Source organism: Bos indicus, chromosome 24, assembly GCF_029378745.1.
Source record: "Bos indicus isolate NIAB-ARS_2022 breed Sahiwal x Tharparkar chromosome 24, NIAB-ARS_B.indTharparkar_mat_pri_1.0, whole genome shotgun sequence".
In the NCBI taxonomy this organism is placed as follows: Eukaryota; Metazoa; Chordata; class Mammalia; order Artiodactyla; family Bovidae; genus Bos; species Bos indicus.
This window is the reverse complement of record NC_091783.1, coordinates 56,246,829-56,823,544: the sequence shown is the minus strand read 5'-3', so window position 1 is coordinate 56,823,544 and position 576,716 is coordinate 56,246,829. Positions and strand designations below refer to the sequence as shown.

Below are 576,716 nucleotides of genomic sequence, written 5' to 3'. Positions count from 1 at the left end.
TATATTATCTTCAAGGAGTTTTACACTTTCACATTTTCTATTTAGGTCTCTGATCCATTTTGAGTTAATTTTTGTGGAGGTCTGTCTAGATTAATTCATTTTGCATGTGGATGTTCAGTTGATCCAGCACCATTTGTCAAAGACATTATGTTTGTTTAATTGTATTGCTTTTGCTCCTTTGTCAAAGATTAGTTGACTATTTATAGGGTCCACTGTGTTTCATTTTAACTTTTTATTCCAGAAATTCTCAAACACACACGAAAACAAATTTCCCTGCAGCTGTCACCCAGCTTCAACAATTATACAGTTTTGTCAGTCTTGTTTTATCTTCATTCTTTCCCCTGTCACCCCACACTGTATGGCAGATGCCTGCTGAAACACCTACAACTCAGTAGCAAACAAATAATCTGATTGAAATATGGGCAAACTACCTGAATAGGCACTTCTCCAAAGAAGACACACAAATGGCCAACAGATTAACGAAAGGGTGTGTGTTAGTTGCTCAGTCGTGTCCGACTCTTGGTGAACAAAAAGGTGCCCATCACCGATCATCAAAGAAATGCAGATCAAATCTACATTGAAACGAATATTGTGTATTAATGCACATATACAGGATCCAGGAAAATGGTACTGATGGATCTATTTGCAGGGCAGGAATAGAGGTGCAGACTTGAGAATGGACTGTGGACACAGCAGGAGAAGGAGAGGGCGGGACAGATTGAGAGCATGTGTATGCACTGACATACACATGCTACCGTGAGTAAGACAGACAGGGAGCAGGAAGCAGCTGTGCAGTGCAGGGAGCTCAGCTGGGTGTTCTGTGGCGACCCAGAGGGGAGGCTGGGGATGGGGAGCGGGGGAGATTCAAGAGAGGGGATGTACGTATGCTCATAGCTGATTCACGTTGTACAGCAGAGACCAACACAACGCTGTACAGCAGTTATCCTCCAATTAAAAATAAATAAATAAAAACCAGTGTGAAGACAAAAAGAAAAACAGTATAATGAGATACCATTTCACACCTGTTAGAATGTGAGAGTAGCTTTTGTCAAAAAGACGAGAGAGGACAAATGTAGTTGAGGATGTGGAGACAAGGGAACCTTCGTGCACTGTTGGTAGGAATGCAAACTGGGGCAGCCACTGTGGAAACAGTATGGAGGTTCTTCTAAAAATTACAAATAAAACTACCGTGATCCAAGACTCCTACTTCTGAGTATATATGCAAAAGAAATGAAGTCAGAATCTTGAAAGAGTTACCTCCATTCCCACACTGTACAGCACATTCCTGATGAGACACCTGTAGCTGTTCATATGAAGTATTATTCACAGTAGCCAAGATGTGGAATGGCAAAGGAAGCAGCAACCCACTCCAGTATTCTTGCCTAGGAAATCCCACGGGCACAGGAGCCTGGCGGGCTACCATCCACAGTGTCGAAAAAAGTCCGACATGACTTAGAGGCTGAACAACAACAAAAACACAGAAACAGCCTAAGTGTCTCTCCAGTGCAAGGACGACTGGATAGAGAAAAGGCGGCGTATATACAATGGAATAGTACTGGGAGCATATAAAAGTGGAAATTCTGTCATTTGCAATAATATGGATGAACCCCGAGGACATCAGGCTAACTAAAGCGAGCAGGTACAGAAGGACAAATGCTGTATCGTCTCACTTATATGTGGGATCTGAAAAAGTCAAACTCATAAAGACAGTATAATGGTGGCTACCAGGAGGTGGGTGGGGAACATGGGGAGATGTTGGCCAAAGGGGACAAACTTCCAGGCATCATTTCTGTTCAGTCGCTCAGTCGTGTCCAACTCTTTGCGACCCCATGGACTACAGTACAGGAGGCTTCCCTGTCCATCACCAACTCCCGGAGCTTATTCAAACTCATGTCCATTGAGTCAGTGATGCCATCCAACCATCTCATCCTCTGTCGTCCCCTCCTCCCACCTACAATCTTTCCCAGCATCAGGGTCTTTTCCGAGGAGTCTGTTCTTTGCATCAGGTGGCCAAACTATTGGAGCTTCAGCTTCAGCATCAGTCCTTCCAGTGAATATTCAGGACTGATTTCCTTTAGGATTGACTGTAGTAGTCATGTATGGATGTGAGAGTTGGACCATAAAGAAGAAGGCTGAGTGCTGAAGAATTGATGCTTTTGAACTGTGGTGTTGGGAGAAGAATCTTGAGAGTCCCTTGGACTGCAAGGAGATCAAACTTCCAGTTACAAGATGAATAAATTCTGGGGATCTAAAGTACAGCAAGGTGATGATTATAGTTAATAATATTGCATTGTAAGTTGCTAAAAGGGTAGATCTGAAGTATTCTCACCCTACACTCACACATCTGCTCACTAATTACCTCGCCTCACAAAAGCTGAGGCAACTGATGTGTTCATTAGTTTGACAGCGGACATCATTTTGGCTGCCCAGGTGACTCAATGGCAAAGAATCTGCCTGCCAAGCAGGAGATGGCTGCCAAATAGGAGTCATGGGTTCAGTCCCTGGGTAGGGAAGATTCCTGGAGGAGGAAATGGCAACCTACTCCAGCATTCTTGCCTGGAAAATCCCATGGAGAGAGAAGCCTGATGGGCTACAGTCCATGGGGTCACAAAGAGCAGGACACAACTTAGTGACTGAACAACAACAACCAAAAATCATTTCTCAGCAACACACAAATCACTGCATGGTTCACCGCTGAAAAATCATGTCATACAACCTAAAAATGTTTAATTTTTATTTGTAAATCATATCAACAAAGCTAGGAAAAAAACCAAACTCTGGACATTGCATCACTTCATCTGTAAACAGTCAAATGTATGCTTCTAGTTAAGAAAGACTTCTTGAAACATAACCATGATACCACGATCATGCCTAACAACCAGTCCATGATCAGCAGATTTTCCCAGTGGTCTCAGAAGTGTGGTTTTACAGTTGGTTTGTTCAAAGCAAGATCCAAACCAGGTCCACATATAGGATTCGATTGATGTGCCCGTTAAGTCTCTTTCACTCTTATTAGATAAACAACCAAAAAAACCACACGTGTGGTCAAGAGGGCTTGGCTCCAGCCCCTGGCAGCCCTTCACCACCCCTGCCCTGTGACCCCTGACATCATCCGCCAGCCACGGAGCTTTCCACCCAGGTTTGCTGACAACCTCAGTGCGAGAGACCACGTCCATCGGGGAGATGCAAATGACGGGCGTCCGCCGGGGTCTGACTCGCCCGTCTCTGTCTGCACAGCGCCTGCACCTGTGCAGTAGGTGGTCAATCCCCGCTGGATGACCCTGCTCCATTGAATCCTCTCCTAACAGTGGGTTTTGGGGGAAGAGGAGCTACCCTTAAAAGCAGGCTTGCAAAGGTTTCAAGCAGAAAATGAAAAAAACATAACACCAATAAACTTATATCCTATTTACCACATGCAAGGCATGTTTCTCAGCGCTTGACCTGTATTAACTCATTTAATTCTTGCAATAACCCCATGGACATAGACACTACACTCTGTTTTGCTGGTGGGGAAGTTGAGATATACAGCAGTGAAGTGACTTGTTCAAGGTCACACAGCTAGAAGTTGTGGAGAAATGGAACCCAGGGAGTCTGGCTTGTAACTCCCACACTGTGTGCTTGGGACGTCACAATACAGGCAGTGTGGGTTTAGTTGTGTGCTCAGGGCTGCCTCTGAACACGCACTGGGACCTCACCAGAGAGGCAAGGAGCTGATCTCAAGAGTGTTTAATTCTCATATTTGGATGCGAAGGACCAGAAACCGCTGACACTCGGGCACTTGGGGACCCATGCAGTGCATGAGTGGCGTTGGTCTGGAGTGGAGGGGATAGGGTCAGAAAAGCCAAGGAAGCCCGCACCCCCCGAGGGGAAGCCCCCCGCAACCCCCAGGGGAAGCCCCACCTCTCTTTGCCTGGGGTACTGCCCTTGGCCAGACCTTTCTGCAGAGAACTGCAATGCCCCAGAAAACATACCTCACTGTTCCAGTTTTTGAATGACTGTGACATCAAGAGTTCTAAAACCAGAGACCACCAGCGCACTGAAAACAGGGTTTCTTGAGGGCCAACTCCAAGGCCATGCTGGCCATTTCTTAGCTTGCAGCCCCGCCCCACCCAGAGCAGCAGTAGCAGGTGTGGTGGGGCGGGAGGAGGTCAAGAAGGGGACCCCGCGGCCCCGAAGAGTCAAGGCCGGGCCTTCGAAGGAGCCGGCCTCCTGTCAGCGGAGGGCCCAGCAGACTGGAAGGAGCTGGCTTAATAAATGCTTTCACTTTGGCATTTGGAGGCAGGCTGACCCGGGCGGGCCCCCGGGCACTCTGCAGGGCTGAGGGCTGGCTGACGCTTCTTTGCCCTTTCCAAGGTGTTCTCCTGACAGCTGCTACCTGGAGACCGCGGGGCCGGAGCAGCCTCTGTGCAAGGTGGTGACCTTCTGGATACGGATCAGTTAATGAACCCGGCCAGCCCTGGGGGCCCCAGGGGCTGCCCGCTCTGTGGTGGCTTCTGCCCAACTCCTCTTGTTCTTTTTGATCCCCTTCCTCCCCTTCCCGCTTCCCATGACGCCTGACATTTCTAAGGCCAAGTTTGGTTACAAGCAATTAGCCTGTGTCAGGGAGCTGGGGAAACGAGCTGCAGCCAGACAGGGCTGGGACAAGCGCGAGGGCGGCCTGGGAGCAGGCCGAGAGGACCCTGCCCAGAAGGTCTGGCTGGGCCCCGTGCTGACAGTGGGCCGGGGGCTCCAAGCCTGGGAGGGTCTCCAAGGGGCACTGCCCTCGGCTCCACGCAACCCAGACAGGGGTCTGCCAGGACCCTCTTCCTGATCGGAGTCTGGAAACTCAGTCTCCCAACCTGAACCCCCCAGACCCTGTAAGTGCTCAGGACGTGTTTACAGTTGTTGAAGAGAGACAAAGAGACCGTGCTCGCACGTATTCACAATAAGCTGCATAGGGGTGTGTGTGTGTGTTGTATAAACATATTCGCGATTTTTACTATTTTTTAATTTTGCCTGGAATTATTTGTCCATATGTTGTCTAGACTAGACACTCAATGATGTGTGCTGACTGACAGAAACCAGGAGCCTAAAGTATTTCCGAATCAGTGCATTTCGTGGAGGAGACCATGTACTTCACATGCGGGGTGCTGGGGGAGAGCCTTGGGGAGACAGGGGCATCGAGTCTACTGACCGTTCAACACGGGCTTCCCCAACCTGCCTCAGGGCTTCCTGGCCCTGCCAGCCCCCCGCCACCCCCCCAGTCCCAGGCCTTGACCCTAAGATCCCCCAGAAGGATGTCCAGCCATTCAAACCCACCCCCTGGAGTCCTGGGTTTAAAACTCAGCTGTTCAAAACTAACCACTGGTTTCAGTGATCTCATCTCTCCAGCGCTGGGACACAATGAACCGACTTGAAAAATCAACCTGTGCTCCCGAGTCAGAGCCTGACCTCCATGTTCCAGATCACACAGGAGGCTTTCAGAAGCGGCCTTCCTGACAGAGTTTCCACGTTTGCGGTGGAGTCACAGGTGGGCATGTCAGGGAACTGGGCCCGGGAGGCCACAGGGGCGGCCTGAGGTCACGTAGGGGGTGTGTGGCTGTCTGGACCAAGCTCAGGTCTCCAAGCCCCTACACAAGGCCCTTCCCACTTGGAGAAAGGCAATGCCGCTGGTCATTTGCATTCAGTCTGCTTCATCTCCAACCCGTGAAGGGAATACAAACAGGGATTCTGCAGTAGCAGACCCGGAAACAGTCAGTTTTTGTCCTAAAGCAAATAGGGCGCTCATCAACCCCCTTGTAGCCCTGCTACTAATTCTGCTGGAAGACAGGAGGCTGCCTGCCTTTGGGCTTCAAGGGCAAGGGAAGAACAAGGCAGAGGAGGGGTCGAGGAAGGGAAAGATCTTGGGGGAAGCTGGGGGTGAGGAGAGCTAGCTGCACTGGACCTCTTCATGGGAGGGGATTCTCCCCACCAGCAGCTGGAGTCAAGGGCCTGGGATCAACTGACCTGTCTTCCCGGGGGAGGGCTGTGAACAGCCTGATTGTACAGAGAATGGGTTCATTGACCCCAGGTCTGGACTCCACAGATTGCCAATCCTTCCAAGTGGCCTGGGCTGCCTTGTCTGACGGCCCTCCTGCCGCCTCTCAGGGATCCTTCTCTCCTCTAGTTCTGCTGCTTCTTCCAGAACGCCGCTTTCCTCGCTTGTCTCTTTTTCCTGACTGCAGAGCAGCCGGCACCATCTGCGATCCCAGCAGGCAGTTTCCAGACCATGTAAGGATGCTCCACCTTGAAAGTTCAGTTTTGGGAGGCGAGGAAATCCCTCCTTCTTCCTGTTGTCCAGAACAAGGTAGATGTGACCATTTGGCATCTTCCCCCACTCATGACTCCTTTTCACGGTTTTCAGGGTACTCAGTTGACGTGATAGTTTTAACAACCAGGACAGATGGGGGGAAAAAAAAGCAAACACGTTAGCAGAAGCAGCAAGAAACAGGCAACGGAAATATCAGTGAAGCCCCCTCTCCACTGTGTGCTCACCAGTCAATGGCGCAAGCTCCTCCCATGGCTTAGAGCTGGACCACCGTCTATCTGTTAAGATCCCTGCTGGATGGAACTTCCCTGGTGGTCCAGTCCACTGGCTAAGACTCTGTGCTCCCAGGGCAGAGGGCCTGGGTTCAATGCCTGGTCAGGGAACTAAATCCCACATGCCACAACTAGTACTCAGCACAGCCAAATCAATAAATATTAAAAAACAAAAACAAAAAAAACTTCATTGGATGGGTTTCCTTTTCTGTCACAGAGCTTGCCTGTTACATTGTGACAACTGATGACAGGTCTAAAATGCCCAACCTCCTTAACCACTTTCTTGCTCTTTCTGTCTGGAATGTGGTGATTTTAGTGCTCTAAATGGTGGAGGGCAGCAAGAGTGTGTTTAACCCTCAGGCTTCATAAGAACACTGCCTGAATCTGGCATCCCCAACTGCCAGTGGCAACTTCACCGCAAGGACAAAGATGAGGAAAGACCAGGGTGAATACTTTAGACCTGCTAGCTATTTGTAATGATCTGTAAATTGGAATGACGGGTGAATTGGTGTGGGGCTGGGAATAGCACCCAAAAAATGAAAACTGAAGTTCCAAAGATTGAGTAGACGGAAAAAAGAAACTAGGGAAAAATTTCTTCCTCCTCCACCCCTCCTGCCAATCTTAATAAAAAAAATATATAGACAGATACTAGTATCACCTTTTAAAAATTTGCTTTTTATTGGAGTATGTGTGCATGTTTTCTTAGTTGCATCCAGCTCTTTGTGTCTCAATGGACCATATGCTCACCAGGTTTCTCTGTCCATGGGAGTCTCCAAGCAAGAATATTGGAACAGGTTGCCATTCCGTTCTCCAGGGGATCTTCCCAATCAAGGATCGAACCCTGGGTCTCCTACATTGAAGACAGATTCTTCACGATCTGAGCCACCAGGGAAGCGCTTTATTGGAGTATAGTCGCTTTACCTTGTTGTGTTAGTTTCTGCTGCACAGCGAAGTGAACCAGTCACGTGTGTGCGTACACCCCTCCCTTATGCCTCAGCAACCCCACTCCTGGCCGGCATCACCTTTTATGACTGACTGTTTACAGAATAGCCACTTTCATGAAGTGGAGACACAGTGAACTAGGAAGGGAAGCAGTTCTGTTCCGCCTGGGCAGGACCAGCGGAACTCACAGTAAGCTCCGCAGACCAGCAGCCCTGGGGACTTGTCAGAAATGCAGATGCTCAGGCCCCGCCCAGAGCCCCTGCGTCAGAAACTCTGGGGGTGGGCCCACTCACGTCTGTTTCAACAGCCCCTGCCGTCCAGGTGATGCCGACGTTCGCTCGAGTTTGAGACGCTCTCAACCACACTTGCACCCCAGTTTCCTGCATCGGGGGCCATTTAAACTGGAGTGGAAGGATTTCCCTGGTGGTCCAGAGGTTAAGAATCTGCCTGCCGATGCAGGGGACGTGAGTTTGATCCCTGGTCCAGGAAGATCCGACATGCCCCGGGGCAACCGGGCCCACGTGTTGCAACTACTGAAACCAGCCCACCTTAGAGCCGTTGCTCCGCAACAAGAGGAGCCACGGCGACGAGACGGCCACGTGCTGCAGTGAAGAGGCCCCGTGTGCAGCAGCGAAGACTCAGTGCAGCCAACACAAAAGTAAAAATTAAAATTAAAAACGGAGAAAACCAAATCGGAGCGGAAGACTCTGAACACACGCTCCCCGCCCCCAGCTGCTCCTGGCCATCCCCTCCACACCCGCCCCCCACCTCTGGTCCTTTCCCTCCCTTGCCCACCAGGGCGTCTTATCGTCTGGTCTGGCTCCCAGCTTTCTTTCAAAGGTTTACTGCTGCGTCTTTCCTCTAAAGGCCGCTGCACCATTTCAAGCCCCGGAACTGCTCGCTGCTACGAAGCCACAGGCACTACCACCTCCACCTCATTCTGCACTTACCTGTTTTAATACTCGTGTCCCCACGCAGGCTGGAAGTGCCTTGGGGAGCAGCACCCTCATCTGGAATTCCCTGCATCTCCCACCTCAGGATGCCCTGCACATCCTGGCTCATTCCAGGTGACGGGCCCAGCAAAGCCTTTTCCCCAAGGAGATCCCAGCGTGAGTGTGTAAATCTAAAAGGATGGCCTGGGGGCATGGGGACCGCCCCACTTCCTCCCAGGACGGTCCTCCCAACCCGCAGCCCCTGGAGCAGACCCTCCCCTTCAGGCCCCTGCATGTTAGGCCCCACGTGGATTAGAGGCTGAACACAAACAGAATACAAAAGACAAAAGACAGGGTGCCTCTGCCGCTGTCAGAGTCTATAAAAGTCTTGGAAGTGACAGCAGGAGCTGCTGCCTCTGCCCTGAAACCCAGAAAGAATCAATTTCAGACCCAGGGCCAAACAGTGCCCCAGGGGGCGTGCCTGTGACAGTCGGAGACCCCGCCCAGACCCCCCAGACCCACCCCTGCCCTGGATCCGAGAGGGGGAGGGGCGGGGCGGTGGGGGGAGCCTCCTGCCGTTTACAAAGGGATGCACCTCGCTCTCCTTTCTGGCTGCTTTCTCTGTTCCTTCTCGGAAATCATCCGTCACTCCTCATCGGGGCCACCCTAAAATAAAGCGTTTTCTTTCTTGCTTCATAAAACCTAGAATGCGACCCCTAATAGGGACAGCACCACCTTCCCCTTTGGGTCACGAGTTCCCTAAAAACATCCTCATTTTCAAGTAAGTGCTTGTAGATCATTGACAGGGGTTGTTTAGGGGTCCAGAAATTACATCCACTTATCCTTCTGGATCGCAAGAAAGAAATTATTTATCAGGGACCCGAGAGTATGCGGGGATGCATATGAGATGAGATATCCAGAGACATGCTGTTAGGGTTATTTATTTACTTGTTTGTTTTCAGAATATTGTTCTTCGTAGTGTTTTCCATTTAGTAGAAATAGGAAGCTCCCAGGTTAGGACTGTCAGGCTTAGCAAATAAAAGCACAGGGCACCAATAAATTTGAATTTCAAATATACAACAAATACATTTTTCATATAAATATATCTCAAATATTGCATTGGACAGTCGTATAGTAAGACAGTATCTGTTGTTTATCTGAAATTCAAATCTACTGAGTCTCCTGTATTTTATTTGGCAACACTATCTCAGGACAATCCCAGGAGAGAAGGGCAGAGGGATACTGGCCAAGGAAAAGGAGAGAAAAACTTTAAAATTTGTACACTTTATCATTATACTTTTCAAAGAAAAGAACAAAACTGAAAATTGCTTTCACGACACATTTCTTAAAAGCAGAAATTAGGCTCCTTTTATGTGAGTGCAAACATAGGTGCCAAGCAGGGGTCTCAGATGGAATGATTTTAAATCTCAGAAAGAGCTTAGCTGGGTTTTTTTTTGTTTTTTTTTTTTTGTAAAAAGGAAAGTTGGCAAGTGATTAGTGCCGATGTGGCCCAGCTGCTCTTTTGTACTTTGAAAGAAACAATTAAAATGGCTGGGACATTAAAGTTTAAAGAGCTGGGTCGTTCATATTCAGAAGCTAATTTTAAAAAGGGGCCTGATACCTGGGAGAAAAAGGGACATTTTTCCAGGAGGACATAATTTCTGTCCTGCCCTTCTGCCTTCATGACACATTTTGGAAAATCATTTTCAATAGCTCATAGGTAAATATTATAGATAAAAGATAAATACTGGGATAAGAATGCTTTCTCTTGCTTAGCCATGAAGATGCCAGATATACACTTTTCCCTCACATTTTAGATGATAAAAGGCACAATCTGAGAAATCGAATATACTCTGGAGTAGACAGATCCAGAACTACTTTCTTTCTACAAATTGCTGACCCCTGTGATATGCCAGGCACTGGGGTTAAGGGAAAAAAAAAAAAAAAAATAGTGAACAAAGCAAATCCAGACCCTGGAGGAAACTCACACTTAAGTAGGGAGGATGGATCTTCAAGCAAAGACAGCTTGGAGGAGAGGCAGCGTGAAGCCGGGGATCAAAGGGTGGGCTCTGGGCTAGATCCAGCCCAAGCACAGCAAGCGCTTCCTAAACATCAGCTGTTATGCTAAGTGTTGGCATATTGAGGGGTATTTATGGGAGTCCAGGGCAAGGAGACTGCCACTCTGCCTAGTGGCAGAGATGAGGATCAGCAGGATGATGGCAGCTGCTCAGATGTTGAGACTTAAAGCAGAGTAGGACTGTTGTCAGAGAAGGCAATGGCACCCCACTCCAGTACTCTTGCCTGGAAAATCCCATGGGTGGAGGAGCCTGGTGGGCTGCAGTCCATGGAGTCACTAAGAGTTGGACACGACTGAGCGACTTCACTTTCACTTTTCACTTTCATGCACTGGAGAAGGAAATGGCAACCCACTCCAGTGTTCTTGCCTGGAGAATCCCAGGGACGGGGGAGCCTGGTGGGCTGCCGTCTATGGGGCTGCACAGAGTCGGACACGACTGAAGCGACTTCGCAGCAGCAGCAGCAGCAGCAGGATTGTTGTGGTGTGGTTGAGGGCGTTCCTTTAACGGGCCATGGAGGGAACATCAGTCTATACAGGATAGTGACGGTCATGTGGCAGGACAGTTTTGGGGGCCACAGAGGTGACCAGTGAAAGTGAAAGTCACTCAGTCATGTCCGACCCTTTGCGACCCCATGGACTATACAGTCCATGGAATTCTCCAGGCCAGAATACTGGAGTGGGCAGCCTTTCCCTTCTCCAGGGGATCTTCTCAACCCAGGGATCGAACCCAGGTCTCTCACATTGCAAGTGGACTCTACCAGCTGAGCCACCAGGGAAGTCCAAGCATACTGGAGTGGGTCGCCTCTTCCTTCTCCAGTAGATCTTCCCAACCAGGAATTGAACCAGGGTCTCCTGCATTGCAGGCGGATTCTTTACCAGCTGAGCTACCAGGGAACCCTGATCAAGAGCCTGAGTATCACAGTCCCTATAAACCAGGCCAGGTGTTTGACCTTCTAGAAGTGTTGGAAAGCTCTGGTGGAGTTTAAAGAGGGCAGGGACGTGTAGCCCGCTAGGCTCCTCTGTCCATGGGATTTTTCCAGGCAAGAATACTGGAGTGGATTGCCATTTCCTTCTCCAGGGGGATGTTCCTGATCCAGAGATGGAACCAGCAGCTCCTGCATTGACAGGCAGATTCTCTACCACTGAGCCACCAGGGAAGCCCACTAAATACTTAAAAGATCTTTAACAGTGGGGCGGAAAATGAATGGGACATGGATAAGAGGGAAGGAAGGGGGGAAAGTTAAGCAGCCTTCCCAACGACCTACAGAGGAGACGGTGAGGACTGAATTATGTGGGTGGCCCAGCAGGTAACGATAACAGTGAGACCAAAGTGACTCAGCAGCCAGTCTCATCCCCGAGCTCCAGCACCGCCTGGGCGTAGGAAGCAAGGGATGGAGAAGCTCAGGATGACTCCTGGTTTCTGACGTGGGGAACCTGCCTGAGGGTGGCGTTTGCTAAGTAGAGAACAGCTTTGGAGATGAGGACGCAGAGGTAGAGACGTGTACGTGATGCTGCCCGTGTTTATTTACTGAGTTCCAAGAGCTTCTGGGACATTCAGGTGGAGGTTGGTGCCTGAGACGTCCAAAGGCACAGAGACCGGGCATGGGAGAGACATCCCTCTGGAGACAGAGAGCGACAGGGGGCAATTGCGATGGTGAACTTGGATGAGACGGAGAGACGCTTGGACCCCCCGTCAAGGGGGCTGAGACAGACGGGCAGGGGGCGGGGGTGAGACAGACAGGCAGGGGGCGGGGGTGAGACAGACAGGCGGGGGGGTGGCGCTGAGACAAACAGGCAGGGGGCGGGGCTGAGACAGACAGGAAGAGAGGGGGGGCTGAGACAGACAGGCAGAGAGGGGGGGCTGAGACAGACAGGCAGGGGGGGCGCTGAGACAGACAGGCAGAGAAGGGGGGGCTGAGACAGACAGGCAGAGAGGGGGGGCTGAGACAGACAGGCAGAGAAGGCGGGGCTGAGACAGACAGGCAGAGAGCGGGGGCTGAGACAGACAGGCAGAGAGTGGGGGCTGAGACAGACAGGCAGGGGGGTCGCTGAGACAGACAGGCAGAGAAGGGGGAGCTGAGACAGACAGGCAGAGAGGGGGGGCTGAGACAGACAGGCAGAGAGGGGGGGCTGAGACAGACAGGCAGAGGGGGGGTGCTGAGACAGACAGGCAGAGAGGGGGGCGCTGAGACAGACAGGCAGAGAGGGGGGCGCTGAGACAGACAGGCGGGGGGGGGGGGGCTGAGACAGACAGGCAGAGGGGGGTGCTGAGACAGACAGGCAGAGAGGGGGGGCTGAGACAGACAGGCAGAGAGGGGGGCTGAGACAGACAGGCAGAGAGGGGGGCTAAGACAGACAGGCAGAGAGGGGGGGCTGAGACAGACAGGCAGAGAGGGGGGCTGAGACAGACAGGCAGAGAGGGGGGCTAAGACAGACAGGCAGAGAGGGGGGGCTGAGACAGACAGGCAGAGGAGGGGTGCTGAGACAGACAGGCAGAGAAGGGGGAGCTGAGACAGACAGGCAGAGAGGGGGGCGCTGAGACAGACAGGCAGAGAGGGGGGCGCTGAGACAGACAGGCGGGGGGGGGGGGGCTGAGACAGACAGGCAGAGGGGGGTGCTGAGACAGACAGGCAGAGAGGGGGGGCTGAGACAGACAGGCAGAGAGGGGGGCTGAGACAGACAGGCAGAGAGGGGGGCTAAGACAGACAGGCAGAGAGTGGGGGCTGAGACAGACAGGCAGAGAGGGGGGCTGAGACAGACAGGCAGAGAGTGGGGGCTGAGACAGACAGGCAGAGAGGGGGGCTGAGACAGACAGGCAGAGAGGGGGGGCTGAGACAGACAGGCAGAGGGGGGGTGCTGAGACAGACAGGCAGAGAGGGGGGGCTGAGACAGACAGGCAGGGGGGTCGCTGAGACAGACAGGCAGAGAAGGGGGAGCTGAGACAGACAGGCAGAGAGGGGGGCTGAGACAGACAGGCAGAGAGGGGGGCTAAGACAGACAGGCAGAGAGTGGGGGCTGAGACAGACAGGCAGGGGGGTCGCTGAGACAGACAGGCAGAGAAGGGGGAGCTGAGACAGACAGGCAGAGAGGGGGGGCTGAGACAGACAGGCAGAGGGGGGGCTGAGACAGACAGGCAGAGGGGGGGTGCTGAGACAGACAGGCAGAGAGGGGGGCGCTGAGACAGACAGGCAGAGAGGGGGGCGCTGAGACAGACAGGCGGGGGGGGGGGGGCTGAGACAGACAGGCAGAGAGGGGGGTGCTGAGACAGACAGGCAGAGAGGGGGGGCTGAGACAGACAGGCAGAGAGGGGGGCGCTGAGACAGACAGGCGGGGGGGGGGGGGCTGAGACAGACAGGCAGAGGGGGGTGCTGAGACAGACAGGCAGAGAGGGGGGGCTGAGACAGACAGGCAGAGAGGGGGGCTGAGACAGACAGGCAGAGAGGGGGGCTAAGACAGACAGGCAGAGAGGGGGGGCTGAGACAGACAGGCAGAGAGGGGGGCTGAGACAGACAGGCAGAGAGGGGGGCTGAGACAGACAGGCAGAGAGGAGGGGCTGAGACAGACAGGCAGAGGAGGGGTGCTGAGACAGACAGGCAGAGAAGGGGGAGCTGAGACAGACAGGCAGAGAGGGGGGCGCTGAGACAGACAGGCAGAGAGGGGGGCGCTGAGACAGACAGGCGGGCGGGGGGGGGGCTGAGACAGACAGGCAGAGGGGGGTGCTGAGACAGACAGGCAGAGAGGGGGGGCTGAGACAGACAGGCAGAGAGGGGGGCTGAGACAGACAGGCAGAGAGGGGGGCTAAGACAGACAGGCAGAGAGTGGGGGCTGAGACAGACAGGCAGAGAGGGGGGCTGAGACAGACAGGCAGAGAGGGGGGGCTGAGACAGACAGGCAGAGAGGGGGGCTGAGACAGACAGGCAGAGAGGGGGGGCTGAGACAGACAGGCAGAGGGGGGGTGCTGAGACAGACAGGCAGAGAGGGGGGGCTGAGACAGACAGGCAGGGGGGTCGCTGAGACAGACAGGCAGAGAAGGGGGAGCTGAGACAGACAGGCAGAGAGGGGGGCTGAGACAGACAGGCAGAGAGGGGGGCTGAGACAGACAGGCAGAGAGGGGGGGCTGAGACAGACAGGCAGAGGGGGGGTGCTGAGACAGACAGGCAGAGAGGGGGGGCTGAGACAGACAGGCAGGGGGGTCGCTGAGACAGACAGGCAGAGAAGGGGGAGCTGAGACAGACAGGCAGAGAGGGGGGCTGAGACAGACAGGCAGAGAGGGGGGCTAAGACAGACAGGCAGAGAGTGGGGGCTGAGACAGACAGGCAGAGAGGGGGGGCTGAGACAGACAGGCAGAGAGGGGGGCTGAGACAGACAGGCAGGGGGGTCGCTGAGACAGACAGGCAGAGAAGGGGGAGCTGAGACAGACAGGCAGAGAGGGGGGGCTGAGACAGACAGGCAGAGAGGGGGGGCTGAGACAGACAGGCAGAGGGGGGGTGCTGAGACAGACAGGCAGAGAGGGGGGCGCTGAGACAGACAGGCAGAGAGGGGGGCGCTGAGACAGACAGGCGGGGGGGGGGCTGAGACAGACAGGCAGAGGGGGGTGCTGAGACAGACAGGCAGAGAGGGGGGGCTGAGACAGACAGGCAGAGAGGGGGGCTGAGACAGACAGGCAGAGAGGGGGGCTAAGACAGACAGGCAGAGAGGGGGGGCTGAGACAGACAGGCAGAGAGGGGGGCTGAGACAGACAGGCAGAGAGGGGGGCTAAGACAGACAGGCAGAGAGGGGGGGCTGAGACAGACAGGCAGAGGAGGGGTGCTGAGACAGACAGGCAGAGGGGGGGTGCTGAGACAGGCAGAGAGGGGGGCGCTGAGACAGACAGGCAGAGAGCGGGGAGGGACACCGCGAGAGCCAGAGATCATAGCCTGCAAAAGACTGAGTTTCAAGAAGGTTCCAAAAGGCATCCTTTAGGTGGGGTCCTTTGGATTTCGTGGTGGCTGATGGCTCTGGGGGGAGGCATCGAACAGACGGAAGGTCCTTCAGTGAGAGAACTGTCCCGCCTCTAAGAGCTGCAAAAGGCAACCACGTCCAGCTCCGCCCGATAGGAAAAGGCAGGTGCACAGAAAGCGCCCGCATTTCAGAAGAAAAACAGATCCTTGGTTTCACCGAAACACTCTCTCTCCCCGAGTCAAAATGGTTTTACCTCTGAAATGTAGACACTAGATTGTTCTAGTGTTAGCTAGATTAGCTGTGTCCTAACTCAGAGATAGTATACATCACTGAAAAAATTCACACAATTACAGACTCCATCAGTAATATCACCCCATAGCCTTTAAGATACAAGTGCCGATAACCAGATAGGTTAACACCTTGAACCTCTTCTCCTCTGGGAAATAGTGAACCCACTAAGATTTCAGCACAGCAGCACCCTACCCCCGCCCCTCACCATCCTCATGATCAATGCAATAATTAGGTTCCATATTTTTAATCAATCAATATTTATTAAGAACTGGTATGTGTGTCACGCTGTGCCGAGCATCATGGAGCTTCCTATGTGCCTGGCACAACGCAACACACAGCGTTGGTGGTGGCTGTGGTTTAAGGCATCTGAGATGGTTCCAGCCTTCTCAAAGCTTACAGTCTGGTTGGAGGGGAGAGATGCAGACAAGCAGGGTAACCCGGGACCTGTACAAACTCCACGGGAACAGAGATGTGACCTGAGGCCCTAGCACCAGGCCCCCCATCCCTGGGAGATCGTGTCGGGGACCATCGGAGTCTAGGAGAACACGGCGGATGGGAGAAGGCTTTGCTGACCTGACCTGAATCTTACTGAATCCATCCACTCTGTGTGCCCTTCGGACGGTGTAAGAGTTCTCCACCTTAGACTGTAGACCCCTGTATGGATCGGCAGTGAGCCCTACATGGCTTTCCAGGCGCTCCTTCACACCCAGATGGACACTTACTTAAGCTTCTGATAGTGACCCTAACAGCCCTGCTGCTGCATCCCGCTCCGCACTGACAAGTGTCTGCTGTCGCTCACGCTTCCTGCTCCTCCTTCCCGTCTTCGATGGTGTACTGGCATGGTGTTCCTGAACGGCTCGCTCGTGTATCATTAGTAATAACAGACACCGAGGTTACCATAATTCTCCCGTCACCTTTTGTCAGGGTTTAGGGCACAGGACATTTCCCACGGAGGTCTCAAACCACTGTTCCCTGGCTGCCTGGCAAACTGGGAGGCCACTGGAGCAACTTCCCTGACCCCCAGCTGACCTGTGGGGATCAATGAACAATTAATTACTATCATCCTGCTCCGGGAGAGAGAGCACGCTGCCGTTTCTCAATTACAAGTGGACGGGCCCCTTGGCTGACAGCTGCCTGTCGGCTGAGCCCACCCTCTGATGATTCTGCAACACCGCGTGCACCCACGGGCACACACATGTGAACACCTGGGACACACTTGAGATTGTATCCGTTCCCCCACCGAGGCTGCCCACACCCCCACCCACAATCGCTCTAGAGTCTGACCCAGATCACACTCCATTTCCCTGATGGACGACGTGGCTCCTCTTCCATGACTGTCTGAGGGTAGGGGTGGCTCATTGCCAAGTCGGGATCTGGGGAGATTTGTCTTCTCTGCACTTCCGGCCACACCTCTACGGAGGAAAACTTCGTATTTGACCCCTTCACCTCTTTCTGCATCTTCAGGGCTCCCTTCACCCCGCCCTGACCGCTCTGCATCCTCCCCAGCCAGCCTGACAACATAATGTCCACCTCTCCTCCCCGTATAATAAAGTGCCTTCAGCACATCCTCTTTTTCAGGACCGCTTTCCCCATCCCCAATTAGTAACCAAAGTTGGACTGGTCAATTCCAGCTAAGATTCTCAAGGCTGCGGGCCGACATCTCCAGGTACTCCTCCTGTGAATGACTATGGCATTTCATCTCAAATTTAAAAGGGTAAGTGTGGTGACATCTTCAGAGGCTCTGGTTCAGCCTGGAGGTGGGAGCGGGCTACGTGTGGTCATAGAAGCTCTGAGAACAAGGGGTATGCATTTTTCTACTTCATTTCCACAATAAACTCTCTGAAGATCGTTCATCCCATTAGGAAGATCCACAAATACATTAACCAACACTTTTTTTTGGTTGTGTGCAACAGAAACCCAACACAAAAAAGGGGAGAAAACACACAGCCTCAGTGGACTAGAAAGCCAGAAGTATGTCTAGCTCAGCCTCTAGCAAGGGGCCCAAGTTTTTGAACAATATCACTAAGACTTGATCTCTGGTTTAGCTTTCCTCCCAAGCTGGGTCTCTCTACTAGGGTTCCCCCAAATTCCCAGTCTTAACATTGCCATGCTTAGTCACTCAATCGTATCTGACTTTGCGACCCCAAGGACTGTAGCCCACCAGGCTCCTCTGTCCATGGGGATTCTCCAGGCAAGAATACTGGAGTGGGTTGCCATGCCCTCCTCCAGGGGATCTTCCCAACCCAGGGATCAAACCCAGGTATCCTGCATTACAGGTGGATTCTTTACCATCTGAGCCACCAGGGAAGCCCTCCGTTACCCACGTCATCGGCAACCTCCATGAACAAAAAAGCTGCTGTTTCTGAGAAAGAAAAGGTCCAAAGAAAGTCCCAGTATTTTGTCCCCTGGTCTAACCTGAGTCTAGACAAAGCTATGGGTTTCCCAGTAGTCACGTACGGATGTGAGAGTTGGACCATAAAGAAAACTGAGCACCGAAGAATTGATGCTTTTGAACTGTGGTGCTGGAGAAGACTCTTGAGAGTCCTTGGACTGCAAGGAGATCAAACCAGTCCATCCTAAAGGAAATCAGTCCTGAATATTCACTGGAAGGACTGTTGCCGAAGCCAAAACTCCAATACTTTGGCCACCTGATGCAAAGAACTGATTCATTGGAAAAGACCCTGATGCTGGGAAAGATTGAAGGCAGGAGGAGAAAGGAATCACAGAGGATGAGATGGTTCGGTGACATCTCCAACTCGAAAAACATGAATTTGAGTAAGCTCCAGGAGCTGATGATGGACAGGGAAGCCTGGCATGCTGTAGGCCATGGGGTTGCAAAGAGTTGGACCCGACTGAGCCACTGAACTGAACCCTGAGCTAACCTGAGTCAAACTTTATCCTTGAACCAATCACACTGACTGGGTGCTTGGAATGTGAAAATTCGGACAATCCCTTCTCCTCCTGAGCTCCCGATCCCTAAGACCCACAGCAGGCCAAGCCTATGGCCAACCATGGTCCCTGATGACTGTCTTGGGGTAAAAGCACTTTGCTAACCCAAAGCTTGGCTTTTGGAGCCAGTGACTATTTAGAGGAACTGGCAAGCCCGTGATTTCTGGTCCCTTGTCAAGAAATCAAAACCACCTTAAAAATTAATGATGCATGTAATATCCTCATCAGAATACCTGGCACCAGGGGAAGTCCTCAACAATTACAGTTATTAAAGGTATACAGCGATGATCCTACGCCTTATATTTTAACTCCTTACTCCAGACTTAGAAGAGAGAAATGTTGTAATAAACACTTCTGGTTTCTTTCCCCACCCCTCACCTGTGCTCCAGGGAGAGAAGGAGCGACTTGTCTGCTCGGGGAGATCAAGGAGAACTGGGCAAATCCCGTAGGTCACAGCTGCCAGGAGCCGGGTCCCTGAGTGGATATGGGCATGTTCTGGATTCTGCTGCCCTCCGGCCCTGCCCACCACCATCCTCTTGGGAGCGGAGCGTCTCTTGAGAAAGCCGATCACGGAACATGTAATTTCAGACAGGAGAGCTGCTGTCCAGTTTTATGAGAGATTCCTAGGCTTCGGGTGACTCTTTGATCTTATTTAGCTCTTTAATTCAGAGAAGGCAGTGGCACCCCACTCCAGTACTCTTGCCTGGAAAATCCCATGGACGGAGGAGCCTAGAAGGCTGCAGTTTATGGGGTTGCTGAGGGTCGGACACGACTGAGCGACTTCACTTTCCCTTTTCACTTTCATGCATTGGAGAAGGAAATGGCAACCCACTCCAGTGTTCTTGCCTGGAGAATCCCAGGGATAGGGGCGCCTGGTGGGCTGCCGTTGCACAGAGTCGGACACGACTGAAGTGACTTAGCAGCAGTAGCAGCAGCTCTTTAATTGGTTAAAGAGAACCAAGAGGGGAGAAAGTTTAAGCAATGAACACCTCTCCCACTTGAAGTACAAAATATCAACTATGATTATATGTGCTCAGTCCCCCAGTCGTCTGATTCTTTGCGACCTATGGACTGTAGCCCACCAGGCTCCCTCTGTCCATGGGATTCTCCAGTCAAGAATACTGGAGAGGGTTGCTCTTTCCTTCTCCAGGGGGTCTTCCTGACCTGGGATCAAACCTGTGTCTCTAGCACCTCACACATTGCAGGTGGGTTATTTACTACTAGTGCTACCTGGGAAGCGCAACTATTATTATTATTATTACTGTAGCTATTACTGTTACCATTATACAGGCAGTCTTCCCAAACCCCAAAGCAGTAGGGGAGCCAGGCCGGCCCTAGCTATGACTCTCACTTTTCCTCCCAAGAAGAATCATCAGGGTTGGACGTCCCTCTCCTGAGAACTGAGTCTTGTCCTCGGCAGAAAGCACAAAAATAATTGGAAAGCCCTGTCCTGGTCCTACAGAGCACTCCAGCTCCTTGGGGCTCAGGCACTAAATCATACGACAAGCCCATATATTTGCCCAGGAAAGAAAGAAGGCAATTGAAACCCAGTATTTAAAGGCGGCCTCAGATTTATCCCCCATCTCGACAGCCTACAGAACATTGGAGAATAGACCCTGCCTTTCTTTGGACAATAAAACAGGATCCGCTGTCCAGGAATTGGCCCTGAGAAAGTTCATTATTCATCCTCATGTGACCTTCCTGAGAACCAAGAACTGCTGGCCCAAAACTCTTCATTTTAACAGTTTTCTCCTTCCACTCATTTGCAAAGCAAGTATTGTCCTTCCAGCATCCCAAGATGCTTTACTTTTTGTGCATTCTAACGGAGGAAAATCTTACCTGCCAGCTTTGTTACCCAGTGCCCCATCCTTCTCCACTGGACCCCCATCGTGATCCCAGGAAGGATTTTTAAGACCCAATATTCTGGCTTGGCTTGTTCCCATTCATAAAGTTTCCGTGTTGTTTGGACATTAATGAACTAAATCCAAGTCCTCAGTCTATTTCCTTACCCCCTAACTTGACTTGGGGCTTTCCTGCTGGCTCAGCTGGTAAAGAATCCGCCTGCAGTGTGTGAGACTTGGGTTCTATCCCTGGGTTGGGAAGATCCCCGGGAGAAGGGAAAGCCTACCCACTCCACTAATCTGGCCTGGAGAATTCCAATGCACTGTATAGTCCATGGGGTCGCAAAGAGTTGGACACAACTGAACAGACTTTCTCTTTCGTTTTCACTTGACTTTGGAAGTTTGCTAGTTCCATGTCAAGCTGGTTATCTAAAGCAGTCAATCAGTCTTCACACCTCATCTGCAGGCAGGGGAGTCCAGCCACCCTGCAAGGCCAGGCAGGATGCATCACCCACAGCTGTCGGTCCAGAGAACTGCGGGCAGCCCTGGATGCCAGTAACCCCATCCCTGCATCAGCCGCAGAAGCTCGTATTATTGTTGACAATGAACATGATCCAAGAAACTCACATAAATCAATCACCGCAATTAAATTTTTAAAAAGTTCTTGATCTTCCAGGGTCAATGTGTCAGTGGCTTGCGTTTTCAACGTTGCCAGTGGAGTTAGAGACATTTCTGAGAGTATGATTTCCAGAGACTCGTGCTGTGAGACTGGCTTCTGTTGGCCCTCAGACCTGGTTCCTGGGCTCAGCATCTGATGCTCCTTCACGCTTCTTTCTCCATGCCCACCCTCTGCCTGCACCCTCAGCCCCAAAGCCCCCCTCTGGCTGCCCACAGGACCTTCCATTTCTCCTCCCTCCTCTCCCCGAGAGTACCAGCCTAGACATTCTCTGGTGCCACAGGACCTCTATTAGCTTTCCTAGGGCTGCACGGCTGGGTGATTTAAATGACGGTTTATTGTTGCCCGGTCCTAGAGGCCAGAAAACTGAAATTTAAGTGTGGGAAGGATCAATTCCTTGTGAGGGCCGTTCCCAGCCTCTCCTCTGGGTTGTAGACAGCCGTCTTCTCCCTGTCTGCATGTCCTCGTCTCTCTGAGATCTGTGTCCACATGTCCCCTTCTTATGAGGACAGTCACACTGGCTGCGATCCAGTCACACTGCATTAGGGTTACCTCTGAAAAGACTCTCTAAATGAGGTCACTTTCTGAGGTGAGGGGGTGGGTCAAGACTGCGACATAGGAATTTGTCGTTGTTCAGTCGCTTAGTTGTGTCGGAGTCTGCGACTCCATGGACTGTAGCCTACCAGGCTCCTCCATCCATGGAATTTTCCAGGCAAGAGTGCTGGAGTGGGTTGCCATTTCCTTCTCCAGGGGATCTTCCCAATCCAGGGATCAAACCCGTGTCTCCCACATTGCAGGCAGACAGTTTGCCATCTGAGCCACCTGGGAAGCCCGCTCATAAGACGGCTTTTAGTCTAAGATGATAACTGGTCCCACCCCTCCACCATCCCTCCCACTGAGGGCAGGGACTGTGTCTTAGACTGTTTCAGTCTAAGTTTCTGCCTGCCATCCGGTGGCACTTAATTCACACCCCCTCGGCACGCCTCCTCCACGCTGCACCGCCCCTCATGGTGACAGCTAGGCCTGCTGGCTACAAGGATTCCTGAGCTGCCCAGAACGGGTAGAGAGGAGGGGAGCCCAGAGCCAGCCTACAGCGGCACCGCTGCCCGAATGACCTGGGGCACCCTCGCCGTCTATACCTACTCCATCCTCCAGGGAGCCGCCGCTGGGCGTGCGGGTGCCTCCCTGGGCAGAGCCTGCAGCCAGCTCATTCTCAGCGCCACTTCCTAATCTTCCCGGTGGTTCCAGGAATCCAGCCCTGTGCACTAATGGGCCCCTGTCATTAGAGGCTTGGCAGGCGCTCACACGCCAGGGCTCCCCAAAGCCCTGGAGATCTGGCCAAGGGCTGAGAGGCACCAAGGCCATTTTCAAAAGCCAAAGGGCAACAGGAGCACAGTCGGACGTTTTTTTGAAACCTGCATTTATTTAGTAAATAATGTATGTTAATGCAACATAGGCTGTATGATGTAATAATTATGGAAACGACCTGCGCCTGCCATCCAGGCTTCAGGGGCCTTCCGGAGCCGCTCAGCCAGGGTCTTATAGCCCCTCCAGCCGAGCCTGCTCCTTGGGTCAGGGGCTCAGCCCCTACCCATCCCCACCCGTCCCCACCCCCACCGCCCACCCTATCCCCTGCTGGGCTGCCTACTTCTCCGCAGACCTCCCTTCTCACACCAATCCCCCCACACCCACCACCCTCCACTGGCCCTCCTGGACCCCCAGGATGCCCTGACTCGGCCACCCTGCAGTCATCACCAGGCTCATAAAGCCGCCTCACCCTGTTGCCACTCTGTCCCTAGCTGACACAGGAGGGGCCGCTGCATAGGAGCCGTCTTCTAGATCTGTCTCTAAGCAAATCCTGGAGCTACAGAGCCCCACCCTCTGTACCCTGTTTGGATCGGTTTACTTATTATCAGTGCATCCTTATTTATATTGACCTTATATACCAGGGCACCAGGGCATTGCTAGGCACCGAGTCAGAATTATTCCAACTTCAGTTGGCTAAAACCTGAATGTCAAGTCAGATCCATGTTTGTTTGGAGGCACTTATGTGGGATAGATCCTCTGGAGAAGGGAATGGTCATCCCTTCCAGTATTCTTGCTTAGAGAATTCCATGGACAGAGGAACCTGGCAGGCTACAGTCCATGCAGCTATGAAGAGTCAGACATGACTGAGTGACTAACACTTTCATATGTGATAGAGGGCAGTTATTAACTGCAAAGGCGCCTGGGTAACTTTCTGGGGTGATAGGTCCTAATTCTTGACTGAAGTGGTTGTTACGTGGATGGATACATTTTTCTATACCCATTAAAATCTGCATTTTACAGTTAAAATTTGCATTTTAAATTATACCTCTACAAGGTTGATTTAAGAAAAAAGCTAACATCATGAAAACAACACCTAGAACCAGGCTTCCTTGTCTTCTGATTACTTTGAGGCTCTAACCGCTTCCTTGGAAAGATCCATTCTAACAACCAATTATTGTGACATCTTGTCGTTCAACAAAATATAACAGCAGAACTTTTCCTTCGACTCACCAGAAAACCACAGGTGATTGGCACTGCTATACGGCTTCCATAATTTCATCTTCACCTGCTGGGTGTAGACACATTCTTTTCCTTTAATTAATGCAAAAAGTTAGCTTGCATTATATTCATTTAGCTATACATGAGAGCAGCATGTTGTTACTGCGACAACTGACTGTCTTGGACTAGAAGTCCCTGGCTGCAAAGGCGAGAATGTGTGTGTTAGTCGCTCAGTCGTGTCCGACTCTTTGCAACCCGATGAACTGTAGCCTGCCAGGCTCCTCTGTCCATGGGATTCTCCAGCCAAGAATACTGGAGTGGGTTGCCATGCCCTCCTCCAGGGGATCTTCCTGACTCAGGGATCGAACCTGGGTCTCCTGACTTGCAGACAGATTCTTTACCCTCTGAGCCACCAGGGAAACCCTGAACAGAAGCTTTTATTTTACCTGAGGGTTGTTGTTATGGAAAAGGCAACAATCAGGCCCAAAGCATCGTTTAGCCCAGGGGTCCCCAACCTCGGGGCTGTGGATGGGTACCTGCTGTCAGATCAGCAGTGGCATTAGATTAAAGTTCACAATAAATGCAATGTGTTTGAATCATCCCAAAACCATCCTCCCTACCCCGTCCGTGGAAGTGATGTCTTCCCCGAAATCGGATTCTGGTGCTTCAAAGTGGACTGCTGATTTTAGCTCATCCATCAGCTCCCATCCGGTTTTCCAGGAGTCAGTGAAATGACTGTAAGCATTCTACAAAGAAGAAAATCTCATCATGTCGGCCAGAAATCACTTCATATAATATTTGAATCTTTGCTTGCTACAGTTAACTTTTGCTATCTCGCCAGAGAAATTTCGAGCTCCTCTCTAGAAGAGAATGATTAATGGTATAAAACAAAATGTTTAATGCTTTACTAAATAATGTTAGTAATACCAATATGATGCTTGGTCTGAATTTTCTTTCTTTAAAAAAAAAAATGCTAAGTCGTGAATAGATAAATATGATCACCAACGGTCAAGTTGAATAAGGGAGGTTACATTTCCCTGAGCCTTGAAACAAGGATAATAAAATACTGCTTTTGCAGAGTCCCTTTCTTGGAAGAAGAGCTCATAAAACTTTATCATACATATATTTGCTCTAGTAATGTAATCATTCAATCTCCCTCCTGCCTTTCTGAAGGCATCTTTACTACCGTGTGGCAGGGACCCCAGACTAATTGTGTTTACAGAGAGTGTCAAACCAGCGTCTGGAAAAGCCTGGTTTTCTGAGGGAATTCAAGAGTGAAAAACCCCACATGATTCTCCCCTTTATCAAAACGCATTCTCAGGGTTTGGGACAACTGTAACCAGTGTCCCAGTGAAGCCATGGGCTCGTTGTGTTGATTAACCTTATCTGTACTCTCCTTATTCATCCTCTTGGTCACACAGACTGCCGTGGGAGAGTAAATATTGCCCCAGACCTTACCTTTTCACCTCTTCCTAATCTTCCTTCGGGGACTCCTAGCAACTGCCCTGCCCCGAGAACCCAGGGAAAACGTGGAAGGGTAGAAACTCAGATAAAGCAAGGAGTCTTTCCACCAGTATCAAGCCAGGGGAGGGCAGCTGACAGGCTCCATTCTGGGGTCTTCCTCAGAGAAGGTAAGCTCACTCTTAGCAGTGTGTCTGCCTCTCCCCCAGAAGCCCCTTTGTTCTTCCCTTTGGTCCAGAGAAACAAAAAGCCAAACACTCCCGTCTGCAAGTAGAGTGTTCCCTTGTGCGTTGTTCAGTCGCTCAGTCGTGTCCGGCTCTTTGCGACCCCATGGACTGCAGCTCGCCAGGCTTCCCTGTCCTTCACCATCTCCTGGTGTTTGCCCAAACTCATGTCCACTGAGTGAGTGATGCCATCCAACCATCTCAGCCTTTGTCGTCCCCTTCTCTTCCTGCCCTCAATCTTTCCCGCCATCAGAGCATTTTCCAATGAGTTGGCTCTTCACATTAGGCGGTTTACCAAAAGGGAGAGGATATCTGATGCCCTGTAACACGCTTTCCCTGTAACCTTCGGATGGCATTGGCTCCCTTGGTACCTCTGTTTGCACACCTGTTAAAAAGGGGAGGAATATCTGACAGTCCTAGGCAAGATATCTGTTTTGTTTCAGTTAGGGAATATATGTGTGTATTCTAAATATGTATCTGTTTATTTGGCTGCACCGGGTCTTAGTTGTAGGACAAAGGATCTTTGATCTTCATCACAAGATGCAGGATCTTTTGTTGGGGTGTGTGAATTCTTAGTTGTGGCATGGGGGATCCCTTTCCCTGAGCAGGGATTGAACCAGGGCACCCCTGCATGGGGAACGTGGAGTCTTAGCCACGAGACCACCAGGGAAGTCCCTAGGCAAGACATCTGCAAGTGAGGGGTGAGGGTGGCTGGCAGCTGGTTCTTTTTGGGAACCAGGCCAGCTTCAGGGTGCTGACTCCCAATCCTGGCTGACTTCCTCCCAAGAGAAGCTTCTCTGCTGGCATCGAGCTTTTCTTTTCACAGTTAACGAAAAGACAGAAAAGACACAGTTGCCAGCAGTTGAGGGGCCAAGAGAGCATTTCCAAAGCCAGTGCACAAATGTCTCTGGTCATTACAATCCCCTGCTCCCTCCTGATGGAGCTGGTTCTAGCTCTTGAGCTAATTGGAATTCCACATCCACGCCTTTCCCCGTCTGCTTCTGATGGGAGCCCAGAGGGCCCGATAGATGGATGTTTGAATACATGAATAATTTTTTGCATGCACTAGATCGTTCCACCCTTAGAACCACTTGGTGAGATAGGACTGTCAGGTAGTCCTCCCTTTTTTAACAGATGTGCAACCTGAGGTGCCAAGGGACCCAGTGACCTTCCCAGGTTGCATGGAAAATCAGTTTCAGGGCATTAGAAACTCACGCTGCTCTTTCCACCCTGGAAGGAAAGATGCAGAGGAAAATCAGTGATTAATCCACAGACTGTGTCTCTATTGTGTAAGTTTTAGCTGAGTCATTTATTAATAAGTAATCAGCCTGCTCTCTTAGCTTGATGTGGCTCCCTCCCCTCCCCCTTCTGTCCTTTCCACACCTTCCCTGAGCCTGCAGGACTTCACAGCTCAACAGAAGCGCTGTTTCTTCCACGGCACCTTTCTGGGACACACCCATGGAAGCTGACCTCTTCCCACCCTTCGCATGTCTCCCTAATGCTGGTCATGCTTCTCTGTTCTGCTTTATCTCCTCGACTATAATGTCAGCTCCATATCTGGGTCCTCCTTGCAGTACTCAATCTTGCCTGTCTAAACACTTCCAACATCCCTGGGAAAAGTCTAGTTAGAGGAAGTTTTTGCATCCATTATTTTGGAGCAAAGAGCAGGTTTACCCCAAGGGTTACTCTTCTTCCTAGTGATAAATGGAGGCAACCGGGAATCAGGTCACATGGAGAAACGCACCGAGTGAGATTCACCTTCTGTCTTACTATTTCTGAACGCTGTGTTGTTACTTCTTTAGCTCTCTCCTCCCTCTTGCTTGTTCCTTGAGGCACAGAGTAACTATATAGCAATGGGATTGATTTTTTTTTCATTCATTTAAATGAAAAGACTTTCCTTTAAAGTACTTTCTTACTCCAACGACATCCCCATTGTTCAAAATGTATTGATATATCTCTCTTGGCATTTCTTTCATTGCTCAATTATCTTTTGGGTAATTCTCAATGGTGGCGATTTTTCAACCCTGAAAGTGGATTTGGCCATGGCTATTTAGCCAGATAATAATAACAATTAAATGTATGGAACATTTTACAGGTTCAGAGACCTAGGACATCCTAGATGTTGACAGAGTCAGATTTAAGACTCACAACTGAATAAGGTGGTAAGTGTTGTTTGTGTGGAAACTTTGACATGATAACGAAGAAAAAGGACAGGTTTTCTCGAGTGGCTCAAAGATGGCCCCTAAAGCAAGGTCAAAGGTCAAGTTCTGGACCAGTTCTGAGCAAGAGCAGCCTCACTGGATGCTAACATGATGGTTGGGTGGAACAGATGTGGATGCTTTCATTCCTCTGTGCTAGTTATTAACAATCGGAGCCAACTGTGCTAGAGGCGTTCAACAGTCACTCAAAGTGCCTATAAGGTGCTCAGTTGTTGTTCAGTCTCTAAGTCCTCTCCGACTCTTTAGTGACCCCGTGGACTATGGCCGGCTAGGCTCCTCTGTCCATGGGATTTCTCCAGGCAAGAATACTGGAGAGGGATTGCCATTCTCTTCTCCAGGGGATCTTCCCAACCCAGGAATTGAACCCAGGTCTCCCGCTGTCTGAGCCACCAGCCATCACAACATTGTTAATTGGCTATACTCCCATATAAAATATAAGGTTTAATAAAAACCAGGGGGGACAAAAAAAAGAAACAAGGACACAAACCACAAAAGCTGCTCAGGTCGAAAAGACACGTGCATGTGGCGGCCTGCCCAGCCGTCAGTTTGTAACGTCAGATGACACGCCATCTGAAGTCTGTTCTAGCTCTGGAATTTGGCAGTTAAATGGAGGTGGCTTGTTTCTCCTGTGAAGTGACATGTACTATAAGAATAAACCTGGGTGCCTTCGGTCTGAGGCAACACTGGTGAAGCCCGGACCCGATCACAGGAGACACACGTTCTCCAGCTGATGGCTTTTTGTCTGCCTTTGGTTGAGAGCCTGGAGTCTCCCTCCTCCCTTCACGGACAACATGGCTGCCCTCCCTCCCGCTCCCCGTCCAGCTGGAGGCTACCACGTCAGCTGATGACCTTTGTCATCCCCCCGGTGCCTCCAGGTATGTAAATGAGGTGCTTTTCTTTTCAAACTGGACAGATAAGACACATTGTCACAAAACAGATATGTGCAATAAGGTCTTAGTTCTAGAGAAAGGTGAGGTTCAGGAAATATTTTGTTTAAAAAAAAAATGTGTAAGTAAGTGAAGGGTCATCAGATAATATCAGCCTTTACAGATTGGGGCTGCTCAGAAAGGAGTCTATAAAATACTCTTCACAGAGACTGAAAGGAATATTGATTTTTTAGGAGCAGAGGGGGTTAAAATTACATCCCTTGGACAACAGCCACCGTGGCTCCTCCCCTCCGGACCTTTTTTTTTTTTTTTAAACAAAGAACAAGTCTGGAAAAGGCAGAAAGATAGAGCTGGAGAGAAAGATAGAGATGAAAGCCTTGTCTGGTCCCTGCAAACCTTCCCCGGGGCCGTAGCGCTGAGGAAGGGTGAACCCATTCAGGAAAACCAGAACCTAGTTTTGTGTCCCGGCTTCTGTGGTTGAACGCACCTCTGGGGACATTTGTATCTGCAGGAAGGCAGAGGGAAAGGTCACGCAGGGTGGCCAGTGGCCCGATGACACTGGCAGCCAAAGATTTCTCAGGTGGATTCACCTATTCCTGCAAGTGCCAGAGGTGCGCAGAAGACCCCAGGCACCTTCATACTCCACCAGGAGCATGATGGAATTGGCCAGCAGGCTTCAGAAGGCTTGCTCCTTGTGACTGCAATACGTGTGTTTGCTGACACTTCTTGGTCTGGAAGGGCAGGCACGTGGAAAGGAGAAAAGTCACTGTCGTGCTGTTGCGAAAGGTGACCCCATGTTAATGTCCACCACGTGAGCCTGGGTAGATGACCCTGGCCTGCAGGGGGAGGGGAAATCTTTTTCAGGAGGGAGGGCTTCCCACATGGGTTAGTGGCAAAGAACCTGCCTGCCAATGCAGGAGACTTGGGTTCGATCCCTGGGTCAGGAAGATCCCCTGGAGAAGGACATGACAACCCACTCCAGTATTCTTGCCTGGAGAATCCCATGGGCAGAAAGAACCTGGCGGGCTATAGCGCAGGGGGTTGCAGAAGAGCTGGATACGACTTAGCAACTAAAACAACAGCAACAAGGGCTGATACATCAGAGGAAGACCATTTTCCTGGTGGATTCAGCCAGGAAGCTATCAGAAAGAGGAATTACACAGAGAGAGCTCTGGGGTTAGCAACTGAGTGGGTGAGAGACCCACGGCACTTTAATTCCCACTGCTGACTAGAAGTGAGGAGACCTGTTCTCCACGCTTCCTCCCTCCTGGGGCTGGCCAGTGGATAACCAGTTTCAATTTACCTGTGTGTGTGTTGCTCAGTCGTGTCTGACTCTATGTAACCCTATGGATTGTAGCCCACCAGGCTCCTCTGTCCTCCTTGTCTGGAACTCTCCAGACAAGAATACTGGAGTGGGTTGCCATTCCCTCTTCCAGGGGATCTTCCTGACCCAGAGATCGAACCCACATCTCTTACGTTTCCTGCATTGACAGGTGGGTTCCTTACGTCTAGTGCCAAAGTATCAGCCTCTTCGCCCAAAGTGGAGGCTTCGAGAGGGTGGTGTGAAGAGTTATAAGCACTCTGCCTGCCTCCACCTGTGTCCTACCTGCCTCCCCAGTTGGGAGTGACAGTCCCAGGCCTGGGCAGCATTGCTGGGAAGTAAGAAAAGTAAGCTCCCTCCACTTGGGGCAGGGCAGGAGGCAGGTTTGGGATGGCCTGCCCATCCCAAAAAGATGGGCCCAAGCTGTCTGCATTTCAGGGGAAAACGTGGCCTGACAGATATAGCCCTGAGGAGAGACAGAGATAAGACCAAAGAGTTGCCCCTAATACTGCCCTACCATGTGGAAACTTGAGGGAGCCAGAGATAAAGGTTCCCCATCTCACAGGCGTGTTACAGAACAGGGCTGGGCCCTCTGACAGGTCAAAGCCAATGTGAGAAGAACCCAGCTATAAAGTTAGACACCAGCTAAATTGAACAGGGTCAGTGGACCAGCTCTTCATGCCACCTACTGATGAGTGAAGTCAACCAACAGAGTGACACTGCCAGGCTATGGAGCCGTGAGAACTGGGGTCTTGGGAGCCAGAAGAAACCCAAGGAGGGGAAAGCTGCAAAAGATGGGCAGAAGCCATGGCTGTGGGAGCACAAAGAACCTTCAGAGCCTTCTTCTGGAAGCTCACAGCTTGTCCCCTCAGAACTGCCTTGCTGGTTCTTTTTCCAAAAGACTCAGTCTCCAAGCCAGGCATCTGGACACAGAGCAGGTGCACACGCAGGGACCCCAGAACAGAAGCCCAGCCCGAGGCAGCCAGTGGCTGGGAGTCTGTAAGCAGAGAAGGTCCCAGGCAACAAGGAGAGAGGCGGGAAGGTGTGCTGGGATCACTCTGTAAAGAACGGGGCCAGGTCAGGTGAGAAAACTCTAGAAGTGAGAAAAGTTGAGCTCCAGGCAATGCTTGGGAAGAGTCTGACAGAGTCTTCCAAGAGATCCCAAATACGCGCTAAGAGGTAGGCTTGACACCAGGTAAAGTGATCGGGGCTTGAGTTGGACAAGACCTGACCAAATGGCCACCATTCTGCTTGCAGCCTGCAAGTGTTGGGTGCCAGGGACACGCGCTTCTTCTGGTGGTCTGGGGCAGAAGGAGACCTCAATTTAAGGTGCCCCAGAGCTGTTTCCTCATTCTGGAATTTTATAAGTGTGGAGATTCACTTTAGTCTGAAGTTTCAGGAAAACTGGGATATTATGATGACAGAGAGGCTCAAGGATGGATAAGATTCACGTGAAACGTGAGACTCTTCCTGAGGGAGGGAGGAAACTTCCACACAACAGCAAATCCTATTCATTCATGTTTCTCAACTTCATACCATCACAGTCAGTCAAAGCTCCTTGCAAAGACCCAGCCTTGTTCTTTGTGTACACACCTCCACTAATCAGCCCTTAAGGCTCAAGCCTGAACTTGAACAAAAATATTTATAAAGAAAATTTATCAGCAAAGGTCACTATCTGAGGTCGTGTGGACATTTCCGTTACCAACCAGCAATAGTCTTTCATTAACCAAGAGCTCTGCGTCTGACCACTAGTGACTGATGCCTATCGGTGAAGGACTGGGACCCTCTGGTGCCTGGACTTGCGCCATCATGACTGGTGCCCACACTTGGGTCAGGGTTTTCTGAACAACCCGACTCTTGGGAAAGCTCAGGGCTTACTTCAGGTAATGAATGATTATCTGTCACAAGAACACCACAGACAGAACCCGAAGAAAAGGTTTCATCAGCGGCCTTGCTGGCTTATGGGGATTAGTCTAATCTTTCCCACCAGCAATTATCTCTCCTCTCTCTACCTGGGGCTCCCTGACTGGCCCACCCTTCTGAGCAAATACTGGCCACAGGAAGGAAGGATGCTTATAGGGACTCAGTCCTGTTTGGAAGTTGGACACAGTGAAGTCATGTTTGTCCTGTGAAGGGTCCCCTGTGTAAAAAAAAAAAAAGAGGGGGGAAGGGAAATGGGCTTTAACCTTCTTTGGAACCCCGAACCTCCCCCTGGTTCATCCACTCAACAACAGAATGAGGCCATACAAGAAAAGAGGACTTCCCAATGTCACCCAACTGGGATAAGACAGGTTAGACTCCCCAGTTCTTCAGGGTTGTTTTCACTGAACTGCATGTTCCTGCAAAATGGAAGCTGGCAGTGGAGGGTGCCTTCTCCTTAGGAAGTAATAGAACCTAACCCCACCACCTCAGGACTTCAGTAGCAGTCCAGAGGGTAAGAATCTGCCTTGCAATACAGGGGACCTGGGTTCAACCCTGGTGGAGGAACTAATATCTCACCTGCCTCAGAGCACCTAAGCCCATGCGCCTTAACTAGAGAGCCCATGCACCAAAATGAAAGATCCCACCTGCCACAGCTATGACCTGATGCAGCCACATAAATAAACAAATATTAAAATAAAAAACAAAACCACCACCTCACCTAGCTCTGGGCTTCCTAGGTGGTGCTGGTGGTAAAGAAACCACCTGCCAACGCAGGAGACATAGGAGACCTGGGTTTGATCCCTGGTTCAGGAAGATCCCCTGGAGGAGGGCATGGTAGCTCACTCCAGTATTCTTGCCTGGAGAATCCCATGGATAGAGGAGCCTGGTGGGTTACATCCATGCGGTCACAAAGAGTCAGACACGACTGAAGCGATTTAGCATGCACGCACCCAGCTTCGAGAAGCCTGGGAATCAAGAGGAAATCTACTCTTAGGAAGGTAAATGCTTTGAAAAGATGCATGGGTTCATGGGCGTTTCTCCCTCAGCCTTGAATGACCCAGTGCTCCATTTTACAAATGAAGAAACTAAGCTTCAAAGAAGTAAAAGGACTTGTCCAAGTTCACTGGCTGATTATCTGCAATAAAGCACTCCCGGGCCAGTGCGCCCTGCTGCACCACTTTCCCACAGCCCATTGATTCATTCAAAAGCCTGAACTTTTCCCTCTTGGCATTTTTAGAGAAGATGTACATGGATTTTTTAAAAATTCTACTTCTAGGAAGTTATCCTACTGATATATGCTCACCTCTGTGAAACCTGTGTGTATAAGATCATACACTGCAGCATTTTTAAATGACTGGAAACAACCTAACTCTCAGTCAACTAGGCATTATTCATATATACGATGGTATATCCATGTGGTGGAACACTATGTAGTTATTAAAAAGAATGCACTGATGCAAAATGACCTGTAAGATACAATGTTAAGTGAAAAGGCAAGGTACACAAAAGTACCTTTTGCAAAATGCATGTGTGTGTGTGTCTTTGCCTGTAGAGAATAATCTGAGAGAATGTCTAGGAAATTTAGTATAATGGTTGCCTCCTGGATGTTGATGTTTGGAACATAGTAGGTACTCAACGGATACCTGTTATTGAGACAAAGTTCACTCTGGCCAATATATTCATTTTCTACAAAACATGAAATAGAAGCATATGTATCCAAGTATTCTTATTCCCCCAAAGTTGACCCCAGGGTCCACACCAAGATTCCTAGCCCTTATAGAGTGATTATCCATCTGTAGCAAATCTCTCTGCAGCCTGACACATCCAAGTGTTTTTCAGGAAGGCACAGGAGGTCCAGACTCCAAGGCTGAGCACTTACTTTACAACGTCAGGAAGAGAAACTCATCAGACACTTAGCGTCCCACAGGAATATTTAAAAATGTTTCCTAGACACGTCTACCAGGAAGTAATATTCTCGTCAGTAAAAAATAAATGCAAAAGTGGCCCAGACAAAGACTCCAGTAAAAAGACAGACTCCTTCTTCAAAACCATAGGAAAGAGCCAACATCGGAAATAGCTTCTTTTCTTTGTTAATTTCTAAATTTTCTTTTTTTTTGGTTGCATTGCAATGCATGCAGGTTCTTAGTTCCCCAACCAGGGATCAAACCCGGGCCTCCTGCAGTGGAAGCTCAGAGTCTTAACCACTGGACCACCAGAGAAGTCCCAGTTTCTCAATTTTTCTCAAAGATCGCTTCCTCTGGATCCACACCTAGACAGACCAGCCTCCCTGACCACCCTTCTCAGGAACCACCCGTCCGCGTCAAAGCTCAGCCACTAGACTCCAATTCCTCGGGTTCCTCGTCTCTCCTCTGCAGAATGACAACTGGTTGAGAACAGAATAAACGGAACATACTAGCAGTGAATACAGAGCAGTAACCTGACGGGTATACTTTCCAAGAGTTGACTCTTTTATTAGAAGCAGACTAACGGGGAAAGTCCCTAAAGCAAAATAAATAGCAACTAGCACCTATTAATATGGGCTTCTCTGGTGGATCAGATGGTAAAGAATCTGCCTGCAAGGCAGTAGATCTGGGTGTGTTCCCCGAGTCGGGAAGATCCCTCGGAGAAGGAAATGGCAGTCCACTCCAGTATTCTTGCCTGGGGAATCCCATGGACAGAGGACTTATCACAACTGATTCCAGACACCCGTTTGAGCACCTTATCAATGCTAACTTATTTGATCTTCCTAACAGTCCAAGGAGGTCAGTGTTATGAGTGTCCCACTGTAGAGATGAGGAGACTGAGCTTAGTTAACTTTTCATAGGTGCACATTTTATAAGTGGTGGAGCCAGAATCTGAATCCAGAGAGCCTGACTCTAGAATCGTGCTCTTAACCACAATGCAGGAGGCCAGAGGGAGCATTTCAGGGGCTGAGACAAGCCAATAAAAAGACGTTCTAAAATCCTAGTAGCACAGCAATCAGAGTTACTGTCTATTCCCTCCTGTTCCAGACACACAGAAGTCCTGGATAAAATATAACCAAGATATGTTTTAAATTTTGAGCCAGACTGAAAAGAAAGAAAGAAAACAGGAGGCAAAAAGAAGCTATAAAATGGAACCGACTGAGGCTGGAGAGCCAGGCAGATAGAGGTCCCCATGGCACACACAAAGTGGGATCCAGCTTTCATCACACGGAGCAGACCTGGGGCCCCGACTCTAAGCAGACCTGTGGAAGAACTGCCTCTTCCACGAAGAGAAGACTTGGCGGGCGGTGGGGGTCGGGGGGGGAGGGAGTGGGGGGAAATCTCTCTCAGTGGCTCAGAGAATGGCAAAGAGGCATCATCTGCCTGGAGCACCAGAGGGAAAGAAAAAGTTCTCCCAAGTGAAACTGAAATCTCACAACTGAGGTTCCCACAGAGGGAAGTCTGAATGTGAACTCCCCTCAGGGTGCCAGGACCCCAAGCTGTGGAATTCATAGAAAACCACTCACAGGTCCCAGATGGAAACACAGAACCCGTTTCTCTGCACTTCCATGACCCAGGCCAATGGGACGCCTACGGAAAAAACTAACCTCCACTGCAAAGAAGTTGAAGCATAGCACAATAAGAGGACAGGATCCAGGCCAGGAGGGCAGCAGGAGGGTACCCTGGGAGGTACCCCCGACCTGCTTTATTTTTCTTTAGTATCCTCAAATGTGTTGGGTTTTTTAATCTTCTTTTTAATATTGAAGTATAGTTGTACAATGTAAGTTACAGGTATAAAATATAGTGATTCACAATATTGAAAGGTTATATGCCATTTACAGTTATAAAATAATTGGCTTTATTCCCCACGTTAAACAATATGTCCTTGTAGAGAAGGAAATGGCAACCCACTCCAGTGTTCTTGCCTGGAGAATCCCAGGCACGGGGGAGCCTGGTGGGCTGCCGTCTATGGGGTTGCACAGACTCGGACACGACTGAAGCGACTTAGCAGCAGCAGCAGCAGCAGCAGCTTACTTTATACCTAATTCTTTGTGCCTCCCGCTCCCCACCCCTATATTGCTCTTCCCGCTTCCCTTCTCCCCACTGGTATCCACTGGTTCTTCACTCTATCTGAGAGTCTGCTCTTCTTTGTTAGATTCACTCATTTGTTTCAGTTTTTAGATTCCGCATGTATTGTACTGTATTTGTCTTTTCCTGACATTTCACTTAGCATGCTGTGCTGTGCAGTGCTTAGTCGCTCGGTCGTGTCCAACTCTGCGACCTCATATGATGTAGCCTGCCAGGCTCCTCTGTCCATGGGATTCCAGGTAAGAATACTGGAGTGGGTTCCCATTTCCCCCTCCAGGGGATCTTCCCAACCCAGGGATCGAACCCAGCTCTCTCGCATTGTGGGCGGACTCTTTACCATCTGAGCCACCAGGGAAGCTGTGTTAGTTTCTGCTGTACAGCACAGTGATTCAGTTAAACATCTACATATATTCACTTTTTTTAAGATTCTTTTCCCATATAGGTCATTACAGAGACTTGTTGTGCTCCAATACCTCAGCCACCTGATTCAAAGAACTGACTCATTTGAAAAGACCGTGATGCTGGGAAAGATTGAAGGCGAGAGGAGAAGGGGATGACAGAGGATGAGATGGCTGGATGGCATCACCTACTCTATGGACATGAGTTTCAGCAAGCTTGGGGAGTTGGTGATGGACAGGGAAGCTGGGCGTGCTGCAGTCCATGGGGTCACAAAGAGTCAGACACAACTGAGGAACCCTGTGCTATCAGTTCAGTTCAGCTCAGTCGCTCAGTCGTGTCCGACTCTTTGCGATCCCATGAACCACAGCACGCCAGGCCTCCCTGTCCATCACCAACTCCCAGAGTCCATCCAAACCCATGTCCATTGAGTCGGTGATACCATCCAACCATCTCATCCTCTGTCGTCCCCTTCTCCTCCTGCCCCCAATCCTTCCCAGCATCAGGGTCTTTTCAACTGAGTCAGCTCTTCACATCAGGTAGCCAAAGTATTGGAGTTTCAGCTTCAACATCAGTCCTTCCAATGAACATCCAGGACTGATCTCCTTTAGAATGGACTGGTTGGAACGCCTTGCAGTCCAAGGGACTCTCAAGAGTCTTCTCCAACACCACAGTTCAAAAGCATCAATTCTTCAGCACTCAGCTTTCTTTATAGTCCAACTCTCACATCCATACATGACCACTGGAAAAACCATAGCCTTGACTAGATGGACCTTTGTGGACAAAGTAATATCTCTGCTTTTTAATATGCTATCTAGGTTGGTAATAACTTTCCTTTCAAGGAGTAAGCGTCTTTTAATTTCATGGCTGCAATCACTATCTGCAGTGATTTTGGAGCCCAGAAAAATAAAGTCAGCTACTATTTCCCCATATATTTGCCATGAAGTGATGGGACCGGATGCCATGATCTTAGTTTTTCGAATGTTGAGCTTTAAGCCAACTTTTTCACTCTCCTCTTTCACTTTCATCAAGAGGCTCTTTAGTTCTTCTTCACTTTCTGCCATAAGGATGGTGTCATCTGCATATCTGAGGTTATTGATATTTCTCCCAGCAATCTTGACTCCAGACTGTGCTTCCTCCAGCCTAGCGTTTCTCATGATGTACTCTGCATATAAGTTTAATAAGCAGGGTGAAACTCATTGAAACTAAAGCATGCCATGTGGGGCCACCCAAGACGGATGGGTCACGGTGGAGAGGTCTGATAGAATGTGGTCCACTGGAGAAGGGAATGGCAAACCTCTTCAGTGTTCTTGCCTTGAGAACCCATGAACAGCATGTGCTATCAGACCACCCTTATCAGTTCTCTGTCTTACCTGCAGTAGTATGTGTCAACCCCAATGTCCCAATTTATCCCTCCCACCCCCACTGCCCCCTTGGTAACTGTAAGTTTGTTTTCTACATCTGGGACTCTATTTCTATTTTCTAAATAGGTTCATTTGCACCGATTTCGTGTTGCAGTCCACTTATGAGTGACACCATGTGATATTTGCCTTTGCCTAACGTACTTCACTCAGTATGATGGTCTCTAGACAGGGATGCAGTTTTCAAAGTATGGTCTGGGACTCCCAGGAGTTTCTGAGATGCTTTCAGGGACCCATGGGAGCAAAATTATTTTTTTAAATAATAATTCTAGAGCTTATTTCCCTTTTTCCTTCTCTCTCCAGGGAGTTTTTCAGAGACTACGTGTTGGAGTTTCTGCAAGAACAAACTATTAGGTAACATACTAAACAGACCTGCAAAAATGTAAATCAACGCCAATACATATTTTAAAATTTTCTTAGTTTTAATTCCTAAATGTTAGATATAATATTCATAAACAAAGCTCTTTAGAGTCTTCAATACTTTTTAAGAATGCAAAAGAGTTCTGAGACCAAAAAGTTTGAGAATCACTGCTCTAGGGTGTGCTTCCCAGGTGGCTCTGTGGTAAGAATCCGCCTGCCAGTGCAGGAGCCATAAGAGATGAGGGTTCGATCACTGGGTCGGAAAGATCCCTTGGAGGAAGAAATAGCAGCCCACTCCAGTAGTCTTGCCTGGCAAATCTCAGGGACAGAGGAGCCTGGTGGGCTACAGTCTACGAGGTCTCAAAAAGAGTTGGACACGCCTGAGCAACTAAGCACACACACGTCACTCCAGTGTGTTCCAGGCCCTGGGCCAAGATCTGAGGAAAGTGAAAAGTGCAAGTGAAAGTCGGTCAGTTCTGTCTGACTCTTTGCAACCCCATAGACTATACAGTCCATGGAATTTTCCAGGCCAGAACACTGGAGTGGGTAGCCTATCCCTTCTCCAGGGGATCTTCCCAACCCAGGGATCAAACCCAGGTCTCCCTCATTGCAGGCAGATTCTTTACCAGCTGAGCCACAAAGGAAGTCCAAGAATACTGAAGTGGGTAGCCTATCCCTTCTCCAGCAGATCTTCTCGACCCAGGAACAGAACCGGGGTCTCCTGCATTGCAGGTGGATTCTTTACCAACTGAGCTATCAGGGAAGCCCAAGCTCTGAGGAAACCAAGATAAAAGAACTTGTAACTCAGTGGGGCAAGCCGTATGAAATGCCCACCTCCTGATGTCTCTCTCCATAGCCTGCTGTGACTTCAGATGGGAGCATCACACTTAGGTAATGTTAATGAAGGTGCCTTGCCCCTGAGCCCAAAAATTGAGAGACCAGGTTAATCTAGTGTCCAAAATAGGATATCTTATTTGAGTCAAAAGAAAGAGAAAGTGAAGTCGCTCAGTCATGTCCGACTCTTTGCGACCCCATGGACTGCAGCCCACCAGGCTCCTCCATCCATGGGATTTTCCAGGCAAGAGTACTGGAGTGGGTTGCCATTTCCTTCTCCAGGGGATCTTCCCTATCCAGTGATTGAACCCAGGTCTTCCCACATTGTAGGCAGATGCTTTACCGTCTGAGCCACCAGGGAAGATACCAATTTGAGTCAGAAGGAACCACAATTCTCTGATGACAAATACTGTGCATTAACACATGGATGTGGAATCTAGACAAATAATACAGATGAACATATTTCCAGGGCAGGAATCAAATGCAGACATAGAGAACAGATATGTGGACAGAGGGGAGAAGGGAAGGGTGGGACAAGGTGAGCGATTAGGACTGACATATATACACCACCATGGGTGAAACAGACAACTCCTGGGAAGCTGCTATAAAGCACAGGGAGCTCAGCTCAGGGCTTTGTGATGACCTAGATGGTGGAATGGGGAAGTGAGGGGGAGGTCCAAGAAGGAAGGGATATATGTATACATTAGCTGATTCACGTTGTTGTACAGCAGAAACTAACAACATTGTAAAGTAATTACACTCCAATTAAAAAAAAGAACACACAATTCATGATTATGTTGTCATAATCATACTGACAGTCATGGGCAAATCAGGACACATGGTCATCCTACAGAAAAGTCTCATTTGTCTTCTTGAAAATAACTGGAAATGCGGGTTGGGGAAGTCTCCATGGGAGGAAGAAACCTGGCTGCTCTGTGTGTGTGGGTGCTCATTCTGGGCACATCTGGAGCGGGAGTGAGGCTAAAGGGACGGGCAGCCGGGAGGAGGCCCTGAGGGGGAAGTTCTGATCAGAGAGCTGCAGCAGAGGCAGGAAGGAAGCAGGATGTCCCCTCGCTGAGCCTGGGTCCTCGGGGTCAGGCTTCCCTGATGGCTCAGTTGGTGAAGAATCTGCCTGCAATGCAGAAGACCCCGGTTCTGTTCCTGGGTCGGGACAGGCTACCCACTCCAGTATTCTTGGGCTTCCCTTGAGGCTCAGCTGGTAAAGAATCCACTTGCAGTGCGGGAGACCTGGGTTTGACCCCTCGGTTAGGAAGATGCCCTGGAGGAGGGAAAGGCCACCCACTCCAGTATTCTGACCTGGAGAATTCCACAGATAGTCCATGGTGTCGTAAAGAGTCAGACACGACTGAGCAACTTTCACTTTCATCTACGTGGTATAGCCACGCCCTTTCCAGCTGATTGTTCTTTACTAAAAATTGAAATAAGAACAAACAAAAATGCTTCTGGGTTGTGGAACAATAACGGGTAGAGAGGGTTCATCCTAGATTTTTCATAGGTACCAGAAAAGGACTGCTTATGTGGGCTTGACTCCTCCATCAGCCTCCAAGAGGACAGGGGTGACTCTTCCCCCACTGAGTTTGGTCATCATTTTATTTCATATCTTTGCAAGTTTCTAGGTGAATGTCTAAGAAGCTCAATGAGTGGTGTTTTAGAAATATCATGTATTTTTATTATCTCAAAATGAGCAGAAGGAAGTAGGTATTGAAAGGAGAAGCAAGAGGCACCATTTCCAGTTTTGTCTTGGAAAGTGGACAGCTTTTAACAAAGGATACGGATGACATTGTATCCCATAAGCTGAGTATTAGCAGACCAGTATCAACAGTTAGGCACTGAAATGAGCTCAGATCTCTTTGGGCACAGCTGACTGAATGCGCTGACCTGGCCCCAGAGGTGTAACGCTTCCAGGAGCCCAGAGATGGTTAGACATCCTGTCCAAAGTCCTGGCTGGCTCCAAAGTGTGGGTCCGGATACCTGAGATGCAGATCCAGCTTAGTTACTGGTTAGCTGTGGGCTTTGCCTTTTAATCTCTATGTTTTGTAATAGACAGTTGGAGGTAACAAAGTCTTCCTAGGATGTTGTGAGGATTACAGGTGAGTGAGTGCAGCCAAGTGCTTGGAAGCGATCAATAATGTAAGACAATCCTGTGTGGATAATATGCAAAATAATTCTACATCAGGGACTTCCTAAAAGCCAACAAAAGGTCTTACTTTAATCAAGTAATGATTTGGCCACCACCTCGAAAATGACCACCATTCTTTTAAAGGCTGCATGGGATTTAAAAAAAAAAAAAGAAAGGGAGAAGGAGGAAGGGCAGGCAAGGGGATGAGAGTGAAGATAAAATTAGACAGGATTGGGTCCCTTAACTCGGAATTCAATCCTGTCATCTCCTTGACAACTGGCCCTGCCGAGGGATGAGGGTCAGAGGTCAGGTCCCCAGGGGTCACCTGCCTCCACAGAAACTCAGGCTCGGGCCCGCCTGGTCGGCGAACTGGAAAATCTGAAGCGGGATGCTCCTGGCTGGCCCCTGTGCTCGTCGTGATCGAGGCAGAAGGAACAGCAAACACACAGGGTCCTGCCTGGGTCGGGGGGTGTGGGGTACGGGAAGTGTCCACACAGGGGCCAGACACGGAGCGAAGGTCCCAGCAGTGCAGGGGGAGGCCCCAGCCAGGATTAACCAGGAAGTCCCGTCCTGGACCAGGAGCCTAGAGAAGCTTCCAGGGCATCCAGGCACCCCCTCCACCTCTCCCCAACCATCAGAGAAACAGTGCCACACAGCCTCTGCAGTGCCCGTGTGACTAGCAGCAGCTTGGGGACCTCCCCACCTGGGCCTGACTCAGAACTCAAATTGGGACCAGGCCTCAGGGGGCGGGTAGCAGGGCCAGCCGCTCGGTCAGAGTCCAGCTCACATGCCCTCTACCTTCCTGAGGGCTGGTGGCGTTCAGGCCACCAATCCACAAGAAGCCACAGGCTCGGGCAGATTTGACCTCGGTACTGATCTTGCCGAGGCAGAGCTCACAAAAGTGGAATCTGCCGATAAAAGGCCCATCTCACCGACTTCTTAGCCCCAGTTCCTTGTCTGTCTCACTGAAATGGAGCAGGACCCTGTGGCCTCCCCTTGTCCACCCAGCCACGTCCTCAGCCTGCCTTTTGTCTGTGGAAGGGTTTTTCTCTAAGAATAAGTTTAATCAGAGAAGCGAGAACACGCAGAAACGAAGGGACACAGTCAAAGGAGTGCATGTGTGCTCAGTCGTGTCCGACTCTTTGTGACCCCGTGGACTGCAGCACGCCAGGCCTCTGTCCGTGGCATTTTCCTAGGTGAGAATACTGGAGTGGGTTACCATGCCCTCTTCCAGGGGGATCTTCTTGACCCAGGGATCAAACCTGTGTCTCCTGAGTCTCCTGCATGGGCAGGCGGGTTCTTTACTCCTGAGCCACCTGGGAAGCCCAATCAGAGGAGACCAAATAATAATATACTCATTAAGCATAGCCAAGGACCTTTAGTTCCTTCTCAGGGGCTATAGGTAATACTCTGAGCCATATCCTATGAGCTGAATTATAGATATTGGAAACCCCAGGTGGAGAAGTAAACTACATGATGACCAGACTGGAGCCATGACATCAGTTCAGTAGCTCAGTCATGTCTGACTCTTTTCGACCCCGTGGACCGCAGCACACCAGGCCTCCCTGTCCATCACCAACTCCCAGAGTTTACTCAAACTCATGTTCATTGAGTTGGTGATGCCATCCAACCATCTCATCCTCTGTCATCCCCTTCTCCTGCCTTCAATCTTTCCCGGCATCATGGTCTTTTCTAATGAGTCAGTTCTTCACATCAGGGGGCCAAAGTATTGGAGTTTCAGCTTCACTATCACTCCTTCCAAAGAATATTCAGGACTGATTTCCCTTAGGATGGACTGGGTGGATTTCCTTGCAGTCCAAGGGATTCACAAGAGTCTTCTCCAACACCACAGTTCAAAAGCATCAATTCTTTGGTGTTCAGCTTTCTTTCTAGTCCAACTCTCACATGCATATTGGAAAAACCATAGCTTTGACTAGGCAGACCTTTGTTGGCAAAGTAATGTCTCTGCTTTTCAATATGCTGTCTAGGTTGGTCATAGCTTTTCTTCCAAGGAGCAAACGTCTTTTAATTTCATGGCTGCAGTCACCATCTGCAGTGATTCTGGAGCCCCCAAAAATAAAAGTCAGCCACTGTTTCCAGTTTCCCCATGACATAGCCTGCCACAATTCTGAGAACTGGCCTCAAGAAATGGAAATAACCAGCGCTGGAACTGAAGAATAGCTGTACCTAAAACAATCAAGATAATGCAGGTCAGACCACCGATGACCCGTCTCAAGATGACTGTCAGAGCTGACTGTGCTGTTTCTGCATGCAGCCCCCGCCCTCCGTCTATAAAAGCTTTTGCCCACTTGGCTGTCACAGTGGGGAGGAGTCAGCCTTCGGACAGGTGTCTGCCCTCCTCCTCCAGCCCCTGAACTTCTGGTTACATTATGTCCTCACCTCCTGTGAGCCTTCCTTACCTCCCTTCTGAGTGCAACACCTGGCTTTAGCTCCCATGCACCCCCTCCTCCGTTTAAAGACACACATCTCTCTGCAGATTACCTGGCAGAGGCTGGGGGCATTTACTCTGAAGTGGGTCCCCAGCCTGACCTCAAATCAGGGAATTAGGAACACTTCCTAAAACCCAGATTGCCAGGGTCCAACTCTGAAACATGGGTCAAGCTTTCAGGCGTGGTGTCTGGGTAGCTGTTTGGTTTCAAGTTCTCCCAGTGATTCCAATGCAGCAGGTTTAGAAAACAGCGTTAGGAATCCCTAGACCAATGGGCAACCATCACGCCTCTTCCTGCATCATCTAATGCTTGTTGCTGTTCAGTTGCTAAGTCGTGTCTGACTGCTGGTGACCCCATGGATTGCAGCACTTCAGGCTTCCCTGTCCTTCACCATACCCCAGAGTTTGATCAAACTCACATCCATTGAGTCAGTGATGCCATCCAACCATCTCATTCCCCGCCACCCTTTTCTCCTTTTGCCTTCAGTCTCTCCCAGGATCAGATTCTTTTTTTTTTTTTTCAGGATCAGATTCTTTTCCAATGAGTCGGCTGTTGGCAACAGGTGGCCCAAGTATTGGAGCTTCGGCTTTAGCGTCAGTCCTTCCAATGAATATTCATGATTGATTTCTTTTAGGATTGATGGTGGCGGTGGTTTAGTAGCTCAGTCGTGTCTGACTCTTTGTGAACCCATGGACTGTAGCTCTCCAGGTTCCTCCATCCATGGGATTTCCCAGGCAAGAGTACTGTAGTGGGTTGCCATTTCCTACTCCAGGGGATCTTCCCGACCCAGGAATTGAACCTGGATCTCCTGCATTGCAGATGGATTCTTTATCATAGAGTCACTCGGGAAGACCGTCCTTTAGGATTACTTTTTATAAATAAATCATTCAGAGGATCCTTATGTTATAGAGTAGACTTCAAAATTGGCATACACTTTTAAGGAAAAAAAACTCACAGAAATCCCACACTTGCTATGCCTTATGGCTCAATCGACACACCCACCCAGAATATACACATTCACACCCCTCTGTTATTAGGGGACTTCGTGGGAAAAAGTGAAAAGGGCAGGTCTGATATGTTACCTCTCCCATGAATATTGGACATTTCAGAGGACCTCAGGGAGTAGAGCACAGAAACTTCTCTGGAATGAAATTAGACATAAATGAAAGTGATGGTGGAGCTGTAGACATTGTAGATCAGGCAACACTTGGGACCAGCAGGAGTTCCCCACCCCTCCACTCACACCAGGCAGCAAAGAATAATGAACCATCAGCTCCCGCTGCTGGAACGCCTGCTAGGTGGATACAACAGCCCTGCAGGGTAGGCATCGCCATTCCTACCTTATCAGTGATGCTCTAACCACCCACCTAGCAGATTTGCATTCAAGTTCTCCAGAGCCCCATTCTCCCCTCCCATGATGGGATGCCTCTGGAGGAAGTGAGCAAAGGCTGTAGGTAGGAGACTCACCCTGCAAAGGTAGTGACAAGACAAAGCAGCCTCTGCTCCCAAGAGCCTCCCAGGTGAGAAATGGCCCTTTAGAGCCAGGACAGATCAGGAAGACTGGGCGTCTGAGAGCCCGCAGGAAGCTAATCCCCAGCAAGGGCGGGGTCGGGGCCAACATCCTTAAATGAATTCTGCTTTTGTGGCTTCCCGGTAACCTGCTTACTGTCATCAGAGCGGCTGCTCATATTTGTTAAGGACCACAGATGGGCCCTGATTAGGTTTCCGGCCGGTCATAGCATTATACCTGGATCATATTTGGGTTAATTGTCTGAAGCTGGGCTAATGTCCTTCCTCTATGACAGGCCCCGCCCCCTCCGAAGGCTGAACCCCTCTTTCCTGCAGACTTGGCCTGTGTGAGTTGTGAGGGGCAGTGAGGTTGTGGTCAGGCATCTGGAGGGCGTAAAGAGAGATAACTGGAAGAGGAGCCCAGAAATTGCCCCTCTCTGATAAAAGCACGTGGACAACCAGCTTTTTGGAAAAATAAATGGCAGGGAGACTAAGGAGGGTGACGCCTTGGCGCCGGCTCCCCATGAGTGAAAGTCCCAGAGACCCACTTGCCTGACTCATCCCGCCTTGATGTCCTGTCCCCCGCCCAACACACCCCACGCGCCTTGGCCAGGAGCCAGCCACAAACCCTCCAGATTGCTCCTCAAGACTCCTCACTATGCAGACCAATTTTTCACTCATCTGGAATCCACTGCAGCATTTTAATGTGGAGCGCTGGCTCCTCCATTTCTCTCCCCCGAAGAAAAATGGCTTAATTTCTCCAGCTGATAGATTTTTTTTCCTGATCCCTCAGACAGGAGAAAAAGACCCTGGGAAATCAGCCGTTGGACTCTCCACAGACATTTTACGATGGCCATAAACAGGGCTGTGGCGGTGAGATACCAGGGAGCATCCAGATCGGTGGCCTCAACATCGCTATTATGAACCTGCAAAAATGATGGCTAGATAGATACACAGATAGGTGATAGATAGTTGATAGAGACAGATCAGATAGATTAGATGGGTAAATAAATAGGCAGTACAGATGAATGGATGGAGGTGGGTGGAAAAATAGGGAAAAGATGGAAGGATGGATGGATGGATAAGCCATGAAAGAATATAGTCTCTCACCACATTTGAAGCATGAAATCTCTCCCCATATTTTTCCTGGCAGACATATGAAACCTTCTGAAACCAAATCCTTATAGGCTCCCCTACCTACCCACCCATCCCCAAATGGGGACAGATTTCATCAGCAGAGGAAAAATCTATTCAGGAAGGAAATTAAAGACAAAACTGGGGCTAATCCTTTTGGGTGTGTTTCCAATTGTTCATTCAGCCCGCAAGGCTCAGATGGACAGAATCAGCCCATCCTGAACGTTCTTCCTCCTCGGAGGCTAAAGATGGCATCGTCTGGCCTGGAGCAGAAGGGGCCAAGGGCAGAGCGAGGACAGACCCACTTCTGGGTGAAAAGACTGGAGTTTCACTCAAACAGTGTGGTAGTTTAAGGCACAGACCCTGGCAGCAAACCCAGGGTTCTAATCCCAGATCTAATCCCAGATCTGCCCTGTGCCAACTTCGTGACTTTGGCAAGTTGCTTAATCTTTCCGGGGTTTGGTTCCTTCCTTCATTGATAAAATGGAGAGAGTAATAGCATATACCTCAGACAGTTGTGCGGATTTGGGGAATTCATGTGCCTAAAGTGGGCTTCCCTGCTGGCTCAGATGGTAAAGAATCTGCCTGCACTTCAGGAGACCCAGATTCAGTCCCTGGGTTGGGAAGATCTCCTGTAGAAGGGAATGGCTACCCACTCCATTCTTGCCTGGAGAATCCCATGGACAGAGGAGCCTGGCAGGCTACAGTCCATAGATCTACAAAGAGTCAGATACGACTGAAATGACCTAGCATGCACGCACAATGCCTAAAGTGCTTGAAACAGAGGCTGCCAAGTAGCACGCGCTGCGGGAGGTAAGTCAAACCTCCCCGCTAGGTTCCTCACCCCCACGAAATCAGCGAGTTCACGGTACAAAGACGAGACTTTAACCCCAACAAGAAGATAATCAAATTTAATGAACTCAGCCTTAGGTTCAAGGCCAAAGGTTGCACTTAAGTATCATCTTCTTCCCTCATGCTGTTTATTGATCTTCCCTAGGCGCCAAAGCAGCACTCACCTGAAGCAAAGCCCAAGCTGGGCCTGGACTCGGAGTGCCGGGGAAGTGAACCGTGAGGCCCAAGGACTTCAACATGCAGAGCAGAATTCTCTACTTTCAGCCTCTGTGGTCTTGGAGGAGCCACTGGGCAGCCTGGGGTTTCTCAGAAGCCCTGAAGTCAGCAGACTTTACCCGGATGCTGCTCTATTAAACTGTCTGTATTCTCAGGCATAACTTAAAAGTCACCCCATGCCTACGTTAATGCTCGTTGCCTCCCTGTTAAATGTGCTTATTGATGTGTGGCCTTTCTTGGTCAAGTCGGGGACCGCAGAGGAGCTGAAGTTATAAAGGAGAAGACAGGGAGTGTTAACATTGAACTTTAACATGCAAAAATGTGCACTATTGCAAAATAGACCCCGCAAACATAGAAAACAAACTTACAATTACCAAAGAGGAAAGGGGGCAAAGGAGAGATAAATTAGAAGCTTGGGACTAACAGATATACAACGAAGACCTACTGTATTACACAGGGAATTCTACTCAATATTTTTAATAACTTATAAGGGGAAAGAATCCATAAAAGAATACACATATATTTCTTTATACATATAAAAAATATAAATATATATGTAATATATCACTGAGTCACTTTGCTGTACACTCGACACCTAAAACTAACAGCATTGTAAATCAGCTATACTTTAATTAAAAAAAAAATTTAGTTAAGATTATTTTGCTCAGGTGAGACATGCCATCTCCAAAAAGAAAAAACCCCAAATGTGTACCACTGTCGCTCAGTGAGCCTCATTTGCATATGTCACAGGGACTGGTTAGAGACTCAGTCCCCAAACTGAAACACGTTACTGATCAACTTGATCCCCTGCCCAATGGATCAGCTCCTCCCACAACAGGAACCAGCCAGAATTCTCCCTGCCAGCCTGCAGTCATGACAGCCAGCCAGCTTGAAGCCAGGACATTTTCTTGGGAGAACAGGGAGTAAAACTAGAGCATGTCAACATGATGGAATACTATGTGGCCATAAAAAATGATAGGCGTGCGGACTGAGTCAATATATGGAAATGAGTGTGTGAAATAATGCTAAATGGAAACAAGAAGAACCCCCAATAGTTTGCACGCACTGATTACAACTCCATCAATAAATATGTCCACACACTCATAAGCAAGGACTAAAGGCAAATTTAGAGTCCTGTAAAGAGAGGATTATGTACTGGACTCTTTTTTTCCTCCCATAAGATCTTATATGTTTTTTATTTTTTATGAGAAGGATAGGCAGTTTGGCCTTCGACCAACGAGAGTAGCACTGAGCTGCTGACACAGTTGCTGGGACAGGAAGGGGCATTTGCTGTGGCTGAAAATATGCTTCGAGGGAAGCTATCAGTCTGAACACACACATGGTTCTCGGAGCTGTGTGGACTCTGGCCCTGCCAGGTTGAATGGGGACTCCAGGACCCCTGGACAGAGAACCAAGCCCAGAGATGGGGAAGACGGGGGAGGCCTCGAATGGATACAGCCTTGCTCCCTACTAAGTTCATATTTTGCTTTAAAGGAAGGTGATCACATAGTCCTGGCTTTTCCAGGCACAGCCCTAGTTGTGCCATGGTCCTAGTATAAACATTAACAACATCCCCTTTTATCATGAAACTGTCCCTGTTAAGATTATGAAGAATACAGTCATCCTACTGAAAGGGGCCATGCTGGTCTCCTCACCATCTAAGATGCACAGAATACCTATACAAGACTCCGGGGTACACAGCTGCCCTCCTCACCTCACAATGAGCAGGAAATCAGGATGTTGATTCTGTCCCCTCTTTACAAGGATGCCCAGCCATGGGTAAGTGTTAGGATTGCTGGCAGTGCTGAGCTAGAGCCAAATGGCTCATCTTTCCAACTCCACGTTCAATGATGTCATCTAGCAGCTTGAGATCAGCACAGATGGGAATATTTATACCGTGGAAATCAGGAAATGCTACTAAGCTGAGCTTCTCTCCCCACTGCCTGCCCCCACCCCCAGGAAGCTGGTTGTAAAAGATTTAGCAGCATGCCATGGATTGCTGGAGTCAGTGAAGCCAGAATGGAAACCGTCTTATGGGACTGTGTGATCAGACAGGTCCACCCTTAGCCCCCAGCCAAAGGGCACAGCCACATTTTACACAAAGTACCAAAGACCCTGATGCTGGGAAAGATTGAGGGCAGGAGGAGACGGGGGCAACAGAGGATGAGACGGTTGGATGGCATCATCGACTCCATGGACATAAGTTTGAGCAAGCTCTGGGAGATAGTGAAAGACACAGAAGCCTGACGTGCTGCAGTCCATGGGGTCACAGACAGTCGGACACGACTGAGCGACCGAACCACAGCAACCAAGGAGGAATCAGAAAACTGTGGGGTGAGGAGGCTGCTCGCTGAACGGAGGGAGGAGCAAGCATCTCTTCCTTCCCACACATAGAGAATGAAACAAACTGAGAACACAAACACATCGAACCATTTGCCTCAGAATATGACAGCTTGAATCACATTTGCCACCTGACCAGGTTATTTGCATCCTATTAAAGCAGGTCAGTGGTGTGCCATTGCTACAGCACCAAGGCTTCCCACAGTGACAGCCTTTGAATCACGCCTCTTTCTTCATCATACGAGTCACTGAAAACCCCCGCCCCTGTTGACACTGTGACATGGGTGTCACTCTAAAAAGTGGCTTACTCTTCGGCACCAACACCTTGCTAAATCCCCCCTCGATGCACACCGTCCTCCTGCAGCGCCTCCGTAGAGCCCTTCACAAAAACCAACATTTCACGGTCGTGGACAATTCATTACTTCCTGCCACACGCTGTGTATTGCCAGCTCCCTTTGTAACCATGGCAAACGTACGACAAACTCCGCAAAGTCTTAAGAGGCTTTTTTAAAAAATTTTTTTATTGAAGGATAATTGCTTTACAAAATTTTGTTGCTTTCTGTCAAACCTCAGCATGAATCAGCCATAGGTATACAGACACCGCCTCCCTTTTGAACCTCCATCCCATCTCCCTCCCCACCCCACCCCTCTAGGTTGATACAGAGCCCCTCCCTTTTGAACCTCCGTCTCATCTCCCTCCCCACCGCGCCCCCCCAGGTTGATACAGAGCCCCTGTTTGAGTCTCCTGAGCCATACAGCAAATTCCCATAAGCTATAAGCAAGGTGAAAAGAGATTTTTAAAGTAACTTGCTGGTACCTGCCCTTCAGTGCTTGGTTAGTGAGTCAGCTAAATTCCAAAGGGTCAGTGAAAGGATTGAAGGTGAAGGAAATCCCGGTCTGATCATGGAACGCAAGGTACTGAAGGAAAAAGAGTGGCAGTGAGGGTCACCGGCGCCGATTTCAGAAGGACCCTGTGTGCATAGGCTTCGAGGGCTTCCCAGGCGGTGCTACTGGTAAAGAATCCACCTGCCAACGCAGGTTAGATATAAGAGACATGGTTTCGATCCCTGAGTCGGAAAGATTCCCGGGAGGAGGGTATAGCAACTCACTCCAGTATTCTTGCCTGGAGAATCCCATGGACAGAGGAGCCTGGCAGGCTACCGATCATGGGGTCCCAAAGAGTTGGACACAACTGAAGCAACTTAGCACAAACATGTAGGCTTCAAGGATGAAAGAGGAGCTATGTCTGCACCGACCAAGCATATCCTGGGTGCAACGTACTCAGCTTAGTGGCACGGGATAATTCAGGAAAGTGAAGACACGTGTTCTTTGCCTATATAAACTTGCAAAAGAGACTGTATGGAGGCAGAGGACATATTGAGGTGCTAGTGAATGGGAGAGAGAAGACAAACCAAAAGGGCAATCCTTGTCTTACCACAGTGATGAAGGGAAGCAGAACTAATGTAGCGCTTGCAGCTGGACTGGATTATTCAGGGCTATCTTCTGGACGAGGGCTTTTGATCACAGCTCTTAAATGTATTCCACTGGCAGCTATGGGGTGGTGGGTGGGGGGTGCGGGTGATTTCAAGAGCTAAAAGTGAACCAAAAATTATGAAGTCCTAGAAATGAGAAAAGCATATTTATCTTTAGTTCGGTTCTGGTTATTCCAGAATTCTGCCTATAAATCTTTGATTTTTTTTTCCTCAATGATAATTCTGCTACTCCAAAGTTTTCTCAAGATTTCAATGTGTTTAGGACCCAGGAGGAAGATTTAGATAGCTGATGGTGTGAGCACTAGGGAAGCAGCTACCTTTCCACTGGGCTAGTTTTGCTCATCAGCCCCTCCTACCAGTCTGTGAGCTTGGTGAGTGTGGGCACCATGCCAGGCTCTGCAGGTACTGTGTGCCCAGTGCCTCGTGCAGGAAGGTTGGGCCAGCCTCAGCCTTGGTTGAAGGCTTGGATGATGGTCATCTTGACACTGGGATCACTGGGGGCAGCAGTAGTCATTTTTACCACGTGAGAATCCTAGCGCCTCCCTCGGGCAAACTCAAGTTCTCCCAAGAGACATTTATCTACTCCTGAGGCCACCTTGCTGTACTTGGATGGAATCTCAAAAATGACAGAATGATCTCTGTTCATTTCCAAGGCAAACCATTCAATATCACGGTAATCCAAGCCTATGCCCCAACCAGTAACGTTGAAGAAGCTGAAGTTGAATGGTTCTATGAAGACCTACAAGATCTTTTAGAACTAAGACCCAAAAAAGATGTCCTTTTCATTTTAGGGGACTGGAATGCAAAAGTAGGAAGTCAGGAAACACCTGGAGTAACAGGCAAATTTGGCCTTGGAATACAGAATGAAGCAGGGGAAAGGCTAATAGAGTTTTGCCAAGAGAATGCACTGGTCATCGCAAACACCCTCTTCCAACAACACAAGAGAAGACGCTACACATGGACATCACCAGATGGTCAACCCGAAATCAGACTGATTATACTCTTTGCAGCCAAAGGTGGAGAAGCTCTATACAGTCAGCAAAAACAAGACCGGGAGCTGACTATGGCTCAGATCATGAACACCTTATTGCCAAATTCAGACTTAAATTGAAGAAAGTAGGGGAAACCACCAGACCATTCAGGTATGACCTAAATCAAATCCCTTATGATTATACAGTGGAAGTGAGAAATGGATTTAAGGGACTAGATCTGATAGATAGAGTGCCTGATGAACTATGGAATGAGGTTCGTGACATTGTACAAGAGACAGGGATCAAGACCATCCCCACGGAAAAGAAATGCAAAAAAGCAAAATGGCTGTCTGGGGAGGCCTTACAAATAGCTGTGAAAGAAGAGAAGTGAAAAGCATAGGAGAAAAGGAAAGATATAAGCATCTGAATGCAGAGTTCCAAAGAATAGCAAGGAGAGATAAAAAAGCCTTCCTCAGCGGTCAATGCAAAGAGATAGAGGAAAACAACAGAATGGGAATGACTAGAGATCTCTTCAAGAAAATCAGAGATACCAAAGGAACATTTCATGCAAAGATGGGCTCGATAAAGGACAGAAATGGTATGGACCTAACAGAAGCAGAAGATATTAAGAAGAGGTGGCAAGAATACACAGAAGAACTGTATAAAAAAAATCTTCACAACCCAGATAATCATGATGGTGTGATCACTGACCTAGAGCCAGACATCCTGGAATGTGAAGTCAAGTGGGCCTTAGAAAGCATCACTACGAACAAAGCTAGTGGAGGTGATGGAATTCCAGTTGAGTTATTTCAAGTCCTGAAAGATGATGCTGTGAAAGTGCTGCACTCAATATGCCAGCACATTTGGAAAACTCAGCAGTGGCCACAGGACTGGAAAAGGTCAGTTTTCATTCCAATCCCAAAGAAAGGCAATGCCAAAGAATGCTCGAACTACCATACAGATGCACTCATCTCACATGCTAGTAATGTTCAAAATTCTTCAGGCCAGGTTTCAGCAATATGTGCACTGTGAACTTCCAGATGTCCAAGCTGGTTTTAGAAAAGGCAGAGGAACCAGAGATTGAATTGCCAACATCCACTGGATCATGGAAAAAGCAAGAGAGTTCCAGAAAAACATCTATTTCTGCTTTATTGACTATGTCAAAGCCTTTGACTGTGGGGATCACAATAAACTGTGGAAAATTTTGAAAGAGATGGGAATATCAGATCATCTGACCTGTCTCTTGAGAAACCTGTATGCTGGTCAGGAAGCAACAGTTAGAACTGGACATGGAACAACAGACTGGTTCCAAATAGGAAAAGGAGTACGTCAAGGCTGTATATTGTCACCCTGTTTATTTACCTTCTATGCAGAGTACATCATGAGAAATGCTGGGCTGGAAGAAGCACAAGCTGGAATCAAGATTGCAGGGAGAAATATCAATAACCTCAGATATGCAGATGACACCACCCTTATGGCAGAAAGTGAAGAGGAACTCAAAAGCCTCTTGATGAAAGTGAAGGAGGAGAGTGAAAAAGTTGGCTTAAAGCTCAACATTCAGAAAACGAAGATCATGGCATCTGGTCCCATCACTTCATGGGAAATAGATGGGGAAACAGTGGAAACAGTGTCAGACTTTATTTTGGGGGGCTCCAAAATCACTGCAGATGGTGATTGCAGCCATGAAATTAAAAGACACTTACTCCTTGGAAGGAAAGTTATGACCAACCTAGATAGTATATTAAAAAGCAGAGATATTACATTGCCAACAAAGGTCTGTCTAGTCAAGGCTATGGTTTTTCCAGTAGTCATGTATGGATGTGAGAGTTGGACTGTGAAGAAAGCTGAGCGCCAAAGAATTGATGCTTTTGAACTGTGGTGTTGGAGAAGACTCTTGAGAGTCCCTTGGACTGCAAGGAGATCCAACCAGTCCATCCTAAAGAAGATCAGTCCTGGTTGTTCACTGGAAGGAATGATGTTGAAGCTGAAACTCCAATACTTTGGCCACTTCATGCAAAGGGTTGACTCACTGGAAAAGACACTAATGCTGGGAAGGATTGGGGGCAGGAGGAGAAGGGGACGACAGAGGATGAGATGGCTGGATGGCATCACCGACTTGATGGACAAGGGTTTGGGTGGATTCCAGGAGTTGCTCATGGACAGGGAGGCCTGGCGTGCTGTGATTCATGGGGTCACAGAGTCAGACACGACTGAGTGACTGAACTGAACTGAACAGAGGCCGCCTTACCATCAACCAGAGAACGTGTCCTTCTAGGTTCCTTCATTCCCTAAGGGTTTAAAGTTTTTATGATGATTTAAGTTTCAGACTATGTAGGGAACAAACAAACAAACAAAAGTATTTGAGGGCTTCCCTGGTGGCTCAGTGGTAAAGAATCCGCCTGCAATGCAGGAGCCATGGGTTTGATCCCTGACCTGGGAAGATCCCGCATGTGCAGAGCACATAAGCTTGTGCACCCCAACTGCTGAGCCTGTGCTCTAGAGCTGGGGAGCCACAACTACTGAGGCCCGCTTGTCCTGAAGCCTGTGCTCAGCAACGAGAAGCCACAGCAGTGAGAAGCCTGCAGCCCGCAGTGAAGAGTAGCCCTGACTCACCACAGCCAGAGAAAAGCCTGAGCGGCAAGGAAGACCTAGCACAGTCAATAAATAAAGAAAGATCCGGGGTATTATTTAAAAAACAAAAATCTTTGAAACAGGAACACTTCTTATTGTGATTCTATAAAGAGTTGGGTCCGACATAATCTCACAATGCCGAGATGACGTAGTCTCTGAAAGGGGAGAATGAAGAACAGATGGTTTCTGATATGGGCAATGACACTGATTTCCATCTTACGCTTGGGTTTCTGCACGCTCGAGGCAGTCAGCTTTAAGTCATGTAAGCATTTGAGGAAGAAACTGTAGATTTCATATAAGATCGTATTTTGATAAGCCCATAGTTCACAGCAGGGGGGCTGGGTGATATTCTCCAGATGTGAGTCCTTCTCTTTCGGCACAGTTGGGCTCATTTATCAGGGCCTGGAATAATTCTTTTCTGTGATGGGTTGTGCTGTAAATGGTGTCCTCCGTGCCCTCACAGAGGCTCCTTACATATCTGCTTGTGTTTCAGAACAGCGTTTAGATCACATTTCAATGCATGATCTTCTCATAACAGATCGCCTGCCCCTGTATTCCAAATTTGACAAAATGTGATGTTTGATTCTAACCTATCATTCATAGGCAAGGTGACAACTCTTAAGAGAAGCAGTTGAACTCTATACAGTTCCCTTCTTGCCTAACTGCTTTTTATGAACATCAATAATACAAACTCAGGTGAAGTTTTCTGAAATTCAGTTTCATTTTTTCATTAATCCTGATAAATAATTGACCGATTTTCTTGACTCATGTTCATTGATCTCTATTGTCAGTTCTGAGGATATTTCTCTGTAGACAGAGCTTCTGAACTTCTCACTGGGGTGTTTGTGTTGTATTTAAGAATTCCCTTTTTTCCTTTGTGTATCTGGATTAGACTTAGACTTTAAAAATTGGTGCTTAAGTGATGCTTGATCTCAAATAACTGTAAAGGTAGAGCTGATCTCTGGATGATAACTCTGTACTAAGGACTAGACAGTAAAATTACAGTGTCTTTCAGTTTTAATTCACTTGATGAATCATCACTTGGGGATAGCTATGGGTTAGGGTTTGAGTCTCTTCAGGATGTTGGCATTCTTCTTCTCCTCAAAAATCTGAAAGTGAAAGTCACTCAGTCATGTCCGACTCTTTGCAACCCCATGGACTATACAGTCCATAGAATTCTCCAGGCCAGAATACTGGAGGGGGTAGCCTTTCCCTTCTCCAGGGGATCTTCCCAAATCAGGGATCAAACCCAGGTCTCCCACATTGCAGGCAGATTCTTTACCAGCTGAGCCACAAGGGAAGCCCAAGAATACTGGAGTGGATAGCCTATCCCTTCTCCAGCAGATCTTCTCGAACCAAGAATCAACCTGGGATCTCCTGCATTGCAGGTGGATTCTTTACCAACTGAGCTACCAGGGAAGCCCCAAAAGTCTACCCCCAATTTATTATCTCGATGAGATGTGAAATCTCAAATCTCAATAAACCTCATTTCAATTTCTACTCTGGCTGGAGGATTCCATTTTACAGATTGTACTCCAGTTCCTAAGAAGGCACATAAGACATTTCCTGGCTGGGACAAAATCCTCCACAAAGATATAGAGAGAGTGGAAACTTTAGACATCATATAATTCAGTCTCCATTACACAGATGAGACCAGAGTTCAGACAGGTCAAGTAGCCTGACCAAGGCCACTTAGCACATTAGCTGCAGAGCCAGGGCAAGACCTGTCCAGTGCTTCATGCATCACAGCCTATCTCTGCCTAGTATATAAACCACCTGGCTACCGTCTCCTTATTATACTTGCTTACGCTCATCTTCCTACCTCCCGTGAGTCAGTTACTACCTGGCCACCCATTTCATATTTTGCCCTTCTATTGTTCCATGGAACATTAAATTTTACTTTATTTCCTATGAATTGCCCTTGAGAATTATTGAATAAAGTTGGGGCTCTCATTTTCTGCTTATATCCATGGTTTCCAGTCTCTGCTTTTACCCTGACACTTGAATCCTCAGGACATCATCTAGCAGAGGACCTGGATATTAGCAAATACTCATTTAATTTTTCCTTCTTCTTAGATTCCTCACTTTCTTCTAATGTTCAACCCACTGCCAAGTCCAGACCCTGAGCTTTGAAATATTTTTGGCTCTTCTAATCTCGGCATATAATGGATTTGCTGGTGCTGTCCGTGGTGCTGGTATTAGCAAGAGCCCCAACTGTACATCCTGAGTGGGAAGTGCAGTTAAAAATCCTCTGTAACAGATCTGATTACTTGGTGGGCTATTTGGGCAAACGAAATTTAGTAAAACAGTAATCAGAAATTATAAATCTTCATATATACTTAAAACAGACGTATCAAAATCTGTTCCCCTTTTTGGTGACTCCCCAGAGAAGGGCTGTCAAATCAAGTGGGTGGTAGCTAGTGATGCACTAGCAAAGGTTTAACAAATTTCAAGTATTTTTATCCAGGGGAGGGAACATGATTTGTAATATTTTCTAATTTCTACGATGTAAAACAGTACTCCCACAAGGGCTGACTTCAAGCTACACAAAGATGTTATTGAATATGAAGGTGGGAGGAGATACATATGAATACAGTCAGCTCTTGTGAGCTAGTGCAAACCAGCTCCATCACACCACTGGCCACAGCCCAATACTGCATCTCAAGTTATCCAGGATGTGGAGCAAAAATATTTAGAAGGAAATGTCTGGGTTAAAGCTCTTTTGTGAGACTCTCGTGTAAAGCCTAGAGAACTATATATATATATAAAATAGTATAATTATATTATTACATTTGTACATAATTATATAGTTATATATACTATATATAATATTTAAAATATCTATATATAAAATCTCTAGTGCAACAAGGCAGGCAGAGCTCCTAAAAACTGACAGATATTATCAGGAGTATTTTAAAAACAGGAATGAATTAGGATAAACATAATCTTATTACTCTAATAAAAAAAGTCGGAGTCCTGTCCTCACAGTCTGTGCATGGCTGGAGTGTAGGCACATCACAGTGACTTAAAAGTACATGGCCAAGACAAACTCCTTTAGTGTCTCCTATGACAAGGTTTTCCCAACTGTAGATCAGAAGAGTGGTATTCAAGTTCCAGGAGATGTGTTGAGGTTTATCTGGCAGTCACAGATAAAAATTTACTTTTTAATGATTATTTTCAGTTCTAGTTTTTTAAATTAAAAAACTACTTAATATTTTGGCAACAATAATGGTCAGGACTATATTTTGGTTACATATGACAGAAACCAAGTCAATGTAAAAAAATGAGATATTAATAGAGAAAAAAACTGGGGAGACTCCACAGAACAACCAAGACTTCAGAAGAGCAAGGATCCATCTGGGATTCAGAAACAGTTGGGAGCAAGAATATGACAATATCAGGACCGCTGTCTGTCTCTTATTTCTGCTTCACTTGGGTATCCGCTTCCTTCTTCCCCTCTCTATAGACCTCATTTCTCCACATAGCAGAGAACAGAGCTTCATTTGGACTTTGAAACTTATACCCACAGGGGGAAAAAAAAACACTGAATCAAAGTTCTCATAATGCCAAATACTCACAGCAACCCACTGATTTTTAAAGTATTGCTACTGAGTTGTTGTTTAGTCGCTCAGTCGTGTCTGACTCTTTGTGACCCCATGGACTGTAGCCCCATTAGGCTCCTCTGTCCATGGGATCTCCCAGACAAGAATACTGGAGTGGGTTGCATTTCCTTCTCCACAGGATCTTCCCGACCCAGGGATTGAACTCGCATATCCTGCATTGGCAGGCAGATTCTTTACCACTGAGCCACCAGGGAAGCCCCCTTTGCTACTTTGAAAATAACCAAACCTATTTGGGAATAAGATTCACGTGAACTGCTGCTGCTGCTAAGTCGCTTCAGTCGTGTCCGACTCTGTGCGACCCCATAGACAGCAGCCCACCAGGCTCCCCCATCCTTGGGATTCTCCAGGCAAGAACACTGGAGTGGGTTGCCATTTCCTTCTCCAAAGCATGAAAGTGAAAAGTGAAAGGGAAAAGTGGAAGTCGCTCAGTCGTGTCCGACTCTTAGCGACCCCATGGACTACAGCCCATCAGGCTCCTCTGTCCGTGGGATTTTCCAGGCAAGAGTACTGGAGTGGGGTGCCATTGCCTTCTCCATTCATGTGAACGAACGGCTTTAAAAATGTCCAAAAATCTCAAGCTCACTCCACTTAAACTTAATTAAAACCTTTTAGGGCTTCCCTTGTGGTTCAGCTTGTAAAGAATCCACCTGCAATGAGGGAGACCTGGGTTTGATCCCTAGGTTAGGAAGATCCCCTGGAGAAGTGAAAGGCTACCCACTTCAGTATTCTGGCCTGGAGAATTCCATGGACTGTATAGTCCATGGGGTCACAAAGAGTCGGACACGACTAAGCAACTTTCACTCACTCACTCAAAATCTTTGAATGTGGGCCCAGAAATGTGTTTTATAAATTCCCTGGGGGTTCTGGTGAAGTCAATCTTCTGGTTATCCATTGACCAACATACAAAATCCACTCTCTGGACTCTGAGTGTGTACATGAATCAGGAAAAATGAGAGATTAAAAAAAAAAAAAAAACAGAAGTAGGAGAGGGGATGTATGGAAGTTTATATCAGGAAAAATAATTACTCTTTCACATGGCAGGCAGATCTCATTTAAGCATACCTTTCCTTAGCCAAAACCCTTCCGGCCAGATGTGTTTCATATTTCAGAATTTTTTGAATATTAGAAGGAGAACACAGTTGCATATGCCTTATATTATATAATACCCTCAGAGAATCTGTGGTAGCACCCTATGATCAAACTTTGATATTTCTGCAGCAAAATGTATTAATATTTACACCAAATAGGATAAATAAAACATTATACATAGTCCTCCATCAGTTCCATTCAGATTTAGCTACTGAATTGCTTCAAGTCAAGTCACTGGCACCAAATGAGTTACAAAAACACTTCCAAGCTGGAGGCATCATTCTTCCTGACTTCAAAATATACTTTGTAGTATTGAGCTATTGTCATCAAAAAGCTTCGTACTGGCACAGAAAGAGACATGGACACATATATACATATATATGTCATATTGTATGCCATAAATATATACAACATTGATTTGTCAAAGAAGAAAGGAATGGAGAAAGACAACCTTCAGAGCTCTTTTCATTTCCAAATTGTACTATTTAGGGACTTATTTTTAAGTCAGTACAACCAGATTTGAAAAGGATTAGAGAAAGTTAACACCAAAATAGCCAAAAGCAGTTCCCAAGAGAAGCTGGCCCATATTTCACCACCTCCACTCATGTTTCCCTCCACGCTGTCACCGGAATGGCTCAAGATCATTCCTCCTTAGACTTACCCACTAGCGGGGTAAGGATCCGCCCACTCTACTTCACACGATCTCCTTAGCAGGACCCCTCATGACCTTCGCTCCTCTCCTGGAGGCCTGTCTCACTTATCCTCCTGTAACTTTATCTTCTTGTCTTATGTCAGTATGACTTTGCATATGTTCCTCTTTACTCCTCAGATGTCCCCTTCCCTTCTTGTTTCCATGGGAACCTCCTATTTATACCTCAAAACCCTCCTTGGGGATTATCTCTTCCATGAAGCCTTTCCTGAAACTTCCAACCCCATCCTGCAAAATGCTAAGTGCCTCGCTCTGCAATATCCTTTCTCTTCACTGTCAAACCTCAATTACTGCCCTGAAAATGGTATTTTAGATTAATTTATTTACTTTTCTTCCTTTTGAGGGCAAGGAGAGCTTTTTGTCTCTATACCCCAGTGCCACAGACAGAGCTTGGGATATATAGTAGATGCTCAATAAATATCTCTAAGATTAATCTGAGGTCTCCTTTGAGGTTGAAATTATAGGGGACAAAGGAATTCTAAAGATCTCCAATAATAGGGTCCAACAAGAATTTCAACAGGTTTCTGTGGAAGTCTATCTCAAATTCAAGAAAGCACAATCGAAAATATTTATTGAGCACTTATTTTGTGCCAGCCCTCATCTCATTTCTGCAATAACTCCATGAGGCCATTCTTATCCTCATTTTTCAAACATTGAGACCGAGACTTTAAAAGGTTAAGAAATGTGCACCAGGTCATAAAGCTAGAAAACAGCCAAGGTGGAATTTAAGCTGCCTCCCAAAGATGCCATTTTAATGCCTTCTCGTTTCCTTGGGGACCTCCTATTTATACCTCAAAACCCTCCTTGGGCATTGTCTCCTCCATGAAGCCTTTCCTGAACCTTGAAGACATGGTTCAAGTTCATTTGTTTTAAGCATGAAAACACCTTTTCTCTCAGAACTTGCACTCGGCAGGTCTACGCACATGTGGAGAAGTCTGTTCTATATTGGAAGGTGTAGGGTGTTGGAGGAGGCCCACTGGCCAAATATTTGCCAGGTGGTGTCAAAAGTGTTACTATTAGTGTTCATATTTGGAGGAAACAACAGAGTAAGTTCCCAAGACTTCACAGTATGAATGACGTTGCCAGACATCCCCACTGGCAAAGAAAGGTGGTCATGAGAGCTCTTGGCTGACAGCGGGGGTGGTGAAAGTTAAAGACTGGGGAGGTGTCAGCTCTCTGAAAACATCAGAGGTGGGGTAGGTCGTCTTTAGAAAGAGCTGGAGAGCCAAGACCAGCTTTGATAAGTTTAAAATTTGCTCTGAGCCACACGGGTCTCGTCATTTATCACAGGAAATTTCTCTGACCACGGGCACAAAGCTAGAAGCCCTGCTAAGAATAGAACTTCTGCTAAGAAGCAACTGCTCCAGAATATACTTTACGTGATTTTATCCTTTTCCAAGCAGTTCATGCATATTGTAGGCTGTCTCCATGAGAAGCAAGCATCTTCCTTCAGAACAAACCAGGTCCCACGATCACCCAGAAGGTCCAAGAGCGTGTCCGCCCTTGACACCCCCACCTTACAAAGTCACTTTTCTTTGACTTTACAAGCTGATGCGTCCGATTCTGTTCTTTCTCTTATCGCTGCTCCCAGGCCATCTCCCCACCGCCCCCCTCACCTGCCAGGTATCACTCTCTGGTTCCCACTGTCTGACTTCTTCACCTCAATATTCCTGCCTTCTCCCTTTGCTCTCTGCAGGAAACCGAAATCTCAGATTTCACCTCTGCTGAAGCCTGACAACTTTTCAGCACCTATCAGAGCGTGCAGGCACTCTTCAGGCTCTAGTTTACTCCCGCACATGTGCTTGTCAGCAGCCATCGTGAAGGGCATCCTGCTCGGGGCAACACTCAGGAAGTATTCAGAGCAGTCCCTCATGTGGGCTGCGTGCATGGGGCACGCATTTACCTGTGTTCATGCAGGGTTTACATCCACCCGAGGGCTTTGCATTTGTCCAGTCAAGTGGGAGGTCACCACTCAGCCCTGCTCCGTTGACCCAACATGCCCAATTTATAAAGAAAATGCCTCTTTGCACTTTTAAAAAGAGGTGCTCATGGACTTCCCTGGTGGCCCAGCAGTAAAGAATCTGCCTGCCAATGCAGGAGACACAGGTTCAATCCCTGATCTGGGAAGGTCCCACATGCTTTGCAGCAGCTAAACCCATGCACCACAGCTACCGAGCCTGCGCTCCAGAGCCCAGGGACTGCAGCTACCGAGGCCTGCGTGTCCCAGAGCCTGTGCTCCACGACAGGAGCCACCGCAATGAGAGGCCTGTGTACCACAGCTGGAGTGACCCCCGCTTGCCACAATCAGAGAAAAACCCAGGCAGCAAGGAAGACCCAGCACAGCTAAAAATAAATGACTTCATAAAACTAAACATTAAAAAAAAAGAGGGGCTTGTAACTGAATGTCCCAACATTGAATGCTCCCTGTGCCAAAGTTTAAAGATGGGAGAAGAATTTAAAAGAAGGGTTAAATGCTCCCCCCCCACACCTCCCTCCCCGCCACCCCAGAAATGCGGCAGGTCCATAAACATCAAAACTGGACCTTACTGAGCTAGGACGTTGGGACCTTTGTGCTGCTCAGTCATGGGTGTTGAGCGGGAAGGGGGGGTCACATGGTCCCCTCATGTCACAAAAAGGCTGCCCGGAGCCACCCAGCCAGTTAGTGGCAGAGCTCCTCTTAGAGCGGGGGTCTCTGACATCCTTCCAACCACAAGTCGGAATTTCTCATTTTTGAAAACCAGGAACAGGAGGACCCCTTCGTGGAAGCCATTTGCCCTCGGCTTACAGAGGAAGGAGCCCCTGGAGAAGGGCCTTCTCCTCCAGGAGCCTTGGTGCTCCCTGAAGAGGTGGAGACACGAGAATCTCCTCCAACAGATCTCCCTGTGGGGGTGGCCTTACCTACCAGACGTCCGTCCATGGTGCGGGGATGAGAGATGAGACCCGGAGGTGCGCGGGCAGACTCTGCCCGTCGACATGAGGGCCAGGCCCGCGTGGTGGAAGGCCGGGCATCCGGCAGGGGGACACCGGCGGCACCGGGGGCGCGGTGGAGGTGGTGGGAGCTGGCGGGATGCCCGGGACACAGACGGGGCGGGGATGTGCAGGCAGCCCCGCCAAGCAAGGGGGCAAAGCGAAACCCAGCCTGGGCGCCGGGCTGAGCCTCAGGGCCCCCGCCTCGGGCTGAGTGGGTCGGGAGCCCATTCCTGCTGAGGTGAGGGGGAGCCAGGCCCAGGGTGGATGGGGGCGCGGGGGTCAGGCCGGGGCTGGGGGCGGGAATATCGCGACATTTTGCAAAGCCCAGAGCCACCAACAGAGCATAATGCTGCGCGGAGAGAAGGGGCGAAGTGGGAGGAGAGGCAGGCTTCCTGAAGACAGCCGGCCAGGCTCGCCTTTCTTCCCCGTTTCCGGAGGGCATTTGAGAGCAGAGAGCATCGCTCCGTGGGGAACATCTGCTTCCCTCTCTCCCCCTCCCTCCTTCCCTCCCTCTCTCTTCGCCCTCCCTCCCCTCGCCACCTCCCCCCACCCTCCTTCTTCTAAGGCTGATTACACCCTGGGGCAGGCGTGTTTTATTTTGTTATCTCGAATTTTCTCACTCTCAAGGTTTTAGCTGCACCTTCTCCCTGTGCAAGCGGTCGTACTGCCTGAGCCAGGTGTAGAAGGGGCAGGGGAAGCCCTTCTTTCCTGGGGACCATCTCCGTGACAACTTTCTGCAGGAGGCTACTCCAGAGGACGCCTGCTAGCAATTTGCAGCGTGTGTGTGTGTGTGTCCGTGTGTGCGCAGTGGGGAAGCGTGGCCATGCTGATTTGAATACTCTTGCTGGTTTGAATACTGTTGCTGGTTTAGCCCCTGGAAGGCTTACTTTTCCTTTCCTTTCTCCTCCCCTGCCCTCCTCTAGACTGGAACATTCCTTTCCTGGGACAGCTTTCCTCTCCAGCCTACTCCTTCTCTCCCCCGCCTCCCCCCAGCCCTGCAGGGTTGTAAAGCATGAAGGAAAAATTCAAGGTTGAAGTGTGAGAGCACTTGCTCTGTTTTTGTGCCAGTATCTCTCCTGGCATCTGTGTAGCCAACCCTTCTGCTCTCCTTGAACCGCCTTTGCAAAATGCAAACACGTGATCCCGGACTGTCATTCCAAACTTTCAGCACTTACCTTTACCAAGTTGTTAGCTTTAGGCCCCATCAAGGTCCTTAAGACCTGGGGCTTAAGCTTCAGAAAGGAGAAATCCACTTAGGGACACAGTGGGGTCCCTGGAGCTGGCAGAGGACAGAGAGATACTAGGTGGTCCCCGGGAGCACATGCTTAATCCCGGGGGTGAATCCGGACAGAAAATGGTAAAGAAGCATTTGCACACATTGTTCCGATGGCCAGGACCACCAGCCCGGTACTGGTACCTCCCCTGAAACATGAATGTGTCTGCATCTGTATCCACTCTCTCTTCTCTCTTTTAAAATGAATCACAACTTCCTTTGCTGGTAATGCCTCGGACCACTTTTCTCCTTCTGCTGTGCATTGTGGGCAGATGGTTATAACTCCAGCTCTCACAAAGTTCAAATCACTCCTACCCAGCAAGAAGCTGAGGCTGAGGCTGAAACTCCATTACTTTGGCCACCTGATGCAAAGAACTAACTCATTGGAAAAGACCCTGATGCTGGGAAAGATTGAAGGCAGGAGAAGGGGACAACAGAGGATGAGATGGTTGGATGGCATCACCGACTCGAGGGACATGAGTTTGAGTAAGCTCTGGGAGTCGGTGATGGACAGGGAAGCCTGGCGTGCTGCAATCCATGGGGTTGCAAAGAGTCAGACGTGACTGAGCGACTGAACTGAACTGAACCCAGCAAGAAGAAATATAGTTCTGAAGTAGGATGAGCTTGGACTCGGGAATGAGACACAGCTGGCATCTAGTCTCAGCCTTGCCCACTGGGGTAACCAAGCCACCATTTTCATATGGAAAAGAGGGATGACACCTACTCCCCAAACTGTTGGGGGAAAGATCTTTAAAAAAGAAAGAACCTCCACCTGTGTCTTGTCTGCGGGAGACAGTGAAGGACAGGGAAGCCTGGTGTGCTGCAATCCACAGAGCCGCAGAGTCGGACATGACTAGCCTCTGTGTCTTGAGGTCCCACTTCTCCATAAATCTGCCATGTTATAGATGCACAAAAGTATCATCTCAACTACCAAGAGCATAGTAGGGCTTCAGAAACTGAAAATGGAATTTTTATGAATAGCATAGGAAGCATAATCAGTTCATCCCCATGTTCTTGTTCAAGGCTGTATCAGTGAAGCAGGAAGCAGCCACGGGGGGCTGATCCTTGGTGGAGGGCTGGAGGAGAGGACTCTCACCCAGGCTCCTCCTCCATTGGTTTGCAGCTGCCTCCCAGCATCCAGGCTGAGCCCCATCATGGCACAGCAACCTTGGAGTCCAGCCAGGTGCCCTTCCCCTTCCCTTGGCCACTGATTTAGTTAATGCAGGTTCATCCATCCGCTGTCTGAGATTACCTTGGCCACGGGGGTTGGTTCAGGGTGGTCCTTCACACCAAACCCCAAGCCTCCTGCTCTGCAGTTGTGGACAGCCAGTTGCCAGACCTGCACAAAGATACAGGTAGCCCTAGCTGCTGCTACTACTAGGCAGGAAGTCAGCCTTTGGGTGGCATCAACTCCAGTGGCAGAGAAGGAGAACAAAGAACCCGGGTCCCTGGGAAAACAGGGATCTAGATCCATCTGAACTGCTGGATCAACGATTCCTGAATCCGCCCATCTCTCGAAATTTTATCTAGGAGTGTCTACACGTTCACTAATTGTGTGTGTGTGTGTGTGTGTGTGTGTGTGTGTGCTTGGTTGCTTCAGTCATGTCTGACTCTGCGACCCTATAAACTGTAGCCCACCAGGCTCCTCTGTCCATGGGATTCTCCAAGCAAGAATTCTGGAGTGGGCTGCCATTCCCTCTTCAATTCAAATGAAAGTTTCTGTTATTTGCAACCAAAAACTTCTTCTTCCATGTGATTCTGAACACTGATGCTTCCCCTACACTTTTGGCTCAGGTATCTGAGTCTCTTAGCTGAGATGAGTAACCTACCTACCTCACACCTGTGCTCTTGGTTCCACAGCCTGTTGGCTGAGCTCTTTTACCTAAAACTAGGTCTTGGATTCTGATCTCCAACTTGGTAACATCAACCACATACTTCCCTCATTTATTCACTCGAAAAATCTTTCTGAAATCTCCATTGTGTGCCAGGCCCTGGAGTGGGCACTGGGAGTAGGAAAGAAAACAAGAACTCTGTCCCCAAATGGTGTCTTGACACCGCCTGCAACGTATTCACGTCAGGGGTGTTTCCTCTGTGAATTCCTCCACGGGAGTGTTTCTTTGAGGTTACAAAGGCACATTGTATGCTGTGGAACTTTGGCCTGAAGTTCTCAAGAACCCCAAGGAGTCGAGAACTTTAGCAGGAGGCAGAGAGGAGCCCACCTTCCCTTCTTGAGGAAGCTTGCATGGATTTGGGATGGCAAGAGGGAGCCCCAAGCAACAACTTCAGAGGCTAGGCAAAGCTATTCGAATCAAGCCGTGAATTCAACCCAGTTACACTCCAACCCATGTGGTGAGCCCTGAGGTCTAGGAAGGGAGTGAAGAAGCTTCCGGTCCTCAGGTGGGGTTCTCAGCAAACCTCCCTTTTCATGTGGGATGGTCTTTAGCAATCACTGAAGCCCAAATATGACTATAAAACACTGACTCTGGAGTCATGGCTATTGGGAGTAGAAGCTCAGTTGGTAACGAATCCGCCTGCAATGCAGGAGACCTCGGTTCGATTCCTGGGTTGGAAGATCCCCTGGAGAAGGAATAGGCTACCCACGCCAGTATTCTGGCCTGGAGAATTCCATGACTCAGACACGACTGAGCGACTTTCCACTTTCACTTCTCAAAGACTGGCGGTCTAGGCAGAGCTCCAGAAACTTAATAACCATGGGTTTGCAGTTTTACAGTTTGGTCAATATTCAATTCTTCTGGCTCCCTCTGGTTTCCTCTCAGAGCCGTCAGTATCTCTGTGTCTGTCAGCACACATCCTGGCTCGTCAGGCGCGACTGGGACCTGTGTGCCTGTCCACCTGTACCGACCTTGAGAGAGGGAAGGGCCAGACGTTCCCCGACACACAAGTGATGCCGCAAACACTGACCAGGTGCCCACTTTGCAGCGGGCATCGTTCTGGGCACTCTGTCTACATTATATCTCACCACAATCTTAGAAGATTACTATGTCCATTGTACAGTTGAGAAAACAGACAACTAAAGTTTAAATAACTTGGCCGTGACCTTCACATGTATAGAAAGGGGCAGAGAGAGGATTTCAAACAGGAAGTTGGATTCGGGGCTTCCGGCTCTTGACCCCACTGCTACCACATCCATTTGTAGACAATGCACGTGTGTGTGGGGTTAGATTAAAGGGAACAGAGGAGGAGCTTCTCTGGTGGCTCAGTGGTAAAGAATCCACCTGCCAATGCAGGAGACACAGGTTCGATCCCTGGTCTGGGAAGATCTCACACGTGGAGGGGCGACTAAGCCTGAGTGTCACACCTACTGAGCCCACACCCTGGCGCCTATGAAGCCCGAGTGCCCTAGGGTCCAAGAGCTGCAACAGGAGAAGCTGCCGCAGAGAGGCCCAGGCATCGTAACGAGAGAAGGCCCCCATGCAGCAATGAGCTCCCAACACAAAAATTAATTAACTAAAAAAGTTGACAGAGGAGATGTTCACAACAGGTATTAACAGCAGATGTTCATGATTTCCTGGTCTTCCCTGGCTTCTCGCTGTTCAGGAGATACGAACATCAGGAAAGGAGTTCAGGAGGAAGAAATCAGACATAAAGTTTTTAGAAAAGAGGAGAGCAGTCTCTGTAATTGAATGTTTCTCTCGGACCTTTCCCATGCCTGTCATGGAGGCCAGGACACTCCTAGGCCATCGGGTCTAATATTCTCCTACTCACTGCACAGCTCTGACCTTGGGCAGGTTCCCTGACTTCCTTGGACCTCCATTTTTCTCTAATACGCTGTGGCGGTTTTAAATCACCGCCACAAAGCCTGTGGAGGGGTGGAGTCTAGGTCCTCGGTCTGCATCCCTAGTTGGGGGAGGAGGCCTGTGACTGCTCTGAGCTAAGCCCTGGGATAAAAAGGTGATGGGTGACTTTGAGGCTAGATTGTAATGACATAGAGCTTCCACCTCGGTTATTATCAGGAGCACGCATTCTTGGAGCCATCAGCCTCCACGCCAGAAGGTTGACTGCCCTGAGACCACTGTGCTGGGGGGCCCCACGTCAGCACACTGGCTGACTGTCTCAACTAAGACTGTCCTTCAGCCCAGTCACTGGCCAGCTCATCAATGGAGCCTCCAGCCCCGGCTCTTTCAGTCCCAGCTGTTTGAGTCATTTCCGGCCATGTAAGAGAATCCAACACGATGGTGCAGAGAACAAATGCTCTCACAGCTTCCTGTCCTCACAGTTTTGTGTCCCAGGGGCTGTTATCTTTGAGCATAATAAATGGTTATCGTTTATGCCAAGTTTGGAGATGGATAAGCAGGACATACAGGAACAACATTACCTATGTGTTAAGATCAAGTGAAATAACCTGGGATTATACCTAATTTGGGGACTAACTATAATGTAGATTTTTAAAATACTGTCTTGACCCAGTTTTGAGGCCCTGATTGGAGGCAGGTCAGTTTCCCTTCAATGGCTGGTTAAATCCACCCCCTGCCACCGCCCTCACTGAGGTCTTAGAGTCCAGGCCGCTATCTGCACCCGCTCTAACCACCCCAGGGTCAGACATCCAGGGCAGCCCCTGTGCCCAGAGCCTGCTGGAGCTATACACACAGGCCAACCCTAACCCGGTTCACCCTGCCTCGCCTGTTCCTACAATGAAGGCTCCTGCCCACAGCTGCCCTCTCTTCCTCTGCCTGCAAGAGACCCTGGGGCTTGTGGGCTCTGTGCCCCCATCCCCTGCCAGGGGGCTGGAAGTAGCCAAAGCACAAAACTCCTGGTTTCTTTCTCTTGATCTGCATCTGACATCATCAGAGAGGACCCAAGGTAACATGGCTAAAACCGTGACAGAGGGACTCCCCTGGTGGCCCAGGGGCTAAGACGCCACACTCCCAGTGCAGGGCGTCCAGGTTTGATCGCTGGTCAGGGAACTAGATCCCACAGGCCACAACCAAGGGTTCACACGCTTTGCAGCTAAGACCCAGTGCATCCAAATAGATATTTAAAAAAAAAAAAAGATGACAGAGTGGGTCATCAATCTGAGTTACTTTCTCTTCCTTTGCCCTCTTCCTACCATTTAAAAATTCTGTATCATTACTTCCTGCCATTTAATAATTTTGTATCATAGCTACATTTCTGGAAAGGCAAATATCATCAACTTGATAGGAAGACAAATTAGGAGACAATGTAGCCAAAGCCTGAGGAACAACGCTGGAACTGGTCTCCAGGGACGGAGGGCTGGCTGGGGGCTTTGGGGACCGCAGTGATGGGTGGGCGCAGGTGGGGAGGTCAGAGGCAGACGATTCAGGGGTCCCTGGTGGACTGGGGACTCTGTCGTGCGTGCTGTGTGAGGGATAAACTGTCTGTGAAACTATGTTTCCTTCACACTGGGATTGTCACCTAGCCCTGGGATCACCAACCACCTTTGAAAGTGTTTCTTCAATTCGCCCATGCGTGCCAGTCCCCTGCGGATCTCCCCAAAACGCAGATTCCCAGACAGTGGGTCTGAAGCCGAGTCCACTGAGGTTCTGTTCTGCAGTCACACTCCCGGGGAGACGGTGCCGTGGGTTCCAGACCTCACTTGGAACAGCAAGGAAGAACTCCGAACCCTCAGGACCCGGCGTCAGAGCCAAAGGGCCCTGGGGACACTTAGGGTCTGTTTGTCTCTGAAGCGTGTGGTTCCAGCTCTGAGGAAAACGTCCCGTCACCCCCACCTCACCCCACAGCCGTGTGGGCGTGGACGGGGTCTGACCGCCTCTTCTCGCCGCGCTCCCCCCACCACCGCTGCCAGCAACCGAGGGTAAAGGAGGCCTGGCCGGTTTGGCTGCTTCTCTCTGCCCCGTGGTGGGAGGCAGGGCCCCAGCTTCTCACCACGTGCCCCCGAAGGCTGCTTCCTGCCCTCAGTCGCTCCCCGGGCTGGCTCTCTAGGTGACCATGGAGTGAAGGACTCCAGTCCTCCCCACTTGACTTTGGATTCCTTTAATTGCCTAGAAGTCATTCTTCCAATTTTTTTTTTTTTTTACAGGGCATAGAGTTTACTACTGAGGGGCTTCCCTGGTAGCTCAGTAGCAAAGAATCTGCCTGCAATGCAGGAGCCACAGGAAACGTGGGTTCGATCCCTGGGTTGGGAAGATCCCCTGGAGGAGAGCATGGCAACCCACTCCAGTATTCTTGCCTGGAGAATCCCATGGACAGAGGAGCCTGGTGGGCTACAGTCCACAGGGTCACCAAGTGTCTGACATCGTGGAAGCAACTTAGCACACACGCAGAGGTAACTATTATCATTTTAAAAATATTTCTTTAGTTATTTGACTGCACCAGATCTTACTTGCAGCAGGGGGATCTCTAGTTGAGCCAGGTGAACTCGTAGTTGGGGCACGTGGGATCTAGTCTCCGATCAGGGGTCAAACCTGGGCCCCCTGCATTAGAGGTGTGGAGTCAGCATTGGGCCACCCGGAAGTCCCAGGTAACTATTACTAAGCAAACGTGAGGTTTGCCTTCTGCCTCTGTCCCCCTGCCCTGTGGCTTGGCGGATATGGAGGCAGGGATAAGGGAAAGAATGTATTCAGGTGCCAAGGGAAGAAGGTTTGACTGTCAGGCGATGGTTAGGACTTACTGGCAGGGCTCCCCAACGACACCCAGAGCATCAAAGGATCAGTTCCAACAATATGAAGCTCTACTGGTTCAATGAGAAAAGGTGCAGCTCAGGTGGTTTGAAGAAACCATTTAGAGGACTCCTCAGAGAAATCTACTGAAAGCCTTCTGCCCCCCGTTCAATGAGCATTCTGCAAGCTTTCTGATTCTCTCTCCAAGTCGATGCCCTGGGTGGTAACTGGGTTTCGTCTTGCATTTCTTATAACTCTGCTGCAGGGATTCTCTCACTTGGCCACGAGGCAGAGCTCCTCGTGATGCAGGACAAGCCTGAGAGATAATTTTACAGTGTAAGTAAAAAACAGGAATGGACTTGAAGGGCATTATGCTAAGTGAAGTAAGTCAGACGGAGAAAGACCAATACTGTAGTATCACTTACACGTGGCCCCTAACAAATACAACAAGCTGTGAATATTAACAGAAAAGCAGCGGATTCACAGGTACGGAGAGCACACTAGCGGTCACCACTGGCAGGGAGGGGCTCACAGGACTGGAGGTGTGGGAAGTACAAGCTACTGAGCATAAGACAGACCACAAGGATGTCTTGTAAACCACGGGGAACATAACCAATATTTCGTAATAACTCTAAATGGAGTGCAACCTTTAAAAATGGCATAAAACATTTTAAAAATTAAAAAAGCCTGACGAGCTATAGTCCATGGGGTTGCAGAAAAGTCGGACATGACTTAGCAACTAAACAACAACAAAATGCAGAATGCAAAAAAAAAAAAAAAAAAAGGAAAGAACGCAGGCAGGAACCCCCGGGACCCATGCTGTCTCCCTTCTGCCCCACATACACCTTCCTTGTCCTTCTCTCTGTCTCTTTCCGAGTTGTCTCCACCTCCCTGCCTGGATGAAGCAGACAAGAAACTTCACAACTCTGGGCATTACCCGTGTGCACAGTCCCGAGGCCAACCAACACTTCTGAGCCCTAATTCTAAATTTCTCAATTGTCCTGGTTTTCCAGCCACGACATCTCAGGGAGGTAGAGCGAGCCTGACCAGATGACCAAAGGTGAATTTTCCCGTCCTTCACAGCCAAGGACTCAGATGGCTGTTCTCGGTTTTCCCTTTTCTCATGTCTCTGTCACAACCACTTCCTTCCCCATCTTTTAATTTCTGTTTATTGCACTCAAGCTCTTGTTCCTGTCCTTTTCAGAACACAGGGCATAAGGTTACCTAGAAACTGTTGATCTCATTCAAGGCAGCCATCACAGCTTATGACAGTCCATATGTGAGTGCATATACCCCGTATTTCCTATTTCATTTGCAAAAAGAAAAAAAGCCACCTTTTCCCTCTTCCTCTCCTTCTTTGTTCCTGCACTAGCCTTGTGCAGCTCACATTAATACCCTTTAATGAAAGCAACCACTGAAAAGTTCTCCTGGTGTAGTTAGACAGGTTAATAATTGTCCTGCCACAATGTGAGGGCATCTATGATGAACGTGGGGTGGATGAAAATGTAAAACAATCAATGTTTTCCATTTTCTAGTTCATTCATTCATTCTGTATCTCAATCTTCCAGGTGAACAGTCAATTCACTGACACTCCGTGTTTTCATCTTCTTGCCATCTTGTTCACATTGTGTAATGGAGGAACGAGAGATGGCGAGAGACAATTAGTGTAATGAACCGCTGGTGTATAAGAGGGAGGGAAGAGCAGGGAAAGGTTATGGAGAGGGAACATGGGAGGAACTAGAGTGTTGGATGAGGTCCGAGAACTATCAGAAGCCCGGTGATGAGAAGCATGAGGCCAGGAGAATGCAGAAGTGTTGTAATATTCACTAGTGAATACAGGAGCTAATGGTGAATTTAAGAAGGATTTTGTGAAGGCCCCATATCAGTTACCGATTGCTATCTCATGCCAGTAACAAGCAACCCAAGGCTTCAACAACGTACAGCGGTCACACTTGCTTGCATCCAAGTGTCTGGAGTCAGCTGAGGGTCAACTCTGGGGCTCTACTGAGCTGCTGATGGCTCATGCATCAGAGGAGGCTGGTCGCTGGCTGATCTTGGCCAGGCTCCTCCAGGCAGTCCAACTGGCTTGTTTCTCTGTTTGCTAACATCCCATTGGCCAAAGCAAGTTAAGTGTCTGAGACCGTAACTTGCTCCGGTGTTAAACAGTGGGGCAGGTCACCGTCCGTGCAGTGTCAGGGAAAAGACTCAAAGGGTGTGAAGGACTTGATTGCCGTTGTTGCAATCAAGCACAAGGACCATGCTGAGCCACAGTTCCAGAGCAGCTGCTTCATCGGTAAATCTCACTTCTCCACGTCTCTAATCTTCTGAGTCTGGGCTGGACTCGAGAATGTCGTCTTCAAATACAGCCCTGATGGGCAGAGACATATTGTGTGGCCAAGCAGGAATGCCAGGACAGCTGAGCAGGACAGTCCTGGCAGGCTCAGGTCAGAAGCAGCAAGCGGAAGTGCTGGGTTAAACTTCGGGTGAGCCTCACTCCCCTGAGATGTTCACTGAATCAGCAAATATGTATTATTCACTGACTACATCCAAGGCACTTTTCCAGTTGGTCTGGAAAAATTAGTGAACAGAAGAGACCATAACCCCCGCCCTCTTGGAGTTTTGGATGGAGGAGCCTGGTAGGCTGCAGTCCATGGGGTTGCTACGAGTCCTACTCGACTGAGCGACTTCACTTTCACTTTTCACTTTCACACAATGGAGGGGGCAATGGCAACCCGCTCCGGTGTTCTTGCCTGGAGAATCCCAGGGACAGCAGAGCCTGGTGGGCTGCCGTCTATGGGGTCGCACAGAGTCGGACACGACTGAAGCGACTTAGCAGCAGCAGCAGCAGTAGGGAGTCAGCTGTTAAAGCAGCAAATAAGTAAAGCACAGGAGAGGTCCAACTGGGAGCAACGCTGTGAAGGAAGGGAGGCCAGGAAGGTTAGGGGCAGTGACTGCATGGAACGGGATGGACTCATGCGGATGGCAGGGGACCTGGCAAGCTTGCAGGCCCTGAGGGGTCAGTACCCAAACCTGCGGACCGATGGCAGGATCAGTCGGGACCCCAGAGCTGGTCCCTTCTCCTCTTGCACCCTCAGCCAGTAGCACAGCTGTTCATCCAGCAATTGGACTGGGTTGGGACAGGCCCCATTGTATCAGTGGCGGTATATTCAAGCTTGGGGCTGGGTCCAACCTGGAGCCAGCAGTGGGGATGGGGCCCCTGATTCCCCCAGTAAATGTGGCCACTTGCAAGTCAAAGTCCTGGCCCTTCCTGCGAGGCCCCAGGCCCCGCTCCAAGCCCCCTGCTTCCTCCAGCCTCCTCTGGGCACCCGGCTGCTCCTCGGGCAGGTCGTCTGCCTCTGCGTCCCCGCCCTTGCCCCGTGACCAGGGAGGACGGTAGGGGAGGACTCCCAGGTCTGTCAGGGGCACCGCAGGAAGAGGACCCTCAGCCATGCGCCCAGAGGACTGATGGGCCCATCAGAGCAAGGGCCCGTTAGTGACTCTAGATCCATCTTCCAGGTTTATGTTCTCAATTCATGAAGGTTTAAAAACTATGGATTTTCATTTTGCTGGTTGCACCTGTAACCTCCCCAGGAATCCTCGGGGGTGCGGGGTATCAGCGACCAGCAGCCAGGCCTGCAAGGTAATAGAGCACCTCTGCCCGCCAAGATGGGCGCCGGGGGAGAAGGGACATTAAACAGATCAACAGCCGCAAATCAATCAGGCCTTGCCCGGGGACACGGCATGTGCTAGTGTGTGTGTATGGGGGCGGGGAGGGGCGAGGGTGGAAAATTCTGGAAAGCGTCAGAGTTTCCAGCCCAGGCGAAGGCACTGGAGCCGAGCCAGATTTTGCATCGTGCAAGAACTGAGTCCACCAAAGGGCCCAGGCTTCCTCCGGCCCCTGCCCGGCTCCCAGCCAACAGGCCAGACCCCCCTCCACACACTGCGCCCCCTTAGACCCCTGCTGCCACGGGGCAGTGCCCCCTCCCCACCCTCCTCGCTACGCATGCACAGAAACGCCCGCATCGCTAAATGTTTCAGCAGGTGAATGATTTTGGAGGGGGTGGGGAGAAGGCCGGGATAACGATTTATAGAATTTTAGAAAAACTCGAGTCCATAAGTGTACTTCGCACAGGACTGTCACACACGCAGAGGTGGAGGCCCGGGATTGTCTCCAGGAAGAATTGAAGGAAACCCGAGAGCCCTGCAGGCTCGTTTCCAGGGCGCTCAGCGCGGACCCACCCCGCCGGGGGTCCTCCGCCCTCAGCCCCTGCTCCATCAGTAACCGAGGAATCCCTCTGCAGGCTGGGGCGGGGCTGCCCCCCCCTCCCCGACCCCAGGAGGGCGTGAAGCCCCCCAGGGCCTCTGGCCCCCAGGCCTTGGCTCCCAAGCCTGGCAGCTCAGCTCTGCCCCCACCCCCAGGCCTCCTGACTCGCTGGACTTGGCCCTTGCTCTGAGCAGTCCTGCTGCTTCCAGCCTGGCCCCTCCGCCCCAGCCAAGCTGGAGCTGCACAGACCCGCCCTCGGAATGCGCCCTCCGCCCTGCCGGCCTGCCCTCGTCCCCACAGTCACTGCCCGCTTGTCCCGCAGGCACCTGTGCTCCAGGGTGGAGAAGACAGAGAGAGACGACCGTGCAGTCAGGAGCCCCAGACTGTCTCAGCTCGGCTAGCATGTTCGCGGGGAGCCTTGATCTTCTCATCTGTAAAATGGCTTCATAGTGTTGAGCCCGACCTCTAGGGACGGCCAGTGAGGGTCTGTGGGGACCATCCTGGCTTCGCTGTGTTATCAGAAGTAGGGTAGGGGTTAGTCCCTCAGTCGTGTCCGACTCTTTTGAGACCTCCAGGACTGTAGCCTGCCAGGCTCCTCTGTCCATGGGATTTCCCAGGCAAGAGTACCAGAGTGGAGGGCCATTCCCTTCTCCAGGGGATCTTCCTGACCCAGGGATCGAACCCAGATCTCCTGCTGCAGGCGGATTCTTTACCATCCGAGCCACCAGGGAAGCCCACCACAGACATGCTGTGGGGAAACAGTCACCCAAATCTCACCAAGCACCCCAAGGACAGAAGTCTCATGGGGATGTTTCTGGGCCTGAAAGTGGGACCTAGTCACCCACAGATCCGCCCAGCGTGTGTAAAGGAAGTGATCCCTTGGCTGTTCCCTCCATCCCCAAGCTTCAGGTAGACGGATGCCTGCAAAGGAGGCGTCATTCTAGGGTTGGCCCCGATGTCCTTGCCCTGGGTGGGCCCCGTCCCTCCAGGGGAGGGGATCCAGAAGCTAGCACAGAGGCTGGCAAAGGCCTCCCTCAGTCCAAACCATGTCATCAGGCTGGTCTGACTGCAGAAAAGGAGACCCTGAATGGCCACTGCCCAGAACAGTCATCGGACACTTTCATGTTTGGGGACCAATTAATTATCCCAACCTCTTGATTTGAAAAAGAGGATATTTAATCTCCCGTTTTCCCCAGAGTCTCAGCCCTTTGACCCCACTTCTTGACCCCTGCCCTTCCACCTAGCGTGTTCCCCAGAGTCCCTCCCGCCCCCAACCCCCTCTCCCCGCCCCGGTCCAAACTCTGCAGCATCTTTGTTTGGTAAACAAGGCTCCCGAGTTGGGGAGGTTGAATGCATCTTTTGACGAAGCCACGCTTTTCACAGGGCGACTGGATGAGCCCAGGAGAAAGGAACCGGGCCTGGGAGGGGTCACTGCCAACCAGCTCTCATGGGATTCTGCCCTGTGACCCCAGGAGGCTGTTGGCGCTCCCCTGGAGACTGAGCACAACATGTCACCACGCCACGAAGCAGGGTCATTCTAGCTTTTTTCCCCGAGCTTTGTCATGTGGTGAGGTTGGCCAGCCACCCCCGCCGGCAGCGGGAACAGCTGCCACAGACGAAATAAAAGGATCCACCAGGGAGCCAGCAGGGTCCACTTGCAGACACGGGGCTCCGAGCGCCAGCCCCTGCTTTCTTCAGGATCATAAACAATCCAGGGTCGAAATGGAGGGTGCCGATGGGGTCTGGGTTCAAATCCCAGTTTTGCTCCCAGTTAGCATTTGTGACCTCTAGCATAAGGAGCTTCCCCTTGCTTCAGTTTCCTCATCCTTAAGAGGAGATGAGTCAGAGTACCCATTTTTCAGTTGCTCAGTCGTGTCCGACTCTCTGCGACCCCATGGACTGCAGCATGCCAGACCTTCCTTTCCATCACCAGCTCCCGGACTTGACTCCAACTTCTGTCCATTGAGTCAGTGATGCCATTCATCCTCTGTCATCCCCTTCTCCTCAAGCCTTCAATCTTTCCCAGCTTCAGGGTCTTTTCCAATGGGTCAGTTCTTCGCATCAGGTGGCCAAAGTACTGGAGTTTCAGCTTCAACATCAGTCCTTCCAATGAATATTCAGGACTAATCTCTTTTAGGATGGACTGCTGGGATCTCCTTGCAGTGAAATCAACCAATTGCATGGTTGATTGTAAAAACTGAAGTTAAACTGCCTAGGCAAAATGTTGGGTTGCTGTGAGGTTTATAGAAGGGTTGGCTAATTTTATCTTTTTCTAGTGGGAGCTTCTTCCTTCTGGTGGGTGAACTCTGGTCCAGCTTCATCCTCCTCCCCAATCTCCTCACATCTTGGGGTCCCCAGGAGACCTAAATTCTAAGTCCTAAACCAGGGCCTGTAGCAAGTGAGTCTGCCTGTTGTATGCTGTTTAGTCTCTGAGTTGTACCCAACTCTTTTGTGACCCCATGGATGTAGCCCGCCAGGATCCTCTGTCCATGGGATTTCCCAGGCAAGAATACTGGAGTGGGTTGCCATGCCCTTTTCCAGGGGATCTTTCTGACCCAGGGATCAAACCCCAGTCTCCTGTGTCTCCTGCATTGGCAGGTGGATTCTTTACCACTGAGCCACATGGGAAGCTCCCAGGTCTGCTTGAGTCCCTGGTTATCCTGAGCTGGAGGTTCTCAACCAGAGGTGACTCTGCCCTCTGGGGACATGCGGCGATGTCTAGAGACACTTTGGGGTGTCACATGTGGGCAGAGGGGTGCTACTGGCATCCAGAAGTCAGAGCCCAGGGATGCCACTCAGCATTCTACAAGGCACAGGATGGCCCAGTCCCAAAGCTCAGTCCTGCAGAGGTTGAGGAAGCCTGCTCTGAGCGTGGGGCCACAGAGAGAGAGAGAGCCAGGACCGGGCTCCTGCCTCCCCCCACCCACCCCAGGATAAGCTTGTTGCCCCACATCATTAATCATGGTCACCAGGAGAGGGGAGCGCGCCCCTCCTGTGATATTACCATTCTCCCACATTCCGCCAAAGAGCTCCACAGAACAAAAGCAATGACGCAAATTGTGTATTCTGAGAAGCCAGCCACAATATGCATTCATGTAAATCAATGAACAAAAACCAATTGCTGTGGCACCAATTGCTAAACAAAGCCTCGGAACTAATGCCTGTAATTGGAAGTATTCAGGAGGGCGATAAAAATCTATCCATAGTGCCAAGTCCTCCTCTGTCTCCCAGGGACACTTGCAGCCTTTCAGCTGTCACTCGGCCCCAGTGGCTCCAGGAAGGGAGCCTCCGAGCGTCCCTGGTCACCAGGGTCCCCTCTGAGTTAAATCCTCGCTGGGCGCCCGTCCTCTCGCTGGAGACAGATTCCAGGAGGGCCCTGGTTACCTTGGTTACGGTCAGGGACACACCAGTCACCCTAATGAAAGGGGGCGGGGGTGGGGGCAGGCGGGAGGATGGAATACAAGAGGTTGATCTGGAAATTTCTAACCCTTTCATAATTCTGTCCACAAAATGGAGTCTGGGTGGAATTCCCGAGCTTGCTAGAGACCAAGTGACCGTTCCCTTCTGCTCCCTTTATGGATATTTTTTAGGTCGCCAATGCCATTATTCCTGAAGACATTGCCCTAAACAGCTCCCCCAACATCAAACCAAGAGCTCAAATGCTATAAGTGGGGGCAATGCCAGTGTAAACACTGGGGGAGATAAACGATGTAACAGCAGACGAGGGCAGTGCACGGTACTACTGCATCTTTCCTACTAATCATCACGATACCTGTAAGGTGACCATCTTTGACCAAGAAGAGATTTCACGGCCAGAGAAGAAAGGAATTTGATAGCACCTTGAAACTGTGTGCAAGGCATACGAGAGGCAATTGCAATCTTAATTTATTTTTTAAATTTCTAAAGTGGAAAAAAATAAATTACTTCAAAAGCCATTTGTCTTTCTTGGGGGTGGGGAAGAAAGATTTCCCCAAACCACATGACTCCACGGAGCGTCCCGATTTGTGTTATGGCACAGACTTTATCATAGCTTCTCTGCTCACATGGCCATGAGCCTGGAATAGATGCTGCCATCCCTCCCTGAAATAGGGTTAGGCACTGGAAATGAATGGGTCCAATCACCCACCCTCGGCTCTCTGAAGGGGTGCTGGAACATACGGTGTCACCATTAACCCCGACATAGCCAGTGCTCTTAGCAATAAACAAATAAATGCTATCCAGTCAGTGGGAAGCAAGAACAAACACCACTTTGTCTCGCTCTGACCAGCACAACCGGCATCCGTCTGCATGCAAATCCTAGCATCACACGCCGTCTTGGTATCACACCCCTTCTCTGTGCTTCCGTGTCCTCGCATGGACTCACTTCATGATGCTCTTCTGAGAATTAAAATTGATGGCGAGGGCAGTTCCCTGGCGGTCCAGTGGTTACGATTTGGCACATTCAGCGCCATGGCCCTGGGGTTCGGTCCCTGGGTGGGGAACTGAGATCCTGCAAGCTGCACGGCATGGCCATAATATTAATTAATTAATTGAAAGCAAATTTGCAAACTTAAAAAACATAGGCAGAGAGTGAAGAGCCCTCCACAAAGCCCCTGGGGTCTGTTAATAGTTATTGTGGAAGCAAAGGGAACTGTTGGGTAAACTCGGTAATAAGGGAGGACCTGAGTCTCTGCCATCCTGTGACAGGTTGAAAGAGGTTCCCAAGGCCTTCGTGCTGAGCTTCCCAGCGCTGGTGAATGACCCTCCCGTCTGAGAGAGAAGGTGGGCAGCCCAGTCCTCTGCCCGCCCGTCTGTGTCTTGAGCGCTGAACCCACATGCTTGAGGAGGGCCGTCCGGCTGCTGGACATCAGAGACTGGAGTCCAGGGTGTGCCAGGGGCCTGACAGGGGTCAGGTGGGCCCCCAGAGCCCCTGCTGCCTCGTCCACAAGGTAAGGAGGCAGGTGCGGGCTCCCAGAGCCCCGTCCAGCTCTGAAGCTCTGCGGCTTCAGGACGTGAGAGAAACCGACGATGGACGCGTATGTTCTGTCGTCCCCGGGCAGGAGGGCAGCTTTGCTTCCACGACTCCCCTGTGGCCCCCAGCACAACACTGTCCAGAGCTCGGGGGCATACCTGCCGGTCAGTCCATCGGTCAGATCCCCCGGTTCATGACTCCCAGCTCCGTGCTCCTTTAATTCGAAAAAGGTCAACCAGTCAACAGCCCATGTATTTCCACAGTGCGGTGGTACCACTGGGCAGCTCGGGAGGAAGGGGGCACCAGCCGAGCTGCGTTCCCGACTCAATCCGACAGGCAGACGAAGGCCTGCGCGGGCACAAACACAGGCATGTGCGTGCACACACACCACACACGGGTGTGTGCCCACATGCGTGTCCACGCCTGTACACTCACACTAGGGAGGCTACAGGGACCCAGGTCTTCCCTCTGAGCAAACCACCACGCGAGCACACAGTTTTTGGTGGACTCACAGAGATTTCTCCTGAGAGGCTTTGCCAGCTTCAAAGATTTGGAGGAAAATGACCCAACCGCAGCACGCAATCAGAAAGAGGGCGCCAAGGACCGCAGCAACCCAGTAAGCTGACCAAGGCGTGGATCCCTCCACAGATTGTCTGGGCCCTGAGTGGGCTTCCCTAGGGGCTCAGAATCCGCCTGCAGTGCGTAGGGTCGCAAAGAGTCGGACACGACTGAACGGCTTTCACTTCACAATGCAGGAGACCCGGGTTCGATCCCTGGGTCGGGAAGATCCCCTGGAGAAGGAAACGGCAACCCGCTCCAGTCTTCTTGCCTGGAGAATCCCATGGACAGAGGAGCCTGGCAGACTACAGTCCATGGGGTCACAAGAGTTGGACATGATTTAGCGAGTAAACCATCAACCACCATGAGTGTGCTGGCAAGGGGGCTCCCCATTGTTGGAAAGAGGCAACCTCTCAAAAAGATGAGCTACAGAGAAAACAACCTCTAAATAAGTATTGCAGGTCGGGGTGGGGGGAGCAGGGGGGCGCGGGCTTCGGGGCTCAGCTTCCTCCCATGAGAGCACACCCCTCTAACCCCAAACTTTCCCCATTTTCCAAGTCAGTGCCCTCGACGGGGCGCACGAGGCACCTGGACCCTGTCCTCTGTCATCGTTTCACCAGGAACTGGTTGGAATTCATTGCTGTTGTTGAATTCATTCACCTCCGATCTTATCAAAGCAGCTGCCTTGGAGGCAGGGAGGGGCTCCTGGTTTTGTTCCTTGGGATTCGGCCTCCCTCCCCTCACCCTGCTCCCCCAAGCCTGAGCAGAGACCCCGCCTCTCTGAAGTTAAGGGCTGTAAGATTTCATTTTATTGTATCTCCAACAGCCCTGATATTTTAAATTTGCCTTTGACAAACTCGGAGCCCTGGAATCATCATTTAGGAAACAAAGCTTAACTGGGAGCTTTTAAGGAGGGTTGGTTTGTTTTTTTTTTTTCCCCTTTCAATTTTAGCAGGCTAGTAAAAATCAATAACGCCATGTTCCCATCTGTAGCCCACCTGACATCTCATGAATGGTCAATGGAGCCTGCTTCTAGCTGCTGAAGCTGCTGTGAGCCGCAGTGGCCAGGCAGGCTGGGGATCATGTTTCTTTTCTGCCAATTTAAAGTCCTCTCTCCCTGCCCTGAAGATGCTCCTGGGTGACTTCCTTGGGGAGAAGCTTGGCTCTTCCTGGAAAGAGTTCAGAGGAACCAATGAGGACAGGAAAACTGTGGGGTGGGGGGTGGGGGTGTTATCTGAGCCCAGAGATGATCAAACTCTTTGTCCCTCAAAGGATTCGTTAAATAGGACAAGCCTAGGATGGGGATTTGGAGGGTATTATTCCGCTGCAATTAGCCATGAGCTCCGGGATTCAAGAAGCTGCAAATTGGTCCTGGCTGGTGCCAAAAGATTTGGGACCCAAAGCCCTGTTTGGATGCTCCGCAAGCCCCGCCTGGGCTGAACTCAGGGCATCAGCCAAACACAGAGCTGGCTGTGCTGGGTGCCCTGAGGACAGGAATCTGCCCAGCTGCCCCAGGCATCTAAATGTGCCCTTGGAGGATGGCCCAGGAGACCTGCCTGGCCTTTCCGGGGGTGGGGCGGGGCACAGGCGACCGGGCAGACACGACTCCCAGACAATGGAGTCGAAACTCGGGCCACTGTGGGCACAGGACACGCGAAAAAAACGGGGCTCCGCAAACAAGGGCCCGAGTGAGGCGGGGGTGGGGGACCTGGAACGGCCTCCCCCTGCCACCACCCCACCCGGAGCCCTTTTCAAAGCCACAGGCTGAACCATATTGTCGCTCCCAAGCCAAGTTTAACTTCTAAAGAAATCTTTTCAAGATGTTCAAAGCGCCGGAGAGCAGTTGGGCGCTAAGCGCTACCATCTGCTGCTCAGGCCCCGCCCGCCATAATCCCTGGCTCCCCGGGCAGAGGCCCCGAGGCAGGGCCCCACTGTGCCCCCGGGAGAACGCGCGTCGGGCTGCGGAGGACAGGGGCTACTGGGCGCCCCGCTCCTGGGCAGCGGCCATCAGAGCGCCTGGGGCTGTATGAGCCGCTCGGGGTGGACCCCGCCTGCGCCGCTGTTTAGCTCTGCCTGGGCGTGAGCCGGCGCTGGGGAGGCACCCTTGAGACCCCAGGACCCCCAGGGCCCTTTCAGAGGAAAGGGGGGCCCAAGGCCCTGCAGCCAGGCCTGGAATTCCGTAGACTCCAGAATTTCCAGTGCAAAGAAACCTGGATCTATCTGATTCCAAAGAGAAAACTGTCTTTACACTGGTTTTGGTTTTTTCCTCTCTTTTTGCCTTTTTCCTGGAGTATGGACACCATCATGAGTCGGCATGAAATCAAATAGCTGCCTGTTTTAATAAGAGAACCACACTGGCTTTTTAGGTTTTTTAGCTATGTCAACCATCTCATCTTTGACCCTGAACACCCAGGGCCCAGGACATTCTGGGCCAGGAGGTCTGTTATTCCAGGGGCCAGGATGGCAGAGGGTGGGGGGATTGTGGGTGGAGCCCAGGGGATGAAGAGGAGTAGGCGCCCTGGGTGGGGGGTGAAGGGCCACTGGAGGAGAGGTGGAGGAAGCAGAGCAGGAGGCTGAGGAGCAGAGCAGAAGGATGAGTCAGCCTGGGGAGGGAGGTGATGACAGCGAGGAAGCAGGCCTCCTGTGGAACCCTCTGAGACAAGAGACCCAGGCTGGCTTGAGCAGGAGAGCGAGAGCACCAGGGATCCGGCCGCAGCGTCTGCCCGGCCAGGTTGCACCCGGCCAGGCTGCAGGGAGAGGCAGCGTGGGGACCGCGTCCCAGCAGGAGAGCTGCGATGATCCTGGGCTGCTGAAGCCCTTTGTCCCCTGCTCGGAGCAGAGCCCGGGGGCTGTGTGCTGCTCTGGATTGCAGCGGGGGGCACTGGGGGTGGTGAGCACGTCCGTGAGCCACTTCCTGAATGGCATGAAAGGGAAAGTGTTAGTCATTTAGCTGTGTCTGACTGTTGGCGACCCCATGGACTGTAGCCCGCCAGGCTCCCCTGTCCATGGAATTCTCCAGGCAAGACTACTGGAGTGAGTTGTCATTCTCTTCTCCAGGGGATCGTCCCGACCCAGGGATTTGAATCTGGGTCTCCTGCATTATAGGCAGATCCTTTACCATCTGAGCTACCAGGGAAGCCTGGTAGCCAATGGATGGCATGACCCTGGACAGATCACGTAAACTCATCGTGCCTTAGTTTTCTCATCTGTAAAATGGGGGCAGTTATGAACACATGTAACCTCACAGGGTTGTTGCCAGGGTTAACATCCATAAAACGCTGGGCACAGTATTGGGGACATAGTAGGTGCCAGGTGAGGCTGAGCCATTATTATTATTATTGTTTTACTTATCCCAGGATGAGTGAGAGGCTGACAGTCTCAGATGTCACCTCGGCTGGTAGAGAAAACAGGAGACAGTTTTGCCTCCAGGATACAGGTGGAAGCCACCAGCATCCCCTCCTCTCCTCACCCCCACTGCCCCGGGCACCCCACGCCTGGCAGGTTGGAAGATCTGAGACCACCCGCCAGGAGGCTGGGGCTAGGGTTCCCGGTGCAGATGCTTGTCAGAAGCTCTGTGGGGAGAAACCACCCCCGAGGCTCTGGGAGGCCACGATCACCAGGCATTTCTGGCGGCAGCTGCGTTTCAAAGCGGCCCTGGGAACGGAGATTCAGATGGGCTCCAACTGGCTCACCAGCGGCTCCATGGGCCTGGTGACCCCCCAGCTGGCTTTTGGCCACAAACAGCGATGCCTGAGCTGTAAGAAGACAGACACAGAAGGTTGGTTTGCTTTGGGGTTTGGGTTTCTCTATTTTTAAAAAATTTTTTTTCTGGTGCCCCACTAGAATCTGTGCGACAGCAATGATAACTCCTGAAAATCTTCAGAAACAACTCTGGCCAGAGGGCCAGCCTACCTTGCTGTCTAGAAGGGTATTGAAGTGGACTCTGCACATGGTCCAAACTCTTCTTCCTTCAGCCAGCCTTTGGCCCAGGGCGCCTCTCACAACACCTCAGCCCTGATCCTGCCCGAGATCAGCAAACCTGAAGCTGAGTGGGGACCCGATCGGGCTGTGTTTCTGTGAAGAGAACAGGTCTGTGGAGAACACAGCCTGCTGCTCCCATGGCGGGGGACGGGAGGGCCTGACACAGGGGATGCTTTGATTGGCACGTGACTGGTGGGGGATGTGACTGGTGGTTAGTTGATGAGGCTGGGACTTTTGGAGCTGAGAGTATCGCCTCAGTTTCCCCATCAACAACTGTCCTGATTCCCTAAGGTTATTACGCACATCTGGTGAACTCATCTGGACCAAGCCCCCAGAATGATGCCTGAAACTTACAAACATCAGCTGTCACTTCCCTATAATCTACCAAACAGTCCCAGCCACACACACTTGTCCTGTGCTCTACATTAATTATGAAACATTCCACCAGCCGTTCAAATAATCTGAGCCTGAACCGTGATTCTTTAAGGGAAAAGAAAAAAACATGAACACAAAACCATTTTTGAGGTTTTAAGATGCACCGGCTCTGCCAGGAATGCAATCACCCTGTTGTATCCGACTCAGCATGTTCACCTCCCCGGATCCTCTGGGCTGTGCCGGACTCCCAGACCCAGATCTTCAGTGTTCTGACTCTGCAGGGCGTTGTGTGCCACACCTGAGGCCAGCCAGCCCTGTGCCCTCGTGTCCACATATTTCTGCTGTTTGTGGAGTCAGAACAAAGCTGCGGTTGCCTGGAGGACCAGATAACATAACCTAGCGGAGCCGGAGAATTAACTCCTCACGGAACCAACTTCAGCCAAGGGGCTTGAAGATTCTCCTTCCTTTCCTTTCTCGGGTGGTCTGTTCTTGATTGTGGCCTTCCGGGTGGCTCTGGGGTAAAGAATCCACCTGCCGATGCAGGAGACAGGGGTTCAGATCCCTGGGTTGGGAAGATCCCCTGGAGAAAGAAATGGCAACCCACTCCAGTATTGCCGCCTGGAAAATCCCACGGACAGAGGAAGCTGGCGGCTATAGTCCACGGGATCGCAAAGAGTCAGACAAGACTTAGCGACTGAACAGCATTCTTAAGTGTAATCTCTACATCTGATCCAACTTCCTGCGGCACTGGGCTTTCTCAGCCCGCCAGCGCTGTGTCTGCAGAAGTGGCTTATGCGGCATCGTATTGTCCCGTAGCTTTTCCGCCCCTCACTCTTGCCGCCGGGGGGTGGCACCTCTGGAGAAAGCGTCATTTTCCTCCTGCCTCACACTGTTTCCTGGGGAACCTGGACTAAAATTTTCCTAAAAAACAGGAGGCTGTATTTCATCTTGGTGGTAACTTCACCGAGAGTTGTTTACCATTTCAGGAAATCGCATAATCGATAATGACAACACGAAAGGTATTTAAGCCACCAGTACAGTGTCTTTCCATCAGTCTACATTTGTGGCCACGGTATTCATGGTGATGGGCTCTGAGTATAGTTGTTCCTGTGTATCTGTTTATTGAACTATTTCTTTATGAATGACTTCCCTTTTATTTCTCCCTTATAGTACATGTAGGGCATTATATCGATTTCTATTATATATATATGGGGCAGTTATATTATCTGTAAATGTAATATTAAGATAGATAAGAGGTCATCACAAGATATTTGTCCTATAAAGTGGGCACTGGGCTTGGTAGAGCTGAGCACCTGTGATGGAGCAGAAAGAGCCCCAAGGCCTCTAGTCAGTTGCGTCCTGACGGGTGAGACATTGGTGCCCGTGGGCTTTGGTTTTGAGGCTGAATGAGACGATCCCTAGCGGCTTAACAGCCACGCCACCTGAGGTTCAATTTAGGAGATGTCACCTGGGCTTCCCAGGTGGCTCAGTGGTAAAGAATCTGCCTGCCAATGCAGGAGACGTGGGTTCCATCCCTGAGTCAGGAAGAGCCCCTGGAGAAGGAAATGGCAATGCTCTCCAGTCTTCTTGCCTGGGACACCCCAGGGACAGAGGAGCCTGGTGGGCTCCTATCGCAAAACATTCAGACGTGATGGAGCAACTAAAACAACAACCCCTGCTTTAGTTTTTCTGGGTTTCCACTGAGGTGCTTCACCAGTTGTCAGAAGCTAAATTCAGCCCTGCCCTCGCATGTAAGGATCTGGACGCCCTTCCCTTCTGAGATGGGCAGGAAGTGGGTGGATGCCCCCCAAAGTCAGCTTTTACTCCAAAATCACGTACAGACCACAGCGCCCAGATGGCAGCCATCCCAGCTCACCGGCCACCTGCCCCGGCGGAGGACGTCCGACTGCGATCTCTAAGTCGGCTGACCTGTAAAAGTTCCGTGTCTGTCCCAGCCTGGGTCTCTGCGTGGGTCCCCACACTGGCCCTGCCTGCCGGGTGTGGCCTCCGGGACTGGCGGCTGCCTCCGCCTCTCTGTCCCTCCAGGCCACCCCCCGGATCCCACTCCCCGGTCCAACCACAGCACCAAGGCCAAGCGCGTGGCATGCAGGTACAAGTCCTCACTGCAGGGCAGGAGGTTTAGAGCCAGGCCGCTGCCCGTTCACTTTTCTGGGTGGGCACAGAGGGGACTGAGTGTGGTTCAGAAGGAGAAAGAACTTTCTTGCCGAACCCCAGCCCCCACCCCGAACCCCCAGGTTTCAGGACCAAATCCGCATTGTTAACCCTGTCTACTGTACCTTGCAGATGACAGGAATCAGCGAGTGGTTGGGACAATCGCCCACCCCATCCAAGAGCCCTCTCTTCTACCCTTTGTGTTTTGTGAAGCTTCAGGAATGCCTGGAAATGTTGACGAGCAAAGAGCATGACAGAGTAGAAAGTTAGGACGAAACAGAAGAGGTTCGTCTCTGTGAAAGGAACGGTTTCATGCAGGAAAAGGGTGCTGGGGAAGGCCCAGCTGGGAACCTCTGGTGCCTGGAAAACAGTTAGTGTGAAGCCTGAAGCCCCCAACCCCTTCAGAGCCCGGAGGCAGCTTGGTTTTTGGGTCAAGGAGGGGAGGTGCTTGCCCAGAGCCATGTGGGGCCGTGGGGGGTGAGGGGTGGGGATGAGAGAGTAAAGGAGATTGGGGGGTGGAGGGGCATGGCCAGCTGTTCTCAAGCCCTAAGTCTTACAGCCAAACAGTAACCAAGGAAGCTATTAAGAACTCTAATTAGCTTAACTATGGCTTTTGGATAACACACACAAAAAAGCACGGTTCTTAATTGAGGGTCTCCTGCTATGTTTTCACGGATCTTGTGAGTTTCTGCCTAAGAAGCAGAACCAGGGACGCTCCTGGGAGCTTCAGGAACTTTCTGGGTCTCGAGGGTGCTTTAGAGTCTGTCAGAGGCAGCTTCCAGGCAGGTTTAAAGACACAGGAGGATTTACATACCACTGGGGGCTTGGGCGAAGCTCAGATATTGCTGACAAATTTCCAGAATTCTGCTTTATTAAAGCAGAATTTATTGAGGGCCTACTACACCCAAGGAAAGCCCGTTCTGCAAAGATGATCAGGGCCGAGGGTCTCAGACTCACAGCCCTCTCTCTGTGGCCTTCGGGAGCAGAGCCCACGCTCCTGAACCCTGAGGCCCTCTTCAGCTTTTTTTTTTTTTTTTCCATTTAGCCACAAGCCAATCTTATTTAAATCAGGACTGTTGAAAAGAAATAGTCCATCAGCCATTCGTGATCTGAATTTTAGTATAAGAGATCAGTTTAAATATGGTGCACGCAAAGAGTCATGAGACTTTTGTTTTGTGATAGATAAGGCAGTAGCCAACTATTACTCGTTCGTAGCTTTTTTGAAGTAAGCTGTCAAGTCTCCCCTTTCTCCCTCCTGAATGTCAGCGAAGGTCACTTTTGTTCCAGGGATGGACGACCTGGGATTCTCCAAGTATCCCACCAGTGTCTCCTCTCCCCAGCTGATGCGTTTTCCTGCTGATGTCTGTCTCAGAGAAGCAACAAGCTGTCTTTCGCCTGAGCAGACCGAGGGGCTGGGCCCAGTCTTGTGCTCGCCTCGCTTTTCCGCAGTGCAGCACTGGACACATGTCTCCACGTCCCCCGTTTTTAATCATTCTGTCTCCGGGCATGACTGAGAGGTTCCTGCTTGCAGGCCAAACATCCTGTCTCTAACTCTCTTCAGCTCCCCCCACCACAAAACCAAGACAATAAAATGAAGCTAATCAGAAAGCAAATCCTGGGTGCAAGAAGACCCCCACCCCTCCCCAGATCATGAACAGCGTTAGGGGCCGGACCCTGGTCTCCTGGGGGCGGGGATGGGCCGGCTCTACAGGGGTGGAGCGCCCGCACTGAGCCTGCTGGGTGATCTGCTCAGCCGCCAGGAACCCTGCTCCCTGCTCCCGAAGATGACCCAGGGAGCATTAACCCGCCCCAGGGAGCATTAACCCGCCGCCCCGCAGCCCACATCCAGAGGCAGAGCCAGAGAGCCGCCCGCTGTTCTCATGGGGCGCCCCGGGCCGAGGACCTCCACTCAGGGGCCCAGGGAACCACCGCCCCCCAGGAGTGCCGTGCAGTGGCAGGGCAGCCCAGTCTGCCCAGGAGGGGGCCCCTGTCCAAAGGCAGGCTCCTGGGCCCCCAGCCCCCCCACCTGGTGCTCCCCGCTGCTGACAAGGCCCCCTGATATTCATGCACAGCCCAGTTGGAGACCAACCTCCCAGTCCTGCTGCAGGGGTCAAAGGGTCAGGATGAATTGATTTTATCGACTTTCATGGCTGGGAGGAGCCCCGCTGGGCCCAGCCTCGCTTCGCCCCTCACAACCCATGGCAGCCCGTGGAGTCTTTGCTCCCTTGGGCAGGGCCCACTTCCAGAGCACCTCAACAGTGAGTGGGCCAGGCGGACAAAATCCGTGTCCTCTGGGGTCCCCCTTCTAGAGGCGAGGCTGCTTTATGTTCAGGTAACACTTGACTTACAAACACCGTTACGCTGAGATCAGCCTGTGAACCGAGGAGCTTTTTAAGGTGGGCGGGTATGTTATCACCCCCTTTTTACAGGTGAGGGACTCAGTGGGTAAACTCCGGAAGTTGGTGATGGACAGGGAGGCCTGGTGTGCTGCAGTCCATGGGGTCACAAAGAGCTGGACACGACCGAGCCTCTGAATTGAACTGAACTGAACAGGTGAAGAAACAGGGCCAGAGAGACCAGAGGGCTTGTCCAAAGCCTCCACTTGTAATGGGAAGTGGTCGTTGAGGGCAGTATCCTCTTCCACCCCCATCCACCCAGTGGAGACTTGCAGACCCGCATCTCCGCAGGGCCCTGGCTCTCAGCTGGACAGTTCTGTCCCCCAGGGCACACGTGGCAAGGTCTGCACACATTTCAGTCATCACCACTAGGGAAGGCTCCTGACATCCCCTGAGTAGAGGCCAGGGCTGCTGCTAAACACCTGATACTGCCCAAGACAGCCCCGCAGAGCAACAGGCCATCCACCCAAACTGTCAGCAGCGGAAAGCCCTGCACCAAGCGGGGCGAGGCGGGTATTCAACACATCAGCTTGGCTGTTCCTTGCCAGCACCGTAGAGGTAAAATTATACTGCCCACTTTACAGAAAGGAATGCTGAGGGCAGCAGCGGTAACTACTGCCCGAGATCACAATGACTGGAAAGAGGAGGGCTGGGACTTGAATGAGGGTTCGCACTTGGAGCCCGGCTCCAAGGATCTGCGGTTTTGCTCCTAAGCCTCCTGGTCACCTGGGAGTCTGAGAACAGGATGGCGGTGAGCGCGGGGTGGCCTGTGCGGTCGGTCGGCCGGGCCCTGCGGTGGAGCTGCTCAAGAAGGGCCCTACCCTCCGTCCCCTGCAGACTCGGGGGCCTCTCCTTACTGAGCCCACCTTGCCAGGTGGCCCCAGCTCCTGGCTGCCAAGTTGCCTCATTACCCACTAAGGAAACTCCCTTGAAACTCTCTTTTGATTTTCTTTTTAGGTTTTCTCCTGATTTATTTATTTATTTATTTTTTTGCTGGAGCCGATGCCCCAGGAACCTGTCTTCAACCTGGCATTAGATCAAAGCCTTAAGCCGCCAGCATGTCTCACCAACCTGGGCCACGTCCGCAGCATCCTGTGAGCACCCCGGAGCTCGCCCCACGGTCACCGCCGAGCCCGGCCACCAGGTGCATGAGCCCCCCGCTGCCCAACCTGACCGCTCCTGAGAGAGGGCTCCCGGGGCCCCCTCCCCACTTGGGGGGACCCCCTATTTCCTGACCCAAGCTGGCATGGACTGGAAAAAGGAGAAAGTGGGGACCAGGGGTTTTTTTCTCCTTCCAAATCAGAAATAATGGCAACCCACTCCAGTACTCTTGCTTGAAGAATCCTCTGGACAGAGGAGCCTGGTGGACAGTCCATAGGGTCACAAAGAGTCAGACGCGACTGAGCGACTTAGCACGCAGGCACAGAGAAGTCACTCCCAGGGACCACAGGGTAGCGTCCACTGGGACTTCCGGGGACCCGTTTCTGAGAGCTGTGCAGCCACGGGGATGCAGATCTGGACACGGTTGGAACTTCGCACACACACACATCAGGGGACAGAGAAAGGGAGGAGAGGAGAGGACAGACGCCCAGGAACGTGCAGACTGTCCTGGCTTCTGCTCAGAGGCTTGGGGGGGGGGGGGGTCCCCCTCCTCCACTCAAGTCCTTTCCTTTCCCCACCTGGTCTGATCACCCCACGTGGGCACTGAGCCAGAAAAGAGGTGCCATTCTCACGACTCCCTGTTCTCCCCCAAAAAGGGCCTCAGAAGGAGGAACATTCCAGAACTGAGTCCTTTCCGTGCTAGGGGAGGGAGGGGAGGTACTAAAATGTTCCAGCGGTCGGTCGGGATGCTCAGAGCCAGGGCCCATCAGTCCAGGCCGGGGCTGAGGTTCACACACGCCTGGCACAGGCTGGACCTCGAGGACCCCAGCCCAGGTGCCTAGGAGGTCAGCAAGGCCAGTGTTCTGAAACATAAATGCGATGGCTGTGTTCACTTCCTGGGATAAAGGCCTTGGGACTGGGTATGAAACCTTCTTCCCTTTAGGTCACGTTCTTGGGTCAGGGCTCAGTCAAAAAACTGAACGCACTTGGCATGACGGAGGGCGTCCCCAGTGGCTCAGTGGTAAAGAAGCCGCCTGCCGATGCGGGAGATGCAGGTTCGATCCCTGGGTTGGGAAGATCCGCTGGAGGAGGAAATGGTAACCCACTCTAGGCTTCTTGCCTGGAGAACCCCATGGACAGAGGAAGCTGGTGGGCTACAGTCCATGGGGTCGCTAAGTCAGACAGGATTGCAGCGACTTAGCACGTTAGCCCAGTTGCCACATGGCAAATTCACCAGAGGTTTTTAATCCCAGATAGATTTTGTTTGCTTGCTTTTTTTCTTCCTCTAACCTTTCAAGCTCCTGATAGAGCATTTTGGTAGCTCCCTCTGTGTGTGTTTGTGTGGATTCTCCCTGAATTAAACACACCTCTGCTTTTTCTCAGCTAAATTCCTCCGAAGCTCCTTTTAACTTTTTACAGGAAATGAGCACCACACCAGGAAATCTTCTGGGGGAAAATAAATGTGGTCAGGTTTATCCCTGTTTGCGGTTATGCGTATGTGTGTGTGGCGGGGGGGGAGTGTGTGTGGTTGGCACGTGTGTGTCTCTGTGTGTGCCCTGTCTCCCTTCGGTGCTGGGAGAGGGTCGGAGACAAAAGCAGAAATCCAAGCTGCACGTTCAGGCTGAGAGTCACTGTGCTTCCTCCATGAACCAGATGCAGATTTCAATCAATTCAATCAATGTGCAATGTTTGCTGGCCATAAAAATAGCCCAGAGCTTGCTGGTCAGCGGCTCTAAGATGGATGACCAGTGGCCCCGGAGGTCCCAAAGGTCAAAGGTGACTATCACCTTAAAATGTAATCTGTGCCGGTCCCCCCACGGGCCTGACCATCTGCACCCACCTGCCAGACCGGGCAGCTCTCAGCTCTTCTGCCCGCTCACCCAGGAGCCTGGCGGGCAGCCTTTGGGCCTCAAGGGCGGGGCCACCAAGCTGTGCCTCCTCCCAAGCCCACGTGCCCCCCAGCGGAACCCACATGCTTCTCCGCCCCCCGCTGCTCCATGACATCCTGCTGTTGTCGTTGTTTAGTCGCTCAGTCATGTCTGATTCTCTGCGACCCCAAGGACTGTAGCCCGCCAGGCTCCTCTGTCCATGGGATTTCCCAGGCAAGGACTCTGGAGTGGGTTGCTGTTTCCTTCTCCAGGGGACCTTCCCGACCCAGAGATCAAACCTGTGTCTCCTGCATTGGCGGGTGGATTCTTGACCACTGAGCCACCTGGGAAGCCCCATGACGTCCCATAGGAAGCTACAAAATAGCAGGGCTCTGGTTTTGCTTTCAACCCTGTTACCCTTTTATGCTAAGCAAACCTTCGCCTCCTTTGGCTCTGAGAGCCTGCTCTAGCATCTTAGGTAGGAGGAGAGAGAGGTCCCTGTGGTCCCCTTGCAATCATGAGAAAGGATGGAGCAGCCGTGATGAGTGATGAGTGATGCTCTCGCCCTTTCCCATGCGGAAGGACTCTGCTTCCTCTGCCCCTTCCCTCCTGCTCAGCCTAGAACCACCTCCCGTTTCTGCACCCGGACATTCCTCCCTGTGCCTCCCTGCTCCAGGGCCGAAGCCGCAGGCACGCTGTGTCTCAGAGCCTCACCACGCATCTTCAAATACCCGTCTCTCCCTCCCTTGCTCACTGTCTGACGGATGCCAGATTTTCTCTCTCTGCCTTTGGTGCGCCCGTCTCCATAATTTTTCCCATCTGCTGTGTTGCATTCAGGAAGCATGTAAGGATGAGAGACGCCTGATGGACACTTTGTCCAGTTGCAGCAGCTCCTAAAAAGGGAGGCCTCCCCCTTCCTTTCCCGTGGTTGCCGGGTGCTCGCGGGTGCTGCCAACCCCGGGCGCAGGGTCTGTGCGCTGCAGATCAGCCTCCGTCCATAAATCACTGCGGTTCGGCTATTTAACGGTCGACGTGTCACCCGAAGATGCAGTATTTCCCCAAAGTCAGGAAGCAAATAAATTATTACAGTTTAAAAATGAATCTATTTATTGATCTCCTTCCTTTACACTATTAATGCTAATTGTTTTTCATGGTGCCTGCATTCGGGATTCATCAAAATGAATTCTTAACGAATTTCCAAACACAGAAATTATAGCTGGATAACAGCTAGAACCAAATCACCAGAGCATTTCTCAAAGGCCTTCCGCTTAAAGGGCCCCATCGTGGGTGTCCGTCTGCCTCTAAGAGCGGAGGTGGAGCCGCTAACAGCACAGAGCCACAAGGAGTGTGGGCATCACACTGCTATGCTGTGTGAGCACTGCTGTGTGCCAGGCCCTGGGTAGGTCGTTTCGTTGACTAGACCAGCAGTCCATTTTGTGATTCCCACTTGATTTATGGAGAATCTGAGACCCAAAGAGTGGTGAGAGGAAGAGACCAATGCAAGTCCAATCCCACTTGTCTCTAAACTGCGCGTGGTTCCCACTTGGCCACTCTCCATGTGGAGCTGGTACCAACGTGGCTACCGCACGTTCCCTCCAGGGAACTCGATCACTGCTTCTGCCTGTCTGTAAGACTCAGCACTAACCTTGAGCTTTCCAGCCAAAGGAATCCAACTCACAGCATGCACCTCCCACCCCCTACCTTGTCTGTTCTCTCCTGGCCATCAAGTCACTCAAATGGCGTCACTGTGCCCTCTTTTCTCTCTTGGCAAGACTACTACTGTCTCTTCTTATTTCTCAGTAATATGTTACCTGGACACATGGCTCCAACTAAACTTTCCCAGAGGTCCTTGCACAGCCTGGTGACTACCAGGATGTGAATGAATTTGATGTGTGCCAAATAAGGGTTTTACCTTTAAAGGAAGAAAAAGTGCTTCTTCCCGTCTTCTTTCTCTTTCCTGCTGTGTGGAATTCAGGCTTGATGGTAGAAGCTGCAGCAGCCATCTCCGACCATGAGACACAAGCTATGTGGTGAGGACAGCAGAGCAACATGGCAGAAGGAGCCTGGCCCCTTGTGCTACGGAGGTGCCATCCGTGCCCTAAATTGCATGCCTGGACTTGTCTGTGGGAGGGAATTAAGTAGCTCTCTTGTGTGTAAGCCACTTTGGGTTTTAATCCTTTGTCAGTAGCAAACCTTTATCCTATAGAGTGTAGCTGCCCATGATAGTATTGATAGGTGTTACAGACTGAATAATGAACTCCCAAAGGTGTCCAAGCGGCTTCTCTGATGATGCTTAGTGGCAAAGAATCTACCTGCAGTGTAGGAGCCACAGGAGATGCGGATTCGATCCCTGGGTTGGAAACATCTTCTGGAGAAGGAAATGGTAACCCACTCCAGTATTCTTGCCTGGAACATTCCATGGACAGAGGAGACTGGAGGGCTACAGTCCCTGGGGTTGCAAAGAGTCGGACACAACTTATCGACTAAGCACGTTCAAAGGTGTTCAAATCCTAATCTCTGAAGCCTGTGAATTCATTACCTTACACAGTTGAAGGGACTTTGCAGATGTGACTAATTCAAGGATCTTGAGATGGCAAGTTTATCTTGGGCTATCCCAGTGGGCTGGATATAATCATAATAGTCCTTAGAGCAGGGAGGTAGAAGGGTCATGTACCCAAAAAAGTGATGTGACAATGGAAGAGCAGGAGAGCAGAGTCAGAGAGAAAAGATGCTGCGTCACCAGCTCAGAAGGTGAAGGAAGGGGGTCGTGAGCCAAGGAACACGGGCAGCCCCTAGCAGCCGGCAAGAGGGAGAAGGAGACCCTCCCCTAGGCCCTCAAGAAGGAACACAGGATGTCTGCACAATCTCAAAGCGTCTCCCCGAAAGACCCTTGTTAACTAAGAGGAGGAAATAATGGTTCCGCAGTTTATCGCAGAGAGCCCTGCCAGACACCAGCTCAGGCAGGTGGTGGACGAGTGGGCATCACCGTGAGTGTGCCCCTGACCCCACGAACCGAGAAGGGCAAACATCACTGCCACGGTTTTCTTGCAAAATGTGTCATCAAATCGAGGCATGTGGAAACATCAGACAAATCCAAATTTGAGACAGTCTATAAACTAACTCAGAGAAGGCAATGGCACCCCACTCCAGTACTCTTGCCTGGAAAATCCCATGGACAGAGGAGCCTGGTAGGCTGCAGTCCATGGGGTCACTAAGAGTCGAATATGACCGAGCGACTTCACTTTCACTTTTCACTTTCATGCATTGGAGAAGGAAATGGCAACCCACTCCAGTGTTCTTGCCTGGAGAATCCCAGGGACAGGGGAGCCTGGTGGGCTGCCGTCTATGGGGTCACACAGAGTCGGACACGACTGAAGCGACTTAGCAGAAGCAGCAGCATAAGCTAACTAGCCTGCACTCTTCAAAAGTGCCAAAGTAGTGTAATGATTAAAGATTATTCCTCTCCAATCTCATGTGTCCTAAAGGAAATCAGTCCTGAATTTTCATTGGAAGGACTGATGCTGAAGCTGAAACTCCAATACTTCGGCCACCTGATGCGAAGAACTGACTCATTAGAAAAGACCCTGATGCTGGGAAAGATTGAAGGTGGGAGGAGAAGCGGATGGGACAGAGGATGAGCTGGTTGGATGGCACCACCGACTCAATGGACATGAGTTTGAGTAAACTCTGGGAGTTGGTGATGGACAGGGAGGCCTGGCATGCTGTGGTTCATGGGGTCGCAAAGGGTTGGACACGACTGAGCCACTGAGCTGAACTGAACTGAATCTCACGGGACAGTCAATGGCCTCTTTCCTGCCTTTCCAGTCATGTCCTTCTCCTGCTGAACACCCCGTCCACAGCAATCCTTGCTAGCCCAGGAGGCCCCGCGTGACCTGAGCCTTCTGTCAAACTGCCCCAAGCTTCGTCTTCCTCTCCTGCCTCCCCCCCCCCGCCCCACACACACACTCCATCCTCAGCCATTGTTCTTGCTATTTCTCAAAAAGGCCAGGCTCCCTCCTTGCACCTGCTTCTTCTTAGCCTGGAATGTTCATCCACCTTTTCTCTTTTTGCTTATAACTACTACTAAATATGGGGCTTCACCACTGGCTCTGCACTAAAGAATCTGCCTGCCAATGCAGGAGATGCTGGAGACCAAGTTTTTCCATCCCTAGGTTGGGAAGATTCCCTGGAGTAGGAAGCAGCAACCCACTCCAGTATTTCTTGCCTGGAGAATTCCGTGGACAGGACTTGGTGGGCTACAGTCAGTCCGTGGGTTCACAAAGAGTCAGATACAACCGAGCACATGCACAAATCTAGCACTACTCAGCATCTGTCTCTCCCACTGGAAGGTAAGCCCCGTGAGGGCAGGAACTGGGTCTAGTTTGTTTCACAGTCACATCCCTGCTGCCTCATAAATGCCGGGTACCAAGAAGGTGACTGAGATGACTAGTGAGCCCATTACTGTCCCAGCATTCTGATTGGATGGGGTTGGTCAGAAAGCCATCAAGTCACCCGGGGCCCCGTGGTACAGGGTGTCCTTAAATCTGACTCCTCAGCACTTTCTCCTTTTATGGGAAGAAAACCGCAACTAGAAAGAATAACCTTACAGAAACTGTTCTATGTGAAATGAAACATGGCTAGCCCAGCGTCTCACTGCACCACCTGCCCCTTGAGGCTGCTTTAGTTCTTGTCCTGTCTTTCCCATCACCTACCATGTTTGTGGAAGGTGATGCCCTGTCAACCTTCCCAAAGAAAAACAAAAGAAACAGGAACTAAAAACAAGATGTATGGTGAAACCATGCTGGATTTCTGACGTCAGCTCTCCAAACCCCTTCACGATGCAGAAGGGAAAACTGAGGCCCCAGGGAGGGTATAAGAAGCCTGTAAGACCTATAAGACCTATAAGAAGCCTATAAGACCCTTTTAGGCTCAGGGTCTGGGCTCCAGGCCTCCTGCCTGCCAGGCTTGCTGCCCAGCGTTGGGACACTTCCTGGAGGAGCGGCACCCCCGTTAAGAGGCCTGGCCTCCACCCTGGGGCACCCTGGGTGGTGGGGCCCATTCCCAGCCCCCCTCACCCCGAGCCTTTAACCTAATGAAACAATCAACAACTCCAGTGAGATTCCTACAGGACTCCAGCGTGGGCTTCTCAAATATGAGAAGTCCCCTGGGGAACTTGTCAAAATGCAGATTCTGACCCAGGAGGTCTGGCGGGGGGCCCAAGACTCTGCATCTGTAACATGACCCCCCAACCCCTGGAAGGATGCTGACGCTGCTGGAGGCTGGACTACGTTTGGAGTGGGATCTCTAGCCCAGGGGTCAGCCACCGTGTCCTGTAAACTTTACACCTTTTCCTGTAAAGGATCAGATAGTAAATGCTTTAAGCTTGGTGGGCCAAGGGGCAAAATGGAGAATTTTTTCCTTCTATAACAAGAGCAAACAAACTTCTACGTATTTTAATTAACGAAATTCAAAATATCACGAAAATAAGTAAATACGATTTTTTGGTAATACAGGTCCACTTGTGAAAAGGCTAGGAATCTCTTTTGAGGAGGGCTACATTTCACTTCCCTGGGGTTCAGCATGCCCCATCATCAAGTCTATTGCCAATGTTCATCTGTAAAAAGCAGCCATTTTCTGCCAGAGCACCAGTCCTGCGAAACGAGCTGTCGATTCCTTCGTTCTTTTCTCTTTCCCAGTACTCAGCAGACTCACCGAGAATCCCGTGTGTCACGGGATCCTGGGGATGCGTGACAACCAGCCAGAGCCCCTCTCCCCATCATCAAGTGGGCACAATCCAGCTTAATCCAAGGTGTTGCCCCATGTGAAATCACATTTATGAAAGCTGCCATCAAGCAAGAAAATCATTCTATGCAGGTTTTCAGTGTGAAGAGTGTAGTTGCTCCCTCTTTATACCTGCTCCCCTTTGTTATTGAATTCTGTATTTCACAAAAATCACGAAATGTAAGTGCTTGGAAGGGAAACACAACAAGCATTGTTTTAAGCACATTTCTGAGCCGGCAATGAAGCTTTGCCTTTTCTTCAAGAAAGAGATCCAATGCGAAACTGCAGCTTTATATTCTTTGGCCAAGGTTTTAATCAATCTGTTGGAAGCAATTCTGAGTACCACTCCCCTCAGAGGGTGGCAATGGGTTATGGTGGGATTTGGGGGGTCACGGGGAAGCAGTTTGTACAGGCGGATCTCATTCCCGGGGCGATGCTCCTGATCAAGGTACTGTAAGTCCAGATGGTGTAAATTGAATCTGATTTCCCCATATCAGCGATGCTATTATATTGGATTATGTGAGTGGCAATTTACTCACACGGGAGAGAGAATTTAGGAATAAAGGCATTGAGGCCTGTACGTGGGTGGTGTTTTCCAGGAATGGTGAGTTGTCTGGGCTGGCAGACACAGTTAGCTACCTGTCCCTCCCACTGCAGAAAAGTGACATTTAAGCTCATTAAAGTAAAATCGCTCAGTCGTGTCCGACTCTTTGCAACCCCATGGACTGTAGCCTACCAGGCTCCTCTGTACATGGGATTTTCTAGGCAATAGTACTGGAGTGGATTGCCATTTCCTTCTTCAGGGGATCTTCCCAACCCAGGGATCAAACCCGGGTCTCCCGCATTGTAGACAGACGCTTTACCGTTTGAGCCACCAGGGAAGCCCCCTTAAGCTCATTAAATCCCCTAGTTTTGGCTTTGTAAGTCCCTTAGTTCTTTCTTAGGAGAAGGCAATGGCACCCCACTCCAGTACTTTTGCCTAGAAAATCCCATGGACGGAGGAGCCTGGTAGGCTGCAGTTCATGGGGTCGCTAGAGTCGGACACGACTGAGCGGCTTCACTTTCACTTTTCACTTTCCTGCATTGGAGAAGGAAATGGCAACCCACTCCAGTGTTCTTGCCTGGAGAATCCCAGGGAGGGGAAGCCTGGTTGGCTGCCGTCTATGGGGTCGCACAGAGTCGGACACGACTGAAGCGACACAGCAGCAGCAGCAGTAGCTCTTTCTTATGGTGTTCACTGCTTCCCTGGTGGCTCATCAGTAAAGAACCCACCTGCAGTACAGGAGATGCAGGAAACACGGGTTCGATCCCTGAGTTGGAAAGATCCCCTGGAGAAGGAAATGGCAACCCATTCCAGTATTCTTGCGTGAGAATGCCGTGGACAGAGGAGCCTGGTGGGCTACAGTTCACAGGGTTGCAAAGAGTTGGACATGTCTTAGCGACTAAACAACAAACAATATGTGTTCAACAGACTATGCAAATTCTATGAATTAGAAGGAATAGGAGGAGTTCTGTAAAGATTGAAGCATTACATAAAATATTTCCTGTAGCTGGACTTCCCTGGAGGCTCAGTGGTAAAGAATCTGCCTGCAATGCAGGAGACATGGGTTTGATCCCCGGGTCAGGAAGATCCCTTGGAGAAGGAAATGGCTACCCACTCCAGTATTCTTGCCTGGACAATCCCATGGACAGAGGGGCCTGGCAGGCTACAGTCCATGGGGTCACAAGAGGTGGACACGACTGAGAGCCTTCTATAGCCGCGGTTCTCAGACTCTTGATTAGAGTCACAGCTGTCTCCTGCCTGGTCTTTCTGCAACAATGCTCTTCGTTTTCTTATCTATTCTTCACCCAAGATCAGCAAAGAAACAGGACTGAAATTGCTGAGTTCTCCCCGGATCTCACAGAAGAAAGCCAAGTCCTCCTGTGGCCTTGGCCACGAAGGTCTGCCTGCTGGCCTCACTTCCTATCGTTTAGTCACTCAGTCACGTTCGACTCTTTGTGACCCTCCTGAGCCTGGCACTATTTCCTGCCAGCTCACTGAACAACATACCAGCTGTTTTCAAGCTTTGGGTGCAGGTGACTTAACCCATGGGAAACTGATTTCATCATCTAGCAAGAAGTTGGAGCAACTGCAGGGCTGGTTGCTCTAGAAACCCAGGGGTGTCGCCAAAGGCTCCAGGGTTCTCCATCTCTCTGCTCTGCAGTTGCCTTGGGCCTTAGGTCAGTACCAAGGTGGGCCCAAGACGGCTTGTACTGTTCTTCGATGTCACATAGTCACCCAGCTATGTCCACAATTTCTACTTGAATGTCTTCTGATCAGGGAAGAAAACCGTTTCCCAAAGGACTCCCCTCCCAAACTGCCCACTCACATCTCACTGGCCCTGAATGGCATTAAGGGCCTTTCCTAAGCACTACCAGGAACTGAATTAGCATTATTAGCTTAAATCTATCAAGGTTCAGTCCCCAGGACTGATGTCAGATTCCATTTGCCCGAAAAGTTCTTCTACTCTAGGCAACTCCTATTCATCCTTCAAGATCCAGCTATACAGCCACCCTCTGAGGGACGTGGTTGTGTTGGGAAACCCCACATGGCAAAGGCCCGTGAGAAGCCTGTGGGAGCTGAGGGTGGGCTCCAGCTAACTAGCAAGAAGGTGAGACCCTCAGTCTACAACCAGAAGGGGCTGCATCCTGCCATCAACTACATGAACTCGGAAGTGAATCCTTCCCTGTCTGAGGCTCAGGTGAGAGCACAGCCCAGCTAACATCTTGGCCACAGCCTGTGAGAGGCAGAAACTCCCAGCTAAGCGGTGCCAGGGGATTCCTGACCCACAGGAACGGTGAGATCATGAAGGTGTATTAGGGGTTTCCCTGGTGGTCCAGTTGGCTAAGACTCTGTGCTCCCAATGCGGAGGGTTCAGGTTCGAACCCTGGTCAGGGAACTAGATCCCACAGGCTGCAACCAAAGAACCTGCCTGCCGCAACTGAGACGCGGTGCAGTCAGATAAATGAATGAATATAAAAACCCAAAACCACCAGATCGTGCTGCTCACGCCATAAATGTGGCGATGCTGTTATGCTAAGTAAAACAGTATTCCCTGTTTTCATTGTGCCCCTCCCCCTAGCCCACCCACAGCCCACTCTCCACGTGGCGGCCGAGTGTTTTCCAGCTCCGTCGTATCACACCTCAAGACGCTCTTGACCAGGGCCGACGTGATCAGACGTGATCTGCACTCCCTCCTCCTGTGGCAGCACGCCAGGATCAGCACCTGCATCCACGTTCCTCTCTGTCTCCAGGACGTCCTGCGAGTGCTACCCGCTCCCCTGGAAGGCCTTCCTTCTCCTGCCTGCTCCTCAGGCATCCGACTCCTTCTCTCCCTCGAGACCTGCTGTCAGCTTTGCAGCCCCAGCCGGGGTTGTCCAGCCTAACTCTTTCCTTCCTCTCTTCACAGACTTTGTTACAACTTGAGGTTGTTGATCCATCCCCAGGCCCCACCCCAGCCCACCAGAACATAAGCCCTACGAGGGCAGGTATGATGCAGGTTTCATTCACCACTCTGCTCTTAACACCTAGTCCACTGCCTGGCACATGCGGGATGTTCAACGAATATTCCCCAAATGAATGAATGACTTCAATGTTCAATCGAATCTACCAGAATGTGTGTACTCAAAGGAACATTTGCCTGAATGGCCCGCCAGGCTCCTTACTCCACAGTCAGGGGGCATGTTTTGGGGGGCAGATACGGGTTTCCTTTCTCCCTCCTTCCTTCTCTGTGCTGTATCACTGTATCCAGTGAAGGAGACTCTAAAGACAAGGGCTGGAAGAGGAAAAGAAAAGAAAAAGCAGGAGGAGGTCAGGGACTGCTGGGGCTCAGGCAGGGACGGGCCAGGGAAGCACAGCATCAAACATGTGAGAAAGCAGAGTCCCGATGGCCCAGGGGAGGCCACCAGAACCAGTGCCTGCGTCCACTGTGGGGGGCACTAGCTGAACACAAGCGCCGGAAATCTCGCTAAGTTAGTGCATCTAACTGTGTGTGAGCAATGTGCATGATGGACTTCACGAAATATGCTACATTAGCCAGACAGCTTTTGAGATGCATGAGCAATGGGAGTGCCTGGACTGTATTAATTTGCCTTCTCCACAAGTGAGGAAAATAATAGGTATTCAGTGAGTCACTGTGGAATAAATAAATGAAGATTGAATTTTGAGGTCCTTGGTTTTTTACTGAGGTCAATATCAGAATGGAGCATGTCTCTAAAGCTACTACAAAAGTGGCCCTGAAGACACTGACCACTGATGGAGAGGAAAGAGCACTTTGGATCTGAATCTTGGCCCCATTTCTAACTAGCAGTGTGACCTTGGGTCAGGTACTTAACCTGTCAGTGTATCAGCTTTCTAACTTACAGAAAAGCAAAGACTAACTCACGGGATTTTTGAGAGACTCATATGATAGCATATATATATGTATCAAACATAGTCCCAATAAATGTTACTTTTCCCTTCAAATTCTTTTACTTACGGATGTAGGCAATACATTGCCCTTAGAATATAGGAAGAACAAGAAGTTGGTCTTTCCTTATGTCCAGTATGGGTCTTCCTTTATGAGATAATTAGAACCATCTAACTCACCTCTACCCCAGCTGCTAAGAAATTTGGAGCCAAACTGAATGGTAAATTGCTTTCTGGATATCTCATCCCCTCTCCTCCTCTAAAAGGTTTGGAAACAAGCAGCATAAAGTTCAGTGTGAAAGGGTGGGGAGGGACCAGGAGATGTTCTGGCAATAAAGGGGCAGACAAAACGCACCAGGACCCCCCACCCCCAGAGGAACCTGGGACTCGTTAGGAAAGAGACGTAAGATTCGTGTATAATCAATCAGGGCCCGGCACGTGCTCTAGGGACAAATCTGAAGCTAATAGACGTAAGTATGGTGGTGTGTTTTGGTTTACTCCAGAAAATTCTGATAGATTCCAGTATTTCCTGGAATGAGATCATCAGGGACAAGAGAGCCGCGAGTATGAAAACCCCAACGTGTGACAGTAGAGACTAGAGAGGCCTCTGTCCCGACGGAGTCTCCTCTTTGCAGTCAGTCAGTCCTGTGCTCCTAGATGGGAGATCAAGTCTCCTGTGAGCTGCATCCTGAACGTTTGATTCTTGATTCCATTTTTAAAATTCTAGGTATCAGAAGTGCCTTTTATATATCCTAAGGAAGAAGAGAGGCCAGCAAAAGCAACCGGGAGAAGAGGTCAGAGAGGTGAGACCCTGGGAAGGCCAGGAGACAGACTGGCCCGTGGCACCGAAGCTGCTGAGTCATCAATGAAAATGTGGACCCGTTTCTGCAAATCAAGTTCCATTTCCCCCGAAACATCCATTTCATAAGAGAACAAAACTGGTTCCTGAGTTACGACAAAATCCCTCCGTGGAATGTAGCACATTGTAAAACTCATGCATTTTAACTCCACCATTTCCTGGCAAAATAGTTATATTATTCAACACCAAGAAGGAAGCTAATTCTTGTCCTTTTATAATTTGGCACAATGGCCATAAACCTGAAGGAAGGAAAATAATGGCCTTTAATGGCGTAAATGAACCAACATTTGTTTCCGTTCCACCACCGCCTTCCCTCTGCTTCTTAAGGAAGGTGGCTGCCAAGGCCCCCGACGGCTGGCTCCCCGCTCCTGTCACAGGAGGGACCTGGGAAGAGCAGAGAAGGCGGAGTCTTGGCGACAGGCTGGGACTCAAATGCTGGATATGGCTTTTATTAGCTGTGTGATCTTGCTCATTTATCTTATGTGACCTGCAATTTTTTCATCTGTGAAAGGGAGATAATAATTCATGGCTTTTTGGATTAAGAATTAAGCAGAATAATGAATGCAGCTAATACAGTACCTGGCACAAAAGGAGCACTCGGAAATGTGAGTCCCCTTCCACCATCCCCCCCTCGCTTTTCAAAAGTCAGTACTTCGATCTGGGTTGAAGAAAGGAAAACACAGGGGGGGAAATTTAATGGAATGCATACTTCTCTGTAACATGGTAAGAGGAAATGAAGTAGAAAACCTGAAAAATCTCATAATTATAGTGTAAAGATGATAATAGTTAGCAGAGTTAGCATTTATTGAATATACTATGTGCCCGACACTAAGTGCTCTCCATGTAGTAACTCTTTTTTTAAAAAAAATTATTTTTTAATTGGAGAATTGGTATCAACTATTTTTTTTTTAAGCCTTACAAGAAGACCGTGAGGTAGGTATGATCATTATTCCCATTTTGCAGACGAGGAAACAGAGGCACAAGCGGAGTTGTTTAGCTAATGAGTGGCCGAGCCAGATGTGAACCTGGGCAGTTTCGTTTCCTGGGAAGGAGATTGCAAGACTAAGATCTGCTGGAAGGCGGTGTATCAAGACGTGTTCTCCAGATCAACACTGAAGTGAGGCGAGCAAAAAGGGCAGAGAGAAGTACTGGGCTGAGATTCAGTTGCAACAGAGGTTTCAGCCAAACCCTTCAGCTCTGAGGCTGTTTTGTCGCCCCTTGAAGCTGTCCCAAACAGAAGCCATTATAGTGGCCTCATATAGTGGTCACATATAGTGACCTCCCAGGACTGGTCACCTGATGCAGCTGTCTTGGGAAGGTGGGTGGGGGGCTTGGGGAAAGCGGCTCTCTTTAGTCCAGGCAGTTCCTGTTAGTTGAACTTTAGGTAGTCAGAACTGTCGCCAAGAGATGTCAGTTGTCAACGATTCGGTACCTGGTTCCCCGGCACCCCCTACAGTTACTCTTTGCTTCACTTGCTTTTAATAAATTCTGGGAGCAGCTCGTCCGGGATTCTGGGAGGACCTGAGCAACATGAGTTGGACAAACGACAGCCTTTGATGCAGCAGCTGGCCCCGAGACCACCACTCATAGCCACTGTCTCCTCTACCACCCCCTCTGAGTCCCCCTCCTCCCCGGCAAGAATCTTGGGTGCTTGGGAGATCTTGGGTGCTTACTACATGCTAACCCAGAGCATCATCCGTGAGGATGAGAGCTCCTGATCATCACACCCTTCAGGTCTACAGACCAGGCAGAAAATTTTGATTTCAGGGGCAGTGGCTGCCTGAGCCTCCTGGTATCCATTCTTGATTTATCTGGGGTGGGGAGACTGAACACTAGTGGCCTGCCCTGAGGAAGGCACGTTTCATGAATCAGCCCCAGAGATCTCCGCGGCGCGGGTCCCTTCATCTCCCACTCGGGTCCTGCTGCCCAGGATGCCTGCCCCCTGGGTCTCTCCTCCTTCGGGAGCTTACTGTCCCATTGTGATCGGGGGTCCAGGTCTGTAGCAGCCTCTTCTGCCCTCAGCCTGGGGGTGATGTGGGGGCCTTCTCATCTGTGTTGCTTGGCAAGCAGGATGCTCCCTGGCCTTTCTTGCAGACCAGTCATCTGTGGGCTTCCTCCCAGTGTCTCTCCCCCAGCAGTCCCGTCGCTCAGCTTTTTGGTTCTTTCTTCCACCATCTGCCATCCCTGTTTCTTCTTTTTTAAGACTTTTTGATATGGACCATTTTCAAAGTCTTTATCGAATTTGTTACAATGTTGCTTCTTCTTTAATCTTTTGGCCTCAAGGCATGTGGGATCTTAGCCCCCAGACCAGGGGCTGAACCCACCCCTCCAGCATGGACTTCCAGGGAAGTCCTAGGCTGTTTCTTGACCTCACGTCAGCCACCGTTTTCTCCAAACTGAGCGGCAGGTTTGCAGCTTATCGTTTAACTCTCTTTGGTCTCACTTCTTATTCTGGCTCCCCTTGTCCAGCACCCCCAGAATCCAGCCCCTTGCTCTCCCAGTTCCTGCAGGGTCACGTTGGACGGTCCTACAGCCGCTCTGAAATCTCATTCTTCTCCTCTCTTAGCAGGGCCTGTACCTCAGCAGTGAAACGCTACTGTGACTGGACCCCTGCGAAGGCTTGGTGGGCTTCCCGGGTGGCTCCGGGGTGAGGAACCTGCCTGCAGCGCAGGACAGCAGGCTCAGTCCCTGCATCAGGAAGGTCCCCTGGGAGAGGGAATGGCACCCTGCTCCGGTTTTCTTATCTGGGAAATCCCACGGACAGAGGACTGGTGGGCTACAGTCCCTGGGGGCACAAAAGAGTCGGAAAACAATGTAGCAACTAAACAACAACCGGTCTGTCTGGGAGAGGACGTGAAGGGCATGTACCGTTCTCAACGAGAGGCCCCCCACAGCCGCAAGTGGAGGAGCAGGCCACTCGGGCAGGCCTGGGAGGTTCCCTGGAACCCGGGGTTTCAAGATCATTCAAGGGCATCAACCTAGGGAGCACCGTCCATCTCAGTCAGGGCTCTGACCTTGGGGTTGCAGACCTTGGGAGGCTAGGACTTCAACCGCCTCTGGAGCTCTGCTTCACAAAAACAAGCCCCGGGTCTCATCCTCAGCTTACAGCCGGCTGTAGGAAATGAGGCTCTCCTGAGGTGCGGCCCAGCAGCGGCTCTGGCTGCCACGTTTAGACTTTAACTGATGGTACCCTCAGCTTCCCATTGTCTTTTTTCCATGTGGCCAGCAGACAGCCATCCCTTGTTCTCATACAATCTCTTTTCCTTTACTTCCCCAACACTCGCCATGTTACACCCTCCAGCGCACCCCCTTCCATCAGAACGCCTTCCGTCCTGACTCACCATCAGAGTACCTTTCACAATCGCGTGGCCCCATCCAGCGCACCCCCTTCCCTCAGAACGCCTTCCGTCCTGACTCACCATCGGAGTACGTCTCACAATCGCGTGGCCCCAGCATGCCAGAGGCCGCCTGCACTCCCCGCCACCAGGGGTGCCGCCCTCACTGCCAGCGATCCAGCTCCCAAGTCGTATTTTAGGATCTGTTTTCTTGGACCACCGCTGGCACCAGGTGTCATAAAGCTGGGTTCTCTGGGATGCAGACAATGAGAGATCTGCATGTAGGAAGCCTATGGAGCCGTGTTCTAGAGATCAGCGCCACAGGGGAGTGAAGGACGCAGGACAGGGCGGAGGGAAAGCTGAACTGTGACGCAGCTCGGTGAAAGCTTCAGCCAATGCCCCGCAAAGTCCTGGAGCTGGGATGGCCCTTCAGCGTTGTCCTGAAATAGCCAGGGGCTGGGCCTTTACACCCTTCCTGAGCCATCCGTGGATGTGGTCATCCCCAGGAGAACAAACAGGACCTTGAGTCAGACAGCTCTCCGACTGTGAAGCAGTCTGCAGCCAAGGACTCCGCAGAGCTGTGGGACACCAACACTCCAGTAGCTGGGGAAATAAATGCTTCAGTCCTGGGGTGAGAGTGGAGGGAGGTGAGAATCTGGGCAGTGTTCAGGGCAGGCCAGCCAACACACCGTGCTTGCTACCCATTAGAAGACAGGATAAGGAGAATGCAAAACATGGCTGATTCATGTGAATGTATGGCAAAAACCATTACAATATTGTAAAGTAATTAGCCTCCAATTAAAATAGATTAATTTACCAAAAAAACAAAACAAAACAAAAACCCAACAAGAATAACTTAAAAAAAAAAAAGAAAATGAAATCTGGAAAACCAGGAAAAGAGAAATCTTTTATCAAGGCTTTTGCTCTAACCTTTTGGGAGAAGGGGTTTGACTTTCGGATGTTGGGTGCTTTCTCATCTTGTAAATGATGATTTATTTGACCGTGCTGGGCCTTCCTTGAGGCGTGTGAACTCTTGGTTGTGGTTTATAGGCTCTAGTTCCCTGGCCAGGGATCAAACCCCGGGCCCTGCATTAGGAGCGTGGAGTCTTAGCCGCTGGACCACCAGGGCAGTCCCTCAGATGTCAGATGTTCTTTAGGCCATGAGTCTTGTTTTCTGAAGTTGTATCATTAACTACAGTTGGAGATCTGCCTGGATTGTCAGTACTACCCACTGATCTCCCACAGGTTATAGGTATGAAGTAGTTTATAGACACCCAAATCACATAATAATTTGAACGCTCATAAATTCCTACCTTATAACGTTCCCCATCTTCTTAATTAATTTCCATTTATTCTTCAAAGTGAAAATGTTAGCCACTCAGTCGTATCTAACTCTTTATAACCCCATGGAGCCCACCAGGCTCCTCTGTCCATGGGATTCTCCAGGCAAGAATACTGGAGTGGGTAGCCATTCCTTTCTCCAGGGGATCTTCCTGACCCAGGGATTGAACAAGCATTTCCTGCATGGTAGGCATGTTCCTTACTATCTGAGCCACCAGGGAAGGCCACTTATTTTCCAAGCCCAGCCCAAATGCTTCCTCTCTCAGAAGCCTAACTTGACACTCTCCTACCAGAATTAATCACCTCTGCGTTCACATAGCTCTTTTCCCATCTCAGTTTTCCACATTTATTCCATCGTGTTCATAGTCATTTGATAGATTGTGAGCCTACCTGCAAGAGGAAAAATAGAACATATGCTTGGCATATACTAAGATTCAGTAAATGTTCACAGACTGAATGATACTTCACTGCAGTTTCTTTAAACTTTTCATACATTTTCACTGAGACGTACAGTGTTACTGGGTAGCTCAAGTTTTAGATAATGCACTTCTCATCTGGGTAGATGAAGCGCTGCATCATCCTGACACGAGTCAGAAAAAGAAGACGCTGCCACAGAAGCTACTCATTGAGTCTCCTTTGTTTCAGCGACTTCACGAAATCTACTCAATGAAACTTTATCCAGAATGTTGTTCAATCTTGATGATGCATACTTCAAAGCTGCTCATGTAAGTAACTCGAAGTCATCCTTGATGCTAAGATAAACCCTAAATTTAATGTGGCAAACTACTTCTTTTTTCAGGAATCAGTCATAACTTCAACAGCCATAATCGACCAGTCCCATCCACTCACTGGTATAGATTTTTGGTATTTCCTCAGGTGTCTACAAGTCTTGGTGAGGAGCAAGATGGCAACACAGCAACATGGTAATGAGCCTGGTAAACAAAGGTGGAACCACAGACACTCCTCTTCGGGAAAGATGTTCAGATGTATTACTGGAGGCCACATAGAGAAAGAATAGAACACAAAAACCCAACAGCATTTTCCAGAGAATGCACGTGATTTACAATCTTACTTATCCATGCTTCATAAGGACTTCTAAATGTCTACTAAAAGTATTAGCTCACGTTTCTTGGGTGCTTATGTGCTGTTCTTATAAGCAGTTTACAGGCATACTCTTATGGATTTAACAAATGCAATACATATGTACATGATACTTACTGCAAATTCCAGCTGGCTCAGTGGTAAAGAATCTGCCCATTCAGGAGACACAGGAGATGCGAGTTTGATCCCTGGGTTGGCATCATTCCTTCCCTTGGAGGAAGAAATGGCAACCTGCTCCAGTATTCTTGTCTGGGAAATCCCATAGAGAGAGGAGCCTGGTGGGCCACAGCCCATGGGGTCGTAGAGCTGGATGAGACTTAGTGACGGAGGACACACAGGCAAGTCAGGCGCTAGCTGGATCCCTGGCCTTCTCTGGGAAATCTCAGAATAGTGAGGAGTCTTGGCTGGCTGTGTTCTCCTTTTGAAACAAAGAGAACAAAGATTTCCAGCCAGATCTATTCAGAATAGTGTGTGTGTGTGCGCTAGGTCACTTCAGTCATGGCTAACTCTTTGTGACCCCATGGATTGCAGCCTACCAGGCTTCTCTGTTCATAGGATTTCCCAGGCAAGAACACTGGAGTGGGTTGCCATGCCCTCCTCCAGAGGATCTTCCCAACCCAGGGGCATAACCACATCTCTACGCCTCTTGCATTGGTAGGCAGGTTCTTTACTGTTAGTGCCACCTGAAAGATTTTTTTTTTTAGTAGGAAATAAAGTATACAAGTTAAGGGTATATTTTCACTGTTATTTTAATCATTTATACAATCAGCATATGTTTACAACTGCCTAGTGTTGCTTGTCCTTGAGGAATTAGACGGGTTATTTTAGCTACTTTATGTATTCAGGATTCCTTTGTCTTTCTGCATTTGGCTGGAAGGTAGGGCACGATTCGACTTCTTTCTTATCTATAGGAAAGAAACAAATCTATATCCATTTGATGGACGTACCTGTCCACAGAACAAATGGATCTAATCTTGCTAGTAAGAAGGGAGTAAATTCTTCCTAGAGATGCACAAGCCTCTTGCTTAGAAGAGCACTAACTAGAATATTTGTAAAAATAATTTGCTAAAAGGGATTTGGAACACTGGGAACAACTGAAGTCCCAAAGGTGCTTTTTTCTCATGTAAATAATTGAGCCACATGTGAAGGCGGGACTAAGATTTACATGTCTGCAGGGCAGGAGCAACAGCAATCTGGAATTAGAAGCATTTAAAAAATTTTTTTTGGCTTGCAGGATCTTAGTCCCCCACCAGGGATCAAAATCACGTCCCAGTCCCCTGCACTGCATGGAGAATTCTTAGCCACTGGACCACCACAGAAGTCCACAGTAGGAATTAAAAAAAACGAGATTCTGAGATGTTAACGATGTGTTAACACATCTCAGAGGACAATGTAACCACTCAAAGAACAACCCTCATCCAAGAAAAAATGTACAAAACCCAGAAATCTAAATCACTTTTTAGGCATTCCTTATTTCACAGAGCTGCCTCTATAAATTTAAGATTTGGTTAAAGGTGGACTTAAAGCACACAATTGTGAGCTCTGTTCATGCAAATGGTTCCAAGCACAAACCTCTCTGTGGTCTTTTTTTTCAGTTTGTAAACAGCAGAGAGCTCTGAACATCTAATTTTTGAAATTCTTCTAGCTTTTCTTTCCGACCTTTGGTATTTGTATGTATTGACGATCTCTAAACCATTGTACAAAAACACCTTGAAGTGTCAAGCTTTAAAAATGAGTCTTCTTTTCTCTTTCTCCTGTGCAGCCTGGATTATCTTGGCCTTGTCAAAATACATTCTCTAGTTAGAGGCTGGAAATATTCCCCTCCTGGCTCCAAAGTATTGATTTTCTTCAACACTCAGCTCTGTCAGTCAGCCGAAAGGGGTGAAAGGTGAAAGTTCACCCAGCACTGCTCGGCTTTACCTTCCTATTAATGTCATGCCCTTTCCACATTTGATCAGTTTATGTGATCACCAATCACATAGGACTGTTACTGCTCCTGTTTTCCCTATAAGGAAACATTCAAGACATCGGCAGATACTCAAACGCTTCCTGGGATGGACACCGGGCATTTGAATAGGGCCAGTGATGGTAGAGTCAACTCTAATGCCCGCCTGTTTCTTAAAGAAAACTGTATTGTTACATGATGATTGGCTCAAATTCTTATCTGCAAATCAGAAAAGAGCCACAGTCACTACTGACATGTCTAACCCCCTGTGAGCAAGGACGACCTATTTTGTTTCTCTTGCTTTTTCCTGAAAACCAATTATACCCTTTACCTCAGGGATTCAAATTCAAGCCAAACGGAATATTAACTGAAATGGATTTAATGATCTCAGCCCAGCCCCCCACCCCAGGGCAGCCAACCCATGTCATCAAATCTGACGAGATATAATTTGGTACAATTAACAGTCTATTTAGGAGCAATTTAGGGTGGAGATAAAGCAACATGCATGCAATGCCCCTGCCCAAGCCACAGAGGGCGCCGTGGAGTCTTGGTAGGAGAGTTTGGTTGTCACTTCCGCAGTCCTGGAGGACTTCTCCGTGCTCTGGCCTCCTCTGTGGACAGGTTCACCTTTCTGGAAGCTGGCTTTCCAGGGAAATGAATAATCAAACAGAAATAGAAGGCTTAATTTAATACCAAAGGTGGGGGTGGGGGGAGATCTCAATGGAGAATGCTTAAAAAGAATGCACAATGGTTTCAATGAGAAAAACCACCTTCGGTACAGTTCGGTTTTATTTTAACACACATATGTACACAGGGACAGTCAGCACATTTAGAATCTGTTAAGTGGCGTCATCAAGAGGCATCTCGAGAGGCAGACATTTTCCTTCACGTGCTGGACGCAGTGAGTTCAATCATCACGTTTTCATACAGGTGTCGCGACGCGGCACCCTGAGCTTGGACATCACCAGTGAAGCCACGCATACATCTCCACGTTTACAAGGACAGGCTCAAGTAGAGCGCCAACAATATCAATAAGACACCGAAAGCGTACGCTGGGAGGACAATGTCAATAAGACACCGAAAGCGTACGCTGGGAGGACAATGTCAAGTTGACCTCAGTGCTGAGACGTCTGAGCTGTGATGAAGTTTGCAGCTGTGGTTGTTCAAAGAGTCAAGGAGAGATTTGTGGGAACAAGAATGCAAATGTTAGTGTAGCAGTTAGAGGTGACTGTCTAACCAGCAGATACCGTCCACCTCGGCATCCTACGACAGTCATGTTCTGCTCGCCAACAATCACGGCTGTCTCTGCAGCCGGGGTATGTGGCTGGCCGAGCCCCACTGCCCAGGTCCTCACAGCTTTCTTCTAAACTTCCGTGGGGCATGCGGTCTGTTCGTTGGGGGTGGCCTGCCCACAAATCTCACACCTTCCTTCTGACGCAGTGAACATTTTGTTTTTTCAAAAAAAAAAAAAAATCTCTAAAGTATACCTGTACTTCATCATTCCAAAGCAGCTTTGTAGTCTAGAATAAATTAATCTTCATTTCAGTTCATAAGGTAAACATGTGCTGGGTATTTGCACTGAAGACTCGGGAAACCACTGGAAAAATGAGAGCCCCTCCGTGTTCTCCTCAGGTTTTTCTGTCTATATCGGGCACAATAGCTCACTCACCAAACCAAGTCTACGTTGTATAGTTCTTAGTTTCTTCCTGGGAAGCTACATATATGATCTTTATAAATACAATGTACATGCATGTGGCAGGAATTCACTTTTGAAGAACACCTAAAGTCTAAAACCAAGGTATAGGGTGGGTTTGCCATCAGTAGACATGACATACTTCTTATCACTATGAGAGAGGTGTTCTGGTGGACTTGATTTCCTAACATGTTCTTTAGAAATCTGTTTCAATAAAGTGACAGCTGTGTTTGTTCCTGGACTGTGACCATACTTTTTTGTATACGAACTCTGTCAGCCTAGGCTTTTAATCAGATGCTCCCTTTACCCCTTTTGGTTTCTTTGTAAACTTCATATTTTTTTTTCTGAATTTAATAAATTACTTTCTATTTTTGTATTTAATAAACCATTTTGCCTGATTAACCAACCAATCAACAGCCAACCAGCCAAATTCCCAACTATATACAGATCAAGGTTGTTAGGAGCAAGTCATCCAAAATATTATTTTATGGATTTTTTTTTTTCCCCATTACTATGAGCAAAGAACCAGCATAATCTGACAGAAGGAGAAGAAAGTGCCCTGGTTAAAGTTTACTTAGAAGTGGGATGAACACCCTCACTGCAGTGCTTGTTCAGACTGACTGAGAGCCCCACAGGTGTATATACAGCCGGCCCTTCGTGTACTCTGCCATTTCACACCAGGGACTTGAGTACGCGTGGACTTTGGTATCCTCGGGGGTCCTAGAACTGATTTCCCGCAGACACTGAGGGTGACTGTATACTCCCAAATGCCTGTGCCACAGTTAATGATTTTCTAGGACACTTGTTTAAAAGAAATATTGTCTTAGTTTTCCTTTAACTGGTCAGTAGTGGTTTGAAGGCTGAATTGTAACTATTACATGATAGCTGACATATGGGAACTGCAGGTCTGTGAAGTTTCTAGAAGGAAGGGGTAAGTTCTTTCTTAAAAAGATCTGTAGCTATAGACACAAGAATCTTCTTTTCAGGTGTACGCTATGCTTCCAAACTTGGATCTTTATTACAAAAGTCCATTTCAGAGATTAGTTCTCGTGACTGGATGATTATATTAACTAGATCCTCAGTAGTGATGATTTTGATTTTCAGCTACTAAATATAGCATCACTTGAACAGGATATGAGCATTTTGGAAGGCTGGGTGTCCAGGAAACTATTCTCCACGAAAATCTGTGTGTGTGTGTGTGTGTATTTTCTCATTAATCTTCAATTGGTTAGTTGTTAATAAAGAAGGTAGTGGCTAAACCCTAGGAAATTGGATTGAGTAATTTCCGAGCAATCTCCCAGAAAGGAAAAAAAAAGAGAGAGAGATCATGTAAACACAGAATCCTTCTGGTAAACGATAGCATCTTTTAGGAAATCCAAAGGAAAATAGTATCAATGATTAGGACTGCCACACGACCATAAAACCCAATGTCGGAACGACCATGTCCCCACCTCGTTTGGAGGTGGGGTTCAGCGCTCGGAAACTGCTGATCTGCGCTGGCAGTGCAATCACAGTGGTTATTGATTTTCGGGCTCCAGGTGCACCGAGCAACAGGACCGCCAGCCGCCCCTCCCGGTGCGGGGGTGGGGGTGGGGGGACAACCTGGGGACAGGGCGGCGGGTCCTGCGGGGTCGCGGGCAGCCCCAGCCCACGGGGGCGGGGGCAGGAGAACACAGACCCCACTGCCCCCGATGACCCCGGCGCGGGGTGGGCGGTGGGGGCCGAGGGAGGGGGGCTCTGGACCTGGAGACCTGGGAGACGGAACTCGCGGGCCGCAGCCCTAGACCATGAAGCGGTGCTCCTTGCCGTCGTGCGCCATGAGGATGACGTTGCGGTTGGAGGTCCAGATGAGCCGGGCCAGCCGCAGGGCGTTGTGCGAGCCGGGCGAGGCGGGCTGCACGGGGGGCACCCGGTAGGTCTTGACGCAGCGCAGCTGGGGCGCCGAGTTCAGCATGCCGATGCTCCCCAGCAGGGACGTGTTCATCTGGGGGCAGGGACGGGGCACGCGAGTCACTGAGGGAGCCGCTTCCCCGTCCCCGCCATGGAGCGGGGTCCAAGGGACACAGCCCTGCGGTCACCTGCTCCTCCTCACGGGATTCAGGGTCACCTAAGGGGTGCTTCTCAACCTCTGAAGGGCTCCTTCCAGTGTTATCTGAAATTGTTCTGATGCTGTTATAGAAAATGCATAAATCCAGAGAAATTTTACCTGCTGGGTACAACTGGACAGCAGGAAAGCCCTCCACTTTTTTTTTTTTTTTCAATGGCACTAACTGCTGTGGCAGGGTTGTCCCCATTTTTTTTTTGGCTGCGCAGCATGTATGATCTTAGTTCCCCCTCCAGGGATGGAACCCATACTGCTCGCACTGGAAGTGACCTCCGGGGAAGACTCCCCCCAAACCCCAATCATTGTTATGAAGGGAGCTAAGCGATACATTTTAATAAAATGGTTCAATCAGACAGTACTTGGAAACTGCGGGTATTTCAAATGGCAGGCTTTTCTGGTTCTTTAGTAACAGTGCTCCCTGCACCCCCTGAAGAATGAGCCCCAAAGACAAGTCTGGGGACTCAGCTGGAGAAAATGAAGTGAGGTTAAGCAGCAGACAGAGTAATAGGTGAGGCAGATCAAAACTCAAAACTCACCCCTTTCCCAGCTCCGCTCCCATCACACCTTCCCTCCTCACCTGCTTTAAACACATTCAGTTTCTGGAAAGCTCTAGTTTATTTGAAGGAAAAAGCAAGAATCAACCACCTCTCAACACTGCCTGTGCCCACTGCTCTGCTGCTAAAAAAGAGCACGCTCTAACACCTCATTTGCAGGGTGTGTTCCCTCAGTTGGTGATTTCTGCCCTTTTTTGGGGGGGCTTTTCTGGCTCTGACTGGAATTTGAGGTTCTCTTCATCCATTCACATGAATGGAAAATAATGTGGAAATTAAGGCTCATGAACAACTGTGCATTCAGGTCAAGTGCTGAATGCCGATTGGCAGTTATCTAAGTGAACTGTCATCTGAGTGAGTCTGATGAAACCTTTAGCTTCTAAGTATTACTTAACATTTTTTCAGTATTCAGCTTTTGTGCTACTGATACACGAGTCACATGGCAAGCACGCTGATGCTCAGGTCAGGAAAGCGGTCTTGGAAACAATACTTTTCTTTGCACTGATTTGTGTGCCCAGTTCTTCTCTCCAGCAGCACCTCCGCCTGCATGGTACTGGGATTTGTGGGGAGCATGCAGATGATGCTCCAGTGTGTACGGAGGGCTGGCACGGGGACCTGGGCAGCTCCTGGGACGCGGAAGGTGTGCTACCGCCCTGTGTTTGGGTCACTGCCAAACGGAAGCCGTTCCTTGCCCCGGCCCTTCTCAGCAGCAGGACGGTGTCAGGGGGTGTAAATCACACCATCTCTGGCAGGACGCATGCAGGCTCCACTGACATTTTCACAATTTAAATCATCTTGAGTAATAACCCTTTTAAGATGACTAATGTTACTGATTTTCCTGCATTAATAATAGTGCCGAACACAACACAGAGGTGAAAAAAAATCACTAGTGTACGAGGTCACATTTTAAAACCAAATGTATGATTATCATTAACTCTTTCTGTTAAGGGACAGTTAACATTTCAAGCCAGGCAGTACCTTCTGGCCATCTTCTAAGGGGCTCTTTCCTTGTGTTCTTCTCTCCCTTTCCTAGAGACTCCATAAAAGATAAAAACCAGGGCTTTATTGCTTTCTGGAGATACCCTAATAGTTTAAATATAAATAATGATGAAGCTTGATTTGCTAGTTCTCACAGGTACAAAGAGTAACAGAACATCATCATTTACTTCTCTTACTGTAGAACAGATCCAAATTATCCTGAAAGCCGCTGGTTAAAATGAACTGGCATCAACAGGCATACTGTGCTTTTTTAAAAAAAAATATAATTTCTCAGTTGATAAATAACTACAAAGTATTTTTCATTCTTTATGGATTTTCTATGAAAATGTGTAGGAGGCTTGATTTCTGCTGGTGGCTCAGAATGCTAGGGGCATCCAATAGGCTCAGACACAGCCTTATTTTTTAATTCCTTCCTTTAGCTTTAGCCACGGACAAGAAATAGGTTGAAGGCAAAAGGGGACAGGAAGAGAATATCTTATTGGAATGCGAAGGATGGAAAGATTTTCCCCAAAAAACCCATGATTATACCTGGGTTCTCCTTTTAAAAAGTTGAGCCATCCTTCAAATGATTGATGGATGCCTTTGGTAGGGTCTAACAGCCTTCCTAAAGGTCAACAAAAGAGTCCGAAATGCAGTACTTGGATGCAATCTCAAAAACGACAGGATGATCTCTGTTCATTTCCAAGGCAAACCATTCAATATCACAGTAATCCAAGCCTATGCCCCAACCAGTAACACTGAAGAAGCTGAAGTTGAACGGTTCTATGAAGATCTACAGGACCTTTTAGAACTACCACCCAACAAAGATGTCCTTTTCATTATAGGGGACTGGAATGCAAAAGTAGGAAGTCAGGAAACACTTGGAGTAACAGGAAAATTTGGCCTTGATATACGGAATGAGGCACGGCAAAGGCTAATAGAGTTTTGCCAAGAGAATGCACTGGTCATAGCAAACACCCTCTTCCAACAACGCAAGAGAAGACTCTACACATGGACATCACCAGATGGTCAACACCGAAATCAGATTGATTATATTCTTTGCAGCCAAAGGTGGAGAAGCTCTATACAGTCAGCAAAAACAAGACTGGGAGCTGACTGTGGCTCAGATCATGAACACCTTATTGCCAAATTCAGACTTAAATTGAAGAAAGTAGGGAAAACCATTAGACCATTCAGGTATGACCTAAATCAAATCCCTTATGATTATACAGTGGAAGTGAGAAATAGATTTAAGGGACTAGATCTGATAGATAGAGGCCTGATGAACTATGGACGGAGGTTCGTGACATTGTACAGGAGACAGAGATCAAGACGATCCCCATGGAAAAGAAATGCAAAAAAGCTAAATGGCTGTCTGGGGAGGCCTTACAAATAGCTGAGAAAAGAAGAGAAGCGAAAAGCAAAGGAGAAAAGGAAAGATATAAGCATCTGAATGCAGAGTTCCAAAGAATAGCAAGGAGAGATAACAAAGCCTTCCTCAGTGATCAATGCAAAGAAATAGAGGAAAACAACAGAATGGGAAAGACTAGAGATCTCTTCAAGAAAATCAGAGATACCAAGGAAACATTTCACACAAAGATGGGCTTGATAAAGGACAGAAATGGTATGGACCTAACAGAAGCAGAAGATATTAAGAAGAGGTGGCAAGAATACACAGAAGAACTGTACAAAAAAGATCTTCACGACCCTGATAACCACGATGGTGTGATCACTCACCTAGAGCCAGACATCCTGGAATGTGAAGTCAAGTGGGCCTTAGAAAGCATCACTACGAACAAAGCTAGTGGAGGTGACGGAATTGCAGTTGAGCTATTTCAAATCCTGAAAGATGATGCTGTGAAAGTGCTGCACTCAATATCCAACAAATTTGGAAAACTTATCAGTGGCCACAGGACTGGAAAAGGTCAGCTTTCATTCCAGTCCCAAAGAAAGGCAATGCCAAAGAATGCTCAAACTACCGCACAATTGCACTCATCTCACACGCTAGTAATGCTCAAAATTCTCCAAGCCAGGCTTCAGCAACACGTGAACCGTGAACTTCCAGATGTTCAAGCTGGTTTTAGAAAAGGCAGAGGAACCAGAGATCAAATTGCCAACATCCGCTGAGTCATGGAAAAGGCAAGAGAGTTCCAGAAAAACATCTATTTCTACTTTATTGACTATGCCAAAGCCTTTGACTGTGTGGATCACAATCAACTGTGGAAAATTCTGAAAGAGATGGGAATACCAGACTACCTGACCTGCCTCTTGAGAAACCTGTATGCAGGTCAGGAAGCAACAGTTAGAACTGGACATGGAACAACAGACTGGTTCCAAATAGGAAAAGGAGTACGTTGAGGCTGTATATTGTCACCCTGCTTATTTACCTTCTATGCAGAGTACATCATGAGAAACGCTGGATTGGAAGAAGCACAAGCTGGAATCAAGATTGCCAGGAAAAATATCAATAACCTCAGATATGCAGATGATACCACCCTTATGGCAGAAAGTGAAGAGGAACTCAAAAGCCTCTTGATGAAAGTGAAAGTGGAGAGTGAAAAAGTTGGCTTAAAGCTCAACATTCAGAAAACGAAGATCATGGCATCTGGTCCCATCACTTCATGGGAAATAGATGGGGAAATAGTGGAAACAATGCCAGACTTTATTTTTTGGGCTCCAAAATCACTGCAGATGGTGACTGCAGCCATGAAATTAAAAGACGCTTACTCCTTGGAAGGAAAGTTATGACCAACCTAGATAGCATATTCAAAAGCAGAGACATTACTTTGCCAACAAAGGTCCATCTAGTCAAGGCTATGGTTTTTCTTGTGGTCATGTATGGATGTGAGTTGGACTGTGAAGAAAGCTGAGCGCTGAAGAATTGATGCTTTTGAACTGTGGTGTTGGAGAGGACTCTTGAGAGTCCCATGGACTGCAAGGAGATCCAACCAGTCCATCCTAAAGGAGATCAGTCCTGGGTGTTCATTGGAAGGACTGATGCAGAAGCTGAAACTCCAATAGTTTGGCCACCTCATGCGAAGAGCTGACTCATTGGGAAAGACTCTGATGCTGGGAGGGATTGGGGGCAGGAGGAGAAGGGGACGACAAAGGATGAGATGGCTGGATGGAATCACCGAGTTGATGGACATGAGTTTGAGTGAACTCTGGGAGTTGGTGATGGACAGGGAGACCTGGCGTGCTGTGATTCATGGGGTCGCAAAGAGTTGGACATGACTGAGCTACCGAACTGAACTGAACTGAACAGCCTTCCTGCCTCAGAACAGGGCTACATGAAACTCTGCAGAGTACAAAACGATGATGGTAGGAAACAGCTGGAAAGATAAATATTCTCATGTTAACTATGATTTGTTGTTCTTCAGCCCATCCTTTCCCTACGATCTCTTCAAATAAGAGAGGAACCCGGAGTATTGAGGGTGGGTATGAATTTTCCCAATAAGGTCCATAAAAGAACCATCACCAAAACAACCAGTCATTCTGTTATTCAATACTAACATTTTCTTGACCAGAGACTGGCTACAAATTATGCTAAATTAAAGGCAATCTCCGTCTTGAATGAATGAAAACTCCATGGAATTATATTTGGTCACCTCAGCTTTTTTCTTCACTTCCAAGAAAATAAATCCTCATCATGAACAATTCAAATCATAAAGAGAAATATAAAGAAGAAAGCAAAGATCTCCTGAAATATCACTTTCCAGAGATAATCATTAACATTTTGGTAAACCTCTTTCTAGATCTGGAAGTCTATGTCCACAGAAGGAGAAGTAGGTTTCAGGAATTTTACATAAACCAGCTCATATTAAAAGGCAGTTGGAGGGATTTCCCTGGTGGTCCTGTGGTTAAGATTCCATGCTTTCAACGTAGCGGGTGTGGGTTTGATCCCTGGTCAGGGAACTAGGATCCCATATACCGTGCAGCCAAAATTTTTTTTAAATAATAATAAATAAAAGGAAGTTGGACAGCCTGCTTTTTTCATTCAACAAAATGTTGAGGGCAATCTTTTTATGTTAATGACTACAGGTTTACATCATCCTTTTAAAATGGCTGAACAGTAGTTTGGAATGGATGTAGGATGGAATAAATGAAGAACAAATGAAAGCACTACACATCTAATTTATTATTAGCATCTCTAGAAAAGGATACTTATTTGTTGGAGGGTGGTGGTAAAATTTAGGTGAGAGATTTATGGTTGTATTTCATTACAAAGCTCTCCTGTCTAATACCAGTGGATACACTGAAGTGCAACATTCAAATAGTAGGAATATGTTGTTGGAGAATCGAAGGGTTTGAAAGATTGCCAAATTACATCATTCAGCAGCTGAGTATGTAAAGTAACTAAACAGCAACTGTGGCGTTTCCTTTCCCTTTAAAAATAATGCTTCACAAAACCAGTTCTGAGAAGATTGTTTTCTGAACACATAGACACACAAACAGATGTAATTCATCAAAACAGGAAGTGCTTTAATGCTACTCTCAGCGTAAGTAATGCCGCATGCAGACCTCTTACTAAGTCTCACTTGAGCAATTACCCAACTAGTACTTCTCATTAACACTCATTTCTCAGCAAAGATTTTAATAGCTGATGGCTTTTGTAAGGCTCTGTATTAATAAGGCTTCATTAAGTTTTCAAAATATATTGCAATACATTTACTGGAATAATACAAAAGTATTATCGTCCATCACTAGACCTAAACAATACGCATCTAGATAAATCAGCCAAGCCCATTTGGGTAGAGCAGTGGTAGATTCAACACTGCTTTTTTGACTCTTTAATTCAAATAAAAACCCTGCTATGCTCCTGGAAGAGGTTTTATTGTATTTTCTTGAGAAAGGTGAAATGACGCTTCTGTGTCTTCTCCTAAGTTTTAAGACCAAGCTGGGTATAATTTAAGTAGGGAAGAAATGGTCTGCGTTTTACATTCTGACATTGGGATTGGAGGCAAGAAAGATGTGGTGCTGTCTGAGTTGCCTGGGCGCTCTGTCTGTTCAACACCCACCCCTGCAAGTAACACAGGGTGGCCCCTGGAGAGGACGTCTGGACAAAGGGCAAGGGGCCGGGCCCTCTGAGGGCAGAGCCACATAGACGCCCACGGTGAAGTGCATCTGGTGAAGTCCAGGGGCAGCAGCACAAGCTGAACTGGATGGAGCAAAGAGGTTATTTCAAAAAGATAGCATCTACAGAATGATCGTGATCTCCAGCTTGAGGTATATGCTGACTGTAATTCCATCAGTGAGCTAGGCAGCAACTCTGATAAAAACAGAAAAATATTCAAGAAAGGCATGAATATATCCAGACAGAACCCTCAAGATCTAGATAAGGGGGAAAAGGTTTACACCTTAGACATTCAGGAAAATACTGGGGAAAGTTTCACATCTGGTAAATTTAGGAGCTATTATATGAGGAATTGGGCTTCCAGGTGGCGCTAGCCATAAAGAACCTGTCTGCCAATGAAAGAGAGGCGGGTTCGATCCCTGAGTCAGGAAGATTCCTTGGAGAAGCGCATGGCAACCCATTCTAGTATTCTTGCCTGGAAAATTCCATGGACGGAGGAGCCTAAAGGGCCATAGTCCATGGGGTTCTAAAGAGTTGGACACGACTGAAGCAACAGCATGCATGCATGTATATAAGGAATTGTATTTTCTTAGCAGGAAGAAAAATTGAACAACAAAATGGAGATCTGTTTTTGTTTATTCCTAGGAAGAAAGCACAGAGCAAACACAAAGCCCTGAGGAAGCAGCGACCCACGGCGGCTTGGTTCCAGGCCCCCAAGGCTTAGCTGGGCACCCGGTGCTTCCACATCAGCTATGCGCCCGATGGAGGGAGTTTCACAAGAATGCGCCTCGGGAATTCAAGAGAACGGGAAACAAGGGGAAATATCTATCAAGGGCGTCCAAGTACAATTGGTGTCACAGAAACCAGTGTTAGCAGAAAGGAACAATTGGCAGGACACTGTCTGAAGAACCACTGTTGCAAGAGTTCAGTTTATGGACTCGCTGTGGAATTTCGCTAAAATAAATATGAGTCCTGCGGTTACCCAATGCGAGAAACAAAGACTGGGTGACGTCTCTAAGGAAAAGAGTTTAATAGGAGCCAATTAATATGCTGGAGATATATTCTGGAGGAAAGGATAATGAGAAAATAAACTGGAAAACTAAATTAGATGAAGAGTAGGAAAAGCTCAGGACAGATGTGGTAGTTGTCATGCTTTAATGGCATGCTGTTAATTAAGCAATTTATTGTATCTGTTTTACATTTTATTAGCTATTGATTTTTTAAAAACCATCCTCAAGTTGTGAAGTCTTGTTTAAACTTTTATTTGTTTAATTTTTTTTAAAGCTTTTAAAGTGATGCACTGCATCTCATAAAACATACCTGCATCCTAGGATAGGCAACAAAATTTTAAGTTAACTTGGGGGCGGGGTTGGTAATGTTTAAATTTTTTGTAATTATCAGGAGTAAGGTACTTAAAAGAAGATGGGATGGAGATTAATCACTGAGGATGAAACAAGTTCTATTATAAAGCTCAGTTGCTTGAATTAATTAATATTCATTTTAATCATCAATAAACAGAGGTATCCTTGTGCACTGCCAGTCAGTGGTACTCAGATTTTTGAAAATGTTTTAATAGCTTGGGAATGAAGAGCATCATGTGCGAAATTCAGAACACAAATGTAAATGGGATAATACAAACGGAGCATGAAGTTAGTATGAGGCTGCTTCTCCCTTAAACTCTGTGCCCTGTTCTCTGAATGCCTTGTGTAAATTAACAGCCTGAGCAGAGGTCTCCACTGCTCCGCCCCGAACCCTTCCAGGCCCTTCACTTACCTTTAAAGGCACCTCCTTCTCCCTGAACACCCACCCCTCCCTGCCTGAATAGCTGGCCCTTCCTCAGCACCACCATGCCTCAGCTCAGGCGGTTCTGCCTCTGTGAAGCCAGCCCTCAACCTCACTCCCCGGTTCCCCCAGGACTGTAGGTGCTTATTCACTTGTGTCTCCCTCAGACTGAAAGCCGTGTGAGAGCAGACCCCACCTCTTTCTGGGCTGCCAACTGTGTGCTCAGTAGACCCCGAGTGCCGGCAGCTGGCCCATCATCAGCAAGCAATAAACACTCGATATTTGTTGAAGGGAGAGCCGTCACGAGGAGGCCTTGGTGGGCAGGTCAGCAGGGAGCCTCCCCCAGCAAAAGCAGATCATGCGACAGACGCCAAGGCCCTGTAGCACCCACGCGTACCTGCCAGAAAGAAATGTGGCTGTCCGTGTTCGAGTAGGTGGCAAGGTACCGTCCATCCGGGGCAAAGGCCACTGCAGTGATTGGCCCCTTGTGTCCATGGATTGTCTGAAATAAAATTACGAGTCGTTCACTGTATGCACCGCACAGAACTATTGCACCTAAACATGCAAATACATTCAAAGTTGAACAGTTATGTCACGGATACTAGAAACTGGTATGTTCTTTCTTTATAAACTTGTTGTTGTTGTCTGGTCGCTAAGTCATGTCCGGCTCTTTGCGACCCCGTGAAGTGCAGCACGCTATGCTTCCCTGTCCTTCACGATCTCCCTGAGTTTGCTCAAACTCATGTCCACTGAGTCAAACTTAGCTTAGAAAAAGAGGAAAAGCAGCTGAAGTTCTCTCACAGATTCATCCAGGGGCTCTGACCTTGTTCTGGGGAGTCCACCTGCTTCCTACTTGGGAGGATATAGCATGAGTTCAAAGGAAGAGCAGATATTAATGGGCAAACCAATGTGTTCATCCATTTATGCCTATTTGAGGGAAGAATTTTACAATTAGGAAAGTTAAAAAAAAAAGTTAAAAAAACTGATCACCAAATCTATCCAGGAACTTCATCTATAATGAAAAAAATAAAGCTCTATCACATAACATCTCTGCTCTGGAAGGAGTCAAAAACAATCATTTCAACCCTTTAATAATTTTACATTTTTCACATTTTATGCTTCATTTCCCACCAATTACACTATGTGTAAATGCATATGGCCGCAATTAGTACACATCCATGCATGCATGTGTTGGAGGTCTGAACACACATATAAATCAAATGCCATTAAAAACAAGTTAACAGGGATCATTTTGAGCCTCTGCCAAATAGCTATCATTGATTTAATCATGAATTAAAAAAAAAAGAATGATGTGGTATTTTAGACTCGCTTTCTGAGTAAAGGTCTTTACTAACAAAAAATTACACTCATGTCTAATGATATTAATAGTTACCGAAAATACTGGGATACTAAACAAATTAGCATAATATTGTATTAATGTATCTGCACAAACTATTAAAGGCTGTATGTCCACTACATGAACCAATATTCAGTCCGGTTACAACTGGAGGTGGATCACCTCTCTTGGTCTAGAAAGGACGGGGAAATACGTTCCCTAAACTAAGGCAAACCAGGAAGGCTTGTTTCCGCTTGCATCCTGAGTCTCGGTGGGAGCAGTTCACTGGGCGGTTCAGCGTCCCCTCTCGTCCTGCCTTCCACACCCAGACTGTGAATTTCAGTAGGTCTCTCCTCACAGTTAACATCTGATTACGAGGAAGGGAGAAAGGGGATGGGGATGGGGGACAAGCATGTCCCTCTGTGCTTTCAGCTTTTGCTCTTTCCTGTCGTTAGAAAAGGTGCTGTGGAGATCCGAAATGATGCCTGCTTTCCACACTCAGGAACAAAGTGTGGCACTGGCAGCACCGGGCTTTGGGCTTGCAGGGGACACTCTCTGAGTCAGACTGCCTGCCCTGCGTTTGGGCTCCACCGCTCACTGTGGGCCCTGGGGCAAGTTACTTACACTCCTTAACCTTGAGCGTACCCATGCCAACAAAGCAGAGACAATGATGACGGAGGTGGCGACCATGGCTGATGGTTCCTACCTTGAAGAGCTTCGTGAAGACTAAAGAGTTCGCACACGCACAGCCCTCCGCACGATGCACGGCGCATAATAGTTCAACGAATACTCTCAGTGTTTGTGCGGCTCCTCTTTTAAAGATGACCGGATGTATATACTTGAAAGTTGCTAAGAGAGTAGATCTTAAGTGTTCCCACCACAAAAAAAGAAATGGTGGTTGTGTGATGGGAGGGAGGTATTAGATAACAGCAGGGGGATAACCATATTGCAATATAGAAGTGTATCAAATCATCATGTTGTACACCTTAACCTCACATGTTACATGTCAGCTATAGCTCAGTAATGCCAAAAAGAGACTAGACAAACGTAAGCAACCCCATAAATCAATCACTCGAGTACTCCATTTAATGAAAACATAAAATAAATAAAGCCCTAGTCATATATGAAACCAGATTATAGATATATCGGGTTTGGCCTGCAAAATGATCGTAAAATGTATTCTCTGATTTCCAGCCTCTCCTGAAACAGCCCAGGCTGCCTCCACTCTGGCTGCCCTGGGCCCGTGTTTGCCCCCGACACCCTGGGCCAGGCTGAACCGAGGGGGCCCTGTGGCCTTGTTGGCATTCACTCTGATGTCACCAGTCCCAGCCCTGACTCAAGCGGGTCTGGGTACACAACACCCACTGCCTGGCCCCCTTATTTCCTGTCTGGTCCCTCACGGCATGTAATGCCACCTTCCTATTAAAAATACTTGATTCAACACAGCTTCTTCGACGCTCTGGGGTCCTGGTATGCATCTAACGTGTGGGCACACTGAAAGCTCAGATAAAAGCTTGCCCTGCCTGAAAATACCCCCTCTCCCAAAAGCCCAGCTCCGTGTAGAGGTGGATTCACCCCTCCTCCTGGAGTCTGGGCCCCTAAATCTCAACACAGAATGTTAAGCCTGCCTCGTTCTGATGAGCATCCTTCCTTAACCAGCAACCAGAATGTGCTTCAGATGGTAGCAGAGGGCAACAGCGTGCAGGGTATAAACCAGCAGTCCCCAAAGGCTGTGCCAGCCCAGCAGCCTCCTTCACGTACCTCGCTGAGGCTGGCTAAGACGGCTCTGCAGAGAGCCAGACATGTGGGCTCCTCATGCTTCATATCATATCTTCATGTGTGTGGTGAGTTGCTCAGTCATGTCTGACTCTGTGACCCTTTGGACCGTAGGCCGCCAGGCTCCTCTGTCCATGGGGTTTCCCAGGCAAGAACACTGGAGTGGGTGGCCATTTCCTTCTCCAGGGGATCTTCCTGACCCAGGGATTGAACCCGCGTCTCCTGTGTCTCTGGCACTGCAGACGGATTCTTTACCACTCAGCCCTCTGGGGAAGCCTATTATATCTTCATCCTTTATAGTATTTAAAATACCTACTTGAATACTTCTATGTCAGTTGAAGACACCCTTCATTATGTTATCTAGTGTCTCTTAACAAAAGATCCTATGAATTAAATTCATCTTGGAATTGTCTGCTAGGAAAATACTTACCTTTTCAGATAAACTTTGTTGTTTTCTTTATCATGCGACGATAAGTACATAATCTCACATGTACTTGCTTTCCTGCCAGGAAACTCAGAACTAAATTTGTGCTCATCGAGCTGCCTAGTAATAAATACTTCCCCTCATTTCACTAATCACGGTCCTGTTTCCTTTATTGTTGTTGTCAAGGTTAGGTGCGAAGCTTAACGGGGTAGTTTCTTTAAAGTCTGCTTTGAACAAAGGCGACTACATTTTAGGTCAGAGCACATCAACACACACACACACACACACACACACACACACACACACACACACCCCGATCCGGCTAGGTGCCCCACAGGTGCGCACATACACACACACACACACACTCTGAGCCGGCTAGGTGCCCCACAGGTGCGCGCGTGCACACACCCTCCCATCCGCCTAGGTGCCCCACAGGCTGTCTTTCAAAGCAACATAGAGCAAAACCACCGGGTACTGACGGCAGCAGCAGCTGATGGACAGACCCGTCGTTGTATAAGAAAGCAAGTACCACTCATGGTAGCTCAGGGAAGCTCACTGTTTTTAAATGGTCTGGTACATCTGGTGAATTCATTACAATCTCAGCCTGAGACATCTCCAGCCCCCAGTGCAATGGAAATGCTGCCATTGTCTTTTGTCCAGGGTCTCTGAACCTCTCCTGGACTGCTGCGGGCGCCCCCTGAGCTGACTTTAGCCTCCAATGTCTTTTGCTGGGGGTCTCTGAACTTCTCCCGGACCGGTGCGGGCACCCCCTGAGCTGACTGGAACCTCCACTCTGACGCGATGCAGCTGGCTGCAGATGGCAGTGAGCGCGAAAGCACTCTGTGATTCTGCACACTCAAGGGTTTGGGATCGTAAACGAGTAGAAAGAACCTTTTCCCCAAACAGGTTTCCAAACAAAAGGAGGCCGGTTCTGCTTTTTAGATGTGGGTGAGTATCATAGCCTTTGTGATAGGTTTTGTCAGAGAAAGTGCCATCTTAAAAAGACAGAAATGGAATATAAAGAAGTTAATCTAATTCAAGAAGTGCTATGAACAATAAAAGAAATCAAGCAATTATCCCTAGCAGGAGACAAGAATGTTGAATTGTTAAACACTCTCCCCCGCTTTTACTTATAAAGAAAAGGAACTGAGAAGCAGGATTAATAAGGAACAACGCTCGCGTGTGCCCAGTGGTTTTTAACAGGCCGGTTTGGTGTGCTCCAGAAAGGAGCACAGTTAACCCTGTCATACAGGGCACAGAGACACGGATTTCCAAGATGATCTGGTCAGCATCGATACAAACTAGTACAGTCTAGCATATTCTCTTGAAAACTGCTGTCTCTTCCTGGATTTCTTGCTATTCAGCTTCCGAATGACAAACCGGAGAACCGAGACCAAAATGGAGGACTCGACTGCACCCACTTCACAGACTGAACAAGATCAAAGAGAGCATCTTGCATTCATTTCCAGGTCTCGTCACTTTTTTTAAGGGGAGGGAAAAAGCCCAGGAAACAAAATTTCCTACTTTTAACATAAATTCTAAAGCAAGGATGTCCGAGAGTAGGTACAATTTTGCTACCATAAATACCATCACAAGGGAAAGATGTTGACTGACCCGTGTATTTTATATAACATTTATTAAACTAAAAAAAAAAGAAAAGAAAGAAAGGACTTTGCACTTCACAGCCCCAGGGTCTGCCAGGCCTGAGGGGGAAGATGCCCATCCTGCTCACAGGCCTTCTTGGGATCACAGGGCTGGCTCTGGGGGAACTGAGGCAGCTGGAATTTGAGGGGTGACCGCAAGGCCCGCTGAGCTGTGTGTCCCCAGGGGGCTGCGCATGGTCTCTGAAATTCCTACAAATACAACTGTGCCTTTGGTTGAGGCATCTTCCCTGGCCTGTGCCCTGGCAGAGAGCAAACAGGACCAACTTGCTCTCATGAGGTACTGGTACATGCGCAGCAGAGGCTCCGAGCTCAGGGTGAGAACGCACGATGCGTCCCTCTGTGTACAGAGGCAGGAAGCAGCTGGAGACGGGCTAGATATACAGGGAAGTGGGCGCTGAGGAAGTGAGGATAAGCTCCAAAAAGGAGAGGTAACAGCAAAGACCTACAAATGCACACATTTTCCCAGCGTGCGTGCTTAGTTGCTGGGTCGTGTCCGGCTGTTTGGGACCCCATGGACTGCAGCCCGCCAGGCTCCTCTGTCCGTGGGATTCTCCAGGCAAGAATACTGGAGTAGGTTTCCATGCCCTCCTCCAAGGGGTCTTCCCGACCCAGGGATGGAGCCCAGGTCTCCCGCACTGCAGGCGGAGGGGAAGCCCTGCTGGGCCCTTAGTTCTAACAAACAACAGGCACTTCCCTGGGGGTCCTGGTGGTGAAGACGCCACACTCCCACCAGAGGAGGCATGGGTTCCATCCCCGGTCGGGGAACTACGATCCCCACATGCTGCAAGGCTTGGCCAAAACATAAAAACAAATAAGCACACAACCACCAAAACCAAACAATGCTAAGTGAGATTCAGGGCGCGCTTGTGCCTGACACACCCACCAAACCATCTCTTCCCGGCCGCAGGCACAGTCAGGAAAGGGTGGGTGAGGAAGCTGGAGCAGGGCTTGCTCTGCATGCCTTTCTGACACCCCAGCACAGGCTGCTGACTTCAGGGCTGATTGGCAGGGAGAGACGGGGTCCGGGGACACAGAGACATCGCGCTGATGGATGGCTTTGTTTGTTAGGCCAGGGAAAGGTTCGTCAAAAAAGCGGCCATTTCCAAAGAGTTTAAAAGTTAAGAATTAATTACGTTCAAGAAATAAAACTCCCTCTTTCTTCTCTCCGAAGCGACCAATTTGTGAAAACTGTGTTAGGTACTTAACGTTCACCTGCTCCAGGAAACAAACGATTTAGGCAGACGATAATATATTTTCAGAAAGTGTCATCTACAGCCAATTAGAAGGCTGGAGGAAAATTTAATCTCCACTGTGAACTGAGCCTTCTGCCGCCTTTTTGTGGGTGGGATCTTACGGCCGAAAGACGTGGTCAACGACACTGAGAGGCCACCCATTCTTTTCTGTAGGTGGACAGGGCTGCCTTAAAGCAGGTCGGATGAAAATTCATTTTCTTTTCAAATCTCTCAAGAAGATTCCAAACCCTCCCCTGAAGGCCCTCTTCTGTGTTTAATGGTGTGTGCCATCAGAAAAGTTTTCCTTTTTCAAATCTAAATCCAGAATGCTGTAGTGTGAGCCTGATTCCTCGGTTCCAGCCTCAGAAGAGATGAAGAATAGCTGGTCACCAAGCATGTGTCGGTTTTTTTTTTTTTTTTTTTTTTCTTGCAGCAAGACATGCGGGGTCTTAGCTCCTCGACCAAGGATCAAACCCACACCTGCTGCAATGGAAGCCTGGAGTCTCAGTCACTGAACCACCAGGGAAGTCCGTGATCACCAGTCTTAGCATGGTAACTTTTCATAAACTTGAATGCTGTTACTGCAACGTGCTCCGTTTTTCCTTATTTATTTTTTATTTTTAGGATTAAAAAATTTAGTGACTATAATATAACCTTTGCCTTTCAGAGCTCATCTCCCAACTATTAGAATAATTTCTGTAGATTTTCCTTAAACTTTCTCCAAGCTTTCAAATCATGATCTCGTCGAGCTGGATGGTATTGTAAAGGTCAACCATGTCCTCAAAATGTGGGACTACAAAACCGGACTGGGGGCTGGAACCGGGCAACTGGCTGTCATCAGAGTTGCTCATCACACCACCCAGGAGGCCAAGACTGTGCTTAATTTTACCACAAAACTGCAACTGGCTCCAAAAGCTGGTAAAGTTGTTGGCACGCAGGTGCCTGATGCCCACAGCCCTCACACATGTGGGGAGAGGCAGGGTCCCCGAGCCCACGGCAACCGTGGTAGACGAAGGAAAACGAGGGGCCCGGCTCGCTCTCAGTGGGGACACAAAATACAGAACCCAGAAGAACCGACCAGGATGAAAGCGGATGGGAAGCGCGCTCCGAATGCACGCTGGCGCTGGGGAAGCCCGGCGGCTCTTGCTGGCTGTCTTCTCTGCTGCAGTGTAAGCGCGTTCACCTAGATGCGGCCCTTGGCGGTTCTACAGTGATTTTGAACAGAGATTTGAGGGTTGAAAATGGGCTGTTTATCTCTATAATTTGTTTTCTTGATGGAGGGCTGAGCTGATGCTGTATTTTTTTTTTTTTTTTTCACATTATGCCAACTGTGTATTAAGAGAGTCAAGCCACTGTGGCGATCTTCAATCCAACGGGTACCGGAACGATTCAATGAATTACTTTCTGTCGCTATCTAATTGAAAAGAATATACATCTAGAGCAAAAGAAAAGCAGGTTTGGTATCATTTTAGCATCTTAATGGAAAATAGATCTAAGGAGAAACATAATAAAAGTCTGCTATCTTAAGTTTTCTTATAAAATGAAATGCCTCAAGTAAACAGACTCTGTTCCCTAAAAATAGCTGCAGCATTTACTGCACATTTTCCGTTACTGAAAGCTACTTCAGTGTCACTTGGGGACAGACTGACAGACACTGACAAGTTAAAGGCGTTTGGATATCTACACACTGGTAATCCTTAAGACATGGGCGGTAGTTTTTGAAACTTCTTTGTGGATGATTATAACCAACATGTATGTGCACAGCACACCTTTCCAGGAATAGTGAGGCTCAATGACGCTCAAGATTGCTTCACTACTGTAATTTAGGCATGAGTAAGAATTTCAGAATTTTAGGATATTGAGGCTGACGTTTTCACTCATATCAACTGTACATTATCAAAATTAAATTTAAAAAGGCAGATCTACAAATGAACAAATAAAGTGACCATTAAAGTCAACAGTTGTTTTCCAATCTTAAAATATCGTAGCCATCATAACAGCAATCTCTATAAAAAAATATGTACTGGTTTTCGGGGGTTATTCCGTTCTGTTCAACAGAGGAACTTTTTCAGATTCAAATAAATTTTCTGTCAGCCTCATTGTTTATGTCTGACTCTTTCTTCCTCTTTTTTTGCTACAGATAATCAGGAGGTGACCACATGTGCACCTGCGCACGAACACACATCCCTCTTCTGGTTTAATAGAGCAAATATTTTCAGGATAAAGTTACTTAAAAACACCAACTTAGATTATAATAATTGATACGTCCTTTCTTTATGTGCTAGAATGATCAATTTTATAGAAATATCCTTTGAAAATTATGTTTGCCAAAAATCCCCAACATCATAAGCTTGCAATTATTTTGTGCCCTGATCGCCACTTCTTGGCTAATAAATGACGGTGGTACATTTGGACTGTGTGTGAGGCTCTCAAGCTCAGTAACAACGAGAGAATAAAGAAGTACAGACATGATTCCAACCGTAACACGTTTCCTTATATGTTAACATTTTAGTCATATTTAAAGATTATTTATGGATCCTCACACACTGAGTGCCTATATGATTTAGATAAATGTGCTTCAGGTTCAAATAAAAGGGATAGTAGATGAATGAATTTTATTAACTATTCACAGTGCTGGTATGAAATAATTATGAGACATTTATTAAAGTATAACTTTCTGTAGCTTTTAAAATACACAAATATTTTCTATAGATCTCATACCCAAAGCTAAATATTTTTGATCATACTTTTAATATACTTCTATTCAAATATACACTACAAGACTTAAAATGAACAAACTTTTGCCTTTTTATTCTCAGACTATGAAAATTCTGTTAAAAAAAAAGAAATTCTGTTGTTAAATATTAAAAGGATTCCTGAGAAATTAGGCCAGCATAAAACAGCTATGTACATTTTCAAAGAAGACAGAGGAGAGTATATTGTTAAAGGTAATACTATGCCACAAAACTAAATTCCAATAGCTTCCATTTAGAGTTCCTTGCAGGACTTCAGGCCCTTCCACAGCAGCCTTCAGTAGACACGCGTCCACAGGAACCGGTGGGACAGCAATCGCATCACAGAGGAAACGCCCATCCAGATGGACCTCAGCATTTCCGTGGGTTCTGATTTGGGTCAAGGTGAACACAGATGGTTTTGGCTAGAGCTTCACGACAAGGCTTCATGCGCCTGCCCTCTTGGCTCTCTCTGGCCTGGTACAGGGCATGCTGACACAAAACATCTTACGCAGAATGCACTAATATGGGATTTATTTTTCAAAATCACATTTCACAAGAACCTAATATTTTCATCATTCCAAAAAGAGAAATGACTTGAAAGTGTTAAAGAAACCTAAAGTATTAAATACGTTTCTAAAATTCATACATGTATCAACCAGTATGTTATTCTATCTTTTGGCTCATACTTGCTTCCGAGATTGAGAGTATATACACTAATACACAATACAGATTCAGGGATTTTATACTTTTATGCGTGGTTTTTATCCTTCTTTAACTTATTAAAACAGAAAATCAGATTGCTGCTGCTAAGTCACTTCAGTCGTGTCCGACTCTGTGTGACCCCATAGATGGCAACCCATCAGGCTCCCCCGTCCCTGGGATTCTCCAGGCAAGAACACTGGAGTGGGTTGCCATTTCCTTCTCCAATGCATGAAAGTGAAAAGTGAAAGGGAAGTCGCTCAGTCGTGTCCGACTCTTAGCGACCCCATGGACTGCAGCCTACCAGGCTCCTCCGTCCATGGGATTTTCCAGGCAAGAGTACTGGAGTGGGGTGCCATTGCCCTCTCAGAAAATCAGATTAGCCTGGAACATAACCTAATTAATTAGGTTATTAATTAATTACAAGGTCTATTTCTTTGTTAAGTCAAGAAACCCAAAATTAGAACACTATAAAATCATCCTTCTATCTTTGATGTATCATTCCATATTTGCAATATTAAAATAGTAATAAAACAATACAATAATATATGTAGGACTTTTTTTTTTTTCACAGAGCAATTACATTTGAAAATATTCCCCAGCAGTTACTAAGGTCAAATAACACTGATACTACTTGTTAGTCCTGACTTATTCTGAGACTACCTCATGTTTACCTAATGGATTAAAGTTGATCCTTGTTGGTTTTAGAGGTCAGCAAAATCTTCTGAGACACAATTTGCTTATTTGTAAAAATAAGGATGATATCTGTTTTTCCCAACTCATGGGATTTAATATTCTTAGGAGAAATGTACAATAACAGGTTTAAAATGTTTATCAAGAGCTTATTATGTTCTAGGACCTGTGTTAGATATCAGTAGAAAGATGAGATATGACCCCTGTCCATGAACTGAGGAGGAGAGGAGGACAGGCCGACAGTAAGCAACCAGTATGTAATACGAGAACTGGCATGCCCAAATGTGTGTACGGTGGCATGGAGACAGAGGAATAAGCAGCAGTTTCCATTCAGGGGTCGGAGGTGTCAGAACAAAGTGCGGTGAGGTGCTGGTGGAGAGGTCTTTAACGGAGCAGCCGGCCTGCAGGACAAGACTCGACGCCAGCAGGCAGGTGACTGTGGTCAGACTTGGGAGAGTGTAGACGCAGGCGAGGGCCAGGAAACGCTGGGCACCCTGTGTCCCCCTGCCAGCGGAACCGTGAGAGGCCAGAGGGACACAGGGAGAGGGCTTTGGAGATGAGGGAAGAAGCCAGCTGTGGCCAGGTGATAAACCACCTGTTGCTTGTGCTAAGAACTTGACTTGGTTTATAGCTCCAAACTCCACAAGGAGTTTCCCCAAGTTTTTAAATAAGGGAATAGTCAGATCAGACCAGTTTTAGGAAAACTCTGGCAGAGAGAAGGGAGAGAAATTAGGAGACAAGGAATGGTTGGCAGGCAAACACAGCAGGTAAGTTAGGAGTTGAATGAAGATCGGGATGCGGGCAGGAAGAGAGGTCCGACTGGATGGGCGGTGATGCTGTTTCCTGGACAGGGAGGCATAAGAGAAAGAAAGCACTCTAACAGGACTTAGTGGGGACGGAAGGGGTCCGTGGGATGTCATCTGGGGGAAATGAGCTGAGTTTGGGACACGTAGGTATTAATGTGGAGGACTTGAGTAAGTAGTTAGAAATACGTCAGAAAATTAGAAAGAAAAATGTGGAACTCAGGACAAGATATACGGAAAGGAGAGACAGATTTGGGAGTTGTTAGCACACAGACACACGTTGAAGACATAGATTCTACACTTGGCACTGTTCCTGGCACATGCCAGTCTCTCCATGAGTATCTGTTAAATGCTTGAGCGTAAGGGGCTGAGATAACCCATGAAAAGCAGACAGAGTGAAAAGATGTGGTTGAAATGACAGAGGACACTGCCACTTAAGGGGTGGGCAGAAAAGAAAGGGCTGGTTTATTAAATTACAATTTGTAGACTTGAAATCTCAAAGTTTTAGGCTAATATTTTTAAATGAAAGCCTTCAAAGTTGTCCGCAGCATACAAGTCACTTTTTAGGCAGAGAATTTTGTGATGACTCACTGCAGTTAATACTTAACAAAACTGCTTTGAAGTTTGATAATATCTTATCTTTTAAATAATCACCCTTTATCAAGTAGTAATTATTTAACTCAGATCAGGAAATAACTTATTAAAAAGGCAAGTTGCTAGGATCAAAAGCATATATTTGAATTAGAATTGAACTTCTAATTCCAAATGACCAATACTAATTAACTGATAACACTGACAGTCCCATTTCTGTAATTTTAACTTTGCTTAAATTTCATCAGTTATCCACAAATATTGATATTTTAGAAAGGTCATTATATAATAGGGCTAATAGACTTCTTTGAATATAATTACGTTAAAAAAGATATACTATTTAAGGGAAAGACAAAAGGGATTTTAAAGTGGAACTTGTTACGTCTTTGCATATGTGAGTGTATGCAAATATATACACATACGTATTTGGTTACTCACTTTGATATACAGATCCTTTTAAAAAATGAAAGGAGAAATATTTTAATCAAGCTAATGATTTATAAAGACTCATATTAATGATCACAGCCACCAATTTTGTTCTGATAGAACTTTCACTGATTTACTGGATTCATAAACTAGAATCAATACAAGATATATCAGACAATTTACCACTGATGATAGGGCTTCCCAGGTGATGCTGGTGGTAAAGAATCTGCCTGCCAATGAAGAGTCACGGGTTTGATCCCTGGGTTGGGAAGATCTCCTGGAGGAAGAAAATGGCAACCCACTCCAGTACTCTTGCCTGAAAAATTCCACAGACAAGAGGAGCCTGGTGGGCTACAGTCCATGAGGTTGCAAAGATCTGTGGGGTCACAGAGTTGGATGCTACTGAGCACATAGAGTCATACAACACGTATTTAGGCAAGCGTTCCCTATAGTTAGGCCAAAGAGAATTCACTTACATGAAAAGGAAAATGAATTAAATATCCTCTTGCTGAGAATAAGCTCTACAGGAATATTCATTTGATACCCCTAGAGTGGGAGATATGCTGCTTGAAACCTTTTATATCTTTAATGCAATAACACTGCCTAATGATAAGGCAAACTAAAAGGCCAATTCATTATAAAATCCAATATTTGGACCATGAAACTCTTTAGCACTTAATAAGCAATTAATATTTGTCAATGAAAAAATGTTGTGGTAACACAAGGTGAAAATCAATACCACTAGCCCACTTGTTGCCCTCTCCAGCACTGACAAGCTACCCACATCACTACAGTCCTTAAGGGAAACAACTGTTTTGATGGTTTAATTTATGCTCTTCACAAGCAAACATGAATCCTCTGAAGCTCTAACTCAGAACGCACTTTGTTACTAATCTGCTTATAATTGCTATTACGTATGTAATGCACAGATGTGTGCCTTGAAATAACATTCTATGCCTTATAACAGATACTATTAAAAGCATACTTAATAGTATACACACTAATTTTATCCACTGAGCAAAACTGAGCAAAGCATATAAACCTCCAGAAAAAGCCTTCCATTTAATACAATACTTTCTTTTTAAGAGTAAATATATAAAGAAGGCAGTTTGGACACGTGTCTGAAGGCTTAATAGATTATATATATAAACTCTGCAAAAATGGTTTTTAACAGGTGTATGATTTTTATTTTGGGTGGTTTCTTTCTTTCTTTTTTTTTTTAAAGAGTAACACACAAAAAAAGGAAATGAAGAATTACCTATAACCTCACCACTCTTTTTTAAGTACCTGTTATACAACTGAAACCCTACCCAACTATTTTTCACTAATCAGGTCCCATGCCTCAGAAGAACTACCAAGGGCCCTTTGGGATACATCCTTCCAGACTTTCTATTAGCTTGTCTTTGACATCATAAAGTTTATCAGCTTTTCTTTTCTTAGTATGAAACATCTGCTATCCCTCTACATTATTTTTTATAAAGATATTTGTTCAGAGACGAGACTTGTTGGATCATTTTAAATGCTAAAATAGTGCCCCACGTGACAAGTGTATGCCCACCCCCCAACTTACTTCTGTTTGTTTTTTTTTTTAAAAAGAGAGAAACACTATTTAACACATTTAATTCCTTCTATAGCTTGGAAAAGACAAAGACTCACCAATCATTTTTGTAAAACAATAAAATAAATACAAGACAGGTGTGCTCTTTGAAAGGGGAAGCTTCTTTCAGAAAGCAATACTATGGCTGAAGAAACATTTAAAAAATAGTATTTTGAGAGTTGGACCATAAAGAAGGCTGAGTGTCAAAGTATTGATGCTTTTGAATTGTGGTGCTAGAGAAGACTCCTGAAAGGCCCTTGGACAGCAAGGAGATCAAACTATCAATCTTAAAGGAAATCAACCCTGAATATTCATTGGATGGACTCATGCTGAAGCTGAAGCTCAGTACTTTGGCCTCCTGATGCAAAGAGCCACCCTGGAAAAGACCCTACTGCTGTGAAAGATTGAGGGCTGGAGGAGAAGGGGACGACAGAGGATGAGATGGTTGGATGGCATCGCCGACTCAATGGAAATGAGTTTGGGCAAACTCCAGGAGATGGTGAAGGACAGGGAGGCCTGGCATGCAGCAGTCCATGGGGTCACAAAGAGTCAGACTTGACTTAGCGACTGAACAACAACACTTTTATGGTGAATGCTTCATTTAACAGTATTGAGATAGATATTGAAATATGGCATTGTAGAATAAGACTGCACTAAAAATCGTAGGTTTTAAACTTCTCATTATTCAGGAGTCAGAGTTTGAAACTGCTTTAGCACTAACTTACCCTCACTACAGAGCAAACAACCGGTGAGCCTGAGAAAACTTACAACCGCCTTCACAGCGAAGGTTTGAGTTAACAGAGAACAGGAAGGCCCATTTCTGGATCTTTGGAAAGTTTAAAATTTCATGAGAATTCTGATTCACACTTCCACTTTTACATATGAAAAAGTCAGAGTCCAAAGTCAGTCAACGGTACACGTGAGGTGAGAATGAATTGATACTGTGAGAATTTCTTTGCATTTTAAATTCCTGAGATTAATTTTGCATTAAAATATAAGAAATAATAAATGATTTTATTTGTAGTTTGTACATTCAAGACCGGCTGTGTCATTCCATGTTACTCCACATGCAATCTAGACACTTTTTCATTTTTAATGATCACACTCTGGGAGAAACTTTTACATGTAGGATGTTGCAGTATTTCCAAAAAGGTAGTCATCAAAAAACAGGTTTGGAATTCTGTTGTTTAGAACTCAGAACACAATTATCTACAGAAACAATGCCACAAATAACAGATTTCTAGGCCAGCTTCCAAAAGTCTATAGAATTCTTACTGTTGCAGAATTTATAGGGCCAGTTCAATCTCCTAAGCACTATTTATAACAGTTTCTCTGAGAAAAAGCATTTCAAGGTGCAAGTCAGACACTAGGAACCTACTTATCTACTGTATATACCAGACTCTTATACGTTCTAATATCTTTACACATATAGAGGGCATATGTACGTAAAGCCCAGCAGGAATATATGTGGGATGTCAGGGAAAAGTATGAGGTTACCTGTCTTAAACCCCTGGACACTGGACCCCCCCAGAGTTGACACTCCTTCTCCTGCCCCTCTACATACAGGCTCTGTGGTATTGCTAATGGTGACCTTCAAGGGACTAATGCCAACACGTGCCTCCCAGGACTGCTGCTCCCAGGACCACTGTTCCCATGGCAGGCCACTGCCGACCCATGCCTCTGCAGGAGACCCTCAAACACTCAAAGGTGGGTCTGACTGAGTGTCCTGTGAGCTCACTGCTCCTTCCCCCTGGTTCCCGGTGGGCACAAAGGCTTTGTCTGTGCTAAGAGTCGAGGGGTTTGGTTGGGAGTCACGTTCCAGTAGAACTTAAGCTATGAGACTATAGTAAGAAACCGTGGAGGTTTTTTGGGCAGCGATCACGAGTGGTTATGTGGTGCGGTGGTGGTGATGCTGGTGCTGGTAGTGGTGATGCGGGGGGTGAGTTTGTTGTGTGTGTTTATGTGTATGCTGGGGTGAAGTAGGGGACAACAAGTGTTCCATGCAGAGTGTAATATAATCACAAGACTGAAAGAAAGAGAGTGCACATTGTAAGAAAAACTAAAAATCTTCAGAATGATTAGGACTTAACAGTAGAAGGGATGGCGTGGAGAAAGATAAAAATGGATGGAGAATTAGGCTGAAGACAGACCATGAAGAGCCCTGGGATTTTCAGTGAATATATACTAACTGTGAACACATACTGTTAGAGGGACGTTTACACCCAGCAATAATATTTAAAAAAATATTTACTAGAAGACATTGTGGGATCCAAACCATCACTGTTTACATACAATTGACTTTTACAAATATAATTGTTTATAGATTCATATATAAACCTTTTTCCACTAGTCATGGATGGATGTAAGAGTTGGACTATAAAGAAACATGAGCACCAAAGAATTGATGCTTTTGAACTGTGGTGTTGGAGAAGACTCTTGAGAGTCTCTTGGACTGCAAGGAGATCCAACCAGTCCATCCTAAAGGAAGTCAGTTCTGAATATTCACTGGAAGGACTGATGCTGAAGCTGAAGCTCCAATACTTTGGCCACCTGATGCAAAGAACTGACTCACTGGGAAAGACCCTGATGCTGGCAAAGATTGAAGGCAGGAGGAGAAGGGGACAACAGAGGATGAGATGGTTGGATGGCATCACCGACTCAATGGACATGAGTTTGAGCAAGCTCTGGGAGTTGGTGATGGACAGGGAGGCCTGGCGTGTTGCAGTCCATGGGGTCACAAAGAGTCGGACGTGACTGAGTGACTGTACTGAACTGAATAAACCTTTAGATATTAGATTATATCTAAACAATTCATCTCTAAACTTAGATTCATATGATATAAGATTCATAACTAAAATGACCATGGTTTTGGTCACTTTATATTTAGATAAGTATGGTTTAGTTTTGGGGAAAAAATGGTAAATAACTTGATCATTTTCTCCCAGAATAATATCAGAATACTTATTTAAGTGTAACTAACATGTTCAACAAAGGTCCGTCTAGTCAAGGCTATGGTTTTTCCAGTGGTCACGTATGGATGCGAGAGTTGGACTGTGAAGAAGGCTGAGCGCCGAAGAATTGATGCTTTTGAACTGTGGTGTTGGAGAAGACTCTTGAGAGTCCCTTGGACTGCAAGGAGATCCAACCAGTCCATTCTAAAGGAGATCAGCCCTGGGTGTTCTTTGGAAGGACTGATGTTGAAGATGAAACTCCAGTACTTTGGCCACCTCATGCGAAGAGTTGACTCGTTGGAAAAGACTCTGATGCTGGAAGGGATTGGGGGTAGGAGGAGAAGGGGACGACAGAGGATGAGATGGCTGGATGGCATCACCAACTCAATGGACGTGAGTTTGAGTGAACTCCGGGAGTTGGTGATGGACAGGGAGGCCTGGTGTGCTGCGATTCATGGGGTTGCAAAGAGTCGGACACGACTGAGCGACTGATCTGAACTGAACTGAACATGTTCAAAAAGTTAGTGAAAACATTTTCTTGGGATTTGGGTGAACCTAAAAGTAAACTTTTCAGTATTTTTAACATAAAGTCTATTTCAAACAAATGGTACAGGTCTTAAGATAAAAGATATTGTGTTTTGGACTTCCTAGAGCATAAATTCTTTAAAATTAAAAAAAAAAAAACTGTAGGACCATAAAACAAAGAACATTTAATTACTGAGATTTGTCCACATTCAAGTTTAGCCTCTGTGAACACTACAATAAATCTATACAAATATACTTTACCATGTCATGAATTTATATTTCCCTTGATCGCTTTTGATTTCAGTTTTGAACAAAAGTAAGATAAAACCACCACAGAAGTGTAAAGATGTCGAATTTATCTAACTGCTGTATAAAATTAATGACTGATTTTTTTTTTAAGTAAAGCATCTTTTCACTGATTATTAGAACTGCTTAGAATGTGAACTGCATGATTTTTCATGGCTGCACACTCAAGGACAACAGAGAATGACCTTGAACAGCAGTGTATAAAAATACATTTATCACTGAAATGGCATGCTGGCTGCCAGTCAATATATGCCTCTCATTTGTTAGGAGGTTCTCCTGCTGTGATTCCCTCATTACAATTTGCTTTTACTTCCTGGGCAAATGACAACTAGAAAATGAGGCAGCTTCTTTCTTGACCAAACTTAATCCAGAAAAAATGAGATGACAGCTGCAGCCACTCAAGTGTTACAGGACATTTTACACGTGTTTGTAGAGGCCCGATTATATATTCTAAATATTACATCACTGGGTGTGACAGCCGGCACATTATCTCACTATCCTAGTCTCCTTCGTTTGTGGGAAGAAGGGTTTCAGAAACAGGATACTTTTTAGTTACGAAATAATTTCTTGTATCCCATCTGATCTTTTTCTAATCAAATAATCTGAGGTGCAGAATGCAGATAAACACTCAATTTAGAGACAGGCTGGAGAAAACATTCTAAGATACTCTGAAGAGAATTATTCAGCTACAGTTGTCAGCTGAAGGGAGTAACTAACTCCTGTCTTGCGCTTCTATGACAGTCTCAGTGTACAGCTTACATTTTTCTAGGAAGCAAAAAAAGGTAGATTCACTTAGATAATTTACTTGTACTAGAAATATATGTGTGAAGAAAATTATAGTACAGTCACATATAGTTTTAAGTTACGTTTATTTTTTCATATAAGGATTTTCTGACCCACTGATTTCTAGTCACGTTTTGAGACACCTCAGGGCACAGTACCTTATTACAAGAGATGTGGAATTACCACAAAATGCTGAAAACAAAAACAACCTTTCCTTTAAATTAAAAAGTACAGATGCTAGAAAGCACCCTGGGAAGGGGAAGACAAAGGAAATAAAAACTCCAATGACTAGTAATAAGGTACACAGAATAAACTAAAAAAAAAGACTTAAAATAATTATTCGTTTGGTTTTAGTTTTCCTCTACTTAGTGCGGCCAAACAGTTTCTGTTCTGGTAGATGGGCCCAGTTTTCTAGTTGGAGTATGCATTTGGGACTCTGTTGAGAAGTTTACAGTCAGAGATTAGCAAAGAAACAGACTAAAAATATAGGTAGGTGGATGAACAAGAACGTGACGCTAAGTGAAATCATTCAGACACATACACTAAAAACACATACCGATTAATTCTACTTATGTGAAATTCTCGATGAGGCAAAACTACAGTGACAGGAAGAATCAGGGGTCGCCAGGGTGTGAGGACTGACTGCAAAGGGGTAGAAGAAGTTTCGGAGGGTGACAAGATTGTTCACACTGGCTAACACCCATCCAACTGTGCCCTGACAGTGGGTGAGTTTACTACATGTAAATTACACCTTGTTAAATCAGGTACCAATACGGACACAGAGGAAAACAGATACAGTAGCAAAGAGGGGGTGGCGTAAGAACTGGTGCTTTCGTCACTATTGCCCGGAAGCGCTGAGAAATGCACACAGCTAATTCCTTAGCGTATGGGGTTTGGCTGCTCCCCAGAAGCCATCCTCCAGTTCTTCAATGGTCTCAAAGGGCGGCACAGCCACAGTTGCTCCTGGGGAAAGTTAACTACAACTAAGGACAGAGATGGTATGGACCTAACAGAAGCAGCAGATATCAAGAAGAGGTGGCAAGAATACACAGAAGAACTACACAAAAAAGATCTTCATGACCCAGATAACCACGATGGTATGATCAGTCACCTAGAACCAGACATCCTGGAATGTGAAGTCAAGTGGGCCTTAGGAAGCATCACTGTGAACAAAGCTGGTGGAGGTGATGGAATTCCACTTGAGTTATTTCAAATCCTGAAAGATGATGCTGTGAAAGTGCTGCACTCAATATCCAGCAAATTTGGAAAACTCAGCAGTGGCCACAGGACTGGAAAAGGTCAGTTTTCATTCCAATCCCAAAGAAAGGCAATGCCAAAGAATGCTCAAACTACCACACAATTGCACTCATCTCACACGCTAGTAAAGTAATGCTCAAAATTCTCCAAGCCAGGCTTCAGCAATATGTGAATCGTGAACTTCCTGATGTTCAAGCTGGTTTTAGAAAAGGCAGAGGAACCAGAGATCAAATTGCCAACATCAGTTGGATCATCGAAAAAGCAAGAGAGTTCCAGAAAAACATCTACTTCTGCTTTATTGACTATGCCAAAGCCTTTGACTGTGTGGATCACAAAAAACTGTGGGAAATTCTGAAAGAGATGGGAATACCAGACCACCTGACCTGCCTCCTGAGAAATCTGTATGCAGATCAAGAAGCAAGTTAGAACTGGACATGAACAACAGACTGGTTCCAAATTGGGAAAGGAGTACATCAAGGCTGTATATTGTCACCCTGCTTATTTAACTTATATGCAGAGTACATCAGGAGAAATGCTGGTCTGGATGAAACACAAGCTGGAATCAAAAGCTGGGAGAAATATCAATAACTTCTGATATGCAGATGACACCACCTTTATGGCAGAAAGTGAAGAGGAACTAAAGAGCCTCTTGATGAAAGCGAAAGAGGAGAGTGAAAAAGTTGGCTTAAAACTCAACGTTCAGAAAACTAAGATCATGGCATCTGGTCCCATCACTTCATGGCAAATAGCTGGGGAAACAATGGAAACAGTGAGAGACTTTATTTTGGGGGGCTCCAAAATCACGGCAGATGGTGACTGTAGCCATGAAATGTAAAAGATGCTTGCTCTTTGGAAGAAAAGCTATGACCAACCTAGACATCTTTTAAAAAGCAGAGACATTACTTTGCCAACAAAGGTCCATTTAGTCAAAACCATGGTTTTTTCAGTAGTCATGTATGGATGTGAGAGTTGGACTATAAAGAAAGCTGAGCACCGAAGAACTGATGCTTTTGAACTGTGGTGTTGGAGAAGGCTCTTCAGAGTCCCTTGGACTGCAAGGAGATCCAACCAGTCCATTCTAGAGGAAATCAGTCCTGAATATTCATTGGAAGGACTGATGCTAAAACTGAAACTCCAATACTTTGGCCACCTTATGTGAAGAATTCAGCCCTTAGAAAAGATCCTGATGCTGGGAAAGATTGAAGGCGGGAGGAAAAGGGGACGACAGAGGATGAGATGGTTGGATGGCATCACCGACTCAATGGAACTGAACTGTTTCTCAATCGGGATACTCTTCCTGTAAATCCGCCGGGAGTGTTCTTTTCCTTGAACTCTTGCTCACCACTCTAGTAGCTTTGTGCATGCCACCAGAAACCATTTCTTCCTTTTTAATATAGTCATACATTTTTGCTCAACTTATAATACTGGCTATTGATTCAGGACTGCTGGACCAAACCGTCTTAACTTCATTGTTTTAAAGTTCTAAATCTAAATTTATATCTATCACTGTCCACAAATACTATGCTAATGCAAAAGGTACAGGATTTAGTAAAGTATTTTTGAAATTCTAGAATCTGCAAATAGAAAATTCCATACATTAAAGATTATATACCATAAAGATGTTAAGACTCATATTTAATAGATGGCATTAGTACTGAAATGGACAATCCAGCTTTTACACGAGGAAAATTTTTGAACATTTTCCAGAAGAGCAATCAAGCTATAAGAAAATAATAAGCCACGCACTTCACATGTGTTTGTCTAAAAGGGCTTTCCACTTCTCTGCAAACTTGTGAGAGTGACACAGTAAAGGAGCTGCTATTTAAGCTAATCGATTTTCAACATACTAATTCTTTTTCAGAACGGAAGATTACAAAACTACTGAAAACCAAAATGGTTAAGACCTATTAGAAAAACTTAATTTGTCTACAGAATATGGCACTTAAAATAACACCCAATAAAGGGGCATGGAAAACAAGACATTCAACGAAGGGAGAACGACATAAATAATTTAGTATCATCCTTAATACACACCTTCTCCATTAAGAAAAATAAGAAATTAAAGAACACAGGGTCAGTGAAATTAGATTGGAGTAGTATTCATTAAGATTCCTCTTCTTGGCCACTGAATAAATTCTGATTTATGATACGCTTTTAAAAATATGAATGTAATTCTAGTTAATTAAATACAAATACTAATAAATCTCTTTAAAACAACTTTATAAACTGAAGGCTCACACTGCCAGGATCCTGCTTGCTGACAGTCTCCTGGACGTTCCCATACTCTATCTGCTAGTAGCGCTTAGTCGCTCAGTCGTGTCCGACTCTGTGGCCCCATGGAGTGTAGCCTGCCAGGCTCCTCTGTCCATGGGATTTCCCAGGCAAGAATACTGGAGTGGGTTGCCATTCCCTTCTCCAGGCGATCTGCCTAACCCAGGGATCGAACCCACATCCCCTGTGTCTCCTGCATTGCAGGCGGATTCTTTCCCCGCTGAGCCACCAAGGACTCCATAAATATTCTGATCCTCCCAATTCCTCATGTGGAGACTATTCCTAAGGAGCAGTGACCTTCAACCAGCTGTACGGCTACTGCAGGCGCAGAGTGCAGAAACTCGCACAGCGAATTCCGAGCCCGCTGACCTGCAGTGGATGCCAGCGGGAGAGAGGTCCGCAGTGGCCAGCGCACAGAGACCACTCTGTTCAGAAAGTGCCGTTGGGAGGGTTTCCGGAGTCCTACTTCTGCCCTACTCGGGAGTTATCTGTAGTTTTCTATTTTTCTTGCCATCTTCCATTCTCTCTCTCTGTGTTGTTGAGTTTATTATATAAGAAGAGAATGCAAAAGCATTAAATTCCCATTAGTCTTGGTTATTTTTCATTGACTGTTTTCTCTACCATAATGTATCTCTATCTCTCCTTGGCTCTCAACACAAAAAAAAACCTTTATTGCTGAGTTTTTTTTTCCCCTTGGCCTACATGTTTTGGAACACTTTTTTGTTTTTCCTAATCCTTTTTTCTAGATATTTTTCAAGGACTTACATGCCTCAGACTAACACAGGGGCTGACCTCATGGAGAAAGGTTGAAAAGAGTTCCTACTTCCCTTTCCCATTATTTTAGCCATCTCAGAACAGTGATTTAAAAGAGTCCTGTGGTGAACTCTTTCTTCCCAACTGAGGTTTAATGTATAATCCATTATCATCATTCTATAGATATTATTTCCTAATATTTATTCCTAAAATATTTATATCTATTATCTCAACCTAGTCCATGAATTTAACTTTTCTAAAGTTCTGTATTCAGAAACTTTCTTCCAATCCTAAATTCTTTACCAGGTTTTTTTCTAATATGCTCAACACAAGGATGGATGTTGCAGAATACAGAGTGATTGTGAACTCTGTTATTGCCTATGAACTCTCACATTAAACTAAAGGACTGCACTGTCAGGACTTTTCACTGACATTCTCTGTAAAGTTTATCATATTGTATTTTTTAGTATAAGACTCCATAAATAATCTCATAACTGTGACTTCTTCAGGCAGGAGCCATTCCCACATATTTGAAATCATGGGATAAATTACATACCTTCTTATATGACACATTATTCCTACTGGCACTAGGTTGGGATATTGTTGCTAAAAGCTTATTTTCCTTAGCTATTAAGTGCTATAATATACTATCAAGAACTTGGAATAATCAGGAATAAGACCTGTAGTTTCTCAAATATTCCATATTACTATATTTTTAAAAAGTATTTTCTTATTTTATAAGTAGAATAAGGTCCTTAATTTTTTTTGTGTGTAAACATCATTTAAATTACATTCATGTCCTACAAAAAATAATAATTGGATTAAAAAAGGTGATTTTTTTTTTTGATATGTACAATCTGGTAAATTTTATTTTTTAGTGACTTTTGATGACATTTTGCAGATTTGTCACAGCTATTGTATCATTTGATAATTAACTCACTGACATGGACATCCAAGCTTCAACTCATCATTCCTTAATAGAATTCTATATGGGGGTGGGGTGTGGTTACAAAATCAAAGTGCCTGGTAAAAGGAGGATGAAGTTATGATTAATCCAAAGCCACTAAAGGCCACATTGGTTTCAAGTATGATGAGAGAATTCAATTCTTTCCCTGTAGACCGTTTTGTCCCACACAAAGTATGCCCCACCTCCATGTTTCAAGAGCGTCTCCTCCAATCTGAATTCATTAAATAGAACCCACTAAACCCTCCAGTCATGCCTACAACCGCAGTGTCAAATACGTGTGCCAAGAGATGGCAGCACTTGGCCTTTGCCCCGTGAGGCAAGCGTCCTGGGAACACGCATGGCTCCCGGGAGACCTCACAGGTCCGAGGGCGGGGAGACACACGAAACCCCGCAATCCTTGGGTCCTCGCTGGGGGCTCTGGATGCCGCACCATCCTTTTCAGAGCCCCGTGCCCTCGGGGTGGTGGCACGCTCCCGTCCACCGTGTGCAGATTCGCTCTGCCCGGTATAGACCTGCTTTGTCTTCACTCTGGTGTCTAAAGCAACACGATGACAAGAAGGGTTTACTTTCTCCTCTGTCCCTCATCCTTACTATAAGGATTATCAGAAAAGAAAAAGGGCTTCTCTAAAGCTAGTGTTAAAGCTGTGTTTTAAAACACAGGCCTTACACATAATCACTATTTCATTTGAGGCCACAGGACTGCACAAAAGGACAGCTGAAGATGGGGAAGGCTGACTGGTTCTTGCTGTAAGCACTGCACATCCTGCTAGCCTCAGCAGCTCTGCCCTCCTCTGTTTATAACCTAAGCCATGGATTCACCTTTCTTCTGAAAAAGCTGGAATCTAGATATCAGCCCAAGTGTCAAAAAATATCCCAAGATGAATTAAATAAGAAATATTAAGAATTAAGTGTATTAAGAATTAAGAATATTAAAAATATTAAGAAATATGAATCAACTAAGAAACGATACAAGTGGAATGCTTTTCAAAGGCTTGATTACATTTGTTTGTTTTTCAGAAGGCACAAATAAGCTCCTCTCGGTTGCCAAGATGTGTGTAAGCTGTCCACACAGAAATGAAACACCCTTTGGACAACTCAGTACAACTTATTTCATTCTGCCAGGAAACACACAGATATATCTATAATAAAACTGCATTGTTGAATTTAACTTCTGGTTCCAGTCATTAATACCCGACCTTACAGATTTAATAGTAAATGCCACCCCCACCTTCTGCCTTGCCCCAACCCATGGGGAAATTCAAAAATGGATGTTGTCTTTTCAGCAAATACTTCGGCTTTGCCTCAGATGTTTACAAGTGTGATAAACATTTATTCTTTTCTATATCTGCCACTACTGTGAGGTTATTGATCAAATCATTCTTGAAAACACTCTGCCAGAGACCATGGAGAAGGATATATGTTGTTTCTGAAAAGTAATTGCTTCCTTCCTTCTGAACAATTCATTGTTTAATCCAGGTCTGTTTTACATCTGATTTTTGTTGAGATCTCATTCAAGTCACAATTTCTTACAAAACACTCAAGCAAATCTGGATTTACATAACATAATTTGCACTAGTATTACACTGCATCACTGAAATGTGATCCTTTCTATTTTAGGTTTAGAAAAGTGCCATTTTAAAGGCTCTTTGCAGGTACTCTTTTATTGAATATCACATGCTCTTTTCTACCTCTCAAGTGAAATATTAAAGAAACTTTAAAAATAAATGTAAATGCTTACATGATATGGCAGGCTAAAAAGAATAAAGAATATTATAATTAAAGAACACCCTGCCGCTTGCTGTGAAGCCTCAGAATTTAAGTCCCACTTTGTACTGGTTGGCAAAAGAGAAGGGAGAGATGAGGCAGCTTTCTCTGTGTCCTTCTGAATGTGTGTGTGCTCAGGTGTTCAGTTGTGTCTGACTCTTTGCGACCCCGTGGACTGCAGCCCGCCAGGATTCTCTGTTCATGGGATTCTCCAGGCAAGAATACTAGAGTGGGTTGCCATTTTCTCCTCCAGGGGATCTTCCTGACCCTGGGACTGAACCCATGTCTCCTGCACTGCAGGCAGATTCTTTACCACTGAGCCACCGGGGAAGCTCCACTTCTGAATAGTTCTGGGCATTTCTAACTTCCTTGGGAGGCTCTCTTCCCTATGGGACAATTGCCTCAAAATTGAAGGGAAAATAAAATCTTTACCAGGCAATATCTAATTCTGCATGATTTCCCAATCTGCTAAGCAGCCTGCATTTATATATATCTTAGCTTATATTTCCTCGGGTACATCTATTTTTTACAACAACCATACATTTTACATTCCTGAATTAAGAAATTTAATCTATCTGGCAAATTTGGCCTTAAAACCTTTTTACTTTTCTTTTGACAATCGAAGTTTTAAGTATTTTCAGTAATTTGTGAACTATTTTTAAAAAAGCCTATTTTCAAGCCCAAGAATCTAAGAGGAAAAGCCCAGTTTCTTCCCTAAAGTATATACCAAAGAAAAATATAACTCTTCTTTTATTTAGGTTCACCTTGAAAAAAGAAGGAAAAAAGTAGTAACCATAGATAGCCTGGCTACTGGCTCTGCAAGAGCAGAAACAGAGTCTCAGTCAACTTGTATTACCAAAAAGAAAAAAGAAAAAAAAAAAAAAAAGGATCCTCAGATGAGTGAACGAGGAGGGGAAGGGATCACAGGCAGCTGTTTATTAAATACTTCTGGACTCACTTTAAAATAGTGGACACACTGATGCTCCCATCCCTTGGACAGTCCTCTCAATTCACTGCTCTATTCTTTGATTTGAAACCATTAAGCCTCAGGCTTCCCTTGGTGGCTCAGTGGTAAAAATCCTGCCAGTGAAGGAGACATGGGTTTGATCCCTGGTCCGGTGCAGCCACAACTGTTGAGCCTGAGCTTTAGAGCCAGGAGCTGCAACTACAGGAGCCCACGGACCCTGGAGCCCGTGCTCCACAACGAGAGAGGCCCAAGCACTGCAAGGAGAGAGAAGCCCCTGATCACCAGTTAGAGAAAAGCCCACTCAGGCATGAAGAGCCAGCAGAGCCAAAAACAAATAAAGTTACATATATAAGAAAAGAAATCATTAAGCCTCAAAAAGTGGCAAGCAGTCCAGCTACCAAAGAGGCATTAATTCCAGACGCCTGTCTTATGGATCCAAGTCTCTCCATGGATGGCTTACTGAACAAAGTATCCCTTCACGGGCAGACTAGGTTCTACCTCCATGATCATGCCCTTGATGATGGTCGGGAGGGGACCCGGAAGTGTGTAGATATTACACACACTCAGGCAGTGGATGCTCTGACTGAATGTGGGGTTTCAGTACAGAGAGGAGATAGGGGTGGTGGGGAGGCGTCAGAAATCGGAGGCATTCAATGGTTCTAGTAGGTCTCATGAACTCTCAAGGGAAAGAACTCTATAACGCTTTCTGGCATAAAAAGACTCCATTTGAGGGGTTTGGAGTGAATTACTGGAGGTGAGGGATGACAGAAGAGTAAATCCCTGAGTTCAGGAAGAACTAGGTGTGATTAGGGACAGACAATTACATGCATCATTGAACGGGAAGCTGGAATTTCATAGGATGACTTATGCTGGGAACATTCTTTGAATCTATGGTAGACCCAGTCCCAGGACAATTCAGCTCTGGCTATCAGTCAGATTTTTTTCCCCAAAGAAATGAACATTTAATCATTTACACTGTGCTTAAAAGAAAAAGTCACTGATTTTACACCCTTCAACTTGTTTTTTTGCCAGGAAATAATCATTTTGAAGAGGAACTCAAAAACTTGAACTATGAGTTCAAGTAAAATGAGCGTTTCTGAGGTAACTGGCAGGATTTCACCAAAGGCCACTTTCTCAAGGTCTTCCTCTATCTTCACTTATCCTATAGCGAGAATTATACACAGATACCAAGGATATGAGTCACTGCCTTCAGAATTTACTGTCCTTAGCATTATACCACTTTTCACTTTCATGCATTGGAGAAGGAAATGGCAACCCACTCCAGTATTCTTGCCTGGAGAATCCCAGGGACGGCGGAGCCTGGTGGGCTGCCGTCTCTGGGGTCGCACAGAGTTGGACACGACTGAAGCGACTTAGCAGCAGCAGCAGCAGCAGCAGCATTATACCAGACTCTGAAAATCCAGAAGTCTGAATTTCAAAAGGAATTGCTTTTATCCCTCATACTCTAGCTTAAATTACTACAACACAGTATTTGATGAGTAACTTAAAAAAAAAAAACACACACAAAAACCCAAATCGCCTTACTGGTTTACATTCTAATACTTTTGAGAATTTAATTCATCTAAGTAATGAGCCATTGCTTCCTGACACATTTGTTCAATGAATTAATAAGTTACTAGCTATCTCCTAGGCATTGAACACTGTCTAGCAGATTCTTTACCATCTGAGTCACCAGGGAAGCCCTTAACAGCATACGGTTCACTTTAGTAAAGTCCTCTCTTACAATCCTGAAGCCTAGAACTTTATGCTAGAATGAAGAAAGGCTCTGTTACTATGAGATAGGAAAGATTTAATGTGTGCCAGAGTAGTATGCAATTGGGTTTTATTTTTTAATAATGGTCACTATGGGGTATCCCTGGAGGAGGAGCTGGAAACCCACGCCAGTATTCTTACCTGTAGAACTCCATGGCCAGAGAAGCCTGGAAGGGTAAAAGTCCATGGGGTCACAAAGAGTTGGACACAACTGAGCGAACAGCACAACACAGGCAGTATGGTCCATGGACAGTCTACCAACAGAGGATGTGAAAGTCTTGCTACGTTTTATTTTAAAACCACAGAATCTATTAAATAATGCACTTGCAAAAGTAAATATACTCAGGCAGTGTCATGAGAATTTACAATTAAATTATTCAGGGAAAAGTTTGGGAAGGAAAACACACACAGAAAGAAAAATAGTCCCAGGACATTATTCCTATTCATAAGAAAATGAAAAGCCATCATCAGTAGTCAAAAATTACAGAATAGTTGAAAAATATGAAGCTCAGGAATGCTACAAGCATAGCGGAAGTCATGGACTTCCAAGGACGTCCATTTACATCCACAGAGCCCACAAACACACGTGGTGGTGGTGGTGGTGTAGTCGCTAAGTCGTATCCAACTCTTGCAGCTCTTGAACTGGAGCCTGCCAGGCTCCTCTGTCCCTGGCATTCTCCAGGCAAGAATACTGCAGTGGGTTGCCATTCCTTCTCCAGGGATCTTCCCGACCCAGGGATCGAACCCAGGTCTCCTGCATTACAGGCAGATTCTTTACTGACTGAGCTACACAGTAGTTAAGGGAAGCCCCAAAAACACCTGTAGAGTGTAGCAAAAATGCCTTTAAATAGTAATGAATGAGTAATCATATTGGTTCTATTTTTTTTTTTTTTTTTAATCTTTTGGCTGTGCTGAGAGGCATGTAGGATCTTGGTTCCCAGACCAGGGATCAAGCTCACACTCCCTGCGTAGGCAGTGTGGAGTCTTAACCATTGGACTGCCAGAGAAGTCCCACGCTGGTCCCATGGAAACCAACAAAAATGTAAAACAAAGTGACACGCCAGCAAGAAAGAGTCTGTTACCCGAGCAATCGCTATAGAACTGACTAGTGACAGGTTGCTTGCCTGGTCACTACCGACGTGTCCAGTGATCTGAAGGTCATTCTGGGAGGTGACTGATCACTTTACAGGAAAAGACCATTCCTACAAAAGGGTTGCTTACAAATTAGGGGGAAAAGGAAAAATACACAACCCCCCACACCCCCACGTCTTCCCGAGACAGAAGCTCCTTTCGACAGCCTGAACAAAAGGGCTCTGCTAACACACTTAAAATGAAGCATTTACACAATTAAAAGCTGAAGAGGTCTATTCAGGGAGACAGCGGTAGATTAGATGTGTTTCAGCATTTCTTTTGATATGAATTCAATTTTTTAAGAGCCTTTACCCTAGACATGACGTCACACTTTTTACGATAATAAAAATTTAAAATCATAGTATGTGGCTTCACAGAGCAGTCAGCAAGTTTACTGTTTTTCCAGGCAGCCCCATCTCATTACAGCACATGGCATCTTTCCAGAAGAAACCAAAAGAAAAAAGTTAAATTGATTACTAAGTCAACCTTGGCATCCATATGCCAAACTGTTCTTTGATAAGACCTAAGTATTGGGTAGAAACTTGAGAAAAACTGTGTTCTTTTCTGAATTCCAAATTCTTGCTGCTGCTGCTACTGCTAAGTTACTTCAGTCGTGTCCGACTCTGTGCGACCCCGTACATGGTAGCCCACCAGGCTCCTCCGTCCCTGGGATTCCCCAGGCAAGAATACTGGAGTGGGTTGCCATTTCCTTCTCCAATGCACGTGTGCATGCTAAGTCACTTCAGTCGTGTCTGACTCTGTGCGACCCTATGGACACAGCCCTCCAGGCTCCTCTGTCCACAGGATTCTCTAGGCAAGAGTACTGGAGTGGGTTGCCATTTCCTTCTCCAATGCACATATGTATGCATGCTAAGTTGCTTCAGTCGTGTCCAACTCTGTGCGACCCATGGACAGCAGACCATCAGGCTCCTCTGTCCACAGGATTCTCCAGGCAAGAATACTGGAGTGGGTTGCCGTTTAGTTTACAGATATATATCTAAATGATCTGAATATTTCCAAAATAACTCAAGAGGCTTTTCTATTTTCCTTCTTTAGTGTGAGTCACTCAGTTGTGGCCAACCCTTTGCGATCCCATGGACTATAGCCCACCAGGCTCCTCTCTCCATGGGATTCTCCAGGCAAGAATACTGGAGAGGGTTGCCATTCCTGTCTCCAGGGGATCTTCCTGACCCAGGGATCAAACCCACATCTCCTGCACTGCAGGTGGATTCTTTACCATTTGAGCCCAGGGAAGCCCTACTTTCCTTCTTAGGAAGTCAGTTTATTGGGCCACTAAGTTCTTCCTTTGTTTTCCCAAATGACTCTATTTCACTCAACCTATTTGTCACAGAGTGGTCAGCAAGTTTACTGTTTTCCCAGGCAGCTCCATCTCATTACAGCAAAATTGTATCTGTAAAAACAGATGTAACACATGGTCACTACAATATAGATTTGAGTTTGGGAGGTATACAATTTTATGAAATACTAGGATACTACAGTAGTGAGTTAGCTTGCAGTGTGGACCAGCTTGAAGAACACGTGACTCGTAACTATCATAACACCAGCTTATGGTATAGCCATTTCTCTCATTCAAGATCCAAATAAAAGGCAAATAACTACCCAGGGTTGGGACATGGCTCTTAATGGAAAACTTACACAAAAGCATGCGACATGTTTTCTTGGCCATTCTATCCCTGAGCTCCTACTTTAGTGGGATATTTGGGGATAGGCTGCATTGGCCTTCAGAAGTCACAGGGCAGGGCTGGGAAACAAGGCAAACAGGGAAACTATGATCCACCAGGCCTTCATTTGACTGTGTTTACATTAATTACATTGTTTTTTTCAAAATAATTATTACCTATTACTTGGGCTTCCCTGGTGGCTCAGATGGTGAAGAGTCCACCTGTAATGCGGGAGATCTGGGTTTGATCCCTGGGTTTGGCAGATTCCCTGGAGGAGGGCCTGGCAACCCACTCCAGTATTCTTGCCTGGAGAATCCCCATGGACAGAGGAGCCTGGTGGGCTATAGCTCAAGGGGTCGCAAAGAGTCGGAGACGACTGAGCGACTAAGCACAGCACAGCACATTGCTTGGAACAGTTCTCCGTCAGCATTATATGCTCTATATGGTCTTAATCATGAAACTTTAAATTCACACTCCCAATTAAGGAAGACCTTTACATAGCTAACTATTAATGAGTATGCTCAATATTGCTAGAAGTGTATTATTTTCTACTTTTATTTTCAACTTTTAGACAAAATTAAAGCTTTAATTTAAATTTTAAAGATAGCATAAGAAAACTCACAACTTCGGGAATAATCTCTGTGAATAAAGGCCCCCACAGAATCCCTACTTATTTTGATACTGGTTCTATCATTTTTGAGATATTTTGTTAAAAAACATTCCATAGAGACTTCATCTTTATAAAGATATGATAGTTTCTTCTCGTAGACAGACTAATTCACAAAATGCTGGGTTACTGTGTACTGTTGTTAATTCCACAAAGGAAATGGGCACCCCATCTTCCCAGCTCTAAAGCACTCACATTAATGCATTTTGCTACTGACACATATCTAGCCTGGGATGAATTCTTAGACTTCAGGAGTGATTCAGAAGACCAGCTGCCTTAATCAAGACAGGTAAGGAAAAGAGCAGTTGTTATTTGATTAGCTGAATTATTCTTTTTCATTATGAGTGCTTTATAAAATTAAACAGCAAAAGCTTGAGGTCACTGTACACTGAGCAGGACTCATGTCTTCAGTTTTAATTAATATAATTGATTAGAAGAAAAAATGGAGAATGTTAAAAATCTGGCAAAATATATTTGTAACATAAATAATAATATATTTTGAAAGGCATGAACTGTCTGAACATTGTGTTAAATTATACATGAAATCACAACGAGAAACTGAACTGAAAGATGGAGACCCTCTCTTTCCACTAACACTTTGTTCCCTTAGAGATCTCTGGGATCCCATTATAAAACAGGGTATTGGTATTCACAACTTAAATAACATCTTGAGCCGCTGTAATAAACTACATTTAAAATAGAGGTGTAAGACTGTGAGAATTCAACAGATTCCTTTTTCTTCCTCAGCCTGTAACAACTCATCTTTCTCTCCAAGTCTATAGACTGCCCACAGGCTCAGTGCAGCCCACAAACCAGTTCTGCTTGGTCTGCATGATGGGCTTCCCTGGTGGCTCAGACGGTGAAGTGTTTGCCTGCAATACGCGAGACCCAGGTTTGATCCCTGGGTCAGGAGGACACCCTGGGGAAGGAAATGTCAACCCACTCCAGTCCTCTTGCCTGGAAAATTTCCGTGGAGTGAGGAGCCTGGTAGGCTACAGTCCATGGGGGTCACAAAGAGTCGGACACGACTGAGCAACTTCACTTTCTTTTCATTCATGATGTGTAAAAATTTTAGAGTTCTCCTTCCCCTTCTCCCAATGAGGTAGATCAGTTACCTCCCTTGAGATGAATTCAAACTTCATTCAACTAGTTTTTCTCCCACTATTTATAAAACACGATTTTCACGTGTTGTAATCAAAGCTAAGAAACGCACATGCCATGATTTCAATCTTAGGAGAACGAGGAGGCGAGCAACCAGATAGTCCCCCAAAATACAGTTGGGTGTCCCAGAGAGGAAGTAAGTGGTTGTTGTAATTAGGAATGAGTGAGGATCAAGGTTAATTTAACGAAGGAGGGAGACTGTATATGTGATGTATGCATGCTCAGTGGTGTCCGACTCCTTGCGCCCCATGGACTGTAGGCCACCAGGCTCCTCTTTCCATGGGATTCTCCAGGCAAGAACATTGGAGTGGGTTGCCATGTCCTTCTCCACGACCCCGGAATGGAACCCGGGTCTCCTGCTTGGCAGGTGGGTTCTTCACTACTGAGCCACCTGGGAGGCCCTATGGTGTGTGTGGGGTGGAAAGAAAGAGAAGTCTTAGATGAAGAAATGGCATGTACAAAGGTCTGGGCGTATGAGGGAGAAAATCTAACTATACAGCTATAGCATATAGCTATAACATAATATAATAACTATAATAGTTATATATACTTAGTTATATATCTCCTCCCCGGACCAGTCTATTTTTAACCGTGACAGGTACCTGTGATAAGCTAAAAAGATTTTCCAAACCAAAAAAGTCCAATGAATATTTCCTGTATTATTCTCAACTACTTACTAACGTCATCCGCATGATAGCACATGCTTGCTTCTTCTGCGTTTACAAGAACGCCTCATCTTTTTCCATTCATTGGAGTGGGGTCCACTACCTGCTGTAAAAGGGTAACAACAAAAGATACGCTTGCTTCCCACGAGATCTTTCTTCTGAGGAAACTTTCTCTCTTAAGAAAAGTAAATCTGAATTTTGTTGAAAGATGTACTTGGCAAGTTAACTGATGCTACTGAGACAATAAAATAGAAGCTTATGGATTTACACTTTGTAAGTCTGAGATATGAAGCAATAATTTTATAAAACCAGCAATTTGGAGGGCTGAGAAAGCGGGTGAGGACAAGCCCATCTCCCCACAACTACAGGAGTTTGTGTGTGTGCGTGTGCACATGTGCGTGCATGCAACCCCAGTATCATTGAGCAGCAACCTGGCATGTTTATCGTGAGATAATCACACCCCTAGAGGTTTAGAAGCACTCAGCTGAACCTTGTGCCGCTCAACACACTTGGGGTGTCATTATCTCATGATAACCATACTCCCTGTCAAGCCTTATTGCTTAATTAGAGGTTACGAAGGTGATAAGACTAAAAGAAATCAGATGAACATTACCTAAGATGAACGATGCCTTAACCAACTTAACCCTGGTGGCTGAAGGAAGTATGATGAACAAACACAAACAGCGAGTTACATGTTATTTTTAGAGAAATTTGTTAATAATAAATGAGGAGAAATCCAACCTGCGTCCACAGATTACTTGGACTGCATTTGCCAAGAGACAGGACGTTTATGATCAATAATTTAAATTGTGTTTCCACGAAGTATGTAAAATGTTCAAGAGATGAATGACAACATGAAATTTAACCTAAGATACCCAGTTTATGGACGACAGTGATGCATCATAATCCAAATACAGAATTTAGGTATGAAGTCTGCAAGGACACTGATCAATAACACCCATGCTGTGTTAAGATTTTAACATACTAATCTGAAACCAAAGAGGAAAAATAATGTGATATGCCCCTTCCTATTTTTTCCCCACTACAGCTTAAAATAATCAGACAAAAACAAACAAACAAAAAAAAAAACACAGCACCAAATGCTCTAAAAAACCATGTCCAAATATTTAACTTTAGTTCTTTTGTTCTATTTTTGTAAACAACTGCCATATTTGTGGACAGAATTCAGCTCCAAATACAGTGCTCTTGAAGCTGCTTTCCAATTCGCTGTGAAACATCAATTATCTTTATCAAATAACAGCATCTCATCTCAGTCCATTATCAAGATGGAGTCTTATTTTAGCTGGACTGAAGCCCTATCTGTATATCAGGGCTGGCCGCAGTGGCAGAGCGTGAGTGAAAGGCTGTGAAATAATCAATAATAATCATCAAATTGTGGTCGAAAGGTTGTGAGGATGGAAGTTTTTGATGAAACCTCACTTTCTTTTTTTTTTGGATGCTGATGATAAAGCTTAACCTTTGCAATACCTGATGACTATGACTCAGTTAGAGGAAGCTTTACGTACATTTTAAAGTGGTTCTGAAGGTCCAAAGACACACAGATACTTAAGTGGGGCACAAACCGTGTGCTATGGAAAACCATCAGGTGGGAGGGCTCAAAACCATGGTGACCAGAGCTGTAAACTGGATACTTGCCTCCTACACAGAGAACTCAAACCTGACAGACCGTGGGTCTGTAATCCACGTAAGTAAAAGTCAGCTCTGAAAGAACAATGCTTACGTAACAATGGGTCAAATGTACCCGTTAACTATCCCAGAGGTGAATGAAATGTTGTCAAGCCTCGGTACCTAGATTTGAAAAGGTTTTAGGATGGCTGTTGGCATCTCCTGCCCTAGAAGTTCATAAGGTGTGGCATGGAGAATCATAGAGAAGAACTCATTTTTTAATTTAAAAGAAAAACATTAATTTGATGGAATGAGACGTGAAATGCCTTTCCTCTGATTTTTCTGTCCTTGGGTTCAATTTACACCACCTAGACATAAATCAGAAATAAATTAGCTGAGAAACAACCAGACTCCAACGAGAGACAATTTTGTTGCCCAGACTTTATGTAGATCCATTAAGTCTTCCAAGATAACTAAGAAGAAAGATTTTACATGATTTCTTCTAATTTGTGACCCCATCGGAAGTTGAAATGTATAATGGAGGAGATTTTGACAATAGCAAATTAGAAATATGGAAATTAAATACAACCAGATGCTTCAAAAAACCATCATGCACTGTAGTAATAAATCATGGTACACTCTTGGTGACATATTTCAAAACTCACTTTTGAAACTGAGTATTACAGCAACATATCAAGCCTAATGTGAACACAGAATATGCTTTTCATTAGCACAACATTTTAAAACTATAGTTTTGTACTCATAATGCAAAGTTTCATGTTAACAATATATGTAAAGCTAGTGTTGGCTGTAAGACAATAAAAATATAATAGTGTGTGTGAAATCTTGCTGTAGAGATACCTATTAAACTACATAAGGCAGAATCCTAAAATCGCCACACTTTACCCCATATACAATAAACGTTCTCCAGAAACATCACAGTGTTCTTGGGCTGAGTCAGTCGGCTCTCAGGGCTGAGGGGCAATAAGGTACTATGTTTTATTACGAGTGTCATGGAGACGGTGTGAAAAATCAAGAGCCACAGGCAGGCAGCAACAGTGGGTCAATGGTGCTCCCAGAGACACTGTGCAGATAATCAACAACAAGGCCCGAGGTTCTCTCCGCAGCGCACACAGCTGAAGGGCAAATCAATACAGCCCGGGGGGGCGGGGGGCACGGGGGCGGGGGACACTGCCCAGCTCCACTTCCCACGATGCACTGCGGCTACTCTAGGAACAACACCCCCAACTGGAAATAGAGCGACCTTGCTGGGCAACTGAACAACCAACTATCCTTTCATGTAATCACAAATTCACCCTTCCAATAGGATTCCAAAAAAATCCAAACCTAACAGTCTGCCTAAAAATGAAACCACAGCCAGGAAAGAAAATGCTACCTAGATGAGGGCCAGGATAGAATCACTTATATATGAAAAGGGCAAACCTGAGCTTATGAATTATTTCAGATCCTAAAATGAAAGCTTAATCAGGATTTTTGTGAATGAAGAATTCTACATCAGGAGGCTTTTGTTCCTTAACTTTGGGGCCCAATATTGATAATGCTTAAGCAGTATTATTGATGCGAAGAGTAGACAAAAAGTAAAACTATACTAAATTTAGGAAATTGTAAATTATATTTGAATTACTTGAATTGTTCCCCAAAATGGAACATAACATTTTAATGCATCTTACTGGTTATGAGGGCAACATTTTGTCGACAGTTTTTGTACCTGATACCTTGTTAAATATATGATGCTAATATTTCACATTTTCCAGTAAAAATTTATGGGTAGGAATATGTTGATTTATTACTTCTAAAGAAAAAGGTGATTCATCACATCCATCATTCTGTTAATCATTAGGTGTTATTTCTAAGTTACTATGTAAAGCCATCTCTCTTGAAATGTGAAGAAAATGTGCTGGAAGAAAAAGAACAGTGGAAAACATCTTAAGGTTTATTCCTTATTTTTCAGAATTAAAGTTTCTTTTTTTCCCAAGCAGATAACATCTTTAAGGATCAAAATGTACAGTAGATCAAGCATGAAATATGTAAACACCTCCTCAACATAGTATTATAGGAAGGACTATAGTATGTTTCTACTGTTACCATTTCAAATGAATATTAAAAGAACATTAAAAAAAGAAAACAAATGACAATTGTGTAAAATGGCTTGTGGGTGAATTTAGGAAACAAAGCCCTGCTCTTTATGGAATTTTAAAAAATGTTACCTATTTGTTCAGCCTATGCCTAAGACACTTCCTTGTTTATTTTTTCTTTTATTCATTGATAATTAGTTACAGGTACTAAGGAAAATACTACTATATTGTTTAGCAGGAATGCTCCAAAATTAACATTATTCTGGCAACACAAGTTGTTTAACTAGAAAGAACATGAATTCAAAAACCACAATTCCTTTGTTGGTGCTTACTATGTTGTATGATTAGGAGACCTAATGGAGTTTTCTGTGTGTGTGTAATTATTGAAACCTGATGTCTTTAAAGTAAACTCAGAGGTTAGCTAGGGAAGAAACTGAGTAGAAATTGTCTGCTATAAACTCTGCATTTAAGAACTAGTAGGTTGATACAACATGGTTAAAAGCAGATTTCCATTTTTGAAAAGTTATATTATCTGGTCACCATGACAACAAAATTGAAGTACCACAGCAAGCCTCAGAAAAACATCTGCCTTTAAAAAAGAAGTCTGCTTCTGAAAATAGTTAAGACTCTTTATAAATACTTATTTCATGAAAACGTTAACCTTATGGAAATAATCTAAAGAGTAATTGGTGAAAATAGAAACTGTCTTTCATCACCAAATAAGATGGTTCAGACTTAGATGCCACCGATGATAGGAGATCTGAAATGAAAGGCAATCATATCAGCGGTCTTTAAAAAGCGGTTTTCCTATGGGATCCCTCATTGTCCCTTCTCATCTACCTATTATTAGAGAATCTGTGTTGACCTATTTAATTTTAGACCTTCCACCTCTTTGTCACATCCGGTTGGGATCAGCTTGCCTAAGTCCTGCTGTTGTCCAGTGACTGCCGGGTGTGTGACACGACAGCTGGCTGCTTTGCATCTCTCTCTCCTATTGGCTGAGGCAACTGTGGAGGCAGTGAGACACTCAGAGACAAAGATTTCAGATGCTCCCTCGTTTTGAAAATTAGGAACATTTCTTATGTGCTCAGAGAGCATCTCCACAACCCCAGACACTATACATCAGGGTAGTGCTTTTTCCCACCAAACATGAGCAGAAGTTGAGGATAATTTAAAATGTACTCCTATGGACACATGGCTCACAGATTAAAAACCCCTCGATTCTAATTGTGTTTAGAGGCTTTGGTGTTTGGTGGGATTTTTTAACGTCCCATAACCACATGATCAATCCAGGTGATTTAAAATCAATGCCAAAGCCAGACAAAGGCTGTTGTAAGCAGCTCTGTATTTGCTTTATGGAAAAAGTGAAAGACCAGAGTAATGCTTTCTTCAGTGAAAGGGCTAAATGATAGGAAAATAGTTTCAAGCCATGAGGCCAGTTGCCATTTCCTTGATGGAAATTTAGATATGCAAACTAAATGCAAACTTCTGTCTTGTCCTGAGAAAATGAAGAGAAAGCCTCTAAAAACAGTGCTCATCGAAACTGATACTTTCTTCTTGGTAACATGAAAAGAATGCTTTGGCCAGGATATATTTGTACCCAATATAAATATAGTTGATGAGTCAAATATATATGATGCACAGATAGCCAAATAGTGCTCTGGGATATGCCCTTTAATCCTGGAAGTACTGGATTATTGAGTAATTTCATTTAAGAATATTCAGAAGCTGAATGCTTCTGAAATCCAACAGATTTGCAAGTAATACGTATTTTTGAAATCCCTGGACAAGTGACTTATTAAAGTCACGTATGAAGGGCCTGTTCTTCGTCTTAGGCCATGATTTCAAAGATCTCTCTTGATGACCCCTGCATTACTTTAATTAGCACAGACCTAATACTGCTGGAATTCTTTGAGTTGGCATTGAATTGATATTATAATGGCTCAGAATAATGATGTCACCACATTTCAGTACACAGACAACACGTAGGAGTCTTTTCTTCACGGCCAATCCCAAACATCATCTTTCATATTTATTTTAAACCCCTTTGTACTTCTGAATGTTCTACTTGGGTAAACTCTTGAGTCAGGTGTTCACCCTGTGGGGGTCAAATATCCTACAGATTATTTTAAAATACGTATTTTGAAAAAGCAACACTCTTGATGGCACATTTATACCTAGTCGCCTCTCCTTTCTCTCCCATTAAGGAATGGTACACACAAGTCTGCCTGCTCTGCGGCTGCCAGATCTGACGGCCTTCTCTTAATTTTTATCTTACTTGACCTTTTGGCAGCATTTCTTTCATGAGACATTCTCCCCTTTTGTTACCACAGTCTTCTGATTTTCTTCGTGTCTCCAAACCATCCAGTCTCTTATTTCTGTGAATGTATCTCTCATCTCATCTCTAAATGTGGAACTTTTTAAGGGCTTTGTCCCCGCCCCTTTCTCTTCTTACTATATACTCATCCACTGTTATGGCTCTGAATACATTAACATGCCAATGATGTCTAAATGAGCATCTCCAAAGACAAGCACACAGCTTCATATCTGACAGTGCCATATGAATGTTTACAGGCATCTCAAAGTTAACATCACAAACTAAGTGATTAATTCTCCACCAGTACTTCCCTTGTATTCAGTTGCTCACATCAAAAACTTGAGAATTATCCTTAGCACCTCATTCTTTCAATAACCATGCTGGATTCATCACAAATTCAGTTTTATCTTCAAATTCATCTCAAATCAGTCCATTTCTCTCTCACCTGGAGTACTTTTGGAAGAGCCTTGTCACTAACTGGTCTTCCTATTTCCACTTTTGTCTTCCTTCAATCCATTCTCCATACAACAGTTCAATCGGATCAAGCCTCTAATTTAGAACCCTTAATAGTTTCCCACTGCATTAAGGATAATATCAAAATTTCTCATCATAACTCAGGGGCCTCTGTGACCTAGTCGCAGCCCACCTCTCCAGTCGTGTCTCTTGTTGCTTTGCTATAAAGTCTCTCTTTGGTGCTTAACTTCCTCTAGTATATTAAGGACACACTGACAAACTAAATGCTTAGAATTTTCCTTAAATATGGAAGTGTCTCACATCCTGGGAATATCACTGGATTCACAACTTGGAAAAGAAAGGCAGCTCTAGTATGTCTCTGGAGGAAGCATGAATTTCCTCATAGGCATTAAACAGACATATATTATTTCAGCAGTGAGTAGCACTAACATCCTGGAATGCGAAGTCAAGTGCGCCTTAGGAAGCATCACTACAAAGCTAGTGGAGGTGATGGAATTCCAGTAGAACTATTTCAAATCCTAAAAGATGATGCTGTGAAAGTGCTGCACTCAATATGCCAGCACATTTGGAAAACTCAGCAGTAGCTACAGGACTGGAAAAGGTCAGTTTTAATTCCAATCCCAAAGAAGGGCAATGCCAAAGAATGCTCAAACTGCCTCACAACTGCTCTCCTCTCACGTGCTAGCAAAGTAACGCTCAAAATTCTCCAAGCCAGGCTTCAACAGTATGTGAATTGTGAACGTCCAGATGTTCAAGCTGTACTTAAAAAAAGCAGAGGAACCAGAGATCAAACTGCCAACATCACTGGATCATCGAAAAAGAAAGAGAGTTTCCGAAAAACATCTACTTTTGCTCCACTGACTACTCCAAAGCCTTTGACTGTGTGTATCACAACAAACTATGGAAAATTCTGAAAGGGATGGGAATACCAGACCACCTGACCTGCCTCCTGAGAAATCTGTATTCAGGTCAAGAAGCAACAGTTAGAACTGGACATGGAACAACAGACTGGTTCCAAATTGAGAAACGAGTACGTCAACGCTGTACACTGTCACCCTTCTTATTTAACTTACGTGCAGAGTACATCATGCGAAACGCTGGGCTGGACGAAGCACAAGCTGGAATCAAGACTGCCTGGAGAAATATCAATAACCTCTGATATGCAGATGACACCACCTTTATGGTAGAAAGCAAAGAGGAACTAAAGAGCCTCTTGATGAAAGTCAAAAAGGAGAGTGAAAAAGTTGGCTTAAAACTCAACAGTCAGAAAACTAAGATCATTTCATCTAGTCCCCTTCATGGCAAATAGGTGGAGAAACAATGGAAACAGTGAGAGATTACTTTTTTGGGCTCCAAAATCGCAGCAGATGGTGACTGCAGCCATGAAATTAAAAGACACTTGCTACTTTGAAGAAAAGCTATGACCGGCCTAGACTGCATATTAAAAAGCAGAGACATTACTTTGCCAACAAAGGCCCATCTAGTCAAAGCTATGGTTTTCCCAGTAGTCATGTATGGATGTGAGAGTTGGACTATAAAGAAAGCTGCCAAAGAATAAGAAAGTTGCTGAAGAATTGATGCTTTTGAACTGTGGAGTTGGAGAAGACTCTTGCGAGTCCCTCGGACTGCAAGGAGATCCAACCAATCAATCCTAAAGGAAATCAGTCCTGAATATTCATTGGAAGGACTGATGTTGAAGCTGAAACTCCAATACTTTGGCCACCTAATGCAACGAACCGACTCATTTGAAAAGACACTGATGCTGGCAAAGATTGAAGGCGGGAGGAGAAGGGGACAACAGAGGATGAAATGGTTGGATGGCATCACTGACATGATGGACATGAGTTTGAGTAAACTTCAGGAGTTGGTGATGGACAGGGAGGCCTGCTGTGCTGCAGCCCATAGGGTCTCAAAGAGTTAGACACGACTGAGTGAACTGAACTGAACTGAGCACTAACATAGGAGCTGGTACACAGCAAATACTTGAAATAATCTGAACAGATGCTGTAGCAAGACAAAAGATCCTACCATATTATGAGAGAGATCCAGAGAGAGCAAAATCTTGAATTGTTCACTGGATCTGAGTGGTTGGAGAAAATGCCCCATTAGGGACAAAGCTATGACGGGTTAACAAGACACAGGTGACTTCCATAAGCAATTTTTCTGTTAATGATATTATCTGGCAGAGATACCCCCTTCCTGTTGTGATTTGAAGAAAAGTCATCAGAAAGGGGACTCTGGAGAGAAAAGGAGGCTGAATGTATACTCAACAGTAGTTCCTTAAAGCTCTGTTAGGATGGGTTAACATACCAGGAAAATTCTCAAGTGCAATATAAAAATCTAGATATTCTGGCCTCAACTCAGCTCAGCACAGTCAGAGAAATTTCTGCATAGAAAGGAGTACTAAGACCTCATAAACTAAAATTTTATGATTTTATGCAATATTTCAAAGCAAATCTAGTGTTGTATAGACTATGACTACAAATACCTACAAATAGTTATACATGTGAGTAGTAATGTATAAAGGTAAGAACTCTGTTGGCGGGGGGGATTACGATGGGTTTTCTCCCCTAAACCTTTCCTCCGTATTTCTGTACTGCTTTCTCAATGGTAATACTCCACACCCCCACCCCCGATCAAGTTCCACTCATCTTAAGGCTCCATTTTAGCCTATATGATTCTAGATCTAATGCAAACTATTTTTCCTTATTTAAAAATCATTTGATTTTCTAAACCATGGGGACTTAAATTCAAACTGTTTATCTCTCACATAATCTGTTATTTTGTTTGACAAACCCACAGTTTCTCAACTCCAATTTGCCTTAGAATTACCTGGAAGTACCTTATTAAACGGAGAAGGCAATGGCACCCCACTCCAGTACTCTTGCTTGGAAAATCCCATGGACGGAGGAGCCTGGTAGGCTTCAGTCCACGGGGTCGCTAGGAGTCGGACATGACTGAGCGACTTCACTTTCACTTTTCACTTTCATGCACTGGAGAAGGAAATGGCAACCCACTCCAGTGTTCTTGCCTGGAGAATCCCAGGGATGGGGGAGCCTGGTGGGCTGCCGTCTATGGGGTCGCACAGAGTTAGACACGACTGAAGTGACTTAGCAGCAGCAACCTTATTAAAATCTGGGTCATTGCCTCAGAGATTCTAATTCAGAAGGGTTGAGGCAGGAGGAATCTATTTTGAAATTTTCTACACGATTCTGACGTGTAACCTCATTTGGAAAGAACAATGCCCGGTTTGTTGTTGCTGTTCAGTCGTTGTGTCCAACTCTTGGCGACCCTAGGGACTGTAGCCTGCCAAGCTCCTCTGTGCACGGAATTTTCCAGGCAAAAATACTGGAGTGGGTTGCCATTTCCTTCTCCAGGGGATCTTCCTGGATCAGGGCTCAAACCCGCAGCTCCTGCACTGGAAGGTGGATTCTTTCCACTGAGTCACCAGGGAAGCCCTAAATGCCCAGTGATTTTCTATAAAAGGAACTTATGGACAGATAGAACCATCCATGGAGAACTAAACACAAATATTAATACATTATCCTGCAAAGAATACTGGCTTAGTATTACAAGTAATAATCATTTCCCCTTGTATGAAATTGGCAATTTTCAAAGCCCTTTCATATCCTTCTGTAAAACACCTCATCTTTCTAGCCTTACTTTGCTTTTTGCAAAAATAAGGATTTCTTTCAGACTAAAAAAATAATGTGTACCTGATATACAGTAAAACAAAAGCAAAAACAATACCCAGTTGCGGATGTGACTGCTGATGGAAGTAAAGTCCGAGGCTACATAGAGCAATATTGCATAGGAACCTAGAATGTTAGGTCCATGAATCAAGCGAATTAAAAGTGGTCAAACAAGACGGCAAGAGTGAACATCGACATTCTAGGAATCACTGAACTAAAATGGACTGGAATGGGTGAATTTAACTCAGATGACTGTTATATCTACTACGGTGGGCAAGAATCCTTTGGAAGAAATGGAGTAGCCATCATGGTCAACAAAAGAGTTCAAAATGCAGTACTTGGATGGAATCTCAAAAACAACAGAATGATTTCTGTTCGTTTCCAAGGCAAACCATTCAATATCACAGTAATCCAAGTCTAAGCCCCAACCAGTAATGCTGAAGAAGCTTAAGTTGAATGGTTCTATGAAGACCTACAAGACCTTTTAGAACTAACACCTAAAAAAGATGTCCTTTTCATTATAGGGGACTGGAATGCAAAAGTAGGAAGTCAAGAAACACCTGGAATAACAGGCAAATTTGGTCTTGGAGTACAAAATGAAGCAGGTCAAAGGCTAACAAGAGTTTTGCCAAGAGAACGCACTGGTAGTAGGAAACACCCTCTTCCAACAACACAAGAGAAGACTCTACACATGGACATCACCAGATGGTCAATACCAAAATCAGACTGATTTTATTCTTTGCAGCCAAAGATGAGAAGCTCTATACAGTCAGCAAAAACAATACCTGGAGCTTACTGTGGCTCAGATCATGAACTCTTTATCTAAATTCAGACTTAAATTGAAGAAAGTAGGGAAAACCACTAGACCATTCAGGTGTGACCTAAATCAAATCCCTTCAGAGAAGGCAATGGCATCCCACTCCAGTACTCTTGCCTGGAAAATCCCATGGACAGAGGAGCCTGGTAGGCTGCAGTCCATGGGGTCGCTAAGAGTCGGACATGACTGAGCGACTTCACTTTCACTTTTCACTTTCATGCATTGGAGAAGGAAATGGCAACCCACTCCAGTGTTCTTGCCTGGAGAATACCAGGGACGGTGGAGCCTGATGGGCTGCCATCTATGGGGTCGCACAGAGTCAGACACGACTGAAGTGACTTAGCAGCAGCAGCAGCAAATCAAATCCTTACGATTATACCGTGGAAGTGACAAATAGATTCAAGGGATCAGATCTGATAGACAGAGTGCCTGAAAAACTATGGAGAGAGGTTCATGACATTGTACAGGACAGAGGGATCAAGACCATCTCCAAGAATAAGAAATACAAAAAGGCAAAATACTTGTCTGAGGAAGCCTTACAAATAGCTGAGAAAAGAAGAGAAGCTAAAGGCAAAGGAGAAAAGGAAAGATATACCCATGTGAATGCAGAATTCTAAAGAACAGCATGGAGAGATAAGAAAGCCTTTCTCAATGATCAATGCAAAGAAATAGAGGAAAACAACAGAATGGGAAACACTAAAAATCTCTTCAAGAAAATTAGAGATACCAGGGGAACATTTCATGCAAAGATGGGCACAAAAAAGGACAGAAATAGTACGGATCTAACAGAAGCAGAAGATATTAAGAAGAGGTGGCAAGAATACACAGAAGAACTATACAAAAAAGATCTTCATGACCCAGATAACCATGATGGTATGATCACTCACCTAGAGCTGGACATCCTGGAATGTGAAGTCAAGTGGGCCTTAGGAAGCATCACTACGAACAAAGCTAGTGGAGGTGATGGAATTCCAGTTGAACTATTTCAAATCCTGAAAGATGATGCTGTGAAAGTGCTGCGCTCAATATGCCAGCAAATTTGGAAAACTCAGCAGGGGCCACAGGACTGGAAAAGGTCAGTTTTCATTCCAATCCCAAAGAAAGGCAATGCCAAAGAATGCTCAAACTACCGCACAATTGCACTCATCTCACACGCTAACAAAGTAATGCTCAACATTGTCCAAGCCAGGCTTCAACAGTATGTGAACCGTAAACGTGCAGATGTTCAAGCTGGATTTAGAAAAGGCAGAGGAACCAGAGATCAATTGCCAACATCCGCTGGATCATCGAAAAAGAAAGAGAGTTTCAGAAAAACATCTACTTTTGCTCCAAAGCCTTTGACTGCATGAATCACAACAAACTGTGGAAAATTCTGAAAGAGATGGGAATACCAGACCACCTGACCTGCCTCCTGAGAAATCTGCATGCAGGTCAACAAGCAACAGTTAGAATGGACATGGAACAACAGACTGGTTCCAAATCAGGAGAGGAGTACCTCAAGGCTGTATATTGTCACCCTGCTTATTTAACTTATATGCAGAGTACATCAAGCAAAATGCCAGGCTGGACGAAGCACAAGCTGGAATCAAGATTGCCAGGAGAAATATCAATAACCTCCAATATGCAGATGACACCACCCTTATGGCAGAAAGTGAAGAAGAACTAAAGAGCCTCTTGATGAAGGTGAAAGAGAAGAGTGAAAAAACTGGCTTAAAACTCAACATTCAGAAAACTAAGATCATGGCATTAGGTCCCATCACTTCATGGCAAATAGATGGGGAAACAATGGAAACAGTGACAGACTTTATTTTCTTGGGCTCCAAAATCATGGCATATGGTGACTGCAGCCGTGAAATTAAAAGACGCTTGCTCCTTGGAAGAAATGCTATGACCAACCTAGACTGCATATTAAAAAGCAGAGATATTACTTTGCCAACAAAGGTTTGTCTAGTCAAAGCTATGGTTTTTCCAGTAGTCATGTACGGATGTGAAAGTTGGACTATAAAGAACGCTGAGTGCAGAAGAATTGATGCTTTTGAACTGTGTTTTTGGAGGAGACTCTTGAGAGTCTCTTGGACTGCAAGGAGATTCAACCAGTCTATCCTAAAGGAAAGCAGTCCTGAATATTCATTGGAAGAACTGATGCTTAAACTCCAATATTTTGGCCACCTCATGTGAAGAACTGACTCATTGGAAAAGACCTTGATGCTGGGAAAAATTGAAGGCAGGAGAAGGGGATGACAGAGGATGAGATGGTTGGATGGCATCAACAACTCGATGGGCATGAGTTTGAGCAGGCTCTGGGAGCTGGTGATGGATAGGGAGGCCTGGTGTGCTGCTCTCCATGGGGTCGCAGAGAGAGTTGGACACAACCGAGTGACTGAACTGAACTGATATACAGCAGGCACTCAGGAAATGTTCATTCAATGAATGAATGAAAGAATGGCTACCTCACAAAAACATGCAAAGTGTTATGGGGTAGAAGAATAGGTTTTTGAAAAACCAGTCTTATACCTAGTAATCTTAGGATCACAGAATTTAAGTAATGAACCTAGTAACTGGGTCTCGGTCTAAGCTTTCTGGCTCCTTGTTTGGTGATCTTCCGTTTCGCTTTCTTCCTGAAATTTGCCCGTTAGCCTGTGTTGTGTGAGAGATGGTCCACCTGCTGCATTTTGTATTCACAGCACTGCCGACGAGTGACAAACGGCGGGAAGTGTACAAGCGCATGTAGGCTGTTCCCTTCTTTAACCTCTGTCTACTGTAGAGGCTGTAACTCCAGAGGCCTGATACACATGTCTACAGGTAATAAATCTGTGTGAGTTATAGCTGTATCCTTGTAGATTTACAATGATAAGTCTTAATTCATGTCTGGCAACATATTTACATAAATTACAGCAATAGAGTAATGATGCCATATGCTGGAATGTTCACCCAGAGAAATTCAAGAGGCTTACGGCAGCTGGCTTTCTTATGGCCACAAAGGGCCGCCCTCATATATATGAGAAAGAAGCATTGAATTTGGTATTGTGGGCATTATACAGATGTTTTCTTACTCTTGACATTTGTCTGAAAGTAAACTATGCTTCCAGTGCCTCTCACTGCATTAATGAATAGTCTCGATTAAGATGTAACTTTAGGGAAGAGCAGAATTACTTAAACAGTCGAAACCTTCAGAGGAGTAAGTGCACATTACTTCTAAGGGTCTACTCTGTCTTCAAGTGCATCTGCTTAACAGCTCTGAAGCTTAACAGCCCTGATGCTGGAGCACAAGCTCAACCAGGCTGGGAGGGAACAGGGACAGTGAGAGTAACCAGGGCAGGCCTCTCCCTCTCGGGCGATGAAGGGAAGGGGCCCTTGGCCTCGGACGGAACATGGCAAGGGACCACAGCCGGATGTCATGAGCCTTGCCCAGTACTTCAGCATTCCAGTTCACTGTTTCTGTTCCAAGAGAAGGGAAAGTGGATTCTTCTAAAGTTGTGTTACTATTAGTCTCCTTTGCTGGGACAGATTTCCCATTAAGAGTTTTGTTCTTACATCAAAAAGACTCTTTCAAATTCAGAAACTCACAATTGGATATTAAGGATGACCATGAATCAACCCACCACTACCATTTACTGAGACTGTAATAGTCATGAAACTAAATGTCTTATGTTAGTTTAATTAATCTTTATAAGGGCCTAAAATTATGCCCATAATTTCCAGGCGTCAAAGATAGTAGGTGGAAGGGCAGGCCCCAAACCCAGATCTCGTCAACCTTCCTTCCTGTTTATCACATCTTACATCATTCCAAGGGCCAGATCACCAAACTCCCTTGGGAAGGAAATGCTGGTTGCCTTCCTCAAGCCAAGGTCCTGTGTTCAATAAAGGTGACAGCCTTCATCTCGGGAGTGAACTTCCACTAGTCCATCATAATTTCATTCTCTTTGCCAGCAACAGGTTTAGGGTTAGGGTTAGTGGATGATATGGGTATGTGATGCAATCTTGGTCAACTGAGACGTGAGAACAGACTTTCTCAGATGGCCTTTCTGCCTCTGGATGGTATCCTCTGCATAGGTTGCTGGTGCTGTGGCAACATCTTGTACCCTGAAGTGGTCCAGCCCAAGAGACAGATGCTCTGAACATGGTGAAGAAGGGAGGGTCCTTCACGACACCGCTGACTGCTCACTTCACCAGCCGCCTCTAGATGTTTCGTTACATGAGATAATAGATCCTTTAATTGAAAGTCTCTTTCGTGCCTTCTATTACTTTGCAAATAAAATATCCTAAGTATGAAATCTTTCCAAAAGCTGCATAGTCCCTTTATTTAAAAACTCCCCTCTATGCCTAAACTGGGCTTCCCTGGTGGCTCAGACAGTAAAGAATACAGCTGCAGTGTAGGAGACCCAGGTTCAATCCCTGGGTGGGGAAGATTCCCTGGAGAAGGGAATGGCCACCCACTTCAGTATTCTTGCCTGGAGAATTCCATGGACAGAGGAGCCTGGCGGGCTACAGTCCATGGGGTCACAAAGCGTCAGACATGACTGAGCAAATATACCAGATTTTAAGTATTTTATATATCAGGACTGGATATAAAGGATACAAGGCACTGAATCCAGAATCAATTCAGTGCACTGTGATTCTCCTACGTCGTGTTTTTGAATTTTCTGGACTAAATATATACAGAATCCATAAATACATCTATCCATAGACACATGCCAATATTCTCATTTTTTATATACTGACAGGAAAAATAAAAAGGCTAGGAAGGAAATTAAATGGCATTGAGAAATGTAGATAAAATGTGAATTTTGGGAATCAATGCTTTTACAAAGACATTGAAATGCTTGTAATAACTGTTGTGTTTGGAAACAAACAGTTTCACATATTTCCAACTATAGATATTACCATGAATTAATTTTTTTCCTCAGTGTAAAAATCTTAAATATTACCATTCAAAGTACAACATGGACTTCAGAAACACTCAGTGAGTGATGAGGCAGAGAGACGACAGAAAAATACACCTGTATGTGCTCCATTAAAATAATTCTTTAAAAAATTTTAAACTTTCAGGGTAAATGATGGTCTAATTGCAAGGACTGTTCTATATATCTCTTTGTCTTCCTAGAGGTTCTTCTCTAAATAGCATTGCATTTTTAAAATGGGAAGCTTGTTAGGTAATTCAACAGGGCGTCAGAAAACCATTGTCTTCCTCAACCATTCATCTTATCATCATCCCTTCTGCTGTATTTCTGGTTGCTGCTCCTGAATGTCATAGGAAACACCTGCCACAAAACCAGCTCCTGAAAGAACAGGAAGAAAAGGCCTAAAATGTCGGCCTGACTAAGCACTGTAGTCAATCCTCACTGCAATTTTTGCAATCATCACATAAATGCCCTTGATGTATAAGCGTTATAGACTTCTGCTCTGTGAAAACTGTGCCTGAAGCTTCAAAACTCTGCCATAAAGAAACATCAGTCTTACTGCCCACCAAACCCCTAAGGGCCATTACTCCTCCTAACTAGAAGTAAAATCTTTGTTATTTTTAGAGAGAAAAAGACATTGTTCTCCAAACTTCTATTCATATAAGCGTGTTTGCTGACACTGTCGAGCCTGAACGTTAGCTTCCTTGCAATATGCAGCAACCTTAGAGTGCTCGCCAGAATTCAATGCATTAGAGAAAATTAGGGCTTCCCTAGAGGCTCAGGCAGTAAAGAATCTGCCTGCAAAGTGGGAGACCAGGGTTCAATCCCTGGGTTGGGAAGATCCCCTGGAGAAGGGAATGGCAACTCACTCCAGTATTCTTGCCTGGAGAATCCCATGGACGGAGGAGCCTACAGTCCTTGGGGGTTGCAAAGAGTTGGACACGACTGAGCGACTTAACACTTTCACTTTCATCAGAATGCTTTGAATCCCATGCTGAAAACATTTTCAGATCTTGCCAAGCCCCCTTTTCCTAAAACGACTGTTTATGGAAAATGCCAGCATTCAGTTCTTGCTTTACATTTTGATAATGCCATGTAAACTTGATTTATAAAATCTATATTACTGAGTTAGCATTCAATAAGACATAGAGGGAATTCCCTAGTGGTGCAGCAGTTCGGACTCTCTGCTGCCACTGAGGGGCATAGGTTTGATCCCTGGTCAGGGAACTAAGATGCCACAAGCTACACAGCCCCCAAAAAAGAAAAAAAAAAAAAGCACAGAGAAGCGGTGTCTCCACTTTTCTATTGGAATGACTGTTTTTCTCCTGAGATTTGTGTGGTTCCCAGTGTACTGCTTTTGCTATAACATGAACCACTCACATACACACAGTGGGGAGCACATCTCTCAGGTTTTCATAAACCTGCTTCCGCTATATTTCTTCTCCCTCTTGACTTTGCAGATGCTGTGTCATCTGCCTGGAATCACGGCCCTTTCCTCCCCTTCCTGCCTAACTCCTATAGTTAATGGTTCAGCTCTGATATCTTTTCTAGAGAGCCCTACCAGACCATTCTCTCTAGTCACCTAAACAAACCTGGGCCTGTGCTCTTCCTGTGTTCCCCACCACGCTCCAGCTCGCTCCCGTGGAAGGGACAATCACAGTATTTCAGCTCTGGGTTTGTATCTGTCTTATAGTGCTTGCGTGCTAAGTCACTTCAGTTGTATCCGACTCTTTGTGACCCCACGGACTGTAGCCCACCAGGCTCCTCTGTCCATGGGATTCTCAAGGCAAGAACACTGGAGTGGGTTGCCATTTCCTTCTCCAAGGGATCTTCCCAGCCCAGGGATCAAACCTTCATCTCTTATGCTTCCTGCACTGGCAGCCTGGCTCTTTACCACTACTGCCACCCGGGAAGCCCTCTGACTTCTAGTCCAGAGTATAAATTCCTTGGAGGGACTTTATAAGAAACAGTTTATATTTATTTATCTTTATCCCTTGCACATAATTCAGTGTCTGATACAGAGAAGAGTTATCATAAAATTATTTTTATTTTTTATAAATAAAATGAAGTTCCAGCTGTGGAACTTCATTCTTTATGAGAATGACTGCAGTTCAAGAGTCCTTCTGTGGACGTCCCTGGTGGTACAGTACATAAGAATCCATCTGCCAATGATGGGCGCACAGGTTCGATCCCTGGTCTGGGAAGATTCCACCTGCCACGGAGCAACTAAAGCCCGTGTGCCACAGCTGCTGAGCCTGTGCTCTGGAGCCTGTGCTGTGCAGTGAGAGCCGCCACAGTGATGAGAAGCCCACGCACCACAACCAGAGCATAGTCCCTGCTCGCCACAACTAGAGAAAGCCCACGCGCAGCAGTGAAGACCCAGTGCAGCCATAGACAAATAAATCCGTTTTTAAAAAAAGAGTCATTCTTTCATTCACAGGAATATTAGGGAGAGTGTGGAAAAGCTAATGCCCACGAACTATGAGAAAGCAGTTTCAGAGCATTTTGGTGATCACATGCACAAATCTTTAGCACTATGCATTCAGAAATAGCCCTTAGAAAATCAGACAGACGAAAAACGTATGGAAGTAAGACTATGTAATACAGCACTGCTGAAAATGGTGAAAATTGAGGGGGCAGGGGGCTTAAATGTTCATTGACAGAGGATCGGCTAATGAATCCTCCACCTTTGTACTGGAATAGGATGTAGTCATTCAAACAGACTAAAACAGCCCTGCAAACTTCACATGCCCAGAACCTAAAATCCTGACCTTCACCCATACGTAGCCTGTTTTTCCTCTCAGCTATTAAGGGCACCATAATCCATCTGGCTGCTCAAGACTCCAACCTATGAGTCACCCTTGAGCCCTTCCTTTCTCTCACCATTGCCTCGCCCTGAATCCCCCAACCCTGCACCCGACATGTGAACAATCATTAAGACCTGCTGGCTCTCCTTCCAAAACATAGCCTGCTCGTGCCTGCATTTCTCCATTGCTACTGCAACAACCCTAGTCGCAGCTCAGCGGCCATTAATCTTTTCAAATAAAAACAGATCAAACCAGTTCCTCCTTTTAGGATCTAGCCTACAGAGAGAAAAGCACCAGTGTATAAAGATGCTCATTGCAGCTGTGTTCGTATGAGCCCAGAGCGGGACTTAATCTGAAGAGTTCATCAACAGAACAGTAGCTTTATAATGTTTTTTATATTTTGTAAAGAACATGTTAGAACAATGGTGTTTGACCAGGAAGTTTAGCTATGATGTCCTATTAGGATTTTTTTTTTAGGCTGCAGAATACTGTGTCTATTGTGATTCCAAAGTTTTGAAATAAAGAACAAATGCCTTCCAAAAGCAAAGCAAGAAAAAAATAACTGCTAAAAACATCATATATTTCTGACCACGAAGTTACGAAACTAGAAATCAATTACAAGAAGAAAAATGCAAAAAAACCATTTAACATCATATAATTTCCTGGCATGAAATTCTCTAATGGCAGCCCATCACACTGAAATAAAATCTGATATCCCCACCCTGGCCTTCGCGATCGGTCCTGCCTTCCTAGCAAACTCCACCTCAGATCTCTCTTCCACTTGCTAACACAATGAATGCACTTTACAGTTGTCTTTTTTCTGTTCCCCCAAATTCCCAGTGGTGTTCCCACCTTAGGTGTTGTCCTAATTGCTCCTTGTCCTTATAATGCTCTTCTTAGAGGTGGTCACATAGTCTTGGGTTAAACGAAGCCCCCTCCACGTGCTCACCCCTGAGCACCTACAGTAGGCAGCCAGTCACTCCTCCTGTTATCACACCGCTCCCTGATATTTTCTTCTTCAGCTTGTTTGTCTCCTCTCACTGAACAGAAGCTCCCTGAGGGCAGGAGCCACACTTGCTTTATTTGCCACCAACAGTAGGCACTACTTGCTATTATTGAATGAGATATATGGACTCATAGTGAGTAGGTAAAAACAGGTTGCAGGAAACCCTTAAATTATTGGGGAGGAGGGAGAGAATAATCTTACTTGTATATCTCAGAAACAAGACTCAAAGTGTTTACAATAAATAGCTAAACAGGAATCAACGCCAAGGGACAGTTACAGTGGACTTTAACTTTCCACTTTAAATATTTTGTTATTGCTTGAGGTTATTTTATAATGAGTGTGAATTACATTTATAATCTGAGGAGACAATCCATAAATTTCATTCACTTTCCAGAGAAAAAGGAGGCTGATTTGCTCCTTCACCAGCTACATATGTATCTTCCTTTTCCCTAGTTCTCATGTAAAAGCTAATCATTCAAGCATTATATTTGGACTTTTTTTGGGGGGGGTGGTGTGCAAGAAAATTACAGAAATTACTCAATTTTGACTGGCCAGGCATCAGTAGGTCATTATTGTCAATGAAAACAAAATAATTCCTGTAAGAAAATAATTGTTACAGGAAGCTTCAAAGCTTAAAGAGACAGAAGAAAGAGAAAGCGATGAAGGAAGGAAGGAACTAAGACCGGGCACTGCCACAGCTCACCAGATCCAGAGATGAAGCAGAATGTAAAAATTTTCAGCCAACTCCAAACCCAATAAAAACCAGGAAACAACAATCCTTGAGATTCTAACTACAGTTCTCTTTTGAGTTAAAAAAGCAGCCATCTAAGCAGCATTAAAAGGCTTGTAATTTATGATAAAGAAGTAAGCTTAGAAAAAAACTGGACTGAGTTTCAACAGAGATAAGTAATGAAAGGATAAAGAATAAATAACATGCAAATAAGAATGAGAACATTCACAGCCATGTCTGTTGAAAGCAAGAGAAACTACAAAGAAAATTATGCTAATAAGTTAGAAACTGAATAAGAATCACAAGACGACTGGCTCACTAACCCCATCTTTCATATCTGAAAAACGATGCTGAAGCAAACAGGTGTGGGAAATTACACAGTAATAAAATCCTTGAAAAAAATTCAGTGAGGGCTAATTAATATAAGACTTTAAATATATGCAAACAGATAGGCCAAAAACTGAGATATGCTGGCAGTTGGGAATACCATATTTAAATATCAGCTTTACTCAGAAAAATTTTAATATAGCAGGAACATGAAAAGTAATATTTGTAATGATTTCAAAAAATTACTTAAAAAATATATCAGTAGGACAACAGATTAATGCTATGCAAAAATCAGGATAGATGAAGAATAATCATTATATACGGTTGGTTGAGGACAGATCAATAAGTATAATCTTAACTTTGTTAAATACTTGGTTTGATATTCTACTCATTCTACGTTTAAGATTAATCAAATTGTTTGGAATAAAGAGCAACAACTACAACAAAATCCTAAAAAAGAACTTGTAATAGATATAGCTAGGATGAAATCATGTACACCTAAGTAAGAGAGAAAAGAAGTTTGGGGTTGATTTTGTCTTATTTAATTAATAACTAAATAATAATTATGATGACTAACATTTTTTAAGCACTTACTGATGTTTGCTTTATATACATATATATAACATTCTGAGGTCTCAAGGTTTATCTTTAAAATTCTCCACAGTTAATGTAATTTCATTGCAATGTAATGCATTTCCAAGTTTATTTTATTTTAATATAATCAACACTTACTGAATACTACTTGTTGAGAATTTTACATAAATTACCTTCCTTCTCACACATACAGGCACTATTTCTGTTACCACTATATAGTGAGGAAGCTTCAGTTCAGCAAAGTTGAGATACATTCCGATCAGATTTAAGTCACACAAGTTTCTCTTTGTTCTTCTCCAATATATTACACTGTACATTTTAAAATTTACTTCTATGTAGTTTTACATTTTTGGCGGTATTGCGTCTTCACTGCTGTGCGTGGCTTTCTCTAGCTGCAGCGAGCGGGGCTACCCTCTAGCTGCGGTGCGTGGTCTTACTGCTGTGGCTTCTCTTGTTGCACAGCACGGGCTCTAGACCACGCGGGCTTCAGTGGCTGTGGTGACAGGCTTCGTTGCCCCACAGCATGTGGGATCTTCCCAGAGCAGGGGTCAAACCCACGTCTCCTGCATTGGCAGGTGGAGTCTTAGCCACTGGACCACCAGAGACGCCCCTATGCTGCTTTAGATCACTTTTCAGTTGAATGAGTTAACTCCTTCTCCTCTAATTACCTAAGACAGAGGTCAGCAAATTTTTTCTGGAAAGAGCCACACAATAAATGTGTTAGGCTTTGTGGACCATACACAGTCTTTGCTGGCTGCAAACACCCAGTTCTGCCACCGCAGTGTGACCGCAGCCACACGCGATCCTTAAATGAACGACCTGGCTGTGTCCCAGTAAAATTTTACTTACTCCAACAGGTGGCAGGCAGATTTGGGCAACAGCTTGCAAACTCAATATGAGTAAAGTTCATATTCCAGACTGAATGCACATTTAGCTGCAGTTCTGTATAATCGCCTGTACTAGATTGACAAGAAGAGGTCGTAAGAAGACTGATCTTTAAGAAAGATAGATGCTAATGCCAAAAGATAAGGGAAACACATTTGACTTTCTGAGTCTATCCCTCGCTAGCCCATCGAAGGATGACAGGGACCCTGTATGTGCTGTGCCCCTTCTTCCGTCCTTGGGCTCCCACTGGGCCCAAGGACACTGCCTCGCCTCTGGCATCCTGGACAGGCCACGGTGCGTCTTCCCATGGTAGGGGCTCTCATTTAGGTGGCTGCCCCTTATATTTCCACCTAACTGGAACCTACCCCTGGAGCCCAGTGAATTTACTAAGTATCCCTTCTACATCTTTTATGTCATATGTTATGTCTTTGTTCAACATTAGTATAACTGTCCCACTCTCTCTGTTCACTGATTTCAACAGCTAATTCAAAAAATATTTTACTGCATTTCTAGTTCAAAATTCCAAGTCCTCTGATTCACCTCTAAAATACCATTTCTAAACATGCCAACTATACTCATGTATTCTGTTTCAACTGTTGACTCACTTATTTCAAACACTACAACACTAATACCATGAAGGAATTAAGAGAATCCCTTAAGAGCTCATTGTCACTGGATAAAACTGGTAACTGGCAAAAGCAGTTAAGATTGATTTTAGAGATTTAGCTTTGTTTTCATGCTCTGAAAGATGAGAGGAAAGGGTAACCTTCCCTTTCACAGTGCGCTGGAAGGTAAAGGTTATTCCGTCGTACAACACTAATGACAACTGGGATATCAAAATCAAGAAGCTGAAGTAGAAAAATATCACAGGGACACTGAAATGTCAAAATTCAGTAAAATAAGGCACGAAAACAAAATGAAATACGTGTGACGTTACAGATTTCTGTTAAGAAAGAATGTCATTGATTGATGAGTGTTTCTAAAATACTTTTATTAAAAGGAATAAGATATTCAAAGTATTCATGCTTTTTGCATGTTGATTAAGATCATCGCTGAGACCAGCGGGAGGGGAAGTGTCAGGAGGTGTGTGCTCAGGGCAGCTGTCAGGAGGTGTGTGCTCAGGGCAGGCTGCTCCGTCCTCATCAGCTCTTTATCGGGGTTCTTCCTTCACTCCTCTGGGTGTTACGACAAGGCCTCGCTCTTCCCTCTGTTGGTGGCAATGGTGTCCTCTCTATGGCTTCCTCACTTTAATTTTAAAGAAGCTTGAAAAGATCACCTTGTTCGATTTTTTTTTTTTTTTTTTGGTCTTCATCTTGTGGATGCTTGTGGCTTATTTCTCTAAAGCTGGCTAATAATAATATACAGTTGACCCCTGAAGAACAGGGGCTTGAACTGCGTGGGTCCACTCATACTTGGATTTCTAGTCCTTATGACAGCTCTATACCATCCAGCACTGTCTGAATCCCCAGATGCAGAACCAGGGATACAGAAGGTCAACTGTAAGTTACATGTGGGGCTTCCCTGGTGGCTCAGATGGTAAAGAATCTGCCTGCAGTATAGGAGACCCGGGTTTGATCCCTGGGTTGAGAAGATTCCATGGAGAAGGGAACACTACCCACCCCAGTATTCTTGCCTGCAGAATCCCATGGACAGAGGAGCCTGGACAGATAATCCATGCGGTTGCAAAGAGTCGGACATGACTGACTCTACAACTACCACCGCATCACTGCATCACTAACCCCAGCGACGTTCAGGGTCAACTGAACTCCAATATATAACAACTGATTCTGAAAATGATGCTTGGAGACTGTCTCTCAAGAGGAAAACGTTATAGGCAACGTGTAACTTGATTTTTAAAGCAAGTATTCAGACCGGTTTCATTGCTTAAAGTGAGAGCTCAGAGTAAAGCAATACAGTCACCAACAAGGAGTTAATGTCTTAAAAGAAAAATCACACAAAAGAAACTCAATAGTTAATCAGTGCGGTAAATGGTGCACACTCACAGGAAATGCACAATGGACACTCATGCCTCAGGGCCTCTGAGAAGGACTGTATAAAGAAACGTGTTAAATCTGAATGATACCCTCTAAGCTGGTCTGACCCCTGAAACTTTTACCACCAATCTGCTACCATCTCTTAGATCTATCTTATGGAAAGCTGCCAGAGAAGCTTTTGGGGAACTAATTAATAGTTTATTAAATACAAGAGGCAATTTAAAATTTAGCTACATGATATATTCATATTCCTTCTGAAAACTCCTAATATAGTTGAATATATCAATTATGGTTGAATACAATTTCTAATATGATTGAATATAGCAGCATTGATAATTGCTACAGTGGAAGACAAGGGATAATAACTTGGAATTACTTATCAGTGAACACTATAAATTACCACAATCAGGTAGCTTTGTTAGCTAGATCAGCCTACTAGCTTTGTTTTTGCCATTAACCAACAAGGTGACTCTGGGATAAAGAGACTGATCACTTTGACATCAAGTGGGGCTAGATGTGCTCCATCTACCCAAGTGGCACATTTGGAGAACCAAGTGGTCAAGATGAAGACCCAGACGAACTTCTAATCAATAATAAAGTTGTATAAAAGCATAGGAAGTTATCAAAGCATAAAAAGGAATATATTATTTCAAATAGAGCCTTGGCTTCCTTCTTCCAGAACCACACCAAATGCCATTGTGATTTCTGTCTTTCTTGAACTGAGTAGAATACTGTCCTCAAATTGCTAAAGATCTCATTTTACTTAGAAAGCGAATTTTCATTTAGCCATTAATCATGATAATGTATCATCACGTTTTTTTCCCCCACAAAACACATGATAAGAATAAGAAAATCAGAAAACTTTGTTTAAAGGAAGAAAAGATTTATTGCAAAGGGGTTTGTGAGTACCACTACCTTACTCAGGGCCCTGTGATGAGCAAGTCTGCGGCGGCCCTTCATTCCCAGTGAATAAAGACAGTAGGGCTCTATATTCTCTGAGTCCTTCATTACACTATTGATCCCTTTAGCATTATCCATAATGTTCCCGCAGCTCAGCACGTCAACTGGTGAAGTGCTGGTCTCTCACTCCTTTCAATAACCTGCGGACTTTATGGAGAGGAAGTCACAATGATTTATTTACCTGACATTTTCCAGTCCGAATGTCGTACAGGGCCACTGAACCATGGCGAGCTCCAACGGCTATTCTGTGATTCCGCTCATAATAGCTGACCATGTAGAACCTGGATTGAACATTTAAACAACAGCGAAAATGAAAAAACAGGTGAGATGACCTGCACGTCGAAGCGGATAGCAACACACACTGCAGATTAAAGCCAGTTCCAATAAACAGTGTTAAATAAGTATATCCATAATTAGTAAGTGGAGCTTTTTCAAAAATGTTTCATTGTGGTAATTCTTAAAATCAACTGAAAGAAAAATGATGCAGAATACCACTTAGGCCTGTTAATAATTATCTTCAATAGAAAACAACTTCATAATTACAAACATCCTTGAATTTTGAAATAAGAAGTAAGGGTCAAAAACAAAAAGATTAAACATGAAAACTCAGTTTTGCTACAATGACTATTATGCAAATATTTCTATTCGAACAGAAATAGAAAAGATGAAAAGGCTTATATATTCAATCTAATTATGCTTTCATGGTTTATTATGGTATTAAGGAATGAAAAATATTTTTTAGCAGAACAATAATAAAAAACCAGTATATTAAACACGTTATGCTTAAATGTTCATGTCAGTAATTTGAAATGAAATTAGAGAGTTATTCACCAAAAAAAGTTATCTGGCAAATTTTCTAGTTTCCACATTTATCAGTTTATCCAAACGATAACTGTGCCTATTGGTAACATAAATAAGCATATTTGGTGATTTGGCATTGCATGAAAATAGGATTTAGGGAGGATACTTTGAAGGTTGTAAAAGGTTGATTTACTTTTATTTGTTTATTTTTCTGGATTAATTTTCATGATTTGATTATGTATTTGAATTCCTGATCTTTGCTCTGTCATGATTTCATAGCCATATGGCTAAAGCCTGGGAAGGCAAGAATAAAAATTATCAGAAGTGTAAATAAGGTATGCTTTGATGTCCCCGAAGAGTTTTGAATATGCCTTCCCATTATCCAGTCCTGCCGTCTCAGTGAGAGTTACCTAGATAAATTAGTGGCCTACTCTCAATGTTTCTGAGGACATTACATCAATTTTACTATATATCCCTTTTCTTTTTTCTCTTTGATTCTCTGCTACAAATCTAAATTTTCTGTTATTTTTTTAAAACATAGGAGGGGGAGGAAAAACAGATGACAGAAAAGAAGTAGCATTTCTCTAATTCTTTCTTGAGATTGATACAGAGTTAAAAAACAAACAAACCAGTAGGGCATGGACTCCATTGCTGAAATTCTGGTAAGAGGCTGAGAGAGAGAGTAAAGGGGAGATATCTCTGAGCATTAGACAGCAGGGAGAGTCTGACAAAGCCGCTTTGGCATTATCAGACTTTATGACATTCATACGTATTTTATAAATCTGGGAAACAGGACATTAAATGTTTAAACTTTTTGTTTGAAATTTATTCAGCAGTACTTCTGTCCGATCTCTAAGCCCCACCCAGCAAGGCAACTTTTTTCCTCTTTAGTGGAAGATAGATGCTTCATTTCTAAGCACGTGAAAGACACTACTCTAGGCTGTCCCGTGGGGTGGTGTGGGGCTCCGGTACGGGAGGTCCTCTTGTACACACAGGTTTGAGGGAAGGAAGGGGACTAGAGGCTCTCGACGATGTGTGCGGCTTCCCCCTACTGAGAGGTGAATAAAAACTTTCTTAAATGTCTTTCCTGTCTAAAGCATTCTACTACTGTCCCTCAGTAGAGAAGGAAAGCACCAACAATCAGCATTCAAAATTGAAGGTTTCCACACTACAAAAGAAAAGATATTTAGAAGAGCTTTAACATGTTTACTATTTTAGTATTCAGTAATCACTGTGGTCTAAGAAGGAGCATCACTACTATCTATATGTATGCCTATAGCTACACCACATCTAAACACACCTGCTGCTGCTGCTACGTCACTTCAGTCGTGTCTGACTCTGTGTGACCCCATAGACGGCAGCCCACCAGGCTCCCCCGTCCCTGGGATTCTCCAGGCAAGAACACTGGAGTGGCCTGCCATTTCCTTCTCCAATGCAGGAAAGTGAAAAGTGAAAGTGAAGTCGCTCAGTCGTGTCTGACTCTTAGCAACCCCATGGACTGCAGCCCACCAGGCTCCTCCGTCCATGGGATTCTCCAGGCAAGAGTACTGGAGTGGGGTGCCACTGCCTTCTCCATAAACACACCTAAGCCCACACAATTTAAATCCTATTAGAGTAACACGGAATATAATATTTAAGAAATGTTTTAACAAGTATCTATTCTGTGCAGGTTAACAGCCACAGGAAAATAGCATTTCCAGAGGTATTTTGTTATCTGTTACTAAACTTTGCACAGATGCAAGAGTTATATTGCCCCAACACTTCTGCAAAACGTAAACTTAACTGCCCCTCAAAATAATCCTCTTGAAAACAATCCGCTGGTAAAATACATTTATGTTGACAAAATTTTACTTAGTTAAACTCGAATCTAAAAGGTTTTTTATTACATTGACCATTTTCTATGCTCTGGGTATCAACCTCATCTTTCTATATCACCTACAGACACCATTATTTATGGGAGAAAAAAAGACCAAATCTATTCTTGGTATCAAATCTTTAGTCTGCCTGAAAGGACCATATATTACAGGTCTGCATTTTTCATTCTTTGCAATTTACTACCAGACTGATACTTCTGAAATATCTGAAAGAATTCTGGACAGTGGAGGTCTCATGGCATGTTTTTAATCTTTGGATTTCTTGTTAAACTTTTTCTTTCTTTAATGGTCTCTCTTTTAACAGAAGAAATCCAAGGTACGTGTGCATTCACTTCCCAAGTACTCACTCTGGGGACAGGCTACAGTGACCGTCTCTCTGCTGAGGGTTTCCAGAGCCCACCTTGCCCCCAGACTAGTCTTCTGGAACCAGTTCTCCAGTGTAATGTTGCAAACTGTATTTCTTGCTGGGGCTAGGGTGGTCATCATCTAAAACATTTAAAGTCCCTGATCTCCATGCCTTCATCACTGTCCACGTGCAGCCAGAGCGATCCTTTTCAGCCATAAATCAAATCACCTCTCTAGAATGTTCACAACCCTCCTTTAAGATCCTGGCCCTAACACCTCTCGGACTTTATCTCTTCTCCTCTTTGCTTGGTCTACTCTGGCCATACTGATCTCCTTATATTTTCGTGAATATTCCAGGAGTATATCCATTTTGGAGCTTAACATTTGCTGCTCCTTCTGCTTCAAAGTCTCATCCTCCAGGGGTTGTGCGCTCACTTCATTCAGGTCTCTGCCCCAGGGCTGTCTAGATAAGGAGGCCTTTATGAGCCGTCACCTTAATACAGCAGCCGTTCCTCCACTACTCTTCAGTCCAGGACCCTGGTTTTTCTTTACTGTACTTGTCATCTCTTTGCAATTATTCAGTAATTTTTTGTTTATTGTTTCCCACCATCAGAGACTTTACCTTTTGTTGAATGTATGCATACACAAACAGGGTCCAAGCAACCTACTGAACAGGGTCCTCCATTAACCTACGTCCTTCAGGATACAGCAGTACATAGGTTAATGCTGTAAGAAGTCCAAATCACTATGCTTATCCTTCAGGGACTAGTATATAAACTAAGCTAAAAATTTCAGGTTTTAAGACTAATGAATATTTTCTAATGTCTAAAATAATAAACTCGTATAAAACAACAAAGGAAATAACTGTCTAAAGAAGTTAGGCAGAAATCATGAATCAGAAGGCAACCTCCTGACCTTTCTAAAAAATATATTTTCCATTGACACAAATAACTGCAGATTTACAAGAAGTTATATGTAAAGATTCTTGAAGTCTGAGTACATTATCATGAGACTGACAGGTGCATAATGGAAATTATTTCATTATGTCTCAGGGGACTAGAAGAGATTATTTGGTCTGAAACTTAAGGCAAATACAGTCTGCTGCTGCTAAGTCACTTCAGTCGTGTCCAACTCTGTGTGACCCCATAGATGGCAGCCCACCAGGCTCCCCCGTCCCCGGGATTCTCCAGGCAAGAACACTGGAGTGGGTTGCCATTTCCTTCTCCAATGCATGAAAGTGAAAAGTGAAAGGGAAGTCGCTCAGTGGTGTCTGACTCTTAGCGACCACATGAACTGCAGCCTACTAGGATCCTCCATCCATGGGATTTTCCAGGCAAGAGTACTGGAGTGGGGTGCCATTGCCTTCTCCACAAATACAGTCTAAATAATGATATACACAATACAGTATATGTATTTGGTATAAATGGTCTGAGAATAAAAATTATTCTAAGAATTAGCCAGATATTTAATAGGCACATTTAAATTTCACTGAATATAGTATTATCACACAAAACACAATTAAAAGAAATAATCACTTATTGGTCATTACGAAATACCAGAATAGGCTATTCTATTTCTCCAAAGCATATTCGTGACATCAACTCCTCAGGAGCCACTGACAACAGGGTGTCACCAACTCACCACGGGTGGTTTACAATATGAAATAAATATGTGAATTGGGTCCACTCTGGGGCAGGATCCTGGAGCAAATCATGTTGCCTGAGTTTGCCAAGCACCCAATGCCTGAGTCTAAGTAACTTTGGTACCCTTTACTTACAGTCTCCCTTGAATTGATGACCTTTTTACTTTTTATTAAAAATGGTCCTCAAATGGGGGATATATGTATCCCTATGGCTGATTCATGCTGAGGTTTGACAGAAAACATCAAAATTCTGTAAAGCAATTATCCTTCAATAAAAAATAAATAATTAAAAAAAAATGGTCCTCAAATAAGAGAAGTTTGTGTGATACTTCAAAAAAAAAAAAAAAAAAAAAAAAGGAGAGGAAACATGCAACTCCCAGCAGAGACAGGATTTAGAAGAAATACAGAGCCTGTAATATCACTTTCTTAACCATGACTCTGATAATGTGGCCTCATCTCAGGATGGTGATACTGTGTACAGTGTCCGTAAGCATTAAAATGCAACAAGGAACCCTCTTCAGTAATGCAAAGTGAATCTCCAGCTAAAATGAACCCATCTGAAAATCTAAGGACGTAAGAACTAGAATGTCTGGGCTATAACTATGATTTACAACTATTTACAGTCACCTACTACGGCTGAGGACAAACTGTGTATCAGGCACTGTGCTGAGAACGTGTGTCTGCATTCCCAGGAGTAGCTGAGGTATTAGGAGGGATTCTTATCTAGCTGCTTTTACAAATTCTTGATGTTGATTGAAAATGATCCCAAGACTTTAAACTCTTGGTCTAAAAAGTATTAAGGCCGTACGTAATTGTAAAGAACCACCACTAATACATAGCAAAGGGCAAGTCTTTGCTCTCATGCCTCCTTCTTCACCAAGGGTTAATCGCTGTTAACAATTTGGTGGACATTCTCAGCTTTGCCTAATTTTTATTACCAAAGTGGGGTCATATTACACCTATTATTCCGCAACTTTCTTTTCTTCCCTCAATAGTTCATGGAGCATCCTCCCACATACATGAATCCACGTCATCCTTTTTCACATCTGCTTTATTTTCCTGTGCATTTACACTCCATTATTGAAATAGTCCCTTTCTGACATTTAAGTTATACACAGATCCTTGTACACATAGATGAGTATTTGTGTAGGAAAGATTCCCCAAAGCAAGGTTCTAAATTAAAGCACACACACATTGTAAACTTTGCTGTGAGTGCATGCATGCGTGCTCAGTCACTCAGTTGTGTCTGGCTCTTTGCGACCCCATGGACTGGGGCCTGCCAGGCTTCTCTCATGGAATCTTCCAGGCAAGCATAGTGGAGTGGGTTGCCATTTCCTAGTCCAGGGGATCTCTCTGACCCAGCGACAGGACCCATGTCTCCTGCATTGGCAGGAGGCTTCTTTACCATTGTACAACCCGTGAAGTGAAAGTCATTCAGTCATGTCTGACTCTTTGCGACCCCATGGACTATAGCCCGCCAAGCTCCTCTGTCTATAGAACTCTCCAGAAAAGAATACTGGAGTGGGTAGTCATTCCCTTCTTCAGGCAATGCCAAATTATCCTCAGTTCCCCATAAAAGAGTTCCCTACTTGATATGATCAAATTTTCTACATTTTTGCCAATATGAGGAAAAAAATGCTATCATATTTTCATTTTAACTTGCATGAAATAACTTTTTAGATTTGTTCATCTGATTGCACTCTGCAGGATATGCATGCAGATTTTTCTTTATTAATGAAACAAAAGTTATTTAAAATGTAATCAATACATCATTCCTTTATCCATCATGTATACTAGATGAGGAGAGAGACTTCTCAGTATCCATGATGTGCTCCCAATAGCCCAGGGACAAGACCTGACCCCTAAACACAAGTAAAGCTATGAATGCAGGAAAAAATGGCCAGCCTTCTGTAGTGGAGCAACACACAGGTCAGTATGACCACAGAAGGTATCAGTGATGACACCCTGGTGGCCTGGACAAGATGGCAAAGGGCTTTTGTAAGGACCGCCATGTAAGGAGCTCAGGACTTGGTTCTCAGAGCATCAGTCAATAACCCTCAGGGATGTCAGGGCTGCAGCCAAGGGGGGCACTTTGTAGAGGAGGAGGCTCCTTCCAGACATCTTCGCACCCTTCCCCCCACAACCAACCACTCCCAGAACTCTGGGTCTCCATGCCACTAACACGTTTGAACAACTTAGAGACACAAAAGTAGCTCTGAGGAAGGCATCAGCTCAAGGGGAGCTGTGCTAGTTTGGTGGTGGTGGGGGATGAACAGTGCAGGATGAGGGAATGTTTTCTAGAAGCACTTCATTCCCCTAGTGACAGGCACCAGTTCAAAGGACAAAATGGAAAGGACCCTTCATTCTGAGATGGTGACTGACAACTGGAAAATTCCATCTGAGAGTCATGATTTCCCACTCAGCATCTTACGCACTGTAAATCCTCAATGAAATGACGTGAAAGTTGCTCAGTCGTGTCCGACTCTTTGCGACCCCATGGACTATACAGCCCATGGAATTCTCCAGGCCAGAATACTGGAGTGGGTAGCCTTTCCCTTCTCCAGGGGATCTTCCCAACCCAGGGATTGAACCCAGGTCTCCCGCATTGTGGGCGGATTCTTTTATCAGCTGAGCCACAGCAGAAGCCCAAGAATACTGGAGTGGGTAGCCTATCCCTTCTCCAGAGGATCTTCCTGACCCAGGAATTGAACACAGGTCTCCTGCATTGCAGGTGGATTCTTTACCAGCTGAGCCATCAGGGAAGCCCAAATCCTCAACAGATGTTTCCTAACCACCACCACGAAGTATTTAATAGGTAAATTGCTTCCCTTCTGAAAAACCGGCTAGAGGAACGCTACAGCTGGGGTTTTTAGAAGCACGACTGAAAACAGGATTTCTGCAGGTAAAAAAACATGCTTGTTGAGGTGTATTGTAAATGATGGCTGAGAGATACCTCTCTTATTACCTGATTCATGCACTTACTAATTTGTGACCTTGAACAACTTAACATCTATGCCTCAGCTTCCTCATCTGTAAAATGGGAACAATAATAGTACCTGATATGATTATCATGAAGACTGAATTAGTTACTACATGTAAAGTACTTAGAGGTGTTCCTGGCATATAATAAGTACTTTCTGTAGTAAGTACACACTTTAGTAGCTACCATAATTATCATCATCATCATTTGCATCTCTGAATATATACCACAGAAAGGATATAAAAGGCGCAGTTATTTTGCTATTTTCCTAGGGCAAATAAGTGCTAATAACATGTTAATAAATAAGGGAAATGAGTTCCCCAAATATCATAAACTTGTTTGTTTCTTAAACACTTATGATTTTCAGATATAATCTGATAACAGCAAATTATCTCAGTTTAAGCTTCAAGTTGCTAATACAAATGATATAGATGACTTTAGTTTGAAACTCTTCTCTATTATCATTTCAAACAGTCGGAAAATTTAATGTTCTTTCTGTTATACAGTGAAATGGAATACTTCTGGAAGCTTTAGAGATTTGTTTTTTCATCAAGAACTTTAACACTGAAAGGCAGTCACCTGCTGGTGTGTTTTCAGGAGTAGGGACACGGACAGAAATGGTTTCAGAAGGATTTCTACTCACGTGAGTATAGGACAGACATCTATATTCATTATAAAGGGTATCCTATAAAATTGTAACAGATTTAACAATTTTACTGGAAGTTAGGATAGAAGCTATGCTGCATCCTGTAATTATTAACACCATTGAGATAAACACAAACCACAGATTTGGAGTTTTTTTAAAAATGAGCTCATGGACTGTTCTCAAGTAGACAGTGTTCACTTTCTTAACTGTATTTTAAGTGTCCATTTAGGGTGCACAGAGCTGATTCAGCTTTTCACATGAAGAGCAGAATCAATCAGTCTGTCTACATAATAACAAAGTTTAAGAAAAGGTAAACTATGTCTGAAAATACAGACTTTTAACTCTTCTGTCTGGATTTTTTTTCCACCATTCAGTTCAAAAGTTTAAACACTTTACTCTGAATTTTGTATCTTATCTATGTTACAGCTTTAATGCTGTCCCAATGATTTTCTTTCATTTGAATTATTCTAATACATATATCCAATTTAAAGGAATACACACTCACTGTAAAAAAAGAAACCCAGAGTATAGAAAAATAAACAGAAGGAAGTTATCCTTGGGGCTTCCCTGGTGGTCCAGTGGTTAGGAATCCGCCTGCCAGCGCAGGGAAGGCGGGTTCAATCCCGGCTCCGTGTCTCAGGGTGACTAAGCTCGTGTGCCACAGCCGCGGAGCCCTGTGTGCCTGAGTCCACGCTCCACAACCAGAGAAGCCTCCGCAGAGAGAAACCAGAGCACGGTGGCTGGAGAGGCGCCTCTGCGTGCTACAACAGAGAAAGCCCGAGAGCGGCAACGGGAGACGTGGTGCAGCCAGAAGGAAACAGATTACTTAATGGGAAAAAAAAGAGAACGCTATCTTTTACCACAGTCCCCTCCACCACCACAGGTAACCATGAGGAAAACTTTGGGGTGTGTCTTTTCCAGCTTTTTTCCCCTCTTCATATGTTTACATGCAAATACATGCCTGAATATCAATCTTTGCGTATAGTTTTCTTCTTTTAAAATGATTTTACATACTTTTCTGAAACTCTGCTAGTTTCTCTTTAAATTTATCTTTTGCTGACATCTTTCCATCCACAGTACAAATGGACTGCTCTCAAGCTTTTTAATGCCTGTATGGTAGGCTGCTAGGCCAGCGTATTTCAATGGAAGAAACTGTGGGTAAGTAATAGTGATATGTAGAGGACACAAGTGAATAAAAGTGTTCTAATTATAAAGTACATTTTCTAGGTAATAGCCTACTAAGAGGCTAGTTGAGAGACAATCAGTTAAATCCAGGAAAACATACAAAATACTTTAAATTTCAATGTCTGTACCACAAAGACTTAAGTGAAGTATCCATTTACAATAAATTAGAGAAATTTATACCCAGTGTTATTTAAAGTTAGTTTCCTCTCTAGTCTTTTTAATATCCACTAAGAAGCCCAAGTAGTTGAGCCATTAACTATATTGCTCAGGTCTATGATGGAGCATTTCTTCATTATTGGCTCCAAATACACAATGGAAAAGAATACACACTATACTTTCTTCAAAGGAATCATTGATTCATTGGTCAGAGATTTACAATCATATTTAATACATTTCATTCAGTGACAGCCAATTTTGCATATGGCAATACCTTCAAGTCTGGAGTCAGAAGGATTTCCCTGCCTGATTATTTTTTTACTTAAAAAAATTTCTTTTATTGGGGTATAGCTCGATGGTACTCCACTCCAGCACTCTTGCCTGGAAAATCCCAAGGACGAGGAGCCTGGTAGGCTGCAGTCCATGGGGGCGAGAAGAGTCGGACACGACTGAGCGACTTCACTTTCACTTTTCACTTTCATGCATTGGAGAGGGAAATGGCAACCCACTCCAGTGCTCTTGCCTGGAGAATCCCAGGGGCGGGGGAGCCTGGTGGGCTGCCGTCTATGGGGTCGCACAGAGTTGGACACGACAGAAGTGACTTGGCAGCAGCAGCAGCTGATACACAACACTGTGTTAGTCTCAGGTACACAGCAAAGTGAATCAGTTACACATACACAGATCCACTCTTTTTTAGATTCTTTCCCATAGAGGTGATAACACTAAAATATCACCAATTCTCCTCTTAACTCCTGTGCACGACAGACAGGTCCTTCCTTCGTGTTCCTCCCATCACAGCACCTGGGAGCGTCTCTGTGTCCTGGACACCGTTTCTCTGATTTACCACCCTGTCTCTGCCAAGTCAATGTAAGACCTTTGAGGGCGGGGACAGCACCTGACTGACAGGCTGGAGCTGGGCAGCCCACAGTGGCCCAGCCCAGGACAGCACATACAGACAGAAGTAAGCGTGGCTTTACTCAATGAATAGAAAGAAGACTAACGTGCCCTGAGCATCGTGAGCTGAGACTGGGACTTGAGGCATGCGGGTCTGACACATATAATAGGATATCATCTATAACATGGGCCCTAATGACAGGCAGATTTGCCTCCAGGTAATATGTATCCTGGGCTTCCCCTGCGGCTCAGCCGGTAAAGAAGCCGCCTGCAATGAGGGAGACCTGGGTTCCATCTTTGGGTTAGGAAGATCCCCTGGAGAAGGGAAAGGGTGCCCACTCCAGTATTCTGGCCTGGAGAATCCCATGGACTACACAGTCCATGGGGTTGCAAAGAGTCAGACATGACTGAGCGACTTTCACTTTCACCTTTCATTACGCATCATGGTGCTTTGGGTAACACCAAACATCTAGGACTCTTCAAGGTGGCCCCCTTCTGGGACCAGCAGCATTGGAATTCAAGGAGAGCCAAGAACCCCTAGAAAAGCAAAGAGTCCTTTAAAGCAAGTGGAATAAATTTCAGGATTGATACTGAGCCTCAGAAAAACTCATCCCCTGAGATCTCCCTTACCCTCTCCCCAAATACTGGATCCTAGGAAAGGTGATGACTTCAGGATATGGAGGATGCAGAAAATTCTATCAGAGTTTTAAGAAAGAAGAAGTAAGTTTCACATTTTGGTGCAACAAAATGCCCAACTAAATCAGAGGTTCTTAACCAAGTGGGGTCTGCAGATGCCTTGGGGACTTTATGCTCCTACTAGGAAGTCTGTGAGATCAAAACTACTTTTAAAAACTCCTGAGGCGTCAATGAGCTTTCGCTGTATTGAACTGGCACTGATGGTGCACAGTGATGGGTAAAACTGCAGATCCTTTGGCCCTTATCAAGGCAGTGGCACCAGATTCTGCCAGTCGTCACAATAACCTTCACTGCCATGGCAGTAAACAAAACAAGGAAGTGTTTTCACTTAGGGATATCCTTGATGAAGCTGTAAAAATGATTAATTTTATTTAAATTTTGACCCTTGAGTACATGTTGCTTTACTATTCAGTGTGACAGAATGGGAAGTATACATATAAAGTATTTCTAATATCGACTGAAATATGACTGGGGTCTCAGGGGAAAATTGTTGGAAGACTGAGGTGTAAGCTAAACTAGCTGTTTTTTTCACTTTCACTGAAAGTATCACTGAGAGAGAAACTATGATTATTTGGACTTGGGTATTTGCCAGACGTTTTCTGGAAAATGAACTGCTTTTTGTCCTGTCCAGGAAAACAACAGCCAGAATTTGTTGCCAAGGATAAAATTCAAGCTTTCAAGTAAAAATTAGTGTTTTGCAAAGTAGTATCTGGCTTTCCAATACTCTCTGCCTTTTTTTTTTTTTTTAATGAGATCAGCAGTGATATTAGCAAATATGAGGTTTTGACAATGTGGACTGTAATGTGACAGTATATGGAGAATTTACAAATAATTCAGTAACCAAGATCTTCCAAAGACAAGTGCATAATGTTATAAAACCACGCACAGCAAAAGACCCACTCAAAAAAATCACTCAAAGACCCACCCAATGTATTGAAGGTAACAGTACGAAAAATTCCTTAAAACTACAGATTTCTCATTGCAGCTAACCTTTAAAAAACGACCACCTGTTGAGTTTTGATGAACTACTAAAAAATATGCAAAATTATTTTAAAAGGCTATTGAAATATGACTCTCTTTTTAAACTATATATCTATTTGAGGCTAGATTTTCACTATAAACTTTAAATAAAACAACATATGGCAACAGATTAGACACGTGCAGATATAAAAATCCACCTGGCTCCTATTAAGCCAGACATTAGAGAAATCTGCAAAAATGTTAAGCAATGCTTCATCTGTCAGGTTTTTTTGGTTTTGTTTTGGCAAGTAGTTATTTTTCATAAAAGTTTTTACATCAACATGAATTGAGCTATTATTAAATACACCAATAAATATTTTTTAAATATCCAAGTTTTCATTTCTAATATATTAGAACTCCATATATACAACTTTCATAAATTAAAAATTCTTTGGAATCTTCAATTTTGAAGGGGTTCTGAGACCAAAAGTTTGAGAACCACTACACTCAAGACTGAAAAAAAACACTTGGCAATAGAAAAGTTGTAACTGCGGGAGACAGAGAGATGATAACAAAACAGCGGGGATAAAGAGCAGACAACAGCAGATTCACAGGGCGTGAGAGCTGACAAAGTGGATGGAGCGCAGACTCCTTCCTGGAGGAGAGACGAGAGTCTCGGCAGCAAAGAGAGGGGCTGCGGAGCGGAGGACGGATTTCAAGTGAGAGATAACAGTGTGTGTGTTCAGACCGAGGAAGAGAAGTTGAGGATAAAAGAGAGAGGATGGGGAAGGAAGGATGCAGCAAGGAGGAGGCCTGGGCCTGGACCACAGCGAGAGCCATCTCGTCGTCTGCCGAGATGCCGCAACCCTGTGCCACGTGATGCATGAGCAGCACGCGCACACCCGCCCGCGTAGGATACACAGCAGGTGTGGGATCCTTTCAGCCAAACAGGCCTTCCCTTTCACCCGATCGTCGGCTCAAGAAGGGACTGACGTGTATACTACTGATACTGTGGAAAAATGGATAACCAAGGAGAACTGACTGTACAGCACAGGCAACTCTACTCAGTGCTTGGTGGTGACCCAAAGGGGAAGGAAATCCAAAACGGAGGGCATACGTGTATATATGTGTGGGCTTCCCAGGCGGCACCAGCGGTAAAGTACCCACCTGCCAAGGCAGGAGACATAAGAGATGCGGATTCGATCCCTGGGCTGGGAAGATCCCCTGGAGGAAGGCATGGCAACCTACTCCAGTGCCCAGAGAATCCCAGGCAGAGAGGAACCTAGTGGGCTACCATAGGGTCACAAAGAGCTGGACACGACTGAAGCGACTTAGCAGGCACACGTGAGTATGTACAGTGATTCACCTTGCTGTGCAGTAGAAACTGACACAGCACTGTAAGCCAACTATATTCCAGTAATTTTTATTTTTTAAAAAAGCATGCTCTTCAGTTTGTCCACCTGTCAAATAAAGGCCAGAAATAGGTAATTTATAATGTGAAGTCCATTGCAGAGTCCAAATTCTACAACTTGTATTTCTATAAAAGTAATGCAACAAGGTCATCATTTAAGTGAAATAACTGGTGCCATTTATTATGACAAAATTAAGGACAAAACACGGGAAGTAGCATAGCTGGTATCATTATTCAACTACAGTTACTGAGGGCCTATATTGAGAGTTCAAATTTTCTAAACTAAAAATTGGGACACAGTTCAAAAAGGGACTCCTTTCGAATCTGTGAATTTACATAGTAAGTCTTTGAAAGGAACAAAAATTGCCAGTCTTAGTTATACATTAAATAAATTTCCTCCACTTAAAAGAATAAAAATGCATGGAATAGGATCTATGTGGGAATTCTGGGGTATATTACGGTATTTAACCAGATGAAGCCCTATACTACTTGCTATGAACACAATAAAAGAAATAGATGCAAAAATCTTTTTATTCAAGCTATTCATAATGTGCAAAAACAATTCATCAAAAAAAAAATCCTTAATCGTTTGTTTTGCATTGTATCACTACTGGCCCTCAAGAACATAACTGCCTTAATTTAAAAGGTATATTTTAATTCGATTACGTTTCTGTATTTTATCTTCCTTTCTAATTGAGCTTTGCTAGTCAGTAGTTTTTGGAGAAGGAAATGGCAACCCACTCCAGCGTTCTTGCCTGGAAAATCCCAGGGACAGGGGAGTCTGGTGGGTTGCCGTCTGTGGGGTCGCACAGAGTCAGACACGACTGAAGTGACTTAGCAGCAGCAGCAGTCAGTAGCTTATAGGGGCTTGAATTTTTCCTGTTCTGAGATTAGTAAACAATATCTTTTGTACAGCAGAAATTAACGATTTTTAAGAAAGGATACTTTTGGAAAATGAATAACAAACCCTTAAATTATCCACGTCACGCTTGTGGGCTCAACTGCTTCTCTTTTGGTTGACTAGCATCTGTGCGTTCCTACACTCCCATGTTTTATGCTACTGCATCAAAGAAAGCAGAGTAAAATGAGATGGTGACCAAACTGAGTCAGGCATGGCATGCTCCATGCTGGCTCGTCTGCTGTATTAGAGTCTTCACGAGGAAATTCACGTTTAGTAACACAGCCACTGGTATGAATTCTAAGGCAATCTCACGCACGCATGTGTGCTCAGTTCACTTTCAGTCGTGTCTGACTCTTTGCGACCCCATGGACTGTAGCCTGCCAGGCTCCTCTGTCCATCGTGTTATCCCAGCAAGAATACTGGAGTGGGTTGCCGTCTTCTCCTTCAGGGATCTTCCCGACCCAGGGATCGAACCTGCATCTCCTGTGGCTCCTGCATTGGCAGGTGGATTCTTCATCTGAGCCACTTGGGAAGCCCCCTGAGGAAACCTCAGTGACATTTATCCTCCCAAGACTCAAAAAAAGGTTAGTTCAACTTTCTTAGTGTCTAGGGTATTTTTAACTGAGGATGCTGGATTACTGATGGTCTAGGTAATTACCTGTAAATTACTCAGAACGCTCTGTGCTTCTGTCATGATCTAGAGTGCTGGGTGATGCCTTTGGGAAGATCATCTAGGAAAATGAAATAGGTAGAGCAAAGTCCAATGAAAACAGGAGGGAATGTAGAGGAGCTCATTCCTTAAATGTTACCTTACTGTAATTCTCACTCTGCTTATGAATAAATGTGAATATGAAATTAGTTCAGTGTTGCAACAGTCTTGTTGCTGCTAATATATCTAAGTTGTAGAAAGAACATGGTTTAATATCCATATAATAAAATAGCTTTATTTGTTACAGTGATGAACCGACTGTGTGGATCACAATAAACTGTGGAAAATTCTGAAAGAGATGGGAATACCAGTCCACCTGACCTGCCTCTTGGGAAACCTATATGCAGGTCAGGAAGCAACAGTTAGAACTGGACATGGAACAACAGACTGGTTCCAAATAGGAAAAGGGGTACATCAAGGCTGTATATTGTCACCCTGCTTATTTAACTTCTATGCAGAGTACATCATGACAAACGCTGGACTGGAAGAAGCACAAGCTGGAATCAAGATTGCCGAGAGAAATATCAATAACCTCAGATATGTAGATGACACCACCTGTTGGGGGCCAGAGTGAGGTACTCCGCCCGTGACAAAGGTCATGAGGAAGGAGGCTCGACATACGCAAAGGCGGGATCGAGCCTCAGGAGTCCCTCTGGAAATCCTCGAGCGTCTACCCCCATAACCAGAGCCTGCCTACTTTACTACTTTGTACTCTCACCTACATCTCTGACTTTACGGGGGGCTGTCCCCCACCACCTCTTTCGGAGAAGGAGTTAACCTAGAGCTCCAGTTAATAATAATTCCTGGGCGTGATAAGAGTGTTTTAACCTACAAACTCCTCTGAAGGTTCTCTAGCCTGCCTGACAGGCTCGTCGGGCCACATGTGATTGCTCACAGCCTCCCAACCGTGAGAGGCACGAGATGCTTTAAACCCTCTAAAAACAGGTTCTTTAGAGAAGTTAGAAAACTATAAGTATAGTGGGCTAATTACAAATTGTGTTGGTGAAGGGTTTTTCATTTGTTGAGCCAATGTTTGTTGCTAAGTCTCCATATCCCCTGCCCTTACACACATTAATGAATATATAGAAGGAATAAGTATTAACCTTTGATATTAATCACGTTAGACCTTAGGCTAAGTAAATTCTTTCCTTAACTAAAACCCACTACACCCTCACCCTGTAGGAATGTAACTTTATTTGGGTGGCGTCTGTTTTGAGAATAATCAGCCCTGGAGAAATAAGTGTCCTGATTGACTGACTGCTGTCACAAGGAGAGGGTCGTAAATTGTCAGCAGGCCCCCCTGGCCAGAAGATGATGTAACACCCCTAAGACCTCTGTATACATTTGTATGAAGCACCTGACTTTGATAAAAGTCAGGACTGCTGACCCCACGTGACTTTTGTATAACATCTCAGTGTATAAAAGTAGACCATGGAAAATAAAGAATTGGGATCAGTTCCTCGAAATACTGGTCTCCCCATGTCGCTCTCTCTCCCACTCTGGCTGAGTCTCCATCTGGATCGAGGAACCCACCATGCTTACTAATTATGCCTGGGCTTCTAAGATCCGACCGGGGAGGCCTCAGTGTCTCCTCTCCTTTGGGAGAACGGAAGGACGCCTGTGGCCTACGTAAGTGGTGCAAACTTCTTGTCTTGAAGTTTTATTGGTCTCCCGCGTAAACCAAGCCACTCAGCCTCTTTTCTCCACTGAATTTTCCTACTGAGCTATCCTTATTCTATCACTCTTTATATCTTTAATTAATATCTAATTGAAGCTATTGTATCCTGATCCTCGCCTATGCCGTCTCTCCTTCGAATACCCTGGATCAGCCGGGGCTGGTCCCCGGCAACCACCCTATGGCAGACAGTGAAGAGGAACTCAAAAGCCTCCTGATGAAAGTGAAAGTGGAGAGTGAAAAAGTTGGCTTAAAGCTCAACATTCAGAAAACGAAGATCATGGCATCCGGTCCCATCACTTCATGGGAAATAGATGGGGAAACAGTGGAAACAGTGTCAGACTTTATTTTTCTGGGCTCCAAAATCACTGCAGATGGTGACTGCAGCCATGAAATTAAAAGACGCTTACTCCTTGGAAGGAAAGTTATGACCAACCTAGATAGCATATTGAAAAGCAGAGACATTACTTTGCCAACAAAGGTCCATCTAGTCAAGGCTATGGTTTTTCCAGTGGTCATGTATGGATGTGAGAGTTGGACTGTGAAGAAAGCTGAGTGCCAAAGAATTGATGCTTTTGAACTGTGGTGTTGGAGAAGACTCTAAAGATTCCCATGGACTGCAAGGAGATACAACCAGTCCATTCTAAAGGAGATCAGCCCTGGGTGTTCTTTGGAATGATGCTGAAGCTGAAACTCCAGTACTTTGGCCACCTCATGAGAAGAGTTGACTCATTGGAAAAGACTCTAATGCTGGGAGGGACTGGGGGCAGGAGGAAAAGGGGATGACAGAGGATGAGATGGCTGGATGGCATCACCAACTCAATGGACATGAGTTTGAGTGAACTCCGGGAGTTGGTGATGGACAGGGAGGCCTGGCGTGCTGCAATTCATGGGGTCGCAAAGAGTCGGACACGACTGAGTGACTGAACTGAACTGAAATGAAAAATCTGGTTATAGAACTTCTTTGAATAACTATATTTTGAAGGATCTGTATGCTACAGCCTCTCAAGGGCACTGAAATCTTAGTAATTTTCTTGTATTACTAATGGAAACCATTATATTATTAATAATATCCCTGGAACTAAAATGTGAATTATTAGGAAATATTTAAATCTATGACTATGAAGTTTACACAGCAGTCAAAATTGTAATTTTTAAAATATGGGACCATAAATGATTCAAAATTGCCAAAGCAATCTGGAGGGAAAAGAACAAAGCTGGAGGCATAATCCTTTCAGACTTCATGCCATGCTACAAAACTATAGTAATCAAAACAGCATGGTATTGCACAAAAACAGGCACACAGATCAATGGAACAGAATGGAGTGCCCAGAAATAAACCTACAAATGTAGGATTAATCAATCCATGACAAAGGAAGTAAGACTCTACAATGGAGAAAAGACAGCCTCTTCCAAGCGGTACTGGGAAAGCTGGACAGCCACATGTGAATGAATGGAATCAGAACACTTCCTCACACCACACACAAAATAAACTCAAAATGGTTAAAGACTTGATTATAAAACATGACGCTAACATACTTCTAGAAGAAAACACAGGTAAAATATTCTCTGGCATAAAATGGAACAGTATTTTCTGAGATTAGTCACCCAAGGTCAAGAAATAAAAAGCAAAAATAAACAAATGGAACATAATTAAACTTTAAAGATTCTGCACTGCAAAGGAAACTATTAACAAAATGAGAAGAAAACCTACAGAAGGGGTTAATATCTGAAATATACAAACAGCTCATATAAGTCAAGATCAAAACAATAAACAACCCAGTTAAAGAATGGGCAGAAGACCTAAGAGACAATTCTTCAAAGAAGATATATAGATGGCCAGCAGAACAAATCAAAACCACAATGAGGCAGTACCTCGCAACGGTCAGAATGGCTATCATAAAATAGTAAATGATATCTGCAAAGAATAAATGCTGGGGAGAGTGTGGAGAAAAGGAGCCCCCTACACTGTTGGCGGGAATGTAAATCGGTATCCACTATGGAAAACAGTATGGAGGTTCCTTAAAAATCTAAAAATAAAGCTCCTGTATAATCCAGCAATTCTACTGCTACTCCTAAGTCGCTTCAGTCGTGTCCGACTCTGTGCGACCCCACAGACGGCAGCCCACCAGGCTCCCCCATCCCTGGGATTCTCCAGGCAAGAACACTGGAGTGGGTTGCCATTTCCTTCTCCAATGCACTCCTAGGCAAAAATCTGGAAAAGCAAAAACTCAAATTTGAAAAGAAACATGCATCCCAATGTTCACATCTGTACTAATTACAAAAGCCAAGACATGGAAACAACCCAAGTGCCAACCAACAGAAGACTGCCATGAGGAGATACAACGCGTATATACACATTGATACGTAATGGATACTCCTCGGTGCCATCCGCAGCAACACGGAGGGACCTTGAGAATATATACTTAGTGAAGCACGTCAGACACATTGATACGTAATGGATACTCCTCGGTGCCATCCGCAGCAACACGGACCGACCTTGAGAATATATACTTAGTGAAGCACGTCAGACAGAGAAAGACAAATATCACTTATATGTGGAATCTTAAAGATAATACCAGCGAATTTATACACACAACAGAAACAGATTCCCAGACATAGAAAACAAACTTATGGTTACCAAAGCAGGGAGGGAGGGAAGGAGAGACAAATTAAGAGTATGGAATTAACAGACACAAAACACCATACATAAAAATAGATAAGCAACAAGGATTTACTGTATAGTCCTGGGAACTATATGCAATACCTTGTAATAATCTAAAATGAAATGTAATCCGAAAAAAAACACAACCTTATTACACACCTGAAATCAATACAATATTATAAATCAGCTACATTTCAATTTTTAAAAGTTATTTTTGTATCTTTTAGAAAAATATCTACATATACATAAATTACCCTAGCTAGATCTAGATATTTTAATTAATACAAAGACAACCTTTTTTTAATTTTCAGAAAATAATCACAGTATTATGTGTAAAATGGTCATCTTTGTTTCTGTGCCTTCTGAAATTAAATTATAAATGTGTTAAATTTCACATACACATCTACTTAAATACACACACACACACACACACACACACACACACATGTACTACAGAAAGGACTTAATAGCTGGCTCAGTGGTAAAGAATCCACCTGCCAATGCAGGAGACACAGGAGACCCGGTTTTGATCCCCAGGTCAGGAAGATCTCCTGGAGGAGGAAATCCGCTCCAGTATTCTTGCCTGGAAAACCCCATGGACAGGGGAGCCTGAAAGAATCAAACACGACTTGGCGACTGGACACACACACAGGGACTTTGATAAAACCTAACTCAGTAAAAGACAGAAGAGGAAGACAAGTTTGAGATGTGATGATGAGATAAAGAGAAAAGGAGATGTAAGCCCTAACTCTGTAAGTTAGGCAGGGAATGTGGTTTTGAGCTGCCCAATGACCAAAGCAAAATGTTTAAATTAACTCTGGTTAAGTGGAATTAAAAACAAAAAACACATTCTCATTCCTTAGGGCAAAGCAAACAAAAAACGCCTGTCATCTGGATTTGAAAGAAATGTTTTTTTCTTTTAATCCCTGGGCTGGGAAGATCCCCTGGAGGCAGGCATGGCAACCCACCCCAGTATTCTTGCCTGGAGAATCCCATGGACAGAAGAGCCTGGTGGGCTACAGTCTGTGGGGTCGCAAAGAGTCGGACACGACCAAAGCGACTGAGCACTCTCAGGAGGGACCCTGAACAATGGACATTAGCATGATCCCAACTGGACTGTAACCCTCCAGAGACACGCAGGGGCCAGGTTCCTCAGTGCAAACTGCAGGCCAGACACTGACAAGGAACTGGGGGAGTCAGTGCTGAAGGAGGTCAGACAACATGGTCCTAACAGGCAGCTTTCTGACAGTTTAGCTTAGTCTAGGGATATAAACTAGACTATGTAGAGGGATAAATGGACCATGCTTTTTTTAAACTAGCTTCTAAGTGTTCCAGTTCTGTCCAATGGAGCTTTAGATAAAAGTCGATTAATGAACAGTCTGAAGTTAAAAGTCTCTGCCGGCATTGTGTGCTACTGTCTAAGGGCATGTCTTTCAAAACTAATGGTGCATCACTGCAGGAATGAAGGAGCTGAAGGGATGTCTTCAGACATTTCCTTGGAAATTCTGAGTTTACGCAATATGTAAACAAAAAAGGCACTCTAGGATCCGAGCTCTTAGATCACTGAACGTGCCACAAAGGACAATGAGTTGGGTTTTGTTTTCCTGATGGAGGATTATCAGAGGACTTGCTTCTGAACTTCAGTGTGCGTAGCAACCATCAGGCTTCAGGATAGTCGGAGGCAGTGGGTCTCAAGCAGAGTCTCGAAATCAGGTACTTCTCTTGAAGATCATCCAGGAACTACACTGAAGAGCTCATTACTCCTCAGAGGACCAAACAGAGAGTGAGCATTTATTACGAGTGTCTTCAGTTCTCTCAGCTAGTAGGCACGGAATGTATTTTAATATTCACTCGTGAGAGCTCTTTCCCAACACATTCTTGAGAGTCCCAAAATCCCTAAAACAGTTGGGTCTATGAACTACTACTGTCCTTGGCTATCTGTGAATGCTCTAACTCTTACATAAAATGTTTTATGACAGTTGGTTCTCTGTTTTCAAGGGCCCCACATCCACAGATTCAACCACCATGGGTGGAAATTCTTCTGAGGACTCTCAACTCCACGTTGATCTCAGTCCTACAAACAGGTGTGTTCCTCTTGAACAACTGCTCTATCATCTGCAGATTGTGACGTAGGCATTGATGGTTGGCCCCTCTTTATACACATGATGCCAAGAAGTTGAGATATAAACCTATACTTCAGCAATTTGGGCTTCCCTGGTGGCTCAGACGGTAAAGAATCCGCCTGCAATGTGGGAGACCTGGATTCAATCCCTGGGTCAGGAAGATCCCCTGGATAAGGGAATGGCTACCCACTCCAGTATTCTTGCCTGGAGAAGCCCATGGACAGGAGTCTGGTGGGCTACACCCCAGGGGATCGCAAAGAGTCAGACACGACTGAATGATTAACACATTCACTTTCGACTCTGGCAAATTATACATTAATACAGTGCTATAACCTCATGTTTTAATATCAACACATGCTTTTGGGTCAGTGACAGGAAAAATTCTATTAAATTTTACTGGGCACATGTTCTAATCCATTTCTGTTTTCAAGCAGAAGACATTACAAGAAGTTTTAACAGCTGATAGAAAATTATATGAACAAAATTAGAAAAAAAATCAAACTTTCTGCATCTGTCCTATTTTCTTTCATTAGATTTACAATTTATAGCTTAAACTTGTTTGAGTATATATGTCATAGGACAAAAATTTAATTAAAACATAGTTCAGTGGATGGGGTCACTATTCATTAAATTATATATTAAGTCATATAATCATTAATAAACCTGAGTAAATAAATGAATAAACAAGCAAATCTGAATAAACTGACTGTTGGTATATAGCAACAAACAATTCAGAGGTCAGCCTGAGTTTAAGCCCAAGATTTTCAAGACAGCAACCCAACGGAAATTTTATATGCAATCTAAAAAATACCTGCCAAGTTACTAACAATGAAGATAATATTAGAGAAATTATGACATTCAAGTTTTAAAATTCTAAACTGAAAACTCAAAATCCAGATGCATATCAGAATCAAAGCCTACTGGTCAAGGTTAAAAAACAAAACTGAAAAACAGGAAAACCAATCTTAGGGTCATTTCACATTTGATGATGCTAATCCATCTTGGTACTCAGAAAAGAGTGAATTTTATGTATAACCCAAATGAGAGTACTTTTGATTTAAAAACAGTCAATGACTTCAGGATATCAGATATACCAGGTATACCAGGTTCCTGATGGAATTAATACAACTTAAGATATGAAAAGCATCTTTATAACACTGACTAAAAATTATTTAATATTTGGGAAATAAATCAATTTTTTACCTATATGAAAATGATAATAATGCCATCCTGTACTTTTTAGGGATATAAAATCCTCTCAGATAAATATTAACTAATTTCTTACACATATTTTGGGTTTTTGCATTATTGTTTGGCTAGAGAAAACACTCCCCCCGGAAATTAATATTCTCTGAATACCAAAATCACAAGCACTCTGCTAGGTGCTTTGACAAATATCATCTCACTAAAAATATATATATATACATACATACTAAATGAAGTTTATAACTTGTTATGATCTACTAACTGTAACAACTAAACATTGGTAGTGCAGCAGCATTGCAGAGGTCAGCCTAAGCTAAAATACGTAGCATCTCTGGGCTTCCCCGGTTGCTCAGTGGTGAAGAATCTGCCTTCCAATGTGGAAGCCCCAGGTTTGATCTCTGGGTCGGAAGATCTCCCGGAGAAGGAAATGGCAACCCCCTCCAGTATTTTTTGTCTGGGAAAAACCCCATGGACAGAGGAGCCTGGTGGGCTACAGGCTCTAAGGTCACAAAGAGTCTGACATGGCTTAGTGACTAAACATGCACGCATAGCATCTTTAAGAAAGGGTAAAAGAAAAGAAAGAGGACAAAAGCCAACAGAACAAGAAGAAGAATACAACATTATATAAAGATCTTAAAACCAAATTTCACCTGACTGAACCACAGATATTCACATCATTGACTTTAACTAGAGTTTCATATTTAGTGAAAGGAATTTACTTCTAAGTAGAGGGCATGTACGAAGAAGGCAATGGCAACCCACTCCAGTACTCTTGCCTGGAAAATCCCATGGACGGAGGGGCCTGGTGGGCTGCCGTCTATGGGGTCACACAGAGTCGGACACGACTGAAGCGACTTAGCAGCAGCAGCAGCAGCAGCAGCAGAGGGCATGTAAGTGCTGTAAGGAACCTAGTACAATGGTATAAACATGGCAGATATTCAATAAAATAATTTTTACTTCTGTTGATACGTTAACATGTTTGTTGTTCATTTACTGATCGAGTACAAATTAGCCTAAGTAGGTGGCATGGCGTCGACCTGTAAGGAGGTCCTGTCTAAGCTCAGTGTTCTCTGAAGTCCTCCATGATTTATTATCTGTTCCAACTAACAGTTTAACAAAGTTACAACCTTGTTACTCATCTTCCTATTTTATGCACTGACCCTTTAGGGCTTATATCTTCACAACTCTAATAAATAATAATAATCTAACACAATAAGAGGTAGTCAATTACTTCAATTTATAACTATTTGTTATAAATCCTATGTTTCACGTGCTGATGAGTCACAAAAGTCGTGTCTGCCTCTTTTGAGACCACATGGACTGTAGCCCACCAGGCTCCTCTGTCCATGGGATTCTCTAGGCAAGAACACTGGAGTGGGTTGCCATTGCCTTCTCCAGGGGAGCTTCCCAACCCAGGGACCTTCATCTCCTGCATTGGCAGGCGGATTCTTTACTGCTGAGCCACCAGGGAGGCCCCATGTTTCATATACACTCTGCTGTATTTAAAATAAATAACCAACAACGACCTACTGTATTAAAAAATGAAGGGGGACAAGAGAATGTTACAAATGAGATGAGACTGGCCATGTGTTGATAATTCTTGAAGCTAACTGATGGATTCGTGGGGATTTATTACGTTACTCCTTCTACTTTAGTGTATGTTTGAAATTTTCCAAAATGAAAACAATTTTTTAAAAATCCTGCTTCATAACATTATGCCTTATCACCTATATTCTGGCAAGAGTTTGCTTAAACTCTGCTGACTCTCCAATGCTTGCAGAATAATGACCAAATTCCTTCATACAGAATTCAAAGTCCTATCCTGTGGCATGTTGTGAGAATTCCACCCTCAACCTACATTCTGGTCACTACCACACCAAATTCTCTCTCTTACACTTTTGTGCCTCCAAACATTTGCTGGTATGATCCTTTCTGTAATTCCAGATGACACACAGCAATTTATTCTGCAAAGCTCACCCCATCAACTCTTTGGTGAAGCTTTTCCAAAACCTGCCACTAATCCTACCAACACCACCCTAAGCCCCTGCGGAGGACAAATCCTTTTCTTTGCTTGGCAGCCACTTTTAAGAAAAAATTATTTATTTTAATTGGAGGATAATAACTTTGTAACACTATGATGGTTTCTGCCACACATCAGTATGAACTGGCCGGAGGCATGCATGTGTCCCCTCCATTCGGAACCCTCTCCCACCTCCCCCACCACCAAATCCCTCCCAGTTGTCACAGGGCATGGGTTTTGGGTGTCCCACTTCATATATCAAACTCACACAGGTTATCTGTTTTACATATGGTCATGTATATATTTCAGTGCTATTCTCTCAAATCATCCCACCCTCTACTTCTCCCACTGAATCCAAAAGTCTGTTCTTTACATCTGTGTCTCTGCTGGCAGCTATTTTTATTAAAATATTTTTCTCCGTCAGTAAAAAGAAATTGGGGCTTCCCTGATAGTTCAGTTGGTAAAGAATCCTCCTGCGATGCAGGATGCCTCGGTTCCATTCCTGGGTCAGGAAGATCCCCTGGAGAAGGGATAGGCTACCCACTCCAGGGCTTCCCTTGTGGCTCAGCTGGTAAAGAATCCACCTGCGATGCGAGAGACCTGGGTTTGATCCCTGGGTTGGGAAGATCCCCTGCAGAAGGGAAAGGCTACCCACTCCAGTATTCTGGCCTGGAGAATTCCATGGCCTGTACAGTCCATGGGGTTGCAAAGTCGTACACGGCTGAGTGACTTTCACTTCCACGACGAAATTGATATTATTAGTCTGTTTTCTCCTTTGTGAAACTTCCTAAGACTCCCTTATGATTATTGTTCTTACTCTGCCTCTTCTTTGTGAACTTTTTAAGACTCCCATATACAGAGTTAAGCACTGCATTTGCTGCCCAACCCTGCCCCCGGTATGTAATTCTCCTCCAGCATCCAACATAGCACTCACCCCTGGAGTTATTTATCTTTTAACTACCTGCCCTATTAGACCCTGTGCTCCTTGAAGACAACATGTCATTCATCATTGTATTCCCAGGGCCTAGTTAGCACCTGATACACAGTAGGTGTTCAATAAATGGTATCAAATTAATAAAATACAATTGCTTTCAGCCAAATCAGAAAAAAAATTAACATTCAGCTTATATATGTTTCTTTAGTATTCAGGCAGAAACCTTCCTCTGCAGTGATTAAACAACTGCAAACAAACATGGGCTGGCAGAAATGAACGGGACTTAAGCAACGGAGGATGCCGGAGGAGGCAGACTTTCGGGAAGGGCAGAGATAGGCCCTTTAAACGCTGAATGATTTCCTCGCCTTAGCTCCAGGAGGCTTATTTTCACAGCAGACACTGGTGCTATAAGGAACGCTTTGCTAACCTTCAATAGGATAATTCCTAATAAAACTGCTTCCTTGCTTCCGCTAAGTGACAGATAAATGTCCATTTTTTGCTTAGACGTTTCCTTAGAGAACAGTTGACTGGGAACGTAACAGCTACATGTATTTTTAACATCAATTAATTATACAAAAAAGATTTAATATATATAATTTTCAATAAAAAGAACATAAACCAGAATTAAATATGGCATGATTTTACAAAATTACTGTATTCTAACACGCCTGATCTATATCACAAGAAAATATGCATCTGTACAACATGCACATTAGGGAAACTTTTTCCATGTGTTCGTGATTTAACCTCTGGTGGCATATATCAGAAACAGCAAAATGAAGAGACTAGGATATAAAATCTATTGTAAATACAAGGGAAAATATGGGAGGATGCAGAGTACAATTAACTCAGCAAACATTTGCTGAAATGCCAGGAAATACAGAAGGCGTAAGGACGCACTGCGTAATGCCACTGCAAACTCCAGGCTTTCCAGCGCAGCACGCTCACTGAACTGAACAGACCTGCAGTAAGGACAGCACTGCGCTTACTTTAAAAAGAACAATGTTACATAACGATGCCTAACTGGTTGTTCTGTTTTCTACAAAAACAACTGCTAAAACAACTTCAACAGACATTAACACTATTTCTGCTGAACACATGGAAGTTAAAAAAAATTTTTAACAAAACTGTATCTCAAGCTATAAACATTTTAAGAACCAAAAACTACTTTAAAAGAAAAATAAACGTGATTACATTTTGACATTAAAAAAAAATCTTCATTTCCTACTGATAAATGCTATACACAGACGAGGGCCTCCCAGGGGCACCAAGGTAAAGCACCTGCCTGCCAGAGCAGGAGACATGAGGGAGGGGGTCGAAGATCCCCTGGAGGTGGCCATGGCAACCCACTCCAGGATCCCTGCCTGGAGAAGCCCACGGACAGAGGAGCCTGGTGGGCTATGGTCCACAGGGTTTCGAAGAGCTGGACACGACTGAAGCAACAGCAGGGCATGCACACACACACACACGATTAGAATTATATGTCACCTATGCAACACTGTTTATAAAAGTGTTAACTGCTCTTGGTTTCTTTGAACTGCTCTCCTTCTCATAGGGAAATCACCTATGCTTAGTAGGAGAACATGCAAATACTGGCTTTTATATTAAAAATAAAATATACTACAAAAAAGGTGGCATGAAGATTTCTATTGCTGAAAAGTGTATCTTCTCCTTCAAGCTTCCTAACTCTTCTTTTTGTAATATAAAAGCTAATATGGGTAATGGATATACAAATAGACATATTTAATAGATGCTATCTCCTACTCCTTGTAGTGGTTCTGTTATAGTTGTGTTTTCTTAGTATAAGCTGATTAAATCGTTTTAGAAAGTAAGCAGATATTAATTCATAACAGGGTTTCTAATTGGCCACAATTACTAACTCATCCTGCTCAAAAAACAGTTTAAAATTATTTGTTACTAAAACTTTTTTTACTTTGCATGCTATAGAAGGCTTCTTTACCTGCAGATGGCTGGAAAACATTCCTGAAGTCCTTTCTTTTTAACTAAAGATCCTTCAAGGCAGTACATAATGATGTCCATAACCTTTACAGAAAAGATACAAATTTAAAATTAGTTTCAAATACGTAATTTTCCACAATTTAAATTATTAACTTAAGCTTTATTTGCATGAAAACTCTCATAATTTTATTTTCATATTTACTTTAAAATTATAGTACATTTACTAAAATTATAGCATACTTACTTTATACAATAGGCTATCCTTTCTCTTATCCGTGAAAATCATTTTTTAAAGAGAGCACACAGTAAAATAAATAAACCAGACTTGTTTACTTGAAAGGCATTTCATATTTTTATATATAGGATAGGTAGCTTTTATTTAAGCACACTCTATGTTCTATTTATAATGAAAGATACCAAAGAGATTATAACCTTTAAAAATTACTCTAATACAGACCAATTTCATGTGAATGGTAAATGGACATAACAATCATTTTGAGGTTTGAGGAAATTTAAATAAAGTCTTCAGAAATTATAAAAAAGTTCATTCACTTTAGTTACCTTTCTTTCTTTTAGAGGTGTTGGAAATAAAGATGCTGATTTATATTACTACACTTGAGTACTTAATTTAGGCTTTGAATGTTATCGTATAAAACAGAATATTCTTAGGACTTCCCTGGTGGCCCAGTGGTTAGGAGGACCCCATGCTCCCAATGCAGGGAGTCCGCCGGGTTCCATCCCTGTCAGGGGACCAGATTCCATGTGCTGCAACTAACGAACCCACGTGCTGTAACTAAGAGCTGGTGCAATTAAATATATATTTAAAAAGAAAAAAACCAGAACATTATTACCTCCACAAGAAGGTCCACGACATCTGTCGGCATCTTTTCAATAAGAATTTCAATGACTCTCAGAATTTCCCCTTTCGCTCGGGCAAGAGTGGTGGTATGCATATTCTGTTGAGACTGGGTGTTTGCAGCGAGAGCAGTGTGTCTGTGCACCTAGAAAACATTTCCAGGCTGTAGATAAGGTCGATGCCTCACAGACTTCACATTTCTAGCCGCTGGGTTATTTTTCACTTACTAATACAGTAGAAAGAAAAGTCAACAAGAACAAACGTCTTGCGGGTAGGTCAGGAAACACTTTTAATTGCAAAAGAAAGTACTTAGTACAATAAATACTCAGTATGTATTTCCTAATGGAATTTTAGTTCTTGGGTATTATATGAGTCTTTAACTGATCGTGACATTTTTAAAAAGAGACAAACTGAAGTTTTGCAAATTTTGTATATTTGGCATTGAGGTGGGTAGCAATTAGGGGACTGTTGTTGATGTTTAGTCGCTAAGTCGTGTCCGACTCTTTGCAACCCCATGAACTGTACCTGCCAGGGTCCTCTGTCCCTGGGATTTCCCAGGCCAGAGTACTGGAGTGGGTTGCCAACGCCTTATCCAGGGATCGTCCAAACCCAGGGATGGAACCTGTGTCTTCTGCATTGGTAGGTAAATTCTTTATCAATGAGGAAATGGCAACCCGCTCCAGTATTCTTGCTGGGAAAATCCCAGGGACAGAGGAGCCTGGAGGACTACAGTTCACGGGGTTGCAAAAGAGTCAGGTGTGACTGAGTAACTGAGCGTACACGCTCCTGACTAACACTCCCTCAGTCTAGATACCATGTCCGTACTAGGAAAGTATCACAACATTGTTAATCGGCTACACTCCAGTATAAAATAAAACGTTTAAAAAAATAAAAATACTCATATGTGAATGGTGAAAATTAAGTTCAAAAACACAATCAATATAGAATACTTGCTTATTCTCTTTAAAGAGGCAGTTTAAGGTCTGGTATTTATAGAACTTGTATCTGGGTGGGACTGACGTAAGGCTTATTTAGTATATTCAATATTATTATCTCTGCATAATAGACTCTCACTGTAACACTACGCACTATTAGAAAACACAGCCCCTCAGTCTGCAAATCCATTTTAGATGTGAATTCAAAGTCCCACTGCCTCATTGAAACTCAATCTGCTATTAGGCCCTGCCTTCCTCCTCCCTTCTAGCTATGTGTGTGTGTTAGCTGCTCAGTCGTGTCTGACTCTTTGCAATCCCACGGATTGTAGCCCGCCAGGCTCCTCTGTCCATGAAATTCTCCAGGCAAGAATACTGGAGTGGGCTGCCATTTCCTTCTAGCTGTATTCACATCAGAAATTTTTGCTGCACGCCTATTAAGGATGGCTCTGGGGCAGACATAGGCCCAATAGGTTGTAGGTTATCAGGGCAGGCTCAGAGGTATTTATTTAGCATTTTAAAAATTCATCATAGCTACAGGAAAAAGAACTCAGGCAGAGGCCATGCCCTGCGGACACCAAGTCTGCACATTACTCATGCTGAAACGGAAGAAACCTTAGAAGAAAATTTAGGAGCTTATCTCCCTTGCCTTCTCTCCTACTACTAAGACCTACAGGAAAGACTCTATAATTGGTTCATTGTTCTTTACTAGTTTTTCAGTTAGATGTAGCCAATTAGTTAGAACACTAAGAATGTGGGAATCAATTGGCATTCAAGTCTTTATCTGTGACATGCCATAGGAAAAACAATTAGCAAGTTTATGACTTACATTTTTGTTTACAGTTGGACAGCCAGTGTTAAATAAGTTCAGTTTTGATTACAGGTAGATACCGTGGGTACCTTTAATAGATTTTAATTTGAACATGTCTGCTATATTTCAGATTGAGAAATAGCTGGCAAATATTTACAAGTGAATTAACTTTGAGAACAGAAATGAATGCAAAAGCCCAAGTAACGAATGCACCGCCATGGAATTCAGCATGTGTGCACACAGGTACATATGGATTCATCCCAGTGCTAAATTATTAACTTGCATTGTTCCAGAACAAACTGGAAGGATTATCTGCACATGGAGCCTCGGCTGACAATGTGAACTCATTCCTCTAAATGAGAGGACAGAGCCCACTGAGAAGTTGCTCTCACCTCTTTGGCGATGGTGGTGATGAAGGCCGGTGGTCTGGCCGTGGCAATGAGGGAGAGGGCATGCCGTGCGGAGCGGGCGGAGTCGGCGGCGGGGCTCAAAGGCAGCCCCATTGTGATGCTAAACAGGGATCAGAAAAAAAGGGAAAAGAGAAAAGAAGCATTAGAAATATAGACTGAAAAGATTAGACACAGCTTATAATGTCAGTTCAAGGTCAATGGGAGCACTCAAACAGTTAGAATATAATGGACTTGCAACAATGAGCGGTGATTAGAAGTCAGGGTGTTCTGGCATCAAATACAAAATCGAATAATTAACCGTGAAGATTGAAAACAGTATGTGCATCTGTCCAAAATGTTAAAGATGCCTTGTTAACAAATTATCAGGAACTAGCACTGCATACATATCACTGAGCTCTGAGTCAGGGAAGAAAGAATATTGCGAAGGGCATTTTCAATTTTTTTTTTCCTTGAAAAAGTTAAACGTAATATAGTTGGCTTATAAGGGCAAGTTAAAAGGTTGTATTTAAGGCCTATATCTGAGAGGAAGCAGAACTCACTCCTGTCCATTAAATTACCAGAAGAGCTGAAAATGAGAGAATTGTGTTCTAGTTTGTATTAATATATCCTCAGATGTGCTAGTATACCCCAGAGTCAATACTCTCAGAATCAAGTTACTGATTAGCGTGTTCTGCCAAAAGTTATTCAGTATTGCTGCAAAAAATTGCGTTGACAGACACTTATTCTCTCTATATAAAGAACATACACATGGCATTACACACACACACATGTACGTAGTCCAGGCTATATACAAGAATACGCGCATGATGAAATAAATCTACCTCCTTATAGGATAGTACTGTCATGTATTTCTTTGCCACTCCTAGAGCATAAAAAATAATATTTTTGTTTGAAAGCTTCCATTATACTTTATATAGATTACTGTGGAAAGTATTAAGACTTTTCATTAAAATGTGGTATGTGATCCACACATCAACTGTACAGAGGGTGTATTTGTTACTCAGCAAGAGATCCATTAACAGCTTCTCTCTCTAGTTAAATCACATTGATATTTAAATATCTGCATGAAATTATATTAAGATCTGTCCTGCTCCAATTAAATAAGTTTTTGTGCTTCATGTGTCAACTGACTTACAGTTACTAAAAATCTGTAAGAGCTTTATAAGTATCTCTGTAGTTAATCAATGAATCATTATATTAACTTTTGGTTGAGAATAAAGAGGCATCACATAGGCATTCCCATCACTGTTAAAAGAAAGCAAATTGATTATAGAATATTCTGCGTATTTTGTTGCAACTGTTACACCGCTTTAATCTTTGACTGGTATTGTACGTGTCTCTACTTTTTCCAAACCTAGAGCAGACACAGAGTAGAAACTCAGAGCAGAGGACAAGGGAGAGCTGTCCTTTGATGCTTACCACAAAAAAGACAGATGTGAGCTGAGAACAGACACACACACTGAACAATAACCAGAAGGGACCCGCTGGGGGCGCATCACCCCCACGGGTGACCCTGAGGCCCTGGGGACCCCACGGGAGCTGCACAGAGAAGGGGGCTCCGCAGGAAGGCAGCTTCTCTTCTGGACTGAATGTTGCTATTTGAGAATTCAGGAAAAGGAACGTTCACTATGTGAGTAGTGTCGGGCTAGACTGCTTGCAAAATTACTGCAAAGTTCAGATCACGATTAGGCTGTTTTAAAAACGTCAAATGCCAAACTGATTTCACATACTCTAGGATGTTTCGTCAATGTGGATGAGTGGGTGCTGATGACACAGTGGTATGTTAACTGACTAATTCTAATCAAACCTAAATCAGCTTTCTCGAACTGAATGAAATCACAGGATGTTGAAGCTGGAAAGACCCCCTAGCAGTCAGCCAGGGAGAAGGGGTGTCTGTTTCCAGGGTGGCCCGGCCCCAATGGGGAGGCATGCAAGGAGAAGAACTGGACATGGAGCGAAGGTGGAGGCGGGGCTGCCCTGTGCCACCTCAGGTCCTTCTGCATCTGCCCAGCACATCCCTGTAAGGTGGTGATACCCGCAGTTTACAAAGCAGAAATTAGGTCCAGGGAAGTTCAGTGAGGAGTCGAGGTAACAGAGTAACATCTTTTAGGACAGCCAACCCCTGGAGAAAATAGATGGGGGGTGGCTGGACGACACTGCGCTTAACTGGATGAATGGACTGGTAACATGGCTAAATTCAGCAGTTTAGGATACCTGGCTAGACTGCATCCCCGAGAGAGGTTTCTAGTGGTATATCATAAGACATGGACCTTCGCTCTGTGTTATTCTGTATCGATGAATACATGGGATGCATGGATATCCACTGGTGTGCAGATTAAGTTGTAATAGAGAGCGACTGTACTAAACAGCAGAACAATGTCTACAAATAGCAGAACAGTGTCTAGAAAATGGGTCTATTAGAATATTGATTTCACCAGGTTGATGAGAAGAATGAATCAGCTAACAAGATGCAAAAACGTCTAGTCCTGCATCTGACATATTACAGTTGCAAAAGATGCGTCTTCTCACCAGAGAAATAGAGACAAAGAGAACGAGATCAACCTGCTGGTCACTGGTTTCAAGTGAAAGGCTTAGTCATACACCACCTTTCCTCCTGCTCAGCAAATGACCTAGTGAATTTGGGGAAATTGGCAAACTTCTTACAGGAAGCGAAGTGGTAAAGCATGAGGTTAAGAAAAGAAGTTATAGGGTAACAAGGAACGAAGCTAACCAAAGACATACCACAGTGCTAGCCACTGCACTCCATGGAAGCTGGACCACCCAACAGTTGGTAGAGATGCCGGTGTGTGCATTTGAGGGATGCCTGTCCTCAGTGCCTGGCGGTCTGAGGCCAGGAACTCAGAATGGGGACGCAGCTATTGCTCTGAGGTCAGGGCTCTGCAGTGACCCTCAGAGTATCCACTGAGCACAAGCGGGCGGGTTGTGAGCATGATAACAGAAAGGAGTCACCCAGGCAACAGGGGAAGAAGAGAAACCTTGCCTTTCCCATCGACAGTCTCTTCAGTGCACCACTGCTGGAGTAATCTTCCCAGAGCACCAGTTTTATTTCATGGTTAACCTGCTTAAAAACTTCAGTGGGTCTGGGTGCTTAGAAAAATCTTAAACTCCTCGGTTGGAGATTCCAGACCCTCCATAATCTAGTTTCGCTAATTTATCACTCTGTCATCTGCACACCCATGCTCCCACGGCCAGACTAATTTCAAAGCTGGTCCCTGAAACTCATTCCTTTTCAATCGCAGTATTTTGCGAATGCTTCTCCACCACCCCCTTTCCCCACTGGCATACTCTCCTCCGTCCGCTCTGTTCAACTCTGTGGAAGCCCATGTGGTATTCCGCAATTGCTTGAGCACTCAGTGACGTCGACTGAAACAAAACAACCAACGACAAAACCTGTTTATTCCGGGTCCTGAGCACTGACTCTCATTCTGAATTAGTTTTGTATTGTGAGCCAATACACAGACTGGGACCATGCCTTCGAATCCTGTGTATCCCCTTTTCCCTCCACTGTGTACCTAGTACAGCCCTTGGTCATAGTAGTAGCTCAATAGCTATGCACTAAATGAAGTTACCTGGTATTCAGCAGGAAAAAAAAAATCACTTAAGCCAGTTATTTGACTGAATTGACCAGGCAATGAAGTCAAAGTAATTGATCTGGTAGTCCCAACAGACAAAGTCTAATTCTGCATGTAGTTATCTTGAAAGTCAAAAGTGTGCTGGGTGTGTGATATATTATAATGTGAGATTCTAACTGAACAAGGAAGGATCATACTATCAGAGGCTTGAAATGAAAGGGAGTGTCTGTCTTATTCTGGAATCTGTATAAACACAGAACTTCATCTTTTCGCCTGATCCAGCTCATCTGGCTGTTATGCAGATCATTTGTTACATAGGTTTATAGGATGGGTCTTGGTTTCAGTCTTTATTCTGAAAAATATGATATGCCACACTCCGTTTTACTCAGCATTTCAGAATATATATCCAATACGAAATACCAGAGATGATAGATATTATAGATAAAAACCATGAACAGAAAAAGAGTCCACTCAGGCCAAGCACATTCCTTACCTGACTGCTCATTAATCCTGTTCTAATCCTTACCCCATGGAGGTAAACGCTTTTTAAAAGTTACATGTAAGACCACTTCAGTTAAATGGCACTTCCTACAGTCGTCAGACTTCCCCATCTATCAAATTAAGGAATGCTGTAGGGGAATGTTCCAGGGGGAAAAACACTTAAACTTTCATAGAATAACCTGCAAATCACAGTCAAGATAGTTATGGACCGAAAGCTTGTGTTTCCCTAAAATTCATATGTTGATGCCTCAGGACTCAAGATGATAGTATATGGAGCTGGGCCTCTAACGAGATAATTAGATAAGGCCATGAGGGTGGGGCCCTTGTGATGAGATTAGTGCCCTTAGGAGAGACACAGGAGAGCTTGCTCTGTCTCTCTCTTCCAATCCTGGCCACAAAGAAGTCATGTTAGGACACAGCAAGATGGCAGCGCCTAGAAGCCAAGAGAAAGGACCTCAGAAAGAGGTCTTCATAGCATCCTGATCTTGAATCTCCCAGCCTCCAGGATTGTGAAAACTACGTGTCTGCTGTTTAAGTAACCCAATCTACATGCTTTGTTATGGCAGCCTGAGTGACCTAAGATGAACAGCAGCAGGGACTGAAAATGCTCCCCCTCTAAAATAAAGACTAAAATTATTTTGTAAAGGCATAATTACAGATCATCTGGGAATTCCTTCCTACCTATTCCTGGTAAAACAGGTGTATTAACAATTGTCCTAAATGTAGCAAGAAGTCAGCAACTCCTCTTTGTCATGTGGGACTGGAATCTGGTAAGTCACAGGTGGCACTAATTTCCTAAACTCAAAGGTAGTAATTCCTCCAACAAGTACTTATATTTTAGACATACTTCCTATATGATGTATACATTTACAATGATTAAAATCTATGCCAACATGATTTAGATAAGTGTGTGTATATGCGTGTGTGTGAGAGAGAGCGTCACTCAGTCATGTCCAACTCTTTGTGATCGTATGCACTGTAGCCCACCAGGCTCCTCTGTCCATGGGATTCTCCAGGCAAGAGTACTGGAGTGAGTTGCCATTCCCTTCTCCAGGAGATCTTTCCAACCCAGGGTTTGAACCCAGGTCTCCCGCATTGCAGGCAGATTTAGATAAGTGGTTTCCTCTAATTACAAACTTTCTATTAGAAATAAATGTCATGTGAATAGGAAAAATAATTCGAATATGGAAGCTTAAAGCACCTGTTTGTATGATATGTTCTTTACTCTCTGGCTCTCAAATCTAAAAAACATGCTCAAGATTTGAAGTTAAAATGTCAATTCTTTTTCTCCAACTCTATTTCATATCATTCAAAAAGAATCATTCTAACATAAAGCACTTGTCTATGCTATCCAAGCATGTGTGGTTTCCAGTGATTGTATGTTTCTTTCTCAAAGTCTGGCAACTGTAAATGTTACAGAAAAGCAACAGGCTTGGTGGAGTCCATCCACACCCCTCCATCACAGCAGTACGAGGCGAGAGTCTGGCACTTTCAGCTGCAGGGTTGGCCCTGGTCCGCTGGTCTCCTTCAGAGTAAAGGTCGGCAACATGAATTAGGACAACTGGAATCAGAATCACAGAGCGCAGCACAAACAAGAGCCCAAGGATCCTTCTGTACTTTATTATCTAAAAAGGTAGTATTTTCTACTGTTTCTAACATTTTATCCATATGTTCATGACCATGTTGATCTAAATAATCATGGATTTATAAAAAAGATAATACTGTGTATGTTTCTATTTTTTCAGAGTTAGCAATGGGGCAACGTATGATTTCAATGAGGTGCAGCTTCCATGTTCAGTTAAACAGTTCATCATGAATAAGAAGCCCGTAATTATTAATTTTAGAAATTCCTCTCATAAGATTCTACCTGTGGATCACTCATTAAACCAAGGCTGACATAATCATGTGGTACGGGAGCAGTAAAATGAGAACTAGGAGACCTAAGTGATGGCCTTAGCCCTCAGAGGACTGGTGTAACCTCAGGTAAGTTGTTTAATTTCTGCAACTTACTTTTACTTAATAAATACTAAGGGCAACAGATTGCATGCTGCTGAAGCAGAGTTATGTTTCCAAAATTCTAGGACTTCATTAAATGCTTATTGTAAATGACAATGCAAATCATATAACAGGTGTTTGAATACATAAGAATAAACACATAATACAACGCCCAAACAGTCAAAAAGCTTACTGATATTTAAATGGATCCAATGGAGAAGGGATAGGCTACCCAGTCCAGTATTCTTGGGCTTCCCTGGTGGCTCAGCTGGTAAAGAATCTGCCTGTAATGCAGGAGACCTGGGTTTGATCCCTGTTTTGGGAAGATCCCCTGGAGAAGGGAAAGGCTACCCACTCCAGTATTCTAGCCTGGAGAATTCCATGGGATCACAGAGTCAGACATGACTGAGCGACTTTCGCTTTTAATTTTCAGAAGGCACAAAATTCTTGATGCAAATGATTTTTGAAATCTGAAAACTCTGAGTTGATCCCTTGTAAGTCCTTTTCATGTTGTTGTTGAGTTGCTGAGTTGTCTCCAACTCTTTTGCAACCCCATGGGCTGTAGCCCACGAGGCTCCTCTGCCCATGGATGTCCCAGGCAAGAATACTGGAGTAGATTGCCATTTCCCTCTCCAGGGGATCTTCCTGACTCAGGAATCAAACCCACGTCTTCTGCACTGGCAGGCAGATTCTTTACCATCGCGCCACCAGAGAAGCCCAAGTTCCTTTTCATAGGTAGTTTTACGGTGGTTTTAAGCTGAGTGCTCCATTGGTCTTTACTTCTCTGGGTGTACAATTTCGGATGTAGATGACACAGTGGTGGGAGCGTGGCTTTTGGTTATCATTGAGACTGGGTTTGAACCTCACCTTTTCCACTGACCACAGTGTTACTGAGGACAAGAGAAAGCACCTCTCTGAGAGTCATTTCATTATCTTTTGTAATCATTTTTACAGTCTTTTAATATAGAAAAAGGTAAAACTAATCCTGTGTTTGACCCCAATTCTATTCCCTAGAGATGACGAGGAAGGCAATTATGTTCAAGATTTTGATGGGGGCATCCCAGGGTTTAAGTTCTGTGAGAAATTAATGAATAAAATTAGCTAAAAAAGAATGCTTCCTTTCACTTTCCTGCGTGTGGAGCTGCTCGTCAGCCTCCCTGGAGCACACCTGTGCCTTCCCGTCTGTCCCCTCCTCTTCACAATCACTGAATGAAGATTCAACTGACACTCTTCTTTGGGTGCTGTCTGGGTGCCCCTCTATAATTTATCAGCCACGCTCTGAATGTCCATACCATTTACTCTCCTCCTTCCTGTAAGATCTTCTCTTTCTTGTAAGACTGCAAGGGCCCTCAAGGATCTTGGTCTCATGTTACTTTGTCACTACATATGGCACCTAACACTGTCCCTTCCATAGATGCTTGCTTAGTTAATAAACACAGTTTAAAATTTGGCAAAATGTTTGAAAACAGCTGGCTTTATTTTGATTCCAAAGAGGTAAGATTTTAAAGTCCTATTTTGAAATTAAAAACCTTAATTCTGGGAGAATGCTCTACTCGTCTTGAGCCATATGTGGCTTTTCAGAAGCCCTCTCAGGAGTCCTCCCTGACACAGGATGTTGATGCAGGGGACTGAGGGAAGGACAGAAACTCTCCCCTCACGGGTGTCCTTCAGAAGTCGGTAGCTGCCTGAGCGAGCTGCCCTGCCCAGAAGCTCCTCCATACACTCACAAGAATTGGAATAAAGAGGGAAGCACTCTTGCATTTTTTTTTTTTCTTTTTAAAAAGAGAAGCCTAACATAAAGGCTTCTTCATAAAGCAAGCTTAAGATCACAGTCAGGAGTGAGGCGGCTGGGCGCTGTTATCGTGCGTGCAGTTAGCCAGGCACAGGAGGGGTGGCCCATGGGCACCTGGAGAAGGTGCCCAGTCACCCTCGCTGCTCTGCTTTGCTGCATCTCAGTCCTTCTGCAGCCTGTACCAAGGGTGTCGGGGATGGAACAGGCCATTTTCAATCTAAATCTTGTTATAGATTAATAAGCAAACATTTTCTTGCTTATTATGCAATTTATCACAATGAAAATTACATTGGACTCCTCAAGGCTACATGCTGATACGTTCATTTATTCAGAGCTGTGTGGAGAGAGTTATACTAACCTTCATAACAGAAAAGGATGTAAAAGCAAGATTTAAATTACCTACTTAGAACCCAAGCATTGGTGTCTGTAGACATACTCCATGTAGATAAAGCACAGCACATCTTTATGTTTGCTGATATAAGCTTTGTGTGAATTTATTTAAACACAAAATAAAATATTAAATGGTTAGCCTAAAATGAAAACCTATCACTTCTCCCAGGCAACAACACAAGACTGCATAATTATTGAAATTGTGTTTGGACCAGATTTGAAAATAGGCTATAAAATTCTGTTGAAGCAAATTCTGGACAATCAAAACTATTAAAGGCTTCTCAAGGTAAACAGGCGGAGAAGGCAATGGCACCCCACTCCAGTACTCTTGCCTGGAAAATCCCATGGACGGAGGAGCCTGGTAGGCTGCAGTCCATGGGGTCGCGAAAAGTCAGACACGACTGAGTGACTTCACTTTCACTTTTCACTTTCCTGCATTGGAGAGGGAAATGGCAACCCACTCCAGTGTTCTTGCCTGGAGAATCCCAGGGACGGGGGAGCCTGGTGGGCTGTCGTCTATGGGGTCGCACAGTCGGACATGACAGAAGCGACTTAGCAGCAGCAGCAGCAGCAGCAGCAAGGTAACCAGGAGAGCTGAGGTAACAGCAGCCATTCTGTTGACTCTGTGAAGGTGTCAACCACAGCTGCGGCCAAGGGGAGGATGAAAGATTGAAAATACATGTCGGGCTTTGCACAAAGGCCAGCTGCCTCTTACGACTACTGCCAACTCAGGGGCTAATTGTCCCTCCTACTCCTTAAAGTCAATCAAGAACGTTCAGGCCTCCTGTGTTCAGAAATTATCATGGTTGCCCTTATGCGGAAGTGATCATTCTAAAAATGGGTGTCTCTTCAGCTGTTGAACACCGGGACAATGACAACGGCATCACCATCCACACCCCCACCCAACATCAGATGGCAACATCCATCCAGTCTCTTAATATGTGCTAAGTGCAACGGCATCACCATCCACACCCCCCACCCAACATCAGATGGTAACATCCATCCAGTCTCTTAATATGTGCTAAGTGCTCTCCTAAGCACTTGACAAATACGAACTCACCTCCCATCAGTCTTATGATGCAGGTCTTTAATTAGCCCAGCTTGTAGATGGAACTGAGGTGAGAGGTGAAATAAGTTGATGAAGGGCGCTGAGCGAGGAGACTCAGAGGTGAGGCTTAGGAAGCATGGCGGTAGGACAGGATGTGACCAGGGAGGGCAGCTGCTTAGGTTTGAAATGAATTCCCTTCCCCTACTCAGCAATCTTGGGACTTTGATACGGGGATGCCCAGCCTGAGGACAAAGTCACGGCATCCCAGTCAAGCCTTCAGCTGCTGCTCTGCTGTCCACTTCTGAGCACAGAGCAGCCAGCAGAGAGACAGGCCCAGAGCATGGATATGAGAGAAGCAGCCATGGAGAAAAGGGTGGAGAACTCTAGCTTTTTTTAAAGGTTAATAATGATAAGAATGAAATGTTGTTCACTGAAAAAAAATCAAAAGAGGTGATAACAGTAACAAGCAGACCCAGAAGATATTGTAGGTTCAATTCCAGAGCATCACAGTAAAGTGAGTATCACAATAAAGTGAATCACGTGAATTTTTTAGCTTCTCAGCAAGCATATAAAAAGTATGTTTATACTATACTGTAGGCTATTAAGGACGCAATATTATTAAGTATTTCTTAACATGTATATCCCTTAATTTAAAAATACATTATTGCTAAAAAGGTCACACTAGTTACAAAAATAACATCAAAGATTACTGACTTCAGATAACCATAACAAATACAATAATAAAAAAGAGTGTGAAATACTGCTAGAATTACCAAACGAGACGCAGAGTCATGAATGACGAAGTGCTGTTGGGAAAATGGCGCCAAAAGATGTCCTTGACGCGGCTCAGCACAAACATCTGCGCTGTGAAAAGAGGCACGACCACACAACCCAGTATCTGCAGAACACAGTGAAGCTACGCACAATAAAACAAGATCCGCCTGTCCACTGAGAAAGGCATCGCGAGGCAGATGCGGAGGCAAGCATTCCCACCACTAGGCTTCACTCGCACTAGGATGACTATGCTCGAAAAGCAACAGCAAAAACAGAAGACAGGTGGTGGTGAGGATGTAGAGAAGATGACTCTTGCGCGCTGGTAGTACACATAGAAAGCTGTGTAGGCGCTGTGGAGAGCAGCTTGGTGACTCATCTTAGTAGGTTACACCCAGAATTATCATGTGACCCCGCAATGCCACTTTGAGGTCTCTACTTAAGAGAAATGAAAGTAGCTGTTCACACAAATACATCTACATGAATTTGAATTTTCATAGCAGCTCTGTTCACAACAGTGGAATAGAGCAGAAATAACCCAAATGACCATCAATGGACAGAGAAATAAAATGCCGTAAATCAACAGAAAAAGAAACGAAGCACTGAAAAGAGGCTGCAACGTGAACGGAACAGACCTTGGAATCATTATGCTAAGTGAAAGGAGTCAGACACAGAAGACCACATACTATATAACTCCATCTATGTGAAACGGCCACAACACGCAGCTTCACAGAGACGGAAGATTGTCAGGGCCGCTGGGAGGAGAGAACGAGAAGTGACTTCTCCATGGACGTGGAGTCTCCATCGGGGTGACCACACCTGCGAACCAGGGAGTGCTCGTGACGGCATAACTGTCAGTGCAGTCAACGTCACTGAATGGTGTCCTCTGAGAGGGACTCAGTGGTCAGTCTCATATTCTATGTGACTTACACCATCAACACAAAACAAGAAAGACTTCCTCCGGGAGTCAGGAGGCTGGGTTCTCAAGTCAATACTAACTTCTGGCACCGGCCTCAGTTGCATTTTAGGCACTGCCTCAGCTCCTGTTCCTTTTCCACTGCTCTCGTCCCTGCTTCCCTGGACCACTGCAGCCCCCGAGGGCTGATCGTCGACTGTGTGCAGATGAAACCTCGGTAAAGTAGGTTTAAAAATTAACGTGAGGGCAAAGGAGTAATTCCCCCAACAACTGGGCCATGTTTTGTATCCGTACATCATTTTGAGGAACCATGTGTATTATTTTCCATATATGATATGTTTATACTATTATTAGCTGATAATATCTCAAAGTGCAATAAAAATAAATTTAAAACTATGTCACAGATAAATCATTCATTGGCTTACAGCTAAATCTCAATTGTATTAAAATGACAGAAACATATCTCCCTTTAATTGTCTACTTCCAAAATTTCATATATTGAGATACTGGTCTATTTTTTGGCATTTTAAAAATTCCCCCCCAAATTATTTTTATAAATTTAAAAATTATAAAAAAAAATTATAATCATTGACCTCTGCTAAAACCAAACAAAACCAACAGAAGCCAAATGAACTGAAAATGGAGCACGTACTTGGCAAGTTGTTTCTCGGCATCAGCACAAAGTTCAAGAAGCCCCATAAGGACAGCAGACACATCCATGTAAGGCTCCCAGACTGTGAAACCACGTCCAATCAGATCAATGGCTGTTCTGCGGATGGTACTGTGTGGAGGAAGCTTAGGGCTTGGCGGCTGCAGCAGAAGAAATGTCAGGGCCTTACCTAAAATTACAAAACAAAAGACAGAGCGATAAAGTAACTTTCTTTGTGATGTTCTCTTTGAACTATATTTTCAAAATATAAACCACTTTGGATTTACCTTTTTTAATTGAGAAGGAGTTTTGAATAGTAAGACTATAAAACATCTCAAGTTTACAGTTTGTTTAGCCATGTACTTTAAAGAGAGTATCTTTATCTCTTTAAAGAGATGTTAAGTGACAACATTTTCTACTAAATTCTAAAGTGTTGTAATTATATAATAACTATATATAAATAAGTACATATAATTTCAAAACATATCAGTGACTCTAAACTTCCAAACAGTTTTCTCCCTACTCAACATTCTGTAAAATAGAGATGGCTTCAAATAATGTAAGACGGTATTTCTTCATCTTTCTACTACATCTAACAGAGATTATATATGGTGCTTCATCAGTAACATGCCTCATCACAGGCAATGATTATCACCAGGACTGAGAAATGGAGAAGGTAGAATGTGTAGCTTTTAAAAGTCTCTCCCTAACCCAGGCCAAGCACATATGTGCCTCTACATTCCCATGTGCTGATAGCAGATGATGTCAAGCACACGGTCAATTCTTTATATAAGTTTCTTACACATCTTTTAAAAATAGCTTAATATTACTTCTAAATCTGAAGACATGATTTGGATTTTAGTCAATACGTATTCCTTTATGTTGAAGATAAGCTAACCATTTGTACATGTAAAGCTGATGGTGTTTAAGCTGCAAAAGCTCATCTACTTCGAAATGCATTTTGACATTAAAAACAAAAAAAGCACCAGTGACTGTAAAGAACAAACTGCAACTTAGACGAAGTTTTTGTATTTGTCTTTGACGGGAAGAAACAAAACAGTTTATAATCATATCACTGTATGGCATACTGGTTAACGGGAACAGAGTTTTCAGATTCAACAGAGTATTAATCAGTTTGATAACTTACTAGGGGCTTAGGCTTAGGAAGATACTCAGTGAACCTCAGTTTCCTTATTTGTAAAATGGGGATGATAATAGCTATTGCAAAGGGCCAGAGTGTTAAATGAATTAAAAACATACACAGTGTACTGCCAAGGGCTACATCAGCATGTGTTCCATGAAGGGCAATCAGGGCTCATTCTGAATAACAGGTTGAACTTGTCTGTTTTCAAAATTAAGAACACAGCATATGAAATTTACTGCACTCAACAAATAAAAGCATTTGCTTACTTTTATGTTATAGCCAATTGTTAAATGAGAATGAATTGAAATGGGGGTAGATAGAAGGATGGCTTCCCTTTTGGCTTCAGGGTAAAGAGTCCACCTGCCAATGCAGGAGACACAAGTTCGATCCCTGGGTCGGGAAGATCCCCTGGAGAAGGAAATGGCAACCCACTCCAGTATTCTTGCCTGGAGAATCCCATGGACGGAGGAGCTTGGTGGGCTACAGTCCACGGGGTCACAAAGAGTTGGACAAAACTTAGTGACTGACAACAACACAAAGCAAAGGCCCCAACAGCTCTGGCAGGGCAGTTTCTACCACCTGGGGAAGCATCAAGAGAAGCAGAGAGGAAAATCACCTATTTAACACACAAATTTTAAATCTACTAGTAAGTGTCTTTTTTTTCCCCAATGATCTGTTTCGGAATTCTAAAGACATGCAGATGTTAATATTCCACATCTGTCTCTGACAAGTTATTTCCAACAAAACATGTAAATATGAGGAGATAAAGAGGATATCTAAGTTAAACCTTCTGATTTCTAGCCTTGTTGATTAATAACATGCTTAGAACTTGAATGTTACCAGCAATACTGATACTTATGTTCTGAAGATATCTCAGAATTCAAATTTCTGTATCATATATTCTTTCTGTTGATACTAAAGAAACAGTTTTTTTTTAATGGTTTATATGATAATAATAATGAGGGAAAGGTACATTTATTCCTTTTCAACTTGTATTCTGTAATTTAAAGTTTATCTAACTTATGACTCCATATGATTTAGGTGCTATGCAATATGGACCAAGGTGATAAAAAAGTTAAAATTTAGACAATGATAGTACTTTCTCTATTGACAGAAAAAAAAAAAAGCTTGTGGCAGAACTTTGTGAATTTTAAGTTTATCTCTCAGAACTTTTCTAAAATCTCTGGTACCCAATAAAGGTTGTATTTTAATCTGTACAAGATGGAATCTAATTTTGTACAAAAGCATACATTAACTTGTTTTACATAAGTGTCCCACTGTTCTACAGTCAAGGAACATTACCTCACTGAGTAAGCAAGGTGGAGAAGGATGCCACCATCTGCCACTATGACTGAGTCTTTTGTAAAAGGCTTTCCCAGTGGCAGCATTAAGAAGTTTGGGAGAATGGCATTGAAATATGTATAATATCATATATGAAACGAGTCGCCAGTCCAGGTTCGATGCACGATACTGGATGCTTGGGGCTGGTGCACTGGGATGACCCAGAGGGATGGTATGGGGAGGGAGGAGGGAGGAGGGTTCAGGATGGGGAACACATGTATACCTGTGGCGGATTCATTTTGATATATGGCAAAACCAATACAATATTGTAAAGTTAAATAAAATTAAATTAAAAAAAAAAAAGAAGTTTAACAAACTGATATTCATTCAAGACTTTTCACAATTTGGTCCCAACCCTTCCATCCCAAGATTCCTGTAAGAACTATTTACAGAGTATTGCTACAGCGTACTAAGCGCTGCGGAGACAAAAGAGAACAAGATTCAGTTTTTTCCAAGGAAATTCATTCTAATTCAGGTGAGCAAACAGGCAATCTGAATATATTACAAAGAGTGTTAAAATATTTATAAGTTCAAGGTATCAAGACAGAACTTAACAGGGGCACCTAATCTGATCTTAGGGATATACGAAGGGAAAGGTGAGCTGAATATCCAAACCTTAAGACTAAGTAGGACTTAGTCACTCACGGGAGAGGCGTATGGAAAAAAAATATTATAGGAAGAGAGAATAGCAAGTCTAAAGACCAGGAGATGAGAGGGAACATGGCCAGACCAAGCGGTTACACACAGTTCAACAGGGCTGGAAAATTGGTCAGAGGAAAGGGAAAGGGTTGGGGTGATGGGCAAGAGGGAAAAGAGTTTCTGAAATGTAACAGAGAGACATGAGGCAGGACACGCTATTAGAGCCCGATCACAAAGGGCCTTGCGTGCCACGCCAAGACTTTGTTTATCCTGGTGACAATGGGGAACCACCAGAAAGTTCTAAGTGAAGGAGAGGTTTGATTAGATTTTCAGAAGGGGGCAAGACCTACTGCCTCTTACATTCTGATCTACTTATCCCCAACCAATTGGATTAATTAGAATCATGGCATTTTCAAGTCGAAAAGATCTTAGAAAACAATGATCTATTCCTATGTTTCAGATGGATAACTGAGGACTGTGGATGGCAAGTGGTTAGCTGCAGGCCCCTGTGGCTCAGGCCACGGGCAATGTGACCAGTATACATCTCTGAACACAACTTACGTCTTTACAACCATGTTTTATTCATGACACTCTACCAAAACAGAAGATTAAACAAATGATATGTTTTATCTTTTCTCAAACAATGAGAAGGTTGCTATTGCTGCTTCAACAGCTAAATACAGCTATACCAAGTTATCGTTGTCGCGACTCTATCTTAGCTGTATCACACCTACTAAACGGTTGATGGCATATCCAGTACTGCACGCGCCTTCCCAGCAGGAACAGGCAGAAGGCTGCAGGGCAGAAGGACATGTGTCAGGTAAGTCAAGCCCCCGGTAAAATCTAACTACATTTCACAGACTGAAATTACATAATAATCCTCCCAGTTTAAGGAAGGCTGAGAAGGATGGGAAATGTAGCTTGTTATCCAACCACAATGCCATCTTCAACAATTCTGAGGCTTTGTTCACATGTGAAAGGAGAATGGGATGCAGTTGTGTGTGTGTGTGCGTGCGTGCGTGTGTGCACGCGCGCTCAGTTGTTCATTTCTGTCTGACTCTTTGCGACTCCATGGACTGTGTGCGTGCGTGTGCACGTGCGTGAACAGTTGTTCATTTGTGACTGACTCTGTGACTCCATGGACCGTGTGTGTGTGCGCGCGTGAACGCTCAGTTGTTCGTGTCTGACTCTCTGCAACTCCATGGACCGTGTGTGTGTGTGTGTGTGTGTGTGTGTGTGTGTGCGTGCGCACGCTCAGTTGTTCCTGTCTGACTCTTTGGACTCCATGGACCGTGTGTGTGTGTGTGTGCGTGTGTGCGTGCACGCTCAGTTGTTCATTTGTGTCTGACTCTCTGAGACTCCATGGACCATGTGTGTGTGTGTGTGCGTGCACGCTCAGTTGTTCATGTCTGACTCTTTGGACTCCATGGACCGTGTGTGTGTGTGTGTGTGCGCGTGTGTGTGCGTGCATGTTCAGTTGTTCGTGTCTGACTCTTTGGACTCCATGGACCGTGTGTGTGTGTGTGTGTGTGTGTGTGTGTGTGTGCGTGTGCTCAGTTGTTCATTTCTGTCTGACTCTCTGCGACCCCATGGACCATAGCCTGCCAGAGACCTCTGTGTGTGGAATGTTCCAGGCAGGGATGCTGCACTGGGCTGCGCTTGGCAGCTTGGCAATTTCTGCCAGGTCTTCTCTGCTTCCCTTAGAATGAAATTCTTCTTTTTATGAGAGCAATTATTATCTATATGTTTAACAAACAACAATATGGCATCTTTGGTATTTATTCCAAAGCTAATTAATTCCAAAATTAGTCCAAAGCTAATTTCATTATTTTTTCACATCTGCTAAATGAGCAAATTCCCTGGGTCATATGAAATTTTCATTAAAAAACGTTTTTTTCACATGAGGCTTATCACCGTGATTTACAAATTCAATAAGTACTTAATACATAATTCTTGCTTTGGCAAATACTGAAAATTACTTTATACAGCGTGCCCCCAGCATGGCTAGTAAAATTATGCACAGAACACAAATTTCCAAGAATCTGCTACAAACCTGTGCTGGTCCATGTCCAAGTTTCCATGACTCTCTGGTGAAATGGGAAAATATAAATAATGTAATGAGCGTTTTTTCATAAAGCTAAATTTATTCAGTTTAAAGGAGTGCTTATTCTAAGGTTATGTACTTACTACTTTTTTGGTGAATAAAATTTTTTATATAAAATGATAAAGATAGTGGTATTTTTTTAATGTTTGCACTCAGCAAAATAAAACAAAGTTCTGCTAAATACTCTCAAATTTTATTTTTGGAAATTTTACTGGTCCATGATATCAGAGGGCTTTCCAGATGGCTCAGTGGTAAAAGAATCTGTCTGCCAGTGCAGAAGAAGCAAGAGATGCAGCTTCGATCCCTGGGTTGGGAAGATCCCCTGGAGTAGGAAATGGCAACCCACTCCAGTATTCTTGCCTGGAACATTCCATGGACAGAGGAGCCTGGCGGATTATAGTCCATGGGGTCACAAAAAGTCAGACACAACTGAGCATGCCCGAAAGGATGATCTCAGAAAGTTTTGGAAAAAACTGCTGCTTGTTATAACTGCTGTTTGTACTGTCCCGAGGAACTGCATGGTCCTTCCCCATTCTAAGAATCACAGCTGAGAAGTCCCATTACTGGCCACTGGCTTTTCACTGAGACTGCCAAGAGGTTCCTAACTCAACTTGTTACAGGATGGAATTCAGCATTATTCAAGTCAACCTGCGACCATAGTCATGGCAGGGTTATCAGATGACTGGTCTTTCTTACCAGTAAGACAGGTACACAGTACAGACACTGCGGCAGCTTTATGGTGGGAATTAAACAAGCAGCACCCTCCGCCCCACCCATCACCACTCTGTACGTATAGCCAAATGAACTACAAAATGCAGACTGGCTCAGAACACTGGCAAGAAATCAAATCAAGACAGAGCCCCTTAAAAAGCAGAAAGCGCTGAAAATCCACCATTGGATAAATCACAATTAACTTAGACCCTCCAGCTGTTGAGAAAGTAATTCTGTTGTCATGCAGTCAAGAGTAATAACAATAGCTCATATTTTAGTGCTGCTTTATCTCAAGCTTATCTCAAGCTGTTTTTTTTAAAAAGTGTTCCTACTTTAATCTTACCATTTTTTAAAAAGTGCTACAGAGGCACAACGCTGCAAGAAAATATTTACACTTTGCTGTAACAGCAACATGCTAAAAATGAGAAAAGGATTGACACAGAGATAGCAAAATAAAGCCTATGTAAGCTGTGGCTACAGCCATATACTATGGCTAACTTGTTGCTCTGCCAAGATGACTGCTGTCCTGTCATGAACTGACCAAGGAAAAATGCCAACTTAAAACATTTTTACCGTATCTGGCTGGTTATGATGACCAGCTCTTTCAAAAGGTTAACAATAGAAGTCATAATACGCATACACACACACACACACACACACACATGCTCTGAGGCTGTTACTTAGGAAATAATGAATTTGCTTTACGGATTATTTTTCTATCCTTATCACAAAGTGTAGACTCACTTTATTAATGTACTCTACATTTAATGAATAACTATTATAAGACAACCCTATTAATTATAAAGAACTATAGTTATATATTTCTATAAGCACAGGGTATCGTTTTCAGCATCATTTGATAATAAATAACACTTCTGTATTATTGATTCTATTCCACTTTTTCCCCTTTTGCATGTCTAATGCAAGTATAGAAAGTACACTTGGTACCCTGAGCTCTCCAAAGCACAAAGAACAATGTGAGCACACTGTTCAAAACATAATGAAAAAAAATGACTTTTTTCATTCACTTAAAACACACAGGCACACAGTTAATTGGCAGTTAAACACACTAACAAAACATTTTTAACACTAACTCAAATCTTTATTTTCATATAACCACAGATTCTACTAACATGACATGTTCATGACACAAACGTGAATTGCGTAGTATTTTTTTTAACCCAGTTTCTATTTGTGCTGAAACGGCACTAAATAAGAAAGGATCATTTAAAAAGCCTTAAAATCAATGATATTTTTCTCAGCTTTGCAATTGCAATTTTTCTTTTCTTTTTTTTTTGGACTAAGTTTTCCCTTACATGCTCCTCTTGAAGCATGAAGGTCTCACTTCTGCAACCAGCTGTCGTAAGCCCTCTAGCAACTGGTACAATGCAGTGAAGAGGTGCTGAATAACCGAAGAGCCTGAAGCAGGAAACAGGGCAGGCAATGCAGAAGGACAGGACGGGGCGGGGCCTCAGTCACGGAGTGCCCGCCTGCCGGAGTCAAGGGGACCTGGATGTTACGGCAGGAGATGTTTATAGGAAGCCAGGGGCTACAGGGAGACGTTATAAGAATTAGCAATTAAAACAGAAGCCACAGTCAAACTATGCTTACCAAGAGAGAATGAGATTTTCTTACTGGAATTATTATAAAACCAAAGCATTTCAGAGAGTTTCCTAAGAGCCCTTAGAGATGACTGACAATTACTGCTATTGTCCTGCTGGTAGGCAATATATGGAACCATTTTCTTGGGTTTGGGTCCCTCTTTGGCTAGTTAACTGGGAAAGGAAATAGCAACCCACTCCAGCATTGTTGCTTGGAGAATCCCATGGACAGAGGAGCCTGGTGGGCTACTGTCCTTGGGGTCGCAGAGTCGGACACGACTGAGCGACTTGAGCACTCGGCTAGTTAAAAGGCCTAGTTTAGATAAACTGGTTCATCATACTCAAAAGAAAATCATTAATAAAGAAATGGCCACTAACCTCCTCAGCTCTGGAGAGTACAGAAGCGGGGGGGGGGGGAGAGGTCATATTTAAAAAAGTACTAATTAATAGCTCAATTACAAGAACTTCCTGTGGGAGAACATATTATATGCACTTTAAACCAAATGAATTTATGATGATTTGTGCCATTACAATGAGTGCAAAATGAATTAATAATGATTGGCCACTTATTTCAAAGTATAACCAACTGAATGAAGCCTTTTCCCACTTACTAATGTCCATCAAAGAACCAGGATGGCAGAATGCCATCTAGAATTCTATTCTTTGGCTTTACACAGGTATATGATTTGATTAAAAATAATCCCAATACAGTGTGCATTATTCATAGACATAGAATAATAAACACTTCTATGATGAGAGGCTTTGTATAAATAGCTATAAAAAACTACTTTTGAACTTTTTACATCCTGTATTACATAGAAATCAAGTCATCATTTCATTTACTAAAAGGCATAAAATTTTTCTGTTAAATTAGGAAGTTATTTTAAAACTTATTAATGTGATATCAGCTTAGTCAAAACAGTTCTGATTCAAAAAAAGTAGCTGTTTCTTGTCCTACAATCAGAAGAGTATAAAATCCAATGCTGCTTGATTGAAAGGACATTTTTTTTTGTTTGAGTTCCTAATTCAGTTGTGTCAAACAGTGAAATTTAATCTCATTTGTTTTTGATATTTCATGTATTTTGGGTGGAAGACCAAAAGAAGTGTTTTACCTTCACATAAACAAAAGGATGTTACTTACTGCATACGGCTCTTTTCCTCCTTAAGGAAGGTAAAAAGTGCTGACAATCTGCGGATCAGCAATAAAGAAGTACAATTGTAGAAGCAGATGTTTATGATGTCAAAGAAGTAAAAAAAAAAAAATCCATGAACCTATGGAATCCTTTTTTTTCCTATGGAATCTTTAGTTGAATGATCTAAATACTTCTATGTCCTTTTCCCCAAAGGTGTGTGGTTGTTGAATGTCATGAATGGTTGGGGGGGGCGGAAAAGCAAAGCAAGAGAACAGGGGTTCAAGTTCTAGCTCTGGCACCTAATCGCTGGGGGAATCCTTTCACTGACCCATTATTTCCTAGGCCTGCTGGGGACCAGGCATGGTTCTAAAGCACAGCTCAACCAAGTTGAAGCTTATGAAGTCCTCATGAAACTTATATTCTAGCTGGGACAAAAGAACCAAATGAACACATAGGTATGTCGAGTAGTACTAAGTCCTGTAAAGAAAAATAAGGCAGACCAAGAGCCCAGAAAATGAGAGAGAGGGAAGCACTCCGCAAAGGGTGACAGGCAACTGCACAAATTCAAGTATTTTTACCTCTGGGACAGCGAATTCTCATGACTACTGAAAATGATTTGGTGTTTGTGGAATGCTCTCTAGGTACAGAAAGATGGAGGAAACAGGAGTTTCTCCGGTTTATACAACATGTATCTCTTACCATGTTCTATGCATAGCTTCTATCAGCCTTCTCTAGGCCTGATCACCTCCAGGAACCAACCAACCAGTGTGAGCCTCTGGCCTTCTAAGCAGAGACTGGCCTTTCTTCAAAGATGAGACTTTCCTCACACTGCAGTTCCAGTAGCATTTGACCTTAACATTTCTGGCCATCTGTACCCCATTAACATCATGTGAGAGGGACTGGGCCAGTGTATGCCAGGATTCAGAAGACACTGATGTGTCTCTCCAAAGGAATTGACCCCCTACTCAATCAAGGGCTCATGCTCAGCTACTTTATCCATGTGTACCACCCTCAGGCTTCTAGAATTTAACTATTATTTACAAACACAGAAAATCAAAACAATGACAGTCTTTAATAAATGCTATTAATGACAACCAAAAGTATGGCAAAAAACACTTGATATAACTTCATGACTGCTTCCACTTTTTAAGTATCTCACACAGGCTAATTAAGGAATTTTGTGATCATTATAAGATAAATGTCAAAGTAATTTTATAGGTAGTCTGGTGAAGAGTAAAATAATATGAAAAATTACTTGATCTCTTTTCTAATAACCACAGTAAAACATTCAACTGGAATGAGGAGCTGCTGAACATTAACCCTTCACAGACACATAGTCAGAGTAAAGACAGTTGCCCTGGTGCATGTGCTCAGTTGCTTTAGTCTTGTCCTACTCTTTGCAACCTAGTGGACTATAGCCTGCCAGGCTCCTAAGTCCATGGGATTCTCCAGGCAAGAATACTGGCGTGGGTTGCCATGCCCTCCTCCAAGGGATCTTCCTGACCCAGGGATTGAACCCATGTCTTCTGCATCTCCAGCACTGCAGGCAAATTCTTTACCACTAAGCCATCAGGGAAATATAGTGGCCCTTGCTGCTGCTGCTGCTGCTGCTGCTGCTGCTAAGTCGCTTCAGTCATGTCCGACTCTGTGCGACCCCATAGACGGCAGCCCACCAGACTCCCCCGTCCCTGGGATTCTCCAGGCAAGAACACTGGAGTGGGCTGCCATTTCCTTCTCCAATGCATGAAAGTGAAAAGTGAAAGTGAAGTCGCTTAGTCATGTCTGACTCCTAGCGACCCCATGGACTGCAACCCACCAGGCCCCTCCATCCATGGGATTTTCCAGGCAAGAGTACTGGAGTGGGGTGCCACTGCCTTCTCCGAAAGTGGCCCTTAGTAGATACTAAATATTACGTAAGCTGTGACATGGAACATGGAATAACTACAGTAGAAATAAACTCAGAATTGTTCTACATGCAGGCAAAGGAATACCAACATTCTCAATATAAGCACTCTAAATGTTTCCTTTCTACACATTTATTTTATTGAGGTTGAGTAAGAGAGGAAAAAAAAAAGATGAGCAAACAAAAGTCACTCTGCTGCCCGTTTCTCAGTCTGGACATCTTTGTTTAAGCTTTGACTTGGCTTAAATGAACGAATTAATATTGACAAAAACATCAACTAAGCTAATGAGTTGTTAGTTAAGGCAATAAACATGTCACATTAGAGTCAGCGCAGCAAAGAGGTAATTAGCCCTGGAAAAGCCCTGCTGATTGGAGCTGTTGAGATCCTCTGCTCTTAACCTTTGAGTCCATTATCTAACCCAGGAGTTGTGGCTGTGTTAATGGGAACTTGCCAGTAAACAGCAGCCTTGCAGGAGCAGCCAAGCCTGTATTCAGAATCCTGGGATGAAAGCGGTGCTGGTGTGTTTACAGAAGAGCCATCAACGAAGCTCCATGAAAATCTGAAACAGAGCTCTTTGGGAATAGATGCTGATGTCAAACAAGGAGGACAAATATATTTCCAAGAAAAACTTGGTGGAGTGGGGGAGTGATACACATTTTTTGGACATAAAGGACACAGAGAAACATATTAACACACAATCTAATAAAGGAGAAGTCATTCCAATCACAAAATCCCATCTCCTCTACAAATAAGGATGCTCTGATCCTTTCGAGATAAAGTGCAATATACTGTAATACAATGAATTCCTGAACTATCTGAGCTATAGAAGCAACCAGGATCACACCTAAAAATCATAGATAACAATTTATGTTCATTTAAAGCAAAAAAGAAATATACACATGCCATTACACTCCAGAAATGTATGCTTACATGAGTAACTGCAGATTTTAGTTTCCTCTGTAAGATCTATTATTATTTTTAAACTTCTCACTCATTTTAATGATTTGGCTTTAGGACGACCAAAACTAGCACTTCCAAAGTCTATGCTGAAAAAAATCGAACATTTACAGAAAAATCACAAACAGGAGGTACAACATACATGAATAAAAGCCCCATTCTCTAGATGAGTGGATCATTCCTGAAATAAAGCAAAAGACCATATTGACAAGCACAGGTTGAATTTGCATAATCTTCATATTAACTTCAAAAAAATGATCAACCAAGCCTAAGTTTTGAATCGCTTCTAACACTACAAATGCATATAGATATATTAATATGCATATGAATTAACTGATACTGCTACATCATGAGGAAATATTTTTTTCCTTGGAAAACTTGCTTTTTTAAAAGATTTAAAGCAAACAAACATATCATGCATTCAAGATAATATTACACTGCCACTCATTTGTGGGTTTTCATGATTTTATGCTCTCCCTCTGCAAAGGAAGAAAATATTCCATCCTGATTTTATTACATAAATTTGATGAAAGAAATGGGTGGGTACCCAGTTTCGTGCTGCTCCTGCTGTGTGTGAATGTGCAGTGTGTGTGCATCTGGGTGTGAGAGGAGCACAGACATGGGACATTTACTATACAGTAAATCAATATGTGCTATCTTTTTTCAGGCTGAGTAATTTCAAAAGGGACAGGAAGCAATTAGCTGCCTCACATCTTACTGGCTACTGCACGGTTTTAATTTTTTTTTTTTAATTTTCCCTCAAATGTAGTTTCTTTCTTAATGAATTTGCAAAACAGCTATATATGACTACAGTTTCATTAGTTAATTCTTTTTTTATAATAAAGTATAGATTGAAAAGCACTATAAACCAGTCTTAATCTTCAATAAAAGATGAAACAAGTAATGCTGTAAACCACAATAAGAAATACATTTTTTTCTGCTATTCTACTGTTACTGGCAGCCAAGTAGAACCTGGAAGAAATATACTACAGTATTTATTTCTGATATTATGCACAGCACATATAAAAATGCCCAAATAGTTCTGAATTGTCTGGGAGCAATAAAGAAAAATAAATAAGACTGTCAAAACATTTTTAAAACTTTACAGACATATATGGATTTAATTTGGTATGATTATATGGTAATTTCTTATCCAGGCAGTATACCATAGAATAATTGTGCTCAATCTGTCTATCCCAACCTACCTGAAGAATATGACATATGGCTAAACCATGTCTTAGAGGAAAGTGAAGTCGCCCAGTCATGTCTGACTCTGTGACCCCATGGACTGTAGCCCACCAGGTCCCCTGTCCATCAGATTCTCCAGGCAAGAGAACTGCAGTGGGCTGCCATTGCCTGCTCAAGAAGTGGGTTTCACAATGGAGGGCGAGCAGAGCACCACGAGTCTAACATGAGAAAGTCTTCAGTCTGGTCTCCTCGTCCACACCGTGACCCTGCTTCCTTCCAGCCAGCAGGCACAGCTGCCCTCCTCTCTGCGGTGACTGAGAACGCGTGGACGCTAGTGGACAGCCGTGAAGTGAGACCGAGACTCCAGCCCCCGAACCGCACCTGCTAACAGTCTGACGTTAGTAACACAAGTTCCCTCATCTAATGAGATAAAATCAGGTGCAGAAAGACCTGTTTCTGGAGTTGATAAGAGTATTTTTATTTATTTATCTGACATGTAGACTCTTCAGTCTTTGGTATAGAATGCAGAATCTTTCAGTTGTGACATGTGAGATTTAGTTCCCTGACCAGGAATCAAACCCGGGCCCCCTGCACTGGGAGCAGAGCCTCAGCCACTGGACCACCAGGACCTCCCTGACTGGAGTACTGAATGATACAACACATCAGGCCTGCACAGAGGAGCCTTTGATATATTCCTCTCCCTCCATCTCCCATATACAGTCTCTGTGTATATAATGACACAGACATTGTTCCCTAATTATTTCCTCCAATTGCAGATATTTATTGTATATTGAACTCAGACTTCAAAAAAAGACTTTTTTAAAGGAGGAAAATCATTAATACTTAAACTTCAGTCCTTCTAAAAATATATTATATTTTTAGAATTATTTGGGGGGGTGGTGAAGGAGAAATTTATTGCTTTGTCAGGCCAAGGGGGACACAGTGGGGAAAAAGATGTATTTTTAAAAGAGCTTTCTACAAAACAGTAGGAAAAATCAGTAAAATACATAAATGAAGAAAAAGGAAAAAAAAAAAGAAGGAAGAAGGGGCAGTTCTGTTTGCTGACTGCCTGGTAGGTTGGCGGGTCCTGTGCTGGGTGGTTTATGTGTAAGCTATTTCATTCTGAAAAGAACCCAGGGAGGAATATGACACTAGTTTCAATTTCAAAGATGAGGAAAACTGCTTCTCACAAACCTTAACTAACTTACTCTAGATCATACTGTTAGTAATGCCATAATATGCTTTCCTTGACTTGAAATCTTCTGTCCTGTCCATTATATTGTGCATAATATTTATTTAAAAGGAAAAGGCCATGTCATACTCCACACATAAGATGACATCTGCAAAGGGATTTTATGTTTAATATTGCAAATGAAATACATCCTGTTGTTTTTCTCCTGGTAATCCCAGATACCGTAAACGGGGTTCATGACAACTGAGTAAGAGCAGAATCATTTGAACATGTATGATAAGTAAAGCCAAACTGGCAAGAGCCTCAAGCCAGCCAGAGCTGTTCATCTGAATGATCTGCCTATACTAACACTTAAAAAGTAGACAGAGAAAGGCAAACAAATATGATAACGTTGGATTTCCAACCTTCCCCTATTAACTCTGGCCTAGTTATGCAGAGCTAGCATTGCTATTTTTCTTCCTCTCAAAATCTGTAGAAGGTGAATTAAATGTGAAAGCAAGATCAATTCTGTTCTAAGACAGTAAATGAGCTTAGGATCAGACCTATTTCAGGTTATAAAGAGAATCTAATTATGCCATCTTAAATGTGTGTTTATAGAGCCATATTACAGAGGCAGGAAAAAGGGAAGATACCCCAACCCAACTCGAATGACAAGCAAAATTCGAGGCTACTGAAAGGCTAAGAAAAAAAATTTGATCCCATATTCACACCACCCACATATAGAGAAAAATATTTCCATGCTTCATATTTTGTAACAGCTAAGAGCTTGCTCAGTCGCTCAGTCCTATCTGACTCTTTGAGACCCTGTCAATTGCAGCACACCACACTTCCCTGTTCTTCACCATCTCCTGGAGCTTGCTCAAATTCATGTCTACTGAGTCAGTGACACCATCCACTCACCTCATCCTTTGTCACCCTCTTCTCCTCCTGCCCTCAGTCTTTCCCAGCATCAGGGTCTTTTCTAATAAGTCAGTTCTTCGCATCAGGTGGCCAAAGTATAGAGTTCCAGCTTCAGCATCAGACCTTCCAATGAATATTCAGGGTTGATTTCCTTTAGGATTGACTAGTTTGCACTCCTAGCAGTTCAAGGGACTCTCAAGAGCCTCCTCCAGCATCCCAGTTTGGAAGCTTCAATTCTTTGGCACTCAGCCTTCTTTACGGTCCAACTCTCACATCCATACACGACTAGTGGAAAAATCATAACTTTGACTATATGGACCTTTGTAAGCAAAGTGATATCTCTGCTTTTTAATACACTGTCTAGGTTTGTCATAGCTCTTCTTCCAAGGAGCAACTGTCTTCTAATTCCATGGCTGCAGCCATGTCTGCAGTGCTTTTGGAGCCCAAGAAAATAAAATCTGTCACTGTTTCCACTGTTTCACCACCCATTTGTCATGAAGTGATGGGATCGGATGCCATGATCTTAGGTTTTTGAATGTTGAGTTTTAAGCCAGCTTTTCCCCTCTTCTCCTTCACTTTCATAAAGAGGTTCTATAGCTCCTCTTCGCTTTCTGCGGTAAGGGTATAACCTTCTCATGACGATAGATCAGAAAACAGAGGCTCAGAAAGGTTATGTGGCTTACTTTAGATTAGAGAACAAGTGTGATGGCAGGGCCAGAAGTCATAGCTCCAGTTTCAAAAATCAGCATTCTCTCTATGGTAGCACAAAGCTTCCATAATAAATGAAGTTCAAAATTATCATCATCATAACTCTTTTGACCACAACCATTTTCCAGTTCTTGGCACACTGTCTGGAACTGAGAAGCATTAAAAATATTTTTGGAATGAATGAATGGACTTAATTCACACTTCACTGTCCATATTTTAACTATATTTTGAGGTCTTGGGTGAGTTTCACTACATTTACCAAGGTTTTGATGGTCACTCCAACTATTTTATCCCTAAATTTCTGGAGTACATCCTGTTTATACCATTCAAAGAAATACAGACTTAGAAAGCTCAGAATTAGAATAAACTTTACAGAAGATCTGGCTGGAGATTTCTAATCCTGGTTGATATTTAGAATCAAGACACTTGATGAATAGGATGTGCTTCAGAAATTCATGCTTGCTCCTTGGAAGAAGAGCTATGACAAATCTAGACAATGTATTAAAAAGCAGAGACATCACTTTGCCAAAAAGGTCCATCTAGTCAAAGCTATGGTTCTTCCAGCAGTCATGTATGGATGTGACAGTTGGACCATAAAGAAGGCTGAGCACAGAAGAAATCAATTGATGCCTTCGAATTTTGGTGCTGGAGAAGATTCTTGAGAGTCCCTTAGGCAACAAGGAGATCAAACCAGTCAATCCTAAAGGAAATCAATCCAGAATACTCACTGGAAGAACTGATGCTGAAGGTGAAGCTCCAATATTATGGCCACCTGATGTGAAGAGTTGACTTACTGGGAAAGACCCTGATGCTGGGAAAGATTCAGGGCAGGAGGAGAAGGGGGTGAAAGAGGATGAGATGGTTAGATGGATCATCAACTCAATGGACATGAGTTTAAGCAAACTCTGGGAGATAGTGAAGGACAGGGAAAGCTGGCGCCCTGCAATCCGTGTGGTCGAAAAGACTCGGACACAGCTTAGCAACTGAACAACAACAATTTAAAATCAACTGAAGGGCTTAATGAAAACACACATTCGGGCCACACTGCAGACTACAGATTCAGAACAGAGTCCCCTGGCTTGGCGATCACGACTCTGCGGGACAACTGGTTCCACTGTCAGGCATCCTTTTCCCTACAGAAAATTTCAAACTTAGACAAAAGTATAAAGAAAAAGTACAATAAGTCTTATAGCAACCATCATGCAGCTTCAACAGTTTTGAACTCCTGGCCAGTCTTGTTTCAACCACATCCTCACAATCCTGAACACCTTGAATTACTCTGCAGCAAACCTCACCTATAAAAATTTCAGTACCTAAGTCTAAAACATTGGGATGTATTAAAAACATAATCACATGCTATTACCACACTTAAAATTATCAAAAATTCCTTAATATCATCAAACAACCAGATGGCTACCACATTTTATTGATTCTCTTTCTGTCCTCCTCTTTTCCCCTGTCTCTCTCTCTCTTTCTTTCCTTCATTTATGTCTGTCTCTTCCAATCATAATCCACATATGATTAAATCTTAAATCTCATAATCTACAGGTTGTCTCTTTCCCCTTTCTTGGAAAAAATCAGTTCTTTGGTACCTAGAATTTTCTAAAATCAGGAGTCTGCCAATTATCATATATCCCTATGATGATATATAAACTGTTCTTACTTCTGTATTTCTTACAAATTGGATGAACAGTTTCAGGTCTGAATTTTTTATTTTTATTTTTACTATTTCTTAGCAGAGTTCCAAAGAACAGCAAGGAGAGATAAGAAAGCCTTCCTCAGTGATCAATGCAAAGAAATAGAGGAAAACAACATAATGGAAAAGACTAGAGATCTCTTCAAGAAAATTAGAGATATCAAGGGAACATTTCATGCAAAGATGGGCACAATAAAGGACAGAAATGGTATGGACCTAACAGAAGCAGTAGATATTAAGAAGAGGTGGCAAGAATACATAGAAGAACTATATAAAAAGATCTTAATGTCCCAGATAACCAAGATAATGTGATCACTCACCTAGAGCCAGACATCCTGGAATGTGAAGTCAAGTGGACCTTAGGAACCATCACTATGAACAAAGATAGTGGAGGTGATGGAATTCCAGTTGAGCTATTCCAAATCCTGAAAGACGATGCTGTGAAAGTGCTGCACTCAATATGCCAGCGAATTTGGAAAACTCAGCAGTGGCCACAGGACTGGAAAAGGTGAGTTTTCATTCAAATCCCAAAGAAGGGCAATGACAAACAGTGTTCAAACTACTGCACAATTGCACTCATCTCACACGCTAGCAAAGTAACGCTCAAAATTCTCCAAGCCAGGCTTCAGTAATATGTGAACTGTGAACTTCCAGATGTTCAAGTTAGATTTAGGAAAGACAGAAGAACCAGAGATCAAATTGCCAACATCCATTGGAGCATAGAAAAAGCAAAAGAATTCCAGAAAAACATCTACTTCTGCTTTATTGATTATGCCAAAGCCTTTGCCTGTGTAGATCACAACAAACTGGAAACTTACTCAAGACATGGGAACACCAGACCACCTTACCCGCCTCCAGACAAACCTGCATGCAGGTCAAAAAGCAACGGTTATAACTGGACATGGAACAACAGACTGGTTCCAAATCAGGAAAGGAGTACGTCAAGGCTGTATATTGTCATCCTGCTTATTTAACTTCTATGCAGAGCACATCATGCGAATGCTGGGCAGGATGAAACACAAGCTGGAATCAAGATTGCTGGGAGAAATATCAATAACCTCAAATATGCAGATGATACCACCCTTATGGCAGAAAGTGAAGATGAACTGAAGAGCCTCTTGATGAAAATGAAAGAGGAGAGTGAAAAAGCTGTCTTAAAACTCAACATTCAAAAAACTAAGATCATGGCATCTGATCCCATCACTTCATGGCAAATAGATGGGGAAACAATGGAAACAGTGACAGATTTTATTTTCTTGGGCTCCAAAATCAATGCAGCCATGAAATTAAAAGACGCTTGGTCCTTGAAAGAAAAACTATGACCAACCTAGACAGCATATTAAAAAGCAGAGACGTTACTTTGCTGACAAAGGTCCACCTAATCAAAGCTGTGGTTTTTCCAGTGGTCATGTACGGATGTGAGAGTTGGACTATAAAGAAAGTTGCTGAGCGCCAAAGAATGGATACTTTTGAACTATAGTGTTGGAGAAGACTCTTGAGAGTCCCTTGGACTGCAAGGAGATCCAACTATTCCATCCTATAGGAAATCAGTCCTGAATATTCACTGAAGGACTGATGCTGAAACTCCAATACTTTGGCTACCTGATGCAAAGAACTGAGTCCTTAGAAAAGAGCCTGATGCTGGGAAAGATTGAAGGCAGGAGGAGAAGGGGACGACCGAGGATGAGATGGTTGGATGGCATCACTGACTCAATGGACATGAGTTTGAGCAAGCTCTGGGAATTGGTGATGGACAGGGAGGCCTGGTGTGCTGCAGTCCATGGGGTCTCAAAGAGTCAGACACGACTGAGCAACTGAGCTGAACTGAGATGTTACTATGTATTTCCATCAAGTACATAAAGTCTGGTGTCTTTCTTTTTGGTGATATTGGGAGTTATTGTCCAGGTCCATTAATTACTTAGGGTGGCAAAATGGTGATATTCTATTATTCCTCCTTCATTTACTGGCTAAAATACTGTTATAAACAAGAATTTTCTCTCCTCAACCATTATACTGAGGTGCACTTGTATAAAAAAACAAAAAATATATATGCTTATTTCCAATTCTTTACAAGTTTCAAAATAAGAAGTTAATTCTCTAGCATCACTCTACAGTGACACTGAGGTTTTGTACAATTTCCCCCCGCGTAACTGTGAACTCACAGATCAAAGTAAATTGTTACGTCTCTCTTTCAATTTTGTGCTGTTACTTTTATTGCCTTTTAATCTTGTTTACAGTACCTTATATAAATATAAAATTCGCTTTTGGGTTTTGAGTCACTATACACAGATGTATTTCTACATCAGATTAGTTTTCTTTTAGCACTTATATGATTACATAATAGACATAACTAAAACCTCAACTAGTTATCATTACCAGTGTAAGTTTATAGAGTACCAACATTGGTATATCTAAATTTATTAGAATAAAAGTAGTTAGAAATGAAACAAAAGTCTTTAACAATATCTCCTAAAAATGAACAATAATCAGAAAGGGAATTAATACAATGTAAAAGTTTCTCAATTGTTATAGATGAGATAGCTCATAGATTTTAGGCTTAACTTCCAGTCTTTTTGTCATCAAAGTTCTGCCTTTACATACACTCCCGGCCATGCTTATCCTTCAGGATCTGTGATACTTTATACACGCTTTCTTATTCTACTTATAAACAGCTTCATGTCAATCTTCTGTATCTTTACCCTAATATCTACTTCAACCTGCTCTGTCCCTCCCAATTTTCCCACTGTTCCATGAAACAGTTAAAAAATTTTAAACATTTTATCTAGAGACAACCATAACAAGATTCTGGCACTATGATAGAAGAAGATAAAGAAAAGGATATCTGAAAGTGAAATTTCCTCAGTAAGATAATGCATTTAAACATGAAGATTCACACAGTTAACGTAATCACCATAATTTAGAACAAAAGTCTCTGCATACTAGAGTATTTCTTTCTGCCAGGAATGAACTTCTCTTGGTCTCCACAGGTGGGAGATGAGAATAATTGTCAATCTTTACTTTCCATATGGCATATTTTGTAAAAACATGATAATGCTCCACACAAAAGCATATAAGTATCTAGGAATCAAAATGCCACAAAAAACACATCATTGCCCAGAAAGTGAGACTAATTCTCACTAAGTTTGTAAGTGATTAAGTGCAAAATACTTCTAACGAATAGTTTCATTAATAGCTGAAGTTTTGAAAAATACCACTGCATTAAAAACTAGTCACTGCCTCTCCATATTCAGGATAAAAGAGTTCTATAAATGTATCAACCCTTTAACTTATAAACATTACATTATTGCTCTTTAAATGGAAAGCTGTGAATCATTACTAAGAAGTGCTCTGGATGGCTCATTGTAATTTAAATATACTGTCAACTATGGTAAAGTTGAAGCTGACTAGGTCCCAATCAAAATGTTTAAAGTCCTATCTAGACAGCTGGAAAATCAGACTGCTTCTCACCAGTGAGATGGCACTGGGGTAAAACCACTGTCTGGAGAAATTTTCTTGAGGTTCACTGAACAACCCAAAATCCAGCTTTCATTAACAATGGAAAAACAAACATGTCAGTTGCCTACTCTTCTACTAATGGATACTCACTATCCATCTCAACTTTCAAAAGAACAAAAACATCTTACCACAAGAATGAAGATTATTAAAAATGTTATCAAAATATTATCATTTCATTCATAGATCCAAAAGGCCTCAGTGACTTTCATTTTTAGAAATTATCAGGCAACTCACTCCAGTACTCTTGCCTGGAAAATCCAATGGACAGAGGAGCCTGGTAGGCTGCAGTCCATGGGGTCTCGAAGAGTCGAACATGACTGAGCGACTTCACTTTCACTTTTCACTTTCATGCACTGGAGAAGGAAATGGCAACCCACTCCAGTGTTCTTGCCTGGAGAATCCCAGGGACAGAGGAGCCTGGCGGGATGCCGTCTATGGGGTTGCACAGAGTTAGACACGACTGAAGCGACTTAGCAGCAGCAGCAGCAAGATATAAAAGTAGACCAATAGAAAATGCACAACTGCAGAGGTGGATCAGTTCAGTTCAGTTCAGTCACTCAGTCATATCCAACTCTTTGTGACCCCATGGACTGCAGCATGCCAGGCCTCCCTGTCCATCACCAACTCCCAGAGCTTACTCAAACTCATGTCCATTGAGTCAGTGATGCCATCCAACTATCTTATCCTCTGTCTCCCCTTCTCCTCCCACTTCCAATCTTTCCCAGCATCAGGGTCTATTAAATGAGTCAGTTCTTCACCTCAGGTGGCCAAAGTATTGGAGTTTCAGCTTCAATATCAGTCCTTCCAATGAGTATTCAGGACTGATTTCCTTTAGGATGGACTGGTTGGATCTCCCTGCAATCCAACGGACTCTCAAGAGTCGTTTCCAACACCACAGTTTGAAAGAATCCATTCTTCGGAGCTCAACTTTCTTTATAGTTCAACTCTCACATCCATACATGACTACTGGAAAAACCATCACTTTGATTAGATGGACCTTTGTCAGCAAAGTAATGTCTCTGCTTTTTAATATGCTGTCTATGTTGGTCATAACTTTTCTTCCAAGGAGAAAGTGTCTTTTATTTTCATGGCTGCAGTCACCATCTGCAGTGATTTTGGAACCCCCCAAAATAAAGTCTCTCACTGTTTCCATTGTTTCCCGACCTATTTGCCATGAAGTGATGAGACTGAATGCCATGATCTTAGTTTTCTGAACGTTGAGTAGAGGTGGATTGATGAGGTATTTTCTGATATCTTTTTGGGCAAGGCTGTCCTTAAGTATGAAACAAAAGCATCACCCTAGGTACTAATGTATGATGTCACCAAGGGGCAATCATCTAAATATTTAAAAGTCAGAAAGGCAGTAAAGAATTTAGAAACAAAAATCTGCTGTATTAGGCATGTTCAGGAAGCTAACCATGGAAGCAAATGACTTATCTGCAAAGATTTACATAATTCTAGGCCTAAAACTGGAGAAGGAAATGGCAAACCACTCCAGTTCTTGCCTAGAGAATCCCAGGGACAGAGAAGCCTGGCGGGCTGCCGTCTATGGGGTTGCACAGAGTCGGACACTACAGAAGCGACTTAGCAGCAGCAGCAGGCCTAAAACACGTTGCTCAGAGAGTGAACAATCTGGTGACCATAATGTTTTCCACCAGTACAGTGATGAGGATGACACCTCACTTCTGCTGCTGTTTTACAGACTGAATCATAAATCAGTCATTACTTTCCTAGACATCATTTTGTCTCCGTACCTCATCAGCTTCCAGTAACAAGTGGTTGTTAATCTGGGTTCTGGTTTACACTGAAGTAGGAGCTAGATGGGTCCCCCCAGGGTGAAGTGATTAGAGATTCATTCCCTGAGGATCAAAACTCCCAAGCTGAGAAGAGCAGGACAATTAAGACAGGAGGCTGGGCCCTGTCCAGACCATGTGTTTCTCATTCCTAAAGTCTGGAGATCTCTCCAACCACACATGCACAAAGAGCCTCCTTGGAGGTCAATGGAGAGTGGTGCTCACTAAGGCCAGGTGCTCCAGACACCTCTTCAGTAGGATCCATCTTGGCTAAGAGACATGTGTGCACACATGGGAAGATCCTGAGATATACCAAACATGGCCTGTGAACCCAGCAAACCAAAATGACTGTCAGAAGAAACACCCCATAAAAGTAATTCAAACTGCCACAAAAGTATGTCTCAGCATCTCCTCCTCTCTCTCCCTGAGTTTGCCTGTGTGTCTATCTACACAGGCTGTACTTTTTTCCTCTCTTCATAAACACATGACTTGCTTCACTACTTCCTGTCTTTGTAGAAATTCCTTTCTGCAAAGCCGAAGGGCCAGGGCCCTTGTCCCTGACCACTGGTCTCGTGGCTCGGATCTGATGCTTTCCCCGCCACCTCCCAGCCCAGTCTCTGGCTGGGACCCCAAGGCACACTCCAAGCCGTTGCAGACCAAGGCCACCCAAGATCATATCAATTTGCTTTACTGACCCAACGTTCTTCTACATCACAGCAGATCTAAGACTTTGGTGTCAGGTTGAACCATATGAAATGGCCAATATTTAATCATCTCTGACTTTCAAGAAAGGCAACTCATGAGATACAAGGTAACAATTTACATTTCCTAGTCTCTAGTATCACTCTCCCAAGGCAACCCACGAGACACAAGGTAACAATTTACATTTCCTGGTCCCTACTATCACTCTCCCAAGGCAACTCACGAGACACAAGGTAACAATTTACATTTCCTAGTCCCTACTATCACTCTCCCTTCTATGCTTTTAAAGAGAAGAGTCACACAGGCTTCCATCTTCGCGCACCTGGGTGACTACTGACACAAGATTAAGGGAGGCACTAGAGGGAAGAACAGCAACTTTTCATCTTTTATATTCATTGAAAAAAATAATCTATGATTATATATACATGTGTTATATAAATGTCCACAAAGGCAAAACTCTGCTTTGCAGTTACCAAAACTAGCTTGACTGACAGCCTACAGTTTCAGCCTAATGCCTTCTGGGGAATGAAACGAGCATGGGTGACGAAGTGCATATGATCATATAACACTGCTGTGCTTCAGCAGCGGCAGCGTCAATATTTTAGGACTTGTGCTACTGCCCAGATTCTCTTCACTTCCCAGAAGCAGAGCAGCCTGTTCCACTCCAGCCAACGGCCTGATGACGCTCCGGAGGTCACAGAGCCGACAGTGGAGACCTTCAGAGCAGACTGCTCTGTGACGTGATGGGCAGTCAAAGCAGAATTTTAAATGAGCTTGGGCTCAGCATTATACATTACCTTCTCTCGGCTCAAAATTCTTTTCAGGTGCTTAAAAGTCTGAAGAATCCTCTCCTTGCCAGAACATTCCTTCTTGAAACCATTTGATACGAAAACACCAGTAAATTCTCTGCTTGCCATTTTTATTCTTTCTTAAATCCCAAGAACGCTGTCCCAGTGAAATGACAACTGCAGCTAAAATGGATGGCACTGCGGCAATTGTACAACACATAATGGAACTGGACTGCCTTTTCTATTTTGGAGAAAATACACTGTAATGTCCAGTGGGACCGAGGATAAGAGATGATAGGAGCCATTTCTTCACGCTGATAAAGTAGCCAGTAGCAGGCCCAGAAATCCATAGCAATTAAAAGGCAAATAAAAGTTAAATACAGAATTTGTACATCTGCTGAACATTATCATCAAAGATCTGATCTTGCTAACAAATCATTAATTATTCCTTATCACTAACATCCCTGGGAGCAGTGCATAAGTGATAGGACATTACTAGGCCATTGAAATGCAAATTTGGGGGTCATAGTTGTAAGCATCATTTATTTATCCAGAAATGCAAATGAGGTTAGTTGCACTGATCATACAAAGGTAGAGTTCAGTTCTGCGAGGCCTCGTCTAGTGGAGTTTTCGACCTCCCCTTGTCAGCAGCTGCGTGACTATGTTGCCTAGAGGCCTTCACAGCCATGACAAGGGGGCTTCTCAGAAAGAGGAGACAAAGTAGAGAACAATTTCTGGGTCAGTCTCTGAAAACTTATAAAGTAATATTTGTGCTTGTACTAGTTGCTCGGTGGTGTCCGACTCTGAGAGACCCTGTGGACTGTACATGGAATTTTCCAGGGAAGAATACTAGAGTGGGTTGCCATTTCCTACTCCAGGGGATCTCCCTATGGAAGCTCCCCAAAATACTACTACTATAAGTCCACTAAAAATAGTTATGGAAAATGCGAAAGTGAAAGTCACTCAGTCTTGTCCAACTCTTTGCGACCCCATGGACTATATAGTCTGTGGAATTCTCCAGGCCAGAACACTGGAGTGGGTAGCCTTTCCCTTCTCCAGGGGATCTTCCCAACCCAGGGATCAAACCCAGGTCTCCCACACTGCAGGTGGATTCTTTACCAGCTGAGCCACAAGGGAAGCCCATGGAAAACATACTTAGCTCATTATAAAGCACCAAGCAGAGAATGAAACTGTAGTTATTTGAAAGTTCTGACTTATGATACTGCATCATAGTATTATAACAATAAATTAATCCTTCCGGGCCAGTTATCAATTCGTGTATATTACATATATTTGGGGGGTGTGTGTAAACACACACATCACACACTAAGTCGCTTCAGTTGTGTCTGACTCTTTGTGACCCTTTGGATGGTAGTCTGCCAGGCTCCTCGATCCATGGCATTCTCCAGGCAAGCATACTAGAGTGGCTTGCCATGCCCTCCTCCAGGGGATCTTCCTGACCCAGGGGTTGAACCCACGTCTCCTGCACTGGCAGGCGGGTTCTTTACCACTAGTGCCATCCGGGAAGTCTGTATATACATGTGTGTGTGTGTGTGTAGCGCCAAATAGCCCAGCTCTAAATTCATGGTTGTCACCCCTACACAAGCCCCACCTTGTAATCCTGGCCTTAGACTCTGTAAACGTCCTCTTTGCCAGGGGGTAAGACACTAAGCCTCGTCAGCAGAGGTCCACCAAGCGAGGAGCGAGAGGATGGCCTGCCCTCCCAAGCGGCCCCACACAGCCCCCGGGAGATGGGGCGGCTCCCCAGGACGGCCAGCCTGCGGCCTCCAGAGGCGTACCGCTCCAGAGGCAGCCCTCCAGGGACCTCAGGACCGGCTCCACCTGCCTGCACTCTCGGGCAGCAGTGGGCCACTTGTGCCTACGCCCTCTGGGAGGGTTCTTCACCATCCACAGGCGGGGTGTTCCCGTGGAATCACCTCGGTGGAGGGCGTCTCCTGGTCTTCAACTCCTTTATCACCCATTTTACCCCACCCTAGAAGAGGTGAGAGCTGACATTTTGCATGTGCTTCTGGGCCCTAAGAGTTCCTTCTACCGCTCTTAATAGTTAATCACTTCCTACGCATAAGCAACCCTTCATCATTTTGTCTGTTCAGAAAAAACAGAACATCAGTTCCATTCAGAACTGTTCTGGGTTCTCTTCTAATATACCTCCCTTCTTTCTCATCTCCCTTCAAGAATTATCATGAACCAGCATCACACTGTCCCGAAGTAAATGCTTTTAGTTTTGGGATGGAGATACTATGCCGCTCTTACAGTCTTCCAGAAGATTCTACTTCCTCCTTCCTTCCAATTGGAAGTAGCACATTTCAGACACTAGGAGAGCTCTCCAATGTCCAGGCAAATTTAATCTATGGATGATAAGATGAAACTTTTTATCACAGAAAATATATGCTAAAATGACTAAATCAAAATGTCATTCACAAAACTAAATAACGTTTACTTTATATATATACACATACATGTTCAGTGAGTTCAATTCTGAGATCACTTATTAATCATGATGTTAACCCTATTTGCTTAAAGGAGAAAATCTAGAGATTAGGGGGCATAAGTCAGATAAATATCACTTAGGCATATACACAATTCAAAACCTAGAGCTTATATTGAATTCTCATAATTATTCTTCAAAATACGCATTTATCAACATGTCAACACCTTTCCAATGTAAAAGAAACACTCATTTATTTTTAAATGTTATATGATGATCAGAAAAGTTTAACAGAGGGCACAGCATGTGTTTATAACCCACTGGACATGGTTCAAGATCACTTTCTAACAGCGTGACATTTTTAACAGTAAAACAGAAAAAGGAAGTTAATAAATGAGAGGCATGCTGTACTGGGACCTAATTTCCATGGGCAGCTTCCCTTAATGTAGGTCCAAGGAACACAACAATAAATTGTTCAGCCATGAGCAGAGGAAAAACTGTAGATGTAAAATAAAAGATGCCTTAAAAGTTTCAGAAATGTTGGGCAATGCCTTAGAAACACATTATTGCATCTCTAATACCAGAGCTTACAAAAGATTTTTTCCTTTTTTCCTGACTAGCAATAAATAAAATTCAGAGTATGGAAATATTTACTTTGCTATTTTCTCTCAACTTAATTTCATGTAATACCCCAGGGAAGGACACATCTAATTAAACGCTGACTTGAAAGTGAGAAGCATTGGTATTTAACGGACATAGACTAAAACTAAATTGAAAAAATTTGCTTTGTCTTCCAAAACCTACCTACTAATACAATGATATGTTCTAAGAATCGCTAATTATTATGCTTTCATTTTTAAATCTATGAGTAAAATGGTGCTAGACGTTCTATCCACAGATTATATAACACACTTGGAAAACAGGGAGGGCAGGACACTAGGGATGGAAACCACAGAAAAATAAAACTGCAATTTTAAATTCTGAACATTCTCAGCTACTTTAAAATATAGTATTGCTTACATTACTATAAAAAATACAAATCTGTCTTTATACTACCACCTATGGGAAACTGCCTTTTTAAAAACTTTTTATTTTTAAATAATTTAAGGTTCACAGAAAAGTTGCATAAATAGAAAGGGAATTCACAGATACTCTTCACCCAGCTTTCTCTGATGTGAAGAACTTATATAACCACCTTATGATTACCAAAGCTAAGAAATTAATATTGGTGAACTATTACTGCCTAAACTACAGACTTTATTTGAATTTTCGAATGTCTTTTTCTTCTTCCAATATCCACTCCAGAGTATCACACTGCATTTAGTTGTTGTGTCTCTTGGTGTGTGCGTGCTCTGCTGCTGCAGCTGCTAAGTTGCTTCAGTCGTGTCCGACTCTGTGTGACCCCCTAGACAGCAGCCCACCAGGCTCCCCCGTCCCTGGGATTCTCCAGGCAAGAACACTGGAGTGGGTTGCCATTTCCTTCTCCAATGCATGAAAGTGAAAAGTGAAAGTGAAGTCGCTCAGTCGTATCCAACTCTTAGCAACGCCATGGACTGCAGCCCACCAGGCTCCTCCCTCCATGGGATTTTCCAGGCAAGAGTACCGGAGTGGGGTACCATTGCCTTCTCCGTGTGTGTGCTCAGTTGTGTCCAGCTCTTTGTAACTCCTTGGACTGTAGCCCGCCAGGCTCCTCTGTCCATGGGATTTTCCAGGCAAGAATAATGGAATCAGTTCCCATTCCTTCCTCCACGGGATATTTCCAACCCAGGGACGGAAACTGCATCTCTTGTATCCCCTGCATTGGCAGGTAGATTCTTTACCATCCCAGATGGCAGGTGCCATCTGGGAAGCCCTTGTGTCTCTTTAGTCTCCTCCAATCTGTGATGAGCAATTTCATATACTTAACCTTGCTTTTCATGACACATCTGATGAATACTCACGAGTCATTTTGTAGACTGTCTCTCAGTCTGATGTTTTCTAACAATTACAGACAGTCACAGTTCAGTCACTCAGTTGTGTCCGACTCTTTGTGACCCCATGAATCAGAGCACACCAGGCCTCCCTGTCCATCACCAACTCCTGGAGTTTACTCAAACTCATGTCCGTCGAGTCAGTGATGCCATCCAGCCATCTCATCCTCTGTCGTCCCCTAACAATTAGACTATGGCTATACATTTCTGGCTGAAATACCACCAAAGTGATGTTGTGTCCTTCTCTGTGTATTATATCCGGGAGAGAATGCTGTCAATACATCTTGTTACTGACAAGGTTCACCTTGATCTCTTGGTCATCGTAACCAATTACAGAGGAGAAAGCCAATTTCCCGTTGTAACTGATAAATTTCTTGGGAGAAGATCCTTTAAGGCCGTGTTAATATACTGATTTTAGCATACACCTGTGCATTTTGTCAGTGGCAGTTAGCACTGCCTGATGGAGATTTCATATTTCATATTTCCCTCATTTCTTCTATATGTCACCTTCACAGATCAGAAGGTTCACTAATTGTTAAGATGTCAATTTTCTCCAAATTTAACTACAGATTCAGAGGAATTCCAATCAAAACTCTAACAGGCTTTAAAAAAAATGGCAAGGAGATTCTAAAATTTTATCAAACCACAAAAGAATTAGTAACCAAAACAATTTTATAACAGTAAAACAATAAGTTGGAAGACTTCTGCTGCTGCTACTGCTGCTGCTAAGTCGCTTCAGTCGTGTCCGACTCTGTGCGACCCCATAGACAGCAGCCCACCAGGCTCTCCCGTCCCTGGGATTCTCCAGGCAAGAACACTGGAGTGGGTTGCCATTTCCTTCTCCAATGCATGAAAGTGAAAAGTGAAAGGGAAGTCGCTCAGTCATGTTTGACTCTTAGCGACCCCATGGACTGCAGCCTACCAGGCTCCTCCGTCCATGGGGTTTTCAAGGCAAGAGTACTGGAGTGGGTTTGGAAGACTTCTACCTAATCTCAAAACTTACTTGAAAGCCAATGTCATCAAGACAGTATAGTATTAGTCAACGGACATAAATTAACAGATTAATGAAAGAGAGGAGAGGGTCTAGAAACAGACCTAACTGATTTGATTTTCAAAAAAGGAAACTGTCAAGAGGGAGGGGACCTATGCATACTTTATGGCTGATTTATGTTATTGTATGGCAGAAACCAATACAACATTGTAAAACAACTATCCTCCAATTAAAAATAAATTTAAAAAATTAACCCTCCCTCATATCATACTCAAAAATTAATTCAAACTAGAGCACAAAGCTACAGGCAAAAGCTAAAACTCTCAGAATAAAACATGGTGGAGGGGAATCTTTGAGATTTTGGTGTAGGTAAATATTTCTTACAATATAAAAAGCATGAAGTTTAAGCAAAATAATTCATAACTTGTACTTCAGTGAAATCAGAAAATTGTGTTCTTTGAAACAAATTGTTACGGTAATCAAAAGGCAATCATAGAATGGAAAAAAAAATTTACTTCACACATTTAAGCTTTTCTAGACAATGCAAAGATAGAGTACACTCACAGGAGAGTGTACCCAGTTGCTTTCCAAAGAGCTTAAACCAATTTACACTCCACAGCGTAGAGTGTAGAGTCCTACTTGCTGCTAATCGTCACCAAAATGTGATAATGTCACACTTCAATCTTTCACTTTGGTAGATGAGAAATGACAGCTCATTTGGTTTTTAATCTGCATTTCCCTTAGAAGAGACTTCATCATCTTCTCAGAGACCTCTCAGCCATTCATTTCCTTTCGTGAAGTGCTGTTCAGTCCTTACCCATTTTCTTACTCAGTTATGTGTGCGTGTGCGTGTGCGTGTGCGTGTGCAACAGTCTCCGTCAGTTTCCTGTGTCATAAACACCTCTTTCCTCTCTTGCTTTACTTTTTGTTTTTAAAAGGCATTGTTAATTACAGAGGTTTCTAATTTTAACATAGTTGAATTTATTCATCGTCCTTATTATTTGGTTGGGCTTTCTGTCACCTGTTTGCAAAACTGGTTCCCCATTCCAAGGTCACGTTTTCCTGTATCATCTTTTTAAAGTATTATGGTTTTGAGCTTTAATATTTACGTCTTTAAATCCATATAAAATTGATGTGGTTTTTTTTTGGCTATCATGGGCATGAGGAATCCAGTTTCATTATTCTTCCTTATGAATAGCCAATGGCAAGTATACCATACATCAAAAATTCTACCCTTTATTTTACTGATCTTCAATGCTAGACTATAAAGAATCAAATTCCTCTGTATGTATAGAATCACTTCTGTGCTGTCTATTCTGCTCCATAGGTCTACTGGTTTAATCTGCAGCAAGATAACACGATATGAATTGCTATAAGTAAGGAAAAACCTCCACCTTGTTCTTCTACTTTAGAAATGTCATAGCTTTTCTTAGCTCATTGTCTTCTCATATACATTTTAGAATCAGCTTGTCAAGCTGAATAAAAATAAACAATAACAAAGACCCTATTGGTATTTTATTTGAAATGGTATTGAATTTATGAAAACTGACATTCTTATGATACTGGGTACACTTATCCATAACAGTGTATATCTTCCTATTTATTTAGGTCTTTAAAAACTTTTTCAATAAAATTAAAATTATTTTTCTAAAAACATTGTATATTCTTCATTAAGTTAATGCCTAGAAATATTCTCTATTTTTACAGTACTGTATAGGTTGATATTTTTTAATAATTATGTATTTCAAGGGGTTATAATTAGAATTAAATAATATTTGTAAAGTGCCTAACATAGTGACTGGTATATTGTTAGTGCTAATATGTGTTTACTGAATAAAACAAAATAAATCACATATTCCATTTATCTCTAGTGTGTTAATTTTAGAATCATTTGACTATTAAAATTAGCAGTGTTGAAATTTTAGTGTTTGTGTGAGATTTATATATTAATTTGGAAACAACTGTGATATTTACCATATGGAATTATCTTATCCATCCAAGAACTACATGCCTCTTTATTTACTCAAATATTACTTTATTTCTCTCAGTGACATGTTGCAGTTTTTCCATATTTCTTAAGTTTATTCTTAGCTATGAGCTATGGGGCTTCTTTTGGTTGTCATAATTATTGAGATCTTAAAAATATTTGTAAAATATGAACATCTATTTATTATTTTATTTTAATTACACAAATATCCACTTACTGTAAAGAAAAAATAAGGTTTTAAACAAGTGTTTCTAATAAATCTTCCTAACCCCAAATCCTGTAATTATTGGATAAGCTGCATATTTTGGCATCTTCATTCCTTCTATGATAAAACACCTGCCTATAAATTTAATCTTTTTTTAGACTGGGCTTTTTCTTCCCGGTTTTTAGGGTCTAGTTTGAAGGGTCTTTCAAAAAATGATGATTCTCTACATTTTCTATTTTGTTTATTATTATATAAAGAAACCCTACTGATTTTTGAGCATTTGTGTGGCTGGTTAGTCATCTGGATATCCTTGAGTGATAAGATCTACCTTCTGTCTTAAAAACATCACTACCATGATGGCTATGTTTAAAATTGCACTATAAAGGGATAAGAGTAGAAGCTGGAAGACTTGGCAGTAATACTAGTGAGAAATGAAGGTTTCTAACCAGGGTGATAACAGTAAAGGTGGCAAACAGTAGCTGAATTTTGGATATATTTTGAAGGTAGAGCCAATAAGATTTTCTGATGGATAAGATGTCAGAGAGAGGTAGGAATTAGGGGCGGGCTTCCCTGGTGGCTCAGACGGTAAAGTGTCTGCCTGCAATGTGGGATACCTGGGTTCGATCCCTGGGTCGGGAAGATCCCCTGGAAGAGGAAATGACAACCTACTTTAGTACTCTTGTCTGGAAAATCCCATGGATGGAGGAGCCTGGTAGGCTACAGAGCATGCGGTCACAAACAGCCGGACACGATTGAGCGACTTCACTATCATATCTTATCACTAAGAAAGTGGAAAGAAAATAATTATCAACTGAGCTGGGGAAGGCTGCAAGCAGAGCAGGTTTGAGTGGGCAAATCAAGAATTTTTATCTTCATCGTGTTTTTGAAGGATGGATAATTTCTAGTTTTCAGTTATTTGGTGTTTTGTTTTGCTTTTAAGAATCTAACTCTGTTTTGGCAGTTTCTTTACAGAAACAATGTCACACCAGTACCGCTGTGCTTGAAGGAGTGTTAAGAGCACAGGTGGTTACTGAGCCATCTGTATGGAGCCCCAGGACCCTAAGAACATAATCTGTAAAGCAAAGGTATAAGGAGGGAGCTCTGTATTTCCTGATTTCATTCAGGTTCTCTAGTGGGCTTCCACTCTGGAAGCTCCCAGTTGAACTGGCTCACACCAACAAGTTCACCAGCACTTACTGTGTGATCATGGAAGCCAGAGTATAAAACATTCAAACAGTCTTAGGCTCCCAACATTCCACATCCTTGGGAATTGTGTTTTTGAAGGACACTGCACGAAATGGCAACCCACTCCAGTGTTCTTGCCTGGAGAATCCCAGGGACGGGGGAGCCTGGTGGGCTGCCGTCTATGGGGTCGCACAGAGTCGGACACGACTGAAGCGACTTAGCAGCAGCAGCAGCATGGAATCTACAAACAAACTTACAAAATGTTTCTGTTTACTTCTTACAAAAAGCTTTCTAAGCGTACGCAAAGAGTCGGATACGACTGAGTGACTGAAATGACCTGAACTGAAGGGTACCGTCAAAAGTTCCACAGCTTTTGAAAAGGTTAGACTAGATGCTCGCCTCTGTCCCCTTCGGCTATGAAACTGCTGGAGCTTACAGAATTAAATATATTAATTACAGTGACCCTGGAGTACATAATTAGGACAGACAAATATGAAGGAATGCTTCTTCAGAGCTGTCAGAAAACTTCAGACCAAGGTTATTTAGTATCAGATATAAGACAGTCCTATTCAAAATAAAAGGTGGGGGTGGGGTTGCCACTGGCAATACGAAGCTCAAACCTGCCACTAAATTTGCGACTCAGTCAAGGTAACTAGTATGTACATTAGATGGTTGGCAGAGACTTATACCAATGCTGTATTACATTCTAGATGCCCCCCAAAATTGGTATAATGTCTTTGTACTACATTCTTAAAGGATACAGACCTCAGAGTACCGTAGATGCTATATTTAGCTACTGAAATATTTTTAACAAAGTCACTTTAAAACCCTTTCGTACATTAAATGGTAAGAAAGGGCCACTAACAAAGGATTCAAATAATGTACAGGAAGGTTGACAGATTTTTTTTTCTGTAAGTAGCCAGATAATAAAAAATCGGGGCTTGGTAGGCCATACGATCTCTACAGCAGCTACTGCTACAGCGTGAAACAGCCAACGGGTACGTAAACAAGTAGACGTGGCTCTGTTCCAGCAACGTTTTATTTGGGGGAAAAAAAAAAAAAAACGGGCAGGGGGCCAGGGGTGATTCACAGCCTTGGTTTGCTGATCTGTGGCCTACAGTACAATCACATCAATACAACACAGGTCCACAAAGCGGGACATGTGTGGGGGATGAGTTTTGTGGAAATAATTGTAGCCTGGTAAGCTGGTAAGGGGTACCCATAGGAGGGATCACAGAAAAATACTTTAAAGATGCTCAGCTTCAAACATGGCATGGCACTGGAATACTAGAACCTTTAAAAGCAGATTAACAATTGATAAAGAACAATGAAAGTAAGACAGGCAAGTTCAAGTGATAATAATAAACAGAAACCATATAGTTAGGACAATAATACATCACATAAATAATTTCATAGAACTGTGTAATTTTAGATGGAAGTGGCCTGAGAAACAATCTCGTCTAACTCACTTGTTTTATGGAAGAGGAACCGAAAATGCACAGTGCAGTAAAGTAACAAAAAGAATTGCAAACTAAAGGTATTTTTGGAGAACAAGGATGGGATTACGTCACCAAACAAGGGTTTTAATGCAAGTGTCAGATCACAGTTAAAACGATAAAGCTGTTATACAACATAAATTATTGATAAGTAAAAACAGAAGAGTAGTGAAATTTTCCATTTGATCTGAGCTTAGTATGTTGATGTGGTTAAAACGTGAAACAAGGTAATAAGTAGGTAGAAATTCATCCAAGTTAATAATATACAAATATACATGAATACAAATAAATAATTATAAAAATACGTAAATGTTTTATTTCAACACTTACGGCCGAATATGGCTGTAATACAACCGAAGAAAAGTGCATTTTTATATAAATCCTCTGGGAACCAACGTAGTTTACCATAAACAGTACGAATCAGTATGTATTGTAGCAAATAATATCATGGGCTTTGGAAGAAAAATTGCATTTGGATTCAAATCCTTTATAAGACAGATAACCTTAAGGAAGAAATCTAATTTTTAAGAGTATCTGCTCACTCATATATAAAATGTTGACAGTAATACCTACCTTATAAGATTTTAGGAAGATTTTTTCAAGTAGTCTATATACATATATATGTCATTTACATATAAATGTTCTAATACATAGCAGATGTATTTCTTTTCTTTATTCTTCTAGACACATTTCTGGTAACAATCATAATAACTAACGTTCAACTAACACTTACTTATACGTCAGGCACTTTTCAAAGGGCTTTAGATACCCTAATTTATTTATCCTCACAATACTCCTCAAGAGGTACATGACATTATTGTTCCTATTTTTCAGTTAAACAAACAGAGACTAAAGCATTTAAGGCCACAAAGCTACTGAGCAGTGAGTCAGAATTTAAACCCAAGCAATCCAGAACACTGAAACTCCAATAAAAAGGCTGAACTACCTAAAGAATTAGGTCTGAGAGTAATAGAAATGTTATTTATTCACTCTGATTAGTTCCCACTACCTCTTCCATTTTAAAATAAAAAGAAAATTACAGTTTGTGCATTAAGGTAGTTTAGTGCCCCAAACCACCATAGAACACTTAATGTCAAATAACTATAAAGGACCCTGTCTTCTGCTGGGTTTGTCTACTCTGGCTACAGATGAAAATTACATATGAAGCTTAAAAAAAATAACATAGACGTCCAAATCTCACCCCTGACATTTTAAGTAGGAACTCCAGGGTAGGGCTCAGACACATGCATTTTCAAAACACTCCAGATATGATTTTAGTACACAGCTAGAGTGAGAATTAGAGTTCTGAACACCAAAGATAACGATGGCAATGCAAGCCAAGTAGCATCTGGAACCAGGATAATTTTTCAAGGGAAAATTACCAACGAGAAGGAGCAGTAAAGAATAGGAACTGCTGACGGAGGACAATAAGAAGAGTGAATAAGGTGGACAGCAGGTAAGAAGCCAGACAGGGAGGCAGGTTCACTTTCAGATGCCAGGAAGGCGAGTTACACACGAGGAAAAGCAAACAGAAATGCAATCTCTACAGCCACAACAGCAGCTCAGCAACATGATCTCAGGACTTACATGTGACCAGGGAAAAGGCCCATTTTTTTGGTCATTGCTTATCCTTGCAAATGACACAATGCTTTCCTCATCATTGTTGCTGCTTGTTTTTCACAATTTGCCACTACTGTTAGTTTTGTTATTAACTGCAATTCAGTGACTTTGTCCCAATTTTGCTGATAAAACATCTGAAATTTGGCTTAACTTTTTCACCATAAGATCAGAAATAAAATTCATTATAACAACTCCAACAAAGATTAATGTAGTCATTATATAAAACATGCATGGTTAGAAAGCACACAAAGTAATCAGCGAATCATTTTCACAACAGTAGACCACAACCAACTAAAATCAAGCATAGCACCAGAAGATTATTAATATAAAACTCTAACATAGGTTTCATAGGATTAAGACATTGCTGCTGCTGCTGCTGCTGCTGCTGCTGCTAAGTCAGCATCAAATTGAGGCTTCCAATTTGTGGTATTACAGCTGAACTAATCAAGAGGGACACAAGTCTATTCTTGTCTACTATGATTTAAAAATCATAGTAACATAGGAGCCATTTATTCCAACAAACTCATGGGGTTCTTAACTGTTTATTTTAATGACTTTCTCTTGAGAATCGAATGGAATCTGGATCTTTTTTCCAGAACAGAAATGCAAGTGCCCATAAACAGCATCTCCCAGGCAACATCATGATGCCATTCACCTTGGCCAGTAGAAGAGCCCTGGGTTTGCAGATTTCCTAAAGACCCACTATGGGGAAACATTCATTCTCTTTCTCTAAGTTTTTCACACCTTAGATGTGAACTGTTCATAAGTATGGAGATGTGGATTTTGTACATGCTTATCTCTCTACAGCACCAGCACATCCCTAAACAAACGATTCAACAGGGCACCTGTTTCCAGGTGAGCTGTGGCTCACTGATGTGCGTGCCCCTTTTCTGTACGGCCCCATTTCTGAATCTCACTTGTTTATGAGACAAGACAACTGCGTGAAATGGTGAACATACAGATTCAGATTTGGAAGACAGGTGTTCAAGTTCAGGCTTGATGCTCTTTTAGCAGTACGAGGTTAAAACGTTTGACCTATGCCTTCATTGTTTGTAAGAAGAAAGTTAAATTCAACTTCAGCAATCTTGAGTGAGTACTGAGCTGAGCTTCAGGGTCCTCATCTAATAAATGGTAACAGCATGTATCTGACATGTTTAGAAAATTAAATAAGATAATACATATGAAGAACATAGCAAAATACCCTGGCACAGAGTAAATGCTCAGGAATCGACTCTTATTAATGTACCTCATATTGGATAAAATATCTGTCTTGCAGGGTAACAAGAGATACATGTGGACTTGGAATAAACACTGTTAAATAAATGGTGGTTTCTGTGGACGGAAGGGGGAGCTGGGACACAGGAGTGAGTGACGTGCTGAGTGCAAGCCAGGAGAGGCGGCCCCTCCTCCCCTCGGCGACGGATGCACTCCCCAGGCTCTTGGGGGTGCTCATGGCTCAAAAGTATGGGCTGATTCCCTCTGTGGGATTTGCCCCAGGATGAAGAGAGTGGCCCACCCAAAGTCACACCCCTTCTTCAGGGCACCCCTGATTCAATGACTGAATGACCTGGAGATGTAAAGGCTGAGCCCTTAGACCTACTTTAGGACAAGTCTGAAGTCTATCCCAGCTCCAGAGTTCCCAAGATCAACTGAAGCTTTCTAGGCAATTGAAATGCAATTCGCCTTCTCCCTCTGCCCAGTTTCTGTCTCTCCTTAAAGGTACTGAGTTCCCAGGAGAGTTCCGCACACAAGTGTGTCTCAGAGTTGGCTGCCTCGGGAAACGTCTTATGGCACCTGCCCAAAGTCAGAAAGCTAATGAGAGACCAAAATGAGATCTGCTAGACAGCAGATCATTCCACAGCACATCTGCCAGCATCATTCCACAATGAACGATCCAGAAGGGTGGGGTGGGGAGGGAGTGAAAGGGAGGTTCGGGAGGGAGGGGGCGTGGGTGCACCTGTGGCTGATTCTTGTTGACAGAAAACCACAAAATTCCATAGCAAATATCCTTCAAATATAAAAATAAAGTGGCAAAAAAAAAAAATGCTTTGAACAAAATATCTGACATTATAAACAGAGCTGTTTTAAAGAACTCTTTTATAAAAACATTTGTGCTTTGATTTATAAATGGAGAAATAACATATCATTTTAACCAAATTAGGTGACTTTAAATATGACTTATTTGTATATATTCTAATTTGTGTAAGAAATATGAATATCAATAAATCTCCCTCACCTTCTTTACTCAGAAAAAAAAAAATGAGCAGAAGAGACTGAGTGAAAGGAGGAACCAAAAGCCCTATAAGGTAACATAAATGATTCCATAAAATATTCTAACCACGTCTCATATGTGGAGCAGAATAAAAATGAAGGAAGATCCTTATTGAAGTTGAGCTGATGAGACACAAGAAAGCAATCATTCCTACTTAGAGCAGAAAACAGGAGGGTGAAGGAAGAGGGGAATTTCCTGGGATGCTTTCCATTTCACTTCAGAAGCAGAGACCAACTGGATCAAAAGGGGCTTCAAAGATAGACAGCTTCTGCCTTTTATTTTATACAAGCGGAAACTGCACCCTGGAGGGTCACTTTGCTCCCGAGGCACAAGGTCACAGAGTAGCCTGGTCTAGGACTCAGTCTCCACTCTTCCAGCTTTGTTTTCAATATGTGATTCTGATACTTTATGTAAGGAGTAACACCCACAAAAAAATTCATATAAATGCCAGCATAAGTATAAAATGTATCACAGGAACTCCCCTGCTGGTCCAACGGCTAAGACTCCACATGCCCAACGCAAGGGGCCCCGGTTCGATCCCTGGTCGGGGAACTGGAGCCCACACGCCGCAACTGACGATCCTGCGTGCCAGAACGAAGATTTAAGACCTCATGTGCTACAACTAAGACCCAGTGCAGCCAAGTACAAAACAAATATTTTAAAAAATTAACCAGTCAATCTAAGACGGAGATGGAAAATTTTTTAAATATAAAAACAAAAAACCAAAATGTATTATGAAACTATGTCTAACTTTTGAATTAGGCATCAGTGTCTCTCCCCGCCCTCCCCACCAATGTGGATGATCGGAACTTGACTACGTTCTGGGTTTTCACAGAATGTCTTTACAAGGAAGGTTAGAGCTCCAGCAATTAAAGTTCACCAAATATTGTATCTTAATGCCCTTATCTCAGAATGAGGACAATAATTACTAACTCATTCAATAGGATGCCATAAAGACTAAATATTTAATGGTAGCAACACATTTTAAATGCCACATAAACAAATACCATAGCGATACACATAGCAACTTCTAGCACGTTGATATTACACAGAACTGATTGAAAAGAGCCCAAGGAAGACCCAGGAACATTTAGACACCTGACTATTTCCAATCAAGAGAGCAAGATTTAAACTGATACACCTAAAGTTTAATCAAGACATCCCTATTCTTAGAAATCCCTGTGTTAGGCAAATCTACCACCAAGGAATCTAAGACTTTTGGGAAAAAATAGGGGAATGGGATAGAAGTTAAAAGAAACTCATGATTATCTTTAAAGTACTTTTAAATTATTAAAATAGAATAGGGCAACCATAATACGTAAGAAATACCACAGACATTTTATAGATTTTGAACTTGTTCCAGTAAGTACTATATCATTCACTTTTATATATGATTTCTGCTTTCTAGAGAACTCTGAGAATCTCTCTGTCCTCTGTTACAATGAAGTAATTATAAATATTATTTGCTAAGAATCACTACCTTCTGTCCTTTCCACATCTGCATTCTTCATCCAAGGTGCTCAAAGAACAAGTTTGGTTTTTAAAGCCTTCACTGTTTTAAACGTTTGGGTAAATTTTGTTTCCCTTGCTTGGAAAAGTGGAGGTGGCAAAAGTGCCTCTGAAGCAGAGCTCAGCCTGGTTTCCCTCACGCCAGGGTCAGGCTTTGGGACCCCTTTGCAGAGAGTTAAAGTTCAGCTCCCTGAATTTTAACAAACCAAAGAGCAGTACTAAGAGCCTTCCATTCCTTTATCAATTCCCAGGGCTTCTTTGAAAAATCTCCATTTCTACTGTGCTATATTTCTACTGTGCTTTTTAAAAATTATCTACTTCACCTAGCCTATTCTGTCTTTTTCTAGTTACATTAGTAATAATTTATAGATGAAACTGTAAGTCAAGAGAAAAGACACACACAAGCAAATTCATGAATATCAGAATTTTGAATAAAGATAAACTGTGGTTAGTAAGCAGATGGCAACAATACTAGTCTAGATAGGTAAGATAATGCGGTGTAAACCAATCTCCCTGTGTGTGCCCAGTCGCTAAGTACTGTCCCACTCTTCTGCGACCCCATGGACTGTAGCCCACCACGCTTCTCTGTCCGTGGGATTTCCAGGCAAGAATACTGGAGAGGGTTATCATTTCCTTCTCCAGGGGATCTTCTCCAACCCAGGGATCGAACGCACATCTCCTGCGTTGGCAGGTGGATTCTTTAACACTGAGCCACCTGGGAAGCCAAACTCATCTGCCTACCAACCAACTATTGGCTTGGGTGAAATCAGCCAGTGACTCATTGATTTATAATGCTCCTACACTTATACACAGATACTAAGATACCTGGCTTCACCAACTCAAGGGACGTGAGTTTGAGCAAGCTCTGGGAAATAGTGAAGGGCAGGGAAGCCTGGCGTGCTGCAGTCCATGGGGTCGCAAAGAATGAGACATGACTAAGCGACTGAACAACAGCAACAACCAAGATACAAAGCGGCATGAAAATTCCAGGGAAATAACATTTATGTTCACTTTCCTTGCAGGAAAATATACAAATGAACGCTGTGGAGGTATTATAAAACACATGTTGGACTAAATCAGCAGTCTTCAAAACAGGTAACCCCTTTCAAAAGGGAGTGTCTAAAGTCTTTTCAAGGAAAATATAGTTTTTTAAGCACACATAGTCTTAAGACATAGTTAGTTTAAAGGAATTGATTTTTGGATGCTAAATATGCAAATTAACACCTTCCCTGAAACATTGAGGGTGGAAATTTTCTCTCAAAGAAAATAATCAAGGATGTAAAATTTTTGACGTTGAAAGTTCGCCATGAAATTTTTTTTTAATGGATGATGATGGCAGGTATCAAATAGTTATGCCAAATATTCTATTGAATTAATTTAAAAGAACGAGTTTCATTTTTAAATCTCAATATCACAATATCTTCAAAATTTTATCTTTTGAAATTGTTCAAACTTATTATTAAAAAGTTTTAGCTGTCAATACAAAACTGTGCAAGAGATTAGACGTTTCTTGATACCCACTAAAGAGATGGTGAGCAAAAAAGTTTGAAAGCCACCAGACTAAATCATGTCAAGGTTTCATTAACCTCTAATATTCTGATATTCAAAATTCTAAACAAGGTGCTCTATATATAAGTCCTACTCTGTCTAGAGTGACACAGAAAGGTTGGGCCTATTAAAGAGCCCTTGGGAGTGTAGGTGAGATTTGAGCAGGGGTTTATGAATGGAAAACAGGAAACTTGAAGAACCCAGGAAATGATGAAGAGGCCCCTGCAGGAGAGGGGAAGCAGATGTGGCCAGGCGGAAAATAGGAAGACCAGGAGCTTTCAGGTCACAAGAAACTTGGGTTCAAATTCAGGTTTTACTACATTTGGGCTGAGCCAGTTTGAAGAAATCTTCATTTCTATTTTGAAGATCAAATAAAGAGATAGAAAAGAAAGTGCTTTTTAAATTATAAACTAACAGCACTTGTTAGTCACTAAGCCCTTTTCAACCAAAAACCATGAGCAGTAGCAGTTTACACCATGGCTGAAAGCATGGGCTCTGGAACCAGTAGATTGTGTTGGGACAGAAGCTGCCAATTCCTGGAGGGACGATCTCAGCCCGGATGGGAGGGAGCGGGCAGGCAACCCAGTCTAGAACAGGGCTTTAGTAATAAAGCTACCAACATGACTCCTTGGTTTCTCAGAAAAAGTATGTGACAATGATCCAATGAACTTCTTAGCTAACAAAGTAGCATATATTTTTTCCCCTTGCTTAAATGTCAAAACTCCAAAAGAACACATCGCAATTTATGCTACAAAGAATATCTTGATGTATTTGGTAAATTATTATTTGGTGGTTAAGGCGGTACATTTGTTAGAAATGATTCTGCATTGCGGTAGGAACATTCTGACCTTCATCTAAGGGCGTTCTGACAATAGGGTACCAAAGACCTCATTATAAAATATCCTGACCTATTACTAACATACCAAACACAGAACCAAAAGCAGCAATATGAGACAAACCCTTTAAGTGCTGACGTTTTTAGTCTTTTGAAAACTGTTACTGGAATATTTTTTAAATTATAGAAGTAATTCATAGTTCCTCATTTATGATCTTTAAAATATATTTTTTACATATATACATACATATTTATATATAAAATACATACATATATATTTATATATATAAATGCAGACATATATATTCATATACATACGTATGTATATAGAAGATAAAGCTGGTCTTCCACACCTACCCCTGACTTTTCAAACCTTGTTCATGACAAGATGCATAGTTTTTCAGAAATTATTTTAGAAGTTAGAAGTTTTGGTTAAAGTCTTGACCAAAATGTAGAAACACAAAGCTCAGAAATGTGTCATTTTAAGAAAAGCATTTAAAAGCCCATGTTTTAACTTCTAAAAAGTCCCAGAACTATAACTACAGGGGAATGCGCCAAATAGATTATACTGCTTTCCAATTTAATTTAAGCATTATATTCGTGCTAAAACTCAGGATATGTTTGCTACTCTTAAGATATTTTCAATACATAATATATATTGAGAAGCAATAGATCAACTTTAGGAATTTTTAAACTTACAAGTGTGTCTGGCCAGTGAGTAGTTGGATCCACCACTAGTCAAACCAAACCCTTCAGGAATCTGACTAGAGCTTCGAGGTCTGGTCAACAGTTTCGGAGGTTCAATTTCAGCACCAAATTCAGCTCCTATCACTCCCAGTAAAACAATAGCCGTAGCTTGCTTCCGTCTTTCCTCATAAGATGTGGAAATTTTTTTCATTTGTGGGACACTTGATAAGCAACCTGAAAACCAAAACATAAGAACAGAAATTAAAAGACTATCAATACATATGATAAAAACATTCAAGACTGCTCGTTCACGAATGAACTGTCTTTTCAATAAATGGCACTGAAATGACTGGTTATCCGTGTGCAAAAGAATGAATTTGGATTTCTACCTCTCATGATACAAGAAAATGAACTCAAAATCAATTACAGCCCTAAATATAGAACTAAAACTAAATAACTTGCAGAAAAAATATAGATTAATATTTTCATGATTTGGGGGTAGGCATGATTTCTTAGATATTATAGCAAAACATGAGAAAATTTTTAAATGTTTTCAAATTGAACTTCAATATTAAACACTTTTGAGCTTCCAATAACATAATCAGGAAACTAAAAAGAACGCACAGACTGAGAGAAAATTGTCAAATGGTATATTTAATAAGAGATTGTATCCAGAATACCTAAGAACCTCTTAAGACAACTCTATATTAAGAAAACCCAGCTTTTAAAATCAGCAACTAATTTAAATAGGCATTTCCCCAAAGATATATGAATGGCCAATATGCACATTAAAGCTACTCAAAATCACTGGTCATTAGGAAAATGAAAATGAAAACCTCAGTGAGATGCCATTTTACATCCATCAGAATGGCTATAATTACAAGGACAGCCCATAACATGTATTGTTGAGCCTGTACAGAAATTCAAAACTCTCATGCATTCCTGGTGGGAATGTAGAATGATACAACTACTTTAGAAAATAGTTTGGTAGTTAGAGTTATAACAGATGGCCCAGCAATCCCACTCCTAGGTATCTACCCAAGGAGGGTAAAAACACATGTACATATAAAGACGTGTACACGAACACCCAGGCTTCCCTGGTGGCCCAGTGGTAAAGAATCTGCCTGCCGATTCAGGAGAAGCAGAAGACGTGGGTTCGATCCCTAGGCTGGGACGATCCCCTGAAGTAGGAAATGGCAACCCACTCCAGTATTCTTGCCTGGAAAATTCCATGAACAGAGAAGCCTGTGGGGTGCAGTCTATGGGGTTGCAAAGAGTCGGACACAACTGAGCAACTGAGCGTGCACAATGATTGTCTACAACAGCATTACCCACAAGAACCAAAAGGCAGGAACAACAAAAGTCCATCAGTGGTTAAATAGCTAAACAAATGTGCTACATTCATCCAATAAAATATTATTCAGCAATAGAAACGAATGAAACATTAATACATGGTGCAATATGGATGTAAATATATGTACACAACCAACTTTATAAAATCCTAATATTTTCCATAAGTGTTTCAGATTTTAAAAAATAATTCAGTTCAGTTTCAGTCACTCAGTCGTGTCCGACTCTTTGCAACCCCATGAATCACAGCATGCCAGGCCTTCCTGTCCATCACCAATTTCCGGAGTTCACTCAGACTCACGTCCATCGAGTCAGTGATGCCATCCAGCCATCTCATCCTCTGTCGTCCCCTTCTCCTCCTGCCCCCAATCCCTCCCCGCATCAGAGTCTTTTCCAGTGAGTCAACTCTTTGCATGAGGTGGCCAAAGTACTGGAGTTTCAGCTTTAGCATCATTCCTTCCAAAGAAATCCCAGGGCTGATCTCCTTCAGAATGGACTGGTTGGATCTCCTTGCAGTCCAAGGGACTCTCAAGAGTCTTCTCCAACAACACACTTCAAAAGCATCAATTCTTCGGTGCTCAGCCTTCTTCAAAGTCCAACTCTCACATCCATACATGACCACAGAAAAAACTATAGCCTTGACTAGACGGACCTTTGTTGGCAAAGTAATGTCTCTGCTTTTGAATATGCTATCTAGATTGGTCATAACTTTCCTTCTAAGGAGTAAGCGTCTTTTAATTTCATGGCTGCAGTCACCATCTGCAGTGATTTTGGAGCCCAAAAAAATGAGCCCAAAAAGTCTGACACTGTTTCCACTGTTTTCCCAAAAATTAACTAATGTGGATACAGCTAGTCTACTATGGGTTATATCTTGACTTTACTACACCTCTCTCTTACCCTAGAGGTCACCATGATTCTGACCTTATCAAATATTTTTTATCTATTATATAATCATATCAATGTTACCTGAAATGTATATTTTCTTGCCTTGAACCATGCTTGTGTTCTATCCATAAACTCTGGGTATATGGATGAATGAAAACCAGTAGGTAGGTAGGTAGGTAGGTAAACAGGCCAATAGACAAACTCTGAACTAAATTTGCTCATAGAGGTTTTTGAGTGTACGCCCATGGGTAAGATTGAACTATTATTTTCTTTCTATGTACTATTCCTGTTGGCTCTTGGTAGGAATATAATACATGTCTCTAAAACTGGGTTAACTTTTACTCCCCAGTCCTCTGAAAACAGTTAAAGAATCATTGAAGTTAGATGAAATTATTTACAATTATCACGGCCTGTGGGCTTCCCTGGTAGCTCAGATGGTAAAGAATTTGCCTGCAATACAGGAGACCAGGGGTTCAATCCATGGGTCAGAAAGAACCCCTGGAGAAAGGAATGGCTACTGACTCCAGTATTCTTGCCTGGAAAATCTCATGGACAGAGAAGCCTGGTGGGCGACAACCCAGGGGGTTGCAAAGAGCCGGACACGATTGAGTGACCACCACTGACAGCGCCTGTGTCAGGAGGACCCTCTTCTGGATCAGGAGGTAGCGGACGCAGGGGTGGGCAAGGCGTAGGGTGGAGGAAAGAATACTGTTGTTGTTGTTGTTATGAATTAATTTTCTGTAATAATTATTTGGCTTGATTTTCCACTAAATTCTTAAATCATTTCAGATAGCTTACAGTTTTAGAATTATGCATTTCATCCAAGTTTTTAAAAGTGTTGGTCTGAAGTTATTTAGACTGTTCTCTATGATTTAAAAAATCTCACTTGTATCAGTTGCTATGAATTCTTATAAGTATTGTTTACTTGTGCCCAGTTACTAAGTCGTGTCTGACTCTTTGCAACCCCTGGACTGTAACCCGCCAGGCTTCTCTGTGCATAGAATTTTCCAGGCAAGAATACTGAAGTGGGTTGCCACTTTCTACTGCAGGGGAAGGAGACTTTCCTGACCCAGGGCCTGAACCCATGTTTCTTGCATCTCCTACATTGGCAGGTGGATTTTTTTTTTTTTTTTACCACTAGTGCCACCTGGGAGGCTTGTGCCTTCTCAATATTATTTTCCCTGCCCTCTTGATCAGTTTTTCTAGAAATACACTTCCTACCAGATTTCCAAAAGTACCCTGGTTTTGATCTGTTTCATTGCTTTCTATTTCACTCATTTCTGCTGTTACTTTTACTATCTCTCTTCCTCCCACTTTCCTTAGGTTTTCTCTCTATTCTCTCTTTCTCTTTGTTTCTAGGTTCCCAGATTGAACCCACCTCACTTCATTATTTTCTATTATGTTTAACAGAGAGTCACAGAGTGGCATCCAGTTTCCTCCTCTCCTTTAATAATACAACCTCCACTTTGACTGAGTAACAATGTATTCATATTCTTTCAATAGTCTTGCAGGAACTGAGAAAGCCTGGCCTTAGGTATTTTAAGTTCTCTTTGCTCATAGGAGCCAAAGCCTGCTTCTGAAAAGCAGCTAATCATTTCAGTCGAGATTACTGCATTTCTGTTCCGTTACTTGTCCACAAAGATACTATCTTTCTTGAGCCTAATTATGCCTTGTTGGTTTTCTATTTGAATAGTTTATCCATCATAGCTGTACATGGGGTACAGAGGGATTTCAAAGGCAAACTTCTGGAGCCATCCTGATTTGGAGGTCAGATTTCTGTCTTTCTAATTTTAACCCAGTTTTTCTTGTCTCTTTCACCCCATTGTTCTATACATTAATTAAATCAATACAATGGGCCCACAGAGCAGTATGGCAACTAAGAAATTAGCAACAGGGACTTCAGAATACTTCTAGATATTTTTATTTTGTCTCTGTGGAGACAAATTTCTTCCTTTGTTATTCTATACTACTGCAGGAAAGGCAAGGGGATGAGAACAGGGAGGGTTTAAGGCGTACCAAACACCAGAGGTCTTCATATAGCAACCTGAAGAATTTTCATGTTAGGCTAACAGAAAGCTGTTGAACAGTTTTTGTATAAGCCGGTGTCATGAGATTCATGGTCAGAGAGATCATGATAGCAGAAGCATGGGAGGTGATGGTGGTGGTTTAGTCGCTAAGTTGTGTCTGAATCACTGTGACCCCACGGACTGCAGCCTGCCAGGCTCCTCTATCCATGAGATTTCCCAGGCAAGAATACTAGAGTAGGTTGCTATTTCCTTCTCCACGGGAATTTCCTGACCCAGGGATCAAACCCAGGTCTCTCTTGCATTACAGGCAGTCTTCTGTATTTCAAGTGGATTCTTTACTGACTGAGCCACCAGGGAAGCCCCAGAATGGGAAGGTAGATTGGGAGGTAAAAGAAGATTGGTGTCAAGAAGAACCAAATGAATAACTGGTGCAATTGCCTTCAGAGAAGGCGATGGCACCCCACTCCAGTACTCTTGTCTGGAAAATCCCATGGACAGAGGAGCCTGGTGGGCTGCAGTCCATGGGGTCGCTAAGAGTTGGGCACGACTGAGCGACTTCCCTTGCATTTTTCACTTTTGTGCATTGGAGAAGGAAATGGCAAGCCACTCCAGTGTTCTTGCCTGGGGAATCCCAGGGACGGCGGAGTCTGGTGGGCTACCGTCTATGGGGTCGCACAGAGTCTGACACGACTGAAGTGACTTAGCAGCAGAAGCAGCAGAATCAAAAGATGGCTGATGCAATGATCAAGTGGAGGACAGTGAGTAGCAGAATTCACAATTCACCCCTTCAGTTAATCATTTGTCATATAAGAATGGGGATCTAGCGTATGCATGGCATTATGCAAATATGAACTAATGAATTCATATGGGAAGAATTAAGATAAATGAATAGGCATAAGAAACGCAAAGTCCCCATCCCCACTGATCTTAAAGGCGACTAAACAGGAATTAGAAACGTAATGGTGACAAAACCAGTAGGAACTTCATGGTCTAAGAGAACAGTATGTGTAAGAACCTAGAGCATAAAGGGATTTGCTGATTTCTACTGCAAGGATAGGTAATGGGGCTGGAACATTGTAAGTCAAGAAGGGAGAGGTAAAAATGAGGGCAAATCACAGACGACTCTACTGGTCACACCCCCATCTTGCCATCCTTTGAACAGCGGAACTTAGGGGTTTAGAAAGCCATTCTGCGTGTGTATGAAGGACGCTGGGTATGAGGTGATCAATAAAGACGGTGTTGCAGAAATGAAAGCAACAGGTTAAGATTGGTTTGCTGTTGAGATGTTAAATAGGAGATGCAGAGAAGTGGATGGCTTCTAGATCCATGGTGAGCTCTGGGTAGCTCATAGAAAACACTGCAGAAAGATACCAGATATCATGCGCTAAATTCTTCTAAAAATCCAAATTAACTGAAGCAAAAGTAAAACAAAATTTTTAAAGCCCTTGCAAGAGAGATAGGTCTGCTCTTTCTAGAAATTAAATTAAAAAAAAACAACAACACACACACAACACCTAGAACACAAAGCTTCTTAGCAAACTTAAATTCCATTTATTTAGCTCTGCTGAAGGCAGAATAGGATGTGGGCTGAATCTAAGAAATGGAAATGGCAAGACAGTATAAAGAATTTAAGAGTCCGAAAGGAATCACTGAGTAAGAAGGTGGCATTAAGGTACTTAAGGAAAAAAGGGGGATTAGTTATTAAGGTGGTAACATCAAAGAGTAGTTATTGTTTATTTGGAGTCCAAGAAAAGTTTGGTGCAATTGAGAACACAAAAGATTTGTTCCTGTCATTGTTATAGTTTCTTAGCTTCTGCATGTTACATTTTACTGTTTAAAAAAAAAAGTTAATTTAGGAAATTTGCCACTAAGGCATGTATAGAAAGACAAAATCTTATACAGCTCTGTCTTATACATGACACAACAGAGAATAGATTTATCTTTAAAACTATTCTAATTCTTTCACATAAAATTTTAGTTATTATTTCCCTAATTTGCTTTATTTTGTTTGGTGTATTTCAAATCACACACAGGCTGCTTTATAACATTCCCCAATGTTACAAACTTATAATTTTCAGAGTCATGTTAAGTCATATTTCATGAATTACATTTTTTATAAAAAGTCTCAATTAAAAGGTTTAAAAATATTTTCATAACGTAGCTATGTCTTCTAATCACATACCATAGTATGCACCTCTATTTCTTCATGGGTGTTTTTTCTGATTTTTTAAGACAAAGAGGAAATGTTAGTAAAAGTGAGTACAGATTCAAAGTATGACACTAATCTGTGATAGTTTATACTAATCAAAGGAGGAAGACACCCTAAAAGCTCAACCACACTAAACAGGAAGAGAAATCAATCATCCCTGCCTCTGGTGTTTAGAAGGATGAAAATGGACCCTAATTCCAGACAAAGTGATATGTTATAGTTTGATCATCTATACCTCAGTACATGCAATTAAAGCCAACTTTATTTGTGGGGAAGAACAGACAGCAGGAGTGCGAGCTGGGTGCCAGGGCCTCTAGATTCAAGGAGCACGTATTTTATTCTTTGCATAGTCTTCTGGAAACAGGAAGCCAACCAAGCTCCCCTCCCCCCGTGTCTCAGCAAGAGCGTGCTCCGTAACAATAGTTCAAAGGAAAGCTCTATTCTGCAGTTGCACTGATTGTTCTGTCAGCTGACCTCTGCAGAAGGGAATTGCTAACCGCTGCCTGGCTCCTCAGCTGACAAATGAATGATCGCGGCTCCATCTATTTTCACTATGGCTGCCTCTAGCCCAGGTGCTCAGACAGAGAGCCCGGTGTGACATCTTAGATCAAGATGAATTGGCACAAACTCCTGATCCAAGATTGTTTTATACCATTTAATTTAGTTTCTTCCCCTGCCTGGATGAGCACAGCTCTGGTTATGGATTTCTATTCTAATGTACTGAAGCAGGCCCTGAAAGAAGCAATGAAGCAGCTGCCGGAGCAGGGGGCTGCGGGGATACTGATCAATAGGCAAGGCATTGACCCCAGCCGGTCAGCCTCCGCAGCGGCCGCGGCTCCGAGGGGGCGGGGGCGCGGGGCACACACGGACGGCTTCCATAGGAAATGGAACAACAGGGGCATTTGGAGGGCTCCACCTCCACCCCGGGCCCCCACCTTCTCTAGGTTCCTTTTGTTTAATTACCTCAGTCTTGTCCTAACTCTCACTCGTTCAAGGAGGAATTGATATTTTGGGGAAGTTTTACTAATGTTCTTTCAAACTGCCCTGGGTAGATTTTATTCTTTAGCTAACAGCAAGAATCATAACAGGTGCCCTCTGCTAAGTGGCCAAAATAGGAAATCTTAATTAGCTGTCAAGTACCCTACTTGGTGTAATTTAAAGTTTGGCATTGGCTCAGGCTCATAAGAACGCTGTCCAACTGGCTCTGAACACTACTGATGCTGAAATTCCATGGTATTTAATTTTTATCAGCACTCAGATCTGAAAAGATGATAGCTCTTTGTTAACAGGGACAGAAGTCAGGACAAGAGAAGGATCCCCTAAAAGAGACACTGACTGATTAGTAAATGTCTAAGGTGATAGAGGCCCATCCCCGCTACTATTCTAACAACCACCTAACAATTTCTGATTCTTTTTTTCAAATTTGGAAACATTGAAAATCACTCGCTTTGCCTGTTTTCTCCTAAATAATACAAGATATACACAATTAACTGCAATGTTTTCCTACAAATAGACAACCAAATGGGAGATTCTGAGATATTAAAAAATAAAATAATTCTGGAAAAGTAGATCTTTCTACAGTTTCATTTGTCTCATGAAAATTTGGTGTTTTTTCACAGAGACATGGGTCCATTTAATCATGCTAAAGGGTGACATGGAGATCCATTTTCTTGACAGGACGGTTGATCACCCTATCACAGTAAGAAAATTAATACCTTCAACTAGCCCTGTGTGGAAAACAGAAGCTACATGCAATGGTAAAGGACATCAATGTTCTATATTTGAAGCTGCAAACAGAATACTTGTTCTGTGTGAAAATAATGTTTCCTCATTATTGGGTGGCTTTAAACAAAATATGAGCCTTTGATTTTATTAAAACAACTGTTTAATTCATACAGTGTTCCTCAAAAGTACATAATTGTCTTTAGATTTAGCATAATTGACTCTAGATTTTCAGGAGCAGGAGTAAACCCTTTACTTACAGCTTAACTAGAACACAGGTAAAATATTTGAGAAGTTTAAGCTATTTAAAGGGCTGTGAGATATTGATTGCTTCATTTAAAAAGCAGTCAGAGAGTGCAACCGAGAGGTCAAGATAAATTTAACAGTTTGAAGCACTTTACTAAATAACTCTAAAGATCATGTTAATTGGCTTTGTGCAGTTTCAGGGTAAAATTAATTTTATCCTAGCTTACAATAAAAGGATTAAAAGACATATTAAGTTCTTCAGTTTTAACTGGAATAGGAATCAATGGATTTGAATTAAGGCTAACGGCGGTTTTATGAGAGATGGCCTACCAGCAGACACTTTATATCTGCTATTAGCCATATATTGATGGGGCGCTATTATTGTGTTAGGTATTAAAACCTTTGAGAAGAAGATACCACCAATTACTACTCTGAGAATATACTTTAAGAATTGGGTGATTTGACCTGGAAAAACTGTCATCAAAAATTTGATTCTTTGTTTAGGGTTCAGTATCAGATGCTTATTATAGCCGACTTATCTATGTTACAATATCTATAATTTTAGTAAAAATAAATGAAATGATGCAGTTAAATTCAATCAGAATTCATGTCAAGATTATAACTATATTTAAAACCATATCACGAGCGTATCAGTAGGGTTTTTTCAAACCAAAACATTACATCCAGATTAATTTTAGCATACCGATGTTATGTCAGAAGTTCCTGGCAATAACAGAGTCCAAGTAACACTCATAATGATACAAATATATTCTGAATTCAATATAAATTTTTATATACTCTAAAACATCACTCTCAAAATTCAGAAATGTCTATTATAATAAAATAAAAATACAATTAAAAATTTTTTTTCTTCACTCTTTCATTATTTAGTAATATGTTTTGGAACTACATCATAGAAAAACAAATTGCTTTTACTATGCACTTGCCTAGCAAAGCAAAAACTACAACTTGTAGTTATTAAGGTATAAGTGTTATATATTAATAAGGGCTTTGTAAGCCTTTATGGGAATGATTGGGAAAAAGTAATTGCAAGATCTCACAGCAGAAAACTAAAGGACAGCAGGCAAAGACTATGTATAATACTAATTTGGATTAAGTTAGAATGTAGTTTTTGTTGTAGCTCTTTACAACTCTTTTATTTGCAATAAAGTATATTTACTAATATTAGGTTATGATTGATTATTAAAGAACAACAGTAAATTTAGCAAAGTGAAATTTATTAATATTGGCAATCTTAAAGACAAGAGAACTTTCAGAATTGAGACATATGATTTACTATTTATAGTGTGCAGCTCTGCAAATATTACCCAATAAAATTATAAAAAATTTTTCTTTTTTCAGACAAGTAAAATATTCTTCTAAGTTTTCATTTTTATCTGTTTCTCTTTTCTCAGTCCCAATGACATATTAAACGTGATGTGGTATTATTAACTGATATTATGAAAAACATTAAATTGTATATTAAGTAGAGCTTAAAACAGTACAGGACAACAAAATATGTCAAATGAAAATATATTTTAATATATTTTTGAACATAAACAGAAGAACCTAAAAGAAACTAAATTTTCAAATGTGAGTTGAGTTCTGTTTCTGAGAGGTATTTCAATCAAAATAATTTCAACTTCTGACTACTATCTAAATTGATATATCTACTTGCCTAATGGAATATTAATTTATTTTTAAGATATGCTTTTTAAATAATCATTATACAATGCTAATCAAAAATGTTAATTTTACAATACATATACACATTAGAGTACATAATTATATGTACACACATAAGTATAGAACATTTTTAGCTTTAATGTCTTGATACCCTCAGCTAAAACTGTATTTTTGAGATTTTAAAATGAGTAATCTATGTTTTAAGTCATACTGAGAAAAATATTGACCCTCAGTGGAGTTTTTACAATTGTAAATAAATTGTTCCCACATGTTTAGCTGAAATATTTTCCATAGCTACTGGCTGCTACTTTTAGGGTTGCTTAAGATAAAGCACAGCACAATAAAAATGTCAAATTTTACTCCATATGCAATTGTTATCGTCTAAATAAGCTTTATTAGCTATTTATATCTTTAAATAAGCAAAAATCTTTTGATATTTATTTTTAAGACAAGTTGATTTTAAAAAGGTATAGTATTCCAAAAACTAGATTTCAGCTATCCAATATACTACAGCTGAATACTGTAGTATTAGTTGAATACTTCAAAGATGCATTTGTTACGTGGGAACAGAAAAAGACATAGACTGGTAACATTCCAGCACGTGAAAAAGAATGCAAAGATCTCACACTCTTTGGTGGTGAATCCAGGTTTCATAAGCTCATAAGGAGAATCTATGAGTCCATGCCACTGATAACATATGTAATTAAGTTCCTTAAGCCATAAGCTTTTATATGAATGTTATATATTATTTTCACTTTTGTTGGCACAGCTTAGAGCACAGCAACATCTTTCAACTTTTACAAAACGTGGCAAATAAATTTTGATGATATGGAAAAACAAAATGGCAAATGGTTCTTTGGCCAACGTGTACATTTCTACCTGTGCTTCTGAAGTAAATAAAACACGGAAGTTTTTGAATCTTCCTCTCCCCTTGGGAGGGACGGAAGGAGAAAAGATGTATTGATTAAAAATGCAAACATGGGAACTTCATAATTTATTTCCAAACTCACATTATTACCAAAGCTAGTGCTGCCGGTGTGTGCAGAGAAAACTCTCCGTATCAGCACAGTCATTTCCACTACTGCATTAAGAATATGTTCCAGCTGCTCGGTGGCACACCTGCCAGAGTCTTCCTCACGCCTACGGATGGAGCATATGGAAGCTACTCCCCAAATGTATGAGGCCTTCGCTGTTTTTGTTGCTGCTGCTCCAATCCCCCCCTCACTTGAACACTGAAGTAAACAAACATGCTATTAATTTGTATGCATGCTCGACAGCCCCCTGCTGGACCATAATAGTTTCTGGAAACACATACATCTTTCTGTGGCTGCTGATGAAGCCGTTTTAAAACAGTGCCTCTCCTCACACAGAGATGTACTGTGTGTGTGAGCACTTGACAAAATACTTCAGGTCTATTTTCTACACAATAAGATAGAAGCAAAAGAAAGGAACACTCCAAAATGATCTTCTTTTTCAAAGGAAATTTAATATCATCACTATCTTAGGGGTACGTCAATTATTTTGATAATAAGAAACCTTAGCCAACTTGTATGTTTTTTAGAGCAATTCTTTTAACAATTTCTTATCCCTAACACAGACAAGTTCTACACTTAATTTCCACAAACAGCATTATCTTATTTTTCTCTTTACTGTCTACCTGATCATCAAAAATCCATTTATTTCCTTTTACTTTTAGTGCAAACATTCAAATTTTGGGAGAAAATCGGATTTAAAAATTTCCAAATATCTATCTAAGGCATGTATGTAATCAGGAATCTTGCAGCTAAAAATTATCAAGAATAATGTTCAATCCTTGGTTCACTTTACCTTTCAAGGGTGAATGTGAGATACAGGTCAAGTTTTAAAAACCACGGATTGTAACATTAAGAAGACCATTATTAGCTTTTTCAGAAGGAAAGAAATATTTCAGAAATAGTGGTTTGTGGCTTGTAAAATTACATAAGTCTGAAAATACAGCAAATAATTCTTAATTTTTTCAGGTTTAGAAAAAGGCAACTTCTGCAATGACATTTACTTGTAAAAATACTGGAATAGACACGATGATGTGCTTCTTTGAAAGATCAGATGGAACCCATGAGCCAACATTTGGTGGACTGTTAGAACACATTCTACGAAGATTTTCATATGTGTGCATTACAGCACATGGAGAAATAAACTGTTACCCCTGAGGGCATTCTTATTCATAAAGTGACAAGTTACTTATCGGACTCACTTAAAACATGTTTTCACCTAGGTAATGTCTATCAACTCAGTGAGATAAAACCAGATCAAAAGGAATAACTGCCTTGTTCTACCTAGGAGAGGTTAACAAGTATATCTGTTCATTTATAAGAAGTACTTGCAGTATTCATATTTTTGAATTAATATACATTTGGTCACAATAATTTAACAATGACATCACTAAAAGTTATCATTTAAAATGTTTCTTTTAAATATTTAAAATATTTCTTTTAAATAAATTAGAACTTCTAAAGGATTTCTTGCTGTTATTTTTCTCAGTAGATTACAATGTTTTCTCTAATTTTGAGAAATAATTTACTTATTCACATGCTATCTTTTTTCTTCTGCTTTCTTCACTCTAAGTGTTAAGCAGAAGTAATAAAGCAGAGTCAGGTACAATAGAGCATCTTGGGAATTAATGACCACAACTTTGAAATAATAGCAGATCTGGGGAAATGAGTGGCAGTGAAGCCGCAAGTAAAGTTTTATAGGAAAGACTTTAATAACCTAGTGTACAATTAGCAGAAATACATATGATTTTATCTTTTTAAAAGCATCAGATGAGTTATTAAAATTTGATATAGATTAACATACAATTCTTAACAACTAAATATAGAAACTTAAAGGAGAAATAAAATGAGAAAGAGATAAGTAAAGAAATTTAAAAGAGAAATAAAAAGGTCAAATATATCTTCGACTTTTAACTTACTAATCCTATTAATAAATGATCAAAAAAGCAAAGTTTTGAAAAAGGAAAAAGCAAATAAGCACAAATTAACTAAGCATTAGTACTAACAGTCTAAAATCCACTGACAAAATAAACCATAGCCCCAAACTGTTAAGAATACACTCATTATTAGCCCGAACCTAAAGAAAAAGGAGACCTCCTATAGCCTAAGGAATACACATGTGTGTAAATGACATATTAGCACATTTTTTTCCAAAGAGACTTCTAACTAGTTTCAGAGAACTTTAAGAAAAAGACAACCTGAATTGCTTAAATCGCTACAAAGGACTTTAATTTCTAATCTCTACATATTTATGCTTTCATCATGTTTTAAGCTATATGTAGACAGAAGAATTATGTGCCTTTTAAATTATTACAGATAATATTTAAATTGTGTTACATTTTCTCATTTTACGACAGGGATAACTAGTCTATCAATTGGCTCTAGTTGTTATTTGCCAATGCTTTTGTCACAGATCTTTTTTCTTTGACTATGTACCTTCTCAAATAAGCATGGAAGTGCAAGTGTTAGTTGCTCAGTCATTTCTGACTCTTTGAAACCCCAGGGACTGCAGCCCGCCAGGCTCCTCTGTCCATGAAATTCTCCAGGCAAGAATACTGGAGTGGGTAGCCATTCCCTTCTCCAGGGGGTCTTCCAGACCCAGGGATAGAACCTGGGTCTCCTGCATTGCAGGTAGATTCTTTACCATCTGAGCCATCAGAGATGTTCTTTCATGTAATTGTGGTATGTGATTTCCTATTAATTAGTTAATTCCATTTGTAATTTGGCTCTGAGTTGCCTATCTTGCACATATCAAACTAAAACAGCCTTTGAGTCTTGAGTTTTGGCAAAATCCTTCCAATGTTTAACTGAAAAGTTAAGCATATACACTTAGACAACCTGGATATCGAAGTCATTGATTAGTTACAACTATGGATTGTGAGAAGCTACCACTCCTTAAGTGAACACTGAGAACAAAATTCAGTGTCAACCTATGCATGCGTGCGTTCAGACAGTCAGGGTTTTAAGATGCCATGCTATTTTAAAGACTTTAAAGAAACAAACAAACAAAAAAACCTGCTCCTGCTACATGACAACACATAATAATTTCCTCAAAATTCTACCTGACTCACTCAGATCATTAGGTTACTCAGGAGTTGTGAAGAGATAGCTTTATAATCTCTTAATTCATTTTTTATTAAGACAGAAAGTTCCATATGTAAAAACCTAGAAAATACATATATATTGATGCTTCATGCATACGATTTTTCTCAAATAAAACTGTTTCTCCCAGTATAGCAAAATAAAAAATGAATATGTTTCTAATAGTTTACACAATGTTTTTGATTTCTACAAAATACTGTTATAATGACATAATTATATTCTATATAATCACTTTTCTTTTACAAAAGCAGATAAACAATTAAGAATTGAAGGGAAAAGGAAACACACCAGAAGTAGCATGTGTGAAAACATCTCCTAGGTCCAAGATTAGATGACTGTTAGTGGGAAATTTCAGAATTTTAGAGAAAAGGGGGATCACAGAGTTCTTCAAACCAAACAGACCCACATTTCCTAGATAAGGAAGGTCGGGTCGGTTAAGTGTTGGAGTGACCAGCTGAAGGGCACAAAGAGAGGGGGCACTCGTGGCATCGCTGCAGACTATCCAGACTCTTCCTCGGTTGTAAGCCAATGTTTTGTTGCATAGAAACTAGTCAATATTTGACACTTGCTCCAAGATAAATCTATACTAGGTATCTTCAAATGCTACATAATATAAAACATTTCTTAAAAATTTAATGAGAAAATAAAATTCATAATTAGAAAAAAGTCAAAATAAGTTTTGGCCTATAGTATATTAATAATGTTATATTAATTTTCTACTGGGGTTGTCCATAACAAATGTAGAAATTTGGGGGAAGTTATTCTATCAAGCATATGAAGTAACTAGATTAAACTGGACTTTACATGGAATACATATATATGGCATATTGAAACATACTGAAAAAATACAAAGTACTGAGCAATTGTTACACTATTGAATAATACATTATTTTAATATTTTGTCTTCAAAAAGTAATACTGTTTATACTCAGTATATGGAAGAAAACACTAATTAAAAATACAACTTTAAGTTTTAGTTATCTCTACATAGCCTCCATGTAAGTTAATGTCTACTATAAGCCAATATGCACAAATATTTTCCTAACTCACATACTGAATGCCAAATGTTGCAAATAAATGTATGATCATTTCCAAAGTTCATGTCGTACTATCAGAGAACAGCTTACAGTCTCCATAAGGGTTAAGACAATCATTTTCTACTGCATACTAGTGCTATTCTAAGCCAATAGTGTGTTTAAATCCACACCAATGAAATCAATACAGCACTGTTCTATTCAAGGTGAGACCAAATAAACCTGTCTGAAGCTTTGAGAAATAGGCTTTGCAGTATACTTTGAGTGCTAAATGCCTTTCAGTCCAGAGATCTGTCATTAAATAATCATTAGCCATCATTCACTCTTCCTAAAAAGCTTAACACCTAAACTTGTTCAGCATCCACTAAAGCGTTAGTATAGACTACCAAGTAAGTGCTCATTAGCACTTAGGGATGTTTTTCAACCGCTCTGTTTTAACCATGCACTGTCTTATTCAAAAATACCCCAAATATTAACACGTACTCACCACTAGCTTAGAGGATGATTTATTCAAATGATTAGTAAAAAGGACATCAATATAGTGATCAGCCTCTTGGACAGCATGGCATAACCCACAGAGTTAAAATCTACTGTTTTCTGTCTGATTTAGCCAAATAAAATCTGATGTCTTCCCTAGCATTCAGTATTATATATAATTCAGCATCACATATAAGTGGAACGAAATTAAGCTAATTACAACAGAGAATTCATCAGGAAGTAATCTTGGCTTTGATCTCGAATGTATTTTAAAATACTACTTCTTTTATCAATGCTATTCATATCTTTTTCAATATATAATCATCTCAGTCGCTGAGTATCAAACATAATGGGTCCTGTATTATTTTAGGTATCATGAGGTACAGAGAAAATTAGGATGTATTCATCCTCTTTCTATTACCTGAAAGATTAAATAAATAATATAGAATGATCTATATTTAGTAATGTTTTTGGACTGTATGTGTAAATTTGATGGTCAAGGTAATTTTCTCTGTACTTACATAAGTTAATTCTTGTTCACTATTATACTAATCCTCTCAATTTCAAGCTAATATTAATGAAAATGTCATTTCTGAAAGACATTAATTCATTTTTCTTTTTTAAAAGCTCAAATAAAAATATATGGCCAGATACTTAGGATCTCATTTACAGTTTTACAACTTACCACTTTCAATATAGATTTCAACCTAAATGAGAGTCATGATACTATGTGAACATTTTATTTAACTGGATGACATTTGATATCTTCCCAGGAATATTTAGATAACTAATTCTTTTAGCTTAATAGCTCACTTTAGGTACTTTAAAATGTCAAACACACATAATAGAAATACAAACAGTAATAGACACTTTCTAGTCTTTTAATTATCAGCCCATTTGATCTATAACTTCTTCGTTTTTCTATCAATACCCCAAAATGAAGTTTCAGCTGCTAAGATACAAGTAAGTATTACACTGCTTGGATAGCTTGAGAAATGTAATATCATAATATTATATTTCAATGTATAAAACAATTCAAGGCTCAGAAACTAAAGAAGGTTATATAAACCAAATCTCATCACAGATAATTTTAATGGTCAAATTTTCCCTTAGAGGTAGCACTGCAATATACTTTCAATATACCATGGACTATAAAACTCACCATTCCTTTTCACTTGTTAAGGTACATTGAGAGCAACATTGAGCAACTAAACAGTTAGCTAAAAACCAGTAACAGTCTAGTCATTATAAAAAGGAGACACTTCTTTGGAAAAATTTGTTAAAAAGTAGTAAAACTAAAACTTATCAGCTTATGTAAAAGTATAAAAGTACAGTGTGCAGATAATAAGCGAAAAGGGTAATATTCAAAATCAGCATATTATCTATATAAATTACACTTTCATAGGAGAACTTTGACTCTCAAAAAAAGCTGAAAAGTTTTTCAATAAATTAATAAAAATAGAAAGTTCTGCAATTATAACAATTTGCCAGAAAATGTAGTATTTTTTTAAAAATGTATAACCTATAAAAGTCGTACCACTGGACTTGACTTTGACCTCACCCTCCTTGAAACAGGTAAACTCTTTCAGAATCGCAAGTAAGTTCCCTGTACATGTACGGCTGAGCCCCTTTGCAGTCCACCTGAGACTATCACAACATTGTTAGTTGGCTATACTCCAATACAAAATAAAAAGCTTTTTTTAAAAAGAGAACCTCAGGCAAATTCTTATTTTTTTCAATCTACAAAACACTGCTAGCAAAGTCAGCGAAGACTGACAAAGCACTTTCATCCCTTTCAGAATCTGTACCACGAATCTCTCACTGCTAATCCCTTACTGACTGCAGAATCAATATTTACACCATCTATTTGTACCAATCAACATTTATGCTACAGTAAATTTTAAGTAATAAGTTTTATTTTTAATCATTACAATTGTTTAATTACTGTAAAACAAAACTGATTTATTATCTATACAATTAAATTTAGCCTTTTTTTTTTAAGGTAAAAATAAGAAAAGGGATTTTATTTGCCTTCCTAGCAATACAATTGTTTTGTATATACTAAACAACTACATTGTGAAAAAGAAACAAAATGCTGTTTTCAAATAATTCATGCCTTTAAAAATATGTTAGATTAACTGTTAATACAAAAATATGATCAATAAAAGCAATTCATTCTTGACTCTCAAATCTCACTGGGTATAGGTGAAACTTCAATAAAACCAGTACTCTTTTGGATTTTACATTTTGAAGCATGATTACTATTTTATTGAAAAGTGTATAGGAGTAACAACACTATTTTAAATTACAGTCATTTTGAAACTAAGTTGCAACTTATACTGATTCCTTATGAACAGACTAGGTTCTTATTGGAAATCAATTGGAAGGTAGGTAAAATTAGATAGCCATGGTTACCAGAATATCAATAAGAGACAGCAATATACAATTCTAAGTCTTATGCTGAAGTAAAAAGATACTAAAATTTTTGCAAGCAAATGTTTAAGATGCAAAATGTATTTCCAATCATATAGAATCTGAAATATACAATAATGAAAAAACGTTTTCATTATTTCCATCAAAATCATTACCAAAACTGGATTTTATTTTATGTTTTTCATTTGAATGTTCTAAACACTAAAATAACTACACTAAAATGTAAGGACATAAAATAGGCAATTTAAGCTTTATCACATTTCAAATATTTAATTAATGTAGCTAATAAAAGGTAAATTTAAAAAATTCAAAAAAGATAGTGAATCTGCTATACTCAATCTCAGAGTTGACTGTATAAAATTAAGATAAGAAATAGAAAACAGAGGGACGAGTTCATGACAAACATATTTAAATGTCACTGTACCCAGAATTAATTCAAAAAGCCAAACTTAAAACATAACTGTTCCTTATGGGATATTTTCAAAGCACATTATATGATAAATTTATACTTTTAAGTTTTAAAATCAATAACAGATCAAAATCTTCACATTCAAAAATAAAGCATACAGAGTTTTAAGATATATAAACATAATAGCTGACAACAGTACAGTGCTTCTGAAAACTGTTCTAGCTTCGCTTTTGAATTTTTCATTCTTTGTTAATTACCACTGGATCTACTTAGGCTTATTTGGAAAAAGGTATAACTATAAAATATTATAGAGTATACTAATATATACTAACAATTCATCCTATTTACTCTTTAAGCGTAAATGTAAAAAAAAGAAAGACATACCTATAAGGTACCTATAATCACTGAAATCTTTTTTTGTGAAAAAGTATTGAAAGAATTCAACAGCATAATTGTTAGTGTCAGGCAAGAGTCACATTCCACTCAAAGCTATTAAGCATGCATTCCTTATCCTAATTAAATGTTCAAAATGGCTAGATTTGATTGTCATAACAGAGACAAATCAATATTATGATACTTGTTTTTTTAAAAATATTTTTCAAAACCCCTAAACACCCTGCTCTTTGTTACAGAGACAAACACAGAAGATCCCTAGGTTCTTGAAATATGCTAACGACAGTCCTGTTCAGAAATGAAAGGCAATACTGTATTAAAGAAAAAAATGAAACCACAAATAAATAACAGAATTATCGCGGGCCCCACTGTATCGGAGACGCTCGGTACTGGACTGCTCGGCTGCTGGAGGAGCTCCAGAGAGTTAACCTGGTGTGATAGAAGACTTGACAAAGCAATTCTGACTGTGTAGCAATGCTAAGTTGCGGACTAATACGAGAACAGGAGGTCCAATCGCTGTCTTTCACCAAGCGCAATTTACACAGGGCTTTATCAATAGCCTTAGTGCTGAATACAGAACACACTCTATTTGGCTTTCAGTCAATTAAGCTTTAAGCTGTCAGCAAACAAGACTTTTAAGTTAATTTTGAATCACCACGAATCAAGTTGAAGGTTGTGAAAGGGCGGCTCACACGCTGGCATGAAAAAAGGCAGTTTAATTGCCTCTGAATAGCTATTATGTGCTGCAATTGGCCTATTGAATCTTAGATGATCTATTTATTTATCAAAGTGCAACCATCAAAGATTAGTAAAAGACTGAATAATCTGAATTGTACATTCCCTGTTTTGCATAAGAAGGGATAGTCTGCAAAGGTCTGAAGCAATCATATTTTTAAAGCATATTTTATTTTTTAATGTAAAAATTCTGTGAAATGGAAATCAGCAATACAACCTAACATGAAAATGGAATCATTGTATTTCTAGGAAAATAAAGATATACCATTTTAAAAGGTATACTTGCTACCATGAAATATTTTCATGTGTTATTTGATATCAACTGTACTATGTAGAATATAAATACTCCTTTATAAATGTTCACATTATAAATGTTCATCAAAAAAGAGACAGAAAAAGAATTATAAAATTGAATTAAGTCAAAGGTTTAAAACATCTTTTTTAGAATTCCTTAAACTCCATCATTAATTGTGTGAAGGAGAACACCAAAACATATCATTTTAATACCAAGGATTTCTCAAGAAGATGGTATAATCAAATTAAAAGGATTATTATATTCCTAATACCGCATAACATCTATTTTTTTAAAAAAGACTGTGGCTGACCACAATCCTAATCAGTTTTTTCCTGCAATTATTTTTTTTCAATTGCATGTATTCTGTTTATTATTATAGGGTTACTCATGAGTGCTGGATGTGTATATTGATTTTTTTATTAGAAAAGAGCACTGAAGCATTAGGGCGACGGGGGGTGGGGGGGATGCTCAGATTTTATAAACAGATGTAAACACAGATCAACTTTAGGGATGTAAAATGGAACCATTTTGCTTTGGCTGAAATGTGCTGTAGTTTTTTGACATGTTAGACCCTCAATAGCAAACGTATTGAAACATACACTCGTGGTTGATTTACATAGGGAAATCATATGGAGATTAATGGTTATAAATTATTCACGGTTTATAAGAATTTGGATAGAATACAGGCTAATTTTAGTATTCCCTCAAGGACAGTCACATCTTCTTGGAAGACTGGACCCATCACTCTCCATTTCCAGTCAGCAGAGGTGATGGTTGGGAAGCAGTACTGACTACCATCATTCCAGGAACTACCACACTTTCAGGGGCTGAAATTCAATGAAAGAGTGTTAAAACCCTTTCTCCTTCTCTCTTCTCCCATCCATTATTATAAAATACTCTTGTTTCTTTGCCTTTAGATTCGCAAAGTATAATCATTTACTAGTTACGCCTTACAAAAAAATCGATGCTACTAAAACCATAAACATAAAGATGCTAAAGGAGAGAATGCCGACGTGATTTCTAAGGGAAACAGGAGGAAGAAACAGATTAAGATAAAACATAGTAGAATCCACTCGAAAAGTGGACATTCTTGTCCTGTCATCATTAAGAATTATTAACAAAGGACTTGTGTTCAATGGTCCCAAAGGTGCATTGTGCATCTCCTGCTAAATTTTTGTATTTTATATATATATATATATGTATATGTGTATATATATACACACACACATATATAACTTTTTGGAGAAGGCAATGACAACCCACTCCAGTACTCTTGCCTGGAAAATCCCATGGACGGAGGAGCCTGGTAGGCTGCAGTCCATGGGGTCGCAAAGAGTCAGACACGACTGAGCGACTTCCCTTTCACTTTTCACTTTCATGCATTGGAGAAGGAAATGACAACCCACTCCAGTGTTCTTGCCTGGAGAATCCTAGGGACGGGGGAGCTTGGTGGGCTGCTGTCTATGGGGTCGCATAGAGTTGGACACGACTGAAGTGACTTAGCAACAATATAACTTTTTATTTTATATATTTATATAGGACATGAGGTATCCCAAACACCTTCATGTTACTCATACAAACATCCACTCATTTCAGGTGGGAGGGGGACAAAACAAGTAACCAGACAATGTCCTCCACCTTCCTGCAGCAGACATTCAGGGAAGGAAGACAAACACACAAATAACCACAATGTAGAAAGTGTGATAATGCAAAAGACAAGAGACTGACACAGAAAATTAGGCAGGAAACAATGAACTTGAGACAGAGAGATCAGAGACTGGGAAGCTTGGGCAGAGAGGTGGAGTAAGTCTCACCCAAGGCTCACAGCTAGTTAGTGATGGAGCCAGGATACAAACCCAAGTGGTTTCCAAGGCCAGGGCTTTTAACTAGTACCCTAAGGAAACGATAAAAGTCGGTGTAACCGGGCTTCCCTGGTGGCCCTGTGGTGAAGAATCTGCCTGCCAATGCAGGAGACATGGGTTCGATCCCTGGTCTGGGAGGACCCCCCATGCCACAGAGCAACTAAACCCACGCGCTGCAACTATTGGGCCTGTGCCCTAGAGCCTGTGAGCCACAACTACTGAATCCCACATGCCCCGCAGCCTGCACTCCACTACCGCAAGGAGAAGCCCACCCGCCACAGCTACAAAGAGCCCAAGCAGCAACTAAGACCCCGTGCAGCCAAAAATAAACTTTTTTTTTAAGTTAGTATAACAAACCCTTTCTTCAAAGATCTCAGCTCTTAACAGAAGAGCAAAGATAAATTAACAAATAATTGAGAAACCCAGGGAAGAAACGAATACTTGTCACTAAGCAAGGGTAACAACGACAAGAAAGCCGGGCACTCAGAGAAGCTGACCCCGAGCGGGAGAGGGGCGGCCCGAGCAGAGAAGACGCACTGGAGACAGGCCCCAAATCCATTTGGGTCTGACAAGAAGAAATGGGGATGCAACTAAAGAATAAGAAACTATAGCAAAACTAGAGGCATATTTCAACACCATCCCATTCACGCCCCCAAACAGCACTCCCCACTACCCCTCCCCTCTGCCTCCAGCCTGTCTATTTCCCCTCTATCCTGCTCTATTCTCTCCCCTAGTACCTACCACCTGCTAACATACTAGAAAATATATCAATATCTTGTATTTATTGTCCCCTCCCCAACCTCTTCTCCCTGCTAGAATGGAAGATGCATGAGAATGGGGATTGAGATTTCTGCCATTTTGTTCACAGATGTTGATGAAGAGTCTAGAACAAAGCCTGGCACATAGATGCTTACTAAATATTTTCGAATGCTTAGTAAAAAGTAATGAATAAAGCACACAAGCAGAACAGCTCTGGTATGTAGAGGAACCAGGAACCAGGTTGCTTTGGTCCCAGACAGAGATCATGAAAGCAATATGTGGAAGCTGAGCCGAGAATGTGACGTAGTTCTAGAATACACAGCTCTTGAATACCAAACTAAGGAGATTCAATTATATCTAAAAGCAATGAAAAGCCAGTGGAAAAAATGAGCATCACATGGTAATCATTAGGACACGCAATCCATCAACTGTGCATTTAAGAGATCTAAGACATGAGAGACAATAGACACTGAAAGCTACACACTAGGGTGGTGGCCATGAGCTTGGAAGAGATGGAAAAGAGCAATGAACACTTTGTGGTCGTGTCTCTGTGTTTAACAGAGCGAAGAGGCAATGGGGGTGAAGCATGATTTTACGGTTTCGCATCTGGGTGAAGGGTGCCCTTAATAAAAATAAGCTCAGCTTAAACATAACTGAGTTTAAAGTCTCTTAAGGATATTGAGATGAAGTCTAGCAAGCGGCTGAACATAAAAGCCTGGAGCTCAACAGAGAGATGAGTTCTGGAGTGAGAAAGCTAGAAGTTATTCCCGGTTAGGTGGGAAGTGATGCAGTGGGACCCACTGAGTTTATCAAGGAAATGGAGACAGAAGAGAGGACTGTGCAGAGAACCCAGGGAAAACCTACTCAACTTCAGGAGGCAGAAAAGGAGCCTAAGAGACTGGAAGAGGCCAAGTCCCCTTTGACCTTCTCCTTCTGACAAATCTCAACACAGCCTTTCAAGTTCACCCGGACACGGCGGGTGTTGGCTGATCTGTCCTCCATGCTCCCACACCTGGACGGAACCTCAGAGTTCAGTTCAGTTCAGTCGCTCAGTCGTGTCCAACTCTTTGCAACTCCAAGAATTGCAGCATGCCAGGCCTCCCTGTCCATCACCAACTCCCGGAGTTCACTCAGACTCACATCCATCGAGTCGGTGATGCCATCCAGCCATCTCATCCTCTGTCGTCCCCTTCTCCTCCTGCCCCCAATCCCTCCCAGCATCAGAGTCTTTTCCAATAAGTCAACTCTTCGAATGAGGTGGCCAAAGTACTGGAGCTTCAGCTTTAGCATCATTCCCTCCAAAGAACACCCAGGGCTGATCTCCTTCAGAATGGACTGGTTGGATCTCCTTGCAGTCCAAGGAACTCTCAGAAGTCTTCTCCAACACCACAGTTCAAAAGCATCAATTCTTCAGTGCTCAGCTTTCTTCACAGTCCAACTCACACATCCATATATGACCACTGGAAAAACCATAGCCTTGACTAGACGGAGACTCACAGTAACACTAAAAGGCTATTTTTGTGTGATTTGCCACTTTATGCCACTTTCTGCCCTTGTACCCTCAGAATGCATTCTCAGGTACCCCAGGGTGCATGCACATGCACACACACGTGTATATATGTACATATGTGTGTCTGAAGAGGTATATAATACTTCATGCTGCCAATATGTATGTATGTGTGTGTGTGTGAAGTCATTGAACGCTGCCAGTACATTCCTGGTCCACAAAGAATTCCGTGCTCTGAGGGAAAATACTAAATCACAGACCTTCCTTTCTCTCTGCTGCTGCTGCTACTGCTGCTAAGTCGCTTCAGTCGCGTCCGACTCTATGCGACCCCATAGACAGCAGCCCACCAGGCTCCCCCATCCCTGGGATTCTCCAGGCAAGAACACTGGAGTGGGTTGCCATTTCTTTCTCTAATGCGTGAAAGTGAAGTCGCTCAGTCGTGACCGACTCTTATCGACCCCATGGACTGCAGCCCACCAGGCTCCTCCATCCATGGGATTTTCCAGGCAAGAGTACTGGAGTGGGGTGCCATTGCCTTCTCCCCTTTCTCTCTAGTACAGGCAAAAGAACCCAAAAGCCCTACATAATTGCCTGAAAAGAAGGCAATTACTCTGGAATGTTTGGTCATGAACCAATAGAGGATTCTAGTGTTACAGGGCCAATGTGTGTGTGTGTGTGCTAAGTTGCTTCAGTCGTGCCCAACTCTTTGCAACCCTCTGGATTGTAGCCCGCCAGGCTCCTCTGTCCATGGGATTCTCCAGGCAAGAATACTGGAGAGGGCTGCCATGCCCTCCTCCAGGGACTCCTTCCCCATCCAGGGGTTGAACCCATGTCTCTGGTGTCTCCTGCACTGGAAGGAGGGTTCTTTACCACTCGCTCCACCTGGAAGCCCCACTGGACCAACACTACCCACATAATCTGTCTCATTCCTAGGGGCATGGAGAAGCCTGGTGGAGCCTGGTGTAACGCCATGGGCTACAGTCTGTGGGGTCGCAAAATGTCAGACACGACTGGGCATGCATAGGGCGCTCAGTGCTGGCTTAAAGCTGACAAGGAAGTAATTAGCAGGAATAAAGGCAGATATCGCCTTCATATTACATAACATATTATATAAGGGGGACATGCAGTCATAAGCAAAGATATTGGAATAGCTGCGGTCTCAGCTAATAGTCTGTACTTTTCAAAAGTGTACCGGGGGAGAGTGAAGGACAACAGTAAAACGGCATTTAGCTCTTGCTTCAATGTGTTGCTTTTTCCTTAAAGAAATTTTAGGAGGTACAGAGACTATTCAATAGTTTGTTAAATGTCATAAGGGTCAATACAGAAAAGTCTTAGTAACTGTAGGATAATACTTAGAAACATAAACTAACAATAAATCTCTTACCTAAGAAAAAATACGGATCATTCTTATTTAAATTGAAAAGGATTTTAGAAGTTACAGGACCTTCACAAAAACGGAAACTGATTTTCTTTAGTAAGATATGTACCCAAAGGCACATCTGCTATGGGTCAGAGTGCCTGGAGTACGTCCACACACACTGATTTATTCCACAGAGTCAGTCTTAGAAACTTTAGAAGACTGCTAGAAGTCGAGGGAGGTCTTAGTCACACTCCTCCAGTTTCCTGAAGAAATCTTCAGTAAGCTCCCCCTGGCTGCCTGGCCTGTTCGCACTCAGCATTTCCCAGGAGGACTGCGGCGACTTTTCCAACTGACGCCTCTCAGCTCCTTCCCTCTCATTGGGATACACTGACTTGCCAAGAGTGGACAATCTGCTCTGCTCTCCAGATCGTGAGTATTCAAGAAGCAGGCGCATGAAGGAGAAAGGCAGAGATTTCCCAGCACAGCTTGTGCTGAATAATTAATTTGACTGTAAGATGTATTATGGAAGAAGAAAGGGCCAAGAATAACCAAGACACTTCTGAAGAAGAAAATGAGGGAAAATATGTCCTACTGGATATAAAGACTATTTATAAAACTACAGTAATTAAAACAGCATGGCTTTGGTGCAGGGATAAATTTACAAATAAAATAAGGAGCAAAAAACGAGGGTCCAGATACATACACATTATCATGAAAAAAGGTTATTTATATGAATAAAATCAAAACCACAATTCTACCTTACACCATAAATAAAAATTGACTATGGTTGGATCAAGAACTTACATATTAGGAGCAAAAGCTTAAAACTTTTGAAAACATAAATGATGATATAGGGAGGATTTATGAAGTTCCTAAAATCAGTAGGTATAAAAGATGGATAAATTCAACTACATAAAAATTAAGAACTCCTTTTCTTCAAGACCCCCTTATAGAAATGAAAACATAAGATACAAACCAAGAGAAGATATCTGTCATAAATACAACTGACAAATTATTACTACTCTAACATATGAAGAAGACAAATGACCCAATGGGGAAAAAATGGGCAAAAGACTTGAACAGGCGTTTCACAGAACGGGAAACACACGTGCTCAGCTGTGTCCGACTCCTCCCGAAAGCAGGGACTATAGCAGGGACAGGCTCCTCTGTCCGTGGGATTCTCCAGGCAAGAATACTGGAGTGGGTAGGCTTTCCCTTCTCCAGGGGATCTTCCTGGCCCAGAGACTGAACCAGAGCTGCCTGCATTGCAAGCAGATTCTTTACCTTCTGAGCCACGAGGGAAGCCCATACACAAGCTCAAACTTACTAGTAAAAAACAAAACACAAGCCACAGGTACAATAAGATAACATTTGCTACTCTTTCGACTGGCAAAACTGTAAATGTCAAAGGTTGAAGAGGATGTAGATTGATAAAATTTGTCATATTCATTAGATAAGAATTTGATCAAAAAAGAATTTGATCATTTATATGTTCTAAGATACAGCAATTCTAGTCCTAGATATATACCCAAGACAAAATTGTATATACATATATAGAAGGCAGGGATGCCTTCATAACAGAACTGTTTGCAACAGTAAAAACAAAACAAAAATTCCCAAGAACTCAAATGTCCATTGGCAGAAAAACGAATAAGCAAATTAGAATAGTTTTTCCTATTCACTATTAGTAAGTAGTAAAATGCTTTTGAACTGTGGTGTTGGAGAAGACTCTTGAGAGTCCCTTGGACTGCAAGGAGATCCAACCAGTCCATTCTGAAGGAGATCAGCCCTGGGATTTCTTTGGAAGGACTGATATTAAAGCTGAAACTCAAATAGTTTGGCCACCTGATGCGAAGAGTTGACTCATTGGAAAAGACTCTGATGCTGGGAGGGATTGGGGGCAGGAGGAGAAGGGGACGACAGAGGATGAGATGGCTGGATGGCATCACTGACTCGATGGACGTGAGTCTCAGTGAACTCCAGGAGTTGGTGATGGACAGGAAGGCCTGGCGTGCTGTGATTCATGGGGTCGCAAAGAGTCGGACACGACTGAACGACTGATCTGATCTGATCTGAAGTAGTAAAAATAAGTGAACTAGAGCCACATACAACATGAACTTTGGGATACAATGTTAAGTGAAAAAAGCAAATACAAAAGACTTTATCTACTGCGAGCTTTTCATAAAGTTTCAAACAAGTAACACAAAGCAATATATTGTTTAGGCACTACTGTGTATGAGACAGAACAAACAGAAACCGAGGAAACAGCAGACACAGGAGTGCTGCCCTCTAGAAGCAGGCAGGAGGATGTTACAGGGAAAAACACATGTAGATATACATTAGATATAAATGATTAGCAATATTCTAGTTCTTGGTTGGGAGGGTGTGGTGGGTTCAGGTGTGATACAGTAATTAAAATCAGTTAACTGATTAAATGCAATATATTTAAACTTAGGTCTGTAAAATAAAACACATCCTCTAATTTAATGGATCAGTGATGACTGTTTTTATTTGTGTGTCTGACTGTTTGTCTAGGGTAAATAGGGGGAAAGGCCTGAAAGAACATGGGAAATGAAAAGGCACACTATTTGTATATACTGCATGCAGCCTTTTAAATTATTAAAATGAAGGTTAAGAATAATGCTTATGATGTAAAGTCAAGTAGGGGTTTAAAACATAAGCATACAAAATTGTGTATTCCCTACAGTAATTTTAAAAATGCATTGTAAAGACTGGAAGACATTTAAAACTACGTTAACAGTTACTTTCTTGGAAAAAGAGCTTATTTATTTTCTTTTTCTGTTTCCTATAATTTCTACAAGGTAATTTACATTACAATTATATTTTTAAAAGTATTTAAAATTGTTCACAAGTATAAAGGAAAAAGATCTTTTAGGTAATTTACATAATTTACCTGAGCTCTATTTCACCATAAACTAATAATAATAAACTAATGATTATAAGCTTACTAATAATACAATAAATTTAGATCTATTTGCATATTTATGTAGGACAAACAAATTGTATGACCATGGAAACTTTATGATAAACCTGCAAACATCAATTTTCAACATAATTCAAATGACAGGATTTTTTTTCATAAAATCATGCTGAAGTTCTTATTTAATTGGAGCTTCAAGTCTATCAGAAAAGTGTTTACATTTAAATTTTGAAGGAATGTAAAATACCTACAGATTTTCAGCCACCTAAATATTCTAGTCCACATTTCCACTCATGAGTGAATGTACTCTCGCTGTTCTTGTTTAGTCACTAAGGCATATCCGACTCTTTGCAGCCTCATGGATTGTAGCACTCCAGGTTCCCCTGTCCATGGGATTTCCCAGGCAAGAATGTGGGAGTGGGCTGCCATCTTCTTCTCTATAGGATCTTCCTGACTCAGGGATTGAACCTGCATCTTCTGCATTGACAGGTAGATTCTTCACCCCTGAGCCACCAGCAAAGCCCAGTATGTTTATGTATATATGTGTATACAATTTTTTTTACACATATGAACTACATTTATACTTGTAATATACTTGTTCAAGCCTTTACATTAATGTGCCCCAGAATGCCTTTAAAAATTTAAGAATTATTCTGGCAATATGAAAACGAACGCTAACCTCTCGATATTTGGGTAACTACTAAAATGTAAATTTCTAAAATGGACACTAAAACAAACAGAAGTCAGCAGCAGCAGCACACAGTGCTTTTCTGAAATACCCTTAGCTTTGTTTATAATACGGGTTGAGCTCCGAGCTTGAATGTCTCCCTCACGATTCTGCCTGAAGGGAGCTGCCCAGTGTCTTCATTTCACACTGATACACAGACACACTGGGCTTCCCTGGTGGCTCACGTGGTGAAGAATTGCCTGCAGCGCGGGAGACCTGGGTTCAGTCCCTGAGTCGGGAAGAGCCCCTGGAGAAGGAAATGGCAACCCACTCCAGTATTCTTGCTTGGATAACCCCATGGACAGAGGAGCCTGGCAGGCTACAGTCCATGAGGTCGCAAAGAGTCAGACATGACATAGCACAGCATAGCTACAGACATATCAGTCAAGCAACAGTTAGTATGTCAGCTCTTTCTACTCTTTTTTTCATATAATAATATGTTTTTCTATTCTTAAATCAAATTGTTCACTTTAAAATGGTTAACTTTATGTTACGAGTTTCATCTCAATAAATCAAAATCTTTCAATATCTAAATCAAATTCTCAAGCTATTTTTTCCACTTATTTTTCCAATGTTTTTTCTTAAGCCCACTCGTAGAGATTTCAAAAGTAAGAATTTTTTACACGCTAATCAAAATTAGATGTTATAAAACTTGTTTAAAATTTTACAATAGCAAATTATTAAATAGATTCAGCTTGTGACATTTTTACTTAAATTTGTTGGTGATTACAGCTGATGAGAAACATTAATAAATCCAATAACATTTTTCTACACGGCCATTTTGAAATGTCAGCCATTGCTGATCGATAGACTTCTTTGGCTCACGAAATGGTCACAACGACTAATTTTGAAGCTCTCTTTACAGGTCTTATCCATAAAAGGCTTGATTGAAAGAGTTACTAGTGTTGTGAGCTATTCTTCTTCACTACAGAAGAAGCCAATTACATCAGTGGCCATGGCTACATTTGTTTTTAAAATGCAAACAATAAAAGTGTGAGCCTCTTAGATTAACACCTCCAAATTAAAATGTCTTAACTGCACTGACATCTGTCATTCAGATGCCAACTCACACACCTGACAAATGAAAAGTGGCTTATGCAAGCTCACTGTCTGACAGATGTTCAGTCACAACTCTGAGCAGCTGCCTTCGACTACCTGTAAGACACCTATGATTTTCCTGTAAGCTGTAAAAATTCACAAAGGATTTAATACATAAATAAAACTACAATCCTGCTAAAATTCTAATAAAAACAGTCTAGAGAAAATAGCATTAATTTATATAACTTGAAGGTGTATCTTGGTATAAAAATTCCCAGTAGCAAATGGTTAAATCATAATCTTAGAAGTCTTATTTGAAAAGCCTCTTTCAAAGAAATGAAAATGATGACAAAGTGCAAACGGTCTAAAACAAAGGAATCCTTTCTGTTCACACTTATCTTCTTTTACATATAGTTTTGTGAGAAAAATATTAAGGGATGCAAGAAAGAATCAACATATTCATATTTAGCATCTGAAGGGGTTAAGTTTATTTCAGATTTCAAGAAAAGCATGTACTTATGGGGTTGTTCTGTATACAATCACTGTTGCTGGATATGGTGGATGGTTTCTCAAGGAGGAATTAAACGCAAATTAAAAGCTTCTTTGATCTCTGAGGGGCCGGTGAGGGAATCGCATCCTGAAATCTGTGCTGACAGGACGTGCCCTAACCCCTGATTGAGCCCCAGCAGGAGCCCGCCCAGGAGCTGACTCGCGTGGCTCCAGCATTGTCCCCAGCGCTGGGCCAGGCGCTGGCTGGTTGGGAGTGGCAGATGGTTTCATTTGTTCTATATTTTCACTCTTCACCAAAATTTAGGTGAATCCTGGCCAGAGACCAGAGGAAAGGACTATTACTCGCATCTGTTACTTTTACTTCAAAAGGAACCAACTCCAGTTGGAAGAGAAAAAGGAAACGTCTGTGAAGATTGGCTTTGACTACTGTGTCTACACCAATGACACGAAGCTCTCCATCAGTCTTCACATTTTCTTTTAAATTAAAATTATGAAGTTTTAGAAAATACCTCACCTTTAGAAATTATTCTCAGAAAGTATATGTAAGGTCCTTTCCTTATTTCATGAATCATATGCATTCAATCACAAATATCCAAAGTTCATTCAAAACAGTAATAAGAGGGCTCTAGATTATTTTTCTACCACAATATAGTGCATAAATAATCTGATACATATCTGATTTACTATACGTTTTTGCTAACTTTAAAACTTAGTAACATAAGATCTAGGTTCTAAATCCAACAAATCAAGCATTTACACATTCTTATAAACAGTCCATCAATAAGTATTTGTTATGAAAATCACAAAACACGCAAAGTCAGAAACATAACTTTTTACGTATTATTGAGATAAACATAACTTCCTGATACCCATGGCCAGGTCGTTATATCTGCTCTGTCACATGACAATCATCCGTCAGTAATGACTAATGTGACCCCTGAAAATCCTGACGATGATTTACTGCCATGGCTGCTAATTAAAAATTATATCTCCAATATCACTGCAACTCAATGCACTTCAAGAATGATTTAAAATCTCTTTGAATGCTTGTTAGACTCAATGCCACAAATTTAAAACTCATTATCTTAAGCCTATACTGTCCATAAATGTAATGCATCCTGATTTCAGCAAGGCATCTAAAGAAATCTCTTGGAGTTGAAAAAACAAACCCATACAGTCCTGTGAAATCTGGTCATTAGGGTGAGCAGCTCCCTAGCCATGTGCTGGAGGAATCTTGTTGAGGCCCCGTCCACAATTAACTGGCTAGCATATGACAACACAGCATGTGTGTTCATCACATTCACGGAGGACACAGAGCTGGAGGAAGAACCAACCCACTCAACAGCAGAGGAAGGGCTCCTGGTCTGGATGAAGGGCTGAAGCCAACAAGACAGAATTCAAAAGAAGATAAATATCAAGTCCTATTAACAGCACTTCATGTAAAGATGGAGTTTAGGTGATTTCATATTTAATAACAGTCAAAAATGCAGACTGCCATCTACAGAAGACCAGCATTCTAGAGTCCAGATCAGCAAGAGTAAAGGTCCCACAGGACTTGAGCTGCTCTGCTGGTGGCAGCACCATCAGCCCTGCGTGGTAAACTCCGAGGACGCTACTGCCAGACTGGAGGAGGTGCAGACAAGGGGGAGAGGGGAGGGTCGAGAAATCAGGTCACAGGAGAAGGTGCTGAAGAACAGAAAGAGGACATCGGAGTGGGAATTCCCTCATACACGCGCATACACACAACAAGCAAGATGTGCAAAGAATGACAGTGCAAGCAATGCACCCCACACAAGTAAGTGTGTGTGCTGCGAGAAACCTGAAGGTGACCTCCAGTGAGTCACACCCTTGCATGGGCTCAGATCTGGGACTTGCTCCTAACCAACAGCATACAGCAAAGTAAAGGGATGCCATTTCCATCATTAGGTTGCATCGTAGGGCACCCATCATTACATTACCATAAGCATGCAGTGAAGAGACTCCTGCTGATTTTGAAGAAGCAAGCTGCTTTGATGGGAAAAGCCCACGGAGAGGGCCACATGTCACAGAACCGTGGACAGCAGGGAGCTGTGGATGACTTCTGGGAGCTGAGGACATCAGTCCTACAACTGCGAGGAACTGAATTCAGCCAACTGGCATGATAAATTGGAAGAAGGGACCTAACTCTGGCCACAGTTCCGCCTACAGCCTTGTGAGACCATAACAGAGGGCATAACTAAATTTTGCCTGGACACCCTGACCTTGGGGCTTCCCTGGTGTCTCCCTAGTGGTAAGGAATCTGCCTGCCAAATGCAGGAGACATGGGTTTGATCCCTGGATCGGGACTATGGTCTGGAGAATAAAGTGGCAACCCACTCCAGTATTCTTGCCTGGAAAATTCCATGGACAGAGGACCCTGGTGGGCTACAGACCATGAGGTCTCAAAAGAGTTGGACATGACTTGCAACTAAAAACAACACCCTGACCCTCAGAAACTGTGAGATTTTAAGCTGCAATATTTATGGTAGCTTATTATATTGTAATAAAAGAATAATGCAGAATAAAAGAAGAGGCTGGATAAAACCTTTACGTTTAGAGATGCAGTATGAGGAATTCCTTGTATGGGGAAAAGACGGGTCCAGAATCTGGCTACTGGACTGCAAATTAGGTCTTCCAACTCTATGATCATCTAGCAGAACTGGGGGTGGTGGTGGTGTGTGTGCAGATTTTGTATGGCACATGAATGATACTACTATTCTTTACACTAAATTCACAACAAAGCATTTATGCAACAACATAAATTATTTCATTTCAACTGACATTTGTACATATAAGCATTCATCTTATTGGATGTTTTGTCTTACTGGAATATTTATTTTAATTGTAAACCTAAAGGATTTTAAATAAGCAGAACATTTAAAATAAACTTGAATACCACTCTAAGAAAAGTGACTTAGAGCGTTAGAGTTAGCGTTTGTTACCTTTCACCATCTTCCCTCTGGTAGCATCTTCTCTTGTCAGTCCTGATCCTGCCCTATCCCATTCGCATACATGCCCTATATTCACACACAGTCTGTCTTCTGCCTTCTTTCTCTGCCTCCCAATCTATCATATCATGCTGCTGCTGCTGCTAAGTCGCTTCAGTCGTGTCCCACTCTGTGTGACCCCATAGACGGCAGCCCACCAGACTCCCCCATCCCTGGGATTCTCCAGGCAAGAACACTGGAGTGGGCTGCCATTTCCTTCTCCAATGCATGAAAGTGAAAAGTGAAAGTGAAGTCCCTCAGTCGTGTCCGACCCTCAGCGACCCCATGGACTGCAGCCCACCAGGCTCCTCCGTCCATGGGGTTTTCCTGGCAAGAGTACTGGAGTGGGATGCCATCACCTTCTCTGCTATCATATTATAGTTCTTCTTAAAACTATGACATCATATTCAGTGTTGACATTTTCTTGATGATGTGCATGCTACTCACAGCTTAACCATGTGGTTGATCAACCATGATAACATTTTCAATACTTTTTTTTTTTGTTTCTATGAAGTCAGTAATTCTCTTTTGTTGCTGCTGTTAACTTGATTTCCTGTATCTTTCAATCATTTATCTCCAAATTCTCACCCAGTTATACAAATCTGGAATACAGGGAAGAAGGCTAAGAAGGAGAAATCAAGCCCAGCCTGGGAAGTAAAACATGAGCTTGTCAAATATTTGGAACATACCTTTTAAAAAACTGAGCTAAAAGGTAAGCATTCTTCGCAAGTATGAGAGTTGCATTAAAAGTTTCTCCTTTTTATTACTTGGCAAGACTGTTAATGACAGTATATGAAGATTTTCTTTTTTTAGATTTTATCATCTTTTTAGAAATCTGTATTGCAGCATCATTGATTTACAACGTTGTGTTAGTTTTATCGTCTTTTAAATATGCTTTCTCAAGTCTAGTAGTGACGTTCAGCTAAATGGCTGAGTGAGATTCTTCAGAAAGGAATCTCCATGCTATTCTCCATAGTGGCTATATCAATTTGCATTCCCACTAACAGTGCAAGAGGGTTCCCTTTTCTTCACACCCTCTCCAGCATTTATTGCTTGGAGACTTTTTGATAATGGCCATTTTGACCAGTGTGAGATGATACCTCACTGCGTTTCTTCAATAATGAGGGATGTTGAACATCTTTTCATGCATTTATTAGCTATCTGCATACGTCTTCTCAGAGAAGTGTCTGTTTTTAAGTCTTCTGCCCACTTTTCAATTAATTAGGTTGCCTACTTTTCTGGTATTGAGCTGCATGAGTTGCTTCTATATTTTGGAGATTAGCTCCTTGTCAGTTGTTTCATGTGCTATTATTTTCTCCCATTCTGAGGGTTGTCTTTTCACCTTGCTTATAGTCTCCTTCCTTGTGTAAAAGCTTTTAAGTTTATTTAGGTCCCATTTGTTTATCTTTGTTTTTATTTCCATTATTCTAGGAGGTGGGTCATAGAGGATTTTGCTGTGGTTTATGTCAAAGACTGCTCTACGATTTCCTCCAGGAGAAAAACATGTATAGTTTTCTAACTACAGTTATAAATACAGTTTCACAGTTTTATAATTTCTTGCCTTACACTTAGGTCTTCAATCCATTTTGAGTTTATTTTTGTGTATGGTGTTAGCAAGTGTTCTAATTTCACTCTTTCAACATGTAGCTACTGAGTTTGCCCCACAGCACTTATTGAAGAGACTGTCTTTTCTCCACTGTATTTTTGCTTTCTTTGTCAAAGATAAGGTGCCCATAGGTACATGGGTTTATCTCTGGGGTTTCTATCTTGCTCCATTGGTCTATATTTCTATTTCTGTGCCACTACCATACTGTCTTGATGACTGTAGCTTTGTAGTAAAGTCTGAAGTCAGGAACATTGATTCTTTCAGCTCCATTCTTTTTTGTCAAGACTGCCTTGACTATTCCTTAAAACACTAGGCATAAAACTACCACATGACCTAACTATCCCATTACTGGGCATATACTCGGAGGAAAACTTAATTGAAAAAGGCACATGTACCCAGTGTTTATCGTCGACTACTTACAATAGCCAGGGCATGGAAGCAACCTCGATGTCCATCAACAGATGAATAGATAAAGAAGTTGTGGTACATATACACAGTGGATATTACTCAGCTATAAAAAGGAATGCGTTTGAGTCAGTTCTAATGAGGTGGATGACCCTGGAGCCCATTATACAATGTGAAGTAAGTCAGAAAGATAAAGACAAATACCACACATTAGTGCATACATATGGAAACTAGAGAGATGGTACCAATGAACCTATCTACAGGGCAGCGATGGGGATACACACAGAGAACAGGCTTGTGGACAGTCAGGCAGAGGGAAGGTGGGATGATCTGAGAGAGTAGCAGTGAAACGTATATTATCATATGTGGATAGGCAAGTGGGAATTTTCTGTATGACACAGGGAACCTAAAGTTGGTGCTCTTTGACAACCCAAAGGGGTGGGGTGGGGTGGGATGGGAGGTTTAAGATGGAGGAGACATCTGTATACCTATGGCTGACTCATGTTGATTTATGGTAGAGACATCATAATATTATAAAGTAATTATCCTCCAATTGAAAATAAAATAAAATTAAAAAAGATTCTTCAGAAATGTTTTCAGCATCACCAACTCCCTCTCACCCCTCCCTTACAGATCACCACTGGCCAAACATGAGTTTGAATATGCCAAATTAAATCTTCCTTAGCTACCTTAAGTATAAATATCTTTTAAAGCTGTCATTATTTATATTTTATAAGCGATTCATACTTCTTGGTCAGATTCAATTCAGACAAGAAATGTGGCAAAAAAAAAAAAAAAAAGAAGCCCTATAAAAATGTTTAAGAGAATACAATAATTCATCTATATTTCATGAGCCAGTTTTTAGGAATTTCTAAAACTTTGCACAGAAGTTTGGGTGCAGCTTATTTCTCTATCTATAAAGCATAAATTGATGTAATAAATTTATATTCCTGGGAGTGATAAACTACCTAAAAAAGATGATCAAGTCATCAGGAAGAACTAATTTATAAATGATTCATAAGTTAGTAACAAACCATTTATTCTATTAAAAGCAAATCATTTCAGGATAATAGCAGTAATGAGGAGAGGCTGTAATACTTCTCGAGCACTTACTGTGTGCCAATTGCTCTGCTAAGAAGATTATATGCATCGTCTCATTTAATCCTCTAACAATCTCAATTTCATAATCTCAAATTATGAAATCCTCAAATTTCAGGTGAGAAAACTGAGGCCTGGCGTGGTCATGTAACCTGCACAAGGCCATACGGTGAACAAGCAAGGAAGCTGAGATGTGAACAGAGAATGAGATATCAGGGCCTATGCTGCAACTATATTTATTCTAAAATATTCAAATTACATATTTGCTACGACAAACCAGCTTTCCATCCCATTGATTTCAATGTGTTTCATTTTGCTTTCCATTTCCATGAAATCACTCGTGGACACACATATGAAATGTAAGTTTTGCCTCACGGTAACATGAGTTTATTAAACCTTCATGAATAATAGTTCTTCAGGTAAAAATTTCCCCCCAAATAATGAAACGTAACCAGCCATCAGTCTTGCCCTTTGGAGTACAAACTTCACCCTATACTCAACAACTAGTGAGTATTCAAAACCTAGAAGGTGAGCAAAAATAACTGTTGAATGAAAAGAAAAACCAAGGAAGCAGAATTAAGCACATGGGCAAGAAGCCAATATGTACCATCAACATCATAAATCCCTTTACTAATAAGCCCTGCTTTAAAGTAACACACAGCACAGAATAAAACCTGCCATGCTCCAAATGAACACACTTGACCTGACAATAGAACCTTGATCCTGGATGGTCCTCCCCGTCTGTCACCTCAGGACAAGCCAGGAGCTGGAAGCCATAAGGCTTCATTTCAAACCAAGTTCTGAAGCAACAGCTTTAGCTCAAGTTTTTCCTCTCGTGTCTCTCCACCTATGCCACAAATGCAGGCTCACCTGAAATGCAGTTCACACCCTCGCCTAATCGCCAGAGCTCGGAACCCTCCTACCTCAAGTCTGTCATAGGTACATGTATATCGTGTATGTGTGTGTATGTGTGTGTGTGTAGAGATATATGTGAACGTAAAACCTCTCCAAAATTATACCTTCAGCCTCTCAACAAGGATTCTTGCTTTATTAAATCCTCCCCAGAATGTGCTGATAGAAAAATACAAGGTACACATTAAAGTTCTGTTGAATCAAATGGGATATTCCTTATAATTCTTTTAGGGGATATCAACAACACAGAAAAATATGTATATACTAAAAGGGCAAGACTTCCCTGCTGGTCCAGTGGTTAAGATTTTGCCTTTCAACGCTGGGGCATGGGTTTTGATTCCTGGCTGGGAAGCTAAGATCCCACATGCGTCATGGCCAAAAGACCAAAACATTAAAAAACAAAAAAGGAGCCATACTGTATCAAACTCAGTAAAGATTTTTAAAATGATCCACATTATTAAAAAAAAAAAAACTTTGGCGAAAACAAGAAAAGAAAGAATAGCTAATTCAGTTTCTCTGAATTCTTTTAAATCAGGTTGACTTCATTTAATTCACACATTATTATTTAGGATATACCATAATCGAAAAAGAAAGGGCAAACATTCTCACTTGATTTTACCCTAACTCTGAGGAGAGAACTTCCCTTTCTAGTTTATTACCTCATGGAGAGAAAGTACATTCAGATATTCAAATTTTTGACTGTCTTCATCTCATATAGTAAATATAAACTTCAGTGATTCAACATTTCAAATTAAGAATAAAAGTCTTTATGCTTGGCAATTAATTTTAATCTAAAAAGTCATGGGGGAATTCAAGGACACTGGGCAATCTATCTTTTTGTATGTTAAAAGTGACTAGAAACTATCAGGAAGAAGAACTCTTCAAACTCCATATCTATTTTAAAGGCTGTTTTTCCCCTTTAACATGGTTTGCACAGTAGAAGTAATCATTCACAGGTATGACATAAACTCTGTGAATTATGAGACATTGTTGTCATTACTTTTGTGAATTACAACTTTTGGTCATATGGGTTTGATATCAATTATAAGGGCAATTCATGTAATATACAGATATATAATAGTGTGCCACAATCTAATGCAATTCATTCTTATCCGAGAGGTATTACTACACAGCTCACAAAAGGCCAAACTTTAAGTTCATCCTGAAGGTTACTTACTCACATGAAAGGTTTTTCTTTTAACAGCTCCTATATTCTTATCCAATTAAATATTTCTTCTTTGTTCCTACTGAATCTAATTTTATAAAACAAAACAAAACACATATACTATTAAATCTAAAAAAACAAACTTTAAGCCTTTATGATCTCATATTGGGTATGTATGCTGGTGTAACTATGTATATGGCTTTACATGAACATAAAATAATCCCAATTTTAGCTACAAAATATGTGAAACTAGTATCTTATACTAATTATCCACATTTATTTTTAAGAAAACAGCATGTCTTTTTGTCACAGTTTGAATATTTCCTTGTACTATATTAAACATTAAAAAGGCATTTCTATGTCACACAAAGAGAAAATGATATGCCGTGATGAATATATTTTTCTTTTTTCTTATATGATTATTTAAGTGTCTGGTTTTGAAAATCCCTTCCATTTAAAAGCACAAGCTCCTAATGCATCTATATACAGAATCCACAAAAACAGCACCGGTGAACCCACCTACAGGCCAGGAGTGCAGACTGAGACACCGAGAACAGACGTGGGCACAGCGGGGGCAGGAGAGGCGGCTCAAGAGGGAGGAGACATATATGTGTATACCTACGGCTGATCATGTGGATGTGCGGCAGAAACCAACAAAATATCGTAAAGCAATTATCCTCTAATTAAAAATAAATAAATGAAAACACAAACCCACACAAGCTCTAGAGGCAGATGGCCTAGTTTCAAACCTGACTCTGCCATTTCCCGTCTGTGGGCCTTGTGTGAAAAGTTACTTAATCGTCCTGTGCCTCATTTTCCTCCTTTGTAAACCAGAGGAGATAATAAGGATAATTACAATTGAGTTGTGAGGATTAAGAAGAGCCCAGAGCATAGATGGACGCTTATTAGGTTCTTATTAAATACTAGTGAGCTGTTGTGACAGTTATTAAAGTTCCTGATTTTTAAGTGTTGTTTTAGAACAGTTTGCTAAGATGATATCAATTATTGTTTACCTGACCAACCCCTTGCTGAAGCAGTATACACAGTCAGTCACATATACATTAAAAAATAAATAAAAGTGCTATTATTAGAAAATATCGTTATAAAAGATTCGGAGCCAATGTAAGAGCTAATTGAAGTAATGTGTATTATAGCACTTCTGATTCTTCAGGATATTTAATTCATTCAAATACACAAACACTTTCTTGGTCAAATGCATTGATGTTATGCAGATTTTGTCTATAAATGTCCCAAAACTGTTTTAAAGTGAAGCTGAAGACTCTAACGGTATTTATTAGCCACTTTTTTTCATCTGTGCTCTTGCTTATTTCCTTTTGTGCTTTTTCGGAGGCAAGTCACCTCAGCTCAACCTTTTAAACATAAGCTTAAACATAATAAATCCGGGTAGGTTAACTTTGCAATTTTCAATGAACCATAAAAAGCAAGTTTTCATAGTGCTAAATGACTGACTGCAGACCCCTAGGAGAATGGCAAAAAATACACTATGCATACCATCACACAATGGGATTCTACACTCTGGTTCTTCAACGGCATGTGTTAAACATGGAAAACTCTGGAAAAACTCTGTATTTCTCCCTTTCCCGTGAGTACCTCCCCACGTCCCCATCTCCCCCCACCTCCATACAAGCCACCCTGCTTCTCCAGTGGTGGGGCCCCAGCCCCAGAGTGGTCTCTTGGATAATGGCTACTCTGGTACCTCTAGTTCCAGAAAAACTAGAAGATTTTTGGTTTTCAGGGACAGAGCTGAGCTTAGTAATGAGGTGGCACAGCTCCCAGGGTAAGGGGAGAAGCACAGACAGAGAGACAGTGCGGCTCAAGAGGCAACTCAGATCTCTGCTTAAAAGCACAGAATTTAAAGTCTAGATGTGGGTTTTCTTTGTGGAAATGGACAAGTGGAAAATCACTGGGAGGTGTATAGGAGGTGTATTTTACAAGAAATAGTAGCAACTACCAGTGGACAATGTTGGAAAGTGGGAGAGCCAGGATTAATCTGTCATTTCTGATTTGGGGTGTTAGGTGGCTAAAGGCACCCTCAGTGACGTCTTTTATGAGACCTCAATACAAAAAGGAGATGAATTTTAGAAATAAATATAAGCTCATTTTGGACTCGGTATCTAGGGATCTGTGGGACATTCGTGCACAGGGATACATGAATCTGACACTCAGAGAACAAGCTTAGGTTGGAGATACAGATTCAATAGTCTTTAACAAACAAGCGGCAGCTAAAACCAAAGAAAAGGGAAAGTCAATCACCCAGAGCGGAAAATATGAAAAGAGAAAATGAAGGAAGAAAAGCCATACTTTGGACTATATTTTAATATTCCTGTCAACTCTCAAATTCAGAAATAATCTACTGGTCATGGAATTCCAGTTGAGCTGTTTCAAATCCTGAAAGACGATGCTGTGAAAGTGCTGTACTCAATATGCCAGCAAATTTGGAAAACTCAGCAGTGGCCACAGGACTGGAAAAGGTCAATTTTCATTCCAATCCCAAAGAAAGGCAATGCCAAAGAATGCTCAAACTACTGCACAATTGCACTCATCTCACATGTTAATAAAGTAATGCTCAAAAATCTCCAAGCCAGGCTTCAGCAATATGTGAACCGTGAACTTCCAGATGTTCAAGCTGGTTTTAGAAAAGGCAGAGGAACCAGAGATCAAACTGCCAACATCCGTTGGATCATGGAAAAAGCAAGAGAGTTCCAGAAAAACATCTATTTCTGCTTTATTGACTATGCCAAAGCCTTTGACTGTGTGGATCACAATAAACTGTGGAAAATTCTGAAAGAGGTGGGAATACCAGACCACCTGACCTGCCTCTTGAGAAACCTGTATGCAGGTCAGGAAGCAACAGTTAGAACTAGACATGGAACAACAGACTGGTTCCAAATAGGAAAAGGAGTACGTCAAGGCTGTATATTATCACCCTGCTTATTTAACTTCTATGCAGAGTACATCATGAGAAACGCTGGGCTGGAAGAAGCACAAGTTGGAATCAAGATTGTGATTTGATTGTAATCAGATATGCAGATGACACCACCCTTATGGCAGAAAGTGAAGAAGAACTGAAGAGGCTCTTGATGAAAGTGAAAGAGGAGAGTGAAAAAGTTGGCTTAAAGCTCAATATTCAGAAAACTAAGATCATGGCATCCGGTCCCATCACTTCAGGACAAATAGATGGGGAAACGGTGGAAACAGTGGCTGACTTTAATTTTCTGGGCTCCAAAATCACTGCAGATGGTAATTGCAGCCATGAAATTAAAAGATGTTTACTCCTTGGAAGGAAAGTTACGACCAACCTAGACAGCATATTAAAAAGCAGAGACATTACTTTGCCAACAAAGGTCCATCTAGTCAAGACTATGGTTTTTCCAGTGGTCATGTATGGATGTGAGAGTTGGACTATAAAGAAAGCTGAGCGCAGAAGAATTAATGCTTTTGAACTGTGGTGTTGGAAAGGACTCTTGAGAGTCCCTTGGACTGCAAGGAGATCCAACCAGTCCATCCTAAAGGAGATCAGTCCTGGGTGTTCATTGGAAGGACTGATGCTGAAGCTGAAACTCCAATACTTTGGCCACCTGATGCGAAGAGCTGACTCATTTGCAAAGATCCTGATGCTGGGAAAGACTGAGGGCGGGAGGAGAAGGGGACGACAGAAGATGAGATGGTTGGATGGCATCACCGACTCGATGGACATGGGTTTGGGTGGACTCCGGGAGTTAGTGATGGACAGGGAGGCCTGGCGTGCTGTGGTTCATGGGGTCGCAAAGAGTCGGACACGACTGAGCGACTGAACTGAACTGAACTGAACATCCTATCAATGTATGCTAACACTGAGTTATAAACACTAAGCAACAAAAAGTATTTTCCTTTGCATTTTCACGTCCCAGTTTTTTTAAAAAGTATATAAAGGTAAATTACTTGAAATGACATATTTCAGAAAACCAGAAAATCCACACTTATTTTTCTTAAAAAAGGGAACTACGTGGTAAATAAACCACAGCACTCATGATGTACAATTATCTAAAACATTCATAATAGTAAACTCATATTTTGGAGTAGCCAACATTTTGAAGTCGATCAGAAGAGTAGTGATAACAGTTTAGAACAAATGATTTAAAATCACGTTGTTCTGATAATTAAAGAATGAGAGAGCGAAAGGGTAAAATGCAGAAAGTCTTATTCTGGTTTACTAATTATATGGCTTCTATCTTTCTGCTAAGAAAGTATTTCTGATTTCTGAATATATAATGCCCTAAATTTTGCTCTTTGGAACTTTAACAAGATGAATTTCCTATCTTTGAGTCAAAACAAATGTATAAACATTTTATGAACAGGGCCTCAGTAAATGGTAAAATTAACAAATCAATATTTAGTCTCAGACAAGGCATGCTTTCCAGCTCCATCTTAATATACTAGAAATGTTGACTTTGCTCTGTGAATCTATGTTAAGGTGTCAGTTTTATGTTGGTGACTTCAAAAAGCTGGATGGAACCACACAAATTTCATTTTACAAGTACACAATAATTATTTACATTATGAACACTAATTATATTTACAGTCTTAACATCATACTAGTTGTAAGTAAAGAACAAATTGTAAAAGAACATTTAAAGAATACATGCTGATTTTTTTCCCTGACGGGAGATAACCTCTGGCTCTAACTTAGAATAACCAGTTTGCCTTCTAGGCGGTAAGACAGGACAGCTGGCAAACGTCAGGCTCGGGCTTGCGACCCTAAGCAGTAAAAGTGGGCTGTGACATCATCTCCCATTTCTAAAGAAAAGATGCCGAAGTTCTGCGAGTCTCAGACTGTGAGGCGGGTTGGGGTGGTGCTCAAGTTCACAGGTGGGCTCTGGAATGGGGCAGGACACATTCTCAGTCCCTTGAACATGAACCTCCCTGAGCACGTTTCCTCATCTATCTGGACAAATAACCAGAATACACTTTAAAGAAATGCTGTTAGAATCAAGAATAAAGCGGTTGGTACGAAGTTAACAACTTGATACTCCTTTCAAGTTTTCTTACCTTTCTCTATTTTTTCTTTATTCCATAGCATTTCTCATCCTTTTTATATAAATTAAATTTTACAAGAAAGTACAACAAATAGAGTCAACACGCCCACCCGAATTTACGGATCATTGCTGCCCCCGCTGTGAGTGGCTCAACCTACCCACTGTGCTGCTGATCCAGCATCAAGGTGTCTCTTTCTGACAATGTCAGTGGCTCTTGACCCTTTACTGCCGTTATGCGGTCACTTTGTGTCCTTGTGGTATTGAACAAAGGGTAGGACGCTGCAGTATGACCCCCAGGAGAATATGGTCAATTTCTTAAACGCATCCAGGCAGGTTTGTGAATGAAACGTGTCCAAAATTCTTTTAAAACTGCTATTAAGGGAGGATGTCTTAAAATACAACATTTAGGGGATATATATCTTCATTCTCACAGAATGCTATCCTTTACCTCAATGAAAACCACATAAAAATAACCAAAAAACTCACCCAAAAGGTCTACCTTAAAAACATAGATTACAATTTGTCTAAAAACTTATATATATATATATATATCAGTTTTTAAATGAGATTTACTCCATTAATATAATTATTACCTATTAATATTACAGTGAAAATAAGAACATGCTATTTACAAATATTGATTTTTTTATATATAAACATTTAAACTGGAATATCAAAAATAAAAGTATACACACAAAAGCAAATGCACAGGTATAGAATATGTGTGTGACTCTAAAATTATAAATAATCCAGAAACAATCTTAATGCCATTCTTTGTACTTTCAAGAAAATACTACTATTATTGTTAAAATAGATTTTAAATATACAGAGTTTTACAAAACCTGAAGGAATTCCTTTGCTGGGGGCAGGGAGTATATTCCCCACGTATACTTTGTAATATTTTTTTAAATGAGAAATAGGTTTTAATATTTTTTCTACATAAAATAATATTAATATTGTTAATATTAGATATTATTAATCTAACATGGCTTTGATATGTGATTTAAGACATTTGGTTCAAGGAAAGAGCCTGATAAACCTTAGGCTGGAATGCTAAGTAAAACTGAGGGTGTGTGTTGACCAAGGCACTACTGGCATTACTTTGTAGAGCCGATCAATAGATATTAGCTTTAAAAAGAGAGATTTAGAAAGAAGCTGCAGCATATTTTTGAAATGACAGGGTGAAGATTTAAATTGTCTCAATCAAGGCTCAATTTTTTCTTCCCAGTTTTTCCAGCTGTTCTCTTCCAGTTAAGACTCTTCATTTCAAATAAATTTAATTAGTTCCAATTGATCATAGCCAACACTTACACAGCTTTATCCATGCTTCTTTACTTTCATACAGCAAACACTAACAAATAACAAAGACTGCCAAGCTCAGATCAAGGGTCACAAGACAATATTCATACCTCATTCGCTCTCACCCAGAAGAAAAATTTCAGCTTTGAAATTCTGCCTATAACAAAAGCACTAAATTATACTGCATATTTGAATTGTTATCTTGGTCAGCTGTTGAATTCAGTTAATTGGAGAATTCAGCCTCAGATTACCACAAAAATAAAATTAATACAGCTACACATATTAGCCTAGCTACAGCAGTCAAATAATTCATTCAAAATATAGGCAAATATCTCTGTCACGATATAATTTCTATTTTATGAGGTGATATTACGAGGGCAATTCCTTTTAAATAATTGGGAAAAATCAGGGTTTTCAGGATGAATAGCTGAATTGGCCAGTTTTCCATTTTGCAGTACCTCTTGCGCTCTGCAATGCTGGTTAGCCTAAAATAAGATTATTCTGCTTGAAACAGGTTTCTCTCAAATGCACCTACCATATTTTTCATAATGCAATTTATATAGGATTCTAGTCAATAAAAAGAAATATGGTTTTCTTCTAAACCCTCACAAAAATCTATACCACATCTTAATCAAGTCACACAATCTAAAGGTAATGTGAACGACCCACAGGCTGCAGTGCGCTGGTTGCTCTGACAACATGTTAAGGAAGTCTTTTTCAGTTATTTAAATTCTTTGGATCCTGAGCATTCTTGACTCGACTACTCATGGCAGGAAATGAGTAAATCAACTGATAAAGCCATGCATCACATGCATTTAACTGAACCTCTTACAGATTAAAATATAGTTTATGTAGCATTAATTAACTCTCCAAACTAGATTTTCATTTTTAAGCTTCCTGATTTTTTTTTTAACAGTAAAATAAACACAGAGTCACGTGCCCTAACTCTGACTCGTGACTTCGGCAGAACATAGTTCATAATTTCAATGTACTGATTTAATAATAGTTACTTGAGTGCTCGAAAATTCAGCTTTTCTTCTGGAATGCAAAGTGAGATATTCTGCTATTGCAAAGGCAACTTCCATTATTTAAACCATGACTTTTTGCAGACAAGGAAACCTTTAAAATCTGAGGTAATAACAAAATATATCTATAATATTATTTTTTTTAAAGCAGTAAAAACTGAATAGAGCAAGAACTCATTTTTAAAAATCTACAAATGGCCTACATGGGAGGGGAGTTTAGGGGAGAATGGATACACATAGAGGAAAGGCTGAGTACCTTCACTGTTGACCTGAAACTATCACAATACCCTCGCTGTTGACCTGAAACTATCACAATATTGTTGATCGGCTACACTTTAATACAAAATACAAAGTTTAAAAAAAAAGAAATAAAAAAATAAAAAATTTGCAAATGAAATGATATCTTCTAGTAGCTACTGAAACAAACCCTATAACTTACAGTATAAATGACTTTTAGCAAAGCTGGAAGTTTGAGAAATAATTTACATGTATATTTAAGATGGATGATATTTTTTAAATCAATGAACCAATACATTAAAAAGCAAGAGCCACCACCACCATCATCACATTTTTTGCTGAAAACCAGATGTTCCCTGATAAAGTCAACTACAGCAGTGGCACAGGCCATAGGTTTTAAATACAGGCTTTGAACATTTTCAAGAGAGAACAGTAGGCTTCTTCAACTTCGTCCCAGTGAAAGAAATTTAAGAGCATTCAGGTGATAACAGTAAAGAACCTGCCACACACAGCTTTAAGAGGAAAAAGGGAGGGGAAAAAGCCAGTTTCCCCCCCTTTTTTTTTTCCACCCCCTCTTCCTTTAATGACTGTTGAAAATTTTACTGACACTTTGTGAGCATGCTTCTTTTCAAATTATTGATTACTATTAATATTTCTCGCTTTACAATAGTTATAGATTTATTTGGTCAGATTTTATTTTTTAACCATCCACACCAAAATCAAGAACTTATCTTTCTTAATACCAATACAAATAGTATACTGGGCTTCCCTGATGGCTCAGACGGTAAAGCGTCTGCCTACAATGCAGGAGACCAGGGTTCAATCCCTGGGTTGGGAAGATCTCCTGGAGAAGGCCATGGCACCCCACTCCAGTACTCTTGCCTGGAAAATCCCAGGGATGGAGGAGCCTGGTGGGCTGCAGCCCATGGGGTCGCGAAGAGTCGGACGCGACTGAGCGACGTCACCATAAATAGTATTCTAGGTTGTTTGTATCCTCTGTGCACTGAAAGAAACTGAGCTGAATGCATTTGCATATTCAGCAATCGACACTGCTCTAAGTCTATAAAAAGACAGGTTGAACATAATGCAGTGTGCGGCTTTCCTAAATTTTACCGCATCTGATTATGTGATAAATAATACAGAGAAGAATGCTCAATACCCAGACAATGTAAGTAACTTTTAGAAAAGCATTCATTTCTATTGTACAGGTAGAAAGCGTACCTGTAAGTTTCCTCAGGTAGCCTATGTTGCATGTATCACTATTACAACTTCAATATTTTCAGTCTGTCCTAGGGCGTGCTGCAGTCCACGGGGTCTCAAAGAGTCGGACATGACTTGGTGACTGACCAACACGACTGCAACTGCAAAACCTGTCACAACACAAGAGGCGTACTCCTCTACATGTTCCAACACTTCAGTAATGATCCTAGCTTCTAAATTAGAAGGTCCCTGGAAAATCGGACACACAGCTAGCAGGCTCATTGTTAAGGCAACAATGAGCAAACCTTGACCAAACAAACAGTTCTGCTTCTTTCTACTTCAAGATCAGAAAGGGCACTAAAGGGTCTCAAAAAACCAAGCATTCCATCAATGCAAGTTTCCATCCATGTACTTAGTCCTGCTATAAATGACCTGGAAGCATTTTCCGATATCAGATAAAGTTCATCCAGATGACACTAAAGATGTCTCTTCTTACCAGTCGTGATGTCATCATCCACAAGGTCGTGTTCCTCCTCTTGGACTTTGGCTTCCGGCCCCGAGGCATCAGGAGCAGTGGTGATAGTCTGCAGGGCTTCTGCTGAGACCCCAGCTAAAACAAAGGAGAAGAACAGCTAGTTCATAAAACTAAAAGAGAAGTGGACCAAAACTCTTAAAGCGGTTTAATTTACTTACTGGATGAAAATGCAGTATGTTAAAAAAAATACCATATATTCATCCAAATTAGGAAGAGACAGAGAGTAATGAACCAAACGTGTGCTCTCTACTGCTTTATATGTACGTACATACATGGATGCAAACCATATTACTCTTAACCAAGATCTGGGAACAAAAAAACTCAAGTTGTATAGTTTCACTTGCTTCCTTTCAACATGTTTACTAGTGATTTTAGTAGATTTAAACACAGTTATGCCTAAAAAAAAAGAGAAAACCTAGAAAGTGAAGGACTCTTTTAAAAGTTTGCTTCTCTTTAATATTAGTTTGCTTGTAATTTGAGGGTTGGGAAGAGGGATGATGACAAAAGAGGGATTTGGGTTCCGCGTCTTTGAAAGAGACCTTAAATGTAATGCCCCAAGGGTATAACAGGCGGCACTAATGGTAAAGAACCTGCCTGTCCACGCAGGATACAAAAAACATGCAGCTTCGATCCTTGTATTGGGAAGATCCCCTAGACGAGGAAATGGCACCCCACTCCAGTATTCTTGCCTGGAGAATTCCATGGACAGGACAGTCTGGCAGGCTACAGTCCACGTGGTCACACAGAGCTGGACCCGACCGAAGCAACTTAGCACGCATTCAAGAATTAGATGGAAGGTCCAACAATTACTGAACTGAAGGAAACTAACTGAAAGCTGATGAGGGCACCCAAAACTTCCATTCTCCAGAACACCTGAGAACTTCAAAGAACTTCCTACAAATGTCTTTTCCTAACTCACCTATTTTCCCATTCTAGATAAAACACATATTTCCCCCACTATCTGGAAGTAGTGCATTGCTATGACAACAAAAGAGGGATACGTGTTCATAGAATCACATGATATTGAGTACTATCACTGTGAAGTCCTCCATGTATCTGTGGTTCCTCCTTATCTGTGAATATTCAACCAACGATGTTGGTTGGCTCATGTAATACTATAGTACTTACTAGTGAAAAAGAACCACATGTAAGTGGATCCGCTCAGTTCAAACTAAGGTTGTTCAAGGGTCAACATACAAATGAAAATAAAACTACAGATCAGAAATTCTCATGAATTTAGACTCAAAAATCCTCAACAAAATGTAAACAAGTAGAATTCAACAACACTTAAAAAGAATCACATACCATGACAAAGTGAGATTTATTCAGTTGGAAAGCAAACCTGGTTCTATATTCAGCAACTCAATGCTATCCAAAATTTTAACAGACTAAAGAAGAAACAATCATATGATCATGTCAATAATTTGATAAAATTCAACATCATGATTTTAAAAACTCTCAGAAAAACAGAAATAGAGGAAGAGGGGGAACTTGTTCAACTTAATAAAGAGCACCTATTAAAAATGTAACATTATATTTAATGATGAAAGACTGAATGTTTTCCTCCTATGATCAAGAATGAAGCAAAGATGTCCACATTGTTGCTCTTATTTGACACAGCATTAGAAATTCTAGACAGTGCAATTCAGTAAGAAAATAAAACATGTACAGTTTGGAATGAAGTGATCCCATTCAAGATAAAAACAACTGTCTACGGGGAAATTTAAAGGAATCCACAAAACAAACAAAGTGAGTACAGCAAGGCTACAGAATACAAGAAAAAGGGCTTCCCTGGTGGCTCAGTAGTAAAGAATCCACCCGCCAATTCAGGAAACAGAGCTTTGATCCCTGATCTGGGAAGATTCCACATGCCTCGGAGCACCTAAGCCCATGCACCTCAGCCACTGAAGCCTGCATGCCACAGAGTCCACGCTCCACGACAAGAGAAGCCACTGCAATGAGACGTCCAGGCAATAAAGAAATACAATTTTTTTTTTATCTCCTAGTACTTTTATTTTTTTTTAATTTTTTTTTAAACTTTACAAAATTGTATTAGTTTTGCCAAATATCTAAATGAATCACAATTTTTAAAGAAAGAATACAAAAAATATTTTAAAGATCACATTTCTATACACTAGCAATGAACACATGGACACCTAATTTTTAAAAAATTCTATTAATAATGGCTCAAAAAGACTGAAATACTTAGATGCCAATTGAAAAAAACATATACAGGAATGACATGCTGATATCTACAAAACACTGATGAAACATCAAAGAGGCCTAAATAAATGAATGGAGAGACACACCATGTTCTAAGTTGAAAGAGTCTATATAGTAAAGATGTGAAATTCTCCATATATAGGTTTAGTGTTAACTTCTGTCAAAATCCCAGCATGATTTATTGGTATATATAGACAAAATTCTTCTAAAATTATTTAGAAAGACAAAGGAACTAGAATAGTTTTTAAAAATTGGAAAAAAATAAGGTAGGAAAAAAATCTGCCCCATTTCAACACTTACACCATGGTTTTAGGTTCACGGACTAGAATAGCAAACCAGAAGAAAACACAGATATGCCCAATGATATTTGACAGAGGTAAAAACCACATCAATGGAGGAAAGACAGTCTCTTCCATAAATGGACTGCTATAACTGGATAACCGGAGACAAAAATATGAACCCTGACCTAATGCTCACACCTTTTATAAGAATTAACTCACAGTGAATCATGGACTTACATGTAGAACATATGACTATAAAAATTCTAGAAAAAAAAAAAAAGAAAACCCTTGATACCTGAGGCCAGACTTGACACCAAAAGCACAACCCATAAAAGGAAAACTGATAAGTGAACTTGATTCGAATTTAAAACGTCTGGAATCTCCCTAGTGGTCCAGTGGTTAAGAATCTGCCTGCCAATGTGGGGGACAGGGGTTCGACCCCTGGTCTGGGAAGATCCCACACGCTGAAGAGCAACTAAGCCCATGCACTGAACTACTGAAGCCCCCACAGCTAGAACCCGTGCTCCACAACGAGAAGCCACGGCAGGGGGAAGCCCGTGCCCCACAACTAGAGAACAGCCCCTGCTCACCACAACTAGAGAAAGCAAATCTAGAGAGGCGAAAGTTCATGTGTGGTTGCTCAGGACTGGGAGAGAACGTCCCTGGTGGCTCAGCGGTCAAGAATCCCCCTGCCAATGCACGGGACAAAAGACCTGCTCGCAGATTAGATCCCTGGGTTGGGAAGATGCCCTAGAGAAGGACATGGCAACCCACTCCAGTATTCCTGCCTGAGAAATCCCATGGGCAGAGGAGCCTGGTGGGCTACAGTCCATGGGGTTGCAAAGAGCTGGACAGGACTGAGCAGCTAAACAACTACTACAAAGGGCTAGGGGGATGGGGGCAAATGAGTATTTAAACTGATGAGTCGTTGGTTTCTTTTTGTGTGATGAAGATGTTCTGAAATTGATTACAGTGATGGTTACACAATTCTGTGAATATGTTAAAAAAAAAAAAAACAATGGATGGTAGTTATAAGTGTGAATTCGATGGCATGTGAATTATATCTCAAAGAGTTTTTTAAAAAGTGTGCTTTTCTACTATTCCAGATTAATGAAGAAATCCACACCCCTTTCTGTGTACTCTTTTGGTATGGTCTTTGCCATGAAGAAAACAGGGAGAAAAGAACCATATAGAACATTTATGCAAAAAAAAAAGAATTCACCTGCCAAAAAAAAAAAAAAGAACATTTATGAAATAAGAAAACAAACTCCACCATGAATGTTTTTCTTGTATCAGGAAGGCTAATGTTCCATTTTTAATTTTAAAAATTATATTGTAATTAGCCTCCAATTAAAATAAGTAAATTTATATTAAAAAAAACTATATTCCTCATTTTGATCATGCTTGTAACTCATCCTATTATTTCTTACAGTCAAGTTTTCTGGGTTATTTTATTACCAGTCAATTAAAAAAGAAGATTGATTTGGGTAATTCAAAATTCTATATATTTCATTTTTTTAAGGATCAGCTAAATATCTAAACTGCAGTCAAGGGGGGTAATGGGATGATAACAAAATACCCAAGAGTCCAAACTCTTGTTGGAAGATATCATAAGAGACACTGATAATGCAAAGACCAAATTACTAAAATCATTTCTCAAATACAAACAGCACAGATGATTTAAAACTAATTTTAATAAGTTTGTTTTAAGGAAATGATAGAAGTTTCTCCTTTTGAACTTTTGGACCATAGAGTTATAATAAAAGATGAGCAAAACCCATTACTGAACCTTTTTAAGCATGGTAATCTTTACCTACAAAAAAAGGAAGGGGGGATAATAACATTTAAAAAAAATTCCCCAAACCTAGGTATTTATAGTCTCCACAGTATTTAGTGACACTTTTTTACATTACTATCTTATGATAATAGGAGACATTCTTCATAAGGCAAAATTGTAGGGCAGAAATCAAATCAGTGATTGCCAGAGGCAAGGGGTATGGTAGGAAGACTGACTATAAAATGGTCTAAGCAAATATTTAGAATAACGAAAATAATAAATATCTTAATTGTGATAGTAGAAATATGACTACCCACATTTGCCTAAAATTCACAGAACTGTACACTAAAAAGAGTGAATTTTACCATATATAAATTATACCTCAACAAACCTAACTATAAAAAAAAATACAATAGAAGGTACTACATCAACTGTCACTAAAGAGAATTGAGGTTATATCAGAATACAATGCTATTTTCAATGAAACACAAAGACCAGAAGAAAAACAAATGTATTCCTTTCTTCCTGGTATTAAAAGGCTAAACTTTTTGAAACATAAAAGGCATTTCATCACTATCCACTATCAGTAAGATGATGTAAATATTCCTGAGAAATACTAGGATACCTACATCGAAGCTTCAGCTTCTTGCATATTTATATTACGCAACATTATAAGTACTGTCAATTAATTATACGGCGGTACTTTGCCACTTTTTTATGTACTTGTTGTAGGTGATCTTATTTGTCAAACTATGCCATAAAATCTAAGACATTCACTTTCTGAATCTCTTCAAAATATCTGGCAGTAAAGAACATCTCATAAAGGTTCAATAAATACACTGAGAATAGAACTCAATACCTTCAATCCCATGACACAAATTATGTTATTTAAATATACTATAAAATAATAGTAAGTTTGCTTTGGTGAAAAAGATATAATAAAGAGATACAATTAAAAAAAAAGACAAAACATTAATGGGAAAACGTGAGGCATTTAAAAAACCAAATCCAGATTCACAAAATTAAAAAAATGAATGTAGATTATGCTGGAAATAGGTATCTATAAATGGGTTCTACACTGTGAATCAGGAGGAAAACAAGGAAAAACATGGAATGGAGCAGAAAAGTGGTATAAGTGTGGACACAGCAGAGGAAGGCAGAAGGCTGGGCTGTGGCACCAGCAAAAATAAAAAGCAGAGAGCAAGGAAGACTATGTGAGATCGCCACACCATCCAGACAAGAATGCTCTCAGACCACTGCTCATCGTGAGAGATGCATGCAGACAACTTCTCGTTTGTATGCAATATTTGTAACCACTTCAGAAAAACATTTTCAATGTAAATGTGGAAATACAGTTTTCAAAATCAACAAAATGAAACTGCACTTGCCTCTCCCCACCTGCAAAATCATGAACAGTATTATAAAATTTATTTTTCAAAAGCTTATAAAGTACCTTTATGAACATTTTTTTCTATTGCCTAATACCCGAGTAATGACTAATGTGGTGAACTCTGAAGACTTCAGTGTCATGTGATAAATGAACAAAGATTAAATACTAAATTTTAATAGAACAAAATTTAAAGCACAGCACTATAACCAATGTTGCGATATAAAACCATTTAAGTTCATTATAATATTATTATTCTATTGAAGATTAGATGAAAGTGAGACACAATATTCTTGGACTCAGAAAGAAAACTATATATCACAATATTTACAAAGATTAACAAACAGTGTATTTCTCTTTCCCATTGTAATACAGATTTCCACTGAGATTGAAAAATGGATCTAAAAGAATAGCAGGTATTTTTTTTCTTTAATCAGCCTTTCCCAACTGCGGTTTCCCAGTGCTCCAATTAAAGTACACGAGGCAAGAATCTGATATGTAGCTTTACTTTGAATAAAGTAAAATTTCACAGTGAGGAAGGGAGGAGGTGTGTATCTTCAGTTTATTTTCAGGCAGCAGGCTTGAATTTATTGGAAGCAGATCTCCGCAGTGAGTGACCGCACGGCTCCGCATTCCCTACGATCCTTATGACAGACAGACGGCCTGCCTCGCATTAATTCACTCCACACCACGTCTATCGATCCGCAGCCGGTTCCCTGGTCTCTCCGCACACATTGCCTGTCTGGCTGCCTACATCCACATCAGCACATACACACAAAGGCCAGAGAAAGATAACCTTTTGCTTTCCATTAAAGACACAGTATCCACTTTTCCTTCCCCAATAACACCAAAAATATAAAATATAGCAGTACAGACTTCTCAGACAAAAGCCTTCCTATAAAAAATGGTAGAGATATTTACCCCTAATTCTAGAGAGAGATCATTTCATCAAAACAAGTTGGTTTATTAAAGGCCACAAAGCAATTAGAGAAAAGAAAAGTACAGTTAAAAATAAACAAAATGGCTTCAAGCCTGAATAAGAATGTAATAATCATCTGGTAACACAGGTTTTGATAATTGTTTTTAATGAAATGAAATACAGTTTTTTCCAAGTTACCTTCTTTTTAGAAAACTGTTCTCACGTGAAATGTGATTATAAACAATTCTGAAAGCAGCAGAGACATTTATTGAAATATACACAAGGAATAGAAAACACAATTAGGAAGGATACTATATCACCAGAACATTAACCTAAGTGGATAAAGCTTTATTATTCCTCTTTCGCAACAAAAACCTAAAAATGATCCATGGTAAAAATTACACCAAATACTTTTAATTCATTGCATGCACTTTTTCAAAGATTTCTGTTTGATTTGCAGGCTATGAGCTGACTCAACACCAATTTTGGTTTCAGAGGACGCAATAAAATGAACATTTATTTTTCAGCCTATAACATGTTGAGAAACAAAGGCAAAACTGTACTCAAACATAAACTTAAAATAACAACCTATAACCAAAATTATACACCTCAGAACGGGGCAAAATATATCTTCCTGGATCAGAAAGTACCTTTGAAACCATTTGTGACTTTTGCTGTTTTTTTGCTGCTGCTGTTGCTAGGATACCCAGGCAGAAGTTATACCATCAAGTGGTAACAAAAAAGATGCACTAAATATAGTACACTAAGCATGTTGTTCTTTATAATCGTAACAAATTGCTTTAGAGATTAAAGAAAGGCAAACTGATGAAGGCTGTTAAAGCTAAAGATTGCTGTGATACGAAGATACAGGTAGACCCAAGATCTGAGGAGGAACGAGGCTGGCACTGCCCATCTGAGCAAAAAGCAAAGCCACGAGAGTGAAGAAGATGGGTCACCACGCCAAGTTCTCTGATCAACTTCAACGGCACAGAGCACCCAGGCCACTTCATACCAGACCCCTGCCAGGAACTAGCTGTACCAGATGCTAGTGACACAAAGGCGGAAGATACACCCTACACTTCCAAGGAGCTCAGGTGTGAGCTAAGATCATGGAGCCTCATGAACGAGATACAAGCACGAGACGTAATTTGATTTGTGTTTTAGAAAGCTCTCTCCCAGGGCTCCTCTGGTGGCTCAATGGTAAAGAATGCACCTACCAGCGCAGGAGACACGGGTTCGATCCCTGATCCGGAAAGCTCCCACATGCCGCGCAGCAACTAAGCCCGTGCGCCACGACTCCTGAGCCTGCTCTAGTGCCCAAGAGCCGCCACCACTGAGTCCACCTGCCCTAGAGCCTGTGCTCAACAACAAGAGAAGCCACCGCAACTAGAGATCAGCTCCTGCTTGCCACAAAGAGGGAAAAGCCCGCACAGCAAGGAAAACTGGCATCACCAAAATGAATGAATGAATGAATGAATGAATGAAGAGAATGCTCTCTCCTCGAACTAGGTGAAGAATGATTTGGAGGGACTCAAAAACAGAGCAATAAGGCCAGGTCAAACCTTTCTAAGGTAGCAAACCTTACTACTTGGAGCCCTACAAGTTCCCTAGAACTGCCAGGAGGAAAACGAAGGCCTCCTAGCTCCCAGACTTTACCTTTTATCTTGGGGGGTGTGTGCACGAGCACACTGTGGTCAAGTTTTCCTTCGAAGAAAGGATACCACTTTGTTCCAAATGTCTGAAAAACACTGATCTCTAATTTTAAAAAATAAAGAGTGTATAAATAGGGAGAAAATCAAGAGCTGTTTTTATGGCGGGAGGAGGACTGGACCCAGGGAAGGACGGGCAGGGAGAGCCTTCTGCCTGTTCTGGAATGATGGCTATGCTAGGTGGCGGTGGTGCTGTCCAGTCACTAAGGCATGTCTGATTCTCTGCGACCCCACGGACTGCAGCACGCTATGCTAGCTAAAGGGGCTAAAAATGAAAAGGAGAAGATACAAGGACTTCAGAAAAACTTAGAGCTGTGTGGAAAATACAGATTTGCAAGTGAAATACAAAGAGCACTTTCTGAAAGAAAAAGATCCCTTCCAGTGTGCTTGGGATGGGGTGAAGAAGAGAGCCTGTGTCAAAAAGAGCCTCACGGGAAGGAAACAGACGAGCTGCGTCCTAGAGCGTGTGTGAGAATTTACACGGAATGACAAAAGCGGAAAACAAATATTCCAGGTAAACAGGACAATATGCTAAACGACCCTGATGTATCTACAGAAGTGCATAGCACAAGAACAGGTGTGTGGAGAGGCGAGTGAGTGAGTGATAATCACTCAGTCGTGTCTGACTCTCTGCGACCCCATGGACTGTAGTCCACCAGGCTCCTCCGTCCATGGGGATTCTCCGGGCAGGAACACTGGAGTGGGTTGCCATTTCCTTCTCCAAATGGGGAGGCAAAAAAGAGGTTAAAAGAACAGTTCTGGTCAGAGTCCTAAAGACAATGAGAAGCAGGGAGCTAACAGAAAACACAAAACAGGAGAGGAATATGTCTTTATTCTTTAAGGCTCCAGTATGGCACTTGGAGAGAACAGGTCCACAGGTGATAAGTATAATCATGGCTGGGGTTGGTGGCCATGCAACGACAGTCAGCAAGAGCTTTAAGACGTGAGGTTTTAGGGGAAGGAAGGGTAAGCCTTCAACTTCTCTTTCTCATCATCAGCGGAGATGATCAGTTTGTGAGGGGCCAGAAGGAGCTGTCTGAAGACAATTATGACGGCAGAGAGTTTGATCTATACTTGCAGGCAGTCCCAAAATGGCAACCAGTGAAAAGCGACAGCTTCTGGCAATCCAGCCAAGCTGCCGTGTATCCTGGTATGCAATTCAGTGAAAACAAGACACGAGAGAGGGGTACATTACCCATTCAATTCAACATTGGATGCAAGCGGGATAGCCTTAGCACAGCACCTGAGATATAACACGTGCTCAGTAAAGTGCATCATTAGTATCATTATCATTGCTTTTATTATTACTAATTTTGGCTTACTTTATTATTTTCTTCTCTAGAAGTACTTTACTACCTTCAGTATCCAACACTCAACTTTTTTTTCTATTTGATGAATTCATTTATTTGTCTTTTTTAAAACATTTATTAAGCCTTGCCTTCCTCTTTTTAGAATGATATTTGCAGACATCTTAGGACATCTGTTTATATATAGAAGCCACTTGAAGCCAGAAACAGAATAAATATTTACGTTTCAAAGAACCAATTTATCTTATGATTAGCTCTATTACTGCCAATCATACACACACAAACATACACACACAGGAAAGCTTTTGACTTCTTAATCTCTTAACGCACAATGAATAACTGATTTGAAATACATGGGGCTCTTGTTTTAATATTATTCTAGTAGATGACATATTTAATTGGCAGTAATACATTATAAGATCATACAAAAGGCATTTGTGATATTCTAATAATTTTTCACAGTAATTAGCTTAGATAAATATTATGATGCGCTCTGACTTCATTATTTGAGAATGTTAAGTTCTTCTATAGATAACAAGAAAAACATTTGGATGGATGAAAGCCATAAGAAGTGCTAAGTCTAGACGATAAATAAACAAGAGTTTGTGAGACTAGAGGCAAAATTCATGAGGTATGTAAGTACGGATAGTAAGTTAATGAGCTGAAAGACATGCTATATGTTAAAAAGAATGAAGCAAGCAAGAATGCTACGTATAAACAAAAACAAATGGAAAGACCAAGTCATCATATAAATGGGAATCTGTAACACTTCTCAAAGAAAATATCTGCAAGACCTTGGGTTTGCCAATGAGTTTCTAGAAGACTAAAAGCATGAGTCATGACATATAACTGATAATTGGGCTTTATCAAAATGTAAAACTTCTGTAAATGATGTTCAGAAAATGAACGACAAGTTTAAAGACTGGAGAAAAATATTTGAAAAGATTACACATCTGTTAAAGGATGTGTGTATATATAAGGAACCCTTAAGACCCAACAATAAGAAAACAATCAACCTAAAAGGAAAAAAAAAAAATGGGCAAAAACTCAAACATGCATTTCAGCAAAGAGGATTTATGGATTGCAAGCAATCATGTGAAAACATGTTCAATGTCTCTAGTCATTGACATGACACCCTTAGTTGCTCAGCCATGTCCGATTCTTTGTGACCCCATGGACTGTAGTCCACCAGGCTCCTCTGTCCATGGAATTCTCCAGGCAAGAATACTGGAGTGGGTAGCCATTCCTTCTCCAAGGGATCTTCCCAATCCAGGGATCGAACCCAGGTCTCCTGCATTGCAGGTGGGTCCTTTACCATCAGAGCCACCAGGGAAACCAGTCACTAGTCATGAGGGAAGTGCAGATTAGAGTAACAACGAGGTACTACTACACACATTTTAGAATGCCTAAAATAAACAAATTTTTTTATTTCTTTTTAAAAAAGCCGAACTATATTGTGCTGGCAATGATACTGAGCAACAGTAGATATTAATACGATTTACTGCTAGCAAGAATGCAAAATGCTGCAGTTACTTTGAAAAATAGTTCGGCAGGGTTTTCTTTTATATGACACTCACATTTATCAAATGACCCAGCAATTCCAATCCTAGATATTTACCCAAGTAAACTGAAATCTTGTCTATACAAAATCCTCAACATGAATAGTTATGCAGCTTATTCATAATCACCCAAACCTAAGAACTCAGGTATAGCCATATAATGGAACACTATTTAGCAATAGAAACAAATGAAATATTGAGTCATGCAGTAGTTTGGGTGAACTTTAAATATATTTTGGTGAGTGAAAGACACCAAGCCCAAAATGCTACATGTTGTATAATTGCTATTTATACTGAATTTTGGTAAAGGCAAAACTGCAAGGATAGAAAAAGCTGGTGGTTAGCAAGGACTGGTGGCGGTGGGACTGACTGCCAAGGAAGTAAAAAGGAAATTTTCAAGGTGGTTGAAATATTCTTATGGCACTGTGATGGTAGATACCTGAACCTATTCATTGGTTATAACTCAAAAACCTATATACCCAAACAGTAAACTCTGTTGCTTGTAAATTTAAAAAATGATAATTAGAAATTTATAAGAATGTCAGGGGACCCAGAATAAACTGCAGAGTGTGACAAATGAACATAACTACACTGTAAGTGTAGGCAAAACACCACAGAAAGATGTAAAGAAAAATAGGGAGTTGACACTAAGCAACTTTGCACAACAGGCCACAACCCTGCTTACTGTAAAGCTAAAGACAGAAAGAACTGTGCACTAATACTGTGTTCTCGTTGGTAAACTGGTTTTTTCACAGAGGGATGGGTTAGTAGTTTTTAAACTACTTTTTCACGTCTACTAGGGTTGGAAAAAACAAGTAAATCTATCACAGATAATAAGAATCAGATTTCTCACACTCAGAGAAAGAAATCACAAATATGAAAAGAGGAAGACTAGGCTGAATCCTGTGGCAGTGGATTAAAAAGGGTGTGTACCAACCCATGTCTACTTTAACAATACAGAGAGATAGGCAGGCACACAAACAATAATCACAGACATGTGGCATACAAGAGCAGGTATGCACACACGTACTTCCTCAGTCAGTTCACTTCAGTCCCTTAGTCGTGTCCGACTCTTCGTGACCCCACGAATCGCAGCATGCCAGGCCTCCCTGTCCATCACCAACTCCTGGAGTCATGTCCATCGAGTTGGTGATGCCATCCAACCATCTCATCCTCTGTCATCCCCTTCTCCTCCTGCCCCCAATTCTTCCCAGCATCAGGGTCTTTTCCAATGAGTCAACTCTTCGCATGAGGTGGCCAAAGTATTGGAGTTTCAGCTTCAGCATCAGTCCTTCCAATGAACACCCAGGACTGATCTCCTTCAGGATGGACTGGTTGGATCTCCTTGCAGTCCAAGGAACTCTCAAGACTCTTCTCCAATGCCAGAGTTCAAAAGCATCAATTCTTCTGAGCTCAGCTTTTTTCACAGTCCAACTCTCACATCCATACATAACCACTGGAAAAACCATAGCCTTGACTAGATGGACCTTTGTTGGCAAAGTAATGTCTCTGCTTTTGAATATGCTATCTAGGTTGGTCGTAATTTTTCTTCCAAGGAGTAAGCGTCTTTTAATTTCATGGCTGCAATCACCATCTGCAGTGATTCTGGAGCCCAGAAAAATAAAGTCTGTCACTGTTTCCACAGTTTCTCCATCTATTTCCCATGAAGTGATGGGACCAGATGGCATGATCTTAGTTTTCTGAATGTTGAGCTGTAAGCCAACTTTTTCACTCTCCTCTTTCACTTTCATCAAGAGGCTTTTGAGTTCCTCTTCACTTTCTGCCATAAGGGTGGTGTCATCTGCATATCGGAGGTTACTGATATTTCTCCTGGCAATCTTGATTCCAGCTTGTGCTTCACCCAGTCCAGTGTTTCTCAGGATGTACTCTGCATATAAGTTAAAGAAGCAGGGTGACAATATACAGCCCTGACGTACTCTTTTTCCTATTTGGAATCAGTCTATTGTTCCATGTCCAGTTCTAACTGTTGCTTCCTGACCTGCATATAGGTTTCTCAAGAGGCAGGTCAGGTGGTCTGGTATTCCCATCTCTTTCAGAATTTTCCACAGTTTATTGTGATCCACACAGTCAAAGGCTTTGGCATAGTCAATAAGGCAGAAATAGATGTTTTTCTGGAACTCTCTTGCTTTTTTCTATGATCCAGCGGATGTTGGCAGTTTGATCTCTGGTTCCTCTGCCTTTTCTAAAACCAGCTTGAACATCTGGAAGTTCACAGTTCACGTATTGCTGAAGCCTGGTTGGAGAATTTTGAGCATTACTTTGCTAGTGTGTGGAATGAGTGCAATTGTGTGGTAGTTTGAGCATTCTTTGGCATTGCCTTTCTTTGGGACTGGAATGACAACTGACCTTTTCCAGTTCTGTGGCCACTGATGAGTTTTCCAAATGTGCTGGCATATTGAGTGCAGCACTTTCACAGCATCATCTTTCAGGATTTGAAATAGCTCAACTGGAATTCCATCACCTCCACTAGCTTTGTTCATAGTGATGGTTCCTAAGGCCCACTTGACTTCACATTCCAGGATGTCTGGCTCTAGGTGGTGATCCCACCATTGTGATGATCTGGGTCGTGAAAATCTTTTTTGTACAGTTCTTCAGTAGTATTGTTGCCACCTCTTCTTAATATCTTCTGCTTCTGTTAGGTCCATACCATTTCTGTCCTTTATCGAGCCCATCTTTGCATGAAATGTCCCCTTGGTATCTCTAATTTTCTTGAAGAGATCTCTAGTCTTTCCCATTCAGTTGTTTTCCTCTATTTCTTTCCACTGATAGCTGAGGAAGGCTTTCATATCTCTCCCTGCTATTCCTTGGAACTCTCATTCAGATGCTTATACCTTTCCTTTACTCCTTTGCCACTTCCTAGTTCTATCCAAAACCAGGACCAAGAAGCAGTGAAATCCCAGTAGCAACAAACAGAACTGGTATCCAGATCTTAGTTACTAATACCTCCATTAAAGGCAGCCAGGCTGCCTGGGGAAATGACCTAAGACTGGGGTAGGGAAAAAAAAAGAGACGAGTGAGGAGCATGTTCTTTGACAGAAAATAAGATGGTGCTTAAATAATCCAGTGGGATCATATCAAAATTACACTGGGATCAACTTAAAAGAGCTCCCTATGGTCAATACTGGGATAATTCAAGCAACAAATCGGCATTATAAAAGGTCTATTCCTCAGCTAAGTGCCTGCTAAGAGCTTGGTGCTGGGTCATTTGGGGACAAAAAATAAGGTCCTGGACTTTTAGCCCCAAGGAAACCAAAGTGCAGAACTTACTACATGTATTTACTTTTATTGAACACATATATTTATTTATTTTTATGAACACTGTTAGTTCATTATCATGACACACAAATCATGTCTCAAAATTGTAATTATATATCCATTCATGGACTATAAAGAAAGCAGTACAATGCTAAGCCTCAAAGAAAACTAAGTAAGCAGGTGCATGAAACGTTGCCTTTAGCCTGGAAACGTGACAAAACGGCATCAAACGGCTGCAGACATAAACATCCACGCACCGTAATGAGCATGATGCCTCTGTACAAGTGCATCGTTATTCTACTACACTACACTGATCAAATCTCACAATTCATTTTAAAGACTATTCATATCTAGCCAGTGATTTAGAGGAGGACGGAAAATTGAAGTAACTAAGATAGCACCAATCATTATCTCTGGCAGGGCTTTTAAAGAAATAACTTGCAAACAAAGTTATAAAAAGAATGAAAAATGAGTCAGATGAATGCTAAGACAGCAAAGAAACTACAATGTGTGGAGACTATAAACTTTCATTTTTTAATGAATTCCACCAAAAACAAAAATTTAAATATGTCTTTGAATTAAGCAGCCATTCTTAAATTAGAAGTCTCATTTTTTCCCCCTTATCTGGCAGCAAGGGTTGCTAGAGGTGGGGAAGAACCAGGAAAGGAATTACAGAATCGCTGAAAATAAGCTATAATAAAGAAAGACGAGAAGATTAACAAAAGTACATCAACTACTCTTGCAGAGAATGCTGACAATAAAGAACTGCGCTTTAAGGAGGCTGAATGAATGATCCCAATCCACTTGGTGTCACAAGAATCTGGGGTATCTAATTTTGCAACCCCTGCTCCCCCACCACTAACTTCCCCTGCAGTGTTCCACAGCACATCTGTAGTATATGTTCAATTCTTTCAACATAAATAGGTATATAGCCACATTACCAGGATAGCTCACATATTCTTTTCAAATGCTACTTACTTATGATAATAACAGTGACAAAAGTTAAATAGAATATATAAAAATAAAAAATGTAAGGTATGTATTTTTCAAAGAAGTGTTTTATTGAATGTTATATAAAACATATATACAACTGTATTATAAATATTTGTGTGTTTTAAACTCTTTTATAACTTTCAGAGCACCTAAAATAGTGCCAAAAATACTGTAATAATTTTTGAGTATCTGTCCTGAGTATTCAAAAATCACAGTTCTGATGAATAAGGAATTCAGTTCAATCACTCAGTCGTGTCTGACTCTTTGCAGCCCCATGTACTGCAGCACGCCAGGCCTCCCTGTCCATCACCAACTCCTAGAGTTGCTCAACCTCGAGTCCATTGAGTCAGTGATGCCAACCAACCATGTCATCCTCTGCCGTCCCCTTCTCCTCCTGCCTTCAATCTTTCCCAGTCAGGGTCTTTTCCCGTCAGTCAGTTCTTCACATCAGGTGGCCAAAGTATTGGAGTTTCAGCTTCAGCATCAGTCCTTCCAATGAATATTCAGGACTGATTTCCTTTAGGATGGACTGGTTGGATCTCCTTGCAGTCCAAGGGACTCTGAAGAGTCTTTTCCAACACCATAGTTCAAAAGCATCAATTCTTCAGTGCTCAGCTTTCTTTATAGTCCAACTTTCACATTCATACATGACTACTGGAAAAACCATAGCCTTGATTAGACGGACCTTTGTTGGCAAATAATGTCTCTGCTTTTTAATATGCTGTCTAGGTTGGTCATAGCTTTTCTTCCGAGGAGCATGCATCTTTTAATTTCATGGCTGCAGTCACCAACTGCAGTGATTTTGGAGCCCATAAATATAAAGTCTCTCACTGTTTCCATTGTTTCCCCATCTATTTGCCATGAAGTGATGGGACCGGATGCCATGATCTTAGTTTTGTGAATGTTGAAATTCAAGCCAACTTTTTCACTCTCCTCTTTCACTTTCATCAAGAGGCTCTTTAGTTCTTCTTCACTTTCCGCCATAAGGGTGGTGTCATCTGCATATCTGATGTTATTGATATTGCTCCCAGCAATCTTGATTCTAGCTTGAATAAGGAAGTAGAACCAAAATACCTGATATAAAGACCACAAACATGTGGTCTTAATTAAATTTAATTAAAACATTGTCGTCTGTTTCATTTATCATTATCTACTTACAGTGCATAAAGAAAAGTCTAAATTGATATAAAATTAAAATGAATTTATATAGTTCGAATTGCTCCAGCCTTTAAAAAAGCTTTAATATCACCTTCTGAATACATGTCTTTGACATTAAGCCCCTGTCATTTCCACTTACTGAGATTATCTTCCAGCTGTTGACATGTCATTGCTCTGGGCTCCACTAGGCACTTGAATAGGTCTAAACTCCATCTATAACAGCTCTTACCACACTGTATTAATGCTCATTTAATTACCTGCCTTCCTAACAGAGACAATGAGCCCCATGCATCAGCACACACCCCAGGCCCACAGCTGCATTTGTTATTGTTGTGTAGTCACTAAGCCATGTGTGACTCTTTCAAGACCCCATGGTCTGCAGCCTACCAGGCTTCTCTGTCCACGGCATTTCCCAGGCAAGAACGCTGGAGTAGTTTGCCATTTCCTTCTCCAGGGGATCTTTCTGATCCAGGGATCGAACTCACATCTCCTGTGTTGGCAGGCTGATTTTTTACCACTGAGCCACCTGGGAAGCCCACAGTTATGTTCAGCCCTAAATAAATAGCTGCCGAATGAGGGAGGGAAAGAGTAAGTTATAATCGTATCTCATTTTTAGAAGCAAAACACTAGTAAGTATTTTTGGTGGAAACTGCAATTTTAGAAAAATTAGCATATTTCAAGTAAAACCCCACATTACCAATGTATAAATCTTTTTAAACTAGCTGAGTTTTTGTAAAAAGAGTGACTTTAAAATCAATAGTCTTGAATGAACATACATAATCAGTAGATATATATGTGTGATTCAATGGTACTTCATGTTTAAATGAAGCGTAACTAAACTTACTTCCCCAGAGTTATGAGACCACCTGAACAGGGAGAAGGGAGAGTGAGATGGTGGGATAATGAAGAAATCTGTAAGTGGAGATGGAAAAGACAGATATTCTCCCAGTGAAACCCCTCAGGGGCTGCAGTCCATGGGGTCACAAAGAGTAGGACACCACTGAGTGACTAACCCTCATATACTTACACAGAACCACTTTTAATTAACCTGTATAGGAAAAGCTGGAAATGATACAGGGAATTTCAATAGCAAGGAAAACTCTCATAATTTTGACACAAAATCCTGAAACAATATGAGAAAGGGTCAATAAATTGGGTTATGAGGAGGAAAAAAAAACACCATAAGAAAAAGGTTAAAAGAAAAAATAACAAACCAGGAAATACTTGAACCATATACCATAAAGGTTTAATCAAACAATCTCATATAAAAGTGAACCAGAGATATGAACCAGTACTTTAAAAGAAATACAAGACACTTATATGAAAAGATGCTAAACTCATTCTTAATAAAAATACAAAATAAGACAATAAGGACATTTCATTCTCATTCATCAGAGTCAAAACATCCCAAAAGCATGACAAAATACTCTTCTGGAAACGATAGAGAGAAAACAGCCATCAAACACAATCACTGTTGAGAATGCAAAATGGTACAACCTCTACTGCAAAGAACTTGGCAATATCTAACAAAAGAGTAAGCATACATTTATCCTTGGACTCAGCAATCTCACGTCCTGGAATGTATCCAAGATACACTATCAAAAAATGAAAAGACATCTGCACAAGTCTATTTTCTGTGGCCCTGTCCATACTATCAAACACTGGAAACAACCCACGTGTCCACTGCTAGAAAACTCATTGAAGAAAACAACGTCCACCCACACAACGGAACACCGAACAACCAATTTAAAAAAAAGGAGGAGCAGACAGAATGAGGTGCATTTCAGACATGTTGAAAGCACATGCTCTGCAGCACTCTAGCTACTATGAATCTCTGTTAAGAATAGTCATTTGCTGGAGAGGTAGAGAATATTTCACAGATTGCCATCCAGGACCATAAGAGTTATACAGAAACTAAAAGTTGTTATGTATGATAACAAAATTTTGGAATTTCTGTTCGTCAAGGGAAAGTCTGTAGTTCTGCCCTGTATCATTGTGTGTGGGGAGTGGGATAAAGGGGTGAGGAGGGACTCTTGAGAGTCCCTTGGACTGCAAGGAGATCCAACCAGTCCATCCTAAAGGAAATCAGTCCTGAATATTCATTGGAAGGACTGACGCTGAAGCTGAAACTCCAATACTTTGGCCTCCTGATGCAAAGAACTGATTCATTTCAAAAGACCCTGATGCTGGGAAAGATTGAGGGCAGGAGGAGAAGGGGACGACAGGATGAGATGGTTGGATGGCATCACCGACTCAATGGACGTGAGTCTGAGTAAACTTTGGGAGTCGGTGATGGACAGGGAGGCCTGGCATGCTGCAGTCCATGGGGTTGCAAAGAGTCAGACACGACTGAGCGACTGAACTGAATTGAGGAGGGAATCATTGGTTAGAGCAAGAGGCAGTGGAGAACAGTTAACCAATTTTTGACTGTGAATCTCATAAGACAAAAGAGGATGAGAGTTTCAGTGCACACAAAATAATTTTTCACACACACACACACACAGATTGAAACCTGCATAAAGAAACTATTTGATTTTTTTAATGTTTTATATTTTGCGACTCTGGTTAAGATTTTACACATAAGTTTACTACCGAAAAAGTTTAAAAAGCACAGACTCGGGGGCTTCTTTGGTGGCTCAGTGGTAAAGAATCCACCTGCCAATGCAGGAGACACAGGTTTGATCCCTGATCCAGAAGATCTCACATGTCGAGGAGCAACTAAGCCCATGCTCCACAAATACTAAGCCTGCGCTGTAAAGCCCGGGAACTGCAACTAAGGAGCCCCACGCTGCAAGCGCTGAAGCCTGCACGCCCAGAGCCTGTGCTCCGCAACAAGAGAAGCTGCTGCAGTGAAAGGCCCAGGCACCACAACCAGATAGAGGAGCCCTTGCTCTCCTCAAGCAGAGAAAAGCCCGCACAGCCACAAAGACCCAGGGCGGCCACAAATGAACAGAAAGTAAAATTATTAAAATATAAGTATTTTAAAAAATAGATTTGTTCATTTCTCTTCTTTTACATAAAGAGAAACTGTGAAATAAATAAGTGCAGAAGCTTAGTGGTGTCTCTCTGGGGTCATGGCTAATGCGTGGTGAAGCAGGAAGAGTTGCCAGAACTTCTGACACTCCTCTTTCCATTGGCCTTCCCAACCAACAACTGGGTTCAGTAAATTTGTTACTATTCATTAGAAAGATCCTTTGGGGGGGGGGGAGGTGGGGAACGGTATTTTTTGCCCAAATTAGTGTCACGTGATTGGGAAAGTACACAGTTAATGGATACAGATTCTTATCTGAAACTCACCCCGACTGCCTCCCCCTTTACCCTTCGAGAGTACTGTGCTTGAAGTTCTTCTTCAGAGAAGTGGACAGTGATGAAATGGGACAGGGAAGGCTTCTGGTTCCAATTGCCCATCCAAATTCTATATGGGAGAGCTTGGGATGGTCTCAGAACCCCAATCATACCTTAAAATAGGTTATACCCAAGATTGTGTGGTCACTTTTAACCCTATGTAAGTACTTTAAGAAAAGCACCCTGACACTTTAGATTAAGACTATAAATGCCTACTCCTCTACCCATCACCCAGCTTTAGAGATTAACTCCTAGGTTAGCTCCTCTGACTTTGGTATTCTTTGTTTTGAAGACTCACCCTTGCTTTAGGAGAAAAAAAAAGCAAGCGAAAATCAAAACAAAATGAAACAACAAAATAAAATAAGATCTGAGTAAGACCTGCTGCTGCTGCTGCTGCTGAGTCGCTTCAGTCGTGTTCGACTCTGTGTGACCCCATAGATGGCAGCCCACCAGGCTCCCCTATCCCTGGGATTCTCCAGGCAAGAATACTGGAGTGGGTTGCCATTTCCTTCTAAGAAAAAGCCTTCTTTACTTCATGCCTGAGACGGAAAAATATCTCAAAAACAGGCTACAATTTCTGTCTCTGTATCCACAAACTATGCCAGAACTTGTTTAATACTTGTTTAATGATGTTTAATTATCAGAGGGATGTAGTTTAAATACATTTCTTAAAAAATCAGTGGGAATATTCAGTGAGACCCATCGTTCCTCCTACATTTTCTTCCCCAAAGCTGAGTGTTCTTTAGTCCACGTACACATTTCAAATGTAAGTCTGTCTCATCATCCTTTCCTAGTGAAATGCAAAGTCCTTTGATTAGAATGGTTATAGCACTGACAAGAACTGCAGAAACAATTTTTTAAAACGAAAAGCAATAAAATAGGTGGTTGCTTTCATCTCTGAATCAAGCAAGGAAAATCTCTTCAAGTGATGGGTCAGTTTCATAGAACAAACACAGAAAATATGTATAGAAAAATTACAAAAATACTAAGTACTGTTACAGATGACTGGATTGGCATTTAACAGGCTGGAAGAAACCAGATCAATCTCAATCTTGCTGGGGTCAATTCGGGTGCTCAAACCAATAAAACAAATTTTTTTCTTTATGTCTGTGTACTAGAGGTGCTAAAATATTAACCAAGTCTGCAAATGTCATGCACAGTGAAACCATTTATAAATATTAAAACGCATTTAATATACTTATTATATCAAAATCTGCTTAATAAAAAGACAGTAGATGTACTAAATCATTGGGACAATATTACTAAGAAAAATAAAATACCATTCTTCCCCAAAAAAGCAGAGAACAGGAAGGAGAATGAATTAGGCAAAAAATATTTTAGCATAATTTGATCATTTTAATCCAAGAATTTACAAACAACACTAGAACAAAATCGACCTTTTTCCATTACAATATAAATATTACAGGTAAAATAGGTTCATATTATTTTCTTATAATAACTTCACTGTTTTCCTTCCCAACTATAAGATCTATTCTGTCTCATATGGATCATAGCAAGGCTTTGAACTAAAATACTAAAAACAATGTAATTATACATAATATCTAGTCAATATAAAGTGATAATAAAATTAGAAATATGCTGTAAAAGTGTAAACGTCTCACATCCCATCCAGGTTGGATTTGTTCATGCATATTCAATATCTTAAGATCTAAAACATCACCAGATCACCAATTCAGCTGCTTGCCCTGTAAAAGCAAGTTAAGCAGGACTCTAAGTGTCTGTACTGAAACAAGCTGTACTAGGATAAAGAAAATTCATACTCAAACTTACTAGACACTTGTTCTATTACAAAGACATGCTCCAGGATTCATGTGCAGTGTTTTGTACTTTATTTCCATTAGCATTACACAGTTTTGTTCTTCAGCAAATCAGCAAGAGACTAATGGCACAAATCAATATCATACTCTTCAGAGCAACTAAGATTAGGTCATTTATTACAGCAAAGGCCACTAGAACCTCTGCTAAAGGTATAGCAGGCATTTCCATTTCAACACCACTTTTGTACAATAGTGTGTCACTGGTTGGCTGAGTTTTTCTAAGTCATCTGCACAGGCTAAAGTACCTTCAACTTCTTAAAGCAGGTAGGAAGTATACAAATTCCTCAAAGAAAGGCAGCTGTACCTCATAAGGGCCTAACCACTGACTACAACTTCAGCAGAATTGTACTGAAGGGAGGAAGAACAGGAAACTGCTCAAAGAGGAAAAGGAGAGGGCATGAGAAAATAGCTAAAATTATTTCAAATCCTTTCCACTCCGGAAGCTTTTCCACAGGAGCCAGTGGATAATCAGGGTTCCCTGTCTGGAATATTTGAGAAGGAAGGAGGCAAGAAGCCCTAGGCCTGATGGAATCCCCTGACTTCCTCACTGTCCACCAAGGAACAAATCATTGAATTTCCTTCTGCTCCACTCCCTGTTTTGCTCTACATTTAACATGCTTATTAATTGTCACCAGGCTCCTACTGACAACCTGAAATCAGACTGCTGGCTACACTGTTGGAGCCTCTTTTACAGAGGACTTGACCAATCTTCATCCTGTGGCATGCCTAACCCCAGCCTTACTTGGTAACGGAGTTTTCTGTTTATTGCCTATTGCTTCAGCAGTAAGGTCTAAATAACCAGTCAATTCAACAATGCTTTCATTTTTAATTTACCACTTTACTCCTCCAATTTCCAAAATGTGTTCAAATGATGTAGGAAAATCACCCAAAATATTAAATAGTAATATTTAAATTTAAATATTAAGTCAAAGAACTCGAGAAACGAAAGGATTATCCTGTATAGCTGTGACCAATTAAGAAGAAATTTCTCTTTATTCTCTTTGGTGAGTAGTCAAATATAGATAAGGAGAACAGTTTAATGCTCTTAAATACATGATCAGTCTAAAGTACTTAAAATTAAGCTCAACAGCTCTGGCACTCTGAAAGAAGAAAGAGAAACAAATCCCTCAGGTCTCAGTGAAACCGCTGCACATAGACACGTTACAACCACATGGCACTGTGCATAATACAGGTTGTCTTAAGACAAACCCTCTCTGGCTCACAATACAGGAATTCCCACCGCACATGAAGTACTTTTCATGTACATCACTTGGGCACAGTTACTACTTTCCCTTTCTAACCACAATGTGCAATCATTTCCAACTCAGGAAAGCTCATGCTTCACTTTCAGCTGATTTACAAAACAGACATTAATTACAAAAGGGGTCTTTTTAGAATTATTACTTCTTTATGAACAACCAAATGATTTCCCCTATCTTTCCCCAATTTTAATTAGAATATATTTCCCCAAAAGACAGTATATGGAGAATGGCACAGAAGACCTGAGAAAGCAGTCAAGTGAGCAGAAAGTGAGACCCCACTCCCTGTGTGGGAGACCCCGCAAAGTACCTACACTAAAACTTGGGGGGAGGGGTTCATCAGAGAGACCTTATTCTCAGCCAGTTTACTCTTATTCTAAATTGAGCTGAAATAAGTTTGGTAACCTGGATTCTGTACACCTCAGAACTCTGGAAATGGCAAAGCTACTAGGGGTTAGATAAAAACAGCCCAATAGTAATAAAACTGGTACCAATTACTAGACCAAAAGAGGAGAAAGAAAAATATTTTTAAAAACAGAATACAAAATGCAAAAGGCATAGCAGTCTGGGTGCTTATTTTCAGCTAAGTCCACTCTCTTCAGTAATCATTTTACAACCTGGGCCAAAACAATAATCCTGGCTACCAAGAAGATGTTCACTAAGCCAAACACATTTTAAAGAATTTCATCACAAAGAGTTGATCTTTTTTCTTTTTTTAGAATCTGAGCCTCTAGTGATTTTGAAACCTTCAGTTATCTAGAAATCATTCCTAAGAAGAGTCTTAGAGAATTCTAAACAACTGAGACATAAAGAAAACAGAAGGAAGGAGTGCTGTGTTTTTTACGGCCTCTTAGGGGCAGGGGAGGGGTGGAGAGATTCATTTAAATCATATTTAGCAAACCCCTCCCTATCCTTTTCCCCATCCTCTCCCCACCAGCAAACCCTGAAAGTATCTGCCTACCAGAGGATGCACTAATACTCACTTTTCTAGCTACAGTAGAGTCTCCCAGCGCCTCTGTAATATACGGTTCCATCTTACCTTCTTGTATATTGATGGTCCATCCACGTTTGTGCTCAGAATGACCACTACTTTATAATCATCAGAAACGTGACTGCAATCCCAGGTAAAAATAGGTACTAGATCGTGGCTTGTTGACAGTCAAACCCAAAACCTTTACTAGGAGTGTCTTTCATTGAACAAAGAAACCCTATTCTGTTTCCAAGGGGGATAAAAAGACGAGCCTAACCCTGGTAACCTTAACACAAAAGGAAGCTAAAAAGGCAGGGACTCAATAAGAACAAAGGATTGTTCTTTCTGATGACATCAATACATATTAAGCACGATGTGTTACACATCCTTCTATCAATATCTGAGATGATAAATTTGCAAATTAATACTACACTGGCCATAACTGCATAAAATTACAATAGCACCCTCTTTGGAAAAGATTTTGATTTATATAATGGTCATAACTTTTATGGGTCTAACGTTCCTGAAATTAAAAGAAGTGATGAGCCACGGTGAGTAAGCAGAACACAACGTACGAGAAATAATTACACTTATGACCCTATACCCTGTAAGGTCACCCTGCTTCACAGGCCAAAGGAAATCAGGAACCATCAGCATTTGCCTCAGAGCGGTCACTGCCCGAACGAAGGGCAAGTGTGGGTGTGTTTCATACACTAGCAGGTGCTTGACCTCAAGAAAAATAAAAGTCAATCATCAGAATGCTACACGCAGAATGTCACAAATAAGAAATATGTACAATTAGGTGCGACAAGATATTTTCCCTTCAAAATAAATCTGAGACAATTCATAACATTCTATCTTCACCTGCATCATAATATAACAGTTTCACAAAATACCAGAAATCTGTCCTTAGTAAGAATTATCAGCAGGATTTTTTTAGGCGTTTCAAAACACTTTAAAAAAGAGAGAAGAGTGATAACTCAGAAAATATTAATACTTGCAATATTTACATTACTATCACAAGAACAGATGCAGGATTTCTATTTCTGGTCCCGCTACCAAAGTAAGAATCATCGTGCACTTATCCTCTATTTTTCCATCAGAAAGTAGGTATCAAAAGTTTACACCTGGGGCTCCCCGGGTGGTGCAGTGGTAAAGAGTCCACCTGCCAATGCAGGGGACATGGGTTCAATCCCTGGTCCAGGAACACTCCACAGGTGGAGAAGCAACTCAGCCCAGGCACCACAACTACTGAGCCTGGACCCTGGAGCCCAGGAGCCACAACTACCGAAGCCCACGCACCTAGGACCCACACTCTGCAACGAGAAGCCTCTGCAACGAGAAGCCTGCCCACCTCAACGAGAGCAGCCCCCCCCTCTCCACAACTAGAGAAAAAGCCCTCACTGCGATGGAGACCCAGGACAGGCATAAATAAATAATAAATAAATAAATATCATTTTTAAAAAAAGCATTTTAAAAGTTTATACCCTGCTTGCATTGCTGTATGGGATAAAATGTTTCCTAATAGGTTCAAGGACACAGCTCCATTGTCAGAAGCAAAAATCTCCTGTCACTCAATTAGGACTCGGATTTTATAGAAACTTGTGAACTGGATTTTCAGTTAAGACAGAGCACTTTTTTCCTTTTTCCTCCCCAGGGATTCCCATTCTACCATCCAGAATCCCAGGGCAATATGAATTAGAGTGAATTCTGAGGTGGTGACAATGAGGAGGACACAACTATACCAACACCAGGAAAGGAAGGGGACAGTCAACGTGCACTCACTGCACGTGTGACGTGCTGCGCTGTCTGCTTTGCAAGCGTTTTTCCTTCACTACCCTCAACAGTTCTAAGAAACTGGCTTCCGGCCCACTGCTTTCCTCAGACTCTCAAACAAACCTGCAAAAGGCTCTTATTGCCGAATGTACCTAAATAAAACCCCAGAAGACCCCAGTCAGCGATGACCAGTTGAGTTGAGCGGTCATCTAAGTCACAGCTCAATCACCTACTGAGTGCGGAGTCAGAACAAGTTCCTTCCCACTTGAAGTGACTAGCCCCAGACTCCAGATCTCTAAAAGGAAGGGCCATTAGCGCGGTGTAACCTTCTGCTCTTCAGCTAAAAGCAGTTCCTGAGTTTCAGACAAATATCTAACAGAGAGGGACTCTTTAGCTATCATAACTCCAAATTATGACCCAGCTCAGTCATAACTTAGAAGCTGCCAAAATCGCTTAGGCCATTATTGCATATGTTTGAACGCTCGGCTGATTCAATTATAAGAAAATATTTGATGTGTGGTGTGTTTACCAGATGTATTGCTTAACATTTTACCTACTTTAGTGATTAAATAGATTTCTATGCTGGAAAGAGGTTTTAGGTTTCGAAAAGACTGCTTTCCGCTGTAACTTGCCACGACCATCATTCCTCACACATTAACGACAATGGTGGAAGCAATTTCACCACGAGCACGTTTACGGCAGGTGTGGGCTGTCCACCAGCTGGCTCCGTAACCTTTGATCCCTTCGGACAGCAAATCTGCTCAGCAGCCCTATGTGGCCATTCCTCATTTGTTGTATGCTTTCTTCTCCTTTCACACGTTCACAATCCCCACTCCTTTAGCTTGAAATCCTTTTATTAAAACAGAAAGCTCTTGGGAAAGCAAACTAAAACTAATTTTACACTCAGTCAGTGTAAAAGTTCCAGAATAGATTACTATAGCAGGAGTTGTTAGTGTGAGACGCTTTAGTTACATGTAGAATGCATATTTGTTTATTCTTTCACTAAAAATACAATTTTACAGTAAATGATAATATTAAAGTTTTAAGTAAGTCAGCATTCAGTTAATTTATAAAGTACTCCTAAATGCTGTTACTAAATACCAAGGACTTTTATTTACATAAATGGAAAGGTTTAAATTTGACACAAGAACAATCTAGCTTGTGTGTATTAAACAATGATTAGAACCATCTCTTCTTTCCAGGAAAGATAAAATAAAATAGCATCCACCACCACCGCTAATGGCATTTCTCTAGCCAAACCGTCATGAACCTGTACTAACCTTTAATGTTTTTCTTAGACTTTTATATGCAGTCTGTAATTAAGGGTTAGAATTGTCTTTTATTCCTACCCTATCTGCATTTAGGTCTGGGCCCCATACCTCCTTCTATAACAGCTTCCCGTTTATTTATTATTCTGTAATTCGTCTCCCGCTATTATAAATAAAGATTTCTTGAAAACGTTTCTCAATATTTCCTAATGTCCATATTGTTCTCCTTTTACAAGAATCTCTAGCAATTTGCTCTTTAGTTTCACCTTCAATCTACTGTACAGAACTATATTCATAGTTTGTCCTTAAATATCAGGATCTTATATTCAATAGGTTCATGATGAGCTGAAGAGCTAATTCTATTTCCTGGAATATTAGAAGTTAACAGCTATAAATTGCTGAACAAGGAGCACTGTGCCAGACTGCTTTCATCCCAATTTTTTAAATATTCTACAGATTTTTTAACCTATACATATTTCAGTAAGAACTTTAAAGCTAATACATTATATAGAGTCCATTGCCTAAAGACTCTGGGATTTTTAACTTCTTTTTATTAAAACAGAAAAATTCCCAGTAGGCCAAAAAGTCTGTATCATTTATGCAAATAAAATAAAAGATTAAAGAACTTAACAAGAGCTGTTCATGTGTGATATTCTGGTTATATGTGAGGTATATATTTGTACTTTTATAGATTATAAATGTATTTATTTAAGAAAAATATAGAGCTTACAATGGCTTAGGTACAGTTCCCTGAGCTTATCCAAGATACACTCATTACATACTCAAATTATCCCGTACTACTACTGCTAAGTCGCTTCAGTCGTGTCTGACTCTGTGCGACCCCATAGACGGCAGCCCACCAGGCTCCGCCATCCCTGGGATTCTCCAGGCAAGAACACTGGAGTGGGTTGCCATTTCCTTCTCCAATGCATGAAAGTGGAAAGTGAAAGTGAAGTCGCTCAGTCGTGTCCGACTCTTCGCGACCCCATGGACTGCAGCCTACCAGGCTCCTCTCTCCATGGGATTTTCCAGGCAAGAGTACTGGAGTGGGGTGCCATTGCCTTCTCCAATTATCCCATAAAGTCTTACTATATCATCTTCATTTAATCTGTGACAAAACTGAGGAAGAAAAGGGTCAAGTGTCCAAGCTTACACACTTAATCAAACAACCAGTGTAGTCACCACTGGCAAACATCTGGTAGAGTTACACCAGATATAACAGTTACAATCCTTTCAAATTCTGTTTTTCTTGTCTGTGTTATACAATCATATACTGTCTGTCCTGACATGTGCAATGAGTATCTCATCAACAATAACTGGTACTGACAAAAGGCTACTTAAAAGGAAAGCACCTGAAGCCCAGGACAAATGTTCACAGTAAAAAAGCCTTTTTCAAACTTTCATTGAGATTTCATCATTAAAAAAAAAAAAAAAAAAAGTGAAATTGCTCTATTTTATCTTATACACAATATAACAGGTTAAACATTTTAATTCTGAATTCTTCTTTAGGAGAATAAAGAATGGATTAAATGATAAGTTGAGAATGAAGGATATTTTTCCTAATAAGAAAAAAATTATCATAGCCCACTATAACTTTTCTTCAGAGCACTTCTGACCTAGCAGCATGATTGCAATGTGTTTTTTTTTAATATTCATTTATTTACTTGGTTGTGTTGGGTGTTAGCCCACAGTGAGGCTCATGGCTTAGCTGCCCTACGACATGTGTGATCTTCTTGTACCAGGGATCGAACCAGCATTCCCTGTGTTGCAACATGGAGTCCTTACCACGGGGCCATCGGGGAAGTCTGATTGCAAAGATTTTACAAAAACTATTTCAGAATTTCAACAATTTTCCCCAAGACCTTTCCTAATCCATTGATTTTATACTCTTTTGAAAGAATCTTCAGTCAAAATCCTTGCTAATTTTCTCTTTTCCCATAGAACACTGGTCTAAGTCTACCAGATAATTCTTAAGCATTCACAATTCCAACCTTTACTTAGAAAGGATCTGCCTCGTATTTGCACTTGCATATTATCAGATCAATATCTAACAAGTTGGTATCCACAATTATTGTAATGAAATGGGCAGAGACAGATGCTAGTGTTAAATAGGGTAGAATTTTCAATTAAGGATTAACTTTATAAGGGGTCAGTCCATTGGTGAATATTTCTATATTTACATAATTTTTCGCTTAAAAAAACAAACAAACTCCAAACTATAAGGATTCAGAAAATCAATGAGCAGAATTTGAGGATCCCTGTTTTCACCTGAAGGTCAATGATTCACTTTTGTTGAGGTAGTAGCAAGCAGAATTGTGAGTCTTGGTACTTCCCTTACACATGCATGAAAAGCTCTGTAGCAAAGCGTGAGCTCTTACGTGATATGACGTGGTCCATGTACTGAGGTAAGTAAGGAGCCCAGGTATCAATGGCCTCCTTCCGTCCCGCCTGCTCAATTCTTCTCAGTTCGGCTAGAAGCAGGGCCTGTGCAGCTTCTCTGACCTAAAACCACAGACCCAAGTGCAAAGAAAGGAAGCAGACCAGTGGGTGAGGTGTTTCAACATTAGCAAGTTCGTGATGAAAGAAAGCTAGAAAATACACAAACCACATTTATTTACACGGGAAACACTACACTGAAGTGTGTTGTAGTGCTAATAAAGTAGAATAAATTGGATACAAGCAAATCAAAGATATTTCAATTAATTATCTCACTTAAATATGCTTTTAACACAGGATACACGTATATGTAAGGCCGAGTCCCTTTGCTGTACCTAAAACTACCACAACATTGCTAACTGGCTATATCTCATCAAAAAATAAAAAGTTCAAAAAAAATTCCTTAACATTAATAGAACAATGTTTGAACACTTAATCAGTTTTGTCTTAAAACTTCATTTTCCGAAGCTTGCACAAAAAATATTCTTGTACTTTTAATTTGGCATTTTCAATTTTTTAAATTTCCATGTAAATATTGTTTAGAAAAATCAGTTAGAAGTATTAACTGTTGAAGAAATATAACCTTGTCTAGTGGATTTCTTACTATTATAATGCTAAATAGGTACTATTTACACACACATGTATGTTTCACACAACTGTCTAGTGGATTTCTTTCTATTATAATGCTAAATAGGTATTGTTTACACAAACATGTATGTTTCACACAATTCATGAATACCTAAGACAGGCTTAAACAATATACTTTTAACAAGCAAGGAAATAAATTCCTGTGAAATGACATTAGCTCTATAAAAGGAAACTATTTTTCAAAGTTGTATTATCTCAATTTTTCTTTCAATGTGGCACACACTTTTACTTCATAGCTTGACTTTAGTTTTGCTTTATTTTGGCCAAAGTGTTACAGGCAGCGGTTCAGTGACACCAGGCAACTGTCAGGTTACGTACCAATCAACTTATTAACTATTCACAACTGAAAAGATAACTCAGTAGGGTCTGTTAATTAAAATAAAAATTGTTTTTCATTATAACTTCAGAAGTGAATTCAAACACCATTTAAATGCAAAACTGAAAATTTCAGTATGCTGCAATTCTACTTGGAGGTGAGGGAACGGAGATCAGGAAAGAGGCAAAATGTCACTAAATTTGGTCAATTAAAAATCCTGACTGGCATAAACTGCTATAGCTATATTCAACTGCTATAAGAAGCAAAATCCCATGAAACATTTCCAGGTCTCTGGTGATATTATATTCTGAGCCATATCTAATATCACATAAGTCTATTAATACAAAAAAACGGCTACCATTTACTGAGCTCCTACCCATGTGTCAAGCTCTGTCCTTACTGTTCTACTTGCATTATCTTATTTGATCCTGACAGCAATCCCGCGAGGACTAGATTATTATCCCTACTTTAACAAATGAGCTTCAAATAGGTTAAGTAAATCGCCCAGGGTCACAAAGTTAATAATTGGCAGAACTGATACTTAAACCCAGGTCTCTTCCAATTCCAGAGACCTTCCCCTTCTCTTCTAACACAGGACCTTCCACTGGACTGTGGTTATTCACTCAGGATTTGATGGATGTGATTCTATTAACACCTGAAACTGCGATTTGTGGAGAGGTGGATTATAAGTATTATGTCTGTGTGCATGTATGTGTATGATCTGTATAGAAATCACCACTTAAGAAATTGTTCTACAAGTATATAAAAGTTTTATCAAATATTCACTGGGTTAAAAAAAAGGAAACAAATATGCAAACTGAAACATTACTTTTTAGAATCACTGGATCCACATTTTCTATCACATAACAAACAGGTGATAAGAAGCTAGATAAGCATAACATTTTGCTTCAAATTTATACTGGTCCAGTGCCTTTTAAGTGTTTCCGTTCTCTATCCATATCACCACAATATTACCTCCAGGCATCGATCCTGCCATCTCCGAGCCAGCATCTCCAGGAGCGGGGGCCTGAACTTGTCCAATCCCAGCAGGTCTGGCAGCATAACACAGTGCATGGCAGCCAGCTGACTCCATCCTGTTAAAAGGTAACCAATTACAGACACTTCATATTTCCCAATGCAGATAGTTTTCTATATGCAAGTATACCAAGCCTAAACCAAAAGGGCAGATCTGCTCAATTACGTCATGATTTCAATTTATTATTAGATATTTTGTGCAAAGACACAATACATGCATCTCACCTTTAAACAGATGTCATCTCTAATTTCAGCTCTAAGAACTCTCAAAGTTTTAAAACAAATAAAAATAAATTTCCACAGTAAGTATATACAAACTCCACAAGAAAAACACCTTTGTAAACAGTCCCTCTAAAATAAGACATTATGTTCAGGTTTAGAGCTGAGCTAGAACTCTAGTTCTGAACCTACGGACAGTTAAAAGGGCATTCACGCAGATAGCCACAGATAGGTTCGTGTCACTTAAGGCCTGGCCATCTGGTGCTACCATCGTATCAGTCAACAGAGATGTCTTCCTTTCTCTGTTAGAGGGTCTTTAATAAAGGTACTTATTGATCCCTTTTCTTACAAAATGATTCAGAAGTTTAGCCACAGTGGTAACTGAAGTAAGTACCACCAATTTTGAGAGGAAAAAATGAATTCCTATATCCTCCAAGATAAAAACTTAATCTAAAATTTATAAAATTTTAAGTATCATCAACTCTAACCTATGGGAATAAAAGTCATTTTTTCCAAAATTCTATTCTATAATATGGAAATTGATGATATTAATATAAACACAAGAAACAATGGAAACCACTACCATATTTAACAGTACTAGTATCCAGACATTCTCAAATAATCATTTCCACCCTATTTTAAAGTGAAGTCGCTCAGTTGTGTCTGACTCTTTGCGACCCCATGGACTGTAGCCTATCAGGCTCCTCCATCCATGGGATTTTCCAGGCAAGAGTGCTGGAGTGGATTGCCATTTCCTTCTCCAGGGGATCTTCCTGATCCAGGAATCGAACCCAGGTCTCGTGCATTGTGGGCAGACGCTTTACCGTCTGAGCCACTAAAGGTGCCCATATTACAAGGAGAGTTACCTGTAAATACAGAATTTTAGCAAATCAGCGTTTTGAAATAATCTAAGCTATAGTATTCTTACACTGCAACAACAAAAGCCATAAAATTCAAAATCATTTTTGGGATTGTTAAAAAGAGGGTGAAAAATGCAAGAGAGACAGGGTCGGGGGGCGGGGGAGGTGGCAAGGCACCTATGTAAACATGAATCCTTTCAGTAAGGAAATTCTCAACAACTGAGAATATATACTTATATTCATTAAGGTGATAAACACATACATTTTAGATTATAATTTATTTTCAACAGAGGAATATATATACACACATATGTATACATATGTATATATATAAACAAATTACTACCTAAACTTCTAAGTTTTAATATCTCATGAAGGTATGAAGTATATTTATGAATCAAACTTTAATAGGAAGATTGATTCTCACCATGGTCCAAAGTCAGTAGCTTATTTTTGAATTAACAAGTCTCCACCTTTTACAATAGCTTAACAAATATGACCCTAATTATTGTTGCCAAAATCCAGTCTTAACATACAACCTTAGTTCAGGTCTATGATGGGGAAACAAGGCAAAAAAAAATGAGTTCTACTTTTAAGTTTCCATGTTTTTTCCCCAAAGAAATGGTATTTAGAACACGGATTCTGTACCTTATATTTACTGTATCTTTCTTTCCGTTTGAATAGACTAGTATTATTGCTTTTACTGAAGAGTCAGAATCATCCTGGGTTACATATGAGATTCTGTAAATTTATTCATTTTTATATCATACAAACTGGTGAAGATTGAACCCAGAATGAAGAGAGAGGATATAATTGAGAGCTCACAAAGTCCACCAAGCTTCCAATTAGTATAAATAATCCTCCATGGCTCTTGGGGAATAAATATTTGTGGATTCCATTCACATTCTCAGAGCTCCAAAAATACTTTCTTTCCCCTCTAACCAGGGCACATGCTGTGTACAGAGATCCAAGTCTATCTGGCACTGAATAATAATACAAGGAAAATAAAATAATTAGCTCTAACACCAGAAACCACAGGGCAAACACCATGATGCAAACCAATCCCCTTCTTCAAGCCTAATTTCATATCAAAGATTAGCATCTTTGCACTTCTTTAACAGCACTCTAGATTACAGGAAACACAGCTTCTACCAGCCAGGAATCACATTACCTTTCTATAACCGACCCTTATTGGCATTAGCGAATCAAGTTAGAAAATGGAAACTTAGGATCTCATACATAACAAAGCAGATGAATGTATAAACTCGGTAAAAAGGACATGTCATATTAGAATAAAGCACAGAATTGGAAGAAAGTTGTTAGAAAGTTGAGAGAGAATACCTTCATTTACTAAGAAACAGGTATGTAAAGCAGGAGTGGAAGCAGGGTCAGAGCCAGACTGATCAGCCTCAGACCGCGCGGAAACGACAGGCGCAGCCACTTGCAGAGGAAACAGAAGAAATAAAGAGGAGAGAATTGAGGTACAGCGGTTTCTGGAAAAAAGCTCAGTATTAGTGAAGAATGAAAAACAAAGTGGGCAAAACATAATAAATGTAGAACTGAAAATGATGTTTTAATCAGAAAGGTATGATTATTAAGGATCATGGCAGTAAAATGATATATTTTATTGAATAGCAATCACAGTGTAACTCAAACCAAAAGCTATTTATAGTTGAATGATGTGACACCTAATATAAAAAGCAGTTCTAAAATAACTAAGGCTACAAGAGATTATGAAGACAGACATATTAAGAATCGTCAAAAATGTAATTCAATTTTTAAAATGTATCACACAATGAAAAGTTTATTTTGGTCTACAGATTGTCAATTATATTTTTTCTAATAATTTATTTTCTAAAGCTATGTCTAAACTATTTTTTAATCTCTCAAACCAACATTCACTGAGATCATTTCAATTTTCTACACTCAATTTATAAAGACTCAATTTAAATGATACCAACTTGTAAACTATAGCAACTTTAAGTTAAATATGCTTAACTCTTATTGGAAGACTCCTAACATAGCTCCACTCCTCAGAGTTTAAAAAATATGATATGAATGCTTTTTATTCTAAACTGTTATCATCTTTATACAATAGATGAAACAACCCCTACCCACCCCCAAAAGTTACGTTACCAGGAAAAGGTTCAGCTTAAATTATCACATGAAAAGCAAAAGGACCGTATGGCACACACATTCTACAACTGGAGGTCAATGTTAAGATTTAGAGGTCACCGTTTGACACTTCCTTCCTATGGAGAAATTACCATATGTCATGCACAAGCATCTTCAAATTAATCCCTCTCCTTTCTTCTGTCATTGAACAGCAATAGGTTTGGGCTCCTGAACAGATTAAACATTGTCTGCTGAATGATATGTTTGCTTTTCACGCAGTGAAGTTCTTTTGTAACTACAGGACAGCTGCATGAAAACAACTTTTCATAATTTCCACACGAATGCATCATAATGTCAATCAGGCACGTGTGAGGTAAACAGGAGAATCAAAGTATATGAGCAGAAATAAAAAACAGAAAATCCAACTCTATAAGCCCCAGGAAGTCCCGGTTGCATACATGAAAGTTTTATCTGGGAAATTATTTTTATTATAATAGATCTGTGTTCTGTTCCTTATGAAATTCCAACTATCTTATCATTTATGCTTATTAAAGGATTAGAATTACTCTCAATTGTATATTTCATAGGGCTTCCCTGTGGCTCAGCTGGTCAAGAATCCACCTGCAATAAAATCTAAGAATTCCATTTTAATCTTGGAAGGAAATCCCCAATATTTCTATATATATTCTATTGAATAGTTTTTCATTTTTAAAAGCAATTACAAATTTAGTAATTATGGCCTACAAATTATTCACTTCCCCATGCAAAAAGCTGGTAAGTCTTTGTCAGCAAGGAGTAATTTATAGGTGTTAGCTTTCATGCCACCAAAATTGTTGAGCAAGTTCCTCTGGTGGTTTCCAATAGGTGAGGCTTTTCAATAATTTCACTTTAAATAAAGGAGAAATAATTGTTATCCCTGAAAAGACTGTATTAACTTCATCTGACTTTATCATTAATTCTGAAAGGACACTGGAATGGGAAGGTGAGAAAATTCAATACAAATAAACCAAAGTTTAGGACTGAGTGATCATTCCCCTAGCTAGGTCAAAGAAGAAGAAGTGGGATTAAACTAGAATGTTTTCCCTAAATCCCTAATTCCCTAAGTCTAAAGGAAACTAGAAATGCTACTGGCAAAACTGGTAGAATATGTCTTAACAGAATAACGCTCAATGTACATGACTTTACTTTTAATGAGAGAAATAAATGCTCTGAGTAGGACAATTTTGGAGTCCTATTTAAATGATACTGCATATAGAGAAAGCCATTTACACTTTCCTTTAATAAATTCTGTGGACACTGAAAATTAAAAAAACAACTGTAATAGAAATCAAGGAATCAGAATTACTATGCTTTAAAAATCTCTGCATCACCATCAAAAAATACTCTATTCAGACTACCTCATAACTGAAACTACAGAATCTAGAACTGTTTTCATAATTCATTGAGAATCTTGAAATTAAACTCTATTAGGGCTTTTAAAATTGTTCACATATAGGAAAACCAGCAATAGAAATTAGAAGAAATAAGTACCACTACCACAATAAAAAGCTCAAGATTTAATGACATATAATAAACTTGAATAAGTCATGTACGACACTGAATATCAAAAATTTGCACCATAAAACATAAGCAAGCAATTAATTTCTTGGAAAAGCTGCCATGTCAACTATCAATTTGCTTCTCTTATTAAGGATCAGTAAAATACTGATCAGGAAAAAAATCACAGCACAGCCTCAAAATGGCGACAGAACTGACACAAGTTCTCTTTTTTAACCTGGGAAAGTTAAGGAATGTTGCAGCTAAGAGCCTCTTCACAAACGCTTACTCGCACATCAAGAGACACAGATGAAGGTAAGCGTGTGACAACACGCACGCGCACACATAGGCTGGGCGTTCCCTTCACACGGCGTGTACAGAAGTACTCACTATGACAACAGCCACGGTTTCTGTTTCTGAACAGGTCCACTCGACTCTTTGTTCGAAATCTAAATCTAAGCTCCCTCTTTCCCAGCCGCCATTGTGATATTAAAAGTCTACGTAGGAGAGAAAGTGGACACACTTTTGGCAGCGAGTGCTCTCTGTATGCTGCTCCAAACCTCATTACCCGCCAGCAGATGGACACAAACAGCCCTCTGAGGACGAGTTTCAGAAGGAGAAGGAAAAGAGAACCGAAAAGGTGCAGAAAACCACATACAATGTGAAAAAAGAAAGTTCCCAAAGCGAAACAATAAAATTACAAAGAATATTATTTTACAGTAAATCACTTTATCTAAAGCAGTGCTGCCTGAGAATCACGAAGCTTTGAGAAGAAGCGAAGAAAGCATGCTGCTGGTGTTGCTCAGTCACTAAGTCGTGTCCAGATCTTTCGCGATCCCATGGACTGTAGTCCACCAGGCTCCTCTGTCCATGGGATTTCCCAGGCAAGAATACTGGAGTGGGTTGCCATTTCCTCCTCCAGGGGATCTTCCCCACCAAGGGACTGAACCCATGTTTTACCACTGAGCCACCTGGGAAGCCAGAAGAAAACATGAAAAAATTAGAAATGAGAAAATAGAGTCAATTACCATGTACTTAATAAAAAGGCCTTCCATACTGGGCATGCTATCTAATATAGAGATCTTAGAGCAACATCTGCCTTTTTATAAACTTCTCTTATGTCTACACTTTTATCTTCGGTAGACAGGAGTTCTCGTCATCTTTTAAATCAACATGAAGCATTAGGATAAATCATTAATCAAACACCATAAGGAAAAAAAAAAGGATATCCTTAAAACACTGTAAGAGAGCACAAATAGCTGAAGGCTCCAGGGAACACAGAGCTCCAGGCAGTAGAAAGCATAACGACCTAAAGTGAATGAGTAACCAACCCAAGACGGTACTCAGACAGACATGCGTCAAGGCAAAACGCAAAAGTGCTGATGTTTGAAACATACAGTGACATAGCCTCTAGATCACCACTGGATTACAGCAGAATGGGAGTAAGTTCAGACAGGGGGGTACTTTTACGTTGGCATACAACTTCAACCAGAGTCAAAAACAAAACAAAACAACCTTCTGTAAAAGGTCTCCTTCATTACTAACATCCAAAATAAATAAATGAGCAAGACAGAAACCAAGCAGAGAGAGTTCATTATAGTGAAAGATAAAATTATAACATAAACACTAACTTGAATTAGATATATGAAGGCTATTAAAATTTTCTTTCATTTGATTAACGTAATCAGTGCCTATCCCATGCCAGGTACTGGCCTAAGCTTATAAAAACTTATAAAAATTAGACCAAGATGTTGCTCTCAAAGTAGTCAGAGGCTGGAGGAAAAGCAAATAAGCAGTCAACTAAAATCATATATGTACATCTCCTGCAGCACATGTGAACTCCTTGAAGGTGGGGATCTTGTGTCAACCCTTATAGCCTCAGCTCCCAGTGACTGACACATTGACTCCAGAAGGATAAGGAGTAGGTATCTACAGATTCATTCATTCAACAAATATTTACTGAACTCTTTATGTACGAGCCACTGTGCGAGGCACTTGTGATAGATAAATCATTGAACGAAAAATAAAAAATGTCCCTGACCTCTGAGCTTCCAAAGCAGACCCAAGTTAAGAGTTTCTGCAATTAAACTGTAGCTGCAGCACTTTTTAAAAAGGTACATATGTTTAAACACCAAGTTTTAAGGGTTTCACAGGTCAGTTCATTAGCCTAATATATAATATTTACTCCAAGGTTTTTGCTGTAGATGCTGGAAAAATATGGTAACTATTGATTATAACTAAACAACTACCCGTTCTAAGTTTAGAAAACCTAAATTGAACACACTTCTGAAAAATAAAATTGCAAACAATGTACCATAACTTTAAATCTTTTTGTTTGTTTGTTTTAGTTTTTTAATTAACTTGGCTGCATCAGGTCTTACTTGCAGCATGCGGGCTTATCTGGAATCTTCCTGGACCAGGGATCAACCCCATGTCGATCCCTGAAGTGTAAGGCAGATTCTTTTACCGCTGAGCAGCCAGGGAAGTCTGAGCATAACTTTAGACCTTTAAGTTGCCTACACTTGCCTCTACCCCTACCCCTGAGCATAAAGAAAGGGTCACAGTGAGATGAGCACTAGAGACACAGACCAGAGACTTCTGCCATGAGTAAAGAGAAGTACAATGTGTCAGAACACAGAAAAGCCTAAAGCCACGGGCAGATTCAGGAAGGTGTGACCCTGAACAAAAATTCAGTTGTTTGACATCTCTGATCCCTTTCTCAAGTGAGATGTTTCATAAACTGCAAAATCAAGTATCTAATAAATATTATATCAAAAAGTACATGACTGTTAGTAAATGTTAAATATTGGAAAACACTGAATTAATAAGCAAACTGCTAGACAAAATAAACCTTTTGTGAAGACATTCTTTGCCCATGACATATCCTGATACTATTTATGAGAAATTAGGTTAGCAAAACTCTTTATATCATCTTTATTCTCAGACCCAAATTCCCAACTAACGCCTTTATTCCATATAGATTATTTTGGAGCTGAACAAGTATTAAGCAACATAAAGTAACAGTTTATCAAAAAGAAGCATATTCCTGTTTGCAATCCAACTTGGAAACAGAGTGTGAGTCAGTGTGGCTACAGGAGGAGTCAGGGGGAAAAAAAAAACATAAGGAAAGAGGAAAAATGTTGAAAAGAAAACCAAAGTAAAAGGAGTCAGAGTAGAATGATGAGACTATATAAAACTCTGCTGAAGAGCAGTCAAAGAATCAAAGCCCTTTATCTCTACCACCACTTTGTAATATATATTGGTTATTTATGTTCATGGGTTATCTTCCAGAGGGACACAAACTATTCAAGACAATATACATCAGTTTAATCTCTCTATACACAAAATACAGTTGTTTGGGAAAAAAAAGTGCCTAACAAATATTTATTAAAAAAATATTACATTTCAATATTCAAATAGAAAGTGAGTTTTATAATGCCATCCTAAAGTATTTTACGATGCAACTTTCAGTACAGATTGTTAACCTCCATTTACCTTAAAAGACAACCCATCTGTGCTACTCCAAATGGAAATTTCTAAATCAATCATCTTAACTAAATGCTGTAAAAAAGACAATTTTTAGTATCTTCTTCACAAAACTTTAGTTCTCTCAAAACTCAAGACTCTTCTGAGAGGAGCAACATGAAAGCATTCCAACTTCAAAATCCTCATACTATCCAGGTGGGTAAATTCAATACCACAATGTGGAGAAGTATATAAAATGCATCATTAATCAAAAGAAGTAACAATTTGAAAGGTTTATGCACCCAATAAAGAGAGCTTCAAAATATATCAAGCAAAACCTGATAGAAATGCAAGGAGGAATAAACAAATCCACAACTGCCACAGACTTCAATACCTTATCTGAAGAACAGAGTCAAGTAGACAGAAAAATCAGCTAATGTATGCTCAACTTGAACACTCTCAAACAACGTGACCTGACATTTTTATGAAACACTCCACCCAAAAGAGCAGAACACACAGTATTCTGAAGTGCATGCAGTACACTGACCACGTAAGACCATAATTAGGGCCATAAAACCAGCCTTAATATTCAAAGAATTCAAACCATACAGAGTAAGTTATCTGACCATAAATTAGAAATTAAGAGCATTTGGGAAAGTTCCCAAATGTTCATAAATTTAACAATAAATTACCCATGGATAAAAAGGAAAAAAAAAAAAAAAGAAAACTTAAAAGGAAAACATACCAAAATATGTGCGACACATCTAAAGTTGTACTTAGAGGTAAATTAATAGTGCTGACTGCCTATATTAGAAAAGAAGAAAAGTTTTGTATCAATAACCTCAGGCTCTACTTAAACTAAAAATTACAAGCAAATTTAAAGCAAAAGAAATAATAGCAAGCAAAGCAAAAACAAATGAAATAAAAAACAGAAAAGCAATAAAAACTGAAGAACCAAAAGCTGATTAAGAACTATAAAACTGCTAAGTTACTAGACAGACTAATCAGGGAGAAAAAGAGAAAAAAACACAAATTATGAATTATAGAGGATGCCATTTCAAATCCTACAGATATGACATTGAAAGGAAAATAAGAGAATGTTAAATAACTTTTGGCCAATAAATTTGACACAAACCTTCTACATTAGAACGAGACAAAGAACAATGGATGGTTCAAAACTGGGAAAGGAGCATGTCAAGGCTGTATGTTGTCACTCTGCTTATTTAACTTATATGCAGAGTACATCATGCAAGACGCCAGGCTGGATGACTCACAAACTGGAATCAAGATTGACAGGAAAAATATCAACAATCTCAGATATGCAGATAATACCATTCTACTGGCAGAAAGTGAAGAGGAACTAAAGAGCCTTTTGATGAAGGTTGAAAGAGGAGAGTGAAAAAGCTGGCTTAAAACTCAACATTCAAAAAACTAAGATCATGGTATCTGGTCCCATCACTTGATGGCGAATAGATGAGGAAAAGTGGAAACAGTGGCAGACTATTTCTTGGGCTCCAAAATCACCATGGACAGTGACTGCAGCCATGAAATTACAAGACACTTGCTCCTTGGAAGAAAAGCTATGACAAACCTAGACAGCTACTATAAAGCAGAGACCTCACTTTGCTGCCAAGTCCGTCTAGTCAAGGCTATGGTGTTTCCAGTGGCCATGTATGGACACGAGAGTTGGACCATAAAGAAGGCTGAGCGCTCAAGAATTGATGCTTTCAAAATGTGGCGCTGGAGAAGACTCTTGAGAGTCCCCTGGACAGCAAGGAAATGAAACCAGTCCATCCTAAAGCAAATCAACCTTGAATATTCATTGGAAGGAGTGCTACTGAAACTGAAGCTCCAATACTTTGACCACCTGATGTGAAGAGCCAATTCACTGGAAAAAGCCTGATGCTGGGAAAGATTGAGGGCAGGAGCAGAAGGAGGTGACAGAGGTTGAGATGTTTGGATGGCATCACCAAATCAATGGAGATAAATTTGAGTAAACTCCAGGAGATGATGAAGGACAGGGAAGCCTGGCATGCTCTAGTTCATGGGGTAGCAAAGAGTCCGACACGACTTAGTGACTGAACAACAACAATCATCAAAGTTCACCCAAGATGAATTTTTAAAAAATCCTAAATAGCTCTAGGCATTTAAATTTGTAGTTAAGAATCTTTCCATAAAGAAAACTTTATACCTACATAGTTTCACTGGTAAAATAGATCAAAGAAGTTAAAAAAAAAAACAAAAAACACAATAGTATCGGTTTTACACATGCCCATCCCCCCAAAAAAACCCAGCAAAGCAAAGAGGATAATATGTTATTCTGTGAGATCAGCACTATACTGTTACCAAAATTGAAGAAATAATTATTGAAATGAAAACTCTAGACCCAAAATCCCTCATGACCATTAACATAAAAACTCTTAACAAAATTTTAGAAAATTATATTCAATAATCTATAAAAAGCATAATTCATCATGACCAAATGCGACCTTCCCCAGGATTTCAAGGTTTTTTAAAAACTCAGAAGTCAATGTTTTTGTACTTATTAAGAAAATAAAAGAGAAAATTTATTTGATAATTTCAACAAATACAGAAAAATCATGTGAAAAAATCTAACATTCATTAATAATTTTAAAATCTCTGCAAACTAGGAATGGGAGGGAACTATTCAGCTCAACTAAGAAAAACTTTACAGCTCACATCATACTTAACAGTAAAAGACTGAATGTTTTATCCCTAAGATTGGGAATGAAGCAAGGATGTCAGTTCTACTTCAACATCTTTATGTTAACCCGTGAGATAAAGTAAGAAAAATAAAATGCATACCAATTAAAAACAAACAAAATTGTCTTTATTACAGATGACATGATTTCTGGCATACATTCTAAAGGAATAAGGGCTGAAAAATCAGTAAATAATTATCAATTTTTAAAAAGTTTTTAAAATTAGTAATAACTAGGGCATCCCTGGTTAATCAGTGGTGAAGAATCTGCCTTGCAACGCAATGGACACTGCTTCAATCCCTGGTCCAGGAGGATCCCACATGCCATGGAGTAACTAACTAAGCCTGTGCACCACAACTACGGAGCCTGTGCTCTAGAGCCTGGGAGCCGAAACTTCTGAGCCCACATTGCACAACTGAAGCCCGCGCGCCTGCAGCTCATGCTCCTGACAGGAGCAGCCACCGCAGTGAGAAGCCCCCGCAGCGCCACCAGGGGGCAGCCCCCGCGCCACAAGCAGAGAAAAGTCTTCATGCCTCAGTGAGGACTCCAAAAATAAGCAAATAAATAATAAAAATAATAATAAATAAAAAATAATAATAAATAATAAAAAAGTGAGGACATCCAAAAATAAGCAAATAAATAATAAAAAAGAACCCAACATACACTGGCGATAAATACTTAGCAAAGGAATAGTAGAGCTAATTTTTTAAGCTATTTATAAAAGCATATAGGAAGTATCATAATTATGGAAGCTTAAAAGTTCTCCCTTTGATACTGGGAATAAAGAAGTTGTTCCGTATGATTTTCCATGTGATCAAAAGAACCTACAGAAATTACTACCTTAACAGGTTGAATTTTGCAAGATGGTTTGATACATGGTCAATATACAAAAATCAACTGCATTTCTATATCAGAGGGACAGAAAATGAAGAAATTTATTATCAGTTACAAAAATATTTTTAAAATCTAATACCTAGGAATAAATCCAACAAAAGAAATGTAAGACCTCTACATAGAAAACTATATACAAGAGTTATGATAGCTGAATAAAACCTAAATAAATGTAGAGATATATTGAGTTGATGGATTAAAGGAGTGAATCCCATTAAGATAATAATTCTCCTATAAAATCATCTACAAATTCAATAAAACTGAAGTTAAAATAGGTCTTTGTGACAACAATAAAAAGGTTTTAAAGTTTATACTGAAATTCAAAGGGACAAGAACAGCCAAGATATTCTTTAAGAACAGGAAGGAAGACGATCTACTAAATACTGTCTTATTACGGAGCCACTGTAATTAAGGCACAAAGATACACAAAAAAACCAACGTGCTCAAACTGCTCAGAAACAAACCACGTATATAAGCACACCTTATTTATGACAAAGATGGCGCTGCAAAGCAGTGGGGAAAGGATCATCTCTTTAATAAATCATGCTGTACAAGTTTGGGATCATAATGGAAGTAAAACCAAAACAGGACCCCTTGCTTCATATAATACACAAAATTAAAGTCTAGGCAGATTGTAGATCTAAATGAGAATGGTAAAGTAAGACAGTTTCTAAAAGAAAACAGAGAAGAATATCCTCATATGAGAGTAGGAATATCAGGGCAATTTCTTAAAATACACAAAAACAGTAACCAGGAATGAAAAGTAGTGATATACTAGATACACCAGCCAAGCCAAATGGCTCAAGTGAAAACACGGGAGATATAAGCACTGACTAGGACAGCTCACCAGCTGTGTATGAGAGGTCTCATTTCATGGGTCCATACCCGACCTAACACGGTGTTTTCCATCTTTTCCCCCTTAGCTGGTTTGACGGATGCATATTAGTCTTTCATAGCAAAAGATGTTAGCATTATGTACAATTAAAGCTGAAGATAAATATATGCAGAAACTCCACTTCCAGTTACAGATGCAACAGACAAACTTACTAAGGTTCGAATACAAGAATGTTCATAGCAGAATTATTTATCAAAACCAAACGCTGGATATAATCCAAATGTCTACTGACCAAAAAAATGGATGAAAGAGTTGTGTTCTATTCATCAGAAAACTATCCAGCAATAAAACAATGAAAATAAACAAAATATAGTCACATGCAAAAACACTGACAAATCTCACAAAAGTAGCCAAACACAGAAGAATACATACTCCATGATGACTGAATTCATGTAAAATTCAAAACACAGGCAAAACTAAACCACAGTGTTTAGGAATTTGAACTTAGGTTGTACAACCATAATGGAACGCAAGTAAGTAATTCCGTTACAAGTCAAGACAGTAGTTACCTCTGGAAGAGGAAGGTACACTGCTCAGGGGGAGCATGGAGGTGGCTTCCGGAGTGCTGGCAATGTTGTTTCTTGTCCAAGGATGGAGTTACAAGGGTGTCTGGTTTGTAAAACTCACTGAGCTGCATATTTATGTCTTGGGCACTTTTCTGTGCGCATTTTGCACATACACAAGTATAAAAAGCTGTCTAATTAAAACTCTTACAGAACAATGTAAACTATTGTGAAATGAGCATAAAGCTTTGATGAGAGGAAAGGGGAGTATGAGGGGTGACCACGTGGGGCTGGAAGTAACGGGCTGCAGTAGCAAAGAGAATTGAGGAGCTTATGTTCCATAATTCGAGGCCAGCACACAGTGCCCAGGGCTAAAAGCAAACACGCCACTTAAGGGTGTCAAAGTAAGCGCACACAGCCGGCTAAGAGGTAAGAGGGCTTGTTCCAGGAAAGAGGAAAGTTGCAGATGTGAAGTTGGAGGCCTGTTCATCTGACTTACAGAACGATCACTGACTCTCTAAAACCTTTAAAAAAAAAAATCCTACGAAGCCACCATTACAAGCAGAAACTTCACGGTCCCATCTCTTGCTCACTTTTTCACTTCTACCACATTCTATGAGAGACGGCATTAACCTTTAACCTAAAGGAAATTTCTCTAAGCAGAACTGATTCTTCCCCCCACCCACCAACTCTGATTAGCTCACTTGTGAGTCTTAAGATAAATATAAAAGAAAATAAAGGAAGAAAAACTCAATCTTTCTTGTAACCCATAATGAAAAATAAAGCTACAGACAAAAGTTAAAGTTAATAATGATTAAATAAAAAGAGGAAGAATTTCCACTGTGGATTGTAATGCATGAGCTACCGGCAGAGGACAGAAGAATAGCTATAGTAGGGAAATATGAATGCAAACGTTTGTAATGTAGTTAAAAAATAGGTGTATAACTTATAGACTCAAGATACACACAATTAAGGCACTAGCACTGTCAAGTTAAGGTGCCCCTAATGCATAAAAATTAGGCCGAAGACAGTACAATAAAATTAGGTGAAAAACGTTCATTTATCAATTTCTAAATAAATCTGATTTGTTTTTAACTGACATCTTAATTATCCATATTTACATCTGGAATATAACAACTTTTCTTTCTTTAACAATCTGAGACAAACAAAATGTTATGATTATACATTAGCTATGCCTCCTCAGTTTCTAGAGCTGAAATGTCATGTCAATTACTTATATTAGATTTAATTTTACCTTGTTTAATCTGTCCTTGCACAATATGACTGGAAGTTGGAGGGGAACCCCTTGCCTTAGGAAGGTCTGGGGTGCTGGGTCTAGGTGGCCTTTAAAAAGAAGAAGAAAATACATGTATATACACACATTCATAGTTTCATAATTCCAGAGCCATTCAAAATATTAAGCTTCCTAGTTCCAAATGAATTGCAATAGAAATACATACAGAACCTTTCAATTTGCTATACCAAAAAGATAGGGTTTTGGTTGTTTTTTTTTTTTTGCTTTGTACCTATCAACATTTTCCATTTCAGATTTTAATACAGAAATTAAATGATTAGCAAATAGCAAGTAAAACTTTTACATCTACAGTTTATGCTTTAAACTAGTTTTAGAAATATTTAATCTACTACCACTGACAGATAATATGATAATTAGCCCTTCATTTTTCAATATTATTATGCTGATATTTCAGCCCACTCTGTATCATTGGTCCAAATGAATTTATGGAACAATATATTGAGTTCCATAATTACCATATGTAAAATAGTCGGCCAATGGGAATTCGCTGTATGACTCAGGGAACTCAAACCAAGGCTCTGTAACAATCTAGAGGGGTGGGGTGGGGAGGGAGGTGGGAGGGAGGCTCAGGAGGGAGGGGACATGTGTGTACCTGTGGCTGATTCATGTTGATGTTTGGCAGAAACCAACACAATACTGTAAAGCAATTATCCTTCAATTTAAAATAAATAAATTAAAATATATACAAATTTCAAATAATTCAGCCCTAAAGTCTGAAAAGGCAATAAGGCATTAAGAAATCTTGGTCTCCACGGCCACCTGTTCCCTTTTGAATTCTGGTTCTACCACTTACTACTTGTGTGACCTTGGACAAGTGACTTCTCCTCCATGTCCCAGCTCTATCATCTGAAAACAAAAGGATAATAAAAGTACCCACCTTATAGGGTTAAGAGCATTAAGGAAGTAACACTTGTAAAGTGCTCACAACAGAGCCAGACACTAGGGAAGTGCCATGTTAGTAGTTATTAAATTAAAAAAAAAAATTCTAAATGTGGTCAACTCTCAATGAAGTATAATAAAACCAGAGTTTAAAAAGTTGTCTTCGTGACTTCTGGAAAATAAGAAATACTAATTCAGGCTAAGTATTCTAGAAATATTAAAAGAATACTCTTCCGCATTTAAAAAAGTTGTTTTCTCTTTTCCCATTGAGAAATTCTGACTATACTTCACAAAATTTCTGAAACCAATCACTGAACACTTACCATTCACTACACATGGGTCACAATAAAGAGAAGCATTTTAACCAAATGTACATCTTGAATTAAATGTCGGTGCCAACTACAGGTAGATATAATCCAAGATGATATTTACTGAAGATAGTCTATAAGTTATTTGTTAAAGCTGAACTCTGACCTACTCTTTCATTCCAGTATTTTTTTATGATAGCTACTAAGTATGTCTGAGTACAGATAGAACTGTACAGTTTGATTATATTTTAAGCCATGCATGTTGTAGTTAAAATTTAAAGGAGAAACACTGAGATGACACAAAAATGTGAAGGCGTGTAGAGTCCCCCCTCACCACATAAAAGGTAATAAGATGTGATAAAAAGAAAACAGGTTTCTTTTTTTTCTGCATCATAAGGATAAAAATCAAGCTATCAAGGTCACACCTGGTAGGGCCCTTCTTCATATGATCACCAATAAAAGTTGCATTGGTCATACTCATCAAGGTGTTTGCCAAAGATATGACAGACAGGAGATGCTGCGTGGTGACGGCCCGGGACAAGCCGTAGGTCCCCTTCCCGACGCCCTCGGTGGCCGCCAGCCTCCTTCCCAGCTCGGCTTTCCCACGGGACAGCTTACAAGCCGCCTGGTTGTAACCCGGAAGCATCAGGGACATGTGACCCCCTCGCGACAAGAGGCCAAAGGACACCGTGCAGTGGGGTTTCAGCATCCCCAGGCGGTCGAGGCACACTTCGTCCAGGACCTCATTCAAGCCCCAGGCGTGGAGACAGGACATGAACAACTTGGCGGTGTCCATCGTCAGGTTATACTCCAGCAGCGTCAGCGGCTTGGACTTGCTGGCCCGGTACTCAGGGTCACTGTCTTCCCGCCTCTGCCGCACCGCCTCTTCATCCTCGTCTTCGTCATCCAGGAGGTGCTCCTTTATGTTCTCTTTGATGGTTTCCTTCACTTGTTGGAAGAGGACTGCTGCTCGTTTTCCGGTTAGAAAAGAGCCCCCTTTGTCTGAACTGCCAGGTGCTTTCTGCAGATTCTCTGGGGAAATAAGCGTCGTGTTCGGCCTAGAGGCTTCTTCAGTCAAGAGCTGAATAATCAGCGCCTCCACATCAAAGAAGAGCACGTGTATGTCGGGGTCTGTCAGGTTCGTCTTTATTGCTTGAACCATCAGGGAGTTATGCGAATATTTAGGTAAATTGCCCTGCAACAGATATTTTGAAAAGATGGTTATAATTCAAAGTATGTCATGCCATGCCTTCATTAATGAACAATACATAGTTGAAGGAATTTAGGTGCTTATTAAGCTGTTTTTTTTGGTACCTGTATCATTAAAAGGAAAAAGGCAGCTGTGTCAATCAGCAGCACGTAAAAGATAGGAACTTAAAATTAGAAGAACACCAAGCTGAAATAATTATAAAATTGTCAGTTTTTTAAAAAGAAATGAAATTGTATTATTGAAGCAGGGAGTCTTTCTACTCATAGAGCAGGTTAAAAATTGTTTCAATAACTTGAATGCAAATTATACGTCTGAGAATAAGCTACTACTGTTCCAGCCGGAAAGCATAATCCATTCATCATGACTAGTCATCCTTTTAGTCGCTGCACCAAATTCCTGTTTTACTTTACCTTCAGTCTCTGTTTGTGGATTCTTTTCCCTCAATAGAGAACTATGTTCAAGCCTACTTGCATTCTTCAAAAGTGCTATTGTTTGACCATGTTCCTTCTTCTATTTCTTTCCCAGTCTACTGCCCCTTTTAGCCAAATGTAAGGCAAGTAGCAGATTAACCCAATGGAAACTCTTTTGTCCCTCTCCTCATTGATCTCTTTGCATATCACTGACTGTATTCATTATTTCTGACATTGTTGATTTTGCAAAGAGAAAGTATAAAAAGAAATTCCCAGAGAATACCTTCTTGATGAAACTTCTAATTCTGACCACTCAGTTAGAGGCCCTGAACACTCATTCTTTCTCCCACAATAGAACTATCCCCTATTTGTAATGGCTCCTAATTTCCATCATTAGCCAGACCAGCTCCTGAAGGAGTTTCAATCTTGTATTTCCCACTGCTTTTACCTGGATGTCCCACAGAGCCTTATATTTAATATGTCCTAACCTCCACCCTCCCACTAAACCTGCTGCTCCTCCCAAGTCACGGGTGGAGAACCATTCTCCTCTGTCGCCGCCACCACCACCACCACCACCACATCCAGACCCTTCTTCTCTCTCTTCCAAAACGGATTCACCGCCCTTTGTCTCTCCTCACTCCCATCCAATCTCTGCCGAGCCACAACACTTCCTTCTGAAAAGCAAATCTAATCAGGTCAGTCTCCTGCCAAAAAACTGCCCCATTATCACGGGTTATTAAGAGAAATGAAAAATACAAAATTAAAAAACTAAATCAAAATATAGGTGAATGTATCTTATCTCAAGATGAGAAAGGACTTGCCACACAGACCTAAATTTCAAATTCACTACTAGAAAAATTGAAGGCAAGTAAGAAATAGGAATAAAAATGCGCCGCAAATAAGACTGATAAAGTTACAATCTATATAAAAACTTGAGTGCCAAAATAAAAGGGAAAGATATCATAAAGGTCAAGGACAATTCACAATAAAAGAGACAAATAGCCAAGGAATAAAAGGGAAACTGACTCAAACTAGCTGTTGAGGAAATAACAGTTAAAAAACCACAAGATACCATTTATAAAATTAACGAACAGTAAACACACAAAAAATTGCTTAGCCAGGAGTACAATGAAAGCAAACCCACACACTGCAGGCAGGCAGGGCCTTCAACAGCAGCCCTTTCAGCGGAGTAGGGGCGTATGAGCCCTTAACACTGTTTGACCAGTACATTTATTTCTAGAACCCTATCCTAAATAGTCAGAAGTACAAAGATTTAGGTGCAAAGATGTTTGGTGAAACAGTGCCCATTATTGTAGATTGAAGACAACCTGAATATTCTAGCAATAAGGAAATAAATAATTTAAGCATAATCATACAATAAATACTGTAATCAAGACAAATCATGCTTCCTTGGCACATTTAACCACATGGCAAAATGCCCGTATTCCAATTTTAAGTGAGATAAGATTACATATGAGCACACACATACACACACACACACACACACACACACATACACACTATATAACAGAGTTAAAATTCTGATTTCATTTCTTTAATGCCCAAGTATGTTTTTGAGCATGGTGAGAAACACTGGAAAGACATACATGAAAATGTTCCTATTACTTTTTGTGATGCAATTGTATCAGATCTACATTTTCTTCCTATTTCTATATATTTCTTACATTGTCTATAATCAATATGCATTTTCATAAATAGAAAATACAGTTCTTGGATAAAATGCTAAATCCTTAAGCACAACATTCAAGGTCCATTACAACTCAATGCCAAGTACTTTCCCGCTTTAACAGACAGGTTCCACCGCCATAACCACTCTCCCTCACCCACTGATCCCCTTCCTTCTTTACCCAAAATACTCTACTTGGCTCCACTCCAACCCCTTCTCTTCCATCAAGATCCTAATTCTCCCAGGGAAATTTAATCCACAGCGAACCCAGTTCCCATAACATTTTTTATACACATCACAAACCTGTACGCCTTGGCTATATTGATATAACTATCTATTTTATGTATTTACATGTTCCTGTTCTCTATAGGAACTATGTCTTACTCATCGTGTACAATCCCACGCCTATTGGAGTACCTGGCAAAATAAACAAACATTATAAAAATCTTTGTAAAACTGTTTTAAGTTGCTAGTCAACTCTTCTATCACAGCATCACACTAACCCCCTTTACATGGTCTCTCTTCTATCTCAGTCCTCCTCCCACCTAACTACGTTCCTTTCCTGCTTAAGAGGCTTCAACAGCATTTTATAACCCAGGGATAAAATCTTTGCAAAGCAAAGACTTCTTTGCAAAGCACAAAACAGCCTCCAAAATAGATGGCTGCCTACTCCTCCAATTTCATCTCTAACTGCTGCTGCTGCTAAGTCGCTTCAGTCGTGTCTGACTCTGTGCGACCCCATAGACGGCAGCCTACCAGGCTCCCCCATCCCTGGGATTCTCCAGGCAAGAACACTGGAGTGGGTTGCCATTACCTTCTCCAATGCATGAAAGTGAAAAGTGAAAATGAAGTCGCTCAGTCGTGTCCGACTCTTAGCAACCCCATGGACTGCAGCCCACCAGGTTCCTCCACCCATGGGATTCTCCAGGCAAGAGTACTGGAGTGGAGTGCCATTGCCTTCTCCTCATCTCTAACTACAACCCTACAACCTTCCACTGAAACCAAATTAAGCCACCTGTGCCTTCCAGAACCACACAGCCAAGGCATTCGTGCCTCTGCGTGGCTCATGCCAGGATGGCACCCCTTTCTCATTCTCACTGCTGCCACTCAAGCCATACTTCTCCTCACCCTTCAAGAAGCAGCTCAAGTGGCTGTTCTTTCCAAATTTATTTCCAGAATTATCACTAATTCTGCTCACTTTGTATAAACCTCTGCTCTGAACTGAATACATGGTGTTTAAAGGAAGGTAGAAAATAAATATCATTTCCATACTACAGCTTAAGAACCTAAGGTGCATAAGTAGTATGATAAATTTCCACTACACAAAATATGAAGGAAAAAAAAAAGAAGATTTTTTGAATTCCATCCCAGTATTTCATTCATTTATGCCGCATTCATCTATGTTCCTGCAAGGCTCTAACTAACAAATAATGACATGACTATGCAGTATGAGTGGTGTTACAAATAAAGGACAGTGGAAGGTGCGATAAGAAAAACAAAGAACTGAGTCCACCCCGGGTGTCAGGGGCTCCTCGCCAAAGGGCAGAAAAGCGAGAAGGGACGAAGGCCGGAGAAGCACAGGAGGGTGCTGGTGTTGGTGACCAGGGCCAAGAACGCAAGGCGTGGCCCGCTGAGAGCAGACAGGGCCACACTGAGGCTTCTGAACGTTCCCGCACAGGCTCAGGAGCCACTAAAGCAGTGCTTCCCTTAGAACATCAGGGATGCTTGCTAAAGTGCGGGTTCTGGGGCCGCGTATCGAACCTGAATCCGTGTCTCTTGGAATGGATCAGAATCTGCCTAATGAAAACCCGAGATGACTTTTTACAGTAAAGCACAAGAAAAAGAGAAAGAGAAAATGAAGTCGCTCAGTTGTGTCTGACTCTTTGCGACCCCATGGACTGTAGCCCATCAGACTCCTCCATCCATGGGATTTTCCAGGCAAGAATACTGGAGTGGGGTTGCCACTTCCTTCTCCAGGGGATCTTCCCGATCCAGGGATCAAACGCGGGTCTCCTGCACTGCAGGCAGACACTTGACTATGTGAGCCACCAGGGAAGCCCAAAGTATGAGAACTATTACCTAAAGACTTTAATAAGGGGAGTAACATAATCAAATTTAATTTTATAACTACTCATCTACCAGCAATGTTGGCTGAAAAGAATAGATCCAGGTCATAAATACAAGCTTGAAGGAAACAGAAGCCACCCAGATGAGAGGAGACAGAAATATGCAATCACACCAGGATTAGAAGACAGGCGGAAAGTTATGACCAACCTAGATAGCATATTGAAAAGCAGAGACATTACTTTGCCAACAAAGGTTCGTCTAGTAAAGGCTATGGTTTTTCCTGTGGTCATGTATGGATGTGAGAGTTGGACTGTGAAGAAGGCTGAGTGCCGAAGAATTGATGCTTTTGAACTGTGGTGTTGGAGAAGACTCTTGAGAGTCCCATGGACTGCAAGGAGATCCAACCAGTCCATTCTCAAGGAGATCAGCCCTGGGATTTCTTTGGAAGGAATGATGCTGAAGCTGAAACTCCAGTACTTTGGCCACCTCATGCGAAGAGTTGACTCTCTGGAAAAGACTCTGATGCTGGGAGGGATTGGGGGCAGGAGGAGAAGGGGAGGACAGAGGATGAGTTGGCTGGATGGCATCACCGACTCGATGGACCTGAGTCTGAGTGAACTCCGGGAGTTGGTGTTGGACAGGGAGGCCTGGCGTGCTGCGATTCATGGGGTTGCAAAGAGTCGGACACGACTGAGCGACTGAACTGATCTGATCTGATCTGGGCTGACAGATGCATACGTTCCTGTCTTATTTCTTGCCCCATTTTGGTATTTGTTTTTTCAAACACTGACTGTGTGATGTCAAACACTGCGCTTAATGCTGTGCACCTGCTGACACTAGCTGGCCTGAATGAGACGTTAAATTATACATTTATAATAAAAACATTATACCTAAAGTATCACTGATATCAAAACTATTAGAGGTGAAAGCTAGAACATACCGAGCTGTTGCTATAACCTGGGCGCTGTGCTGGGCCTTAGGGCCGGTTATGTCACAGCAAAATGTATTTTATATCAATATTAGGTACACAGATGTGGCACGAGGTTTGAGGGAATAACAACATTAGGTAAAACACAGTACTTTAGTAAATACTGTCTTTCCAGTTAAAAAATCTACAAAATTATTTTAGGAGAAAGATAAACCATTACTATCAAAGAGTAAAAAAAAAAATAAAAAAATCAAGCATGCTCGGTAATTCTTGAAGCAGCAAGAGCTGCTTGAATGAGGACACAAGGTCGTCTTTGAAGCTCCCTCCTCTGATGCCAACCACACGCGCCCCTCTCAGCACCCAGGACCTGCCCAGGTGCCGCCTCTCTCTGGGAGGTGTGCCAGCAGACAGCCTGTGTGCTCAGACAGCTGAGAGGTTATCTGGGATCTGGCACCCTGGTATCTGGGCCTGATTGTGTGCGACTCCTCTCATCAACCTCTTGGGCCTACTGATTGTATCATTGTAGCAAATACTGTATCTAATGGCAATCCACAGTCAGAAAAAGAGAGGGAAAGAGAAAGAAGGCAAACAATGAAAGCAGATGAGAACAGAGAGAGACAGGAAGAAAGGAGAGCAAAGGCTCAAGCCTGCATCCTGCAGATGAACTACAACTTCTAACATCACCAAGTCCCGCGTATGACCTGTAATGCCTGACCATGGATTTCACTGACTGGCAAAGTCTTATTACAACAAAATATAGACACAAGAGAAGTTGTGAGGGTAAGATTTTAGCTACATGTACACACTGCTATCCCTCATAGCTCAGTCGGTAAAGAATCTGCCTGCAATGCAGGAGACCTGGGTTCGATCCCTGGGTTGAGAAGATCCCCTGTAGTAGGGCACGGCAACCCACTCCAGTATTCTTGCCTGGAGAATCCCATGGACAGAGGAGCCCAGCAGGCTACAGTCCACAGATCGCAAGAGTTGGACACAACTTAGCGACTAAACCACCACCACCACACACTGCTATATTTAAAATAGACAACCAACAAGGACTTACTATATAGCACAGGGAACTCAGCTCAAGGTTGCCTGGGGGCCTGGATGAGACTGGAGTTTGGGGGAGAATGGATACGTGTGTATCTGTGGCTGAATCCCTTTGCTGTTCACCTGAAACTATCTCAACATTGTTAATTGGCTATAGTCTAATACAAAATAAAAAGTTTCTTAAAAAAAAATTAGCTACATGCATGAAGATGGCAGAGATGATCACTGGCATGTCTGATATCCAGTATCAGTGTAAACTAAGATTAGCTAAAGAAAAATAAACAAAAACATCTACCAAACTCCAAGGACCTTTTGGCTTAATCATAAGATATACAACATACAGAGACAACTAACTCATTCAATCATCTTACATTCTTAACAATTTCAAGAACAGGCCAACTGATCCTAGAAATTCTTTAACAGGAATGTTAGTATGTTTGCTCTGTCACCTTTATTAAAGAACATCTGAAATGTGTGCTCACAAACTCATTTTTGCATTATCATGGAGGAAGATTAAATTCAACTCAGCAAATATTTGCAGAATGCCCATTTTCTACAATATGCTTGAGAGGAAAAAAAAAAGCCTCTGTACTTAATGCAATAATGTTAAAACTTATTTGAAAAAGGCCAACAGAAAATCTAAATCATGTGAAATATACAAATGAAATGGTCTTGGTAAGTAAAACCCAATGGTAAATGCAAAATAAAGCTAATTAGACAGATATATTTGATATTTTACTGTAAGTTTTTTGTCTTCTGTATATGGGAAAATACAGATTTAGTCATTTCAGATAAACAAGGAACTTGACTTAAAATATTACAGAAATGCAAAAATAAAAAAAAATTATTGGGTTGTGTGGTCATCACTGACAGTGAACCTGTGGCAATCACATGAAGAGCAGTGGCTAAAATTGTGTCTCAAGTGAAAACCCAAGCAAAGTGACAGGACTGTGATCACGGGATCAATCTGTATTCAACCTCAGGTATTTTTCAGCACACACATACATGCACAGCATAACTCAGCAGACCCCAGAAACGGTAACAGACAAAAAAACCACACCAGTTATCTTACAATCTGCAGAGAAGAAAATGTTGATATTATCCTTTCTACAGCATTTACTGTTATTATATATTTGAATATATGCCAGGTTAAGTCATGTCTGCTGAAATACCTGATAACTTTGTCCCCTAAAACCAATGACATATTGATACTCCAGCCTTATTTCATCTTATCCAATGACTAAGAGACAACTGAAACACTGGCAATAATTTTACTGTTGTACCATTTACTTCAGTGGTCCCAATTTAAAAGCTTACTTATTTCTGAACTGTTTTTTAATGTCATGATTTTGGGGACAATTTTTAATGTTACCTGGTAAAATAATTCATTGTTTTTCCTGAAAGGGTCCTGAGTTCAACCTATAATTATAATATCAAATAGTTCAGATTTCTACCTAAACATTAATTTGATTTATGAAGTTAGCATTAAACATCAGCTGATTTTGATGGTAAAGTGGAAAGAAGAAAAATAGATGATTTTTTTCTTAATTTTGAATTTCCTCTGAAACCAGAGACGAAGGATACTAATAAGACTAGGAAATGTTATCTAACACACACATACAAACAAGCCTCTACAAACATAGAGTCCTAAAACAGAATATAAGGAAAGATACGTATTTTAAAATATTAATATATTTTATAAAATAACTATGTAGATATCATTTATAATGTATGCTCTAAATAATTTTTAGGAACTAAGTACAGAATACCAGTTTATTAATTAAGAATAAATTCATAAGAAAAATGAATAAATAATTTTATTCTTGATTATGGATAGAATATTTTATTGAATAAGGACCTTTAAAAGAACTTCTGAAATCTGATGCATAATGTTGAATACAAAAGTTTCAACAAATAAAAACACAAGGATGTCTTAATGTACTTTTAAAAAATTCAGTTAAGGAGGAAAATCCCACCATTTGCTATTTTAAAAAGTAGGGTTTTAATGTCAATGATTTTAAGGATTGGGGAAAGGGAAGGAAGGAAGGGAATAAGGAAGACAAGGAGGGAAGAAGGAAACACAAAAAATTAACGACCAAGAAAATGTGTTAAGACTGAGATGGAGATTTGGTGCCCTCTGCTGTCGTATTGCCGTTACTGCACACTGACAGTTAGGAAAACAGGTAAGATGAGCTTTCCCTCAGAGAATTCTGTTTTAAGTTGGAATTAGACAATATACTTACTCTAAATATTTGATTTTGGATAGAATGGGATTTTGTGATTAGGTATGAATTACAAGATACTCATTCAGTTCAGTCGCTCAGTCGTGTCCGACTCTGCGATCCCATGAACTGCAGCACGCCAGGCCTCCCTGTCCATCACCAACTCCCAGAGTTCACTCAAACTCACGTCCATTGAGTCCGTGATGCCATCCAGCCAACTCATCCTCTGTCGTCCCCTTCTCCTCCTTCCCGCAATCCCTCCCAGCATCAGAGTCTTTTCCAGAGAGTCAACTCTTCGCATGAGGTGGCCAAAGTATTGGAGTTTCAGCTTTAGCATCATTCCTTCCAAAGAACACCGAGGACTGATCTCCTTTAGAATGGATTGGTTGGATCTCCTTGCAGTCCATGGGACTCTCAAGAGTCTTCTCCAACACCACAGTTCAAAAGCATCGATTCTTTGGTGCTCAGCTTTCTTCACAGTCCAACTCTCACATCCATACATGACCACTGGAAAAACCATAGCCTTGACTAGATGGACCTTTGTTGGCAAAGTAATGTCTCTGCTTTTCAATATGCTATCTAGCATTAGATGATGTTATTTCACTTCCTTTCATGTGTTTTCATTAACAAGTATATTAATAAGCATAAACCAAAAATAGAGGTATTTTAGTTATTAAGGTTTTAAGTGTGTGTCTGTGTGTGTGTGCACGCGCACACGCTCAGTTATGTTGGACTCTGTGTGACTCCCATGGACCACAGCCCACCAGGCTCCTCTGTCCATGGGATTTTTCAGGCAAGAACACTGGAGTGGGGTGCCATTTCCTCCTCCAGGGAATCTTCCTGACCCAGGGGTCAAACCAGAGTCTCCTGCATTGGCAGGTGGATTCTTTTACTACTGAGCCACCTGGGATGTGCCAAGGCTTTATACTGTACTATAATTTATTTCATATGACAGAAATAAAATGTAAATTACAAATTAATTATGTGTTAAATAAAAACACTTTTTATAAAGAAACTTTCTTCTAAAGATATTTCTACAGGCCAGGTCTTACTGGATAATATTGGAATAACAGTAACAGCCAAATGGTATTAACATATTAAGACATTCCTAGATCAATATGCTAACTTTCCACAACGCTAGCACAGGGGGAATGACTTGAGACTCTTCCCAAAGGGCCAAGGGACCAAGGAACAAGACCTGGAGCCCTAGAGACGGGGGCCCTACTCCTCCTGCTTCTCTGTTAGACAGATCTTTACATGAACCACTCGACATCTCCAGCATTAATTCTTCCATCTCCCAAATAAAAGAAAGACTACTTACTTCAGAGAGCTGTTGTCAACAGCTAATAGATAAAAACAAGCAGTGTTTCTCTTGCTAGGAAAACAGAGATAATAAAATCCAGCTTATTTTATTCAATATTACAAATACATATGTTAAAGACGCATGTGAAAAGTTTAAATCACTAAAGGAAAGAAACTGTGTTTTAAGGAAAGAAACTGTGTTTTAAGGAAAGAAACTGTGTTTGAAGGGCTTCTATTTTGTATACAAAACTCAACACATTTGTGAAAGAATGGAAATACAATTGAGATTCTGGGTAACTGACGTATAAGAGAAAAGACCGGACTAAATGCTAACGAAATGAAAAGGAAAAAAGAAAACCTCTCTAATTGCTCCTGGGTCACTGTGGCGAGGAATCTGATTTCAGAAAGACTCACACACGTCGACTCTCACGCCTGTGCTCAGCCATGTCCCGCTTTTTGCGACCCCATGGACTATAGCCTATAAGGTTCCTCTGTCCATGGGATTCTACAGGCAAGAACACCAGAGAGGGCTGCCATGCCTCCTCCAGGGCATCTTCCCGACATAGGGATGGAACCTGCGTCTCCTGCATCGACAGTCGGATTCTTTACCACGGCGCCACCTAGGCGTCTACCCTCTTCTCCCACCAGTGGTCTCAGCACACGCTGCAGTCTCTGGCCCGATCACTGCCCTGCCCACATCTGCACGCGCCACTTTCTATGCCTGGGATGTTCCTGCGCACGCTTCTTCCAGATGTCAAGCCTCTAGGCACTCGACCCTTCAGAAAAAACTTCCCAGCCCCTTCTTGGGCTCTGTCGCACCCGGCTCCCATGGTCTAGACGAAAGCTCAGCCCAGTGAACGGCCCGGTGCCCCCCATACTGGAGCAGGAACTCCTCGGGGCCGGGGTCTGTGGGGTGTAGGCGTGACTAACACACTTTACACTGTTCTCATCTGGGGCCCTCTCAGCGTCTGAGCTCAATACTGGCCGAATGAATGCAATCAATCAATCAATCAATCAGGAGTATCAAACAAGTGTGCACTGAATACCTACTGAGATCAATGTTTGCAAACACGTTGCTCATTTAACTTCATTACAACATTACACCACCACCACCACCACCACACACACACACACACACACACACACACACACACACACACACACTTTAAAGCTAAAAACAAACGGAAGCTAAGAGGTTGTCAGTCACACTGGTTTGGCAGCTTGTCAGCAGTCAGGATGGGGCAGGAAGCTCAGGCCCTCCTGTACCTACTTGACCTTTGATTCTAGACATCAAGAGGTTCTCAGTGTCCCTTCTGCAGAGCCTGGGGAGATGGAGGCTGGGAGATGAGGGAAGAGGTGAAGCCACCCGACATTAATCAACCTTCAGGCAGTGGCCTGCTCACTGTAACGCAGCGAGCACTGCTGCGCGCTGGAAACACAGAAAAAGCAAATGGTCCTTTGAGGAGCTTAGAAAGCGGTGGATCTCAGCCACGGGCGGTTTCCCCCATAGCCCCAAAGGACACTGGCAACGTCCGCAGACATCTTCGTGAGTCACAGTCTGGAGAGGGTGCTGGTGGCGTGCGGTGGGCGGAGGCCGGGGCGCCAAGAAACACGCTGCACTGCAAGGGCCGTCCCCAGAAGAGAGCACTACAAGCCCAAACGCCAGCAGCGCTAACGTGGAGAAGCCCCGACAGAGGCACAGCGCGTCAACAACCACAGCTGCTGCTTCCTGTACCGGTACACGAGAGCAAGTACCGGGCCAGACACGCACGCCCAGCGCCAAGGCATCTGAGAAGGCTCAGCGGACTGCCAAACTCAGCGGCATCGCCTGCAAACCTTCAGCACCTTTGCGGAAGTAGTGGTCGTCAAATCGAGGCTCCCGAGATGAGTGGGAGTAGCCGGGCGCGGGCCTTGGTGGGGGTGGGCGACGGAACAAGGCCGCTCCGCACGCTGCGGAGAGCGGAGACAGCTGACCCCGAAAAACTCGGAGGCTGGGGGCGTCCACCCATCCGAGCAGTCAAAGCTCCGCGTGTAATTTACAGTCAGCCCTCTATAACCACGGTTCCTCTTATCCACAAATTCAACCGCTCCTGGATTGGAGTGCTGTGGTGTTTACCATTAAAAAAAGGTTCCAAGTGGACCCGCACAGCTCAAACCCCTGTTGGTGGGTCAACTGTACTACATTTACTGAAATGTAAGTGAAAAGATTGAGAACCAATTTACATTAGTCTGTGAAAACCTAGCATCCTGCTTTATGACCATGAATCCCCTCCTCTGTCTTTGTCCTACCCCCTGCCCTAAACCCATCCACTCCCAGAGAAAGCGTGACTTTAACCAAGGCTGATTGCTGCTAGGGGACTGAGGTGTGACTGTGATTAAGAAAAACAGGTATCTTGACACAAACTAAGAAGAGAGAGATACGTGGAAGAAGAATGGACAGATCTCTGAATGCACAGGCCTCCTTGCAGACCACCGCGATCAGGCGGGTGATATCACAATAAAGGGAGTCACGTGAATTGCTTAGTTTCCTGGTGCAGCTGCACGTTACGTTTAAACCGCACTGTAAGTATAACAGCATTATATCTAAAAGCTGTACCTACCAAATTCAAAACACTTTATTGCTAAACAAAATTGAAAAAAAAAAAAAAACAAAACCTGTTAACCATCACCTGAGCTCTCAGGAAGTCGTCATCTATTTGACGGTGGAGGGTCTGCCTCGATGCTCACGGTCACTGACCTTACCAAGGTGATGGCTGCTGAAGCTGGGGTGACTCTGACGATTTTTAAAAATAAGAAAACGACGCAGTTTGCTGCATCGATGGACTCGTCCTGTCATTAACGATCCCTCTCTACCGGGTAACACGGTTTGACAGCATTTTACCCACAGAACTTCTTTCAAAATAGGAAGGCAATCTTCTCCAAACTCTGCTGCTGCTTTATCAACGTAGTGTATGTCACAGTTTAAATCCTTTGTTGTCATTTCAAAAACCTTCCAACATTTTCACCAGCAGTAGATTTCATCTGCAGAAACCACTCCTCATCTGCGCAAGGTTCATCACGAGGAGGCAGCAGCTCGCTCACATCTTTAGGCTCCATTTCTAACTCTCGCTCTGCTGGCATTTCCACCACATCTGCAGTTCCTTCCTCCACTGAGGTCTAGAACCCCTCAAAGGCATCCTTGAGGGTTGGAGTCGACTTCTTCCAAGTTCCTATGAAGGTTGATATTTTGAGCTCTTCTCGTGAATCACAGACGTTCTAAGGCATCTAGAAAGTGAAGTCTTTTCAGAGGTTTTCAATTTACTCTGCCCAGATCCATCAGAGGAAGCACCAAACATGCCAAATATAACAGCTACAGCCTCACAAAAAGCATTTCTTAAGTAAGAAGACTTACAAGTTGCAATTACCCCCTGGGTCCATGAGCTGCAGAATAGGTGTGGTGCAGCAGGCATGAAACAGCGTGGCTCTCGTTGTGCATCTCCAGCAGCGCTTGAGGCAGCCACCAGGCACACTGGCAACCGGCAGTCGGATTCTGAAAGGCACCTTTTTACTCTGGGCCTCAGTTGTTGTCTCAGTCAGTTCAGTTCAGTCGCTCAGTCGTCTCCGACTGTTTGCGACCCCAGGGGCTGCAGCACGCCAGGCCTCCCTGTCCATCACCATCTTTCGGAGCTTGCTGAAACTCACGTCCATTGAGTCAGCGATGCCATCCAACCATCTCATCCTCTGTTGTCCTTTCTCCTCCTGCCTTCAATCTTTCCCAGCATCAGGGTCTTTTCTAATGAGTCAGCTCTTCGCATCAGGTGGCCAAACTACCATCTCAATGCTGGGTTTAAAATACTCAGTAAACCGTGATGTAAATGGATGTGCTTTGTTGTTCCATTCACAGAGCACAGGCAGAGGAGATTCTCCCTGTTTCTTAAGGGCCCTAGGGTTTTCAGGATGATAAATGAGCACTGGCTCCACTCCGAGTCACTGGCTGCATTGGCCCCTATTGAGACAGTCAGTCTGTCTTTGGGCACTTCTGTAGCCAGGCCCTAAGTTCTTCTCTCCAGCTATGAAAGTCCTAGGTGGCATCTTCCTCCAGAAGAAGGCTGTTTCGTCTGTGCTGGAAATCCGCTGGTCACGGTGGCCACCTTCACTAGAGGTCGGGGCTGGATCTTCCGGGGAAGTTCTGCAGCTTCTCCCCCAGCACGTTCACTTTCATGTCACAGAGACGGCGTCTTCCCTTAAAACTCAGGTTCAGAAAATGAAGTTTTCCTCCCCCGGGTCAAAGCCAACTGCCTTCCCTCTGCCTTGAAAATCTGCCGTCTTCCCATCCCACATGGAATCCAGCGTCACAGGCTGTCTCCCCCCGATCCTGATCACGAACCTGCCTCTCTCCCCTGGCTCTGTACCCTGAATCCACAGTCAAACCTGTTTCCAAGACTGCATTCCCCTCTGGCTATTCTCTTTCTCCTCCCTTTATCCTGCAAACTTTTCAAAAGTGTTCTGCACTTGGCTATGTCTATTTCCACACTTCCCATTCAGTCCTTTAAGTGAACTTAAAGTTGCTCAGTCGTGTCCAACTCTGTGCGACCCCATGGACTATAGCCCTCCAGACTCCTCTGTCCATGGGATTCTCCAGGCCAGAATACTGGAGTGGGTAGCCATTCCCTTCTCCAGGGGATCTTCCTGACCCAGGAATCAAACCAGGGTCTCCTGCCTTGCATACAGATTCTTCACCGTCTGAGCCACCAGGGAAGCCCATTTACTCCTGAATACACCGCAATCCAGCTTCTGGCCCACACATCTTGGGAGGACAGTTCTGGAAAAGGTCACTAGTGACCTCACGGACACACACATCTCAGTCCTTCTAACGGTCATCACTGACTGCGTTTGACACAGTTGATCGCTCTGCCCATCCGGAAATGCCCGACTCCCTGTCTGCAAGTCCACATTCCTCCAGGTTCTCCTCTCACCCCCTGCTCTCCACGTTTCCTCTCCTCCCCTTCAGGTCGGGATTTTGAGTCTCTCTCAGCCCATCTGCTCTCTCTGAGGGACCTCGTCCACTTCGCAGTGGGCCCGGGCGATTCCTCCACCTGGATACCCGCCACCACACCCTCCCTCGAGTTCTCCCCACCCCGCATCATACACAAAGCATCTGCATCAGCCCCGCAAAACCTGAGCCTACATTCACCCTCACACCGGGCAGAGCCACTTCTAGTCAATCTACCAGTAAGAAACCTGAGTTACCCTCCCTTACCCATTCTGCCTAACAAATCACGTGTGCTGTGCTTAGTTGCTCAGTCCTGTCCGACTCTTTGCGACCCCATGGACTGTAGCCCGCCAGGCTCCTCTGTCCATGGAATTCTCCGGGCAGGAATACTGGAGTGGGCGGATTCTTTACCAGCTGAGCCACCAGGGAAGCCCAAGAATACTGAAGTGGGTAGCCGTTCCCTTCTCTAGGGGATCTTCCTGACCCAGGAATCAAACCGGGGTTTCCTGCATTTGCGTGTGGATTGTTTACCAGCTGAGCCACCAGGGAAGCCCAACAGATCAATAGGTCCTGCCAAACCCAGCTCACAAACCATCCTTCAATTAATACTCTCCCCTATGTATCCTCAGATCTGATGTAGGTACTGGCTTTCACAAGAAGTTCTTTTTGAGGGAAGGATTCTAACGCTACTTCTTTTTTAGTTTGAAAGCTACTGAGGTAAGAGAGAGTGCTTTAGGGCTTGCCAGGTACACGCAGATGGCTCGCCTGCCCCCACCGCCCATGTGTCTTCGGCTGGCCCCCAGCTCCACTGAGCACACGGGTCAGTCCCCACTGCCCTCCCTGCAGCTGCCAGCCGCCACCCACCCACACCCTCCACCTGACGATGCTCCACTCATTTTTCAGCGCCCCCTCCCCCAAGAAGGCCGTCCTGGTCTCGTCAGCCTAGGCCAGGCGTCTGCAGCACTTTGCGGGGCTCCTTGGCCATCTCACTGCTGCATCGCACTGCATTTATCTGTCTGTATTTCCCGAGGGTGAATGTCATGTCTTATTCATTTGGGCTCTCGAGGGCCTAAAAGAGTACCTAAGGGCCAATGAAAGTTTCCTGAACTACACTGATTCAATTATTTTCTAACAGAGGCTACAAAAGTCAAGAACTTTGAAAATATGTTGTGTGGTCTAATAAAGAGCAGATTTCCCAATCATATTAGACAGGAAGAAACTATTTCTTACCCAAAGAACTAACATATTGATTTTTAGTCATGAATCTTTACACTTCTATCAAATTACTTCAAAATACCTTTGTCGTCGTTTAATCACTCAGTCGCATCTGACTCTTTGCGACCTCATGGACTGTAGCCCGCCAGGCTTTTCTGTCCATGGGATTTCCCAGGCAAGAATACAGGAGTGAGCTGCCATTTCCTTCTCCAGGGGATCTTCCCAACCCAGGGATCGAACCTGGGTCTCCTGCATTGCAGGCAGACTCTTTAACACTGAGCCACGAGGGAAGCCCAAAAAGAAAGTATGTGTCCTTTAAATTCAAAACCACACTGGTATCTTACCAGTGTGAACCAGAAAAAATATATTCACATATATGCTTCATCTAGTTCAAATAATACACAGGTAAGATTTTAAATGTTTAGTATGATTTCTCTTTAACTAATTCATGTCACTGAATTTTATACTTAATATCAAGACTATCAGACTGAAGGGGATTCTGGGAAGATCACAGCAGTGACACCAGCGTAGTTACTGGGTTTTTCCAAACCCCCCATAAAACAGACAGAGCAACTGGATGGCATAACTGAAACCCACTGAGGACATTTTCAGCAGAACTAAGTGATGAAGGACACCCATAAATTCCAAAATCCAAGTGGACGGGAAAGGCCAGCAACAGCTACAAAGCCACCTGGTGTCAGGCACGCTGTAGGAAGGAGGGAAGAGGGAAGCAGGAGTGCACTGGAGAGCTCTGCCAAAAAAACCCTGTAAGAGCCAACAGATATTCGTCTGAAAAATAAGTCTGGAAAGAGCAGATGAACCTGGGAGAGCCTCACCTACCTCAACGGCAAGTGAACACGGGAGTCCACAGTTGTGAGAAACGTGAGGTCCTTGCAACACTGATGCCTCAGGGCTCCCTGGTAGGAAAGGATGCCCCGGTAATGAGAAAGTGCTAAGAACGTAATCAAAATGGACAGGTAATTAAAAAAGAAAAGTAAGGCAAAGAACAGTGGTGGAAACGGTCAGAAAGCAAGTCACCATCTTACTGAACCACGTCAAACAACAGAAGGAGTCCTTGAAGCTAAAAATGCTGCCTGAATTAATCACTAAAAAATCCAGGAAAAATCATCCCACAAATAATACTCCAAAAGGTACTGAGCTCAAATTATTGCAGGCCAAGAGAGAATAAGATCGGGACTTCCCTGGTGAGCCAGTGGCTAGGATTCCATGCTTCCACTGCAGGGGGCACACGGTTGACCCCTGGTCAGGGAACTAAGACCGTGCATGCCACATGGCATGGCCAAAAAAATAAAATAAAGCTACTATTAGAGAGAGAGAGACAATAAGAGCAAGAAAACAGACATGTTTAAGAAGCAGACTGAAACAAATGTGCTATTTCAAAACAAGCTAGAGAACATTTTTAAAATGATACTCACTATGAAAGAACACCACAGATAAGAATTAGAAAAATCAGAAATGAAATGACTGAATTCAAGAAAGAATTAAAAATAAAACATCACTTTGACAAAGAAACCTAAACAGAAAGAAACACGAGAATAAATAAACACAACTGATCACACCTAAGAGAAGCAGAAGGTGGAGAGTAAAAACATACTAAGAATCAGAAAGAAAAGGCTTCTCCTTTCTGGGAGGTAAGCTGTTGGTCAGCACGCCTGAGAGGAGACTTGGGGTGGGCAGGAAATTGTCTACATGAAGGGGGAGCTGAGCAAATCAATACACTGAAAGTTCTGGGTGAGGCTTCTCACAGGTGAGAGGAGAGTTGTAACAGGCCAAGGCGGGGGGCCTGGAACAAGCACTGTGGTATCTGCTTAGAACTGGAGGTCATGGGGTTAGCCCAAGGTATTTCATATATTTAGGAAGACAGAAATACTGAAAAGATACCTTTGTTTGCATCACTGTATATGCCTTGTAAACATACTGTCCAGCTCTGTTTTCTGAGAGGGACTGGATGCAATGTCATCGCAGGAGCCATGAGCGTACAAAGCATCCAGGTTCGGTTTCTAATTATTATCCTCCACTAAGGGGAAGCACCGGTCACGCAGGCACTGAATAAATCTTCTCCTACAGTGAGACACGCACTCCCTTGTTCCCTTAAGGTTCAGCTGCTTAGCTAGGTCTCCCTAACTTTATTTATTAACAATTAGACAGTAATTAGTGTAATATAAAAATTTTACCTTAATAACCACTTAGAAGAACCCAAAGCTGAACTCATATATAAGTATATAATAAATATACAATTAACATATTCATATTTTCTGTTAAGATATTCATTAAAGTTTGGGGACAGAATGTTAAGCATGTTTAATTGATTCTCCAAAGGTCAGATATATCATAAGAATTTTTCTAAGGCTGAAAACAGTTCATCAGAAAGGCCTGGTATCTGTACATAACGTCATTTGACTTGTCCCTGTCTGTACTGGACAAGTGCCCTTTTCACAATGAATCATAAAGTCAATTCGATCAGTACAAATTTTTTTTGTTTTACAGAATGAATTCTGCAAGCAAAAGACACAGAGTATGTTCTCAGTAGGTTATATTTGACTTCTAAATCCCATTCTATGGCCTAGTTACACAGAATACAAAGCTACTGACCTTTGCAAATATAGCCCATTCATTTTTTCAGGGTTTTGACAACAGAGAGAGACATGCAGAGAGAGACAACAGAGAAATGCAAGGTAAAAGATAAATCATTCTGGCCACTTTTCAATTTCTTAAACTTCATTCTTTTTCAACATAAATAGGGTGATTCTGATTGATACAATGCCTAAGATGTGAAAAGTGAAAGTGAAGTTGCTCAGTCGTGTCTGACTCTTTGCAACCCCACGGGCTGTAGCCTACCTTGCGCTTCCATCCATGAGATTTTCCAGGCAAGAGTACTGGAGTGGGTTGCCATTTCCTTCTCTAGCCTAAGATGTAAGGAGGCCCAATAAAAAGTTACACAGAGTAGGCCTATGAAATGAATTCCATGGCCACAAGGGTTTTCTAGCTTCACGGATAAAATTCTACTGGCCCAAGGCATCCATCAAGATCGCCTCACCAAGAACCAGTGTCTGACAAATGCTTTATGGGAAAACTTGTCAAAAAAATCACCAGATATGCCCAGACGTGCTTCTTGACATATTCATTTATGCATTCTTCAAATATCACTACACGCCAGTTACGGCCTCCTATTTATTTATATCGTACAAGTCCTCTAACTCCTAACCCAGCAGAGCACCTGTTCTGAGTTGAATGACGGATTAAAAAAAAAAGAAGATGAGACTACCTTCAAGGGATTATTACCACTTCCTTTTTTTTTTTTTTTTTTTTTAACAAATATCACTCTTCTTCCACTGAAAATGCTGCTGCTGAAAATAACTTGTTATATTCACCTCCCTCTTTTCATCATTACAGTTTGTAAGGGAAGAGTTTTTCAGAAGGGTGAACTCTTCAACTCTATTCTCAGCACCATGTCCTCTTCCACGGCCCCACCGATAACTCCCTCCACCAGCAAAAGGGTCAGTGAGCTCCCAAAGCATAAACTCTGATCTTAACCCTGCAACCACCGACAAAGCTAACTCTACTCTCTTCTTTTCCTCTAACAGCAAACTTCTTCCACGCACTGCACCTCCACTTGATCTCATGTTCATTCCTAACTCATTGTATCCTGACTTCTGACCCAATTATCTCTACCAAAACAGCTCTTAATGATGAGCAATGACTTTATTAATTATTAACTCCATATGCTCTTTTTTATTCCACAGTCTTGGTGTTATTTCAATTCTCTAATATACTGTTAACCTTTACTTCCTTTACAAGAATTTGCTTTCAATTACATGTGTAACCTAGATCACTGGAGGTTACCTGTCCAAGGTCACCAAAAGGCAGGAAATGACTGAGATGCAACTGGAACAGAGATACATCTGTCATCTGAACTTGGCCTCTAAACCACTCCTCTGTTCTGCTTTTCAAAAATGAAGCAAAGGTCATTCAACAGGGGAACTATATCCACGACCTTGATAGAATAATGCCATCTTCAGATGCAAGGGTCAGCAAACTATGACCCAGGGCCAAATTCAGCCCATTGTCTATTTTCGTTAATAAAATTTTATTGGGAGCCAGCCCCATTCATCCATTTACATAGGGTCTATACCTTTTTTTTGGTTTCCCTGGTGGCTCAGATGGTAAAGGATCTGCCTGCAATGCAGGGCACACAGGTTCGACTCCTGAGTCAGGAAGACCCCTGGGAGATGGGAATGGTTACCCACTCCAGTATTCTTGTCTGGAGAATCCCATGGACAGAGGAGCCTGGTTGGCTACAGTTCACAGGGTCTCAAACAGTCAGACACAACTGAGCGACTAAGCACGCACGCACGCACAGCTCCTTTAATGCCACTATTACGGCAGTTGAATCACTTTGACATAAGTCATATAGGCCACAAAGCCTAATTTTTTTTTCACTATATACCCCTTACAGAAAAAAATTTGTCAAGCTATGTTCTATCCAAATGTCCTTTAGGTTCATCACTGGAAAATTTGAGGCTCTTTTCTAAGCGCTCAGCTCTCCACATCAGGTGCCAAAGTACTGGAGTTTCAGCTTCAGCATCTGTCCTTCCAATGAACATCCAGGACTGATTTCCTTGAGGATGGACTGGTTGGATCTCCTTGCAGTCCCAGGGACTCTCAAGAGTCTTCTCCAACACCACAGTTCAAAAGCATCAATTCTTCGGTGCTCAGCTTTCTTCACAATCCAACTCTCACATCCATACGTGACTACTGGAAAAACCATAGCTTTGACTAGATGGACGCTTGTTGGCAAAGTAATGTTTCTGCTTCTGAATATGCTATCTAGGTTGGTCATAACTTTCCTTCCAAGGAGTAAGCGTCTTTTAGTTTCATGGCTGCATTCACCATCTGCAGTGATTTTGGAGCCCAAATAAATAAAGTCTCTCACTGTTTCCATTGTTTCCCCATCTATTTGCCATGAAGTGATGGGACCAGATGCCATGATCTTACTTCTCTGAATGTTGAGTTTTAAGACAGCTTTTTCACTCTCCTCTTTCACTTTCATCAAGAGGCTCTTCAGTTCTTCACTTTCTGCCATAAGGGTGGTGTCATCTGCATATCTGAGGTTACTGATATTTCTCCCGGCAATCTTGATTCCAGCTTGTGTTTCTTCCAGTCCAGCGTTTCTCATGATGTACTCTGCATATAAGTTAAATAAACAGGGTGACAATACACAGCCTTGACATATTCCTTTTCCTATTTGGAACCAGTCTGTTGTTCCATGTCCAGTTCTAACTGTTGCTTCCTGACCTGCATACAAATTTCTCAAGAGGCAGGTCAGGTGGTCTGGTATTGCCATCTCGTGAAGAATTTTCCACAGTTTATTGTGATCCACACAGTCAAAGGCTTTGGCATAGTCAATAAAGCAGACATAGGAGTTTTTCTGGAACTCTCTTGCTTTTTCCATGATCCAGCAGATGGATGTTGGCAATTTGATCTCTGGTTCCTCTGCCTTTTCTAAAACCAGATTGAACATCTGGAAATTCACAGTTTACATATTGCTGAAGCCTGGCTTGGAGAATTTTGAGCATTACTTTGCTAGCGTGTGGAATGAATACAATCATGCGGTAGTTTGAACACTCTTCGGCATTGCCTTTCTCAGGAACTGGAATGAAAACTGACCTTTTCCAGTCCTGTGGCCACTGCTGAGTTTTCTAGATTTGCTGGCATATTGAGTGCAGCACTTTTACAGCATCATCTTTTAGGATTTGAAATAGCTCAACTGGAATTCCATCACCTCCACTAGCTTTGTTCATAGTGATGTTTCCTAAGGCCCACCTGACTTCGCATTCCAGGATGTCTGGCTCTAGGTGAGTGATCACACCATCGTGATTATCTGGGTCATGAAGATCTTTGTTGTACAGTTCTTCTGTGTATTCTTGCCACCTCTTAATATCTTCTGCTTCTGGTAGGTCCATACCATTTCTGTCCTTTATTGTGCCCATCTTTGCATGAAATGTTTCCTTGGTATCTCTAATTTTCTTGAAGAGAGCTCTAGTCTTTCCCATCCTGTTGTTTTCCTCTATTTCTTTGCACTGATCACTGAGAAAGGCTTTCTTATCTCTCCTTGCTGTTCTTTGAACTCTGCATTCAGATGGGTATATCTCTCCTTTTCTCCTTTGCTTTTGGCTTCCCTTCTTTTCTCAGCTATTTGTAAGGCCTCCTCAGACAGCCATTCTGCCTTTTTGCATTTCTTTTCCATGGGGATAGTCTTGATCCCTGTCTCCTGTACAATGTCATGAACCTCCGTCCATAGTTCATCAGGCACTCTGTCTGTCAGATCTAATCCCTTGAATCTATTTGTCACTTCCATCACTGTAAGGGATTTGATTTAGGTCATACCTGAATGGTCTGGCAGTTTTCCCTACTTTCTGCAATTTAAGTCTGAATTTGGCGATAAGGAGTTCCTGATCTAAGCCACAGTCAGCTCCCAGTCTTGCTTTTGCTGACTGTATAGAACTTCTCCATATTTGGCTGCAAAGAATATAATCAATCTGATTTCAGTATTGACCATTTGGTGACGCCCATGTGTAGAGTCGTCTCTTGTGTTGTTAAGAGTGTGTTTGCTATGACCAGTGCATTCTCTTGGCAAACTCTATTAGCCTTTGCCCTGATTCATTTTGTACTCCAAGGCCAAATTTGCCTGTTACTCCAGGTGTTTCTTGACTTCCTACTTTTGCATTCCAGCCCCCTATAATGAAAAGGACATCTTTTTTGGGTGTTAGTTCTAGAAGGTCTTGTAGGTCTTCATAGAACCGTTCTACTTCAGGTTCTTCAGCATTACTGGTCAGGGAATAGACTTGGATTACTGTGATATTGAATAGTTTGCCTTGGAAATGAACAGAGATCATTCTGTCATTTTTGAGATTGCATCCAAGTACTGCATTCAATATAGTAATAAAGGATAATTCTACTTATCACCTTCTTGCTCCTCCAGTGAAAGAAGGAAAAAAAAAAAAATCACAGGACGGTAAATTCTCTATCTTTGCCTGTAAAGCTGTATATGTCAGGCAAAATTAACCTAATTAACAATATAAAATATTTGTTACTTCCAAATAGCCCAATTGCCAGCACTAACCAGGAGAAAACTGGATACTTTCTATAGAGTATTCCCATTGAGGTTTTACTTTCCATTGAGACCCATGAAAAAAGAAAAAATATCCCATTTCCTAGAGCAAGTCATGTACCACTGAGCGGCTCTTAGTTACGTTGTTTTTTTTTTTTTCCTTAACTTTGGGTGGGCTCTATTTCTCTGGAGGTTCGAAAGCCATCCAGCAAATGGCTCTTTAAATATTCCCCTCAGGAGGAGCCTCTAAGTCAACATGAGAAGATAGTTAGAGAAATCCCTAATGGTCCGGCCAACATACATTTTTCATAAAGTGATTATCCTCCTGCAGCCTTGGCTTCCTAAGCCTTTCCCCCCTTCTATAATTGTTTTCCTTGTAGGCCAGGCAACAATTACCACTGCTACAAGGCTGAGGAGGTTCACGAGCAATATATTTTACAATACGTAAGTGTAGTGTCTCTGATATCTGGTGCTTTTATCACTAATTGCCCTATAAAATGCGCTATTAAAACAGGGACAAACAAGACTGTAAAAAATCACATAATGGACCATGACCACTTACAAAAGCCATTCATAAATGTTACTGTACCACTTATTCCCCTTCAATTTTCTAGTCATATCATATTTTTCCCAAGTTTGACTCCTAGGGGCTATCAAGAAGAAAAAGAATATATCTGGGAATCGCCAAACTCACACACTTGCCACTGGGATGTACTGTTTAATAAGTTTGCTTAATATCAGAATCATACAGAACATCAGACAATGTGCCATGAACACTGAATTCCTAGGGAATATCCACATGATCTCCTGAAAGAAATTATAGGAACAAGTGCATTTCAGCCTGTTTTCTATTCTACAGAGCATGGGACAGAAAGCATGAAAAAAAAAAACCACAGAAGGATTTCACAATTCTAATCTATGAAACATACAATATAACAAAGAAAATAAAACATTAATATCTTGAGGAAAGACAGAATGATCAACTATTTTTGCCAATTACTAGAGGATACAGGTCAGTGGAGCTGCCTGTAGTAAATATTTCCTATGTCATTAGCACTCACTAATTCATGGGCAAATTTTCAAATTTGTATACAATCCTTTCAACCCCTTTGTTATTTATGGACACATCTCATCATTTAAAAAGTAGGAATCAGGAATAAAAGAGAATGAAAATAAAAGTATTTGGTGACTCATTCATAATTCTAATGAATTCTTAGATGGAACTAGGAATTTTAAGTGTGATTCAGAGAAAACACTGGGATGGTCTCTAGGTTTCATTTAGCCATTTACCAGAGACAAACTAGTTCTAATAATACCCAGAACACAAATACCACAAAGGAAATAGTAGCTAGTGTCTAAAAAACTAATGGTAAGTAGCCAATTAATGAACTGGGGTTGACTCTTCTTCTTTTAGTAAGACAATTTTCTGTTAACTAAAGTAACTGGTGGGTTGATTTTAACTCTCAGGAACGAAAGTGTGGTTGAGTTTGGGTCTCGCAGAAAAATGCCAGCACCTGTGCAATCTCACCATACCTAGTCTCACATATTTTCTTAAATCTTGTAAATGGCCTAACATTAGTAAAATCAGAGCCTATTTTTAAAACAAATGATAAGCCACAATTGTTCTAAGTTGTTACTTTTTTCTCCTGAAGATATCACTAGTGGTAAACCTTCCAACAGGAAGACTCTGAGAAAGTTAAGAAGATGGATTATACACAAACTGTTCATTCTAATTTCAGAAACTGAAGTCACTCAAGTCTGTAGCAATCATTTTAAAATAGTTTGAATGGTAAGAACAAGTTACTTTTTCAAAATGCAAAATACTTGAAACACTCCAAAACTGTGTTGGATAAACCTGCTTAAAAATCAGAAGCTTAGTATTCATCAGTGTCATCTCCCCAAAATGCTTCCCTAAGACGTGTCAAAGCTGTGTCATTAAATGAAGCTGAATGGGGACACGTGAGCCCCCATATAAAACTTACTTTGTCAGATGCCTCAGAAGCCAAGAGGTTAGTGGCAAGAGTCTGCAGCTTGTGATGGGCCATGTTCTTCAGAGCAGCAAGGCTGCGGCGCGTCATGGCTTGTTTGAGGTTGATCGCCGGGTGGCTCAGCGAGTCAACAGCAGCAGGGGCTGCTTCATCACAGGCATTCAGGATCTCCACAGCCGTGATCCCCATCACACACCGGTCCAGCGCTCCTGGGAGACACGGACGTGCACAGTCACTACACGACTCTGGATGACTAACGTCCATTTTTTAAGAAAGGAAAAACGCACGGACATTTTTTAACGTAGGGATATGTTTTATCAGTGCCTGCCAGAAACATTTTCTTATCCTTCCTTCCTCTAATGATCTCCCATGTAGCATTACCTGCATCCTTTCCTCTCCCTTAAGACCCCTACAGAAGAAAAGCTCAGTAAACTTGAAAACGCAGAATAGAAACTATAAAATTAAACACAGGAAAAATAATATCAAAAATGAAAATACAATCCTCAAGCTCTGGGCAATTTCAAGTATCCTAATAGGCACATAATCGGAGTCTCCAAACAGAGAAAAGAGAGGGGAGGATCAAAAACATAGTTGAATAAATAATGGCCAAAACCTACCAAATTTGTTGAGAACTATATACCCATAGATTCAAGTATAACAAACCCTCAGCACAAGAAATACATAGAAAACTACAACTAAACAGCTCAAAATCAATAATAAAGAGAAAATTTTCTAAGAAGTCACAAAAAATAGATATATACATAGAGAAACAAAGATAAGGTTTATAGCAAATTTTTCACTGGAAATAATACAAGCAAGATAGTGGAATACTGAAAGGAATAAACAAAAAACTGTCAACATAGAATTCTATACCCAGAAAGAAATATCTTCAAAATGATGGTGAAATAAAGTTTTTCAGATATACAGAAGATGAAAGAATCACTCACAGACCTGCACCACAAGAAAAATATTAGGCAAAAGGAAAGTCCTTCAAGATAGAAATCTGGATCTATATAAAGCAATGCTACAAGAAATGCTAACTGCTTGGGGAAAAAAGGAAAGCTTTGTTTTTGTATTCGTTTCCTTAAAAGAGGGCTTCCCTGATAGCTCAGATGGTAAAGAATCCACCTGCAATGCAGAAGACTCCGGTTTGATTCCTGGGTTGGGAAGATCTGCTGGAGAAGGGATAGGCTACCCACTCCAGTATTCTTGGGCTTTCCTGGTGGCGCAGCTGGTGAAGAATCCATCTGCAGTGCAGGAGACCTGGGTTCAATCCCTGGGTTGGGAAGATACCCTGGAGAAGGGAAAGGCTACCCACTCCAGTATTCTGGCCTGGAAAATTCCATGGACTCTATAGTCCATGGGGTTGCAAACGGTTGGACACGACTGAGCAACTTTCACTTTCACTATTCCTTAAAAGATAATATACTGCTTAAATGAATAAGCAAATAGAAAGAAATAATGTTCCAAATGAATGAAAATCATGAGCAACAATATGCATGATATAAAAGACAAGAAATAGTGCATAGTGACCCAATTATTCTTGGTTAGAACTATTCTTCACACAGAGCAACCAGTCTGTATGAAAGAACAGTAGGAGATAAGAAAAGGTAGATGCGTACCACGCTGAGGAGGGTCTTGTCTTAAAGGATATGTGAACTAAAATTGCTTATGTTTTTGTCTTTAAGACAGTGGCATGAATCAAGTGTGGTTGTTATTGTTTTATTTCCTATAGTTAATCTGCCAGGAAAGTACAGGACGGACTAGAAGGTAGAAACAGAAGACAGAGAAACCAATCAAGACAGCATTAAAGTGAAAGCGAAAGCTGCTCAGTTGTGTCCAACTCTTTGTGACCCTATGGACTATACAGTCCATGGAATTCCCAAGGCCAGAATACTGGAGTGCGTAGCCTTTCCCTTCTCCAGGGGATCTTCCCAACCCAAGGGATTGAACCCAGGTCTCCCTCATTGCAGGTGGATTCCTCACCAGCTGAGCCACAAGGGAAGCACAAGAATACTGAAGTGGGTAGAATATCCTTTCTTCAGGGCATCTTCCCAACCCAGGAATCGAACTGGGGTCTCCTACATTGCAAGCAGATTCTTTACCAACTGAACTATCAGGGAAGCCAAAGATAGCATGGGTGTTAAAAAATATAGCCTGATATAAAAATAGTACACTATAAAGAAAAAAGGCAGGTGATGGCTACCTAATGGGAAGGACTTAGTAATTAATTATACAGAGGACTCACAGGGAGGAAGGTTGAACAGAGAGTCATACTTTCACTCTAATAACCTCTTCCTTCAAAATTTCAGAGTGAATCCAAAAGGGAAATAAGAAACTTCGCTTGACTAGAAAAGTACTGTTTTTTTCCTTAACCATTTCATCCTTTGTGTCTCTGCCTATCCTATCTTACAGTGGTTGCTTGTTTGTTTGGTTTTAATTTTCGGCCATGCCATGCAGGATGTGGGATCTTATAATAGTTCTGTTTTTCGACCAGGGATCAAACCCATGCCCCCTACATTGGGAGTTTGAATTCTTAACTACTGGGCCATCATGGAAGTCCTTATCTTATTTTTGTAATAGAATAAAAACAAAAATACAGAAGATACAGAAAAGTCAATGATGTGAAACAGAAACATAAAATCAGATCTCTATTGTATTATATCCTGGAGGCAAAAGGTCAAATATGTGAAGAAAATACTTGGAGAAGGCAGTGGCACCCCACTCCAGTACTCTTGCCTGGAGAATCCCATGGACGCAGGAGCCTGGTGGGCTGCAGTCCACGGGGTCGCTAAGAGTCGGACACCACTGAGCAACTTCACTTTCACTTTCTACTTGCATGCACTGGAGAAGGAAATGGCAGCCCACTCCAGTGTTCTTGCCTGGAGAATCCCAGGGATGGGGGAGCCTGGTGGGCTGCCGTCTATGGGGTCGCACAGAGTCAGACACGACTGAAGCGACTTAGCAGCAGCAGCAGCAAACTCTTTACTAACAACAAAAGATAGGACTGAAGTACCACCTCCTGATTCTCTTTGGTAATTTTAATAACAAGGCAAAACCATCAATTTAAATAAATCAAAATAAATGTTTTTGGATATCCATGCTTTATATATGTTGTGCCAGTAGCCATATTAGTTCATATTCTATTTTATTGGATACTTAAGTTTTAAAAAAATGATTCAAACACATATTTCATGAAGTTATTGCAAAAACAGGAATATTTCAGAAAACTTGAAGGGACAGGAATAAAAAAAAGAAAAAAGGTAACAGAATGAAGTAAACTGGTAAGACCTCATACACTAATTTCTAATATTTGGCAATCACTGCTGGTGTTTGCAACTGTACAAGAACAACTGACAACCGTCCCTCCAAAAATAGGCATATGATGAATCACTTTCATTATGAAGCAAACATGATAAAAAGTGCGGATAACAATGGTGTCAGGCTCGGTAATGGTCAGATAAGAAGAACAACTTGCAGCAACAGTCACTACCTGAAGCATGCCACTATCTCCCAACAGAAAGGATGCTGACCTTGTCAGAGGCCTGTGGGAACACCATCACATGCTTACTGGGAACATCAGGTGTGCAGAATAAGGACCTGATCCCTACAGAATGCGCCATGAAGCAGCAGCCACCATCTAGGTCGGTGACCCACCTTTTTTAATAAGTTCGTAAGTAGGAGTCAAGATGTTGAGCTGGCCAAATCTTGTTGCTGGTTGTTACACTAACTTTCTAACTACTCAGAGTTGTGAAGGAATAATCATTTCCATGGCTTCTAGTGGGTAGCCATTCCCTTCTACGGGGCATCTTTCCAACCCAGGGATTGAACCAAGGTCTCCCGCATTGCAGGCAGATTCTTTACTGTCTAAGCCATCAGGGAAACCCCCTATTAAGCACTATTGCCTATAATTAACGGAGAAGGCAATGGCAACCCACCCCAGTACTCTTGCCTGGAAAATCCCATGGACACAGGAGCCTGCTGGGCTACAGTCCATGGGGTCGCGAAGAGTCAGACACCACTGAGCGACTTCACTTTCACTATTCACCTTCATGTACTGGAGAAGGAAATGGCAACCCACTCCAGTGTTCTTGCCTGGAGAATCCCAGGGACGGGGGAGCCTGGTGGGCTGCCATCTATGGGGTCACACAGAGTCAGACACGACTGAAGCGACTTAGCAGCAGCATATGATTAAGAGGATAAATAAAAGAACAAAAATTTTGGACCTCTCTCTCTCTAAGTTTTGTATTACTAGCTTTAACTTCATTTCATAAGGAAATGAACACTGAAAATAAAAACTACCCATTTGAGGAGAAAAATAACCAAAATGCTCCATGAAATTATAAAGTTAAGACATTTTTAAGTGCTGTTAAGCTAGAAGCATCAGTGTAATTCAAAATGGCAAACAGAAAATTGCACAAAATGCCTGAGTAGTTTTCATGTAATATGATTTCATCTGTAAAAATACATTCCCAAAACATGAAGTAGAGGCAAAAAGTATCTCCTCAGAGTTTAAACACATTTCATACATTAAGCCTGGGCCGAATCTGATTTATTTTTGCTTCATTTTTTATTTATTTAATTAATAAATAATGTCAATACCTTCAGGATGTGCCTTCCTGGCTCCCCAGGGACCTTTATATCACTAGCTAAAACCTGAACAGCAAAGATGGAAAAAGAGCGTACACTCCCTATTATGGTTGAAGTCCAAAATTTATTCTGCTTCCCTAGCTTTATCTTGATTTAAGAATGCCATATTGACTGATTGTTTATCAAAATCCTCCTGAAGGTCAGAAGATAATTGGTCAACTGCAATATTATGTACTGGGCTTAATTATAGTAAACCGGTTATAAAAATAACATCCTCGGTACACATACAGTCAGGAGCTATTTGTCATTTCCTACTAGGGAAACTACTGGAAAAGTAATTCCATCTTCCAGTAAGGTCTCATTTGTAAAGACTTTCACATTCTTTGTAAATATCCTTCAAGTATCTGAAGTATTCAAGTATCATATATTTCAGCATCTACGAAATTCAGAAAAATTATATTCTTTATCATATTAATGTTTAAAGTTCTAGACAAGTTTAACATACTCTTGTATTTACAATATATCAATTGTTTATATATGCAGTATTTTAAAATAATGTTTTATAATTATCAGCACTATAACTGTCTTTAATATTAATTCTCAAAAAAAATTTTCTTAATAAAGGTAAATCATATCCCCAAGGCCAACAAAGTAACAAGTTAAGCATGTTTGTTAAATAACAATAATAGGAAATATACACATATGCAAGGACACACACAAAATACACACACATACATGGATGTGACTTCCTGTACCTACGGCACACCAGGTACATATTATGTCATTTTATTCTCTCAGGAACACCATAAAATGGGAGCTATGATTATCTTCATTTTGCTGCTAAGTCACTTCAGTCGTGTCCGACTCTGTGCGACCCCATAGACGGCAGCCCACCAGGCTCCCCTGTCCCTGGGATTCTCCAGGCAAGAACACTGGAGTGGGTTGCCATTTCCTCCTCCAATGCATGAAAGTGAAAAGTCAAAGTGAAGTCGCTCAGTCGTGTCCGACTCTTAGCAACCCCATGGACTGAAGCCCACCAGGCTCCTCCATCCATGGGATTTTCCAGGCAAGAGTACTGGAGTGGGGTGCCATTGCCTTCTCCGTATCTTCATTTTACAGATGAGTAAATTGAGAGACTTGCCATAGATCACAGTGCTGCCAAATGGTTGATCTTAAATTCACACCGAGTCTGACTCCAGCAAAAAAGTTAAAGTGTTAGTTGCTCAGTCATGTCTGACTCTTTGGGACTCCATGGACTGTAGCTTGCCAGGCTTCTCAGTCCATGGGATTCTCCAGGCAAGAATAATGGAATGGATAGTTATTCTGTACTCCAGGGAATTTTCCCAACCCAGCGATCGAACCTGGGTCTCCTGCATTGCAGGCAGCTTCTTCACTGTCTGAGCCACCAGGGAATCCCAGAGCCCAAGACAAACTCTGTATATAGTTAACCTTAAACAGCACAGGTTTGAACTTTGCAGATCCACATACACATGGATTTCTTTTCTTGGTAGTGAATACTACAGTACTACATAATCCTTGGTCATTTGAATCCAAGAATGGAGAACCACAGATATGAAGAAAACACGGGAATGGAGGGCCAACTTTTAAGTTATACACAGATTTTCAACTATGAAGAAGGTGGGGTCCTCAACCCCCATGTTGTTCAAGGGTCAACTGTATCTGGTTTGTAGCATGAAGCAAATCAGCGAACATGAAACAGTGCTGCTCAGCAGATAGGGTGCAACAGAAAGGAACACAAAACAGGATACAAAATTACATACTATGACAGCAAATCCATTTTTTAAAGACGACAGCAAATCCATTTTTTAAAGTGTAGCAATGAGACTAGAGAGAAACATGTCCACATTCCCCACTGAACAATGGTGAACTTGAGTTCATCTTTCTTTTCTAATGCCTTTGTACTCTCTTGAGCTTCCCTGTGGCTCAGCTGGTAAAGAATCCACCTGCAAGGCGGGAGCCCTGGGTTCGATCCCTGGGTCAGGCAGACCCCCTGGAGAAGGGAAGGGCTCCCACTCCAGTGTTCTAGCAAAGAGTCAGACATGACTGAGCGACTTTCACCTTCACTTGGTGCTCTCAAAATTTGACAAAAACTAAGAACCTGTTTTACAATCAGGCCAAAAAAAAAAAAAAATGTTAAATGCCAAAGTAAAGAAGTCTGACACTCTTCAAGAACACTTCCTTTTGTCAAAACTGCTTGTGCACTATCAGAGAGAACCAGGACTGCAAATGAAGGATAGGTGAAGATTATGGCTACTTGCTCCAAAAAGACCTGTGAGCTCTCCCTCTTATACCACCGCCCAAGCCAGAAATATACACATAGTCCGATTTCAAACAGGAATATTTAAGAAAACAAAAAACAGTTTCAGAGAGAAAAAGGAAAAAATAGTAGAAATATTACATGGCACATACGTTCTTTAGGGACATAAAGAAAGGTTTAACTCACTGATAGATGACTTAGGATAGTAAAAGTAGAATAAAGTGTGTTTTTAAAAACCCAAACTAATAAACATGTAGTTACATACTTAAAAATTTCCAAGGAAAAACGCTAAGTTTCTGTATGTAAACTTTATATGTCATGGCCTATATTTTTAAGCTAAACATTATCTGCAGCATCTTATGCCACATACGTAAAATATCTGAACCCTGAAATTTTACATGTTCCCTCGAGAACTTAAAACTTTTCATTATCTCCTCCAATTAAAGGTCCTGTATTATTTTTCTGCTGTTCAAATGAAAGAGAATTCTTTTTCCATTGTTTCTGAACTAGAGGCAAAAATGATTCTTTAATCTTACAATTTGCCTCATGAATTATATAGAAATCACTTAGCTATCTAGTGTCTGATATCTGTCCTAAGTTGAATATTGTCATCAACCACATTTCTCTAAAGATCAGTGAAATACTCTACAAGTATCTGAGAGAGTACAACAAATATTTTAGAGGACATCTAAATATTTTTTTTGTTGATAATTATAAGAACACTTAGAAAAAGCGGTGATGAGAAACACAAGTAGCAACCTTTTGACATTTCAGGGGTTTTTCCTCAGACAAAAGATTTTTCATTTCTAGGATGCCGAATATACGCATTTAACTTCCTAGTCTCATCTTTTCTTACCAGTATCCATTTGCCAGACATACACGGAGCCGTCTGAACATCCCACCACCAGGTAATCGTCAGAAGGCCTCCACTTGATAACTTGAATGGGGAAAAGATGACGGGACGCCAGCATAATGCATTTTTTCTCGCGCAAACTTAGAAGTCCGACTGAGTGGTCACTGGCTACAGAACAGATGCAGTGCTGCACTCTTGCCTGAAAGGAAAAATAAATCTCAATCACATCTAGATTAAATTCGGAATAACATGGATCTGGTCCTCAGTAAAATCAAAATTAGTTACACATTCACCGCTGTCAAAAACACGAACCACAACACCAGAATGTGTCGAAAATTTTCTTCTTTTATATTACATCTAAAACGCCCAGTTCAATCATCACAACACTTTGAAAAAGACTACATTAAAACGAGTTTTAAAAAGGAAAAGACACCTAGGAAAAGCTGCTGCTCAAATCTGAAGATGACCTTACTAAAATGATTGCTATATATGAACAGACAGAGCTGGAGAGAAATTGACCTGTTATGACGTGTTCTCTTTCCCTGTCTGAACTTCCCTTTGTGAGCAGCTGGAGCTGCGCTCTGCAGCGCTTCTGTCTGTGACTCTGTCTTTTAGACCCATGCTCTTCCCTGCTCCTTTGCTCAAAAACAATACCCTCATGCTCCCTCTGCCACAATCATTTCTGAAGAGCCGCCATTTGTATTATCTGTAGGTGTGCTTCACAGCTTCCGCCTAGAACCTCAGCAGGCACACACGGCCTCAACTAACATACAAAAGCTCAGTAAACAGCCTGCTCTGTATTTCCTGCTCATCCCTGCTTTGTGCCCTTCCATCCCTTTTTAGAACAAGATGGAATATGATATAAACAATCAAAGACGGTAAAGATTTTCAGTGGCTACAGAGAACTGAATCCACAATGGAGAAAATTAAACATTAGTCTTTGTATGTCTGAAAGACCATGTATAAGCAACTTAAAGCTTTGTAGTGAATTATTCGATTGTGCTTCCGGTTCACATCAAGGTGAACCCATATGAAAATAGCCATCTGAAACTCATTACTGTGGCTATTTATTGAGGAGGAGAGCTAAGGCGCTATATGTTAAGACATATGATCCCTGCTACAGGCTTCCCTTGTGGCTCAGCTGGTAAAGAATCCGCCTGCAATGTGGGTGAGACCTGGGTTCGAATCCTGGGTTGGAAGATCCCCTGGAGAAGGGAAAGGCTACCCACTCCAGTATTCTGGCCTGGAGAATTCCATGGACTGTATAGTCCATGGGGTCGCAAAGAGTCAGACACGACTGAGAGACTTTCACTTTCAACTTCATCCCTTCTATGGGATCCAGAGGAGAAATTTCTCAAAGCTCATTCTGCTGCGCTTTGCCTGAGCAGACTTTTTTGGCTAAAGAACAGTATCTCCCTCATTGGGAAATGTTGACATGTTATCAGATGAGAAAAAGCAGGAGGCAGGGGCAGGGGGTGACCAGACATGCATGGGAAACACAAGTTACAGTTGTTTTTATCCACAGAGCTTCGAAGAACCTCTAACCTGTAATAGGAGTATAATTATATCTACAGAGGGTCTACAAATATCTACATTCATTTGACCATCATAATCTCATAAGACACAGTTTTTAAGGAACACACTTTGGGGAAGGCTGCTGCAACTGATTCCTTCGATGTTTTGGCTACTAGGAAACATAGGCCTAAATTTTCCACTCATAACAGACGGGGTGTGGGCATACATTTCCGAACATGGACTCTTGGTGGGCTTATCTAGTTTCTCTCTCATGTTCTCTTCACTGTGATTCTGCTTTATTTTTATCTAACTAAATACTGTGTATTTCCTGTAAACAACCCAAAATCAATTTTTGAATGAAGCAGAACATTAGAAAAAGACAGAAAGATTTAGCTCGTCACTTTGTTCTTTAATTCAGGTGTTTCCACCTTTGGTAACTGTGTTAGCTCTATTTGTGCTTTGTGTTCTATAATGATATAAAAACTATAATCAGCATAGTAGCTATTTACTAATTTTCAAAGTTAAGAAAACTAAGTTCAGAAAGATCATGTTATAAACTGTTATTAAAACATCACATAGAATTTTCTTCACATCTTTTAAGCTTATTTATTTCATGCTTCCTCATACGCATAAAACATTTCTTTCTTTAAAAAAGACATTAAGGACTAAAAGGTAGCTGACTATGGCATGTAAAACTTTACCTTGTATTTAAACAGTAAGTCAAACTACAGTGGCAAACTACAAAAATATCATTTAAATATAGGCAATGTTAGAATATAACATGGCAGAAACAGAACGTAATGTCTTTATTTTCAATTACTTCACACTACATAAGGTATTTTTTACTTTCACCAGACATACTGCTAACAGAAGACAATAGTTTAGGGGAATAAAAAATAATAGTTTAGTACAATGGAGTGTTTGCATTTCAACAAATAATCATTAATACTTTTATCAAATACATCCATCATTCAATTTACAAAAAGATGACTGCCACATGAATGATTACCTATTTTGTATTTGAGGCTTCCCAGGTGGCGCTAGTGGTAAAGAACCCACCTGCCAATGCAGGAGATGTAAGAGACTTGGGTTCCATCCCTGGGTTGGGAAGACCCCCTGGAGGAGGGCATGGCAACCCACTCCAGTATTCTTGCCTGGAGAATCCCCATGGACAGAGGAGCCTGGCGGGCTACAGTCCATGGGGTCACAGACAGTCCGATGCGACTGAAGCGACTTAGCACGTGCACACATTTTCTATGTTGCAATAAGGATCTGCGAAAAAGTAGTTGTTTATTTTTCTTACCAGAGAAAACAAATCTAACAGTGATCGTTTTCTCTGTGTATGAGTCACTGCAAAGAACTGTTTCTAAACGGCGTTCCTTTCCATCTACTCACACCCTTTAATCAGGCACTGATGAGAGAACGTGCCCTCAGTCGCTCAGAGTCGTATCCGACTCTGTGTGTGCGTGCGTGCTCAGTGGCTCAGCCGTGTCTGACTCTCTGCAACCCCATGGACTGCAGCCCACCAGGCTCTTCTGTCCATGGGATTCTCCAGACAAGAATACAGGAGTGGGTAGTCATTTCCTTCTCCAAGGGATCTTTCCGACCCAGGGATCAAACCCACGTCTCCTGCATTGCAGGCGGATTCTATAGCGCTGCGCCACCTGGGAAGCCTCCTCCATCTTTAAACTGAACTAATCCTTAATTAATGTCACACATCTAGCTCCCCAACTTCCCAGTCCCCAAGTTGACAATCATTTCATTAACGTTCACATACTTTCCTATCATTCCTTTTCATAGATAAAATGAGCCCTAGGCAGGGGGTGCTGAAGTCTGTTAAAAAGGTGAATTTTTTATCGATATTCTTTACTCTGGTGTTTTTCAAATTATGTTCTATTGGTGGATCTCAACATCTGAAGTGATAACAAAACTGAGAAGCACTGATCCACACGTTCTCTCTCAGCCAAGCATCTGCGACTGCAGTTTACAACCTGCAGTATCCCTGTTCTAACAGAGAGCCTGACCTCCGGCACCAAATCCTCAAGAGAAGTTTTACTGTCAGAACTGTCACCTTTGCCATTTATATACAGGTGGATAATTTTTTTTTAATTCAAGAAAATGCAATCCATCCTCATAAAAAGATTTAAAGTCTCTACATCATGTTAGCACCCTTATTAGTAAAACACAAAGCAAAAATTAAATCATAGTAGAGGGTGTGCTTTAAAAAGTAGATTGTGGGGTGTAATTTTCTGAAGGAAAAAATAACTGAACTCCAAAAATTCTAGTTTTTCATTCTCACATGATATGTTCTTTTCTGACACGTGTATTTACATTAAGCACATTTTAAAGAGTAGTTCTGTTCTTCACTCACACAGTGCAATAATGGTGAGAACTGGTAAATGACATGCCCCATCCACAAAAATGTGTTTGGCCCCAAATAAAAACGGTATCAGTTCAGTTCAGTCACTCAGTTGTGTCTGACTCTTTGCGACCCCATGAATTGCAGCATGCCAGGCCTCCCTGTCCATTACCAACTCCTGTAGTTCACCCAAACTCATGTCCATCGAGTCGGTGATGCCATCCAGCCAACTCATCCTCTGTCCTCCCCTTTTCCTCCTGCCCCCAATCCCTCCCAGCATCAGAGTCTTTTCCAATGAGTCAACTCTTCGCATGAGGTGGCCAAAGTATTGGAGTTTCAGCTTCAGCATCAGTCCTTCCAAAGAACACCCAGGACTGATCTCCTTTAGAATGGGCTGGTTGGATCTCCTTGCAGTCCAAGGGATTCTCAAGAGTCTTCTCCAACACCACAGTTCAAAAGCATCAATTCTTCGGCGCTCAGCTTTCTTCACAGTCCAACTCTCACATCCATACATGACCACTGGAAAAACCATAGCCTTGACTAGACAGACCTTTGTTGGCAGGGTAATGTCTCTGCTTTTGAATATGCTATCTAGGTTGGTCATAGCTTTCCTTCCAAGGAGTAAGCGTCTTTTAATTTCATGGCTGCAATCACCATCTGCAGTGATTTTGGAGCCCAAAAAAATAAAGTCTGACACTGTTTCCACTGTTTCCCCATCTATTTCCCATGAAATGACGGGACCAGATGCCATGATCTTCGTTTTCTGAATGTTGAGCTGTAAGCCAACTTTTTCACTCTCCACTTTCACTTTCATTAAGAGGCTTTTTAGTTCCTCTTTGCTTTCTGCCATAAGGGTGGTGTCATCTACATATCTGAGGTTATTGATATTTCTCCTGGCAATCTTGATTCCAGCTTGTGCTTCTTCCAGCCCACATTTCTCATGATGTACTCTGCATAGAAGTTAAATAAGCAGGGTGACAATATACAGCCTTGACGTACTCCTTTTCCTATTTGGAACCAGTCCGTTGTTCCATGTCCAGTTCTAACTGTTGCTTCCTGATCTGCATATAGGTTTCTCAAGAGGCAGGTCAGGTGGTCTGGTATTCCCATCTCTTTCAGAATTTTCCACAGTTTACTGTGATCCACACAGTCAAAGGCTTTGGCATAGTCAATAAAGCAGAAATAGATGTCTTTCTGGAACTGTCTTGCCTTTTCCATGACCCAGCAGATGTTGGCAATTTGATCTCTGGTTCCTCTGCCTTTTCTAAAACCAGCTTGAACATCTGGAAGTTCACGGTTCAAGTATTGCTGAAGCCTGGCTTGGAGAATTTTGAGCATTACTTTACTAGCATGTGAGATGAGTGCAATTGTGTGGTAGTTTGAGCATTCTTTGGCGTTGCCTTTCTTTGGAATTGGAATGAAAACTGACCTTTTCCAGTCCTGCTGAGTTTTCCAAATTTGCTGGCATATTGAGTGCAGCACTTCCACAACATCATCTTCCAGGATTCGAAAGAGCTCAACTGGAATTCCATCACCTCCACTAGCTTTGTTCGTGGTGATGCTTTCTAAGGCCCACTTGACTTCACATTCTAGAATGTCTGGCTCTAGGCCAGTGATCACACCATCGTGATTATCTTGGTCATGAAGCTCTTTTTTGTACAGTTCTTCTATGTATTCTTGCCACCTCTTAATATCTTCTGCTTCTGTTAGGTCCATACCATTTCTGTCCTTTATCGAGCCCATCTTTGCATGAAATGTTCCCTTGGTATCTCTAATTTTCTTGAAGAGATCTCTAGTCTTACCCATTCTGTTGTTTTCCTCTATTTCCTTGCATTGATCCCTGAGGAAGGCTTTCTTATCTCTCCCTGCTATACCATCCATGCAAACGAAAATAAGCATCTGAAGAGTTAGGTCTAGTTTTACTGTAATGAGCAACAGCCTTGAAATAGCCAAAATAATCAAGACTGAAAACAGCAACAACAAAAATTAGCATTACTAGGCCCAAGAAAGCACAGTTATTAGAGGTACTTAACTCACAACAAAAGAGGTTTTTTGCTTTTAAAACATGGATTTAAATAAATTTAATTTTTCTTCTTTCAAGAAAATGTTGGTCCAATTTGTATGAAGAAAACTCACCTAGAGTAGAAATGACCCAGATACAGTTAAAATCTCATTAATTTTGATCCCACTAATTAATTCTGAGTTGATGGTTACCTTCGCAGGCTGTGTAAAAACAAATTAATGGTCTAAAGAAAGCAAAGGTCTAGCCTATTTAAATGTAAAAGGAAAAAAGGCCATTCAAGTACCACTTTGGTATTAATTTTAATTCAAACAATGAACAGAGTAATGATAAATAATTCTCAACTACTTGCTAAATGAAAGCATTTAAAAGATTTGCTAAAACACAATTAACTTGGTTTCTTATCTATTCTCAAAATTATTGAAGAAGCACTTCTTAAAGAATATTTCATAGTTTCTTCACTCTGATTTAGGCCTAGCTTCCTCACAAATAAGTTGAATTTTAGAACAATTTTTAAGGTATTAAATTCTAGAGATCTCAGTTACTGAACATTTACTTCACCTATAATGACTCATTCTATAATTTGATTAATTACATTCTACTTTACTTTACTTTCTTCCATTTCAATCTGGAAAAGTCACCTAAACCGGACTTAACCCCACGGATATTTTAACAAGGAAAAGACATTTAAATTGTGCATGTAAAGTAAAAATACAAAGAACTAAAAAATATGAACCTCTTATCTTTAAATTATTTTAAAAACATTTATGTTCCAAACTTGTTTGATCAAACAGCCATTCATTAGAACTCTGTAATGTATCCTCACTATGTGTATATTTATAAATTGAATAGGTACTTGTGCCAATACATCACGTATATTGTAAAACATGCTCAAGAATATATATTTTAAAAGGATGATTCAGTTTAAATAAACAAATTTAAGATGAGATATTTTCTTAAACGTCTTGCAAGAACTTTGTGTTAGCAGTAGCCAATACCTCAAAGCATAATATTTATCTTTAGGAAGGTTTCACTGTTAATGATATTGAAGGTAAATACATATTTTATATGCTGAGTGGCTCAGTTGTGTCTGACTCTTTGCGGTCCCATGGACTGCAGTCCGCCAGGCTTCTCCAACTATGGAATTTCCCAGGCAAGAATACTGGAGCACGTTGCCACTTCCTACTCCAGTGTATCTTTTTGACCCAGGCATCAAACCCAAGTCTCTTGCGTCTCCTGCCTTGGAAGGGAGATTCCTTACCACTAGCGCCACCTGTAATCAAGAATGGTATGGCTGTCCTCTTGCCAGATTGATCAAGTGAACATTGTTTGAACCTGATAATGGGGCTAATAAAAGGGCATTTCATTTTCACTGGAAATATCTGCCAGCATTATTTGCCCTGCTCATTTTGTGACGGCGGGGTTAAGACCTGTACAGCACGACCCGCCAGCTCTCCTAGACAAACGCACTGTCACCGGGAGCACACCGATGAAAGCACTGAGGCCCCCCGGAGGCAGCAGGCCCACGCAGAGCCCACGCGACACGTGCCGTCTAACGTGTGAACCAAGGGGGAGCACTGAGGCCCCCCGGAGGCAGCAGGCCCACGCAGAGCCCACGCGACACGCGCCGTCTAACGTGTGAACCAAGGGGGAGCACTGAGGCCCCCCAGAGGCAGCAGGCCCACGCAGAGCCCACGCGACACGTGCTGTCTAACGTGTGAACCAAGGGGGAGCACTGAGGCCCCCCGGAGGCAGCAGGCCCACGCAGAGCCCACCCGACACGCGCCGCCTAACATGTGAACCAAGGTGGGCATCGGTGTCCTTTCACCCAGTAAATGTTCATAAGCTCAATTTGTTAAGGTTAAAAAAAGAAGAAGAGGTTTAATATTTCATTCCCTTGCCCCAGCCAACTGTCTCACAGATTCCACTTTAGCACCTGCCACTATCAACTGACTTATAGGGTGTAACACACACCATTAAAAAAAAAATTTTTTTTTTGTTATGGAACAGAACTTGTACAGCATGGACTGAGCATCTGATCAACTTGGTCAGTACATTACAGGTAAATATTATTCAAAATCATGTTCCAACCACTGTATTAGTTCTTTCCGAGAAGGAAAAGGCACCAACAACATCAAAAGTTAATTAAAAGCAGGGGCTAATGAAAAGCAATAGGTAAAAACACTTACTTTGATTTAATGAAAAAAATTAAGATAACTGGAGCAAGGAAAAGGAGGACGATACTGAACTGAAACAAATATATTCCAAGGTCAATTATTATTTTTCAAATAATTCTGATCCTCAACCAATAAGCACTACCTGAATTTGCCAGTAAATAACCCCCACGGTACATTAGTGCTGAGCAGCAGAACGCCACAAGCCATCACAGGATCTGAGAGTCAGAAAGTACCACCTAGGTCATCCAGCCTGACCTCACGCATTTTACAAGACTTCATTTTAAACCATTCCCAGAAACCTCTTATGTAACCCGTTCCTAAGCATCTGCCATGAATTACAGAAACTAGAGACAGCTAGTTTATTCCACCCACCAGCTCTCTGGGGAGATTATTCTGCTTTCCAACAATTCCCAATGTAAATTATATATATATAAATTTCTTTCTGCTTTTGCTAATTTGTTTTCTAAACTGTTCTTTTCTTCTTATCATTCCAGGAGCAATCTCTTAGCTGCCCAAAACAAATTTTGTCTGAATATTCTCTAAATATACGAACACTAACTACTGTCTCTCCTTTTAAATATGCCCATCATTCAAAAAGCTATAAATGACCAGCTTCTTTCACTCATAAATCAATCCCACTATTCTGTTAATCATTATTTCTTGACTTCCCAGAACTCTTTCTCTGGAACATAAATGCACAGTTAAGATCACTGTGCATAGAGTGATAAGAAACTTATCACTTTTAAATATTCTACCTGAAGGGGAAAAAAAGAGCCTACCAATGTTAAGCACATTTCCACACTTTCACGAAACTAAATTTTTTTTTCAGAAATCCATAGCTCATCCTTCTTAAAACATGGGGGGAGGGGGTAGGAAGCTGTTTCTTTCATAGGTATTTCAGAAAATAAGACCACGTGGTCCAACTAAAGCACTGACCAACGATCTAATAGATACTTATGTTCTACATGAAAATAAGACTTTTAGGGATGAGTTTTAATATCTTTGTTCATTCACTGCATACAAAAAATAACAACAAAGAAATAGAGGACTAGTCAGATTCCATCTCTCTTCAACTGCTTCCTGATTAATAAAACAGCAAATAAATATGAAGAATTTAATGGATGATTACAAAGATATCCCCTATCAGAGAAAAATATATTTAATAAATGACATTGAGATAACGTGTTATTTTAGGGAAGGACAGATGATTTTTACCCTTTCCTCACCCTACAGACATAAATAAACTTCAGAGAGATTCAAGTATTTGATGTTTGTTTTAATCCAGCTATTGCTTTTTAATAAAATATCATCAAATTTCTAAACGGGTAAGATTCTAGGATTTAAAAATATGAAAGAAGCGAAATAGAAATAAGGATAAAATAGATTACCTAGGAATGGAAATTATCCCCAGGTTAAAAAAAAAAAATCAAAAGTAAGTAATAAGTCAGAAGAAAATTTCAACAACAATAACAAAAAGCACATAAGCTTAATACTTCAATTAAGTTAATCACTAATTAACTAAGCACTAATTAGTGTTTAATATATAAGCACTAATATCCCCAAGAGAAACAAATGAGCAAAGGACAAACTACGTCTCAAAAAGAAACAAAAATTCACTAAAATCCTTATAGAAAAATTTCATTATCTCTAGTAATCAAAGAAATGCAAATTTCAACAATAAAATACTCTTTACACCTATCAATTTAGCCAAAGACTGTAGAAATTATAATACTGAACAACCAAGATTTATTGGGGTCTTATTTTGTGCTAGGTATTACTACTCTAAATGCTTGGCGGTAACTCATCATGGTCTCACAACCCTTTGAAGTAGATCCTATTATTATTTCCATCTTACAGATATAGAAACTGAGGCATGGAAGTAAATAAAAACATCTTGTGTAGGCAAGGAGCCATGAAATGGGCACTGAGGGCAGAAAACAACTTGGTAATCAACCTCAGTATTCTTAAAAATGTTAATACTGTATTAGACAAAAATTCTGAGGTTCTAATCCAAAAAATATTCATGGAATTAATCTAAGGAAATAATCATAAATGAAAACAAGTTTTACAAAGATATTCAATATTATTTACAATAGTTCAAATTGGGTACAACCTACATATCCAAAGCAAGAGAACTGCTAAGTAAACGCTGTATGCTCATATAACGTAATGGTATATAATCATTAAAAATTACTTCCACGAATGAGTGTAACTTGAGAAGGTATTTGTTAAAATAGTAAATGAAGATGCAACGCGCACAGATAACTATATCTACAATATAATCACAAGCGCACAGTAAACGGATTTTAAATGGCCAGAAGGACGTCCCTGGCTGGCTAGCAGTTAGGACTCCATGCTTCCGCTGCAGGGGGAGTGGGCTGGATCCCTGGGTCAGGGAACTAGGATCCGGAGTGGCCAAAAACAAGACTAAAAGGCTAGAGGAAAAGATATCAGAATGTTAACTGTGGTTGGTTCTCTTTTATGTAGAAGGATAACAGGACACCTTTACCTTCTTAGTTACCTGTTTTCAAAACTTTTAACTGTGTATATGTGAAATTCATAAAATTGCAGTTAGAGCTTACATCATATTCCTAAAAACAAGTAATGCGTGACAAGGAAAAGAAGGTAAAAGGGGGCTAAAAGTAAAAGGGGGCTAAAACTCCAAACCTAAGTAATCAAAGATGAAAAACTAAAACATAAATTACCAAAGAACTGAGCCATGCACAGTTCTCTGAAGAAAAATCTGAAACATGGGAATTGAAAAGAATGGCTGTTTTGGTCTACAAAGTGAAAGATACTCAATAAATCAGTCATTTAAAATTAAGCATGCATCAAAATCATGCTTATGTAAATCAGTAGTTGAAAATATAGTCAAAGTTGGAGAAATGCAACTATTTTCAATACATAATTACATCTAGTAGGGGGTGGAATATATGAAGGTCAAGTTCAGGCCCTCAGGTTGGACTGAAAGAACGTGAAAGTCACTCAGTCGTGTCTGGCTCTTTGCGACCCCATGGACTATATGGTCCATGGAATTCTCCAGGCCAGAATGTTGGAGTGGGTAGCCTTTCCCTTTTCCAGGGAATCTTCCCAACCCAAGGATCAAACCCAGGTCTCCCGCATTGCAGGCAGATTCTTTACCAGCTGAGCCACAAGGGAAGCCCAGGTTGGACTACTTAGGATCAAATTCCAGCTCTGCCACTTGCTGTGTGACCATGAGCAAGTTACTGAACCTCTCTGAGACTCACTTCTCCATACAATGCAGTTAACAGCAAAAACCACACCTCATAGAATCACTATGAATTAAATGAAATATACACAAAGAAATCAGCATAGAGACTAACACATCATGCATACAAAAGATGATAGTACTTAATGTTATCTTTACTATTATTAGTGTTATATCAGTATATACCACAAATTCTGCTTTTTTAAATGTAGTTGTATCTACTTTCTGAGGCCATTGCCAGTGTTTAGGTATTCAAATAGGAAATGTGGAGACAGCTATAATTTTTCTATTACATGAGTTTCCCCTTTTCTATATTTTCTTCTCATTTTAATAGCTGTGTTTTAATTTACTCTGAATAGTTCCCCTTACATGATCATTACCATCACTCACATATTATCTTAACATTAATGAAGTTTTTGGCACTTTTAACACTTTGTGTCAACAAAAGCTTTCCATACAACAGCTCAGTGACCACCTTCCACTGTTCTTGTGTATTTCCTCATCACACATTTTTTTCCAATGAATTTACTTGGTAATTTTTTACTTCATCCCTTTAAAACATAAAAATAGTTTAATTTCAATTCTATATTTATAGGTTTCAGAGGCTGAGACAGTCGAATCTGAAGACTCTGAAGACAGTCGAAGGTTCTTTTTAAGGAACTCAAAAGTGTTTTATCCTTTCCCCTGCCCTACAGCAGTCAGCTGTCCCAGTTACTGTCCAACCTGGACCCAAACCTGGAGGACACAAAGCCAGGAACTACCCTCCTCCATCACAAAGAGCCTCACTTCTCAGACTGCACCGAGTTACAGGCGTGGGGCCGCTCGTCCTCCTCCTCCTTTCTGTGTCCCACCTTGAACTTGAAGGGCCCCATCCATCTGACCTGGTAACTCTTGATCTGCCTGCTTAGCTTCAACCTATTTATTCCTGGAGGTAAATTACTAGAACATGGATGCTAAAAATATCTCTTGTTTTACAAAGGATCCTGGCTTGCTTTTTAAGTCTCTGTCAAAGAACACAGAGAAACCTAACCTCCACTATTATATACCTGGCCCTTGAGAGTACCTGGAAAGGTACGCTCAGTCACTCAGCTGTGTCCGACTCTTTGTGACCCCATGGTCTGTAGCCCTCCCAGCTTCTCCGTCCATGGGTTTTTCCAGGAAAGAATACCAGAGTGGGTTGCCATTTCATTCTCCAGGGGATCTTCCAGACTCAGCGATCGAACCCCTGTTTCTTGCATCTCCTGCGTTGGTAGGTGAGTTCTTTACCACTCTACCACCTGGGAAGTCTACCTAACTGAAGTTACCTTAAAAAGTAACTCATTTTTTCTAACAATGCCTGCCATCTTAACGTAAATCTGAATTCATTTTAAAATTGCTTTATGATTAAGCTATTCAAGAAAATTCGACTTTGCTCTGTGACGTATTAATTCTCTTCAACCCAAAATAGAGTCAATTTAATCAATGACATCATCACAATGTTTAGCACCAAATCACTTCTGACTATTAAAAATAAATTTCATACCCAATATAACATTCTGTGCTACTAAGAATATGACTAAAGATCTAAAGAAACCTCTCCAAACAGAAGAATATCTAAGTTGCTAGATTAGGGGGTTGGGGAGTATAAATGGGATTAACATATGCACTCTACTATATACAAAATCAACAACAATGACCTACTGTATAGCACAGGGAAATATAAATTTCTTGTAATAACCTATAATTGAAAAGAATCTGAAAAACAATACTATATATATAAATAAAACTGAATTACTTTGTTATATATCTGAAACTAATACAACACTGTATATCCACTATACCTCAGTAAACCAACCTCATAAGACAATGATGAATTAATTAATTTCTATGATGTTTGACACAATATTCGCATAGCTGGAATAGGAATATAATCTGTCTCATTACTGTTGAAGGAATCCCTCACTGACAGTTCATATATTACTGATTCTCCCAGCTTCCTACAAAAGAGACAGGGTGTACTATGCTACTTGAATATATGTATACTATCCATAACAGGAAAAATTTATCTTTTATAGTGAACAAAATAGTATGATAGTAGTGAAAATTTGAAAAACATGCGGGAATCAGAATGGATAACAACACAGTACAGTGCTGGTATATTAAAGCATTTGTGCTTTCAAAATGAAAGTGAGTGCTCTCCATCCATACATCGGAGAAGGCAACGGCACCCACTCCAGTACTCCTGCCTGGAGAGTCCCAGGGATGGGGGAGCCTGGTGGGCTGCCGTCTATGGGGTCGCACAGAGTCGGACACGACTGACGCGACTTAGCAGCCATTCATACATACTCTACAAACAGCTACTTATAAGCCTAGAAAATTAACAAGGTTTAAAAGATTATAAACAGAATGAAGAACTATGAGGGTAAATACGGATACAAACCCATTCCTAAGCGTTTGAAGGACAATTTGGCAATAACTATTCAAAAGACTTTAAAAATGAATATGTCCTTTAGAAAGCAATTCCACATTTAAGAATTTATCCTCAGAAGTGATTCAAGATGCGCAAAAATATTTAGTTATCCTAATTTTCAGCCCCACTGCCGATAACAGAAAAAAATGTTAGAAAACATCATTCTGAAATTTGATAAAATTACACAAATTATAGACTATAATCAAAAATGATGCTGTGCTGAAATACACTCAGTGGCACAAAAGTGGCCAGACCATCTTTAGAAAATATATTGTCTATAACGATATGTTATATAATTTTAAAAATAAAAATTAATTTCAAAAAGATGACACTCAATACATAAAAACATATGAAAACAGTCTCAAAATCTAAGAGAATGAAGTGTTATGGGAAAAAAGAATACTACAACAGACTATGTACATTGTGACCTATTTTAGAAAAAGGTTAGTTCTGCTGCCTGCTTTTGGTTCCTTTGCATCACCAAAGTTTACTTGGCTTCAGGGACCATGCTAAAATTACAGACACTGCTTTTTAAACGTAACACCCAAACTGAATTAATAACAAGACTCCAAATTCAAAAAGGTAAAGGTAAGGGCTAACTGGGGCAGAAGCTTAGGAGCACGTTCAGGAGCCTGTTCAGGAGCATGTTCAGAAAGGGTGGACAATGCATTAAAAAGAAAACCTAATTTGTCAACTGTTCTTGCCGGCAGTGAGCTTCACAGACAAGTGACCATCACACACTAGCAAACATATAGTCACATATACAAAACATAATTATCATTATCTGTTGCCAAGAGCTAGGGATTTAACATTGTCAAACGAAAGCAGAAACAGGTTAAATGCCTGACATTCGCATTTTCACAAACCCATGCTGCCCTCTTCTGGATAATTTTGGAGGTATGTGACAATAAAAGTTTAATAAGATTTAATGAGAAGGGGCAGGAGAAGGGGACGACAGAGGATGAGATGGCTGGATGGCATCACTGACTTGATGGACGTGAGTCTGAGTGAACTCCAGGAGTTGGTGATGGACAGGGAGGCCTGGTGTGCTGCGATTCATGGGGTCTCAAAGAGTCAGACACGACTGAGCGACTGAACTGAACTGAACTGAACTTAATCAGTTTTTTAAGGTGCTTCCCTGACAGCTCAGCTGGTAAAGAATCCACCTGCAATGCAGGAGGCCCGGGTTCGATTTCTGGGCTGGGGAGATCCGCTGGAGAAGGGATAGGCTACCCCCTCCAATATTCTTGGACTTGTAGCCCAAGGGAAGTTAAAAAATCATTTTTAACTAATCTTTAGAAAAAGGTTAGTTCTGCTAACCTTTTGAACTAATTTTAGAAAAAGGTTAGTGATAATCATCAGTTAAAAAATCATTTTTAACAAATCTTTTAAAGACCTGAGCCTATATGTTCACACTGCTACTGCTACTTCTAGGTCGCTTCAGTCGTGTCCGACTCTGTGCGACCCCATAGATGGCAGCCCACCAGGCTCCCCTGTCCCTGGGATTCTCCAGGCAAGAACACTGGAGTGGGTTGCCATTTAGGAAACACATATATATGCTTCAAAATGTATTTTGGAACATTTTCCAAAATTTACGTTCTGAATAAAGTTCTAGCATTAGTAAAAAGCTCTGATAATCCAACCATCCATGCCAATGAGAAAGGGAATAATATATATTTACTAAAAGTGAATAAAACATGACAGTTTACAAAGTCAGTTTTTGTTCCCTTCAATCCTTCTTCCCCCCACTCCCAAAATCAAACAGAATCTGAATTTGGTGCGTATCCTCCCATTCAATTTTCATAATTTACCAACAGAAGCCTTAAGAAGCCTGCCCTCTCCGGCGCCGCCCCTCCTCAGGCTCCCCGGCACCAGGTGCGCTCTCGGTCTACACTAGCCTAGAGCTCAGACTGTGGAAATTCACGCAAGCCTACTTCCGACAGCTGCTCAAATAGGAAAGCATCCTACCTTAACCACTCTGTGTTGCTTAAATGTCTCAGTTATTAGAAGAATATTAAACTAAAATGCTCTATTTATAAAGTACAAAACACAGTGTAAGACACAGAACAGACCAGTGGTCACCACTGGGGGGGGGAGGAGGGGAGGGGAGGGGAGGGGAGGAGGGGAGGGGAGGAGGGGAGGGGAGGAGGGGAGGGGAGGAGGGGAGGGGAGGGGAGGAGGGGAGGGGAGGGGAGGGGAGGAGGGGAGGGGAGGGGAGGAGGGGAGGGGCGGGGCGGGGCGGGGAAGCCGTGAACCACGGGGTGTGGGACAGGCGTGAGCACGCACTGTGCAACACGGGGAATAGAGCCAGTACTGTGCAGTAAGTGAATGCAGAGTAACCTTTGAAAACTGTATAAAAACAAACAATTAAACAACAGTATAGAAAGGCTCTCTAGAATTATAAAGTATTGCTCTCAGGAGGAAGGGAATGACATAGCTGGAGAACAAAAGGATATTTATTAATATCCTTTAATGCTTTTTGCACTTAGTATTCCTATTTATAAAATATTTTAAGACACTACAGTCAATAATATCCAAAGTGCAGATGAAAACTGAAAACAGTAAGGCACCTAAAATGTTAACAAGCCTGCTTTTTAGAAGATTTTTCTAAAAAGTCTCCTATATGAGTATTTGAAGTGGCAATAATATTTAATAATAATATGAAGGTTCCACTTTAAATCTGAATCCTAGTAAAACTGCCTATAAAATCTTATATATCTGCATAGCAACATATAAGGTCAAAAACCACTCGCTTAAAAACAGTAAGCACAACTTGAAATGACAAACAAAAATGGCACAGAACTTCATTTTATATTATGTTATATAATTCAAACAGTATTTTAGTAGATAGTTTTCCTTCTGTTTCTTCTCATATACATGTATATTTCACATGCATATATAGTATACCCACCTCTCATACATATATACATGTACATATTTCTTTCACATTATGGATAGTATATTTTGCTTTCTTAATAAACCAAACCACACACACACAAAATTAAAAAGTTACCTCAAACTGAATTTTTTCTCTACAGTCCATAATCTTAAGGAGAAAGAAACAGAAATGGCAAATAACCTAACATCAGCGATCTCAAAACCAGAAGTTCCAGCACCCTCCGTGAAGTCAACACACAGTCAAATCTCATGGGTGTTCTGAGAGTTTAACAAAGCCCCTGGTTTCTCTGAGCACCCACGAGACACCCCTACCCTCGCCCGCCAGAGCATTTCGTTCAGATCTCTCCTTTGTCGTTTATAGTCGACACTGTAACAGACTTCCTTAAATATTCACCTGATCCTCCTCCAAAATATGTTTACATTTCTTGGAACACTGAAATACATTACTTGGCAGACACTAATTCTACCCAAAAACATTCTGATTTTTTCCCAATAACCCTTTGGCACTTCACAGTCTTGAATTACTTCAATATTTTGTATCTCAAAGCATATCTTCAGGAAACTTTTAGATTTTCTTTAGTGTACTTTAATTCTTTAAAACAATCTGTATCCATATAAAAGTTAAATTTCAGCTAACCAGTTTATTCAGTGAATCAAATTCAATTTCAAAGCACTCTGCCTAAAAGGAGTTTTACAGTTTTGGAAAAAAAAAATATATATATATAAAATTCCTCTAAAAATTGAAAAACTAAAAACCTTTAAAGAACAATAAACATAAAATCTATTCAAAGTAGGTACTCTACATAATGCTATAGGCAGTGTTTCATGTCTAGGAAAATGTTGAAATTTTTAAATAATTAAAATTCCTATAAATAGTTCATTAAAAATAAATATATAGGGTCACTGAGTCTGGCACTAAATTAATGCTAATGTATAGCAAGAATCTGGAAAGATCTTGCGGAAAAAGATGCTAAAACAGTATAAAGATGAAGGAGTGGGGAAAGAAAGGATGACAAAGAAACGCCTAGATGGCAGGCCAATAAGACGCACATCTGTGGGGCCGTGGAAGGGCACACAGCCTGTCGTCAGAGCTCATGTCCAGCCACAGCGTCTTTTCTACCCAGCAGGCAGGATTTCACTTTTTGTTCACTCTCTACAGAGACTAGCAAACAATGATTTTTGCTCAGTACTTTTTTTAAACAACTTTCTACATTTTAGTAAACAAGAAATGACTATACGTTAAGAATGAAAAACTCATCATAATTGTACATCTTAATGATAATTTAAGTCATTTCTAAAATACAACCAACATTTCTGTTTTAGAACAACTTTTCCTGAAAAAAAAACTTACAAGAAATCAAAACTCACCTCCTTTCTCAATCTACCCGAGATAAAAACCAAAACTCTTACTACAATCCAAAAGGCAGATGACAAACTTTTTAGTATTGTAGTAAATAGTTACAATCTTCCAAGTACCAGACCACTTAAAAAGTAAAAATATTTTTTGCTAAAAGAGAATGACATTGGATCAATTTATGAGATGGACAATTTAAGCATTAGAGATAGCATTTGATGTCACTAACTCTATAATCTCAGCAGAACAGTCATTTGCTAAACATTCAGCAAATATCAAATCCTTAGCTTTTTATTAACCAGTTAGGGCTCTCTGATTTTCAAACACATTAGCTGCTAGGCCTAAAACGACCAGCTAAATGAACAGGTTATTAACTAGGCAGTTGTTAATGCCTAGTCATTATTAACTGCTGCTGCTGGCTGATGCTGCTAAGTCACTTCAGTCGTGTCCGACTCTGTGTGACCCCATAGACGGCAGCCCACCAGGCTTCCCCGTCCCTGGGATTCTCCAGGCAAGAACACTGGAGTGGGTTGCCATTTCCTTCTCCAATGCATGAAAGTAAAAAGGGAAAGTGAAGTCGCTCAGTCGTGTCTGACTCTTAGCGACCCCATGGACTACAGCCTACCACACTCTTCTGTCCTAGGCAGTCATTATTTACATCTTATATTATTACAAAAACCAAAGCAAATGTGTCTTTAATCAGTACTTTTGAAAGTTAATTAAAAACAAGAAAATTCTACTGTTAAACCTATATGCAAATTATTTTCCATGACCCAGACTTCCTTGTTGGTACCTCTCTTCCTCACACTGTCCAGGCAACCAGCTCCTCTGGCTGGTGCCTCGTCTAGTGAGAAGACCACTTTCTGTTCAGTTGCATATATGTCCATATGTTAGCTTTTACTCACTATGAAATATTTCTAAATGCAATTGATCAAAACATTTTATTAAATACGCACTTGAAATTTTTTAAAAAGAAACCAGAAAATGTGCTCACATACATAGGCTAAAAATATACATATGTTAATGCAGTTCAAAAGGAAAACATGACCCTATGTAAATTATTCAAAAAACACTTTCCTTTTAATTTGTGTAATATATATATATATATGCATATGTACATACACACTCTAGTATTTTCAGTGTATTCTTATGAAAACAAAAAACAGCCAGATCAAAATGGTTGCTTTAAACTTAGGAATAAATAATCTACATTATCAACTTCAGCATTAAAAAATTAGATGTTTCACCAAATTTGCAGTCAGATGTGAAAAAAACCTATATTTTACTATGGGGCATAAGGACTGTAAAATGAGGTTCAGGACAAGGGTTCTAACACTGCTTAAACTTAGTAGAATTACAATGATATCTATTTCACTAAAATAAACATAAAATTGGTTATTTAAATAGATTTAAATAAAATGCATTTAATGGATTTAGAAAAGGAAGAGGAACCAGAGATAAAATTACCAACATCCGTTGGATTATCAAAAAAGCAAGAGAGTTCCAGAAAAACATCTATTTCTGCTTCATTGATTATGCCAAAGCCTTTGACTGTGTAGATCACAACAAACTGTGAAAAATTCTGAAAGAGATGGGAATACCAGACCACCTGACCTGCCTTCTGAGAAACCTGTATGCAAGTCAAGAAGCAACACTTAGAACTGGGCATGGAACAACAGACTGGTTCCAGATAGGAAAAGGAGTACGTCAAGGCTGTATATTGTCACCCTGCTTATTTAACTTATATGCAGAGTACATCCATTATGTGAAATGCTGGGCTGGATGAAGCAAAAGCTGGAATCAAGATTGCCGGGGGAAGTATCAATAACCTCAGATACACAGATGACATCATCCTTATGGCAGAAAGCAAAAAGGGACTAAAGAGCCTCTTAATGAAAGTGAAAGAGGAGCGTGAAAAAGTTGGCTTAAAACTCAACATTAAGAAAACTAAGATCATGGCATCCAGTCCCATCACTTCATGGCAAATAGATAGGGAAACAATGGAAACAGTGAGAGACTTTACTTTTTTGGACTCCAAAAATCCCTGCAAATGGTGACTGTAGCCATTAAATTAAAAGACGCTTACTCCTTGGAAAAAAAGCTATGACCAACCAAGACAGCATATTCAAAAGCAGAGACATTATTTTGCCAACAAAGGTCTGTCTAGTCAAGGCTATGGTTTTTCCAGTAGTCATGTATGGATGTGAGAGTTGGACTATAAAGAAAGCTGAGCACCAAAGAATTGATGCTTTTGAACTGTGGTGTTGGAGAAGACTCTTGAGAGTCCCTTGGATGGTGAGGAGATCCAACCAGTCCATCTTAAAGGAAATCAGTCCTGAATATTCATTGGAAGGACTGATGCTGAAACTCCAATACTTTGGTCACCTAATGTGAAGAACTAAGTCATTTGAAAAGAGCCTGATGCTGGGAAAGTCTGAAGGTGGGAGGAGAAGGGGATGACAGAGGATGAGATGGTTGGATGGCATCACTGACTCAATGCACATGAGTTTGAGCAAGCTTGGGGAGTTGGTGATGGACAGGGAAGCCTGGCGAGTCATAGTCCATGGGGTCGCAAAAAGTCGGACACAATTGAGCAACTGAACTAAACTGGCTATTTAAATTAATACACAACAATTTTTTACAGTGATGAAGATTTTTTTAAAAATGAACAACAAACTGGAAAGAAAGAAAAAGGCAAAAATTTGTACAAAGAAGGAAGAGATTAATTAAGTACCTAAATTTTCACATCTGGCAGGGGAAAAAGAACGAGACACACACACACTGGTATAGAACCTCCTACACCGCCACATGCGTCAAATCAAATGAAATCTAGCACTGGCAGAACATGGCAGATAACACACACTATCATGAAGGTCATGTGAGCAAGCAGAAAGGGCCAAGGAAAATTTCCTGGGTCTTTGAAATGAGACTCCTTCTGAACAATGGATCAGATACACGAGTAAAATGCTTTTCATTTCAGTAAGACAATAACTGGTGAAGGGGTTTTGATAAGCATGAAACGTGTGATAAAGATAGTATATTTGCGTGTTTATGTACGTGGGTCCATACACACGTGTGTGCTGGAGAATAGTGATTCTGCACACAAAGGCAGCTAATCACATGAGTAAGTTCACATTAAACACACAGTAAAAGAAATTACGGGTCTGTTATTCATCTGTCCTAAGTCCTCCTAAAATTTCCTATTTCTAAAATTATGAGACTTTTTATATTTGACATCACCAGCTAACTTACACACACGTCATGAAAAAGCAATCTGCTTTCATAAAAGTATGAACAAAATTTTCCAAAATCATTATCGTGCCTATTATTCTTTCCCTTGTCACAATAACTGTTTATTTAAATGTATTCTATTTGTAAGTATTGAGAAGTATTTTCATTCAAGCTATAAAAGCACAGGTTCAATATCTTTTTGCTCAGATGGAGTTGAGAATGATGAGACTACTTTGATGAGCATGACTTTAGGGATACTTAAAACTGCTTCAGAGCAAAAAATTGAAACTTCAACATATTCTAAATTGCTACTATGTTTCAGGGATAAGCCATGCCATTTAGGCACGAATAACAGGAATAAAAAAATGTCTATCTTCTATTTCTATATGCCCAGTAGTAATAATCCTAACTTTGCCTAAACATCATATGTTACCACTATTTAGTTTTATAATTACAAGGATTTTTTTTTATTAATTCTTCCATCACACTTTAGATTACTCTGGATTTCATTTGTATTAAGTCTGGCAGCAACACAGTTTGACTCTACCATAGTGAAATAATCTTTCAGGTTCAACTTACACTACAGTTTTCAGGTGGAACTAGCAGCTGAGTGATCTCGCCACCATGGACACAGAAGATATGTTTCATTTCTCCAGAAAATATGTCCCAAATGATGACCGAGAAATCCACGCCTCCAGATATGAGGTATCTTTGATCATAACGGGCTGAGGCCTGATGAGGGTACAGCAAACACGTGACTTTGCTCCGATGGCCACGGAGTGTCCTGTGAGGAGGCCAGCCTGCAAACAAGGTTTGGGACTTAAGGCAGGAAAATTCGAGTCTGCCAAAGTTTCAACAAAAGTAGACAAGAATCTTCAGACTAGCTCTACACTTCATCACTAAAAAGTCCCTTTCACACGTATTTCTATTGGACAGTATTGTTCTAAAAGATTACCAGTATTTGATAATATGATACTAAGTACGCCAGAGATACCCAATAATAAATGGCAAACATTAAACATGTATCAAAGAGAAAAACTAGATACTTCTATTTACAGTCATTGTTGTAAGTCGCCTAAGTCGTATGCGACTCTTAGAGACCGCATGGACTGCAGCCCGCCAGGCTCCTCTGTCCATGGGATTCTCCAGACAAGGACACTGGAGTAGGTTGCCCTTTCCTTCTTCAGGGGATCTTCCCAACCCAGGGATCGAACCCGTGTCTCTTGCATCTCCTACACGGGCAGCCAGGTTCTTTACCACTAGCGCCACCTGGGAAGCCCTGCATTTACAGTCATTAAGTGGTGTTTATTCCAGGAACAGACACTGACTTCAGTTGATCCTTGAGCAACATAGGTTTAAACTGTGCTGTGCAGGTCCACGTGTACGCAGATTTTTTTCAATAAATACATACTATAGCACTGTACAGGGGCAGTTGATGGAATCCAAGAATGCACAAGCACAGATACAGAGGGCCGGCTGTAAAGTAATACACAGACTTCCAACCGTGCAGAGGACCAGCACCCCGGACCCTCTGAGCTGCTCAAGGGCCACCCAGGCCGTATTTTGTTAACCGCACGTTAGGCTAGCAGCTACAGAGCACACCGACAACCACCCCGATGCACCGTGCTTGCTGAAAACGCAGAGTGCAGACCCTGTCAGGTTCACCGTCACAGAGCTCTCCTAACACTGCACACGAGCGGGTCTGCAGGTACCTCTGCGGAGCATGTGCTCGCCCTGCAGCAGCTGCACGATGGCCGTCTGCGTGGCCGGGACGATAACGATGCTTCCGTCTTCACGGCCACAGACGAGGCGTCCGTGCGCTGGTATGTACACACTCGCCGTCACCTTAAGAGGTTCGTTACTATTGGGGATCACGCTCAGCTGATCTATAATCCCAGCAGGACATGGATTCAGTTTATCAAATGCCTCTTGCAAACTAATGGACGTGGTCATTTCCAGCCCTGTGGAGGTTATGTGTGGTAGAAAAGAAACATGTTTGAGCAAGTTAGAAAAAGAAAAAAAAAAAACAAACAATTCAACATGTAAAAATAAACGTGCTTATAGTTGATTCAGAGAAATACCAAAGAGTAACTGTCATCAACTACCGTTCTAAAAAGAAAAGGACATATTACGTTATGCACTCCCATACAGCGGTTACTGTTCAGGTTGTTCAATTAGAAACATTGAGAAATAACCGCACACGATTTTCTAGAACCTCCATTACCTTCTGGTTTATCAGGTGTGTCTGATATGTTCCAAATATTCAATCTTCCAGAAGAATCACCCTGAATTAATAGTTTGTGGAAGTATTCTTTGCATCCATAGAAGAATCGAGTCACAGGAGGACAAATTAGCAACTGTAAAAAAAAAACAACTGTTCAAATTCCCTTCTCTATCTTTTAAAACAAAATATTTCACAGATAAAAGTTTCTTCAGATTAGGATATAAAGTACTTCATCTCAGTACCAGAGTTAAAAAAGAAAAAAGTGAATCTATAGAATGAATATTCAATAATATCTTAATTAATTCTGTAGCATTGATATAAATATATGTCAACTAATACTCAATCCAGTACATATAACACATTCAAAGAAACAAAAACTATATTTATATAGTCTTTCTCTAGAATAAATATTTTTATCCTTTTTCTCTGCTTTATAAAAACCACAATGCAATTATTTAACTGTCTATTATTAAGCAATGAATCCAAAGATATACCCCTCTATACCAAAAAGAAAATTCTCCACTTAAAAGTTCAAAAGGAGAGAACTGGTAATCTAAACTTTCTGCCCACTCCTAACTAGCTACTCACCAGGAATGGCTATAAAACTAAACCACCATGCTTGTACCACTAGAAGGCTCTTTTTTTTTTTAATTAGATTATTTTTCAACTAATAGCATGAAACATCCCTGGTGGCTCAGTGCTAAAAACTTTGCCTGCAACACAGGAGACCTGGGTTCAATCCCTGGGTCAGGAAGATCCCCTGGAGAAGGGAATGGCTACCCACTTCAGCATTCTTGCCTGGAGAATTCCATGGACAGAGGAGGGTGGCAGGCTACACCCCATGGGGTTGCAAAATGTCAGGCACGAATAGGCAACTAATACTTTTCACTTTTTTCATTTGATCACATTTTTTATAACCCACTTGAACCTAGCCTGATATGCTAGCTATGAGCTACTAGGAACAAAAACCATTCATTAGGATCTTGCATACACTTTCATTTTTAAAGCACATTATTTTCTGTTTAAGATCCTGTATCTTCAATGAGACCACCTATTTGAAAATACTAAATAGTGGTGGACTCCTAAATTTAAATTTTAGATGATTAATACACTAAAACTTGAGTATGAAAGTATGTAAGCTTATCCTGAAAAGCAGTTAAAAAACAAAATGCTTCAGTGCATAGTTATAGTTAAGAAATAATCTATATTCAGTATCAGTGCTAAAAAGCATTACCCTATAGAAATTACATGCATTAAGCACGGTCAATTATTTGATTTAACTTAAAGTCTGAAAATTACTAAAAGTTTGATAAACAACAAGCTTAACCAGGGAAAGTTGCTAGTATAACTTTTTGTTGTTATAACCAGTATTCTATATTACAATGTGTATCTCGCACCACATAATACATACATTTTAATTTAAAATGAATTGGTGAGCTGATACTTAAAGAAATATAATATGCATTTGTTTTGTTTCATGTTCATGTTTTGTTTGGGTTTTTTTTTTGCTGCGCAGTAAAGCTTGTGGGATCTTACTTCCCCAACCAGGGATTGAACCTAGGCCCTGCAGTAAATACCAAGTCCTAATCACTGGACAGACAGAGAATCTCCATCATGTATGTTTTCTACGTTGAGTCATTATCCCTTAGTTTAAGTGGAAGTAACTGTCTAGTTTGCTAGCTTTACTTGTCTAGCAATAAGTAGCAGTTTAAGTTAAGAGAATAAAGGACAGGTCATAAAGGATCTTAATTATACATGGATGGATAAATTCTATATATTCAAAATATTCATGGAAAATGGCAAAGGATCCCCTTGCCATTCCTCCACATAAAGATAGAACAAAATGCTCAGAATGAAAAAGTTATAGAAACCCAGATCATAAGTAAAGGAGCCTTTATTTCCAAACCAAAGCTTCTTTCTTAATGCTCAAAGAACACAGAGTTGAAAACCCATTACTAAGTGCATTTCAACTTTAAATTGATATTAAGTAGGTTTTTAGAAGCAATGCAGGAGACCTGGGTTCTATCCCTGGGTTGGAAAGATTCCTTGGAGAGAAGAATGGCAACCCACTCCAGTATTCTTGCCTGGGAAACCCCAAGGACAAAGGAGCCTGACGGACTACAGCCCGTGGGATCACAGAGTCAGAGACAACTGAGCAACTAACAAACACTCGAAGTCATAATAAAATCTGTTTTTTATAGAGAAAAAATTATTTTCTTCTTTATTTCTAATGCCTAATGATTTACATCACTACATGATTTGGGAGAAATACTGCAATATCTTATTTAAACAGTAATCAGTCAGCATTATTACATAATTATCTTTGTCATTCTAAAAGTACATCTGTCACTATATTTAGAACTGCATCAGTGTAAAATCAATTTATAACATCAATATGAATTTTATCAAGAAGTCATTGCCACTTTGTAATCAGTATAAGATCACTTTTATTCCTGGAGAAAAGTGAATGCCTATATTATAGGTATATTATGCATGCATGCATGCTCAGTCATGTCTGACTCTTTGTGACCCCATGGACTGCAGCAGACCAGGCTCCTCTGTCCATGGAATTTTCCAGGCAAGAATACTGGAGTGGGTTGCCATTTCCTCTTTCATATAAGCATATTATAAGCAAATGCACAAATTATGCTTATAATAACTGACCATGTCAAAATGTTTTACAATATCTAATAGAGTACCTTGAATGGCAATCAATCTTTGAAATGCTTAGCTACCAAAGACACTAATAATTATAGTTGCAGAAATTTTTCAACACAGCCACCAACTATAAATGATACCTGAAGAATTTTACCTCTTTATCTGTTCGATCCAAGAGGCTATGTTGTACTGGAGGAATTAAATTTTCAACTGCTTTCCCCACATCACTGCGGAATGAATCACTAGCTGGAAGGCAACTGAAAATGAGGAAAATACAACATTCAGTAAAAAAAATACTGACATTAAATATTTTATCATACCATATGATGAGTTTTTTTCACAATGGACAATATATGGATTTTTTATAGTTAATTTAATATAGGCATTATATTAAATGTTATTAAAATATCTTACTCAAATAAAAATCCACCTAATTGTTGTGCTCAGATATGAAACTATAATTACAAACTTACATTTTCAAGTTTTTTTTTAACCTAAATTAAATATTTATACTTTCAATATCTCCATACTTTCAGATTACATCACAAATTTGGAAATCGCTTGCTTTTTTTTTTTAAGAGTTATATTTTATTTGGTAGGAGTTTTTAGGACTTCAAATCTGGGAGACAGCATCTTAAGTAACCCTGAAAGAACTGTTCCGAAGAGGCAGAGGGGGAGAAGCCAAGTTATAAAAAAGTTTGCAACAAGGGGCAGGTAGTCTAAACATCAAAAATTATCGTTAATTAAGGAAAACCAGTTATCTCAAGCTAAGGAATTTAGCGCTTTTCTTTGTATGCAAGGCCTGGGCTCACTGAAATCATGCCATCTCTCGCTTTTGATCAAAGTCGTAACTCACTATTTATTGGATACCTGGCAGGTAGTCTGTAAATATAACTCTGCCCATTTTCAGTCCAGATGATGACTTTATCAGCCGAGACAAAGTCACCTCCTGTCCACGTCTGCCCGTTTTCACTCGGACCCGAGCACAACAGGGAGTAGTCTCCAGCATCAAATACCTACGAGGAGTAAGAGATTCATGTTCAAGTCCATGTTGGTGTCATTTAAGGAAAACACAGCAACATTTTAACTGAAATGAAAACTTCTAGAACCATATTTAATAACCTCAGGCCTTTACAGTTGACTACCTCAGTTAAAGACATTTTGTCAGTGAACCCTGGGGCACAGTTACCTTCAACAGGGCAACTATGACACATCCCCAGCCTCCAGTGGGCAGGCAGGAGACTGTGCCAGCAGGGGTCAGGGGTGCTCCCTCCACACAGACAGGAATCTTTAGCCTTTCTCATCTAAAGGGAAGGGTGCTCCATCACATGACAAGTACCCAACCTCCAGGATGCATGCTGAGGACTCCCAGTTTTTTCCTATACCCAGTAACAATGTTTCTAACGAAAACCTCTTAACATCTGAGTGTTAGAGGGGAATTCACTTTACCTTATTTCATCAACGTCTTAAAATAGTGTAAACAGGACATTAGCAGACTCAGTTTTATTATTAATAACTCTCACATACAATAGCCACGTCCTATAATTTCATCAGCAACACAAACTCCTGACCTTCTGTGACCTTACATTTACAAGACACATCCAAATCTGCAAAATGCCTTTACAATCATTTTCTCACGTGACTCTTAGAGTCATTGCAGGAGGCAGGCAGGCAGGCAGGCAGGTATCGCTAGAGACAAAAAGCTGACCCAGCAAATTCCCTGGCAGTCTAGTGGTTAATGATGCCGCACTTCCACTGCTAGGGGTGTAAGTTCTCAGTCCCTGGGCAGGGAACGAAGAACCCAAAGCCGTGAGGTGCAGGCAAGAGACAAAACGAAGCCTGACACAGACGAGGGTTACGGCACCTGCTCAAGGGCCCACGTCCCGCAAGCTGACAGGCTAGGACTAAACCCTCATCTTATAACAGCTAGCAGCATTTCCTACCTTACTCACTGAGGAAAGTACATACTGTGTTGCTAAAAAATTTCCCCAGGAGGAATGAGCAATTCAATGGCCAAGTTTTTATCTTATTTTTCTTTAAGGAAACAACAATGAAGTTGCTGTGCAGACAGTCTTGAGACAAGAACAAACCCCAGCCAAATTCACCATAATTTGCTCTAATATGTATCAGAAATACAACACTAGCACTACACGAATAGCCAAGAAAAGTCCAAGACAGAATTATGGACACCAGCCCTCCAGCCTTATGATCTATTAAAACAAATTACCAAACTATCAAAAACAAAGTAATCACAATATTAGTTCATAAATCAGTCCAGACAAATCAACAAGTCCATAAACAGGTCCTAGAAAAAATGTAGGAATACAGCATATTATAAAGGTACAAGAATCAAAAAATGATTATTCAACAAATGGCATTAGGAACTGCCGGATCCATTCTGATATCCATTGGAATAAAGATATAATTGGATCTACAGCTCACAATTCACACAAAATAAATTTCAGATTAAAGATTCAAAGGTATATAAAATAAAACCATACAAATATTAGGAAGAAAAAAATTTTTTTAATCTCAGCTTTGCTGAGCCCTTTAGAACATATCATCAATCATTTTTAAAACCATACAATAAAATATGACAATTTAATCATACAAAAATTGAAAACTGCTTTCTGGTAATAACTATCTGAGAAAGTCAGATAGTCTTGAGAGTCCCTTGGAGAACAAGGAGATCAAACCAGTCCATCCTAAAGGAAATCAACCCTGAATATTGGAAGGACTGATGGAAGGACCAATTCTGAAGCTGAAGCTCCAATACTTTGGCCACCTGATGCGAAGAGTTGATTCACTGGAAAAGAACTTAATGATGGGAAAGACTGAAGGCAAAAGAAAAAGAGGCTGGCAGAAGATGGTGGTCAGATTAGCATCACCAACTCAACATACATGAATCTGAGCAAACTCTGGGAGCCGGTGAAGGACAGAGAAGACTGGCGTTGCAAAGTCCATGGGGACACAACTTAGTGACTCAGTTCAGTTCAGTTCAGTTCAGTCGCTCAGTCGTGTCCGACTCTTTGCGACCCCATGAATCGCAGCACGCCAGGCCTCCCTGTCCATCACCAACTCCCAGAGTTCACTCAGACTCACGTCCATCGAGTCGGTGATGCCATCCAGCCATCTCCTCCTCTGTCGTCCCCTTCTCCTCCTGCCCCCAATCCCTCCCAGCATCAGAGTCTTTTCCAATGAGTCAGCTCTTCACTTGGTGACTAAACAACAACAAATCTACGAAAGTCATGCTGGTGGGCTGCAGCACCGTCCGCATGCTGTGTTTGTATGCATTTCCCTGATGATTCATGAAACTCGGCACCTATCTACATATTTCCTGTCTACTCGGCTTTGCTCTCTTAGCTATCTCGCATTGGGTGGCCTGCGTTTTCCTTCTTGATCTGTAGTTGTTTTTTAATTGATAACAGAAGAGTCTCTCATCATGTTGCATACCATGGCTTTCTTCTCTCACTCTGTGGGTTGTCTTTTCACTCTTGTGTGTGCATTTAAGAGAAGGCTGCCCTCACATGGATATAAAAGGCTTACAATGGGCACACAAGAAACTGGTATTAGCTACTGCCTCTGGGGAGGGGAAGGGACATATCTGGGGGGAAAGGGGTGCCTATTTTTCACTGTATCCTCCTGCAGTCTGTTTTCATTTTTATTTGGATGTGCTTTAAACTTTAAGACAAAGGAAGGATCCCAGATAGTGAACGACAGCTGAGCAGCTGCTAGCCTTCTTCTCTAAGCCTTTTCCCAAACAGCAGCCATGCAGCCCTTCCATGGTGAGGCTGCCCTCTGACGCAGAACAGCATGGCAGTGATGAGAACGGCGGCCGCAGCCAGGCTGCCTGAGCTGTATAACCTCAGTCATTTACAACCACCATCACTTGTATAACCTTAGCCAAAGCAGCCACCCCCCTCATGCCTCAGTTGCCTCATCTACAAAATGGGCAAAGCCACCCTTCCTAGAGTGAAAAGCAGCCTCGAAAGTGGCCCCACCGAGGGCCGACTCCTGGTTTTCCAATCTTGTGGAAGCCTCTCTCCTGAGTGCAGGCTGCATCCTGTGACGTTTCTAGAGAACTGAACGCGGCCTCTTGCTCACTGACTCGGAGGAAAGACAGCTGCTGTGCTGTGAGCTGTCCTAATGGAGAGGCCCACATGGCAGAGAACTAAGGTCTCCAGCCCACAGTCAGCAGGACCTGACGACTGTGAACCAGCAGGTGAGTAAATCTGGAAGCTGAGCCTCCGCCAAGGAGAGCCCTGGGACGGGGTGTTTGTCCCAGTCAAAACCCCTTCATCCTTCATCACACTCTGTGAGAGACCCTGGGCCAGAGGTACCCAGCTAAACCACGCCTGGATTCCTGATCACAGGAACTGGGTGATGATTCACATTTGTTGTTTTAAACGACTAACTTTTGAAGTAATTTGTTATGCAGGAATAGGTAACCAATATACCACCCCTCAGATTGTTATTTCCAAATAACACATGGAAAGCTTTGGAAAATATGGTAGGCACTATGGCAGGTGATCAAAACTTGCTGGCTCTTTTTCTGTCATGGAAACATTAAAGTCGAGCAATGTGAAAAGCAATATGCACCTCTCACCATGAGCTCTAAAGTGACAGAAGAAGACCTTCCTGACTCCAAGACGTCGGAAAAGGATGGCACTTGGGGATGAAAACCTACAAAGATATGTCCCAACTTGCAGAAGACTCACTGCCATTGCCCATGCCGCACTGACAGGACAATGAAGAACATGGCAGCAAGACACAGAAATTAAGAACTAATAAACACTGACAGAATCATTCTATGGACCAAATCAAAAAAAAGGCAACGATGTAGCCAAATTCCATACTTCAGAGTATATCAAAAACAGACCAAATATTTAAAATATTCTAAACCAAGCTTCTCCTTACAATTATCTTTAGAAGGCTGATAAACCAAAACCTTGAAGGGCAAAAATGCGGTTTCTTACTTAGGCACAGTTATCTTACCCTCCAATACTTGGAGCACACCACCAAAAGCGACCTTTGTGTGAATGCACAGAAAGAGATGCTTTGGCAATTCTGACAGTAAATCGGTTTGGATTCTTCCTCAAATATTGGCTCGGTATCCTGAAAAGAGAAATATTTGTAAAAACTTTAGGGTTGGCAGGATTGTCAATTTAAATTATCACACAATGATAAAGAAAACAAAACAAAATAAAGACATCACTTGATGTGCTCATCAATTTAGCCCCTCATGGTGAGGACTAAGGTAGTAAAAGGCAGCCAAAATGTACCCTAACGTCACGTGGGCACAGCGTATCTGCTACAAAGCTACTCAAGATTAACAGACTAACGAGAGGCAGAATGTCATCACTGGCAATGACAGATGCTAAAAAGTTTAGTTAATTTTCATTTCTGTCAGTTTTTTACATAAGCTTGTAGGTTTAAAAAAAAAAAAACATCATTTCCTTCAGTTTCTCCCAGATTCAATGTCTAAAAATTCCCTGACAGATGAGATTAATATCTCTTGCCAGATACTTGATCTGCCTTTCTTACTGATAAAAAGTAAGAAGGAATTCAAGTCTAAGGAACTCAGAGGACTAAAACTGGCTTTATACCCTTTTTGCAGTGGTTTGCTTTTTCCCCCCCGCCTCAAGCAAGCTACCTTTTCAATTTAAACAGAAGCAGCTGAGGAAAATCCTCTTCTGTGCTTCTCTACTCCATATCCTGTACAATATGTTTCTCTGTTTTGCATCCTTGATAAAGCATATGTCTACCATCAAAAGGAAAAACAATAATTCATGTACAGAGATAGCATTCTAGGGGAATCTTCTGCACTATGTCAATAAGACTATGGAAAAGGAAAGCTTTTTCTTTCCTCTTTAAGTAAAAAAGGGAAGCAGCCTATCATGACTACAATGTAAGACTCCTCAAGAACAAGAACAGAGAACTCACTTCAGGCCTCCTTTGTCTCACCTGCAGGTCACTTATTTCCGAGGTGACAATCCACACCTTCAAGATGCCCGTCACTGAGAGTGCCACCACGGTGTCCTCTAACCGAGAAGAAGCAGCAGCCGGTTACAAGTGTAATACGATTGCTTTCTACACGGGAACATGGTCACAACAGTGACGTGGACCATGGTTTGCTTTAATGAAACTAAATAACAGCATGTTTTACAATCAGCATGAAAACCTAATTCTAGGTTTTAGGAAATAACAGAAACCAGATTTTGAGACACAGGTTAATAAAGATGATCAAACACGTGGAATTCAAAGAAAACCTGTTTTTAGCTGCTTGATTTCTTATTTCTAACTTGCAGGCTTTAATAATTTCAAACATTCTTGATTACCACGTCAACAATTAACCTTAAAAAACTTTTTAAGAACAAATTTTAAAAATTAAAAAGCAACTTTTATTCTTCAACGTTAACTTTCATTTATCCTGGAGAAGCACATTCATATTGTGTCTTCAGGGCACACGTTTCCCCCTTCCCACCTACCTCACCTGCCTTGTAGACATGTTATTGCACACTACACTCTCCACAGACCATGATCAAGGGAAAGACATGATGTAAAACCTAAATCCATCAGGTTCGGGTGACGGAAAAGTCACAGCACCACAGTAGTATTCCTGAACTCTGAGAAAGCAGTCTAAGGTAGGCTCCAGAGCAACGGAGGGATGTGTTAAAAATCACATTTTCTTCACTGATTAACCACTGAACTGTGGATAACTGAACTAACCTACCTTAAATTCAATGTGCTTATCTGTAAGCAAATATAAATGAATAACGTAACGACAGCACTTACCTTAATAAGGTGTTGTGAGAATTAAGACACCACAGGTATAGCCCTCAGACCATCAGTACAGATTAGTCATCACTGTTATTGAAAAGAATTGCTTACTATCTTTCAGTAAAAACTTTATTTGTACTGCCTGGTTCCATAGGCAAGTTTAAGCGCTGAAATGCACTGATTACAATTCCATGATCACCGTATAAAGAAGCTAGAACTGCTCACAAATGTCAATTACAGTAAACGTGCGAAATACCAATAAATCCAAAATTCTCAAATCTCCACACACTAGAATATGGCAAAGTAGATTAAAAACATGCATGGTAGCAACGTTATAAATGGACAACATTTAGAATTGTATGTACGGCACAACATTTTCCATTACAGTTGCATTCTACCCTGTTCAGACCATAATACAACATATATATTTCACAGATGGCTATTTCCCACGCATTCCTACATAAGGCTTTATGTGTGTGTGTGCAAAGTCGCTGCATTCATGTCCAACTCCATGCGACCCCATGGACTATAGCCCACCAGGCTCCTCTGTCCATGGGATTCTCCAGGCAAGAATACAGAGTGGGTTGCCATTTCCTCCTCCAGGGGATCTTCCCGACCCAGGGATCGGACCCACAACTCTTATGTCTCCTGCATTGGCAGGAGGGTCCTTTACCACTAGCGCCACCTGGGAAGCCCTAGAGGCTTTATGTACCTGTGTACAAACTACTTCTGCCAGAAACATCACGACCCCACATCTGACAAACTCCTCTTCACCTGTCAAAGCTTAGATGAGACTTCATCGAATCTGGGGCCTTCCTACCTGCCCTCAAAGCCCCTTCACTGCCTTTGCTAATTCTAGCCTCTGTACTATTTCTCTGTCTTTTCACACGTTACACTGTGAAACTGCCATTTGTTTATATATCATCCTCCCTTCCTACAATTCGAGTCCTGCCAGTAGTTCAATCCTCTGCACCTAGAAAAGAGTAGGCACTCAATAAATATTTGTGCCATGACCGTTGAATAAAAAGCTATGGAAAACTCCCAGGGAAGGCAGTTCACCAATGGACATGACGTAACCCAGTGGTAAAAGCAAGCTCTCTGGGGTCCGTCTGGGCGCCAGTAAGCCACAGGCTTGCTCTGTGACCTTAAGTGGAGACTCCATCATGCTAAACTTCATCCGTCTCCTCATCCACACATCCTATGACGCAGTAGCTACATCACTGAGTGCTGTGAGAAGCGGTTACCGTACGGAAATGCTAAGCATGTGCCCAATGCTGGGAGCACTCTGTACATGAAGCCTCACGTCGATGGTGACAGCAGTTACAGACCAGCCTTCACAGCAGAGCACGCGACCACGAAGTCATCAGGAAGGGCTTACAGGAGTACACCAAAGGCACACACGAATACACATTCAACGGTCAGTATGACTATCCTTTTCCCGAACAATTTTACTTTTGCTCTCACAACTGGTACTGTCGGTTTCAACAGAAATGGAGAAAACACATTCATGTATGTCGAGCGTTAACTACACATCAAGCGCTCACCAGGAACGGTCATTAAACTGAATTGTGTATAATCCCCTCCCTTTTCATTACCTTCACATAAAATGGAAACACTTCCTACACCTCTTCATAGCAGGTAACCAAACCAGGCCCAAGAGATACACAAACTATGGTTCCTCCCAACACACCTCCAAGGGGTTAAGATCTTCCAATTCAGAAGATTCCTGACACGCTCTAAGACTGCCAAAAACTAGTGATTTATTCCTTGGAATGGAGATAATCTAACACTTTAAATCTCAGTTCAATCAAAGACTCCTTTACAAAGGTAGAGACAGACCATAAATCATGAGAGGCACTATTTCTTAAACTGAAGAATACAATATAAGCAAGTATATTATTCGATACACTCTAGAACCCTAGAGTAAGCTAACCATAGTGCAGAAGTTCCTAAAGGCCACACTGACCTTGTGTTCGGTGGGATCGAATAATACTCATGGAGCTGATCCAGTCTGGAGAGATCTTTGAGACTAAGGAGTATAATACTTCAAGGCTGGTGGCATCCACCACAAGGATTTCAGGATAATGACCGTGGCATAGAAGCCTTCCTTCTCTCTGACTTCCAACAGAGAACTGGTAGAACTAGAAGGAAAAAAATTGTAAGTGTTCTTTACTTAAGATACTTGATTCACATACATTCACCAAGCTTAGTAGGATGCTCAATTTCCCCAATAATATGTCCAGATATATAGTGCACACTACGATACATACAGTACATACATACTATATGGTCCATATTACATGTATTTATGGACACACATGTGCATACATCAAGTTACGCTAATATACGCAAAATATCTAATAAAAATTATTTTCCTAACATCTTATCTTCCCTTTTGAACTACTGTGGAGTAGAATTCATGATAATTCTTCTGTTTCGTCCCCCTGTAGCATTCTAAAATAAAATTGTTGAATGAATTAATAAAACATCTGAATAAAATCAGCTTCACAAACAAATCAAAGCAAAAGGGCAGCATGGGTGGGACCCAAAAGTAAGAAAGAGTTTTAGGTGAATGAGAATCAGTGAGTAGAGGTTTGTAATTACTAGTTATAACCAAATAAAGTTTAGAAGCAAGGATGATTCTATTCAAACAAAATCAGAAGTAAATTCTGTGTAACGCAAGTGTTATCTTAGACTAGAGTGCAAGACAACCATTATAAACGATTCTTGTAGTGCACATTTACACTTTGTGGAAGAAAAAGAGAGAAAGAACCAATACAGTGATGCAACACATGCTAAGAATAACTCAAAAAGATAAGAAGGGTTTCCAGCAAGCAAAGAGCAGAGAAAGAATGCCTATTAAAATAAGACCATCGACTTATCAAAGGACCCAACTTCCCTTAGCCTCAAAAAATAAATAAGTAAGTTATCTCTTAGTGGAATGATTCCCCTAGAAGATTTTTAGAAGTCTGGGACATCCAGTATCCAGACTATTACTTTCCAAGGGATTGAACCTTATACAAAATCACATGTGTTTAAGCGGGACACCACACACAGGACCATGCTGTAACCACCCCACAACTGGGGAGGCAAGGAAGAAACCAGATTCAGGCTGCTCCCACACTCATCCGTCCACTGCTCAGAGCTCAGCAGTGGAAGACAAGATTTTCTCAACTATGGAGTCCCCTGTACTGGGAGCACTTCATAAGGACACACATGGAGCACGGAGCACATTAAGGAAGCGCCAGGTAGCACCAGAAAACCCCCAGAGAGGGGCTAGCAAAACGCAGACTATCAGAAGGCGGGGACCACTAGATCTTGGGTCGACCCATGACCCACGATCTGGGCTCCCAGGGACTGCCAGGGACGCACACAGTCACGTGACTGCAGGCAGCCCTGGCCCACGAAAGGGGGACCGGGTGGATGGGAACGAGGGAGGGATGGATGCGGGGCGCCCCCAACACCAGCCAGGAAACACACGCGCACTGCAGTCACTAGAGAGCGCTCTGTCCTGAGGGCAGGGATAGTTTATCGGACCTGCCTGACTGAACGCCTCTCAACTTTGCTTTAAAGTTACACTCCAACCATCTTCCAAACACTAATTTAGCTTCCAAGACACTTTGAGATGGGCAAAAAAACGGTGACTTTAATGGAGAAAAAGGTTCTCCAAGTATTAATGAGGGATGCCCCCAAGAGTTCTTTTAATAACTTGGCACTTCCTTGTGATTTCAGTGTGCCAATGTCATCGAGGTTCACCATTTCTATGTACATAAAAGAACAACCTGCTTCTGGACCTGAGAAGGTGCGTATCACAAAGGAAACAACGGCCACACTAGCAAATCTGCCAAAAAGCACCTTCTCCTTAGGGATGACTGCCAGTCGGGCACAGAAGGCCTGCATACCAGATCTGGCGAAGAGGAGGCACTGAAGACACACTGATCAATTTCTCTTAAACTGTAAACCAAAAGTTTTTAAATCTTAAATTTTATAGCAGTCAATGTATTTACACCCAATGAGTCTGAATGACATTGATATATAATTTTTCAGTTAAATTATCTATAAAGTCAATGAATCTAAATGATATACTACCCCTTTTCTCTTTATAAATTTAATGACTCTTCATATGGTAAAAAAAAAAAATAATATAGGCCCTTTAAATAAAAAGCGTATGTCCTAGGAATTCCCTGGTGGTCCAGTGGTTAGGACCCCATGCTCTCATTGTCAAGGGCCCAGGTTCAATCCCTGGTCAGGGAACTAACATTCCACAAGCCATGAAAGTGAAATTGAAGTCATGTCCGACTCTTTGTGACCCCATGGACTGCAGCCTACCAGGCTTCTCCGTCCATGGGATTTTCCAGGCAAGAATATTGGTACAAGCCATACAGTGGGGCCAAAAAAATAAAAATCCAAAATGGATCACAGAGCTAAATGTGAATGGAAAAAAAATAACGTAACAAGCAATTAGAAAAAAAGCTGAACACCTGAAACTAACACAACATTGTAAATCAACCAGGCTTAATAAAAAATGTTTAAAAAGGAAAAAAAAAAAGCATATGCCCTAATAGCATTGAAGAAGCGATTTTTAAAAGGCTCTTCCAGGGCAATAAATAGTCACTAAAGATCTATATCACACTAACCATCTCTAAACATTTTCCATTGCTTTTCTAATTTGTGTTAGTACAGAAGGTTTTCTTTCTCAACAAATTATTTTGTTTGTTTTAAGGGAGGCAGTATGATGTAACGGAAAGAACAGAGTCCCCAGAGTCAGGTAAAGCTGTTCTGAGATCCTAGTGATGGGAATGACTCACTGTGAGACTGGGGCAAGTTATTTAATCACTCTGACTATCAGCCTCCTTACATGTAAAAGGGTATACTTCTATCTGATGCATAAGAATATGGGTGGGGCTAAATGAGACACCACACAAGGGTAGATATATGCTATAAATCTGAGTTCCCTCCTCTCCCTCTCCTTCCCCATTAAGACTATAAATCACATTTTCTATATACACTGCAATTTTCCCAACACTCAACGCAGTAAATGATGAGTAATCTGAAGCACAAAGAATTTGACAATTATGAAAGAATAAGGGGGAATACCAGGAATATGTAACTTCCTTGGTGGCTCAGATAGTAAAGCGTCTGCCTACAATGTGGGAGACCCAGGTTCAATCCCTGGGCCGGGAAGATCCTCTGGAGAAGGAAATGACAATCCACTCCAGTACTCTTGCCTGGAAAATCCCATGGATGCAGGAGCGTGGTAAGCTACAGTCCATGGGGTCACAAAGAGTCGGACACAACTGAGTGACTTCACTTTCACCAGGAATGTAGGCGAGAGGCTATAAATTGCTGTAAATTCCTGAGTTAAGTTAGGTATATGAAGGTCGCGTCTTTTATAGACCCAAGGCCAACTGCACAAGCAAGGAAAAGGGTATCGTCCAAAAAGTGGATTGTGTGAGACTTCTCTGATGGTCCAGTGGCTAAGAATCTGCCTTCCAAAGCAGGGATCAGAGGTTCAATCCCTGGCCAGGGAACTAAGATCCCCCATGTCTCGGGGCAACTAAGCCTGTAGGCCTCAACCACTGAGCATGCGCACCACGGCAAGAAAAGACCCAGAGCAGCCAAAAAAGGAAAAAAAAAATTTTAATAGATTGTGTCAGTCATGAGTGGAATCACAAAGGCTTTAGCAAGAGAGAATTCCATTATTTAGGACGTAGAACGCTCACCCAACCAATAAGGGGCTCCCGCGTGGGTAACCAAGACACCTAGCCAGAGCAGACGCAGCAGCGACGATGGCCTGCTCACACCTTTCAGCACTCGTCTCCGCCTCTTGGTCTTCCTCCCCCACTACACTGTCTTCTGAAGAAGACGTCAACTGCTGCAATTCTAGTCTTCCTGTCCCATTACCCATTCCCACCCATTTTTCATATAAAAAGAGAGACTTGGTGTTAAAAAAAAAAAAAAACACTTTTTATGGCAAAACCAATACAATATTGTAAAGTTAAATAAAATAAAATTTAAAAAAAGAAAAAAAAAAACACTTTTTAAACTGACCATCAGTGCTGAGTTGGCCAGTTGCAGAAATCAATACCAACCTGTATGCCAGTATGTGTGCAAGCTAATTTTGTAAATTCAATACATCTGCCATCATTCACGTCCCAGAGGCACATCTCCCTATAAAACAAAATAATCGCTGACTTTAAATCTGAGTTTTAAAAGCACGGTTCAACTTTGTCACAGTAGTTTAAAATTAAGCTTCCATTAAAATGGACATATTTCAGAAAAAGCAGCATATAGTCATTATTGCTGTTCACCAAAACTTCTGGCCCTCCCAGCCACCGCCTTAAATTCCCCTCCAGCCTAACCACCCCTGCCCCGATCCACATTCTTTCTGGATACCGGCGAGGGCTGCACTTCCTGGTTCCCTGTTAGCTGGTGGAGTCTCGGCAGCGGTTCTGGCCATAACTGGTAGGAGGCCCTCCAGAACTCTCCTCCTCTACCTCTGTGCCAGAGTGGCTGCTCTCTCACCCTCAAGCTCAGAGTAAGGATAATAATGAAGCAGAGCACAGGCCTAAGTGATAGGTAAAAGGGCAGGTGACAAAAACTAGAACGAAATGTTTAAACCATTCCAATTTTCCATTGATTATCAATGTAGCTAGAAAATTTAGCACTGCAAACACAAAACTTAAGGTCAACGGATTTCCAAATCTTGGCAAATTAAACCCAATATTCCAGTTTTGATTCCACATTTGCTGCAGAAATTTTACTGTAGTTCATGGGGTTGCAAAGAGTCAGACATGACTGAGCAACTGAACTGACTGAGCAAAAGAAAAAAGCTTTATCTCAAACTAAAGAGACAACGTTAAAAATTAGAAATGTCAATATGCCTTGTCCTTTAAAGAAATAAACTGAAGATTTATTTAACAGAGGAGAATATTAATAAAATGCAGTGATCCTGATAATTATTATAAGATGCCTTAGGGGTTCCCTGATAGCTCAGTTGGTAAAGAATCCACCTGCAATGCAGGAGACCTAGGTTCGATCCCTCAGTGGGGAAGATCCCCTGGAAAAGGGAAAGAATACTCCAGTATTCTGGCCTGGAGAATTCCATGGACAGTCCATGGGGTTGCAAAGAGTCGGACACGACCAAACAACTCTCACTTTCACTTTCCTATATCCCATGTGGTATAAACTTTTCAAAGGAAACTCACTTATTTGTTTAGAATATGCATTCTAATATGAACTTACCTGGTACTGCTTCTCAGCTACACAAGGTTCTTTTCAAATTCATAAATTATAGAGAGTTGAAGGGATAATTTCTTAAATAACTCTCTTCCGGTTCCCTGACTCTCTTCAATAACGTGTTTCATAAATATACAATTTTCTAAACATCCCAAAAGTTTTTATTCCCCCCATCCTAGGCCCTTCACCTGCTGTCCAATGACCTACCTTTCCAAAAGCAAGCTCTGAGACTTAGGAATGGATATAGCTATGTTAGTGTATTAACATACATCGATATAACTGATCAAACTTTTGTATGGCTTCATCTTCCAAATTCATGCTAACCTAGCATCACTGAGGTTTCTTAAAACTCTCAAAGTTGTCTGCCAACTCAGTAAAAATGCTATGGGGATTAACGACCATACTTTAACTTTTACGGTATTCTGAGTTTCTCAAAAGCAAGCCAAAGACATAACCATAAATTACAATGAAAGTACTATAAAAATCATTAATAAAGATAAAATTCATTTTGAAAACCATATTTCAAATAGCTTTATGTTGAGACAACTGATACATTTATTTAAAAGATACCCAAAAAATAAAATAAAATTCCCTACTTACAAATACACTGGTATTATTTGCATTAAAGACTTAAAAGGAAAAAAGCGAATGAGAAAACACTTACCCACTCTCAGATGCGCTCACAATATACTGTTTGTCACTAGACGCACAAGCTTTAGACAAACAGGTAATTGACGCCGTGTGACCAAACAACAGCGCTCGAGGGTTGACCTAGAAATACACAATATGTTTTCTAAAGTAATCATTCTTAGGAATTCTGTTAAATATTCAGTATAAATGTACAGATACAGATTTGAGAAGAACTGCTCAGGACACCAAAAACTAACAGCAGCAGAACAGTGACTCCCACCAATTCAATGCTCACAATCACCCCAGTAGTAATAAAGTCGAAAGTGGAACAGCAAGAGGTGACATTACCTGCCCAACATACAGAGAGGGATGGAGCCAAGGTTTAAAGCAGGGCAGTGTTTAGCACAGAGCTCGAGTGCACAGAGAAATCAGGTTAAGAATGTGAATTAGCATATAAAATAATTTCTCCTCACTTATTTTTAAAAATAATACTTTCCATGATCTGAAAGCACATTTAGAGCCTCTAGACTGACATCCCAAACACAAAAAATAGAGAACAGGTACACTTACCAAGAGCTGGTATCAACGTTAACTATCAGGAACCAATAATGACTGTCACAGACTAACGATTTACTGCCATAGTGCCTTTGAAAGGATGGCTTAATACCCACTATTCTAAAATAGTCTGGCAATCAGCCTCCAAATTCATCTACTTTGTACCAAACATCATGCTATTATTTTAGGTGATATCAGGACTTTAAGTAATTTCAGGATATATTTCTTAACATTTTATACATATACAAATAATATTTATAACATATGTACCAGATATAAAAAACATCTAACCACATAGTCAATACCCAGCTTAAGAAAAGAGAATGATTAATACCTTTCATGTTATCAGTTTTGGAATCAAAATCACCTTAGTCATATTTTGCAGAATTATAATTGAAAGAAAAATACTACCATTGTTTATGGTTAGAATAGGCCTAGAATGTTTTCTCATACAACCAACCCCATTTCCAAACAGAGATTCCATATTCCTCCACTGGAAAAAAAATGCTTTTGGTCAATTCTTTAATTTTTCCCAAGAAAATCAAATTTACCAATGGTTAGTTTTATTTTCAATGTACATGGCTTTGCTAGAAAATTCCATTTTCAGTCATAATAAAGTAACTAAAATTGACTGTACTCTCACCAAAACCTAGAAAGATGAACAAAAATAAATGAATGAAAAAAAGCACATAATCATCTCATAGGGCAATAAAAGCATTTGACAAAATTCAATATCCTTTCCTGATTAAAAACTCTCAACAAATTGGGTGTAGAAGCAATGTATCCTAACATAATAAAGGCCATATGGAACAAGCCCATGTAGAAAACACTAAAAGCTTTTCTCCAAGATCAAGAACAAGACAAGGATGATTACTCTTGACATTTCAACATAATATAGGAGGTCTTAGCCAGAGTAGTTTGGAGAAGGCAATGGTACCCCACTCTAGTACTCTTGCCTGGAAAATCCCATGGACAGAAGAACCTGGTGGGCTGCAGTCCGTGGGGTCGCTAAGAGTTGGACACGACTGAGCGACTTCACTTTCACTTTTCACTTGCATGCATTGGAGAAGGAAATGGCAACCCACTCCAGTGTTCTTGCCTGGAGAATCCCAGGGACGGGGGAGCCTGGTGGGCTGTCGTCTATGGGGTCGCACAGAGTCGGACACGACTGAAGCGACTTAGCAGCAGCAGCAGCCAGAGCAATTGAGCATCAAATAAAAAATAAAGCAACCAAGTTAAAAAGAAGAAGTAATGTTTTCTCTGCAGATGACATGATCTTATATGTACAAAATCTTAATGACTCAACCAAAGACTGTTAAAACTAATGAAGAAATTAAGTAAAGTTGCAGGATACAAAATAAACATCCAAAAAGCTGTTGTTTCTATAACAACAAGTTATCAGACAGAGAAATCAAGCAATCCCACTTACAGTGGCATCAAAAAGAATAAATTACTTAGAAATAAACTTAACCAAGGAGGTGAAACACCTGTATTCCAAAAATTGTAAGACACTAATGAAAGAAATGGTAAACTAAATAAGTGGAAAGATACCCCACATTCTTGGGTTGGAAGAATTAATGTTGTTAAAAGGTCCATACTACTCAAAGCAATCTGCAGAGTCAATGCAATCCTATCAGAATTCCAATGGTGTTTTTCACAGAAATAGAAAAAACCTTGATGAAATTTGTGTAGAACCATAAAAGACACCAAATGGCCAAAGCAATTTTGAGAAAAAGCAAACTTGGAGGCTTCATATAATGAGTACCAACATAATTACAGGAAAAGTAAAAATGTGGTGAAAGTGAAAGTGAAGTCGCTCAGCCATGTCCGACTCTGTGCGACCCCATAGATGGCAGCCCACCAGGCTCCCCCGTCCCTGGGATTCTCCAGGCAAGAACACTGGAGTGGGTTGCCATTTCCTTCTCCAATGCATGAAAGTGGAAAGTGAAAGTGAAGTCACTCAGTCGTGTCTGACTCTTAGGGACCCCATGGACTGCAGCCCACCAGGCTCCTCCGTCCATGGGATTCTCCAGGCAAGAGTACTGGATGGGGTGCCATTGCCTTCTCCGAAAAATGTGGTATACTGTTATATTTATACCTTTCTATTTTTATTTCACCATATTCCATAAGAATTTGTCACAGTTATTAATAAACATTTCAGATATAACTAGTACAGAGATATATAAGATAATCTGTTCAACTGATGAAAAAAAAAAATCCATCCTCAAAGACCACAGTTCAAAAGTGACAGTTATCAAGTTGTCAGTGGCAAGGAGTGATGTTTAGGATTAAAAGATGTGATGAGACAGTTCTTAAGACTAAACACCAGCACTAACGTTCCAGTCTGGGACCCTGAGGCCACTAGTTCTACATTCAGACATCATTCCACACTCCTTTCTTTTTCTTTTAGGTTTTTTTCTTTTCTATTATCTGAGATGCTGTAATTATTCATTAAATAAATCCTTACTATGTACAAGCACTGTGGTAACTGCTTAATATAACTTCCCTCACAGAATCCTTACCGAAACCTTGTGTGTGACCCTATTTTAAACATGAGGAGATGCAGGCATGAGACAGGTAAGCAAACTGCCCAAAGGCACACAGCTAGACACCAGAGTAGCCAAGATTCGAGCCAACTTCATTTGCCTGCAATGCTGAGCTTTTACCATGACGTTCCACTTCTTTCATTATTGCCATATATTATAAAATTTCCTGCAATTATAGTTTTATTCTCCAAAATGATACCTCTACAGGTAGTGGAAGCAATAAAACTTTGTATATGGGAGATAATACCTATATTAACAAGTTTCCCTCCTTTACTCTTATCTCCATCTCTCTACGTACTCACGAAATACTACTTCTGCAATTTCTCTCTGAAATTTTATTTTTTATTTTTTGCCACACCACATAGTATGTGGTATCTCAGTTCCCCGACTGGGGATTGAACCCGAGCCCCCTGCAGCGGAAGCACAGGTGCTTAACCACGGAACTACCCAGGTGCTTGAGACGATGAACATGTTCTAAAGCTGGCTGTGGTAATAGCTGCACAACTCTGAGAACAGAGTAAAAATCATTAAATTGTACACTTTGAAGGGTGTATTGTATGATGTAAATTTTATCTCAATAAAGCTTTTAAAAAGTTTTTTACTTATAAAAGCAACTTGTTTGCCTCCACATTCCATGACAACTATCACCCCATCTTCTCTGTTACTCCTTACAGAAAAATTCCTGGGGGGGGTTGTCCAAGATTGGAGGTTAAAATATGGAAAAAGGGCGTCTGTGCACAGAGAGCGCCCAGGAGCAGAGCACACAGCAGTAAAGAATGGCAAAAACACACACCCTGATTTTTGTACATTTTTACAAAGGTTTTCTCTCTTCAAGACACTGATCTTAGAAGGCTCAAAATTGTTTTTTTAGTATCTTTTTGGAAACTTCCTTCAATATGGTTAGAAATTTTCTGAAAAAATCTTAAATGTAACATAGTAAGCCAGGTAGGATAGCTATTATAATTGGGAATCAAGCCAAAAACCAGCAGAACTCAACTCTGCTGAGTAATCTTGATAATCATTCTGAACACCAATTTTAGTCAAAATGTATCTCATAGAAAATACAGAGGTAAAATTATTCTGGAACTGTGTTATTTTTTTCTTAAGTAGCTTTTTGCATGCAAAAAGTGCGATCGGCATTTCAAACACTCACGTCCAAGTCTACGGAAAGGTCCCAGAGGCATATCTGCCCGTCGTGGCAGCCGGTCACAACCGTGGCCCCGTCGTCCGTCAGCAGCACGGCGGAGATGCAGTGCGTCGGGGCTCTGCGGCCCCACAGGACAATGGGCAGCACGAGGCTGTTTCCTGCCATCCTGCCGGCAAACCTGGGGATGCGGTGAGAGCAATGTTAAACGCTACAGTATTTCCCTCTAAAACACATCACACACATTTACTTTGAAGCCCACTTGAACTTCCTTAGTGCCCAAAACTCCCCTAAACATCATGCATGCATGCTAAGCAGCTTCAGTCGTGTCTGACTCTTTGCAACCCCGTGGACTGTAGCCTGCCCAGCTCCTCTGTCCATGGAATTCTCCAGCCAAGAGTACTGGAGCGGGTTGCCATTGCCTTCTCCAGGGGAGCTTCTTGACCCAGGGATAGAACCCAGGTCTCTTGCAGGCAGATTCTTTACTGTCTGAGCCACCAGGGAAGTTTCATGCTATTAGCTGAAATATATTCTAATCCATTAGCACAGGTTACCTTGTCACTGTGCTTCCTGTAAACCAGTCACTCTCAGATTCCTCCTCTCAGACTGGCCTGTGGGAGCTCACAGTCGGTCTGGGCTGACAGAACCTGAATCCAGGGGCTGCTCTGCTGGCTAGCCGGGGAGCCTGGGCCCCCGCCATCAGCCATCTGCCTGCCCCCCTCACTGCTTTTCCTGTGGGGATAACAGTGCCTCACAGACCCTCAGAAGAGCCCTGCCAGCTGGGCTGATCTAATGGCCCCGAGGGCCAGGCAATGATTGGTTTGATTGTTTTTATTTATTTATTATTTGCGGACGCACTGGGTCTTTCATTGCATGCGAGTTTTCTCTCGTTGGGGCTTCCCTGATAGCTCAGCTAGTAAAGAATCTACCTGCAATGCAGGAGACCGGGGTTCCATCCCTGGGTTGGGAAGATCCCCTGGAGAAGGGAAAGGCTACCCACTGCAGTATTCTGGCCTGGAGAATCCCATGGACTGTATAGTCCATGGGGTCGCAAAGGGTCGGACATGACTGAGCAACTTTCACTTTCAGTTTCTCTACATGTAGCTGGGGAGCTCCACAGCACAGGTTGATCAGCTGTGTCACACAGGCTTAGCTGACCCACTGTGTAGGGAACCTTCCCAGACTAAGGATCAAGCCTGTGTGGGGAACTGACAAGCACTAGACCATCGGGGAACCCCATGATTGACTTGATTTTTAAGTGGCAACAAAAGATATGTGTATAATCTAGACACTGTAGAATCTAAAACTGTCTTAGGAACTTTTCAGAAACACTTCAAGGAATAGCCATTTTCTATGAAAGAAACTAGTTTAATACCTATGGTTTCATTGCTGGTTGCTTTTAGCAAAAGTCTTTTCTTTAATCCACTACTTATACTCTTTAAACAAATAAAAACTAAAACAAAAATCCACTCCCTGGAAAGATAATGAGGCAAGTAAAAAATTATGAATGACATTTACCAAATACAATCTATTAATACTGCATCTTTTATTTTTTGTTTGAATTAATGGGTTTCGTGCTATAGTGTTGGAGAAGAAATCAAACCAGTCAACCCTAAAGGAAATCAATTCTGAATATGCATTAGAAGGACTGATGCTGAAACTCAAACTCCAATACTTTGGCCTCCTGATGTGAAAAGTCAACTCATTAGAAAAGACCCTGATGCTGGGAAAGATTGAAGGCAGGAAGAGAAGGGGACGACAGAGGATGAGATGGCGGGATTGCATCACTGACTCAACGGACGTTAGTTTGAGCAAACTCCAGGAGACGGTGAAGGACAAGGAAGCCTGACATGCTGCAGTCCATGGAGTCACAAAGAGTCGGACACAACTTAGCAACTCAATAACAAAATGGCTTTCATCAATTTGTTTCTCCCCAAACTTCATTTGTTTGCTACAACAAGTAAAAGGGACGCATTTGAGGGGAAAATCCCAACTTCCTTTCTTATTTATAAAATCCTTTATGTACCATGTTCAGCAGTTCATAGACTACCATGACATTAACAATTATTTCCATATTCCTATTAACATTAGTAAATGAAACAAAGCACTGAGCCAGTTTTAACAAATTGCGTACAGCACGCTACTGGCTGAATAACATTTCCACCAGTGACTTTCTCAAAAAGGGAATCTGGAAGGAGTTCACTTCTCCATGGTGACAACATTCATTTTTAAGATGTATCACCGAAGATTTCTCTCAACTAAATAAGCTCAGAGCAACTAACACAACGTGCTGAGATCAAGAAAGAACGCCGGGGACTCCTGGCAAGCCATCGTCAGGCCCTCACACTTCCACTCCAGGGGACAGAGGTTCAGACCACAGCTGGGGAACCCAGATCCCACACGCCATGTGATGCGGCCAAAAAGTGAAAAGAAAGAAAGAACACCATTTCTCTCGATAGGTGAGGACTCCTATTCAATGCATCTGCCTAGCTTGAAGAGAACGCAAATACACAGATTCAGGACTAAGGAACATGTGTGCGACAGGGAGCTGTATTTGTTCTGGTACAACAGGAAGGAACGTTCTGGTATTCAAGTGACAAGGAGCTCAAGGAAACCTGGAAGAAGAATGCATTTCACAGCCCTTAAAATAAGTGAAAACAATTGCCTGTAACATGACAAAGATATTACTGTATGCTTTCCTAGTACATCATCTTATGTGCTACAATAACTGTTCATCCAAGGAATTAGGCAAGATCTGTCCAATCAACTTGGGAGAGAGGGGGAACCAGAATTCAAAATTCACTGTTGTATTTCCAAGGACATGAGATTGAATAAACTAACCTGTCCTGACCCCCAGATATATACACCCTGCCAAATGACCTTAAATTATACACAATCCTGGATCTAAACAGAAAGTGCCTACTGGGTGAAATATTTAAAAGTTGAAAAGTCATAAAAGAATACCTGAAATAAAGCTGTAGTGAGAGGTCACGATCACTAACTGATACTGATCTGTCTTACTGCTCGGATTAGGGTGGTCCCAGCAACATACAGAAGAAACAGAAATAATTTCCACACAAATACTAATCAATCAAAGGCCCCTGGTGTCAGACTGGAAGATGGTATTAGAAGAAACAGGAGAATAAGAGTCCAGATCTTATCTAGAGTTGGGGGGGCGGGGGGTGGGGGGGGCAGGGGGGGATGGGGGGGAATGACAGAAAGTCTTATTTATAGGCTTCAAGTGGAGAAAGAGATTTGTGTTCCTGAGTCTCAGACCAGACTTGATAGAAAAGCCTCCTAGATAAGAAGGTATTAAATCAGAGCTGGAGGCAGACTGTAGGGAAATGGGTTTTGAGAACATTCAAAAGTTGGAGGCAGAGAAAACTGTCAAGTTACATTTGGGTATTGGCTCTGCCGTCTCTCCTCAGACAAGGAGACAGCCTTGCTAAGATGCTATGTGTCAGGAGAGCTCAAGGATATTTTTTAAATAGGGGAGCTCATCCTTTATAAAAAGTCCTCCAACTCTAGACTAGACTCTCAGTTAGCTAGGAAAAACAAACTTCCTACTTGTATAAGGCCATGGTGTTTTGAGTTACACATAAACATATGATCTTTCTCACTGCATACTCAAATACACTGCATCTTCAGAGTGTGTAAGAATAAAACCCATGGCATAAAGGAAGAGGTAAGAAGAATGACAAGAAATTACTGTGAGGAAAGGAGGGGGACTTTTTTGGGGGTGAGAGAGAACAGGGAGACAAATAACCACCATCACCCTGTGACTGGGGGCCAGGCCCCTCCACACACTGGCAGAAGGTAAGGAAAATTCATCACTAGTCAGCCAACATGTGAAAGATGAATGTGACTTAGCTGGCTTGGGGTGGGACATGGCAAAATGTCTATATATTTAATTTTTATACAAGCCCAATCTATAAAAGTTAGTCCTGCCTAACTTCTAAGAGAATTCAAGGAATTTATACCCCCACAAAACCCAGTGATATTTCCTTCTAGCTCTAAAATGTGTTAGCTCTTATAGTCAAGATTCCTTTAGACAGCCTGCTGCTGCTGCTAAGTCACTTCACTCGTGTCCGACTCTGTGCAACCCCATAGATAGCCTAGGTCCTCTTAATTTCTCTACACATTTTAAAATTAGATTGTAAATTTCTGCAGAAAAGCTTGCTGAGATTATAACTGGCGCTGCATCAAATTCATATAGCAATTTGAGGAGCACCGACTCTGCTAATGTTGATTAAATATGATTGGTGCAAGGGACTTCCCTGGGGGTCCACTGGTTAAGACTCCGTGCCTCCAGTGCAGGGAGCACAGGTTCGATCCCTGGTCAGGGAACTAAGACTCCACATTCCCAAACAAAATTAATCTTCTTAAAAAAGAGGAAATCAAATAATTTTGTGGCTATTTCCTGCAAGATTCTTAATTCATTCTATGACTTTTCTAAGAGAATAACACTTTTCTTCTGGAAAACAAAGTTATTCTCTCCTTAAAAACGCAAACATATCTACTCACCAGCAAGAAGGAAGAAATAATGTGAGGTACATATAATTAGATGCCATAAATTCAAAACTGGACAAGTACCTAATAATGTACGAACACATTTTTAATCTTGCAAAACTACATGTATTCTGACTTTACTAGGTATATTAACATGTTCTCCTTTGAAACAAATTACTCCTTAAAATTATTTTAAGGAAAATTAATTTTCCTTAAAAGTTTACAATTCCCTTTAGCAAATACAACAAACACATTCATTCATGACAACTGAAAGACTACAAGATTCTAACATGAATTTTTGAATCAGAGAAAAGATACATTACTTTCAGAACTTGTTTTGACCTAAATGTATTTCAATGCATTTAGAATTAGCATATGAAAGAATACTTCAAAACCTATAAATCTGGTTACAGTGTAATAATTAGGCAGCAGAAATTTCTTAAACATCTATTAAGAAAAAAAAAATCTTCATTATAAGTAAATATGTTCTATAATTCAATCACTGGTATTTATTTAATAACCTGGACCTGTTTTAGAGACTAATTCATTTACTCAAAACTAAGATAACAGCTTGTGTCTTCCATGGTACTTGTCAGCTATAACCAAACCAATCGATGTCCAGTGAATTACCTAAAATTCAATGTAATCTTCAATCATTACGCCACAGACATGTGGGCTTTCAACACATTTTTCTTCCTCTCTTCAATTTTCTTTTTGTATAATAAAGTCTTCTGGATCTATTTGGCTCTATATGTCATGTGAGTACATGACTTAGATACATCAAAAGCAAGAAAGAACAGGATGAGAAATGTTTAGTTCATTATATGACCAAATGATGTGAACATTCTTAATACAAAGAAATATATATCTCAGTCCAGAAAAAATGTAAATCTCTGAAAACATTTTTTCCCAGCATCTTAAAAATCCAATAAAATAAAAGTGAAAGTAGAAAAGCCATCACAAGTACTGGACGAAATAATGTGAACTGAAGGACAGCATGGCTCATGAGGACAGACCAGTCAAGGATCTCTGAGAGGGACTGACTGAGACGACCACGGAGTCCGTACCAAGTAAACCTGGTCCTGAGGGACTGATCAGAATAAAAAGCGGGCAAACAAGGCAGGAGCTAACTATTCAGTTTGGCAAGACACAGGAATCTAAGTCTGAAGTTTTTGATTAAATGGCAATGTAAATGCAGAGCATGCAGTTTTCCGGCCATCATCATTCAACTGCTCTCTTTATTGGCAACATCACCTGCTGCATGAAGAGAACTGAGTATCAAACTGAGACACAGAGGAAATTTGTATCAAATCTAACTTAAAATCATATTTAGATATTGGCTATTAAATATAATCTTTTTCCTGAAAAAGCTTTAGAGTGAAATAATGGGAGTCCTAGATTCTATCCGTCATCTTGCCACTAACCATGCAGTCTTTGATGACAGCATCTCACTTCTGAGGATTAGCTTTCTCATCAAGAGTATTTATACAATGAATTTTGAATCATCTTTAAGTAAAAAAAAAAATCAAATCATCAAGAGCAGGGGTCTGAGAGATAAAAATCAAGTCATCTCTTTTGCCTACCTAAATTTCATATATTTTTCTGTTTTACCTGATTGCACCTATTTCTCAGTTCTAAACAGAAATAAAACTGTACTGCAGTCAACAACAGCAACAAAAATAACAACTGAAAGAACAATGAACTTACGCTCAGAAAAACTATATTCAAATCCTGACTCTTCTATGCAATCTTGAAAAAGTTACCACTCTAGGCTAGGTCTCAGCTTCCCCATCTGTAAAAGATGGACAATAATATCCTCCTTTCAAAAAGTTGTCAGGGAACACAGACCACACCTTGAAATTTCACTTGAAGAGGTTTTATTCTCAGGTTCTGCAGGCTGCAATCCCCTTGGTGGACCTCTCTTCCCTTAATTTAAATAGGCAGGGACTCCCCTGGTAGACTCCAGACTTCCACAACAGGTGGGGCACAGGTTCAATCCCTGGTCAGGGAACTAAGACCCTGAATGCCATAAATAAGTAAAAATTAACTTTTTAAAATTTAAACATAAATAAATAGGTACAGAATAGCTTAGGTGCTTACATTTTCCAACTTCAAAGTTGACAGGAAAGAAAATTAAACTGTTTTGCATTTTTATTAAAATCTGCCATAAAAAGGAAAGACTACAAGGTTGTGTCTAAACATAACTCCTAGTGCTAGACTCCGTTAGGTCCATCAGTAGCTCTCTCAAAATCACACCACAAACTGATCTCAGAGCTCAGAGGCACACACAGACCTGATTCCTAAGGAAATAAATGCCCTCCTGTATTCTATGCTGTCTTCATTTATCATAAAATTTCATTTACCAGAAAACTTCATTCTCCAATCAATCTGATGAATCTAGACTTTACAAAAACACATTACTCAAAGGTAAGCAGAACTGTAGTATTTATGGATAAAATGACCTGATGTCTGGGCTCTGACATGGGGAGAGGAAGAGGGGTAAGAGGTATAGGAAAGGATGGAGATGAAGTATGATCATCAGTGTGGTGGCTGGAATGCATCCAGATCTACCTCGAGGAACAAAGGACTTCTTACCCCAGCTGCTAAGACCACGAGGTTGTCTTGGCATTTAGTCATTTGGCTAATGACGGCCCCCAGCCAAAGGGAGACACCTTGCCTGCAAGCCACATCCAATGACTGATCAATTTGGACAGTGAAAACGAAAGTCGCTCAGTTATGTCTGACTCTTTGCGGTCCATGGAATTTTCCAGGCCAGAATACTGGAGTGGGTGCCCTTTCCCTTCTCCAAGGGATCTTCCCAACCCAGGGACCGAACCCAGGTCTCCCCCACTGCAAGCAGATTCTTTACCGACTGAGCCACCAGGGAGACCCAGGAATACTGGAGTGGGTAGCCTATCCCTTCTCCAGTGGATCTTCCCAACCCAGGAATGGACCTGGGGTCTCCTGCATTGTAGGCAGGTTCTTTACCAGCTGAGCTATCAGGGAAGCGCAATTTGGAGATAAACAGTAAAGCCCAGTCCCCCTCACATCAATTCAGGATAGTTTGGAGGGGTCGTTCCATCTTCTTTCTACCCTCCAGGGTCACCTGAGATTCTGTTGGGACTCATTACAGCTCAACTCCTCCCTCTGACCAAACCTGCTTCCTTTCCCCAGGAAACTCAACCATAAAAATAAGTGTTGAAGCTATTTTTAGTACAAGAGTCCTCACCATATTGTTCTTACTATTAATAGTTTTACATATTTGAAAATTTCTCTAATTGTTCATGGGTTCATAGAGAGAACTTTAGTGTCCATTAGTCGGGGGTTAAACAAATTTATTAGCGAGTCTTACAATAGAACACTGATGCATGATATAAAGACTAATCTCCAAAATATATAGTAAGAGGAAAAGGTGCAGTACTGTATATGAAATACACTCCTGTCTGGGGTTCTAAAAGAGGGGCTATATACATACACACACACACACACATCTATACATATACACATACAAATATTTACAATAATTCTGTAATGATACCAATTTAAAAAAATAGTAATGATAAGTATACCTCTAAAAAGGAAGAGAAATAAGAGGCTGGACTGAGTGGGAATCCTGATTCTCAAGATAAACTCTTTGGTCTTAAGGGTTATTCCCCCCTACCTTTGGGTATTTCACTGTATTCCAAAAGACAGTTTAATAAATAAAATGGCCCACGGATTTCCCTGGTAGTCCAGTGGTTAGGACTCCACGTTTCCACTGCAGGGGACACGGGTTCGATCCCTGGTCCGGGAACCAAGATCCCACAAGCCATGTGCTGTGTGTGTGCTTAGTCACTTAGTCGTGTCCGACTCTTACAACCCCATAGACTGTAGCCTGCCAGGCTCCTCTGACCGTGGAATTCTTCGGGCAAAAATACTGGAGTGGGTTTCCATTTCCTTCTCCACCACAAGCCGTGAGGTGGAGCCAAAAGAATAAATAAATAAAATAAAACATATGGCCTTGATTCACCAAGTTCTTTAAGATGCCCATACACACACAAACATGAGTTTTCAAAAACATTTAACTATAATAAACATTTGACTTTAGCCTATAACCCGTTCCAGTACTAGTTCTTCTCTGCTATGAGGGACCTGTTCCAAAACCCATGATTCACGACTCCTGCAATCATGTTTTCACAATATTTTCTATACACTGGTGCAGAACACTCACCGCTGTGTGTAATTATTTGTTTATAAATGCACCCATTCCACTAAAAGCTGTGCCCTTCTAGAGTAAAACCAGATCATTCAAGTAAGTCCACCATCTTTGTGATTCAATCACTATCAAGCAAACTGCATTCCACTAGGATATGAGGTGGTTTACCAGCACCCAGAATAGTTATAGACTCTTACTAGTGACTCCCTGGTAGCTCAGTTGGTAAAGAATCTGCCTGCAGTGCAGGAGACCCAGGTTCAGGAAGACCCCTGGACAAGGAAATGGCAAACCACTCTAGTATTTTTGCCTGCAAAACTCCATGGACAGAGGAGTCTGGCAGACAACAGTCCATGAGATCGCAAGAGTCAGACACGACTTAGCAACTAAACCACCACTACTACTGCTGACCAACTGGGCTTCCCTGGTGGCTCAGATAGTAAAGCATTTGCCTGCAGTGGGAGACCCAGGTTCAATCCCTGAGTCAGGAAGATGCCCTGGAGAAGGGAATGGCTACCCACTCCATCTTGCCTGGACAGTTCCATGGATAGAGGAGTATGTATTTGCTGAATGATACGTATTTACTTGTTGAATGAATACATATTTATTGAATGAACAAACAGAGAATCACAATAACTAGCATTTATTATTAAGCTTTCACTGTGTGCCAAGCAAGCTATTTCTGAGGAAGAAACATCTCATCTTTTTAGATTTAGAAGATTTAAATCTAAATCAGCAAAAAATTAAATTAGAAGAAAATTTAAATTAGATTTAAATTCTTCCCGGACTCTTTGAAGGATCTTACTCTCTTAATTTGGAGAAGGAAATGGCAACCCACTCCAGTATTCTTGCCTGGAAAAACCCCATGGACGGAGGAGCCTGGTAGACTACAGACCATGGGGTCCAAAGAGTCGGACACGACTGAGCAACTTCACTTCACTCCCTTAACTGACTACCATTTTATCTGTCTGTCAACTAAATTAGCCTTTGTCCTTCAAACATGTTCTAATCTCACTTTTGACCAAAATACCTTCACTTGTTACCGCCCCCTGCATGTAAATCTGGCAATCTCTCTCTCCCTCCCTCTCACATTCATTCTTTCTCCCATTTTCTCTCTCTTTCTCTCATTGTTAGGACAATCAACACTTTGAACCCCCCTGGCCTTTAATGCAGTGTTTCCATTTCCTTACTACCAACTGCCTCATGTAGTATAGATTGTATCTTCAAACAGACTTAAGATCTCCCGCTACACAGAGGTCAACATTTTTGATATGATCCTCCACGGAAGAACCCTCCAGTACTGCAGAGAGAAGCAAGGTCCCAGAAGAGAAGTGAGGAAACAGGACACTTTGACATCCTTAGACTACTGTGGATTCCTACTTTCCTAACCATCTTACTCAGTCCTTACGTGATATTCAGTCTCCTATAGCTACTCGCTTGACACAGCTGATCACTTGCTAATCCTCGACTCTCCTCTCTCAGGTTTCCAGTACAGTGTACTCTCCGGTTATCTTTTTCCTATTTCTTCAGCTTTCTCCTGCTTAGCTCTGTAAAGGCCTAACAAAGCCTAAGAAAAATTCAAGGCAAAGGGGAAAAATCTTTCATCCCTCTTTTTCACTAGATTTGGAGGGTTTTTTTCTTTTCCTTTCACTCAATGGTTTGTAGGATCTCAGTTCCTCATCAGGGATTGAACCCAGGCCATGGCAATGAAAGCCTGGAATCCTAATGACGAAGCCACCAGGGAACTCCCAAAGGAATATTTATAAATTTGACTGTTCTTTTAATAAAAGGCTTAAGATGAAATCTACTTTCCCCCTTGTGATTCTCCCCAATTTTTTATTATAAAAAATGTTAAATATACAAAAAGTTCAAAAATAGTATAAAGATGACTCAATAAATAAATATTATTTACTAATATTAGCAAATAAACTATCAAGTTTGACACACTGCACTTGACTGTGATGCCTCCTTGCTCTTTAGTTCTAGAACAAGTCTCACTCATTTTTCATACTGACTTTCATGCTTCATTCTAACTTTAAAAAACAAAACCAACTGCTTGAAAAATGTTCCACATTTCACATCTAATTGTATTTATGATGTCATTTATCATGCATTCATCTGTCTCCTACTTTTCTTATAAACTGGAAGTCAGATCTAAAGGTATCAGCAGGCTCCCTCATACTGTATCAGTACGTATCAGTGTCCTTCATACTGCATCACCAACGGGAGGCACGTGACATCACGCTGTCCCATCGTCGGTGATGCCACCCATGACCACCTGACTAAGGCAGTGACTACCAGCTACCTCCACCATAACTCTTTTTTCCCTTTAAAACTATGAATAACCTAGGGAGTGACACTCTGGCAAGACCATCCTCTTCTGTAAAATCTAATGGGATACTGGTATTCCAGATGACTTCTAAAAGCTACAAGTGTCAAGACGATATAGAAAAATCTGGTATCAGGTCAGTGTTCATCTCTCTACACTGCTTTTCTAATGCTCAAATGCTACAGCGAGATACACGTCCAGCCCAGGAACACAGGCGTCTTCATAGGAGAGTTAACACTGCCTCAGTCTGTTTGCTTCCTGTGCCCTAGGCAGGCCCTCTGAGGCCTGCAGACAAAAACAAACTCAAAGTCTCTCTCTTGAGAATGGGCACACACACATGAACAAGAGCAGGCAGGCCGCCACCTATCAACAGGGATAATGAAAAGCAGAGACTACAGACTAAGTAATTAAACGTACCCGCCACCAAGACAATGAATGAAGAAAAGATTCTTTAAAGGTTTGTTCACATTCACAGAACATCCCTACATCATTTGTCAAAAAAACGTGTTCAAGTCAAACTCACGGTGTGATGAAGGTAGCAGTCATTATGATTATGAATTTTCTTTGTGCTTGTTTTGTGCTTTTGTGGTCAATTCACTGAAGACTTAGAAAAACCTGAATCAGATGATGAAGACTGTTTATTGTAACGCAATGAGACAGCTAGATCGTAAAATGCTCTGAAGGAATCACTGAGCTGCCTCCTCAGAATTAGGGTCAGTGAGGGACTTCACCTCCTGAATACTAAGCTCCTTGCTAAATTGCCAAGATTATACTTTATTTGAGTGGCAAGAAATCTGCTTCCAGGGAACCTGACACTTCAGGAAGGCTTTGCTAAAGGAAGTTCCAGGATTCTGTTTCAAAAGAACATGTGGAATGAGCAGATGGCAACAGAAGACTCCACTTGTTTCTCATTGCAAAGACAGCCCTGAGCGTGAGAGCTGGGTTTTGAAGAACTGTAGAGCTATCTCGTCAAAAATCCATCCCATTTTAAAAATGATTCATAGGCTTCGAGGCCTATGAATCACGTTTTGAATTTCTGCAGCTATTTATGGTCTACCCATCGTCAAAGTGCCTCAGTTTCAAGAGTTACCGATTAGGCCACAAACAAGTGATGCCCACCAAGCCCCTACATCTTAGGGAAAACAGAGCCCATCTGGTAGAACTGACTTCATCTCCCTCACCTACTAGAATCTCACCACCATCCCCAATCATTCCTACTTCTTCCCCTCAGAAAGGAAACTGCCATCAAAACCCTGAGCACTGAAGCTTTTCATGGTTTATAAAGTAAAATAACACAGAAGAAGAAACAAATGTGCTTCCCCAACTAGAAGATGAACTGCCACAGTATCCTGGGGATCAGTCAGGTCTGCTGAGTACACGTGAAGACTTGAGAGTCACACGGACTAGGGGAGACCCCAGCTCCCCCTGTTTACTAACTGCGCACGCTCCGTCGCTCAGTCGTGTCCGCCTCTCTGCGACCCCATGGACCGCAGCCCACCAGGCTCCTCTGTCCGTGAAATCCTCTGGGCAAGAATACTGGAGTGGGTAGCCATTTCCTTCTCCATTTACTTACTGCAAACCCTGAGCAAACATCGGAATGTCCTCACTTGTAACATCACCCTCCTCCGTATACACAGACAACAGCACAGCGTTCCACCTGCCACACAAATGTTCCTAGAAAGGTCACCCAAACCTCCCCCTTGCTGAGCCCAAGTCAAGTCCTAATCCTCTTTACTGCCCTACCAGCAGCACTGGTACACTTCATATTTCTCCCTCGAAAGACTTCTTCACTTGGCGTCCACATCTTCATACGCTGCTGCTACCGAAGCAGCTTGTCTTGTCTCCGAAGCGTTAGTCTCCACTTTCCCTCATTTTCTGACCTTTAAACGTGGGAATACTCAGAGCCGAGTCCTTGGACTTGTCTCCTCTGGCAACACGCCCTCCCCACTTCCCTCAGTGATCTCCCCAAGCCTCACAATTTTATTTTTAATATAACTTTATTGATGTACGTATGTATTTTTGGCTGTGCTGGGTCTTCATGGCTGCACAGACTTCTTCTCTAGCTGCATTGAGCAGGGGCTACTCTCCAGTTGCGGTGCGAGGCTTCTCATTGCGGTGCCTTCTCTTGCTACAGAGTGTGGGCCCCAGGGTGCTTGGGCTTCAAGAGTTGCGGCTCCCAGGCTCCGGAGCACAGGCTCAGGAGTTGTGGCTCATGGGCTTAGTTGGTCCACGGCATGTGGGATCTTCCCAGACCAGGGCTCGAACCCGTGGCAGGTGGATTTGTTACCCTTGAGCCACCTGGGAAGCCCCAGCCTCACAACTTGAAACAGCAGCTAAGCATTGACAATTCCCCCGTTCCCAGCAAGGGGCTCTCCTCTGACTCCATCCTCACAAACACAGCTTCCTATTCAGCACTTCCATCTGGATGGCTAATAAGCTTCTCAACTCTGACGGGTTCAAAAGTGAGTCTCTGGTCTTCTTCCCCAAACCTGGCCCTCCCACAGTCTTCCCCAGCTTAGGGGACAGGAAGTCATTCTTTGGAGCTCCTTCACCCACTTCAGATCTCTGCTAAAATGTTGTCTGCTTAGCGAGGCCTTTCCTAACCAATATAAATTGTAAAACCCACCACCCCAACAGTATTTTGCTATACTGCTCCAGAGCCCTTACAGTCATTTAACATACCAAATGCTTATTTATTTTTGTCTGAATCTGTCACCGTAGCATAAATTCCATGAAGGTGATGATTTATGTTTCTTTTGTTCTATCTTGTATTCCCAGTGCCTAGAATTTCAGCTACATAGGAGGTACCCAAATATTTACTGAATAAATGAACAAAGTAACGAATGAAGATTCTTGAGAGTCCCTTGGACAGCAAGGAGATCCAACCAGTTCATCCTAAAGGAAATCAGTCCTGAATAATCACTGGAAGGACTGATGCTGAAGCTGAAACTCCAATACCTTGGCCACCTGATGCAAAGAACTGACTCACTAGAAAAGACCCTGATACTGGGAATGATTGAAGGCGGGAGGAGAAGGGGACGACAGAGGATGCGATGGTTGGATGGAATCACCAACTCAAAGGACATGAGCTGAGTAAGCTCCAGGAGTTGGCGATGGACAGGGAAGCCTGACATGCTGCAGCCCATGGGGTCGCAAAGAGTCGGACATGACTGAGTGACTGAACTGAACTGAATGAATGAAACGTGTGCCTGGCTTTAAAAAAGTTGTATCCATCAACAAATTAAAATACATCTTGATCTTATATGCTTTGGATTTCCGTTTTTAATCAATGAATTTTTCTACAATAATGTCAACAATTAATATGAATCCCCTTAATCAAATCCCCACTAGCATACTAATTGTAGTTGCAGCTACAGGTTGCACCTATATTCTGGCCTCTTTCCTTGTATCTGTGACACATACACAATAAGACGTGGCTTAGGACCTAGGCAGCAAATTAACTAACATGGTTTACTTTAAGTTATTGTTACCACACTCACTAAGGTCTACTAACCTTAGTAACTTTAAGTAAAGTTTCTTAAACTTAGTAAACTGGAGCTTTATTAGTGTAAGGTTTTCCTCATTAATGGTGATGTTTATTGTTTGTTCATATTTGAAATGTTTAGAAAAAAGAAGAGCCCTTAAGGAAGACAGCCAAATAAAAAACTTGAATGTGAGAACAGAAGGTAACTGGCACATTCTATCAATCTGTTATCATTGACATATACTAACTGCCAACATTCATAAAGAAATACGTATGTGCAAAACACCAGTAAAATGTCTTCAGGGAGCTTGAGGGGTCATGAGTTACAATTGCTAACTGGATGGGAGACGGTGGTTAAACAACCATGTCTTTCCAGCAGTTTTCCGTTCTACAAGAGCCTACAGAATAACTTGCAAACTTCAGAAGGTTTCTCCGTCCTGAACTGACCAGCGCTCTAACGCTGCATTGCTCCAACGTTTCTTGGTGACTACTAACACAAACAACTATCAGTCCAAAGAACCTACATTTTCATTAAACACCACCAATACATTTTGCAAAAGATGCCCGATTTTACTTAAATTAATTACTGTTTTATGAATCTAATGTCTATGTTACTTAATACAAAAGAAATTAAAATTTCACTTGGACAGAACTTGCTGAATACAGTCACAGTGTAAGACTTCTTCCAATATTATCTTTTGTGCTCTTATCAGCAAAGCAGTTTTAAGTATCAGATCCAGATCCAGGCTTCCCAGGTGGCACAGTGGTAAAGAATCCACCTGCCAATGCAAGAGGCGAGAGAGAGTCAGGTTCGATCCCTGGGTTGGGAAGATCCCCTGGAGTAGGAAGTGGCAAACCACTCCAGTATTCATGCCTGGAAAATTCCAATGACAGAGAAGCCTGGTGGGCTGCAGTCCATGGGGTCGCAAAAGAGTCAGACACAACTGAGTGCACACAGATCCATACAAAAGCTCTCAGAGGGCTCTGCCCACGACCACTGGCCTCCATATATGTAAGACTGAGGACACTGTGTAAAGTGCAGCAATGACCTCACTGACCCCACACTCTAATCATTGAGCTTATCTGTTCCAACAACAAAATAGTTTCAAAAAAAAAAAGTAACAGATAAACCAATAATAAAAATGCTACCGAAGACCTCCCTGGTGGTACATGGGATGAGAATCCTCCTGCCAATGCACAGGGTACAGGTGTGATTACTGGTCCGGGGAGATTCCACATACTGTGGAGCAACTAAGCCCCTTCACCGCAACTACTGAGCCTCTGCTCCAGGGCTCGGAGCCACAAAGAATGAATCACTTGCCGCAACTACCGAGGCCCTCAGGCCCCAGAGCCCGCACTCTGCAATGCAGAGCAAGGAAGACCCAGCACAGCCAAAGATTAAAAGATAAAAAAAGTGCTACCTAGTTCCAGGCCTAACTCTACAAGTACCAAAATTATTTCAAGATTTGTACTACAAATTTTGATCTCTTTCTAGTAGAACACACACACAAAGGTAAAATATCAATATGTGAAATTCAGTAGCGTTTTCTTCTATGAGCAATAATCTACTCTAAATTAGTATATATTCACAGTATTTTTTTTAAACTACAAAACTTTTCTTTCTGTTCGGTCATAAATGGAAGACTATGCCATGCTCTTGGATAAGGTGATCTAATGTTATAAAGACATCAGTTTTCCCCATAACAGACATACATTTAATGCACAGTAAATCAAAATTCTACGTGTATTGTTTTTTAGAAACTCTAGCTTCAAAATACATAGAAAAGAATAAAAATCCACAAATAGTCAAGCCAACTTTGAAAATCAAAAAAGAATGGAAAACTTGCCTTATCAGAAATTTAACATCACTAGCCATTTGGGAAACATAAATTAAGATCACAATGAACTATAGTGATAATACCAAATGCCGGCTAGGATGCAAAGAAACTGTCTCTCATACACTGCTGGTGGGAACGTATGGAAGCAGCTTGAAAGAGGTCTTGGTGGTGACAGGATAGTTCTGTATCTTTTTTTAAAAATGTATTATTTATCTATTTATTTGCCTCTGCCAGGTCTTAGCTGCAGCATGTGGGATCTAGTTCCCCGATCAGGATCAAACCTGGGCTCCCTGCATTAGGAGTGTGCAGTCTTAGCTACCGGTCCACCGGGGAGTCCCCCGGTCTGTATCTCGACTGCAGTGGTGGCTACAGGAGTCTATCCACACAGGTGATAAATGGCAAAGCACTACATAAGGCACTGCACAGATGGCAACTTCTTGGTTTTACTGTTTACTAAAGTTGTATCAAATATAACCTTGGAAGGAAACTGGTGGATTTACATGAAATGTAACCAGTGGGAGAAATCAGCCCTCTTGTAGCACTTTTGCAACTTCCTTAATCTAGAATTATTTCAACATAAAGCTAAAACAAAATAAATGGAAAGACTTACTTATGTAAGAAAAAAATACACAAAGCCATAGTACTAAAATAGCGTGATATTAGAACAAAAGCAAAGAAATGAGCCAAAGGAACAGAATACAGTGTTGAGAGCTTGTATAAGAGGTTAATACACAGCGAGTGTAGCAGCACTTATCTATGGGGAAAGGAGAGACCGACACTAGGAAGTCTGACACGCTATGTGGAAAATAAACCGAATCTCTATCTTGCGACACCTAAAAAAACACTCCGGATGGATTCGAGACCTATAAATTTAAAGGAAAACTATAAAGTTAGTAGTACATAAAACAGGAGAACAACTTTGTGCCACAGAGTTGCGGAAAGATTTCTTTAATCAAAAACACAAAGCATAGGCAAAAAAATTTTTCATTTTATTATGTCAAACTGAAAATTTCTGTTCAATGAAGGACATAAAATAAAGTTGGAGACAAATGACAGAATAGGAACAGAAACAATATTTAAAGGACTAGAATCGAGGCAATGGGCTCCCCAGGTGGCTCAGTGGTAAAGAATCCACCTGCCAATGCAGGGAAACACAGGTTTGATCCCTGGTCCCGGGAGATCCCCTGGAGAAGGAAATGGCAACCCACTCCAGGATTCTCATCTGTGAAATCCCATGGCCGGAGTAGTTTGCCGGGCATGTCGCAAAAGAGTAGGACACAATTTAGCAACTAAAACAACAAACAACAATCTAGGAAATACAAGGAGCTTCTGAAGATCAACAAGGAAAAGTGTGAATCCTCAGAACAGAAATGGGTAAAGCATATGCAAAATACATAGCCAATGGGAATCTGCTGTGTGGCTCAGGGAACCCAAACAGGGACCCTGAGACCACCTAGAGGCGTAGGATGGGCAGGGAGATGGGAGGGAGGTTCAAGAGCGAGGGGACATAGGTATACCTGGGGCTGACTCATGCTGTTGAATGGCAGAAACCAACAAAATTCTGGAAAGCAATTATTCTTCAATTAAAAAATAAATTTTTTAAGAAAGAAAAAAAAAGATCGGTAAAAGAGTGAACAATTTTACAAAAGGAAAAACCCCAGAAGATAAAATGCTCATAGAGACTCACACTCATGAGTAATAGTGAAAAGTAATTCGAGATTCACTTTGTACCCAGAGGTCTGGAGGAAAGCAGGGCGCCGGATAATACTGAGCATCAGCGGGGATACAAGGATACAGAAACTCTCCTGAACTGCCTACAGGAAGAGAGACCATTGCAGCTCATTCTGGGAACACAGTCTGGCAAACCTTCAATAAAAACACAAGCACCCTATAATCCAGAAGTTGTGTTGCTAGACGGATATCTCAAAGAAAGCATCACAGACGTCTAAAAGGTACATTTATCACAATATTGCCTGAAGTGGCAGGAAAATGAAAGCTAGATGGGTGTCCACAAAGGGAAGAGTCCACGTACTGTCAGTTCAGTGCAGTCGCTCAGTCGTGTCCGACTCTTTGCGACCCCATGAATCGCAGCACACCAGGCCTCCCTGTCCATCACCAACTCCCGGAGTTTACCCAAACTCATGTCCATCGAGTCGGTGATGCCATCCAGCCATCTCATCCTCTGTTGTCCCCTTCTCCTCCTGCCCCCAATCCCTCCCAGCATCAGAGTCTTCTTCATGTGAGGTGGCCAAAGTTTTGGAGTTTCAGCTTTAGCATCATTCCTTCCAAAGAACACCCAGGACTGATCTCCTTTAGAATGGACTGGTTGGATCTCCTTGCAGTCCAAGGGACTCTCAAGAGTCTTCTCCAATACCACAGTTCAAAAGCATCAATTCTTCAGCGCTCAGCTTTCTTCACAGTCCAACTCTCACATCCATACATGACCACTGGAAAAACCATAGCCTTGACTAGATGGACCTTTGTTGGCAAAGTAATGTCTCTGCTTTTCAATATGTTATCTAGGTTGGTCATAACTTTCCTTCCAAGGAGTAAGCGTCTTTTAATTTCATGGCTGCAATCACCATCTGCAGTGATTTTGGAGACCCCCAAAATAAAGTTTGACACTGTTTCCACTGTTTTCCCATCTATTTCCCATGAAGTGATGGGACCGGATGCCATGATCTTAGTTTTCTGAATGTTGAGCTTTAAGCCAACTTTTTCACTCTCCTATTTCACTTTCATCAAGAGGCTTTTGAGTTCCTCTTCACTTTCTGCCATAAGGGTGGTGTCATCTGCATATCTGAGGTTATTGATATTTCTCCCGGCAATAAACTGGAGTGGGTTGCCATTTCCTTCTCCAGGGGATCTTCCCGACCCAGGGATTGAACCCAGGTCTCCCGCATTGCAGGCAGATGCTTTAACCTCTGAGCCACCAGGGAAGCCCTAGTATCAACTGTAGGAGATGCAAATTCTGAAATACTCAGAATGCAGCAACTAGAAGCAATAGATGGCAACACAAATAGATCCTTAAATAGTAGATGGTGGGGCTTCCTGGTGGCTCAATGGTAAAAGAATCTGCCTGCCAATGCAGGAGGCTCCGGTCCCACCCCTGATTCAGGAAGCCATACGCTGTGCAGCAACTGAATCCCTGCAACACAACTATTGAGCTTGTGCTCCAGGTCCCACAAGCTCCGACTACTGAAACCCGCAAGCCCCGGACCCACGCTCTGCAGCTACAGAAGCCACTGCAGTGAGAGGCCCGAGCACTGAAACTAGAGTAGCACTTCCCCCACACACACACACACAACTAAAGAAAAGCCTGGGACTTCCCTGGCGGTCCAGTGGTTAAGACTCCGCGCTTCCAATGCAGGGGCTCTGGGTTCCGTTCCTGGTCAGGGAACTAGATCCCACATACTGAAACTAAAAGATCTTGCTCCCGGCAAGGAAGATCCCAAGAGCCCGCAACTAAGACTCCAGTACAGCCAAATAAATAAATAAAAATAAAATTTTTTTTGAAAAAAGCCCACATGCAGAAACCAAGACCTAGCACAGCCAAAAATAAATGAATAAATAATATTAAAAATAGTAGAGAGCAGGAAGAGAAAAAAAATTTAACGAGATCATGCACAATATCATCTCTATAAACTTAAAATGCGGGTGCTCAAAACAACATACATCGAAGAACACATACCAACAGAAGGATGCATATCATACATGCTGCAGTGGCTGCCCGGGGGCTGGTGGGCAAGGGAAGGGAGTGGAAACTGGAAATAAAAGACAAAGAATGGGGGGAAAAAAAACAGGAGATGTGTACAGCACCAGTGATGATTGCTGAATTGAAAAAGATTAACTCAACTCTCTGCATCTGAGATCCAAAACAAACCTTAGGACTGACCCGCATAGAGGACACCACTAAGGCTAAATGTCAGCCCAGCTCCCGGTGAGAAGGGCACAACACCCCGCTCACTACCTGCAGAGTCTGCCGCGCTCGCCTGCTGCACAGATAAACCAGCCACCTCACTGCCTCTGTTTCAAAACAGAGCTTCTATCTGTTAAAGGAAATCGCAAGATCACACTCAGTCCTTGAGCCAGGCCACGTTCCTACTTCTTGCCTCAGAATGTCTGGAGGTAGGGGCTACCTCAGATGTTCAATAACTCACTGCTGCTGCTGCTGCTGCTGCTGCTAAGTCGCTTCAGTCGTGTCTGACTCTGTGCGACCCCATAGACGGCAGCCCACCAGGCTCCCCCGTCCCTGGGATTCTCCAGGCAAGAACACTGGAGTGGGTTGCCATTTCTTCCTCCAGTGCATGAAAGTGAAAAGTGAGAACCACCCTAATCAGTGATCTGAGACCTACAGAATTCAGTCTCAACTGAGCTGCCTGTAGGGTGAGTACCCAGGCTGGCCTCTAGGGCAGAGGCAGCTATGACAGCCACTAGAAGGGGTGGTCCTGTACCCACCTGACTGAAGGGAATGCGGGGAACGTTAGAGAGCTGTCGGGCAGTTAACATTCTAGTGCTGGAATATGAATCTTGGTCCCAGGATCTGTGCCTTTTCCCACTTTGCTATACTGTCTAAAATGGCTCTGAGCTAGAATCCAAGTATAAATAAAGGTTGGTATTCCCTTCTATTAAAAAAGAAAAGAAAAGGGCGGGGTGGGGAGGGGGGCTTTCCTAGTAGTGCAGTGGTTAAGAATCCGCTTTGCAATGCAGAGGACACGGGTTCCATCCCTGGTTCAGGAAGATTCCACATGCCTCCGATCAACTAGGCCCGTGTGCCACAACTACTCGGCCCGTGAGGGGCAACTTCTGAAGCCCTCATGCCCTGGAGCCTGTGCTCCGCAGCAGGAAAAGCTACTGCGGTGAGAAGCCGGTGCGCTGCAACTAGAGAATAAGCCCCGGGCGCTGCAACCAGAGAAAGCTTGCACCGTAAGGGAGACCCAGCACAGCCAAAAATAAGTTACATAAATAAAATTAAAGAAAAAATGCATGTGTGGAATCTAACATAACACAAATGAACTTATCTTTGCAACAGACTCACAGACATAGAAAACAGGCTTGTGACTGCCAAGGGGGAAGGTGGGTGAAGGAGGCAAGGACTGGGAGCTTGAGATTAGCAAATGCAGACTATTATATTTTGTATTACTGAATCACTGTGCGTACACGTACACCAGGAACTAACACAACATTGTAAATCAACTATGTTTCAATAAAATACTTAAAAAAAAAAAAAGGAAAATTAACCAGGCATTTAATACGTGTTTATACTGTTCTGTTTGCCCAATTTGAAATAACTAAGATGTTACTTTAGATGAAATCAAGATAACCTTTGATTCTTCGTAATACTAAAGGCATTTCAACACTTTATTTTTCACTTTTAAGCGGTCCTCCACCTCCATACTGTCACAAATTGCTTATAAAGAAACGAGTGTGTATATTTCAAAACTCAATTTCTCTCATATAACAGGCGATCTTGACATCCTGACTGTAAAGCCCTAAATGATAAACATCTCAAAGAGTCACAGCTTGCCTTTTTTGGCTCATGTCAAATGCTACTGTGAAAGCAAACTGTAGCTCTCACTGAACCCTAAAATCAGATGCATCAACTCCAACGCTTCCTGTGATGCAGCTGCCATAATTTCAAATTCTAGGACCTGAGAAACTGACATAGCAAGTGAATCAAAGCACAAAACGGCAGCTTTTGAATCCAAGGCGGGGGGTATGGCTAACTCCAAGCACAGAGCTTCAGAACGCTGGGACCCACTAAGTAAGTGGGCGCTGGGGGCAGGTATCCGCTTAGATCGAGTCCTAGGGCAGGGAGACGAGAGCGGGCAGGTGTACTAACAGATGTCTCAGCACCCTAGGCAAGGGCAAACCAAAGAGGATCGGGAAGGGCTGTGTGAATCCCCGAAGCAAGCACATTTCCCAAAAGCCCTGTCAAGAACCACCCACCCGTCAACGTCAAGCATCTCGCTCCGTTTAGATTGCCACTGGGAGTGGAGGAGCATCCCATCCCAAGAGGAGAGCCAGCGTCGGCAAGAGCGCTGTCACTCACTAGGCCGGGGGGGCCCCGAAGACCCCGGGCAGGACCCACGCTCCGGGCACTGGCGCCGAGCTGCGGGCCCGAACCTGCGGGCGCCGGCACGGATCAGAGCTTCCAGCGGCGGCGATCGGACGGCGGACACCGCCGCCAGAGGGAGCGGGGCGGGGACCCTCCGAGCCCCTGGCCCCTGAACCCTACGGCGGGGGTGCAGCCGCGCTGAGACCTCCCCCCGGGAAAGCCCGAGAGCCCCCTCACCTGTCACAGCCTCATCGTGTGCCGGGCTATTTCCCGTCCCTCCGGCCAAGAGGACCAGGCGAGGACGTGTCCGGGCGGGACGCCGGGTGGGCAAACCCGGGCGCGGAAACTTCGGGCTGGAACCCCAGCCCAGCCTCCGCCTCGGTAACGCGGCTGCGAGGCGCCCGTTGCCGCCTCCACCGCCGCCGCTACTGCAGCAAATCAGCTGACACCCGCCAACTGCCGTGACGTCCCCTGCAACTGTCGCAAAAAAATGAGGGGGCGGGAAAGGCTTGTCTCCACACACGCCCGGCCTGAGCCGGCACCCGAGAGGCAGGCTGAGTTACCATGGAGACCACCCGGAGGCCGCCATGTCAGCTGAGGGCATGGAGTGCGCGGCCGGCATTTTGGTTAAGGGAAAGCCTCTCTAGGCTCTCTTCTCGCCTCGGATTCCCGCTTTCCACCGCCCGCCTGGAAGGACCAAGATGGAAGGATGGAGGAAATGGCAGGTCTAGGTGTTTGCACCCTGTGACCGGGATGCTGCACGTTTACTCTTCTGCTCACCCCACCCCCAACCGAGACTAGGTCCAGACTCCTGGAAGGTGTTAGCTCTGGAACTTGGTTACTGTTAACCTCTGACCCCGATCTAGGCTGCTGGCCCCTTGACGCAGAGGGCCAAAGGAGGAACCCGGCTGCTTGATCTTTGCAGTATGGAGACCTGTGACATACTTAGACAGTATATCAGTTTTCATATTTAGAATTTTATACCTTTTAAGCTGGAAACTCTTTTTGCACGTTGAGTCACTGTCATCTGTTGTATTTTTGGCTACAGCTATTTGCTTCCTCCTTCCTAGAGGAGTTTATATGTTCTTACCTCACATTGCCCACCCCATCCCCCAGTGAGGAGGGTGTGTCCTTTCTCCTGATGCAGAGGGATGTCAGTGGACATGTCCAGGCAGAGCCTGCAGAGCATGGCGCGGTGGGCTCATGCTCTTCCCTCTGCCTGGGAGTGTATTTCCCAGGGTGGGGCTGTTCCTTCAGCTGGATGCTAAACCACGTGGAGCAGAGCTGAAGCAGCTGGCCTGCAGCCATTGACTGTGACATGAATGAGAAATAAGTATTTGTTGTAGTATTAATAATAAAAAAGGGGGAAGTCTGACCTTGTGCAACAGATGACATTCCTGCCCAGGAGAGGGAAGGCACGGACACCCGTGTGGGCGGCAGACAGTGTGGGACCCAGTGCTGCTTTCGGAAGGCCGTGGATTCGGATCCTGGCTCCTCCACTGGGCACTGTCGGTGTCAAACTGGGGCGTCTTGCTTTTTCCTCTTTACTCTCCTCAACGTCCCCACATACAAAGTAGACATAACGGCCTCATGGATGTCTAGGAGGTTAAACGAGTTCAGTAGATGTTCATTACTTACTGTGCTCCCTTATTTTCCTCCCAAATATTTGTTGAATGGATGGGTGGTCAAGGGGAAAAAACGGTGCCATGCTTGTGGCCAACAGTCAGTTGTGTTAAAAAGATACACAGTATATTCCCTGGCTTTGTTTTTCCTTTGTAATCTCACTAACGGGTTTATAAAGACAAGGAAGAATTCTGTTGCCGCCTCTAAAGCTGATGGGGAGATTGTTAAAATGAAGTTTCTGATTCAGCAGGTCTGGAGAGTCTCCCCTTCTAACAAGCTCCCAGGTAATGCCCATTCCTGCTGGTCTTTGGATCACACCTGGATTAGCAGAGCACTACTGGATGGACCCTGAAGTGGCCAGTGAGGGAATCAGAGCAGAGAAACAACTTCAGACTGGATCATTTCTGTGTGAATTCCCCCTCCAAAGAGCTAAGTGTTGGTTTGGTCAAAAGGCTTCCTGTCAACAATTTACTATTCCTGGACTCAGAGTGTAAAAGTTGTGAGAGAAGTTTCATCCAAGGAGCTTACTGAGGACCGAATGAAATGAGAGCCCAGGAAATAGCCTCTCAGCCGCTCTGAGGAAAGAGCCTCTAGGAGGTTGGTGAGGAGCTAGTATGTAAAAACTAAATTTGGGGGCATTCCCTGGCAGTCCAGTGATTAGGACTTGGCACCTTCACTGTTGGGGTCCAGGTTCAACCCCTCATCAGGGAACTAAGTTCCGAGAAGTCTAAGACCCCACAAGCCATGTAGCACAGCTAGTGGCAGAGGGGTTGTGGAAAAAGAAACTTGACTTGGAAATACACAGGCCAAACATACATCTTGGTTGAAGATTACTGCTAATCACACACACACACACACACACACACACACACACACCCACCTCAAGTTAATGATATTACTGCTTTTCTCTGTGTGCTGGGCTGTGCTTCATCGCTCAGTTGTGTCTGACTCTTTGCATCCACATGGACTGTGGTCCGCCAGGCTCCTCTGTCCATGGGATTTTCCAGGCAAGAATGCTGGAGTGGGTTGCCATGCCCTCCTCCAGGGGATTTTCCATCCCAGGAATTGAACTCAGGTCTCCCGCATTGCAAGCAGATTCTTTACCGTCTGAGCCACCAGGAGAGCCCTTTCTCTGTGTGGGAAGAGGCAAAAATTATCTGGAACTGAAATTCTTCCTTGGCTATGCATATTTATTATTTAGGAACCAAAACACATAATGCCCCCTCCTACCTGAATTTTCTCCACCCTGAATTCCCATCAGCGCAGTGGGTTGCAACCTAACCCTTAGTATAACGAGAAGATGAGCAAGTCTCTTCTTTCTGTTTACATCTTCCCTCCTTTGGGTCATAAATTTGACCATTTGGGGAGGCATTTTACGATCAGTTTGTCCCACAGTGCTAAGAATGCTCATTCCTGGGTCAGGCAAGGATTTTGTTGAAAGGCCATTCAAATGCTGTATCTGGTTTTTTGTTGTTTAGTCGCTAAGCGACCCTATGGACTGCAGTCCACCCGGCCCCTCTGTCCATGGGATTTCCCAGGCAAGAATTAAGGAGTGAGTTTCCATTTCCTTCTCCAAGGGATCTTTCCCGACCCCAAAATTGAACCCAGGTCTCCTGCATTGCAGGGGGATTCTTTACCACTGATCCATCTGGGAAGGCCTACATCTGAATTAGGTCCTGTTAATAACCAACAAAGGTCCGTCTAGTCAAGGCTATAGTTTTTCCAGTGGTCATGTATGGATGTGAGAGTTGAACTGTGAAGAAAGCTGAACACTGAAGAATTGATGCTTTTGAACTGTGGTATTGGAGAAGACTCTTGAGAGTCCCTTGGACTGCAAGGAGATCCAACCAGTCTATTCTGAAGGAGATCAGCCCTGGGATTTCTTTGGAAGGAATGATGCTAAAGCTGAAACTCCAGTACTTTGGCCACTTCATGCGAAGAGCTGACTCAATGGAAAAGACTCTGATGCTGGGAGGGATTGGGGGCAGGAGGAGAAGGGGATGACAGGGGATAAGATGGCTGGATGGCATCACTGACTCGATGGACGTGAGTCTGAGTGAACTCTGGGAGTTGGTGATGGACAGGGAGGCCTGGTGTGTTGTGATTCATGGGGTCGCAAAGAGTCAGACACGACTGAATGACTGAACTGAACTGAGTAACCTAAACTTCTCTGGATGGCACCCCACTCCAGTACTCTTGCCTGGAAAATCTCATGGACGGAGGGGCCTGGTGGGCTGCAGTCCATGGGGTCGCTAAGAGTTGGACACGACTGAGCGACTTCACTTTCACTTTTCACCTTCACGCATTGGAAAAGGAAATGGCAACCCACTCCAGTGTTCTTGCCTGGAGAAACCCAGGGATGGGGGAGCCTGGTGAACTGCCATCTATGGGGCGCATAGAGTCGGACATGACTGAAGCAACTTAGCAGCAGTAACAGCAGCAGCAGTCTATTATGATCTAGGAATTGCTTCTCTCCTGTTGCTTTTTCCTAAGTAATTGTGTATAGAGCTATATATGTGATCAGTTGCCTCAAGACAATTATCCATCATTAGTTTTGTTATACATCAAGTAATGTAAAGAACAATAATCTTATAAAAGACAGGCATATTTAGCACTGATATGCTGTGCTAAGTCACTTCACTTGTATCCAGCTCTTTGTGATGCTATGGACTGTAGCCCACCAGGCTCCTCTGTCCATGGGATTCTCCAGGCAACAATACTGGAGTGGGTTGCTATGCTTTCCTCCAGGGGATCTTCCCAACCCAGAGATCGAACCTGCATTTCTTACATCAGGGGGTGGATTCTTTACCACTAGCATCATCTAGGAAGCCCATAAGTAATGTAGCTAATAACATTAATAAAGTCACAGTATAGCATCAAGAGACATAAAACATAAACAGTCTGAAAACAACAGAGAAAAGTTCACAACGCTGATTAGTGTAACTAGTTGTAACCAGGATCACGATAAGCCAACAAGTCCAGAGGGGAGCCTGCTGTAGAAGGCAAATTCTGGAGAGACTCAGTAAAGGGGAAAAAAGTAAATGTCTCATCTTCATCTCCAAGGGATATTGTATCAACTTGCTGCTTGTTGTAGTTACTGTAAAAGGAAAGGTTTACTCTTCTCTGGAAAACAAACAGTAAAAGCCATTAATATTTAAGAGAAAAGGTCATAAAATTATAAATTTTATTTATCAGGTCATTCAGCCCCATGCAATTAATTCTTGTTGATTTAGATTGTTTTGTTAGTAGTTTTACAAAGCCATGAGGTTTTCCATTTGAGTTTTGGTATTTCTTACTCAGTTCAGTAGTATGATCTCAAAGTTACCAGAAACCAGGCTTCCTGGTGGCTGGCTCAGTGGTAAAGAATCCATCTGCCAACACAGGAGACATGGGTTTGATCCCAGATCTGGTCCATGCCGCGGAGCAATTAAGCCCAGGCGCCACGATACTGAGCCTGTGCTCTGGTGCCTGGGAGCTGCAAGTACTGAAGCCCACATGCTCTAGAGCCTGTTCTTCACAAGAAGAGAAGCCCCCGCAACACGAAGCCCGTGCACCCCAGTCAAGAGTAGCCCCCGCCTGCCGCAGCTAGAGAAAAGCCCACGCAGCAGTGAAGACTCAGCACAGCCAAAAAAAAAAAAAAGAAAGTTATCAGATGCCTATATTGTCAAAAAGTCCTTTTTATGAATCTTTCTGAAGGTCTTCAGTTTTGTTAAAGCATCAGAGCAAACTAATAACTGTCTATATAAACGACAAAAGACTGAAAATGGGATGGTTAAAGATCTAATTACAACTGACAAGGAAATTTGGTTATGTCTGTGACACACAGTATATTGAGACAAGAATTAGATTTATGATTGATAATATACTAGGATATATCCAAAGTTTAGTAATTTTATATTAGTAACATATACCCACACGATAAAACCTAAGAAGGTTTATCATCAGTGACAATGTTTCCCATGTAGTTTAAAATACTACATAAGCCTCATTAGTTTAGTATCTCTCTTTGAGATGTTTCAGAAGCCCTCTGAAGCATCCCAAAGTTTGCTAGAGATCAAAAGAAATTCATTTAGGGGACTTCCCTGGTGGTCCAGTGGCTGGAGGCCTGAGTTCAATCCCTGGTCGGGGAACTGGATTCCATATGCCACAACTAGGAGTTCTCATACTGCAACTGAAGATCCCGAGTGCCGATTGAGAAAGTACACGCAACCTGAAAGTTGAGACTTCAGTCTTATTCCAGGAAAATTTTTACAACTAAAGTCCAGGAGACAGTATCTCAAGTAACCCTGAGAGAACTGTTCCGAGGAGGTGAGGAGAGGACCAGGTTACACAGAGGTTTTGCAACAAAGGGCAGGTAGTCTGAACATCAAAACATCGCTCTGTTGAGCCTGTGTGCTGCAGCCTCCGAGGCCCACACAGCCTAGAGCCCAGCTCTGCAGTGGGAAGCCCGTGCTCCACAGCGAAGAGAAGCCCCACTCACCACAACTAGGCAAAGCGTGCGCAGAGCAACAAAGACCCAGCGCGACCAAAAATAAACAAGTAAATGCTTTTTAAAAGATGGTTGTGAATTAAAGAAAACCAGATATCTCAAATCAAGCAATTTAGCACTTTTCTGTGTATGGAAAGATGCAAAAGTCTAGGCTTACTGAAATCATTTCTTTGATTGCACCTCGGGTCTCTGGCCAGGATCCTGCATCTTTCGCCTTCTGGGCTTCCTTTCCTCAAGGCTCACCATAGGGAGTGGCTGTAGTTGATGGCTGCTAGATCACAGGTGTTCTTCTCCTTGCTGAGTTCTCTGAGGGCTCACCAGCTCACAGTGGAGGGCTGCAGTCACTGATGATGGTGACATCCTTGTTTACAGATGTGGCAGGAAATATTCCATTTCTCGTGCAGCTGGGACCTGGCGCAGCCCAGTAAATAGATGGATGAAAGTGTATATTTTTTTAAAATTTCATTTAGAACTTGATTGGGGAAGCTTGTCAAAGATATCAAAAATGTTTTAAAACACTTGGTCAGGTAGAATCATAGGTCACTGTGAAACAATACTTACTCAGTTAACCAGAGTGACAATAGAAGATTTTAAAGGCAAAATACAGAAAGTTACGTGTGTGCGTGCATGCTCAGTCGTGTCTGACTCTTGCGACCCAGTGAACTGTAGCCTACCAGGCTCCTCTGTCCATGGGACTCCCCAGGCAAGAGTACTGGAGTGGGTTTCCATTTCCTTTTCCAGGTTATCGTCCCAACCCAGAGATCGAACCCATGTCTCCTGCATTGGCAGGCGGATTCTTTATCACTGGGCCACCAGAGAAGCCCTTACAGAAAGTTAACAGACCACTTAAAAGGAAAGAAAATTTTTCCTGTTATCAAAAAGCAGATCAATACGTCAAAAAAATTTCCTCGTAGCAAAGAAAGAAAATAAATTTCTAGTTTTGCACCACCTTATCTTTAATATTAAAATTTATTTTCGTAATTAAATTTATTCTCTTAGATAATCCTGACCCCACATAGAATTCCTTTTTAAAGATTCCTTTTTTTCTCACAAATCTTTTATATCCTTATTTGTCTGTCCCTTTCCTCCCCAGTTAGAAATAATCAGATTTAAGATAAAAATCACTTTCTTTTCCTTTAATGAAATGCATTTCCAATCTTTATATTTTTCCTTTCCTCTGAAGATGTTTTCTTTCTTTAATTAAATTGATTACATATAATAGAGTTCTTAAGCTTTAAAAACCTTCCTTTGTAGTGAAAATTAAGAAGTAAGCAATTATGAATTCTTTTCACATTAGCACTCTATAAATAGGCAAACTTACAAATACTATTTGTGATTTCTAAAAATGTTGTATAGAAAATTTATCCATGCATCCCCATAATAGTCCTGAATGTCTTTAGTTTCTCTGTAAAAGGAAGCCTACGTTCAGTAATTAATGTTTCAGTATCTTTTTTACTTGACAATCATCTATATATTTAATAAATTTCTATCATTTAACTTAACTTAGCAAAACTTTAAAGTTTCAAGTTGCTCAGTTACCATTTGTAAGCAGACATACAGTTGACTGAAGAAAAAAGGCAATCTAAAAGTTTCAGTTAAATTTTATTTGGGGACCTTATTGAAGAGTATAACCCAGGGGAAAACCTCTCCAATAACTGAAAAACTGCTCCAAAGAAGTGAGGGAGGAGCCAGGATATATAAGAGTTTTTTGCTTGGCAGGGAAAAAGAACAGTAGTCAAACATCCCAAAATGCCTGCTAATCACACAAACAGGCACCAGGAGTTCATGGTTCTAGTGCTTGTCTATCTATAGGAAGACGCGGGAAGCTGGGCTCACTGAAATCATTCCCTAGATACGCATCTTAACTACTGAGGGCCAGTATCCAAAGCAAATACTGCTTCTTGTCTTCCTCTATCCTGAATTCCCCTCAAGGTGCACCATTTGGGGTGGTGGATATGAGGGGGCTATAGGGGCTGATGACTTGACCCTTGTTTACTGCAATGGCAGGCGACATAATTTACTTATTAGAATGGCAGACAACATTCCCTGTGCCCACCACCATAAAACAGAAAGAGTTCCCCTAACAGCTCTTACCTTATATATATTTATTTACTTGTTCCCAACAATTATGTTTAGATTATGCATGAAATCCTTCATGAGACATTAGACCAAGTTAGCCATCATCCCAAGCTATTCTTCTTGCTAATAAATTTCATAACAGAGATAATATTTGATAACTTTTTAGTAAACCTAGGTTCAATAAAAGACATGTCTGTATTAAACCAATAAACTTTAATACTGTATATTAATTTAATATTGAATATCTCCCAGATCATGTAAACTTGAAATTCATTTGGGTTAGTTATTGTAACATTTATAAATATTTAATTTATGAGGACTTACTTTTAAGTGAATTAAATAGAGCTCTTTAACAAATTGATTTGATAATACCATCTGGAGGTAGAGACATATATCTATAATGTACACACAGACAGATAAACAGATACAACCGGAGATCTCACAGCTTCATTTTAAAACTCAGTCAAGAAACATGTATTACAATATAAAACTTACTAGTTTATAAAAAAAAGTGTAATAAGTTAAGTTTATCCACTCAAATGGCTAAGGATTTTTACTATTTGCAGAAAAGAGTTTTGAAATTTGTATTCACAAGAGTCAGACAAGATAGTGACTGAACAATTCATCTTTGACAGAATCTGAAGGAGGCTGTGAATCAGACTGTGGGTGAGGGAGCCTTTCTAGCAGTTTGAATTTAAAAAGGTCTCTTCTCCCTCCGTTTTAAAAATACATTCTTTTTTAAATTTTTTAAATTTATTCTTGGCTGTGCTGGGTCTTCGTTGCTACACCAGCTTTTCTCTAGTGTGGCAAGTGGGGGCTACTCACTGCAGCAGCTCCTCTTGTCTCCGAGCACGGACTCCAGGCCCCACGGTTTTGGTGCTCGGGCTTAGTTGCTCCACGGCATGTGGAATCTTCCTGGATCAGGGATTGAACCCATGTCCCCTGCACTGGCAAGCAGGTTCTCAACCACTGAACCACTAGGGAAGTCCCAGACAAGCAAGTTTCTTTAGTAGATGAGTGTCACAAGGGCCCGCTGTGCTATGGGAGGACTTGCCTCTACCACTCCCACAAGTTTCTTGGTTGCCTGAGAGAGCCGTAAACCGGCCAGGAGGAATTCTGCCCCTATCTTCAGAACTGAAAGCTCACCTATGGCATGTTAACTTTTATTCCAACAAACTCTATGAAAGCAACCCATTCAAGGAAAAGAACAGGACCGTCTCCTACCTAATCACCCAGTCCAAACCTCGCCAGTGTCTTTCAACTGAGCAGTCTTCCCAGCATCTTTCAACTTAGAATTCAAGGTACTTCCTGAATTACCTTAAGTCCAGGGAAACTCTACTAGTGTGGAGTCTATACACCACATAATAAAAATCAGGATCAATCATCTAAGACAGAAGTTTCCAGACTAGGAGAAACTTACCGTATCATCTGGGCTCATTTAGGAGATGGACAGGGACAAGGGGCCTGGCTGGTAGCAAGTGTTTGGATCCGTGCAGTTTAGGCAAAGGAGAGCAGTCAGCTGTGGGACACTCCATGGTCACCAAAACTGTTGACCGGAAGGAAAACAATGTAGAAGTTGTGAGTTGAGTTTTATTCACGGACCTTACTGGGAACTATAGTCCAGGAAACAGCATGTAAGTAACTCTGAGGGCACTGCTGCAAAGAAGTAGGGATGCAGGGAAGGAGCCTATGTGAATTTTTTGGCTCGGAAATACTTGCAGTTAAACATATATCTTGGTAAAAACATTACTGCTAATGACAAACACAAACAGAGAATTTCAAATAATTATTTTAGTGCTTTTCTATGCAAGAATCTGGCATCACTGAATTTCTTTCTTAAATATGCATTTAACTGCTTTGGGGCCATATATTCAAAACAAGATTTCATCCTATTCATCCTGAATTCTCAGTGCACACTGTGGGCAGCTGCAGTGAGTTGCAACTTAACCCTTTTTAGAACTGAGTAATGAGGGAGACTCTTTGTTCTTTTTCTTTACAGCTGCTGTGGCAAACTTCTCCCTCTCCTCCTCCCATCTTAGACACTCTCTTCCCACAGACACGTTACAGATCCATCAGCGTCCTACATGGCATACCCCGTTTCCTTCACTGGGCCATTCAGCATCCTTTAGGTCTCAGGTGTTGTTTCTGAGATGCTGTTTCTGTTGATTTGTAGAGACCAGCTCTGCTTCGACCATAATGAGAAAAACTAAATCATAATGCTGACCTAGAAAGTCAATAGAACACTTGAAAATCAATAATTCTGAAATTGTCTTATACTGCAAACTGGACTTCTATGATTTTTTTCTACTTTGACTAATGGCCTGGCAATCACATCGGAGAAGAGGGAAGAGCAGAAAAATGATGTTAAACAGAAGAAATTAATTCCTTGGCTAGCTGGGTTAAATACACTTACTCTCTGTTGTGACGATGAATACATTTAAGCCGTTAAGTCCATAATCCCCTTTACACTCTGTAAGGACTTTTTGGAAATAAAGGAAGGACAGAGTGTTACCAAAGGATAATGTTAGGTTGTGTGAAAGCTTCTTTGCTTTGTAAAGAAAATCTGTAAGTTATATTTCCTAGACAAAGTTGACCCTTTTATTCAACAAACATTAATTGTACACTTACTGTGTTTCAAGTAATATTAATATTACTTGAAATATTAATAGAAAGGTTAATTGGAACATTAATGAGAAACTTTCCAACTTTTAACATTCTGGCCCCTCTCCAACCAGTTTACAAAATTTATTGCCAATATCTGTATATGTGTGTAATCTCCTAAACCACAGGACTAAAATAAATTTTCAGATATTGAGTTCAGAAAAATTCACTTTTATGCACACACATATATATATTACACATATAATCTTTCTGTAAATTAAGATTTTTATCTTCAGCATTCTAATACTTTCAATATTATATAACTATATGTGCTGACCTCAGTCTTGTCTAACTCTGTGATCCCACGGACTGTAACCTGCCAGGGTCCTTCATCCATGGAATTTTCCAGGCAAGAATAATGGAGTGGGTTTCCATCTCCTCCTGTAGGGGATATTCCCAACCCAGGGATCAAACCCAAGTCTCTTGCTTTGGCAGGCAAATTCTTTACCACGGAGCCAACTGGGAAACCCCCAATATTATACCCTAATCCTAACCATTTTCCACAGCACTGGAAAAGGTCAGTTTTCATTCCAATCCCAAAGAAAGGCAATGCCAAAGAATGCTCAAACTACTGCACAATTGCACTCATCTCACACGCTAGTAAAGTAATGCTCAAAATTCTCCAAGCCAGGCTTCAAAAATATGCTAACCATGAACTTCCAGATGTTCAAGCTGGTTTTAGAAAAGGCAGAGGAACCAAAGATCAAATTGCCGACATCCACTGGATCATCGAAAAAGCAAGACAGTTCCAGAAAAACATCTATTTCTGATTTTTTGGCTATGCCAAAGCCTTTGTGTGGCACAACAAACTGTGGAAAATTCTGAAAGAGATGGGAATACCAGACCACCTGACCTGCCTCTTGAGAAACCTATACGCAGGTCAGGAAGCAACAGTTAGAACTGGACATGGAACAGACTGGTTCCAAATAGGAAAAGGAGTACATCAAGGCTGTATATTGTCACCCTGCTTATTTAACTTTTATGCAGAGTACATCCTGAGAAACGCTGGGCTGGAAGAAGCACAAGCTGGAATCAAGATTGCCAGGAGAAATATCAATAACCTCAGATATGCAGATGACACCACCCTTATGGCAGAAAGTGAAGAGGAACTAAAAACCTCTTGATGAAAGTGAAAGAGGAGTGAAAAAGTTGGCTTAAAGCTCAACATTCAGAAAACGAAGATCATGCCATCTGGGCCCATCACTTCATGGCAAATAGATGGGGAAACAGTGGAAACAGTGTCAGACTTTATTTCTGGGGGCTCCAAAACCACTGCCAATGGTGATTGCAGCCATGAAATTAAAAGACGCTTACTCCTTGAAAGAAAAGCTACGACCAACCTAGATAGCATATTGAAAAGCACAGACATTACTTTGCCAACAAAGGTCCATCTAGTCAAGGCTATGGTTTTTCCAGTGGTCATGTATGGATATGAGAGTTGGACTGTGAAGAAAGCTGAGCGCCGAAGAATTGATGCTTTTGAACTGTGTTGAGAGTCCTTTGGACTGCAAGGAGATCCAACCAGTCCATCCTAAAGGAGATCAGTCCTGAGTGTTCATTGGAAGAACTGATATTGAAGCTGAAACTCCAATACTTTGGCCATCTGATGTGAAGAGCTGACTCACTTGAAAAGACCCTGATGCTGGGAAACATTGAAGGCGGGAGGAGAAGGGGACAACAGAGGATGAGATATTTGGATGGCATCATCAACTCAATGGACATGAGTTTCGGTAAACTCTGGGAGTTGATGATGGACAGGGAGGCCTCCTGTGCTGCAGTCCATGGGGTTGCAAAGAATCGGACACAACTGAGCAACTGAACTGAACTGAATCCTAACCATAACTCTTGAGGAATTATATAAAAATCTTGCTGTTGCTGCTAAATTGCTTCAGTTGTGTCTGACTGTGTGTGACCCCTTAGATGGCAGCCCACCAGGCTCCCCCATCCCTGGGTTTCTCCAGGCAAGAACACTGGAGAGGGTTGCCATTTACTTCTTCAATGCATGAAAGTGAAAGTGAAGTTGCTCAGTCGTGTCCAACTCTTCATGATCCCATGGACTGCAGCCTACCAGGCTCCTCCCTCCATGGGATTTTCCAGGCAAGGGTACTGGAGTGGGTTGCCATTGCTTTCTCCATAAAAATCTTGAAAGACTTAAATAATAAAATTTTTTGCTGCAATATATAGTTATTGAACCTTAACTGAAAAGCAAAGTGAGGAAGCAGGAATTTGGCAGATTTAATTTCTACAGAAGGCAGTCTCTGCTTCCCACCAAGCCTCACAAAATAGAGAATTCCCTAAAAAGTGTTTGGATGATGGGCAACTAAATTGAATGACACATGTCCATCAAGATGTATGGCTACAATATAGTGGAATGTGAGAAATACACACCATAAGGAGTAGTGGAGAAAGAGATGAATTACTTCTGGGTTGGGGTTATGCTGGATAATCACATTTGATTTTATGGAGATCTACAAAAATGGGCAGGATTTAGACTAAGAAAAACTTGGAAAGGAAAACAACTTTGTTGCTGGTACTGAAATGTAAGACATGACTATATATATAATAAACATGAAGCTTAATTCAGAGGACATAGAGTAGACATACATAACGAGAAACTACGATATAAGGACTCAGTTATTTCTGGCCCACGAGGGACTCCTTCAACAGGCAGTCTTTGTTGAAAGACTCTCTCTTTGTTGAAAGCACTCTCTCTTAGCTTGATGTAGTCTTTATGAGACTGGGCCTAGACCTGGTAATAGAAAAATAACTTGGGGAAAAGTCAAGTAAATTCAGATAACAGGAAGCCTTGACTGTCCTGAGAAGCTTTATGGACTTTATTCTATTGTTTTTTCACCACACTGCAGAGCTTGTGGGATTTTAGTTCCTTGACCAGGGATCAAACCCAGACCTCCTGCAATAGAAGACTGGAGTCTTAACCACTGGACCACCAAGGAATTCCCTGGACTTTATTCTAAAGGCAACAAAAAGCCACTGAATTTTTAAATATTTTTATGTATTTAACTGCACTGGATCTTTGCTGTGGCACAGGAGACGCTTAATCTTCCTTGCAGTATGCAAGATCTTTTAGCTGTGGCACGTGGGATCTAGTTCCCTGACCAAGGATTGAACCCATGCCCTCTGCATTGGAAGTACAGAGTCTTACCTGATGGACCACCAGAGAAGTCCATCATGGAAAATTTTTGACCAATACACTATGACATTTGTTTTTCTTTTTGTATTAAAAATTACTGTAGATTTAGTGGCTTAAAATGACATGCATTTATTGCCTCACAGTTTCCATGGGAATGGTGTTTAAGCACAGATGAACTGGGTCCTCTGCTCATGATCTCACAGGACTGCTACTAAGGTGTCAGACAGACTGCATTCTCATCTGAAGGCTTGACTAGGAAGGAATCTGATTCCAAGCCCACTCAGGCTCATCCATTTCCCTGTGGCTAGGGCTTCCCAGGTGGCACAGTGGTAAAGAATCCATCTGCCAATGCAGGAGACTCAGGAGATGTGGATTTGAGCCCTGGTTCAGGAAGATCCCCTGGAGGAGGAAATGGAAACCCACTCCAGTATTCTTGCCTGGAGAACTCCATGAACAGAGGAGCCTGGCGGGTTGTAGTCCATGGGATTGCAAAGTCAGACACAACTGAGCGATTGCGCTCAGCACTCACATGGCTAAGAATCCCGTTCCTCAGGTCCTACAGACAGTTCCCTGCTGCCTAGACTGTCTCCCAGCATGGCAGCCTACCTCTTCAAAGTCAGTAAAGAGCATCTCCCTACTGAGCACAAGAAAGATGGGGTCACGTACCTGTAGGTACAGATGATGCAGACAGTAACCTGTCATAACCTGTCTGTATCGGGGAGGCACAGTCCATCGCCTTTGCCGTATTCTATTCGTTTAGAAGCAAGTCAAAGGTCTCATCTGCACGCAGAGAGAGGATTATGCAGGGCATGAGTCACTGGGCAGTCACTGTGGGGTGCTTCAGCCACAAATATTAACGTAGCAGCAATACATCATGTGAACTGGATGGGAAAGAAAGACAATGAAACGAGGAAGTTGTCATTGTTGATGTTTTAACCAAAAATACACAGTTGTGACTGGAATTATATACATGGAACCCACAGGGTAAGGGTCAGGAACTTCAACATGCTACATTTTATTGCTTATAGGTATCAAAACAAAAAACTCAAGTATCATTCTGTCTTTAGAATTTAGTAGCTATTCCCCTACAGCACACCAAAATTCCCTGGACTTCCTAAGTTCCAGGTTCTCCAAAAAGCAACAAGATCTGTTCCTCCAAACTAATGATTTTCGGAAGAGAGAGAGAGATGGTCAAGCGCTGCCCAGGGGTCTAGCGTTGTCCTCATTCCAACTATCATTTTCAAACTGTTTCATGCGTGCTGTTATTTCCTTCCTCATCTAGTTGTAAATCTGTGGTTTGGTGTTCCCCACAGTGCCTAGCACTTTGCTAATTCTGTCCTTTCCTTAATGGACCCACTGCCCTAAAAGTCACATCACGTTTGAGTCTTCACGTGGGCACTTAGAGAACTCACTCATCATCCTGTCGCAGCTTAGTGGGTTAAGTGTTCTTTGCATGGTTTTGTGTAATTGTAAAACCCTTTAAGAGTTTCCCTTTGTACTTTCCCACATGACATGAAAATCAACTGGGGAGACTTCTCTTTTTTTTTCCATCTCATGACTTCCACTGAATCTAGCCACTTCTTTCCAATAACTGGATGTCTTTTTCCAGAAACATCTCTATGTGCTCCCGACCCATGCCTTCTGAACTGGAAGGAGGGAAGGTGATGAGATTTAGGGGTGCTCAGGCTCCTCTCAACTGAGGATTTCAGGGCCCCTCATTGAGATCATCATGGGGAAACTAGGATCTGAGGGGGAAAGCAGTGGATGCCACGTGGAGCTCTGTCACCAGCTGCAGCAACAGGGGCTGAGGTTCGCCCTGCCAGCCTCCCACTTGTTTCCTGTCAGGATTAGGGGCCCATCAGAGCCCAGGAAGGGTTGCTCCTCAAACCTGTGTGATTAAGAGGATCTGTGTGCTACAAATAGTGTCAGATTCCCTTTCGAGAAAAACCCACTTCCCAGCCCCATGGAGAATGGTCTGCTCACTGCTTGTGCTATTAGCTTCGCCAGGGTCTCCTCAGCTTTCCACCCGAGCTCACCTATCTATCCCTGGGGCAGCTCCTGGTGAATGCTTGAGCAAGCTGAAGTTAGTCAAGAGCACACTCTTCTTGGGGAGTCCCCTGATCAATGACTAGCAAGAAGGGGTACCCACTAGTCCCACTGCACCATCTTCCTTTCCCTCTTCCTCCTCCTTCTGCTTCTACAACTTTTCTCTTCACTTGAATATTTTCTGATAAAAAAAGTTGGAAAAAAGAATTAAAGACTAAATAAAGTTTTGTGCTGTTTTATTTTCTTGGCTGCACCACAAGACATGTGGGATCCTGACCAGATTAGTTCCCTGACCAGAGAGATCAAACCATCTTGTTGGAAGCACAAAATTGTAACCACTGAAATCCCTAAATAAAGTTGCAGTAGGAGATAAAAAACAGACACATCGAGCAATGCAATGTATATATCTGATTTTGATACTAATTCAAATAAGTTATAAACTAGGAGAAAAATGGGAAATTTTAACACTGAGTGGATATTTGATGACAGTAAGGAAGAATTGTTAACGCTTTAGGTGTGACAATGGTGTTTTGGTTATAAGTTTTAAAGGAAGCCTTGTCTTCTAGATGTGCAGGCTGAAATATTTGCAGGTAAAATCATACGATGCCTAGCATTGATCCTCCTACTTCTTTCTGATTCTAATATTCTGAATTTTGGTGAGAAATGTTTTTTTTAACCTTAAATAACCACTTCCTTATTGTATGAAAGCCACTAACATATGTTTTGTTTTTATTGAATGTCTTCAGCGCTTGGTTCTCAGGTGTACTCACAGTATGTAGGTACTGCTACTCAAGAATGGACTGAGGAGGATGCATATGTTTGGGTGTGTGTGTGTGTGTGTTTGAGGACATGCCAGAGAAAAGGCTTTGAATACAGTGAAAACCTTAATTTCTTCTCTATTTGTATATTCTAGCAGGACAATATCTACTACACTACCACAGGAATTATAACTCTCTTTATAAGTAACTAAGTGAAAACATAGTTATGTGTACTTCTGTTTAATTTTTCAGTTCCAACGACTTACCAACACCAGCATACTCTTTCTAAACATTAAAATGTGGATTTTTTATTTCAGAGGCTGAGTTGATGGAAATATTTGTCTAAATATCTGGCTTTCTTAATAGCAACTCTAGATAGCTTAATGACTTCTGAACCTCAGATATAAGTTTCAGAAGAAAAAACTACTTTGTGTTTCTGGGAAACACCCAAAACTGACTCAGAATTGTCAGCAAGTTTCTCCAGTGTGTTCACGGAGGAGCAGATTTACAACAGTGACAGATCACTGAACGACATCCTGGGAAACTCTCTCCTCCAAGACAACGCCTAATTTCCAACACTAAAGAATTCAGTGGGACAAGTTGTCTATCTGGTCAATAGAAGGATTTGCTGTCTAAGGGGAGATCACACCCCTTAGACTGAAAAGATATTGCACCACCTAGGGACAACTATGGGAAATGTTTTCAGTTTTCAAATTCAATGGCTTCCAACCAGAAAGGGTTTAGAAATTATGAAGCAGGATTTCCTTTCTAGTTAATCATTATACTATATAAATTACACAATTTGTCCTCAAAAATTTAAAAATAAGGCAAAGTTTCTCACCTGAAATTATTTTTTTTAAAAGTTACCCAGTCAATAAGCTTTGTTTTTTTAAGTTCTCTACTGGTACAAGCTAACGATGAACTATTAAGCAAGAGTATGTAGAATATTGAGGTAGGTGTAATTTTTATAAGTTAATGAGGATTTTATATAGTTTATCTGATTCATCAATAATTTTGTATCCCTGGATTTCTGCTAATAAAAATTTAGTTATTTAAAGAGGTATATCTCAGAGGAATTTATGGGAATTTTTTTTTTTGTAGAATAAAAGTTCTTCCTCATTAAATTCTTACCCCTGCTTTTCGAAAACTGGCTTTACAAAAGGATTAAACTTAAAGGTAAATGAAGATCAGAGATGGTACAGTTATTGCATAATGCCTGCCCAACAAACATTCAAATGTGTATTAAACTGCAAAACTGTACCTATCTTTTATACCAGAATGCTTTGAAATGATTAGAATCAAATTGAAGATCACCTCAAAAATGGTGGATGGTGGATCAAAGAACTATACATAAGAGCTAAAATGATAAAATTCTTAATGAGAATATAAGGAATTTTTATCATGCAGGATTTGCAAAGATTTCTTGTATATGCCACCAAAAGCACAGATAACGAAAGAAATAATAGGCAAATTAAAGTTTATCAAAATTAAAGACTGTTGTCATCAAAGAACACTATCAAGAAAGTGAAAAGACAACATATAAGATGTGAGAAAACATTTGCAAATCATATATACGACAGGGATTAGTAGCCGCAATATATACATATATCCTACAATCCCCCCAAAAATCAATTCAAAAATGAGCAAAGTAACTACATAGATAGTTCTCCCCCAAAGAAAACAAATGACTACAAAGCCCAGGCAAAGATGCTCAACGCCTTGTCTTTAGGGAAACTCACATCAAAACTACAATGAGACACCACTTCACAGTCATTAGGATGGCCGTCCACTGCCCCTCCCCCAAAAAGGAAAAGAAAAGTGCCGGCAAGGAAGTGGGAAAACCGGAACTCTTAAGCATTGCCCGTGGGAATGTAACATGGTGCCGCTTGGCAGTGCCTTAAAAAGTTTAACCTAGAACTGCCACGCTGAGTGCTCAGGTGCTCAGTCAGGTCCAACTCTCTGTGATCCCACGGACAGTAGCCCACCAGGCTGCTCTGTTCATGGAATTTCTCAGGCAAGAATACTGGAGTGGGTTGCTATGTCCTACGTCAGGGCATCTTCCCGATCTATGGATAGAACCCGAATCTCTTGCGTCTCCTGAATTGGCAGGCAGGTTCTTTACCACCTTGCCACCTGGGAAGCCCAAGAATTACCATATGATCTAACAATTCTACTACCCAAGAGCAGTATCATAGAAAAGGAAAGCAGTGGATTTAGGGACTTGTAGTGCTTACTCAAATGATCAGTGAAGGGAAATCCCAGATGACAGCCATGTAGTAGGTAATATAAGGCAATCAATCTAGACTAAACATGAGGATAAAAGGCTCCAGGAAGGAGATAACCAAAAAAAAAAAAAACCTGAGAGACAAAATACAATGGGCTCTGGGACACCATAGTTTTGAACTGCTAGGGCCCACTTATATGCAGAGTTCTTTCACTAAATCTGTACTATGATTGTCTGAATCCACAGACTCAGAACTGTGCATATGAAGGGCTGACTGTAAGTTTTACTCAGATTTTCCATTGCAGGGAGGGTTGGCGCCCCTTACCCTGACAGTGCTCAAGGTTTAATTATAGAATGTTCAGTATGCTGGAAAGTTTAAAACACCACCACAATAAAGATAAATGGTGTGAGGATATAACGCAATTAGAAATTATCAGGGAGGGAATTCCCTGATGGTCCAGTGGGTAGGACTAGGTGCTTTCACTGCCAGGACCTGTCTTTAATCCCTGGTTGGGGAACTAAGATCCCACAAGCCATGTGGCATGGCCAAAAAAAGAAAAAGAAATACCAGGGAAAACAAAATGTGTAATAGAAAGTCCCAAATATCACATCATCAGCGCACACACACACACACAAATACTAACAGGTAACATCAAACAAAACATAACTGTCGGCTGGATCAGCTGTCTGCAGAGGGCTGACTCTGGTCACAGGCACTGCCAAATGCAGTTCTGAGGTGGGGACTCCCAGAAACCTTAGCCTCTAATAGTGGCATCTCCCATCACCATGTAAGGAAGGGATAGGGGTAGTTTGAGAGGGGAAAGTCACTTAGTCGTGTCCGTCGTGTCCGACTCTTAGTGACCCCATGGACTATATAGTTCATGGAATTCTCTGGGCCAGAATACTGGAGTGGGTTCACATTTCCTTCTCCAGGGGATCTTCCCAACCTAGGGATCGAACCTGGGTCTGCCACATTGCAGGCAGATTCTTTACCATCTGAGCCACCAGGGAAGCCCCTCCTAAAGGAGTGAGTGAAAGTCGCTCAGTCGTCTCCGACTCTGCGATCCCGTGGACTGTAGCCTACCAGGCTCGCCTCTGTCCAGGAAGTCAACCCTAAATATTCATTGAAAGGGTTGATGCTGAGGCTGAAGTTCCAACACTCCGGTCACCTGATGCCAAGAGCTGACTCACTGGTCAAGACTCTAATGCTGGGAAAGACTGAGGGCAAAAGAAGCGGGTAGCAGAGGACGACATGGTTAGACAGCATCACTGACTCGGTGGACATGAATTTGCGCAAACTCTGAGACCGCAGAGGACAAGCCTGGTGGGCTACCAAGTCCATGGGGTCGCGAAGACTCAGAAAAGGACTTAGCACCCGAACAACTGAGGCACAAGGTCCATATTCTCAGGCACAAGTGAAAGGCGCATCATATCTCCTGGAGGACTACCCAGAGTAAGCCCGAGTGTACCGAAAATTCGTTAACACATGTTCCTAAAGTCCATGCTGGAGACGGTGAGGGACAGGGAGGCCTGGGCGCGCTGCAGACCATGGGGTCGCCACAGTCTTTTATCTAATGCGGCGGTTTGTCCCCAGTGTGAGACAGAACTACACTCTTAGTATTTCCGGAGGGAACCTAAGACCTAAGGCAGCAGCCAAGAACCTCGGCGGGGCGGGGGGTGAAGGTTATTTTCTCACTTTCTCACCCCTCGGTAAAAAACCCAGGAAACTCTTCAGTGGAGGAAAAAAAAAAAACAAAAAAAAACACAAAAAAAAACCCCCCAGGTCTCGGCATCGCGAAGAAAGACGTGAACTTGAGGCTCAACGTGCGCCTGCGCAAGCGACCACTCGTCGTCCGCGCCTGCGCCACTCCAGCCAATGAAGGAGCCCTCAGTCGAGGGTGGGGCCACAAGTCGCGCCTTAGGATTGGGCAGCGGGAGCCCAAACGGAAGGAGCGGAAATAACGCCAGCGTGCGCAAGCGCAGGCGGCCCTGCCGCGCGGTGGCTGCCGGGTGCCGCGGGCCGGCCTGTCCCTCGCCTCTCCCCTCCCCCTCGGCCCCGCCCCCTCGGCCGCTCCGCTCCCTGGCGTGACTCGGCACTGAGAGAGCGCCGTGGGAGAAGACGCCCCGGCCGCCGCCTCCTCAGTCCAGGCTTGGGCCTTCCCGCGCCTCCCGCCGCTTCCTCCCCCGGGGCCGCTCCTCCGTCAGGTTTGAAGCCGGCGGCGTCGCGGCCGCCCTGCCCAGGCTCCCCGAGAATGGTGGGCGTGAAGCCGGTCGGGAGTGACCCGGATTTCCAGCCGGAGCTGAGCGGCGCGGGCTCCAGACTCGCCGTGGTCAAGTTCACCATGCGGGGGTAAGGCAGGCCCCGAGCCCGTGGCTGGGGGTGGGGGGCGCCGCGGCCGTCCGCTCCCTCACCTCTCGGCCCCTCCCGCCTTGCCGTCTCCTTCCGCCCCCGGAAGTGTCCGGCCCTGGCTGCGGCCCCAGGCCCCAGGCCACTGCCGGGTGAGGCCTCAGCCCCTCGGACTGAAGTCCCTGCTCGTGGCCCCGGGGGGCGGCTCCGGCGGGCTCGCAGGCCTGGGCGGCCGCGTCTCCGGGCCCGCGGTCCCCGCCCGCTCCTTTGGACGAGCTCTGCGCTCGCGGGCGGCCCGGCTCTTTTCTTTCTCTGCGGGCGTCTTCCCGCAGCGGACCCTGGCTTTCGTCCGTCCCCTTCTTTCCTGGGGTCCAGCTGTCACTTGTATCTTAGGAACCCCCCCTCCGCCCCAGATTTAACTTACCAAATGGTTTGTCTTCGCCACCTGCAGGTCTGGAAAACGTGAAGGAAGATTTCAGCTATGCAACTAATCCGCCTTGTGCTTAGACCTGAGGCTCAGCTAATGCATTTTAAATTAAGATGTTGGGTCAGGATACTTTTTTTATTTTTGTTAAGGGTTTTGTTAGTCCTTTGGTTAGTAATCTTAGGCCGCCTTGTGTAAGAAGTTGCGTCTGATCAGGGCAATTATAGTAGATATATATATATTTATATATATACAGTTCAGGTAGACAGGTGTCCACACATCTGGCTTTGACCGAATAGACTCCATTTTTGACTTGGTGATTTAAGAGGAGAGAGAACTTGAAAGGTGTTATCTGGCTTTCGTAAATCTCGACGTAATTCATAGGTTGCAGAGCCGGTGGATCTTCCACGTTGGGTGTGTGGTATGTTTCTGTGTGAGAGTGCCGCGTTGGAAGTGGATATTCAGAACCAAGGTTTCAGCGAGTTTGTGCCTTTACTGACCTCCTCGTGCATATGTCCGTGCCCACCCAAATAGAAGGATTAGAAGTTGTGCTTGACACCTTGACCATCCTGGTGGTTGTTTACACTCTAACTTGGAGAAATCTCCTACAAGTATCACTGTTTCACATAACACATTTTATTGTCCAAGATCCCCTGAAGGAGGAAATGACACCCGCTCTAGTGTCCTTGCCGGGGAAATCCCATGGACAGAGGAGCCTGGCAGGCAGGCTACCCATGGAGTAGCAAAAGAGTCGGGCACGAATTAGCGGCTAAACAACAACAAATTACATAAACGTAAGGCGGGTGTTTTGACTCTCAGAGCAAAAAGTGCTTCAAACCTGTTGAACATGATTCAATAAATGTTGACTATCTAAACGGTAGCATTAGGATTAGATTCATTTTAGGGAATGGAGGGAAGCAGATAGAGATGAAAACAAGAGTTATTTGGGGACTAATCTCTTATGGAATCGGAAAGGGGCAGTGCATTAGATTTTAAAGCGTGTCTTCCCGGTTTTGTTGGTTTTATAGTGACAGTATTCTTAATATGAGGAAATACCTAGACATTTGTTAAGTCCTAGGCCAAAATTGGGGAAAGGAAGAGGTGATTTTAAGAAAAGATCTCATTTTTAGTTCAGTTTTCTAATTCTAGTCATTGGGAGGTTTTATACTTTGGAGCCTTTATGATAAACTCTCTTTTTCTCTTACCATAGCAGGAGGAGACATGACAGAATTATACATAATTTATTTGACGTGAGAAAAGTTACTGTCATCCCAACTTTAGGCCAAGAACATAGTTTTCTAAAGCACCTATTTCTTAATTTCCTTTCCATTTCTATTTTAAGCCATATTCCTTATTCTCAGTTTCCATGCTTTATCCATCCTATTAATTTTACTATGCAGATTGTTGCTCTTCTGTTTAAGAATTTCTGTGTCTCTCCAATATTATTTTTCATTTGTTTTTTTAATTGTTATATGTAACATAAATTTGCCACTTTAGCCTTTTTAAAATGTACAATTCAGTGGCATTAAGCACACCCACAGTGTTGTACCACCATTACCCCTATCTCCTAGAAATTTTTTCATCATCTCAGAAATTCCCATACCTTCTCTCCAGTGCCCCTAGCCCCTGGTAACCTCTCTTCTATTTTCTGTCTCTATCAATTTGTGTATTCTTGAAACTCATTTAACTAGAAATTTATATATGTCTTTTTGTTTACGGCTTATTTTAGCATGCTCTCAAGGTTCACCGGTGTTATAGCATGTGTCCTATTTTCCTTCCTTTTTCTGTTGTATGTATATACCACGTACTGTTTATTCATCTTTTGATGAATGGTTGATGGACATTTGGATGGTTCCGTCTTTTGGCTATTGTAAATAACACTGCTGTGAACATTAGTGTGCAGGGATCTCTGTTAATCCCTGCTCTCAGTTCTTTTGGGTTATACCTATGAGCAGAATTGCTGGATTATAATGTAATTCTGTGTATGACTTTTTGAGAAACCACCAAAGTATTTTCCACAGTGGCTGCACAGGTTTGCATTTCCACCAGCCCCGCAGGAGAGTTCCAATTTCTCTATGTGTCAACATTTAAAAATATTTTAATAGCCATCTTAGATGGGTGTGAAGTGGTTTCTGGTGGTTTTGATTAGCATTTCCTTGATAACTGATCATGTTGAGCATCTTTTCACAAACTTACTGTCCGTTTGTCTTCTTTGGAGAAATGTCTGTTGGAGTCCTTTGCCCATTTTGAACTGGGTTATTTGTTTTTTGTTGTTGTTGTTGTGGATTTGTGGGAGTTCTTTATATATTGGAGATCTTAACCCTTTTTCGGATGTATCATTTGCAGATATTTTCTCCCATTGGTTGCCTTTTCAGTTTCTTGACAGTGTCCTTTGACGCACAAGCAGAGTTGGAAAATTGTGCTGAAGTTGTGCTTTTGGTGTCATATCCCAGAAGTCATTGCCAAATCCAGTATCATGGACATTCCTCCCTGTGTTTTCATCAAATAATTTTCTAGTTTTAGCTCTTAAGTTTTAGGTGTGTGATCTATTTGTAATTAACTTTTGTATATGGTTTAACTTATACTCTTACTGGGTCCAGCTGCATTCTTTTCCGTGTGGCTCTCCAGCTTTGCCAACACCATTTATTGGAAAAACTGTCTTTAACCCAATGAATGGCACCCTTCTCTAGTATTTTTTTAAGCAATTAAAATAATCATCACATCTTAATACATTTAAGTTAGTCTGTGTAAGGGACTTACTTAAGCACTTGTTGACTCCTGCAGTCCTCAAAATAATCTTTGGTATTTTCTCCATTTTATAAACTAAAAGAAAGTTGAGTCACAAAGAGATCTATTTAAGATACCTTGTTTAAGGTCCCCTTGTTGAATGCACTGTTTGGATTGTAAAGTGCTATCCTGTTCTTTCCAGCCTAAGCAGAGGGTGATGCAAATTCACCTCTTTATTGCATGGAGCCTGATATTTTTCAGTAAATGCTGCCTTGAATAAGCTCTGCCTGCAAAACTTTCAATGGAGGACAGTTCAGCTCACATTCTAATATTCATTTACCTACCTGTAAAATGGGAATAATAACATGTAACCCAACTATACTGTTCAGAGGATGGAATTATGTATGTGGATTATATACTGTGATAACTTGTTTTTGTAACTGGTGTCTCCAAACTGATATATCTTAAATATACCCAAATACACTTAAGTGGTCATAAACAGTTGTTATCACTGATTAACACCAAGTTTAAAAGGATGTATGGTTTCTTTCCCATAAAACTCAGCAATGAGTGATTTTTATCATGAATTCATGAGTGTACAACTTTTGTAGATACGTTTATCGTATATTCAGTTTTCTTCAAGCAGGTTTTACTTTGTAGTTAGGTGTTATTGCTACTGTCTAAGAATGTCTGAGAATAGCTTTCCTAGTGGCTGAGACGGTAAAGAATCTGCCTGCAATGCAGGAGACGCAGGTTTTAACCCTGGGTTGGGAAGATCCCCTGGAGAAGGGAATAACAACCCACTCCAGTATTCTTGCCTGGAGAATCCCCAAGGACAGGAGCCTGGTGATTGTGGTGGTTTGTCCCAATAATACGCTATATAATAGTACTAATTATGTATTGTGAAATTGCTGTGGACTGAAGGTACTTTACTGTAATACAGGCCCAACGGTCCATACGGACCAAGCAAATAATACTAGGAAGTGATACAGGTGGCAGAAAGATAACTAGGGCTTCCTCAGGCCCTAGAGAATATATAGAGATTTTTTTTTAAATAAACATTTTTATTGAAGTATAGCAGGCATGCAGAAAATGTACACAAACCATTTAGGTGCATAGTTTGGTAAGTTTTCGAAATGATTGCACCTGTTTAACCAATACCCAGTCAGGAATACCTGCATTGCACAATCCCTCACTACCCCCAACCCCCATCCTCCTGCAGGCTCCTGTCACTCTTGAATTCTAACACTATAAAGATGGTATTATGCAGTATATAATCTGTCTGGTTGCCTTTCAAGAGTGTGTAAGTAATTTTAATCTTGACGGTTAACTTAGAAATAACAACCAAAACAAAGCAAAAAGCACAGTGTGGGCCACTGTTGTGCAGGTTTTGGAATAGCAGTTGAGTTGGGTTTTGTGATCGGATTTCAGCACTGTGCTTCATTGTTCTTGTCTTTAAAATGAGGAATTGTGAAGCCTAAATGAATTTAAAGGTTTTATAAATTACATAACATACGATACACGCTTAGTGAACGCTAGCAATTCTGTGTCCCTAATAGGATCATTTGACCATGCTTGTTCATTAGTAAATATAATACATCTAGAAACAGCCCGTTCTACAGGCATGCCTCCGAGAAAGTAGACTTTTAAAATACATCTTCAGAAGGCATGTACATTTTCCACACCCATATACCAGCTGAGTGTATTTGTACACATTACTGCTTGATGGAGAGAACTGACTACTTTAGCAAGTGGGAAAGAACAGCAAGTTCTTGAAATAGAATCTGTTTGTATTATGACTAAATACAAATCTTATTAAGAAGAACCTAGCTTGTTTTCAAAGAAAACTGATGTTGGATTGGCTTCAGGAGTTAACTGTTCTGGTTGTGGCCCTGCCACTAACTAAAGTGTCTGATCTTGATCAAGTCATTTAACTTTTCTGGCGTCTGGTGGTGGTGGTTTAGTTGCTAAGTTGTGACCGACTCTTTGCGACCCCATGGACTGCAGCCCGCCAGGCTTCTCTGTCCATGGGATTCTCCCGGCAAGATTTCTGGAGTGGGTTGCCATTTCCTTCTCCTTTCTGGCATTTGCCTCTTATCAAATAATTGTGTTCTGCTAGGTCAATTTTAAAGTTTCAGCTTTGTGAGTTTAGTTCTTACACACTGGATCTAACAGGTAAGCTTTCCATCAAAGAGTTCAGAGGTGGAAAAATAACCTTTTTTTTTTCTTTTTTTAAATCTCTGGACTAGATGGTCCCTGGTCTCTTGCAAGTTCAAAGGTACTGAGGTAATCTACTATCTAAGGGCTTCAAATTAAGGGCTTTGCAAAGTCAAAAAAGTACAGTCCTGAAATTTAGGCATGTTTGGGGGCATAATGTTCTAGAGATAGGAAAGGCCCTTGAGGAATCTAGTCCCTTCCTGTTTTCCAGAGAAATCAAATGATTTGTTTGTGAGCTCAGCTAATTTTGGAAGTTTAAGTTTACCTTTAGATGCTAGTGGTAAGCAAGGACCTTATTAAAATAGCAAGTAATTTCACTTGAGTGATTATAATGTGAAAGTATGCTGCTGTATATTTCTGTGCTTCTGTGTTCTGTGACTTATTTTGGTTTTTGACTAAAGACATCATATAAGACGTTCCATCTTACACGACAACTAACTAAATTAAACAGGATCGAGATAAGGTTAAATTTTGAAAGGGAACATTTATTTTCAAGACAGTCATTATTTAGCGGTCTGTTTAGCTTCAGGTTAGCTCATACATGATTGATGAGTGGAGTGATGACGTCCATACAAGGGTGGAGGTTGTGTTAATATTCTAATGTTTTTCTTAGGTAGTGAGGGCCAGGAATAGGAATAGAGCCTGTAACAGGAAGCAGAAAAGCCCTCAGCCACAGAGGCAGGCTCCCTTTCAGGATCTGTTTAAGTCTAAATTAATAAAGTTAAACCTGGGCCTCAGCTCCTAGCCCTGGTTCCCCAGCGGAGGTCAGTCTCGTCTTGTCCTTCCTCCTGTCCCCTGCCTGGCTGGCCGCCCTGCTGGCTCCGAGCTTCCCTTGCATCTGATTCTCACAGCACCTGTAATACAGCAGGCACTTCCATTTGATCGTTTTTGTACAATTTAAATGTCCCCTGAGGTAGCCTCTAGGTCTGAGGCTCCTGCCTCAGGTATTTCCTGAGTACCAGTTGCTGTTTTTTTGTAGGAATATGTTTACAAAGTTGCATGGGTTTAAATGACTGACACCAATCTTATTTTTTCCGTAATTTTGGGCACATGCTTCTGCAGAAAGGAGGTTTTTTTCGGGAATGAGAAACTCTGATACTGTGCGTACGCCAGGTGTATTCTGTGACGCAGCGTGATGCTTGCGCTTCTCCTGTGGCCTCTGTTTACATGCAGCAAACACTTAATCGCCTACTGTCAGTTTATTCACTATCGTAAAAGGAAAATAACTATCAGAGAAACCGGAGAATGCAGGAGTATAGGCAGTTCTGAAAGTCTCCCCTAAACTTTCTCTTCCTTTCCAATCCCATTTTTCAGAAGTAGTAGTTTATTGTGTGACACACCTAAGTTGTAAGTATGTGTTTGTATACATATATAACATGTAGATAATGTATATAAAGGCGTGTGTTAAATGTGGTCACAGAGAACATTTTTTTGTGAGACTTAAGTTTTCTTTTGAACAGTACAGTTTATCCTTATCCCCTGGTGTGAATGTGTCATAATTTTTGTTGTTGTTGTTGAAGTATAGTTGATACATAGTATTATATAAGTTACAATGTACCATATGGTAATTCACAGTTTTTAAAGATCACACTCCATTTATAGATATTACAAAATACTGGCTCTGTTTCCTTGTGTTGTACCATATATCATAGCTTATTTTATGTATTATAATTTCTAAAAATATTTTTATATTGATTGTCATTTAGATTATTTCTATCTTTAAAAAACTATTTCAGATGTTTCATTGAACTTCTTTATACGTATTATTGTGAAATTGATTGTTAAGATAGGATTGACTTTTAGGAGTAAAGGTTGTTGAATCTTGAATTGTGGTCATTTAAAGTTGGCAGATAATGACCAAGTGACCCTTCAAAAAGGATCTACCAGTGTGTACTCCTATCCATAATGTTTAAGACTGATTAAAAGCCAGTAGTATTTTGCTAACCTAAAGATAGATTTCATCAACTGTAAATGTTTGTTCCTTTAAAATTTAGTCTCAGGGCCTAAAATTGTTAGATCCAAAAATTTATTTTCAGAAGCATCAAGTTTAGTATTTAAGAAATTAATAGTTATTTTCTTATTGCTGTGAGTCTTAAAGATGGCAGAAGATGAAAATGCTGATTAAAATATTAAGAATGGAAAGAGAATCACAACTTGAGTTTGAACATTTGTGAATTTGAACATCTTGTGCTTTAGAATCTGCTTTTCCTTGTGTTCCTGTCTGTTAAAGCCAAGATTTTTCTTAATTTTAATTTTTTGGAACTTTTATTGAAATATACATAGTACACAAGGATAAATGTACAGTTCAGAGAATTTTCACAAACTGAATACACACGCATGTTTGTTTAGCTTCTGGACAAATGGAACATTACTAACCTCTCAAAATATCTCTCATGCCCTATCCTGTCACTAACAAAAGTGACTTGTTTTGATTTATAATACCATTGATTTATTTTACCTGTATTTGAACTGTACATAAGTGGAATCAGTGTCAGACTTTATTTTCTTGGGCTCCAAAATCACTGCAGATGGTGACTGCAGTCACGAATTTAAAAGACGCTTACTCCTTGGAAGGAGTTAGGACCAACCTAGACAGCATATTCAAAAGCAGATATTACTTTCCAACAAAGGTCCGTCTAGTCAAGGCTATGGTTTTTCAGTGGTCATGTACGGATGTGAGAGTTGGACTGTGAAGAAAGCTGAGTGCCGAAGAATTGATGCTTTTGAACTGTGGTGTTGGAGAGGACTCTTGAGAATCCTTTGGACTGCAAGGAGATCCAACCAGTCCATTCTGAAGGAGATCAGTCCTGGGTGTTCACTGGAAGGACTGACGCGCCAAAGCTGAAACTCCAATACTTTGGCTACCTCATGCGACGAGTTGACTCATTGGAAAAGACTCTGATGCTGGGAGGGATTGGGGGCAGGAGGAGAAGGGGACAACAGAGGATGAGATGGCTGGATGGCATCACTGACTCAATGGACGTGAGTCTGGGTGAACTCTGGGAGTTGGTGATGGACAGGGAGGCCTGGCGTGCTGCAATTTATGGGGTCGCAAAGAGTTGGACACGACTGAGCGACTGAACTGAACTAAACTAAGTGGAATAATAGACTATACTTATTTTCTCAGTGTTATTTGTGAGGTTCATTTATGTTTTGGCATGAGGTTTTACATCAGTCATTTTCATTGTTATATAGTATTCCAGTGCGTGATTAACTACAGTTAGTTTACTCATTCTGTTCTTGAGAGGAACTTGGGTGGTATCCAGTTTTTGGCCATTAGAAATGTTACTTCTACCAATGTTTTTTCATATGCCCTAAAGGCACACATGCAGATGTTTCTGTTTTGTATACCCTGGACGTGGTCATTGGTAGGCATAAATCTTACTTTAACAGGTAACTTCAGTTTCCTTTCTTACCCGATAAAGTGCTTATACCCATTTGCACTGTCACTAACAGGTCATTTGCTCCCAGTTCTTGACAGTGCTTCCTTCTTTGTTGTTTTAGCTGTCTTAGTGGGAGTAGCTTTAATTTGCACATCCTTTGTTTCCTTAGTGACTGAGGAAGTCTTTTTCTATTTACTCACTTGCTTTTTTTTTTTGCTATTGCTAAGTCACTTCAGTCGTGTCTGACTCTGTGTGACCCCATAGACGGTAGCCCCCCAGGCTTCCCCGTCCCTGGGATTCTCCAGGTAAGAGTACTGGAGTGGGGTGCCATTGCCTTCTCCTACTGACTGCTTGGATAACCTCATTTGTCCTATTCAAGAGAACTCTTTTTTTCTTTTGGATAACAGTCTTATTGATTTGTAAGTGCTTTTTTACATATTAGAGGTATAAGTCATATGTTTGATATGTTTTACACATTTTTTTTTTTTTTACCAATGTGTGGTTTGTCTTTTCACCCTTTGTTATCTTGATGAACAAAAGGTCTTAAGCGTAATATTTTCCAGCTTATCAAGTATATCCCCAAATATCAGTTCTTCCCTTTTCTCTTTAGTGCTTTCAGTGTTTTAAGAAATAAATTTTTGCTTACTCAAGGTTTTCAAAGTATTCTCTGTATTTTTTTACCCTAAAACCGTAGTTTTACCTTTCATTTTAGATCTATAATCCATCTGGAATTGATTTTTGTGTACATTGTGAGTTAGGAGTCATTTTTTACCCCCAGGGGGGTATCCATTTTGACTCAGCAATGTGTATTGAAAAGACTGTCTTTTCTCCACTGTACTACTGTGTCAGCTTTTTCAAAAGTTAGGTTACTGTGTATGGGATGGGTCTACCTTTGAACGTTTTTTTAAAATTGGTGAGTTTGTTTATCCTTTATCCTCTTAACTTATAAAGCTTCTTGGTAGTTTTTAATATCTGGTAATGGAATTCCTTCAGCTTTGAACCCCAGACTGCCTGGGCTATCCTTGATATTTCCCTATAAATTTTAGAATTTAGAGTTGTTAATTTCTCAAAAACCTGTTAGAATTTTACATTGACTTTAAATATCAAATTGAGGAGACTTGACATCTTGACAGTATTGAGTTTTCCAATTCATACGTGTAGTATATTCCTATATTTATTTAGCCTTTAATTTCTTTCAGTGAGAAGAAAGCTGGAATATAACACTATTAGACTTAAAGACAATATAAATCTGTAGTCATTAAGGTAGTGTGATACTATTGTAAGCATTTGTCTAAATAATATAGTGGAAGGAAAAAGTCTAAAGACAATTTGATCAGAACTTTTTAAGTTTATGTTTTAATTGACGAAATCTTTAGAGTGTAAATTTGTATAGTCTTTGGTGTTATCTTACTTACAAAGTATCTCTTATGTTTTTCACAGGTGTGGGCCGTGTTTAAGGATTGCCCCAGCATTCAGTTCTATGAGTAATAAGTATCCACAGGCAGTTTTCTTGGAAGTAGATGTACATCAGTGTCAGGTAAGGCAAGAGGGCCCTTTTAAAATTTTTTGAAAATTTACAAATTGGCTTGAAATTCACATTAATATCATCCTTTATCTATCTCTTTATGTACTAAGTACTTGTTTATTTGGAGGTAGGATGATATCTGTCTTGCAGTGGTGAATGCAAGTGTTGTTACGGCTGTATTAGTTAAGAAAAGTAGTCTGATATTAACTGCTTCTGAGTTTGTTTATATTCATATTTTTTTGATATAAAACTAATAGTATGTTGTTAAACTTAGTAGGTCACTTGGCTGTTCTATTTTACATTTCTTTATTTTTTTGCAAATCTGGAATTATATCTTATCTTATACTGTTGACACATTGTTTGGTTAAAAACCCATGGGAGAGAATTCTTGGTTAGAGTTTGATTTGAATTGATCATTGTATGACCTTAGCTCCAAAGCTGCATACTCAGCAGAAAGTTTAAAACATTGATTGCTGCTGATTGAGCCACAGGTCGGTAGATTGCCCTGGCTACTTAGTTGGCATGGCGGTGTGACAGCTCTATGTTGACGTGTGTGTAGTATGAAAGAGTGGTTATGCCAGAAAAGTTTTTGAAGGCTTCTTGCAACACAGAAGACTACAAAAGTGTAATCTTGACTGAGAATCCTGACTCTGTAGTTTTTTTTTTTTTTTTCCATTGAGGCTTTTGCCTTTGCATTTCTGGGTTGAAAAAACAAAAATCTTAAATGTTACATAGGTAAGCAGTTTGGGGATTTGGTGCAAATTCTGTTCCATGTTCATTGTTTAGTACTCTGGTCACATGCTGCTGGACAGTAGCTCTGGCCTTAATATCAGTATTCTGCGTCTCTAATCTGGAAGTGCTGTCTTCTGAAGCTGTGTCGTCCTGTATGGTAGCCACATGTAGTTAGTTGAAATGAGCACTTGAAATATGGCAAGTCCAAATAGAGTTGTGCTGTGAGTGTAATGTAGGATTTTGAAGGCTTAATATGAACCAAAAAAATGTAAAATATGTCATTAACTTTTATATCGACTATATGTTAAAGTGCATATTTGGATTTACAAGACAGGTTGCTAAAATGAATTTCACTTGTTTCTCTTCTTTGTTTGTGGATTCTAGAAAACTTTAAATTTCATGCACAGCTCACATTTGTGTATTTCTTTTGGATGGCACTGTCAGTCTTCTTTTTTTCCCACTTATGAGGCTTAGAGAAGACGTCTTTGTAAACTTTATGCCTTTTTTTTTTTTTAAATAGTCATACCTCTTCCTCGCATTAGAATATGCAAGAGGACATATTTATTTCACTTGTTTTCTGTACACTTCTCATGAAGAACTTAAACCATGAATCAGTGGTTAACTGATTTTCATTTGGTGGCTAGTCTTATATATCATAGAGTTGGAGCAGAATTTGAAAAGATACCAGTTGCAGTGTTTTTGATGGGAGACCAGAAATCATTTCTTAAAGAGTAAAACTAGGTGAGGATGTTTCATGGACAGATGTGCTGCTGTTTTTTCACATGTGTACTTTTTATGTTGACAAATCTCAATACCCTTCTCGGTTTCTCCATTTGAGAAATAGTCTGTGCTTATGAGAGAAGTATCTGGTTTTGTTAAGTGCAGTTTCTGTACTGGAAACTGATTGTTCTACTGAATGAATGAATGAAGCCTTTAACACTAAAACATGAAAATACGGGGCTATTCTTCAGTGTGGACATGTGGGTAATATAGTTGTGACCTTTCAGAATAGGCTTGCTCTTTCTTAAGTAACAGTTAGGAGTAAGTTATTTTACATGTTTTTAGTTCATGTTTGTGATATTTAACTTCCATACAGATGCAGAGTGAATATTCCGAGTAGTTTAATTTGTAATGCTGTCTAACTTGACAATTCTAGGGAACAGCTGCCACCAACAATATATCAGCAACACCTACATTTCTGTTTTTTCGAAACAAAGTGAGAATTGATCAGTATCAAGGAGCCGATGCTGTGGGACTAGAGGAAAAAATCAAGCAGCACTTAGAGAACGACCCTGGGAGCAACGAGGACACCGATATTCCGAAAGGCTATGTATGTGATCTTAGAAGTGAAATGATGTCACTTGCGTCTGTCATTATTTGGTTGAAATGAAATTTACTCTTTTCATGTTTTATCTTTCGCTAGTTAAGAATACTTTTCAGTAAGAACTTTAAAAATGAATTCAGTAGCTGACTATTGGGTTTTGTCTGTGTAATATGTATTATAACCTTACTTGTATGTGTGCTAAGTCACTTCAGTCGTGTCCAACTCTTTGTGACCCTATGGACCGTAGCCCACCAGGCTTCTCTGTCCTTGGGATTCTCCAGGCAAGAGTACTGGAGTGAGTTGCCGTTCCCTTCTCCAGGGGAATCTTCCTGACCCAGGGATCGAACCCCCGTCTCTTGCATTAACAGGCAGGTTCTTTACTACTAGCGCCACCTGGAAAGCCCATTATACCCTTAAGTCCCCATCATAAACTTTATCCAAAATTTCTTCTCCTAATTTTTTTTCAAAATTTTTTCTCTCTTTTTGTTTAATACTTATTTTTATTTATTCGGCTGCACCAGGTCTCAGTTGCAGCTCACAGGATCTTTAGTTGTGGCTAGTGGGATCTAGTTCCCTGACCAGGGAATGAACCTGGGCCCTCTGCATTGGGAGCGTGGAGTCTTAGCCACTGGGCCACCAGGGAAGTCCATCTTCTAATTTTATTTGCCACCTGTTTTTAATCTGCTTTCTGAACTATTTTAATCGCCACTTTTAAACATTTGATTTTTACTATTTTTCCCCCAAAAGTGAAGAAGTTTGCATTGGAAAATTTTTTCACTTTTTGACAACTATGTAAAATGACACATAAATTTTATGTGTGACTGTTAACATACTGAACTTCCTTTCTACCAGTTTTTAAAGTTTTCTCTCTTTTTAAATATACCCCCTATTTTCTGGCACTCTTATTTAAAAATCCTAGTTACTGATTTTATTTTGGAACCAAATGTGACTTTAGTATTGCATATATTTTAAAAATTTTAAGAATTATTTTAAATAATAGCTTGATGACGTAAGAATTCCAAAGTTTTTGAAACTTTGGAATTATATATATTCATATATAACATGAATAGTTATAATTTGTATCTATCGTATGAGAGCTATTTGAGAAGGAAAGTAAAATTCAAAAGTAGCTACTTCATGGTGACTGACTGACTTATGCAAATTAGTAAATCCTGCATAGCAAAAGATATGTATGTATATATATTTTTTTAAATTTTGCTTGTTATAAAGTAAATGTATTGGCAGATTAAAAATGAATTTTTAAAAGGTAAGTGTTACCTCAAATTAAAGCTGCTATATGAAAGCATGTACACCAAGTGCAATAAAACAGAGCTGTCACAGGGCTGCCAGTCTTTCTGTAAGGCTCCTAAATTCATGTTGAATAAGGAGACTTTGTAGGTAGGTAAATAGGAGCAGTTCTTTTTATATGTGTGAGTGGCAGGGTTATGTCCTCAAAAAAGTTAAGGAATTTTAATAACGAATATTTATTTAAACTAGAACTATGATATAGTAATTTGAAATGGTAATATTCAATTAGAAAGTATGAGCATGTGTAAGTCAGGGTTGTGACACCTTTAGGAAAATTTTAGAAATCATTTGACTTGTAAACTGTTGTGTTTACCTCTTTGTATTTTTTCCTTTATTACTAAGGATTTTTGCATGAAGAAGTCTTATGGGCACAACAGTCTGGGTGCTTAACTGTAGGAATGCTCTGTTCTTTATATCAGCTGAGTGTGATATCAGGGTTTGGGTTTTGGTTGGAAATAAGCAGGAAAAAATAAAGTTTTAATAAGTAAATTTAGTTTTCATCTAGATGTTATTATACACTGAAAAACTGAAAAAAACAGTTTCATTTTTTTCCATCAGGTGTCAAGACTGCAAAAGTTTTGAACTGTAGATCTTGCAGGGTTATTCAATGTTTAAAACTGGTAGTCTGTTCTCGGAACGTTATTGTTTTTACAACATAAATGGAAATTGAATGAAAACCTGTGTCTTAAAGTAGATTTAAATAGAAGCATTGCAAAAATCTATGCACAATTTTAAAATAATATTGGGTTCCTTAGACTAAAGACTTTTTGTCATTAGGTTTTAACACTGAAAGGCTATATAACTACTGATTTCACACATCCTACAGTTTTGAAACTCCTGATTTGACTGGAGCCAGAGTTAAAGAAATAGGTATGTCTTCTAGGGAGAGTTGAAATATTGCAAAAGATGTAGAACATGATACTCAAAAGTTAAGAATCAAAAAGATTCTTTTAAGAAGGCAGTTGCTGCTGCTGCTAAGTCTCTTCAGTCATGTCCGACTCTGTGCAGCCCCATAGACGGCAGCCCACGAGGCTCCTCCGTTTCTGGGATTCTCAAGGCAAGAACACTGGAGTGCGTTGACATTTCTTTCTCCAAGAAGGCAGTATTTTTGTAAAAATAATGACTTTTGGTTTTTAATATGTTTACTGAATTGGAAAAATGTTAAACATTTCTATTTTTTTCTTTCCCATATTTGCTAAGTGTACCTTGTATGGCTTCAAATAGCATGAGGGGGCTAGCTGTATCAAGTCTCCCTCTTCAGAAGTTTGCTTGCTGGGCATTCTAGAATCAAATGCGTAGTTGCGTGTGTTTTGTTTAAGTCTTAAGGCTCATTAGTGTATTTCAGTATTCCAACATCCTAACTATAGGTTTTGGTCTTCAAATTTGTCACATTCATCAAAATAAATAGAACATGAATGCCCCTAATTTACGTAGTAGGTAGGATAGATATTTCTTTAACCAAAAACTTGAAGCATGAAGAGCTTTTTTGTAACTCCTGTCTGTCTCCTGTTGGATTCCATCCCTTCCTCCCCTAAAGTAATAGATGAAATATAGTCAAACGAAAAAAGTTGACTGTGTACTACAGACATGCATACCATTCACTTATGCTCATCAGTTGTGAATGTTTTGCTGTTTTTGTTCTATCTCAGTATGTATGTATTTGCTTTGGTTTTTGCGGCATCATTTGCAAAATAAGTTATAAACATCATGATGGTTCATGTGTAAATATTTCAGCACGTAGTTCCTAAGAATAAGGACATTCTCTGGTATAACCATGATGCCATTATCACTTCTAAGAAATTTAACATTGATTCACTTATCCCTGCTGCTGCTGCTGCTGCTGCTGCTAAGTCGCTTCAGTCCTGTCCAACTCTGTGCGACCCTGTAGACGGAAGCCCACAAGGCTCCCCTGTCCCTGGGATTCTCCAGGCAAGAACACTGGAGTGGGGTGCCATAATGTACAGCTTACATTAAAATTTCCTTAATTGTCTCTGAAATGTACTTCATAGCTTTTTTCCCCAGTTCAGTTCAGTTCAGTTGCTCAGTCGTGTCCGACTCCGCGACCCCATGAATCACAGCACGCCAGGCCTCCCTGTCCATCAGCAACTCCTGGAGTTCACCCAAACTCATGTGCATCGAGTCAGTGATGCCATCCAGCCATCTCATCCTCTGTCGCCCCCTTCTCCTCCTGCCCCCAATCCCTCCCAGCATCAGAGTCTTTTCCAATGAGTCAACTCTTCGCGTGAGGTGGCCAAAGTATTGGAGTTTCAGCTTTAGCATCAGTCCTTCCAGTGAACACCCAGGACTGATCTCCTTTAGGATGGACTGGTTGGGTCTCCTTGCAGTCCAAGGGATTCTCAAGAGTCCTCTCCAACACCACAGTTCAAAAGCATCAATTCTTCGGCACTCAGCTTTCTTCACAGTCCAACTCTCACATCCGTACATGACCACTGAAAAACCATAGCCTTGACTAGACGGACCTTTGTTGGAAAGTAATACCTGCTTTTGAATATGCTGTCTAGGTTGGTCCTAACTTTCCTTCCAAGGAGTAAGCGTCTTTTAATTTCATGACTGCAGTCACCATCTACAGTGATTTTGGAAGGGTCATGCATTGCTTTTGTCAGTCTCTTTAGTGTTCTTTAGTCTAGAAACTTCTCTATACCTTTTTTTCTTTCATGACTGCCTTTTTGAAAAGTTTAAAACAGCACCAGTCTACCGCAATAGCTGCTAGACACATGTGGCATTTTTTATGTGACTAGGGCATCTGAGGCACTGAATTTTCCATTTTACCTATTTTTAATTAATTTTGAATTGACACATGTGGCTAATGGCTGTCTCATTGTACAGTGCAGGTCTGGACCATCTGTCTTACGCACTGTCCCACAATCTGGATTTATGAGATTATTTTCTCATGATTCTTTCCTCATTATTGGCAAGTTGATGCATAAGTAGTAATATTTATTTCCAGTAACATGTTTCCAGAATATGTAAATTTGCAATTATGTCAAATATATAATATTATGCCAGTTTGTCCCAGATAGTGTTGACTAACAGAGCACTTAATGCAACTGTTCAGCTACACTACTTATTTTGTGTGTCCCAAGATAAATTAAAAAACAATTTAAATAATTTATTTAGTTTATTTTCATCATTAAAGTATTGGAAGTATGACTGCAATGTTGCCTTCAAGCTTGAGGTCTTGATCCTACATACAGTATGAAGAGGCATCATGGTAGGATGGTAGACATTTAAATGTTTGTAAGATTTTGTCACATTTTCAAGACATGTTTATGGAGTTCAGAATAATATAGAAGTAGAACTTGGCTCTGTAATGCTCCTTTTCTTCCTACCTCTCTTTTTGAATTAGTTACAATATGTTACCCTGACTAATATATTTAACATCTAATGCAGTATAACATTTATATAATAGAATATTTTGGCTTTGTAAGCATTTAGGCTAGTCTGTGGATAGTTAAGGGTCTATTCTAATGACTTTTTACCATATTCATAATTATTTGACCTGTAAAAATTTGTTTCTTTAGTCTTTCAGAACTGTATACACATGTATTAGTATATATATTAGTATTATTAATGAAGACTGATAGAACATGCAGCTGATACTTGGTAAACTTTATTACTTGGTAAACTTTAAAGCAGTTCTTGTTTAGTCAAAGAAATGGATACTTTTCTAGAAAAATGGTTTATCAAAATCAATTCCTCTAGAAGCAGAACTCCTAAATAGATCAGTCACCACTGAGGAAATAGAGAAAATAGTAACAGAGCCCTTCCATAAATACCAGGATGACTTCACAGGGAAATTCTAGCAAATCTCTATGAAGATCAGGTAGTCTAGTGTTACTGCAATTACTTAAGACCATATCAAAAGAGAAAACTTCCAAATTTATTTTTGAAGTATGACATTGATCCCAGAATCTGACAGAGTTTGTACAAAAAAAAAAGTTACCAACCAGTTCCAGTTAGGAATATTGGTGTAAAAATCTTGTATAAAATATTAGTAAACAAAATCCAGCAATCTAGAGGAGAAAATTTATGATCTACTAATATGCAGGAAAAGCATTTAAGAATTTTTTGTTTATTTATATTTGGCTGTACTGGGTCTTTGCTGCTGCACTGGCTTGTCGCTAGCTACATTGGGCAGGGGCTACTCTAGTTGTGCTGTATGGGCTCTCACTGTGGTGGCTTCTCTGTTGAGGTCCTTTACTGGACTGGAACCTGGTGGTCCGGAGTCGACGATAAGAAAGTAAAAGAGAGAAAGAGGCTGATATTCCCTGGTTTACGCAGAAAACCAGTAAAGTCCTTGACACAGGGCTTGTGTTGCTCACGAAGGCACCAGGAGCCCTCTCGAGGGGGTGAAGGCACAGTGCGCCCTCTCGAGAGGGTCTTAGAAGCCCAGGCAGGAGAGTGAGCACGACGGGATTCTACGCTCCAGAGAATTAGCTGTGTGGAAAGAAAGAGAGAGAAAGAAAGACAGACACGGGGACCCAAGCTCTGATGGAGCAAAGATGTTTTATTCAACATAGCGTGGGTATATATACTGTCTTCAAGGTACCTTGAAGGTATACCTTCAAGGTAGCTATTTTCAGCAAAGATAAAGATCAAAAGTCCAGACTTACAAATTATCAAGGAAATATGAGGCAATCCATATCAAAGAGAGAGGGTTGTAAATAATCATTTTTAGCTTATGGTTCATAAAAAGGAAGAGGGTGGGAAATAGTTACTTACCACCGTATGGGAAAACTAACAAAGGAAATGCATGCATTCCTCAGCCCAGGAGCGGTTTGCCACCCCTCTTAATTCCTATTAATAAGGAACAGAGGATTCATGACAGATCCAAAACAGCACACAGGAAGCTCCTGTTAAATGCTTCCTGACAATTCCCCCGATTTTATTGTATTTGTAAAAAAGGTCCTGACCAATTGAGTTTGTTTAGTATTAACCAACTTTATAGAAAGTCAATGATAAATAACAAATATAATTACCAAGACAATCACCAAATTTACAGTTCAGACCCAGTGCTGTGGGTAATACTTTGAAACCATCCTAGTGGGTCTAGTCCAGATAATTGATCAACTAGTTGTTCAGCTAAAGTTTCCAAATTAGTGGAAGAGGTCAGACGTTTATAAAAGGTTTCAAAGATTTCCTTTTGCAATAATTGTACATTCAGAGAGGCATTATCATGTATGTTTTGTAAATGAAATTTGATTTGTTCGCAGTTGTAGGCACTATGATTGAAATGAACAGGAGTAACACACACACACACACACAAAATTGTGGAGAAAGAAATGGCAACCCACTCCAGTGTTCTTGCCTGGACAATCGCCTGGACGGAGAAGTCTGGTAGGCTGCAGTCCATGGGGTCGCACAGAGTCGGACACGACTGAAGCGACTTAGCAGCAGCAGCAGCAGCAACACAAAATTGAGTAGAATTCCAATCACATTTTAGTATCACTTGTTTTTGCAAATCTATTAATTGATCTCCGACCCATTTGATGGCTGTTTTTAGTTCCTGTATTTCCTCTTGAATACCCTCATCTACCTGAGCCTGAGTAGCCCACATATTATGAGCATCTTCAGTCCAGTTTTGGATAAAATTATGTGTTTGAATCGTGGTATGTAAAGCAGCGCCGGCGACGGCAGCAGTGGTGCAAATAGCTGTTAACCCCACAATGCCAAGAATCAGCCATCCAACGAATCGTTTAGATTGTTGGAGCAGTTTAGTAAGTACTCTGGAAGCAAGTCCAGCCCTGGGACCATCTTCCCAGGGTCGTTGGAGATTTATTGATAACCACACATTTCGTTGAGATCGAAGAATCAAAAGGGAATCATTTCTTAAAGAGATAGAGGAGTTAAGACAAGTATATAGTTTGCAATTAATACAAGTTACAGAACGTAAAGTCTTATTAAATTGTAAATTTCCTATGGCTATAACAAAAGGAAGTGGGACACAAGCCTATATAAAATATGACTGATTATAGTGAAAGAAATAGTTACTATGACTACGACTTGTCCCTGTGAAATGTCTGGTCCAAGTCCCAAGTTCTTCAGTGCAATAAGTTTCCAAATGTCCCATTGTTCAGGCCCACTCTGTTTATCGAGGATGATCCTAGGATGAGGTGGGGCTAATCCACCATCAAGCCACCCAAGAAGTCCTTTGTCATGGTAATGCTCCATTGTAGTGTCATTAATGTTCCATGCCACTTGAGTAGCATAGTCACACACACAGCTGAGCAGTTAGATAACCACATACCACGGGGTCCCCAATCAACAATTGGATGATTTAGCCACAAACATTAATTTTCCTGTTTTGGCTTGACATTTGTCCCAACGAACAGGAGTATGTGTAAAGTTGTTATAAGTAAACACTTTGCATAATGTTCTTTGTTCTTTCCCTAACTCTTTCCCACAAGTCTCAGTAGTATAAACATGGTTCACAGACAAAGAAAGGGCAGTAAATAATCCAAACAACATCCAAAAATCCTTTTTGGGAGGCAGGGCGAAAGCCCAAGTTTGTTGACTAACATTTATGCATAATTCTGCTAGGCCCATGCACAAAGGAAGCACTTCATAACCTAGAGAAATATTAAGTAGTTTTCTTTCTTCTTCAGGGTGTGAGGGCCCTATAATGCTCCAGGGAGAAGGCATATGAATAGAGTCATTAGTTGAAACGATTGGTCCTCTCTCTGTCCTTTCGACTACCTGTAGTAGAGGGGCATTGGGTATGTAAGCCCAGTAAGTATGATTAGTTAAAGCTCGAACAGGGGAGGCACAGGTCAAGAGACTGAGCATTGCCAGGAGAGTATATTCAGGACTCCGAGGCATTCCCTGTTGAGAGACCAAATTTTCAGCTCCATTAGTAAGGGTTTTTATTCGTCCCCAATTGGGGAGATCGGAAGGTTGATGCCTCCAAGGGCGGCGCTTCCTGGAGATCTTTAGAGCCGCCATGGCCCGTATTGGAATTTCTTCCTCCTGGGGTCCTTGTTGTCCCATCTCCATTTTGAAGGCCAGGGGCCCCCCTTGGGTTGAATCTTCCGAAGAAGAAGCCATGTGAGTTCGTTGGATCCATCAGGGGAAATACAAGCATACCCCTTTCCCTGTAAGATTAGCTTCCCAGATTTCTGTTGTTACATTAACCCATCTTGGTACCAAATAGGCAGAGGAAGAGAAGTGTCCTTCAGTTCTTCAAAATGCCTTTCTGCTCTTGTTAAGATATCTCCCTGTGGTAAGTTTAAAAAATTTAAAACAAATAAAGCTGTATTAATAATAGTTAGAGGTTTAGGAAATATGTTGGGATCTAGTAAAGTCTGCTTTATATAAGGAAGACAGTAGTGTTCCTGTGTATTCCCCCTTTTTTAATTTTTTTATTTGCAACTTTAGTGTGTGATGTACACGTTTGACTATGCCTTGTGCCTGTGGATTATAAGAAATACCTGTAATATGTTTAATAGAAAAAGATTGTAAAAATTGTTTAAAGTGCCTAGAAGTATAGGCAGGGCCATTGTCTGTTTTTATAGAACTAGGAGTTCTCATTACAGCAAAACAAGCTAATAAGTGAGTTATAACATATTGTATAGCCTCACCACGAAGAGGTGTGGCCCAAATAAAAGAATTAGTGTAGATACAGACATGTAAGAAAGAAAATGGAGAAAGTTCAGGGCAATAAGTTACATCCATTTGCTATAGTTCATTAGGTTGCAAACCACTAGGATTAATAGATGTAGGGGTCTACAAGTAGAGCAGTTACTAATAATCTCTTTAGCCTGGCGGTATGGGATCGTCCATAGCTTGTGTAGGGAGCCAGCGTTGTTATGCAACAGAGCATGCTGTTCCTTCCGAGTAGCAAAGGAAACCAGTTTTATCAGCCTGCTCAGTACCGTAAGTCATGCGGCCAGGAAGGCAAGAATGTGCTTGAATATGTGTAATATAAATGGGAGAATTGAGGTTTCTAACAACAGATTGTAGTTCAAAAAAGAGTTGTTGAAAAATAGGTTGATTGGAGTTTGTGGTGGAGGTTTCTATATTTTTTAATACAAAAATTTAATGTATAGAGTCAGACTATATTAATGGGGTAAGGATGTAGGCAAATAAATTGAATAAGAACATATAATTCATTTTGTTGAGCAGAATGAAATTTAGTATAAAAGACTTTCATTCCTTAAGAGACCAGAATGAAGCTTTGGTGCTTTTAGTCCCATCTGTATAAAAAACCTCAGCTTGTGGTATAGGCTGTGAGCTGATAATGCGAGAAATAATAAATTCAGTATTTTTGAAGAAATTCCACAGCTTACCGGAAGGATAATGAAATGAAATTTCTCCATAATATTCCAAAAAAGCTATTTGGAAGTCGGTAGAAGTTTGTAATGCGTTCTCAAATTGAGATTTATTGATAGGTATTACAATTTTATGAGGATCAGAGCCAATTAGAGTTTTAATCCTATTTCTTCCATTGATAATGATCTAGAGCAATTAAATCAAGGTAGGGTGTACGTGACTTTATTCCCCTAAAACAGGTATAGATCCATTCTACTGGGTGTTCTTTTTGGGCAAGAAGTCCTGTGGGAGAATGAAGAGAGGGGAGTATAAATAATTCTAGAGGTAAATCTAGTTTGATGAGCGTAAGAAATTGTTTTTGTAATTTATTTTGCACTAAATAGAGTTCCTCTCCTGCCTCTTGAGAATGTGAACAAGGGCTATTTAAATCAGGATCTCCTTTTAAAGTATTAAATAGGTTATTCAGTTGATAATTAGCAATGCCTAAAGAAGGTCTAATCCAATTTATATCGCCTAAGAGCTTTTGAAAATCATTTAAGGTTGATAATTTATCAGTATGGATCTGAGTTAGTTGGGGAGTAATATGTTGCCTATTAACAACAAACCCCAAGTAATGGTAAGGTTTAAATTTTTTCAGGGACAGTGATTAATCCAGAATTTTTTAAGCATAGTTGAGCTATATCAAACGTGTTGAGTTTCTAAGATAGATGGAGCCAAAAATGATATATCATCCATATAGTGAATAACAAGAAAGTTAGGGAAGTGTTTCCTCACAGGCTCCGGGGCTTTGGCTACGTAGACTGACACGTGGCGGGAGAATCCGTCATCCCTGTGGCGGTGCAGTCCACTGGTACCGGTTACGAGGTCTGATGTGATTAGGGTAAGGGAGGGAGAAAGCAAATCTCGCTCTGTCTAAAGGGTGTGAAGGTATATTAAAAAAGCAATCTTGTAAATCAATAATAATAATGTGCCAATTTTGATAAATAATGGTAGGTGATGGGATTCCTGGTTATAATGCACCCATAGGTTTCATAGATGCATTAACTTTTCTAAGGTCTGTTAGGAGATGCCATTTGTTAGATTTCTTTTTTATAACAAAAATAGAGTTCCAAGGAGAACAAGATTCCTCAATATGCTTTAATTCTAGTTGTGTATCTATAAGTTCCTTTGCCGCCTATAATTTCTCTTTTGTGAGGGGCCACTGCTCTGTCCAAATAGGCTCGTCATTCTTCCAAGTTATTTTAATAATTGTATTGTTTGTTAAATAAGCAGTGGCCCCTAGGAAAAATGTGAAATGTATATCTGAGTTTCCCATTGCATAAGTAAGTCCCTTCCTATTAGATTAAGGGGTGCATCTATCACATAAGGTCTTAATGTTGCAGGTTGGCCTTCTGGTCCCTCACATGGATAGATTTGAGTACTCTGGTAAACCTCTTGTACTTTGGTTTAAGAAATCCCTGCAATTTGGCAAGAAATTTTTTGTACAGGCCAGGATTGGGGCCATAAATGTTTGGAAATAATAGTAATATCAGATCCAGTGTAGAGGAGACCAGAAAATCTTTTACCATTAATTTTGATATTTATAGTCAGTCAGGCAAATTCAGATACTAATGATGTCCAAAAGGGCTGTTTTTGATCTGTACTGCCGAATCCGCCTGTCTGTACATCATTAGAGGTGTCGATGGAAATGTAAGGTAAAAGAAGTAATTGAGCAATTTTATCCCCCTTTTGAGTTGCCGTAAAGTCTGAGATAACATCATAATTTGAATTTCTCCTTTATAATCTGAATCAATTACTCCAGGGTGAACAGTAATTCCTTTAGAAGTCAAACTAGATCTGCCAAGTAAAAGACCGAAGGTTTGTGGAGGCAGGGGTCCAAAAGTCCAGTAGGTATTCTAGAGGGGACTGGTTGAAGGTAAAGGAGAAAGTCATTTAGGCCTGGTGTATCGACAGCAGCACTGCTGGATGTTGAGGGTTTGAGGGAGAAGATGGAATTTGCCCCTGGTTTTTGTTGAAGGGGACCTGGGCGGGGGGCGGGGTGGGAGGGGGTCCCCTGCTTGGAGTTTCCCAGAATAGGTTTCCCTTCAATGTCAAATTTAGATTTACAGTCTTTGGCCCAGTGCATTCCTCTACGGCAGCAAGGGCAGATTTTTGGAAGTATTTTTTTTTCTTTTCTAACTTTTATTTTATTTCTTTTTTAAACTTTATTTTATTATTTAACTTTATAATATTGTATTGGTTTTGGCCATATATCAACATGAATCCACCACAGGTATACACGTGTTCCCCATCCTGAACCCTCTTCCCTCCTCCAGCTTTCTTAGGGCAGTCCCTTTTTAAATGGTTCCTATCTCCACATGTAAAGCATCCTTCATTTCCCTTTCTTAAGGCAGCGACCATTGTTTCAGCTAGCATTTGCATCTTTTGAGTTTCAGATCCTAGATTGCGACAAGCCTTCAAATAATCAATAATAGTCCCTGTCTCACGAATAGGAGCTATAGCCTTTTGATATTCCTGATTTGCATTTTCATAAGCACGTAATTTAAGGGATTAGATCTGATAGGTAGGTAGATAGAGTGCCTGATGAACTATGGACTGAGGTTCGTGACATTGTACAGGAGACAGGGATCAAGACCATTCCCATGGAAAAGAAATGCGAAAAAGCAAAAAGGCTATCTGGGGAGGCCTTACAAATAGCTGTGTAAAGAAGAGAAGCGAAAAGCAAAGGAGAAGAGGAAAGATAAAAGCATCTGAATGCAGAGTTCCAGAGACTAGCAAGAAGAGATAAGAAAGCTTTCCTCAGTGATGAATGCAAAGAAATAGAGGAAAACAACAGAATGGGAAAGACTAGAGATCTCTTCAAGAAAATTAGAGATACCAAGGGAACATTTCATGCAAAGATGGGCTCGATAAAGGACAGAAATGGTATGGACCTCACAGAAGCAGAAGATATTAAGAAGAGGTGGCAAGAATACACAGAAGAACTACAAAAAAGATCTTCACAACCCAGATAATCACAATGGTGTGTGATCACTAACCTAGAGCCAGACATCCTGGAATGTGAAGTCAAGGGGGCCTTAGGAAGCATCAATAGTAACAAAGCTAGTGGAGGTGATGGAATTCCAGTTGAGCTATTCCAAATCCTGAAAGATGATGCTGTGAAAGTGCTGTACTCAATTTGCCAGCAAATTTGGAAAACTCGGCAGTGGCCATAGGACTGGAAAAGGTCAGTTTTCATTCCAATCCCAAAGAAAGGCAATGCCAAAGAATGCTCAAACTATCGCACAATTGCATTCATCTCACACGCTAGTAAAGTAATGCTCAAAATTCTCCAAGCCAGGCTTCAGCAATACGTGAACTGTGAACTTCCAGATGTTCAAGCTGGATTTAGAAAAGGCAGAGGAGCCAGAGAACAAATTGCCAACATCTGCTGGATCATCGAAAAAGCAAGAGTTCCAGAAGAACATCTATTTCTGCTTTATTGACTATGCCAAAGCCTTTGACTGTGTGGATCACAGTAAACTGTGGAAAATTCTTCAAGAGATGGGAATACCAGACTACCTGACCTGCCTCTTGAGAAATTTGTATGCAGGTCAGGAAGCAACAGTTAGAACTGGACATGGAACAACAGACTGGTTCCAAATAGGAAAAGGAGTACGTCAAGGCTGTATATTGTCACCCTGCTTATTATTTAACTTCTCTGCAGAGTACATCATGAGAAATGCTGGGCTAGAAGAAGCAAGATTGCTGGGAGAAGTATCAATCACCTCAGATAGGCAGATGACACTACCCTTATGGCAGAAAGTGAAAAGGAACTCAAAAGCCTCTTGATGAAAGTGAAAAAAGAGAGTGAAAAAGTTGGCTTAAAACTCAACATTCAGAAAACGAAGATCATGGCATCTGGTCCCATCACTTCATGGGAAATAGGTGGGGAAACAGTGGAAACAGTGTCAGACTTTATTTTGGGGGGCTCCAAAATGACTGCAGATGGTGACTGCAGCCGTAAAATTTAAAAGACGCTTACTCCTTGGAAGAAAAGTTATGACCAAGCTAGATAGTATATTGAAAAGCAGAGACATTACTTTGCCAACAAAGGTCTGGCTAGTCAAGGCTATGGTTTTTCCAGTGGTCGTGTATGGATGTGAGAGTTGGACTGTGAAGAAAGCTGAGTGCCAAAGAATTGATGCTTTTGAAGTGTGGTGTTGGAGAAGACTCTTGAGAGTCCCTTGGACTGCAAGGAGATCCAACCAGTCCATTCTGAAGGAGATTAGCCCTGGGATTTCTTTGGAAGGAATGATGCTAAAGCTGAAACTCCAGTACTTTGGCCACCTCATGCGAAGAGTTGACTCATTGGAAAAGACTCTGATGCTGGGAGGGATTGGGGGCAGGAGGAGAAGGGGACGAGAGAATGAGATGGCTGGATGGCATCACTGACTCGATGGACGTGAGTCTGGGTGAACTCTGGGAGTTGGTGATGGACAGGGAGGCCTGGCGTGCTGCAATTCATGGGGTTGCAGAGTCGGACATGACTGAGCGACTGAACTGAACTGAAGCAGGTAATTTCTCTAGTTGCCTTTTGGCTTCTCCAATTACATTACGGGAAATAGCAGTTTCTAATCTAGCTAGAAAATCAGCATACGTTTCATTAGGTCCTTGCAATATTTTAGTGTAGCTACCTGTAGGCTCCCCTTGTGGAGTAATTTGATCCTAAGCTTCAAGGGCTACTGTTTTCATTGTTCATGTAACAAAGGATGGCACTGTATTTGAGCTTCTTATATTGTCAAATTGTCCTGTACCAGTTAGCATTTGGGGAGCACCAGCTCGAGCATTTCTGTTAGCCTGATCTCTGCTAGCACGTTATCCATTGAAGATATTATCCTGGTTTAAGGAGAGCTTTTATTAAAGTTCGCCAATCATGGGGAATAAAATTTCCAATAGAGGATGTTATAGAATTTAGAAGTGCTTTAGTAAAAGATGAATGTGGGCAGTACATAGTTATAGATTTTTAAATTTGTTGCTTGTGATAAAAGTTAATACCCTCATATTGAGGTATTATGTGCCCTTGAGCATCAGGATTTCTAAAAACTGGAAAGGCGGAAAAACCATGCGCTTCAGAGACTTGTGATTGCAAAGCCAGCAATTCAGAAAGCCTCTGTTGTGAAGGAGAGTGAGTAGGTAGCAAATTCTTACAATTAAGAGAATGTGGTAAAAACTTATTATTGTTATTCAGAAAGGTGTTGTCAGTTTTAATGTCAAAAGGTGTCTTAGGAGAGTCATTGCCAGAAGCTAATGGCTTCTAGCAAGAGAGAGACTTTGGGATTTCTGCCCCCTGGCAGGGGAGGAGCGCTTGGAGCAACTGGGGCAGGGCTTGTAGGAAAATCTAAAATATTTTATGTTGTTCTAATTGTGCCTTTTGTAAGGTTTCATCATCAAATTCATATTCATATAATAAGTGTTCTGCCTGTTGACGAATATCAGGAGGGCTAGAATTACCTTGAAATGGCAGAATCACAGCTTTAATGAGAGCCCACAGGGGCCAGAAATCTATCGGAATATTTTTTCCCTGTCTGGTGGCTCGTTCAACATTCTCTTTGACCCGGTGCCAAATTTCTAAATCAAAACTACCTTCATCAGGAAACCAAGGGTTACATTCAACCACTGTCTGAAGGCAAGCTTCTATTCGCTGGCGTGAAACTGGAAGTCCCTGAACTTTAAATAAGTGATGAAGTAAAGTAGAAAAGTGATGGGGCTTTCCAGCTGTTTGACCCATGTCTTAGTACTTACCGACCTCAAGAGGCCCTTGGGGTCACTCCGTTCAAACCTGCCATGGGTACCAGGCCCCTGTTCGGGCGCCACTTGTTGAGGTCGTTTAATGGACTGGAACCTGGTGGTCCGGAGTCAGCAATAAGAAAGAGAGAGAGAGAGGCCGACATTCCCTGGTTTACGCAGAAAACCAATAAAGTTCTTGACACAGGGCTTGTGTCGCTCACGAAGGCACCGGGCGCCCTCTCGAGGGGGTGAAGGCACAGTGCGCCCTCTTGAGAGGGTCTTAGAAGCCCAGGCAGGAGAGTGAGCACAATGGGGTTCTACCCTCCAGAGAATTAGCTGGGTGGAGAGAGAGTGAGAGAAAGACAGACAGACACGGGGACCCAAGCTCTGATGGAGCAAAGGTGTTTTATTTAACATAGTGTGGGTATATATACTGTCTTACAAGGCAGCTATTTTCAGCAAAGATAAAGATCAAAAGTCCAGACTTACAGATAATCAAGGAAACATAAGGCAATCCATATCAAAGAGAGAGGGTTGTAAATAATCACTTTTACCGTATGGTTCATAAAAAGGAAGAGCGTAGTTACTTATCACCATATGGAAAAACTAAGGAAGGAAATGCATGCATTCCTCGGCCCGGGAGCGGTTTGCCACCCCTCTTGAACAGAGGATTCATGACAGATCCAAAACAGCACACAGGAAGCCTCCTGTTAAATGCTTCCTGACACTTCTCTCGTTGCCGCCTCGTAGCACGGACTCCAGGGCACGTGGTCTTCAGTAGTTGTGGCTCCTGGGTTCACTGGTTGCTGCCTCGGGGCTCTAGAGCACAGGCTCAATAGTGGCAGACAGGCTTAGCTGCTCCACAGCATATGGGATCTTCCCAGATCAAGAATCGAACCTGTGTCTTCTGCATTGGCAGGTGAGTTCTTTACCACTGAGCCACCAGGGAAGCCCCAGAAAAAATATGTGACAGAATGCAATATCCATTTATTCCTAAAGCATTCAGTAAAATTTTAATGGGAAGGCACTGGAGACATTGTCACTGAAGTCAGAAACAGGGCAGGGATGCCCACCATCACTGTACTCTGTGGTGTGGTGTCGGAGGCGTTAGCCAGCACGTAACGCTGGAAAGTGCTAAAGGACGCCACAGGGAGCAGTTAGCAAAATCCAAATAGGAGAAATCGCTAGGCCGAATGACTGGATTAAAAGAGATTTAAGAGACATTAACCAAATACACTTGTTTATACTTTTCTTGAATTCTTATTCTGAGTCTAAACTGATTCAACTGTAAAATATTTGAAACAGTTGAAGAAATTTGAACATTGATATTGATGATACTAAAACATTACCAGTGTTACAGTCATGGTAATGATATTGAGGATTCTTTTTTTAAAGACATGTTTTATGAAATGCTATGAACACCCTGAAGTGTTCATGAATAACATGAGAAAAACGTCTAAAATTTACATGAAAATAATCGGGAAGAAGGTTGGGACTGGTTGCAGAGTAAAGGTGAAACCAGAGTGGCTGTGAATTGCTGATTGTTGTATCCAGGAAGCGGGCACCTGAGGATCACTGTGTTGGTCTGTTTATGTATGTTTACACTTTTCTGTTCTATAATTTAAGTACTTATTTGCTATTCATCCTTTTTTTTTTAACCATTTATTTTATTTCTTTGGCTTGTGCTGGGGTCTTAGTTGCAGCATGCAGGATCTTCAGTTGCAGCGTGTAGGATCTAGTTCCCCTGAGTAAGGATGGAACGCGAGCCCCCTGCACTGGGAGCTCGGAGTCTTAGCCACTGGACCACCAGCGAAGTCCCTAGTTCATCTTTAATCTAAACTCTTCTTGGATATAGGTTTAAAGAGTGCATTATCACTAGAAGAGGGAGGTAGGCTTTCTTTAGATATTTTGTAGATATTTATTTTAATTTGCATATTTTACACTGCCAAACACTGTTACTAAAAAAGTGTAAGTTAGCATTTAATAATCTTTGTGTTAAAGACTTGGTTTTAGATACTTATTAAGTGGGCTAAGCCTCAATTTGGCTTTAATTATTAGTGGTAGATATCAGAAGTTTAGACAAAAGAGTTATTACAAAAGTTTTAGTAACTTTTAAATGAGATAGCAATTTTTTAAGTCAAGAGAGAATTACTCCAATACAAATAAAACGTTTAAAAAAAAGAGAATCACAAGGATGTATTGTACAGCACAGGGGATAAAGTCAATATAGTACAGGTTATTAAAAAGATAAGTGGAAAATAACCATTAAAAATTGTTAACCACAGGTGTTGTACACTGAAAACATAATTTTTTAGAGTTTAAAAGAGAATTACATATTTACATTTCTTACTAAGATTTTTATACCAAATCCAAATGCTTTGCCTAAAGTTTTGGTTTAAATTTTCAGATGGATTTAATGCCTTTTATTAACAAAGCTGGCTGTGAATGTCTGAATGAAAGTGATGAGCATGGATTTGACAACTGTTTACGAAAAGACATGACCTTCTTGGAATCTGATTGTGATGAACAGGTAACTGAATGCTTGGGGCTTGTAGAGATTATCAGTATTTGTGTCCACACACGTTTCCATCTCATGGTTTCATGTCTCTCCTTTCCAGATGATCACTTTTTTCTTACTTTTTATAACCACCTCTGTCCTCTGACCCTGTCACCTCACCCCCTTTCTTCGTTTGTTTATGCCAGCTGCGCTGCAGAGAATCACAGAAGTCTTGGACTGTCCGGAAGCCTGGGTTGAGCCTTCACTATTCTTAAGTCCTTTTGTTCATTCTTGAGCTGCCTTCATACTTTCTACCCACCTAAATGAGACATTCCTTTTATGTCTAGCCCTCACTCCCAGTGTAAACCTGTTGTGTTTCCCTGTATTTTCCTGCAGTGTTGTCACAGAGGAAGTGGGGTAGTGTAGTTCTGCCTTGATCACGCTTTCTCTGTCTTAGCTGTTATTTAAAATTTTATTGTCTTAAAAATTTTTTTCTTATTTAATTACTGTACCATTGCCTCTGCTTTGTCCCCATTCCAGTATATCTTTTATATGTTCACAAAAGTTACTTCTCTAAAATATAAATTGTATTTATATTCTGATTTCTTAAAAGAGTCAAATGATTCTTCAGTGGCTTCAGGAAGAGGATGTCATATGCTTACTAACTTTATCTACTTCCAGCTTTCTACTCTCATATCCTCTTCACCTATGGTTCAGGTCCCTAAATGGGTCATGTTTATCTCCTGACACCCAAATACAGGTCAAGTATTAAAAGTACTTACATAACTAAAGAGAGTAGTCTAAGTATTTTCTTAAGCAAATAGACCACAGTGATTTGAAATAAATCTAAATGCCATCTTCCTTTGCTCCAAGCAGAACTATCTTATTTTATTGCTTGAAAATACCGCCATGTTGTGCACCTTGTAAATGGTGCCCTAAACGTAATGTGATGATGTGTATCAGAAGGGCTGGCTACAGCTTCCCTGAAATCTTCCTGCTGAGGAAACCTTCTTCCCAGGGTGGAAACGTAGAGGTATCTTCATCAGACAGTTTTGGTGGAAGGAAGATTGAGTGAATGAATCAGAGAGAGGCATCTCAGCAGTTTTGTATTTCAGTTCCCTCGGGTGGCTTTCCAGATTCAGTGAGTCAGATTCATTTAGGATGGAAGTTTAGAGGTTACTGATAGAGCTGTGAGTCCTGTTGTCTTGAGTTTTGAATCAAATAGAGTCCATTTGAGATCTGGTCTTTCCACATAACCTGTGTGCATCGTCTCCAGATTGTCAAGTGACATGGGTAGATGCAGCCACAGATAAACTGTTGCAGGAAATATTAAGCTTAATATGTTAAAATACATAGTTTAAGTTTTAATTTGGGGGTTTTGTTTAATTTGTTTTTCGGGGCGGGGTGGATGTTGCCAGTTTTTAGGTCATGAGGCCTTAGGTTCTTAACATATAATTTTAATTAATTCTGTTAAATTTTGTTGTTATTCCTTTATAAAAAGAATAGATTATTGTATTTCTCAAATGTCAAACTAATCAAGTTACTTTCAGCTTACTGATATTCTGTATTACATTGGTTATGTTAGGTGAATTAAATTTTTTCTGTTTAATGATTTTAATTCTCCTTAGCTGTTGTGTTACTTAAGATGTTTAACAGCCCTTTAAAAATAAGACGATTATTTTTTTCACAGCTTCTTATTACTGTGGCATTCAATCAGCCTGTTAAGCTTTATTCAATGAAATTTCAAGGGCCAGATAACGGTGAGTAATGGGCAGCTTTTCTATAAAGTAACTTTCTGCTCTATAGACCTGCTAGCTTATATTTAAAACTTTTCTTTGTTTTAAATTGATGCATAGTTGATGTGCAGCAGTATGTAAGTTTCAAGCGTACAACATAGTGATTACAGTTTTTAAGGATTATACTCCAGTTACAGTCATTCTAACATATTGGCTGTATTCCCTGTGTGTATCCTTGTAGCTTATTTATTTTATACATAGTTGTTTGTACCTCTTGAATTCCCTAACACTATCTTGCTTGTCCCCTTCCCCTCTTCCCTCCTAGTAAATAGCTTGTTTTCTTTATTTCTGAGTCTGTATCTTTTTTGTTAGATGCACTAGTTTTATTTTTAGATTCTACATAATAAGCGACACCATGCAGTATTTGTCTTTTTCTCTCTGACTTGTTCCACTGAGCGTAATAAGTCCATCCATGTTGCTGCAAATGGCAGAATTTCATTCCTTCTTGTTGATAGTATTTCATTGTGTATGTGTATATACTCCGTCTTCTTTATCCATTCTGTTACTGGTCCCTTAGGTTAAAACTTGTTATTAAATGGAGGTAGAGAGCTCTTGTTTTGGGAAAGAGTGAAATTGTTCTTGGAACAAAGCAGTGACATATAATGTAAGATTATTGGGCCAAAAGTAATTTGAAAAAAAGTCAACTTTTACCGTTTTCCTCTTCATCTGAAAACAAGGGAGTCCTTTCTTCCAACTAAGAGTTCTAGGTTTGAGGTAGCTGTTTCTCGGGGTGGGAACTGGGGGAGACTTATTTCACATTCTTCCTGTTATACATTCTTCCTGTTATAGGTGATAAAACTAAGGCCCTAGATCCTCCTGTGTGTGCGCTAATTATAGTTGCATTTTCTTTATACATATTATGATGCTGCAAACATGATTGTGCAAATTTGGCATTTCTCATTTTGTTCAATACATAGTTGGCCTTACTCACCCCACCCCCTTTTTTCTGTTTCTTCTTCTTCTTTTTTTTTTTTTTTTTGCTGCTGGGAATGGACATGGGAGAGGGCCTGAGGTGGGGAGATGGGGCTAGGATTTGTTGTTGCTTTCTTAGTTGATTGAGAGAACCCTGTTTATCAGATGGCATTCCCTTAAGTCATTTACTACTCTAAGTTTCCATGGGTTAATGATTTTTTCACTAATAAAATTGTTAATTTATTCTGAAAATACAAAGTATTTGTAAAAGCAAATGCCATAGAAATGAGTATGTAAGCAATGTGGCTATGCTAAGATTCCTCAGTCAGTCACAGGATACTGGTCTGAAGCTAGAGAGACTAAGACATTCTACAGAGTGGTTTTAGCACTGAGCACAGCCTAATCCCTAAGACGAAATTTGGCAGTTTGTGTAGTTAATTTCCTCTGGCTAAATATTGTCACTGATAATGCTTTTCTCCTAAATAACAAAAGGTGCCAGCTGATGGCAACTGCAAGACGCAGCTCAGTGTTTCTTTTATGAAACTTCTCATCATCCTGCATGTGCTGTCAGACTCCACTGCCGCCTTGCCAGTACCTCCTCCCTGGGAGCTGTACATCCCTCATTGCCTGTCTCTTACAGTTGAGGGCAGGAACTCTGTGTATATGTTTGCGTGTGCGTGTGTGTGTGTGTGTTTTAATCTGGTATTCCTAGTAGTTAGTGTAGTTTCAGCAGGCCAAGAATATACCACTAAATGTCTGTTGAGAAAGGAGGAGTATGGCTGTGAAAATACTCAGACGTTCCTAAAATTTCTAAAGAGAGGTAGGTGTGTGCATATGTGGGCACGTCTGTATAGAGTGAACATCATGATAAAGAGGACAAAGTATTATATGTTTGATGTTAGCATTTAATTTTATTCTACCTTTCTATAGGTCAGGGTCCTAAATACGTAAAAATTTTTATCAATCTACCGCGATCTATGGATTTTGAAGAGGCAGAAAGAAGTGAGCCAACTCAAGCTCTGGAACTAACAGAGGATGATATTAAAGAAGATGGTATTGTCCCTCTTCGTTACGTTAAGTTTCAGAACGTTAACAGTGTAACCGTAAGTAGTGTTTCATTCAGATGTATGCAACGGGTTGTGGGTGACAATTTATGCCATCTTCAGTGTCCTAGCTGATTCAAGTTATTCTTAAAAATGGTTAACTGTCCGTTTGGCTTGAAATGCATAAAAATGTCTAATGAGCTAATTAAATTTTCTTCTTTTTAATTCACCTGTGTGCCCTAAAAAGGAAGGTGGATTTTTTTAATTTATAGGTTTGTCAAACACATATATATATGGCATGTATATGCCAACTTTTGTTAAAAGTTTATGCTAGGACATTTATTCTTAAACCAGATACTCATTCTTCCTTCATACCTGGTAATGAGTGAGGATACGTTTCTAAAATCCAATTTACTTTTGAATCGTGTAGTGGCCATGATCTCAGTAAAAACTGACTTTTTAAAAGCATAATTTTGTATTACCTTAATTTACATTACAAAATCAGCAGCTTTTTAGCAGTTACTAATTGCTTTTTTGAATTCTAGTATTAAACCCAGCACATGCTTCTAAACCACCTGTCAACCAGAGCCCATTTCATCAGAGCCGGGGTTTAGGAGGGTTAGAGTAGAATGCCGAGAAAAAGGAGTTGGAACCAGCACAGAGTCACCGGAGCACAGACTTGCCAAAGGAGTGTAATTTCTTTGTGTCAGTAGATTCCGGTTTTGTAAATTAGAAGAATGCTATAGCTATGTTCATTTTGGGAAGCTTTCAGTGGAATTTCACAGAATATACTTAGTGGTAAGATAAAGGATTATATTGAGTTTTGAGTAGAAGTATTTTACCCGGATGAAATTAAAGAAAATGGTTATATCAAACTGGAACACTGGTTATGAAATATTTTCTTGACTTTATTCATTTGTCACATATTTACAAATATTTGTTACATATTTATAGCATTCAATTAATAACACCTATTGCTTTATGTAGTGATGGGAGGAAGGCATTTGCTTATTGGAAAAAGCCCTTTAAACCCAGATATCCTAATGTAATCTCTTCTGTCGTTGAGATCATTGAACATAGTTACTTTGTGATAGGTTCACAGTCTTTACTGTGTCCTATTAAATCATACTTTAAACTCAGCATTTTAGTCAGTGACTTAAGTCCAGACACACAAAGCACACCTGTCACTTTTTTTGATGATAAAGTTGAAATCGAAGAGACAGTTTTGATCAGAAAGTCTAATCAAAATAAGTATATGAATTTTTAAAAGAGTAAATATAAACTGTTGTGCTTAGATTAAAAAAGCATTGCAAATAAATAGAGAACTACTTTAATAGTCTGCTTGTTGTAGACTTGAAGTTTTTAATTGGTCAGCTCAATTCGAGATGAACCTGTGGTTGCCTAAAAAAACAACAAAACTGATTTTCATCTGAAAATGGAAAAAGAATGTTGCCCAAATCAAGAGAGGCAATATTCTTAAGTAGACAGCATCTTGAGTATTATTTTTAAAAATGGAGCAAATTTAAATAATCCAGTGTATTGAAGAAGAACCTATGAGTAAAGCGTCTGTCTCCTAACATGCTGAGGGAAATTTTAAATAGAAAGTATAAAAGAAGCAAGCTTAATAAAACATGCAAGGCACAGTATGGGCTTCCCAGGTGGCTCAGTGGGTGAAGAATCTGCCTGCAATGCAGAAAGCGCAGGTTTGATCCCTGGGTTGGAAAGATCTCCTGGAGAAGGACATGGCAACCCACTCCTGTATTCTTGCCTGGAGAATCCATGGATAGAGGAGCCTGGTGGACTACAGTCCACGGGGTCTCAGAGAGTCAGACACGATTGAAGCTACTGAACACGTACAGAGATGAGCTTAAAAAAACATGAGAAGCAGAGGGTAGTTTTAGGAACTGATTTCCAGCGTGCTCTTTTTTCTTTTAACATTTTAGGGAATAGAATGAATGATGGCGTATCAGAAAGAATATAACTGCCAAGATTTTCCTCAGTAAAAATGGTGATTTTGGTAAAATTTCAGTAACATTCTGCCCATTGTAATCTTGAGTTTCATACTCTTTCAGTATTCCCTGTAAATAATTTAATTTTGACCCTTCAACATTATCATGCCAAATCATGCAGAGCTTACATATATAAGTATCCTGCCATGATCCCCCTGGACAAGGTAAGAACAGCTGAGCAGACAGTAGAATTAATGATGCTATAGGAATCCTAGTGTAAATGTAATTTGGACTAATCCTTATAAAGAATGGAAGGTATTTTTATTAATAACCTAAGAAAATTGATTAAATGTTTGAGCATGTTTATCAAAAAAGAAGTGTAATCATTAATGGTAAAATTATTTGTGTGTGTAGATATTTGTTCAGTCCAATCAAGGTGAAGAAGAAACAACAAGAATTTCATATTTTACTTTTATTGGGACTCCAGTCCAGGCAACAAATATGAATGACTTCAAACGAGTAAGTTTGTTTAAATGATATCTAGGAGAAATAAAAATAGTAATTTTAAAGAAATAATTTTAAAATTATCAAAATCATATTATATCATGAAATCTTATAAGGATAAACAGAACAGTAGGGTCTTCTAATCACATTTTTAGATTTCTTACTAAGAGAAGTCTCTAATAAAGATAAGTCTCATTGACACAGTGTCTATTAATGAATGGCATCCAGATAAGAAGGTATAAATTATTGTTTTGTTATAGAAGGTAGTTAGGGATAGTGAAAAATTGGAGTACATTAAGTCATTATTAGTGACTTTTTAAGAACTTTTGCTTGCTTATATTAAGATTTTGATTATCATTGTTTCTGATGAAAACATTTAAAATGACAATGATTTTAATCAAGAAGAATGGGCTCCTTTGCTTCACCGATATGCTTTCAAACCATGTCTTTGTGCTGAAGAACACATTTCAGCAAATAACTCTTCAGTGAACAGGCATATGTGTTCAGTGGCTTTTTTGGTTTGGTTTTTGTTTTTGAGGACATACTCCTAAGGTTTGCATAAGAATTTATGTTACCATGGGACCTTTAGAAATGAGAGCATTGTACTTCTAGCTGGTAACGATTCCTGAGGATGACTCTTAAAATATACAACCACAGAGCATAGATGTGCCATCAAGAACTTTATCAGTACAGAACCCAGTTGCTGTACTCAGATTAAGTGTGCAGCAGCACATGAGATGTAGGTATTGCAGTATTTCCGATGGCTGCATCTGGCAGGTGGTCTAGAACTTGGGATGATTACTAAGAGAGGAAGCACATGAGCGTTTCCCCAGGGCTGCCAGTGTGTGGAGGAAGAGGCACCTGGTTTACCAATTTAGACCCCTGTTTTGGGAATTGAAGCCATGAAACACCCAGAAAACTCATTCTTTTTGATGAGGTTTGATTTTAATTCAGTTGCAGGAAAATAAAATTTCTTAACAGTGGATGAACTTATGAAACTGGACACTGACAATAGATATTTTAACATCGTTTTCCAACTGCTGTCTTCCTGTCTCACAGCGTAGTTAACTTTTGGGAGCTGTAGGAACAGTTTTGTTCTTAGATCTGTCATGTGGGATGTTTGACATACGCATAATGACAGGTCAGAAGAAGCAGAGATTAAACATCTACGCTTTTATGATACGAAGTGTGCTGCACTGGGAAACTGTGAGCAGCAAAGACGTTCTGGCTGCCTGCTCTGCTCCTTTGCTTGTTTGAGTCAGATGCCGTTGGATTTGGCTTTAACCGTGCCTTGCGTAGTTTGCTTCTAGCGCAGTTCTTTCCTAAGATCTGTTACTCTAAATCCCATTATTTCCTCTGGTTTCCTGGCTTCTCACCTTAGCTTATGCTACTTGATTTCCATGTTTCCTCCAGGTAACCCCTACACTTACTTATCTTCTTATCAGCCTGCCATCCAGTTACAGCTTTTCTAGTGTGCATTAATAATTGCCCATCTCAGGATGGCGTCCACCTCTTTAACATCCCCTCTCCTATCCCTAGCTCTTCCCTGGTGGCTTAGTGGTAAAGAATCCACCTGCCAATGCAAAAGATGCGGTTCAATCCCTAGTTGAGGAAGATCCTCTGGAGAAGGAAATGGCAACCCACTCCAGTATTCTTGCCTGGGAAACCCCATGGACAGAGGAGCCTGGTGGCTACAGTCCATGAGGTCACAAAAGAGTCTGACATGATGTAGCAACTGAACAACAGTTCACATCTCTTCCAGCCTATTCTCTTTTTTGACTACCAAACTACCTTTTTTGACTCTTTAGGATAGTAGAGGTATTTTTCTTTTCTTCTTGAGAGTATTTCTGTTTGTTCTATAATACTATATGTTTAACTAGGTACTTTTTTTACCTTATTAAAAATGACTGTAGAACAGTAGTACTCAAAACTTCATGGTCCCAGGACACCTTTACACTGTTAAAGATTGTTGTGGGCCAGTTTATCTAATACTTACCATCTTAGAAGTTAAAACTGGGAAATTTAAACAACATTTATTAAAATTATCGTGTTAGCACAAGTGATTTTTTAAAATTAAAATACTTATTTTCCAAAACAAAAACCAATTTTGTGAGAAGAACATTGTTTTACATTTTGACAAATTACTGAATACAGTCTAGTAGAATTCTCTCATTCTCATATTTGCTTCTGCATTCAGTCAGTTTTGCTATCATAAGTCATGTAGCCTCTGGAAAACTTCATTGTATATTGTGAGACAATGAGAGTTAAAGAGGCAAATAATTTATTGAGCATGATTATAAAAGCACTTTTAACCTTGAAGACTCCCTGAATGGGTTTCAAGGTCACCCAGCTCGGATCACACTGAGAACTGCTGCAAAAATTATGTAACAGTGTAATGGACTTCCTTCTTGGTGTTCTGGACTTCTTAATCTTTTGCTTTTATAATGTCTGAAAAATTTTGTTTGAATGGTTTTCTTATGTATATTAATGTTACATTTTCTTCCAGTAGTTTCTGAATGAGATTGCACTGCTTGTGTCCTTCATTGTCCTGTAGTGTTATTTCTCAAAAGTAAGCTAATATTTTAGTAGTTTTCATATTGTGCTAAGCCAGCAACTTTAGCGTAGGAAAGCTACAGTTAAAAAGCAGCTTATGTTTAACTGAAATTGGCCTTATTGAGACTCACTTATTAAAAGCCATCAGTGAGTTTGGATTCTAGTGAAGGAAGTAATAGGTCTGTGCTCTGATCCTTGTAGTCCCTGTGGTACTGTGTTATGTGTAGTCATAATCTCTGATAGTAACAAGTTTATATTGTTAAAGGGTAATGCCCTAATGTTTGGAATGTTAATCAATATAAATCAAAGCTTAGTTCAGGGCAGCAGTGGGCACTCTAGGTAGAATGGAAAACAGGAACCCTGGGCATGGAACTGAGATGGTGCAAGTCCTTCATTCAAGGACAAGTCAAGTGTGGCACTTTCTCTTTACTTATTTAGTCAGTTTGACTTTTAAAGGCATTCCACACAGTAATTAGAATTTAAAATTTCAATATAGATTTGGCAAGTGTTTTATCAGCACAGACAGGAGAGTTACCTCTCTGTGTAGTGAAGAGAATTATATAAAATGATTTTAATGAATGATAAAATAGAATTATGTAGCATTTTCAGTTTCTGTTTTTATGTTGCATGAGTTGTTCCTAGTTAATTTTAGTTCTCAGAATGTCATTGATATTCTCCTTAGGTTATTAAGATGACAGAAGCTAAGGTAATGCTGTTGAGTCTTGGTTGTGGAGAGAAGTCTTAGACCACCTCGCATACTCTTACAGTGTTAGAAGGTCATACTTGGCAGATTTGGGAGGCTAGAACATACCTTCTGTTTTTCTGTTTTTGGCTCATAGGAGGCATTGTGCTCAGATTATAATATATACTTAGGCTATCTGTTGTTGTAGTAAATGTATTCTGTATATTGCAGCATGAAGAAAGCTTGCCATTTAAATTGGAAGTAGATGTTTTCTTTGCAAAAATATGCTCTTCACATGGTTTGCTTTATTTTAATACAAAAGTAATAGAAGTATTCAGAACTGAGCAAAAGTGAAGGGGCTTCTGCTTCTTAGGGAATGAGGTGCATGTGAACAGCAAAGCAGATTTTCTGTCGTGGTAATAGAAATAGACTTTTCTTAACTGGCCATTCACCGTATCAGCTATTTTTGTAACATTTTTGTCTTTATTTTTCAGCTTTTTTAATCCAACTCAAATGAACTAAAATCAGAAGATTTTTAAAAATGAAGTAATATAAAGATTGACCTTATCTCACTCTACTCCCCTCCTTGCTTCTCTGCTCATCTAGCACCTGTCTGCTCTCACCCTTCTCACGTTCTCGCCATTGCTGGGGCAAGATTTCTACAGCTTCTGTCATCTGGATCAACCCCCTTGTTACCTAGATTGCCTCAACCATCTCTGTCTTCAGATCTCTTCTAGTCGATGTTTCTCAGTTGGCTTTATTTTGTTTGAGTTTTTGTTCTGATCTTGCAACTGGGCACTTTAGTTTCATTACCATACCAGGTTACTCACCCAACTTTTTGTTTTTACTTTCTCCTGTCTCATTTAATTTTGTACTACATTTTGAGAAATAATATTGCAGTGAAACTTACATTGTCATAAATATTTTTAAATAGTTGGATAATGTTTTAATCCGATCTAAAGTGTGTATTTTTTTAGAAATGGTAGAATCATTTTGGAAATCAAATATGAGCAGTTTCACCAAGTTCTTTTACATCAGAGCTAGTGTAATATATTGATTAGGCTGAAATTGAGAGATACGGGTTTTCTCATTGGAACTGTAGCCCTAGAATCTTTTTGCTGATTAATTATGGGCCTGTCCTCTGCTTTGCCAACACAAGTGAGTTCAAGGCCAGTTGAAAGACTTACGGACTAAAAGTTAGGCTGAGTTAAAATATTAACATAGACAATCAATGGACTCTATTGAATAAATATTTTTGACACCTAATTTTGATGTACCAAAACTTTTGTTTGTCAGAGGTGTAATATAAAGACTTTAAAGTGAATAAAAGAGCTTTACTGTTGGGGTGAGAAACTCCTTATTGGAATGCTGAATTTCTTCTTTTTTCCAGAGAATACACATTGGCAAGTTGAGAGTTATCAGCCTGTGAAACAGTATGCAGATTCATGTCTTCTACTGTATCACATCTGCTAAAATGTTAATTTTTAATATTAATTGTTTTTGTTTTCTTTTGCTTAATCTAATAGCTCTGTGTTTGTGTGTTCCCAAGTGATATAATGATCAACAATGCTTTCAGTGTTTATCTGCTTAAATTCATTTGTGGTACAAATAGCGCCACCTCCCCTTCTTTCTTAGGAAGACTCCCTCCTCCCCCGGCTCTTAAAACCTGAACTTCTTACTCTCGTCTACATACTCTTTTATGAGACTGTCTTCTGTGTCGTTTTTGGCTTTTTGGACTTTGTAGCACGTGGTTTCCTTGGATTAAAGAGGAGTTATTTTAAAGCAATAAAAGTGTTTTTCCTCAAGATGGGGAAAACAGCATTTCTTGTAAAATGTGATTAGGAATTCAGTAGGATGGGTTTTTATCATCTTTTCCCATGAATCTGGGATTCCCAGAAGCCCAAGTTCTGTTTTAGACGAGATTTGTACTGAAGATCTTTGTGAGTTTTGCTTGATTCAGACACTGCCTTTTGGATCAGAGTCCATTTAAAATATGAAAATTGTACTTACAAATGTACATAGAAATTTTGTTATATGTAAATATATGTTCAGTGGCTTGCAAGTAGATTTCCTTAGAGGCATTTCTGCCATGAGAATACATTATTATGAACTTTAGGTTTAAAGTAAATTGTTTGATTAGAATGTAGTTTTAGAACCTTCCCATAGAGGCTTTGTTTTCTAGAACCATTGTTAGAAATCAGATTTATTCATTACAGTTTCATGCTACCACGTTTATAGCAACCTAGGACATTTTTTAAACCTTCCCATAGAAAATTTTTCTAATCATTGACTGAACCTAGATTTATTCTTTATATTTTAGTAGTATATTTTAGTAACCAGGATTTTTTTAAAATAGAAACTAGGCAAAATTAGTCATTTTTAATCTGTTTTCATTGCATGTCTACATATTGATAGAAAAGTCTAGAAACCTGTCATCTTGGGCATGAAGACATAAGTTTAGCATACTCTTCTAATTCTACATTATTTTGTGATCAACATTTGATATCTAATTGCCTAAAAATAGTATGCCAATATGTTTCACTCATGTAGCATCATCTTTTTATTAACTTCTCTAAACTGTCAACCTTGTTTTGAAAAGTTGCATTACTTTTTCTTAAAACAGTGTGAAATACCAAAAATAGCCTGCATGTATTTTAGTTTTAATTTCTAGAGGCTGGGAGGGGAGGGAGTGTCACAGTTTGCTTCAACAGTGAAGATACACTGCATGCCAAAGAAATGCAAATACAAAAATTAATATAGGTTTTAAAAATGATAACAGTAGTATTTTGAAAATAACTCGTATGTCTAAATCAATAAGAGGTATATATAAAGTTATTTTTGTTCTTCCTAGGTAGTTGGAAAAAAAGGAGAAAGCCACTAAAGGTACAGAAGACACTGGAAGACCATGTTGCAATCAGAGCTACAGCTCCTGGATAATTGCTTGATTCTCGCCAGAGACTTTCAATATTTCATTCATTTCCATTACCAATAAATCATTGCTTTTGTTCAGATGGTATCACTAGTGTTTCTCTTGTAACCTTAATACATGCAGTTGTAAATAAAAATAACTACTTTTGCCAAGCTTAATTTTTGTTGTTCTAAATAAGTATTTTCTCTTTCCATTTATGTGAAAATTGGACACCTTCTGATTTTAGCAGAGACTTCAGTGTCTGATAGTGTGTTGATCAAAAGCCTGTTTCCCTCCTTAGAGGAGCAGAAGTGCTTTAGGAACTGAGGCGTGTGTGTGCGTTCATGTGCGCACAGCACGTGATTCTGACAGGTGGACTTGGAAAGGCTAACTGTGTTAGACTCATAGTTTGTTCAACAGCAGTTGGGCATCTGGGCTATAGAAAACACCCACATTATAAACTACCAGAAATAGATTAGTTTAACGAGACTTAACTGTTCCCACCTAAGACTGTCAGAGGGAGCACAGATTTGATACCCTTTTGGATAGACTTAAAACTTGAGTCATCTTTATCAACGTATGTTGAAAGGTATGTTGAAAATATATGTTGAAATCCAACAGTAGGAAAAAATAAAAGTACTGTGCATTCATGAAGCAGCAGGAATTGATATCTTTTAATGAAGTATTTATTATTTTAACTACCAAATGATGCAGTGTAAATATACAGAGAACTTGGTTTAAGGTTGAAAATGAATTGGCCACGTGTATGTTTAAAAGGTCTTTTACAAAAGGCTGGCAAGACCATCTGTTCCGTATGACTTAAGAATCTTAAACTGTAATCTAGAAAGGATTAATTTTTTAATTTTTCTATTTTTAAAACTAAAATTTGATTTTTAAATTTCTCTGAGTATTTTAAAAATTCAGTGTTTGAAAAGAATATATAAGACTTAATTTTGATTCAGTTAATAGTAAATTTGAGGGCCTATTTGTCTAGGACTATGATCAAGATACTGATTTGCCTTTGAGACACCAATGTATTTATACGTGTTTCTGAAAAATAAAAATTATGTCCAAGTTTTTGTGGTAATCACTTTGTGAAACCCTAGTGTCGCTAAGTAATGTTTAGTTTCTTTGTATGGAAGCACATGAGCTGGTCTGTGGTGATGTCTACATAGTATCTGTATTTCCTGATTATGTTGCCTTGGATCAAATGGAAACAGAAAGGCAAGAAGTAAAATAAATAAAAGTTTATAAAACACTGCTTAGTAGAGACCATCTCAGATTAATCATGTCTGGAATTAAGGGCGAGATTAATATCAGAAGTTTTGTTTTACAGTTTGTACATTTAACAAAACCTCTTCGGGTAATTGTTGAAACTGCCTCACCTTAAGTATTGCTGACCTCATTTTATTTATACTTACCAATTTGAAAGTCCAGTGAAAATAATTTCATATTTGTACAGGATTGGACATCAGATTTATATTGTTCATGTGAATTTCCTATAACTCAGTTGATTGCATAATACAAACATTTCATAATTATTCAAATTGTAAACAGTGAGAAGTGAATGTTTATAGGTAACTGTAGCATGTTTCACTACAGGAAGTTTTACAAATAAACATGCGTAGTTGACATAATTTAAATTACCAATCTGAAATGCTGATGTTTCTCTTATAACTGTGTGTGTATACCACACACACATACATACATACATTTGTATATGTAACACTGAATTTTTCAAATGAATAGGAAGAGCATTTAAAAAATGTAACCCTAGTTATTGTAACTGAAACCATCCATAGATAGTATTTTCTAGAAAACAGTAAGTTTATTGTTTGTCAGATGTAGCAAAAAACAACCACAAACAACTCACAAAACTGTTCTCTTGATTTTACTTACATTTTACATCAGGATGCATGCATTATCTGGTGTGAAACAATAATGAAATAGCCTATCTATAACAGAAACAAAAATATTTCAGTATAGAGTCTTTGTCACCCTGAGGCTGAGGGCAGGAGTAACAGACAGGCTGTCTTACTCTTAGGCCTGTGGCAGACATTTATGGTCCATTTTGACCAAATTTCCCTTAGGCTTGCATTGTGTTCTAGAAACTACTTAATCTGTGAGTTGAAAACAGTCTGCTATCTTTGTCTCAAGGCTGGAGGCCATATACTACATACTAAAGGAAAACAGGAATACTGTGTTCACTTAGCTCTAACACCTCATTTTTAGAAGTGAAAGTGTTATTCTATAAAGTTTGCCAAACACATTGTATTTTGTAATATTCATATAGTATGTTAGGTAAGTGATTTTAACATACAAATGTTTTATTCCTTCACTAAAGCCTATTGCCTATGGCAGAATATTGATCTCATCTTAAGCATCTTTTAACTTCAGGTTTTTAGATTTTTTTAAATGTATTTAAAAAATTTTTATTGGCATATAGTTGATCTATAATGTGTTAGTTTTACGTGGATAGCAAAGGGTATCAGTTATGCATATATCTACCTTCTTATTTTTTAGATTTCTTTTTAATGTGGACCATTTTTTCAGTCTTGACTGAATTTTTTCAGTATTGCTTCCGTTTTATGTTGGTTTTTTGCCCGAGAGGCATGTGGGATCCTAGCTCCCTGCCAGAGATCAGGGATTGAACCCACACCCGCTGCACTGGAGGGCCAAGTCTTCAATACTAGACTGCCCGAGAAGGCCCCGCTTTTTAAAGATCCTTTTCACCTGCAGGCCCCTACGGAGTGCCGAGCTCCCTGTGCTGTACCGCAGGTCGTCGGTTTTCTATACGCAGTGGTGTGTGTATGTCAGGCTTGGTCTCCCAATTTGCCCCTTTACCCCCTGGTAAACGTTAACTTTGTTTTCTGCACTGTTTTATTTTTAGATCAGTGCTTTTAAAAAAGATGCCCTACCTCGATAAGATTAAATGGGCAGAGTGATTTTACAGGTTAATAAGATACTTTTAAACTCTGGTCCATGCCACATTAAGAAGTGGAGAAGGTGGAACTAGGCCCATAGGATCGCTGTAGAATTCCTGTATTCTAAAATTGTACACAGCTTGGAGTAATATTAAAATCCTGATTACTACCCTAAACCTGCCAGAGTATTTCTCTGAGGAAGTTTATTTATGAATTTTATAAGTTGAACAGGCCAGATTTATTTGTGAAACATGACTTACTCCTTACACTGGGATGTGCATTTGAGATGCACGTTGTGCTACTCGAGCAGGGTCCTGAAGTTTGACTCTGCTCCTCCTCCTCGTAAGCTGTGTCATGTTGAACAAGTAGTCCAAGAGCTTTAGTTTCCTCTTGAGGAAAAGTGGGTCAAGACATAACTTTTTAGGCTTGTTCTGAAGATGAAATGTGTGTTACTTCGATCGAACAAGGATAAGGCGTCCTCCCTGCCCTGTCCCTCCATCCCGCTGCCGCAGCTTTGGGGCGTTGGTTTTTGCTAAGCAGGGTGCAGCAGCCTCCTTTCTGTCTCCTTGCCTCTGACCTGGCCTCCACCCCGTGTCCTCCACATGGCTGCTAGTTTGCTTGTGGATTTCTTCGCGTGGGCCCTCCCTCCCCAGCCTTCCCTGTGCCCTGACCCCCACCCATTTCCCCTCGCGTGGTGCACCTTACTAGCAGTTACCAGCATGTGCTCTGATAACTAATGCCTTCCTCTGACCTAACGTTCACCTGTCCAGTTCCTGCTTATCTACAAGGCTCAGTACAAGAAAAACGGAAAGAAGTTCGCACTAGTGACTGTATGCCTCCTTTGCTGCCGTAGCACCCTGTGGTCACTTCTTCCTGGTCCAGAGCAGGAAGTAGGCTCTTATTTACCAGGCTTATGAGGAGTAGTGCAAGGACTTGTTCCTAGTGCCAAACTAAGTTACTTTGATCTCTGTTGTCAATAAACATACTGAACAAATTCTCAGGTTCCAAGGGGAGATGCTTGAGGTACATCTGAGAGAATGTAGGAATTTGCACTTTAACAAGGTAAGGAAGAGAATTTAGCAGAAGTAAGGAACTGTGGTGCTGGACAAAGTCCCCTGGACAGCAAGAAGATCAAACCAGTGAAGGGAAATCAACCCTGAATACTCGTTGGAAGGACTGATGGTGAAGCTGAAGCTCCAGTATTTTGGTCACCTGATGCGAAGAGCTGACTCGTTGGAAAACTCCCTGATGCTGGGAAAGATTGAGGGCAGAAGGAGAAGAGGGCATCACCAATACAATGGACATGAACTTGGGCAAATTTGGGGAGATGGTGAAGGACAGGGAGGCCTGCTATGCTGCAGTCCACAGGGTCGCAAAGAATCAGACATGACTGGGCGACTGAAAAACGGAATAAGCGCATGCTGTGTACATAAAAGGACTGAGAATTAAATAAGATTTCTTAGATGAGGGAGGAGATGAAGCTAGAAGAGCAAGAGGAAACCATTGGCTTGTGAAAGGGATCAGGCTGTCTTCAGTTTATGGGAGGAGGGAAGAAGCAGAGAGGGGAGTCCACAGTGACTTGGATACATGTGGTAGGCATACTGGTTCTTAGGAAAAGCAGCAAGTTGGGAAGGGAAGAGAAATACAGCTTGGGGTACAACATTGCCTTGAGCAATGATGTATCAGATGCTTTTTTTGTTTTTTTTGTGTGTTTTTTTGAATTAATGTGGAAATGTCTTATTAGGTACATAGCGTGTGTAATCAAACCCAGGCCCGGCTGCTTGCCACTCAAAAGCCAATAAAGAGGCCAGGAGGGTGAAATGGAATGGAAATTTGTTTTGGACGCCAGCAACCAGGGTTGGTGGGGGGAATGCCTGTCCGAAGGCCAGCTCCCCTGCCACTGACAATCCGTGGGCATGAGATTTTGTAGGCTGAAGGTGGGGGCTACAGGCAGAAACAGTACAGTCAGCTCTGACAGTCATCCTGAAGTTGGTCATTGGTGATCTGACTGGCATCATCTTGATTAAGTACAGTTAGTCTTCAGTTCCAGCGTCACTTTATCTCCATTTCTTGAGGCCAGCTCTCAAATTGTGGCAGCTTATATAGATAAGAAAGCCTTCCTCAGTGATCAATGCAAAAAAATAGAGGAAAACAACAGAGTGGGAAAGACTAGAGATCTCGTCAAGAAAATTAGAGATACCAAGGGAACATTTCATGCAAAGATGGGCTCAATAAAGGACAGAAATGGTATGGACCTAACAGAAGCAGGAGATACTAAAAAGAGATGGCAAGAATACACAGAAGAACTGTACAAAAAAGATATTCATGACCCAGATAATCACAATGGTGTGATCACTGACCTAGAGCCAGACATGCTGGAATGTGAAGTCAAGTGGACCTTAGAAAGCATCACTACGAACAAAGCTAGTGGAGGTGATGGAATTCCAGTTGAGCTATTCCAAATCCTGAAAGATGATGCTGTGAGAGTGCTGCACTCAATATGCCAGCAAATTTGGAAAACTCAGTAGTGGCCACAGGACTGGAAAAGGTCAGTTTTCATTCCAATCCCAAAGAAAGGCAATGCCAAAGAATGCTCAAACTACTGCACAATTGCACTCATCTCACATGCTAGTAACGTAATGCTCAAAATTCTCCAAGCCAGGCTTCAGCAATACGTGAACCGTGAACTTCCTCATGTTCAAGCTGGATTTAGAAAAGGCAGAGGAACCAGAGATCAAATTGCCAACATCCAATGGGTCATGGAAAAAGCAAGAAGTTTCCAGAAAAACATCTATTTCTGCTTTATTGACTATGCCAAAGCCTTTGACTGTGTGGATCACAATAAACTGTGGAAAATTCTGAAAGAGATGGAAATATCAGACCACCTGACCTGCCTCTTGAGAAACCTATATGCAGGTCAGGAAGCAACAGTTAGAACTGGACATGGAACAACAGACTGGTTCCAAATAGGAAAAGGAGTTCATCAAGGCTGTATATTGTCACCCTGCTTATTTAACTTATATGCAGAGTACATCATAAGAAACGCTGGGCTGGAAGACGCACAAGCTGGAATCAAGATTGCTGGGAGAAATATCAATAACCTCAGATATGCAGATGACACCACCCTTATGGCAGAAAGTGAAGAGGAACTCAAAAGCCTCTTGATGAAAGTGAAAGTGGAGAGTGAAAAAGTTGGCTTAAAGCTCAACATTCAGAAAACGAAGATCATGGCATCCGGTCCCATCACTTCATGGGAAATAGATGGGGAAACAGTGAAAACAGTGCCAGACTTTATTTTTCTGGGCTCCAAAATCACTGCAGATGGTGACTGCAGCCATGAAATTAAAAGATGCTTACTCCTTGGAAGGAAAGTTATGACCAACCTAGATAGCATATTCAAAAGCAGAGACAGTACTTTGCCAACAAAGGTCCGTCTAGTCAAGGCTATGGTTTTTCCTGTGATCATGTTATGGATGTGAGAGTTGGACTGTGAAGAAAGCTGAGTGCCGAAGAATTGATGCTTTTGAACTGTGGTGTTGGAGAAGACTCTTGAGAGTCCCTTGGACTGCAAGGAGATCCAACCAGTCCATTCTGAAGGAGATCAGCCCTGGGATTTCCTTGGAAGGAATGATGCTAAAGCTGAAACTCCAGTACTTTGGCCATCTCATGCGAAGAGTTGACTCACTGGAAAAGACTCTGATGCTGGGAGGGATTGGGGGCAGGAGGAGAAGGGGATGAGAGGATAAGATGGCTGGGTGGCATCACTGACTCGATGGACGTGAGTCTGAGTGAACTCTGGGAGTTGGTGATGGACAGGGAGGCCTGGCGTGCTGCAATTCATAGGGTCGCAAAGAGTCGGACACGACTGAGCGACTGAACTGAACTGAACTGAACTGATATCATGGCTACAGTCTGGTCATCATGGCATTAATTTCTCCATTTGGTGGGAATTTTGGTATCTATAAGACAGCTCCCAGGATACGGTTCAGAATAGTGTATATAGCCCTTGAGAAGGAACTAAACGTCTTTGACCATGCTTACGGACTAAACTATTATTATTTGATTTCCTTTGGCTGTTTTCCTTTTTCTCTGCATTTTCTCACTTCTCTGATTAAACTAACTCTTTGGTTAAAGTTTTTCCACAGACAAAAGATCGACTGAGGACGTGGGGCAAGGACCATAGGATCCCACTCCTTTTCAGCAGGAATGTGGTCTTAGATCTTAGGGCTAGAGTTAGGGAACTGGGAATCATTTAGACACTGAAGTTGAAATAGGTGTATGATCGGCAGTGTCTAGAGAGAATAGAAAAGGGGAGAAGGAAACTACGCAGCAAATACTAGGAAATACTAAAAAATATTATAGAATTAGGGAAAGAGGAGTCTGAAAGCAGACTTAAGCAGGATGGAAAAACAGGAGGAGTTAAAATGGTTTTAAATTCAAGAGGGGGTAGTCATTATCAAAAGTAGAAATAGTGAAATTGGTGAGGATATCCAATTGTCAATCCAGTAAGTTGTGGTAACAACCTTTGTAGTGCTTAATTACTAGAACCATTAATTATATTAATAATCTTTTGGTTGAAGGTAGCATTAGCAGACAGCTGGATTCTGAAACACTTCCGGCAAAGGAATCCTGAGCTTTCATGGTCTACCACTGAACACAGTTTTACATGACAGTTAGTAAGGCGTGGGGATGGATGGCAACGTTCCATAAGAGGAATATAAAACACGGCTTTGAAGATGCCATTAAAGGCTTTAGTCTTTCCTTATAATCAGGTGCTTTTCCTCCTGTATTTTGATTGTAATTATAAATTCTGTCCCATCTGTCATTCTAGCACATTCTTTCATGACTGCTTTTATTCTCTTGAAAGTTTTTAATTTCACAAAGATGATTCCTCTGTCAGAGTCTCGGATGGGTCATTCCTTAGTGATAAGATTTCTAATATTGTAGGGCAGTATTGAATGTGCAAATGGTCAAAACCTGCTTTTCTGCATTTTCCGGTCATTGATGCAGACAGAACTCCTTCCCTGGGTCCCTATGATTTCCTGTGACCAAGCACTTTAAAATAGTGGGGCAGTTTTACTTCCCTGACCACACAATTCTCTCAAAGGAGAGAGTGAGCACAGCGACAGCATTAGGAATGAGGAAGTAGCCTTTACTGCAGGTGACTTTTAAGTTTGAAAGGGGTTATTTAACTCAAAAAAGGGCAACTGGCAGAGGGCCTGGTAAGTGCGTGTGTGTGCGTGCTCAGCCGCGTCCAACTCTCTGTGACCCCATGGACTGTAGCCCACTAGGCTACTCTGTCGTTGGGATTCTCCAGGCGGGGATACTGGAGTGGGTTGCTATGCCCTCCTCCAGGGGATCTTCCTGACCCAGGGATCCAACCTATGTCTTGCATTTCCTGCATTGGCAAGCAGGTTCTTTACTGCTAGGGCCGCCTGGGACGCCCATTTTTCATAGTACTCTAACGCAATTGTTATCAGAACTCTTCAGTGCGTCCATGCCACTGCAGGAATTAGCTGTTTTTACAGACATGTAACTTGATATCCTTCGCTGAAATGAAGGGACTGTACAAGCCTGCTTTTGGACAGTTTGTTCTGTTCTGCAGATCTGCCTACTGTTATGTATAACAGTCTTTTGTGCGTGTGTTTGTTTTGTTTTGCTTATTTATTGAATTAATTTTCTGAAACTTTAACCTTTTCATTTTGCATTGGGGGTACAGCTGATTAACAACGCTGTGACAGTTTCAGGTGGACAGCCAGGGGACTCAGCCATAGATATACATGTATGGTGAGTTTTTAATTTCTAGCTTTGATGTCATATTACTGGATACATTTAGAGCTGCTGTATCATCCTAATATCCTTCTAAATTGAACCCTTATATTTAGGGAGTGAATTTAGTTTCTAATTATGCTTTTTTGCTTTAAAGTTTAGTTGGTGTGTTTTTAATGTAGTATATTATCTTTCTTTCGACTAGCGTACATTTACTTCTATTTCAAGCCTTCTTCCCCCTCCTCCCCCAAGGACCATGTCCTTGCAGTTCCTGCCTAGGTTTGGGGCTGGTTTCTGATCGTTCTTACCTTTGACATGCTCGGGTTTCACATCTACTTCCACCAGAGGATGCAGGAATGCAGCTCAGTCACACGGCTTCTCCCCCAGGATGGGCAAATTCCCCTGGGGCACACTGGCCTTGCTGATTTGACCTAATCTTTTTTGATAGTTTCAAGAATTTGTTAAAATTTTGTCTAGCATTTTTAGTTGTCACCAGTGAGCGGCTCAACTGAACTACCTGGGGGGTCATTATAGGAAGGAGAAGTTTCAGATAAAGGCAATTTTGTATAAACTGTGCCTGAGATTGTTTTGTCCATGGTAAAAAAACAGTTTTGAATCTGAAGTCAGGTCCCTTAATGCTAGCTATATTTTAACCATCCTTTAGGTGAGTAAAAATTTATGTTCATGAAAAATAAGGTTTCGAAATACTACAAGAAAATGGAAATATTCAAATTGGAAAGATGCATGTACTTGTGATGGAATGGATTCGGATAGGAGAAACTTTTAAAGATACTTAAAACACACAACAGCTTTAAGATATAATTCGTGTACCATCCAATTCACTCATTTAACTTGTATACTTCCATGGCTTTTGGTATAGTCACAAAGTGCAGCCATCATTATAGTCAATTTTAGAACATATTCATCACCTCAAAAAGAAGCTCCATTCCCTTTGGCTCTCAACATCCCATTCCTTCATTACAATGACTCCTCATAACTACTAATCTACTTGCTGCCTTTATATTAGATAGATTTCTCTGTTCTGGGCATTTCCTATACATGGAGGCACATCATATGCGGTCTTTGTGGCTGGCTTCTTTGACTTAGCATCTTTTCAAGGTGCATCTGTATGTGTCAGTACACACTCTCTTTCTGTAGCTGAATAGTACTCTGTTGTATGGCTGTACCACATTCATTCATGCATTCACTACTGATGGATATTTGGGAGGCTTCCATGTTTGCCTGTTGTAAATAGCGCTGCTATGCACATCTATGTACAAGTTTTTGTACAAGTGTATGTGTAGACGGAGAACGCAATGGCACCCCACTCCAGTACTCTCGCCTGGAAAATCCCACGGACGGAGGAGCCTGGTAGGCTGCAGTCCGTGGGGTCGTGAAGAGTCGGACACAACTGAACGAATTCACTTTCACTTTCACTTTTCACCTTCATGCATTGGAGAAGGAAATGGCAACCCACTCCAGTGTTCTTGCCTGGAGAATCCCAGGGACGGGGGAGCCTGGTGGGCTGCCGTCTATGGGGTCGCACAGAGTCGGACACGACTGAAGCGACTTAGCAGCAGCAGCAGCGTGTGTGTAGACATATATTTTCATTTCTCTTGGGTGTATACCTTGGAATGGAGTTGCTGGTTCATATGGTAATTCTATGCTTAACCAGGCTCTTTTCCTCAGTGGCTACGTCATTTTACACCCCTAGCAACAGTATGAGGGCCCTTGGTTCTCGGTAAGTGCTCAGTCACTCAGTCGTGTCTGGCTGTTTGTGACCGCATGGCTATAGCCTTCCAGGCTCCTGTCCATGAAATTCTCCAGGCAAGAATACTGGAGTGGGTTGGCATGCTGTCTTCCAGGGGATCTTCCTGACCCAGGAATCGAACCTGTGTCTCCTATGTTCTTTACCACTAGTGCCACCTGGAAAAGCCCTGGTTTTCCATACCCTCACCAAAACTTGTTATTGTAAGACTTTTTGATTGTAGTTATCCTAGTAGGTGCAAAGTGATGCCTCATGATGGTTTTGATGTGCCTTTCTCTGATGATTCGTGATGTCTAGCCTCTCTTCATGTGCTTATTAGCCAGTTTGTTGGAGGAATGTCTTTAGTATAGGACTCTTTATTTAAAATTTTATTTGTAGTTTTATTATTGAGTTATGTTATTAATATGAAAGTCGGCAAACTGGCAGTCATAGAAATTTCTAGTGCTCACCATGCCACGCCGCTGCTCCCTCAGAAACCATCTGCACTCGAAAATACCTTCGCAAGAGCCAAGGGTACCAAGTGAGGGATTACAGTGCTGGGTGAGGCACAGACCCAAGAAAAGCTGCACGGAGGCGGATGGGAAAGAGATTCAAGCTGCCCCCTCCCCTCGTCCCTGGCCCTAGGCCTGGATAGTCCAGCGAGAGAGAGACCCTCCCCATGGGAGCAGGGGACCGGAACGCGTGCGCCCAAGCCAGGCTGGCTCCCACGCGCCGGACTTCCCTCCTCCACGGACCCAGGCCGCTGGTCCACCGGAGACCCACCAGCACCAGAAGCCCTCCTAGCTTCAGGGTCCCCCGGCTCCCAGGGGACTCCTAGACCCCCATGTATCCCAGCGCCCTTGGACTCCTGTAGCCTCAGACACCCAAAAGATTTCCCCAGGATCCCAAGCTCCTCGCCAACCCTAGAGGTGACCAGCTCCGTGGACACCAGGCTCCAGGCGGGCTCCTGAGAACACAGGCTCAGCAACCAGTCTTGTCACCCACCCCAGTGCCCAGCCAGCCCTCAGAGCCCCAACCTCAAGGCCAGCTCCCGCGGAGCCAGGCTCCTGGGCCACCCTCAGTGGTAGGACTCCCGCCCCCCCAGCTCAGGTGCCACTTCCCCGGGACCAGGCGCTGGGCTCCTCTCGGCTCTGTGCGGGCCTCTGTGATCTCCAGCATGCGGCCTGCCCACCTGATGACCCGGGCACCAGACGTGTCTACTGGGGACTCAAGCCACAAGCCCCCACCTTCTCCGAATCACCTCCTGCCAGCACCCCGACATAGACAACATCGGAGCACCCACCCAGAGCCTCTGGACCAGCTGACTGGTGAAGGGCTTTGCCTTTGCGTTGAAAATACATTATATTTAATTAAAATACATTATATTATATATATGTTTTTAAACTCCACAGAACCCAGAACGAATCAATGAAGCCTCTTTGCTTTAGAGGTTTGGATGTAGCTGTTCTCCATCACTTTCCTGTTTACCGGAATCAAGAAGTGAGCAGACTCAGCTGGAATTTTGCCTTTATTACCAGGGCAGGGGATGTAGATCCATCTTGCAAGGGGCCGATGGGCAGGGAGCCGCGGCCCTGGCTCTGCGCTCGCGTCCATGTCATCCGCCAGCCTGCGGAGCTGGCACGGCGCGTCCCTGTGCCCGGCAGGCCGGTGCTGAGTGGGGATTAGGATGCCAGCATCTGATGCTCCCCGTGGCTTCCTGCTCCCCCTTGGAGTCCTGACAAGAAATGACCTTGTTCAATCCTGCTGAGCTTCCTAGATTTACTGGGCTTATAGCAACACATGGGAAGGAGATTATGTTTATTTTTAAAACATAAAAAAAAAAAAATGCAGCCTTCCCAAGGCTTTGGTGCTGTGTGTGCACAACACAAATGCACGCACACATGCAATGTACGTATAATCGCTTCTAATTAACTTCTGTTCTTCCTGCAAAACTAAGTGTGAAGCCTTAAAGACTTGTCAGCTTCTCTGCCTGTGAAATTTATCTACTTCTAATTGTGAATAACAATACATTCAAGGTTAGCTATAAATGACTCTGATTTCACAGGAACCCCAAATCTAAAAAGCATGCTTGAAGATGAATACATTTATGCAAAACATTTTTGTAGTATGCTTCCAGATCAAAATCGAGTTATTTATGCTTATCCAAAACCCCTCTTTTGAATAGATAGATGCGTAACTGAATTACTTTGCTGTATACCTGAAACGAACACAACATTGTTAATCAAGTATACCCCAATATAAAATAAAAATTAAACACACACACACACAAAGCACCTTTTGTAGAAGGAGGATTTTTTTCTAAATCTGTGAAAAAATGAATTTCACTGATTTCAAAGTAAGTCCACATAGGAAAGGTATAAAGAAGAAAAGATGCATAAAATAAAGACGAGTTTATCATCCTAGTTAATGGGAAATGAATTTAGTTTACAATTTTACAAAACAAAATATTCAAAGAACAAATGTTAGATAATAAGATTAAGAATGTTCCCACCTTCTGAGTAGCTGTAAGCTCTTCCAGGCTTCGCCACTAGATGTCATGAAGAGCCCGGTGAATTATTATAAGCCATCTTCCTAATCCCGTGGGTTACAGAACCATTTAAAGTTTTTTGTGATTTTGTAGTTAATTTGGATAGGAAGTGATTTCCTCAGGGCGGGGGTTGTGAAAAAATACTCATTGTGGGTTAATTTTAAGATATTGGAAGCTATTAGAAAATGTGATCAGTTATCAAATCTGGAAAAATGATCCTCTTAAAGCATGGGGAATATCTCCAGGGAGAATATCATATGCCACGTGGAACCAAAGAGCTGTACTAAAATCTTCTCTGCAGTAAGCTTAGCTTTGGCCCCTCCAGCCTTCCATTCCTCTCCTTTTCTTTTCTTGGCCATGCCATGCAGCTTGAGATCTCAGTTCCCTGACCGGGGTTTCCCAGGCCCACAGCAGTGAAAGTGCTGAGTCCGCACCACTGGACCACCGGGGAAGTTTCCAGCCTTCCTTTTCTTTTGAAAGACGGCATGGCTTGTCAGATCTGCCCTCACCAGGACTTCATAGGATTTTCCCTAAAACTGGGCCAGTGAAAGAAAGAATAAAGGGGAGGGCCTTGATGATCAGGGGAGGATGTTTGAAGCTAGACTTTGAGATCCACTAATCAAAGCCATTGTGGGGACCTCCCTGGTGTTCCAGTGGCTAAAACACCACGCTCCCAAAACGGGGGGCCTGAATGAAGTCCCTGCAGCCCACATGCTACAACTGAGTTCTCAAGCCACAACTAAAGATCCGCGTTAAAACCCAGTACAGCCAAGTAAACTAAAAAACAAAGCAAGTGTGGAAGACCAGGTTTTATGGGTGAACTTTAGAGACAGAGAATTTTATTTAATATAAGGAAGAACTTCCTGAAAATAAAATAAACACAGTGTCTTATGGAGCAGTGGGGTCTTCATCCCTGGAAAGAGTTAAGAATCAAGAGAGGCCCTCAGTGGGCCAGAATCTCTATTTGAGGTGGAAAGTTAGACTAAGTGAACTTCAAGTGTGTCTGACCCACAAATCTACACCCAACAAAGTTAATCCTTCAACAACCAAGAAGGCAGCAGAAAAAGAGTTGGGAATGTGTGCTTAGGTAAGTCCAAACAAATGCTTGTGTTTGCTTAACTAAGGAAAATAGGGTTCTTGAAGCCCCAAAAGGGAATTACGATAGTTGTGCTGGTTTTGGGGACTCTCCCTGGGAAATACTGGTAAGAAAGGACCCTTGTACATTTTTAAAAAATATTTATTTACTTGGCTGCGCTGGGTCTTAGCTGTGGCATGCACACTCTTGGTCATGGCAGGTGGGATCTAGTTCCCTGATTGGGATTGAACCCGGGCCTCCACTATTGGGAGTGAGGAATCTTGGCCACTGGACCATCAAAGAAGTTCCAGAAGGCAGCCCTGCACTTTCGTGCTTCCAGCCTCTGGCTCCTCAGTCTTTGCCCTGCCAGAGGCATCGTGTTTACTTGCTTCTCCTCTTCTAACCAAGCACTGATCACGACTCAGTCTTCAAATAGTAAATCTGGGAGCAACTCAAGTGACGATCTTCTGAAGTGTTGTGTTTTACTAGGGAACAATGCCTTCCAGCTCAGCTAAAGGAATGAAAGTCAGTCTGGGAATGGAAGATCTCTGCTGGCCTGTAGGGGAGGAAATGAGCCCTTGTTTGACCTCTGAGCAGTTGCCTTTCCTGCCAAGAGGATAAGCCCCAGAGCATGGCTGGCCCTTGAAGTAGCTCACATGAGCTCCAGTGATTGATAAAAAACAAAACAAAGTATTTCCACATATTCTTGGCTCTTGAAAAAAAAAAAAAAAAAGAACTACAGCTGAGATATAACTTAAGCCCACCCAAGACCTTGAGGTATTGTGTTTGACCCTAGTATATAAATCAGAAGCATGACTTGTCTATCCTAATACATTCAATAAATCAGGTTTTTATAACATCTTTCTAAACTCAGAGTTTGATAAAACATCATATGATTAGATTGTCAGATGGATTTAAAATTTCCTTCTTATGCCAAGAGTAAAAATGATTTACACATGTTTGTAGTTTCTAAGTATACAGAAGTGTTCAGTGCTAGTGTTTACCTGGATTCCTTTTTTTTGGCCAAGCCACATGGCCTGTGGGATCTTAGTTCCTTGACCAGGGATCAAACATGTACCCCCTGCATTGGAAGGGTGGAATCTTATCTACTGGGTTGCCAGGGCAGTCTTTTACCTGGATTCTTGACCAGGAGTTAAATGAAATCCTTTCTCCTTCACTCCCCACGGACAAAGACCACTCACAGTATCATAGATGCTTAAGGCTGGGGTGGACCACGAGGATCATTTAACCCCATCTCTTAATCCCACAGATGAGGAAAGCGAGGCCGCAGTGACTTGTTCTGACTGCCAACACCCTGTTGCCCCACCACTCCGTCTCCTTCCCGGAGGGTGTGCACTGGAAGTGCACAGAGACACGTGCCCCGACCCAGGCCACACCTTCATCTGCTTCTCTCGGGAACCAAGAGCAGAGAAGCCTGGGTGGGAGCAGAAGCAGGATCTCTAGCCCTCCTCCATGTCAGTGGTTTTACTATTTTACACCAAGGAATGAAGGAATGAACTGCCCACCCCTTGCAGGCTCCATGCTTTAAAACAGCAGGTCTACAAAACAAGGGCTTCACAGCTGGTGCTAGTGGTAAAGAACTCGCCTGCCAATGCACGAGATATGAGACATGGTTTCGGTCAGGAAGATCCCCTGGAGGAGGGAATGGCTACCCATTCCAGCCTTCTTGCCTGGACAAATCCATGGACAGGGAAGCCTTGAAGGCTACACAGTCCATGGGGTCACAAAAGAGTCGGACATGACTTAGCGACTTAGCATGCACAAAACAAACCCCGTTTGTTAAGTATTCGTTGATTTTCCTACTTAAAAAAAAACCTTCAAGACAGGCATTGCTATCAACACAACCTTCTGATGAGCACGGAAAGCCTGGGGGCTGCAAGCTCAGCTCACTGCAAAGAAGCTTGGTGTTTAGCCTAAGCCACCTTTCCAATGACTTCCCTTAGGAGTACTGATGGGCAGGAACCAGGAGAGGACTGCCAAAGATCTGGAAGCTCAGGTTGGCAATATGGGCCCAAAGGATGCTCACAAGATTCCTTGACCTTGACCTCATTAACACCTCTGTCTGAGTTAGCCATGCTTCATCCTGGAACAGGTGAGAGGCAAGGGCGTGACCCAACCGTCATCATCCTGCATCGGGATACGGCAGGGGCTCCTCCCAGATGCCCTGCTCCCACCCTGCTCATCCCTCTGGGGCCTACGCTCCACGGAGCAGCTGGTAATTCATGAACCCTCCACTGCTCCAACCTCCGCATTGGCTCTGCCGCATTTTACTGCAGCAAAAGCATCGTCTTTACAGTGATTCAGGGGTGCCCCTCACCCCCGCCCCAATCTGGCTTTTGCTCCTGCTTATTCCTCTGACCCTATCTCTGGGTCCTTGCTTCTTCAACTTGCTGGGCTGAGTCACCCTGGCCAACCTGCTGGGTCTCAGTCCTTTCAGGAGCATTTGTGCCTGCTGCCTAGACCTCTCCTCCTGGATGAATCAGAGCCCAGTCCCCGCCCGCCCTCTTCTTTCACCTGGACACCGCCCTCCCGCTGTCTTCTCTCTGGCCACCCCACTCCCTCACAGAATGCCCAACACTGGTTTCCTGCTCCCCACCCCTCCGTCCCCGCTTTCTTTTTCGCTTTCTCAGTATCTAAAACCCCTCATATTTGACTTGTCTGTTGTCTGCCTCCTCAGCAGAATGTAAATTTCATGAGGTTAGAGGTCATGGTCTCTCTTGACCACTCTTGTGTTTGGCATCTGGAAAAACATTCAGCAATGGTTAGTTCTCAGTAGGTATTTGTTGAGGGAAAGCATGAATGGATGCAAGGCATCCCCCTACATCCTGTACAACAGCAGGCTAGGATCTTAAGGTTTCCAGGTAAAGGACTGAAATACTGCAACAAGCCCTAGAGGCAGCCTTTCAAGGCACATCACACACAGCTGTGGATGAGAAGAACTAGGCTGTCTTCCAGGCTTGGCTAGAGTCTCGCTGCATGACTTTTGATAAGTTGTGTGACCTCTCTGTGCCTTCCTGATCCCACTCTATAAATGAAATAACCAGTACTGGTCTTGCCTCTCTCACAGGGGTTTGTAACAGTCAAATGAGATGGGCCAACAAGCTCTTTGGTAACTTAGACTTCCCATTCCAGTGTGAGAGGGATTTTCTTCTTTCAAGGCTTAAATGTTCGGTCCAAAGAGAAAGACTGAAGGGAGGCTCTGACTCTGGTGCCAAGGAGTAAAGGATGGGGCATGGAATGTTCGGTGTGTAAAATCTCAAAGAGGAACAACTTGGAAGAGGGTACTAAAGGCCTGTGCCTTTTTTTTTTTTTTAATTGTATTTGTTATTCTCACTTTCACTGGGTTTATTGTGGGCAGGTTAGGGGGTGTATATTTAAAATTCTTTTCCTGAGCCAAAAGGACTCCAGCCCCCTTCCCTTTAAAAAGAAATAAGTATTTAAAAATATTTATTTATTTGGCTGTGCCGGTCTTAGTTACAGAACTTGGGATCTTCGATCACTGTCTCAAGGGAACTCTTAGCTGTGGCATGCGGAGTCTGGTTTCCTGACCAGGGCTCAAACTCAGGCCCCTGCATGGAGCACGGAGTCTTAGTCACTTGACCACTGGGGAAGTCCCCTCCAGTATTTGCATTTGTGTTAATTTTGTCTCTTTACGTGGCTTTGAATTTCCCATGTGTATCTAACATAGTTTTGGGCAGGCGATGGGTCTTCAACTCTCTGGTTAAATGGGCTCAATTTCTGTTGTTAATATTCAGGAAACTGGAATCTTAAATCTCAATCCCCTGCCCCAAATTCCTCCAAAAGGAAATGAATACTAGCTTAGAGAAATCAGCAAGGAAGAGGAGGTTTCATTTCAGGATTTTCACAAGAGTGAGTTGATGGTGGCAATCTTGACTCTTATTTGAACACCTAAATGGACTCAGGAAACTTAAACATTTTAACCCCAAACACATTGACGTGTCAATTCATCTTTGCACACTTTCCAGTTTAGACAAGGGAAGTTATTTATTTTCCAAACTATGAACAACATATATAAAAAAAGGAGTTGATCAGAATTTTCACCCAACTGTACAATTCTGGGATAGTTGTGGCTTCAAGTATCTAAAAGGCACTTGAGCTCTGGAAAAAGAAATCAACTTTCAGGGGACTGATATATTTTCTTTCCTACTACTGGACTGTATTGGGAAACCACCATAATTAGAGTCCAAATTACTGCTTCACCTAAAGGCCTTTTAACTAAGAGAATAATTGCCCACAGCTCGGCACTGAGTAGCCTGAAACTACAGCATCCATAGCAATAATAAAGGGGGGAAAAGATGTAATGAAGATATTTATATTTATTCAAAAGTCTAGTTGTATATCTAAACAGAAGTCAAAGCCAAGCGCACCTTTCAAGTTCCTTAGGAAGCTCTCGGTTGAAGGGAGAGGAGCAGGAAGGAGCTATGTTTTTCTAAATCTCAGACACCTATAGGGTGCTTTCCAACTCCATGAGAGACAAAAAATTAATTTCGATGTATTTTATACCAAAGGATCTCCTATAAACATTGAAAAGGAATCTCACACTTCTTCATTTTTTCCACTGAACACAATGGAAACAAAACGTTCTTCATTTTTCTACAGGTGGTGAGGGAAGGAGGAAGCCTGTGTATTTATTCTCTCTCTCAGTAAAAATCTCCTTATAAAAAGGACGTTGAGAGACATCACTGAAACCCAGATTGAAGACCAGTTGGATTTTGGTAGCTGTTTTCTCTACTCAGGCTTGTGTTACATAAGTTGACTCACATATTTTCTATGTGGTCATAGGTTCCAATTGGTATAAATTTATAAAAGTCCAGCCTTTTGATTGTCAGTGTTGCACCATCCCTCCGAAGAACATCTGTGATGTCTTAAAGAGCATTAAAATCACTTAGCAAGCTAAGTGGGATAGAAGGGGAAGAAAAAGCAAGAGACATTTCCTATCGACTCTAATTAAAGAATTTTTGCAAATCGTTGCCTACACCTTGGGTTGTACACTGTGCCAGCCGCACCGGCTTTTAATTTGCTTTCAAGTGCAGTTCAAGGTGTGGATATTGATCTCTGCACCCCTGATGGGTGATCCCTGGGCACCAAGCTACATCTCTTTGTGTACCATTGTGACAGCTGAGGTCACTCAGAGTGCTGGCTAACAATCCTCATGTCTAAACATCCTGCAAAGCTGTCCTTGACAAAGTGCCCCCAGCTCACGAGTCTCCTTTCCTGGATGGCCTGGGTCAGAAAGGATTGCGAAGCAAGGCCATTAAGCCAACGTCTCCATCTATCTACCCACTCCTCTTGGGTCACTTTACCTTCTCAGGTTGGGGTACTAGTCCTTTCTGTTAAGAGCTTAATTTATTTGATTCCGAGCCTCATGAGCAGTTCTTGATGGAACTGCACAGTAACCCCGAATCCTCAGAACAGGCAGTGCTACTCAAAGGGTCGACCAGCAGCACCATCAGGGAGTTTGTTAAACATGCCAGTTCTTGGACCCCATCCCCCACCTACTGAATCAGGAACTCTGGGGATGGGACCGGTCCTCTGCGGCTTAACAAGGTGTCCAGGTGACGCTGATAGACACACAAGTTTAGGAACCAAGGATATACACGATCATCTCAGGAACTATAGAACTTTCACTCCACACCATTCAAATCTCCCTCCTCCTGTTACACAGCTGAACTTTGCTCCAACTAACATCCTCGCTGTAGTTTAAGGCTTTGCATCTTCCAAGAGATGCGCGAATACTTACAGGCACTTTAAGCTGTCATTGGTTATTTATATCTTAGCATGAACAGCTTCATAATTTTCTGGTTTTACTAGCAAAACAGACTCACTGACCCTCAGGTGGGGAGGGAATCTCTTCAGCTTTTGAGAGGAAAATAGTGCCACTAAGAGGGAGCGGGCCACCTCCTTCCAGTTATCATTCTATGCCAGGGAAGTTTTATGACTTGTTCATCTGAGACAATTGGCAAAGGAGTGTCAAGAGGCTAAAAGTCCTGGGCAAAGAGCAAAAGTATTGACGGATTCAACACATTAAAGAAGGAAGAGTCTGGTTAGAGTTGAAAAAGCGAAGATCAGTCAGTGTATTTCCAAAGTATTAACAGCAAGAAAGAGATCTTAACCTGGGAAGCAGAATGGGACAAATAGAATGGGGAAGAATTGTGCATCCAGAAATTTACTAAGGACCCTTTGAAGGCTTTACTCCCACCATGGGAAGAAAAAAGAAACAGGTATGATCAAATTTCATCCAATATTGCTATGGCTTGCCCCTGCTCCAGAGACCCAGGGGAATTTACGTTTTTCTCAGTGGATCTCAGATCTTGTTGTGAGGCTGAGCAACTGTCCTAGAAGGGGATGGCTTGCCTGGTGGGCTGAGCGTGGAAATCAGAGGCAGGGAACCTGGCTTTCTTAATCCTAACTCCACCTCTGTTTAGCCAAGGCCTAGGGCTAGACTCTTAACTACTCTGTGGCCGTTTCTTCCCTGTAAACCAGAAATAAAAACATTCACCTGCCCCTCAGGGGGACTCTGGGGGCCTGACTGGCAGATGACAGGACTGCCCTTTATGTTTTCAATGAGCCACATAAAAGCTGCATGGCTGGTTGGGGTACTCTTTTGTCTGGTTGCTTGCAGAGCAACCTTTAATGACGCTTTAGAAAATCAATTCCGTTTGTAAGCTCTATCAAGTAATCACATGGAACTCTTGAAGCCTTAACTTCTGAAACTGAAGTTGCACAACAGGAAATTGCCAAATGTGGATATTATAGGAATTTGAGCAGGCCGAAGGCAGCCTTGCATTGGATAATGATGGTATTAAGGAATGTGCAGCTGTTTGTATGGGAGTGAGTTGTCCGGTCCTTGGAGAGCACGAAGGCAGGCGTGGCCTCTGACTATTGTAATCTACAAGATTATCCCATTAATCATATTTGTCTCCGGGAGTACCTTCGTTCTGACTTGAAGTGTTGTTTTCCCTTGATGCATCACATGCGAGAATGCCTCTAATTGAAAACATTCCGGGGACAAATTTCAAAATGTTCTTAAATACAAGATGAGTTTTAGCTGCCAAGAAAAGACAAGTTAACTGCATGCATCAAAACCTGGTCCGATGACAATTTTTGGTTTTTCTCTTTATTTTATTACTATTTTTTTAACCTGTAAAGTATGATCGTTTGTTACAATCTGGAACACTCCAGTCTTTTCCTTAGGTAGCTCTGTTGCCTCCATTCTTAACCAGACAAAATGGCTAAGCCTTCCAGGACTGCCAGCCAGCGGGGGAGCAAACTGTCTCTCGTTTCCACCCAGAATTCAGCAAGACCTGGGAGATGCAGATTAGTCTGGGGACAAAAATTAAAAGCACATTTTGCAAATGAGATTCAGATGCGCAAGGATGGGATGATAGATTTTTATTAATGACATAATATCGGAGACATTAGCCCAGTTGTAGCAATGTTTCAGTCCTAGGCAGCTTCCTCTTCAGCAGCTGGTGTGACTTTTCATGCTGTTTCTGGAGCTTTCCCTACTGAGAAGCTGTACACATTTTAGGGTATGTGTGTTTCATCTCAATAGCTGTGTAAGAATACTGTAGTATACTGATCCCAGGAATAAAAAAAAATATGCGGTATGTTTTTGCATGTGTCTCTGTAGTCAACGTAAGAACTATATTTGTTCTCCTCCCCACCGCCTCCCACCAACCTTTGTCTCTCACACTCACCATAAACACCATTCACACAATAGATTTTCATACAGATCAGAGATAAAAGACCAAACGCTGGGACTTCTCTGGCAGTCCAGTGGTTAAGACTCTGTGCTCCCAATGCAGGGGGCATGGGTTTGATCCCTGGTTGGGGAACTAATGAAAAAAAATGACCAAATGCTGACAACAATGGAGAACAAATCATAAATTGATTTGTTAGCTTACACTTAAACTTCAAGCAAAGGAGATAACTTTTTGTTTAACAAGCTCTGCATTGATTACAGACCAACAGTGACCTCTAATGTATAAAAACACATTAGCAGTGAGGAAGGATATTTGATTTCTTGAGTCATTTACAGCTGGGCAGCCTAACCCAGCTGGTACTTTCAAATGTGAACTATATTAGGATAAAACAGAGAGAGGAATGTAAGTGCACTGTTTTTGAAACTGAACTATAAAAACGGACGTAGAGAGTTACTTCATGACTTTGTTAACTGTCTTTCTTGTTGTCAACGTCACCTAATAGTCAAGCCTCAGCCAAAATACCTGTATATACAGTATTAATTCTACTACTACATGTGATACATGTTTAATGAAGTTATTCATTCAATAAATTTTTACTGAATGTCAGTGGTATGTCAAGCGTGAGGGGTACAGCTCTCACTGAGGATCAAACAAATATTACATTTTCTTTCTGTACCATTCCCTACATTTTCTCTATTTCTATCCCCCAAATTCCTAAGGATTTGAAAAAAATATAATTGCTCTCTTTTTTTAAGTTTTTAAAAAAATATTGATTTGACAGCACTGAGTCTTACTTGTGGCATGTGAGATCTTAGCTGCAGCCTGTGGGGTCTAGTTCCCTGACCAGGGATCGAACATGGGCCCCCTGCCTTGGGAGCGTGGAGTCTTAGCCACTGGACCACCAGTTCAGTTCAGCTCAGTTGCTCAGTCGTGTCGGACTCTTTGCGACCCCATGGACTGCAGCACGCCAGGCTTCCCTGTCTATCACCAACTCCTGGAGCTTGCTCAAACTCATGTCTATCGAGTTGGTGATGCCATCCAACCATCTCATCCTCTTTTCAAATCCCCTTCTCCTTCTGCCTTCAATCTTTCCCAGCATCAGGGTCTTTCCCAGTGAGTCAGTTCTTTGTATCAGGTGGCCAAAGTATTGGAGTTTCAGCTTCAACATCAGTCCTTCCAGTGAATATTCAGGACTGATTTCCTTTAGGATGGACTGGTTGGATCTCCTTGCAGTCCAAGGGACTCTCAGGAGTCTTCTCCCACACCACAGTTCAAAAGCATCTATTCTTTGGTGCTCAGCTTCCTTTATAGTCCAACTCTCAAATCCATGCATGACTACTAGAAAAACCACAGCTTTTACTAGATGGACCTTTGTTGACAAAGTAATGTCTCTGCTTTTTAATATGCTGTCTAGGTTGGTCTTAACTTTTCTCCTGAGGAGCACGCATCTTTTAATTCCATGGGTGCAATCACCATCTGCAGTGATTTTGCAGCCCATAAAAATAAAGTCTCTCACTGTTTCCATTGTTTCCCCATCTCTTTGCCATGAAGTGATGGGACCGGATGCCATGATCTTAGTTTTCTGAATGTTGAGCTTTAAGCCAACTTTTTCAGTGTCCTCTTTCGCTTTCATCAAGAGGCTCTTTAGTTCTTCACTTTCTGCCATAAGGGTGGTTTCATCTGGACCACCAGGCAAGTCCCTATAATTGCTCTCATAATTGAATATGTGTATGTATAACACGCCTCTTTCGCTTTAGACACCAAGGCCTCCTAAAACTTCTTCCTTTGAAATAGATCGCTAGGGCACGTGCCCTCCCGCTCTGCTGAGTTGTGCATTCCACACGGACTACACCCAGAGCTGGTTCCAGGCCAGATTGCCCCCTACCTGCCGTGTGATCTTTGCCACTTCAGGCTCTCAAAGCCTCTGCCTTTTCAATCTGCAAGAGAGCAAGAGCCACCTGTGCCTTGTAAACTGTAAAGTCCTGTAAGGAGTTATGAGTGAAAGTGAAGTGAAAGTCGCTCAGTCGTGTCTGACTCTTTGTGACCCCAAGGACAGTAGCCCGCCAGGCTCCTCTGTCCGTGGGATTTCCCAGGCAAGAAGACTGGAGTGGGTTGCCATTTCCTCCTCCAGGGGATCTTCTCCACCCAGGGACTGTGTGCCCCGCTCACTCACATCTGCTTCCTGGAGCTGCAGTGTGAAATAGGACAGTGACACTGGCCCCACGGGAGCTGGGGGACTGACAGCGGGGGAGGGGCACACGGGGCTGATAGGCTGCAATGGGCAGAGGTAACCACAGGGCTGCCATCACGGGGCCGGAGCCTTGCAGCTTGCATCCAATGAGGTCACACCGGCTCCTGCCAACTTGCTCTGCTTCTGTAAGGCCATGGGGTGGGCAGAAGCCCTGGGCTCACTCTCTGGTCTCAGCTGTGCGATTCAGCTCCTTAGCTTTCAGGAGAAGGAAGAAAGCAGTGGAACCGTGAAGGGACAGATTGGGGTGTCCCCTGGGCCCTTTCCCCCTGGTGGAATTCCCTCTCGGTGACACTATCCCCAGCTACTCTTCTCTGCCCAAATATGCAAGGGGTCTGTGGTGTGCAAAAAGTCACAAAGAGGTGGGCAAAAATGGGTGGATTGGCCAATTCTAGTCACTGTGTTCAGTCTCAGCTTAGCAATCACCTCATTCTGGAAGCCTTCCATGAGTCCCTAGGTCTCCCCCAGACCATGGGGGCGCCTAGGACGTGTCACTGTAATGGCCGGCTTACCCCGCTCATCTCTACCCAACACTAGATGTCAGCTCCAGGAGAGAAAGCGCCAGGGGGTCTTATGGAACCCAGGATCCTGCCCCTCACGTGTGTGAGTGACCCCAGACATAGAGAAGTCCACAGTGGACAGAAAGCAGGAGAAACACACAGGGAAAGGCCTTCCTTCTCCTTCTAGGGGTCTCTTCCTTGGAATAGGACTCTCTTCCAGGGGAACTGAGATGTTTAGAAATGATTCCTTTTTTCTGACATGGTTGTTGGTGGCAGCCTTGCAGAGGGTGTGTAGGAAGTGGAGGGCGTGAGCTTCCAGGCATTGACGAGAGCCAAAGGTGGTCTCGGGGGGTGGGAACTGAGAGTCTGGATGAGTTCCTCCCAGAACACAGGGGTTAAGATATGCTCCTCGCCGGCCCATCCCTGGACCCCAAGAGGAGGCCCAGGCAAGCACACTGGGAGAAATGGTGTGAGAGGACCCCTCTTTGCTGCAAGGAACTAGGTCTCACGATCCAACCTGTAAACATATAGTTGTATGTAGCATGCGTGTGTGCTAAATGGCTTCAGTCGTGTCTGACTCCTTGCGACCCTGTAGACTAGCCCTCCAGGCTCCTCTGTCCATGGAATTCTCCAGGCAAGAATACTGGAGTGGGCTGCCACTTCCTTCCCCAGGGGACCTTCCCAACCCAGGGATGGAACCCATGCCTCCTGCATCTCCTTGCACTGGCAGGCGGATTCTTAACCACTGGACCACTTTTACTGATTATAGTTGATTCACAGTGTTGAGTTAGATTCAGATGTACAGCAAAGGGATTCAGTTTTATACATATTCCCTTTAAGATTATTTTCCCTCATAGCTTGTTACAAGATACTGAGTCTAGTTCCCTGTGCTGTACAACAGGTCCTTGTTTATGCTATGTACACTAGCATAGCATAGTGTGTATCTGTTATCTCCTAATTTATCCCTTCCCTCTTTCCCTTCTGGTAACCTCAAGTTCATTTTCTATGTCTCTGAGTGTCTTTCTGTTTTGGAAATAAATTCATTTGTATCATTTTTTAGATTCCACATATAAGCCATAGCACATGATATTTATCTTTCTCTGTTCACTCAGATGCACATCTTATTTTTTTCCTTTTTTTGGCCACACCTCATGGCATGCAGGATCTTAATTCCCCAGCCAGGGATCGAACCTGGGCCCCTTCAATGGAAGCATGGTGTCTTAACCACTGGATCACCGGGGAAGTCTCTCAGATGCACTTTTGATTCACAAACATTATTAACCATCAATATGTTTTCAAGTACCTGCCATAATGGGGAGCTGATTTATAGGCTGCCTTTAAGAGGCGGCATTAAATCAACACACATCCCGAGAACTCCACTGATGGGGGAGGCTGTGAATGGAACCCGATGACTCAGTGACCATTTTGCAAAATAGAGTCTGGGCTGACAGTGTTGAGCATAGCTTAGGTACCTAAAGTCTCCGACCACCTGCAAATCCTTATATATTTAGAACTTTCAACTTCTTTTTTTCTCCCCTCTTAAATATTTTCTCACAACTGCTAATGAGAAGCAACCCTGATCAATGTGGTTTTTAATTTCTTTCTTTTCCTCTCTGCCATGCTGAGAAGAAGTCTGCTAGTCAAAGCAGGTGGGGAAGGGACAGAGGCAAAGAGACACCCTCAGACTGGAGTCTCAGCCTTGGCGTGACCCCTGAATCTAGTTCCTTCTGTCTCCCGGCTGCCCCTATCACATGGCCTCCTTTGCAGCTTTCTGTATTCTAGTCACTGCCCCAGGCGAGTACAGACCTCTCGTGCCTTTCAAGTGGATCCGGAAGCTACTGTTGAACATTTTCTATGTTTAGCCAGTTCACCAAAGCACAAAGTATGAAATACAAGATGTGAGATTTGCTTACACTTAAGCACTGAGGGGTTGTATATCACATATATTTAATATCATCTCTATTTAATAAATGGGGGGAAACCCATATACTCACATGGCGTATATGAGCACTTGTTTTAGTGGGTCCTCACTTCTGCTTGCTCACACACACACCATGCTTTGCCCGTGAGTGACCTTAGCAAGCATGCCAGCCACCTCACCAGCATTCTATTCCAGAACTCAATTATCCCTCCACACATTTCATGCAGGTGAGCTGTGGCCAGGGAGGCCTTCCACCATGCCCTGCCACGGACCGTGGTTCCTGCGATAGGGCTACTGAGATGCACATGAGAAAAGAAGCATGTGATTGTCGACAAACAACCCGAATCTTCCAATTTATCCCAAGTTCACGGATGGGAGTTGAACTCCAGGGACTGCACAAGGTCACGGAGCTAACTGCGAGAGGCGGGAAAGTCCCCGTACTTCTGACTTCGAATTCCTGGCCAGCTCCTTCCTTGTCTGAAAATAAAACACGTTCGTAACATATCTTGATGCCTTTCCTTTCTATCTTGATTGATGCCGCCTATCATTTGCCTGTCACGGTGGGACAGAAACTGAATATACCTACACTGCTCAGTCACTTCTAATACACCTTAGCATCTTATATTGCCTTGAATTTATGCTTTTTCATACTGTAACTGTTTCAACTGTAACTGTTGTCCTTCTACATACAAGTCTCTGCTTCAACTAGCTGGCTGTGTTACTTACGGTTGTGGGCAATCAGGGCTTTGATTATCTTCTCCTGGAATTATATTTTGTGATGTTATTCTTATTTGTTATTAGACTTCCATGGCTCAGTTGGAAAAGAATCTGCCTGCCAAGGCAGGAGATATAAGAGACCTGGGTTTGATCCCTGGGTTGGGAAGATCCTGTGGAGAAGGAAATAGTAACCCAGTCCAGTATTCTTGCCTGGGAAATCCCTTGAACAGAGGAGCCTGTCAGGCTATAGCCAATGGGGTTGCAATAGAGTCAGACATGACTTAGCAATTAAACAACACACACAACAAATGCTCATGAGATCACATTCTTTATATTGGAGAATACAGTGGTCATGAGAATGGGATTTGGAGGCAGGACTGAACTGAACTGAACTGAAGATCTATATTCGAATCTTGCTTTTTCCAGACTACTTGAGACACTTCATGCAAATTAATCATTCTGTAAGTTTAGGATAATAATCTTTTGATGGTTATTGAAATATAACATGAGATAATGTACAAGCAGCTCATACAGTGTCTGACACATTTTTTTTATTCTCCTTTTTTAATTTTTAAAATTTATTTTTCCTGATACATGTCAATAAGCTTTATTATAAATATTAATAAGCTGACAGTTGGATGGCATCACTGACTTGATGGACATGAGTTTGAACAAGCTCAGGAAGTTGGTGATGGACAGGGAAGCCTGGCCTGCTGCAGTCCATGGGGCCGCAAAGAGTTGGACATGACTGAACGACTGAACGGAAGGCCTTGCTGAGCTGTGGTAGGTATTGTGCTAAGCTCCTGAGGACAAGAAGAAAAACATGGTCCTTCCACTAAGTCACATGAGGTGACATACATGTAGACTATCAGTTATAAGTAGTGTGACCCCTGCTATACTAGAAGGCTCCAGGGCATGGGGATTCACAGAACAGAGTCCTGTTTAATTTTCTCAAGTCAAATCATGCATGGTCTCTGCTTCCTCTGTCTTAAATATGCTGGATAGCTATATTTTCATATGTGTTCTTTGTGTTATGAAATGGATTATAAATTTGTACCCTTATATTAATTATGAAATGGGTTTTACTCACAAAACTGTGTGTACCAAATCCTGATGAACCTACTTGCAGGGCAGGAACGAGACGCAGACAAAGGGAACAGACTTGTGGACGCAGGGAGGGAGGGAGAGGGCGGGACAAGCTGAGGAAGGAGCTCCGACACGTGGACCCTGCCCGGTGTAAAGCAGCTGGTGGGAACCTGCCGTACAACACAGGGAGCGCGGCTCCGTGCCCCGTGGCGACAGATGGGTGGGATGGGGGGAAGAAGGCTCGAGAGAGAGGGGACATATGGATACTTATAGCTGATTCACGTTGTGGGTGCAGCAGAAACTAACACAGTATTGTAAAGCAATTATTCTTGAAATAAAAAAACAAACTGAGATCAAAAGCATGGGGGAAAGGAGATGTTTAGTGTCTCAAGTTTTCCATTAAAAATCGACCTCTGGGGGGAGAAAAAGAAAAAAATTCACTGGAGATTGTGAAGCGTGATTTTAATTATTTGTGATTCTATTCTAGGAATCTAACCCTTCCCTCCTCTCAGATGCTAGTCACCTGTAACTAGGTTTACTTGGAGGAGCTGAGAAACGTCTGCTGGGTTGGTTCATTAATCTATTATATAGCATTCATTGAGCCCACGGGGACTGAGCTGAAGAGAGGGCATAAAGCGACTCAACCCCAGTGCCCAGGTCTTGTCCTCAAGGGGCTTCTCTGTAAATGGGGGAGGCAGACAGGTGGGCCGCGCTCAGTGGATCACCAAAGGTTTGAAGCCAGGGTGGAGGAGGTGATTGATTCTGCTGGGCCACAGAGGGTCGGGGAGGCAGCACCTTGCGGGGTGAGTGAGTAATCACTGCCAATTAGAGTCAGAAAATTTTTTCTTCTTCAGAGAGAAGCATTGCAGGTAACAGCCTACAGGCAAAGGCATGAAGTGATTAAGGCAGACAAATACATTATCACATTTCATTTTGAGGGACTTAAAAAGATGGAGCTGTTCTCAGGGGCAGGGTTTCATCCCAGATGGCATCAGCCGCCTTCCAGAGGTCTCCTGTGCAGTGGGCAAGACTCATCCTTCCAAACGGAAAGGAAATTAATGAGAGAGAAGAGGTATGCGACATGCTTTGGGAACATTCTTTTCATGCTTACTTAAAACTGAAAATATAAATGTGTTCAATTATATAAGTAACTGAACAACATGCATAAATTTATTATAATAGAAAGAGGAAAAAAAACCCCTGTAATCTTACCTTCCTAGAAAGAGCTACTACTGTTGGTATTCCAATGACCAATCTTCCAGATTTTATAATGTGTGAAAAGAAATGAATAGGAAATCAAATCATACCTATTACTTTGTACACTTTTCACTCAACACTGTAGTGTGACTATTTTACTCTATCATAAGTAGTTTATTTTAAAATATTTTAATATATATGTTTACAAAGCAAAATAACAGGCTTCCCAGGTGGCACGGTGGTAAAGAACTGCCAACGCAGGAGACACAGGACACTCCGGAGGCTGGGGTTAGGTCCCTGGTTCCGGAAGATTCCCTGGAGGAGGAAAGGGCAATCCACTGCAGTATTCTTGCCTGGAAAATGCCACGGGCAGAGGAGCCTGGCGGGCTATGGTCCTTGTGGTCGCAAAGAGTGGGACACGACTAAGCAGCTGAGTACTCATGCATGCCACAAGGCAAAGTAATTGTTATAACTTTAAGAATGAAAAAGTAACAGTAAAAGACAATGCTACAAACCAGTAAGTATAACTTACAGATAATACTTGGAGTGTCTACTATAATAGACAAATCTATTTTAAAAACAAAACAAAACCCCCAAACAGAGGAGACAACTGAAAGATAAGGACAGACCCTTATTCTATAATTACTACTCTATAAAAGTAATGAGAATTTTCATACAAGATGGGCATGAACTGACATGGAAGCTGCATGTCTCTGTGTGAGAGACAATCAAGATGGGCTTTCTTGTAGGATTTATTGGACCTTTTCTTGGTATCAAGGACTATGATCCACACTTTACGTCTGTTTGCCATGACCCTATTAGATACTCTCATTATTTGTACTTGATATATTGGTATATATATTCAAGTCTCTTGAAATAGAGACTTGGAAAGGTTATATAACTTAACCAAGGTCACACAGTGCAAGGCAGAGTTGGAGCCTGAATTTGTACAGCTTGACTCCAGAATCCATAATAGGCACTGTGCCATACCCTTCTGGACAGACACTGTCCAGACAGACACCACCAGACAGACACTGGTGATGGTGGGTGATGTGGTGGGAGAGGTGGGCGGAGCACAGAGTCAAGTGCGTGCTCAGTCACTTCAGTTGTGTCCAAGTCTTTGGACACAATTATGGACTGTAGCCCGCCAGGCTCCTTTGTCCATGGGGATTCTCTAAGCAAGAATACTCTAAGCATGGGTGGAGTTGCCATGCTCTCCTCCAGGGGATCTTCCCAACTCAAGGACTGAACTCTTATGTCTCCTGCATTGGCAGGTGAGATCTTTACCACTAGCACTACCTGGGAACAGATGTAAATAAAGAACTGGCAGAAATGGGGCCATGAGGTCATGAAGAGTCGGACAGGACCAAGCAACTAAGCACAGCACAGCCCAACACAGAAGGGAATCAGTTTTGATACATTATGTATATTCTCTGCATTTGTTTATAACCCGCTTACTTCCAATGGGTTTGAAGGAGTTTAGATTTGATATCTTCATCTCTGAACATTTTTCTTATGGCCAAAGTTTTAATGTCACTAGGGGCTTTCCAGGTAGTGTGAGTGGTAAAGAACCTGCCTGCCAACATAGGAGACGTAAAGTTTGATTCTTGGGTCAGGAAGATCCTCTGAAGGAGGGTATGGCAACCCCCTCCAGTATTCTTGTCTAGAGAATCCCATGGACAGAGGGGCCTGGCAGGCTATGGTCCATAGGGTCGTAAAGAGTCGTACACAACTGAAGCGACTTGGCACAAACGTCACTAATGTTTATAACCTGGTCCATTGACAAGTTGCATCCCAGTACATTTGACTTTAAAAAAAAATTATGTGACAACATTTAAGGCTAATTATGTGAGGATCTGTTTCATTACTTGTCCATAGGAACACTAAAGAATAATTATCTGTGTAGTTGGCTAAGTCACGTTGGACTCTTTATGACAATGACCCATGGACTCTAGCCTACCAGGCTCCCCTATCCATGGGATTCTCCAGGCAAGAATACTGGAGTGGGTTGCCATTTCCTCCTCCAGGGAGTCATCCGGACCCAGGGATCAAACGCACATCTCCTGCATTGGCAGGCAGGTTCTTCATCAGTGAGCCACCAGTGAAGCCCCTAAATCTGTGAGTTTGTTTCAATAGCTCATAACTATATTTAAACATCACAAATCTTTCCTTTATGCTAAAACTGCTGAGATAGGAATCTTAATTGAGAAAATGAGTTGTAATGAGAAAAGAAACAGAGTAAATAAAATAAAAAATAGAAAATGTATCATCTGCTTGAATATCAGTTGGATTTAGCATGAAAATATATGAACCAAAAATGTGGCTGTCTTGAACATAGTTGTATTATTCTCATAAGTAGATATACCATGAGCCTATATTTGAACTTTATTTTTATATTCTTGCATGTAAAGACTGCCCTTACCATCTTCAGCTGTTAAATTTAATTACAAATTTAAAAATAGTGGAAGAGCATTGGGAATGCTTCATAAGGTTGTGTTCTTTGCCTTTAGGCCATTCTTGTGAGCTAGAGTAGAGGAAGTGGAATCCTAATTTTAAAGCTGAGCGCAGGGCGGGGTTCCCCGGTGGCTTGGTAGCCAATGCAGGAGACACAGGTTTGATCCCTAGTCCAGGAAGATCCCACATGTCTTGGCACATCCAAGCCCGTGTGCCACAACTATTGAGCCTGTGTTCCAGCACCCGGGAGCCGAAACTCCTGAAGCCCGTGGGCCCCAGAGCCCATGCCCTGTAACAGGAGAAGCCACCGTGATGACAAGCCTGTGCAGGACGACGAAGAGTCGCCTCCATTCACTGCAACTAGAGAAAAGCCCTTGCAGCAATGAAGACGCCGCACAGCCAAAGAAAAGCTGAACGAAGCAGAGAAGATTCTCAGCCAGACTTGTAGAGCCTCCACTGAACCAGGTCCAGTGACTCCTGAGCCAGTGCTCCTTCTGGAAAATTCATTCTCCTCCATTTGCTCATTCTACTCTACTTAGAGGGCTCCCAGACAGGGAGAAGGAGTTGAACGGCCAGAGCACACCACTCAAGCCAGAATTTCTGGAAACACTGCGAATGTTTTAGAGGAGGAGCAGGATCATGGGGGACCATCCCCCGTGAGGTCAGGAGGCCAGCTCTTGCCTCGGTGTGGTCACTAAGCGACTGAGTGACCCCAGGCGGTTAATTATTTCATGACTATAGGAATAACTAGCTTTCAGGTGGTCATAAATGAACTCTGTGAGTATGAGACAAGAGTAAGTGCTTTTTTTTTTTTTAAAGGGAGAATTTCTTGTCTTGGTGGTGAATTTTCCCCCTATTGGCACAAAAGCTTTTTGGCTTGCTGGTTGCGCTTCTGGAGGTCTGTGTGCATGTTCTTCTTTGGGCTCATCGACCACTCAGTTCAGCCAGGTCACCTGTCTGGGCACCAGCTTTTCAGTCTGGAAACTGAGCCGAGATTATCCAGGCGTGTGGCCGTAACTCCTTCATCTTCTCTGTCTGTCTTTGTTTCTCTGATGCCATCTTTTCCGGAGGGCAGAGGAACAAAAACCAAAGCTGGTCAATTCGGCTGTTCCTAGGAGTTATGTATTTTTTGTTTGTTTTCGTTTGTGTGAGAGGAGGTTGCAGGGGACAGATAAGGTGAGGTGGATGGGGACTCTTATTTGTTCAGCCTCCTTCTGTTCCTAATTACCAGGGATTACAGCAAGGTTGGCTGGATATTCCAAACGATTTATGACATTTTTAAGGAAAGCAAGGAGAAAACAAATTTGGGAAAATCTTTCTCAGTTCTTGAGGATTCGGTTTTTGCTATATGTGTGGTCATTTTGTTTTTAGTTCAGGGTTTTCGGGGAAAAGCAAACCCCAAATCACAATTATATTACATCATAACACATCCCGGGGCACACCTGTACATTTTGCAGTTCCCTTCTACCCAGAGAGGATCGCTGTCAGACTTCCAACGACGAGGAGTCTGATTAAAGTCATGGAGTGCATGATTAAAAACCAGCATCTGAGATGAATAATAGGGAACGAAGGCATTTTGTCATAATTTAATTTTTATTCGTTTCTAGAGAAAAAAAATTGCTCAACATAACATAAGCTGGGCCCACTCAAATGGGGGGCATGCATATGTTACCCGTTCTGCCAGGCTCACAACCAATTGGAGTGTTAGCTATTTATAAATGCAAGGTTGACTGAAACCATCCCGTCACCACGCAGAGCTCCCTCCTTAATAGAAGAAGATCCACTGGTAGGTGTGGGGAGCAAATGTTTAACAAGCGTTTTCCGGCCCTGAAATATGGAGGAGGAGAGGAAACGTATGGCGGTAGCAACCGAGGCCATCGACTGCGGGATGAGAAGACTTGGGGGAGAAGGCCAGGGAGGGAATCAGCGTGTCCATATGGGGACCTTCAGCAACTGGGAAACCGGGGTGGGGGTCGGGGAAGGCAGGAAACACACGTGAGGAGGAGAGAGAGGGAAAAGCAGGTGGCTGTTTTTGATGCTAGGTAGACTTGCTTCCAGTGGGACCTAGAGGTGCTTGTTTGGGAAGGGACGATCGCGCCACCCGGCAGGCAAGCTGTTTTCAGTGTGTTGCTCTATTGCTGGGAAGTGGGAAGACAAAGAGATAAACTCCTTTTCTTTGGCACAAAAGTGTTTAAATTGGGGAACTTGCAGTTATTGAGGGGCGGGAGATGGAAAGAATATGTATCGGTTGGGTCGCGCTGAGTTGCAACTCCCAGGGGAAAAAAAAAAAATCAACCCAAAGGACGGTGTGGGTTCCTTTCTAGAAAAGTCAGGGACAGTCTGGCTACAGGGCCAAGTGTATCCAGGGCCTCAATAGTAAATGTGGATCATTCCATCTCTCCATTCTGTTCTCCTCCATGTTTACTTCATTCTTGAACTGCACATGTTGGTTCAATAGTCGCCTCCACCTGCAGGCCAGGACAACTTAGATTTCTGCCTGTGGGTAAATAGCTTACTTTCCTCCAAGAGCTGAACCACGGGAAATTTCGGCCTGACTTTTCCTTGGTCTGGGTCCCAAGACTGCCCTAGGGTTGGGGGTGGAGTCAGACCTAGTCACGTGTTAGGACCGAGTGCAGACCTGCGAGTGGGCTCTGGGTGCCAGAGAACAGAGCCTCCAGTGTGTGGGGTGAAGGCAGGAGGTGCTTTGTTCACCTCTTCTCACGGGAGCCTCCTATAACTCCTACGAGAACGTCGTCACTGCCGCCATTTTGTAAGTGAGTAAACTGCAACTCGGGTTCAGTTAACACTTGGGATAACAGAAAGGGGAGGAGCTGGGGTTTGAACCTGTTCCCACGGGCTCTACTAGCATTCTTTATGTAAGTATCAAAACCCAGGTCCTACTGGTCATCTAAATTCTCCTCAGCTATTCGACATTTCCACCAACCCACCCCTTCCCCTCCCCCAGCTTTGTTTAAAACAACTGTAGGGAGGCAGGTCCAGGGTGACCCTGAGGCATCTGTAGGAGGGTGGGGAATACCACCTTTGCTGGCATCAGTGCCCCTTACATTTACCTCTATAAGAATAGGAAGGCCCGAGCGTCCATCTGGGACCTACAGACCACCAGGGTCGCGGGGTAAAGCGGAGCACCCCAATTCTTTCCCTCCCCACTTACAGCAGATCATGGTCACCTCACACCTGCTTCTACCTGGCACCCTGGGTCGCAAAGGGTCTGACAGGACTGAAAGCAACTGAATACACAGGCGTACAGAGTTAAGGGATTACCGCTAAGTCACTTCAGTCATGTCCGACTCTGTGTGACCCCAGAGACGGCAGCCCACCAGGCTCCCCTATCCCTGGGACTCTCCAGGCAAGAACACTGGAGTGGGTTGCCATTTCCTTCTCCAATGCATGAAAGTGAAAAGTGAAAAGGAGTGGCTCATTCGTGTCTGACTCTTAGCGACCCCATGGACTGCAGCCTACCAGGCTCCTCCTTCCATAGGATTTTTCCAGGCAAGAGTACTGGAGTGGGATGCCATTGCCTTCTCCGAAGGGATTCTTAGTACCTAATATTGCTAACCTGAGAGAGGAGCCTTTTTTGCATGACCCCTTGTGCTTAATTTTAAGTCAATTTCACGATTGGGAACACGTGTACACCCGTGGCGGATTCATGTTGATGTATGGCAAAACCAATACAATATTGTAAAGTAATTAGCCTCTAATTAAAATAAATAAATTTAAATTAAAAAAAAAAGATTTTCCTTACTTTGTGGAAAGACCAAATGGATGGGCAGACTGCTGGGACTTGGTGAGACAAAGTTGTGTCTGTGAGGGGTGAGGCTGAAAGAGAGGTGGGGAGTTGGGAGAGAAGGAAGGCACGTAAAGGCAAGGGATTTTGACAGCACAATTTTTCTCAGGACTCGAATATTTGGGGGCCAATGTCTTATTATGATACAAATTCAAAACACATGATACAAAGCTAAAGCACACAAAAACATTCATCCTGCAAAGCATATCTTTCTCTTGCTGTGCACTAAATTATCAGTTTCTTGTGTGTCTTGCTAAAGATGTCCTTACACAAAGATGTAAGTATATCTTCATTTTCCTCCTGAAAGTACGTGTTTATGCATTCTGTAAACACATCCTTGCACATTGCTCCTTCTTTCTTTTCCTTGGGATCATTCCATTATAGAGAGCTACCTCGTCTTTTCCCCCCTTTTAATGTTCTATGGATTTACCAGTTTATTTAAATTATTATGGAATGGTTTCAAAGATGTTATTTAAAGACATTCTTTGAATGTATTGTTTAAAGTTCTCATGGATAGCTTCTTAAGTGGCTTCTAATCTCTTTGCTGTATTAAACAAAGTTGCAGTGAATATCTTCGTACGTACCTAAGTTTACACGACAGAGGATGAGATGGCTGGATGGCATCACCGACTCGATGGACATGAGTCTGAGTGAACTCTGGGAGTTGGTGATGGACAGGGAGGCCTGGCGTGCTGCAATTCATGGGGTCTCGGAGAGTCGGACACGACTGAGCAACTGAACTGAACTGAGTGTATTTTTAGTTTCAATTTCTGTAAGTGGAATCATTAAGTCAAAGGGTATGTGAATAGAAAATTTTGCAGGTATTATATATCTATAAATAGATATTTGCTAAAGTTTCATCATGGAAGTTGTGTCAGTTTACACTCCTACTCTTTAAAAAAAAATCCTTAAAACTTTTTTTAAAACTGTGGTAAAATAACTTAAAATAACCACTTCTAAGTGTACACATCAGTAGTGTTAAGAATATTCACACTGTTGTACAACCAATCTCCAGAACTTCTTTATCTTGCAAAACAGAAACCCTGTGCCCATGAGGAGTTTGAGATCAACATATACACACTATATATAAAATAGGCAATCAACAGGGATCTGTTGTATAGCAAAGGGAAATCCACTCAATATTCTGTAATAACGTATATAGGAAAAGAATCTGAAGAAGAATAGATACATGTATAAAGAAAGAAAAATAGCACTAAGTCGTGTCCGACTCTTGCGACCCTTTGGACTGTAGCCCACCAGGCTCCTCGGTCCTTGGGATTTTCCAAGCGAGAATACTGGAATGGGTTGCCACTTCCTCTCCAGGGGATCTTCCTGACCCAGGAATCAAACCAGGTCTGCACCACTGCAGGGAGATTCTTTACAGACTGAGCTAGCAGGGAGCGTGTATATGTATAACTAAATCATTTTGCTGAACACCTGAAACTAACACAACATTATAAATCAATCAGCCTCCAATACATTTTTTAAACAAAAACAATTTTTTTTGGCTCTGCTGTGCAGCACTTGAGATCTTAGTTCCCTGACAGGGATTGAACCCTTGCCCCCTGCAGTGGAGGCTCAGAATATTAACCACTGGACTGCCAGGGAAGTCCCTAAAATAATTCTTTTTTTTTTAAGGGGAAAAAAATCCCCCTGAAACTCTGTGCCCAGTTAGCAAAAACTCTCCATTCCTCCTAACCTCCACCCCTTAACAACTACTGTTCAGCTTTCCATTTCTACGAATTTGACTATTTTGAATATCTCATAGATGTGAAAATATACAGTATTTGCCTTTTTTTGTGACTTGACTTACTTCACTTAGGGTAATGTCCTCAACTTTCACCCATGCTGTAACATGTATCAGAATTTACCTCCTTTTCAAGGGCTGAATAATACTCCGTTTTGTGTACAGAACACACTTTGTCTACTCAGTTATCTGTCAGTGCACAAAGAGTTGCCTGCATCTCTTGCCTATTATGAATAATGATGCTACAAATGGATGTGGAAGGATCTCTTTGAGATCCTGCTTTCTGTTCTTTTGGACATATACCCACAAGTGGAATTGCTAGATCATATGGCAATCCTACTCTTAATTTTTTGAAGTACCACCATATTATTTTCTATTGTGGTTACACCATTTTACCTTCTTAGCAACAGTGTACTCCTACTGTTATGAGTGAGCATGCCTGCTCTCTGACACTTTTGCCAATTAATAGTGTATGATTAAACACTTAACTTCACTTGGCATTAATCTCTCTCTCCCCTTCTCTTGTTTTCTCTCTGTATTTCTCTTGTTACAAATGTGTTTGAGGACCTTTTCATCTGTTAAAAGTCATATATTTCTTTTACCACCAACGGTGACAATATCCTTTGCCCACCTTCCTCCTGAACTGTTAGCCCTTATATTTGCAAAGATTTTTTCTATTAAATAAGATTTTTTTGTTTGTTATTTGTTTTCCAGTTTGTTATTATCTTTTGATTTTGATTTCTCTTCAGTTCAGTTCAGTCGCTCAATCGTGTCCGACTCTTTGCGACCCCATGGACAGCAGTATGCAAGGCTTCCCTGTTCATCGCCAGCTGATTGCTCTTGCTGCTGCTGCTGCTGCTGCTGCTAAGTCGCTTCAGTCGTGTCCGACTCTGTGCGACCCCAAAGACGGCAGCCCACCAGGCTCCGCCGTCCCTGGGATTCTCCAGGCAAGAATACTGGAGTGGGTAACTGATTGCTCTTAGACATGTTCAATTTTGTTGTCGTCCAATTTGTCTAGCTACACTCTGACTTCTGGGTGGTTTGATATTTTCTTTAGAAAGTCCTTTTCTTGCTTCAAAATTCTAACAAAATTCCCCATGTTTTCTTCGAGTAATTTTTACATTATTTTGTGGCTCAATATTGACTGAGCCGGGTCTTTGCTGCCGCAAGGGCTTTTCCCTCGCTGCGGAGGGCGGGGGCTATGCTAGTGGTGGTGCGCTGGCTTCTCCTACGGTGGCTTCACGCGCTTGCGTGCTCTTTATGTGCTCTTGCGGAGCGCGGGCTGTACGGCTCGCCGGCTTCAGTAGCTGCAGCATGAAGTCAGTAGTTGTGGTTCTGGGGCTCTAGGGCACAAGCTCAATAGTTGTGGCTGCTGGGCTTTGTTGCTTTGCAGCGTGGGGATCTTCCTGGACCAGGGAACGAACTTGTGTCTCCTGCATTGGCAGGTGGGTTCTTTACCACTGAGCCACCAGGGAAGCCCTGGAAATGTGTTTTTAGATCCTACTTGCAAATCCATTTTGGTAATTTTTCTTACTCTCCTGCTTTAGTTCATAGCAAACCTGAAAACCTGTTCTACTAAGAAGGAAGAAGAGTGGAGAGTTTGATCTTATAGTGACAGGAGGGATCAAAGTGAGGGGACCTGCAGAGAATGATGAGAGTTTTGGAGATAACTGTTGGGCCATTTGCATGGCATCTTGTTACGTAAGCATCTGGGGATGTCATGCTTTCCCCCACCATACTGTAGTGTGTATGTGTGCTCAGTCACTCAGTCACGTCTGGCTCTTTGTGTTCCCATGGACTGTAGCACACCAGGCTCCTCTTGTCCGTGGAAATTTTCAGGCAAGAATACTGGAGTGGGTTGCCGTTTCCTTCTCCAAGGGATCTTCCTGACCCAGGGATCGAACCGTCATCTCTTGCGTCTCCTGAATTGGCAGGCAGATTCTTTACCACTAGCACCACCTGGGAAATCAAATTATTTTGTTAATTGTGTGAATAGTACTTTGATACCTGTCTTTTTTGATAGATTCCTGCTTTCAGAAGGGCAGGGAGCATGCCTGTGTCACTTGTTAATGTTATCTTCAGCAGAATACCTGTCTCCAGAAGTATACAGTGAATGACTCAATTTCTGAGGTCTCCAAACATATCCCCCTCACCCCCACCACTACCACTCCCCCACTCCCCAGCAATCTGTGCATTATTTAAGGGAAAAAGCTGCATCTTGATTTTCCTTCTTCCAAGCATTGCAAGGGTAAGTATTCATTCTGTGCTTTTGGAATAAATGAATTCACACTGTGAATATGACAACAGCCTACCAGTAGCAACTGATCCAGTCCACAGGCTTGAGAGGTAAACACTTCATTCATCCAAAGTGACTAAGCTCTTGGAAACTCAAAAAATTGAGGAAAATCTCAAAGTCTTACACAAGAGTAACTGGAAATCCTTCCATTAATCCTGCATGGACATCAGGATGTTGACTTTATTTTTTCCTTGGCAAAGGAAAGGAAAACTTGGACATTCCTATCGCTGTCTGACTTCTTGAGGAGGTCTTAGGTTAAGAAGATCAACTTGGCAACACTGCTGTTTTCCACTTGAATTAAAGTGAATTATAGCTTAGGTTAAAGATAAAAACAAATAAAAATAGCATTTATTCATGTTAATTAAGAGCAGTTATTTTATTTAGGAAAAAATGTTTTCCCTTGTCAATGAGATAATCTTAGGGTTCCTAGCTAGCTAGGTTGCTTAATGATTCTAATAGGCAACCAGATATATTCTTGTTTTTAATAAGACGCACATTTTGTGAAGTAGAGAATGCAGGTTGCTACTTCATTTCTTCTGAAGACAAAAGGAAAACAAAAATTTTTTTCAAGGTTAAAGAACTTATTCTTAATTTTTAAGGCTGCGTGTCATCTTACCATAGTGAGTTGACAAAACTGCTCAGTTTGCAAGGAATTAAAAGATGAGCAAGAGTGTAGTTCCAGAGTTGTCCAATTATGTGATGTCTCTAAAGGGAGAAGGGGTGTTTTCAAGGGCAAGATTGAAAAAAAAGCAGTCACTGAACTAAAACCTTCTAAAGGCCCCAAGTCAGGAGGCCACCAAAATAGAGCCATTGAGAAAGAAATTCATTTGAGACTGAATCGCAGAGTAGCTTTTGCTTGGAAGACATCAAAAATGCTGATGTAAACATGCCCTAATTAGTGCCAAATCAACCTTCTAGAAAATATATAACTGAGTTATATTGTACTTTTAAAATAATTTGGAATCTTTATCGTGTATTCTACCCAATGGATGAAAAATTACATTAAAATACCCCAGAGTTGTATTACTTTGCATACGGTTGCATCTAATACTATTTTATATTCCACTCTTTCAACTGGGCATGATTTTGTACCCACATTTTGCTTATGGCTATATGGTCCAGCCCTCATATTCTTTTAGGAGATACATAGTTTATCGGACTTTTAAGAATTTTTATTTAAGGAAAGGAGTTTTATGACTTGCAAATTCAGGCAGTAACTGCTGACAGGACGCGGGGACGCGGAAGTTGCCTGCATTTAAGAGAATCCTGTAAGTGCGTTAACAAACGATAAGATGTGCTTCGAATGAGCTCATCCGTCGTTTGAATAAAAACTGCTGGGAAGGTGGTGCTTAAGCAGTTTGTGGTCTCTGATGCGAATAGGGTTGACGCTCCCTTTGCTTATTGCATTGTTCAAGCTTCCTTTCAAAGCTGGTAGCCCCACACCTCAGCCTGGCCCTGCGGATCGCTGGTCCCCAGCCCTGTCTGCACATTAGAATTCCCAGGGTGGGGGAGAAGGAGGGGACTTGGAATTCCAGACACTCAGGCCTTATCCCAAATTAACTGCTTCAAAGAGGTCTGGATATTGGTATTTTTTTCAAAGCTCCCCAAGTGATTATAGGTGCAGTCGGGGTCCAAAACTACTTGTTGAGAGAATATATTAACAATCCCGTCATCTCTGTCCTTTGATTTCTGTAATTAGCTCTGTTTAGGTCACCAGGAAGCAAAACGTTTATCTTGATTCCCTAGATAGAAAATTCGTCAAGGGATCCCAACCACTAAATTGAAAATGAAATAGCCTGAAATACAGAATGTGTTTTGAAATATTTATTCCTTTAACAAAGACGTATTAAGCATGTACTGTATGTATGCTCCGCTTTAAGTATTATGAATGATTGAAAAATGAATGAGACACCACCTCCCTGGTTTTTTTTTTTAAGTATGAACAGAAAGATAAAACTTGTCAAATGAATCACAGTTGTCGTTGTTCAGTCACTAAGTCGTTTCCGACTCTTTGTGACCCCATGGACTGCAGCACTCCGGGCTTCCCTGTCCTCCAGGGAGAGACCCAAGAAATACACGGCAAAATGTGCTTTGATTCACAAGGGATTGAGAGGAGGAATGCAAGCGGAGTTTAGTAAGACTTCTACTAGGGAAGGCTTTGAAAAGAAAGGGAGATTTAAGCTACTCCTGCCTGCACAACCTGAGGGGTAGGACCTGGCTGGGCAGAGGAGAGGAAGGAGTCTAAACCAGAGGGAGCTTTGTGGCGACTGCAGGGAGCTGGAGGGAGTATTTGGGGAACGAGTGCCTGGTGTGGCTCCGGCTTAGGCCGCATGGAGCAAAGGACTGAAGAGTCCAGTAATAATGCAGGTCTTGAATTTCAGTCCAAGAGTCCTCCATTTTGTGTTAGTCATGTGAAAAGGAGCCCCCGGGAGAGACTTTCCCTTTGGAAAATCTGGGAGCATAGTGAATGTAAAAATGCAGGATTGAAAAATGTCCCATCCTGATAGAAGCCCGGAGAGGTAAAGATGTCTAAATCCATCCCTGTCTGGCCTCAGGTTCCTTTGAATTGTTCATTCTCCCAGCGTGGCCTCTGCGAAGGCTGGGTAAGTGCTCTGTGTTTTTTCCCCCCTGCCACATTCAATAATGGTTAAAGACTTAATTATCTTTTTATGAGCCCAACAGTCCTAGTTTTCTGTTGCTCAAACACAAAGACATCATCTGTCTTCGGCAGACATTCAGCTGTTGAATAGGAGAGAAGACAGTGGCGGGAGGGTGGAGGTGCGCGGCGCGCGGGCTCGGGGAGGGCGCGCCCTGGAAACGCGGAGCCGCGGGCGGCAGACCTGCGGGTGAAATGCGGTAAAGCCCGGGCAAGAGCTCGACGCGCTCGGCCGGGTCAGCGCAGAGCAACTGCCGAAAACATTTAGCTCAAGTAGGAGCTAGTGCACTCAAGGGAACAGGACTCTTGTGCTTTTTGCTTTTCTGTATTTTTAAGATACACTTCCTTGGTATCTTACAATATCATCATGAAATATTACACAGACAAGTATAGACTTTTACCTTACGATTTATCAAAATCTCAGCTTTAGACCAGTGTGGATCACCTGTTTTTTGAAGGAATAAAACAGTCTATACCTACAAAAATCTGTGCTGTTTATGGCTTTAAATTTTGACACAATGTTTAAATGTATGTATATTATTTGACAACTTTTTTTTAATGTTAAACATTAAAAAAATTTTTAATTGAAGTATAGTTGATTTGCAATGTTTTAGGTGTACAGCTAAATGACTCAGTTATATATATATTTATTTATATTTATATTCATTTTCAAATTCTTTTCCATTATAGTTTATTACAAGATGTTGAATATAGTTCCCTGTGCTATACATTAGGACCTTGTTGTTTATCTATTTTACTTTATATATATAGTATGTATTTGTTAATCCCAAATTCCTAATTTATTCCTCCCTCGCCTTTGGTAACCATAAGTTTGTTTTCTATGTCTGTGAGTCTGCATCATTTTTTAAAAACAATATTCCACATATAAGTGATATCATATGATACTTCTCTTTGTCTAGGCAATTTCCTTTTTCTTTAACTCAACATTCTCATGTGAGATTTACTCATCTTGATTCCCTTCAATGGACGTGGTGTATCCTGTTCTATGAAGACACACGTCCATGCACGCTCACAGGTGTATGGGTGGCTTCCAAATGACCACTTTACAGCTGACGCTGCAGTGAACATTCCCATGCGGATGGGAGAGTCTCTCTTCATACGTCTAGAAGAGGGATTCTTGGGTTATTGGGGGTGAGGGAGTCCAACTTCACGTGGCCAAATTGCTCTAAAAAACAAAACAAATGGACAAATGTAAAACAGAAACAGGGTCATGGATATGGAGAACAAAAGGGTAGTTGTCAGAGGGGAGGAAGATGGGGAGGTGAGCGTAGTATGTGACGGGGATTAAGAGGATTAACAAACTTCCAGTTACAAAATAAATGAATCACAGGTATGAAGTGTACAGTGTGGGGACTCCAGTCAATAATAATGGAATGGTGTGTGGTGACACGGGGTTTTAGAGTCATCATGGGGATCCTTTTAATGAATGTATAGAAATACCAGGTCACTGTTTTGGATCAGGAACTAACACAGTGTTATTGGTCAATTATATTTAAAAAACAAACTCATAGAAAAAGAGACAGGAGTTGTGGTTACCAGAGGTGGGGGTGGGGAGGTGGAATTGGATGAAGACAATCAAAAGATACAAACTTCCAGTTATAAGTAAGTACTAGAGGCGTAGTGTTCAACACGATAGATACAATTAACAGTGCTGTATGTTTTATCTGCAGGTTAAGAGTACATTCCGAGTTCTCATTAAAAGGAAAACCTATTTTCTTTCATTTTTTAATTGTGTGTCTGTATGAGATGATGGACGTCCACTAGTCTTACTGTGGCTAGTGGATCACTTCATGGTGTAAGTCAGCTCGTCATGCTGTACCCAAAACACAGTGCTGTGGCGTCAGTTACATCTCAGTAAAACTGGAAGGAAAGAAAAGAGAACAGCAGAGTTTTTTTTTTGTTTTTTGTTTTTTGTTTTACATAAGTGAGTATTACATATATCCTCAATTTATAAAATATACAAATATGATTTAAAAAAAAATTTTGACCACACCGCATGGCATGTGGGACTGTTCCTGCATCAGGGATCAAACCCGTGTCCCCTGCATTGGGAGGTGGAGTGTTAACCACTGGACCACGGGGGAGTCACATAATATCGTTTATTGGTATGTATTTTTCTTAGACATTTGAAATATTGCCCTACAACAAAGGCACTCAATGGGAATAATGAAGTGGCTTTGGGACCTAAGTTCTCGGAAACCAGCTTCATTTGGGCTAAATGTGGCCACCCTGTTCCCCTGAAAGACTCTGTCCCTTCCTACCGCCGCCCCCACCCCTTGCTCTATTTAATATTTAGCATTCTTGTTATTAGAACAGCATTTCCAGCCCTCCCTTCACACCCATCAGAAAGATGGAGGCAGACACTTAGCCATCAGCTGTTATCTTTACCAAACTAGTGTTGTCTAATCCACAGACCTGGGAGAAGTCCCGGTTCAGGAGGGAGGGAGACTTTCTGCAGCAGCAGAAAGAGGGGCATGGACTTTCCAGCCTGGGGGTCTTGTTGCACATCCTGTCTTGGACACTATAGCCATGGGACATCTCAGGTGGGTCCCCTCTTTGAGTCTCAGTTTCCTCATCTATAATAAAGGGAATGTAAACACCTGCCTTATGGGTTCTTATGAGGATAGAATAAATGAAAATGTGTTTACCCAGCATAGTGCTTTGCATATGGCTCATTAAATATTTATTTTGCTTCCCCTTGGGAGAGCAACTGTAGGGCTCAAATGATATAATAGAGATGGAAGTACTTTGTAGTCTGGGAAGAGTCATCGCTGTGCGGGTTGGAATCCTGATGTGGTGTGACATTGACTCATTCCTGACCTGATGGATACTTATTTTCTCTGAGTAGATGGGTACTTATTTTCTCCTGGGTGAGAGAAAGAGAATAAGAACATACAGAGGGGAATATGGGTGTGCTGGATTCTTGTGAAAAGCCGATGGCTAGAAAGAGATGTGAATATGTTTCTGCAAGGCTATCCTGGCTCTTTTCAGTTGCCAGAAGACCCATTTTATAAAGGGTTTTGAAGTATAATGTGATGCTGAAGAGTTCATGCCCTTCCTCAAACACCAGGGTGATTTACAATCAGAATCTGGTTATTTACATCATTTCCCAGGTCATCACATATACTGTTTGGCCATTGACATATACAGTTTTATCAAATTAACCTAGAGTATAGCAAGGACTCTGTTTCACAGATTTGCACGTTAAAAAAACACAACTTTGTATTGGGAATTGTGCTTAAATCTGCAAAGAGTATAGCCATTGAGATATAAAGAGCAGATGAGTCTAAATGTGGTGGTTTTCCTTGAGCAATCGTGAATTAGCATCGGAGATATTGAAGGTGGCAGAAGCTAATGCTACCTTTGCCAAGAGGGACAGCTGTGTCCTTCTGAGCTTTCATATCCACCTGGGGTCCCCCTCTGCTGTGGGCTGGGCTCAAATAGTTCATCTTTGCTTCTCCCTTTGCTAATTCTCCCAGTAATCTGCTTTGTGGAGTTTGATTGGGCTTCATTATAGATCCTCATACTCCCAAACTGTGAAGTCATTCTTTTCTTCAGAGGCTCTTTCAAGACAGAAGATTTAATGCGTTATACGTTTTCCAAGTTTTCTCCCTAGTTTTGCAGGTTCCTCTGGGCTGCCTTCTGAAAAGCTTCTTCCCCTTCTCTTGTCTTTCTGTTAATTAGTTGGCCCTCAGCTAGCTCCCATCTCTGGCATATAATGTGTCGACGGGAATGAGCTTTTGGAATAGAGTTGCCTTAAGTGATGGAAACGAAGACATAGAAAGCAGACTTATGGACGAGAGCAGGGTGTGGGGAGAAAGGAGAGGTTGAGAGGAATGGAGAGAGTAGCATGGAAACATATACACTACCATATGTAAAATAGACAGCCAGTGGAAATTTGCTGTATGACTCAGGGAACTCAAACTGGGGCTCTGTGACAACCTAGAGGGGTGGGAAAGGGTGGGAGGAAGGTTCAAGAGGGAGGGGACATATGTACACCTATGGCTAATTCATGTTGATGTATGGCAGAAATCAAACCAATATTGTAATTATCCTTCAATTAAAAATAAATATGTTAAAAAAAATAGTTGCCTTAAATGGTTACCTGTCGCTTTGTGTGACCATCCCCCACTTTACAAGGCCTTGTAGGTTTCCCGTTTTTTATTGTAAAACTTCCCGGGAGCTGACCACCTTACCAACTAGCGTCGTAACCAGTTGCTAGGGGTAGTGGACCAGCTTGGTCTTGGGAGAACAAGCTTCTGGAATGAAGTAGATTGGGGTGGGTATTCTTTTTAAAAAATATTTATTTACTTTTAAATTTTATTTTGGCTACACTGGGTCTTTGCCTCCTGTACGCGGGATCTTGAGTTGCAGCGTGAGAACTCTTAGTTATGGCATTTGGGATCTAGTTCCCTAATTGGGTTGAACCTGGAACCCCTGCATTAGGAGTGCAGAGTCTTAGCCACTGGTGACCACCAGGGAAGTCCCAGAATGGGTCTTCTTTAAGAAAAAGAGTAATGATTTGGGTGGCAGAAAGACTCCAAAACCTCTGCTTCATAGTTTTTCTTAGGGTTACAGGCTGAATCAGGGGGAAGGCTTCATGAAATACTTTGCTTTGTTTTCTGAGTATGAAAAAAAGTGCAAGTGTTAGTCGCTCACTTGTGTCCAATTCTTTGTGACCCCCCTGGACTGTAGCCTGCCAGGCTCCACCATCCATGGGAATCTGCAGGCAAAAATGCTGCAGTGGGTGGCCATTGCCTTCTCCAGGGGATCGTCCCAACCCAGGGATTGAACCCAGATCTCTGTCATTGCAAGCAGATTCTTAACTGCCTAAGTATAGGAAAGATCAAATGGGGTCAATTCGACGTGGTGTGAGAATTCAGTGACTCTGCTTTAGGGAGTCAGCACAGCCCCATGACATAGCCCCCTGCTCCCTCTCTGGGCCTGAGCGCACTCACGAGCTTCAGGTTCATCTTAGAGTCCAGAGACTCGGGCTTGCTGTGATTGTTGGTAGATGATCAGGTGACCCTCCCTCTCCAAATCCTGCATGTACTGCAAGGTGTGATTAAAGCCCCAGCGTCTCCAACAACTGCTCCTCTGACTATTCCAATCCATTTGGTGTGTTCTAACTCAGAATTCTCACTGTGGGTCACCTGTACAGCTTTCCTGGTACTTAGTCATCCACCACGTGTGTGGTTAGTTACTCTTTCTGCCGTTGGATTCTGAAGGCTGCCTTATAACTAGGCTTTCCGCTCTGCTGCTACTGCCAGGAGTCGTTTCTAGCTTCCTCTGTTTCTCTGTGTCTTACACTCATGGAGAAAGTCCTGGTGCTGGAGGGACCTGCCATTTTCCTGTGCTGTGTATGCCAGTGGGAAGAAAAGAGTGTTTCTGGCTCCTTCCGTATGTCTGTATTTACAGGAGCATCACAAATAACCCAGGGAAGGATCTTTCAAGTAGTAAAGCTGTTCGGTTGCTAGAGAGCCAAAAATGGATGTGTGTGTGTGTGTGTGTGTGTGTGTGTGTATTAGCCACTCAGTCGTGTCTGACTCTTTATGACCCCATGGGCTGTAACCCACCAGGCTCCTCTGTCCATGGAATTCTCCAGGAAAGGATACTGGAGAGGATTGCCACTCCTTTCTCTAGGGGGTCTTCCCAACCCAGGGATCAAATCTGGGTCTACCTGCATTGCAAGAGGATTCTTTACCAGCTGAGCCACCAGGGAAGCCCTAAAAAAGGATGAATGCTAATCAAATATTTATACACATATATAATATATAACATTATGTTAAAAAAGCTCCACCTACTGTGTATCAAGATTTCTTTCATGTATTGGAATACTGCAGGAAAGTAAAAAATGTTGTTCTAAGAGTTTTTAGACTTTATTATTTAAGATATACATTTAAAAAATTGAGCTCCAATATTCCCTATGAACTGGGAATAATACTCTTTACCAAGGAAGGCTTTTAAAAATTAGATAAGATGATATGTATAGTCATATACTTCCTGATATGAGTTAGCACTTAACAAATGTCAGCTGCC

General features: G+C 42.3%; 2 protein-coding genes and 4 long non-coding RNA genes across 13 annotated transcripts; 4 read left to right on the top strand and 2 right to left on the bottom strand.

Annotated features, from left to right (window-relative positions):
* Positions 1-28,259: 28,259 nt before the first annotated feature.
* LOC109577761 (uncharacterized) lies at positions 28,260-47,415 on the top strand. The gene is made up of 3 exons (XR_002183578.2): positions 28,260-28,512; positions 37,941-37,991; positions 47,062-47,415. It is a non-coding gene; the product is annotated as an uncharacterized lncRNA (long non-coding RNA).
* Positions 47,416-112,076: 64,661 nt separating this feature from the next.
* WDR7 (WD repeat domain 7) lies at positions 112,077-464,675 on the bottom strand. Of its 5 annotated transcripts, none has more exons than XM_019986705.2 (28): positions 464,536-464,675; positions 441,898-442,069; positions 437,678-437,784; positions 435,867-435,945; positions 431,741-431,915; positions 428,959-429,035; positions 427,990-428,109; positions 423,865-424,010; positions 423,149-423,251; positions 420,337-420,469; positions 419,825-420,073; positions 418,692-418,912; positions 396,884-397,079; positions 389,154-389,368; positions 363,405-364,174; positions 361,733-361,821; positions 349,691-349,789; positions 347,211-347,329; positions 345,214-345,337; positions 315,752-315,865; positions 267,542-267,763; positions 224,762-224,948; positions 213,086-213,203; positions 210,946-211,095; positions 210,096-210,178; positions 182,494-182,593; positions 123,885-123,989; positions 112,077-114,982 (listed from the first exon to the last, which is right to left on the bottom strand). In XM_019986705.2, the coding sequence occupies exons 2-28, from the start codon at positions 442,054-442,056 to the stop codon at positions 114,779-114,781; spliced, it is 4,464 nt and encodes a 1,487-aa protein (XP_019842264.2). In that variant the 5' UTR covers positions 442,057-442,069; positions 464,536-464,675; the 3' UTR covers positions 112,077-114,778. The 5 variants fall into 5 exon arrangements, with proteins under 5 accessions (XP_019842264.2, XP_070635208.1, XP_070635209.1 ...); XM_070779107.1 differs by lacking the exon at positions 464,536-464,675 and adding an exon at positions 461,932-462,004; XM_070779109.1 differs by lacking the exon at positions 112,077-114,982 and adding an exon at positions 118,914-121,900.
* On the top strand, positions 113,844-123,244 carry LOC109577831 (uncharacterized). The gene is made up of 2 exons (XR_011563856.1): positions 113,844-113,929; positions 122,351-123,244. It is a non-coding gene; the product is annotated as an uncharacterized lncRNA (long non-coding RNA).
* Positions 134,334-148,673, top strand: LOC139179491 (uncharacterized). The gene is made up of 3 exons (XR_011563857.1): positions 134,334-134,478; positions 139,030-139,170; positions 148,294-148,673. It is a non-coding gene; the product is annotated as an uncharacterized lncRNA (long non-coding RNA).
* On the bottom strand, positions 302,439-315,744 carry LOC139179492 (uncharacterized). The gene is made up of 2 exons (XR_011563858.1): positions 314,119-315,744; positions 302,439-314,087 (listed from the first exon to the last, which is right to left on the bottom strand). It is a non-coding gene; the product is annotated as an uncharacterized lncRNA (long non-coding RNA).
* Positions 464,676-485,381: 20,706 nt separating the features above from the next.
* Positions 485,382-529,479, top strand: TXNL1 (thioredoxin like 1). Of its 4 annotated transcripts, XM_019986653.2 has the most exons (9): positions 485,384-485,679; positions 495,868-495,964; positions 497,841-498,014; positions 515,782-515,904; positions 517,562-517,631; positions 519,510-519,682; positions 521,986-522,090; positions 526,701-526,743; positions 528,162-529,479. In XM_019986653.2, exons 1-8 carry the CDS (start codon positions 485,582-485,584, stop codon positions 526,737-526,739), a joined length of 879 nt encoding a protein of 292 aa, XP_019842212.1. In that variant the 5' UTR covers positions 485,384-485,581; the 3' UTR covers positions 526,740-526,743; positions 528,162-529,479. The 4 variants fall into 4 exon arrangements, with proteins under 4 accessions (XP_070635212.1, XP_019842212.1, XP_019842216.1 ...); XM_070779111.1 differs by lacking the exons at positions 526,701-526,743; positions 528,162-529,479 and adding an exon at positions 525,917-526,663 and having other exon boundaries at positions 485,382-485,679; XM_019986657.2 differs by lacking the exons at positions 526,701-526,743; positions 528,162-529,479 and adding an exon at positions 525,805-525,828.
* Positions 529,480-576,716: the final 47,237 nt, after the last annotated feature.

Excerpts from the sequence above, each read along its gene's own strand:
- TXNL1 (XM_070779111.1), top strand. The coding sequence starts at position 485,582 with ATGGTGGGCGTGAAGCCGGTCGGGAGTGACCCGGATTTCCAGCCGGAG. Across the intron at positions 498,015-515,781 it reads CCGATATTCCGAAAGGCTAT|ATGGATTTAATGCCTTTTAT; the intron begins GTATGTGATCTT and ends TTAAATTTTCAG. Across the intron at positions 522,091-525,916 it reads ATATGAATGACTTCAAACGA|CACCTGTCTGCTCTCACCCT; the intron begins GTAAGTTTGTTT and ends CTGCTCATCTAG.
- WDR7 (XM_019986705.2), bottom strand. The coding sequence starts at position 442,056 with ATGGCAGGAAACAGCCTCGTGCTGCCCATTGTCCTGTGGGGCCGCAGA. Across the intron at positions 364,175-389,153 it reads CTTCTGAGGCATCTGACAAA|GGCAATTTACCTAAATATTC; the intron begins GTAAGTTTTATA and ends TATCTGTTGCAG. Across the intron at positions 349,790-361,732 it reads GCAAGGACAGATTAAACAAG|TGGCTGCGCCTGTCGTTTCC; the intron begins GTAAAATTAAAT and ends TTCCTCTGCAAG.